General features: G+C 46.3%; 5 protein-coding genes and 2 long non-coding RNA genes across 26 annotated transcripts; 5 read left to right on the forward strand and 2 right to left on the reverse strand.

Annotated features, from left to right (window-relative positions):
* The first annotated feature begins 132,131 nt into the window (after window positions 1-132,131).
* Window positions 132,132-133,556, forward strand: ADRB1 (adrenoceptor beta 1). The gene has a single exon (NM_001009375.1). It carries the CDS (start codon window positions 132,132-132,134, stop codon window positions 133,554-133,556), a length of 1,425 nt encoding a protein of 474 aa, NP_001009375.1.
* A 47,119-nt stretch (window positions 133,557-180,675) lies between these two features.
* On the forward strand, window positions 180,676-184,640 carry LOC123380922. The gene is made up of 3 exons (XR_006587338.1): window positions 180,676-181,405; window positions 183,856-183,987; window positions 184,321-184,640. It is a non-coding gene; the product is annotated as an uncharacterized LOC123380922 (long non-coding RNA).
* A 12,839-nt stretch (window positions 184,641-197,479) lies between these two features.
* CCDC186 (coiled-coil domain containing 186) lies at window positions 197,480-251,260 on the reverse strand. Of its 2 annotated transcripts, none has more exons than XM_019813837.3 (16): window positions 251,074-251,260; window positions 240,852-241,544; window positions 234,576-234,702; window positions 227,708-227,836; window positions 222,461-222,673; window positions 221,414-221,533; window positions 214,016-214,120; window positions 213,477-213,575; window positions 213,207-213,293; window positions 212,226-212,368; window positions 208,817-209,072; window positions 207,482-207,671; window positions 206,272-206,352; window positions 204,152-204,362; window positions 202,646-202,865; window positions 197,480-201,810 (listed from the first exon to the last, which is right to left on the reverse strand). In XM_019813837.3, the coding sequence occupies exons 1-16, from the start codon at window positions 251,220-251,222 to the stop codon at window positions 201,727-201,729; spliced, it is 2,907 nt and encodes a 968-aa protein (XP_019669396.1). In that variant the 5' UTR covers window positions 251,223-251,260; the 3' UTR covers window positions 197,480-201,726. The 2 variants fall into 2 exon arrangements, with proteins under 2 accessions (XP_019669396.1, XP_003994467.1); XM_003994418.6 differs by having other exon boundaries at window positions 251,041-251,214.
* Window positions 251,261-251,344: 84 nt separating this feature from the next.
* On the forward strand, window positions 251,345-253,101 carry LOC111557121. The gene is made up of 2 exons (XR_002736936.2): window positions 251,345-251,961; window positions 252,214-253,101. It is a non-coding gene; the product is annotated as an uncharacterized LOC111557121 (long non-coding RNA).
* A 2,930-nt stretch (window positions 253,102-256,031) lies between these two features.
* TDRD1 (tudor domain containing 1) lies at window positions 256,032-306,364 on the forward strand. 8 transcript variants are annotated; one of them, XM_023240961.2, is made up of 26 exons: window positions 256,032-256,175; window positions 264,332-264,662; window positions 267,158-267,207; window positions 274,341-274,485; window positions 277,063-277,168; window positions 277,890-277,953; window positions 278,923-279,027; window positions 279,254-279,436; window positions 279,949-280,092; window positions 280,866-281,037; window positions 282,110-282,196; window positions 284,050-284,217; window positions 284,339-284,446; window positions 285,302-285,472; window positions 287,070-287,312; window positions 288,153-288,290; window positions 291,126-291,236; window positions 292,217-292,387; window positions 294,290-294,565; window positions 295,285-295,404; window positions 297,538-297,654; window positions 301,052-301,219; window positions 302,249-302,476; window positions 303,093-303,139; window positions 303,221-303,313; window positions 305,952-306,364. In XM_023240961.2, the coding sequence occupies exons 1-25, from the start codon at window positions 256,047-256,049 to the stop codon at window positions 303,311-303,313; spliced, it is 3,675 nt and encodes a 1,224-aa protein (XP_023096729.2). In that variant the 5' UTR covers window positions 256,032-256,046; the 3' UTR covers window positions 305,952-306,364. The 8 variants fall into 8 exon arrangements, with proteins under 8 accessions (XP_023096729.2, XP_023096730.2, XP_044896637.1 ...); XM_023240962.2 differs by having other exon boundaries at window positions 256,153-256,286; XM_045040702.1 differs by lacking the exon at window positions 256,032-256,175 and adding an exon at window positions 256,603-256,816.
* A 6,138-nt stretch (window positions 306,365-312,502) lies between these two features.
* On the forward strand, window positions 312,503-358,566 carry VWA2 (von Willebrand factor A domain containing 2). Of its 5 annotated transcripts, XM_045040706.1 has the most exons (15): window positions 312,505-312,992; window positions 320,826-320,887; window positions 324,807-324,881; window positions 326,208-326,341; window positions 331,960-332,069; window positions 341,150-341,344; window positions 345,639-345,772; window positions 346,374-346,506; window positions 348,884-348,939; window positions 350,368-350,415; window positions 351,720-351,827; window positions 353,102-353,674; window positions 354,855-355,406; window positions 356,097-356,222; window positions 357,089-358,566. In XM_045040706.1, the coding sequence occupies exons 2-15, from the start codon at window positions 320,836-320,838 to the stop codon at window positions 357,175-357,177; spliced, it is 2,385 nt and encodes a 794-aa protein (XP_044896641.1). In that variant the 5' UTR covers window positions 312,505-312,992; window positions 320,826-320,835; the 3' UTR covers window positions 357,178-358,566. The 5 variants fall into 5 exon arrangements, with proteins under 5 accessions (XP_044896642.1, XP_044896641.1, XP_044896643.1 ...); XM_023240966.2 differs by lacking the exon at window positions 350,368-350,415 and having other exon boundaries at window positions 312,507-312,992; XM_045040709.1 differs by lacking the exons at window positions 320,826-320,887; window positions 326,208-326,341 and having other exon boundaries at window positions 312,976-312,992.
* A 679-nt stretch (window positions 358,567-359,245) lies between these two features.
* On the reverse strand, window positions 359,246-458,520 carry AFAP1L2 (actin filament associated protein 1 like 2). Of its 8 annotated transcripts, none has more exons than XM_045040710.1 (21): window positions 458,354-458,520; window positions 452,379-452,432; window positions 399,119-399,247; window positions 392,732-392,806; window positions 391,065-391,159; window positions 384,783-384,873; window positions 381,829-381,912; window positions 378,829-379,034; window positions 377,536-377,715; window positions 373,923-374,012; window positions 372,178-372,262; window positions 371,534-371,638; window positions 369,089-369,300; window positions 367,343-367,488; window positions 366,639-366,750; window positions 365,773-366,009; window positions 365,516-365,687; window positions 365,102-365,257; window positions 362,628-362,821; window positions 362,391-362,513; window positions 359,246-361,515 (listed from the first exon to the last, which is right to left on the reverse strand). In XM_045040710.1, exons 1-21 carry the CDS (start codon window positions 458,367-458,369, stop codon window positions 361,489-361,491), a joined length of 2,589 nt encoding a protein of 862 aa, XP_044896645.1. In that variant the 5' UTR covers window positions 458,370-458,520; the 3' UTR covers window positions 359,246-361,488. The 8 variants fall into 8 exon arrangements, with proteins under 8 accessions (XP_044896645.1, XP_044896646.1, XP_023096736.1 ...); XM_045040711.1 differs by having other exon boundaries at window positions 362,640-362,821; window positions 365,516-365,690; XM_023240968.2 differs by having other exon boundaries at window positions 365,516-365,690.
* Window positions 458,521-465,717: the final 7,197 nt, after the last annotated feature.

Here is a 465,717-nt window from a genome sequence, read left to right on the forward strand (position 1 = left end):
TCCGACTTCAGCCAGGTCACGATCTCGCGGTCCGTGAGTTCGAGCCCCACGTCGGGCTCTGGGCTGATGGCTCGGAGCCTGGAGCCTGTTTCCGATTCTGTGTCTCCCTCTCTCTCTGCCCCTCCCCCGTTCATGCTCTGTCTCTCTCTGTCCCAAAAATAAAAAAAAATATTAAAAAAAAAAACATTGGAAAAAAAAAACATTTTCCTATTCTAAGCAATAAATGATAATGTGCTTACTTACTTTCTACTAAGACTTGTAAAGTTTTTAGGTCTTGAGTTTTGTGTATCTTTTTTAAGTTTATTTATTTTGAGAGAGGGAGAGGGAGGGGCAGAGAGAAAGGGAGAGAGAATCCCAAGCAAGCTCCACGCTGTCAGCACAGAGCCCAACATGGGGCTCGAACCCACCAACCCGTAAGATCATGACCTGAGCCAAAATCAAGAGTCAGACGCTCAGCCAACTAAGCCACCCAGGTGCCCCAAGTTTTGTGCATTTTTTAATATTTAAGTCTTTAACTCCTCTGGAGTTTATCTTTGTGTATGTATGGAATAGGAACCCAGTAGTGGTGATTTATGTATGAATAAACATGTTTTCTACTTTTATTGCAAAACATTCTCTCACTGACATGACATGCCTCCTATGCCATGTGTCAAAGCTCCGTACACGCACGAATCTGTTTCTGGGTGTTAGCACCCCTAGGTATTTACACAAGAGTGCTGTAGGCCAGGCAGGATGCGTGTGCTGGAGAGTTCATAGCACCTGTGTTCAGCCAAACTTAGAAACAACCATCGTCAGAAGAGTCCATCAAAGTCAGGTAGGGGGTGGGGGAGAGAGTCCCCAAAGATTCCACTCAACATGATGACTTTCCTATAAAATTTTAAACAACGAAACATACTTTAGGTATATACATATAGAGAAGATAAAATTATTTTAAAAAGAAAAACTCGGAAATGATAGCTACCAGATTAAGAATGGTGGTTAACCTTGGACACAAGGAAGCAGAGAGGGGAGATGAAGGTGACCGTGAGACATGAGTCCAGCTTGTGGGTTGGACAGCGGTTTCAGGACTTTTTACTGGGAGTGTTAAGAACCAAGGATTATAGTGAATATATGCAATTTTATGCACCTGCATTTCATGATAAACACAGGGCGATGAGGCACAAACTTGCTGCCCCGAACCGGGGCCAGAAGGATGGGCGTCAAGTCAGAGGCTACGCAGCAGGCACATTTTGAACGTGAGTTGCAATTATTTAGAGTTCGAATGGAAGCCATTATGAGCCTTTAAACAGGGAAATCCTGAATCTATTTTAAAAGATCCCTGTGGCTACTAAGTGAAAGATGGATTATGAGGAATGGGGCAGGGAGAGGGGAAGCAGTTAGGAAGCTATTCTTTTACTGGTCCCAGCAGGAAAAAGCTAATTATGAATTGGGCGAGTCTGGGAGAAGTAGATAAATCGGAGACATTCTGGAGGTGAAACCAAGAGGATTTGCCCATACGTTTGACTCTGCATAGTAATGCAAGACCACAGAGATGACCAGGCAGTCTGGAACCACGCAAAGAAATCCTAACAGTCAATGGGAGAAGACAGGACTGTTTCATGAGCTTTAAAAATGTTGGTTAGAATATTAAAAACTCTTAGTGCCAATTATGAAAGTATCAGGAAAATGAAAAAAATAATAAAGCTAAAATTTAGCACACTGTCGTTTTAAACATTACAAATGTTGATGATACACAGCAAGTATTTTTCTTGAAGGCAGATTGTCATACGACTTTCCAAGTTTGAATCAGCTACCGACATTTTTATCCATAGCTTTCAATGCTGTGCTCTATCTCCTACAGTTTCTTTAATGCGAAGCTTTTTTCCATCAGCACTGCCTCTGGGACGCCATCATCCCTCTCATCAAAGCCACTTTCCTCACGTAGGTCAAGGTCACCCTCACTCAGTTTCCCTGGATGCTGGTCAAGTCTATCGAACGGCGACAGCGTTCCCAAGGCCAGCTGTTGCCTGCGTGGCTCCATCTACATTCAGCTCAAATGTCACTTTGGTGTGTTCACGTTTTTTTTCTTTGCTGTACTTTCTGTCTTTCCCTCTTTGGCTTATCCATTTTTCTACAATGTCACGTGGCTTTACCACCAGGAAACGAGAAGTCACCACAGTTACGCGCTCTGCTGTCCGTGCATGAACGGAATGCCACGCACACGTGACCAGTCACCAGACTTTGGAAGAAGTGACATTGTTGGTCACGGATCGTGGGACACATCTGTCATTATGCAGTGATTTATGGACTGAGGGGCTAACAGTGAAGTTTATACGTCGGTCATTACAGTCAATATTCTGTACAACTGAAGTGAGAACTGTGTCCTCGAGGGAGTGGTTGTTGCTTAAAGTGTTGTCACAAACTGGGCACGTCACAATTGTTTGGAGCAAGAACTTCTGCGGAATAGAGAAATGGAAGGATATAACAAAGCCTAATAACCACACAGAGCTGAATATAGGGGATAGGGAGGGACTAGCGTTTATTTACCCTATAGAGGTTCGTGTTGTCTGAAATGTTACGAATTCACGTGACAACTGTTGAGAGCAAACTAAAGCGGGGAAAAGATGACTTCTGTTCCCTCCAATCACACTGCTTGTCTTGTGTCATCCCTGGAAGAGGTAACCAGAAGGGTAATAGGAGAGGCAGGAATGGATATATAAACGTTTGTGGAGGGGAAAGAAAGCCTACACTGGTTATCTTAGAATATGTGCAGAGAAATCACGTAAATGAGAGTCAATCTGCCACACGATACACTATCGTGTCTAAAACACACCGCCTTTGTGCCAGCTGACCGGACGCTATCACTTGGTCACGGAACGAACACGAGCCAAGTTACTTCTTCTCCACTGACGCTCAGTTTCCTCATCTGTTAAACTAGGTATCATTACTTCATGCAATTATTTTACAACATTAGAAGAGCACTTAGCCCAGTGACTGACAACTAGTAAATACTCCAAACCCTGCGTCATTCGTGCTAATGGAGAGCACGGCTTCTCTGCCCGTGAATGTCTTCAAATAGAGATGAGAAGGCAGTGGACACGTTTATCCCAAGTATTTATCCTAGCAGGTGGGCAATGCAAGCCAATGACCTCAGGTTCGGAGCTATTCTAAGATTCTGCAATTTACAATATATTTGGAAAAGCCTCCTTGTTTAGCTTTACTTCAAACTAACAACAATTTCTTATTTACCCCCTGGGACTTCGTATTAATTTTTTAGAGTGAAATGCATACCTATAAGCCAACTCAGTTTCAGTACATTTGAAGATACACAGATTTTTTAATAGGACTGAGAGAAGTGTTTAAGACATTTTCACCTAACCAAAGGCAACCTTGTTCGTGTACATAATGTTCTGGTAACTCCATTCTCAAGCTAATTCCATTGTTTTTTTCAACTCCTAACTGGGTTAGAAACTTGGGACTTAAAAGAATCCCGAGGGGGGGGAATTGGCTATTCACCCCCTCCCTTTGTTTTTAATGAATATACCACAAAAATATTTGGAATATTCTTTATGTACATAAAACCCCATTTAGGATATAAAAAAAATTTTTTTTAATGTTTATTTTTGAGAGAGAGAGTGAGAGAGCACAAGCAGGGGAGGGGCAGAGAGAAGAAGGAGACACAGAATCGGAAGCAGGCTCCAGGCTCTGAGCTGTCAGGACAGAGCCCAATGTGGGGCCTGAACCCACGAACCGTGAGATCATGACCCGAGCTGAAGTCGGACACCTAACCAACTGAGCCACCCAGGTGCCCTTCAACTCAGTTTTTAAACTATCAGTTTTTAGTGAAACTAAGATGAGAAACCAATTTTTTCACAGGAATGCACACTGTACTTCATTTTCCTATTCGCCAAAGCACTTGAAGTGACCTCCTTCATGTTCCGAAAGGGTTCAGCTTCAAGACATCTCTATAACCTTTAAACCTCGCTTGTGCCTTAGGACTCCATAACGCTCGTTAATGGGGGAAAAAAATTTCTCATCCTAGTCTCGCTAAAACCTGATGATTTAAAAACCAATTTGAAGCAATCCTGTTGATTTATTTTGAGGGGCGTATACCCCCTCTCGAAAAACAATCAGCAGCACTGACTCACCACTGGATGCTCAAAAAGCAATTTTCACATTGCGAAATCTGGAAAATGTATTTGCCTGTCATTTAAGTTATTCACATTCCTTGACATGGATCTATCTAGATCTATAGTTTAGCTACAATCACTATGAATATGTCACAATCTACATATATATATACATATACACACATATATACACATACACGTGTGTGTGTGTATATATATATATATATATATATATATACACACACACATATATATATTATAATTGTGGCTTACATATGTATCATTTGTGGGTGTGTACATTTGTAGTTTCCCCTGTTTGACCCAAAACTCAAGTTCTGGTCAAGCTTAGAGCACAACTTTAGTAAGTTTAATTAAACTTTGCCAATCACAATTTCAGTCTATACCCAGCATATTTTAATTTTGTTTCGTTGCCAAGAGAAACCTATAGACATCATCACTGTGTCTGTTGTTTCTTCTTCCTCTTATCGAAGAAAACACTAAACTGCCCTTAGCAGAGTGGGAAGGCCAAGTTCTGCAATCCTGCCAACACAAGAGAGTACTCACTTCCCCTAATATTGTTACGGTTTTAATTTGAAAATCCTCCTCTCGTTAAATAACAGTTACCTCTTTAAACTGACTTTGTTCTATATTAGGCATTTCTTTGGAAACGGCCCCACAACCAAGTCCCTTATTAGAACAAGAAAGATAAGGAGGGTAAATATTTGAAGTGTAGTTTTTATCTCCCCATCCCGGAGAGGGAAAAAACAATAGGTCACCCATGTTCAGGAAGCTGGCATGACCTAAGCACCCAAGCATTGCCAGGGATCTAATGAGGCTGTTTACCCTGTGCCGCGGTCTTCAGGCAGCAACACAGCTAAGTTAGCCTCGCAGGAAAGCAAGTAGGAAAGACAGCTGCTTTTATTTGTTTAACTTTCTGGCGGAAGAACAAAATAATTATCGGTGTGGCCCAGCACCTAATGAGGTTCTGGCTCACTTGCGCTTCGCTATTACAAATGCTAAGATATTCTTGGGTGCTTTGCCGCGGTTCCGAGTGGTAGGCGAAAGGTACCGCGCTGACCTTAGTTTGATAATTTGTGTTAATAAAATGCCTCTGTCAGATTTTATCATCATGAAGGAGGTGATAGAGAAGCTGCATTTGTAGTCACTCATGAGATCTAAAAATAAGGGTCTAGGCCGGTTTTAAAATGCAATTCTGCAACCTTCGTGGGTAGTACATTCTATTATTTAAGAACCTTGCAAAGAGACGGTTCCTTGTGTCTAAGTACCTTGCCCTGCATTATAAGCCTTCCACTTGTTTGGTGCTCCGTGAACATACATCCTAGTTCTTCATAACCTGAACCTTCTCTTTCCAAAGTTAATCATTTCATATTTTAACGCTGTCTTCAATTCAATCCTAATTCCCCACATATATGTCTCCTAGGTTCTCTTCCTCAGTCTTCCGTTTTCTGTCAGCCCTGCCTGAGCTGTTCCACAAACCACCTGAAGCTATAAAGCCAGGAATTAAGCAATGCCTTCTGTGAAAAGGATAGCGAGTAGGGGAGATAAGGCATACTTCCAGAATGTCCCACAAGGAGTTCTGCGGACCCTCTCTCCATTGAACAGCTGGTGAAAATTCTTTATAAAGATCCTAAAATCTAAAATCTAAACCGTCTAAAATCTCTGTAAACTGTTCCAAGGGCATACAGCAAATGAAGAAACATTTATTCAAAAAAGTCTACCAAATTTAGGTTAAAATCTGGAGAATCTGTGACATTGGAGCCATGACCCACTCTCTCACTCCCCCGACCCCAGATCGGTATGACAGAAGCTCCACTCCAGTGAGTGTGGCCAAGAAGGTCAGACTCATCGTCCCCTGGTCCATAGGAGAGGGCTGCCGCTGTTCCCCAGGAAGGCAGGCTGCCAACATTCTCATCCCCCCAACCTGGGTGCTGAAAACGCTGACTTCCAGGTGCGTACAGCCAAGAGGTCAGGGTCTGCTTTCCTTCACCCATGCTCACTCATACAGTGGAGGCTCAGCCCCAGGCATGGCGAGCCAAGAATACTGGGACCGGAGACGCCCTCACAGGGCAGGGGTTCCACACCAGATACAAATCAAGAAGACCAGAGGCTACCACCCCAGCCGGTGCCCTCCTCACAAAGCGTGAGTCCGCTATGCCCACTCCCATCGTCACAACGGTGATACAGAGAAGCAGAAATGAAACGGGGGACATTACTACCAACCTTACAGAAGTGAAAATGATGAATGAATGGGAAATGAATGAAAAATATCAGTAACTTTCTATAAAGACAAAAGTGACTGAAACTGACTCAAGAAGAAATAGAAAATATTCAAAGATCTGCACAAGTTAATAGACGGAACTAGTAATTTAAAAACTTCTCACAAAAATATTCCCAAGAACAGATGGCTTCACTGGTAAACTCTACTAAGTATTTTAAGAGGAATTAATACCAATTCTTCGCAAAAGTCTTCCAAAAAGTAGCAAAACATTTCCCAACTCATTCTATGAGGCTGGTACCAAAACAAGATAAACGTGTCACAAGAAAACTACAAACCAATATCCCTTATGAATATAGATGTAAAAATCCTCAGTAAAAATGTAACAAACTGAAAAAAAAATCTAACAAACTGCATCTTGCAACCTACAAAAAGAATGGCATGCCATGAATGTTGTATAATAAAGAATTTGTCTGGTCTTTGCCTAAGGCTCCTGGCATGGGGCTTCTAAAAGCCTTGGAATCTCCTGAGTGATGAAGTGTTTTTGTTATTTATAAGCCTTTTGGATCCTATCTAAGTTTATGCTAATGCAGTAGCTCCTGGTGAGCCCCTGGGTGGCTTCAGGATGGGGGCTGATCATGGTTGGAAAGCCCAACTTTGTGATTAGAGTGTTGAAGCTTTGAGCCACATGTTATCAACCTGCTTTCCTGAGCCCCAAAGAGGATAAGGAAGGCTAGAGACGGAGTTCAATCACAGGGTTGACATTCAGTAAATCATGCCTATGTAATGCAATCCTAATAAAAAACTCTGGACGCAATTGGTGGGGGCTCCCGGCTGGTGGACACATCAGTGTGATTCCATGCTGATTCCATGGGGAGAAGGCACAGAAGTCCCATGTTTGGGATCCCCCCCCCCCCAGACCTCACCCTACATGTCTCTTCATTTAGGTACCTTCCTGAATTTTGTAAATTATTCTTGTGAGCTCAAGGAGGTCATGGGAACCTCCCAGGCTTATAGCAAGTTGATCTAACATGAAATCAGTCTTGTTGTGGACACTGCCGTTTTACTTGTGGGGGTCTATACTAACTCTGGTTGACAATTGTTATCTTTGAGCACTTTGAATATGTTATTCTACTGCCTCTGGCCTCCATTGTTTCTGCTAACCTTACTGGGATTCTCTTGTATGTAACATGTAATTTTTCTCTTACTGCTTTCAAGATTTTTCTCTCATCTTTGACTTTCGTAATTTCTATCATGATGTATCTATTCATAGATCTCTGTTTTTTTTTATCCTCTTTAGAGTTTATTTCATTTCTTGGACGTGCAGGATATTGTTTTTCGACAAATTTGGTAAGTTTTTTTCTTTCTTTATTTTTCTACTCCTTTCTCTCTCTTCTCTTTCCAGTATTCCTGTTGATGTGCAGCTTACACTAGGGTTCACTCTTGGTGTTATAGACCCTATGGGTTAACAAATGTATAATGATATGTAGCCGCCATTATAGTATCATACAGAATAGTTTCACCCCCCCAAAAGGCCTCTGCCTCTTCATCCTTCCATCCTACCTAACCCTTGGCAACTGCTAATCTTTTCACTATCACCATGGCTTTCTCTTTTCCAGAATGTGATATGATTGGAATCATGTAATATATAGCCTTTTCAGATTGGTTTATTTCTCTTAGTAGTGTGCATTTCAGATTCCTCCATATCTTTTCATGGCTTGATACCTTATTTCTTTGAGTGCTGACTACTATTCCACTCTCTGGATGGATCACAGTTTATTTACCCATTCATCTACTGAAGGACCTCCCGGTTGCCTCCACGTTCTGGCAACTATGACTAAAGCCGCAATAAATACCTGTGTACAGATCTTTGTGTGGACATAAGGTTTGAGCTCATTTGGTAAAAACCAATGAGTGACACTGCTGGATACGATAAAAGTAGATTTCATTTTCTAACAAATTGCCAAACTGTCTTCCAGAGTGGCTGTACCATTTTGCATTCCCCTCAGCAATGAATGAGAGTTCCGGTAGTCCCACCTCTCCATCAACGTTTGGTGTTGTTGGCATGCTAGATTTTGGCCCATCTAATAAGCATGCGGTGGTATCTCAGTTTCTTTAATTTGCCTTTCCCTGATGACATGTGATGATGAGCATCTCTCCATTTGCTTATTTGCTATCGGTGTCTCTTCTTCAGTGAGGTGCCTGTTCACATCGTTTGCCCTTTTAAATATCAGGTTGCCCATTTTCCTTATTGTTGACTTTTTAGATAACAGTCCTTTATCAGAATGTCATTTGCAAATATCTTCTCCCAGTCTGTGGCTTGTCTTCCCATTCTGTTCAACTAGCGAATTTCTAATTTCAGTTGTTATATTTTTAAACCCCAGGGCTTCCATTTGCTTCCTTTTTACGATTTTTCTCTCTTCACTAATGTTCTCTACGTAACGCAACATTGTCGTCATACCTTCCTCTACTTCTGCGATCACGCTTTCCTTCGGTTGCGTGGACACATCTATAGTGGCTATTTTGAAGTCTTTTTCTGTTAAATCCAACATCTTGTTGCTCTCACAGACAGCTTCGGTTGCCTGCTTTTTTTCTGGCGTGTGGGTCATACTTTCCTGTTTCATGCATGCCTCATAATTTTTTTGTTGGAAACTGAACGTTTTAGATAACATATTGTAGCCGCTCTGGCTACCGGCACCCCAATTGTTATTGTTGCTTGTCTGTTTAATTTTAGTGGCTGGCGGGATTACGGTCACCCTGGGGTGACTGTGGTATTCGCAGGGATCCCTTCCTCTCTTCGAGCAACCACACCCAGCTGTTAAACTCTCATCATTTCCAGCTGCCTGCTCTATTGTTTGCAACAGTGCACTGGGGCATAAATTGCTCTACAAATGAACTCACTCGAATTGGGGCTCCTTTGAAGGAACAGTTTCTGAGGTCAGTGTCAGGAGGGCTCCTCCCCAGCCTCTTATTCCTCTGTTCCGTCCTGCAAACCGGCCAGCCTATAGTCTAGGCTGTTCGTGAAACCTATGAATCACCTCTCAACTGCCTTTAACCACAACCTCCACTGCTCTTAAAAGTGCCTTCGTATTTGAACTCTTTTACTCTCTGCTGTAAATGAAATCAGTTCCTTCAGGAAGAGATGAGTTGCCTTTACAACGGCTTCTCCCCCTCACCCCCAGGCAAAATCTCCGAGCCAGGGCCCGGGAACTGGGAATGCCACCGTGGCCAGCTGCTCTCTGAGTGACATTTTTGCTCTAGGAGCTGAGCACTGCCTGCAAGGTGAGGAAGCAGCAGCCCGAGGTCCTCCTGGCTTGCATCTCCCGGCAGGGGCAAGGACAGTCTGGGTTCCGGTGTTCTCATCGCACCTTACCCAAGGTCAAGTCTCGATTCCAGGAGCAGGGGCTGGGACAAAGAAGGAAGCCCCCACCTCTTGACCACGTTTGCTGGGACTGAGACACAGCACTTGGGGGGCTGGGAACACTGGAGTCCTGCTCCTCCCAGGAAGAAAGCCCTCCACCTGGGGGCTGGGGGCAAGGCAGCCTGTGCTGGTGGCCACAGTCATCTGGAGTCTTCACTTTCCTGAGCCAGCAGGACGAGGGAGGGGGCAGTCTCATTTCAGATATTACAGACTCTCAACTTTTTTTTTTTTTTACCAAATTTGCATAGATTTCCTCAAACAGAGGTTTCTTCATTTACTGTCGTACCATAGGACCATTTCCAGAGGCTTTAAATGCTTGCTGTTTTAAATCTTTTCTACCAGTTTCACCAGAGAGATCAGCAGAGTCCCGTACACTGGTGTTCCAGAAATTGATCTCCTCTCCTACATCGTCCTGTGCTGTACTCTGCACAAGGACCATCATTCCCTGCCTTGCGTTCATGAGACTCTTCTTTTCTCTACGACTGTTGACAATAGCCATCTCCAGAATCTCCAAAGCCATCGTGCATCTTTTAATATCATCAAGGCAACAAGGCTTTCATCCGGTCACTAAGGAAAATGTTAAGCTGCACTAGTAGAAATTCCAAAACAGCCTTCCTGCAGCCAAGATCTCACCTGGCATTCAACGGTTCGAAGAGGTGTGGGTGTGGGTGTGTGTATGAAGGACTAAGACTTGAAGACAAGAGTTTTGCTTAACTGTCTTGGTCTTTTTGAGCTGCTCTTACAAAATTCCACAGACTCAGTGGCTTATAAACAACACAAAATTTATTTCTCTCAGTTCTGGAGGTCAGAAGTTCAAGGTCAGGGCACCAGCCAGGCTTGGGTCCGGTGAGAGCCCTCCTCTGGACTGCTGACTCCCAGTTTCACCACGCTCATGACCCAAGCACCTTCCGAAGGCCCCCCATCCCTCTTATTATTTCTACTTGACGTAGAGGCCACATTATTAAACTGGTGTTTCCCAAGGTATTTTCTGGGAAAATTCTAGTCTGAAGAGATTACATGAAAAAAAATTTCCTGGCTTAGTAAGTTTCAAGTTATATAAAAATAATTCCAGAAGAAGTCTGGCTTCTGATCTCACTAGATCTCAGGAGTAAGAGTCACAGAATGAGCCTTATATTCATTACACTAAAACCAAATATGAATAAGCAATATTATTCCCATTTTATGGATAGAGAAGCTGATCAAATGAGATGGTAACTGTCCCGGTTTACACAGTGTCCGTCCCAAATTCATGTCCACCTGGAACCTCAGAATATAACTTAGAAATGGCATCTTTGCAATATAATTAGTTAAAATGAGGTCATAATGTGTTAAGGTGGTGTTCTTATAAAAAGAAGGAAATTTGGGCACAGACACATGAGAGAGGGGAGGCCATGGGCCATGTGAAGACATAGGTATTCAGAGATGCACAAGTTCAAGGCTATTGAATGACAGAGTCAGAGATGCAGTCACGCATCTAGAAGCTAAGGCATATCAAGGATTTCCAGAGGCTAGGGAGAGAGGAATGGAACAGATCCTCTCTGGACCCTCAGAGGGATCATGGCCCTGTCAACACCTTGAACTTGGACTTACATCCTCCAGATCTGCGAGAGAAAAAAACTTCTGGTGTGTTAAGCCCCCCAGTTTATGGTACGGGGCTACAACAGCCTTAGAAAACTGAGTAGCTATGTAAATAAATTCTATACAAAGATTTACTATTGCTTTAAAAAACTAACAGCAAAGCAGCATTGAATTCTAACTGGGTAGTATGCACTTACTGTTTAAACTTTTACTTAAAAAGTACAGTTGATTTAGAGGTGCCCAAATCATAGGCACTGACTTCATTATCACCAGTGGATCTTTAAGTATGATATTTGAAAGGATTATGAGTATTCATTTCTTGTGAGTTAAATGCTCATGGATTTGGAGTGAAACCGATACTCTCTTTCTACTCCGGGTTAATTTTTTAAGCGTTTTATCAAAAATTTATGAAGCATTTTTTGAGACATTTCTGCGGTTGACCAATTAATTTTTTTCTTATTTTCTGGCATATTGCTAACGCCAGTCCAACTTGTTCTAAAAATAAGGTCTTTGAATTAACTAACCCTTCAGAAACAACATATGGTAACCAGATTAAAGATTAAAACCTGGACAGAAAATTCATCTTTGTCAAAGGACTGTCAGCTTGCCTCCTATCCTCACGCTTTCTCACAAATGAATATAATCTCATAACTCACAGCAGGCTGCTGACCCACAGGGAAGTTTGGTGAGAATTTATTCAACCTACCTCCTTTAAAAAAAAAAATACCTTTGAAGATTGTGATTCTGTTGTGGGAGGTGGGGTATGGTGGGCAGGGGACAGAAAGTGAAGGAATCTTTTAAAGACAACCTGAGGCCCCAGAGGAAAAGATTTTCTTTACAACTGTGGATTGTCCCAAAGGCATAGGCATATCTCTGTTGTTCTTGTTTTTGGTAGAAGTGGTGGCTGTTTGTTTTTTTGGAGGGAAACTCTGCAATGGACTCTGCTTAAGGAAGCATTCAGATTTTATTTACTTTAGGGAAAGGAATGGGTGCAGACAATGGTAAACACGGGCAGGGCCTAAGTAAATGCAGTCGCCCGGTGAAAACTCTCTTTACTCACTTCAAAGCACTCTGGGATTTTCTGTCTTCTGCTGTAGACACAGCCCCCCCTCCCTGAACTCTTACCTAAAAGACTCAGAATCTTGCCTACCTGTGAAGAGCTAAATGCCATAAGAAAAAAGCCTTTCCCTTTTGTCTCCTGGGGGCCTTAAGATTTGCCAAATATAATAGACCATCTCTTATATGTCTGTTTGTTTACACATATCTCTGTGTATCACTGAGAAGTTGAGGTAATGTTCTGGTAAAATGCACAGTGAGCTGTGTGGTTTGGGGAGGAAGAACTCTGAATGCTAGGTTTGGTTTAAATCCATCCCAAAGGCTGTGGACTCCCGGCTTACTCAGAAAGCTGATCAAGTCTGACGTGAGCAATCACTATGCTATCCCCCCGCCACACACACACACACACACACACACACAGAGAGAGAGAGAGAGAGAGAGAGAGAGAGAGAGAGAGACGCTCCGTGAATCTGCTTGTGTGGTATCCCAAAGATGTCCACATCCTAAGCCCCGGAACCTGTGAATAGGTCACCAAGGAACGCAGGCGGCCTCCAGCCTGGAAAAGGCAAGGAAACAGTCTTCCCTGGAGCCTCCGGAAGGAAAGCAGTCGTGTTTTTGGCTCACTAACACATTTTGGACTTCTGGCCTCCAGAACTGTTGGACAATAAATGTGTGCTGTTTTAAGCCACTAGGTACGGGGTCATTTGTCCCAACACCGCACAGAAAACTAATACCGGGGGGGGGGGGGGGAGTTCTGGTATTAAAAGAGAAAAGGAGGAGGAGGAACGGAAGGAGGATAGAGAGGAAAAGCAGGCCCTGGCGCCTCTCCTGTCTCAGCCCAGCAAAGGTGTTGGTGCCTTAAATCAACCTGCTTTATCAAATTGCTCTCCTTAGAAAGGCCGGCCAGGAGTCTGAAGGCCGGGCCGTGTGCGCCACACATCAGCACCGGGCCTGGCAGAAGGCACTCGCTGGTTGATGGATGGCTTATCACTGTTTCCCAAGCTCATTGGTTTCTTTCTTTTTTTTTTTTTTATCACCCTCCTAGATTCACCCTCTCCCGGTATCCCAGTATGTAAGGCACCACTTCTCACCACACATTCAACTCTTTGTCTCAACACCAGCCTTTGCTTTTTAAAAAAAATGGTGGAGTAAATAAGGTCTTCTTCATTTAAACCGGAGTCTCATGTTAGAGTAAAAATAAGAATAATTAAGAGAAAGGGGCGCCTGGGGGGCTCAGTCGGTTAAGCGTCCGACTTCGGCTCAGGTCACGATCTCTCAGTCCGTGGGTTCGAGCCCCGCGTCGGGCTCTGTGCGGACAGCTCGGAGTCTGGAGCCCGCTTCGGATTCTGTGTCTCCCTCTCTCTCTGCCCCTCCCCTGCTCACACTCTGTCTCTATCTCTGTCTCTCTCTCAAAAATAAACATTTAGAGAAAGAGAGAATAATTAAGAGAAGAGCCAGAGCGTCAGCCATTTGGTGGGAGGCAGGTGCACCACAGCAACGAATCCTGGGACTTCGGGGCATCCTCAACACAGATGTCACGGCAGCTGGCGAGCTGCGGACAGGCAAACGGCGTAGTCGGGGTGCGAATTACGGGTAAATGAAGCATTCTCCACGTTCATTCTCATGGTTTGCCACCAAGCTTTTACTCTGCCTCCGGAGCCCTACGAAAGGGTAACTATACTGTGACAAATTCAAGACCCACCGCGAAACCGGTGACCCATCTTCCAGCGGGACGCACCTTCGTCCCCTTGAGAGCAACAGAGGTCCGCGTTTGATCTCTAAGTGCTTCTGGCCACAGCCAGTGGACTCGGCTTTCAAATGGAGCAAGCACGACAGTCTCAAGTCAGCCCACGTCAGGAAGAGACAGCAGCCCGCACTCCCACTGAGAGACAGCTGGCCTGCTGACAAACTGGAGGCAAGGACGTGCGGTTTGGAACTAAATATGGAAGGTTCTAAAACTCCCTGCAAAGACCTCCCGTCACTCTGATGGAGCACTGGGAAGGTTTTCTTGGCCGCCTGGAGAATCACCATCGGCTCTGGTTAAACCTGTTTCTACTCCAGAGGAGCCCCCCGGGGGGAGCGCGGTGCCCCTCAGCCACAGCGGGTGGTGGCCCTGAAGAGAACATCCCCCAAATGGATCCCCGTGGCGGGTGGTGGCTGGCCGGCCTGGAGTCACACACACCCCCCCCCCCCCCCCCCGAGACAGCTGGGTGCGGTCTTTCCCCTGAACGTGAGAATCTGGGAGGAAAAACACATCCTGCCTCGGGCCTTTTTTCAGCTAGGTTTTACCGGATGGGCCCACCCCTGTCATAACACACCCCCAAAATGGGTCACAACGGCCTGTAAGAGCCGGTCACAGAATCGTGGGGACACACGAGTAGAACCATCACGTTCTCGGGGGGGAATCGGGCCCACGAAGCTCGTGCCTCATCCACAGGGGCAGAGCTGGCTTCAGAACCCAGGTGTCCAGAAATGCCCGTGCAGGCCTCATGCTTCTATCTATCTATCTATCTATCTATCTATCTATCTATCTATCTAAGTTTATTTATTTTGAGAAAGAGCATGCACGAGGGCGGGAGGGGCAGAGAGAGAGAGGGAGAGAGAGAGAATCCCAAGCAGGCCCCAAGCTGCTAGTGCCTCCGAGCCCGATGCAGGGCTCGAACTCACAAACCGTGAGATCGTGACCTGAGCAGAAATCAGGAGTCGGACGCTTAACAGACAGAGCCACCCAGGTGCCTATTTCTTGCACTACCGGTGCCTCTAAGGCTGCAGAGACGCTCGCCCTGCCATTTTCCCGCCCTACACTTGAGAAAAACTGGAAGGAGGACTTTCTTTTGTCTCCTGTTGACTTTGTGCGAAGACCGATAAAATGTCTCCGTGCCCATAACAGAATGCACTTGCTTCCCCTGAGATTAAATCTGTTATTTACTTAAGGCTTAAGCCTGGGCACGGGAGGAGGCGGCCCTGCTGTCTGCCTTCCTCCTGGGAAGGCTGGTGGGGAGCAGAGACGTGGGCCCCACGAGTCTGAAATCGCCAGGTACCAGCTAATGTTGCTCACGTTCTGTGCCCAGGCCTGGTATACGCAGCTGTGCTCACCGGGTCAGCTCACTTCCACAACGCCACAAGGAAGTGGGGGTTGTCATTACCCCCTGAGGCTGCTGACGTGCCCAGAGTCACACAAAGAGTGCCGCCCGCCGAGGACTCAAACCCTGGTCCGCGCGGCTCTACGGCCACCAATGCCACTTCCTCGCGGGCACCAAAACCCTCTCTATAAAAACCGTGTCAGTGTGGAATCTGACACATTTCAGAGATAAAGTATAAAAAAAAAAAAATCTCAGGCGGTAGTGTTAAAATTACGCGCAAAAATAAATTCGAAACACGTCAAAGTCCATTAAAAAAAGACAAATGACGTTAAGAATTTGTTGTTTTTCCATCTACGCAAATCCACAAAAGGCCTCCCTCTCCCAAGCAATGAGCCGTTTCTCTAGGTTGAAACCAGAAAAGCTGTGTTTCTTTCACAGCAGCCTAAACCTGACTCTGCATGAATTCAGGGTGACAGTGACTTACTTCAGAGATCACTTGTCTTTATTAAAATGCATGGACGGGCACCTGCGTGGCTCAGTTGGTTGAGCGTCTGACATTGGCTCAGGTCATGGTGTCACGTGAGTTCGAGCCCCATATCGGGCTCCGCACCGACAATGCAGAGCCGGCTTGGGATCCTCTTTCTCTTCCTCTCTCTCTGCCCCTTCACCACTTGCGCTCTTTCTCCCTCTCTCTCACTCTCTCTCAAAATAATAAATAAATAAACTGAAAAAAATTAAAAATAAAACACAAGGAAAAGTTTTGAAGAATGACAAACAAGACAATCAATCCACCCTTTCGGCCTGGAAATGAGAAGTCTTCAGAAACAGACAGTAACGTCTGAGGACACAACAAAGCCACGCCCAGCTCTCCTTCCAGTCGCTAATTGTCCTTGCCTACGAAACAAACAGCAGGTTCCGGGAAAGCCAGATGTCTTCCTGTCTGTGCCCAGCATTTCTTTCTGTTTGCCATCCCCACTGATTCTTTCTTTGATGTCCCTTCCTTTTGCATATGCAGGTGCAGCGTAACTTAATTTGAGGCATGGGCAAGGTGGTTTTCAAAACCAGCTCCAGTAACACTGAAAGCGCCTACAATTAGGGTGAGGCACTTGAAAGGGTTCTCACATTTCATTTGGAAATTGATCTCTGCAGGGCTTGTTCGTAATCCCCGTTACAATTACTGGGGATCAAGAAGGCTGGGAGCGCTTTCTCATTTGGAGGAAAGGCTAAGCGGATTTGCACAAGGCTCTGTTTCCAGGCAGGGCACCATAGCTCTGTCTGGGTGTCATGCTCTCGTTCAGCCTGGGGGTGTGAAGAAGGGCAAGGAGATGCTCATAGGAGAGATGAAAGACAGAAATGTGCCACTGGGCAGTTTAGGGGCTTGTGAATCTTTCTGCGGATGCACTTCTAATTCAGGGCAAGGCCGGGGGAGGGAAGTGGGCTGGTGAGAAAATGGAAAGCACATTTTAAGCCAGGGAGAGCTCTGAAATCTTATTATGCTGAGTAATTGCAGAAGGCTTAGAAACCCCTGGACCGCTTGGGAGGTCTGGCATCAGATGAGGACACAGTGATGTGATCATGCCTGCGTGGAAGTTGGAGAGCCCCAGAGGAGCCACGGCACCGGATTTCCTTATTGCATGTCCTTGAACTTGTTCCTCCAGGGCCACGCAACGTGGGGATGTGTCTGTGCTGGCCCTTGAAGCTACTGGATGCTTAGGCCCCGCTTCGGGCTCTGTGCAGACAGCTCAGAGCCTGGAGCCTGCTTCGGATTCTGTGTCTCCCTCTCTCTCTCTCTGTCTCAAAAATAAATGAAAACACTAAAAAATTTTTTTAAAAAAAGAATGAAATTTTAGGGGCACCTGGGTAGCTCAGTCAGTTAAGCAACTGAATTCAGCTCAGGTCATGATGTCTTGATTCTTGAGATCGAGCTCTGCGTTGGGCTCTCTGCTGTCAGTGCAGAGCCCGTTTCAGATCCTCTGCTCTCCTCTCTCTCTGCCCCTCCCCTGCTCACTCTCTCTCTCTCAGAAATAAATAGACATTAAAAAAAAAAAAAGAAATTAAAAAAAAATTTAAATGCTGAAGAGCCCATAAACCCTCCAGAGAGTCATGGTGTGGATACAACTTAATAACGGAATCACTGAGCAGGATTTGGCTTAGAGAAAACTGAGCGTGTATGGTGCCTTTTGGTCTACTCCCCATCAGAATCAGAGATTTGAATCCGGATGACTGGAAAGTAACACTTCACTTCTCTTACCTCACCTGCTTCCCCACTCAGTTAAGAGAAAAACTCCTAGAATAGAAACGTCAAGACCAATTACATGTACGGTTCAGAACTGAATTTTTCTGCCTTTCCGGAAGCTGCTGCATTATCATTCATCAAGGCAAAGATTGCAACACTGTAGCTCTGCAAAACCTTCATAGAATCATCTGGCCCTTGTTGTGTTTTTTTTTTTTTTCTACTTTGTTCCTTTTCAGTTAATGCAAAAGAATTTTTTCCCCCTAAACATCTCCCACTTCAGGAAAGACTTTGACAACCCCTCATAAGCCTGCATATTTTGTGACAGATCTATGATTATATTTAAGGAGGCTTGTCAGGGGAAGCACACTCAAGCTTTTTTTGTTGTCTGGATTTTAAAGAGTGCAGTGAACTCACTGATGTTCTAATGAGGGCCTTCTGCATCTCAGAAAAGGGGGCGGGGAAGGATGGGACTTACAGAAGGTGGTAGTTACCATTAACAAATAAAAAGCAAAATAAATAAACATTCTGAACTAAGCCATGCTAAAGAAAATCGGTCTGGATCAGGGAAGCTGGGGCAACATGAGCTGAACTGCTCTGGTTGAGTCAAGGGGTCCACGGTGGGGACAAGTCTCCCAGGACACAGAGGTTGTGGGTTTTGTTGTGGTGGTTTTGCAAGGCAGCGGTCAGTGGATACAGCAGGAAACCAGATTCCCTCTGATTACAGAGAGGAGCTTTATAACAATGAGACATGTTTGCAAATGGAATGGACAGAAAACAAAATCACGCACTCCCATTTCCAGAAGCGTTCAGGCAGAGGCTGGGTAATCACCCGGCAAGGAGCGTGTGGAAAGTGTTGCTCCTTTGGGTTGGAGGCAAAACTAGATGACAGAAGGCCAAAGGCGCCTTCTAGCTCTAGAAGTCTGCCATTCCCCGGCTTTGGACCACCAACAACCCCCTCCGGGTCTCGATTTCCTTTTCAGAAAGATGAGAGCCATGACACAAGATAGATATCTAAGATCGTTGTTCCCAGCCCAAGATGGTGTAAGGTCATCATCACTTGGTAAACTAGTGTATGTTGGAAGGAGTGTTCAGGCATCCTAACTCACTGCCCAACTTGGAAGAGGTCACTGAACTTCCCTGGGCCTTGCTCTGGGGTCTTTCCTATAATCTGTAGACAAGATTGAGGACTGGGTCACAGTACGCCCACCAAATACTTGAGGCACCCCAGTAAAGGGCAATAGGTCGAATGACTGAAGTCAAAACATCTGTGAGACAGAGGTTTTCTGAAGCATATTACAGATGATATCAATGAGGAGGAGCACTGACAAGGCCTCAGAGTTTCCAGTCACAGGATGTAAGAGGGCTCACCGCGAGCCTCATGATGGTGATCCGGCGTGGGGAGCAGGTTTCAGGTCTAAAGAGCCAACTCCCCAGCAGGGAGTAGGCACTACTCCTGCCTCCTTCCCAGAGGACTTTACAACTTGCTGTACCCCAGGGACTCTTCCCTTTTCAGCCCCATTCATGTTTGGTATACAGCTGGTGCCTAAAATATGTTCGGATGAACAAAATAAGTTTTGCTGAGGGAAAACATCCGTCTATAGCAAATCTATTCTAAACTTTTATATCAACTTCAAAGATGCACATTATATAACAGATAATTACCTTGATAATTGTTGTTGAAATACCAGAAAGGAAGGCGGGGTGGGGGTGGGGGGGAGGATAAGGACATCTGTGGCAGCATAGGGACATGTGTCAGGGCTACCAGGCTGGATGACGGCCTGGATGCCTTGAGACCGTTCCCTAGCATGCTCCCTAATTTCTGGTTAAATTTGTCCATGATTGAATGAACATCTGCCTCCCAGGGAACCATTTGTCCTTATACATAGAGAAAAGGCATTCACACTAATCCAAAAAGCATGTTGACTTATTTTCTCTCTAAACTGTTGGGAAAAGAAGAGAGTGGGGCTTCTTTACCTACACAACTGAAATGCAAAGACTTTAAAGGCTCTTTTCCTGCTTCTTATGGTTTGGATCTCCAGGCCCCCGACCAGAGAGCTCCTGTCTAAGCGGCCTGCCCCTGAGTGAAGTAACAGAATGATGCGAAGAATCAGATTGTCTCCCGCTCCCAGGACCCTCTCTCGTCTTCTTCCCACTTCTGAACACTTACCCCAAGGCCCAGTGATAACACCCCCTAAGCATTCTGTTGATGCCTATTTTGTGATAGTCATCAGATTTCATTCCCCATTCAGCTCAACAGTCCAAGGCTCCCGGATACACTCACGTACCTCTGTATCACATGAGCAGTGCCCTCCCTGTCCAAAGTGGGGCTTCAAGCGATTGCTGAAGATATAGCTAGTCTATGGCTTAGGGTGTTACTCTTCTAAGAATAGATACATCATAAGACTTTGGTCCAAAGAATGAATCTGTTAGAGGCAAAGAAAGAAGGGGATAGACAAGTTAGATTGGGTACAGAAAACCCTAACTGCGTGACATGCAGCTCTTCCCGAACAACGGTGAGGACACATGAACTGAAAAGAGACTATTTTCAATTAGAGCTATTTTGAAAAATTCAGAGTGTATGGTTGCCAAGTATATGGTCCACCCACTTTTCAAACTATACAGGTCAATGGATGATACCTACTTATGAGTCTATGGCCTCTAGCGACAATTATTTTCCAACTCTTCAAATGGTTTGCAGAGAGGAACTAGTCTGTACTCCCTTGAAGGAGTCTGGTTTGAGGTCTCATCACTTGCATACAAGTGTTTGCTCTCTGCTTAGACAGTAAGCTCGTTGACAGCAAGGATCTTGTCCTAATAATCTCCATAGCCACTGTGCAATAAATGTGTGATGGGTAGATGGATGGATGGTTACACCTCACTGGGGCCCACAGTGGAAACTGGAGATGCTGTAGGGACAGATTTGTACAGGTAGATGTGGACGTAAGAAGACACCAGAATGCCAAGTAGAGCGAGAAATGGAGGACAGAGCCCTTGGTCCGGCTGGTTTCACAGAGGGACAGGAGAGGGTCTCTGTGCCTTTGTTTCTCTTTCTACCAAAGGAGTAGGTCTAAACCGTCTCTAAGGCCCCTTCCAATTCGAGATGCTTTTGGACCACAAACTGTGAATCACCACTCACTGGGCCCTGTAGAACACAAGCTACTTTCATCAGAAGGTCAGTTGGAAGGTGGCAGGCATGTTTTTTTAAGCACTATTTTAAGGATAATCCTTAAACCTTAATCATAATTCACATGATGAGCTGTTTTCCTCCTATAAGAGGAAATTCTTGCATTTCAGAACCTGCAAGCAGGAACAGGAGCCCCTTGTCATAGCACCGAGTCCAAAGAACATCCTTTGACTTCCCTCTTCTTTGGTCCAATGCTACTGATTCCTCTGTGCGAACCTGCCAACTTGGAGGCACCGGAAGATGGGTCCCACACCCATCCCACCACACCCACCCCTTTTCTAGCCGAACCCTGACCTCTGCTTCTTATTATAAGCCAGCGTATACAAGGCAACAGAGACTACCAACAACTCGGTACACACAGAGCTATTGTGAGTCAACTGCTCCAAGCGCATTCAAGTTCAAGGGAATGAGGGGGAGAAGGGCAGAGGGATTCGAATCTTTGACCTGTCACATGGGAGAAGAAAGGAAATCTCAGACTTCTATCCTGTAATGTTTATCATCTTGGATCACAGGCAGTGAATCTACTTTATTATGTCCCTTTCCTTCTCCCAGCCCTAAGTTAGGGCTGCTGGCTTGGAAGGCAGGCTACATTGGCCAAGAGGGGAACTGAGAGACTGCATCTTGGATGGAGCCTAACGCGGAGTAGTTGTGCTTCTTGAACCACCATCAACAAGCCCTTTTAACATGCTGTAGACATTGGGAGGTTTGTGGCTGGAATCTTTTTCTGGGGAGATAATACATGCCTCAGTTTCCTGGGGCCGCCATAACAAATGACCACAAACTGAATGGCTTCAAACAACACAAAGTTATTCTCTCATTGCTCTGGTGGTCGGGAATCTGAAATCAAGGTGTTGGTGGGGCAACAGGGCCTCTGTAGGCTCTAAGAAAAGAATCCTTCCTTGCCTCTTCCCAGCTTTTGATGGTTGCTGGTATCCCTTGCCCTTCCTTGGTTTGTAGCTACATCACTCCAACTTCTGTCTCCATCTTTACATGGCATCACCCCCCCCCCCCCCCCCCCCCGCCTCCCCGGCCCCGTTCTGTCTTCACATGGTCTTCTCATAAAGATACCAGCCATTAGACTTAGGGCCTACCCTAATTCAGCATGACTTCATCTTAATTAAATACATCTGCAAAGACCCTAGCTCTAAAGCGGGTCACATTCTAAGGTTCTGGGTAGACAAATTCGGCGGGGGCCGGGGGGATAACACTATTCAACCTAGTACCACAGAGCAAAGGGCAAAGTCCACAGCCTAGAACTCAGGAGATCTGGGTTCAAGGTCTGGCTCTTTTATTTACCAGCCACGCAGACATGGATGAGTCATTAAATGCCCAATGCCTTTGCTATAACGTGGGAGCAACGCCGACATCTCAAGGTTGTTCCGAGACAGGAGTGAGAACCTCTGGGGGACTGGGGTGTGGAATTCCTTTGATGCAATGGTAGCACTCAAGTCCACCACTAGGCTGGCTAAGCCGGAAGTCCCAGAACTTTAGGCGACAGACAGCTTCTGAGAACGGCCCCCAAAGACTCCCACCTCCTGACATCCACACCCTTGTATAATCCCTTCCCCTTGATTATTGACTGGACATGTGACAACTCACTGTCTACGGAATCTGGCAAAAGTGATGGGCTGTCACTCCTGAGCCTCCAGCTTGTGTCTTGTTCACCGTCTCTTGCTTTCTCACACCCTCGCTGTGATGGACAGCAGGCGCCATGTTGTAACTGCCCTACAGAGAGAGGCCGACATGGCAAGGGACCGAGGGAGGCCTGTGACTGACAGCCCAAAGAAATTGGAGGATCCCGCCATTACCACTTAAGTGAGCTTAAATGTAGATCCCCCTCCCCCCCCTCAGTTAACCTTGAGAGGGCTGCAGCCCCAGCCAACACCCTGATTATAGCCTGTGAGGGACCCTGAGTGGAGGATCCCATCTAGATTCCTGACCCACAGAAGTTAGGAGAATAAGAGTTTGTTATTTTAAGCCACTAATTGTGGGATAGTTTTGTGGGTTTTTTTTACACAGCCATAGAGAACCAGTTGCTACAGATTGAATGTTTGTGACACCCCCATCGTCTCCTCATTCTTAGGTTGAAACCTAATCCTCAGTGTGATGATATTAGGATGTGGGGCTTTGGGGGACGTGACTAAGTCATAAGAGTAAAGCCCTCATGAATGAGATTCGTGCCCTTATAAAAGAGACTCCTTAGAGCCTCCTCTCCCCTTCTACCATGAGAGGACCCAGCGAGATGACAGCCATCTATGAAATGGAATATGGCCAGACGCTGAATTTGGCAGCTCCTTGATCTTGGACTTCTCAGCCATTCAGAACTGGGAGAAATAAATTTCTGTTGTTTATAACCCATCTCCAGCCTGTGGTATTCTGGTACAGCAGCTCTCACTAAGACATTAATTCAGTTTGGTAAATCAATTTAAAAATTGAGAAACAGGGGTGCCTGGGTGGCTCCGTTGTTTGAGCATCCCACTTCGGCTCAAGTCTTGGTCTCACGTTTTGTGAGTTCAAGCCCCTCTTTTCTTTCTAGGAAGCAACTTTGTTCGCCCTGGCACTGCTCAGTTGGGTTCGTACTCGAAGAACTGAGCCCCGAACACCACGTGGCATAGTTTTTTATACGTTTTCTGCTTCTTTGTCTCCCATGTATAGTAACATACAAACATGCAGTCTGATTAAGTGGTCTCATGTTACAAAGTCATGAGGGATGTTGTCACGTACATGTATAGCCAGGTTTCCTTGAGGGGTTTCTTAAGGGTTTTTTGGAGTTGTTTTTTTTTTTCCCTGTCCTTAGGGAGGGGACCATACCACAGCCACACCTTTGCCACATCTTTTACCTTGCTTAGAATGCCTTCTGCCAAGCCTATCAACCTCCTATTCACCCTGAAAAGCCTACCTTAAGTCCCACATTCTCCATAAAGCCTGTCCTAACCCAGTAGTGCCCTAGAGTTGGCTCATATAAGCTCACAAGAGTCAACTGGTAATTTTTCAGGAATTTTGCAAGCCAATTATTGAACATGGGCATTGTTAAAAATTCTGCAAACTTACAATGAAAGAAATCATATTAAAGACAGAGGTAGTAAATGCTCAGAACTCAGTATTCTGAACTACCATAATACATTGGACAATAATCTATGCTGGAGCTTAACTGCTCCGCCTCACCTTTGCGGCGGAGCTACTCTATCATGGTGTGTCCTTGTGTGTCACTTCCCAACTCCACATCTCGTGAAGTCACCTTGGTGACTTGAAATTGACCGTGGCGGCATTACGGTATTTACACCGTGGCAAGCGGCAAATGCGACCAAATAAAACTTCAATTTTCTTCCCAGGAGCTGGTCGTTAAACATTTTTACCAGCACCACCACTGAGTCCGGCCAAAGTCATCCCTCTGAATTCTAAACTCTCATAGTGCTTCCTAACTTTTCTGCTCAGTGAATGGTCACTTGGCATTTGCTGCCCTAGTTACCAGGTGCATTTCCTGTATGTGTGTGCGCACACACACGCACATATGCCTTCTCCCCCTAACTGGGTTATTGTCAGCTTTAGGGGCGGGAACAACATCCCCTTTATCCTTTCTGAGCTGCCCTTTCCTTAAAGAACTGAACAAAATGCACCCTCCTCCCCCGGGTGAAACCCAGCACCGTCTCTAGACTTCCCGGCACTCCTAGGGGCTCACATTCTCACCATCCCCCCTACTTCCATTCTGGCTCCTGGCCTCCCCTCGCTGCTGCACTTCTGTTTCTGCCCCCCACCAGCCCCTACCATTCCTCCTTCACCACCACCCCTCTCCGCAGCCCAGCACCATGGACATGGCAATACAACTTTACTAAGGGTTTGGATTAGATGGAACTGGAGAACAGCACAGGAATCGGTAATAATTCACCATCAGGCATCACTTCCCCGATAGACACATTCCCGTCACCAGGGATCTCTGCTTGCCCTTTTTCTCAGTGGTCCCCTCTCCACCAGGACCTTTAGCTCCATGTTTAAGGGATCTCAACCTTAGGGGCGCCTGGGTGGCTCAGACGGCTGGGCGTCCGACTTTGGCTCAGGTCAGGTTCTCACAGTTTGTGGTTCGAGCCCTGCGTCGGGCTCTGTGCTGACAGCTCAGAGCCTGGAGCCTGCTTCTGATTCTGTGTCTCCCTCTCTCTGCGCCCCCCCCCACTCATGCTCTGTTTCACTCTCTCTCTCAAAAATAAACACTAAAAAAATTTTTTAAAGAGTTCTCAATCTTCTGTTTCCTTACCCACAAAATGAAAACCACAATTTGTATAACTTTATGATGCCAAGAGATTTGCTATGAATCACTCCCCAACTAAGGACCCATTTTGCACATGAAAAAATTACAATAAAAGCTCTCAATAAATTAGGTATTGAAGGAATGTACCTCAATATAATAAAGGCCATATATGACAAGCCCACAGCCAACATCATACTCAATGATCAAAAGCTGGAACTTTTTCCTCAAAGATCAGGAACAAGGCAATGATGCCCACTTTCACTGTTTTAACTCAACATAGTAGTAGAAATCCTGGCCAGAGCAATTAGGCAAGGAAAAAAAGCCATCCAAATTAGAAAGGAAGAAGTAAAATTATCTCTATTTGCAGATGACATGACACTATATATAGAAAACCCTAAAGACACCACCAAAAACTGTTAGAACCCAATAAACAAATTCAGTGAAGTTTCAGGATGCAAAATCAATTCGCAAAAATCGGTTGTGTTGTCATACCCTGATAATGAACTATCAAAAAGAAAAATTAAGAGAACAATTTTATTTACAATTGCATCCAAAACATCTAGAAACATTTAACCAAGGAGCCAAAAGACTTGCACACTGACAACTGTAAAACATTGAGGAAAGAAGTTGAAGACACAAAGAAGTGGAAAGATACTCTGTGCTCATGGACTGGGGGAATAAATATTGGTAAAATGTCCACACTACCCACAGGAATCGACGTATTCAATGCAGCCCCTATCAAAATCCCAATGGCGCTTTTCACAGAAAGAGAATCAATAAACCTAAAATTTGTATGAAACCACAAAAGACCCCTAACAGCCAAGGCAATCTTGAGAAAGAAGAGTAATGCTGGCTGCATCATGCTTCCTGCTTTCAAACTCTATTACAAAACTGTAGTAGTCAAAACAGTATGGTATTGGCATCAAAATAGACACATGGATCAATGGAACAGAACAGAGAGCCCAGAAACAAACAATTATGTGGTCAATTAGTTTACAACAAAGGAGCCAAGGAAACGGGGAAAAGGCTGTCTCTTCAATAAATGGTGTTGGCAAAACTAGACAGCCACAAGCAAAAGAACGAAACTAGACCACTGTCTTACGCCAGACGCAAAAATAACTCAAAATAGATTTTTCAAAACTTGAACACAAGACCTGAAACCATAAAATTCCTGGAAGAAAACATAGGCAATAAGCTCCTTGACGTCAGTCTTGTGATGAGTTTTTTGGATTTGACACCAAAAGCAAAGGCAACAAAAACAAAAATAAGCGAGTGGAACCACATCCAACTAAAAAGCTTCTGCACAGCAGAGGAGACTATCAACAAAATGAGAAGGCAACATACTGAATGGGAGAAAATGTCTGCAAACCATGTATCCAATAAGAGGTTAAAATCCAAAATATAGAAAGAACTCATACAACACAATGGCAAATATATATATATATATATATATATATATATATATGTGTGTGTGTGTGTGTGTGTGTATACATATATATATATATAATTTTTAAATGGACATATGTATGTATATATGTATATATAAATAAAATATAAATATATATGATTAAAAAATGGACAGAGAAACTGAATAGGCATTTTTCCAAAGAGAACATACAGATGGCCAACAGGTACATGAAAAGGTGCTCAACATCATTAATCAGGGAAATGTAATTAATACTACACTGAGATACCACCTCATACCTATTAGAATGGCTAGTATCAATAATAATAATAATAATGACCAGCATTGGTGAGGATGTGCAGAAAAGGAAAGCCTTGTGCCCTGTTGGTGGGAATGTAAGTTGGTGTAGCAACTATGGAAAACAGTCTGGAAGTTCCTCAAAAAATTAGAAATAAAACTACAATGTGACCCAACAACCCCACTTCTGGGTATTTATCCAAAAGGATTTATTTCTTTTAAATGTTTATTTATCTTGAGAGAGAGATTGAGAGCAAGCAGAGAGAGAGGACAGAGAGTGAGGAGAGAGAAAATCCCAAGCAAGCTCCATCCTGTCAGCGCTGAGCCCAACGTGGGGCTCGAACCCACAAACCGTGAGATCAAGACCTGAGCCAAAACCAAGAGTAGGATGCTTAACTGACTGAGCCCCCCAGGTGCTCTAACAAAAAGAATTTATTTTTTCTAAATGTTTATTTATTTTTGAGAGAGACAGACAGACAGTCAGACAGGCAAAGTACGAGCAGAGAGGAAGACAGAAAATCCAAAGCAGGCTCCAAGCTCTGAGCTGTCAGCACAGAGCCTGATGCGGGGCTCGAACTCACAAACTGTGAGATCATGACCTGAGCCAAAGTCAGACGTTTAACCAATTGAGCCGCCCAGGCACCCCCTAATCAAGAGGATTTAAAACAGGATGTTGAAGAGATAGCTGCACACCCAAGTTCACTGAAGCCTTTATTCACAATATCCAGGAGGTAGAGGAAACCTGAACGTCCATCAACAGATAAACAAAATATGGTCTCTACGTGAAACGCAATACTATTCAGCCTTAAAAAAGAGGAAATCCTGTCATGTGCTATAATAGGAATGACTCTTCAGGATATTTTGTTAGTGTAATAGGCCAGTCCCCGAAAGACAAATACTGCATGTTTCCATTTATACAAGGTATCTAAAGTAACCAAGCTCGTAAAAACAGAAAGTAGAATGTGGTTGCCAGAAGTAGGGAGAGAGCGAAAAGAGGAGTTCTTGTTCAATGAGTCTAGAGTTTCTGTTTGCAAGATGAGAAAGTTCTAGAGATCTTGTTGTACAACAATGCCCATACCGTTAACAAAATTGTAATGTACCCTTAACACTTAAGAGGGCAAATCCGTGTGTTTTACCACAATTTTTTTTTAAGAGGGCACAGACCAATCTCCTTCTGAAAATACGTGATTCTATGACAGAACTCTAGAAACAAGACGAGGCCATCATGCGCGTGCCTGATATAAATTAATTTTGGACTCTCTGTGGTTTTGGAGTATCTAGACTGCTCTTCCCCACCAGCATCATGGATAAGTAAGAGGTAAGTTTAATGAGGTGTTCAAGTGTCTCACTGAGCCCACTTTTAGTCTTGGGACATTCCATACACTCTATATTCTTCTTACGATGGGAAAAACCGGCTTCCCTCCCGTTACAAATGCAAACGCACACGGCAGACACAGCCAAGGGATGGCCCCACATAGGGAGTCCTGGACAGAGCCTGTTATCACCACTCGAGGCTGGTCTAGTTCCTGGCCCAGCACTTGCCTCTGCTAAACCTCCTTGTGCATCCAGAACCCAGACGACTGCTGCTTACAGATGAGCTTCCTTTCTGCCGGAGAGCAGCCTGCTGGGAAACACCACCCTACCTAAGTGAACTTACAGTAGCTTCTTTAGAAGCTGAAAAATCCTCTTCGCCCTTCATTCTTTATTTTGTGAATTAAAATTTTTGTTAACAGTGTTTTCTTGAAGCAGGGTTTCCACTCCAATCGCACGGGATGGTTTTTCTAACGCTTATGCCAAAGGATGGCCACCCATCATCATAGTGGCTTTGCTGGAGACTCTAAATGGCGTCTCAAGGCCGCAAGCCTCACGTAGACTTGGGGTTGGGAAAAGACCAGTTTGGATTCTGCAAGTGCACCACAGGCCACCTCCCACGCCTGAACGCATTTATCAAAATGATTTGACGTCCAAATTAACGTCAGATGATTTTCACCCATTTATGTCACAAAATCACGCATTTTCAGAGCCAGAAAGGATCTGAGAGGTCTTCTAGGTCAATGCCCTCATACTACCGAGGAGGTAACTGGCGGGCACTACGTCGAAGAGGGCCATCGAATGACACCTGCTGGCCCAACAGAGACTGGGCCAGAAGCCAGCCAGGCCTCCCAACTCCCCACTATTGTATCTTCCCATTACGGCCTGTCAGAGTTTCCAGATAACCACAATATTGACAAGACCCGGCCAGCGGCCCACCAACTTCAGTCAATATTTGCTACGAGAAAATTCCAGCAGAACCTAGAGATTTGGAAATTTGTGTTCATGGGGTTCGATGTGTTCAACCGGGAAAAGAGGCTTTTTGACTTTTCTGTAAGCGATCTGTTTACTTAGTTCACTCCTGTTGAGTGTTTTGTACCAGATTCATGCTCAGTAAATTCACGTTCCACAAACATCCAGCCCATTTCTCCTGCATCCGCACCCCTGGAAAGGACGCACATGACAAATGCCTTCTGGGCCCTTGAGGCAGTCTAATAGGGGTAGCAGGTTAGGTCTAGGATGTTTTCGTATTCGGTCCCCGGGACTTCACGTAATGGGACCAGTGATTCAAAAGCCAGAGGACCTGGCTTTGAATTAGGGTCTGACCAGTCCCTGTCTGACTCCCTCAGAAAGGTTCAGTCCTGACCTGGCCTGCAGGAGGGATTTAAGAAGCTGTAGCCCTGAACTCTACGCTTCACCTCATGCCAACTGCTAATTTCCTAAGTCGGCATCCACGCTTTGTTCTACTGAGCCCAAGGGGTAGCCTCTCATGGCATCATCTTCCGGGTTCTGCGGTTTCTTCTCTGCACACTCATTCACTCACTCTTCCCCACAACCTTACGACAGACGTCCCTAATGCTGGGTTCTGGATTCCCTGTGCCTATATGCTGCCCTCCTCTTGGGACACAGGACAATCTTAACTAGACTTCTTCAGGGCTGAAGGCTCACCTGGCTGGTGGTTCTGATCCTACATGTCTATACATTCAGCTGGTGGCCCAGAAGAATGGGGGACCTGTAGACTATACAGCTCTCTGGCTTCCCTTCCAGTCTCTACTACGTCTGACCCATCCCTCCTTCAGCTCTTGGGTCCTGCTCCAGATCAAGCCTATATTGTTTTATGAAAGTCAAGGGGGGCAGGCTAAATACACATGACTTAAAGAAGTGCTGTGCACACATAAATATGCAAGCACATGTATTATTTCTCTGGTCGTTGGCATGAAGGCATACAGGACAGGGTGCCAAGAATTTGGCCACTAGAACATAAAGCTGTTGGGTCTCATAAGGTAAGTCTGATTATTTATTGTCTCTAAAGTCATCTGGTTTTGAACAGGGGCTGAAACGTTCTCACTGAATGCAGATGAAAACTTTGAGGATCTGAACATGGTGATGGGTCCATCCTTGTCCCCGGGCTACCATGGACGTCCCTGATATGTGGAAACTCACTAGCCATAGGAGAGAGATCAAAACAAGACTTTGAATATTGAGCACCTATTCTGAAAGCATGTGTGTATATGTTCCTTATAAAAATACCAAATCGGGTGACATAACGAATAGTCTGTTTCTATTTAAGTTTTGTTGATCAGCAATCCGGGTCCATGATTTCTTCCCCTTGACCACTGCCAAAAACATGCACCTTCTTTTATACAGTTCTCAAAAATGAATCCAGCCTGGGCCGTTGTCCTCCACTCAAGACTTGGCTTTTTCCTGGAGCCCTGAGAAAGGTCACGCAGGAAGTGGAGTGGGAATAAGCTGGCGACCCCTGGGTGGAAAACAGTGCAGCCTTAGCTGACAGAGCAGCAGAGGAGGCCCCCAGAGGCCCAAGAAGATGAAGGCTCCCAGTTGATTTGGTGATGGGGCGGTAAACACAAAGTCAGGAGTATGGTGGTCACGGAGGCTGACCGCGCTGAGTACGTTACGGAACAACTAGCGACAGGTCCCCTTTGACCTCTCGTTCTGTTCTGACCCCAATAATTCAGAGACGTAAGATTTGTACAGTCAGCTCTGAAGTTATTTCACATGGTAATTCCTTACAAGTATGTATTTGGCTCGCAGACCTTTGAAATGATGTTGTAAACTGTCTCCAGTTGGATTCACCAGGAGTAGAGTTCGAAGAAGATTCACGTGTGAGTGATTTACAACGGAGGAGCTCCCATGAGAAACCAGCAAGGGGACAGGGGTGGGGGGAAGGCAGCAGCTACAGCAGCCCCAGGGCCATCCACCAGAGAGGGTCTCAGGTGGGAGCCTCTGGAAGCAAAGCACTCAGAAACTGGGGGATGGGCGCACAGATCCAGTGAGCAGGCTCCGGCAGGGTCTGGGGGCAGCACTCATAGTGTTGCTACACCTAGGCCAGCTCACTTGGTCCCTAAACAACTCAGGGAGGCAGGAGGGATTATATCCTCCATTTACAGACTGGGGGAGCTGAGATAAAGAGAAAGTGCACCCGAGGTCACACATGAACTCACCTGGCTGAGTGACTCAGGGTGGCTCCGTCGGTGCAGCATCAGACTCTTGGTTTCAGCTCAGCTCATGGTGCCACGGTCACGGAATGGAGCCCCACGTTGGGCTTTGCACGGACAGAGTGGATCCTGCCTGGAATTCTCTCTCTCTCCCTCTCTCTCTCTCTGCCCCTCCCCGGCTCGTGCATGTGCACGCGCTCGTTCTCTCAAAATAAATAAATGAACATTAAAAAAAAAAAAAAAACTCACCTGGTTGTGCCTGGTCTTCCAGACTCTTCTTCCGCTCTACCACAGAACGGGATTCTTCCTACTGTCCGTGACAGTTTCCCACCTGGCCTTGGCGATGTGTGATGTGCGTCCAGGGGGAAGCAAGGTAATTAGCAAGTCAGAGCAGCTGCACTCCAAAGCCAGCTGGAAATCACTTTTGGATTTGTTGCTGTTGTCAATTATCCAGCTTCTTAGCCCCCTAAATCAGAACAGATAATTAGGATTTGGGAACAGTTGTGTGCTTAATAATCTTAACAGCTCTAGGAAGCGGACTTCAGAATAGGGCTGTTTTGGATAGACATTTTGATAGACATTCTCCTAATGTGCCTTTGCGTTGCCCCAGCCTGAATCTGGGCCGCTCCTGTCTGGGGCAGGGCCCTCCCTTCTCCTCATTCTCCACCCACGTCCTCCTGGCAGTCAAGACCCCCTGCTTTAAGCCTCTGGGCAAGTCTTGCCGGAGACCCCCATTGCCCCCAGAGGGACTCCCCACTGTGGACGTTGGCTGTGCAGCCTTTGGGTGATGTCTCGTCCCGCCTACCTTTCTAATGGGTTTGCTTCTTTCTGCCCAAAGCGAAGATCTGCTTCTCGGGACCGGGTTCACATCCAGCGCCACATCTGAGTATCGTCTACGAAGTCCAGCATGATGCTTTGAAGACAGTAGATGCTGGCACGTGCAGTCACTCAATTTCGGAGACCCAGAAATGGAAACGCTAGGAGAAGCCCACCCAGATAAAGCGCAAGCCCCGGGCAACGTTTAGCTGGGAAACGCTTCCTGTCGGTTTTCCTGGTTGAAACCAGGATGGATCTGAGATCTCTGTTGGAGACCACCCCTTTTAGGGCTGGCAAAGAAAGGGACAGTCTCTGGAGTCAACCTGACGGCCTGCGATATTAAGCGTGTGACCTCAGGCAAACCTACGTCCCTTTTCTCTGCCTCTCTTTGCCACTCTGTAAAGAGAGGTAAGTGATGGCTCCTGTCTCATAGGGCTGTGGGGATTCAATGAGTCTCAGGTGTATAAAGAGCTTGGAAGCGCGCAGATTAAGCCTGCCAAATCTATTATTATCATTACTATTGTTCTAGTTTATCCAAAGGATAAAGAATTTGCCTAACATTCCCTATCTGGGAAGACTGTGCTCACATATCACCTTCTCGGTGAAGCCTCCCCCAACCGCCCTGTTTAAATGGCAACCCTCTCCCTTCTCTGTTCTCCTTAACCCCCTTCCCTGCTCATCCCCTTCTAACCTACTCTGTCATTTGCCTATTAGCTGTTCCCTTCACTAGGGGGAAGGCAAGGGCAGGAGTTTGTGCCTATTTTATTCCCTGCTGGACCCCTGGGGTCGAGACCAGTGCCTGACAGGACGCACGGTAGCGGCATGAGAAATATCTACCGAATGATGACGCGACCAGCCTGGGATCGGGTGCTGCCCTGGCCGCTGTGAGCCCCACCACAGACGGCCTGGGTGACGAGCTGGGGTGTGGCTCCCAGGCTCCCTCCCCACACCCCCACAACTCCCAGCACGCGCAAATACACAGTGACATTTCAGCAGCAAACCCCAGAGAAGTTTCTACATCCACGTGCAGGTGCTGCAGGCATTAGAAGGAAGAGTGGTGGGGCTGCTAGGCAGAGACTTTCAACTCCCGGCGTGGCTAGCTGTGAGACTTGGATGAGGCCCTCTGCCTCTTTGGACCCCCACCCTGTCTGGGGCATGTGGTCGCCAGGCTCCTACCCCCCGCCCTTCCCCACCCCAGACTCCTGGGTCGTGTGGCTTCAAGCCTTCCTCACTTGCGGATTCCAAGATGCCAAGGTCTTGCGCAGCTTGCCTGGTCTTCCCTGATTCAAATCAACAAAAGTGGCTGCGGGCGCAGCCGCTGTGAATGGAGCCCTGGCCCAGGGGAGAGGAAGGGGCTGCACCTGCCTCTGGGTGGGGGGTGGGGGGGGGGGGCTGCAGGCCTGCCCTCCTGTGATCCCGGGCAGTGGGACTCAGACGCTCACTGGATCCCCTGAAGCTGGGAGCTGCTTGGGTGGGGCACGCGTCTGCACCGGGCAGTTTTTTTTTTTCTTATTGCCAAGAATTTCCGCTTCCAATGGCATTCATCTTTCCCAGGAACACCCCTCAGCTAAAAGCAAAAAGAGAAAGCAAACAAAAGAAACCCTCCCGGAACAAGGAGACTTTCTTTCTCTGACTGCGAGTCCCTGATAAGGAGAAAGCCTCTGCCAATTGTGGCATCCTGTTCTGGACCTGCCCTGCCAGCTCCTCTCCCTGGCAAGGCCCTCGGGGCTCCTCTGGGTGTTATTAATGGAGGTGGGGGGGGGTGGGGGCTGGATGGCTTACAAGGTCAGCGGTAGACAATCTTTTGAGAATTGGGGACATGAATTCAAGCTGTCGGCCAAGTGTGCAAAATGGCCCAGCTGAGGCTGATTAACTTTCCCTCGCTCCTATATACACTTCTTTTTTCTTTTTTTGTTTTCCTTATTTTATTTTATTTATTTTCAAGTAAGCTCTACGCCCAACGTGGGGCTTGAACTCATGACCCTGAGATCAAGAACCTCATGCTCTACCGACTGAGCCAGCGGGGCACCCCATCTCTCATACACATTTCTGAATAATACCTTAGATGCATTCCTGCTAGATGTTTAAAAAATAGAAATGACTGTATCATCTTTCCTAGTCCCAGATACCTCTTCCACTTTCGTAACAAAACCCACAGGCACGGACCCAACAGAGACTGAATTGTGTTGTAGAGGGCTCTGCAGTCCAGTGTAGAGAACTGAGCGTTCAAAATGTGGCTAGTCCCGGGGCACCTGGGTGGCTCAGTCGGTTGAGCGTCCAACTTCGTCTCAGGTCATGATCTCACGGTCCGATCCGTGAGTTCGAGCCCCGCCTCGGGCTCTGTGCTGATGGCTCAGAGCCTGGAGCCTCCTTCGGGTTCTGTGTCTCCCTCTCTCTCTGCCCCTCCCCTGCTCATGCTCTGTCTCTCTCTGTCTCAAAAATAAATAAAAACATTAAAGAAAAAAATTAAAAAAAAAAAAAAAAAAAAAACGTGGCTAGTCCCAACCGGGATGGGCTGTGAGTGTAAATGCATACCAGACTGCAAAGATTTAATAGGACCAAAAAAATGTAAAATAGCTCAATGGTAATTTTTATACTGATTACACGTTAAAAACGGTTATATTTGGGATATATTGGGTTAAATAAACATATTAATTACATTAGTCTTTTACTCCTTAAAATATGCTACCGGATAATTTAAAATTACATATATGGCTCCTGTTATGCTCTGTTGGATTGTACTGATATAGAACTCAGTTTTCCTAGAATTCTTTCTAAGTCTCTAAATTCCAGAAAGGAAGACAACACTTTGCCTTGCCCACTGTCCTTGGATATTTGATCCATTTTTTTCCCAGATTACAAGATAAGCAAGAATAATGCTTTCCTTCTCACTGGTTATACATTCCAAAAGCCCTGAGAAGGGAGGTGAGCACAGGGCTTTCGTCAGTCAAAAGCTCCAAAAGGCATTAAGTTCTCATTTCTTTTTTTTTTTTTTTAATTTTTAAGTTTATTTATTTATTTTGACAGAGACAGAGACAGTGCGAGTTGGGGAAGGGCAGAGAGAGGGGGAGAGAGAGAATCTCACGCAGGTTCCCAGCTGCCAGCACAGAGCCCACTGTGGGGCTTAGACTCACCAAACCGTGAGATCATGACCTGAGCTGAAACCAAGAGTCGGACGCTTAACTGGCTGAGCCACCCAGGCACCCCTACTTGTTATTTCTCTCTGCAGGCAAGCCACGGTGGTTTCTGCAGTGGGCAATCTTCATTTCCAACCACAAGTCTTACTTAGAAATATCATTATTTTAGACTCTTCTTTGTAAAAACCACTTTTCTCCTCATTGACCAATCAGTGGAAGGTGTTGGAAAAGCCACTGATCAGCAGCTGAAATTTTTAAGAATAAGTTACAGCCTTATTGCTACCTGCTGCCCTAACTTGACTCTCAGAAGAGAAGTTTCTATGACCGGTACCCAGGAGACATGAATGCCAATACCATTCTTTGACTAGTCGTTACATGATCTTAAGAAATCCACTTCCCTGGGCTGCAGTTCTGTCATCCATAAAGTTGGCAGGTGGCTTCTAAAATTCCTCCTACTTTCTGTACTAGATTTAAAATCCTAGACTTAAAAAAAAAATTCAATTTTGTTGTATTGCTTCTTGATTATGACAAGCTTAATGATTTGTGTCACAGATTAAAATGCAACACCACAAATACACTTCTTGTAGTCAACTCTTCAATATTGTGCAGGAGTTTTCTGACTACCTTCTAAAGATTTTTCTTCTTTGAAGTTCAGGATTATCACATCTAAGCAGGAGAAGGACCCGTAGCATGTACCTGATTATTTTATAGGAAAAACCATATCCAGCACGTGCAATTACCCTAGAAGAGCAGTTTGGTTATGTCCACCAAGAACTTCAAAGTTCATCTGCCATGATCCTAGAGTTCCCTTCTTGGAATCTATCACAAGGAAACTACCAGGAATTTGAATAGATTTATGTGGAGAGTTAATGAGCCAGGCTCCTTAATATAGCATAATAGCAATAATAATAATAATAATAATAATGATAATGATAATAATAATAGGGAAAAGTCAGATGTCAGGTGAATGGTAAAATAAATAGATTAAGGAAGTCTACAATAGAATGTTATTACAGCATTAAAAATGGTTTTATTTTTTAAAAAAAATTTTTTTAATGTTTATTTTTGAGACAGAGACAGAGCATGAACGGGGGAAGGTCAGAGAGAGAGGGAGACACAGAACCGGAAGCAGGCTCCAGGCTCCGAGCCATCAGCCCAGAGCCCGACGCGGGACTCGAACTCACGGACCGCGAGATCGTGACCTGAGCTGAAGTCGGACGCTTAACCGACTAAGCCACCCAGACGCCCCTAAAAATGGTTTTAAAGAGCTATTTCACAATCTAGGAAAGTATTCCCAACACATATTTTCAAAGTCAGGTTATAAGGAACTTCTTCAAAATCATAACAGTGATGCTTCCCACATAGTAATTTTGTGAGTGATTTCTATTTTTACAGTCATGCTTTTCTCTGTATTTTCCAAATTCTTTAACAATTCTAATTCCTTGAATAATCAGAAAAATGATGACCTTTATCGCGAAACTCATCACGCTTTTCCAAGCCCCACAGTGCCCCAGGCTGCAGTTGCTTCCGTGGCAGATTCGTAGCTGAACTGGAGAATCGGGGGCTCTAATTGTTTTAGAACAGTGCATAGTAGGGCTCAAAGATTTGGTTAATGACTGACGAATCGGAGGGAAGATAATACATTACAAAGAGTCAAAATTGGGGCGCCTGGGTGACGCAGTCGGTTAAGCGTCCGACTTCAGCCAGGTCACGATCTCGCCGTCCGGGAGTTCGAGCCCCGCGTCAGGCTCTGGGCTGATGGCTCAGAGCCTGGAGCCTGTTTCCGATTCTGTCTCCCTCTCTCTCTGCCCCTCCCCCGTTCATGCTCTGTCTCTCTCTGTCCCAAAAATAAATAAACGTTGAAAAAAAAAATTAAAAAAAAAAAAGAGTCAAAATAATTTTTAAACTTCAGGTTTAATTTTCAAATGAACGACACGGAAAAAAATCGTTATGGGTTGACAGCAAAAACGATTGCAATGAACCTGAGTTCAAAGGACAGTCTTTACGGAGGTCATCTCCATCAGTGCGTTCAGGCCACCATCACAAAGCACCACAGACTGGGGCGCTTCAGCAAGAGAAGTTTATTTCTTACAGTGCCAGAGGCCGGAAATCCAAGGTCAAGGTGTCTACAGGTGTGGTTTCTCCTGTGGCCTCTCTCCTTGGCTTGCACATGGCTGCAGTCTCGCTGTGTCCTTGTATGGCCTTTCCTGTGTGTGCTCCCAGCCCGGGTGTCTCTTTATTTGTTTAAATTTCCTCTTCTGATAAGGACACCAGTCAGACTGGATTGGGGCCCACCCTAACAACCTCACCTTAACTCAGGCTCCTCTTTAAAAGCCCTATCTCCAAAGATAGTCACATTCGGAGGTCCTGGCGATCAGGAATTAAAATTCAACGTGTGAAAATTAGGGGCACACACTTCAGCCCATAACAACATCCATCTCAAGTGGTTCTGTTGACTTTAAGTCTTCTAAGTAATCCCAGTTGATTCCTGGCTTCTCCGAGGCTGACAGGCCAGGAAGCTGGCAGGGTGCTTATTCATCAATGGCTATAAACTATTGGTTACGGGCTGCTAGTGAAGAAGTGGGAAGAAGGAGGGGCTCAGTGCCAGGTCTGGGATCTAAGAAACCAAAGATTTTTGTATGGAGCAGAGGGTCCCTTCAGGGAAGTTTTTGGGGGGAACACTTTAGAAGAGTCAATGTAGCAAATCCTTGCATCCTTGGCTAAGAAATTGGACTGGATCCTGTAGACGATGGGGAATCATTAGACAGTATTAATATAATACTTGTGCGACTTCCCCGTTTCTTGTTTGTTTTCTTTTATTTTAATACTGGCAGCTGAAAATGACCCTTCTGGTCTACGTGAGCCTTCAGAGCTACTGCTTATTAACACAGAGCATTTAAATAAAGACAAGCTTGGCAAACAAGACTCGGGGTTAAAAGAAAAGACAGCCTTTGTTCCATCAAATACAAATATCACAGAATTGAATAAGCCCTACTCTGTTTCACCAAGCCTACACGGCCAAAGGAAAAAAGTTAGGTCAACTATCCTGATAATCCTATTTTTACTTATGGAGGTTTTAGCTCTAGTGGAGGATGCCTACCTAGTCTTACTCCCCTTTAGAAAATCATTAACTCCTGAGCCATCTAAATGCTGGAGGTAAAATGGATATTCCTTCCAGAATTTTCTTTTTTGGAGTTCCTCTATGGCACAGGCCGATTCTTTCTTAACCTCTGACTTCCTCTGCTACCCTTGTGAGTTGCCAAGGTCCCCACCCAAAGATCCCCAGAGGAAGGCAACCAACCACAAGAATACCCACTGGCTGTGATGGAACTTGCTTTTCTCATTGAAATGGAGATTGAAGGTCAGGGAACCAAACAAAAACCAAAGCATGGGGAACTCATCAAAATGCAAGCCCCTAAATTGAGACTAACACTGCTTCACTCTTCATTTAAAAGAGAGATGGAACAGAATGCCACTGGCTTCCCAGAAAACATGGCACTTTTCCCTAGTTAAGCAAAAGAGATTTAATTTGCCTTCTATTTTAAGGCTTGGCCCTATATTTTGTCTCTATCCTTGTCCTTTTACCTCATTTCTCTTACCAACTTCCGATGGGTTTTTTTTTTTTTTTTCATCATTGCAAACACCTTAAGTCTTTTTTGGAACAAGACACACATACAGACACACTCATCCCAGCAAATAATACTTGAAGGTCCTCATTGGTCACGCTACTGCTCAGGCTCTTTTCTTCCCCTGACTTTGTCTCCTGGAAGGCTGGACTGTGCAAAAGGAAACAGCTCAGTCCTCCATCTACATTCTCAGCTGGGTGTTGGGCAAGGTGAAGTACAGAGAAGATCGGACAGAGGGTCTATTATCTGTGCCCCAGGAGGGTTACGATGTGTTATGGACTGAATGTTTATCTCTCCCCTACCAGATTTATATGCTGAAGCTCTAAAACCCACTGTGATGGTATTTGGAGGTGGGGCTCTTGAAAGGAAATTAATGTTTAGATGAGGTCATGAGGGTAGAGTCCCCATAATGGGACAGTGCCCTGACAAGAGAAGGACTAGATACCAGATGTTCCTTTCTCTGCCATGTGAGAACACAGCGAGAAGGTGGCCATTTGCAAGCTAGGAAGAAAGCCCACACCAAGAACCAAATCTGCTGGCACCTTGACCTTGCACTTCCCAGCCTCCAGAACTGAGAGAAATAAACGTACGTTGCTTAAGCCATCCAGTCCATGGTGTTTTGTTATAGCAGCCCAAGCTGACTGAGACACCATAATTGCACTGGCCAAGGCTTAAAGATAAAGCCGGAAACTTCCCAGTGGGTTTTGCCTCCAAGCCTCCTGGCAAGTCATGTGCATGACCCACAGACAACTCTGATGGGTTTCTGTTAGCTTCTTGCTGAGGGCCTGTGACTGGTGTAGCCCTTTTCATCCCGGAGGATCCCAGAGCCTTCACCATGTCATTTCTTTCTCCCTTAGAAAAACGGAAGCACCAGCCCTCAGACACCAGCTTTTGCTATACTCCAAGGATCTGGTGGCATTTCACGGGAAGTATAATTTTCCTCTTGTGTGTTCTTGGGAGCTGGCCTTTTCTCTGCTAATGTTGCAGTTTCCATAAAGTTTCACCATGTGCCATCTCTCTAAATTTATGGCTAATTTACTTTTTTTCTACCCCATTCAATGAAAACCAATCACAATAAATTACACATTGCGTTTTTCAGCCCGGCAGACATTCCAGTTGACGACAATATGTTAATTACAGAAGCTGGCACTGTTCAACTAAATGAAGACTGGTAAGACCTAATTGCCTGAATGGGGCGGGGGGGATGATTCTAAAACCTGTGCCATTGCCAAGGTCTTTGCAGCCTGCTAAGCAAGCTGACCGAGTTCCCATGAAGCAGCTTACAGGGAGCACAAGGGAGTGGAGTTAGAGTGATTATTCTGAAATTAATCTAGATGAAACCTACCTAAACTCCAGAGACATTTGGATTGTGATCAAACACTTTAACTCTTCCTGTATTGTCTCTTTTAAATTTTATCCAGTGAGGGTCCTCATCTGCAGCTGGGTGAAAATTCCAGCAGTTGCTCAGGGCTTTCCACCTCTCACAGTCCCTTGAAGCCCCAAACAGATTCGATTTGGTAAACAGAATGTCCTTCCTCCTTCTCAGCATGGCATTATTTGGGGTGGGAAGCCTGATGGTGGGGGGGAGGGGCACGGTTCTTCTGATCTTTACTCTGTCCTCACTCACCTGCCAGGTGGAGGGAGAAGAGAAGTAGAGGCTGCAGACAGCTCCTATTCCAATGGGAGCTCCTCTTCCAATGGGAGCTAAGTGAGGTCTTCTTTTTGGCCTGGCAGAGTCTAGGCTGATGCTCCTGTGGGGCCCTTTCAGAAATTGCCTGCTGGTCCCTCTCTCCTGCAGCTCCCTAACAGGATGGTTAGGTCCTTATTTTCAGCGGCCTTCTTCATCAGGCCATCCTGACCTCCTCCAGGTTATCTCTCCAGTGTCCCTTGCCTGGGTCTCCTGGCCCCTCCAAGCTGGTCATGTAGCACAAGACCCAAGATGGCCCCACGGCAGCTCTTCTGCTCCCACAGCTGTGGGGAGCAGGGAGCTCCCACCCCACACCTCTGACACACTTAGTCCTCTCTGGCCTTCCAATTTCCCACAGCACTTAGACCCTAGTCCATGGAGTCAGAGGTCAGCCCCCCTGGGTCTCCCGACTACATCAAGACATTGTCAAAACTCTCGAGGGCTGCTCTGGAAATCCCGGTGGCTTAGGCTTGGGTGAGGGGTGGCTAGAACTCACAGCACAACCCCCCGCTGCCCCTGAGCACTCCTTCCACCATATCTGATCCCCTCTTTGTTATCTTCGTTCTGGCTTGGACGTCTAAGAGTCCCGAGGGTCACGCCCTTTGGAAAGCTACATATAGGAGCTACATATGGGGAGAATTCCATGTCCATCCTGGAGTCCACTGGTTCTCAGTCTGGCAACATGGCCACCTAAGAAGCACATGGAAATGTATGAGGACCTTCTGGACACTTGCTGAAACCATGGATGGAGAGATCCTCCTAGCATTTGGTGCCTGGGAGCAGGAATGCTAAGTGCTCTGGGATATGCGGGACATCCCTACACATTGACCCAAAGGTCAGACGGATTTCCCCCCTGGAGATATACTGGTCATCAAAAGTAGAACAAAAGGGCCACATACTTCCCAACTCATGTATTCTGGAGACCCCTTAATGCTTAGTGAGAGCTTCTCCTAAGACTGACTCACTGGGCTATCATTGTTTCCTTTTGCCCAAGCCATAACACCTCGGCTGCAGATGCCATTCCCGACCCTTTGAATGGCACTCTGGACACAGTGGGTTCCAACAAGGTCTGCTGAATTTGATGAACTAAATTGCGTCCCACCACTTCATGAGAGTACAAGCAAGGACCCAAACACATAAAATCTGAGAAGTAAAAGATACAAGCCCGGACTAGACAGGAAAAAACAACAACGGTGTTCAGGAAGTGTGTTCACTGTCCATTCATGTGTTTGCTATCCCTTCCCCGATGGCTTCTACTTCCCCCCCAACCCCACCCCTCCCCACCCGCCGGCCTGGCCAAGAATTCTGTACATACCCAAACACCAACTCTAGGCCTCCTGCTGATCACGTAACGGAGGAGAGCCATGACAAGTGACAGAAATGGGAAAGATGTGCCTCGGGGAGGCAGAAGTTACCACCCTGGAAGGTACGAGGGCCTTAAGGAATCTGCACGGAAGGCAGGGCCTGCAGAGACAAAGCGTGGGCAGGGCCCTGGTGGGAAAGAGCCCAGAAATGGGGGGAGACAGGCTGGGAATGGCCTCACCAGGGCAGAATTGGGGGACATCTTCTGAGGGTCTTTAGGCCCTTTCTGCTGGTTTGTGTTCGGCTTTTGAGTTTTAGGTGCGGGAGTTCACAAAAGGAGGACTCTGCGAATACCGAGTCAACAAATAGCTATTACATGAGGGTCCTCGATACGAAAAGCCCAACTTGTCTTTGAAAAGCATTTTTAATTGTGGCAAAACACACATAACGTAAAATCTACCATTGTCACCATTTTAAGTGCATATATCAGCGGTATTGAGTAGACTCACGCTGCCGGTGCAGCTGACGTCCAGAACCCTTCCATACTCGCTAAACAGCTCTCCCCATCCCCCTCCCTCCAGCCGCTGGCAGTCCCCACTCTCCCCTCCGTTTCTAGGAGGTTGACCTCATGGACGTGGAATCCTATAGTCTTTGTCTTTTTGTTGAAGAGCATGCATTTTTAAGTCCTCCTCTGTGTCTGTGATCGCGCGTGACCGTGAGATATGGGAGGGAGGGAAGTTTAAAACTGGGGTTGTCAGTTTGAAATTGCCACCAATACTGTCAGCGAATCCGGGAAGAAGCCAGCCCTGGCGATGCCCCTCTCCCACCACCCAGGCCCATGGCAGAGATGCCCTCGTCCAAGCTTTGATTCTGGTCCTGACTTTCCTCCCTCCCCCCGTCCAAGACTGCTGGGACCAACTGTCACATTGGACCCCGGAACAAACTAATTCACACAAAGCTGCTAATAGCTGACAATATAAGAAGTCACATTGTGTTTCAACATAAAGGACTAAATCTCTACGAGTGGAATTTCAGATGACAGCCTGCTATAGAGTGAATGTTTGTGTCCCCCCCACCCCCGACCCGCTGCCAAATCCCCATGTGGAAACCTACTCCCTATTGTGATGGTATTTTGGGAGATAATTGGCTTATAAAGGTGGAAGCCCTCATGAATGGGATTAGTGCCCTTATATAAGAGACATTAGAGCCCCCCCTGCTCCTTCTGTCATGTAAGGACCCTCCAAGGGGACAGTGGTCCGTGAACCAGGAAACAGACTCTTATCAGACACTGAATCTGCCGGCACCTTGATCATGAGCTGCCCAGCTTCCACAACCGTGGGAAGTAAATGTTGTTTACAAGGCACCCGGTCTATGGTATTCTGTGGCAGCAGCCAGAAGTGACTAAGACCCAGCTGTAGTTTGGTACAGGAGACCCCATCCACAGCAGCCCTTTGCACATCTACACAAAGCAATGGGCTCCGTCTCTGGCCACCACTTTGCTTCTGTGGCGCTCAGATCTGAAACACTTTGCCTTGCTGATGCCTCCTAGGAAGAATTCACCTACCGAGGCCAAGGTCAACTGGCAGAGCGCTTTCCAGCGATGTGACTTGCTGCCTCCCTGTGTTGGAGCAGGGCCACCACAATCAGCCTCTGCTGCCCAGGCAAGCTTCTAGAAGAACTAGGGAAACCACACTGAGTCGGGAGCCATCTATGGCACCAGGGGAAAGACCTCGGAATGCCAGCTCTTTGGGGCCACCGATCTAGAGACGCACTGTCTTAGCTGAGGTTCCAGAAGCAGAGCCTGGGACGGGGCCTGGAGACACGTGATTTACGGAGGGAGTTGGAGGAGGGCAGTGCAAGAATCGCTCTCAAGGAAAGGTGAGCCGTGACCTGAGGCACAAAGGCACTGGAGTGTTTGCAGGTGGCAGCCGCGCGGTCCTTTGGGGCAAGGGGCTGGCCTATTGTGCCCCCTGCGGTGGTGGGGCAAGCCTCCCCAGTGAGCAGATTGGCCGGCCCTGGTAAAAGGACACGGCTGGTTCTTCTGGGGGAACATTAACACCTGCGTGACTCATGTGTGCAAACCACCCACATGCTAGAAATCTGAAGTGGTTGCCCCTGGAAACAGTAATCAACTATGGTCCAATTATGGAGAGATTTCCCTGGCCACGAGGCAGCCGCGGTGAAGAACGACCCAGTGCGAGAACTCAGGCTGAGCTAAAGGTGCTGATGATTTACGTCAAGGGAACGCAGCCCTTACCTGCTACACGGGACGACATGGACCCGGCACTTTTTAAGAGAGAGGAAAAAAATACCTCGCTACACAACTTTACCGCCTGTGAAACCCACTATCATAAAATTCTCTGATATGAATCAGCACCAGGCAGGCCTTGAAATATTTAGCATCTTCTTCGGAGATGTAATTACCACTGTGCTTTGTCCATCTGTGTTTGCTGTACCCTCTGGACGGAACAGGACGTCGTTCTACTGATTTGGCAGATTTGTCCACCTGGCTTTTGAGCACTTGGTCATTTTTCCATCTGATGGCGAATGCCTCCCCCTCCCCCCAGCTTCCGCACGCAGGCCGGTCCCCCGCCCCCCACCTCATTGCTCCCCAGTCCAAGAGGAAAGCGCTAAGAGAACTCAACAGAGGAGGGCTGGTTTTCCCGTCGCTTGCCTGCCCTCTCTCTGATCCTTCCGGAAGACGCAATGGGCAAGCCACTGTGACGTTAGTAGGGGCAGCTCAGGAGCCCAGAAATGGCATATGCCTCGATGACGTACCCTGAGGGATAGCACCTGCTTGTTGACAGAGTGGGTGGGCCCGAGTGAGGCGTGGACGGGCAGAGCGGGGACGGGCCAGCTGGGAGGCCTGGGTGCGAGCGCAGCTGGCTGGCAGAAAGGAACGGCCACTGACATCCGGTGGAGCTTGAATCTGACCTTCTAACCTGATGAGTCATCTCCTCTGGGTTTCCCTTGGTTTCTGGCAGGATTTGTAATCATCAAGGTAGCCCTCATTTCAAGGAAGTACCTTCTTTATTTCGTTATGGCTGAACACGGTATCAATGAATGGCTTGCCCAACCCAGAAATTCCAGTGACGAGACTATGCCCTTCAGGGTGGGGTGCACCCCTCCGCCTCCTTCAGCCCGTGTACACACGTGCCTTAGTCCCCAGGAGTCAGCCTCTGTGGGGGAGTTTCCAGCGCTGGGGCCCAGCCGAGAAGAGTCTAGACCCCCTGATCGTATGAAAGAAACGAGTTGCTCCTCTGCCAAAGTGCATTGCCTCCTCTGTCCCAGGGTCCCTGCAGTGCTCTCCACGCTCTGGAGTGGGAAGTGTCGGGACCGGCAGGGATGGGGACATGGTCCGGCACAAGGGGCTTCCCGCTTGCTTTTGTTCAGCCGTCTTCAAACCGAGGCAGAACGCAAGCAGGGGGCCAATCAGGCTGGTGCAGGGGGGACAGCTGGCTCCCTGCTCGCTCAACTACCTTCGTCCACAGGCCCCGAGGGAGCTGCCTGGAACACGCTGGAATCCCCAGAGCCTTTTGGAGACCACTGATCCCGTGCCACACCATCTTCTGCACGTGAAAACAATAAATAAATAAATCCGGGCCTAAACAGGAAAACAAGTAACACAGCAGGTCCGTGGGGGAGCTGGGCCTGAGACCCTCCCCAGTCCCCAGGCAGATGGCCTGTCCCATAAGCATGAGAAGGCTCCCACTGGAGCCACACCCCTTCCCACGTCAACCCCTCTCCTCAGTCACTGCTCAGCGCTGAATTCCAGGCAGGGTTTTTGTTGTTCCCAGACTCGGGTCTCTGCCTCTTCAGCCCCTCTGGCCCCCGGCTCCATCCATGTGTGTCCTGGGAGGGAGGAGCCCAGGCTGGGGCACAGGCTGTTTGCCTTGTTGAGGCACAGGGCTAGCGTGACTTCCTTTGTTTGATGTTGCTAAGCTATCAGAAAAAAAAAAAAAGTAATAATAATAATAAGTAATAATAATAATAATAAACCCACAGCTCCACAATGACGTTTTAGGTCTCCCGGGCCACGGGGGCTGAGGCTGGGTGACAAGACCACGGGGCAGAAGACAGCAGTGTTGTGACCAGAAGACAGACAAACGGCAAGGGAATGACATTAACCTTCTGGGAGCTTCCGGTTCTGTCCCGTCCCCTCAACGGCATTTCTCACCTCGGGAAATGGGCAGGGCTCGTGCCTCCGGTCTCTCCTCTTCTGTCTTCTTCTCTCTGCGATCTTACCCCCTGCCTCTGCCCTCTGTCGCTCATTTTCTCTCCTTGCGTCTTTCACTCACTCATTCTTTATGGCTGTCCCTACACGTGTCTGTGTCTCTGTCTTTTTCTGTGGGCTCTCTTTTCCTGCTAGGCTTCCTCTCTCCGTCTCTGTCTCGTTTTCCCTTCGGTGGCACGTGGGATCGCACACACGCGCATGCGTGCACAGGTAATACACACACGCCCTCGCGCAATTCATATTCCCGGATACAAAGACACGTCCCACCCGGTTCACGCGCGTACACGGTCCCGCCCGGTTCACACTCACACAGACTCACACAAACACACACTCCCTCACCCCCTCCCTCTCTAGCCTAGCTACGTGAGTTCAGAGAAACGCCAGCTCGTCCCCACAGCCTTACTGACCCCTCTTTGTGTTAAGAGCGGTTAGTAACCATAGGGGTGGCGCAGTTAATCAAATAGGTCCTCGGGGGGCTAGGACCAATAAGCTGGGAGGCCTTGGCTATAAAGCCGGTTCCAGCCACACCACCCCCTGGAAAGGGGCCTCCTGTCTCAGTCATCTGAGCAGGTGGTGAGTTTGGCTGCTGCAACCAGACTGAGAAATGGAACATCTCGTATGCCTTTTTGAAGATGGTCGTGGTTGGAGCCTGGAGGCCTGTGCTGGGTTAGATTTTCCGAGACTGGATTTAGAAAGGAAATATTGTTTTGAGAAAGGAAACCATAATCACGCTGGTTTGTTTGGGCGGTGGCTCTAGTCTTGTTTAAAGGACCCCCCAGGAGAGGCACTGGGGTTGCTATTTAAGTCGAAAGCAAGAGGGTAGATTCACCAGGTCAAGGAACAGAGAGAGACTAAGGGATTCTGAGTTTTCCCCATGGCCCTGTTACAGATCGCCTGCTTGACAAGCTGGCCAGTTAACTTCCTGCGTTACTTAGCGTCATCATGCCAACGGCCCGATAAGGATGACACGATTAACTACAAAGTTTGTGCACAAAATTCATTATCAGGGCCGAAAGGTAACACGCAGGAAACTGCAAAAATATTTTTATTTCCTTTTAATGTATTCAAGGCAAACGTATGATTTAGAATTCCCTTTTGCACGCTAGCCTGGGGCCGATTATTTTGAAGGCAAGTAGCCACACAGCTATAGGACAGGGGTACCTGAGCAGAAGATCAGGAAAGGTCATCTGGCCAGAATAAGGAAGGTGGGACAGAATATTCAAAAGTGGAATCATTCCAGAAAATCTGCCACATACGGTCTTTTTCCAGTACTTAGCCACAACGGTGATGCCATAGTATTGGGTAGGAACTAATGCTCAAAATAGGAAATCCTCCCACGCGGCGCAAAAATGTTAAATAAAGTTTAATGTATTCTGCTTAAGTAGAAAAGAATATATAAGTATATACCCATGTAGATGAAGAAATATTTATGTGTATGTATATATATAATATAGATCTCTGATTTATAAAGACATTCATCTCCCCTAAGGGTAAAATGTTAAACTTGAATGTTCAACTTAAAATGTGAAATTTTAAACTTCCTAAAAGTGAAAAACGCTCATCTTACAAAATGGTTAAAATAAAAAACATTTGGGGTCTCACATGAGTAAATCCTCAGCCATTCGGAGAAACTCTGTTATCACCTTGACAAATTTTGCAGGAGCCCCAGGTAGCTGAGATCTCCCCATTACGTGATTTATAAACAATTCTCAAGTGCCTAGTTATTATGAAGAATTGGTTGTCTTTGTATCTTTTGAGGGCATGCCCATCTGGACCAGGGCGGTCTACCAGTCACCTAATGCCGCTGTAACAAATTACAACAAACTTAGTGACTGAAAACAACACGCGCATTGCATTATCTTATGCTTCTGTGGGTCAAAAGCCTAAAATGGGTCATGCTGAGCTAAATTCAAGGTGTTGGCAAGACTGAGTTCCTCTCTGTAGATGCTAAGGAAGAAACCGATTCCTTGCCTTTTCTTAGCTTCCAGAAGCTGCCCACACTCCTTGGCTCATGGCCCCCTTCCTCCATCTTCAAAACCGGTAACGCTGGGCTGAGTCCTTCCCCCATTATATCCATCTCGCCCCTTCCTTCCGCAGTCACATCCCCTCCGCACAGACAGGGAATGTTCTCTGTTTTTAAAGGATCCATGTGATCAGATTGGACTCACCTGGATAATTCAGAAAAATCTCTCCATCTCCCCAATCCTTAATCTCATTTGAAAGTCCCTTTTGCCTAGTAAGGTAATACATTCATAGGTTCCAGGGATTCAGTAGTAGATATCATTGTGGGCAGGTAGCGGCCCGGATTCTAGACCTGGAATTAACACAGATTCGTTGAAACTTAAGAAATGTCAACACGCAGGGGCACCTGCGTGACTCAGTCAGTTAAGTGGCCAACTCTTTTTTTTTTTTTAATGTTTATTTTTGAGACCGAGAGAGACAGAGCATGAATGGGGGAGGGTCAGAGAGAGAGGGAGACACAGAATCCGAAGCGGGCTCCAGGCTCTGAGCTGTCAGCACAGAGCCTGACACAGGGCTCGAACCCACGAACCGCAATATCATGACCTGAGCTGAAGTCGGACACTTAACTGACTGAGCCCCGCCAGGCGCCCCTGTGGCCAACTCTTGATTTCTGCTCAGGTCATGATCTCACGGTACATGAGATTGAGTCCCGTGTCGGGCCCATCCTCTGCCCATCCTCCCTTACTCTCTTTCTCTCTCTGTCTCTCTCAAAATAGATAAAACACATTAAAAAAAAGAAAGAAAGGAATATCAGCATGCTAGAGCAAGACCTGGAATTGCTCTGAACTTTTGCTTTCTCCTCTGATCAAATAAAAAAAATGGGAGGAGTCTTCTACTTGAGTGACTGTGTCAGACAGCAATCTGGGACTGTCACACTCCTAAAGCATGGCGTGAAAACCTGGAACGAGGCTGTTTGCGGTGTCCTGGGGGAAGGAGGGTACAGAGGAAGCTCCGTGCATGTCAGAGCACGTGATAAACAACCAGCTTCTGACAGAACAGCTACGGGACCAATATGCCAGGCTTGACATCTTTGAGCAAAGTTGTAGAGTGGACTGGCCTGCATTTCAGGAGACTCAGGTTCTCATGCAGTAAGTAAGGGACTAATGCTAGGGGGTAAGGAGAAAACCAAGATGATCGATACCCTTGAATCTCTGGATAGAAGCTATATTCAGTTCTGTGAAATATCACACACGTGCATAACACAGATGCACGGCAGGATGAAACAGGGGCTACAACTCCAGGAAGAATATGCTAGAAGGCTCATGCCATGGTCTTTCTGGGCCATTTTGTGTCTCTCCTAGAAACGAAGCTGTCCCTGTTTGAGGGACAGCTCAGACAAACTGAGAAGGTCAAGGATTTCCCCTAAGTCTGCCTTATTTCTCTCTAATAGTCTGTTACGGTTCTCTCTTGCTTTATTTTCATCTCATTTTAAAAAATCGAATGCAGTTGTTAGACCTTTCAGAATCCCGCAAAGGACGCAGAGTGAATGTGGTGCTTTTTCCTTAAATAACATAGAAAGAAGTTTGTGAGACACCTTTTGTCTTTGTTCCCACTTGGGATGAGGATGAACTTGCAATCTGCCCCCCCAGGGATAAGGAGGCTCTGGTGAGGCCCATGTTTTTTGACCTCAGTGTTGGCAACCATGACTGGTACCCAACTGTCCAGGTGTTTCTATAGTGCCTACTGTGTTCTTAGCGGTGTGATTATTCACCACGTGAGAATGGGATTTTCAGCATGGAGATGTCGTAGCGTTTGGGTTTGGGTTTTTGTTTTTTTTTTTTGGCTCATTCAAACTGATGCAACGATATAAAAATAAAGACCCAGCGAACAGTTTGTGGGTCGAAGGTGAGTGGGAGCAGAGGTGTGGAGGAGGATGAGAATTTCAAATACCTTACAGAGAATGACGACATGAGAGGGATGGTTGGTAGTACAAGAAATGGAGATCTAGGCACACGTTTGAAGTCGTGGAGACAACTGCTAGAGGGACCGAGGTTGGTGTGTTTATTTGGCAGGGAGGAAGGGGTGGGGCGGGGGGGTGGGGACAGCCGTGGAAATGGGGATGGCATGGGTGGAGCTAGTGTATGGGAACTCCACATCTCTCAAGGCAGGAAGTCAACAGACGAGGTCTATCAGTTGATACAATGAGATAGGGAAATAACCACCAGAAGCAAAAAAACCCAGAAGTGAGTGAATGCAATAGTTCTCGGGAGCAGGACTGGAGTTGTGGAAAGTTGAGCATAGGCCCCATGCTCTTCACGCTAAGAGCCCTTCTACCCCAAGCGATTTTCTAAATACCAATGTGTATGTGTCATCCGAGGGGAAAAGATGTTACGCAAATTAACGCGATGAAGTCTCCCTATTATTCTTACAATATTCTACTAGAGGGATTGAATTCTTTTTAGGAGAATGATGCCACGATCGTAAATATTAGCGCCACACGTAGAGCATAGGTATCATAGGTGTGTCTATCTATGCAGGTATATAGATCTTAATTACTACACTGAGTTTTTTTCATTCTTTGCCAACATTTCATGATAAAAATTTTCCAACATGTAACAAAGTCGAAGAAATTTGACAGTGACCCCTCATAAACCCACCACCTAGATTCCACCATTAATATTTTATTACGCTTGTTTTATCAGCTCTCTGTCCACTTCTGCATTTCCCCATCTGTCAATCTGTCTTGGGTTTTTGAGGCGTTTATTACACTGATTTTCTTATTGTGGTAAACAACATATGGCATAAAATGTATTGTCTTAATTTCTTTAATTTGTTTAATGTTTATTTATTTTTGATAGAGAGGGAGACAGAGCACGAGCGGGGGAAAGGCAGAGAGAGAGGGAGACACAGAATCCGAGGCAGGCTCCAGGCTCTGTGCTTCAGCTCAGGTCATGATCTCATGGTTCACGAGTTCGAGCCCCACGTTAGGCTCTGTGCTGACAGCTCAGAGCCTGGAGCCTAGTTCAGATCCTGTGTCCCTCTCTCTCCACTCGCACTGTCTTTCTCTCTCTCAAAAATAAATACAACTTTTTAAAAAAAAAAGAAAAAAGGAAAAAAAATGGTAGTAGCCATCCTAATGGAGGTGAAGTGGTTACTACATTGACGTATTTTTCAGTTAACCGTGATCACGGTAAGTGAGAAAACGGGATTCCCAGGAGAAATTGCAAAGCTAATGACTAGACAAAGCTAGACAATTCTAAGTAAAAAAAATTTCCTTAGCAGTGGATGGTAAGTGAGGAAGCTCTGAGGGCAAATCTGGGGATGGAATTTCTCTTCCCAGTAAATTGGGAAGAGAATTTTCTTTTATTTCTTATCTCTTTTATTAAGTCAGTGTCAGGGCACAGGTCAGTCCAAAAGGCTACCTTGTAACCACCGCGGGTGCTAAGAAAGAAAATTCTTTCTATGTATTAATAGTCAGATTATGCACCTGGCCAAACCAAAGTTCACTTGTTCCGTATCCTGAATTTTCCAACTGATTCGGAACCATGGGGGGTAGGGGGGAGGTGGTCCTTGCAGTGTCTTTCCCAGATGAAGGCTTTGTTCTCTGGTGAAAACATCTTACAGATTAAAAATCTCTGTTGTTGAGCCAAAGTGACCGTTTCGGGCTCCTGGAACCTTTGATTTCATTTTCCATATATCGAAATGTATGTCCCTCCGCTAGACAGACATTTTCCTTCTGGTTCCATTTGTGCAGCTAGCCTGGTGATCACCTTTTTTACTTAACTCACCAAGAACTCAGAGACTGGAGTGCACTCAGGCCTCATCGCATTACTACCTGAGAGTTGCATTACGGCAGACTGATCTAGGACTAAACCTGACCTTGGGGTATTTGTGAAGCAGGTAAGGAGATTAGCAAACAGAAACCTTAAGAACGACTAATCCATTTCCACACAACTGCCATGGCGGTTGCTCTACAAAGACAACTCTGAGAATGATTTCTTGCTCGTTTCTAGCCCTGCGCTTGCATTTGTGGCCCAATCAAGAGGCTGGAGACGACGGCGTATGTGGGAAAGCAGGTGATTACCACTCTTCAGACACTATGCGACACTCAGTCAACCCTGACATGGCAGCGAGTGGGTAATCCCACCATACTTGGCTGATCTTGACTAATCCTCTCTCTAGATTGTGTTTCCTTGCCAGGTCACAGCCGTCATCTAATTAGCATCTTCAAGATTTTTCTACCCCCTAAATGGACCCCTTGGGGGTACCACATACACGGGCAGGCTTGATCGAGAACCAAGGCGTTTGCTTATGATACCCTTCTTCTCTTTGATTTCTAAACACACTAATATTACTTAGCCAACAGAGCACTTACCATATAGTCCCAACTCTACGCAAAGCATTTTAGCAGCGAGACCTCATTTAATTTTCACTGTTTTACGAAAGAGGCCCTTATCATTCCCACGTAGATAGGCAAAGTGAGGCTTAGAGAGGTTACGAGGCTTGCCTGTGGGGAGCTGGGATTTGAACCCAGTTCTGTCTGAGTCTGGAGCAGACCTTTTGCCCACCTCCTGAATTACTGTTCTTTGTGCTCCTGTGTTCTTGGAGCTACTCCCCTCCAGTGAGCTAGTTCATTGCTGTTTCCCAGGTTAGTTACAGCCCCCAACCAGACCGTGAATTCTCCAAGAAAGGACACTGTCTGTCTCCTGCACTTCACCTGACCCAGGCGGGATAGTTCTGAGCCCCTTGTAGGTAGTGGGTGAAGGTTTGGTGATTGATCCGCGTGCCTCCATACAATCCCTGCACTTAAACCTGCCCAGTCGGCTCAGCAGCACACACGGCATTGCACACAGTGGGCAATTTGGCTTCCAATTACACCTCTGCCCCCCAAATGAGAGTGGCCCTGGACGAGCAGCTTAGCCTCCCTGGGCCTCTTTACCTCTCCCGTAATTTGAAGATTTTAGCCACAGGATCTCTCCAGAGATTTCCTGCAATGAAATGCTACACTTGTAAATATGACTTCTAATAAAGGCATCGATGTGACTTAGGGCCCCAAACCTGTGAGGAGGGCCCAGAGACGAAAACAGAATCTGCACACCCCAGCCTCTGAAAAGAACCATCAGGTACGGGGCCAGGGAACCACTGCTGCACTTCCTAAGAAACGGCAGACTCTTCCTCCCTCTTCCCACATTCGGTCCACGAAGGGCATGGGAAGTGGCAATGCCGCTGTGGTCTTTGGTCTTTGGGGAGGCCCAACATCTGGGAAAAGCGGTTCCCTTCCAGCCTCGTCAGGGGGGAGAGAAGAGTGCTTCTCTCTGTGGGGGTCCGACCTAAGCCAGCTTGACGGTTCACAATTGCAGGGTGGTTTTCTCAGGTAATATCGGTAGCTCCCGACAGTTTGAGGTAGGAGGGCGTGAAGAGTCTCTCACTTCACAATCTAGAAGTACCAGTCAAATTCTGAGGTGCTCACTAACTTTTATAAGCAAGCAGGCATAACAGAACAAAGCAAAACAGTCATCCAACCCGCCTGCAAACTTGATAAAGTTTGCACTCTGTCCTTGGCTTCCCTTGGGGCAAATGTGAGAGTATTCTACTGATGAGTCTCAGCCAGCTGTCCAGTTCTCACTAAGACCCCTATGGTCAGGGGCGAAACAGGTGGGTGGATCTTAGGCTCAAGATGGCGATCCAGAAGGAATAGGCCGTCGAACTTTCTCGGCTCTGTCACTCTATTTGTGCAAGGGCAGAGGTGCCCATACACCATTTCTAGCCAATTGATTCACATATTTGAACGCCACGCATATCAGCAACGTAAGAATCATTTCCAAACATTCCCATGCTCATGAATAAACCTGTTAGTGTTGAGTTGAGGTAAAAGTATTTCTATCTGTCAAACTCCTGGCGGAAAACGGATGGCACGCTCAAACGAGGTGATGGGAGAAAAGTTTAAGAAGGGACCTGTTGCAAAGGAGAGGTCAGAGTCAAAGCCACAGCAAAAGGAGGCACCCCAGGGTGCTCGCAGCTGTACGAGGCTTTGCCATCCTTGTCCTGAGCCTCAAGGGACACGAGAAGAGTGTCTCAGAACCCGGAGGGAGCGGTAGCTGACCACAGGTTTGCTCAACGGCAGCTGCAGCCTTCGGTAAAGGAAAGGGGGCACCACCAATCTGCAACCCCGAGGGTTTGCCTGGGCTGTGGGTGGGGAAGAGGAATAAATACCCCAGCCTCTCCCTCTTTCCAGCCTGCAATCTCCTGCCGTACCTTCCACCAGCTGAACCTTATAGGAAGCCAGAGGCAGGGAGGATGAGTAATTGCCTTTCATGAAGGTCAGCTCTCAGGGCCTACACACGGCAGGGTGGAGGATGGAGAATGTATCTGGAGGTCATCTAGCATAACAGGTGAAAGCTTGTAGTGACCTTTAGAGTTTTCAAATGCAAACTCACCACTGCTAGAGTGTGGGTTCCTAGTTCGTGTACTCAGAGTGTCGACTAGCTTCCCGGAGTTTAACACCGACGATGTATATATCATGTTGGGTATGGTAGTGTTTGAAAGTAAATTACAGGTAGTATAACATCCTCCCTGAAGTCAGGCATCCTTGCAAATTGAGGGTACCTGCAAAGTGCAGAGACTGGCATGTCATTCTCCAATTGGATATCTGTCGCGGCAGCTGACTTGGTGATCTGTCCTCAACAGCCGACCTCCTAGAACAGCCTTCTTAAGAGACAGCTGAGTGTCAACTCAGAAGAAGCCCTCAGAAAAAAGTGGTGTGCATCCTTTAGGATGCAGTATGTTTATCAAGTCAGAGACTCCTGTATGGCATTATGTCTCCAGAAGGAAGGCTACGCGAGTTTAGAAACCAGGGTGGGTAGAGGCAGCAGTGGCCCCACTTGCCATCACTCCTGATGACCCACTGGGGATCTTGAGCTTCCTGCCGCTGCAACTCTGGACTCTGCCTGGTTGAAGATCCTGGTCTCCCAAAGGGACCCACTCTTGGTAGGGAGCACAGCAAGGGCCCCTTTAGACTATAATTTATGACTGCCATCAGTGTGCTTTGAACTCATGCCCAAGGATCAGCAGGAGAAGACAGAAATCATTATACTGGCAGGGGCTATTGAGATTGATAATCCAGAGAACAGAGAGCTGCTTTTATACGATGGGGGCAGAGAAGAATTTGTGTGAATCCAGGCCATCCACTTGGGTACCACCTGGGACTCCTTTGCCTCCCTGTAACTACAAGTAGACACGAGCACCAACCCAAGCCTGAAAAGGGCATGTTATCAAGGATTTAGGCATCCCCAGGAATGGCGGTTTGGGTCGTACCACTAAGTGAGCCACCAAGACCTGCCAAGGTGAGAGCAGAAGGTAAGAGGCATTTAGAATGGAGAGAGGAGAAGGAGAAGATGGGTACCGATTGTGTCCAATGTCAAGTGCATTGAGTTGACTGTGAGAATGTGTCAGTAGACCTCAAACTACAGGGAGTGAAATCAACCTAGGGCCCCAGCTGCCACCCCTGAAATCCACAGCTGGCCTTTCACAGAGGCCAGTGGTGGAGATTCTAAGTTGGCTCCCTTTCTTAAAGACATGAGACTCCTCTCCCAGCCAGTTTTGGCTGTCCCACCCCAACAGCCTTGTGAACCTGCCTTGGCCCGCACAGCAGTCCAGGATGCTTCCACTCAGATCAGACCTGCCTTGTGGTCTTCTCCAGCTCCCTCCTCATTTTCCCACACACAGGTGTGTTCTTTAATAGTATACTGGCATATCGAATTCTGTCTTGCAGACTGCTTATTAGGGGACCAGACCAACATAGTGACCACAAAGCCTTAGGTAAAGCCCTTCCTGCCTTCGGGTCTCACTGTCTCCTACTATGAAGTAAGGATGCCCTCTAAAGTTCCATTTTGCCCCTAGTTTAGCTGGTCCAAAGGCTGGCCCAGAGGGACATTATAGCCAGGGCTGGGCATGGCCCTCTGGGTGAGCCAACTCTCTTAAGCCTCATTCTGAAGATTCCAGACCCTGATCTAGAGCAGAGTATGTGCATAAAGACCCTTCTGTCTTGTTATAGGATCTGTGCAGGGACAGCAGCAAGGCTCTTTTCCATACTGTCTGCGTCAGTCTTTTCCATGCAGCCACTCACCGTGCCACTGGACCACAAGTCAACCCACGGCCACCAAGGGTCATTGTGCTTCTACAAGCTCTAAGTAAAGCCTACAAGTGCCATACCTGGAGACAACTTCACCCTTAGAAACATACATTCCGACTCAAGGTCTAATGTCCTCTCTGCCCCAAGATAAAGAACCAAAATAAGTCTTGGGAAAACTGTGGTTTTTGCTGAATCGAGGCCTTCAAAAATTTTTTTTTCCACCCTGGGAAAAGTAGGCTCTCCCTTGCTACTTCCAGAACAAAGGGTAACTGGTCTTTGGAGGAGAAAAGACTTATGTTCAGCTCTATATCAAAATGTCTCCTAATCTCGAGATTCTATCTGGGATAGCCTATATCTTCAAGCTTCAGTTCAAGTTCACGTCCTTTGGCTGCCCTTAACTCAGCATTTTCTCCATCGCTGACGCAGGGGGAAACATGTGCTTTGCTCTCAAAAAGAAAAAGAAAAACAAAAAAAAGAAGAAAAAGGAAGTTCACATCTCAGGGGTTGGGTTTTGTTCTAGATTAGGTACTGAATTCAGACACGTTGAGTTTCAATTAAGAAAGGCCATTTGGATTTTCTTTACCGGGCCGCCTCCCCCTCTCCTCCTCCTAGCACCGTCAGTCAGCAGGCCTGCATTTTATCTGCTTCCGTTTCAGTGGCTTTCTTCCTCCGCAGAATTGGGTCTGATACCAATAGAACCAACGCAAATGGCAGAGCACAGGCGTTATGGTGAACCGATGTGTCACTCTATCATGGTTTGGGTACTTTTATTCCCCAAGAGGCCGCGTCATTCGGCAGGTGACAAACTTCTCAACGGAAGGAGAAGAGCTGCCCAACTCAGAGAGCACCTCAAATATGGAAACCACAAGTGAAAACAGATGACAGGGGCTGAGGTGGGTTTTCCCAAAAGTCCTATGACCTTCGGCTTCCACTGAAGCCTTGAGCAATGCATTGACCACCAAGCCCCTGGAGGTGCAAAGGCGCCATTAGGCAGCGAAAGGTCCTGGGTACAGCTTACCCTCTCTGACTTTATCCCTTGACTGTATTTCTGCCTGCCTTCCCCCGCACAATTCAGTGCTGGGCTCTCAGTAAGTAGAATTATCAACCAGTGAGCTTCCGGTTTTGCTGTTTCACAGACATACAGAACCCTAAATCTGAATAAGGGAGGCCTTATTCAAAGCAGTCACCCCGAAAGCGGCCCCCACCCCTGCTCCGTTTTTAAAAACAAGACTATAGTTGCTCCACATAATTTGAGCTTTCTTTCAGAACCACCTCGCAAGACAGTTCAAATAGCCTTGCAGGACATTGGGCTACAATGACTATACCACATCTCTGGGCAGTTTGTGAACCAGATTGTTACCCCCTTTGAAACTAGCACGTTTCTCTCATTGCTGCTTCATGGAAGGAATCATTCAATCTTCATGTTACCATTTATGTCACCATCAGGCAGTTACGCATGAGCTGCTGTGGTCTGTTTCTGGTAATAGGCCAGATTGGGTTATGCAGCAATTGATAACAAATACACCTACAGAGTGAGAGTGAGTTAGAAGTCAATGCAGCCCACCGCCCACCCCCCAGCTCTCTGTTGGGAGACAATTCTGCATGGGTCTCTTATATTTCTGCACATCTTGTGAGCGCGACCACTAACTAGCTTCATTCTGGATTATTTTTTCAAGGACGTTTGCATAACCAGCAGCCTGAGAAGACGTGGTTTCTCCCTCCTGAGGAAAGAACAGATTTGCTTACTGTCTTGGAAAATAGAGATGGTGTCTCCCCAGAATAAAGACAGGCAGACTTGTGATCTGGCATAATAAAGGTACTGTCTCCTTGTCAAGCCAGAGGCATGCCTGTTTACTGACCGATATAAAAGATTCGGCTCACTGACCTCAAGGTTTCGTTCCTATAATGAAACCCACTGTGTGTGCGGGTATTATTTGGTCCTCGTCGCATCCTTGTGGGAATTGGGGTGCAGGGAACCCTACACAAGTGCTCTGGCCACTGATGCTGCTGTGAGACATAAACATTCGTCTCGGACCTGGCAATCTTACGCCTTCCGCCGACATCGAGGAAACTGGCGGGCTGACCTGTGGGTAAAATGTCCTGCATGGTTTTTGACATCTCTGTTCCTGCAAGGAATGCTGTCTTGGTGCTAAGCAAAGCAGGCTGGAGAAAGGGAACAAGAGAAATTGTAATAACAGGCCAGTCCTATTTGGAGCCTGTATCGGTTTCCTGTAGCTTCCGTAACAAAGATCACCAACCAGGGGCTTGAAACAACAGAAATTCGTGCTCCCGCAGCTCTGGAGGCCAACAACCTGAAATCAAGGTGTTATCAGGGCCGTGCTCCCTCCAAAGGCTCTAGGGGAGATTCTGTTCTTTCGCTCTTCTCCCTCCTGGCTTTTGACATTCCTTAGCTCTGACTCCTCTACTCTGTGCATCTTTCCTCTGTGTGCCTCTTATGAGGACCCTTGTCACTGGATTTAGAACCCACCTAGATAACCCAGGATGATCGCAGCTCAAGATCCTTACCTTAATTACATCTGCAGTGATCCTTTTTCCCAATAAGGCAACATTAATAAATTCTGTGGGTTAAGAAGTAGGCATGTCTTTTTGAGGGATACCATCCAGCCCATAACATGAGCCCAAATTCACATCACCTGGATGGTCAAAAAAAATCTGAAGCTTCTAATATAATTTAAAGAGGTTCTGAACTGGTAGAGTTTTTAAGTGCCTGGCAGAAGCAAACACAAATCCTCTTTGAAAAAAATGCCTCTCCAACCTAGGTCTCAAAACAGTCCTACAAATAATTTCCCAAGGAAAATGAGCAGGTCGTGGTAAAATAAATAAGTAAATAAATAAATAAGCAAGTTGCAAGAAAACAAGGCACCGTGAAAGAAAACAGAAAAAGATTTACATGGGCTATTCTAGGAAAAAGGTGTTGCAATGTAACTAAAATACTAATAACCAAAATAACCTCCCCACCCAGCTACTGGCATTTTTAACCAGGGACCCAATGCTTCCCTAGAGATCTGTGGCTGGGTCTCAGGGATGGCTGAATATCCTTTGCTGTTTTGTGCAGACATTTTTCTATGCGTATATATTTTTTTCTTGGGAGAGAATTCATAGATTTCATGAACTTGTGATTAAATTTTAAAACAGTATCGGGGCGCCTGGGTGGCTCCGTCGGTTAAGCCTCTGACTTCAGCTCAGGTCGCGATCTCACGGTCCGTGAGTTCGAGCCCCGCGTCGGGCTCTGGGCTGATGGCTCAGAGCCTGGAGCCTGCTTCCGATTCTGTGTCTCCCTCTCTCTCTCTGCCCCTCCCCCGTTCATGCTCTGTCTCTCTCTGTCTCAAAAATAAATAATAAAACGTTAAAAAAAAAATTAAAAAAATTTTTAAAACAGTATCTAACCCAGGAACAATTTTAGATCTATTCCAGGTCCACCATGCACCAAGTAGAAGCTAAAGGCACTTTGGAAGATGTTGAAGATGAGTTACTGCCTTCCAGGAAGAACTTTTAAATCATAGAAAGTAAGATGCTATGAAATTCGAAATTATGTCTATTCTTATCACGGTCATTCCTCATTGAGGATGAGTTTCTCGGTGACATGGGGATCATGAAAATCCCACTCGGGATTTCCAGAAGACCAGCACTATCAATCTTGGAATTAACATAATAGTAGAGATTGTTGGTTATGAAAGGGATGCAAAAGAAGTTTTGCATCCTGAAAGAATTTTTGTTTGAAATCAATACATGAAATCAACCTTAGGAAAACAATGCTACAGTAACAGTGTTTTCACTTTTAGGTCCTGCTCATTTCCTCCTTCCTACCTTCTTCCATGTTATTTCACTTGGAAGGCTTTCCCTCATCCCACCCTTTATCTTTTCATAGCCCATCCCTCTTCAAAGTCAAGTTCAATCCTCATTATGAAGTCTCAAGCCTCCACGAAGTCTTTTCCAGATTCTTGGGCCAGTGCTGCTGGCTGGCTTACTTGCTAGCTTTCTGTCTCTCTTTCTTTGTCTCTCTTTCCCTTGAATGCCCATAGCTTTCAGAGTTTTGCTCATTTCACAAATATTTCATTTAAATGCCAGATTTAGCATTTGTTTTAATTCAAAACTCCCTTGGTTGCATAAGAAAGTCCACTTAAATTAGCTTAAGCAAAGAGAGGAAGAGGGAAGAGAAAGAGAAAAGAAGAGAGAGAGAGAGAAATGGGGAGAAAGAATTTATTGGACCTCTGAACCAAATACCAGGAAGAACAAGAACAAGGGTGGAGCCCACCTTAGGCTTTTAGGAGCCAGAGCTGTCGAGCTTCCTTCTCAGTGTCTTGTCCCCACTTCTGTATTTTATTCTTTCCACCACACGATGGAGGACATGGCTGCCGGCAACAGAAACTCATAACCCAGCAGCTCCGTGATCAGAGACAACAAAGGGTCTGCTCCCTTTCAGAGCCATTGTTAAAAATTTCAAAGAAGAACTCTTACTGACTCTGTTGTGTCACACGTTCACCTTTGACTCAATCATTATGGCGAGGGAGTTGAGGTCCAATGATGAACCTATCCTGGGTCACGCAAACTCTGCTGTGGCCTGAGATGTCTCTTATAAGAAGGGAGGCAGGGTCGTTAGACGGCAAGAACATATCCTATACTGGTTAATATTGACCTGCCTTTAAGTCTTATGTAACTGTAATAAGCTCTTTAGAGAGTTTGTCTTATTTTACGAGAGAAGTCAAACATTGCCTTTCATACTTACTCCATTCTTTGAGAAACTGCCTGGTCCACAGACCCTACTGCCTAGGAGCCTCCATTTTGAACCAGCTGATACTGACCTCTATCCTCCACCTCAGCTGATGATCAAAGTGGACATCAGACCCAAGGACAGTCCATCTTCTGGCAGGCTCAAGACATATGACCTAGTACAAACGGATGACCTAGCTAATTGGTTTTCTCTCCCTCTGCCTTCCTCCCTCCCTTCCTTGCAAGAATTTGAGCTAATAAATTAGGCTACCCTAGTTTATTAACTGACTTGGTCAGCTAGTGGTGGAAGCTAAAACCCAAAGGTCAAAATGGAGAAGAGGTTGAAAAGATCGTGATGGGTGCGATCCAGAGATATGGGGGAAAACTCTGGAAGAGCAGAGGCACCAGAGGAACCAGTTGAGAGCAGGCCTGATAGAAGCAGGCACACAGAGTTAGCTGGTCATTGAAATGGTGGAGCATAAAGTGAAGACCCATGAACTCACTGAACAAAAATACAAGAAGGACTTCCTTTGGGCCACACTTTGGGTTGCTTACGGGGACACAGCTGTGAGTAAGATGAATGCCTTTCTTATACCTTAGCAGGAGGGCAGAGCTCAGTAAAAAGCACACAGTACACACATTTCCAGGGAGAGGTATGAGGAGGAAGAAACCTGCCGTTGGCATGCCTAGCAGGAACGCACAGTCATCTCCCCTCTCCATTCTCTGTGACACTCAGTGCTCAGAGCCCTGTTCTTGGATGTCCGTGAAATTTTGCCAGAGGAATCCTTATCTGAGCTCAGCTGAATAGGTCTCTGTTACATGCAATAAAGACAGTCTCCTCTTCTATTCTTTACCTCCAGCAGCACAGGAAGAAGTCAATAATTATGGGCTGTTGGGTGGTTTGAAGCAGCGCAAATTGACTTCATACAAAGGCCTACTCCCTGGAATCTTGGGCACAGGCAATTTTACGGAGACGGAAGGGGAAGGACTTCTAGTTGCATCAGCTTGCTGCCCCAGCTTCTGCCCCAGTGCACAAATTCTAACACCACGACATCCTATCCATTCAGGGCTCTTGGGCTGTTACAAGTCCAAAACTATTTTGTGGGCCTTGGTCTTTCTAGAATATGAATTAGAAAGACCAGGATTTCCAGTGGCATGCATGCTACGTGCTCAAACGGGGAAAAGATGAGCTGAGGTCAAAGAAAAGCTCCCGAATGGGACATGGCCCAGTGACAACAGAGAAGTGCGTGTAGCCCTTTGGGGTGCAGGGATGGGGGGGCGCTCACGCTACTGTCACCTTCGGGCACTAAGGCAGACTGCAGTGGATGCATGCTATTTCTGCCCGTGTTGCTCCCAGCTACATGACCCAGTCAATTTCCAGCCCCCACCCCCACCCCCTTCCCACCCTCTCTGTGTGCTTATAAAGTAGCGCATATTGGTTTCTATCACTTGCTACCAAAAGAGTCAGGAAGGTTCGATTTGGTTCTGGCTCTGCCTTCAGGAATCACACGCTTTAATTTTTTTTTTTTTTTAACGTTTATTTATTTTTGAGACAGAGACAGAGCATCAACGGGGGAGGGTCAGAGAGAGGGAGACACAGAATCCGAAACAGGCTCCAGGCTCTGAGCTGTCAGCACAGAGCCCGACGCGGGGCTCGAACTCCCGGACCGCGAGATCATGACCTGAGCCGAAGCCGGCCGCTTAACCGACTGAGCCACCCAGGCGCCCCTCACATGCCTTAACGAAGGAAGCCTAGGAGCCCTGTAAGTGGAAGATCCCATGGGATTAACAGAGGCTGACTTCCTTACGGAGAGAGTCTTACCCAGATGCCATTGGCCTACGCGTGAACGTGGAGCCTGCGCAGGCTCTCTAGACCACATGTTGACTTAAGATTAAGTTGCAATGGTATACTCTACCTAAGAGCTATTTTGATTGAAAGAACAAACTAAAAAATAATTATTATTATCATAGCTCATTTCCTTCACTGAGTTATACCTTTCTGTGAAGGCGAACTTGAAAACAAGAATCTCCCTTTTGTGTGCAAATGGAAATGCGATCCGAGAATAGTGCACACTATGGGTCACAGCTTTTGGCATTTCCCCGTTCGCGGCCTTTATGGCTCTCAAAAGAACAGGGCGCTCACATTTTTCTTTGTTTACATCACAATCCCTTTATCAGTGGTTTCCTTTAAAAAAAAAAAAAAAAGATGTCATTCGGTTTTCTTTATCTGTTTTTAAAGAGCCCCGTTCATCTCAAAAACAGCTTGCCACTCTGCTGACCACGAAGGTTCCACCCTTGCTAGCATGGTCCAACCTCGCGTTAGCTCCTGGGTGTCTTTCTCTCTCTGGCCTCCCCAGGCATTTTCACGTGGACAGAGCGTGAAGGGCCAGGCCCTTAGGAAGCCACACAGACGCTCTGACGCACCGTCTTGCAAAATTTCCCAGGGACCCATGCGGAGTGAAAAGTCCAACCCTCATTCTAGCCTGCATGAAAGAGCCCAGCGGTCGAGGACAGTGACCCGCGTGCCCTGGACGACCCCTCCTGTGACCAGGAAAGGCCCTTTTCTGTAAGAACTGCAGGGGCCGCCGGGGGAAATGCTTGTCCGGCCTCCTGGGGAACCCACAGCCCAGGTCTCTTGCCTGCTGCTGAGCGGGGCCGGAAGTCCAAAGGGAGCCTGTTCCAACTCCACCGCCAGGCCACTCGAGGCCTGCAAAGCCATTCCAGTGCTCCATGGAAGAACATAGAGCGGCCATTGTCATGGAAAATTCGCCTGGGCAAAGCCCCAGAGAACATACTGCTGGATGTCATCCTGTTCCCCCTGCGCAAGGGCATGTGTTAGCGTTTTCCCAGGTTCACACTATCCATCTCCTACTTTTAATCTCCCCCATCCCTGCCCTGGTTTCATTGATCACCGTATTTTCTCCCCGACGCACCCAGGAGAGGCAAAGCTCCTCTGGTGGCCGTGAAGGGCAGGGACAATCCGAGGACGGAATCCAGCCGCCTCCTATCTGCCAATGCTCCATGGAAAGCACATCTCTGCACCAGGTCAGCCGACTGATCTGGCTCCCCTTCCAGGTTTGCCTCTCTCTCTCCATCAAATGTCTACTTTGCCCAAGCTCCCCCTTCAGCCTGATAACACAGAATAAGGCCACTGTCTGGTTGTCCCCCTGAGGCCTCTCATGCAAAGCCAAGCCTGCTGACCTTCTGCCTAATACCTTCCTCATGGAAGGCTGCAGTTTCCCCCTCCATTCCTAGGCAAAACACGGACCTTGCCAACAGCAAATTGTTCTGACCCACGAGAGCCGGCTAGCGCCAGGACAACTTTTTTTGTAAGCCTCCCATCAATTACTTTTTATTTTCCAAGTGGGCCACGCCCTGTGGAGCAGGACTAGAGGCCGAACTAGGCTCAGGGACTGTCCTGGCAGGGTGCTGAAAGAAAAAAATCTAAGCTCTCCCCACCGGCTCCCCTACTGAGGGGGCCTCACCAGCCACGGCAAGGATTCATCTGAACGCTGTCACGTGCTGGCATCTCAGGCTGAATTTTCCAGGACACAAAGGCATGAGGTGTTCCATCATCTTGATCATTTTTATGGCCGGTGGGGAGGTAGACGGGAACAAACAATTGGATGCACCGAGCTACGGAATAAATGAAACGGTAAAACACTCGTGATCAAGTAAGTCCTGGATCAAAGTAATTGGCTCTTAGGGATGAAAAAAAAAAAAAAAAAAAAAAACCAAAAGACTGGCTTTCCTCAAAATAAGAAAGGAAGGTGGAGGCTCCAGCAATGCGTGTAAAAGTGAGTCTTTCCCAGGCTTGAAGAAGCTCCCAATATTTCCCATTAACCGGCCGACGCTCAGGAAAAAGTGTCATCTGAGAAACTGACTGTGGGTTACAAACCAGGGGGAAATACTGGAAGGAAGTAAATGAAAGTATGCACACCAGTTTGTGCTATAATGATGGGATTACTGGGAGTTGTTTTCATTTCTCTGTTTTCCCAACTTGCTGTATACCATAATAATAATATTTTTTAGTTTCTTAGGAGAACACCCCCCCTTTTTTTTTAGCATGCTAGCCACCCAAACACCCAGTTAAAAATTTAGCACTCATCCTTGACTCCTTTGTCTTCCTCTGCTTAAATATCTCAACGCACGTGTGCTCTCTTCTCTGTCTCTACCTTCTGGTCCCTAGGGCCCACTCGGTGCCAAGTCAGCCCTCGATCTGGTCATTGACATCCTCCCCTAAATGGCTTCCCCACTGCTGGTCTCACTAAGCATCCCATTCATCCAAGAACAGCAGCCAGGGTGACTTTCTAAAATAGAAACCCCGTCATGTCACATTCCTGCTTAACTTCTTCAACAGCTCCTCGTGGCCTCCAGGAGACAATTTAAATTCCTTTCTGTAACATGCAGGGCTCTTCGAAAACAAACCTGCCCCGCTCTCCCACCTCAGCTCTCACTCCCCAACAACCTTCCCGGTGGCCACTACCATTGGGGGTCCTCCGGGTGTCTTGTCCCAACAATAGGCCTTTACCCAAGACATTGCCTTTGCCTGAAACGCCCCACCTCCCCCGTGGGCAGCCTCCCAGGCCTCCGTGGAGCTCAAGCATCCCACGCTTCCTCACCCAAGGAAATGCCGACGGCCATGTACTCTTTGTCCTGACACCGAGCCTGTCCGCGTCACAACACTGGGCACACGGCTTCAGAGCTACTCGCGCCTGTATTTGTCTCTCTTGCTAGCATGTGGCCTCCGGGAGGGAAGGGACCCAGTCTGATTCCTTTCTGGATCCTCAGCACCTGGCTTCTATAATACTTGGTAAAGGTGAGAAGTTTGGTAAATAATTGTTGATTTCAGAAAAGGAGTCAGTCAAGGAATTAAAATGTGGTTTTCTGCCATAGTTGTCCTATTATTTAGAACTGTGCATCCACTTTACCACAATTAGAAATTTTTTTAAAAAATGATATTGTCTAAAATACTCTAGAAAAGCCAAATCGTATCAAATGCCTACTGGTTCCACTGCTTACATTCTCCTCCACTCCCCGTCCCAGCCCCGAGCCCCCTTCCACTGGCCGAGAGGTGTTTGCAAGGACAATACGAAAGGGAACCTAGAGGAGTTTTGTTGTCTGAGTTTTTCTCTTAAACGCTTATTTATTTATTTTGAGAGAGAGTGTGCACATACCCATGTGAGCAGGGGAGGGGCAGAGAGAGAAGGAGAAAGGGAAGCCCAAGCAGCTGTCAGCGAAGAGCTCAACACAAGGCTCCATCCCGCGAACCGTGAGATCATGACCTGAGCCAGAATCAAGAGTCGGGTGGTTAACCGACGGAGCCACCCAGGCGCCCCTTGATGTCTGAGTTTTAGCATAGCTGTGCTCGGGGTCTCACTGGCAAAAGAGTATAGGTGTCAACATTGTATTACAGGAGGGCGTTCCTGTTATCGAAGTATCCGCCATAATTACAGAAGCCCTAACTCAACCTCTTCGTGCAGGTACAGGTCACTCAACTCCTTGACAGAGGATGACATGAACGTACAGAGAAACTGGAAGCCAAAATGGCGGAAGCTTCTGCCAAACGAAGATTAGCTAGAAATGTGGGCAAAACATCCCTGAAATTATAATGTGAGTTGGAAACGAAGAGTGTGCTTACGCACAGCAAAGAGCCCAGAGTCCGGGTTCTTGCCCGTCCGTCCATTAGCCGTGTGACTTGGCGTGAGCCACCCACCCTTAGAGTACCTCAGTTTCCTCAGTGTAAAATGAGGAGGAATGGGAGTTAGTTACCCCATGAGAGCCCGTGAGATTGTTTCGTAGCACCGAAAGTCTCTGCGCTTGGAAGAGAAAAGGCAAGAGCCTGGGCTGTGGACGGAGAGGGCTGGCATTCCACCTTTGAGTGCATACCCTGGGGCAGATCGCCTGAGCTCTTTGAGCTTTGGTTTTCTCATCTGAAAAATGGGGCCGGTAAATGGAACTTCCCGAGCTGTCGGGAGGCCTAGACAGCCGCACATACGTAGTACACGCCATTACCATCGGGTCTGGAGACCACAGGGCATAGTTTGTGCACATCACAGGATACAGGCCCATCTGGTCTCAAATGCCAGTTCTCTTGTGTCACCGTGGGCCCCTAGGTCTGCTTCATACTTCCTCTGAGCCTCTGTCTGTTCCTGTGACAAGTGAAGATAACGGGTGTACGTACCCCCCAGGGTCGTTGTGAGGATTAAATAAAATTGATGTAAGTAAATACATGGAGGGGAAGCGCTCAAGATCCGGCAGGCGATACCTTCACCCCTTTTCCTGTCTAACAGGTGCACCAGACCAGGTGCTCACCCCCACTTGCGCTCCTTCTCAGCTCCTTCCCCCCTGAGGTCTTCAGGGTCCCTCCTTCCCATCCTTCCAGAGGGAAGAGGGAAGCAAGGTCACGGGCGACCGGGAGAGGGACCCAAGGTGACCTTGGAGGCAGAGAGAAACCCAGCCTGGAACTCATCCGCCCTCAGTGCCCGCCGGTTCACCCCGCCTAACCTCCCTTGGTTTCCGAAGCTTAAAATAGCCCGAACCGGTGTGGCCACATTTTAGTGTGCCACTCGGAGAGAACCCCTAGGGTGTTTGCAAAGTCAGCTCTGCACTCCTCACTAGCCAGGCTCCAGCTATGAGTTATTCATACACACCAGGCTCCACCAGGTCTGCCACGATAATGCATTCTGAGTGCTTTTCTGCTTAAGGCCCCTCTATAGGCAGCTCTGCTTGCTTGGAGGGGTCAGGCCGATCGGCTTCTTTAACGAACTGGGACTGTGAACCCCTACCAGCTGCTGGGCAGAGGAGAGGGCTGACAGGCTCTAAGTGGAGGCCAGGAGCACATGACGGGAAAAAGCCCGCAATGGGTGTCAGGTGCTCTAGACCCAGCTCTGCCCATCCCTGTTGTGTGACCTTGACCAGGTCGCCTCCCCTCTCCGGGCCTTTAAAGAGGTGTCACGGAGACCGGGTCATTCCAGATCTCTCAAACTGGCTCGGCTCTCCAAGATGGCCGACCTTAGCCGATGTCCGGATGGCTTCCAGCAGCTCCAGAGGAACTCTACTCATGTTCACATCCGGCGGGAAACAAAGAGAGCTTGTCTTCCCCCTCTTTGGCCAAACCCAAGTCCTGACTCTTGTTGTGTGAGTTGGGCTATGTGCCCATCTGGTGGGAGGTCACAGGAACGGGCCCTCAGAGCCCATTCCGACCCCTTCTAGGAACGCCCCCCTGGGCTGCAAAGGCTACAACCCGAACATCGATATCCCCAGCCTCTTGCTCAGCTCCGCAAAATAGCAGGCCACCCGTCAGCTATCCTGGCGAGAGATCTGGAAGGCAGCAGCGACAGAGGTACCACTTTCCTGCTGCTTTGGCCGCGGCTCCCGGACAAGAACAGCTGTTCCGCATACACTCTCTAGCTTCACGGCTAGTTCAGAAGCTTCTCAGGCCTGGACCGTAACCACTGGGGACACTCTTGAATACGATGGTTTGGGCGGTGGGGGCTGCTTCCTCTCCATCTTCTTCCTTGATCTCTGATGAGCCTGAGCATCTTCCCTGGAGACCCAGTTAGAGCCTACTCCTCCGGCCCTTCCGGGGACCTTATGAGCACCTGTTCCCCAGTAGAAAATGTATCTCTGCTCAAAAATTTCCAGAGTCATTCCTGTTTCCTGTATTCAACTCCTGACTGGAGTACCATCCCTGAGCCAGTCACAGGGCCAGGAGGGAAAGGACTGTGCTGAGCGCCGGGGCCTTGGGCACGGGCTCACCCATGAAGTCTACGCTAGTCAGTTCTGCGAAAAGATACACACTGAGAATAATTTCCTGAGATTACTACTAGTTTAGTATTGCCAAATCACCTAATAATGATGAAATTACGATTATCGAAGGAAAGACGGAATCGACATCGGGCAATCGGAAAACAACAAATGTCCACTACATGTTCCAACCCAGACGTCAGGGTAAGAGATCCTGGAAGACATAAACGGAATAGTAGAAGGTATCAAGATTCGAGAAGCTCAGGCCAAAGTTGGGGTGCAGGAGCCACTGACGGGACCGGGCCAAGATCCTCTCCATTTCCCTTGCCATCTCCCATGTCCAACACCTGGCCCTGCGTCTCTGCTTTTGGCCTGCACCCGTGGCTCACTCCGGAAGACTACTCCGTGTGACTGTGCTCACAGAGAACCGGGGTCACCTGGGAACTCACCTGGTCGGGTTGGCCCTTGACCAATGAGTGACAGGTGCAGAGAGACGGAAGGTGAGCTCTCCTGGCCCAGGTGTGGACTGACTCTGAGGTGTAACTGGCATTGCAGGGCTCCTCTGCGGGCTCTGGCTGAGGTAGGGACTTAACAGAAGAGCACATCTATACTTGGCTTCTCCCACTCCTTGTCCTGCTCCCCCGAGTCCCTGGGAAGACTTCTTTTGTAAGTCATTTGCACATGAATCCCCCGTCTCAGGGTCTACTTCTGAGGAACCCAGACATACTGAAATGGCCCGAGGTATTCGCACCTATGAAACCCTTAGTTTTTACTCTGCCTCACTTGGAATGCGACATGGTCAACACTGAGCTAGGATTCGGGATGCAAAATGGTGTCCCCCTTTATAGAAAAGAGATCACCACATGGGGAACATCCGTACTTCCTTCTTTGCCCTTCGACCAAGGTTATGGCTGTGCAAACCTAGGAAAGAATCCATTAATCTTGGTTTTATTTTCACTGTTCCTTGATTAGAAAATGCTAATGGTTACCAGAGGGGTCCACTTAAACCCCAAGTTCCTAAACAAGTATTTGAGGAAAGAACAATTTTCCTGACATTCACTTACAAAAAAAAAAAAAAAAAAGACCAATCCGGTGAAGAGAGGCACCCTAAGGTACAGGAACTTCTTGGCAGCTCTGGTCCCACTGAGTTTCCTGAGGAAGGGGAGGAAGGGGACATAGGACAGGCAAGCCATGGGGAGCAGGTGGAAGGATGGATAGGAGGTCTCCTTTCTGGTCTGCTGCTGACAGATGAGGTGAGCCGCCATCACGGAACCATAGGACGTCTCTGAGTCCATTTCTTCATCTACTGAAATGGTTGCCTCACGGGTCCTTTCTAGCCCTAAAGTTCTCTATCCCCTCCAGGAGCAATGTCCAGACGGCTCCGTGGCGCTCAATTTTAACATGGCATATTTAGCATTTTTTTCATAGAACCCAAAGGGGAGTAGAAGCAACTTAATTTTATTGTGTCCTTTTATTTTTCTAGAAGTAAGCACATTCATTGCGCGACAAGCAGGTACATAAAACCGAAAGGCTGACCTCACAGCATCCAAGATGAACCAAGACCTCAGCCAAGATGAACACTGGGAATTTTCTTCTTACGCAGCTGTTTGAGTGTCCAAATCAGTCACATCTTTGTCTTGGACCCATGCGACCCACAGTCTCTCTACCTCCCACCAGGAGGGACCATTATTTGGGGGATGGTTATATTGTAAGAAAACCTCTACTTGCCAAATTGGAGGCTGGGTAATTACAATTCCAGGACTCCATGTAGGTGGTTGCTTCAAAGGCTTTCATTTATTGCTGCTTAGTGTAGAAGAAACCTCATTTATGTCATTTCTTTTTCTCCCAGGGAAGCTAAGAGCTCAGCACAGCTAATGTACTACGTATCACTGACTTTAATATGGCTCCAGGCAACTTAACGCTAAAGCAATTTGATGATTTGATATTACAAAAGGCATCTATTTTTACTGAGAATGGAAGATCAACCACTCAAGCGTCCATCAGAAAATGATGTAGCTGCTAAAAAGCATTTTTAAAGGGAGGAAGAGAAAGAGAGAGAGAGGATGGGAAGGAGGGAAGGAGGGAGGGAGGGAGAGAGGGAGAGAGGGAGGGAGGGAGGGAGAGAGAGAGGGAGAAAGAAAAGGAAGGAAGGGAGGGAGGGAGGAAGGAAGGAGGGAAGGGAGGGAGGACAGATAAGTTTATACATGCTGCTGAATTTTAACCCTAGGCAGACTAGCCTGACAATGTCCAATAGAAATATAACGTGAGCCACATATGTAGTTGAAAAGTATCTAGTAATCATACTAAAAAAATGTTAAAAAAAATAGTTGAAACTCTTTCTCTTAAATTTTTTTTAATGTTTATTTATTTTTGAGAGAGAGAGCAAACAGGGGAGGGGCAGAGAGAGGGAGACACAGAATCCAAAGCAGGCTCCAGCTCTGAGCTGACACAGAGCCCAACGTGGGGCTCGAACCCACAAACGCGAGATCACGACCTGAGCCAGAGTCGGATGCTCAACTGACTGAGCCACCCACATACCCCAGAAACTCCTTTTAATGACATATCTTCTTTGACCTAATACACCCTAGCCTCACCTAATATATTTGAAATGAAAAGGCCATTTCAAGACGTGATCAAGATAAAAATTATTAGCAAGTCATACCGCCTTCTTTCTTTCCCTGCTAACTTTTCTAAATCTTCATAGTTCAGTGTGGTTTCTTGCACTTGGAGCACAGCTCGACTTGACTCGCCTCGTTTCAAGTGCTCAGCCATCACGTGTGGCCATCGCGTCCAACAACGCAAGTCTGGTCTCTGCCTGTGCTCTCGACTACAACTCCTCGCAGAGAGGACGCCAGTGATCTGTCATCATCAAGTCAGCTGGTCTCTTCTCACAAGCCTCCTCTGAGCTCTCTTTCAAGTTGTTGCTCCTTAAGGAACATTTGATTGCCTTCTCCTTGACGCTTTTTGCTCCCGTGGTTTACAAACCCTATGTTCCTGGGCTTCTATCCCTCCACACATCCTCAGTTGCCCAGGTGCCTCGCACCCCTCAATTCCGAAGAGCAAATGTTCTAGACCAATCCTACCTTCTCCTCCTACCCATGCCAGCTTTTTCCCCCCAACATCTCCATTTCTTTTCCTGTCAGCATCACCACTGAACAAATATTTAATGAGTACCTACTATGTGCCAGCTGCATGGATAAGTCAAACAGAAATATGTCCTCATGAAGCTGACATTCTAGTGAGGACAGTCAGATGGTAAAACATAATAAATAAAGTAAAATATATAGTATGTTAGAAGGTGAGAATCACTAAGGAGAAAAATACAGCAAGAGAAGGGGAATGGGGAGTTTAGGAGAGGGGAGGTTTTCTGTCTTTCCTCTAATCTTCCAAATCTGTAGTATCATTTTGTTATTAAAACAAAGTGTTGGGGCGCCTGGGTGGCTCAGTCAGTTAAGTGTCTGACTCTTGGTTTTGATCTGTTTATGAGTTCAAGCCCCTCGCTCTCCTGCCCTCCCCTGCTTGTGCTCACTGTCTCTCTCTCTCTTTCTCTCTCTCACAATAAGTAAATTTTGAAAATGTTTTTTTTTTTTAATTTTTTTTTCAACGTTTATTTATTTTTGGGACAGAGAGAGACAGAGCATGAACGGGGGAGGGGCAGAGAGAGAGGGAGACACAGAATCGGAAACAGGCTCCAGGCTCTGAGACATCAGCCCAGAGCCCGACGCGGGGCTCGAACTCACGGACTGCGAGATCGTGACCTGGCTGAAGTCGGACGCTCAACCGACTGCGCCACCCAGGCGCCCCTGAAAATGGTTTTTAAATGAACAAATCAAGTGTTTATAATTCTTTAAAATCACTATCATTCATCCTGGGTCATCAACGATCAGACAAGCAATTTAACCTCTTTGAGCCTGTCTCCTCAGCTATAAGAAGGGGAAAGGATTCTTATAGGGTTGTAGTGAGAAATAATATGAGATTGTGCACGTAAGATATTAGGTATGGAGACTGGCTCATGGTAGCTGCTCAATAAAATGTGGAAATGATGTTGATGATGTTGATGATGATGGTGATGGCGATGATGGTGATAGTGGCAGTGGGTGAGAAAACAATTATGACTTCCAATGAGCTAAATATGAAGTGCTAAAAGAGAGCGTTTGGTCCAGGTGGCTGGGAGACCATACCTTTCAGAGTAAGGTCATTGAGTTTTCCCTTCATGTGACGCTATTCACAAAAGCAAAGGTCACTGACATTTTCATAGCAGGTTCCAGGCACATCAATCATTCATTCCCACACGTGAGACTTTGAAACAGACAAGTTTCATACTGGGAGTACAGATGACTAAAAAGAGAAAATTCCAGTTAGCCTGGCTCTTTTGTGTTAGATCGTGTAAAACTCGTTTTGTGGATGCATGGGTAGTTTTTGTTTGTTTGTTTTTGTTGTTGTTGTTGTTGTTGTTGTTGTTGTTTTTATAGAGGAGCAAATCTTTCCCAAAATAATTTCGGGGCTTTCATTTGTATATTGTAAAATAATTCAGGTTTATTGTAGCAAATTTGGAAAACACATAAAAAGTGAAAAGACAATGAAATCGCACATAATTCCACTATTTAGGGATAAGAGCTGTGTACATTTTGAGGTACACTTCTCTGATCTCTTTTCTTTTTTCTTTCCTAATAATTGTAGGGGAAATACAATGCATCCTCTTTTCACTATGCTACTGTTTAGTAATAATTTATTAATTTGAATTCATTTTTCTCTGATTATCGACGGCAAGGATGAAATAGTGCCCATTGCCTTTTATGTAAAAGATGACATTTAGTACACTATCCGTTACTTTCTATTTCTTCCAACCATTCCCAGCTGTGATTTATTACTAGGGGATTTGGGCTTAAATTATTATCACTAATAATATTTATCTTCTATCTCAATAATTGTTTTGATATTTATGTGAAGTTTTATAACCACATTAGGAATAATTCTTTAGATTTATGTGTATTTCACTGGTCACATAATTTGACATCCACATACTTATACTGGGTCTTCCCCATTCTTAAGTCATTTGTTTGGCTTCATCTGCTAACTGACTGGAATTCTTCTTTGGGGGATTTTTTTTTTTTTGAGGCAGGGCATGTAGGTAGTTGACTTTCTGAGGTCTAGAATCTGATAATGTCTTTGTGAACATTAACCTGGCTGAATATCGGAATTATCGGTTCGTAAACATTTCTCCTAAAAATTATGTCGATGCTGTTCAGTGACTCCCTTTGTTTCATGAAATAGAAGAGAAATCTAAAGGCACACCGATACATATTCATTTGTATTCAGTCTGCCTGGAAGCTTACATATTTTGTTTTTGTTCTTTACCCTTGAAATTCAAAAAATTCATGAGGGCACATCCATTGGTTTAAGTAATAAGTTCTGCGTGCTACTTAATGACCCTTTCCCATCCCTTGTCTATAGTAATTTAAGGTCACCCTGTTTGATAGCAGGGTCACAGCTAATGGATTTCAGTGTCTGAAATCCAAGAAAACCCTGGGCTTTTCAAATAATGGCATTAAAAACCAGTAAGCTGTGGTGGTAGGAACACAGTCTTTGGGGCAGCTCTGTGAATGGTCAGCTGTACGACCTTGGATGTGTTACCTGATTTCTCTCCAAGCCTCGGTTTCCTCCCCTACACGTGGGGACAGGAAAACCTCCTTGCAGATTTGCTGGGAAGATTAGACAAGGCAAAACAACAGGCCCACCATAAATCATATCTGCTATTCTGGAATATGAGAAGACAGATTCTTCTCCAAGCCAAGACCACAGAAATTTGGTTCAAGAAAATGCCAGATTCTGTCTTAGGAGTCAGAGTGGCTCCTCTTACTAACTGGAAAGGGCCTTGGAGAAGTGGCTCCACCCATGACAGATGAAAATATCCTAGGGAGCAGGGTGTTGCCAAGGGGGAGAGTGAACACCAGCTCAAATACAGCTCCAGGATTGTGAACTTGAGCTGTGAGAAGAGGGGAGGGAAGAGAAATGTTGTTTCTCTCTTGGTCACTGGCATAGGCCTCTCAGCTCTGTCTTGGGCACTCCCGTTGTCTTTGTCCCTTTCACGGTGACTCAGAACTTTGGACACGGTGTCAGTGGAGCCCATGAGGTCGTTAAACCTTGCCACCTAAACAGCATGGGCCACAGGCCAGCAGCCTCAGCATCACCCAGGAGCTCGTCAGAAATGTAGGAGGTCAGGTCTCACCCCGAGTCACTGAATCAGAATTTGCATTTTAACAAGACCCCCCAGGGGAGGCACATGCCTGTCAAAGTTTGGGGAATTCTAGTCTAGGCCCACAAGTTTCTCAGAGCTGAAGTTTTAGGTGGCTTCTTGGCCACTAACCAACGATTCTATTTGCATCCCTTTTTTAAAAAAAATTATTTAGTTAACATACGGTGTAATATCGGTTTCAGGAGTAGAATTCCGTGGTCCATCACTTACATACAACGCCTTAGTGCTCATCACGACAAGTGTCTTCCTTAATACCCATCCCCTATCTAGCCCTTCTCCCACCCACCTCCCTCTGCCAACCCTCAGTTTGTTCTCTATCATTAAGAGCCTCTGAGGTTTGTTTCCCTTTCTTCTCTTTTTCCCTCCCTTCCCATATGTTCATCTGTTTTGTTTCTTAAATTCTGCATATGAGTGAAATCATATGGGATCTGTCTTTCTCTGATTAACTGACTTCATTTTGCATAATACATTCTAGCTCCATCCATGTCACTGCAGCATTTGGGCTCTCTCCATATAGTTTGGCTAGTGTTGATAATGCCGCTATAAACACACTGCGTGTGTCCCTTTGAATTTTTATTTTTGTATCCTTTGGCTAAATACCTAATAGTGCAATTGCTGAATCATGGGGTAGTTCTATCTTCAGTTCTTTGAGGAACCTCCATACTGTTCTCCAGCATGCCTGCACCAGTTTGCATTCGCACCAGCAGTGCAAGAGGGTTCCCCATTCTCCACATCTTAGCCAACACTTGTTGTTTCTTGTGATGTTAATTTTAGCCATTCTGACAGGTGTGAGTTGATGTCTCATTGTGTTTTGATTTGTATTTTCCTGAGTGATGCTGAGCATCTTTTCATGTGTCTGTTGGCCATCTGGATGTCTTCTTTGGAAAAGTGTCTATTCATGCCTGCTGCCCATTTCTTAACTGGGTTGTTTATTTTTGGGTGTTGAGTTTGGTAAGTTCTTTTTTTTAATTTTTAGAATGTTTGTTTTTGAGAGAGAGCATGAATTGGGGAGGGGCAGAGGGAGGGAGGGAGAGAGAGAAAAGAATCCAAAGCAGGCTCCAGACTCCAAGCTGTCAGCACAGAGCCTGACGCAGGGCTCGAACCCATGAACCATGAGATCATGACCTGAGCCGAAATCAGGTACTTAACCGACTGAGCCACCCAGGCACCCCTAGTTTGATAATTTCTTTATAAATTTTGGATACTAGCCCTTGATCAGATATGTCATTTGCAAATATCCTCTCCCATTCTGTCTGTATTCTGCCTCTTAGTTTTGTTCATTGTTTCCTTCGCTGTGCAGAAGGTTTTTATCTTGATAAAGTCCCAATAGTTCATGTTTGCTTTGGCTTCCCTTGCCTTCAGCAACATGTCTAAACCTCAGCAATCAGACAACAGAAAGCAATAAAGGGCATCTAAGTTGGCAAGGAAGAAGTCAAGCTTACACTCTTTGCAGATGACACAATACTACTCTATGTAGAAAACCTGAAAGACTCTACAAAAGTTTCTAGGATACATGAATTCAGCAAAGTTGCAGGATATAACATCAATCAATGTGCAGAAATCTGTTGCATTTCTATACATCGATAATGAAGAAGCCGAAAAAGAAACCAAGGAATCGATCCGATTTGCAATTATAGCAAAAACAGATACCCAGGGATAAACCTAACAAACAGGTTTTTAGTTTTTAGTAGTTTTCAGTACTCTGGAAAACTACAGAACACTTCTGAAAGAAAGTGAAGAGGAGACAAAGAAACAGAAAATTATTCCACGCTTATGGACTGGAAGAACAAACGTTGTTAAAATGTCCACACTACCCAAAGCAATCTACACATTTAACGCAATCCCTGTCAAAATGCCACCCGCTTTCTTTGCAGAGCTAGAACAAACAATCCTAAAATTTGTGTGGAACCACAAAAGATCCCAAATAGCCAAGGCAATCCTGAAGAAGAAAACAAAACTGGAGGCATCACGCCGTTTTAAAATAGAAATGAAAGCACGGCAGAAGGTTCCAGAAGAAATGAAAGTAAGGCATATAGAATTTTAAAATGTAGACTAAAGTCCAGTGGTTTCCCATGCAGACAATTCCGTGGGCCTGGGGAAGGGCCTTGTTCTCCTCCCAGAGGCCATCTTAACCTGCTTTTCTGCCCTTGGCACTCAGCTGGCGTTACTGGGCCATTCTTCTTAGAACACGTTCTCAGCCTCTCTGCTTGATCACGGAAACGAGGACACAGCTACTGAGAGCCACAATCATACCATCCTTGGCTTTTGTGGTTCCCCACACACCTAATTCTGGGGGAATCACACTGTGACCATGGATTTGGTCACAAAGCAGAAGCTGGCATCTGCTGCTTCTATGGGTGTTCTGTGGCCCCAGCCTTGACCTCCCTCTGGGCCCCAGCTATCTCTGGGGCTGCAGCCATCGCCCTGTGAATGTACGTCCCCAGCTCTGGCCAGAGCCAGAGCCACAGCCAGAGCTGGAGTCAGCTGTGGGTGGTGACTCCAAGACCTCACTTTGGCGTCTGGGGGACCCCAGCACCCTCAAGGGCGTTCTGAGCTCTGTGAGGCACAAGCTCTTCTCCAGGCCTCGCCTGTTGGTCCAACCTGAATTCCCAGAGGTAAAACAGAATGTGGCCGGAGCAAGGGCCCTCCGCACCTTCGGGGGTTCTCAGTGGCCGTCACATCTCACGTGCCTTTCTTCATGAGCTGCACGTGTTGGGGAGCATGCCTGGCTTGTCCACTCTTGTATCTGGAGTGCTCACTGGAATGCCTGGCACGCGAGGGGCACCAGATACGTACTGGAGCCTAAACCCCGGGGCAGCAAAGACCCTGTTTAGTCTTAGACTGGAACAGGGCAATCTGAGGTTTAGTGAGAAATAAAGCCACTCCCCCAATGATCAGTCACGGCCTTGGAGGAGAGCAGCACGATTCCTTTCCGCTGTGGACTGTCGCTTCTGTCTTTTATCCGTGAGGATGAAAACATCGTCATGGGTCTGGTGGGCCATTTGGTGGAGGGAGGAGGGGCCACCTGGGAACAGTCCTCCCGGGAAGGATGAGCTCAGGAAAGCACGGCGTCAAAACAAGCGGGCAGACTGTGGAGACTTCAGGGCAGCCCAGGGAGGGAATAAGAGGACCCAGGAGCAGAGCAAGACCCCCAGGACCCGAAGAGGAAGAAGGCCAGGCTTAGGTCAGCACCACGTAACATTGACTTGGAGCTCCAGCCTATCACTCCCGAGCCTGCCGCAAAGCCAGCCAAGTGCCACAGTCTTGTGGTAGAGGGTCCTGCAGGCAGGGAGCTGCATCTGACACTAGGGTGGAAGAGAGAGAGAAAAAAAGAGAAGGGGCCAGGAAAGCACGTGGCTGAGCAAGGAAAGTCCGTGTCAGAGAACTCGCGGCCTGGTGAGCAGAATGTAAGCCTCCATCGGGAACCTATAGAAACCCTGAAGTGGACGCCAGATGGTTCCCGAATGTGGGATGGGGCTGTGAGTCAGTAAGCACCGTACTGAAAGGAAGGATGGACCCCAAAGCCTGGAAGATTAGAGACCACTGGCTGCTACCACGTGGCTTACTTTGTCCCATTGATGGAGCCACCTCTGACTTTGGGACAAGTAAATCTTTGGTCTGTGGGATCTACCAGCACATGACTGAGTTTTAGTCACAATGTTGTAAAACCTCCCTGGAGATTCCTGGAGGAAAGTGAAAACTGTCACTACAAAATGACAAATGAACCAGAATAACCATGGTTGGATGACCTCCACTGGTCACCAGGCCTGCTTCCCATAACAAAACCCTCCCCACATAAGAAACCAATGTCCCTTTTACCCCACACGCCTTCTGGTTGGGAAACCCACCCCCTGAGGAGGGGACTTTTCAAAGAAACCCACCTGAGTTGGGCTCTGGGGCTCTATGGAAAAATAGGAAAATTCACAGTGGGGAAAAATAAATGATCTTAGTATTTGGACAGAGTTGTTTCAAAGAAAAATTCTATTTAAAAAACCAGATGGTTCTTTTGTTTCCAATAGCTGCCTATAAATTCTCTATTTTTCTGTTCTGTGGAATTGAAATTGATTGAAATTGACATTTTTTTATCATGAGTCAGTTGACACGAAAATTGAAAAAACAAAACAATGGGTGCCAGGTTTTCTCTCTCTCTCTCTCTCTCTCTTTCTCTTTCTTTTCAAGAAGACAAGTTAAGTCCAGAGGTTCAGAAAAGTTGTAAAAAAGAAAGAAAAAAAAAAAAAGAAAGAAGAGAAGAGAAGGATGTCAATGGTCTCTTTTTAGAAGTTGCCAGCAGTCGCCTTTCTGAAGTTGCAGTGCAGCTTTGTGGATGCACTCTCTATCCAGCTGCTGCACATCTGGAATTTTGGGGTTGTACCTCTGGTGCTCCATGCAAAATAGCAAAAAAAACCACCTTTGGTTTTTCTGACCCATGTGGTTTCATAGCCTTTTCCAGACTTGAGCTGTGGAAAATTGCTGCTCTTGGCTTGAAAGTCACAGTTTAGCAAGTGGTGTTTCAGGGGAACTGGTGGGCCCGAAGATTAATTTGTATTTGCTGCCTCCTGGGGCTCCCAATCAGCCACTTGGCTCCCAGAAGCCCCCAGTCTGAGTGTTGCAATGGACACCAGGGGCGGGAAGAATGTGGCACAAATGTCGCCAGTGAGAACAGCCTCACTGTCCAGATACCTCCTGGTTTGTGCATTTTCCCCCAAATCACCGTCAGATATACAAAAAGAGAGATGGGGGACATCTGTGTCTGTCACCAAGCATAGAATGCCTCCTGTCCCGGGGACCTGGAGGTGGTGGCACTCTGGTATGGCTTTGCCTCGCTTCTTCTCCCAGCCACGTGACCCACCTGAGATGCTTCATGCCAGGTCTGCTGATTAGCACGAGAAAAGAGGTTATGGTGACCAGAGGGAATCCACTGACCAACTAACTGAGCTTATTTTTCCAAACACAGTACAGTACATATGGGAGAAAGGTCGCTGGGCTCTAAATGTAGTGAATTGGCTCAGCAAATAGTCCCTTTCCCACTCCTAAGTAGCAGTGAGTCCCAAAGGATGTTGAATTTTCCCTATGTGACTTTTAGAAATGGAGTAGAATTTTGGATGGGCGTGGGGAGAGTAGTGCACAGGTTTAAATAAATAGATACAGATATATTCTCTTTGTTCCAATATACAATCATCCACAGCATTGTGCTGATCATTAAAGTGCTTTGGGGAATGGTATTTCCTTTGATGCAAAGCGCTAAATGAAAATGAGAAAAGCAAATGGGATCCCAGTCCCAATTTTGCATGGTGCTCACTTTGTGCATAAACACAGATTCCAGCCCCCTATCCCCCCATGAAAGCTTGCCTGCATTTGCTTCCTGTGAACTCTTACAGCAGCATCCGCCATCTGTAGCCCTCATTTTGCATGGAACATTTCCTGATTCTAATAATAATAATAATAATAATTAATTAATAAACTTCCCAGGCATTTCCATGTTTCCATTTTTCTCAACTCTCCCATAAGGCCCTGGAAGGCAGACTTTTGCTCACTGTATCCCCAGCATCAAGTTCAGGGTCCTCCCTTTTGGGGAGTCTCAAAATAATTTACTAGTGTGGAAATAATCACATAGGTCAGATATACAGCCCATCCCAGCAAGGACAAGTATCCTGCAGTAGGAAACGGCCGTTCAACCCAAGAAACACTTGCTGATGTCTTCTTGGGGTCATGGCTCACAGTGACTATAACAGTAAAGAAGCTCCTAGTTCCAGAGGTAAATGCCCTTGTGCTGGGCACTTGGCCACCTTCGATGTGAACTGAAGGCACAGATACAGGAAATGGAGAGAATCTGGGTATAGCCTAGCTTTATGTTATGGAAAGAAAAGGTTTGGTACGCTGAAGTCAGCTGTTACACGCACAGGAAAATTACAGGAATTTTGAGAGCCTGTTGTTAAATCATTGGTAACGTGAAATTGGCTGTGGTGAGAGTATTCACACCATGGAAATAGGCAGACGCCACAAATCAGGCTCCTCCCACCCCACCTCATTGTGGAGAGCTGGTTTACCAGAACACTACTGCCAGCATCTGACCATCTGCGGGCAGGCAAGAGTAATTTTTCTGAGCAAAAGCTTCAAGCCAACTGTGATCTTAACTGCCCTTCGTTGCACAAAGCACCAGCCTCTGCCAACAGCAACCTTTGGTCCCAGGAACGAAGGTTGGACATTATCTGTAGCTGAGAATGTTTGGTCACTTCTAGGTCTTGTCAGTTACATCTGCTAAGCAGACAACACTTACACCATAGCTTTTCTTACAAAGGACTACAACATGTGTCCATATATATTATGTGGTTTTTGAACTTGTACGATTCTTTGATTATGGACTCTCAGAGCACTGCATAAATTAAATCAACCATTGCTCCTAAGAGTGGTCTCCCAGGGTGAACGAGGAATAACTATAGATGGCATGAGTATCCATGCCTGAGACTTTCTTCGTGGATTTTTGCTGCCTTTTATTTGTACTTCTCTATTTATAACGTTTCCCCGGTTGACTTTATCTAGATAAAGGATAGGGACTAGATAATAGACTCTCATATACAGATAGCACCCGAATCCAGCAATAATGTCTCCACTGACTGCAGACTCATATCCAAATTCTTCCTTGACATCTCCACCAGGATATTTAAAGGGTGGCTCAAACCTCTTGAAAGGTTAAATTGGCTCGTGTCACTCCTTCTTCCAAAGGCTTCTCATCTCACGCCAAATCCCAATCTGCAACATGGTCCGATCGAGATCCCCAACCCATCACTTCCCTGTCCTCTCACCGTTCTCCCCACTGCCCTGCTGGTTTCTGTGCTGTCTCTCCAATGTGGCAGACAGGCTCCAACTTAGGAGACCTTGCCATTCCCTCTTCCTGGAAAATTCTTTCACCAGGTGTCCTCATGGTTTCCTCCCTTACCTCCTCCAAGTCTTTACCAAAGGCTTGCTAGGGAGGTCTTCCTCAAGTACTGTATTTTGAATTACAACCTCCCTTCACACTCCCCACCCTTTCCCTTATCCCCACCGCCTATCACCTCTTAACAAACTACATCTTACTGACTTTCCTGTTTACTGGGTTTTCTTCCCCATGAGAGTGTAAGCTGTCTGAGGGCAAGTATTTTAGTCCAGTTTGTTCACCGTTGTACCATTAAGACTTACAGTGCTCGGTACATAGTAGGGATTCAGCGAATACTTATTGAATGATAACTGACAACCTTGGTGTCTGTCCTCAGACCTCCTCCTCTCCCAGTCTTTGGCTCTGCCTGTGGGAGCACCACGTCACTCAGGAACTCAGAATACAACCGTGAGCTACCCTCACCTTCTACATCTAGCCCATTGGCAAGTGCTGACCGCTCTACCACTGAAATATATCTTGAATCTGGGGCACGTGGGTGGCTCAGGCGGCGAAGCGTCCAACTCGGTTTTGGCTCAGGCCGTGATCTCATGGTTTATGGGTTGGAGCCCCAAGTCAGGCTCCTCACTGAGAGTGCAGAGCCTGCCTGGGATTCTCTCTCTCCCTGCACCCCCCTCTCTCTGCCCCTCCCCTGCTCACTCTCTCTCTCAAAATAAATAAATAAACTTAAAAAAAAAAGGAAAAAATATATCTTGAATCTGATCACATGCTTCTCCTTCCCCACAACCACCATTCCCATGGCGACTGGACTACTGCAATCATCTCCCCCCTGGGCTTCTTGCCTCCGGGCTCAGCCCTCTCCCGATCCCTCATGCCCACCCCTTCATGTGCACACACTGCCAGAGCGAGCTTTTCTTAAAATGTCAAAAAGAACACGACTCCTCGGGTGCAAACCTCCCCCGGGCTTCTCACCGCATGGAAAATTAAATCCACGCTGCCCGACTTGGCCGGACTCTTCCGGACTCATCTCTGACACGCTCCCCTTGTTCCCTCTCCTTCAACTTTCCTGCAGTGAGTGCCCACTCTGTGACAGCGCTGTTCGAGGTGTCTGGGACACAACATGAGACAAAATGGAAGGGTATCTATGCTCTCGTGGAGCTCCCATTCCAAAAAATGGCAAACCGGAAACACGACAATAATTCATAATATAGGACATGAGAAGGTGAGGAGTGCCATGGAAAACAGAGAGAGAAATTAGAGGGAATTGGAAGCGCTGAGTTAGGGCAGCGAGAGCAGTGTTGAATAGGTCGGCGCTGGGGCAGGCAAGGCAGGGGCAAAAATGAGGGAGGCGAGCCACCCTGGTCATCCCTCGCCGTTCCGAGAACAAGCTGGGCTGGGCTCCTACTGGGTCACCCCAGCTAAGCTCGAACTCCGTTTCTTAGAATTCCTGCGTGGGCACAGCTCCCGATCAGCATGGGCCACGGTGGTGCACGAGGCGTGGGAGGCAGAAATGGAGCCCCAGCAACATTCTTTTCTGCAGGGAAAGTCAATGCCAGGCTCCAGGTCAATGCGGCTCGCTCACACGGAGGCCCTTCTGCGGGCCTGTTTGGCTGGATAGCAGCCGAGCCCCGGCACCTCCGGGGCCCAAAGGATCTCTTCTTTCAGGAACTCCAGCTCCCACCCAGGTGTGCACTTCGCCCCGTGACAAAGGGCATCGAGATCGGAGGCTCGAAGGCGCCTGCGAGACCCATCAGGTGGCAGCCCATCCTGGCGGCGACCAGCCTGTCCTTCCTTCCCTCGCTCCATGGCCTCTTGCATTATCCCCCCGCTGCCTGTTCTGCTGGCTTCCGATGGAGCACGGAGAGCGCACTGCACAAGCCACAGCCCCAGGTCCACTGCGAGGTAACCACCCCCCACGGCCCGTGAGGCCAAATCCCGAAACGGCTAACTAAATGCAGTCTTACAGGATTTATTATAAGGATAATATATTTTTACCACCTTACTGTACACATAATGGCTGGCCCCTTATCATTTAATCTGGGCTCATATGTCACCATCCTATACACATCGTAGCTGAGCACCTAAAACAGAACTTTCTCTGGGGCGCCTGGGTGGCTCAGTCAGATAGGTGTCCGACTCTTGGTTTCGGCTCAGGCCCTGATCTCGCAGTTTGTGGGTTTGAGCCCCGCATCAGGCTCTGGGCTGGCGGTGGGGAGCCTGCTTGGAATTCTCTCTCTCTCTCCCTCTCTGCCCCCTCCCCTGCTTGTGGTCTCTCTCTCTCTCAAAATAAATAAAAGAAGAAGAAGAAGAAATGTCTGCAGTCATTCCACATCCCCACACCTATTTTTTTTTTCTTTTTTGGTGGAGATTACTCCCTGAAGTTATTCATTTATCTGTTTATTTATTTACTTTAATTTTTTCTTATGTTTTATTTTATCTTTGAGAGAGAGAGAGACAGAGTGTGAATGGGGGAGGAGCAGAGAGAGAGAGGGAGACTCAGAACCCGAAGCAGCTCCAGGCTCCAAGCTGTCAGCCCAGAGCCCAATGTGGGGCCTGAACCCATGAACCGCGAGATCATGACCTGAGCTGAAGTCAGACGCTTAACCGACCAAGCCACCCAGGTGCCTCTGAAATTATTTATTTATTTTTAATTTGGTTACTTGTTTACTACCAAGGCCTATCCTATTCATCACTCTGTCTTCAGTGCCCAAAACACAGACCGCTCACGGTAGGAATTCAAAACAATAAAGACTGAATAAATGTATCTGATGTCTTGTTTTTGGCGTCTGCCAACAGATTTCTGAATACCAAAGCAAGCTAAATGGCTTCAACTACGCGTGCAAATCTCACATGGACTTGATGAAAAACCTCCAGCATTTATACATAAAGTTTATAAATGAAAACATAAAGCATTTCATTGATTCTATTAGTCAAAATTACTTTTGCCAACAAATGTTAAAAGCACAACCAAACCAAAAACAAACCTTTTTTTTTTTTGTATCATACTATTCATTCCACACAAAAGAACAACAACAACAAAACCTTGTGCTTCGTAGAGCTAAATATTAAAACAGCTACAAGACAACATCTTCGGTTAATAACTTACACCCAAACCTAAGGGGCGAGAGCAAATGTTCAAGCTTGACATTAACTCTCTGGCAAGAAATCGAGCTAAAGGTTTTTCCTCGCGGGAAAATCCAGAGTTAGAAGGTTTTAAACATTAAGCTGAAACAAGAAAATGCTTTAAAGCAAACGACTGTGTTTTATACTTTCACAATGTCCAGCCGAAGACGCTACTGAGTTGAAACTTCTCCAGCTAATGCTGCCATGGAATAGTGCTCCTCATTTTTGCCAATAGCCCATTTTACTGGTCACTGGCTACTCCTTCAGGACATTAGGCTGACGTTTGTTCATCTTACTTTTGTTTCCTTTACAGTCTCGACTCTTAGCAGCCCACCTCGCTGCAGATCTTTGGCACCAAAAGCCCCATTTAAAAGAACACAGTGTCTTCTTACCGGGGCCGATCCCGGCATGATTTTTTTTTTTCCCTCCTCAACGTAGTTGCATGTTAATTCCTGCGTCGAACTAATATGTATTGATCATCTATTGCGTTCCAGAGGCTGTTTGGGTTTCAAGGTCATTGTCTGGGAGGAGTTCCTTCCTTTTCTGGCCCGGAAATATTACACTGCTGACCTGAAGCAGCAAGTCTGGCCCTTCCTGGTTTTCCCGGACATTCTCCCCGAGGCCATTCGGGGTGGAACGTTTCCTGCTGCCATTCCTCCAATTCTCTACCGCCGATTTCTATCTGCCCCCGGTTAAGTGCTCTTCCTTCCCATTTTTGTTCCTGCCCTTTTAAAGTCTGAGGGCATCAGAGGACTTCCTGTGCGGCCTCTGGTGTTACTAGCTCCACTCCCCTTTCTGCTGCAGGAGGGTCATTTGCAATGGCAGGTGCAGAGTGACATTTCTGAGAGCATCCCAACCCCCTTGAGACATGATGCATTCGAAAATCTCTGACCGTGACATCTGGCCTGTCTCTCCTCTGATCTTTGGGAAATCTGCTTCCCTCAAGTCTCGATTGTATGTTTTACTGCAAAACTTTCCTCATCCTTGGCCGTCATGCACTCAAAAATGGATTCTGGGTCCAGGAAGCCATGGATTTGAATCCTGGGGCTCCCACTTATGGGCAATGTCACCTCGGCAAGTCAGTGAGTCTGCTTGTACCTAAGTTTCCTGACCTGTACAAAAGAGGGGCTACTCACAGGGCGCCTGGGTGGCTCAGTCGGTTGAGCATTCAACTTTGGCTCAGGTCAGGATCTCATGGTTCATGGGTTCGAGCCCTGCCTCAGGCTCTGTGCTGACAGCTCAGAGCCTGGAGACTGCTTTGGCTTCTGTGGCTCCCTCTATCTCTCTGCCCACCCCCACGCCCCCACCCCCCGTTTGCTCTCTCTCTCTCAAAAATAAATAAACATTAAAAATTTTTTTAAAAAGAGGGTTACTCTGACGACTCTATTTTCCAAAGATGGCCACATCAATAAATATATATGCGTGCCCCGTCCCATATTGTTTTCTCACAACACCATATGGACACCTCCATATCTGGGCAGGCAGAAACGTGGATTACCAAAAAGCAACAAATAACTTTTTTGTGTGAGTATGTCCCAAATACTGCACAGGACATATGCATACTAATAGAGCTATTTGTTGTTTCTCTGAAATTTAAATTTTAAGTGAATGTCCTATATTTTATACGGGAAGTGCACTTTGGAGCCCAGAGCCAGCACATAAGAAGTTTGGCTCCCCTCAAACTACTGGGTATTCCAGTTCCTCAGTGTTTGAGTGTTCCCAACCCAGGCATCAGACATATGTCCGAAGAAGCCTCAGGAATATTCCTTCCTCAGCTATCGTCTGCCTTAGACGAACCCAGTCAATCCTCGGAACCATAAGGGATGATAATGATAGATAATTATTACTGGTTTTAAGCCATTAAACTTGGGGGCAGTTTGTTATGCAATAGATCACTAATACAATTAACTACTTCATAGTAGTTAATGTTTTAAGAACATGTTTGTTTTAAGAACATAACATGGTAATGCCCCTAGCATAGCCCCTGGAACAGATTTCTCTTCCTCTCCCCCCAGCCAACACATAAAACCATCTGTACACACGCGTGATGCCCCACGGTCTTTTTTCTCCCAAGCTTACTTTTATTTCCACTGAACTAATTTCTCTTTCTGGCCAGAATTGGATCCTGAGGGTGTCAGTTGCTTCCCCAAAACACTTTCCCAAATTTCTGGGAGATTAAACTCATAGCCAAGCAAGAAATGTCAGACACTGTGTTCTAGCTCTGAGACCCCCTCGCTGAAGTCCCCACGTTTCTCTTTCTCATGGCCCTCTGTCAATTCTGTGATCAGCTTTGACAATCTCTTTTTATCTACCCGTAATATGGCCCCACAAAAGCCACTTCTGTTCTTGTCTCTTTTTGTCCTTACACAAAGACTACTCACACCTCCATCAATTTCCATGAAGATGTTCACCGATTATTATTTGTATGTTTGCTTGTCTTCGCGTGTCTTCTCCTATTGTGTGCAGAGCCAATATGTCATGAGTGTTAGTTTCTGATGATTCAGTCTCTCCAGTGTCCTACCCCATCCCGCTTCAGTCAGCTCAATGATACATTCGTGTCTATTCCTCTCTTGCTGTATGTTTAGACAAGCAGAGGCATAGGATCTTATGGTAGGCTGAATAATGGCTCCCTATTCACCCAAAGATGTGCATGTTTTAATCCTTGGCACCTTTGAATATGTTATCAAAGGGACTTTGCAGGTATGACTAAGTTAAGGACCTTGAGATGGAGAGATTATGTAGAATTATCCAAATGAACCCAAAGTAATTACAAGGGTCCTGATAAAAGAGAGGCAGCAGGGACAGAGAGAGATAGAGATGTGTTGACGAAAGCAGAGGTCAGCGTGATGTGTGGCCATGAGCCAAGGAATGCAGTGGCCTCTAGAAGCTGGCCAAGTCAGGGAAATGGATTCTCCCTTAGAGCCTCCAGCAGGAACGCAGCTCTATGGACACCTTGCTATTAAGCCCTTTGAGGCTGATTGTGGACTTCTGACCCTCAGAACCCAAGTAAATCTGTGTTATTTTAAGTCACTGAGTTTGTGGGAATTTGTTGCAGCAATGGAAAACCAGCACAGACCTCCATGAGTCTTACGAAGTTACTTACCCTTTGGGGGAGGGGACCTTTCTAGCCTTGTTCAAGAAGAAAGATTATTTACATGCTATAAGTGTATTTGTTTGTAATTATGACCTCACCTCCTTTCCTAAAGAGTTTGAGATGACACATTAAGAAATAGACTCTCTATTTTTATTTGACCCAAATGAGCTCCAGTTTTAGAGAGAGAGAAAGGTACAAACTCATGTGTGAGGATGGAGTATGTTTAGAAAGATGAAAAGAAACAATTCAATCCCACTGTGTATCTGCACTCCCAGGTTTCTTATGTTCGGGATTCAATCTGCCTCTGGTTTACAGTGAGAAGGAGACAAGACATTGATCTGTGATTCACACTGCTAGCTTTCACCAAACCCACACCCTCTCCTCCTGGGCACTAGCTGGACAGCACTTCCCAACCATCTTGCAGTCGGGTGGCGCTTGGGACTGAGGTCTAGTCAATGGAATATGAGTGGATGATGTGTGCCACATCCAAGCTTGTCCTCCCCCAAACCTCCCAGGCATGTTTTTCTATGTTCTTTACCCTTCCATTGGCTTGAGACAGATAATCACAACCTTGAAAGCAACACGTTGGATATATCACAAAACGAAAGGGACCTGGGTCCCTGAATCACTGCTTGGAGGAGAATTACCAACCCATGAGGGACATCCGTTTTGGACTCTAAGTGAATGAGAAATTAGCTTGTATTGTTTCGAGCAATTACTCATCTTGGAATTATTTCTGATTGCAGCCAACATTACCTGAAGGTAACACACAGTGCAAATCCCAAGTATTTGGGGTAAGTACAGCCTGTTTTGCAGACAGGTATACCATGGGATCAAAGCCACCTGTAAGAAGCTGATCAAGGCTTATGTTTCACTGCGAACACAGCAGGTTTTATAGACATGCCTTGAAGAATGGTTCTTTGTAGGTTTTCCTGGCTTGGCCCAATGAAAGCCACTGCTGATGCAACAAACCCTTCTCCTAATGCATTACATAACTTGTATTAACAAAAACAGCATGGTTTTAGTATTTTCACTGTGGTCTAAGTCTGAATGAGGAAATCACTTAATACCCTTGACTTTCTCAAAACACATATCTCTGGACACAGCCGTCCCAACATTCTTTGAGCGTCCCAGAGCAATGCCACCCCACAAGTATACACTTGTCTCTGAACCTAAGATTAGGGTGACCAACCACCCCGGCTTGCCTGAACCTGAGGGGATTCATAAGATGTGAGACTTTCAGTTTTAAAAACCAGGACAGGGCCAAGAAAATTGGAAAAAGCTGGTCACCCTTCGAGATACTATTCTGCTGGAAGCACATCTACCTAGATGGCTGAAAATCCTGAAGGGAACAAAGAAAAGGGAATTTTTCCCGCCTTCTACCAGGAAGGGCATACTCTCAACTTAGGACATGATAGGCGTCCTTAAGGCACTACTCACCAGGAAAATCCCAGAGACTCTGATTCATCCAGTGGTTGTGCCCATGCCTCGCAAAGGCCAAGGGCCAATGATGAAGTCAGATGGTTGGGAATGTGTCCTCAGCCTGTCTTGTGTTCTCTCTTGCACAGCAGGGCAGACGGCGAGAACGCTTTGGAAGCAGAATGGTGGCGCTACATAGGGAAGGTGGGCGTGGATGCAGCAGAAGGAACTCTAACAGGAGACAACAGCTGGGGTGGAGAGTGTAGGGGGAGAGTACGGCCCCAGGTGGTACAACCATCTGCTCTTCTGCCCTGGAATTTCTTTGTCACCCTGCTAACTCACAAACACTTGCCATCGGATTAGCTCACGTCGTGGTTCCTAGGATGCTGGGCTGTTAATTCATCTGCGTGGTCCTCACTCCACAGTGCCGTCTACCCCACCCCAGGGACACGGAGTGTCATCCCTCTGACACTAACTTACAGAAGTAGAAGCAGTTCACTGTCACCCCAGTGAAAATCAGGTCAGGCAACGTGAGGGAATGCAACTCTCAGCCTTCCCTCTGCCACTGTCTCCATGTTGGCCAGGTCTCATGCTCTCTCTACTCTTAACTACCACAGACGTTTCTGTATATTGCCTCACTGTTTAAGTTTAAATAATTGTGTTTGAAAAGGAAATTTCGTATCACCAACATAAGTTAGAAAACCAGTATCCTTTGAGAAAACCATGATTATCATTAAAAAAATCAAATACAGGGGCACCTGGGTGGCGCAGTCGGTTAGGCGTCCGACTTCAGCCAGGTCACGATCTCGCGGTCCGTGAGTTCGAGCCCCGCGTCAGGCTCTGGGCTGATGGCTCGGAGCCTGGAGCCTGTTTCTGATTCTGTGTCTCCCTCTCTCTCTGCCCCTCCCCTGTTCATGCTCTGTCTCTCTCTGTCCCAAATATAAATAAACGCTGAAAAGAAAAAAAAATCAAATACAATGAAAGCAAAGCGGTGTTATTCGATTCCTACTGGATGTGATATCAGATGGAAAGCTCCAACTGTGAGGTCTGCTCTCTCTCTTGATTAGAAAGGGACATTAACAGGAGTTAGAGAAACCCTATAGATGTACTCAACACCACCCTGAGGCTTTCGCCTTAGTTACTGAAAGAGAAGGGGGGCAGAATACAATGTTCCCACTCTGGGATTCACTGGTATTTAACCCTGTGTTCTGCATCACCAAAACCTACCTCATACACAATCATGGGCTAATTGAAATTGCACTTTAAACCATTGTCTGTAAAGTCCTCAACACAGCCTGAGATTCCAATTCCTTCTCTCCCTAGTAGGCGGATATTCCCACTGAACAAGATCCTAATCCCAAACCTTTTCCTCTCTGCTCTGTCCACACCCCAGCTCTCAGTGGCCTCTTACATATTTTAGAAACTAATAGCAATTAGCTAGCAATCTCACTCTCTGTCCTTTCCTTCAACCTCGCTAATGAACACGTACACTCCTATCTCTAATCTTAAGAGGAACCCCCTTTTTTCATCCACCTCCAGCCACTTTCCCATTTTTCTGCTCTTTCTCACATCCAAACTTCTCAAAGGAATTGTCCACACACCCACTGGATCCACCTCCCTTTCACTCCTTAACCTCAACATCTGCCAGGGCTTGGCCCTCGAGCCCCTTTCTTAGCTCCCTCCACACTCTATCACAAGAAGATCTTAGTATTCCCACAGCTGTATCATCCATAATCTGTAAATGCCTGGAAAATGTCTCTCCAACCTGAGTCACCACTGAGCTCTGCACAGATGCTCATTGAATATCTCCACTTGGATGTCTTACAAGCATTTTAGATTTCATATTCCAAAATGATCTTGTGATTTTTCCTCTTCCCTAGTCTTTCTCATTTCAGTGAAGGGTGCCACCATCACCAATGGTCTGAACCAGGATCTTGGGAGTAATGCTTGGTTCTGTCCCCCTCTCTCCCTCTCTCCTCTTTCTCAATCCCACTTCTATGGCTATACTTTCAGGATATATCCCCAACCCATCCTCTTCTCTCCATCTGCACTGCCACCTCCCTAATCCAAGCCACCACCATTCTCTCTTCTGGATTGTTGAATGGCCCTATCTTTCCCATACTCCAGAGGTATCTTCATTAAACATATCATATCACATTTTTTCGAAGCCAATCTGTGGCTTCCTGCTGAATACAGAATGAAACCCAAACTTACTACCAAACCTCCAGAGCTCTACAAAATCTACCTCTGCCAACTTCTCAAATCCCATCAAATGTCTCTCTCTATCTCTCTCCTACTACCTTGAAATCGCCACTGGCTTTCAATAAATGAATGGCTTTGAATGAATTAATAAAATGAATGAATGAACGCATGCATGCATGAATGAAATCCCAACACTTACAAGCAAGTAAACCTTGATATAAGGTTTTCAGATTAAAAAAAAAGTGTTTTGAAGAATTAAAGGCTTTTACAGGGAAAAATACATATGAGAATAAGAGAGTAGTCTTAGAACCAATGAAAAGTATTTGTTTAAAATTTTCCCAAAGGTACCTGGGTGACACACATACCCAATCCTGAAAATTGCTACTAAACTCCTGGTTTGAAAAAAGTGTTTACATTGCCCTACATAAGGAGAGAATCACAGCTATTTCAAATTAATTAGTCCTCTCTCTCTTTCTCTCTCTCTCTCACACGTACACGCGCGCGCACACATGTAACCTGAAAATACCGTCGATATTCCTAGGAAGGAAAAATAAGAGGGACTTGTGCCCATAAAAATAAAGCTCTTTTTCATAATAATTGGAAGATAATCATGTACACATCTTTTGGGTGTAGACATGGTGATTGGGTGGTCTAAGATCTTATTTCAGGCCACCACAAATCACTCTGACTTCTTTTTTTAAGTTTATTTATTTTTGAGAGGGAGAGAGAGCACGAGCAGGGAAGGGGCAAAGGGAGAGGGTGAGAAAGCATCCTAAGCAGGCTCAGCATTGTCAGCACATAGCCCAACGCGGGCTCCATCCCAGGAACCGTGAGATCGTGACCTGAGCTGAAATCAAGAGGCGGACACTTAACTGACTGAGCCACCCAGGTGTCCCCACTCTGACTTTTTATAAGCAACCCAACATCCTAGTGTCTCTACCTAACTGTCTCCCCTCCCCTCAGCGTTGTCAGAACTACAAGCCAGATCATTTCCAAGGTGTCACATTATGTTATTTGAGCAAGAAGCGTCACATACATAAATCCAATCGATATAGAAAACTCTGGTACTGAGCAATGGGAGACTTGCATGTGCTAGGAGTGTCTGAATCCACAGCCTTAACAGGGTAAACTATAGTTACAATGAGGGTTCTAAGAATTATCTGCTTGAGTTGCATATAAATACATGCTGGGTCAAATGTTTAAGAAAACTTAATGCCATAATTACAAGCTACTCTTACTCCAAAGGTTGAACACAGTTACCATATGACCTAGCAATTCCATTCCTATATATACCCAGAAGAACTGAAAACATATCTCCACACTAAGATTTATATAAAAACATCCACAGCAGCATTATTCATAACAGCCAAAAAGTGGAAATAACCCACCTGTCCATTAACTGGTGAATGGATAAATAAAATGTGATCTATCCATACAATGGAATATTATTCAATCATACAAAGGAATGAAATACTTCTACGTGCTACAACCTGGACGAAACTTGGAAACAATAAATCAAGTACAAGAAGACAGTCAGAAAGGAACACATATTATTGTATTATCTCTACTTGGATGAAATGTCCAGAATAGGTGAATCTATAGAAATAGAAAGTAGACTGGTGGTTGCCTAAGGCTACAAGTGATGTGGGGGGAAGGGAGGGATTAGACGGTGATGGCTAAGGGATATACGGTTTCTTTATTTTGATGTAAATATTTTATAATTGACCATGGTGATGACTGCACAACTCTGTAAATATACTAAAAGCCACCGAGTTGTACATTTTAAGTGGATGAACTGTATGATATATGAATTACAACTCAATAAAGTTGCTAAAAGCAATAATAATATGCTGCTTTCCCTAAATTACTCCCTTCTCCCATTTTTTAAAGAAGGATTTAGGACGTTAACTTAAAATCAATAGATCACGACTATTTTGTTAAATGCCATCATAAATATTTAGATTTTTTTTTTTAATGACACGAAAACCACTTAACAAAAGTCGACGAAACAGCTCATGGTTATAACCTGGTGGATTATATTCCTAAAACTTTTATACATGTGTTTATTTGTAATTACTTTCTTTGCACAGCCTCTAGAATGGACATTTAATTTTAGCAAGGAGTTCACCACTTCAAGGCTAGATATTTTGTGTGCCTTTGGGGGTTTCCCTGGCTGTTTTCAGAAGACACAGCACCACTTGTTAGAGGAATTTCACAGCCTCTCCCGACTGGGTATCCACTTATTTTAAATTTTTAAATATTTAGATTGAGTCCCCACTTATAAATAAAATGCCGCTTTGACTAAAAATTATGTTCTTACAATGGAGGTGTTCAATCACCATAGTAAACAGTCTTGATCTTGTACTTGCTTCTTGTCACCCACTCAGCTATAGCTAAGCTTTCTGGTATGGTCTGAACTTGACCTTGAGACAATGACATCCCGAGCATGTTGTTAGTTTAGTGTCATGCCAGAGCTGTGACCGACAATAGCCATAATTGTGTCCAAACAGTCTCAATATTCAACAATGTCAAACAAGACTCTCAAGGGTGCATTGTGCTTGTAGAACTGAATTTGATGACATTGGCTGCTCTTTCTAACAAGTGTTCTAGATTAGTCTTTATTTTAAGGTTTTGCTCTTTTAAGTTGCTCTGTAAGACGATTTTACAGTTCAATCTTGTAGAGTCTCTGTTTTCAAAGTAGATAATCATTTTAATGGCCCAGTTGCTTCCATGTTGGCTAAGGAAAGTGATTTTTTCCAAAGTCTTCAAAGAATATGGTGCTTTTGCCTGGACACGGTGGCTTTTTAGAAAGAATGCCCAATGGGGCGCCTGGGTGGTGCAGTCGGTTAAGCGTCCGACTTCAGCCAGGTCACGATCTTGCGGTCCGTGAGTTCGAGCCCCGCGTCAGGCTCTGGGCTGATGGCTCAGAGCCTGGAGCCTGTTTCCGATTCTGTGTCTCCCTCTCTCTCTGCCCCTCCCCCGTTCATGCTCTGTCTCTCTCTGTCCCAAAAATAAATAAACGTTGAAAAAAAAATTTAAAAAAAAAAAAAAGAAATTGCTGCGGCCAAGATCAAAGATCTTAAAAAAAAAAAAAAAAAAAAAGAAAGAATGCCCAAGAACATACTACCATTATTATCAAACACGAAACAAAACAAAACAATATTCTTCAGTTACTGCGAACAAGTGTCTTACTTCGTGGTGATAGATTTTAATAACTTTGAGTTAAATTATTGCTGCACAATCCCACATTGATTCGTGTAGTACCAAAGATACAAAAATTATACTATATATTCTAAATATTCCAAAAGAGAAGATGCTTAGGCCAATGACAGGGTTTATATTTATGAAACACAAATGTAACAATTCCCGCAGACTCTGAAGCACTGTTCTCATCAAGAAGATGGTAACGGGCAGTACAAAACACCACTTGTATTGAATTGCTGACCTAATTTTCCTTTTATAATAGTGCCTGTGATGCTAACACCAGGAAGTATGTCACTAGCTTTTATTTTGTTTGTGGTTTAAGGATTCCATACAATAGCAAGCTGGGAACATATTTTATGGGGGAAGAAGAGGAATCTCTTCCTTTCCGCAAAACTCGAACCAAGATGAATTCAAAGTTCCCCCAAATAACTGTCCTGAAGATTATAAACAAGCACTGGAATATTCCAAGCATGAATCACTCATCTTTTTGAGTGAGAAATCAGGAACTCTAAAGCCTTAGAAAATAGGGGCTGCTGGGGGCTCATGAGTGGAAGGGTCTATGTAACTTGGGATCAGTGCAGGGGACAGGTAATGAAACCTCCATTTAGAGAAAAGGTGTCAATACAACAGTGAGTGATTAAAGTCAGACACAAAATCTAGCGAAATGGGCAGAGGGCTACGTTGCCAACTCCAGCCTGTGACCAACAAAATAAATGATGCACCAAGCTGATGTTTCCAGGAGGAGTGGACTGGAACCTGGCACTCAGCAAATGCTCTTAATATACGTGACAACCGCAGACCCGGGCCAACGGTCCAGGACTTCTGGGCCTTTGAAACCATCCTGACAGTACTATGCTCGACTCCTTCTATGCACCAAAAGTAACCCATCCCCACTTTCTTTTAAGAAAACTAGTAACATTCAATTTTCCTGAATATAAAAACAACTTACATTGTGCCTTACAGGGGGAAAAAAAGAAAAGTATAAAGAAAAAAAAGTCAAATTACCTATAATTGTTCTGTTCTGAAATAATCATATAGCATGAAAAAGAATAATAATAAAATTAACATTTTAGTATTTTTCCTTAAAATCGTTTTCTATACAGATATGGTCTTAAAAAATCAGAACCATGAGAAATATCCAGTTTCATATCCTGCTTTTTCACTTAACATTATATTGTGAGCATTTCCTCATATCCTTTAATATCCTTAGGAACGTGATTTTTAATGGCTGTATAATATTCTATTGTATGGATATGCCACGACGAACTTAACTGTACCCCTACCTTAGACACTCAGATTGTTTTTAGTTTTCCATTATTATAATAGTTCTGTGATGAACATTCTTCATAACTTATTTTTAACAACCCAGGGGGGAAACTTTGTGTTCAGCGTGGGAAAAATTACTACCGTCATAAGTAAAGACCATAGAATTAGGAAGAAGTTTCAGAAGAGCGCGTCCATCGAAGATTTAGACCTGAGTGCTTTCAGCGGGAGCAGCTCCACGGAGGAAGCTCAAAACCATCCTTCATTTGGTCACCATTTTAGGACTTGACTCCACTGGGTCTGGAACAATTCTGGTTATAACACAGGTCAGGCAACAGCGCCCTCTTATCGCATTGCTACGTCTCACCTACATCCAGCAGCACAGACCTTCGTGACACAGAAGCATCAACTGGAATTTCCCAGATGCTCAGTGACCATAGTAAAACGATGAAGGGAAGAAAGGAATCTGCTCTCCACTGCCTTTTGTTTATCTGTTTGTTTTCATGGTGGCAGAACATACGCAACATACAGTTTGCCATTTTAACCATTTCTAAGTATATAATCCAGTAGCATTAAATGCATTCGCTCTGTTGTGCAACCATCTCCACCAGCCATCTCCAGAACTTTTTCATCTTGCAAATTGAAACTCTATACCCATTAAACAACTCCCCTCTTCAGTCTCCCCCCAGCCCTTGGCAACCACCACCCTCCTTCTGTCTCTGTGAATGTGACTACTCTAGGTACCTCCTGTAAGTGAAATCATACATTTGTTCTTCCGCGTCTGGCATGTTTTCAGCAGGCATGTTTTCAAGGTTCATCCATGGTGTAGCATGTATTGGAATTTCATTCTTTTTAAAGGCTGAATAATAGTCCGGTGTGTGTGTGTGTGTGTGTGTGTGTGTGTGTGTGTGTCACTTTTGTTTATCCACACAAAACATATTGATGAATATTAGGTTATTTCTACCTTTTGACTATTGTGAATAATGTTGCAATAATTCACATACTTCAACATTCTGGTGCAAGTATCTGTTGGAGGTTTCGCTTTCAATTCTTATGGGTATCCACCTAGGAGTGGAATTGCTGGGTCATAAGGTAAGTTTAACTTTTTGAGGAACCATCGCAGCATTGTGCCATTTTAGATCCCCACCAGCAACTTGGGACGGTTCCCATTCTGCTTGTCTTCATCAACACTTGTTATATTCCTTTTTCTTCTTCTTTGGCTTTTGTTTTTTTTTAAATAATAGCCATCTTAATGGGTATGAAGTGGTATCTCATTGTGGTTTTGATTTGTATTCTCCTAATGACCAATGACATTGAGGATTCTTTCATATTCTCATTGGCCATTTGTATATCTTCTCTGAGGAAATGTCTATTAAAGTCCTTTGCTCCAGGTGCCTGGGAGGCTCAGTTGGTTAAGCGTCTGACTCGATTATGGCTCAGGTCATGAACTCACAGTTCCCGAGATAGAGCACAGAGCCTTCTTGGGATTCTCTCTCTCTCTCTCTCTCTCTCTCTCTCTCTCTCTCTCTCTCTCTCTCAATAAATAAATATTTAAAAAATAAAAAAAAGTCCTTTGCCCATTTTTGAAATGCATTGCTAAAGATGTTGCTTTTGGGGGCACCTGGGTGGCTCAGTCGGTTAGGCGTCCGACTTCAGCTCAGATCATGATCTCACGGTTTGTGAGTTCAAGCCCCACATCAGGCTCTGTGCTGACAGCTCAGAGCCTGCAGCCTGCTTTGGATTCTGTGTCTCCTCTCTCTTCCCCTCCCCTGCTCATGCTTGCTCTCTCTCTCTCTCTCTCTCTCACTCAAAAATAAATAAACATTAAAAAAAATTTTAAAGACGTCTGATTTTGATGGGACAGACAGACACTCAGCATCAGAGTGCTCTTTACCCAGAGTATTTGGTGGCAGGAACAGATATTGATGATTCTCAAAAAGCAGGGAAGTTATTATAGAAGGAGGTTATTATAAGGCAAAGGGGGCCCCTCCTGGGATCCTAGTACAGGAAGTTCAGCGGGTCCCCAGGGAACTGGAGAGGCGTCAGGCTGCTACCCTGTCCGTGTCCCTCTCTCTGGGGCAGTGTAGTCCTGTCTCTGCCTCTGCTTGCACGTCTGCCTTCCCTGTGTGAGGCACTTAACCCCCAAGCTAAGCAGCTTGCTTCCCAGGACACATGCCCAACCGTCATCTTCACATGACCTTAGGGCTCCAGGGGCCCCCAGTAAACTCCAGCTTCTCTGTCCCCATCCAGCATTTGTTCTCTGAGGTCAGGAGCCCCTGTGACACAATCAGCTGTGGCCACAGGGCCGATGACATGCGACAAACATTGCCAGATCAGCCCCTGCCTTGGGTGAGGCCTGTGGATGGAGAGTAACTTCAAAGAAGGGCATATGGAAAGGCAGCCATGATGGTTATGCTTAGCACCCAGAGGAAAGTTTCAAAGCTTTTCAACAATCGAGTATTACATTATTATGTCCATCTCTCAAACACTCAAGATTATTCTACACTTGATATTATTTACCTTTAGCCTGACGTCTTTGTCTTTCAGGGTAGTGCAGCTGTAATGTTCAAAAGGCACCATTCAAGGTTGATATGATGGTGGTGCGTCCAATGCTGAGAATAGTTCATACGCTTGTGATTGCACTTCAGTTTCACAGTTTGAACACTGACCTAAGCAAGGCAAACTTGCTTGGTCCAGAATATTTCTATATGGATGCGCTGTTTACTAGTCTCCCTAGCGTTAAATGTAAGCTATAGCCTCTCCCCCGTCTTTTCATTTGGTTCAAAAAGAAAAATGGCAACCATTGCTTTTAGAGTGATCCGCATGGACGGAAGCCGAACAGCACAGCATGGAAGGGCAATCCCTAGAGTCAGCCTGGGGGGGGGGGGACCCAAATACCCTTGGGAAGCATGAGATTTTAATTATTATTTACAAGCTACTTCTGACCTGTAGCGCAGCCAGTAAGAGATGATGGCTTGTAATTAGGACAAGAACCTATTACCGACGAATTTCTCGGTTTGGAATGGAAGCCAAGGGTTAAGTCATGAATGCTCTCACTGTTCGCCCCAGCCCCTCCAACTTTGGCTGTTCACATTAGTGTCTGAGGAAGGAGAGGACAGTCCTGTCTTTCTTTGTCAGGAGATGACAGATCCATTCAAAACTCCCTTCCCAACAGATGGTGCCTTAGGAGGGAAACTTAGTGAAGGGTAAAATGGGGGAGGCAGATAATCAGGTGATGGGAGAACTTCAAGACAACTCCCATTGGCAGGGACCCTGGGAGGAGCTGTTTCCCCCACGACGGAGGGAATGAGGTGGGACAGCACATTGTCTTGTGGATTACCACGCCTTCTTAAAAACATTAACAGACTTTATCTCTTAGAGCAGTTTAGGTTTACAAGAAAATTGAGTAGAGAGGACAGCACTACCCCTCCCCTCATACACAGTGTCTCCTATTACTAACATCCTGCATCAGTGTGACACGTGTATTACAAGTGATGAACCAATATTAATACGGTATTTTTAAAAATGTTTACTTATTTACTTTTGAGAGAGAGGGAGAGAGCACGAGCAGGGGAGGGACAGAGGGAGGGGGAGAGAGAGAATCCCAAGCAGGCTCTGCACTGTCAGCATGGAGCCCAATGCAGGGCTCGATCTCAGGAACCGTGAGATCATGACCTGAGCCGAAATCAAGAGTTGGACCCTCAACCAACTGAGTCACCCAGGTGCCCCAACACGATATTGTTAACAGATGTCCAGAGTTCACATGAGGGTTCGTTTTTGTGTGTGTTGCCCATTGTATAGATACTAACAAACGCAAAATGTCCTGTATCCACTGTTATCGCACAGAATCGTTTCCCTGCCTTCCAAATCCCCTGTGCTCCACCTGTTCACCTCGCCCCTACTTGAACCGCTGGAGACCAATGACCTTTTCTCTGTCTCTATAGTTTTGCCACCATGCCTTTTCAAATGGAAACTTCTGAAATAGCAGGGGACCTTGGTCAGGGTGGGATGAGAAGAGCAACGGCCGCGGGTTACTGAGCCCGTTCTTACTTCATGCCAGGTCCTCTCTCGGGCACTCAGCGGACACTGGCACACCTAGTTCTCAAGAGAACACAGAAGCTGTTATCATCTCATCTTAAAGATGAGAAATTAGGGGCACCTGGGTGGCTCAGTCGGTTAAGCGGCCGACTTCGGCTCAGGTCATGATCTCACGGTCTGTGAGTTCGAGCCCCGCCTCGGGCTCTGTGCTGACAGCTCAGAGCCTGGAGCCTGTTTCAGATTCTGTGTCTCCCTCTCTCTGACCCTCCCCCGTTCATGCTCTGTCTCTCTCTGTCTCAGAAGTAAATAAACGTTAAAAAAAAATAAAAAAAAAAAAAGATGAGAAATTAAGGCTCAGAGAACTGGGTAAGCATTCAGATGAACCAGCCAAGAGGGGGGTGGGGCCTGGACCCCGAACCCAGACTACAGAAACTGTACTTAACCCCTGCCCTGCTCAGCTCAATTTCTGACTCCTCTATAATGAGCATCATGACCATTTTTCTCTTGCACCAAATGAAATGATCTGGAGATGTTATAATTTGCTATTATTATTATTATTATTATTTACTATTATTATAGATTTGTTCCACCGCTTAACTTAACTGCTAAAAGTTTATTTGGAGGAGCACCTGGGTGGCTCAGTCGGTTAAGCATCTGACTCTTGATTTTGGCTTGGGTCATGATCTCATGGTTTGTGAGTTCGAGCCCCGCATCCGTGCAGAGCCTGCGTGGGATTCCCTCTCTCTCTCCTCTCTCTGTCCCTACCCTGCTTGCTCTCTTCCTCAAAATAAATAAACAAACTTAAAAATGTTTTAAATAAAAGTTTATTTAGAATATGACATGTACATGTACACGGGGGAAATAGCCATACTTCTTTTTGTGTTAATATGAAGTTACTTAGAAAAATAGCCAAATGGGACTCTATCAAACTCGATAAGCTTTGTGTGTCAAAAGATACAGACGAGAAATTGAAAAAGCAGCCCACAGAATGGGAGAAAAGACTTGCAAATCATGTAGCTCATAAGGGGATAGCATCCAGAATATCTAAAGAATTCCTATATCTCAGCAATGAAATAACCAAATAACCTGATGGAAAAATGAGCAAAGGACTTGAATAAGCTTGTGTCCAAAGATGATCTACAAATGGTCAACAAGCATACGAATATGAAAAGATGCCCAACACCACGAAATCATCAGAAGAATGTAAATCAAGACCACGAGTTATCACCTCACACCCATGAGGATGGCTACTCTGAAAAAAAAAGAAAAAAAACAGAAAATGACAGGCGTCTGTGATGTTGTGGAGAAGTTGGAACACTTGTGCCCTATTGATGGGGTTGTAAAATCAGAGTAGCCACTATGGAAAACTGCAGAGGTTCCTTAAAAAAAAAAAATCAAGGGGCGCCTGGGTGGTGCAGTCGGTTAAGCGTCCGACTTCGGCCAGGTCACGATCTCGCGGTCCGTGAGTTTGAGCCCCGCGTCGGGCTCTGGGCTGATGGCTCAGAGCCTGGAGCCTGTTTCCTATTCTGTGTCTCCCTCTCTCTCTCTGCCCCTCCCCCATTCGTGCTCTGTCTCTCTCTGTCCCAAAAATAAATAAACGTTGAAAAAAAAAATTAAAAAAAAAAAAGTTCTCTAAATTTTTTTTCTTTTGAAGGAACTGGCCTGTTCAGAAAGCTTAACCACCACCGGAAATGTGTCCAAGAGAAGAGTAAAGCTTCCAAAGCTTCTAGAGCTCTATGGCTTTCTCAGAAGTCACACACAGAAGCCCAGACTCACGGCAGGTCTTCGCTGGCACTGAATTCCAAGTTGTGTTGGGTCTTCCATCGGAGAGAAGGAATAAGCAACTGCAAGAAAAGGGAAGACGACCAAAGGCCTGCTCCCCTGACCAGCTGGTGGCTGCAAAGAGTCTTGACATTCAAGGACTGCAAACATCAGCTCCCTTAATGCCCACAACAGCCCCGATATCTGTGGGCAGACCGAGGCACGGGTGCTTTGAAGCCAACTTGCCCAAAGTCACACATAAACAAGGAAGCAGAGCCAGGATCCAAACCCTTACAGTCTGACCCTAGAGGCCACATTCTTAACCACTGTGTTATTCTGCCTCAGAGGAGGTAAGGGACCAACGAAGCCGAAGGCACGAAAGCAAACAAGGTGAAGAAAATGAGGACATGCCCACCTGTGCCAGGTGTGAATCTTAGCTCATCCAGCCATGGTGCCCATCTAGGAGGCAGTGGTGATCTCTGAACCCATTTTAGACACAACAAAACTGAGGTCCCAAGACCATTAAGTCAGCTCCCCTTAGGTCTCACAGCCAGTGGGCCCCATTTCTACTCGCCAATCCTGGCTTTTCCCGGTTGCTTGTCTTAGTTCGAAAATTATTGGAAGATAAAGGGATCGCTGCATTACGCTGTTTCTCAGAGGCACCACTGGCCCAGACTGCTAGAGCTGTTGCCTTAACTTGTAACTTTAAAATCCCGACCGGGGCGCCTGGGTGGCTCAGTCGGTTAAGTGGCCGACTTCGGCTCAGGTCATGATCTCGCGGTCCATGAGTTCGAGCCCCGCGTCGGGCTCTGTGCTGCCAGCTCAGAGCCTGGAGCCTGTTTCAGATTCTGTGTCTCCCTCTCTCTGACCCTCCCCTGTTCATGCTCTGTCTCTCTCTGTCTCAAAAATAAATAAACGTTAAAAAAAAAAAAAAACTTTTAAATCCCGACCTTTCCCAGTTGCAGAGAGCTAGGAGGTGCTGTGACCACTTCACCTCTTTCCCAAAGACCAAGAGGCCAGTGAGCAACCGTGGCTGGAAGGGCTGTGCAGCCAAACACGGGGAGGGACAGAAATGACCGAGGTCACAGGCATGGGCGGTGCCAGCCTGAGCCCTGTGTTTTTGAAACACAAGATTCCGTCTCGGGTGGAGGAAATGACGAAGCTGGAGGAAAATGTTGAAAATGGGAATCCACCAACGTGGAAGGCTTTACTCAAGGTTTTTTAGGCTAAACGCTGTAGGAAACAGCGGCAGATGGGGGCACCATATTGCAGGGCGCGATGTGGAACTTGGTCCAATGCGAGGAAAACTCACAGGCTCCCAAATCACGTAAAACGCAACTGGGGAAAATGTGAAATAATTTGTTGTGGTGGAGAGCAGTTCAACTTGTCACACACTAATGAGTTCAGGATACCCAAGGAACAGACCTCTAGCCAAATCCGGCAGCAGCCAGAGGTGAGAAGCAAAAGGGGTCCTCCCAGGAGCAGAATTCAGGACTAACAAGGGCTCAGGGACTTTGCCAAAAGGGGGTATCTTAGACGAGCCGGGGAGAGGGTCGCTCCGGTCAGCCACAACGGCGGGAGGAGCAAGCGGGATGATCTGATGCCTGGACAGAATCAGCCATCAAGTCTGGTCGGGCTCCCGCATTCATGGCATTCCTCTCTGCCTTCCCCCCGCTCCAACCCCTCCACCTTCCTGAGCCAGACGCCCCCTGCCCCCCCCCCCCGTCACCTCCCGCCTGCTCCCAGATGTAGCTTCCACCTGCCACGTGACCTCCCTGCTCAGAAACCTCCAGGAGCTCTCCCCTTCCTACAGATAAACCTCCACCCCCACAGCTTCTCCCCCACGGATCCCCCAGACCGACTTGCTATAGCTCCCAGCTCGTCTTGTGTCCAGGTCGCACTGTACGTGCCGTGAACCTCCCAGGACAGGGAGGATGCCTGAACATAATAGATTCTCGGTGAATGTTTGCTGCGTCGGTACCATGCTTTTAGAGTCAGCGGGGTCGGGTTGGAATTCCAACTCCACCACTTAATGGCTTTGTGATCTCGGGTAGGCTCACCTCCCTGAGCCCCAATTTCAATTTTGGAACATGGGGGCAAGGAGGTCTTCTTCGTGGGCTCATTCCGAGAATTAAATGAGACAAAGTAGGTCAAATGCTTAGTCAGTAATAACTTCTCAATAAATGCTTTAAAAAAAAAAAAAAAAACAATTCCTGCCCTGCTTATCTGAAAGCCACCTGTGTCACAGCGCCTGTCACCCTCGAGACTTAAGGACGGAGACCCTAATAAAGAGACCAAATAAAGGATTCGTGTGGCACTGACTGAAAGGAGATGGTTTGTTCCAGTGCCCAGCTGTAGTTATTTCCTAAGAAAGGCAGCGGAAAGAAAACAGGCTAGAGAAGGAATTTTTTAAAGGATTGGACGAAGAGGAAAGAAAAACAAGCCAAAGATAATTATTGATTCAGAAAGAGATGGAAACACAGCCTAAGTGTTTGGTCTTCCAGGGAGATCATAAAATCTGCTCAGTTCCCGTGCATTTCAGCTCCTCTAAGAGAAGTATTATCAAATCCAAGGGCAGTAAATTTCAAATAACTGAGGGCACATTTGCTTGAGGTTGCGCTTGTTCTATTCGCTGGGAAGGAAGGAAAATTCCTCTCGTCACCTCTTCGGCCACCCACCTCTGCCAAGTCACAGGGGCCTGGCTTCTTCATCACATAGGACTTACCGAGATGATAAGTCCAAGCCCTGGAAGAAACTAGACGAACAAGGGTCCGAGTGGCATCTGCGTTCCTAAGAAGGTCCTCCTACCCATGCTCTAACACCCACCCCCCATACCATTCTCCCAAGCCCTAGTCCTCCAGGGTGGTAAGTAAGCATCATCCTCTCCCTCTTTATCCTTCAGTGTTAACAGTTTGTGAAACTCTTTTTAAAATTGCAAGATGCAACCCACAAGTGTTGGCAAAACTCATTCAGTGGGTTGCAGTCGACTCTTCTTTAATGAGATAGAAAATAACACAGCACACTACACGTGGTAACGTTAAGTACCATTTTACGAAACTTTCGTTTTGGTTATTTATAGAGAGTAGGATGAATTTCTCACTGCGGGTCTCAGTCGAAAATATTCAAAAAGCTGACTTGGAGGCCCGTGCAAGACTGGTTAAAACCTTCATGCTTGATTCCTTTTCATATCTACTACTGTACCTACCATAACACAAGGTCCATGAAATACTTGTGCATGCATGGATGATGAAGTCGGGGACGGGGCGGGGGGGGATAGCTAGAGACAGGAAGTGCTTGCAGAGTAAGAAAGTAGATGCAGTAAGTGGCCAAAAAAAAAAAAAAAATGAGAGTGTCTTTGGGCGAATTTCTCTTGCTTTTGGAGAAAGTTGACTCATCCCAAACCTCTAGGACCTGGCCCATGGGGTTCAACTGAGGTTTTAACTGGGCGGAATATCTGCCTAATAACTTCCCGCTTTCCAACGTGTTTTATATCGTGTGCACCCAATAGAAGTCTATTTCAGAACTGGTGCAGCAACATCATGACCCAAAATCGGGAGTGGATCCAATTGCCAGTTCGCCACGAGTGTCACGTGTTACTTAAAATTTTCAGTGACAGAGTTATTATAGCAAAAACTGGAAAACCTCTAAATGTTCATCAGCTGATGACCAGATTCACAAAGTGGTCTAGCCATACGATGGAACACTCCTCAGAAATAAAAAGGAGTGAATTACCCATACGTGAAACAACATGAATGAACCTTAAAACCGTGGTGCAGAGTGAAAGAAGCCAGACGCAAGAGACAACATGCTGTATGATTCCACTTACGTGAAATTTCTAGACCGAAGAGCAGATGAGAGGTTGTCTGGGTCTGCGGGTGGGAGAAGAGATTGACCGCAGAGGGGTCTGCGGTGGCTTCGGGGATATTGGGAGTGTTCTATAACTGGATTATCCTGATGGCTGCACGGTTGTATGAATTTACTAAAACTCGTTGAAACGTGCGCTTACGGTGGGTGGGCTTTTATGCCAAATGATACCTTGATGGAGCTGTTAGGAAAATCACGGGTGCTTTGAATGCCTCCATAGCTGGACGGTACAGGAGAAAGTTCTCCTTATACTTCTCAACCGTGGCTTCATCATATTGGAAAAGGGTCTGAACGTCTCTTAAAGCCAGACTGTTACATAACCTGGCCACTGCCCCCTTTTCCGTGACTATGGACACAACATCAGTGTCTATCTATCTGCCTGCTGGTCTGCTTCGTGGTCCTGAAAGACCACACGCTACCAACTGGCATGCAGGGCCTTGCTGACCATTGCCCCGCTCACTCAGCAGCCCGGACGCCAGGGAGGAAAGATTTCCCTTGAAGCCCTTTCTGTACTGTTGCCTACTGCTCTTCAGCAGACAAGAGGCAGGGTCCTTTCCATGCTGCCCAAATCAGCAGCAATTGTAAAAAATGCAAATAGCAGACTGGTATAATAAGTTTGTGGGCTTTCGCTCCCCCAAATAACTCATTGGGCGTTGGAAGTGCAGAGCAGTTATGATATGTTCAACCTAAAATCATACATCTATTCAAAGCTAATGATCAAGGTAGACGGAATTTTGAGAAGAACAATTGCCATTTTCCTTCATACTCGTTCGCATAATGAAGGAATGTGCCTTAGACATCTACACATTGTCCTGCTCCTCTTCCAAATAGTACCCTGAAACTGCGCTCAGTGCGTAACAAGTCCTGGATAAATACTTGTTGGTTTGAATGATTCCTCGCCCCGTTGACAATGGCCAGATTAGAATTGATGGGACAATTTCCATAAGGCTGGAAAGGAACACCATGTACCCCCGTGGTCCCGGTAATTTGACGGATGCTGATGGGTTTTATAATGATTCCTTTCAAACCTCCAACCTCCAGAACCTCTCAAATCCAAACCAGAAAACAAAGTTTTTAAAGTGGAACAATATTTTAGCTCTCATCAGCTCATGCCAAAACTGCAAACCAAATCCAAGTAGGTGAAAGTTATTATAACTCAGAATTCTATGAAAGTCAATTGCGGTTCTGCTAATGTTTCAAACAGACAAGTGTGACATTCAAATTTTTGTTTGTTAAAAAACAACAACAACAACAACAACAACAACAATGGCACCAGAGTTTCCATGTAGTTTGAAATTCTGATTCAAAAAAGCCCAAGTATACATGGCTAAGTCCTTGGCAAAATGCACGGGAGACAAACTGAAATGAACAATAAGGCACAACTGGGGATGACATTGTGCTATTTTTTTTTTTTTAACTTTTCCGAGTATTTCTTCTAAAAACCCATTCCTGGCTTCCCCGTACACACATATTAGATAAAGGGAGAGTAACAAAGATGGCCCCCGTCCAGCCCACTCAGCGGCCTAACGTGAAAGTGATTCCTGGGCTTCATCTACCAAGATCGTCAGTGAGGAAACACGCAGCAAAGGGCCCTCTCTCGCTAGCAGCGAAGACAGCCTGTTAGGGAGAACTTTCTCCATGAAAGGCTTTAAGCCACAGAAGCATTGTCTCTGGAGATGAGGAATGTGGGCCAGAAAGAGGCAAGAGCCACCTACTCGCTACAGTTATTCCCCCCGAATTGAGGAAAGTCAGGCTCAAAGTCCCTTATTCTCAAAATAAATGATGAGGAGAGGGAGCTGGCGATGGCATGTCTCACCACACACCTGTGGTTTGTTTCTATTGTCTTTCTTCGGTATTTACTAAAAGTTGGCTATGTGCCCAACGCACATGTAACTCACTGAATTCTGAACGTATCTCCCTTTTGGCTGTGTCCAACTCTCAGTGCTTTGAAAGGTCCTTGAGGAGTAGAATTGAGCCTTTCTATCTTTGTTGCCTTGGCCTCCAGCCCAGGGTCTGGCAGAAAGTATGCATTCAATTAATGTTAGTTGAATGGATGGATGGGTGGGCCGGTAGATAGGTGGGTGGAGAGATAGGTGGGTGGGCGTATGAGTGATAGATGGATAGATGGATGGATGAAGAGAATAGATCAATCAGTCAATAAGTTTCCCCACTTTTGAGATCCTACATATCAAGGTGTCCTGGTATACAACTCTTACATAAACACATGGCATTATCATTAAGTTCCAGACATCCATCTGTTTTGATGATACACACGGTAGGAACACACAGGGGAAAAAAAAAAAGCCCCTTGCTTCACTGATGCCACATGTAGAAAGATCTTTGCCAAGTGTACTATTTATCACCTGAAAACTACTCTTCCTGATATCTTATTCCATTTATAGATTCTGGCTCTGGAGTGTAAGATTCTATTTTTTGAATTAAAATGTGATAAGAGACATTTCAGTTCCCAGAGTCTCTTCTCCGTCTGTAGGTCAGAAGTTATTGGCTGGAGTCCCAGCATCTCCCTTGAGCTATTGCTTCTGCTGGCCAAACCTCCTTAGCCTTTAAACCAAATGATATCATAATCATTATGGTGCATTGGTCTAACAGTTGACGTTCATCTACGTATGCACAGGTATCTTTGAATTTCCCCCTGCTTATCGAAATCGCCAACAGGTGAGCAAGTTTTAATCTGTATTGTGAGTGCCTCGAAGAGGCATTTTGAGATGATGATACTAATGAAAACTGCACTGGCATTTGTTGAACTGACTACTGGTAACTACATGGTTGTTGCATATTAGATACTGTGATATATAATCACTGACAGAACAATGCCTCCTAGAGACACTGTACTTCTCTAACAGAAAAAAAAAAAAAACTATGACCATAAATTCTATTCATTAAGCACCCACCAAACTCCAGGTGGTCTCACACCAAACGCAGGGTTCTTACACACATTAGCTTCTTCATTTCCCATCAGAGTCGTAGGAAGTACGACTCTACATCGTACTTTATTTTATTTCCGTTCGACTGATGAAATGACCGAACCTCAGAGAAACGAAGAGTATTGCTCAAGGATCTAGGTGTGAGTGGTGAGGGAGGACTTAAACCTGGGTCGAGCCTGCGTGTTTTCTATTCTCCCACTTGGGTTAGGCAGTTCTAAGAAAACCGTATTTCTCTTGCTCATTTCTTTTGCTTATGACACAGGATATTGTGGTATTGCTCATGTACTAAAAACCATGCTCAGAGTTCTTGTGGTTTTGAGTTGAAAAAAACAAACAAACAAACAAGATCAGATGTGAAGATTTACTTCGACTTTAGTACAGTGTAACCTCAAAAGAAAAAAAAAAAAACTTAATCTTTCAAGTTCCAATTTCCACAATATGCATATTCACACAGCTTCTGAAATGACTAGGGAGAATGAGTCTCGTTGATTACCTCCAGAGCAGTAAGTCGTGTCCCCAGTTACAAGACTGGAGGGACGGTGAGATAGGACGTCACAGCCCTTGACAATCTTTGCTTATATTTGAGTGCCTTCAATGTGAATTCGGGGCACATTTACAGCACCTCTGTTTGGTTTTTCTTTTATGTAGTTTTTAACACAGTGGCAAATTGGAAGTGACTGCCAGCCGGCTGAAATCTACAGCTAATCGGAAAGGTCAAACAGCCTCCTTTGTTCAACATACGCCGTCCCTCCCCATTCCTTCGCAGCCTGTGCAGTGTGACCCAGCGAGGAACATGTCTGCTCTTGTCCCCCGTGTGTTGCATTGACGCCGAGGTGCTGAGATGCCCCCGGGCTCATCGAAGGCCGGCCTGTCTCATGTTTCATCATTGGCCCAATAGGCACAGAGCTTGTGGTTTACCGTCTATCTCTGCGAGCACTCAAGGCCAAGGCAGACTGCCCAAGACTGAGAACAAAAGAACACCCAGTTGCCCAACACTTTAAGACACTCTAGCCAGCCTCCTCCTCCCCAGGTAGTGCGCATGTGTCTCCCCACCCAACACATGCAAACTCTTCCTCCCCCTTCTCCCTTCACATCTGTACCCCCTCAGCCCCACCTTTTCCATAGTCATTCAGAAATTTTAAACCTAAACTATAGCAAGCGATTTCTTCCTTGATGAATCGCCCCTTCTCCACTCCACCCTCTAACCTGGCTCTGAGGTAATTTCCTAATTCTTTTAGACAAGACAGCTTACTCTTGATGAGGATTAAAGGTTATTTTTAACCTGAACCACACACGAGGAAATGATGCAATAATTTCTTTGAGCTGGCTGAATGGTTCCTCTTTTTCTTTTTGGTCCGTGAATCAAGATGATTCTGAACTTGAAGTTGTTTCTGGCCTTTGTGAGTAATTTCATAATCGCAGAATAAAGTCCACCACTCCCAATTTAAAGGGCTTGCGAGCAGCGATGGTTTCCTAAATGACTGGCATTTTTGTCAGATGTAGACCCCGGGGTCAAAACTCAGAGTGATTTTATTTTTTTTTTTAATTTTTTTTTAATGTTTATTTATTTATTTATGAGAGATAGGTAGAGAGCGAGCAGGGGAGAGGCAGAGAGAGAGAGAGAGAGGGAGGGAGACAGGATCCCAAGCAGGTTCCGTGCCATCAGCACAGAGCCCCATGAGGGGCTTGAACCCACGAACCGTGAGATCATGACCTGAGCCGAAACCAAGAGTTAGATGCTTAACCAACTGAGCCACCCAGGCTCCCAAAACTCAGAGTGCTTTTAGGCCAGCATACACACGCGCCCTCCTGGTCCCTTTCACAAAGCCTGCTCCAATTTGAAAGAAAGGTGGTTAACTCTGCCACCTGGGGCTATTCTGATAGGCATCAAGTTGTCCGCCGTCCCTCCAATCTCTTGTCTAGACCTTCTAGATAGAAGGTAGACATTTCTCAATCGATCACTATTTTTAAACTGTTTGTGCATTCAAGGCCATATGTTTATATCAGGGTTTCTCAACCTCAGGACTGTTGAAATGTGGAGTCAGGTCATTCTTTGTTGTGGAGCTGCTTATGCACATGATAGGACTCTTCGCATCCCTGGGCTCCCTCTACCTGCCAGATGCTGGCGGCACCCTCTCCAAAGTCACAACCACCGAAAATATCTCCAGACATTGCCAAGTGTCCTCCAGGGAAGCAAAATTGGTTGAGAAACACTGGCCTTTCTGTTGGTTTCAATTACAAGTTCCTTTTGGACCGGATTTGTACAGACTTCACAACAGGAAGGTGTGGAGAGAAAGCTGTTGAATGATGATCACAGTCACCAAAAATGTATCGAGGATTTTTGGCTCCCGTTTAAAGAGGACTGACAATTTCAACAGATGATCAAGTAAACAGTAGATAATTTGTCTTATTCAGCCTTCTGTTCTGATCAATAGGATTAAAATGGCAACACTTAGCTCTCTTTTTATGAACCACCAGGAGGAATTAAAAATCTTTAAGAGCGAGCTCATCCCCTCATAATTAAACTGCTCCCACAAAATAAGGTAGGAGGCAGGTAGAGTGAAACCACGCACAGCAGTGTGAGTGAGCGAATGGCAAGTCTCAGAAAAATGAGTCTGCGCCTGGATAAACATTCCTTTGCAATTACTGTTCTGCGAGGCAGGGACTGAGGGCGGCACCCCATCCCCTCGTGAGAGCTGGCCCTCATAAACTACATCCAGTATCTTTCATGGCTGGAAAGCAAAAGATAGATATGAACTCATATGTCATTATAACTGCTGTGTTTTTCATCCATTCAAGTGGCATTAAACTGCTGGGTTTGGAAAAGACAAGTTTCTAAACGGTCTCTTTCTAGCCCTCTCTCGGGGCAAAAGAACAAAACCTTTTATCAGTTAATCTGATGGGTGACATGGGGTTATTTTTATTCTATTCACAAGAGACAAGGCATGTAGGTCCCCCCTGTTCTTACATGCATTGGTTAATAATTCAATTAAACAAATATTTATGGAAATCATGGGCAAAGCAGTTTGATAGCCACCAGTTACTACAGTGGAAATGAAGCTCTGCCCTCTGAGTTTACATTCTGTTTCTCTAACAATTGGCTGTATATTTTTATTATATTCCCATACATACTTGGCATTGTATACTTTAAGGGCCGATCCAGAGGATTCACACGTCTGAGTGCCCATAGATGATGGGTCATCCAGAAGGAGTTTATGGACACATGGCTTTTTACATAAGGGTGGGTATTCAAAACAATATTAATGGTGAGAGGGGTTTTTTTTTCCTGATTATAAAATTAATACATGTTGCTGTTTTTAAAATAAAATCCAGAAAACAAAGAAAAGTTCAAGGGGAAGATGGTCTCCCATAAGCAGTGGAAGGTCATAGCAAAGGCATTAAGACCCAGCATGCTGGGGACAGCAAAACCTGTGTGGGATCCTAAGGAGCCACACAGGATCATGGGGTGGGGGCCTGAATGCCAGACCTAATTAAAAAGACAATAGGGAGCCACTGATGGTTGTATGTTCTGGGCATCCTCGTGACAGAGTCAAGGTGCCCGTGAGGTCCTAGTGGTTCTGCTCAATTGTCACATGTGGAGCCAGAGGATATAAGGTATGCATTAACCTGTCCAAGGTCATGTAGCCAGTAGATGGGAGGACGGGCAGTCCCAAACCCCATGTCCCTCACACAAAGTAGGAATTGAGTGGAACAAGACAAGGGCTGTGACTTAAAGCATCATGTGTCTAGCTGGGGCAGATACACCTTTGGCCCAGGGGAATGTATCAAAAGATTCCGTAGGCACAGAAAAAGGATCTTACTTACTTTGTAGAAAAAAGACCAACTGACAGCCCAGAGACATCTACGCAGAGCAGGTACCCTTGGGTGGAGGGCACCTTCCCTGACTGTCGGGTACCCAGAATGATATACCACTGCCAAGTTACCACCTGAATGAAGTCAGGGGCTTTGGAGCTTTGAGCGGCTTCCCTTTGGCGCTTTTCATGGGGAGTTCATGCCACTGACCCATAGCAATCGTTCTGGACTATCTATCTGGTTAAGAGCCAGCCTGCTCGCCAGGTATGATGGCTGGAGCCCCCAATACATTCCCGAGACACTCCGGGATGCATTCCCAGCTTTCCCATGCCCCTGGTAGATCCAGAAGTCATGCCAAGACAGGACAACATTTCAAAGGGAGATTCATGAATGTAAACAGGGGTTAACAATGTCAGATGCTACAGAAAGGGCATAGTGCACAAGGCAACTGCTTTTGACTCTTCCGGAAATCTTTGAGGAAGCACTTCTGAATGGTAGTGGGGGGAAAAGCTGGGTTGTTTGGGGTTACAGAGGGGAAGAATCATAACTAGATAAATACATTGGGTATGATCTGCTCCTTCTAGAAGTATGTCAGTGAGGAGGAGAAGAAAAATGAGCCATGGTGGTGGATCAAGAGGGTTTATTCAGGACCAGGTGGGAGTCGAACTCTTCTCCTTCCAACGAATGCTTTCTCTGTGCCTCGCAGATGCCAGGCGATATCCAAGGTCTGGAGAGACAGCCACGAATACCGACAAAATTCCTGTCCCCGGGGGGGCTTATATTTGGGGAAAGGGGGAGGAAGGCAGGGCACAAACACCAAAAAGTGAAAAGAAACACATAGATATAAATAAGGTAATTCCATACAAGGATGTGGAATGTCAGCGATATATTAATGAAAAAAAAAAAAGAGATTGGTATGATAAGACCAAGACTGGCTGAGTTTGGGGAACGGGGTGGTCAGACAAGGACCCCCTAAGGAGGTAACACTTGAGTGGAAGCTTCAGGAGTGAGAAAGAACCGCCGTGGAATTTCTGACAGAGGGACAGCAAGTTCAGGGTCCCTGTGGCAGGCACCAGCTCAAGGGACAAAGGGGCCGGTGTGGTAAAGCACAGAGAGCCAGGGAGATAGGAGGAAAGGGGAGGCAGCCAACAGATCACCACACGCCTGCGACCACAGAAGCAAGTTTGGGTTTAGTTCTAATTGCGACGTGAAACCACTGGGGGTGTTGAAGCAGGAAAAACTAAGTGATCTTTTTTTCTAATTATTATTTTAAGGTCGTATATATCTTTTTAAAAGCCACTCTTGGCTACAGAGCAGAGAATAAACTCTAGGGCCAGGAGTCGAAGTTGCCGGCGTCTGTTGCGGGGGGTCTAGTGGGAGACCGATGGTGGCTTGGGCCAAAGTAGCAGCAGGGAAAAGGTGAGTGTGTCGCAAACACAGAGCCCACACAGCACTTGCTGATGGACTGCATCCGGGGAGGGGTGGAAAGGGGCAAACTCGGGGAGAGCCCTTGGGTCTCCACCCAAGTACCTATGTGAATGGCAGTGCTATTTCCTGAGCTGGGAAGACTGGAGGAGGAGTCTGGAGGGAGTAGAGACTAACAGTCTCAGTGCTGGATAAGTCAAGTCAACTGTAAGACGTCTGAATCCCAGAAGAGATCTGAAGGAGAAAGTTGGGAGAAATCAGGCCAGGGATACAGATTTTGGAGTCATCAGTCTATGGATGTTAAAAAAAAAAAAAAAAAGCAAGCAGTTGGATTAAACATAGAATTACCACGGGATCCAGCCATCCCACTCCCAGGTATAGACCCCAGAGAATTGGAAGCAAAACTCGTACACAAATATTCACAGCAAGACTACTGAAAACAGCCAAATGGTGGAAACAACCCAAATGGCCACCAACAGCTGGATGGATAAATGAAATGTGGAATAACCACACGACGGAATACTATTCAGCCGCGGAAAGGAAGGAAGCCTGAATACGTGCTACAAAGTGGATCGTGAACCTTGAAAACATTACGCTAGGCGAATGGTTCCATTTATACAAGAACATCCACGATAAGCAAATCCAGAGACAGAAGGCAGACGAGCAGTTGCCAGGGGTTAAGAAAGGAGCAAATGGGCAGTGGCCGCTGAATGGGTACAGAGTTTTCTCTTGGGGTGACGGAGGATGTTTTGGGACCAGACAGAGGTGGCAGTTGCACCATAATGTGAATGTAGTAAATGCCACTAAACTGCACGCTTCAAAAGGGTGGAATTTATGTTCGTGGGTATTTTACCACGCCAAAACATACATACATACATACATAACAAACATAGGCAAGGGGATTGGACGAGGTGACCTCCGGATCAGGCAGAGACGGACGAGACAGCCCTGGACTGAACCCCAAGCATGTGAGAATTTAAGAGGTCAGCCGGAAGAGGGATAGTCAGCAAAGAAGGTTCGAAGGCACAAACCGTGACACCGGGGGAAAACCAGAGACGCTGCTGTCCTAGAACCCAAAGGGAAATCGGTTGCAAGGAGAGTCAAGTGACCATCTGTGTCAAAGAGTGACTTCGTGTGCGGTTCGGGGGGGACACTGCCACATTCGCCTGCTCCGTGGCGGAACCATTTTGCACTCTGATCAGCACTGCGTCAGAGTGCTCCCGTCCGCCCTGCAATGGAGCACTGTTGCCAGACCCGCGTACCGTCCTCCCTGAGGCGGAAATAGATCCCAGGGTAGATTTCACCTGCAACTCCTCTGAGAGTGAGGCTGAACATCATTACAGACATTCAGGGGCCATCCGTCTCTCCTCCATCGAGGGCTATCTGAGCCCGGTCTTCTTCCATTTTCTGTTGAGCTGAGAGTCTTCTCACTCTTGATTTCTAGGAGCTCTTGAAGTATCAGGGAGCTGGTCTTTTGTATCACCCCCTCTCTTGAAGCTCTTCTTTCTTCGCTACCTCGAAAGTATTCTCTTCTAGGTGCTCTTTCGTCTCCAGGGTCTCATGTGAGCCTTTGGGATGCTTTCCCCTGGGTACGTGGGGTTCTCCCCGACTGGGCACTTCGCATGTTAGCGCCCCCGACCCTCCGTCTCCAGCAACCTCACTTCACTACATGCCCTTCTCGGGCATCCCTCCCCTTCCATCACTGCCTCCGCCGTGATTCTGATCACAACTGTGTGCTGGACTCTCCCTAAACAATGTGCAGCAGGATATTAACAAAGGACTTCTCAATGCTCAGGGCGGGCTGAGACCCCACAGCGGAGAACAAGGTGTGTTAGGCACCCAAGCATTCGAAAGAGAGGGGCTAGGCCATCCACGCAGACCTTACAGAGGATGACCCAAAACACCACACAGGGGCCTGGCCTCATCATGAGGGTCTTTACCAGAGCCTTGAGCGTTGCTCCTTAGTTCTTTGCAGAGGCATGGCTCTTTCCCACCGCCCTCAAACCAAGCAGAAGGCTTTAAGAGAATCTTCTGGAGAGCCTGGCTGGTGTCTTATGGAATTGAGGGGATGCAGGATTAGCTGACTTGTGTTGGAAAAGCTCTAAAGGTGAAAGGCTGGCTTGCTGCCATGGCCCCAAGTGGGGAGAGGAGCCCTTTTGTCAATGCTGTTCCCGGTGGTGGCACCCCCCAGTTAATGGTCATTTTCTCCCTGTTGGTCATGGAAATTGGAACAAAATTTTGAAAGTGTTGGAAGGGCATAATTGTGCTTCTGCACAGTGAAGGAAACAATCAACAAAACTAAAAGGCAGCCTATGGAATAGGAGAAGATATTTACAAATGACGTATCTGATAAAGGGTCAGTATCCAAAATCTATAAAGAACAGGGGCACCTGGGTGGCTCCGTCGGTTAAGCATCTGACTTCAGCTCAGGTCATGATTTCATGGCTCGTGAGTTCAAGCCCCATGTGGGGCTCTGGGCTGACAGCTTAGAGCCTGGAGCCTGTTTTAGATTCTGTGTGTCTCTCTCTCTGCCCCTCCCCTGCTTGTTCTCAATCTCTCTCTCTCTCTCTCTCTCTCTCTCTCTCTCTCTCTCTCTCTCAAAGATAACCATTAAAAATATTTTTTAAAAAAAGAACTTATCAAACTCAACACCCCAAAAACAAATAATCCAGTTTAAAAATGGGCAGAAGACATAATTAGACATTTTTCCAAAGAAGACATCCAGATGGCCAACAGACACATGAAAAGATGTTCAACATCACTCATCATCAGGGAAATACAAATCAAAACCACAATGAGATACCACCTCACACCTGTCAGAATGACTAAAATTAACAACACAGGAAACAACAGATGTCGGCAAGGATGTGAAGAAAGGGGAACCCTCTTGCACTGTTGGTGGGAATTAAAACCGAAGCAGCCCAGCCACTCTGGAAAACAAAAAGTTAAAAACAGAACTACTCTATGACCCAGCAATTGCACTACTAGGAATTTACCCAAAAGATGCAAAAATACAGATTAGAAGGGGCACATGCACCCCAGTGTTTCTAGCAGCATTTTCAATAATGGCCAGACTATGGAGACAGCCCAAATGTCCATCAACTGTTGAATGGATAAAGAAGATGTGAGATATATATACACATACATACATACATACATACATACATACATACAATGGAATATTACTCAGCCATGAAAAAGAATGAAATCTTGCCATTTGTAACAACGTGGATGGAACTAGAGCATATTATGCTAAGTGAAATAAGTCAGAGAAAGACATATGCCATATAATTTCACTCATATGTGGAATTTAAGAAAAAAATAGATAAACATATGGAAAGGGAAAAAAAGAGAGGGAAGCAAAACACAAGAGACTCTTCATAATATGGAAAAACTAACAAACTGAGGACTGATGGAGGGGAGGTGGGCAGAGGATGGGCTAAATGGGGGATGGGCATTAAGGAGGGTCCTTGTCATGATGAGCACTGGGTGTTGTATGTAAATGATGAATTACTAAAGTCTATTCCCAAAACCAATATTACACTGTCTGTTAACTAACTAGAATTTAAACAAAAATTTGAAGAAAAACCCCACAAATTTAATATAATTTAATTTTTAAAAATAGAAGGGCATAATTATTGACTCTCCAGGAAGCTGAGAGGCAGACCTAACATGGTAACAGCAGAAGAGAGGAAATGCCAAACAGGCAGAATTTGGAAACTCATGGAGAACCGGCCCTGTGCATTCATGGAAAACGTCCTTATAAATAAAGTTTTTACAAAAGCTAAGCACAGAAAAAATTCACACGATGTTGTTGCATAGTATTCACTTAAGATTTTCTTAAATCACTTGAATTTGGATCTTAGTTTCAGAAAATGAAGCTGCTTCAAGACAGGAAAAAAATAAAAATGAGGCATTATTTTAGAGTGGTCAAGAGCTCTGGCTGGGGCGTCACACAGACCTGGGCTGGAAGTCCTGCTCCATCATTTATTAGTTGTGAAACTTGGAGCAAGTCGCTCAACTTCTCTGAGCCTCAATTTCCCTCTGTACAGAGCAAACATGATACCCGACAAGGCTGTTACTAGAAGTAAATGGGATATTGCAAATGACACCCTTAGCACGGTGTCTGGTGTTCAGTCACTGGTTGTGACCAATCACGAGTGACACCCATCACTCGTCATCAGGGAGATGCAAATCAGAACCACACTGAGATATCACCTCACACCTGCGAGGATGGCTCTTATGAAAAAGACAAGGGATAACAAATGTTGGTGAGGGTGTGGAGAAAAGGGAATGCTCGTGCACCGTCGGTGGGAACGTAAATTGGCAAAGCCATAATGGAAAAAAGTATGGAGGCTCCTCACAAAACTGAAACCAAAACTACCATAAACATTCAGCAATCCCACTTGTGGGAAAATCAGGACCTCAAAGAGATATCTGCACTCTCGTGTCCACTGCAACTTTTCACAACAGCCAAGATGTAGAAACAACTCAAACGTCCTTTGACAGACGAAGAGATAAAGCAAACGGGGTGTATAGATACAACGGAACGGTATCTAGCTGCGACAAAAGAAGGAAACTCTGCCATTTGTGACAACATGGATAAATCTGGAAGGCACTATTCTCTGAAACAAACTAGACAGAGAAAGACAAATACTATAGAATCTAAAACAAAACAAAACAATAACAAAATTTCATGGAAACAGAGAATAGGAGAATTCTGACCACAAAATAGAAAAGAGTTAATTAACTATGGCAACTATATGAAGTGATAGACGTGTTGACCTCGGTGATCATTCTACAATGTATATGTATATCAAATCCTCACATTGTATACTTCGAATGTATGTACTATTGTATTTGTTCGTTATTCCTCAATGAAGTTAGAAGGAGAGAAAGGAAAAGATGGGAGGGAGGGATGAAGGGAGGGAGGGAGGGAGGGAGGGAGGAAGGAAGGAAGGAAGGAAGGAAGGAAGGAAGGAAGGAAGGAAGGAAGGAAGGAAGGAAGGAAGAAAAGGAAACTCGTTAAAGATAACTTCTTGAAGACAGGGTCCAAGTCTTCCATACAGACTTCCTATCCTACATCCCATGGCAAGTGGATTTTTACAGCTGTATATTACCATTAATACTGTGACAATAACAATACTTCAATTAACAAAAGTATAAAGATTCCAGGGGCGCCTGGGTGGCTCAGTCGGTTAAGGGTCTGACTTCGGCTCAGGTCATGATCTTGCAGTCCATGGGTTCAAACCCTGCATCGGGCTCTGGGCTGATGGCTCAGAGCCTGGAGCCTGTTTCCGATTCTGTGTCTCCCTCTCTCTCTGCCCCTCCCCCGTTCATGCTCTGTCTCTCTCTGTCCCAAAAATAAATAAACGTTGAAAAAAAAAAAGAATAAACGTTAAAAAAATTTTAAAAATTCATAAAGATTCCTGGTCACTCAGGAGTGATGGCAGACATTTTACATGGCCACAGACAATGTTTTTAGTAAAGATAAAAAGAAATAGGAAAAAAAGAGAAAAAGAATAAAAGAGAATGTGACATAGATCTAGGTTTCTGTTACATGGCCCTGGAAAGAATGCACATGCCCTATCATTGTATTTTACATCTTTAATTTTGGTTGGTTTGGTGCTTTCTGACGGATGCTGTTAACTTTATGGAGTTTCCAAAGAAAGTTCTCTGTAATGTGCTCTGAAGGAAACTGAGAAGAAAATAAAGCACACTGCAGTAACACAGCCTGGGAGTGCAGAAAGACTATTTGTTCATCATAAACTAAGTTAAAAATACAGTTGCACAAGCAGATGACTAAATAATACTTAGATGCACAGATTTGAGCTTTTCTTTAAGTACAAGCTTATGTAAGATTGTTCCACTGAACTAATCTCGTCATTAACAACGCTTCAATGTGACATTTTTAAACATACCGTTTCATATACATCTAAATTCATGCTGTGTACACAGCACGCACGTAGCAAATTTATCTGCAAGGAGGACTTGGCATCCCTGCAACACAGAATGTCATACTATGTTAGAGAGATCCTCGGCTTTCACACTGTGTTAGAGAGATCCTTGGATTTTATACAAAGAGAGATCCTCAGATGTTTACACTCAGGCATCCGGTTCCTTATTCGGCCCCTGTAGCAGAGGCATCCAGGACAGCTGAGAGCCATTCTTTAATATCAAACGGCAACACAAATGATCAGATTGGGTTCTTGGAACTTAATCAGGTGGAGTTTTTTGGTGTTTGGGTTGGGGGCATAAAAGTCAGGTTCATTCGGTCTGTGGCCATGCACAGGTTAAAACATTACCAGCTGTGTCCACAGAGGACAGTTAGATGTACCACTTAGGGATGGATAAAATTAAGATGTTCGTGAGCCTCAGATTTCATCATAAATCACAATCAATATACTGAAGGGAGTTATTTCTTAGTCGAACCCCTGCTCGCCAATATTTTAGGATCTGAATCACCTTCTCCATCAAAATCATTACTTCGAGGTCAGAAAAATCCTGTTTTTCAGTGGATTCTATAGGAGGGAGAACCTGGGTTTATCTTGCCTCAGAGGCCAGTTTTGTTCTTCAGTTATAAAGGTTTGTTGTAGCTCTCCAACCCCGTCAATCGCCGTTATGCTAGTTCTGGGTCAGAAAAAAAAATTAATAATAATAGTAACACCCATGTTGCAGCTGGCAGGGCCAACTGTGGGTCCACACAATGTCAGAGCAACCTGCTGACCTGCTGACCTGCTGTACGATCAACCAGTTGGATCAGCTGGTTTTTCTCCTCGAGCGGGAATCATTAACGTGAACCTGAAGTTTTCTATTTCGCTTGCAAGACAACAGTCGGGTTTCTTGGTTTGTAATGACAGCTATAAAAGGACAGCCCCTTTAACCCTACCGTAAGCACGCACTGACAGGGATGTGGCTTACACACGCCCCTCCCGCTCTGAATGAAGACCCAGGCTACTTACTCAGCATACATGACGTCTTGATCTGACCACAGTCAGCCTGTGGCACTCGTGACTTTGTGCCCGGCTGTAATCCTACAGCAAAGGTGACTGTTCTCACCAGGGCCTGCGTGTCACTTATCTGGGAGGCCATCTTTAGTGTGAAACGCGAGAAGCCATTCTGCTTGCCCTCAGTCCTAGAAAACATAATATGAATTCCGGGACATAAGGTGTCAAACTTTCTTACGCGTGAGTAACGTCTTGTTATGGGTTGAATGCGTCCCTCCCCGCCCCCAGAAAAAAACACGTGTTGGAGTCTCGGGACTCCCTTAGTCTCTCAGAACGTGACCTTATTTGGATCTTCAAACGTGATCTTTACAGAGGTAATGAAGACAAAATAAGGCCATTAAGATGGGTCTGATTCAATATGACCGGTGTCCTTATCAGAAGGAGAAATCTGGACACAGACCAGCACAGAAGGAAGACGGCCAGCCATAAGCCAAGGGGAGAGGCCCCGGATAGACCCCTTTCCCACAGCCCTCAGAACAAACCAACTGGCACCTTGATTTTGGACTTCTAACCGTCTAATTCACACCTCACCGATCCAGCATCGTTGGAGAACGAAACAATCCATATAAATTCATTTTCTTTTTTTTTTTAATTTTTTTTTCAACGTTTATTTATTTTTGGGACAGAGAGAGACAGAGCATGAACGGGGGAGGGGCAGAGAGAGAGGGAGACACAGAATCGGAAACAGGCTCCAGGCTCTGAGCCATCAGCCCAGAGCCTGACGCGGGGCTCGAACTCCCGGACCGCGAGATCGTGACCTGGTTGAAGTCGGACGCTTAACCGACTGCGCCACCCAGGCACCCCTATAAATTCATTTTCTAAATAATGAAAGTGTTCCGGAAAAGAAGTTCCAAAATTTTCATAGTACTATTTCTTAATAAAGATATTTCTAAGATGCACACTGCATTTCTTTTTTTTTTTTTTAAGTTTACTTATTTATTTTGAGAGTGAAAGAGAGAGAGAGCAGGAGAAGAGCAGAGAGAGAGGGTGAGAGAAAATCCCAAGCAGGCTCCGTGATGTCAGCACAGAGCCCAGTGCAGGTCTCCGACTCACAGACCGTGAGATCATGACCTGAGCTGAAACCAAGAGTCGGACTCCTAACCGACTGAGCCAGCCAGGCACCGCACACACTGTGTCTCTTAAGCCGAGGACGGTTTAAGAGACACAATCTAAACCTTCTAAATGATGTGGGATCATCAGGTGACTGTGGGGTACAGAACACTGTCTCTGCAGTAAATGGCATCACTCGCGTCCCTGTTTTCTCACAGAAAGTCCCCAGATGTCCTCTCTGCCCGCCCCCTGCACCTTTCTTACTCCTTCGCTCTGGTTTGTTTCTCCCAGTCTGTTACGAAAGAACAGAATCCGGAAAAACAAGGCATTGAAACTGTGTCTGAAATAAAATTAAGAGTTCCGAGTTAGGATCTGAAAGACTCTCCTAGGGGCTGAACCTCAGAGACTTGGGAAAACTTCCTTTGTTGCTGACTTCTCTACCAGCAAGGGATGATACAGTGAGACCCCTTATACTCGGGATAACTGCAGGGCTCGGCTGCATGGACACAAAGCAGGTCACCAGACAATTTTCCAGCCTCCTTGAGGTCTTAGGAATTTACACCATGAAAAGCAGCAGCTTGGATCAATACTCTCCAGGGAAATAGACTTCTCTCGCAAGAGCCCAGTGGGGCTTTCTTTTGTCATTGTTGGTTTCATATACTTGGAATATGGCTATACCATAGGATGGAACTCTCTCCGGAATGACCTTTCCATGATGCGAAATTAGTTTAGGAAATGCTAATTCCCCAAGCGGAACGATAATCAGATTAAATGACCACAAAGGAATAAACTTGCCTTTGAAACCAAAAGAGTACTTACCAAATTAGATACTTTACTACATCCTCTCGCTTTTCAAAAAGAACACATTGATTCAATTATCCAATTTCCACTCGTCGGAAGCTGCCTTCTTTGCCACCCTTGGTTTTGCATAAAACGAAGAGTTTTCTGCTTTATGCAGCGGCCTATAGCGGTGCTGCTGGAGCTGGTGTTAAAAACAAAACATGGGGAAGAAAAGAAAAAAAAGCACCGATGTTTATTAAGTATTTACGAGAAGCCAAGCGCTAGGACAGATGCCTTTATGCCCTATCTTATTGACTCCTTCCAGACAGCGCCCGAGTAGGGGGGACATTGTTATTTCCATTAAACGGACGACGAAACGGAGGCCGGAGGTGTTCAAACAACTTGTTCCGAGTCATCCAGCTGCTAAGTGGCAGAACCTGGATTTTAACCCAGGCAGTCTGATTCCAGAGCCCGCATTCTTAATCATTAGGGTATAGAGCGAGGTAAATGTCAAAACTAATCACCAAAATTTGGGGCACCTGGGTGGGTCAGTCAGTTTAGCATCCAACTCCTGATTTCGCTCAGGTCAAGATCTCCCAGTTCATGAGCTGGAGCCTCGGGTTGGGCTCCTGTGCTGACAGCACGGGGCCTGCTTGGGATTCTCTCTCCCGCTCTCTCTGCCCCTCCCCCACTCGTGTGCACAAGCGTGCTCTCTCTCTCTCTCTCTCTCAAAAATAAATAAACATTTGAAAAAAAGAATCACTAAAATTAGCATAATCTTGCTTAAATGCCATAATTTGAAATTATGTAATAAAAAGCATTCTGAAACAAAACTGCATAGGCCAGGGATATTTTCAGACTCTCCCATCCAGCCCGGCTACGCTATAAAACACTGAGCATGATTTTTTTTGCAAGGTTAACTGTGGCCTTTTAACATACTTAATAAATTACTTTCATTCTAAGTCACTTCCCAGACGAGGATTTATGAAAACTATACATATGAGGATATATGCATGGGAATTTTATAAGCCAAGACAATATTGTGATCCACAAGACGAAAAGGCACACAATAAATTAGTAATGGGGTGGGGGGAAGGGTGATGTGAAAAATGCTGCCACAGAGCAGTCAGCAGCAGGAGAGAGAAAAACCAGGGAGCGTGATGGAGATGATGACAAGTCAGAGTAAAATCGTCACTTCAGACATTTGCAGGACAAGTAAAGAGATATTTTCAGAACTATGCCAATACCATTTCAGTGCCTTGTCCAGGCATTTCAGAGACCCTCACAGCTCCACCTGGTTTGGAAAAGGATGCAGAATGGCCAAGCACGTTCAGCTTTGTTTTTCATTTTCTGTTCCCAACTCCCAAGCAGCTTTATCTAGACTCTTAAATCAAATCCCCAAGGTTGTCACAACTTTTTGAGTCTTTCATTCTCAGCAAGAGTCTTCCGTGAAATCTTTTTCCAGTTACAGATTTAAAAACAAACAAAACAATAAAGCCAAATTGCTTAATGGCTTGGCTTTTCTTTGGTGTTCTTTTGTCTTCAGAGTTAGCATTCATGTGGCAGTTTTGGGAATTCACACTGAAATGTACTCACAATGAGAATTTCATTTGTGTGGCTAAATATGATTATTCTTCCAGACCTATTCTACTTAAACCAATTGAACAATACAAATAAACATTGCATGATAGAATCTCTTCACTTGTTCAGGGCTTTGTATTCCAAAAATTACTCCATGACCTGCTCCAGGCCCCAAATATATCATGCAATTGAATTACGCTGACAAGTAGCCAGAGGTGAGCCAAAATCTGTTAAGGATGCAGGTTCTGGTAATTAAAGATTAGCTCAGGAGGCAGGAAAGTCAAGAACTCCCTTTCCCTTTCTTTGAAATCTTAAGCACGTCTCCCTCTTAGGCTTCAGTTTCTCCAGATTCAAATGGGGAGAAAGGAAATCCAATAATTCCTCCGCCAGTGTAAAAAGTAATTTCTATTTAGAAGGGGTTTACGAAGAAGGGCACTGCCCCCACAACATTTAATTAGGGGATAATGCTCTAGAAACAGAAATCTACCATAGGATGAAGGTCTCTAATAGGCTTTATTCAAGGGGCTGCAAAGCTGAGGCATTGTGGAAAACAAATGGCATATCTCAGGTTGATGCGTATTTTCAAAGCACGAAGTCTGACCACACTGGTAATCAAAATCCAAGTAGCAGCAACACGGTCTCACGAGTGTCTTCAGACTCGCCCCTTCCAAAGCACAGGACCTGACATGCCTCTATATAGTGAGTGGTTCTGGATGGGCTTTTATATAGTACATGCATAATGAGTAGGTTAACTAGAAAAATAGCTCTACAATGCAAAGAAGTGAAAACACATATGAAAGAAAACACCTGTTTGGTCTACTCAAAGTACTGAATGGAGAGAAAGAAATGTAAATGATTTGGTCTACCATCCAGAGGCTGAGCAGACAACCAGCTTCTTCCACTGGTTCCCATTGGCAATCCCGTTCGGTTGGGTGACCCAGATGCCATGTTCCATGGGTGAAAGGAAAAGACAATGTCTTCTTTTATTTGGGAGAATCTACTAGACCCAAGCTTTTAAGTGGTTCCTCTATCCCACAGGAATTTATGAAGGACCAACTACATGGCCAGAATAAACGGAAGCTAAAATGTTTAAAAGGGATCTTTCCTCCTCTTCAGAAGCTTAACACAGGGCTTAGGGGATTCTTGGTGCTACAAACTCCTTAGTTTGGTACAACATAATCGTTTTATCTGGGACCTGGTAAGATTCTGTTAAAATAAAATCTAGAGTTTTCAATAATTAGTACAGCTTGCAGTCACCAGAGGCTCTGGACTCGGGCACACTGAAGGACGACTCCCAGCCAAATGTTCTTCATGTACAGCAATGATACTCCTGGTGTCAGGGGCACCTAAAGGTAAGATTTCAGCTGACAAGCAATCCATTTTTATTAGTAATATAACGGAATAAAACCAGATTTGTTAAATTGTTTGTTTGTTTGTTTGTTTGTTTGTTTATTGAGAGACAGGGAGAGAGAGCAAGCCAGGGGGGGTCAGAGAGAGAGGGAGAGAGAATCCCAAGCAGGCTCCGTGCTGTCAGCACAGATCCTGACGCGGGGCTCGAACCCACCAACCATGAGATCATGACCTGAGCCAAAATCAAGAGTCGGAACGTTTACCCAACTGAGCCACCCAGGTGCCCCAAGAACAGAATTTTTGAAAGTTAGCTTTAGTTTTATATTGCACTGCCTTCCTCTTTTTTTTTTTTTTTTTTTAAGTTACTAGTCATGGCACTAAGTAGATGACTTGGGGGAAAAAATCCTTCCTTTACTTCTAATATTTCACCACCGAAATACTTTAAAGGAATTTATTTCAGGGACTCAAATAAACCACTACCTTTAAAAAAATAGAATAGGGCATATACTAGGGAAGGGCACACAAGAAAAGGGGGGGGGACTTTTTTTAAAAAGATAATTTAGCAAAGATAAAAGCATTTAAACACAGTTCACTCTGATCCAGCCTCTGAGTCATATTAATGTCTGGTGCGAGAAAAGAGTCCAACTGATAAAGAGAAGCTTATTTAACTGAATGGACTTCTCATCCGAGCAAACTGACCCCTTTCATGTGCTGAAATGTCATGAGGATTGGATCAGACGGACTTCGACGTGCTACAAACACACGGTGCTATGTGAGATTTCAAGAAGCTTTCGCATACATTCACATACATTTACCATGAACCGACGGTAAATCCACTTTAAAGATGAAGCCACTGCAGAAGGTCAAACCGAAAAGTGACAAAGCCAGGATACAAACCTGGATCTTCTGCCTCCCGGGTCGGAACACTTGCCAGTACAGCCAAATTTTGAAAAATATTTTTATTGGCTCTAGCGTTGTTCGGTGTAGTCATTGGACACACCAGGAACAGGAGGAGGTGGGAAAGAGGGAGGAAGTGGGAGAGAGGAGAGCTTTTGAATTTTCCAAACAGTCCAGGCTTTGCAGTGATTACACTGTCCTCGTTCTTATCACAATGGATGGAGTTGCTTGCCCCTGTGTAAATTGTGGCTGCCAACCCAGCATATGACCTTAAGTGCCAGCCACGGGTGCAGGCTGTTCTTTGGTTAGTTAGCCCTGAGTGACTGTTTTAGCAGTTTTGCTTTATGGGAAAAGTTGTGTATCTTTCCCCTGAAACAGCCGCTTGAGCTCTGATTAACAAATCCCGCCATTTACCATCAGCCTCAAGGCAAATTTTGCTAACTTACCGGTTTGATACACTTCTTGGGGCTTTGCTTGGAAATTCCCCCCAAGATGTCCTTTGGCCCCCATCCCAGCAGTTGTCCAGTTGGGCTATTAACTCTTATTTTTATCAAAAGAGTCAAAACTCAACGCAAGAATGGAAACGTGTTAGCCAAGCGCGTGGCTGACAACCACAGGTGGGTGTAAATACTACCAATCACTCCTGGGCAGACCTTTAATTCAATCTAGAACTTGCAATGAGATTCCAGTCATCAGCTATCCTCCAGAGCAGAAATGCCTGTATATGTGGTATCACAAATGAAAGCTGAGGAAAAAGGTCATTCACCTGAAATATTTATGAAGATTAGGTCGTGCTTTTCATCGATGCAGACTTATGTGACCCCTTTCGAAAACCCATGACGTGTGTCCCACTTTATTCATTACTGAGTACGATATAGATTTATTTATCTCATGAGCCTACCTTGAATTTTATAGTTTGTAATGCTTACATGGAAAAAGTGGACTGGACTATAGGAATATGAATTTTTCCTGTAAATTCGAAGCATGAGGGAAGACTGTAACTCCAAAAACACACAATTATGTCTCCATACCGGTAAAAATGAGATTTTAATTAATTAAACATTAACTATTTATGACTCAAAGCTTAATGTGAATTAAGTAAATATGAATAAACATGGGAAATATAAAAACTATGGGACAGTTCTGGCTCTAGAGCTTACAGTCCATATGAGAAGAGAAAAGAAAAACAGATGAAAATTAGGAAAACAATATAAGAGGTGTCGAAAGGCAATATATTGTTAATTGCCTTGTGAAATGCAATTAGCAAAGTAATTACTATAGGTGGAGGAAGGAGGGATCATTTCCAGAAACAGTGGGCAGGGATGACTGTAAAATAAATAAGTAAAAAACATACCAGCCAAATCTTGAATACTGAATCCATTGAAATGGACATGAAGGAGGAGATTCTTAGTGGAAAGAACCCCATAAGAATGAGAAAGGCCACAGACGCAAAAAAGAAAAAAAAAAAAAAAAAAAAAAGACGAAGAGTACAGATCCAAAAAGGAAAAAGAACACAGAACTGCAAGTTAGGGTGACAGGGACAAGATAATTCTAGAAAGGCCATTTGGAACTGGACTTTTAAATGCCAAGTTGAGGAGTTAAGGTTTCTGAACACAAAAGCATCTTGCTTCAAAGCAGCATTTTAGAAATATTAACTTGACTATGGTATCCCAGATTAAATGGAGCAGGGAGATACAGAGACTGGGAGATCAAAGGGAAACCGTGGCACATTCAGATATGGAACGATGCGAGAGGGATGGAACAGAGGTGGGGGTAGGAAATGGGAGGGGGAAGAAGCCTACTACCTCTCCTGGTGCTTATCAGCATTTATCTTTGGAGCTTTCTGTTGTTTTGTAAACTACTGTCCAATCAGTGGGTTCCTAAGAACTGATTCCTTTCTGCAATCTCCAGGAGGGAATGGGGACGTGGCGGGGTTTCATTTTGAATTTGCAACATGTGATACCTGTATAAGGGGATATGTTGTACCTTTTCTTCTTAATCTATATCCTCCTCTAAGGGCAAAAAGAAAGTTAGCTCAAAAAGGTCCCCCCAAAAGCATCATGGAATGTAGGATTTAAAGGAGATCTGAGAACATGTTATTTAAAAGAAAGCTAACTCCGGGGTGCCTGGGTGGCTCAGTCAGTTGAGCGGCAGACTTCAGCTCAGGTCATGGTCCCACAGATCATGGGTTTGATCCCCGCGTTGGGCTCTGTGCTGATAGCTCAGAGCCTGGAGCCTGCTTCGGTTTCTGAGTCTCCCTCTCTCTCTGCCCCTCTCCCAATCATATTCAGTCCTTCTCCATCAAAAATAAGCAAACATTAAAATAAAAAAAAATTTTAAACTTAAAAAAAAAAGAAAGCCAACTCTAGTTGAGCACAGAGTATTTCAAACTTTTCCATAAGTATAACTGAAAGAAAGCCTCAAAATGCCAGGGACCCCTTTACGCCTGCAGCTCTATGTTGGAACTCCTATTAAAATAACCTTCTGGTTTTGGGGCACCTGGGTGGCTCAGTCAGTTGAGCTTCGGACCTCAGCTCAGGTCATGATCACACGGTCCGTGAGTTCGAGCCCCGCGTCAGGCTCCGTGCTGACAGCTCAGAGCCTGGAGCCCACTTTGGATTCTGTGTCTCCCTCTCTCTCTGACCCTTCCCCGTTCATGCTCTGTCTCTCTCTCTGTCTCAAAAATAAATAAACATTAAAAAAAATTTTTTTTAAATAAACTTCTGGTTTTGAATATTTGTGATTTAATGTATTTATCATCCAGAAATTTGGGGGAATTTGACATATCTCTGATTTAACAGGAAAAAAAAGTTCCAGGAGAGTTTTGTGGCAAGTCAAATCTCACGCTCAAATACATGGTATGTTTACACATGTACGTACATACGCAAATACATGTATCTATACATAATATCTATGCATGCAAATACATAGATATTTATACCTATGGTAACGTTACTGGCATCCCGGCCTCTGCACTGAACCTCTCCAACCATGTTCTGGCTTTATCGCTCACAGAAATGCAATCCCCTGGCCCATCATGGGCACTTAAGCTTGGCACACAGTATTCCAGTAACACCTCTTGACAGAAGATGGAGCAGGATAGAGGCCTCCTCCCACATTCCCTACACCTCACTCCATGGCCGGGCACTCAGAACCCCTTTCCTGGGCAGCGTCAGGTTCAACTCTTTCCCACCCCTCGGCTATTCTGAGGCTGTCTTTCGAGGGAGGAGGGAACAGAAGGAAGCCTGAAGGGGAGCCAAGTTTGCAGTGACAGGTAACTAAGGCTCTCGTGAGCTTACTCTAAACTCAGGGTGCCGTCCCTGTCCCTCCCCTCTTTCTAGCCCTCCTCCTTTCCTCGTTCCCCCTTCTCAACCTTCCCGACTTGGCAGAACTGGGCTGCCAAGTCCTGGCGCAAAAGGGTGAATAAACAAATCACCCACACCCACCCGCCCTGAAACACTGATTGACTATCCAGTTTGGGCCTAAAGCAAATTTACGTTTGGATTTAAGTTAAGAGAAGGTAGTTAAAACTGCTTGACTTTATAAACTGAATCAGCATTGCTTTTAAGCTCCTGACTGGGGTTGCTGTGAAATTCAGTCTCTCTCTGCAAGGTAAGAATTTGAGTTTGGTCCAGATGTTGGGGTTCCTTCCAGACTGTATTCTTTTTCTTCCAGTGCTAGGAAGATACCCAGTGTGAGCATTGTATAATGTTTTCAGGCACCCTTACATGGGTATTTAGAAGCTGTTTACTTCTCAAGGATTCCATTAAAGGCTTTTTATTTTCAAGGCTGAGCTGAGGACGTCACCGTGGCCAGAATAGAGAGGGGGCTTGCAGGCCCACTGTTAACTGTGTTCATGGTGGCTGTTCCCTACATAGAATCCACCCACAGCTGGGCTAACAACTCACCAATTTCAAACTGATTCATTGGCCGACTGGAAAACCAGGGATAGAACTTTAAACGCTATAGGATATTAACCCTCCTGAGTATTTACATATTTTCTCCTCTCATCCCTCCAAAACTAATCCTAGAGTTTTGAGAATCTGGGAACTTGGGCAAAGGAGAAAACAGGCAAGCCGAGCGCGAGGAATCTGAAATGTCAGCTCATGACGTCAACCAAAACGAACAGCACCTTTTTGTTTGCAGTGACCCAGCTCAAAACATAAAACCATGTGAGTGACAAAACACAAAATACAGGTGTTATCACTGAACGTGGAGAGTCTGAAATGCAACCAAATGTGTTCCTTGTTCTTGGCGGTGTCATTTACTCTACGTTCACACTTGTGTTTCCCTGAGCCTCTCTTTTTAATATCGACACACACCGTGGCGTCATACTCACGTAGTAATTAGCTGGGGCTGAGGAGCCTGTGATTTTCCAACTGGTCCTCAGCGTCAGCTGCTCAGATGCACAAACCTTCGCTTGCCTTCTGCGTCTGCTGCACTGGAACAGAAGCTCCTTGCAGGAAGAGCGCACAGAGAGCGTTCTTGACAGATGCCAGGTTTGCTCCGGCAAGGCGGCAAGGCGCTCTGCTGGAAAGTTTTCCTCTAACCACTGACACCCGCCTCCGGTCCCCCGAGCTGGCAGGACGCAGGCTGGCTGGGTCCCCTCTTGACGGGGGAAGGGTTTTACAACACACTCTGCAAGGCTGCCGGATCCGAGAAACAACCCGGCAGCCGAACTCCTCCAACGCCAGCGGACAGACTGTCCGAGGCCCCCTCCCCGCTAAGGCGAACACGCGCTCGGCTCGGCAGGGAACCTGGGCACTGGAGGTGGAGAGGATGCCGGTGGAGCGGGGGCGCAAGGAGGGAGCCAAACGCCAGAGGCAGAAAGGGCGCGGGAGGGGGCGGACTGCGGGAGAGAGTGGGAGCTTCGGGGAGCGGCGGGGACGGGGGTGGGAGCCGGGCGCAGGGGTGGGGTAGAAGGGCACGGGGCCCCGGAACCCGCGAGCGCTGGAAGGGCGCGCCCGCAGGAACCGGCGGGGGCGGGGGCGGCGCTCGTGCGGCGATCTGCCCCCGGACTCCCCCGAGCAGCAGAACGGCCGGTGGGAGGGGGGTGCGGGAGGTGGGAGGGTGCGGGGGGTGGGGGGGGGGAAACAAGATAGGGGCGTGCCTTTGCCCGGATTGGCTGCAGGAGCCTGACGCGAGGTCCCGGGGGTTGGCTTGGGGGAGTGGGAGCGGGGTGGGGTGGGTGCTGGGTGCCGGGGCTGCGGGCTCAGCACGCTCAGAAACATGCTGAGGTCCCGGCGGCTGTTCCAGCAGCGGCAGCGGCTCCAGCAGCAGCGGCGGCGGCGGCGGCGGCGACAGCGCACGGCTCCGGCGGGGAAGGCGCCCGGCGCCCATGCCTCCGGCCCCGCGCAGCGGCTGCCCTGACCTGGCCGCGACCTCCCTCCGCGCGCCCCGCCGCCCGGGCCCCTGGGGTGTTCCCCAACCACGGCCCAGCCCCGCCACACCCCCCGCCCCCGGCCTCCGCAGCTCGGCATGGGCGCGGGGGCGCTCGCCCTGGGCGCCTCCGAGCCCTGCAACCTGTCGTCGGCCGCGCCGCTCCCCGACGGCGCGGCCACGGCGGCGCGACTGCTGGTGCCCGCGTCGCCGTCCGCCTCGCCGCTGACCCCGACCAGCGAGGGCCCCGCGCCGCTGTCGCAGCAGTGGACGGCGGGCATAGGCCTGCTGATGGCGCTCATCGTGCTGCTCATCGTGGCGGGCAACGTCCTGGTGATCGTGGCCATCGCCAAGACGCCGCGGCTGCAGACGCTCACCAACCTCTTCATCATGTCCCTGGCCAGCGCCGACCTCGTCATGGGGCTGCTGGTGGTGCCGTTCGGGGCCACCATCGTCATGCGGGGCCGCTGGGAGTACGGCTCCTTCTTCTGCGAGCTCTGGACCTCGGTGGATGTGCTGTGCGTGACGGCCAGCATCGAGACCCTGTGTGTCATCGCCCTGGACCGCTACCTCGCCATCACGTCGCCCTTCCGCTACCAGAGCCTGCTGACCCGCGCGCGGGCGCGGGCCCTGGTGTGCACCGTGTGGGCCATCTCGGCCCTGGTGTCCTTCCTGCCCATCCTCATGCACTGGTGGCGGGCCGAGGGCGACGAGGCGCGCCGCTGCTACAACGACCCCAAGTGCTGCGATTTCGTCACCAACCGGGCCTACGCCATCGCCTCGTCCGTCGTGTCCTTCTACGTGCCCCTGTGCATCATGGCCTTCGTGTACCTGCGGGTGTTCCGCGAGGCCCAGAAGCAGGTGAAGAAGATCGACAGCTGCGAGCGCCGCTTCCTCAGCGGCCCGGCGCGGCCCCCCTCGCCCGCGCCCGCGCCCGGCTCCCCGCGCCCCGCGGCCACCGCCGCCGCCGCCGCCGCCGCTGCCCCGCTGGCCAACGGGCGCATCAGCAAGCGGCGGCCCTCGCGCCTCGTGGCCCTGCGCGAGCAGAAGGCGCTCAAGACGCTGGGCATCATCATGGGCGTGTTCACGCTCTGCTGGCTGCCCTTCTTCCTGGCCAACGTGGTCAAGGCCTTCCACCGCGACCTGGTGCCCGACCGCCTCTTCGTCTTCTTCAACTGGCTGGGCTACGCCAACTCGGCCTTCAACCCCATCATCTACTGCCGCAGCCCCGACTTCCGCAAGGCCTTCCAGCGCCTGCTCTGCTTCGCGCGCCGGGCCGCCCGCGGGGGCCACGCGGCCGCCGGCGACCGGCCGCGCGCCTCCGGCTGCCTGCCGGGGACCCGGCCGCCGCCGTCGCCGGGGGCCGCCTCGGACGAGGACGACGACGACGACGTCGGGGCCGCGCCGCCCGCGCGCCTGCTGGAGCCCTGGGCCGGCTGCAACGGCGGGGCGGCGGCGGCGGACAGCGACTCGAGCCTGGACGAGCCGGGCCGCCCCGCGGGCGCCTCGGAATCCAAGGTGTAGGGTCCCGCGGCCGCCGCCGCCGCCGCCCGCGCCTCCCTCCCCTGCCCGCGCCCCGGGAGCGAGAACGCCCAGGCGCCCCCACTGGCTTCCCAGGGGAGAGAGATCCGTGTTTACGCAAGCCCCAGAGCAGGTGAACTCAAAGCCCGCAAAGCTGGTCTGAATCCTCCAAGGCGAACGCAAAAGCCGCGGACCGTTGCACAGAAAGGAAAGTTTGGGGAGGGCTGGGAGAGTGGCTTGCAGATTTGTCTTGGTTCTTTTTTTCTGTGCGTGCTTCGGCCTTCTTTGGTGTGTGCGTGTGATGCATCTTCCGTTTGGGGGGGTTGTCTCCCCCCCCACCCCCCCACCCCCACTTCCAGGTGGTTTTTGACACTTGCTTCGAGGACTGGGTAGTAGAAAGGGTCCCGGGAACAGGAGCAGTCAACCGGAGAGAGAAGGGGGAATGACAGTTGTCAGGACATGTTCCCTTTGCTTTCCAGAGAAAGTTCCTGTTAATTCCTGAGTAATGATGGTTCCTGTTCTTAAAGCAGAGGGAAAGGATGGATGCAAAGGAACGTTTCAAGAAATTTTAAGCTCTTCTTGGAACAAGCGTCACCTTGCTTTCTGTTTGTAGGGCAAACCTGCAGTCCCCGCGCGCCTCGGTGGTCAGGCTGAGGGGTTTCTACCTCACACTGTGCAAATTGCACAGCAAGATAGAAAGACTTGTTTATATTAAACAGCTTATTTATGTATCAATATTAGTTGGGAGGACCAGGCGCTGAGCCTCTGTGACATGTAACTCTGTCCATTGAAGACAGGACAGAAAAAGAAAAACAAAAACAAAAAACAAAAACAAGAGGAAACAGTTCAGATTACTGCACACATGGGTAAAAAACAAAAACAAAAACAAAAAAAACACAAAAAAACAAAAACAACAACGACAAACAAAACAAAGAGTGGTTCCAAACCCCATTTTGCACAGTGTTAGGAATTGTAATGTCCGCAGAAGGTATGACTTGCACAAAAAGAAATCAAATATTTTTTAAAGGGGAAGGGGGCAGATCTTAAAAAACTAAAATAAAATTCAAAACTCTACTTCTGTTGTCTGTTATGTTCTTGAGCTAATGATTTGTTGGAAAAATACATTTTTATACTCTTATCATGGTACTGTAACTGTATCCATATTATAAATATAATTATCTTAAGGATTTTTATCATTATTTTTTTATGTCCAAGTGCCCACGTGAATCTGCTGGTAAAATTTAGCACCCGCCTGTAAATTGTATCTCCTCCGTGTGTTTTACCAAGTATTTATACTCTGGTGCAACTAACTACTGTGTGAGGGATTGGTCCATGTGCAATAAATACCAATGAAGCACAATCAAGATTACGTACCGCGTGTCTGTAAAGGGTCAGTGATAATGGAAAAGACAGTTTGTTTTGTTCAAAATATAGGCTGGGTTTCCCATAGCGCTCTTTTAATAGCTTTTCATGACTCAGTAACATAGCAAAATGCCTCTAGACCAAATAAGGCATGCACCTACTGAGAGCTGCAGACTTGCCCTAAATTTTCACAGCCGGATTCAAGGTATTCTAGACTACTGAGAGATGTTTTCAAGATCCCATCTGCTGCACTTGACTTAAGAAGTAACATTTGGGATGGTGTAGCTTAAAAAAAAAAAAAAAATGATACAGCCAGGTAGCTCAATTGCAATTTTGCACAGAAACGCAGGAGGAAAAAAAAAAAAACAAAAAAAAACAAAAAAAAACAAAAAAACCCCAACTCCTTGAATAATCAGTCGCCTACTTGCAATGAGGTAAGTGGCTTCCACAGCTTGTTTGTGTTTTCCAATAGTAAATCACAGCCTACAGATGACAATCAGTGTGTACAGATTTCTCCAATGGCTGTTTAGCATGAACACTGCTTTTATGCTTAAGTAAAAATGTATAAAAACAGCTTTTAAGTAAATGTTTTTCTTCTCTTGTATGATTAAATAGACCATTTTCCCAGAATTTTAGGGTGGGAAGGTCACAGGAAAAGGCAAATGTGAAAATTTGTAATTTCCTAGCAAAGTTGTGACACCCAAGTGGATAGGATATTTGTCATAAAGTTGATTCCCCAAGAAAGTATAGTGAAATTCCAGCCTGGGATCGATTCTGCATTCTCCAAAATAAGTTTAAGTATTTATCTTTGTATTTTTAAGCAAGCTTTATATTTCATGACTGTAAAGAAACCAAAGTGAAGAGTGTAAAGTTTTTGACTCATACTGAACTTTCTGATGAAGAAACTATTTTCTCAGGAAAGTCCAGATTGATTATCCTTTTTTTGCAGTGGAATATTCATTCTAAAGACCAGGAGACAGTCTTCTGAGAAAGGCTAATGATGTAGATGTTTTAGAGACCAACAGAAGGTTGTATGAACAAAAGCTGCTATGAAGTTTAACCCCTTTAGAAAGAAAGAAAGAGGAAGGAAGGGAGGAAGGGAGGAAGGGAGGAAGGAAGGAAGGGAGGAAAGAAGGAAGGAGGGAAGGAGGGAGGGAGGAAGAAAAGTGGGGAGGGGGAAGATGGCAACACTTATTTAAAAATACAAAGAAAAATACTGAAAGAAACTTAGTTTGGAGAGTATAAAATGGATCTCAGAATGAAATCTCACTCCCCAGGGAAAAAATAGAGCCCACTTTATCCTCAGTTACCCCACTATGAGTATGTACGATGCATTTTGTAAGGGGTTTTGTTCTTTATTTTAATTTATAGCAGACAATTAATAGACAACACCCACAGTTTTATCTGAAGAACATTCAAGTACCAGGTTAATGCTTCACTTTCTGACTTCCTCACTGTTATTTTGTTTAAGTAAGTCTTTGCATTGAAATAAAAAGACATTTTCCCAGGCCCATCAAACCTCAGGTTTTAAAATCATGGAACGCTTTTAAACTTTAACAAACAAACAAATATATGTAATTTAACTACGTAGTCTAAACTCTTCAGTGAATTAGAAGAGACAGCTATAATCTTGGGACCAGTTTTATATATTTGTAGGAAATGGGAAAAGATTTTTCTATGATCCCTTGAGTCCCCTAAGGATTACAAGGATTCGGAAACAGACTGTGTCGGTGATTCCAACTACCCATGAATACTACTTTTTGTTATTTTTGAAGAAGACAGACATTGATTTGCAATAGAAATGCAGGAAGCTGGGCTGTCAATCCCAACAGCTGTGGCAATGGGAGGAGAGAACTGCCAATCCTGTTTAATCTGGTAAAATAATACACACCAGAAGTGACAGAGGAAAGCAATGAATACGCAGAAAGTCAACCTGATGCCATGGGCTTGTGTGTCACGAGTTCCAAAGGCATAAACCTTAAAATTAAAAGAGTGACCTTCTATGTGATCGAGATTCGTTGATCCTCGCTACATTGGAAATTCTGTTTCCACTGCACGCTGCAAAGTACTCTAGTGTAACAAGATATTCCAGCCACTATAAATTCTCCCTCCAAAGAAGAAATGTATAATTGGTATAGCACATAGCTGAATCCCTTGGTGAACTTGTCTATATAAAACTTTGCAAATGGAGTTTATTTTTTCAGTCCATTCTTTCTTTGGAACTGGAATTATTAATAACTTCTTTTTCAGAATTATTAATAACTTCTAAATGGCTATTGTGAAGCCTTTCCTTGTTAAAGCACATTTTCCTAGCTTATTTTGATTTTGCATTTTGAACATGCTAACTTCCTCTGGCAAATATGTAACGCTGCCAGACAGGAATTCTACACCGAAAGTTATCAGGATGATATTATCATTTAAGTTTTTAGCAAGAGCTTCTAAGTCAGGGTCTAATGGAAAATTATGAAGTTTTGCTGCCATATGTGAAAAGCTTTAAAAGAATTTCTTTAACAAAGCTGGACCCATTAGTTCTTTTGAAGGAAAAGCATAAATAAAAAACCTTAGCACTAATTCAAATTAAACACATTGGCACAGATAATTTAGTTTTATTCGTACGTTTCTGGCATAATGTGCTGAGAAATACTAATTCTTTTGAATCCCTGCCAATTTGCTACTAATCAAAATGGAGAAGATATGCACTGTTTGGATTATACCTAAAAATAGTCGTGCTACAGTCGCATCAGCAAATGGAATTAAATTAATTTCTCTTTCTTCCTCTTCGCACATACCCTCCATATTATTTACATTTCCATCAAGAAAATTGCTTCTGAATCCTCAGAATTTGTGATTCAGTGTGTCCCAAATTGCATTGCTACATTGCAATGATTTTTAAGCAAAACCCCATGGAACTATTTTCTGAGAAATACACCTCTCCTGAAATTCCCACTTTCACCTTGCTCTCATTTAAAGGGTCTCTACTAAATAGCCCTCATAATGTAATCAAAGGGAAATCTAATTGTTCTAAAGACAGACTGGAAAAACAGCAGCCCCAAGGAGAAGCTTACGCCATAAGGTCACAGGTAGAGCATGATCTTTGCCGTAATGTCAGCAGGACCCAAGAAAGCCTTGGAAGGAACCGTCTACGCCCTTTAAGCCTTTGCCTTCACTTGGATGTCGTTCAAAGACCACTCTGAACACACCTGAAGCCAGTTCTTGTCTGGGACCCGCCACACTCCCTGGCCCTTCTCTTGAGCACTCCCTTCAATTCTTCTTGAATGAACTCGAAATATCTAGAACATCTAGTTCTAGGTAAACTGTCTTCACAGCAGCATCAATTTCCCATGAACAGTTTCCTGAAGCTCTGATTTTCAACATCTCTCAACGTGTTCATTGCAATTCCTTTCTTCTCTCTCCACAATCCCTTGCTCGTCGTAGCTGTTAACTAGTATCAGCAAGATCACACCGTTTTCTTCCTATTTATGCCACGAAACTTACCTATGATGCATTTGAAATGTCTGAAGTTTGGATTTCTTCCTGAGAATTTCAGTCTTGCTCGTAATTATTCATGGGAAAAGTTTTAACTTTCACTTGTGTATTTCCTATACAAGGTCTTCACGTTGAGTGCAGGGTGTGGGGCTTTCTTAGGATTTCTTTTTCTGGTTTTCTTTATTTTTCAGTTTTGAACTGATGGCTTTGTCAGTCTTTCAGTATCCTGCCTGCAAAGGATAACATTAGCTATTCCACTACAGCTTACTGCAAATCAGTTTTCCTAGCCATTACTAGGCTCGTGTGGGTAAATTTCTACTCTTGGAGAGCAGAAAACTTGTTCGAGCAGATGGCCCAAAGGCTCTGCCTGCTCTGGCTGGCCACTGTGGGCAGTGACCTTGGGAAAGTCAGTTGGTTACCCTGCACCTCAGGTTCACTTCCCACAAAGCCCGATCAGTAGACTTTGTTTGTGAAATCCTTTGAAATAGAAGTTTATTGCTTTGCAAAGTCTATCATTTCAAATGCTTCCTCTTAACTTTCTTTTCCCTTTCCTTGTAACTCCACCTATAAAATCCTCGGTGGCTGTTTTGTTTTGTTTTTTTTTTTTCCTTTATGAGTGCAAGGAACGGCTAAGAGGAATAAAAAAATATATAATACCCCATGCATCCAGACAGTCCTTCCCTTTTTATTATGTTTAAAGTTCTGCAGAAACCGCAACTGAATAACCTTCCCAAACATCGGATTAAAAAACCTGTTTGCCATGTGCTAAGCAAAAATGGTTGTTCAATGATTTTTAACCCACAGCCTCTATGAGAAAAGTCAATTTGAAAAGTTGCTCACCTCTACAATTTTGACTGAGTTGTAAATGCTAAAAGCAACTCTCTGAATTGTTCTCTTTTCTGGGCATCGCAATTCAGAGATGAAACGTGCTAAGTTTGTCTTTTTGTTTACCTCTTTTGTGGCTTGCAGGGTATTGGGTTTCATTGTTCCCAACTCCACAAACAGTGACAAATACACGGGAATTTGACCGACTTAAAATATCTGTTATGTTAACTAGAGGAATTCACCTGCAATCTTGATGTCCTTGTTAAAAATGCTTTTAAAGAGTAAACATTAATAGATGTTCCAATGAGATTTTCTGCACTCCAGGGATTTTTCTAAAGCCATTAAAGGTAACATTTTGCTAAGACGCTCCTCTCAAAGAATGCCTTGTGCTTAAATGAGTCTGTGATCAGCCCTGAAATAATTTTTTTTTCTTAAAATAAGCATACTTAAGTAAAACTGAGTCACTAAGACAAATTCCAGACTCTTTGGTGTGGGAAAGACATTGATATGTCTGGTAAACAACACCACTTTACTCAAGCAAGTCTATACCTTGATCAGCGCAGACCCCCGAAGTGGATGGCATTCAGTTCGAGATTTAAAGACCCGCTTTACCATTTTATAGCCTGTCCTATCAGCAAATGGTTCCTTTGTAGCTAACACAAATCCCTCTCGCTGTTTGGACTCACGGCTGATCCCAATATAATCTGACAAAGGATGACTGATCCACTATTTTCTGTAAAAATCCTTCTGATGACCCCTTCCTCAGCTTTCTGTGCACTGTTTCCATTTCCTCTTGCAAACAACTTCAAATTCTTTCATTCTTTCTGTTGTTCAAACGGGACTCACCCCAGTGACAGGGGTTCCTCCTGGCCGGAGACCTGAATGAAACAAGCGTTAAGTGTGGCACCTGGCCCAGTGCCATCAACATCCCATCCTTCCTAGAACTGTGCTGCTGGTTTTGTTTTTCAATATCACCAGAGCCACAGAATTCTGAAGATCTGAAAAATGATTGTACAAAGTGACAAAGTTTAACATGAAAACTGATAGGTCCTTACAGCCCGTGCCTAAGGCATCCTTGTGACCACAGGACAAAACGGACAATGTAAATCTTTCTCCACACAGGCAACCAATAAAACTCCCTCCCCAAAGGGCAAACGTCCACAGCTTTCTTCAAATTTTTTTGAGCATGAATATACCTATACGGAAAAATAAATCTTTTCAGTTAGATGTGCTCAGGAGACACCTGGGTTACTCAGAGGATTTCTGTGATTAGTCTTGGAGATGTGATTCATATGCTCAGCTGTTCTTAAAAGATGGGAAGGTACTATGCATTGAAAGAGTGTGCTGTCTGGAACGCAACCAGCCGAAGACTCTGAGCCTGTCCCCAAGGCACTCCCTGGCTGGGGAGATTGGAACTCCACATGTGAAAAGTGACTAAAGGGGAGCCTGGGTGGCTCAGTCGGTTAAGCGTCCGACTTCAGCTCAGGTCATGATCCCAGGGTTGTGGGATCGAGCCCCACATCAGGGGACCATCTGCCCTGAGCATGGATCCCGCTTAAGAATCCCTCTGTCCCTCCCCCGCTTGTATTTTCCCTCTCTCTCTCTACCTCCCTCCCTCTAAAATAAATTTTTTAAAAAATTTTTTAAAGAAATATAATGCAAGTTCTAGATTTAATTTTACATTTTCCACTATCCACATTTTTTTACAAAAGTAAAAATAAACAGGCTTACTTGGTATTATCATTTCAACATGTAATTGATATAAAACAGTATTCATGAGATAACTTATTTTTACACTACATTTTTTATTTTTTAACGTTTTTTTTATTTTTTTTTAATTTTTGGGACAGAGAGAGACAGAGCATGAACGGGGGAGGGGCAGAGAGAGAGGGAGACACAGAGTCGGAAACAGGCTCCAGGCTCCGAGCCATCAGCCCAGAGCCTGACGCGGGGCTCGAACTCACGGACCGCGAGATCGTGACCTGGCTGAAGTCGGACGCCCAACCGACTGCGCCACCCAGGCGCCCCCACACTACATTTTTTAAATCGGGCGTGTATGTTGCATTTACAGACTATCTTAACTGGGACTCACCACGTTGCAAGCGCTCAATGGCCACGCGTGGCCGGTGGCTCCTGTACTGACATTTGAGCTTAGAGTTCAGAGAAGGAACGGTGGGTGGATTATGGGTGGAAGGGTGGCATATGCCGAAGTGGATCTTGGATAAGAGGATAAACACAGCGTGAAAGGCCATTCATTGAGAAGTTATAAGGGGGAGAGGAACAAAACCACAGAGATACGTGCGGTCAGAGGAATTTCCAAACAAATTGCCAAATGCAGACAGTTCGTGTTGATGCAGCAATTAGAAGATGAAGTTGGAAAAGTCGTTTGAGAATGGATCAGAAGGCTAACGCAGAAGTGTTGAACTCTAACCTTCCTGAAAGCATGGAGATTTATGAACAAGAGTGTCATGAGGAAAAGAGTGTTTTAGAAAGAGTAACCTGGCATCAGAGGCATGATACGTGGGTATAACATCTTCGCCTTCAAAATAGTTCTGAGTTAAGTAAATTCAGTGATCACATTTTCCAAATTAAAAAAAAAAAAACAGTAAGATTTGTATAATTTCCTATAATAGAGATGAGCTCATTATTAAGTTGGCTTTCTGGTTTTTATATCTCAACCTCAGGAGCGGACCCAGAAAAATGCTTTTTGGCCAAGTAGGTTTCTATGTGCACAGGACTGAGGCCTGGAAAATGTCCAAAGGTCATGCCCCCAGTGGAAGTAAGGAATAAGAGATCAAGCAATTTGTTCAAAGCAACAGGTGAGCGGTTTTGATCAAGCCCTTCCTAAGTCTGTCTCTTATCCATGCACCAAATGGCTTGTCTGCTCCTCACCAAACTAGAAGTTCTTACAGGATAAAGGCTTTGTCTTTTTTTTTTTTTTAATGTTTATTTATTTTTTTGAGAGATAGAGAGAGACAGAGAGACAGAGCCCGAACAGGGAAGGGAAAGAGAGAGAGGGAGACACAGAATCCGAAGCAGGCTCCAGACTCCAAGCCGTCAGCACAGAGCCCGACGCGGGGCTCGAACTCACAAACCATGAGATCATGACCTGAGCCGAAGTCGGACACTTAACCGACTGAGCCACCCAGGCGCCCCAAGGCTTTGTCTTTTTCTCTTTGACTCTCCAATGCCCAGCACATTGCCCGACACAAAGTATCGACTCTGAACCTTCACTGACAATTTGACTAGGATCAGAGAACCAAGTTCTCCAGCTCCTCCAGCAATCCAGGCACATAGCGATCACAGGCTTAACTAGACCCATGCGCTGCAAGAAGATGTGACGTGACCCTCCACTTCCTTTGTAAATTCAGATTTTTCCCACAGACATAAAGAATATTTCTCCAAGAAAGGTGCAAAACCTCCAACAGACATGCACAGGAGACAAGCCCTCCTCGTGTCACGGGAGACGAGGGGTTATTTTCCAAACATTTCTAAGAAATGGATTTCTTTCTAGAAATGGCACATAGATTGCCGGAGTTATGTACCTTGGCAACATAAACACAATGAGTATGAGGGTGGGATACTGTATATTATCATTCGTTAAAAACAGACACTTCACTAAATCTGTTAACTCAGAATGACATGTTCTAGGCTCTCAGTTCAGTTGTCAATGTGCAAAATCGTTGATTTCCTTGTCACTTACCGTATTCTGTCTCTCCTTTCTGAGAGATCCATAGCCATTATTCTTACTGGACATGAAGAGGAAAAGCCCCTTTCCCTACCCTTCATGGTCTCCCCAGGCCCCAGGTGTCAACATAACTAAGAGAATCATATTCCACTTCACCAACACACAGATTTCAGTTTTAAATGTTCCTTCTGCATTTCTACACTGTGAAAAAAATGGCATTATATCCATAAAACATGTGTTCGGAGCAAACAAAACATCCACAGCCCTCTCAAAGTTTGCATCATCCGCTTAGGTCTTTTCCACCTGAAACAGATTCATAATCATTATCTTCCTCTCTTAACACAAGGAATAGAGCTCATGTTGAATCTTTGACTGTTGCAAGGGAAGTTGTATGGATTCTTGCCTTTTGACAAAGCATTAGGACTTTAGCTGGTGTTCTTTTTTTATGTATGTATGTATGTATGTACTGAATATTGCAGAGTTCATTTAAATAGCATTATATTTTTATTACCATACCAGATTATTGTTTCTGAGAAGCTCAGCACTGAGGTCTCAGAGTGGGAAGGTGGGCAGCAATGCGGAGGCTGGCATGAGGAGACCCCCATGAGAGGCATGGCCTTCAGGCATTTACAGACTCTCGGCTCTAAACTCTCAGAAACCTGTTTGCGAAGTGTGCATTTCTCTAGGTCAGTTCCTGAGATCGATGTATAAAATCAGAAAGCCAGTTTAATAATTTACAATGCAGCTGTCACGAGGCCTATTACGCCTCCCTGAGCATAATCAGACATTCTCTCTAGGCTCAGGGAAGATAATTACAATCGAAAGATTGCTTAGCAAGCAGGGGGTCAGAACAAGGGAAGCTGGTGGCAAAATTCAACGTTAAGGGCATCAGACTAAAATTTACCAATGCATCTATTTCTAACATGAGCTGGAATACTGGAAGTCTGCTGGCCGTGAGACCAACTCTCCTTTCTTCCCTCAGTGGGGCTTGGATGGACCCTGTCTCCATTTGACTCTGTGTCTTACCATTTTCCATCATCAGTACCCCCACCTCCCAACAGATACGTTCCGACTTTGTAGAAGTTAAGATACTTAGGCAGTTCACTGTTGAGTCTTCCTGATTTGGCTGTCTTGTGATGAAAGCAGTCTATCTCTGCTCTCATCGAATATCTCTGAGTTCATGAAGGGTGGGAGTGGGGAGGGTATTTTGCTGGCTTCCCTACAACATTGAGATTAAAGCATATCCCCCACTAGAAAAGCTCCTATGTCTGTTTTTACATTATGAGAACCTAGGTATTCGATTCTATTAGTCTTGCTAAAAGAAGTAACATTGTTTCCATTTCATGTAATGATCTATCTATATCTGATTCTGTCTACCTCTACATATCTATATCTATATATCTATATCTATATCTATATCTATATCTATATCTATATCTATATCAAGCGAGAGAGAGAGAGAAAGGGAGAGAGGTTGGGCAAAATGTATAGTATATGTCTACAAACTCTTATTTGAGGCTCTATGGGGCCAGACGTGCTTTGGAACTATTGAGAATTTTTGAGTTTTAGGAAGGTAATATGCATACACCACAGATTATAAGACCCTAAGCAGGGTCCAGGTCAGATTTCTATAACCAAACATTAACATCTCTGCAGTGAAATATTTGATTATTCATACTAAGTGGATAAATGACTATAAATAGCCTCTCGCTAGTTCAGGTCAGGTTTTGCTGCCAAATGAATCCAAGTCAGGTCACATTTACTCTCAAATGAGTTATGGAAAAACTCTCTCTTCAGCTTTCCGGATTAGGGAATGGAGAATAAGAAACTGTGGACCCGTAATATGGAATGTTCCTTTGTGGTATGCCATCGGTCTTTTAGGGAAGGCAATGAAACATATGTAAACCTACTAAATATGTTGAATCAATTCATTTATGAGCAATATTCAATAAATACTTGTTTTCTTATTTTTTTAATGTTTTTATTTATTTTTGATAGAGAGAGAGAGCACAAGCAGGGGAGGGAGAGAGAGACAGGGACACACAGAATCTGAAGCAGGCTCCAGGTTCTGAGCTGTCAGCCCAGAGCTCCATGCGTGGCTCGAACCCACAAACTGCAAGATCATGACAAAGTCGGATTCCTAAGTAACTGAGCCACCCAGGCGCCCCTAAATAGTTGTAAAAGGGGGAATAAACACAGTTACTGAGACAGTGGCAAGTGCAGGGAGATTTTAAAATAACTCAAGCTGCATCCTATTAGCAGACATTAACAATGGCCAAAGGCATGATGGTGATTGGTGGGCAATGTCTTAGAAACAAGCAGCAAATTTTTGGAAAACCATAACGACGTATCATATAGCCAGCCTTCCGCTTGTCTGCTTATCTACATGTCTACATCTACATGCCAAGAAAGTATCCTTGATTAACACATGGGTAATTCCAAGGAATCTCATGATTGGAATAGACCTTTAAAATCACTATCATCCAACCACCTCTTAGAGCAAAGAATCTTCTGATCCTTGAGTCACCAGTGCCTTTGAAATTACAAAAGAAAAAAAGAAACAAAATGTTACGATCTTGCTGAGAGAGATGCAAATACATAAAAAGTGAAAAGAGTCACATTGTCAAGGGGTCTTGTGACCTCTGGTTGCAAATTCCTGCCTTAGATGTTTACCATATTTGCAAAGAAAGCTAATGCTTTATCACTTCACAGCAATCTTAGAACCCTGGAGGGCTTCTAAATTAAGTTGCCTCATAAATTGACTGTGGTTATATGTTTCAGTGGCTTCTGTGACATTCATCTCGACTTATGATTTTCTATGCAATATTTATAAGATACAATCTTTTGAACCCATTGTGACCTTTTGTCTTTATCTTTTTTAATTTTTTTTATAACATTTATTTACTTTTGAGAGAGAGAGAGAGTACGAGTGAGGGAGGGGCGGAGAGAGAGGGAGACACAGAATCCAAAGCAGGTCCCAGACTCTGAACTGTCAGCCCAGAGCCCGATGCAGGGCTCAACCTCACGAACCGGGGGATCATGACCTGAATCAAAGCCGGACGCTTAACCAACTGAGCCACCCAGGCGCCCCACCCTTTGCCTCTATCTTAAAGGTGGAGAAAAGGAAACAGGATGACATTTTTAGCTTTCCTTCGTGTACTTTTACATCCCATATCACGCCTAACTCAGAAGGGAGATGAACAGAAAAAGAGGTCCTGTACGGAAAGGACGTAAAATTTTCGACTAGTAAATATCTCAAGCATCAGCTTTCAACTGGACACTAACTGGGAAAGGAAATGATGAAGTAAATTTTCTAAGTGCTGAGCCGTCACTGGAGAAAAGATTTGTATCAGTCTCTGACATTAAATCATGATTCAGATTTGTCAGTATCAGGCACGCCATTTCTTCTTTTTGACGTTTTTCGGAGTCCGACAGGAGAGGATTCTGGGTGTGCTCCAGTATGCACTTGCCTCCGCACACTTATCTAGATGGTTCTTGAAGAGCATCCTTTTCGATCTAGGCGTCTCAAAGAGATTCGCTCACCAGCTCCAGCGCTTTGGCACACAGCTGCAGAAGGATGTACACGAACTCAGTTCGCGATCACACTGCAAAGACCGGCTCCCATTTGCACGAGAAGTTAAGAAAGCAATGGTTCCCGCCAGGTGTGGACCGAAAAACTTCCCCGCAGCCTCTTTCCATTTAGTCTGGCGAAATTAAATGTGAACTGTCCTAAGGGCAACCCGGATCCCGGCTGAAATCTCACTGTGTTGCTAGGCTTCATCCAACAGCTTGACGCACTGTCTTCATGAACACACGGGGCAAAGACCACGTAGGTCAACAAAGGCACCACCAAGTCAGGTGACTGGTTCCTCGCCCTTTCTGCACCTGCTCTTACCCGGCTCAGCCCTGAGCCTGGGGAAAGTGACGGAGAGCTCTCCTTGGGTCACTGTTACCTTTAGGACCACTTCTCTTTTCCTAGTAGGAGAAAAACTCTCAATCGTACTGATGAATGTAATTGGCTTGTTCCTTTGCTGCTCTCCAGTGTCAAAAATCTACCATGACCATTAAAAAACACAAAATATGATAGGAGCTTGAAAACGTGATGCCAAGGGGAAAAACCGGACACAAAAGTCACATATTGCACGATTCTATTTAGAGGCAATATCCAGAATGGGTAAACCCACAGAAACAGAATAGAGGCTCATAGTTGCCAGAGGCTGGGAGGAGGGGGGAATGGAGAATGACCAGCCTTAATAGGTATGGGGTTTCCTTTTGGAGTGATGAAATTGTCCTGAACCTAGAGATTAGTGATGGTTGCACAACCTTTTTATTATTTTATTTTACTTTATTTTATTTTATGTTATGTTATTTTTGTTTTATGTTATGTTGTGTTCTTTATTTTATTTTTTTTATTTTATTTCTCTCAGCAATGTTTTGTAATTTTTTTGAGTAACCTTTACACCCAATGTGGAGCCCAAACCCTGACCCTGAGATCAAGAGTCACATGCTCTATCAACGGACTCAGCCAGGCACCCCTGCACCACCTTTTAAACGTACTAAATGCCACTGAATCGTGCACCTCACAATGGTTACAATGGGGACATTTTAGGCTATGTGTCTTTTGCCACAATAAAAAGAAAATCCAACAGGGTCCTTTTCTACTAGGCTTGCAGTTTACTTAGATAGACAAAACCACGTAAAACAAAAATTGGGGGAAATATTCCAACACAAGAGAAAGAGAAGGGGAGAAATTCTATTCTAGCTTTAAAAATAGTTAAATGGATTTTCATCGAAGTTGATAGCAAGCAAGGAAGAATCCTAATCTTCGTGAGCCAATGTGATTCCCTCATTTCACAGATCAGGAAACTGAAGCTTCCATAGTAACCTGGTCCTGGAAAGCGGACTTCCAGATTTGACTCTTGGTTCGGCAGATTTATTGGCTGTGTGACTCAAGCACGGTCACTTAGTGTCTCTGAACCTCGGTTTCCACATCAACAAAATGGGATGGAAAGTACTCAGCACTGCACTCCCCTGAGAGTCACCAGTTCACTTGTCGATGCAGCAAAATCAAATTTATTAGAACTTTCTGCGGTTAAGGGAAAGCAACGTCTTGACAAAGTCTTAGTGTCTCAAAAGGGGAAGGCAAAATAGATGTTTAGAGGATTTCAGGATCTGGTCGCAGTGATTTACAGCAGGTCTTTGAAGGTGGGGCTGACTGACAGGGGCCGAGTATAATGTATAATGTGTACATATGTGTATATGTATGTGTATAATGCAGTATAATGCGGGCAGCCGGTGGGCATAGCAGGGCAAGGGGTTCGAGGCAAGTCTTGACGAGCAAATTATTGTCTGAATAGCAAGCTGTTTGCCGGGTACCTCTGGTAAACTGATCTTCAGGATTCCCTGAAGCCAAATGTACAGTTATTTACTGGTTTACAGTCTTATCATTCCTGAGGGAAGGGTCCCCGGACCAAACCGCTAAGTCACGTTGACATGGCTGTTCTCAGTTCCAAGTTCTTCGATTTCTGTCGTGTCTGATGTAGGGGTTCATAGTTCCTGTCAAGTACAAGCCCACCCAGAGCCTGCACCCAGTACCTTCTTTATTTTCTCCCAGTCTCTCCACCAGTCCCACTAAAAATTCGCTTCTATAGGTGCCTGGGTGGCTCAGTCGGTGGGGCCTCCGACTTTGGCTCAGGTCATGATCTCATGGTCTGTAAGTTCAACCCCATGTCGGGTGCTGTGTTGACAGCTCAGAGCCTGGAGCCTGTTTCAGATTCGGTGTCTCCCTCTCTCTCTGCCCCTCCCCCACTAGCGCGCGCGCTCTCTCTCTCTCTCTCTCTCTCAAATAAAAACATAAAAAAAAAACACCACACACACACGCACAAAAACTCATTTCTAGATAGTGACTCTCAGCCAGAACTAGAACCAAGTCTTCTGCCTGGCATTCCGGAACCCTTCCCACCAGCCACGGCTGGATTGGGTTCCACTCGTTCCGGCACAAATTAATCCCGCCACAGCAAAACATCCCAAGTCTTTTCACCACTTGGAACGGAGCAGCAGAGCAGAGTGGCAACAGACCTAGGTCCTAGGCTTCCTGTCCCTTGATCCGCGACCCTGGGCTGGTCATTTACCTCTCCAAGCCTCACTTCCTCATCTGTTAACTGAGGGTGACGTTGCTTGGCACTCCATACGATTCAGCCAGTTTTTAAAATGAAGTACGTAAATTCACAGTCCCAAATTCGGATTCGGTTTCTTTTCTAAGTTTGAACCAAGGCGACGTTCCTTCGTTTTGTTTTCACTTACCCCTTATCTTCTGGGAGGACCTGGGAGTGGCTCGCAGGAGGCTGAGAGAGCCTTTCCTGTGGAACCCTGAACCTGACCTGCTCAGGGGGAGAACATGGAGTACCACGGGACAGGCCGGTCACGAGGAACCCACCAGCCAATTTTCAGGCTACAAGACAGATTCCCAGATTTTCGGGCAGCCCAAAGTTCAGTTTGATATCGGAACTTGATCAAGACTAAATCCGCTTTCTTCCTATTTGATTCCTCCCCTTTCCCAAGGCAACTTCCATTACCTCTCCAGGGCAGAGCTGTTGACATTTTTAGCTGCTCCATTTCAACCTGATTTATTGCCTAGAGGTCAAGTACAACCGTTTTTGTTTCGGTATTTATTTATATAAACCGGCAGTTTGTCTGACCTGTAGAATTACCCACATCCATATGGCAGATTAAATCCATGACACGAGAGTATTGGGACCAATTCCTATTCTGGGCACTTCCAATGGAGGTATCAGAAAAAAAGGCCTCTAAACTAGGGATAGGGCCTGGCATGGGTTCCAGCGCCCTCTGCCCCTAGTCAGTTTGGGGGAGTGATTTCACGTCTCTTAACCACAATATTGAATTTGTGAAAAGACTACTGGTTCAACAAGGTAACAGCAAAGATCTTTTTCTAGCTCTGATTAATTGCAACTACCCTACATTTAACCATGGATGTGTGCCTGAAAGTTCAGATTCTCCTTGAAGAGAAACTCAATAATTTTTAAGCGGTTTTAAAAGAGGGCTAAGTTAATTGATTTATAAACACACACACACACACACACACACACACACACATATATATATATATATGGTTGGTTTTGGTTTTTTGTTTTGTTTTTTTTTAATCCAGAAACCTGTATTGAGCTCCAACTAGAAACCAGGTACTACCTTAGGTAATGGAAACACACAGCTGCCAATCCTGGCCCCTGGTGGAAGAAGGTGGACAATGTCGGTCTCTAACTGAATTGTGCAGGGTTTACCATGAGACCCCCAAAGAGGGAATTGATCCCCAAATGGGCGGGGGCAAAGATAGCATCACCACAAGGCTTCAAGTAAGCTGGAACTTGGTTGATGAGTGATTGTTGCCAAGATGGAAAGGGCATTCCAGGCAGAGGATAGAACTTTCCAAAGGCACAGAGGCAAGGAAGAAGAGGCCGGATCCTGAAGACAGCGAGAACATTTCGATGGCTGGAGCATCTGGCCGCTGCGGCTAGCACGGTGGGAAAGGATAAACGGTAAACAGGCACAGGCTAGTTTGGGCAGGAGTTTATACATCTTACCAAGAATTCTAGACTTCATTCAGAAGGGCAGAGACAGTCATCGAAGGCTTCAAGTAAAAGAACAACCAACTCAGATTTGAGTTTTACTGCCTGCACTCCATCAGAACACGGAGGATGGACAAGTAGAGAAAGAACTGGAGAAAGGGACATGATTCAGCGAGACACAATAATGAGACAAGGCCATAAATGGCAGAAAGGAAGATGAGACTGTTTGCAGGTTTCCTGGGGGGGAAGTTCAAGTAAACAGAGCTAGGCATGTGTTTTGAGGTTCTTGAGTTTGATGCGAACACCCAGGGAGAGATACCCACCAAGCAGCCAAGGAAACAGATTTGTGGCTCAGGATAGGGCTAGATACAGAGATTGGAGGGATTGTTGGCCCACCGCGAAGAGGAACTTAAAAGTGAAAACACCGTGCTGACACCAACAAAAACACAACAAAAAAGGACACCCGAGTGGCTCCGTCAATTGAGCGTTTGACTCTGGCTCAGGTCATGATCTCACGGTTCATGGATTCGAGCCCCACATCAGGCTCTGTGCTGACAGCTCAGACAGAGCCTGGAGCCTGCTTCGGATTCTGTGTCTCCCTCTCTCTCTGCCCCTCCCCTGCTCACGCTCTGTCTCCCTCTTTCAAAAGTAAGATAAACATTAAAAAAAAATTTTTTTAAACACAACAAAACAAGTAAGAGAATCGTGATGGGGAGGGGGCAAATGTTGGGGAAGGAAACAGTCAATCTACAGTCTCCTTAGACTATTTTGCAAAATGATATTTCTTATATCTTCACAGGTAGACTTTTCTTCATTTTAACTAATTCAGATATTGTATGATAACATGTAGAAAATATGGGTCCCAAGATTATTAAATATAATGCATGTATGTGTGTATGTGTGTGTATGTGCACATATATGTGCATGTGTGTGTATATATATATATATATATATATATATATATATATATCCTTTCTATATTTGGGAATATATGTATATATCTCCTTTCTCATTCTAGGAAAAGATGATGCATCACCTTCAAGCCAGGTGAGTTGCCCAAGAAGAGTTAGGAAAGTGTTATATTCTCTTCTTTACAGTCTTAGTTTGTTGTCCAACTCATGCAGGACTTTCCCCTACATCGCTGAAAGAATGTGTTTGGCACCAAGGACTTGGTATCAGGCAGACGACATATTTCTTACTTTAGAAGTGCCACTGGTAGAATAGAGAGCCTGAGAACCGGAACTGCAGCCCGAAATAGCAGGGTAAATTCACCCACTTCCAAGAAGGTCACTCAGTTTCAGAACAGGGTGCAGGCAGATTGAAGCAGATTCTTGGCTCTGTCATGCCGCGTCTGTCTGTTGCATAACTTATGGTTCTTAGTTCCCTTGACCGAGAGCACTGGTGTTGACCGGGCATTTTCTGTTCCTCTCTTTATACTGTTTTCTAGCTGTGTCAAAAATAAATCACTATTATCAGGTGACCTTCCCTAATAAGTCAGTCTCCCTTCTGTTTTTAACAGCTACCTGTTGAGAATCCTATTTTTTTTTTATATTTATTTACTTTTCAGAAAGAGAGAGAGAGAGAGAGAGAGATTGAGCAGGGGAAGGGCAGAGAGAGAGAGAGAGAGGGAGACACAGAATCCGAAGCAGGCTCCAGGCTCTGAGCTGTCAGCACAGAGCCTGATGTGGGGCTCGAACCCATGAACCATGAGATCATGACCTGAGCAGAAGTCAGACAATTAACTGACTGAGCCACCCAGGCGCCCTGAGAATCCTATTTTTTTAATGAACAATTGTAACCCAAGAGCTGTTATCTGTCAGGTTTTAAATGTTTGTTAAAAATAGGAGTCTCAGACAAGTAGTCATTAGACAACAGAAAACCATAAACAATCAGAGAAGCAAGTGACAGCAGATGTTAATTACATCTGAATTCATTACTACATCTGAGCTTGGGCAAGAGCCACAGTCAGTGGCAAATCTTAAGGAAACCGAGGGGGTTTTGCCCTTAACAGAAGCACTTCTGACCCAGAGGAAACTACAGCACATTAATAACCATAGCTATTCTCCTCATTTTTTGGACCTGTCCTAGAGTAAGAAACTGAAAAAATAGGAGAATACTTCAAGAATGATGCATAAATTCAGGAGAATGCTTTTAAAAATCCACAGTCTTGCTTTAGTGTTTATTTTATTTAGCACTATGGCTAAATGCACTCACGGACTATGTCAGTCAATCTGAGCGAACCCCGTGAGACGAGTACTAGCACATTTCACTGATGAGGAAACTGAGGCTTAGAGAGGTCAAAAACCTTCCCCCAAGTTGGACACTGGCTCTACGGGGCTTTAGAAACCCTGGCACCCTCCTTCAGAGTTCCCCGACTTGCCCACTCCCATGCAATGCTCCAGACAGTCCCCGACCCAGGACACCAAGTGCCCTTTGAATGTAAACAAAAGTGGAGGGATCACCTCCCCATCCCCCTGCCAGGCTCTCTGATTCTTCTTTGTCAGGTGGGTGGTGACAGCTTGGGTCTTCCTGAAGAGAGGCACTCTCCAAATCACCCTGGAGTGGGGGAGGGAAGGTTGCAATTTATTAGATGGCCGCATTCTCCCCACCTCAACCCTGGACCGCGATGCCATCGGTAATTGTAGCTGCTCCGCGTGTCCAGAGGTGCAACAGCCAAGGATACACCTGCATTTGTCGATTGAAGATCACAGTTTTAACACCAGGAGCGACTCTGCTTCACCCAGAAAGACGATTTTCTTTTCTCGTGCATGAAGAAATATGTGTTTTTCTTTCTGGTCCGTACCCTACGTAACTCATTTCCATGCTCTTACCCCCGCAGTGTTTTTCCACAGTTTCCCCTGATTCAGGGAAATTCAAACTTCCACATCCCCAGAACCCTAAGATATAGACTGGTTAATGCAGGTGAGCAGAGGAGTTTTCAATAGCAGCCGTAGGTCCTTTGGATCACTTGTTATTAACAACTGCCTGGGGGGAGGGGGTTGGAGTCCCGGTGAATTGACAATCACCCAGATATGAATATAATAACATCCCCGAAAGGCTAATTGTTAAGTGCTTATTAGAGCCTACCCATACGCCTGTGCTGAAAACTGAAGCACAAAAAACATTTCCAAAGAACTTAGTCTGATTGCCCTCAAAAGGATAATTAGCAGACAATATGACATTATACGTAATCAAGTGTTAAAATGTGCAGAATGTAATTCACTTGATCCAAGGCTGTTGTATAACCATGTTTTAGAAACACACAACATATAGCGAGCTACTACTTTCTTGGCTAAAAAATCAAATAGAAAGTCCGTCATTTTTTATGGAAAGCTATGACATTGGGCGAAAGACGTCAGGAGTTTCCTTCTGACATGTACATCCTCCTCTTGTTTTAAACTCATTGTAACATCTTTGAAGTATTTACTGAGCGATGCCGGCCACAAATAGTCCTTTGCGTTGCAAATAAAAATTGTTATCTCATTACCCACTTCGCTCCTCCGAAGTTATTTCGAGAACGCGTTTTCTATTATGATGGTATTCCTAGGATTTTACTTTTGCAATCCAGATAACCATAGCTCCTTCCCTTCCTTCCCCCGAAATACGTCTGCTGGGAGCCCTGATGCCACAGGAAGGATTCTCAAGATCTCCTAGAGAAAATACTTCATAAACTTTACAGCCAACATCAGACTTTGAAGAAGAGAAGACAAGTACAGCTGGCCGTACAGAGGCCTTCTAAATTCCTTTTCCAGCTTGTAGTGCTGCAGATAAGTTTTTCCATGAAGCAGTCCAACCCCTGTTGCCGCAAGACCTGTTTTTTTTTTTTTTTTTTTAAACAAGTCAGTAAACTAACTGGAACTTTCTGTCAAGTCTGGTGACTCTGTATAAATGGGTGCAAATTTAACTTGACACGTTAATTTCTTTCTAGAAAACAATTTATATTCATAGAATCATGGAATCCCAGAGTTGCAAGGACCTTCGCAGTCATCCAGCCCAAACACCAGTCTCGCGCTTGAGTTGTTCATTCCGAAAGAAGTCTGTTTTCCAGAGCCACCGAGCTGAGGTCCAGAATCAGATATTTCCAGTGTGCCTTCAGGGCAGATCAGTTCAACATCACCTCAGGGGTGGTTATTCTTGCTGGGGAGTGTGGAGAGATTCTGAGTGCTAGGTTCGGTCGTTGGTGAGGAGAAAAGATTTTACTTCTAATCCTATGTATAAAGAAAGATGTGGTATTACTATTCCCATCTCCCATATGAGAAGACTGAGACCCAGAGCCTGAGTGTGGCGAGCTCCAATCTAGGCATCGGGACCCAACACCTATATTCCTTCTACACTGGTTCTACCGTGTCACCCTACTGGAATATTTGGGGAAACCCAAGAAAAAGTACAGGAAATGGGGCGCCTGGGTGGCTCGGTCGGTTATGCGTCTGACTTCAGCTCAGGTCATGACTTCACCGCTCATGAGTTCGAGCCCCGTGTCGGGCTCCGTGCTGACAGCTCAGAGCCCGGGGCCTGCTTTGGATTCTGTGTCTCCTTCCTCTCTGCCCCTCCCCCACTTGCGCTCTGTTTCTCTCTCGAAAATAAATAAACATTAAAATCTGAATTGTCAATTTCAAAAGAGAACACTTTAAAAACAAAGAAAAGAAAAAATATGGGGAAAAAAAATTTAAAAGAGAGTAAGACGGGGGCGCCTGCTTGGCTCAGTTGGTTAAGTGTCCTACATGAACTCAGGTCAGGATCTCATAGCTCCTGGATTCAAGCCCCAGGTGGGGTCCTGTGCTTGTAGCTGCAGAGACCTCTTAGGATCCTCTGTCTCCCTCTCTCTCTCTCTCTCTCTCTCTCTGCCCGCCCTCCCCCCCTTGCATTGTCTCTCTCTCTCAAATAAATAAAACATTTAAATAAAAAGGGATTGGGGCGCCTGGGTGGCGCAGTCGGTTAAGCGTCCGACTTCAGCCAGGTCACGATCTCGCGGTCTGTGAGTTCGAGCCCCGCGTCAGGCTCTGGGCTGATGGCTCAGAGCCTGGAGCCTGCTTCCGATTCTGTGTCTCCTTCTCTCTCTGCCCCTCCCCCATTCATGCTCTATCTCTCTCTGTCTCAAAAATAAATAAATGTTAAAAAAATAAATAAAAAAATAAAAAATAAAAAATAAATAAAATAAATAAATAAAAAGGGATTAAGATGATTTGTTAACAGGGTGAAGTAGAAACTAATTTATTTGTGGGCACCTAATAGCCCCAGGTATCTGTTTCTTTGTGTTTCTATTTTTCTTTTCTCTATTAAAAAAAAAAAAAGTCTACACTTCTGAAAATTCTCAGCCTGTTTGTCATTTTATTATAAATCTCCCCTAAATATGCAAAGATTTGAACAATTCCCCTGCCAGCCAGCTACCCATACAATAGGATGAGTATTTTCAAATCGCAGGGCTGGAAAACGGACCAGACGAGAATAAACACATGAACCGGCAGAGGCACAACAGGACAAAAGGCTAAAAAAAATCCAAGGCAGTGGCGGAGAGAGTCAGGCACACACTCGACAATGGAGACGCTGATCGGGTAGAGTAGGAGACCCGGGTGTCTAATAACCGCTTGGGGTAACATCTTGCCGGAAAGGAAGCTCTCACCTGTGCAGCGACCTAAAGAGCAGAAAGAAGTCTGGCTTGGCCGCAGACAGGAGCAGGAGAGAGGCATCTGATGACAGAATCTAGGCCTGATTAGCCCATTCAACTGAATCGAGATGAATTGACTAAATGGGGTAGAGCCTTCCTTGTAATTACCTCTCTGTGTTTAGTCTGTATTCCCCAATCTCATGTAGCAGTGCAGAAAACTATTTTTTTTTATTGTGAACTGTAATGTTGACTCTGCAGAAAATACAGGGAGGGATTCCAGACGGGGAAAAGCGAGCACCCAGCAATGAAAGGGAAAATCTAGCCCACGGTGGGGGGCGGGGGGGGGCAACTACACGTTTGCAACAGGTGCACCAGGAGGTTTGTGCTTGGGGGAGTCTGACTCTCACCCAAGAATTCAACAGAAGGACCCTGCACAAAGGGTCAGCTTTGATTTTCTATCGTCTGACTTCCTATTTGTTTCGCTCTGATAACAGGGGCTTCATTCCTGGTTGGCACATCCATAATTGACTTCGGCTGAGCTCAACAGGGTTTTCCTTTCTCTTAAAATTTTACATTTTATTAAACGGGAAGGTAAAGAGAATGGAAAAGTAAAGATTATTAGGATAGGGTATCCATAGACCACTACCCACTAGAATGAGTAATATTAACATCTGGACATCAAAATCTTTTAAAAATAAAGAAGGTCCTTGGTTTCCTGCCCTGTACTGCTCTCTGTTCTTCTTCCCCAGAGGTGACCTCTGCCATGACTTTGACGAGGCGTCTCCTCCCAAGCTTTTATACCTGTACCCTATATAAACACACAGAGCACCACATATTGTCTTGTTACTTTTTTTTTTTTTTTATTTTTTTCCAACATTTATTTTTGGGACAGAGAGAGACAGAGCATGAACGGGGGAGGGGCAGAGAGAGAGGGAGACACAGAATCGGAAACAGGCTCCAGGCTCCGAGCCATCAGCCCAGAGCCCGACACGGGGCTCGAACTCACGGACCGCGAGATCGTGACCTGGCTGAAGTCGGACGCTCAACCGACTGCGCCACCCAGGCGCCCCAATGTCTTGTTACTTTTAAAATGTTATAGGCATCATACTGTAGGTCTTGTTCTACAATATGCTAATTTGTAGGCGTTATTCTACAATTTCCCAGCCAATATGTTTTGAGATCTGGCATTCCACTTCTTACAGAGTCTCTGTGACCATTCCCGCAGGGAAAATGTTCCTGTTAGATAATGAAAGATCAAAGTGATGATATTTATGCACAAGAGAAAGACATTAAAGACTTTTAAAAAAGCACTCAACTACACCTCCAAGGGTATCATGAGGCTCTCTGATCTATTAAATTAAAAAGCATAACATTTTAATGAATTGCAATGAACACTAAGCAGACAAAATACTTTTGTTTTTATTTCACGGCGCTATTTTACTCAAATGAAAGTGCTTTGAAGATGAAAGCACATTTTTTTCCCTCCCAGAATTAAACGATTTCATCCCTCACCCCACAAAGTTTAGTAAAGCAGAAAAAGTAAATACTGATGTTGTTCCCTTTTCATGGAGTTTCAACTTTTACTTATGCTACAGCTCGCTTCCATTTTCTGTCCTCACGTCTTGTCACAGTTTGTAACTTCCCTGTGCTGAGAGATAGTCCTTTTCCATCCCTTAAGTTATGCCGAGTAGTGGTCTGGGGGAGGCCTCATTAACCTTATTTTGTGTGTGCGGGTTTTCTTTCATTATTTCATTGCAAGGCAATATTTTTTAAAAGACCTCATGCTGCTGAATGGAAGTTGAAATAGAGCACAACAACTTTTTTGGAGTCAGAAGGTCTGCGATGTAAATACCCAAGTTTGTTTTTAAAAGGTTTTCATAATCCATTGCATAAATATACATATTTACATAATTTCCAAAACATGCACTTTGAAGCCGCAATCCTTTCTGCGTTATCTATCAGCAACTAGTAAACGTGGGATCTGCAAGCTTGAATTCCAACATGTCACTTTGTCATTTTCAAATTCTGTGAGGGCTGGAACTCAGAGGGCGGACTTAGCCCATCTGGCTTCAAGAAACGGCATGTAATCTCCTTTGGCAGGAAGAAGATTCGAGAGTTTTGATAAACTCGGTCTCTGTGGAATGACACCAGAGGGGACTGGAGCGAAATAAACGTTCGTAGGCGCTGAATTTGCAGGTTGTCCTTCCAGGTGACATTCTGCAATTCCTTCTATGGTCTGCTTTTGACTTTGCCCCCTAACTTCTGGCCAAGGCCATGGGGTTTTCAGTTTCAGTCAGCAAAGACAATGCACACTGCCCAGGGGAAATATGGAGAGTATTCCTTGTATTTGGGTGCCTTCCCATAGGCTTGATTTACCCTGGTTTGGAGAAGAGGAGCTTAGGGAGAGAAGGAGAGGGCTGATAACAGTTTCAGTGAGTTTTGCTCACCTTTGGCTTGGCGGGGAAAAAGCACGGACCCAACATCCCCGGGTGTTTCCAGCTTCAGATGCCCGCTGTGGCTGAAACCAAAGAACAAGGTTAGCCAGAGACCCTTTGGTCCAAACCCTCTACTAGGCCTTGCCCGGGCCTGTTACCTGGCCCTCTATGTTTCTCCCAAGAAGAAACCTTTTCCTATGTTTTGCTTCCACGGTGTAGGTCACATACTGGTATCTTCTAGTCTTGCCAATTAGACAGAAGAGTCTTCTTTTGATCGTTGGCGGGCTTTCTTTTTTACTATTTTGAAATTATTTTTTGCACGTTATCTTTTACTACCGCTTCTTTCATTACAGTTTGTTTTACTAATGTTTCCTGTGCATTTTCATCTTTAAAAAATAAAATGGAGGGCCACCGGGGGGGGGGGGGGCGGCTCCGTCGATTAAGCGTCCGATTCTTGGTTTCAGCTCAGGTCATGACCTCACGCTTCCTGAGTCGGAGCCCGGCGTCAGGCTCCGTGCTGACCGTGCGGAACCTGCTTGGGATTCTCTCTGTCCCTCTCTCTCTCCCCCTCCCTTACTCGTTTTCTCTCTGTCTCACACAATAAATAAATAAACTTTAAAAGAATAATAAAAAATAAAAAGGAGAATAGTGAGGATACGGGAAGAATTTCAAACAAGGGGGCAGGATGCCAACTGTCCCCCGAGTGAGCTCTCCCTCCCTCAGCCCTCCCCGCCTGTCAGTGGATCTCTCATTTCAGTTCCAGATGGTCCCCCTGACCTTGAAGACAGCCTTCTGGGAGAGTTCTTAGTCTCACACCTAAAATCATTATTCTTGGCAGCTCAGTGGGGGATACAGGCTAAAATCCTCCCTCTGGGGAACTGTAATCCCAGCCCTGAGGATGGCTTTGTGGGGCCCCCAACACACTCTTATCTCAAACTGAGCGAGCTTACCAACGAAACTTCTTGATTTCTCATCTGCGTAACTCTCTCACGCTGAGGTGACTGGGAAGAATGTTGGATATTCTCCTTCTTTCCTTCTAGATCCACTTTCCGCTCTTCTTCCATCCGAATCTGGCCTCTGAAAACCCTCAATGCAGGCAAAAGTAAATCCTTAAACCAGAACAGGACTAGACTGCCCAGTTCCACGACCACCACCACCACCATCATCATCATCAAACATTTATTGAACACCTGCTCTTTAGAAGACTTTCTAGAATAGAAAGAAGTATAAGATGCAGATCCTACCCCAGAGGTGTCTCTCATGGTGCGTGACTATAGGACGTGCATACACTTGCATAAAAAAGGAGACTGATGTGTCTGAAGCCAGTTAATGGGCCAGAGACAGATGCTGAAAAAGGTTTCTTTTTACCTGCCGGGCAAGGGCTGTCTCGTTTCTATATGGGCTGTGTAGTGCGCAGGCCACTTGGTAATACCTAAGGAATATTAAATCACAACGTCTGGGCCTTTGCTATGGAAACAAAATTTTGCTGTTTGTCTTCTGTCCAGTTAACTAAGAACAGTGTGCATTTTTAGCTTGGAAAAGATTGAGAACTATATTTATTTGAGCTAACTTAATTCTAATAACACTGGCACATGTTTTTCAGGTTTTAAAATTAATACACACAGCGGGACGTACGTATTACACACAGGAAAATTTACCCCTTCTGTTACATACAGGAAAATTCACCCCTTTTGGCAGACAGTCCTGTGAGTTGTGACCAATGCATACAGCCATGTAACCACAACCGAGATAGCAAACAGTTCCATCACCCAGAAGGTTCCCTGTATCTTTGTAGGCAACCCTTCTCCCTCACCTCCAGCTTCCCCTAACCCCAGATCTATTTCCTGTCTCTACAATGTTGCCTTTCCCAGGACGCCGGATCCATGAAATCACACATCCTTTTAAGCCTGGCTTCCTTCACTTGCAGCGTCATCCATGTTAAGGTACATATCAGTAATTCGTTATTTTTTGCTGCGAAGTACTATTCCATCGGATAGACGAACCGAAGGGTGTTTATCCATACAAAAGTGGAAGGGCGCTTGGGTTGTTTCCGTTTGGGGGCAATTATAAATACAGCTGCTATCAACATTCACATATAGGTTTTTGTGGATGCAAGCTTTCATTTCAGTTTTGTAAATACTTAGGGGCGGGACTGCTGGGTTGTGTGAGAAGCGTAAGGTTAGTTATCTAAGAAGCTGCCACACTGTTTTCCAAAGTAGCTGTACTATTTCGCATTCCCACCCGCAGTATAGGAGACTTCTCGTTTCTCTCCATCCTTGCCAGCGCTTTGTATTGTCATTTTTTCTTAAACATAGCCATTTTTACAGGTGGGGGGCTGTATCTCATGGCACCTTTAGCCTGCATTTCCCTAATGACTAATGATGTTATGCATCATCCCGCTATGACATTCTTCATCCTTCCCCAGCTAGAAGTAACCATTCCATCTCAACTGGGGGCAACATTCGGCAATGTCTAAAGACATTTTCTATCAGCAATTGGGGGGAGGCTACTGGCATCTGGAGGGCAGAGGCCAGGGATGATGCTAAACATCCCACCATGTGTGAGACAGCCCCCCACAGCTCCAAAGAGTTACCCGCTCCAAAATGTCAGGAGTGCCAAGGCTGAGAAAACTCTGCATTCAGGGGTCATCAGAAAAATTCAACCTGCAGGTTAGGGGAGCTTGTCGTGTTATATCACATTTACGTTAAATAACAAGGGACTTAGAAAATGATTTTCCAGTGGACCGTGAACCTTTTTTTAACTGCCAGCATGTGCTGAGAGTCACAGATTTCTGGCCCTTGGCGCGTTGCTTCCTACAATACGCGTTCTATCTCAGGTTGAGACGCACACTCTTGCCAACTTATGTATTTGGCCTTTCTCTGACCTGAATAAATGTCAGCTCGGTGAGGTTTTCCTTTGCGACCGAGTTCGTTTCAGTGGTGAGATTTTGCATTATCAAACTTTGGCCCAAAGTAAGTTCTGTTTGCATCGTAAATCCTCGGAAAGGGCTACAGTTTATTACCAGCGTGGCAAGTGCCTTACTGTCTCTGCCTTTCACTCGCCCGCTGTGAAATCTGAGAATTGGACGGGCAGCAGATTGCTGGGGCCACTTTGAGGCTTCGGTTCCTGTTGGAGACTGTTGGGTGTTACTACTACCCAGCAGCAACGTGAAATTGTTCCCGTGCCAGCTGCTGCCACCAAAGGTAGGTCTTTATTGAGAACCCTGGCCTCCAGTCACTTCCCCCACCAAAGTTTAAGATAATTAACAGATAAACAAGACCACATGATTTGCCTCGCAAGAGTTGAGCTTCCTTTGAAGAGTGCTTATAAATTCCAGTCATTTTTAGATTTGATTTTTTTTTGTTTTCTTCCAATGTTTGTTTACTTATTGTTTGCTTATTTATTTATTTTTGAGAGAGAGAGAGAGAGACGGAGTGCGAGCGGGGGAGGGGCAGAGAGAGAGAGGGAGACACAGAATCCGAAGCAGGATCCAGGCTCTGAGCTGTCGGCACAGAGCCCTACACGGGGCTCGAACTCACAGACAGAGCGATCGTGACCTGAGCTGAAGTCGGACGCTTAACTGACTGAGCCACCCAGGCGCCGCCAATGTTCGTTTATTTATTTTGAGAGCGACAGAGAGCACACACGAGTAGGGGAGGGAAAGAGAGAGAGGAGAGAGAATCTCAAACAGGCTCCATGCTCAGCCTGGAGCCCCGTGTGGGGCTCGAACTCATGAACCATGAGATCATGACCTGAGCCAAAACCAGGAGTCAGATACTTAAGCCACTGAGCCATCCAGACGCCCCCGGATATTTATTCAAGTTCAGAGGTAGAGCCATTTCCAGTCCATGTTTGTGGCCATGGAAGTTCATCTTCAGAACGGGTATAAAAAGAGCAGGGAGACAGAAAGGCAAGAGGCCAGCTACCTGCTATAGTCACATACAGCCGTCCCCTTCTCATCTCATTTTTCTTACCACGATTGCAAAGTAGTAACTTTATTCAACAAGTACTTATTGTGTGTCTGCTCTGTTCTCGACACTGTGCCAGAAACCTAGTTGGACACCAAAGCAGACTGAGATATGGCCTCTTTCTCTCTGGAATTTGCCTTGACACAAGGGAAGACCAGACCACCACCCTCGTATCATTAGCTAGCCGTACAAAGCACTGACGGTCAACTCCTGAGACATTTGTGTCCCTAGAGTTGACACTTGAGTGCAGTAGACCCTAAGTAAACATTTCATTGATGAAGGGATGGAACACAAGTGATGCTTCCCAAACCACCTGTGGCAAAGGACCAGTTTTTGAGTTTCTGATCCATTGGAGACCAATGCATTGGTAAAACACAGTCAAAACGTGCTTGGATGTCAAAACAATGCTGAATTGTTATGCAAGTTTTTGCATGTTTTATCCTAATTTCTGTGGTTATCTCATCGGAGGTATTAAAATAAAGAAAGAAAATTAAAAACACCCCACGGACCAGCACTGGTCCACGGACCACGCTTCAGCAATCCGAGGCAAAGAGAAAAGAGGGGACGTTGTGGCTGAAGTGATCAAGGGTGTGTGAGCCCACAACTCACGTTTGATTTCACCCTCTCCGTCTGGGCTGGATGACGTAAGAGCGAAGAAATCGGAATGACTCCCCATCCGCCAACCTCACCCAGATTTGATCCTGTTTCCCCAAGTCCTCCTTGTCCCAAGTCTGTTTTCTGTTCCGGTACTGGAGGGAAGGAATCCAGGCAGAACAGGAAGAAAGGCAGTTGTGGGGTTCTGGGGTGGCACCCATTCAGAGTGAATTGCTGAAGAGGTGTTCCCAGAGGCCCACCCAGGCTCTCCCTACCTTGGTTTATTCTGGTCACCTTGCATTCACTCTGTTTGTGAACTCTCATCCTACCACCACAAGCCGAGTGTGTAGACTCACGCCTCCCTGACGAGTCACCGGGCAGTATCTGTCATATAACATCTCGGTCATGCCTCGCTCTGAAGACATTCCAGCCACTGACCTACAGCCTAACGGTTCTCTAATTAGTGTTTCTAACTCACTGAAGCAGCCAGTTACAGCGATCAAAAATTCCTCTCCTCCCCTTCCCTCTCACCCACGGCCTCTGCCAGCCACGGGCACCCTAAGGTGGCCATGACTTTCCTTCCCTCTCAGTCTGGCCAACTGCAAAGCAGTGACCTGGGGAGAAGTCACCACCTCCCATGAGCGGCCCCAGGCATAGAGCTGTCTGTGGAAACACTTTATTTTAAGAACCAGAGCAAACTGTCATTGTAAGAACTCTTTTACAAGTCAGGATAAAACTTCATTGCTAAACCAAGTGCCCGCTGAGAAAGGACAGGAGTAAGAGATCAGTATTCTGAACTCTGTGGCCAGCCAGGTTTGGGCTGGGCCATCTGCCATTTGACAGCTGAGAAAAAACGACGTGCGAAAATTCTTCTGTCTCAATACTTGTGTGGATGGTGCTGAATACTTTGCGGGACATGGCAGCAGAAAAACACAGCTAGGTGAGCCATCGCTGGAACCCTTCTCATGACAGAATACAAAAATCAGAACGTATGTCACAGAGGCAGCGTTTAGAGTGATCACATCAGCATTGTATTTTTTTTTTTTAATTTTTTTTTTCCAACGTTTATTTATTTTTGGGACAGAGAGAGACAGAGCATGAACGGGGGAGGGGCAGAGAGAGAGGGAGACATAGAATCGGAAACAGACTCCAGGCTCTGAGCCATCAGCAGAGAGCCTGACGAGGGGCTCGAACTCACGGACCGCGAGATCGTGACCTGGCTGAAGTCGGATGCCTAACCGACTGCGCCACCCAGGCGCCCCAACATTGTATTTTTTTAATCACACAAGAAGACAGGAAATTAATGTGGCCTATAAACAGAGTTGTTATCGAGGGGGACCAAACTCCGTGCTTCCTGATGCCTTGGCACCAAACTCCAAGTTGAATGATATTATTTTGAGAACCAGTTACTGGAATGGCCTCTCTGCTGTTCTTCCTAACCGGTCTCTTACGACCGCAATCTACCCTGTGTATTGAATGAATCGTCCCCAAATACTCCTCTCATATGCCTCTTTCGCTCATGAATCTATAATGGCAGCCAACAATTTATCTTAAAAAGTCGTCGCCTTGTAGAGCAGAAGGAAGTTTGACCATTCAAACCGGTCTACTTCGTCGCAAACTGTGAAGTGAACGTCCAGAAAACGTGATCTCCTCACGGTCGCTCGGCTAGTAATTGACAGAAATGAGAACTAGAACTTGAAATCCAGGCCACGGTTATTTTGTGTGTTTATTTGCTTGTTTGCCTTAATTGCCTTAATTCCTCTCAACTCCTTAATTCCTCTGAGCAACTTTCAAAGCACAACCTGATCCCACATTACTGTGAGACATCATTTCCTGGCCCAAGTTCCTCACTGCTGTGCACAGACCTTCCCCTTTCCTTCTGCTGGGCCTTCTGCCAAAAGTTCCCATCCCCCCACCTCCCTGTACTCACTCCACCCACTTTCCCGTGAATCCCAATCTCAGGACTGAGATTCTGCTGCTCACACAGCTCCTTTGGTACTCGTTGGCTATCCTTCTCATCATATGTTGTTTTGTTCGTTAAGTGTTTCTTGGGTCTTTTCCTCTTAATTACCATGAGAGAGTCCTTGGAAATTCGAGGTGGAAAGCATCTGGAAGTCATCCAGTTTGACCCCATACCTGTACATGATTGTCCCATCCCACGTTGCTGACCAGTTCTCCTAGCCCACTGCTGAGAAAGAGGATAATTAATACCTCACCCCAGCTGGCCATTCCAAGTTAGGCAACTCTATTTGCCAGAGAGCCTTTCCTTATGCTGAGGCAAAAATCTCCCTCCCACCATTCTCCACCAAAATTTTTAATGTTTATTTATTTTTGAGAGAGAGAGAGAGTGCAAGTAAGGGAGGGACAGAGAGAGAGGGAGACACAGAGTCCGAAGCAGGCTCCAGGCTCTGAGCTGTCAGCACAGAGCCCAACATGGGCCTCGAACCCATGAACCATGAGATCATGACCTGAGCAGAAGTCAGACAATTAACCGACAGAGCCACCCAGGCGCCCTTGGGGGTTTCTCCTTGATGTAGTAGCAGCTATTGAAAGGTTTTTAGAAGAAGCACCCGCATGACAAACTACCTCAGATGACTGCTATTTCTTCTACTGTGAGCAAGGCTGTGGGAGAGAAGAAAAGGTTAAGACCTTCCTTAGAGGTTAAGACAGATCTGTGCATGAACTGCAGGTCTTGGGGGCAAACAGGGCATCCATTTTTGAGAAACCTGACAACTGGATTGCAGCCAGATTGGTCTCTCCACGGACAAGAGATAAGACAAATATGATTCACTGAATAAATTATTTTGAGAAAAAAGGCTCTAATGGACAGCGTTTCATTTTAAAATCATGCTCATTAATCATTATAAATGTAAACATTAACAAATTACTTAAACAGCTGGCTATAATACGCAAACACGGGGCCAAAAGACAAAATGCCTGTTGAGCGTGGTTCAAGACTATACTTTGAAATTACAAAGCTCTTTTCTTCCCCACAAAATTCAGAGGCTAATACATTACACATGAGTTTCCTCCTTTCCTCTCCGGGGGAAGAGAAGAGTGCCATTAGAGGGAGAACAGAACTCCTCAACATCATCCATTTTTACCTAAATCACCTTTCTTAGGATCGTGTGAGTCAGCAATTCGGGCCGGGCTTAGATAGTGGTTCTTCTCTTTGTCCTACCTGGAGTCACTCGCGCTGCGAACATCATCTATCAGGCAGTTCGGCTGGGGTTGGGCGACCTAATATGGCCTTACGTGCACGTCCGGAGGTTGGTGTTGACTGTCGGCTGGGTCACAAACAGGCAAGTGGGGGTTTCTTCACATGGAGGCAACATCCTGAAAGGGCACGCCATATTTGCTGACATCCCATTGGCCAAGGCAAGTCATGTGGCCAAACCCGGAGTCCCTGTGAGAAGAGACTATCAAGGGCATGGACGTGAAATTCACTAAGGGCAATCACTGGGATAATCTACCACACATGGTCTTGTAAGGGGATAGGCAGCATGAGTTAAAATCGAAACCACAGCACAAGACTTACTCGGGCTTCTCAAGGCACCAGGCCAGGACTCTTTCTCCACCTCACGCTCCCTCTGTCCTCACAGTCTGACTCCTGTGCCATCCACATCAGGCTCTAGTACTCAAAGATCTACAAGACTTAAGACCAAGTCCTCAAGCCTAGCACCTCTGTGTTCCTGGCCAGGAATAATCCTTTGTTTGGTTTCTTTTTGTCTTGTCTTAACTAGCTTCACAATATAGAAAAATTAAATACGTAGCCGATAAAAAAAATCTAAATGATATATAAGAATACAAATTAAAGTAGGAGTTCCTCAACCTTTCTACAAAATCGACTCTTCTAGATTTTTCTTCTGCAGACATTCCAGTGTTATCTGAGCTCCCAGCTGCTTCTCATTTCCCACTGGAGACCTCAAAGCTATAGGAATTCTCTGGGTCTGCAAAAGTGGGCAGGGATCGAATGGGTTTTCCAGCAGATGTTCTGAGACTCCTGGTTTACCTCTCATGACTGACTGCCAAGTCCACATTTGTTAAATTCAGAGCTCCCGGGCATGGAGTCACCTCCATCAGCCTGGAGCTTATTCTTGGGGGGCTGGCGACCGGCTTTGGGCATTTCTGCATCCACATGAGAGCAGGCATGAGTTCCTCATGGGAAACCGTGAGCCACAGCACTCCAGAGGGTGTTTTAAGGTATTACACGGGGATATTACGGAACCTAGGCCTCTGCCACCGAGAGAAACATCTTCATGTCAGATTCCAATTAGGGGTTTATTTCCCCCACCAAATGCTGCAAAGTTGATTCCTTCCACTGGCGTTGTGTATGCATGGTGTAGAGAGCTAGACGTTGCACCTTAGGGCAAGCAGGCGTGGAACAGAGCCCCAGGAGTTTATGCACCGGCCCGAGACAGCAGGGACAGACAGACCGACAGGTCACCGGCCTTGGTGAGAAGACTGTACTGAAAAAAAGAAAACAAAACTGTGACTTATTTTATAACCAGAAGTTTGTCCTTCATCTATTTCACCCATATTTGGAAGTTGCAGAGAAAATAGATCTTGAAAGTTTTCATCACAAGAAAAAAAAAATGTTTTGTAACTATGCAAGATGACAGATGTTAGCCAGACTTATTGTGACGATCGTTTCATAACATACACAAATACTGAATCATGATGTTGTCCACCTAAAACTAGCATAACGTTCTATGTCAATTTTGTCTCAATTCTAAAAAAAAAAAAAAAAAAAAAATGCTGTATCTCAACACAGAACTGGCGATAACTCGCCAAAATATAATATGATGCAAAATGAGACTCCGGGAGGGCAAAGGTCCTAAATGACAACATGCATGTGAAAGCTTGAATGAAATAATTCCCTGAGGGGGGGGGTCTGGGTGGATCAGTCGGTTAAGCGTCCGACTTCAATTCACGTCACGATCTCGCGGTCCGTGAGTTCGAGCCCCGCGTCGGGCTCTGGGCTGATGGCTCAGAGCCTGGAGCCTGCTTCGGGTTCTGTGTCTCCTCTCTGCCCCTCCCCCGTTCATGCTCTGTCTCTCTCTGTCTCAAAAATAAATAAACGTTAAAAAATTTTTGAAAAGAAAAAAGAAATAATTCCCTGAGATGTTAAAAAGGAAAAAAAAAAATTGTGAACAACCACATTGGCGGAAACCAGAAACCACGAGCGTGGCCGCTCAGACCAGCATTGGCACCTGGTATAGCCAGAGAGCCTGGACACTGGCAGAAAAGGATCCGGACTAGAGCAAAACCGGTACTTTTTTTCTCAGCCACACCAAACAGAAGGTCTTCACCGATTCCTGTGCTCAGGAAATTAATAATCATCTAAATCAGAAGTGCAGGTCCTTGTACACATAAAATGCACAGGCACAGTATATATTTTTCTTCCGTTATTTGGCGATAAACTGCAATTCTCAATGAATCGCAGTGGTTTCTAGTCATTCTTATCAGATCTTTTTTATTGTCTTCTTAAAGCCGCAGATCAGAGAACTTTCGCTGGTACTGTTAGGGGGAAAAGTGTGGGCTAGGCAGACACTCTCGGAATAATGCTGGCCAGGTGCTGCTGGCCAGGGTGGGCCAGGCCCAGGCAGGCCTCACTCTTCGCTGAATCTTGCTTTAATAGGTTTATTTCCGCCTGTTCTCAGGACACGCTGTACTTCCCCATCAGGTCTGAAATCACTCTTTCTAGGAAGATCCTCATTCTCCTCAGCATCTTTTTTTTTTAACTATGTCTTTCCCCACCTCTTCCTACTTCTGTTCCACGGCCCTTCTAGTCCCCTTTTAGATACTGTTTATTGTTTGTTATTAAGCTGGCCCCATAATCCCTTTTCTCTTTTTCCTCTGGGTTCTGGGAGAATTTCTCAATTTTCCTTCTCCTTCATTAAATTGCTATTCTGTGGTACCCAGGGCCTCCATGGGGGAAGGGGAGTGATCTGGCAATCAGGATTTGCCTCTCTGGGTCTCCTCTCCTGCTCTCAGGTCCCTCCTCCTAAGATCATCCTGACTGCTTTCCCACCAGTGTCTTCTTGGGCCTTATCAGAACTCAAATTAAACCTTTTTTTTTTTAAGTGTTTTTTTTTTTTTTTACATTTATTTATTTTTGAAAGACAGACAGACAGAGCACAAGCAGGGGAGGGGTAGAGAGACAAGGAGACACAGACTCTGAAGCAGCCTCCAGGCTCTGAGCAAGCGTTCAGCACAGAGCCCAACGTGGGGCTCGAACCCACGAACCGCGAGATCATGACCTGAACCGAAGTCGGACGCTCAACCGACTGAGCCACCCAGGCGTCCCAAACTTTTTTTTTTTTTTTGCTGAGTTTATTCCATTGTTTATTTTGCATATTTGCTTGATCCCTCAGGTAGCTTCCCTTCTTTAGAAGTTGGAGTCCTCCGCGTCCCATGTTCTGTCTGAATCGAGCCTTCCAGAAAGAGATAGACGAGCTAGGGGGAGTGGGGTGCAGTCCTTCAGAATCGCTGCGGCCACCTGTTTGATCTCTTCCGCTTGGGATTCACTCCCGTTCCTCTTGCTAGGTCAGCAGCTTCCGCAGAGAGCTCGGTGGGGCTGGGGAGAAAGGCTGCACCTTCATGCCAGAGACCCTGTTCGCGTTTACAGCAACGCACATGCTTTGCCTGATGCCATTGTCCTCAGAGCAGGCAGCCCTGGGTTCTGGGACTCTACGGTGCACCGATGTCCACCCCTAGGGCTGGTGCGGGCAATTGCTGTTCCCCAAACCCTCGTGAGGGATCTAAGCCCGTTCCATTTCCCTGACAAGTGGTTCCTTCACGTATGTGTGTAATAAGATGTGGGGCGGGAGACGTCATACTGACCGGGACTCCTCTTGGGGAGAGCACTGTAGTTAGGAGAAATAATTTGATGAGCTTCTTGGCAGAGTGGATGAAACTCCAAGCGCATATTCTTATCCCTAAAGGTGATGGCTTAACTGAGGACCATGAGGCAGGGAGAAGGATGTGTTTTGCTCCTGAGAAGAACAGAGGTGGGGGCGGTGGGGGCGGAGGGGGGCGGGTGGAAGAGAAAGGCAGAGAAAGTAAAGGGAAGACACAGAAATCGCAGAAACCCATGTACGGCACAATGTTAACAGTCTCATGACCTTCATCTTTCAATGAAGGCATTTTCTCAGTATCAATGCTATTGACATATGGGCCAGATAATTCTTTGTCATGGCGGGCTGTCCTGTGCACAGCAGCATCTCCGGCTTCTACCCACCTAGATGCCATCAGCACCCCTTCCCCATTTGTGACAACCAAAAATGTCTCCAGACGCTGACAAATGTCCCCAGTGGGGAACAACTGACTTAAGACAACTACACTCATGATATGCCGGGGCTGAGTGAATTCTCTGTGCAAAGTGTTGAAGGGTTGGAGTTTCCCGGCCAGGCTGATATGGGGCCAAGCAGGGGTGGGGTGAGGGCCGGAGGAGCCAGAGGCAGAAGGGATCGTGAGAACACAAGCCCCAGGAATTCACAGATATGGTGGGTCGGGCTTTGAAGTTTTCCGGGCTCTGTTCTCTGGGGCCGGGACTTTGCCCAAGGTCTGCATTACAGAGTCAGCCCCAGATGGAATCATCCCCTCCTTTAATCTGCTCCGGTCTGAGCTGTAGACAACAGAAATTCCTCCGTGTTCCTGGCACATGGCAGTCAGTCTTCCTTAGTTGCTGGCTCTAAGACAGGCTGTTCCCATTTCTTTGATGGGAATTTGGGAGAGGCTGGTCATCACCGCCCTCCAGTTGTCCTGCTAACCAAGTCTATATCTATACTAGTTTTTAGTCTCCTCAGTTAGGCAGAGACACCTTGAGCCTGTATGTTGACAGAGGTGATATGTGTCTTGCACAGGAGGATGGTCACTGCTGATCGTCGACTAACAGTTTTGGGTGGCTTCCTTCAGGATGGATGTGTCCTGAAAACTTGTGTGGTCATTACTTTTTCTTTCTTTTTTTTTTTTTTTTTTTTTTGTCTAGCTGATCAATCCTTAGCTCTTAGGGATCCAGGGCTTGTCTATTTCCCACCAACCTTTGCTTCCTTCTCCCATGTGAGCACTTGGACTGGTTTATTGGCCCTGGTGCCCACTTAATTTTCTACCACGATCCGTGGAATTTTCCAAAAGCACTTCCTCTCTCCTCCTCTGCCAGATTCCTATTCTCTACCAGATTCCTAAACACATAACGGTGGTTTACCTGATTATTCAAATCAAATCAGCAAATGCCTCTTGAGGACTTGGAACAGAATGATGAGGACATGGAAACCATGACTCCAACATTCATTGAGTGATTATTGTGTGCCCTCCAATACTTAAGAGGTTTAATCCACCAGCAAAATCCCATTTTAAAGATTAAGAAACTGAGGGTTCAGAACATTTAACTAACTTTCAAACTATTGTTACTATCTTAGTGACTCAATAATCTGATTACAAACCCTTTCGCTTTACAATATTGTAAAATGACTTGGAAGAGAAATCCAACATATATATACTATATATATATGTATATATATAGTATATATATGTATTTTATATATATATAGTATATGTATGTATTTTATATATATAATATATAATATATATTTATATTATATATAAATATATATAATATACAATATATAATATATAATTTATAATTATATATTTATATAATATATATATTTATATTATATATAATATATATAATATATATATAATATATAAATATATATAATCTTGCAGGTTTGGGTCCCAGCATACATTTATGGAAGAAGAGTTTGCTTTTAAAAACGGGGCTGTCACTTTCAAAACCCTAGCCTTCAGATAGCTTTCTAAAGGCGGAATTTGGGGTCATAGGTAATGAACGTATGTTCAAGGCTCATGGTACATATTGGTGGAGTCCCTTCTTTTAAAATATTTGCCGCTTGGACAGGTGAAAATATGCTATCTTTTCATTTTATTGTGCATTCTTTCATTATCTCCAAGGTTGAGCATTCTTTAACGTTTATTGGGTATATGCATTTCTGTTCATGTCCCTTGCCTGTTTTTCTGGTGTACTTTTTCTTAATATTCTGTAAAGTTTGCTTGTAAAACAAAGCTACTAATCCCTTATTATAGTGTTAAAAATATTTTTGCCAGTTTGTCATTTGCCTTTTTATTGTTTACTGTTTTTTAGATACATAAGAATTGTATTTTATTGAAAAATCTCGTTCCTTTTTATAACAATTTGTTGTATTGATGGCATACTTAGAGAGTGCTCAATTCTGACATTTTCTTCTGCTTTTCAAAGGCTTCATGCGTTACTTTTATGCTAATCTATCTGTAATGCATTTTAATATAGCGTGTAAGGCTGTAGTTTCAATCTTTTACAAATAACCCATTTTTCCATCATTTTTTGAGTAATTCACATCTTCCTCCTTTAGTTCCTTATGATCTATTAAGTACTTAAATGATCTGGGGTCTCTTTTAGGTTAACTATTCTATTCTGTCTATTCACTTATCAATTCTCTTCTTTTTAAATTTTTTTTAATGTTTATTATTTATTAATGTTTTGAGAGAGAGAGCGTGCGCACAAGTGGAGGAGGGCAGAGAGAGAGAGAGGGAGGTACGGAATCCGAAGCAGGCTCCAGGCTCCAAGCTGTCAGCACAGAGCCGGATGCGGGCCTCGAACTCATGAGCCATGACATCACTACCTGAGACAAAGTCAGATGCTCAACCGACTGAGCCACCCAGGCCCCTCATTTATCCATGCTTATGCCCAGAACATAGCATTTTAAAGTAGCTTTCTGATCTCCTTTAACATTTAAGGCTTCTGCCTCTTCCCATTATCCTCTCCTCAGATGTCCTTAGCTCTGTTGGCACGTTAACTCCAAGTGAAGTTTAATCGTCACGCCATTTTGTTTTTAAGAGAAGCAAAATCCCTCTGTTTCCATGGAGGTTAGTTAGCTGGTTTTAGGTACCTGCAGTTCTCCCAGCCTGCCTCTGGGCCTTTTAACAACCCCTGTCTTTGCCTAGAATGCCCTTCCATTCCCACCCCACCTCCGCACCAGGTAACTCCAGCCACTGTTCATCCGTCTATTCCTTGTTCTCCTTGTCCTCCTCTCCCTCCACACTGTGAGTCTCTCAGGAGTAGAGGCAGAATCTTGTTCTAATCCTCTGCCCTGCAGTCCGATTCCCAGGTTTAAAATAGAGCCAGGTAGAGGAGGATGTGCGAGGCGACCTTTCCCCCTTGATCTTCAGTTGACCTTAGGGGGTGCTTGGCTGGGCCTTCCTGAACTCGGGAACCCCCCCCCCAAGGCCACTTCCTAATCTCTAGTGTCTTGAAAACCCTTCCATCAAATCCACGCCTTGCTCTCACCTCCCGCAGAACTGCTGTAACGCAGCCCACGTGAAGGGATATTATGAGATGGTTTCTGTGAAGGACCCAAGTTGAAGACTTATGGAACTGAATTTTAATTCTGCCAGCACAAAGTGTGAACAAACATTACCATGCTTTATTGCTCTAAATCTGTTGCTAAATTCCTTGTTTCTCTACGAGTCAGAAGCCCAATAAACAACTTCTGCGATGTTCCAACAAGTACTTTGTCATTGCAGCATTCTGAATGATTCATAGCCTCTCCGCTGATCTCAACCACAGAAATACCTTCTGTCTAAGGCATTAAACCTGAAAATCCATAACTCTCGGGGTCATCGGAGGCGGTTGGGAAAATAAGAGATGCTTCATGTCATTTCCGGAGCTGAAAGTGGGTGCAACAGATATTAGAAGCAGGCGTCTTTCTATACTTGTTTTCATATCTATCTTCCTGTGGCTTCTAGTTTCAAAGATGGAGGGAAAGGCATACTCTTGAGATGGAGTGATTGTCTCACTGGGAACAAGTTGGACTTGAAACAGACAGGGAACCATATTCCTCCCCAATTACGCTCTCAACCAACGATGCTTAATTTGTCCTGAGTAAACAAAATCATCACCCCTTCTAAATCTGCACGTATACCCCGTGTTAGAAAATAAGTGGCAGGATAGTCCCTCAAATGTGCGTGGGTGTGTTAAGTTTTCAAATCTGGATGAAGATTTCGTGAACAGGCTACCCCATGCTCTGGTCCTATATATAGGCAGAGGAACAGGGCACTGCCTGAGTGGTAGGATTGAGAATGTTGCTTGCATTTACCACCCAGGCCCACACGCCCACACCCAACTGTCACAGAGCCTGAAATTCCTACCATTAGCGTTGCTACTTTTGGTTGAGGCAGAGGGCTTCAAGAAAACCCTTGCTCAAATATAAATATAACAGCCAAGAAGTGTTCCATGACACTCATTTGCAAGTAGCATCGTATTTCTTCATCTTTCTCTATTGCAAATAAAAAAGGGGCCGGATGGCTTTAAGAGAATCGAATAGGGAAATGGGATTAGTAACTTGGTAGTGGTGAAACCTGGCAGTTACCACATCCACCAAGTGATGAAGGCTAACATGGTCAGTGATGTCATGTGGGTGTCATGGACCCTCTGATGTGATGTGATGTGATGTGATGCGATGCGATGTGATGTGATAAGAAGTGATGTGATGTGATGTGATGTGATGCGATGTGATGCGATGTGATGAGAAGTGATGTGATGTGATGAGAAGTGATGTGATGTGATGTGATGTGATGTGGACGTGATGTGATGAGAAGTGCGCTTCACCCCTGTGGTATTCTTCTCCAAATCCCACAACCCCAGTCTAATCATGAGAAAAGTATCTGACAAAGTCAGTTTAGGAGACATTCTACAGGATAGCTGGCCAATACCCCTCAGGACTGTCAAGGTCATGAAAAACTAGGGAAGATGGAAAAGCTGTCATAGACTGGAGGAGACTGGAGAGGCATGATGATTAAATGCTATGTGATCCCTTTGATTGGATTCTGGAACAGAAAGAGGACATTAGTGGAAAAACTGGAGACATCCAAATAAAGTTTGGGTTTTAGTTAGTATAACACAATGTATAAACCAATGACATTAACTCTGTGCTATCTTTGCAACATTTCTGTAAATCTAAAATTATTCCCTAATAAGGTGTTGTAAAAGTCAGGGAGAAGTCCAATATCCTCTTTGTACTTTGGGGCTCCAGTGTTGGGCTGTAAGGAACCCCGGGAACTTAGTAGTGTCTCTAAACCTGAGGTCAGTGTTCAGCTGGCTCACCTTACATCCCCTTATATACAGTTGGGCCTTGAACTATGCAGGTGTTCGGGGTGCTGACCTCCTATGCTCTCAAAAATCATAACGTTTGATCCCCCCAAAACTAAACTACGAATAGCCTATTGTTGACAGAAAGCCTGACTGATAACATAGTCAGTTCACCTATTTTGTATGTAATATGTGTTATATACTATATTCTTATAATAAAGTAAGGTAGAGACAAGAAAATGTCATTAAGATGATCATAAGGAAGAGAGGCGCCTGGATGGCTCAGTCAGTTAAGCATCCTACTTCTCCTTAGGTCACGATCTCGTGGTCTGTAAGTTCAAGCCCCGAGTCGGGCTCCATGCTGACAGCTCAAAGCCTGGAGTCTGCTTAGGATTCTGTGTCTCCCTCTCTCTCTCTGCCCCTCCCTTGCTCTCTCTCTCTCTCTCTCTCTCTCAAAATAATAAGTAAACGTTAAAAAAAATTTTAGGGGAAAATCATAAGGAAGAGAAAATACATTTACAGCCCTGTACTATATTTCTCGAGAAACCTCCACATATAGATGGACGCGAGCAGTTCAAACCTGTGTTGCTCAAGGGTCAACTTACTTGTGGGTGCATTGCACAGCCACCTATCCATGCTGCAGTTCTGTCTGGGGTGAGCCTTGCTTGCTCCATGATCCCAGGCCAAGTGTTCCGGGTGCTGACGGGCGTCAGTGTCGAGTGCATCACTCCTTGTAAGTCAGGCTCAGTACCAGGGATCACTTGTCCTGGCGGTTAGAGCCGCGCAAGTCAGTACCGGATTGCTCACTGTCTCCGGGTAACCAGTCCTTGTCCAAGGTGTCATGTTTCACGAGGTAGTGCCTGCAGGCTGGGAGGGGCCTTCACCGTTTCAGAACCTCACCTCCTTCCACCTGGCCAGCCTCAGAGCTCAACCCCCTTCACCCTCCCCTTCAACCCACAGAGCCCTCTCCGTATTCCAGTGGGTTGAGTCCTGTCTCCCAGACCTTTGGAAACAAAGGCGTGGCATGCTCCCCTGCGACAGCAAAAGCCCAGACATCCAGAACGCAGAACCTGGCTCCTCTCTTGGGAGAAGGAAAAAATTCCTCTCATTCTTTCCTGGTGAGCTTACAACTAAGAGAATTAGGCATTGTTAATTCTCAAGCGGCTTATTCTGCCGCATTACGTTTAATAGGCGGTCTTGCACTACTCCCACAGGAAGAGCGACACATGACGCAGTAATGAGAAGAAGTGGCACCAGGGGCACCTGGGGGGGCTCATTTAGTTGAGTGTCCGACTTCGGCTCAGGTCATGATCTCAGGGTTCGTGAGTTCGAGCCCCTCGTCAGGCTCCGTGCTGACGGCTCAGAGCCCGGAGCCTGCTTCGGATTCTGTGCCTCCCTCTCTCTCTGCCCCTTCCCCACTCGCGCTGTCTGTGTCTCTCAAAAGTAAATAAACATTAAAAAAAAAAAAAAAGTGGCACCAGGCACCAGATGCTGTACCGCCTTCCACCCCCAAGAGGGAGATGAGGAAGAAGAAAAAGATAGATGAGTCCTTTCCATAAATGGTCAACCAGGAACGCTTGCCAGGGAGTCAATGAGAACAGCCAGCAGAGAGGAGTGCGGGTCCTCCACTACCTTGGGTTTTTTTCTTTTTTTTTTTTTTTAATTTTTTTTCAACGTTTTTTATTTATTTTTGGGACAGAGAGAGACAGAGTATGAGCGGGGGAGGGGCAGAGAGAGAGGGAGACACAGAACCGGAAACAGGCTCCAGGCTCTGAGCCCTCAGCCCAGAGCCCGAGGCGGGGCTCGAACTCACGGAGCGCGAGATTGTGACCTGGCTGAAGTCGGACGCTTAACCGACTGCGCCACCCAGGCGCCCTATCTTGGGCTTTTTCAAGGTAACCACTCTGCATAGAAGTAAGGCTCTGTGTGTCTGATGGAAGAGAGCCTTGAAATGTTTGTGAGACTTGTCTCTCTTAATTATGAGTCTATGCTATACGGCCCTGTGAGGCTTCTTAGGGATAAGCAGACCCAGCCTCGAAGATTTAGTTGCCACGGGGGCTGGAGCACCCCAGGTACTACTCCAGACAGAACAACTCCAACCTGAGCAAAAACAGCCGGGACGCATGGCGGGGGGGAGGTGGGTCCAGAGGATGAGCCCCCTTCTCTTGGATAAGGTTGGGTTTCCCCCGAAAGAGGCGGTGGGGGTGGGGAGATTTGCACAGAAGTCTCTGGAGAAAGAGGAACAGCCAGGGAACCAGAGGAGACGGGCCAGGATGTGGGGGCACGCTGGGAAGGACGGTGGCACTACAACCAGTTTCCAGATGATCTAGAAGTTTGATCAGTGTGAGAAGCGCTCACAGCCCACGCGGCCACCTCCTTGCCCAGGGAGAAGGCAGGGGAGCCGGCCCCAGCGCAGCTCAAGAACTGGTTTCAGGAACTGTTGTTGATTGCATAGCCTACAGCCTTCATTCCCCAGCCCTCCTGGGATTCCAGAAGTTATCTAACTCAACAAATTCCTTTCTGCTCTAAGGGACCAGGCTTGTCCTCTGTTACTTGCCATTTAAGAACCCTGATTGACACATGTTAACTCCTTTCATCCCAAATTTATGCAGATAAATGCCACAAAGAAATTATTCCCTTGAGCCTGGAACCAGTAAGTTACAATGGATGTAATGGAATCGGGCTGCTGTTTAGCAAACGAGACTAAAAATGTGTTTTTGTTTCCTCTTTCCGTAATCCATATTAAATAAGCCCATCTTACATTATTTCTGAGCCTCAGAGACCCCGAAACCACTAGCAAGAACACAGAGTCTTGTGAGTTAATTATAACAGCCTTTGCTAAGCTCGGCCTGCGGTTTTCCTCTCCTAATGAAACGTTAAGAATGGGGGAGGTGAGTTCTGTCGTGTGTTGCTGCTAATGTTTTTAACTAAGGATCTGAGGCTGTTTGATATTTTTGGCTTCATAATTCCCATTTCCAGTCCCGTCTTGGACATAAATCCAGGTTGAGATCCAACAAAACGGAGTCTCTCGGCTACAAAATAATCTGTCGGTCGGAGGTAAAAAAGCTGAATTCCTGAGGCCCCTCTTCTCCCCATTCTTTGGAGTTGGCTTTTCTCAGGCCGGAAGCTGTACTTTCCTGATGCTCTTTTGTTTTTCTTCTCGCCTTAGTGCTGGAGGCCAGCTTCTGCCTCAGTTTATCACAGTGCTTGTTCTGTGGCTCTAGACTTCCTGGTTCTTCTTGGCACTCCTGCGCTTGACTGGGCACCAGAAAGAAACCAAGGTGTGTCCATTCTGTTCTCCAACAGCCAAGGCGGGTGTAGCTCCATTTCCTATCTTGCCCACGCCGCATCATATGACATAGGAACCAACAGAGAAGGGATTCCTCTGGCTGACGTCGCGGACTAGCATATTACACTCCTCATTCAGCTTTGAGGTTTCAAAATTTGAGAAAGATCAAGGGTGCCGATGGTATTATTTTACCCTCTATGGACTAAGGGCATTCTGTAGCACAGGTTGGGAATCCCTAGCTGTAAAAAATACCCATTGCTACTTTCTTTATTCAAGGATAGGTGCAAACTTTTCTGGCCTCTGTGCACTCATGTGTGTGTGTGTGTGTGTGTGTGTGTCCAGTGCATGTTATGTATGCGCATGCGTTTGCACATGTGCAAGTTATGTATGTGCACGTGCATGTTGTGTGTGCATCTGTACGTGCACGTGCATGCTGTATGTGTGGTGTGTGTGCATGTATGTGTGCACACATGTGCACGCTGTGATTGCATGCACATACATGTGTGTGCACGGGTGCATGCTGTGTTGTGCATATATGTGTGTTGTGTGCGTGCATGTGTGCACACATGGGCACGTTGTGTGTGCATGGCGTGTGCTTGGTGTGTGTTCATGTGTGTGCACGCGTGCATGTTATGTGTGCACGCGCATGTTGTGTGTGCGTCTGTGAATGCACACATGCTGTGTGTGCATATATGTGCGTGTTGTGTGTGCATGCATGTGTGTGCATCTTGTGTGTGTGCATGCACGTGTGTGTTCAGTGTGTGTACATGGTCCTTGCTTTTAGTAGAACCCAGGTTTGCCTCACTGTATGAGGTGTGCAGCCTCTAAGAGTGACAGAATCTGAATTTTTTTCCAGCCTGAGATGAGCGCATGTGGCCCCAGTCTCAAACACAGGGTAACCTCTAACTTCCTCTGAACCTTCAGATCCTGAAGAGCCTTCTGAGATTGAGGAAGGAAGAGTCAGGGGGAAGTTGTTGAAGGCCAGAGATATTTTTGGCGAAGCTCCCCCTAAACTATACGGAAGACATATTAGGAGTCTTCTCCTGCTTAGCGCAACTTCCTATAAAATTCATCCAGCCAACTTGCTATTGTGCATCATCCATAGATAATGGATTACATTGACCCAGGGCCCAGTTAAAATGAGGTCTTTAGGGTGGCCCTAATCCAATATGATTGGTGTCCTTAAAAGTGGAGGACGTTAGGACACACACACACAGAGGAAGACGTCAGCCATGTGTGTGCACAGAGAGACAGCCATGGGAGGACACAGCAAGAAGGCAGCCACCCGCAAGCCACAGAGAGAGACCTCAGGACAGGAACAAACCTACCAGCACCTTGACCTTCGACTTTAGCATCCTAGACTGTGAGAAAATAAATTTCTGTTGTTTAACCCCAGTCTGTCGTATTTTGTTAATGGCAGCCTGAGCAAATTAAGACAGGCTCAAAGAGGTGAACACCCAGTAAGACCCGGCACGAACTCTAGTCCACGTGCCCCAACTGGAAAATCCTTTATCAAATAAAACAATTTACTTAGAGGGAAACACCCCTGCCTCAGAGCTGCTAATGTGTAACGACGCTCTGATTGATTTACTATTTCCTCTCTGTTTCATTGCCCGAGGAGTCATACACCCTGACACAAATAGTGTTCCTTTCATTTCAGGGTCCTTTTGGTTCAATTGGTATTTATAAATCCTAGACAGCACTGGAAAATAATTCAGGGTCCCCTGTTCCTACTCTCCATCCCCCCCCGCCACGAGAAAGCTAAAACATCCCTCCTTATCTGTCCTGATTTAACCAATATTCCCGTTTCCTATTTGAGAAACACACAGAGAATGGCATTCTGAGAAAAACTTGACTTCTTCAGGTCGACCAGATTCCAGTTAAAACAGACCCTTGACAGAGACTCATGTCCTTTAGGGACACCTCAAGTGCACTGCCCCGACTTCCCCAGCAGGAGGCGCTATTCGTTCAGAGGGACGGCCTTTTTACTTGGCTCCTCAGGGTCCCCCTCCCCCCCACCCCCCAGTCCCCCTTACTCTCCGATAGGCTGAACACCCTCTGTGGCTTTGCATTCTAAAAGGGAAGTGAAACCAGGGTGGGAGCAATGTTTTTGCCTGACAGGTCCGGTTCCCCTTTCCTCCCCGCCTCGGGAGGGGACACTTACTGAGTCTCAACTGGACCTGACCTCTGGGGACATTTCTTAAAGCAGAGAGAACAGGAGCCCCTCAGTCACCAAGACAGCTTTGGAACCGGTGGCCCCGGAGCCAAGCTCTATTCTGGACAGAGCACTTGCCCTATGGAAAGGGCTAGAAACAAATCTGCCACTCCTGGGGAGCCAGGGGCACAGGAGGAAGGACGTCTGGCAGACTTTCCCGGCAGGCAGGGATGAGGGGCTGCCTGGTTAAAATAGTAACTGCCGAAGGTGACAGTGACATAATCCATGTGTGCAGCCACCCTGGGGGCATTCTGGGTTCTCCACCTCTGCTCTGGCTAAGAGTGGGCCTGATGATGATTTTCGCACCCCGTCTAGTTCTATCTAGAACCAAAGCCTAAGCGTTTTGCTGGGTTCCTGTTCACTAATGCACGCGCTTACGTTTGAACTGAACTTGTCAAAAATACGCCTTTGTGTCTTCTTTATTATCATCTTTGTAGTTTTCAGGATGACCATCGGGTCTTTGTCCGTATAGGCACAACTGGCAGATTCCAAGCACACCTACAAAGGACGACCTGAAACCCGTGATCTTTATGCCAGCTGAAGTCAGCATCCCATCCAGGCTACGGGCATGGCGGCTTTCCCTCTCTCCCGGCGGCAAATTTAAGTCTGCTGGTCCCCAAGCACCGTGAAATGAGGTGTGGGGACCCCGGAGCGGTGAGTCCTTGTCCACCTTCTAAACAGCCCCCACAGAAGGCGCACTATGCTCCCCAATTCAGCACAGCGGAGCCCTTGATAGGAAAAACCATATTGTGCACTCACCATTGAAAGCAAGTTTGCAAATTTCCGGGTAAGCCCCCAATATTACTATCAAACCTTCAGAACTGTAGCTAGCTGCAAAAGCAAATGTTATTTTATAAGACATGGAAAGGGCTCCCGGAGGAAATGTACCCCCCCCCCCCCCCCCCCTCCCCCCCCCCCCCCCCCCCCCCCCCCCCCCCCCCCCCCCCCCCCCCCCCCCCCCCCGACGCTGGCGAGCCAGAAACCATCCAGCCCAGGAGAGACGGAAATTCCAGAGAGGAAAGCACGGAGAAGAACCGAGGTTCCCAGGGGCGGGAAGAAGCGCGGTCAGCATCCGCGTGGGCTCCGCGGGACCCCGGCCAGAGGAAGAGACGGGATCCGCCCCGGAGCCAGGGGGAGCTGGGGCTCCAAAAGAAGGAAGGCCAGGGCAGTGAGTTCCAGCCGCAGGGAGTCTGCGGGGGCCGACCTGGGCGGGGACAGGGACCCAGCAGCCCCCGGCAGAAGGAAGTGGCTGAAGCCTCCTTGCGGGGGCGGGGGTGGGGGGGCTGTCCCCAGCTGGCCCTCCACTGCCAAAGCCCGCCTCTGGACACCTGGGCACAGAGGTGGGAGGCTCAGAAAGGAGAGTGCGGCTGTCCCCTGCCTTTCAGCTCTCCCTGCCTGCGCTCTCCGCCCGCGCCGCCCTTGACCGGGCGGCTCGGCTGGGCTGCTTTGATGCATGGTCGGTGGCTGCGTTTCCAGTAACCCCTTCTGGGAAGCAGGAGGCACCCTGGCCGGTTACAAGGACAGAGGGTTTCTTTAACGAAGGAGATGACTGCGTGGACTTAATTTGGAAGCCCCTGAATCTAATTTGTCCTTTATTGGAAAGCTGGATTTTTCTCTCCCACGTTCTCCCCAAAGCCGGGAAACAGATCCTGGGCTGGAAAGCTCCACTCGCAGAGGAAGCAAAGGGCCACTGTGGCGATCACTTACAGAGAGCCGAATGGACAGAACACCCTTTGCCCACATCTCAGCTAACATCAGAGGCTAGTGGCTCATCAGTAAGAGAACGAGCCTGTGTCGGATGGAGGCCCTGGACAGGTCTGGGACGCGTAGAAGGACTTAGGAAGCAGGTGGGAAGAAGGGGGTCCTGTAGGAAGACACTCTCTTCGTGGCCACCTCTGAACCCAGCTCCCTGTCCCCTCGAATAAGGTGTCCTTTCAGACCGTGAGGTCCTCATCTATCTCTACACGAAGATAGATCTCAGGCCACCTGCCCTGCTGTCACCCCCACTGGCCCTGCTCCAGTCTTCAGTCAGCACTTGCCATGGGGAAAGAGAGGGGGAAGACTTGATTCTTAAGCCAAGGACCTCAACCAGCTACGCTTCCAGAAATTTTCTCTCCAGCAATTAGAATTAATTGGGTGGTTGTAAATAATAGCAAGAAAGGATTGTTGTTGTTAGCAAATCATAATAAAATTCCAAATCATACAGCAGAACCTGCTGGATTTCTGCTTCATGCGGTGCTGACATGACATTAACGCAGGTCTTTTTCGAGGAGGATGTTTCCTTTCTGCTTACAAGAGCTACTTGATCAAACCCATCCTGAACTCTCTCCAGATAAAATACAGTGGAGCTAGACCTCAGGAATAAAAAGAGTGTTTTCCAGCTCCGACTCAGCGCCTTATCTTTTAAAAAATGAAAAAGAAGACCAATTGATTAAATCACTCAAGTTTAGTCCAAACTGGCCTCCCAAATTTTGGAGCGCTGGAAACGATATTTAATATCCCCCCCAAAAATCATTTTTGAGATTAGGAAGTTAAAGATTTAGACAAAAATAGAGCTACTTGTCCATCTTCAGTGTTGGGGGGTGGGAGTTGAAAAGTGGACCCCCCCCCCGTCAGGAGGAGGAAAGATGACATCCCAGTGTGTTGGGCTCGTCCTCCTTAACAAGTGTCCTGCAACATGCCGGAGAGAATGTTGCCCTTTCTTCCAAATGTCCAGACTTGAAAATAAAATTTTCAAAGGTCGGAAAGCTTTTGATATTTTTGGTTTAGGGCTTTGGGCAACAGTGGAATTACACTCATGATCTGCTAGATTATGCCAGTGCCTGCCATCCAGCATCACAGACTCTTCTGGAGGCTGAGTATGTGGAAAGGCAAGGACCTAAAGTCCACGTTACAGGAAAGTTCTCTCGGGATCTTGCAGGGAGGCCACCCACCGTGGGGATGCACCCTACTCATCTGCGATGATTGGCTGGTTTCATAACATTCCCCTGCCACCTAGTGGCATTTAGAGCATAAACATACGCCCCAAAGAACTTTCTAGGAGCTTCTATGAGGACTAATCTGCACGGCGTTTATGAAGTATCTTTATTTTTCATGTGAAACAGTTTCAAACAAATCCCTCAGGAAGCTCATCAGAGAGAAGATCAATGAGAATGGGCTTCGGGTCCGTGCCAGCGTGTTGGGTGACAACCCAAAGCCACTTCACCATGGACCCTGTGCCTGATAACTTGTAGCAGGTAACGATTTATTCTTTCACAATAATGTGATCTACAGCACAAAGACACACACACACACACACACACACACACACACACGTATCCTTGTTATCTTTATCGCTAGAGACGAGGATTTCTACAATAACTCTGTGACTGTGCCTTTACTATTTGTACTGCTTTGGAAATTCTTTTAGACGGATAAAGCCAAGTCTTTAATTACATCATGCCATTTGCGTGACTGCAATCTTTCATCCAGTGCCTATGCAATGACCTTGCATTGTTCCCACTTGGAAGATCCATGTTCAGTGCCAGGGGTCTGAATTCGAGCTGTTGTAACGGCTAACATTTGTTCAGTGCTCACACTAGGTGACGGAGTACACGGTCTGCCCTACGATTATCTCATTTGAATCTCGCCACAGCACCGCAAGGAAGGTACCTACTCTCACCATCATTTTGCATAAGGGGAAACCGAGGCACAAAAAGGTCAAAGGTCAAGCAGTGAGATCAAGTGATCAAGCCCAGACATTCTGTTTCCAGAATGTACACGCTTTATCCATTTCACATCGTATCCTGGGGCTCCTGGGTAGCTTAGTCGTTTAAGCATCTGCCTCTTGATTTTGGCTCAGGTCACGTCTCACGGTTCGTGGGATCAAGCCCCACGTTTGGCTCCATGCTGAGAGTGCAGAGCCTGCTTAGGATTCTCTGTCTTCCTCTCTCTCTGCCCACCCCCCCATCTCTCTCTCTCTCTCAAAATAAATAAACTTTAAAAAATCACAAAGTTCACATCATATCCTGCTGTTGGAATTTTTGGTGGTACAAAACTTCCTTTACTTAATTTTCCAGGCTGCTCAAAACGGTTTGTCCAAATGCATTGCTCCACATAGATATAAGGTCTTACACCAGAAGAAGGCCAGCTTTGTTCCAGGCGGTGGCTGTCATATTTGCATTGTGTATCCCGTGACATCAAGGACCTCCTGGCACAAAACCAATGGCCTGGAAGTACACGACACACGTGACAGATTTGTCACAAATATCAGCCCAACAACGCTGGGTTAAGATTTCCCAGAACTATTCCAGGGCAAGAAATTGCCGGTGGGAAATGGTATAAGGAACTACAAAGGAGCCCAAATCCAAAGTCGAACACTGAGCCCCTTGTATGTAAACAAACAAATTAGGAACCTAACCCCACGAATTACTAAAGCCCATTCTTTTGACAAAACTAAAAAAAAAAAAAAAAAAAAGAAATGAACATCAAAACTCAAAACCTTAAGCAAAATATGACAGTGTAAAAATAATACTTCAATTTACACATTTTAAATGAGCATAGAATGGTTTTTTAATGATCTGACATAAACAAACCCATTCATTTTTCTGCTTTTCAATTTTTCAAAGCCACTTGAGGTTTTAATGCTAAGTGTCTCTGATTCTGTTAGATGTTCTTTGTCATCTCACGGTACTCCTTAAATCATCTGAAATTCGTTTTAATTTATAGAAAGTATGCTCGCTGAGGATAAAGTAATGAGAATGGTCAAAATTAGTAATATTATGGGGAACATACTCCAGAAAAACTCCTGTTATTTGAGGTTGTTTGAAGGGTTCGTTTGTTTGTTTCAATGTTTCTCTTTAATGATTGGGTACAAGGCAGTGATTGGTTGCATTCATATGATTAACCTTCGATCTCTACTTGAATATTTTTTGTACATTTTTTGGACCTTCCACAACGTATCTTGGATCCACGTCCATTAACTGGGTTAGAATAAAAAATGTCAGTAAGTCAGCAACTGTGCTTGGCCTTGAAATCTTCGATCTATCTGGGTAATATTTTTATTTTACGAAAATGTAATGGAATTTCAAAATGATAAGCCACACTCCTTCCCCACTCAATGAACATTATCGCTCAGAGAGCTTTTATAATGGGTGTTGGCAAATCAACAAAGTAGTCGACACAAAAATCTTTTCTGTATCATTGGATTTTTTTTTTTTTTTACAGAATATGAAGGTGCAACCCACTTTGTATTTTTCTTAAGTTTATTTAATTTGAGAGAGAGGGGGAGAGAGAGAGAGAGAGAAAGGCAGGGCTCATCCCGGACTCATGTTTTTACCTGAAGCGGGCCTGAAACTCACTCAAAGCGGGGCTCGTGCTCACCCAGTGTGGGTCTCCAACTCACCAACCGTGAGATCATGACCTGAGTCAAAGTCAGATGCTTAACAACTGAGCCACCCAGGTGCCCAGAAACAAAAACTTTCTTTAATATAAAATTATATTTATAAGTAGATATATCATTTAAAAGTATAATTTGAGGAGCGCCTGGGTGGCTCAGTCGGTTAGGCACTGACTTCGGCTCGGGTCATGATCTCACGGTCTGTGAGTTCGAGCCCCGCATCGGGCTCTGTGCTGACAGCTCGGAGCCTGGAGCCTGCTTCGGATTCTGTGTCTCCCTCTCTCTCTCTGTTCCTCCCCTGCTCATGCTCTCTCTCTCAAAAATAAACATTAAAAAAAATTTTTATTTTAAGTATAACTTGAGGGGCAGCAGGGTGGCTCAGTCGGGTCAGCATCCAGCTCTCGGTTTTGATTTCGGCTCAAGTCATGATCTCACGGTTAACGAGTTCCCCCGTGTCAGGCTCCGCACTGACGGTGCAGAGCCTGCTTAAGAGTCTCTCTCTTCCTCTCTCTCTGCTCCTCCCCCATTCACACACTCTGTCTCTAAACAAATACATTTTTAAAAACCGTATTGAAGCAGTCCTAAGACAATGTTGGTTTCTACTACATATTACACTCTGATGCGGGAACCTGGGTGGCTCAGTTGGCCGAGCATCTGATTCTTGGTTTGGGCTCAGGTCATGATCTCACGGTCATGGGATCGAGCCCCACGTCAGGCTCTGCACGGAGTGCGGAGCCTGCTTGGGAATCTCTCTCTGCCTCTCTCTCTCTCTAAGTAAATAAATGTTAACACAAATAAACCGTGATGACAAACTGTGCTTCATTTCAGTTAAAATGTGGCCAAATATCAAAGGGCAGTCCACTGCCAGGACAGGTCATTGTCCCTGCTGAAGCCAACATCTATTTCCATATCCTTCTAGCTAAGAAACTGGCAAGCAGCAGAAACTTTTCCCAGAGACTTAATACACTGTCAAGAAGTTCATGCCATTTTTGTATATTATAAAATCCAGACGTGGCATATTCTTTTTCAATGGCCTGCGGAGTAAATTATATCTTAGGCTGCACCAATTAATCTGAACTACCCGGGGAAAATGTGACCAGCATAGAGATCTATTGTGATATCGCTTATGTGCCTGTGTTATGTTTTCCTTGGCAATGTGTATTCGGTCTTCCAGCTGCTTAGACCGATAATAGTTAAGAGAATAATTTATAGGGGTGTCTGGGTGGCTCAGTCGGTTGAGTGTCCGACTCTTGATTTCGGTTCAGGACACAATCCCAGGGGCGTGCGATCGAGGCCTGCACTGGGCTGTGTGCTGACAGTGTGGAGCCTGCTTGGGATTCTCTCTCTTCCTCTCTCTCTGCCCCTCCCCTGTTCAGGCTCTCTCTCTCTCTCTCTCAACATAAATAAATGAACTTTAAAAAAAGAGAATAATTTGGGTTGCCTGGGTGGCTCTGTCAGTTAAGCGTCTAACTCTCGGTTTTGGTTCAGGTCATGATCTCACAGTTTTGTGAGTTTGAGCCCTGCACTGGGCTCTGCACTGTCAGGGTAGAGCTTGCTTGGGATTCTCTCTCTCTTCCTCTCTCTCTCTCTGTCTCTCTCTCGCTCAAAATAAATAAATAAACTGTAAAAACATTGTAAGTTATTATTCATTCACTTACTGGACAAGTGCTGGCTGTGCATTCTTTTTTTTCTTTTTCTTTTTTTTTTTTTTGTGCCCTGACTGTGTTAGAACTGAGGATCCTGTTGATTAGGAATTTGGTGTCCTGGCTGAGAGCATACGCTCTGAAGTCAGATGGCCTGGATGTGACTTGTGACTCTACCGCTTCCTACCTCGGCAGCCTCAAGCACGTTGCTTCAACGTACCGAGCTTGTTCGTCTCTAAGGCAGGTTTTTGGCATGGATCAAACGAGTTAACGCACAGAAGTTGTCTAAAACAGTACCTGATTTATAGGAGCTTCTGCTGTTTTCATCCATGAACGAGTGAGCAGAGCAGTGTCTCTGCCCTTACGTAAGCCATCGGACAAGACAGGTACGTGGGAAGTTGCTCCTGGTCCGTTGTCAGGGGGTGTTCGCTTGCTCGTGTTGTCATATTTTCTGATTTTGTCAAAACTGACCCGTTCGAGGCCACGATCAATACCACGGAACCTCTGATCTCACGTGAGTCTCTTAGGATCGCGCGTGTGCCCTGGTGTAACGTGTCCACTGAGCTGGCTGCAGCTTGATCTGCCTGATTGAGGTCTTCTCAAAATGCCCTGCAGTTCCGTGCCCACACTCCACTCTGTGCCATTTCTTGGAGACACCACACTGGCTGAGCACCAGAATTTGTCACAACAGGTTTCCGTTAGATTCACACGCTTCCTGGAATTACCCCAGTTCTCGTCCTTTTCCCTCATGGTCCTTAAGAAAACGGGGAGGTGGACAGATGTTCTGGGGCAGATGGTCAGAGGCTGGATTTCCTAGAACATCTATCTTTTCCATTTTCTATTGCTCCCTAGGTCCCCGCAGTCTAGACCCAAGTCATCTTGGTTGTTACCTTATTCACATTCTATCTTCATTTTCCCATATCCCCACTCACAACTACAGTGGAAACACTGAGCACTTAGAGCTCACAGTTTCTTTCTTTCCTTCTTTTTTCTTTCTTTCTTTCTTTCTTTCTTTCTTTCTTTCTTTCTTTCTTTCTTTCTTCTTTCTTTCTTCCTTTCATTTTTTTAATTTTATTTTTGATAGAGAGAAAGAGACACAGAGCACAAGTGGGGGAGAGGCAGAGAGAGAGGGAGACACAGAAGCTGAAGCAGGCTCCAGGTTCTGAGCTGTCAGCCCAGAGCCTGGCGTGGGGCTCGAACCCACAAACCATGAGATCGTGACCTGAGCTGAAGTCGGACACCCAACTGACTGAGCCACCCGGGCACCCCAGAGCTCACAGTTTCTTGGTACGCCCAGTCAGTGACTAGAATTTCACTGCTTAAACAAGCACTCCACTTAATATCGGGTGACAACTCGTTTCCAGCTAAACTTAGAAAAAACAAATTCCTGTCTTTGGAGCAAAATATTTTGAAATAATTTCTCAAATTATTTTGAAATTACCCTTAGCCTGAATTTATTGCTTCAAGCTAATATTTTAATCTCTACTAAAAATGTCCACTGCTGGTATTCCCAGTATCTAGAACAGTGCCAGATGTGTTCAGTAAATATTTGTTGAATGAACTGAAGTGCAGTGGGCATGATTATATAAGGTTGGAAATACAAGGTTCGTTGGAAAAAGGATGCAAAATTGCATCAAGGCTCTCCTGATATGAGGAGGAGTCAGTGAACTATATCCAGGGTAGACTTTATTCGTTCATTCATGCATACATTTAGTCCCTTGATAAACACATATAGTGCATAATATTTGCTGAGCACTGTTATAGGTGATTTATACATAATAACTAACGTAGCCAATACTTTCTGTCTATAGGACAGATTAATCAGATCTTAGACATTGAAATGAGGGGCGCCTGGGTGGCTCGGTCGGCTTAAGCATCCAACTTCAACTCAACAAGGACAGTGTGGAGACTGCTTGGGATTCTTTTTCTCTCCTTCCCTCTCTCTCTCTCTCTCTCTGCCCCCTCCCCCACTTGCCTGTGCTCTCTGAAAATAAATAAATAAATACATAAATAAATAAATAAATAAATAAATAAATAAATGTAAAGGAAGAAATGGAAATGAAGTGTGAAAAAGCAAGGGGGTATAGATTTCTATGGTACGTTGGAAGAAATGTGTAATTGATCACTTATTTCATACAGGCTTACTCAGTCTAGCAGGCCCCATGCTATATGCTTTATATAATAAATTCCTTTCATCTGCACAGCAAACATATAGGTTTTTTTTTAATAAAGTTTATTTATTTAGAGAAAGAAGGAGAGAGAGCGTGTGCACGCACGCGCGGGCGCCCACAAGTGGGGGAGGGGCAGCGAGAGGGAGAGAGAGAATTCCACGTAGGCTCCTTCCTGACAGTGCGGAGTCGGATGCGGGGACTCAAACTTTCGAACCATGAGATCATGACCTGAGCCAAAGGTGGACACTTAATGGACTGAGCCACCCAGGTGTCCCCGTTTTAAGTGTTTTTACAGGTACAAAAACTGGGGCTTCGGGTGGATAGAAGTCCAAAGTCCAAAGTCACAATGTTAAGAATTTGAACCCACGTGTATCCTATTGCAAAGATTTTTCATACTCGGAAATCATCTATTCTCTTATTTATTTTCTGCCTTCTTTCTCACTCCCAAACCCACTGGATTGTAAGCTGTACCCATTGGCAGAGGAAACCTCGCTTTCACTGCAGTCTCCGTGTGTCTAAATCGGTGCCAGGCACTTGGCCGGCACTTGGGAAATATATTTTCCGTGAGTGGGTAAGTGACTGGACTCCAGAGCCTCGTAGGGATGCCACCCTGCCTTCCTAATACCACCAGTTCCCACCAAAGTCATGTAAGGTTTCCATGCTCACTTTCCCAGTTTAAGTTTTATTAACTAAAGCATATATTTGATGTTAGAGACTTCCTTCAGACTTTGGGAAACGAGTCGTGTTGAAAGAACGTGGGCTTTGTGGAGTCATACCAAAGGAATGCTAATAACAGGCACATGAAAAGGTGCTCAACGTCACTAAACGTCAGGGAGATGTGAATCAAAACCACAATGAGATATCACCTCATACCTGTTAGAATGGTTAGTATCAAAAGGACAAAAGAGAAGTGTTGGTAAGGATGTGGATAAAAGGAAGGACTTGTACATCGTTGGTGGGAATGTAACTTGGTATAATAAATCGGGAAGCACTTTGGAGGCTCCTCAAGAAGTTAGAAATAGAACTACCATAGGAACCAGCAATCTCTCTTCTGGGGATACATCCAAGGAAAATGAAATCAGGATTCCGTGTTCACCACAGCATTACTCACAAAGGGGAGGTGTGGAAATAATCTAAATATCCGCAGATGTACAGATGGAATAAAGAAAATGTAAACGTCAGTGGAATATTGTTCAGCCTTAAAAAAGGAGATCCTCCCATTTGCGACAAAATCGAGGAAGCTGGAGTACAATCAGCTGATTGAAATAAGCCAGACACGGAAAGAAAATACCGCATGACTCCACTTCCACGTGGAGTCTAAAGTGATGGTTGCCAGCGGCAGGCAGGGAGAAGGAAATGAGGAGATATTGGCCAAAGGGCGCAAAGCTGCGGGGTGCCCGGGTGGCCCAGTCGGTTAAGCATCCAACTTCAGCTCACGTCATGATCTCAAAGTTCGTGAGTTCGAGCCCCGCATCAGGCTCTCGGCTGTCAGTGTGAAGCCCGCTTCGGATCCCCTGTCCCCTTCTCTCTCTGCCTTTCCCCCACTCATGCTCTCTCTCAAGAATAAATATTTTTAAAAAAGAAAAAAAGGTGCAAAATTTCCGTTATTCAGGATGAATAAGTTCTGATGAGATAATCGCCATGTATAGCATAGGGACAATAGTTAACCATATTGTATAGTTGGAATTTGCTAAGAGGATAGATCTTAAACCTCTCTCTCTCTCTCTCTCTCTCTCTCTCATACACACACACACACACACACACACACACACACGACAACCATGTCGTGATGGGTAAGCTATTTAGTTTGATTAGGGTGATGCTTTTACAACGTATACATATATCGAAGCATCAAGTTATACACCTTACATATATACAATTTTTATATGTTGGTATTACTTTGTTTAAAAAAATAAAACTGATATTTGGGCATTAAAAAAATAGGATATGGGTTTTGAAGACAGGCCAACTTGGAATTACGTACTGCCCTACCTACCAGTGATAAGTCCTGGGAAGGTCCCTGAATCCAGCAGGATTGCTGTTTTGTGTTGGATCCCTAGAGACCAGTCCCATCCCTTTTTACCTGGCAACTCTTTAGCTCTCTGGAGACAGTGCTCTTACCTCCCACAAAATCTTCCCTGTCCAGGTTTAAAAAGACCTTATTCTTTCCAATCATTTCTTAAGAACATGGTTTTCAGAGACTTCATCTGCCGAATCACCCACTCTGATGAGCCCACACATGGCAGTGTCCCCTCGTTTGCTAGGATATAGAATAGAGCCACGGGAACTCTCATGCACAGCTAGTGGGTGTCCAAATGGTACAACCACTCTGGGAACGTCCAGTAGTTTCTACCAAAAGTAGACGTTTGTGTATCTAGGCATACGTGCACTAAATACACATCCATTCGCTTTGCCATAAACGTGTACAGAATGCTGTAGAGCAGCTTTGTTTCTCCAAGTAGGCCCCCAGCTAGAAACTCCCCCAAAGCTCATCAGTATTAGATGGATAAACGGTGATCTATCCACACAATGAAATACTATAGAGCAAAGGGAATTAATGACCCACGATAATACCTGACAGCGGGGATGATGCTTACAAACAAACTGCTGACTCACAAGGACACTACTATATCAGTCCATCTTCTATCGAGTCACAAAAAGTGAGGTAAAATAAGTCAATGTTACTAGAAATTAAGAGAACTCTCATCCTTCCAGGATGGGTAATGACTGAGAGCACGAGGAGGGGTTTGGGGTGTGTCGGTCGGGATCCAATCGGGACAAAGAAAGCACTGGGTGTTGGTTCCACAGCTGTGTTCAGTTTATAACAATTTATTAAACTGTATACTCAGGACATGTAGACTTTTCTGGAAGCCTTATGGCTATAGCTCAATAAAAGGGTTTTGTTTTTGTTGTTGTTGTTGTTGTTAATATAATGACCAGATAGTCAATATACTTGTGTGGATGGGACACCAGCCTGTGGTCTTCTATTGAAGCAACTTTTCTGGCAAACCCAGTAGTCAGTTTCTGTGTGTGGCATTCAAGGCTGTTCACCGCCTGGATGCTGTTGGATAACTTCCGAAGATCTCTTCCGTGTCTATGGGTCTTACCATTGCTTGCTGAACATAAAGGTTGCCATTGCAAAATAGACTCCGCCTTTTTGTGCTAAAAACATGGTCCAGACCAAGCTTGAGCCAAATAGAACCACTAGCTATTTCTTCTACACGTCTTCTGTTACCACCGCTGGCACACCCAGACTGCCCTGAGCAAATGGCATGGAGGCTTCTTCCATCGGGGCGTCCCGTCCAGCTTTCCTTCCGTAAGTTCACTTGCGACATCCATGAGGGTCCTCCTCAGATGACGCTGTCTCTTCCGGCACAAATCTGGTCCTTTCCCACCACCATCCATGCCATCATAGGGTGCTGGGCTCTTGCCGCCTTGTCCCAAGTAGGGAATTCGTCTTACCTCCCATGGTGCTTTGCGCATAATGATACTGTATGAATTGTTAAATAACACAATGAGAAGAAATGATACTTTTAGTTGGTTAAACATTCAGTTTCTGAGTGTCAAAGATCAAAGTCTTATCTTTGTGCCTTTGCAGGAGGTTGAACGACTTAGGTCACTCTCACCTTAGTAGCAGTCTGGGCCAATCAGGAGAGAGAAACAACACAGTAGGTTAAGTCAGAGCTTAATACAAAGAATTATTACCTATGATAAAAGAGTAACCATAAGAAACTCTGTGTGGTACACAAAGGCTGAGAGAGAGGTCCCGAGGAAGCACAAACTTGGAGGGGTTTCAGCCCACCGGGTAGCAGAGAGGTTAGCTGGTTTGGCCAGCCCGGAGCTGGTCTGGAGTTGGCTGGTGAGCAGTGAATAGGCTACCCTCTGCAGCGCTGGCCGGGAAATAGTCAGCAAACAGGGGTGTGAACGTTCAGTGGTGATTCTGTGTGTGACTCTCTGGACCACGAACAACGGTCTGTAGCCATGTGGGGGCTGCAGTTTCCACGTCGAGAAGGCCACGGAAAGGTTAGCACCAAGTGCTGCAAAGTTGCAGAGGGATGGCTGGGGCAGGCTCCCCTGGATGTCCTCAGCGGACCTCCAGCCCCTGACAGAAACTTCCAGAAGCCTCCTCCTCCGGTAACGTGCCGCCATGGCCCTCTACCGAGGAAACTTAACACCGCGCTCACTTGAAAGGAGAAAAGGCTGAGGGGATTCTCTGGTTTGTCACAGAGCGGATACTGAAGAATGCACTGGGATCTGAGAGGCAATACATCAATATTCCACACACGGTCCACCTTCGGAGCCTCCTGAGTTCATTCGGTTCCAGGGACGTGTGCAACCAGGAGGCTGTGGGGATTAACTGTGTTTCGGGCACCGTCAGAGTCGTCGGTGCCTGCGTGGAAGAGGCTTCCGAAGGTGTGTGACAGTGTGTGACCTCAGGCAGATCACCTCCACTCACTCACCAGCCTTCTTCCTCACCTTCTACTGAGGGGCTGCAGTGGCCGAGAGGCTTGCAACCCGGGCTACAGCAAGAAACACACACACACACACACACACACACACACACACACACACACACAGTGTTTCAAAGGGCTACGCACAAAGTTTGAATGTTTCAACCACTGGTTTTTTTGGGTTTGTTTTTTTTTTTTTTAGTGGTAAATCATCTTGTCTTTTAGGATATTATGGTGATAAATGCTCATTCTTTTTGATCTTCACTTAGCAAAATAAAAGTCGACAAGCCCCGAATTCTGTTTTTGAAATTTTACTGGTCTGTGGAACCTGAAGGTCTGGTCATTCTGGGACTAGATGTTCTCCCTTCAAGCGCTCTTTCCTCTCTGGAATCTGTGCTTCATACAAAATATTCAATGAGTCCAAAGGCAGGAAGAAAATCTAGGAAATGGTGAAAAAATGGCTTTATATGTGTGTCTTGTGGAGCGTAACGGCTTTGAATTGGCGACAGCAAACAGCCTGACTTCCATCAAAACACAAATCATGGGGTGCACAGGTGGTTCAGTGGATTAAGCACCCAACTTCAGCTCAGGTCATGATCTCACGGTCTGTGAGTTCGAGCCCCGTGTCCGGCTCTGTGCTGACAGCTCGGAGCCTGGAGCCTGCTTCGGAGTCTGTGTCTCTCTCTCTGTTCCTTCCCTGCTCATGCTGTCTCTCAAATAAACATTAAAAAAACAAAAACCCACCACAAATCATCTGCGTGGGAGGAGTGTTCAAGTGATCTCCACGGCTTTGAAAGCGCCCAGAACCTCGCCAAGAGTTTCTTCTGCTCTGTGACCAGTGGTTGCTGCAGTGGAACTACGTCATCCCCACAGTAGAGTCCGATCTGTAAAATCCATCGGCGACATTTGTGCTCGATGGCTTGGGATTTGGCACCCGAGATGCTAGATCGACCACGACAACTTCATAACCCTTCGTGAGACTGGATCGTCCGATCCCTCAGGGGGCACCGGGAGCTTGAGCGTGTGGAACGTCCTCCCGCCACAGAGCTCTGTCTCCCGGCCTCGGCTTCAACTTTCTTTTGGAAGTTGGTGCCTTGGAGCTTAGAAGGCACTGAACCTCATAAAAGTAAAGAAAAAACGTAATAAATATTTCAGGCAAGCACACAAAGGCCACTTTACACATAAACTTCGAGTAAAGTACTATTTAAAATAGGATTTTAGGGGGCACCTGGGGGGCTCAGTCAGTTGAGCATCCAACTCTGGCTCAGGTCATGATCTCGAGGTTCGTGAGCTCAAGCCCCGCATCGGGCTGGCTGCCATCAGCACTGAGCTCACTTTGGATCCTCTGTCTCCCTCTCTCTCTGCCCCTGCCCCCACTCTCTCCCAAAATAAATAAATAAACTTAAAAAAAATTAAATAAAATGGGATTTCTATGAGAAAATGAGTTCTGAATTCTGTCAGGATGCCGGGGAAAGACTCTTTCTGGCCTGCTTGTCCCAGCAGGGTCTCCCTCCAACCTTGTCTCAAATTCACAAGAACAAAACACAAAATCCAGAGAGAAGGTAGTTCTGAGCCCAAGGCGGCACCCTCCCTTGGCAAGGGTTTCCTGGTTACCTGGTTTTGGGGGAGATGGAATCTACTGGGGGTCTGGGTGGGCAGAAGCAGGGTAGACCTGGAGGAAGGACAGCAGGGGTGATGGGCATTTGGGGTTGTCTCACCTAGTCAGAGCTCATAAAAAGAACCTAAGAAACAAGTAGTGTGCAAGTTTAACTGGTATTTCCTGAAACAAGCAAAGTAGGAGGGTGCTGAGTACACACACACACACACACACGACTTACTGCCCTGCACCTTAGTCATTAAAAAAACCAAAAAAACAGAACAAAAAAACTGCATAGTGAAATGATGTGGAAAGCCATTCTAATATTTAATGTATTTCCCAAGTTAATGCAAGTAGAAGTTGACTATCGGTAAGTTTTTTGTTTTGTTTATTTCAGTGGGTCCTAAATTTACAGAACTACTTTGGCAATGTGCTAAATGGTAGAGATTCTTCTCTGGAATGTAATGACATCCTATTCCTTTTGTGTGTGTGTGTGTGTGTGTGTGTGTGTGTGTGTGTGTGTGTGTGTGTTTTGGAGTGCAATTAGGAGCAGATAGATAGTCTAGCCAACAGCATGGCCTTCGGACAATCAAAAAGTAAAACAAGGCTGAAAATTCCTCAGAAATAGAATACTTCTTAAATGCACGCTTAAAAAAAAAAATTAAGTTTCTTAAATATAACATAGGTTAATAGTGCATCTCTACAGGGGCAGGAACATCAAGTCTGGTCACACTGTTCTCAGAGAGAATCATTAAAACAGCATTGGCATTTGTCAACTAGAGGCATCCTCTTAAGCTTCTGGTCCTAAAGAAGTGTGTACTCATTCTACATTCACGGATTGGAGCAGAGTTATTAAGAAAAAACCCAAGGGGAGCCCGGGTGGCTCAGTCGGTTAAGCGTCCGACTTCGGCTCAGGTCATGATCTCAGTTTGTGAGTTCAAGCCCCGCATTGGGCTCTGCGCTGACAGCTTAGAGCCTGGAGCCTGCTTCAAATTCTATGTCTTCCTCTCTCTCTGCTCCTCCCCTGCTCATGCTCTCTCTCCTTCAAAAATAAATAAAACGTTAACAATTTTTTTTTTAAAAGAAAAAAATCCAGCATGGATAGAAGTTCAGTGGAATGGTCTTTCCAATCTCTTCACTGATGAGGCTCAAACTGACAGTTAAGAACTACAAGCCAAAACAAAGAAACAAACAACCCCCCCCCCCCACAGCTAGTATTGCTTTCCCTCGCTCATTCTCTTCCACGTATACATTCCTTTCTCTCACAAAACAAATCCCTAGGCTACCAAAAAAGAGACCATTGAGGACATCATGCAAGCTTCCTCTATTCTATTAATTTTCCCTTTATTCCAAGGATCCTGATTTCAGGGGATTCTTTCCAGTAGTAAAGTCATTCAGGTCCGTGGCATAATTTAAGTGTATGGAAAACAACACGGTGTGATGTGAAATACCCACCACACACACATTAACTTCATGAAATTAATGCCAATGCCGTTTCCGTATCTTTTTATTGAACATATTAGAGCTTTATTATTAAAGCTAGATAATTTGGGCAAGTTACATAGTTTGGTGGAAACTGTGAATATATTACTGGCTCGTCCAGTTCAATGAGAAATTTTCACACAGGCATGTGAAAATGTCTATGTGAAGACAGGCATGTGAAAATTTGCCTTTTGTAAAAGGCCAAGTTTTGCTACCAATGATATAAACACAAATTTAAAACAGAACCTGGCATTCAATTTAAACTGCTTACTATTCATTGACTTCTAATAATAATTGGTATAATAAAGAGAACTGTGGTAAGCAAAACCTCCTAGTGGAGTTTAAAAAAGAAAATTCCAGCAATTTGAATCAGCCTTGCCAACAGTCTGGAGAAATCAGTCTGTTTAGCAAGTGATGTATGTAAATAAATAATCAAAGATGCTATAAAATACAACTTGGTAAACAGGCATTACCTATTTAATAAGTACAATATATACATAGAATTCTCTTGAAAAGCTTCATTTTATACAGAAACATATTTACAAAATGAACAGTGTAATCAAATTAAAGATTATCTGTACAATGCACACACACACATACATATACATATATATACACACATATATATATGTGTATATATATATATATATATATATATATATATACACACACTTCTGGAAGATAAACAAGTTTTATCATTGTCATCAAAATGGACAGGCATATGCATTTTAAAAAAGAATTCATACCAGAAAATACATCTTTAATATACAATTATATTTTTCATTTATTTTCCTGAAAATTCTTCATGTTTGGATACGTTTTCAATTATTTGCTCTTGTTCAGAGCCTTGAGAAATTTCAGGTGTCTAGTGCCACCAACTGGTGTTAAAAATGAACAATCTCAGTGTCAAAAGAAGATTGTTTTGTTTTTTAAAAAGGATATCGAAAAACAGGCTAGTAGAGTCAACATTCATAAGGCAAACTAACCATACTGAGTAACATGATTGAGAAAAGTATTTTCACCACAGTAGCATATATGTAACATTTACAACATTGACGGTTTTTTAATGTCTTGGTAAATCTTGATCTAAACTTTTATGAAGAAAATCTTTAGAAAAGAATATGCTGTGAAACAAAGTTTAGGAACACGCATGAAAACATGATTAGATTCACTTTTATGAGCATCAAGTAGGCATTAATAATTTACTAAAATGGCAAAAATCAAATACTTGTCTATGCTCTTTGGATTTTTTCTTCTTTTTTCCTAAAGAAGAAGTAAACACCAAACTATGGCAGAGGACATGCAGACCTCTCAGCCTACCCCAGAGCAACGACTCATCTCCCGAAGTTTCATGCCACGGCGAGACTTCTGGGCCACTACTTGCACAACTGGATTAACCCTCTTCCTACGGCAGCTGGCTGGGAGCTGCAGAGGCTCAAAGAGCTGCTTCTGGTGCCTTCCCTGCCATTGTCACTAGACCTCAGCTCCATGGGGACAGCAACAGTCCTGCCTGTCTGTTCACCAGTAAAATCACAATACCCTGGACGGTGCCAGGCAATAGCATAATAGCAGACTTCCAATACAGGTGTTTTTTTTTTTTTTTTTTTTAATGAATAAATAACATGCTGGTAGCCTGATAAAATAATTCAAGATAAATCACTTTAAATGGCGTCAAAGATAGAAAGCTAAAAGAAAAACCAAAATACCGAAGTTCAAACCCATTTCTTTGCTCAAACCCACTGTTTTCAATCCTGAACACTTAACAGGCTAAAGGGAAGTAGTATGCGAAAAAGGGAGCCACAGTAAGAACTCACTTCAAAACGAAGGCCTAGTAAGCATATACAGATAAGACACACACACAAAATAATTTCCTGTTCAAAGAAACCAAAGCAGTGCTAACTATCAATGTAGCCTTTGATATGTACAATGAATAATGAACATCTAAAATAAATATTCCCCCAAATCTCAGGTTTATTCAGGCCATTTTCCTTTTTTGGACACTCCACTCTTCTCTGTATATTCACTATAGTAAAAGACTCTCTAAATCCCTAAATCCTCACACCAGGAGCTTTTTGTGAGTTCGTATAAAGATGTGATATATGCACATTTTCATATATTACTTTGTTTGGTTCTAATCCACAATAGAAAGTGAAGATACAATAGAACCTGAAGGAAAAAAAGAAGATAAAGCATTCTCTTCAAAAGTTTTCCATAGTTTCTTATATTTATGGGGGGGGGGGGGGAGGTAAGTAACAATAAGTCAGAACATGATTTATGACAGCTTTCTTCTAAAGTTGCTTCACCATTCAATTTTCCCAAATGGTGGCACAAGTGTTAATATTGGAATGTTTTATTTTTGTATGTAATAAACGTATATATTCTTAAAAAGTGTGTAGACATAGGACACTCTAGATCTGATCACTGTTTGGCCTCCATTCATATATTTTGTGTCTTGGAAGGAAAAAACAAATATTGTAGTGTATGAATCTCTATCACATAAGCAGCCATAAAAATGTAGTTTTGTTGGCTACTCTAAGCAGTCTACAGGAATATCAATAGTATGTCTAGAAACAAAGGGGAAAATAATTCAGATTTGATTGCACTCACCCTCTTCTTTTATTTTGATAAATTATTATTGGTAAAAATAACAAGACACATTATGGTAAGACTGACACTTGTTACAGCTATTTTAAAAATGTTTTGAACTTCTATTTCCATGCTGAAAAGATTTTGTTTTTGGATGACAAGACACCTCGATACACAGAAAAAATAAGACACTACATTGAATCCTTAGTAAAAATTAAGCATATGATCCTTTTAAACAATGTTGATATAAAAAAAAATGTTAAAACACATTAACGGGACATTGCCACCGTAAGCCCAACTTTCAGAGCCATATAACTTCTGAAAGGCTTTTTCATCATCCCAAAGCTTACTTCTCTTAAGGGGAGAAAAAAGGATGTAAAAATCCAAAACAAGAGTGACACTTGTGGCAACATCTGCATGTCAGCCAAGGTATCCTATGGTAGAGATGACCTGAATGTAATGAAATGTGAAAAACCACACACAGAAATGATAATAGGTGACAAATTACAAGAGGAGGGAACAAAATTCAATGATGTAGAAGTACCGATACCATGGACTGGCGACATAGACCGATACCATGGACTGGCGACATAGAAGTGCGTATTTTAAATAAATACTGTAAAAATCCAACAGGCTACACAAATTTGGCTCTAAATTTCCCTTGGTTACAGAGATGTAATTATTTTGTATTTTAAATAAATATACTGAAACACATCACATTTGGGGACTGTAAGATCACTCTGCTGGAATACACAATTATATCAATGGTCAAGCATGGTGCTCAAATGAAATGGTTAACAGAGCCATACGCTGGATTCTCTGGGGAACTGGTTCTTCATAAAAGCCTTACACATTCATCTTAACACTTGATGTCAGTAAAACTAAAGCATTTCAGCTTCAAAGAATTCATTATTCATCTCTCTGTTCTAATGAATAATCTATTTCACATTTTAAAATACAACTGAAGTCCGCAGAGATTTTCTAAGTGAGTGTGTTATTTAAAATCAGATTTTGTGTAACTGAAGACTAAAAAAACTCAACTACGAACTCAAACAATTTGAATCTGACAAAACGTACCTAGCACAGAGAAGGAAACCTGATGGAGGCATTCAATGGCTGATTATTGCTGGCGACCAAGAGCTGGCTTTCCTATTAGCGTCCATTAAAATGACAAGAAGTTGAGACTCACTGGCATCCCTGTGACACAACCAAATGGGATACTGGAAGGTCAAATATGATCTTTATCACTTTAGTTTTCTTCATGTTGGAGAAACAGCACATTACGGAATGATGAACATGTGTCCTTTCATGCAGAATTTTAAAAGCTGAATCATTTTTGACATTATATATTTTAAAAGGAAGAAATAAGGAGAAGGGGTTTTCAAAAGCCCTTGTAGTAATGTTCAGCACTTTGTATGACCATTAGCAATTTCGGTTGTTCTGATTCAGGGACAGGCTGTCACTATACAAAAACAAATTTCATCAAAGCTTTTGCTCTTACAGTATACACAGCAATGCATTCATATTGTAAAAGGATACTTTTTTATACAGATGAAGCAAAACAATTTTTTACTGACACACAAAGCAGGGAAAAGTTTCCAACAATAATGGGCAGTGGCACCTGCTCCTTATGTGGCTTTTGTCTGTTTAGTGAATGAGAGCTTTGCGTTAGGGTTTCTTCGTTCTCTGTTCAAGTTCATGCTGATGTTTAATAAGACGCTCAATTTCTGTTCCAAGTGTTTGTAGATTTTCCTTCACCAGTTAGAAAAAGGGGGAAAGAAAACAGAATTATTAGGTAGCATAAGTATAAAGATTCAGTTTGTACTGTTTTTGCTTAACTTTTGAAACCAAAAGGGTGAGGATGAGTCTTAACTGCTCGGTGACACTGGCCAGGAGCACAGTGGTTTTCAGTAAAGGAGTCCTATACATTTCAGAATCTGTCTTTTTTACTGAAGCGACAGTAAATTTTGGTGCACAAAACTATTACTAGATTTAAAATGTTCTGTTTTAGGGACACCTGGGTGGTTCAGTCAGTTGAGCGTCTGAGTGATTTTGGCTCAGGTCATGATCCCAGGGTTATGGGACTGAGCCCCACATCAGGTTCTGTGCTGAACGTAGAGCCTGCCTAAGATTCTCTCTTTCTCCCTCTCTCCCCTGCTTGTGCACTCTCTAAAATTAAAAAATGATAATAATTAATTAAGTAAAAACATTCTTTAAAATCCATTACTGACTATGGAGGCCCAAACAGCACAAACAGAACAGTCAGGTCAGGTAATATCTGCAAAAAGTAGAGCTAGAATGTACATTAGAAAAGACACACCTCAATCTTAAAGCCTCAGTGATCAATCATAACTAACTATAATACAGGTCAGAGGCGGCCCACTGCAAAATAAACAACTGTCTGTCCAATAGTGAAGCTGATGTTTTGCTCTTTCTTTTTCATTAAGAAAAATACAGAAATTTGATCTCTGGGTCAAATGGCTACCTTGCATTACAGAATTGGTCATTTACATGCGAGCTCACGCAATGAAAGAGGCCCCATTACGCCATGCTTGCTGGTTGGTAAGTAAATGAAAAATATAAATACCTTCAATGTAATATTTTTTAGTAATGTATCCTCTAAAACAGCCTGTAATTTTCTGTTGATCTCCAAAGAGAGTTCCAATGTTAATCCACTATCAGCTGGATGGGATGTATATAAAGATGCCATAATGCCTCCCCGTCTACTTAAATGGACTTTGTTAAAATCAGATGCCTCTGAAGAAAGTGTGCCTGATTCTTCCCGTAAAATGTAACTCTGAATTATTCTGTAAAATAAAATGACACTGTCAGTTATATACTTGCAGAATTAAAAACATTAGAATTTACAGGAGTTGGCTAATCATAAGCATAAAGATGATTAGCATAAAACAAGTATCTATTAGGTTAAAAAGAAATATACTAGAAAATAAGGGAACTTTTCTCATTCAGTAGTTTCTTAATCCCATTTTTGTTCAACATAGTATTTATATTAACGATATACAAACACCGCTTTTCAATTTCTTTATTACTTTAATCAAAATACTTTTGAGTAATTTCTTTATTGCTCCATTTTTAGTTAGCATTTTCTATTTTCCTGTTATTAAACTCAGAACTTTATCCTTTTTTTTTTTTTTTAATTCATGGGCAAAATTTTCTCTAAGACTAAAATTATTTCAAAATTAAAATTAAAAAGGCATGGGTACATATATAAAACCTCTTACTTAAAAGAATATGACATTTGTAAGAGGACTCTGGCACAGCACAGGCTCTGGAGTCAGTCAGAGCTGGGCCCAGATCTCCAGCTTTTGGTCACTTACTAGATGAGTGGTGACTCTGGAACATTTAGTAATTTGACCTGAGCACCACCAGTTAACGTATAGGTTACTCAGTTGTAAGAAATCAATGAAATTTCGTAAGTCACAGGCACAGAATCTTGTACTTGGCAGATGCCCAATAAATTACCCACTATATCCTACCCGACAGGAACAATAACCCACAACCCCATATTATCTCTTAGAGCCACAGTCATGAAAACTGAAAGTGAAGTAGAGTATTCTTTTTAAACGCAAAGTTATTTTAGTATCTTAAAAAAAAATCAACATCTGAGGCGTCTGGGTGGCTAGGTTGGTTAAGCGTCTGACTCTCCGTTTCAGCTCAGGTCATGATCTCACGGTTTTGTGGGTTCAAGCCCCGTGTCAGGCTCTGTATTGACAGTGCAGAGCCTGCTTGGGATTCTTTCTCTCTCTTCCTCTCTCTCTGCCCCTAGCCTGCTCACATTGTCTCTCTCTCAAAATAAATAAACTTAAAAAAATTTTAAAAGAAAAATCAACATCCACTGAACTCTCTGTATCACCTTAACGACCTGTTTTTTCTTCCTTTGTTTTACAGAAAAACTAGGTTTTTCTGTATTCCCAAAACCTAGAACATAGTTAAGTGATCAATATAAGACTGGGAAATTAACAAATATTTTTTGAAAGATGGACTCTTGTTATAATTAGTTCTGAAAACAGTAACTTTACCATACAAATAACGGTATTTCAAACACAGAATGTGTTATCATAATAATACATACTTTGTTTTTTTCCTAATTTCTTCTACCAATTGTTTGATATGATCCTCCATAAATTCTATCTTTTCATTTTTCCGAGCATGTGCTTTCTGTAGCCTTACTATCCTCTCAATCAACATGGCCTTATCTACTTCTGGAAAGTTATCCACAGCTACTGATGACCCAGTATTTTCTGGAGATCGATCTTCTGCACTGCTTCGAGCATTGAGGGACCCTGAAGACAAAAAAAAAAATCAGTTTAGATGCTGTGCTTAGTCTAAAGTCATCTCTAATAGCACATATTATTTCTCTAGTACTGTTTTCAAATATTCACTCTAACACAGCTGGGCACAGAACACAAGTCCTACCTGGCCTGAGCTCTTGCTATTGAATACATGGATGTCGGAAGTACCAAAGGGCCTATTATGTCTCTCAGCAACAGGATGAGGAAGTGGCAAGAGAGAAACAAGAAACTCAGAAAAAGTCACAATAACAAGCCTGAAGCGAAACGAGGAGCCAAAGGCAGACACAGAGAGAGAAGACAGAATATACCAGTGGGTTCAGCTCGGAAGCCAGTCTCCTTAGGTACAAATCCCACTCCTCCACTTTGTAGCTCTGTGCCTTGGTCATTTCATCTTAAAATGGGAATAATGTTATTATTTACTTCATAGGATTGTTATCTTTATTTAAATGAGCTAATGTATGTGAAAGTGTCTGGAACAGTGCATATAATAAGCACTGAGTGTTAGCTATTATTTTTACCAACATCAGTTGAGAAAAACTTCTGATCCTTTTTATACTACAAACATAAGCCTTTTCAACTCCATTTTGTAGACTGAAGACAAGGAATAGATCTTATTCGAGGTTGCACACTAATAAGTGACAGACCGGGTTCTAAATACGTATGTGTAATTTCAAACCCATGTTCTTTCTACTACATGATTTTCCCATTACTGGAACAGCTGATTCTCCCTGTAAGGTGCAACTCCTGAGAGGGAGTGTAGTGTAATGGCACGAAAGGACTCTAGAGGCTGAGAGTTCTGTCGCTGTGAATTCGGAGCAAGTCATGGAACCATTCGGAATCTTAGTTTCCTCATCTCTAAAATGTGAATTATAACACTTACCTCACACGACTATTCTGCAGAGTCAATAATATGCTTGAAGTGCTTAGCATGGTTCCTGGCATTCCAAAATGACAAATATACTGATTTTTTTTTTTGCTAATTATCATTTCCACAATGGTATCAATCATAATTTTTGGCACATTTATCATGAGAAAAGCTAAAAAATTTTAAAATACACATATATAAAAGCACTTGGGTGGCTCAGTCCATTAAGCATCTGACTTCGGCTCAGGTCATGATCTCACAGTTTGCGAGTTCAAGCCCTGCGTCAGGCTCTGTGCTGACAGCTCGGAGCCTGGAGCCTGCTTCAGATTCTGTGTGTGTGTGTGTGTGTGTGTGTGTGTCTCTCTCTCTCTCTCTCTCTCTCTCTCTGTCTGCTCCTCCCCCACTCATACTGTCTCTCTTTCTTAAAAATAAATAAACGTTAAAAATTTTTTAAAAAATAAAATACACATATATGAAAAATCTGATAATGACCATCATTTCATTAGTTTTCAGGTGTTAAAATATAAAAGGAAAAAAGAGAGAGGGAGAAGGAGAGGGAGAGGGAGAGGGAGAGGGAGAGGGAGAGGGAGAGGGAGAGGGGGAGGGGGAGGGGGAGGGGGAGAGAGAGGGAGAGGGGGAGGGGGAGAGAGAGGGAGAGGGGGGGGAGAGAGAGGGAGAGGGGGAGAGAGAGAGAGAGAGAGAGAGAGAGAGAGAGAGAGAGAGAGAGAGAGAGAGAGACTGTATTATACCCAATCTCTCTATATGGATGGATACAAATCTAAATTGAAAAATGAGGAAATTGTTACACAGAATAAAGAAGCAGCAGGTAAAAAAGGAGGTAGAATCCCGTGGCAAACTTGAAACCCTGGACAGTGATGAGAATGTAAACATTTAACTGGAAATGCTACAACTTTTTATAACTCAAAATGGGAAAAAAAAAAAAAAAAAAAAAAGCATATCAATACCTTTTAACACACCAAAGAAGCTACTTCTTTTTACAGTCACTAGGTAACATCTGAAGCCTGAGATTTTTACCTGATGAACTAGAACGACTCCCCATGCTGCTGACTTCTTTATCATAGTTTCCATTCTCAATCTGATCTAATTTTCTTCGTGCTATAGGAAAAAGAAATGGATTGCCTGTGACAATTCTCATGACCATTCGCCCCCACTATCTCTGATCTTAATTGCTAAAATCGCTTAGGCAAAAATGGCTTAAACATCAAGAGAAATTTCTTGAATACATACTTCAGACAGGAGAGCTATAGTAGTCATTCATATACAATGATATGTAGAAACGTACAGGTCAAATACAAAATATATAAAGACAACACTATGATGATATCATTTAGGTACAGTGACCTAGCTTTCAGAATCCTGACGAATTTAGATGATCTCTGTGATGCCAAAGATTTCCCTTCAACTATATCTATAAAAACAAACTGAATAATCCTTAAGGCAAATACCTGAATATATTCATATTAAGTAAATGCTAAAACTCTTTTATCTTATTACTATATTTTACCATATTTTACCACAAAGTAGTGAGGAATAGTAGAGATTAGGAAGTCAGAACACATATCTTATTCATCTTTTATCCAAGCATATAGCATAGACTCCAAATAACTGCATGAATTTTTAGATGAAAAGAAATCCGGATTCTAGTCCTAGTTGTTGTGTTCGGGTAATTCAGAACGTATCTGGGTCTCGGTCTCCTCTAAGATGAAGGGTTAGGGTTCAGTGATCTCTAAGAGGTCTATGAGGGGAGGTACAGGTACCTAGACGCTAAACAAAACAACTCATAGCATGTATAGGGAGAAAATATTAGAATTTCCATTTATACTTGTATTTCATCTGATCTTTTAAAATTTACATTTGTAATGTAGAATAATACATGTTTAAAATTTATAAATAAGTATACATAAATTGGAGAACAAATGCTTAACTACTTTTTACTGATAGGAGCATGTGGTCAAAAAAGTTTAGACACTACTTCCCTAAGGTACATTCCCAATTGTCACGTTTTGGGATTCTGCGAATAAGTGCCCTTTACATAGAGGATGTTATAGACTATTTGTGGAACTATAAGAGGTTTAGTGATTTGGTTTATGAACATCAATACATTAAAAAGAACACAGAGTTCTAATCAAAGTGGTAGAACCTGATGCAAAGTAGATTTTTTTCTATAAATCCTTAATGACTAAAAGAAACAACATTAAGGTCTAAGTGGGTGAGAAATCGGTACCTTGCTGGAGTTGTTTGATAAGATCCTTGACACTGGAGGCATGTTTACGTCTCTGAGTGACTAATTCATCTTTTAGTTCTTCGACCTGGGTGCTCAGTGCTTTAACTTCTGTTTGTCTACAGGTGAGTTCCGCTTGCAGGGTCTGGACCTCCTCTCTCCGCAGTTCCTCCTCTTTCAACAATCTACTTTCCTAAATATTAAAAAGGATAAAACAAAATACACCAGTTTTAATACCTGTTTCCTTTATTGCTCACAATTCAAAATCCTGAAAATACAAGGTCCCTGATGGTAGATTCTTCCAGAATCGCTTCTTACCAGGTTCTGTTTCCTGAGCTCTCCAAATTCCTCATAGAGGAATGCAGGGGGCATATTAACACATTTGCCATTTCATACATGCAAAAGAGCATATGACTGATGTTCTCTGTATTTTGGACTAAAATCTCAAATTATCTTTATGAGTAACTTGAAGATACTTTCATAACACAGACATATTAAACCATTTTTAAACTATAAACATATAGAAATTTGAAATAACTTTAAAAAATATACAGTAATTCCAGTTAGGAATGACAAAAACCATGGTTTTCTTTTTTTTTTTTTTTTTTAATTTTTTTTTTTAATGTTTATTTATTTTTGAGAGAGAGAGTCAGAGCGTGAGCGGGGGAGGGCCAGAGACAGGGAGACACAGAACTGAAAGCAGGCTCCAGGCTCTGAGCTGTCAGCACAGAGCCCCACGCGGGGCTCGAACTCACAAACCATGAGAACATGACCTGAGCCGAAGTCGGCCACCCAACCGACTGAGCCACCCAAGCGCCCCCAAAAAACCATGGTTTTCTTATTTTCAAAAGTGAAATACTTTTTCATAAGCATTTTAGGGAGACATTTTATTATAAATTAGGAAGGACAAAGGACACTTTGAACAAGTTGGAAAGAAAAACTGTTACCTTGCACAGCATTTGAAATTGCCAGAAAGTCAATGCCAATACAAAAAAAGAGTTTAACTCAACTACCAGTGGGTTTATGCTAGTAGGAAAATTTAATTTGTGCTTCTTGCTATGTTGCTTTAAAAGTTAAATGTAGGGGTGCCTGGGCGGCTCAGTCGGTTGAGTGTCCGACTTCGGCTCAGGTCATGATCTCACAGCTCGTGGGTTTGAGCCCCGCGTTGGGCTCTGTGCTGACAGCTCGGAGCCTGGAGCCTGCTTCCGATTCTGTGTCTCCCTCTCTCTCTGCCTCTCGCCTGCTCACACACTCTCTCTCTCTCTCAAAAATAAATAATAAACATAAAAAATTTAAAATAAATAAATAAATAAAAGTTACATGTAAATTTATACTTACCAAATTAGTATTTGTCTGTTTCATTTGTTCACATTGGCTTTGTAACTGACTTTCACTACAGGAAAGCTTATCCAATTGTGACTGCAAAGAATTGGATTCAGACTGGAGCTGTGCATTCTTACTAGTGAGCTTTTCTGTAAACAGCAGTAGCTCAGATTCTCTTTTCCTACTGCCTTCGATGTCTTTTTGTAGGTCATTAATCAAAGAATTGAGACTTTCCACTTCTTCCTTCAAATTTTCAATTTCTTGTTTACCTCTAAAAAACAAAGTTTATGTTTAGGGGAAAAAAAACTATTAAAATACATTAAGTTAATGGTTTGGGAGTTTTCATCAAATAAAATGTTTTATGAATTACTTTTACGCATTCATCCAAATTATTTATTTGGATTTTTATGACTACCTGATATGTGCTAGTTGCTAAGAGCTGGGAGTGTAAGTGAGCAAGACCGACACGGGCTTGCCTTCAAAGGGCTTTCATTCAAGTAAGGAAACTGTATGTGTGATAAAACATTTTTCATGAAAGCGCAGAGTGGGTTGCCTCACCTCGTATAAGTGATGTTTAAATGAATACTTAAAGTAAAGGTTAGCAAACTTTTCCTGCAAAAAGTCCAGACAGTAAACAATTTAAGCTTCTAGGGCACATGGCCCTGTGGCGACTGTTGTTCCTTGGTACCGTGGTGTGAAAGCAGCCTCGGACAGCCCATAATGGAATGAGAGCAGCTGTGTTCCAAAACAAAAAAATTATTTACAAAAAAAAGGTAGCGTGCTGGATTTGGCTCTCGGGCCACAGTTTGCTAATTCCCGACCTAAAGAAAAAGTAGGAGTGACCGAGACATCAAAATATGTTCTTGGGTGAAATGAGCCGTACAGAGAAAGACAGATACCGTATGTTTTCACTCTTATGTGGATCCTGAGAAACTTAACAGAAGACCAAGGGGGAGGGGAAGGGAAAAAAAAAAAAAAAGGTTAGAGAGGGAGGGAGCCAAAGCATAAGAGACTCTTAAAAACTGAGAACAAACTGAGGGTTGACGGGGGGTGGGAGGGAGGGGAAAGTGGGCAATGGGCATTGAGGAAGGCACCTGTCGGGATGAGCACTGGGTGTTGTATGGAAACCAATGTGACAATACATTTCATATTAAAAATATATATATATGTTTTTGGTAGACGAAACAGTATGTGCTAAATCTGGGGAGGGAACGACAGAATGACTTGTTTGTTGCTTCAACACTGATGGGGACAGCGACAGCATTATATCCCCAGCATTGAACACGGGAGACACTCAACATTTGTAAGCAATTGTGCTGAAAAAAGAGAAGGCACAGAGGGAGGAGCAAGGTGGCTACTGATCTTCCAAGCCATGCTAAGGCATCTGAGCTCACAGGGCAGTTTGAGCCAATGGGAAATCACTGAAAGCTTGTGAGATTTCCATTTTAAAAAGATTATGCTGGCCACAGTGTAGGAAATGGATTCAAAGGGAAGCAAAACAAAAACAAACAAACAAAACCCCCACCAAACTAAAAAAAGACAGTTTAGAAGTTGTGGCAGTTTTCCAGATGAAAGGACAATGATAGCAGTGGTGGGAACGTAAAAAATACACGACTTGAAGGATACTCACTAACACTCTGTTTCTGGTTAGATGTGTGAGGGGAAGGAGAGAAGAGCCAAGGAGGAGCCCCAGGCTCCTGGGCTGGAAAGTCACGTGGGTGCTACACGCATCATTCACCTCAGGAACAGGAGAGGAGTGTATTTATGGACAGGGCAGATGAATCAGTTTGGGACACATTAAAGTTTGAGGTGTCTGTGATACTTGTGTGTCTGGAGCTCAACAAAAAGGGCTGAAGACAGTATCTGAAGGTCCTGCAGTATGGTATGGGAATGGTAAGGCTCACTCGGGGGTATGATAAACAACAACAAGAGTTTTATGACAAAGAGAAGGCTGCCGAGGAAAGGAGAAAACGAGTGGCCACAAAGTGGGGAGGAACACCAGGAAAGCAGATATGAAATGAAGCCGAAGAACAGAGCATGTCAAGAAAGATAAGGGGCTTAATGGTCTTAATACTGAAAATTCAGGGCTCCTAGGTGGCTTAGTCAGTTAACTGTCAACTCTTGACTCCGGCTGGTCACGATCTCGCAGTTCATGAAATCAAGCCCCGTGCTGGGCTCTGTGCTAGATGTGAAGCCTTGTTGAGATTCGCTTTCTCCCTCTCTGTACCTCCAGCACTCATACTCTCCCTCTCTCTCTCAAAATAAGTGAGTAAAATTTTAAAAATACTGAAAATTCAAGCAAGGCTTAGTCTGAGAAGCGTGTGCTAGATTTAAGGAGGCATTAGCAGTTTTTAATGGGAGGTTGGGGTAGAACCTAGAAGGACGTAGAGAGAAAAAGAACAAAGGAAGCAAGGGCGGGGAGGATGCGTATAGATGATTCTACGAAGATGCTCGTTGTGAAGGACAGGAAAAGGGTAGGGGAGTCATAGGAATTTTAATGTTTTTAATATACAATATTTAAGTGCAGAAAGAAAAAATTTAGAGAGGGGTAAGAAATAAAGGATAAGAGAAGCAGAAGAGCATGGGATCCACAGACGTCGAGAGAAAAGCTCAATTCAGAGGGGAACAGGAACACTTCTTCCATAACAACAAAAGGAAAAGAAAGAAAGGTTGCAAAGGCTGGCGAGTTCACAGGACAGATCAAGAACTTGTTAGCTCCCATTTCTTTTGTGAGGTAAATACGAGGTAATTGCCCGCTAAGCCTAAATATCAAGGGGAGGGAGACCAGAAGTGTGAACAAAGCAGGAATAGATGCTTCCAGGTCGGGGAGAGGCTATGACTAGGGACATCATTATCATTTCCAGTTGAGGTGACCAACTAACCATGGATTTATCACAGCATCAACCCTGATGATGGTGAGAATTTTTAGCAACGCTCAGCAGCAGATATGGGTAAGGTATGAAAAAGAAGGTATTTGGATTCAAGCTGAATCCACGCTCTGCCAGGTCATGTCACGAGTAGAGTCTAGCTAAAAGGTTTTACAAGAGGTCAAGGAATAAGGTCAGCTCCTGACTCTGCACTACACACACACAAAGATACAGGTATATGTACGTATCTACCTTTGGGAAGAAAAAGTAAGTAACATAATTTGAAAGTTAAAGAATGGATAAAGAAACTAAAAACCATTCTGTCTTATAAATTGCTATTTCCAATATTGAGGGTATATACACTTTGATTTTTAGAAGCCATGATAGGAACTTCAAAGATAATCCAAAAAAGTTCAAACAAAGACAGGAATTTAAAAGTTTTTCACTAGTCAAATTGTAAAATTATTCTTGTTTAATGCAGTAATGGCATTTAAGAACACAATCTTGAGACAGAAGAGCCTATTGATTAGCATAAAGAAAAGTTGTGAAGTTTATACCTTTGATGCTGCTCCTGTATCTGATCCGCAATTTTCACTCTGTCCAATAAATTCTGAATTTCAGCTTTCTGGCGATTAATAATTTCCTTATATTTTGATAACTCATCTTCTGTTCTTAATCGTTCATCTTCTAGACATTTCACCTATCAAAAATCATAACCAAGTTAGCGCACAAACAATATTTTCTTGTTCCTTAATTACTTCAAATAGTGATTACATATTAATAATCCAAGCTAAATTCTGGAGCGGAACTAATTAATGTGAAGAAAATACAACGGGATGTTGACAGTCCTAGGACTCAGTCTCAGATTTCTTATGATTTAGTCTCGGGAGTTTTAGCTTGTCACATTGTTTTTGCTGAATCTCCATTTCCTCACCTGAAAACCGTATACCTTCCCTACTTACCTCAAAAAACTGGCACGGAGAACAAATGGAATGCACACGAAAGGCACTTTGAAAACTATTAAGTGATGGCAAATTCCAGGTTGTTACTTAAAAGCCTATTTCTAAATAAATAAATGGTATTCAATGATATTTCACATCCATATCAAAAGGGATACTATTCTTCCAATAAAGACTATACTAGATTGTTAGAAATTAACACTGTACAAGACTATATGGGAGAAATATGAAGTCTATCATTTTTTGTCACTCACAGTTCTAAAGTCCAACTTTCTTTCCAATTAATTCGCTGACAAGACTGCCTTACATTAGAGGCCCGAGGAGAAGTTACAGAAACAGCAAATGTGCCGTAAAACAGCAATGTGTGGCAAATAGTTCAAAGGGACTAAAGTGGAAGACATTTTCATTTCAATAAGAGACTCACCTTCGTTGCTAGGAAATCGACATTCTACTCCTCTGAGTTCTTTCATTTTGAAACATTTCTATATAAATATCCTTTCTCCAACACTTGGAAAATCAGAATGAGTCCCAAATTAAAGATATTGACCCTTCCTCTGAAATGACTAACGATTTAATTACCTTTGTTCTCAGTGTTCGTAGTTCATCCATGCCCTCCTTAAATGTCCTCTTCAGATCTTCCAGTTCTTTTATTTTGGCATGATGCATCTTTTAAAAAGTTTAAAAGAAACCACAAATCATTATGTACCAGACAAGATCTAAACGTTACTGCGCGTTCCTTCGAAAAGGCCTTATTATTCTCTTATTACACTTAGCATAACATTATTTATTATTTCTCTCCCTCTGTATTTATTACACAATCCACGGTATGAAAAGAGCGAAGCCACTCACCTCTAGCTGGTCGGATTTTTCTTGCATCTGTTTTTCAAGTTCTCCTTTTGTGACTCTAAGCTTGGCATCCAGCTCATTTGATTTAATTTCTTCTGACTCCTAATGGAAAAGAAATGAAAAAAGTAGGACTTAACTTTTAAAGTTTTATGCTTTGGAACGTGACAGCTTTTGCCATTGTTTACTGATGGTGAAATGCATACCTTACATACTAAAAAGGATTGCACTGAAAGGTTTTTAAGATGTCAATTCTTCACGAACAAGAATAGCACTTAAGATATGTAACATAACACAGAGTAGGTTTTATGTTATACGTTTCCGGTACTCTTCATTCTTCTGACATTTTCTAATGTTTTTATTTGGTTAAAACTTCCCTAATAAGATCTCTATTTAAGCTGCAAGTACTTTAACACAGGAAACAGTCTGCAATTTATTTAACTGTCCTACCAAATCCATTCCACACTACCAACACTGTAGATACAAAACGAGTACTGATATTTGGTGCAATTTTGTTACTAATCTATTTGAAAAGTTAAGCATACCTGATACGTTTTTATCATATCCTGACAATTTTTCCTTATCTGATCTGCTTCTTCCTTTGCTTGAGTTAACTTTGTTGTTGTTTCTTTGAGTTTATCTTTGGTTTCCTGCATTGACAAAAGACAGTGTGAGACAAGAAAAAAATACACAGTGGTCTCTGCCTTGGTCTTTGACACAAAACTCCTAAAACCCTTGTAATATCCTAAGTGATAAGAACACTAGGAGCATTTCTTGTTGCAATATCGTTTGTGTGTGTGTGTTTTTTTGGGCGTGGAGCCCAACGCAGGGCTTGAACTCACAACCCTGAAAGTAAGACCTGAGCTGAGATCAAGCAAGAGTCGGACATTTAACTGACTGAGCCACCCAGGCAACCCACTGCAATATTGCTTTTGGCCTCTGCTCCTGACATAGAGCTCTTGAAACCCCTGTAACTTCCTGAGTGACAGGGGTGTCTTTTGTTCTAATGAGACAACTCTAGGTGGGCTCCTGGATGAGAGCTGGTCACCAAAAAGACCATGTCATGATTAGAAGCCAGGAATTTTTAGCCCCCAAAGAAAGCCTGAAGATGGAGTTGACGATCCATCATGCCTACATAACAAAGCCTCCATAAAATCCCAAAGTATGGGGTTCAGAGAGCCTCCACGCTGGCAAGTACGACCACACTGAGAGGGTGACGCCCGCCAACTCCATGGGGATGGAAGCTCCTGCGCCTGGGACCCTTCCAGACCCCACCCTACACAGCTCTTCATCTGGTTGTTCATCTGTGTCCTTTATCATACCCTTTATAATGCGGTAAACATGTGTTTCTCTGAGTTCTTTAAGGAAAATTTCCAACCCAAGGAGGGGGTGGCTGCAACTTCTGATCTATAGCTGGTTGGTCATAAGCACGGGTGATAACATCTGAAGTATGTATGTGGCAGGGGGTGGGTGGGCATTCTTGTAAGACCGAACCCTTAATCTGTGGGATCCGATGCTACCTCCAGGGAGATGTGTCAGAGTCGAGTGAAACTGTAGGACACCTAGGTGGTATTCACAGAGAATTACTTGCAGGGAGGGAAAACCTCCACACATCTGGTGGACCAGAAGTGTCAGAGGTCAAGTGTCTTGTGTAAAAGTAAAGGAGACTCACAGGGAAGAAAGACACAGCAGGGAGAACTGGGTTCTTCCCTACACTGGGGAAGGAAAACATTGTCCCTCACACACAGCGACAAGGTTGAGCACAGTAACGTGATGAACGGTAAGAACAATGATTAGAGTAGAGAAAGTTCTTGTCTTGGCACTGCCACTGAGGGGTCACATATTTTCTAGAAATAACACTTTACGCTTCTGACAACAAATAAAGCGGCCTATGCAGTTAACTGATAGCCATAAAATAAAGTTAAATTTGACAGAGTTTTAAGTAAATCGCTACAAGTAACTAACATGATAAGCCAAGACGAACACAGCGTTAAACAGCTCTTTGCACACACACAAGAGACAGGTGTTTCACAGCCATGGTATCTATTCGAAACTGTCTTACACATCCATGCTGTGATTTGGTTTCTGTTCCTAACCACTCTCCTGAAATAGCAATTCTGAAGGTTTGGACGGACTACTCTTACCAAATCCAACTACTTTCTCTCATTTTTAATTCTTGACTTACCTGCTCCAGTTCTGACCCCTTCTGACTCTTTGGATAGCCTTCCTCTGTTTCTACTACAAGACAATATACTGTTTTTTCCCTCTTTGCTGTTGCCTCCTCTGTATCCTCAACTGGCTTCCTGCTTCCTGTGGCAATTTTTCAGATACAGCCCTGCTCTGCAGCTCATTTTCCAAAGTTCTCCTTCAGAGCACCCATCCAGTCCCATGGTCTGGGCTATCCTGTGGATTTGAGACGAGGGTTTAGGTATGACCTCCTGGTAGCTGCTAGTCAGAAGGGGGTAGACGCTGCTATTCTGCCTTCCCATAGACAGAATCCGGGGCATCATAGGGTATAACAATGTATACGCCGTACTGTAGCTTTCGTGTTCCCCCCTTTGAGTACACAGCTTCTGGACAACCCCCGGCTTAGCACTTGCCACATGTTTATTGTTCAAGTATATTTGCTGAATCAACAAGGAATCACTAATATAAACTTTCTGCTGTAGGTAGGCCAGTCTTGCTAAACATCAAATACTCATCTCCCATTTTTCCTTTTTTCTTGTTGTTCCTCCACTTTGAACGTCTTTCTCTTCGTCTTTTGAACCACCTAAATTGCACCTGTCTTCACACACCGCTTCTCTCATGTCATTTTTTATTATAATCTCTCATACAATTAAGTACTTAGCTAGATACTTCCAGTTGCTGGTCTTCTAGTAAAAACTTGGTTTGGATTAAAACTCAGCATCACTTTGGGGCGCCTGGGTGGCTCAGTCGGTTAAGCGTCCGACTTCAGCTCAGGTCATGATCTCACGGTCCGTGAGTTTGAGCCCCGCGTCGGGCTCTGTGCTGACAGCTCAGAGCCTGGAGCCTGCTTCAGATTCTGTGTCTCCCTCTCTCTCTGACCCTCCCCCATTCATGCTCTGTCTCTGTCTCAAAAATAAATAAACATTAAAAAAAAAATTAAAAAAAAACTCAGTATCACTTCTAAAATACAAATTATTTGGAGAATTTTTCAAACCTTGTTTTTTTTTTTTTAATATCAGAGTATTAGCTTGAAGAGGGGAGGGGAGAGAAAAATCGTTCATATATTTTTTCCCCACTTTCATATCATCAATAACTGAAACAGCTAGGCACACAGTAGGTACTCCACTCAAAAAACAGCAATTGAGAGATTCCTATAATGCTAAATCATTATTAAATAATCGAATAAAATAAGTTTGGTTAAGGTATTATGTTTCATTGATGCAGTCACTCATTCTGTGTTCACTGCCATGTGAGGCACTGTTCTAAGCTTTGGGGAAATCTTACTGGAAGACAGTTAAAATATCTACTCTCATAAAGCTGGTATTCTAGTGATGATCATAAATAATACATAAAATACATAAGTAAAACTACGTTATATTAGATAGTGACAAGTGCTAGGAAGTAAAAATAAAGGGCACAAGCAAGTCTGAAGGGAGGTATGAATGTTGAGAGAGCCAGGGAAAGTGACACTGAGAGGTGACAGATGGGTAAAGACCTGAAAGAAGTGAGCAAGAAGAGTCGCTAAAGGACTGGATATGGTGACTGAGAATTCAAGGACAATCCTCAGGTTTTGGGCCTGGGCAACTAAAAGACTGAACTGCCATCTACTGAGAAGGGAAGCAATGGAGGGCGGGCACATTATCCACAGAGTTTTAGACATGTTCAGTTGAAGATGCCTGTGAGTCATCCCAGATGTCAGATGCCAAACAGCCATTGGACTATATGAATCTGGAATTCTGTGTCCAAGTTATAAATCTAGGAGTCACTAGCATAGCTTTTAAAGTTTCATGTTTTTTGAGTCCACCAATCTTGTCTTCTATAGTATCTAATCTTGTTAATTCTGCCCGCCGTATTTTTCATCTCAGACGTTACATCCATTTCACCTTTCATGTCTCTACTTTTAACATACTCATGCTTTTATTTACCTTCTTGAATATATGGAGTATATTTTTATAACAGCTGTTTTAACATCCTTACCTACTTCTTTCACCTAGGTCATTTCTGGCTTTGTTTCTACCAATTGATTTTTCTTTACTTCTCATTATAGGCTATATTTTCCTGCTTCTTTGCAGGTCTGGTAATTTTTTATTGGATACCAGACACTGTCAATTATAAGTTTGTAGATCCTAGAGATTTCTGAATTCAAGTATTTTGGGCTTTCTTCTGGGACATGGTTATTTGAAACAATTTGATTTGAGGTTTTCTTTCAAAGCTTTGTAAGATGGGCCCATAACAGACTTTGAATTCGGGCTAATTAGTCCCCACTGCTAAAGCAACACCCTTCTGAGAACCACTGGATGCCCTGTATGTTAAGAGCACTCTCTCTTGGTTGGGGGAAACGTGAACCACTCTTATGAGCCCTAGGAATTGTCACCCCTACTCCTTTCTGATAGTTCTTTCTCCACCTCTTTCTCATACACATATACTGATTAGTACTGAGCTGAATGAAGAATTGAAGGGAACACAGTGCAAATCTCCAAATCTTTCTCTTCTCTGGTACTCTACCCTGTTTCCCATACTTCAAACTTTGTCTCCTCAATTCATGGAGACTTGCTGGAATCTGTCTGGGTTCTTCTTCTTTGCAGCAACCTGGAAATTCTCCATCTTGCTTGATTCCCTTCTCTCAGGGATCACTGTCCTGTGCTGCCTTTGTTGTCCCAAACCTAAAAACCTTCATTTCATATATTTTCTTTTTTTTTTTTTAAGTTTTTAAAGGTGGGAGGTTAAACTGAACCCTGTTACTCCATAATGCAACAAATTATAGTTATAGAAGAGTTACAGAACTGAACATATACTTCTACTATGTGAGGTAACAGTAAAGCTAATTAAAAGTGAGCACTAGCTTCTAATTAGTGGGCTTTATAAGTTAAACCATACAAGAATGAAGTTATCACTGACAACATCTATGCTCCAGTGAGATTATTTTATCCTGGGACCAAGTAGGTCAATAGGTAGCAACCAGGTAGGTGAACAATTATATGAGGTACACTGTGGGGAAAGTCCTTCACTACACTAAAAATAAAAGGCTTTTGGGGCGCCTGGGTGGCGCAGTCGGTTAAGCGTCCGACTTCAGCCAGGTCACGATCTCGCGGTCCGTGAGTTCGAGCCCCACGTTGGGCTCTGGGCTGATGGCTCAGAGCCTGGAGCCTGTTTCCGATTCTGTGTCTCCCTCTCTCTCTGCCCTTCCGCTGTTCATGCTCTGTCTCTCTCTGTCCCAAAAATAAATAAAAAACGTTGAAAAAAAAATTTAAAAAATAAATAAATAAATAAAAGGCTTTTGTTTTTAGAAGCTAGGCATTAAAAACACATTTCAATTTAACTTCCAAAGGAGTTTCAGAAAAGGAATAAGTGAAACTATTTCTATTGTCTGATCCAATTGATATCTACTGATGAAGGAGCTATCCGATCTAACTAAGGCTTAGTTTCTGGTAATACCTCTGGAGGCCTGCTCAGCGGTTAACGATCACAGTGAATCCAGTAACATCCAGAACTTCAATATTAATACCTAGGACTGGGTGGGCAGAAACTAGAAATTGGAAAGGGTGCCTGGAGAAAAACTTACAAGAGTCCTGGCTCTTGTTCACATTTTAAAAGGTGGCCTATACTGCCTAGACGGTCATTAAATCTTTGTATCCTTTGATCTAGAGACGCCACCTCACATCTACTAGGTAAATAACGTAAAACAGGTAACCAGGATCCCATCCCAGACACTCTCTCAAAGCAATTACTGTGTCCTCCATGGCTTTTACAGCATCCATATTATTTCATACAGTGCTGTGCACAGAGGAAGGCCCAGTCAAACACCTGCTGGTTAATAAATGCCTTAAAAAAAAACTGGTCAATTTCTAATTTCCACATACTAGGTCAATATGCTTATTTTCGTTTTCTAGCAATCCACACCACGTGACCTCATTATGTCAGCCTTAAACTAATTCTCTAACCTACTTACAAAGTATCTGGTTTCATCTCACCTCAAAGCTGCCATTAAATATCTATTATTACCAATTTTTTAACACATATGGTCACAGAAGACCAAATGTTAGCCTTTCACTTTTCACGCTCCAATGCTAGTATTCTAATAAGTTGCAGCATCCCATCCCTTAGGGCTAGAGATAATGAGGAGAAAAGTGCCACAGATATTAGATATGACCCACTATTATATTCAGATCTTGAAGCAATTTGGATAGTTTGGAAATCATTATCATGATGTAGGATTTGGAATTTTAATTCTTCATTCTGTAACTGAAAGTAAAGGGACATTTTAAATGATTCACAGCCCTGCCTGTGTAAACTGCAAGGATTTCTGATCCTAATTCCTTCTCTGCCTGTGTAGCTCGTCAACACTCCTGTGCGGATCAGCATTTAGCTCAGAACTCGAGGACAGCTGCCATTCTCTATTCTGTCACCACCGTCAACACTTCTCCCAACAGTTTTCTCTGACAATATTATATGCAAATATCCAAAGGTTATTAACAGTTCTACTTAGAATTATTTAGTGAGATAACCTATGATTATGGTTTTAAACAATATCATTAATCTTATTTTTGAAAAGTTGGCAATTGTTATAAATAATACTGCTCTTCAGTTTAAATCCTATTTTGAAGTTGTTCTTTTACTTCACATCTATCATCTTCAGATTTTTATTAACTCTTACACCAGTTCAGTTGGTGCTTAAAATCATGGCATCACATACCAGCCTTTAGGATCACTTATCATTATATTAATTTTTTTTAAATGATACTCATTAGGCATAATACCAATGCAATTATATTCATAGTAAACAGATATGGAAATATTCTTAAAATCTTTATTATACTCTTATTAAAATAAAAATTTATATTTATTAATTAAAAAATTGTATTAAATGTTTATTTTTGAGAGAGAGAGCATGCATGTGCGTGCACACACATCAGGGAGGGGGAGAGAGAGAGAGAGAGAGAGAGAGAGAGGGAGAGAGGGAGAGAGAGAGGGAGGGAGGGAGGGAGGGAGGGAGACACACAGAATCTGAAGCAGGTTCCAGGCTCCTAGCTGTCAGCACAGAGCCCAACACAGGGCTCGAACTCACGAACCGCGAGATCATGACCTGTGCCGAAGTCCGACACTTAACCAATTGAGCCACCCAGGTGCCTCTATTTTCTTTTATTTTTGAGAGAGCGAGTGGGAGTGCACAAGGGTGCATATAAGCTGGGGAGGGGCAGGGGACAGAGGGAGAGAGAGAACATTAAGCAGGCTCCACACTTGGTGGCACACATGGGGCTCAATCCCACAACTCTGGGATTATGACCTGAGTTGAAGTCAAGAGTCAGACGTTCAACCGACTGAGTCACCCAGGCACCACATAAACAAGAATTTATATTTCTTGATTATAAGAATCTTAGCATCACTGACATTCCTTTAAAATTTTCAGAGTTTACTTTTAATTTTTATAAATAACCCAGACTCCCCTCTTTCCCCTAAATTTCTGACAATGTTTAATATTAAATATAGATATCAAAAAATGCTTAAAGAACAAAATCAATTTTGGATTTATAAACAATGAATGACAAAGTTTAATATTTTTAAAATTTATGATAAAATTTAATAGTGTAATTTAATATGTAAATCATGCAAGGAAATACCTTTTCACAATTACCAAATATTTAGGCCCCCCCTACTCCACAGAAGTCACTAAATTAAGCTTTATGCCTCATTAACTATTATTGCATTTGCTCTTAAAACTGGTTTTAATAATTTTTCCATTGCATTACAGTACTTACCTTGTGTGAATCCATTTCTGCTTTTAATTTGTTTTGTGCCCATTTTACTTTTATGACATGAGAGTTGATATCTTCTTTTAATTTGTCAATTTCTCTGGTGAGTCTAGTAGTTTCACTTTCCTAAAACAATATCACTAGGTCATATTTTTCACTTAAACAATCAACCAACTCTTTGTGTATCTTTTATGCCTCATCAAAATAATCAGTGCAATTAACACTGTATTTCAGGGGCTAGCATATTATAACCTACAAGCCGTAAACCTAATTTAAAGTTCAAATGATTAAGAGAGTAGCAAAACCCTAAATCAAATTAATAGACATAAGATGATTAACATTTACATTTTTACCAACTAGATACGTTGCAAGTACAAGTACACCTTCATGATTCTTCTCAACTGGCTGGCATTCAGGCAAAATACAAATTAAATTTTTCCAGAATTCCTGAGAACAATGACAACATTTCTGAACTAAAAGTTAATTTATAAAAAAAATAACATTCATCATCAAGAAATGATAATCCACTAGAAATAAGACCATGCCATGAGGCAGCTAGTTAACAGCAAAGACTCTAAAAAGCTCAGTAATTAAATCTTTTGGGGCAGCATCTAAGAAGAACATGTTTTTCTACAAGAAAAATATAAATTCTATTCTATGATAAATAACTGTTACATTCAGATTCAGTCAAATTGTATACTTCTGGCTGAAAAATTGTTTACATCTTGATCATACTATGTATATATTTTACCAAAATAAAATGTTTTGAAGCAGAACTCTCATCAACATATAGATATTAAAAGAGGACTTTAAAAAAATACCTGTCAAGAAAATGTCATTTAATAAACATGTGTCAATCTCATTTTTTCCCAGCAAAGACTTTTCGCAGACAAGTAATGAGATATTAAAGTTACTAAAACATTCATGTTCTTAGAAGGCAAACTAACAAAAACCACTTTAATAGTGACTTAACCACATTAAGTTATGATTATTTGATTAAAGAAAAGCAAAAAGAATACATTTCAACTAAGGTACAACAGCACCAAGTTATACCTTTGTCTCATACAGCTGGTGCAACCGTCCTTTCTCCTGAGAAAGCTGCTTAATTTTGTTAGTGTTTTTCTCGGATTCTTTATTTGCATCTCTGAGCTTTCTTTCAAGTATCTCTTTTTCCTTTCGAAGGTCTAAAGATTCCTTCTCGCCTCTTACATACTTCATTACCATTGCTTCTTTTTCCTGGCGTGCCTCTTCGCATTTTTTGTTGGCCTTTGAAAAAATATCCAGCATTAATAAAACTTTTTTTGCAAAACAAAATCAAAATCAATCAAAATAAGTAATACTTGGGGCACCCGAGTGACTCAGTGGGTTAAGCATCCAACTTTGGCTCTGGTCATGATTTCACAGTTCATGAGCTCGAGCCCCACATCTGACTCTGCCCTGACAACAGATCAGATCTGCTATCTCCCTTGCTCTCTGCCCATCCCCTTCTCTCTCCCTCCCTCTCAAGAACAAATATTAAAAAAATAATAGGGGTGCCTGGGTGGCTCAGTCAGTTAAACATCTGACTTTGGCTCAGGTCATGATCTCATGGTTCGTGATTTCAAGTCCCACGTAGGGCTCTCTGCTGTCAGCACAGAGCCTGCTTCAGATCCTCTGTCCCCCCCCCCCCGCCCCTCCCCTGCTTATGCTCTCTCTCAAAATAAATAAACTTTAAAACTAATTTTAAATAACAAAAAAATAATAAAATAAAATTTTTCTACAATATCACCAATGTCTTTTTGGGTTTTTTTTGCACAACATTCTCAGGCCTGTGTCATGAAATTTTTAAATGAAAGGAAAAATTCAGAATTATAGAAAAAAGATACAGCCAATAAATTACTATCACTACTATTTGCTTTTACTCTTTCCTATTCCTTTTACTTTGGCTGACATAGTTACTGTTTCCCATTTACTCCTCCAGATCCACTCTTCCACTCTTTCCTATCCCACCCTGTGCTTTGGGAAGATGACTATCATGGACCGTATCAATAAGTTCCCTTGCCCTCACACTTCCAGTTGGATTCAGTCAACGGGACGCATTAGGCAGATCAGAACTACAGGCAAAGAGTGAGATCTGGCTCCTCCAGAGTCACCACAGGTTCGCGGAAGGCCACTGTCTGTGTCAGGTGTCCACACTATACAACTAACCCTTCTGAGTTGCATTACCTGCTCCCTCTCCTTATTCCTTTAGCCCAAAGAGTAACAGTGGCTCCTCTAGCAACTCAAGACCCTGCATTTGCCTTTGGGTCCCCTAAACCTTGTCCATACTTTTTTGTAAAGAGTCCTTTCATTACATTCTCAAATCGGCAGTTTCTGTTTTCTGCCAGGACCCTGACTATATGCCTGACAATTCCTAAAATCTAAAAATCTTAGCTCCCTTGCTAACTGTAGGCTAATGAATGATCATCTGATTTCTTGTATATGAAAAACTTTTCTAAAGTTTTTCACTTATTAAAAAAATATCTAGGGGCACCTGGGTGGCTCAGTCGATTAAGCGGCTGACTTCGGCTCAGGTCATGATCTCGCGGTCTGTGAGTTCGAGCCCCATGTCGGGCTCTGTGCTGACAGCTCAGAGCCTGGAGCCTGTTTTGGATTCTGTGTCTCCCTCCCTCTGACCCTCCCCCATTCATGCTCTGTGTCTCTCTGTCTCAAAAATAAATAAACGTTAAAAAAAAAAAAAAAACCTAATTGGATTGTGATATCTATATACTCTCAAAATTCTGTTAATATAAGCCAGTACTCCATATTCTGAAGTTTCATGCAATGAAAACTTCTACAGATAGCCCTTCATTTAAGTAAATTTACACTCATAGCTTGAAAATATGATGGAACACATATTTATGTTATAAAAGATGAAACCTTAAACTTTAGGGCTTTTCATTGGCATCTAGTGGTAAATACCAACTGATACTATAACTGAATTGAAGAACATATAACGTTAAAGACAATGTAGGTAAAGCTACCATGGTCTGATGAAAAGTACATGACAAAGAACGTTTCATGAAGTTCTGCTATAGCTGATAAGCACATCTAGTAGACAGTCAGAATACTATACAAATACTTTTCAAAATTGTCCAATTGCCCCCCCCCCCACTGAAATAACCTGTTAATTTTCAGGAAAAATTAAGGGAAATATTGGAATAGGAATGTCAGAGATCCCTGAGAATTTCACAATGTAATTGTGGACAAGGATTGAGAAAACTGTGCTGGAACTGGTTAACGGAATTAGCTATATTTTTAGATAACTGAATAACTGTTCTTAGGAAAAGCAATTAATGATAATATCAACCTAAAAAGAAGTCTAGTTTCATAAGTTGATGTTCAAATAATGTATAAGCTTTTGGAAACACAAAGAACAAGTTGTGGCTTCTGTCCCAGAAAAGCTCATTATCTAGGTATGAATAACATATAAACAAAATGTTTACACGTTATATAAACAACATATATACATATAACATGAACAAAAGCGCAAATGCCTAGTTGTATAAAATAGCATAATTTTTTTGAGGATATCGACATTTTGGAGGATTTAAATTTAGCATGTTGGTTGGACTGGGGTGGGGGGAAGTAGTTATGAAACAGATTTAATTAGAGATTAAATCTTCAAAGGAAGAAGGGCTTCTCTTATCATGCTAATGAGTTGAGATTTTATCCTACAGGCAATGGGAAGCCAAAGGATTTATAAATCAAATCTTTTATTAAACAAATTAGTAAGATAACTGGTGGCAGGATGGTAGCTTCGCTGAAATTGAGAGATGGGAAGCAGAAAAACCAGAAAAAAGACAATTAAAATAAAGTCAAATATTATGAGGTTCTTGACTATGCGAGGGATGTCCTGTTACTCGGTCATCCGTGGATCAGCTGCGAAGGAATAATGTGGGGTGCTGAGTGTTCACATTTCTAGGTCTCAACCCAGATGATGGCAGCACCTACTTCCCAGAACTGTTGGAAGTATTAAACAAGATCATACAGTAACTATTGCTTAAGCTTCTGCAAAAAGTCTGTCCATTTAGGGTACAGATAAAGGAAGAGGAGCCAGTAAGTCTTTGGATTTGACCAGTTTAAGATATTTATCACTGACTTGGATAAACACATAGAAAGCATGAATAAGATAATCAATAGGATTCAATAGCCAGTTAAAATTAAGATAAAATGTAAGATGCTCTGGTCTCAAAATATGGTAGATAAACCATCCCCATCTAAAACACCAAAAATTTAGATGAAATACAACAAATATTCTTTTAATAAACAGTTGAGCTCACAACAAAGTATGAGAAACCCCCAGGGCCCAAGAAGCTAAGGGAAGCAGGAATCCAGAATGGTATGCTAGGCCTGAACTCTTCATTGCCCTGTGGACATTTCCCAATCCAGGAATGGGGGTATAAAGGGAACATGCTGTAAGTCCTTGAGAATTTATAATATAAGCCTACCCTCTTGGAAGTTTGAGGTTCGTATTCATTCTACCTGCAGTCCGAGAAATGGAGAAACCTCAAGCTGGAAAATTAAACTAGGGAATGTACTGTGTGTGCGTAAACAGGTGCACACTCATGCTGGGAATCTACTTCTAAATAAAATTTAACCAGGTTTGGTGACTCTACATGAAGGATAAAACAGTGTTCATTTTACTATTCTTTCATCTTTTCTACAGGCTTAAAAATTTTCAAAAAGTTGACAGGAAAAGGTAGGGGTAAAAAGGAATGAAGCAGATCTATAAATATTTAAATGAAACGAATTCCAAAATCTACACCATAATACCCACTTCGTAGGGTTGTTGTGAATATTAAATAAGTTGTAAAGTGCTTTGAACGTAGCCTGGCCCATAGCTAAATCTCAATACATTAGCTAATGTTAATAACTTCACCTATAGTTTTCATCATTATAGAGAGAACAATTACATAGTAGTGAATGCAGCATGTTGCCAATTATTTTAAAAAGGGGGGATGGAAGGAAGGAGAATACACACATGCTTGTCTAGGCAATAAACATTTGGGGAAAATACACAGGAAACTGGCATCAATGGTTACCTCTGGGAAGGGGGAAAATGGGAGAAAATGTTTGGAAGAAGCCTCATTTTCTACTGTTTGAATTGTTATTGTATATATCCAACTACTATTTTGTTTTTATTTGAAAATATAATAAACTCTAAAGAATACATTTTTTAAAAAGCTTGGTGGTTCTAATTATCAGTTACGTTTGAGTCTACCAAAACCAACAAATTCTTAAGGTCTCATCGTCTATATTTCTCTTCAATTAGTACAAAAAGTTTGAGAGCTGAGAGCATAGATTTTAAATCATCATATTGTAAAGAATCACAGAAATAAAGGTTGAGGACCAACTGTTTGCTAAAGTTCTTCCAGAAAGCTACCTATGATAGTAGCTTTAGGGCAGAAAGAACAGGATCCATCTCACTGACAGTGTTAGCAGGCAGGTAACACTTTCTGATTCAATTCACCATAAGGACCAATTGTTAGGCATTATGCTAGGTTTTATGAATACAGAAATGAAGATGACTAAGATCCTATACTTAAGAGTGCAGGCAATAATAACACAAAAACAATACTTAAAATGATCTCTTCTGAAATCCATATATACCAACTCAAAAAGATTACCAAAATGAATTAAGTAGGAAACCCCCCAAAAAGATATACAGTAAGATTCCAATCAAGTAGGAGGAATCAGGGGGCACCTGAGTGGCTCAGTCAGCTAAGCATCCGACTTTGGCTCATATCATGATCTCACAGTTTGTGAGTTTGAGCCCCACGTTGGGCTCTGTGCTGACAGCTCAGAGCCTGGAGCCTGTCTTCGGATTCTGTATCTCCCCCTCTCTCTATCCCTCCCCTGCTCACGCTGTCTCTCTCTCTCAAAAATAAATAAAACATAAAAAAAAAAAGTAGGAGGAATAAGTATATGAATACATACACATAAGCTTGTGTGACATACCTATGTATGTGGTAAGATACATAACCAAAATATTAATAATTACTACAGAACAAGGAGTGGGATATAAAGGGATTGGGGGCAGGAAGAGAGAAGTACAAATGAAGGAGGACTTTCACTTTTTTTTCTATATACTTCCTTAATTTTAAAAATATTTTTGTAGTTAGCATGTATTTATGCATTGCTTTAGCATTTTTTAAAAAGATTAATTACCTATTCTTAAGATACCACTGATACTCAAAACAGTCTAACAAGTTAGTTTGTAATAAACAAGAAAGAGTCACCAGAATATCAAGTTAATAATGATATTGATTTGAAAAATACCTGTTCCATTCGATGGGCCATCTCTTTATGTAACTGCTGAACTGCATTTTTAGCTGCAATGTCTTGAGCTACTAGTTTATCTTTGGAAGCTTTAACTTCTTTACTAAGTTCCTCTATTCTTGATTCTAACTGAAAAGAAAATTATTTCCAGTTATTTTCATAGCTATACCAAGTAGGCCACCAACACTTTAAATAAATATAAACAATGAAAAGGAACACAGAGGAAGTAATGAATATACTTCAAACACAGAAATCAAAAGTAAATGTTAGCGATAATTCTAAATCTCATTAGAAGTAAGTAAGTATAAAGCTGACACAGATTCTGGTAAGATGTATATAGTAAGCTCCAGAACAATCACTAAGGAAATAAAAAAATATAGTGAAAATATGAAAGAAATTTAAATGTTACATATTTACTTAATGCATAAGAAAGCAGTAAGGGGGGAACGGGAACAAAATAGACATGATACATATACGGAAAAAATGGCAGACAGAAATCCACTGTCAATAACAACATTAAGTGAGATTGTGTTAAATAATCACATCAAAAGGCAGAGATTATCACACTGGAATAAAAAAACAAGATCCAACAATATGCTATCTATAAGAGGGATTTTAAATTCAAAGATTCAGACTAAAAGAAATGGATGTAAAAAGATACAGCTTGCAAACAACCGTAAGAGGGGTGGCTATACTAAGATGCAAAATAAACTAAAAAAAAAAAAACAAACGTTACCAGAGATAAAGAGGAATATTTCATGATGGTTAAATGGACAACCTATAATAATTCTAAGTATATATGTACCTAATAACATAGCACCAAAATACATGAACCAAAAACTGACAGAAATGAAGAAGGCAATTGATAGTTAGAAACTTCAACACTTCAATAATGGACAGAAGTACACAGAAGATTCACAAGGAAATAGGAGACGAGCAAAATTATAGAACAACTGGATCTAACACATTTATACAACATTCCACCCAACCAGAGAAGAATACACATGCTCATCAAGTATGCATGGAACTTTCTCCAGTACTGAACATATGCTAGGTCATAAAACAAACCTCTATAAACGTGAAAGACTGAAATCATATAAAGCATGTTCTTCAACCAGAATGGAATGAAACTAGAGTCAATAACAGCCAAGTAATCTGAGAAAAATCACAAAAATGTAAAAATTAACACCTCAATAACTAATGGAAGAAATCATAAGGAAAATTAGAAAATACAAGGTGGTGAATGAAAATAAAGACACAACATACCAAAACTTTAGGGTTGTATCTAAAGCAGTCTTTAGAGGGAAGATTATAGCTATAAACACCCCTATTAATAAAAAAGAAAGATCTCAGGGAGCCTGGCTGGTTTAGTCAGTAAAGTGTGCAACTCTTGATCAAGGGGTTGTGTGTCTGAGGCCCACGGTGGGTGTAGAGATTACTTAAAAATAAAATCTTAAAAAAATAAAAGAGGCGCCTGGGTGGATCAGTCTGTTAAGCGTCTAACTCTTGATTTCAGCTCAGGTCATGGTCTTGCAGTTCGTGTGATCAAGCCCTGTATCAGGCTGTCTGCTGACAGCGCACAGCCTGTTTGGGATTCTTGGTCTTCCCCTCTCTCTGCCCCTCCCCTGCGTGCACACATGTTCTCTCTCTCAAAAATAAACATTAAAATAAAATAAAATAATAAAATTAAATTAAATTAAATTAAAATAAAATAAAATAAAATGAAATAAAATAAAATAAAATAGAAGATCCTAAATTAATAATCTAAATTTCTACCTTAAGACACTGGAAAAAGAAAAGGAAACAAAACCTAAATAAAGCCAGCAATAGGAAAGAAATAAATATTAGAATGAAAATTAATGAAATAGAAAATAGAAAAACTGAAAATTCAACAAAATGGTTCTTTGAAAAGATTAACAAAATTGACAAACCTTTAGGGAGACTGACCAAAAAGAAGCTGGTGGGGGGCGGGGGTCTTCTCAAATGGAAATGAAAGAGGGGCACACAGATCTTACAGAACTAACAGAAATAAAACAGTATGAATGAATACTATGGCCAATTTAACTTAGATGAACTAAATGGACAATTCTTAGAAAGCCACAAACTACCAAACTGGCTTAAGAACAGAAAAAAAACAAAATCTGAAGAGACCTATAATAAGTAAAGAGACTGAATTAGTAAAAAAACCAAACAAAAACCTGCCCACTAAGAAATATTCAAGCCAAGGAGACTACACAGATAAATTCTACCAAACATTTAAGGAATACCAATTATTCACAAACTCTTCCCCAAAACAGAAGAAACACTTCCCAACTCATTCTATAAGGTCAGTACTACTCTGACACCAAAACCAGAGAAATGACAAGAAAAAGGGCTATAAGACCAGTATCTCTTATCACTGTAGATACCAAAATCCTCAGTCAATGGAAAATTTAATACTAGCAAACCAATTCTGTAATATACAAAAAGAATTATACACTATGGCCCAGGGGGATTTATCCTAGTAATGCAAGGCTGGCATTATACACCCAGATATCAACTAATGTAATGTACCATATCAATAGAACAAAAACACATGATCACTTCAATAAATACACAAAAAGCATTTGATAAAATTCAATACTTGTTCATGACAAAAAAACACTGAGCAAAATAAAAAACAACAACACAAAACACTAAACAAAGTAGGAATAAAAAGGTACTTCTTCAACCTGATAAAGAGCATCTGTTAAAAACCCACAGCTAGCTTTGTACTTAATGGTGAAAGGCTGAAAGCTTTCTCCCTAAGATCAGGAACAAGAGAAGGATATTCATTCTTGCTACTTCTATTCAATACCATATTAGAAGGTCTAGGCAGGGAGGGCAATTAGGTAAGAAATAAAAGCCACTCAGATTGGAAAGGATTAAGTAAAACTCTCTATTTGCAGATGACGTGATCTTATATTCAAAAAATCCTAAGAAATTCACCAAAAAACCTTCTAGAATAATGAATTTGGCAGGTTACAGGACATAATATACAAAAATTAAATGCTTCTATACAGTTGTAATTAACAACTTGAAAATGAAATTAAGGAAATAATTTCATCTACAATAGCACCAAAAAGAATAAATACTCTAGGAACAAATTTAATGAAAGTACAAACTTACACTATGAAAACTACAAAACACTGTTTAAAGAAATTAAAGATCTAAATAAATGGAAAGACATCCATGTAAGTAGAAGACCTACTATTGTTAAGATGGTAAAACACCCCAAATGAATCTACAGATCCAAGGCAATTTCTATCAGAAGCCCACTTGGCTTCACTGTAGAAATTGACAACATGAGAGTAAAATTCATATGGAAATGTAAGGAATTAAGAACAGCCAATCTTGAAAAAGAAGAACAGGGGTTCTTGGATGGCTCAGTTGGTTAAATGTCCAACTCTTGATATCCATTCAGGTTGTGAACTTGCAGTCGTGGGATTGAGCCCCTGTCCAGCCGTGTGCTGACAGTGTGGAGTCTGCTTGGGATCTCTCTTTCTCTCTCTTTGCCCCTCCCCTGCTGGCACTCTCTCAAAATAAATAAATAAACTTTAAAGAAAGAAAGAAAAAGAACAAAGTTTAAGAACTCACATTTCTCCATTTTAAAATTTACTACAAAATAACAATAACCAAGGTAGTGTTGGTACTACTGGAACAAAAGACAAAGAGATCAATGAAACAGAATTAAGGGTCGAGAAATAAACCCATATATCAAACAATCTTCAACAAAGATGCCGAAACTATTCAATGGAAGAACAAAAACAGTCTTTTCAACAGATGATTCTGAGACAACAGAATAGCCACAAAGAATAAAGCTGAACCCTTACATGATACTATGCACAAAAACTAACTCAAAATGAAAACCTTTATTAATTTTTTTTTACATTTATTTATTTTTGAGAGAGTGAGAGTGCAAGCTGGGGAGGGGCAGAGAGAGAAGGAGACACAGAATCTGAAGCAGGCTCCAGGCTCTGAGCAAGTGTTCAGCACAGAGCCCAATGCGGGGCTTCAACCCAGGAACCGCGAGATCATAACTTGAGCTGAAGTCGGACACTTAATCGACTGAGCCACCCAGGTGCCCCAAAATGAATTAAAACTTAAATATAAAAGCCAAATTATAAAACCCTTAAAGGAAAACATAGGGGTAAATCTTCACGATCTTGGATTTGGCAATGGAATCTTGCATATGACACCAAATGCACATGCATACACAAAAATAGATAAACTGGACATCATCAAATTTGAAAGCTTTTGTGTTTCAAGCATACTATCAACAAAAGTGAAAAAAGGGGGCACCTGGCTGGTTCAGTCAGAGGAGCACATGACTCTCAATCTCAGGATTGTGAGTTTGGGTCCCACACTGGGTGTAGAGATTACTTAAAAAAATTAAGATCTTAAAAGAAAAAAAAAAAGTGAAAACACAATTCAAAAAATGGGAGAAAATATTTATAAGCCATATATCTGATATAGGTTTATTATTCAGAATATAAAAGAACTATTACAACTCGACAACTAAAAAAAAATCTTTTTTAATGGGCAGAGAATTTAAATAGGTATTTCTCCAGAAATATACAAGATGTTCAACTTCATTGGTCATTAAGGAAATGCAAATCAAAACCACAATGAGATACTGCTTCACACCTATTAGGATGGCTATAATTAAGAAGTCCAGGGATGCCTGGGTGGGTCAATCAGCTAAGTGACAGACTTTTGATTTTGTCTTAGGTCATGATCTCATGGTCATGAAATCCAGCCAAGTGTTGGGTTCTGTGCTGATAGCAGGAGCCTGCTTGGGATTCTCTCTCTGCCCCTCCCTGGCTCATGCTCTTTCTCTCTCTCTCAAAATAAACAAACATTAAATAAACAAAAACAAAACAAAAAGTCCAGTAACAACAAGCATTGGCAAGAATGTGGAGAAAGTGAACTCTCATACACTGCAGGTAGGAATGCAAAATAGTGCAGCCACATTGGAAAACAGTCTGGCAGCTCCTCAAAAACTTAAATATAGAATTATCATATGACCCAACAATTCCACTCCCAAGTATACAGCCAAGGGAAATGAAAGCATATAATTGATCACATAAAAACCTGTACATGAATGTTCACAGCAGCATTATCTTAACATCCAAATAGTAGAAACAACTCAAATATCCATCAGCTGATAAAAGGACAAACAAAATGCTATATATCTATGCAATGGAATATTATTCAGCCATTAAGAGAAATGAAGAACTGATACATGCTACAACTTGGATGAAACCTTGAAAACATGCTGAAAGAAGTCAGACACAAAGGCCACATGTTACATCCCTCCATATATATGAAACTCGCAGAAGAGATAAACACATAGAAAGTAGATTGTTGTTCCCTAGGGCTCGGGGAAGGAAGGAGTTCAGAGGGAAATAAAGAGTGACTAGTAACGGGTATGGGGTTTCTTTGGGAGGTGATAAAATAGTTTACTGTAGTGGTAAAAGATGTACTACTAAAAACCATTAAACTGTACATCTGAAGTGGGTGAACTGTATGGTATGTAAATTATATCTCAATAAAGCTGTTGAAAAAAAATCCCTAAATGTTAGCTTATGTAACATGTGCACTAATTTTCCTTATGACAAAATTACCTAGAGTGACACTGTCCAATAGAATACAAGCCATAGTATAATTTATATTTTCTAGTAGACACATTTTAAAAAGCAAAAACTGAAATATTAAATTTAATGTATCCAAAGTATTATCACTTTGACACATAATCAACATGGAAAGTTGAGAGATTTTACTTCTTTTTTATACTAAGTCTTCAAAATTAAGTGTCTGTTTTACCTTATAGCATTTCTTAATTTGGACTAGCTATCTTTCAAGTGCTCAGTGGCTATATGTGGCTAATAACAAGTTCATGAAATGAACAACTCTGGTTCTCTCCCATCTATTCAATCTGAGGTTTCTGGTCATCAGCAGTGACCTGCCTACCAACATGTGGCTTCAGCCCTTTATTAAGACTCCCTCGTACTTTAAAATTCTAAGTTTGGTTTGCATGTGGTGTAGCTCTAAAGCATATAAAAATAATGATTAAATAAGTAAAATGTACAAATACAATCACTTTGTAATAATGCACTAAGTATACCAAAACATAAGCAAATGAACCTTGGTTTAATTTTTTATTATTATGAATTGTTTACTATTATTTTCATTATATAGTTTTTGGTGAAGGATGAGACAAAAGGAAAGACTTTTAAGGCTAAAATGCTTCTAATCCTGTCCACAGGGGGGAAAAAAAAAGGCAGCTCAGAAAGATAAAGAGCAGCTCAGCTTTGCTACTAGTCTGAATATTCAATTTGCTAATCCGTGCATCAGAGTTCATTAAAAAAAATTTTTAAAGGAAAGAAAAAGAGGAAAGACAAACTGGAGAAGCCAGCTAGCCAGATAAAATCTGAAGCAGGAGAGCCAATCTTCACAGTATAGTTCACAATAATACTGAGAATGGAATCATCTTAAAACTATAAGCTTAAAAATATTCTAAAGCCACATACTAACATTAAGGTATATATTACTTCCACCCTTAATTGGTAATATAGTCTTTCTTACTACCAAATTGAATCCTTTTTTCCTCTGATCTCTATTATATATAGAATACACTCACATGTCTTGTAAGAATTTAAATTTACATAAGAGAAAAAAAATCAGGCTATAATTTCCACTTCATAAAAAAGAATGCTTTATATACCAATCAATCCTCTGCATTTAAAATACAATTTAGCTTAAAGAACTTCAATTTATACACAAATTTTCAGGAATGTATTTACTTTATAAATTGAAGTATAGTCTTTAAAGATTTTTGTCTTTTTACCTGTTTAATTGTGTTCATATGCTGCTTCTCTGTTTCTGTTCTTTTTTTTAATTCTTCTCTTAAATTGTCTTTTTCTGAACAAATGTCTAAGATGAGCTCCTGATGCTTCTTATTTTCTTTAATTAACCTAAATATAAAAAGGGTGGTATAAGTAAAGCATAATTAAAACTGGAGATGTGAAACAGAATCTATCTGCAGATTACAGGTGCTTATGATAAATACATCAACATTCCTAAGTAATCCTTTCATGATACATTATACTTAAAAAAAAAATTCTCTAGAGGTCAGGCTATTACCTTCTTGCTAGAAATTTGTATATTTCAAATCAAGTGAAATATAGTCCTATAAAGAAAACCAAATTCTTTTAAGTTTACTTCTTTGGGTATCTCAAATATGCACTTCATCCCTTCAGTATTTGAACTCCTCCAGATCAGTGGTTCATAATCCAGGGCAAAGCCCTTCCAGACATCTGCCTGGAGACATTTTTGGTCACCCATCAGGGGTGGGGGGTTGCTACTGGATTCTTTCGGGTGGAGATCAGGGATGCTGTTAAACATTTTATAATGCAGTACAGCCCCACCACCAACAGAGAATGATGTCCCCAAATGTCCACAATGCTGAGGGTGAAAAATCTTGCTTTTTATTTTAAGAATATTTCAGTGATATTCTAATAATAGTTACAGAAGAAGTTGAAATAAAATAAAAAATATATAAAATAGGGGCGCCTGGGTGGCTCAGTCGGTTAAGCGTCCGACTTTGGCTCAGGTCATGATCTGGCGGTTTGTGAGCTCGAGACCCACATCGGGCTCTGTGCTGACAGCTCAGAGCCTGGAACCTGCCTCAGATTCCATGTCTCCCTCTCCCTCTCTGCCCCTCCCTCACTCACACTCTGTCTCTCCTTCAAAAATAAACATTAAAAAAATTTTTTTAATAAAAAAATTAAAAAAAATAAAAAATATGTAAAATACAAAAGTTTGAAGCAGAAATTTCATTGAGTCCCCTAGAAAAATATAAACAAAACCTTGCAAACTCAGAACTATAAAATAAGACCTCTAAGAAAGTTAAGAACTAATATTTTAGATTTTTTCAAAGTTTTTTTAAAAGTTTTATTTAAGAGAGAGACCGTGAGCAGGGGAGGGGCAGAGAGAAGGAGAGAATCTCAAGCCCCCATGAGGGGCTCGAACTCACAAATCATGAGATCATGACTCGAGCTGAAATCAGGAGTCATATGTTTAACTGACTGAGCCACTGAGGCACCCCTAGAATAACAACAGCTATTACTTAACATTGACTACTCAATTACTAAGTTAATTTTTAAGTGCATTATTTCATTTAATGTTCAGGATTATGAAATTATTGTCTGTGAAATTATTATGTCTTATGGAAAAAAACAAAAAAATAAAAACCTGAAGCCTAGCACTTGTTCCAGGTCATATAACTAGTATGTGGTTGAACTGAGATTTGGCTACAGGTCTAATTCCACAGCCCAAGCCTTTCTCCTACTTTGAAGTTTGCTCATTTACTCAACAAATGCTTACTGGGTACCTACTATGTACCTATACTATTTTTTTTTTAAGTTTATTTATTTATTTTGAGAGAGCAAGCAAGGGAGGGGCGGGGGGGAGGGGGGAGGGAGGGAGGAGGGAGAGAGAATCCCAAGCAGGCTCCACACTGTCAGCACAGAGCCCTATATGGGGGTTGAATGCACAAACCGTGAGATTGTGACCTGAGCTGAAACCAAGAGTCAGACACTTAATGGAGCCACCCAGGAGCCCCCCTATACCGTTCTATGTGCTAGAAGTATGTCAGCAAACTATCTCCACCCTCACGGTGTTTACATTCAAAGGGAGAAAATGAAAATAAACAACATATAATAAAATGTCAGGAAGTGATCCCATCCTCTTAAGAAAAGTAAAGGAGGGCATGAGGGCAGAGAGCAACTCGAGCAGCGATTTTAGATAAGGCAGGGTAGGCCTCTCTGAACAGCACAGGTATACAGTGAGGAAGCAAGTCACACAAATGTTTGGGAAGGAAAAGAATGTAGCATGCAAGTTTATTCAAGCCTTTTTGGCACAGTGGTTTAACTTAGATTATTTATTTGTTTAGGTACACATTCAAGTTGTTGCAGAAAACTACCTGCAACACAAGAATCCTGGCTATAGTTCACAAGTAAACAATTTACCGAGGCAGAAGTGAAGAGCAGCAAACCCTCCAACTGTCACATCCGATGCACAACTGTTCCTAAGAATTCTGGTTGGGACCTTGGACAATATACTGATGTTAGAAAATAGAGACATGGATGTGTAAACAAAGACATTTGGAAATAGATTGATTCAGGAAAATTTAAACCAAAGGAACTGAAAAGTAATTTTCTTTATAGAATATTAAATGAAGGCGAAAGAAAAAAAAAAATAGTTGTTCTAGAGCTAAGCCGAGTCACAAAGCATTTTCTTTGGAATTTAAAATATCATGTGAGGGGCGCCTGGGTGGCTCAGTTGGTTAAGCGTCTGACTTCGGCTCAGGTCATGATCTCATGGTTCATGAGTTCAAGACCCGCATCGGGCTCTGTGTGGACAGCTCAGAGCCCAGAGCCTGCTTCAAATTCTGTGTCTCCCTCTCTCTCTCTGCCCCGACCCCACTCATGCTCTGTCCCTCGCTCAAAACTAAATAAATGTTAAAAAAAAATAATTATGTGTATAACAAAAGATGAACTTAGTTAAAAATAATACCTAGTATTTTTAAATGTCTTAATGTGTACAAACAATTCCATCAGATATCATCCCCCTCACAGACATGAAAAATGTTTGGTTCAGAAAGGTTGATATGAACCACAAAACAGAGTTTGCAAGTGGAAGGGGGACTCTCCAACAGCAGGCCTCTGACCACAACTGTGCTTACCCCAGTCTACCGTGCAGCCACTGTTCAGACAGGATGGGGCAAAAAGAATTTTCTACTGTATTCCTAATATTTTTAGATAAATTTAATACAACTAGTTCATTTCAGATAACCACATTAAAAAAATCTTCTGAAGCCAAAGTAACTAGGCTCAGATTTTAACTCTGGCATCTACTAGCATGTGACCTTGACTTAATCTCTCTGTGCTTCGGGTACCTCATCTGAAAAATGGGAATAATAGTTCATACGACAGAGAATTGTGATTCCATGAGTTAATATATGTAAGTGCCAGGCATATGATCAACAGCGTGTAAGTATTTGCTGTTATTATTATTTAATGTACAACATCTCACAATTTACAAGAAGGGCATTAAAGAGTCCAGATCTGAGCAAAGTGGGAAGACACATCAGAGACAATCTCAAAAAAAGGATCTGAAATTGCACTACTAGGCATTTATCCAAGGGTTACAGGTGTGCTGTTTCGAAGGGACACATGCACCCCCATGTTTATAACAGCACTATCAACAGCCAAAGTATGGAAAGAGCCTGAATGTCCATCGATGGATGAATGGATAAAGATGTGGTATGTATATACAATGGAGTATTACTCAGCAATCAAAAAGAGTGAAATCTTGCCATTTGCAACTATGTGGATGGAACTGGAGGGTATAATGCTAAGTGAAATTAGTCAGAAAAAGACAAAAATCGTATGACTTCACTCATATGAGGACTTTAAGAGACAAAACAGATGAACAGAAGGGAAGGGAAACAAAAATAATATAAAAACAGGGAGGGGGACAAAACAGAAGAGAACAAACTGAGGGTTACCGGAGGGGTTGTGGGAGGGGGGATGGGCTAAATGGGGAAGGGGCACTAAGGAATCTACTCCTGAAATCATTGTTGCATGATACGCTAACAAATTTGAATGTAAATTTTTTTAAATAAAAAATAAAATTAAAAAAATAAAAAGGGTCTGAAAGAACAGTACAAAAGGAAAATAAGGAAGTTACCCTAAAAATCAACAATGGTAAAAGCACTGAAGGTCTAAGCACAAAAGCATATAGTTTATTCATAATAGCAGCAGTCCAGTAAGGATATGAGAAGCAGCCATACCCAGGCACCCCAAGGGTAGTATTTTTAAGTTTATTTATTTGAGAGAAACAGTACAAAAGGGCCAGAGAGAGAGGGAGAAAGAAAATCCCAAGCAGGCTCCGTGCTGTCAGCACAGAGCCTGACACAGGGCTTAACCTCTCGAACCATGACATCATGACCTGAGCCGAAATCAAGAGTTGAACACTTAACTGACTAGGCCACCCAGGCGCCCCAGTTTTAGGGTAGTATTAAGAAGAAACTTGAGTTTCGGGGTACCTGGGTGACTCAGTTGGTTAAGCGTCCGACTTCAGCTCAGGTCATGATCTTGAAGTTTGTGAGCTCGAGCCCCACATCAGGCTCTGGGCTGACAGCTCAGAGTCTGGAGCCTGCTTCAAATTCTGTGGCTCCCTCTCTCTTTGCCCCTCCCCTGCTCCCACTCTGTCCCTCTCTGTCTCTCAAAAAATGAATAAATGTTAAAAAAAAATTTTTTTTTTTTAAGAGAAGACTTGAGTCTCAAGAAGAATTTGTACACTCATGTTCACAGTACTATTATTCACAATAGCCAAAATGTGGAAGCAACCCAAATGTCCACTGACAGACAAATGGATAAGCAAAATATGGTATATACATAAAATATTCACACGTAAAAAGGAAGGCATTTCTGACAGATGCTACAATACGGATGACCCTTGAGGACACCCGCTAAGTGAAATAAGCCAACTGCAAAAAGACAAATACTATGATTTCACTTTATATAAAGTATCACGGATAAATTTTAGAAACAGAAAGTAGAACAGTGGTTGTCAGGGGCTGAGGGCAGGAGAATAGGGAGTTGTTGAATGGGTATGCTTTTCACATTTGGGTATGGGTTTCACATTTGAAAGATGAAAAAGCTATGGAGACTGGTTGCACAACAATAAACCTAACACTACTGAACTGTATGCTTAAAAATAGTTAAGATGGGGACGCCTGGGTGGCTCAGTCAGTTGAGCATCTGACTCTTGATTTCAGCTCAGGTCATGATCTCATGGTTTAGGAGATAGAGCCCCCGCGTTGGGTTCTGTGTTGACAGTGCAGAGCCTGCTTGCGATTCTTTCTCTCCTTCTTTCTCTCTGCTCCTCCTCCACTTGTGCACACTCCCTCTGTCTCTCAAAATAAACATTTAAAACAAATATTTAAGATGGTAAATCTTATGTGTATTTTGTCACAATCTAAAATAAAAATTGAAAATAGAAAAAAAGAAGGGCTTTGGATGCTTAAGAGATTCGAGTTCACTGGATAAACCAATGAAGGTTAAGCTGGTTTGGGGAAGACTGATCCACTGAGGAAGAAAATCTAGAAGAGGGGCATCTGGGTGGCTCAGTTGGTTAAGGCTCAGGTCATGATCTCATGGGTGTGGGATCAAGCCCCAGGGCAGAGCCTGCTTGGGATTCTCACTCTCCCTTTCTCTCTGCTCCTCCTCCCTCTCTCTCCCTCAACACAAACTTAAAAAAAAAAAAAAAAAAAAAATCTAGAAGAGTAAACAGTGGAAGCAAGAGATCATTAAAAGCCAGTTACCTATCTAGCAATATTTGGATTATATTTTTTTCTGTCACCCTCCTCTAGTATATAGACTGCTTCCACTCCTTTCTTTACATATATATCTCCCATTCTAAATTTTTTTTAAGTATCATTTTAAAAAAAGAGAATCGGTCTGTATTTTAGTGAAGGTTAAGAAGGTTTCCTTTCTTAAAGGTTATAAAAGACTGTCTAAACATTTGCATCACTTAAATAAAAAAATCTAGAATAAAAATACAGGACAATATTAAGATGAAATAAAATTAAACCATCATTAAAATACAAATTAACTATCAATCCAAGAGAAGTCTAAAAATAACTATGTTCTTAATTACTGATAACTAAGCAATTCTCTAAATTTAAATTTTTAAAACCAATGGATTTACGATGGGAATTTTAAGAAAATCTTTTTTAATTGCATGACTTCTTGTTTCCTTTTGAATTTCTCATAGTTTTAACAATATTATGCTCTACATTCTTTCAAAACTGAAAAACTTGTCTTTATAAATATTTCTAGATCTTTAATGAATTCACATTAATATTTATTCCTTTAGGCATATATTAAGTAACTAGACAAACTTGACATTTGCTCAATTATTCAGCACATATTTGTTGATGAACTGCAACGTGCATGACTATTATGGAATTCCAAGATGATACTTTCCTTTGAAGAATTCAATCTTTAATCCTAACCGGTGGGGGGGGGGGGGCACGCAAATGTTAAAACCTTACTTCTTTATGGTGTGCTCCTGTTGTAAATACTTCTCCTGCACACATTTTTCAAACATAACTAATGCATGTTCTCCCTTATTCATTCCATTTGGAACTCGGTGTTCTTCTGCAAACTCTGTAGATAAAAGCTCAGATTCTATTTCTTCCAACAAATCCTCTGACGCCGAAACATTCTTTATTTTTGAAATAAGTTTCTTGGTGCAGTCTGTATCGTAAGGACTTTCTGAATAAGTCTTTTGATTTGCTGCTTCTGTAAATGTAGATGACCTCAATTCCGCCAATATCTGTGTCACTGTCTGCTCAGTTTCATTTGTTTTCGAAGCTTGCTCTGTAAAACCTCCACCAGGAAAATTAGCTAGTTGTTCAGAATTTTCTGGGCATATGTCTGTTTTAGCACAAGAATCCTCACCTCCACCATGATCCTGAATATAGTTTTCCTGTGCTTCAATCTGATTGTGTTCATTAGGCTGACATAAAGTTTTATCAAAGTTTAATGATGGCAGCGTAGACTCATTTTCTAAGCTGCTGCTGTCATCACCAGACAACAAGTTGCAGGAGTCTTCCTTTAATTCAAATGTTTTCCCGATATTTTTATCAGAGGAAATGGAGGCTATGTGCTCTGCCTCTGACATGCTGACTGGCACCACTTCACTCTGCACTGCTTCAAATCTGTTCCTGGTCTTCGTTTTACATCTAAAAAAGTGAAAACATCAAAATTGTAAAAAATTTAAAAAGTTTTGTAAACCATGACCTCATATGTATTTGCATATACTCCATGATATGAAATAATTAAGGCCACAAATTTACCAGTAATAACTCTTCGAAAGGGGGAAAAAAACCCACAACAAATAAGACAGGCGATCCAAGTGTGCCACAACCAGGAGGGTGCTACAAATCTTACTCTCCTCTCCTCCTTTAATTCAGTCACACAACTTCACTTCAGGTGCAGTTTGCATTCCTTAATCACCTCTATGAGATGTTGGGTATAAAATATACAAGTTTAAATTGTTAGAATTCAACTGAATTGTTTAGAATTCCTTCAGTTCCATGAGAGGCAAAAGACACTCTCAAGAATCTATCAGAAAATATTGAAGGAATATTTCACTAGAAGAGAAAGATTATAAAACAACTCACACTAACGATGATAACAATTTACTGACAAGGAAAACCCTATCTATAAAACTCTATCTATAGCCCAGGCTCCTAAAGCTGGATGTTAAATATCCCTGGCGGGAATTTGTTTTTCATCCAGGCAAAAATCCAGGAAGTACCATGGTGATTTTCAAACATTCTCATCACGAATAAACAATGCTCAATGCAACTCAAATGGAGCCCATATGCACTGCCCGGGTCATAAAAGAAACATTGACAAAACGAATTCAACAACTAGAATACATTTTTATGCTGTTTATGAGGGTTACTATTTATTTTCTGAAAATTAGTCAATTTCAAAAATTATCCTAAGACAGATAAATATAAAATATTTCAGCAATCTTGATGAAAAAGAACCGTCAACTTCTTTTCGTCACACATCAACAAAGCATGTATAGAGTAGATGAGCTACCAGTGTCATATAAGATTGGATAAAAAAGGGGGCAGATCGTAGTTTTGACACAAACTAGGAAAGAAAGAATTCCAGATGGAAGGTGTATTTATGGAAAACAAAAATATAAAATTTTTGAATAACAGAAAGATATATATTCACGTCGGTCTGTGATGGAAGCATTGGTCAGGGATTCTGAAAAATGATAAGAGACTGTCAGGTGGAACCTGGGAATGATATGCAAGAATGAATTTTATGACACCATAAATCATGATGGACTTGTATATTTGATTATACTACAGTTTCTAGCACACAGTAGATTCTCGAGTATTGCATTAAAGTACAGAAGTGATCTAATAAAACTAGTACTGTATTTGAGGAACATTCTTCTAGGAGTGTAGAAAATGGGGAAGAATAATTCTAAGAAAAGAGGACCAGTTTGTTAAGTACTCTGTTTTTTAGTTTAGACTGTCCTTTGAGGCATCAACTAGCACAGACGCTGGCCTTAATCCTACACATTACCTATCTGTATAACGTATTTCCAAAGCACCAAATAGAAATTATCACTTTCTTGCTGCATATATATTATAACGAAGACAAAGCCCACACTAGTATTAAAGGCTTGGTTTACACAATACAAATTAATGCAGTAAGTTATAAAGGCCTCATAAGCATGCTGTATTCTAAAATCTAAGATAAAATAATTCTCACACAGGGGCATTAGCCACCTGTATAGTTCTCCCTAAAGTAAGTCACTGTGAGATATAACTTGTGAATGTGTTGCTGCTGAATTTGAAGTATTAATTTAGAAATCAATCTAAAAACTAATGAAGTGGTTTTAATCATCATAACCAGTCAATGTTATAGCAACCGAAGGTGAACTCGGAGCTGACCAAAATAACAGATAACAGATAAAGAATCTATTTAAATGAGTTAAGTAATACAAAGGCATTGTGACTCTCCAGCACAGAGCAAGTAAGTTTTATCATTAGAGAACGTGTGCCATGCTTTGTCAAGAGAAAAGCACTAAGCAAATACTGAGTATCCTTTTATCCAGCTTTCATATTCTCCTGGGTTCAGTCTTCACCCTTTTTTCCCTCCTAGAATTCATCCACTTTGAAAATTTGAACCAACAACTCCTAGCAGATATCCACATTAGTTACTTTCAGTCCAGTATTCTTGAGTTACAGATAATGAATTCCTGTTTGCCTTCACTCTATCTCTGTACAGGTATTAAAATCTCCATCTGAATGTAGGCATTTCAAATGGATATTCCACCACAGCCTCAAACTGAAAACGGTTTAAAAATCTCCAATCAAAACTGTAGCTCCTATAACTGAGCACTCCCAGCTAATCCTTTCGATTTCTGTCAATGGTATCATTTTTCTTAGTCATGACTCCTTCCCTTCCTTTGCTCTCATACTCTTTCACCAACTTCATGTCTCCTCCAATTATACCTTTCCTTTCTACTGCCACTGTCCCCTACCTGCAAGCCAATTCAGGTGTAATCACTTCATACCTGAACACTTGAAATGTTGATCTCTCAGTCTTACTCCATTCCTATTGTCTTCCCTGCAACTCCAAGTAAAAAAATAAAGAGCTTAATAAGAAGTGCAAGTGACTTGAGACAGCACTAGGTCAAGTATCACCCAATCCAGAAAAGGGGTTGAAGCATGTACTACAACAGCTCTGCCAAAAGGGAACAGGAGCTGCCCTGTGAAGGGAGCCGGCCCTCGATGGCAGAAGGGACCAGGGAGCTACAACACTGACCCTAGAAGATCCACACATATCATAACCTCCACGGAGACTACCACCAAATGCAACCAGATGAACCAGATTAAGACCAGGGCTATCTCTTTCCTCTTTGGAGGTTTCTATAATAAGAATTCTGCCTCGACTGGCTGGTCTTCGGCCAACTACAAAAGGGCTAGCTAGAGAAAAAAAAAGAGGGAACATATTTTAGAGTCAAATTACCTCTTCTTTAATTCAAGCAGCTGGAAACTTAACACCTTTATCCTTTCTTCAGGTAGAATAAGGAGTTTGTAATGTTTTTTGTGGCTTGTTTTGTTTCTTAAGTAATTGAAACCTATCTTAATTTCTGGAATAAGTTTTCTCTGATAATGAAAAGTGGCAGAAAGATACAACATCAAACCCATACAAGGGACTGTACTTCAGAGGGAAGTAAAAAGGATGGGGGTGTTTTACAGAGGATGATTACAGACCTAAGAATAAAAACTAAAACCACGTTTATACCTCAGAATGTGATTCCTCCTCAGTAAACCAGTCATACTACTTGTCCAATCTTACCTCTCAACACATTCCTAAAATCCTAGGACCTCACTATAATCTACCACCCTGACCAGTCTACTCAAGATTCCTTCAATCTACACATTAACATTTCCATGGCTTTGCCATGAAAAATGTCCTTCCTTTCAGTCTATTAGGAGTCTAACTACATTTAAAGGACCAATTCTAAATCCACATCTTCCTCCAAATTGTCTCTCACTGTAAGTACAGAAATAATCTCTCATGTAAATGAAAACATACTGCATTTGTATATACTCATCAAGCACACAGTCCCTGCCTTCCCAATGACATTTCTGGACAGTCTCTAGCTTTTTAAATGAGCTTTGTACTTTCAAAGAGGAACTTCACTCTGAAGTGAATCAAACTTCTTAAATCCCAAGCAATATAATAATGGTAATAATGAATAATCTAACATACACTCTTTACTATATTTACATTTATTCTTGCAAATGTTAAATGTTGTTCAGTTCTCAATGAGGGTGGGATCCACTGAGTTTATACAATGATCTGAGACTTGTAATATTATACGAACAGCGCAGAACAAATATTGTCTCACTCTCAATATTTATCTAAGTGAAAAAAAAATAAGTCTGTTTGTATGATTACCTCAGCTTAGACTGTTTTACATATTACCCTTCCATAAATTAAAGGAAGCTTAGTTTAACCTCAAAAGACAAGTACTTTCTATATTGTTGCTCATTATATGCCCCTGACCTTTCACATAAATTGACATCTGGTAACCACTTAGTTTGCAAACTTAATTTTCTGATGCTCAAATGAATACTACTTGCACAACAAAAGGAGAGGAAATCCTTTGAGAAAAATCTATGTGTATATATGTAATAAAGCCATCAACCAAAGATTAAGTAACTGTACAAGATTATGTACAATGAGCTTGATTATATCCACAATTAACCAGATAACTGGGGGGGGGGGGGGGGGGGGGGAACCAGTCAGCTGAGTCCTCTTGCGGGCCTCCAGTTGGCAACACAGATGTAGGCCAGTGTGGTTGCTGTCCAAGTTTTTTCTTTGGGGATAGGGGAATTGTCATTGAAATTACTGAGGATCCAATAGCCTAAGAGCAGTTAGACACAGGTTTACAAAATTGTTTTAATTAAGAAGTGCTCGTACAAATCCAATCTACACTCACATATAAAGATATAGTGATTACAATTACAGTATCTATTCCTTTTTTTGAGTTCAAAATAACACAGGTTATCTGACTTTTTAGCAACTCTTACTCATTAGGGGAAAATGCTGTATTCAAACCTTAGCAGTCACAACATTCCTCAGTTGAAGCCCCCCCCCCCCCCCCCCCCCCCGAGTTGGTTCTGTTTCTGACACAGTACTACAGGACCAATTCACACTTCAATATTGTTTCAGGAGTGAGAATTGGTTTCGCTCTTACTGGAGCTCATCAGCTGTAGGCAACTGGTCAAGAAACGTTTTTTATTTGCCTTAAAGCCAACCATTATCTACCTTTGTTTTATTTATTTATTAACACTTATTCATTTTTGAGAGACGGAGTGCAAGTGAGGGAGGGCCAGACAGAGAGGGAGACACAGAATCTGAAGCAGGCTCCAGGCTCTGAGCTGACAGCACAGAGCCTGACGCGGGGCTCAAACTCATGAACTGTGAGATCATGACCTGAGCTGAAGTCAGATGCCCAGCTGACTGAGCCACCCAGGTGTCCCTGTTTTATTTTTTAATGAAAAAAAACCTCTCATTTCTACAAAATTACTTCCATATAAGAGCCTTACAAATAAAATAAAAACACTGTCTTTAAGAACTTTTAGTACTAGTACTTGTTTTCTTAGTAACTAGCAATATAAACAATAAAAAAAAACTTAAGCCTACTCAATATAACGCAAAAACAAATGAATCCAATCCACATATATTTGGTAACAGGTTATCAAACAAGCCTCATACAAAAGTACCAAGTCACAAATACAATTCCAAACTATTAATTCATTCACCAGGTACGTACCGACTGAGCACGCATTATGTGCACATACTGTTCTATGTGTAGAGTACATGGCAGTGAAGAAAACATCCATCCCTTAGGGAATTTACATTTTGGTATAGTGGACCAATATATATAAAAGCTCTGTGTTAAATCTTTTACTCTTTTTGTTTATAGCATTTTAATATGAACATCTGTCAGTGTTCCCTCAGAAGCTATAGAAGATATGCATAAGTGTTTTAAATTCAACAGAAAAATCTGGCTCAGTTCAGCATAAATATTTACAACAAACTACACAGTTTTAAATTACAAACTATACCATTTGAGTCTCAAGTAATACTAGCTGTATATTTCTTAGATAACATCCACTAAGACAAGCAAGTTGAGTCTGTGAGAGCACTCCTATTCTTAAATATAATGGTTTACTGTCCTTTGAAGGCAAAGTACATTGAAAGGTTTTTCACATATTTCCTAAATACGCATTGAAAGCACCATGAACAAAATAACTTATATGACCAGTTCTAAGAAGGTTCTGATAAGTCAATTAAAATCAGAAGCAATAAATAACATCAAAAATGCATCCATAGTCCAACATAATCTGATCACAATCCTCAAGTAACCCGAGTAACTGGTTTTTGATGGATGTTACCTTTAAAATACAAACACTTTCCTGGATAAAGTTTTTAAACACAGAATAAACTAACAGGACAGAAAGGAACGTGTGTAAAAAACATGAAAACCTTTTTTCACATGATGAAACTATCACACACTGAAGTTCACAGAAGGCAAATCAAATTCTACTTTTAAAAGATTAAAAACAAAAAATGATTAAAAACTAAGATATTTCAAAAAACTCTAGATAAGTTCTATCAAAAAGGAGAAATATTTTGTACAGTAGTCACATTCTTTTTTTTTAATTTTTTTTTAATGTTTATTTTTGAATGAGAGAGAGACAGAGTGCAAGCAGGGGATGGGGCAGAGACAGAGAGGTAGACACAGAATCTGAAGCAGGCTCCAGGGTCTGAACTGGCAGCACAGAGCCAGACACAGGGCTTGAACTCACGAACTGCAAGATCATGACCTGAGCTTAAGTCGGACACTTAAACTGAACCACCCAGGCACCCCCAGTAGTCACATTCTAGTTAAACTTGTAAGTAAAAATTTAACTTTAATAAAGGAAACTTTGAGTTTCCTTTATGTGAAACATAGCAGGATATTTTTAAAGTTGCCTTAAGTCTACAGCTTGAAGAGTATGAAGCCAAGGTCAGTATCCTTGTGGGGTTTGTTTAGCTTTGCATCCAAGACTCAGGGCAGAGCACATTTTAGGGTTATGTGCATTATGTCACAAAAGAAAACATTAGGACAGACTCAGGGCAATAGATGCAGCAAGAGTCCCCCCAAATAATACCAAACCCTGTGACAGGATAACAGGAGAAAGAGAAATTATGATCCATCAAGATTCCAGGAAAAAGAGGTTAAGTAGCCATATAATCTATCACGTTATTAAGTCATATGTTATATTATCAGTTTAGTATCTTAGACCTATACAATTTTATGTAACTCTAATAATAAGTTTTAAAGCAGAAAGTTTTTAATATAGAAATCTTAGTTTGAAGCTATCTGTAGAGAGCTATTTAAACTTTACTGAGTCTCAGAAAGTGTAAAAAGTTTTCAGCTAATTTTTTCCAAATCTGAAAATTAAAAGAAGGGTGGGGGGAAGAAAAATGACCTATATAGTTCCTTCTTCAAAAAAGACGACTAATAAAGTTAAAAGTAAGTGGTAAGTCTGCCTTATATTAAGTCGTTCTGGTTAATGTTTAAATTTTGAAACCACCTTTGGCCTGGGCTCAGTTAACATGGTATGATATGGTTCACTAAAAAAATTATTCATTAGTACTAACTACATAATCATCCCTATAGTAGATTACCAATTCATGTGCCCTAATGACAAATACACTCACAATCCAATCAGTATTTTCCTTTGCCAGGTTTAATTGATACTTTGTATCTATTGCCCCTCCATCCCAATATTATTCCTTTTGTTTACTTTTTAGCCTAAATATTTTTTTTAATGTTTACTTTTGACAGCGACAACAAAGTGGGGGGAGAGACAGAGAGAGATGGAAACACAGAATCCAAAGCAGGCTCCAGTTCTGAGCTGTCAGCACAGATCTCGGGGCAGGACCTGAATTCACAAACCGTGAGATGGTGACCTGAGCAGATGCTTAACTGACTGACCCACGCAGGCACCTCAGCCCAAATAGATTTTTAAAATCTCAGTAGCTAATAAATAAGTTCAAAGAAGTCTGAAATCATGAGATTACAAATGATTTCAAAATCAAATGATCAATGCTCCTAGTGTTGCCCTGAAATGAATACTAAATGTAACATTGCAATATCCTAAGCCCAATGAATGTTGTTGAGAAATGCAAAATTTAGCTTTATTATTTAAAGCTAGAGATAAGGGATAAAAGAAAAATCCAAGTTTTACTGAAAGAAAAAAAAAAAAAAAAACAAAACTTGAGACCAAGGATTCTTACTTTAACATGAACCTGTTAGAAGAATTTGGAAAACTAATGCAGATTAGTCATTCCTCAAAGGGAAGGATGATTTTTCTAAATCTCTAAATAAGGCCGCTTCCACCTATTATCTCTTCGTAAAGACTGAATATACAGTACAGTCACCTTCACTTTGAGATGTCAGCACGTAGCTGTAAAAAGTGTACTAAGCAACAGCCATCAGGAATGCTGTCATCGAATAGCACTAAAGGCCAAGTCTTGCATTTATGGGTGAGGGAACTAAAAGGTTAAGAGTAGCTACTGGGCTACACTACTCCCTTCATGTTAGTGGTTAAAACTCTGAAACACCAATGACATTCTCTGAACCTCCACTGTTTAAAGTAACCTCGAGGTTTATATGCTGGTATTCTGAATTTGACAAGGTTTTAAAAATTAATAATATCAACAGAAACACAACCCATGCATTTCCAGGGAAAAACAAGAATATAGACACAAGCCAGACATTTCCAGGTAGATTCTTCAGTATTTACATGTTGGCCTATTACACTGTAAAAAGGAGTTTTAATTCTTTGTAAGATTTGTGAATTACTCAGTAATTTCACTGAATTTAAAATAAAAAGACCAAAAAGGAAAGGAAAAAAATGAGGCCAATCATCACCCTTTTCTATTTCTGTAATGATGAATAAAGAGTTGAAAAGCAGGTGCACAGAGAATAGTATACTTTATTGACAAGGAGATAGTTCAGTTTCACTATCAATGTCTCTTGAACCTCAATTTTCCCCACAAGATGAACTCCGGCTAATACGAAGGTGTAGCCTGTAGTTGGTAAGGCTACACCCACAATTAGCATACCTATACACTTGGTCTTTTTTTAATGATTACCAGCACAGCTCTTGAAATACTGCTGCACCGATCTGCTGCATACTTTTCTTACAAAAACTTCCAGCCTATCATTTTGAAAGAAGTAAAAACACTAGGCATCAAGGGAACATCAAACACACACACACGGAGAAAACTGTCAAATGCCTTGGTACCGTATGCCATTATTTTTACTGAACTAATTCCCACAGGTAACAAGACTAACAAGAGAAAGGGGCAGATTCTAATCCTGATGCTCCGACTCCAAATCCAGGTCTCTTTAAACAAAACCAAGATGTGAATGTTAGCCACAGCTGTTAAATTGCTACAGCTAAGCATTAATTACACCTGCGCTGTCCCCTAGGCTTGGTACTAGGAAACATGCAGAAGAGCCTTTCCCGTGTTACAAGTTTGATAAACACAAATCTGAAATATCCTTACCAGCCAAGGTTTAGCAAACGCCTTGGATGTCCTTGGAAGAAAGGCAACACAAAAACCAAGAACAGTATCTTTCACATCCAAAATCCCCCAAAATCTTAAGTTACTTAAAACCATAGTAACGCAAGTGTTTACAGGACGATAAAAAGTCGCCACAACAGTAAACATAAAACAGTCAACTTGGAGACGGAAAGAGAAATAGGCGATTGAGTCTATGAAAAATCGTCAAGCAGGTGGGGCTTAGCTGCAGTTCGCCCTGGGAGACCAGGCAATCGGCCCAAATTCGACTGCTCTCCAGGCACCACTCAGGAGGCACGGCCCCAGGACCCCCACCGGTCTCTGGGCCGCCGTCTCTCCAAGTCGGCCCGGGACCCAGGAAAGAAGGCAGGGAGAGGAAGGGACTCCTAACTCTGTCCCCCTAGCGCTCGCCTGCCTCCACTGTCCCCGAGAGGCCAGGCGGACGGCCGACCCGGGCCCCGCAGAGCCGCGAGGGAGGTGGGCAGTCCCGCCGCGCCGCCACCACGACTCCCGGTCCGCTTCGGGCACCCGTCAAGCACTCACCCCACTTCTCCGAGCCTCAGGCCGCACCCCTACCGAGGCCGCTGAAGCTCCGGCTCAGGACCTAATTTCTCCATAGTGGGGACCGGCAGACCATGAGGTGCGAGGAGACAGAGAAAAGGGACAACACCGACGCCGCGCTCCCTCCTTCTCGGTTTCCTCAAGCCCCCGCGGAGCTGACACATCAACAAAGATGGCGGCGACGCTGAAGCCGGCCCCACTACAGCTGAGGGGGCGGGGCTCTCTAGAGGAGCCAATCAGGGAGGCGCGGGCGGTGTGACGTGACGCACCTCGGGGCCAGTGTAACCTGTCTGCAGTGGGCGGGGCCAGGGCAGCACCGCCTCCTGCACTTGAAGTGCTGAGACCGGCGCTCAGACTCTGGGCACCTACGCCCCAACTGACTTGGCTAGCCAGCGATCCTGCTAGTCCTGTCCTGTGTCTCGCGCCACTTATGACCCAAGCCTGCTCTTTCTTTCTGTGGGACGCGCTCGTTGGATATAAGCTCACCTCACCTTTTGACCCTTCTCATATTAGTCAGGGGCATAAAGCAATAAAAGAGAATTCGAAATTGTGACTTCCCAGCTCTGATGTGCAAACCTTGCACCTGACATAGGAGGAATCAGCAGGAGCAGCCTACCTGCCCGTCGACGATTCATCCGTGGGAGAGATTCTGGGGGTTTCCATAACACCGCGTTCGTGTGTACAGGGTGGCACTCATTGCCATTGTTTAATAATAAACTGTTGGTGCGTTCGTCTCTGGCACCAGGCTGTGAGCGCCTTGAGTGCAAGAAGTGTCCTATCCGGCCTGCCAGGTGTCCTTATAGGCAGCGTGGGGAGTGACATGCGGGAGGTGCTCAAATATTAGCAACAAAAAGTGTATTGGGGGGAAAAGTGTATTGAATACAGTTGCTTAAACAGGTCCAGGTAAGTAAGGTGAATAGTTTGTGGAGATTTTGCAAACCTATACTGTCCAGTGAAGTGATGTTCTTTGGTTTACGACTCCTTATTCACAACTTATGAGTGAAAATAGTTCATTGTGACAAGTTGTCGATGTTAGAATTTGTAAAGCAAAGCTTGTTCCTGTTCTGTTAAGCTTCTTTGATACTAACTGCTGGGGGTGGAAATCACTAAAAAATTCAACATTGTGTAACTCTGTTCCTCTTTCCTTTTCAACAGGAAATAGCACCTCCTTCCTTAAATGAAAATAGTGCACTGAAACACACTGCAGTTAAAAGTGTTTTAACGGTGAAGAAATGATTTAACTTTAAAATAGTCAACCAAACATTCCTAGTGAGATATATTTTTTCAAGAGAAAATAAAAATTTAGGCCTTTTTCACAGCTCATATTGTCAGTAATAACATTCATATCATTATTTCTGAAATATACATATTAATAGTAAGCATTAAAGTAATTACGTTTCTTGAAACCAAGATTTTGAGTATTGGAGAAAGGAAATACAATACATAATCAAAGAAATTAAGTAAAAATTATGCAAACCTAAATTTGAATTTGGAAATATCAGTATGAACTCATGGTATTTTTTGTTTTTTCATTAAAAGTCTGTCCACTGAAAAGGCCTGAAACAACGATCAACACAATGCACACTCTTATTCTCCATCATTGGTAAATATAATTTCCCACCAAGAGTCACCTGGGCTCCTCTTGGATATCAAGGACTGTTTCTAAGTCTGGGGCAGGAAAAGTACAGTAAAGTCTAAGACATGTTGGTTGTATCAGAAAGCAAAGAAGAAAGTGAAGATAGGAGTTGTGTCAAAGATTCGGGGACAGGGGGTGGGCATTCAAAGGTATGCACATTGGTCAAAGGACAATTAAGCATTCAAAAATGGTAACAGCAACTGATTGATACATCTACTATGTCCAAAATTAATGTGTGTTGATTTTCTAAAACATCATTTGGCCACCTTTGGAAGATGCCAAAGAATCATCACATTCTGAAAACTGATAAAAGAATCAAGCATCCTAACTTTCCTGTTACAAACTGAATCTCAAATAGTGTGGGAAAGTTCTTCACAGAATAACGGATAATAAATGCAGAAGATAGATTTTTTCCATTTTTCTAGGCCTGATGAAATAATGGACCTAGTTAACGATCATCAATGAGTCTAAAATCATTAGAAGAAAAGCCAGTGGAAAACTTTATAGTAGATGGATGGGGCTGACAACACTTGAACCTGATAGATCAATTTTAGTATTTCTCAAAGAGACACAACTAGATAATAAGTGTCTTCTGATGTGATGCAATAGAGGAACACAATACCACCTGTGAAGTATTCTTACCAGAGGAGATGTGCTCAAAATTGAATCTAAGAAAAACTGCCATTACTTCATTTTTTGTTTGTTTGTTTTTACATTTATTTATTTTTGAGAGACAGAGTGAGACAGAGTGTGAGCTGGGGAGGGGCAGAGAGAGAAGGAGACACAGAATCCGAAGCAGGCTCCAGGCTCTGAGCAAATGTTTAGCACAGAGCCAGACACAGGGCTTGAACCCACAAACTGTGAGATCGTGACTTGAGCTGAAGTCAGACGCTCAACTGATGGAGCTACCCAGGTGCCCCTGCCATAACTTCAATATATAAATTGCAAGAAAATCATTAAAAGAAAATCTCTTTTGGGGTGCCTCGGTGGCTCAGTTGGTTAGGAGTCTAACTCTTCGGCTCTGTTCATGCATGGTCTCATGGTTCATGAGTTCCAGCCCTGTGTCGGGCTCTGCGTTGATAGCATGGAACCTGCTTAGGAGTCTATCTCCCTCTCTCTGCCCTTCCCTCATTTGCTATTTCTCTCTCAAAACAAGTTAGAAAAAATAAACTAAATTTTAAAAAAAAGGAAATCTCTTTTTAAAGTATAGTACTGAATACAAATAGAGGATCTTGTTTGGAACCTGATTTGAACATAATTATTAAAAATCATGTGAGACACTGGCAATTTTAAATACAAATTTTATGATATTAAGAAATTATTAGTGGGCCACCTGGGTGGCTCAGTAGATTAAGCGTCTGATTCTCGCTTTCAGCTTGAGTCATGATCCCTCAATATGTGGGATTGAGTCCCACATTGGTCTCTGTGCTGAGAGTCCTTAAAGAGGGGAAGCATAACTCCTCTTTCTTAGGTGTAGATGGTGTATAATGACTTCCTTCCAAAGTGTACAATATGCAAAGAGAGGTAAAACAAAAGTAACTTTAGAGTACAGAAACCTGAGGAACACCACCAGTGGGGGGGGGGGAGGGGGTGTCGCAAGCATGTTATAAAGGTATGTATGAATTGTGTCTTTCTACAATGTCAGTTTTATTCCATCATAAAGCAAGATTAATGTAACCGTAAAGCAGATTCAGGATTCTAAACTCAATGAGATCTCTATGCGTTAAATTGGCTTCCTACACATCACACCATGTATGATATAAAGTCATGCAACAAACGAGATACGATAAGGATAAGAAGTTAATGAACAAAACAAAGTCAGTGTTGTGAGCACACAGTTAAGATGAAGACTTGGTAGGTTGTGGGCCAGCTCTAGGCACCTACTGCTTAATATGTTCAAAAAGTTGAGGGTCTCTATTAGGTTTAGAGACCACTCAGGCAGAGCCTTCGGCAGCAGGCGGTCAGATGAGGAAAGGTCAACACCCAGAGAGTCTGGCAGTTTGCTGCAGAAATCCCCCCTTTTAAGAGAAGTTTAATCAATCTTGGGCCTTTGCAGGTTTCTTTTAGTGCTAGTGATTATCAGCTCCTGATTCTTCCAGGCCTTACAGATTATTACCCCTCGGTACTTCCAGTCTATATTGGTTTCGGTGATACCTGGCGTCAGCTGCAATACCCTTGGCTGCTTTCCTGATTACATCACAATTTGACCTGAGGGACGCGATCTTGCACTCTACAGGTGGAAAGCATCAACTGTCATGAATCACATCCAAGGATGTACACTTGGTATGATGCAATATGAATGGCACTTTCCCTCTGTAGCCTTCTTTCCAACAACCTATTAACTCCAGTCTTATCATGAGAGAAACATGAAACTGACAGTGGGGGAATCTTACAAGATGCCTGACAAGTACTCACTCCTGGAAACTATCAAGGTCATCAAAACAGGGAAAGTCGGAAAAACTGCCATAACCTAGAAGAGCCTAAGGTGATACGACAACGAAATGTAAAAATGTGGTATCCTGAATGGAATTCTGGCCCAGAAAAAGGACAGTAGATAAAAACTGAGGAAATCTAAATAAACCCTGGACTTTAGTAACAATGTATCAATGTTTGTTCCTTAATTGTAGCTAATGTGTCCTACTAAGGGGAAACCGGGTGTGGTTAATGTGAGAAACTACTAGCTTCTCAACTTATTCTGTAAATCTAAAACTGTTCTAAAAAAAAAATCCATTATGGGGCACCTGGGTGGCTCAGTGGTTAAGGGACCAACTTTGGCACAGGTCATGATCTCATGGTTCCTGAGTTCCAACCCTGTCTCTCTGTTCCTCCTCCATTAGCGCGCTGTCTCTCAAAAATAACAAATTAAAACAAAATCCATTATAAAGGGAAAAAAGATACAAGTCAGGATTTGCTTCCAAACAACAGGAGTGTATGAGGGGTACAAATGCAGACAAGATCCACCGTGAATTGGCAATGTTCAAACTTGGTGATCACTACAGGGGGGTACCAGGTTTCTTCTCAATTTTTTTGAAAGGCCCCTAGTCCGCCCCCCCCCCAAAGTTTTCTAAGTATTTAAGTAGCACCAACACATAACCAGGCGCACTTGGGGGGGAAGAAAAAAGTGACCACCTGTGTTTAGTTTCCAAGACCAGGCAGAGGTAACGGATTAATTTGAAAAACCTTGCAAGACTTTAAGTGGTTAGTGCGACCCAAGGGACCTTTAGGGAGTCGGTTTGCGTCTTTGCGCTCAAAATTCGCCGTCCGCGTTCGCAGGGCCACATTTCTAGAAGCAGCCGGAATAGCTACGCCGTCTCCGCAGAAGAACTTCGCGAGCACGCGGCACCGAAGCACAATGACGTGGCCGGGAGACCAGAGCTCTGCTTCCCCAGCGCACGGAGGGCGCGCGGGGGCGTCGCGGGGCGCACGTGCGCGCGGACTGCGCAGGCGCCGCTCTGGCGCCGAGCCGGACTTCGGAGATGAGGTGAATGCCGGAAGCGCACCTGGGCGGTGGGGTTCCCGGGCACCGGCGGCCGCCACCACGGCCGGGCTTCAGAGACGGGTCGGGGTCGGCGGCCCTTTTGCCTCCTACCAGGTCAGGGTTCCCAGGCGCGTGGCGGAGCGAAAAGGGAGTGCGTGAGGCCTTCGGGGCTTCAGTCGTTGGGGACCGGACGTTGGGCGCTGGACGTTAGGGTCGGGCGTTGAGGTCGGGCGTTGAGCGGGCACAAGGGGCCTGAAAGTGGAGAGAGGATGGAAGGGTGTTGGGGCCCTCGGAGCCTTAGCTGGGAAGGGCAGGTTTAGGGTTGGAGGTTGTGGTGGGGGAGGGGCGAGAGACGTGAGACTTGAGCCCCCGGGCAAAGTGGGGGGGGGGGGGAGGCTCTGCCGTACGTTTAGAAAATAGTACTTCCGGGCGTGAGCCTCCAAAATGTGAACGTCCCCTGGGATCCCATTCGAGGAGCTGTTTTCTCTGGTCGCCAAAAGAAACTATAGTTTGTGGATTCAGTTACTGCTTTTGTTTAGCTCGAAGCTGCCTGTGCAAACGACACTTAACGCTGCCTAGACTTTCCCCCTACTTCCTGCCTTCTGTAGGGAACGTAGATGCGCCATGCCTTTAGCGGGATACGGGTGAGCCAGCCCGGGTTCCTTCGGCGAGGGTTTGTAGCGTGTCTGCTGGGCGCCAATCACAGTTAGCACTTGAGTCCTTGCTATGAATACGCTGGCTTGGTTGGCCTCTGGAGTGTGAGAAGGAGCTTCTGGTTTCCTTATTGAGCTCTAAGGGTATTGAATGCGAAGCGGCACGGTCTAGGAATCAGACCTGGATTTTTCATCTCAGCTGTGCAAGGGTGCTCGCTCTGGCGCGCGGGGGTGTGGGGAGGGGATGGTTGGCAAGTTAGTTCACCTGCCCAGGTCCCCCTCACTCAGCTGGAGGAATAAGGACATAGGAATACTTTAAACCTCAGATTACTTCAGTGGGCAAAGTAGTTACTCATGAGTAGAAAAAGTTCTTGGTAGGAGTGGTATAAAAGTCGAGGTCATAGCTGCCTTTTACGCACTTTGTGAGCACCGGCCACGGTGCTAAGTCTTACACACATTCTCAAACTTAATCCTCATGGGTAAGTGTTATGAGGAAGTGAGTAAGATTGGCCGCGTTTTGCAGAAACTGAATCCTGAGAAGATGAAGTGATTGGGGTTGAGATCGCATAGCTGAAAGAGGAAGATGAGCCTTTGCTCAGATTTGGGTCTGACCCGCTTACATTTAAAACTTGTGTTCTGCTAAACCATTGGGTTTCACAGCTTTAAAACGAGTGTTTCCTTTGAGTAGCCATTCTCTTTGAACGCGTGGGGAAAACAAAAGCAAACATCAGAGAAGAAAAAGAAAATCACAGCTCAGTATCTGTTGCAAGTACTTTTGGTATTAAAGGACAATGCACAGTGGTAAAAATTCACTTTAGCCTCTAGGCTGTAGTGTTCTGGGAAGGAAGGAGAAGGCTTACTGTCACTGGTTGCAGATGCATGCTGGGATGCTCCTGGCCATATGGAAGACGGGGGAGCGGGATCCCAAGGGAGTAAAAGAAAAGGCTTGCCCCTCAGGGAGCTTCATGTTTTATTGATGTCAAATCATGAAGCCCAGAACAAAATTTACAATACAAAGCTAAGGCCTTATTTTTGCCTGTAGAACTCTCAGTCACTTCCATTCCATTGCTCTTTTATTACATCAGTGATTCCTTTAACATAAATTTGGGGACCCTCCTAATTAACCTCTTGTGTTAGGTTAAGGAAATACATAACTAATTACTATGTATTTGGGAATGGTTATAAATTCTTGCCACCAGTAGCATGTAAAAAATAGTACATTGTATATAGGGGAAACTGCTTGTTTTACGGCTGGGTAAGATTAGCCTGTGAGGTCTCATGACCCTTGCAACAGTGTCTGATACCTCTCTGTACCTGTATACCGGAAGTCAGTAGCCCGAGGTTGGGAAGCATGGCATTATGGAATAGTGTCTGCCCACTCCAGATTCGAGCATGCCCAGTGATTGACACACGATGAAGCCAAGTAGGGATAATTGCAGGTTTTTTACAAGTGTTTTTTAATGTCGAAATACATGTGTTAGAATTGATAGAACTGTAGGGGCACCTGGGTGTCTCAGTTGGTTAGGCGTCTGGCTCTTGATTTCAGCGCAGGTCATGATCTCACAGTTTGTGGGATCGAGCACAGAGCCTGTTTGGGATTCGGTTTCTCCCTCTCTCTCTGCACCTACCCCACTTGCGTGCACACACGCACTTTCTTTTTCTCTCAAATTAAAAAAGAAGAAGAATCGACAGAATTGTAAATCAAAAAAGGCATTTTTAATATAATAAACACTTTTTTAAAAAATTAAATTCTACAAGATTTTACGTAACTGCAGGTTTTACATGTACTCACAGAATTCCAGGCTGCCGCTCCAAAAGCTAGAGCATGAGTGGAAGTGGTTAGTGTTCAAAGTAAGGCGGAGTATGATTCTGCCGCCCTGCTGTTGGCTCACATCTGCAGTCCTGTGCTCTGTTAGAAGAAGCATGTCTATATGAAGGTTTCTGATGAACTAGAGAAAGTCCAGACTTGTGAGGACTCTGGAAGGTGCTACATCAGCTGGTGAAGGACCTGGAGGAAAGTTGACCTGGTGGGACATCTCAGATATTTGAAAGGTAGTGATTACAGGGCAGCAACAGAAATGGGGGGGGGGGAGTGAATTTTTTTATAAGAAAGAATGCAGTACAATTGGCTGTCCAAAATTAAAGGAAGTTAAAAGCCTCTAGTTATAGAACAGGTCTTCACCACTATTTGCTCTGGGCGTTGGAATGAAAATTCCTGAATAGGGTGAGGCAAGTGAGGTGTCTTTCTAACCTACATATTTCACCTTTTTATTTGCTGCTTACACTTGTACATTGGGTCTAAGACTGATTCTGTTGTTCCTGAAGTCAAATTTGTTGGCTCATTTTTGGAGTTTGTAAGAGTGGATGTAAGACTTGAGGTTTTGCTATTAAATTTCAGAAAACCTCATAACATGATGTAATTCTGTTTACGACTGCCAAATGTAATTTCAGATAATGAATTTCATTTTTCCTGTCGAGATTGTCATGAAAATAGTGCAGCAGTGTCTTTTAAGTAGTTTTGTATCAAAAGATTCAAATATCTTTGGAATACTTCATTGTACAAAAACACCATGGTAGGTGCTATGGGAAATCAGGGGGTTTTTGTTAATGGTTTTAAGAAGACATGGTTCCTGCACTCAAGCTACTTAAAATAACCTAGAAGACGGACATAATTGTCTATAGCTAACTGTAATACAGGGTGGAAAGTAACTGACTGTGGATTGACTGTCAGCCTTACTAAATGACAAAGTTAGGAAAGGCTATTTTGGGAGTTACATGTTGTGTATTGAGGGTCCCACTGGTGTCTTGAGAAGAGGACTATACCCTACTTTTGTGGTTTAAACATTACTTGATCCTTTACTTGGTTTAGAATTAACTACACTTTAGGAGAAATAGGCTCAATTTAAATGTAATAGTAATATTTTAATTTTTAAGGATATTTTAATCTTTAAATTTTTTTTTGATGTTTATTTTTGAGAGAGAGCGTGAGTGGGGGAAGGGCAGAGAAAGAGGGAGACAGAGTCTGAAGCAGGCTTCAGGCTCTGAGCTATCAGCACAGAGCCTGATACAGGGCTTGAGCTGTAACTCACCAGCCGAGCCATGAGATCCTGACCTGAGCTGAAGTTGGACGGTTAATCAACTGAGCCCCTGAGATGCCCCAGAGATGTTTTAATCTTTAAAATGCTTTTTTCTATAAAAGTAATTCTTATAATTTGTAAAATTATATATAGTGAAAAAGATTCCTTTGTCAACCTACTTTACACAACACTCATTGTTTTAAAAGTTAATGTATTTCATTGATCATGCTTACATGCAGGGGTTATTTTTTTTTCCAGTCATTATATTGGATATACAGTGTTTCTGATTTTTCATTTGCTGTTTTAACACATTTCACAATATTTTTAAAACTAGGACCCTAAATGGCAACGTTAATATTCTATTTAGTAATGGCATCACAGTTAACTTTTTTCTCCAGTATTTTTCATCATTTTAAATTGGATTTTTGTTATTTAGGATTATTTTAATGGGATGATTTCTAGAAGTAGAGTTGCCAGATGAGTGACTAGGAATGTTTTTAAGAAAACATCTATATCTCAGGGTGCCTGGGTAGCTCGAGTGTCCGACTTCGGCTCAGGTCATGATCTCACGGTTCAGGAGTTCGAACCCCACATCAGGCTCTGTACTGATAGCTCAGAGCCTGGAGCCTGCTTTGGGTTCTGTGTCTCCCTCTCTCTCTGCCCACCCCCCCCCCGCCATGTTTTGTCTCTCTCAAAAATAAACATTAAAAAATTTTAAGAATACATTGAAATCTTAAGAATGTATAGAGACATACATACATGTACATATGTGTATGTATGTATATTCAAATTGTCTCCCAGTAAGAACATATTACTTTATATTCCCTGCACTAAAGAGTGTCCTTGGGGCGCCTGGGTGGCGCAGTCGGTTAAGCGTCCGACTTCAGCCAGGTCACGATCTCGCGGTCCGTGAGTTCGAGCCCCGCGTCAGGCTCTGGGCTGACGGCTCGGAGCCTGGAGCCTGTTTCCGATTCTGTGTCTCCCTCTCTCTCTGCCCTTCCCCCGTTCATGCTCTGTCTCTCTCTGTCCCAAAAATAAATAAACGTTGAAAAAAAAAAATTAAAAAAAAAAAGTGTCCTTTTTTTTTTTTTTTTTTTGTTAACGTTTATTCATTTTTGAGACAGAGAGAGACAGAGCATGAATGGGGGAAGGTCAGAGAGAGAGGGAGACACAGAATCGGAAACAGGCTCCAGGCTCCGAGCCGTCAGCCCAGAGCCTGACGCGGGGCTCGAACTCACGGACCGCGAGATCGTGACCTGGCTGAAGTCGGACGCTTAACCGACTGCGCCACCCAGGCGCCCCAAGAGTGTCCTTTTTAATCACGCTCATGCTGGGTAGAAAATAAGTTACTTAATTTCAATTTTTGTTTTTTATTACAAATGAGGTTGAATGTTTTTACCCCTATGTTTATCAACCAGTCTTCATCTTTTATGCATTCTGTTCATGACTTTTGCTCACATGTTTTATTGGTATCTATCAATTGTGCTGCAAATAACAGAAAACTCATGGGTTTATTTGATGCCATAGCAAGTCTATGCATAGATCAGAGCTGACATACTGACTCCAGGTTACCGCCAGAGACCCCAGGTGCTCTGCCTTTCCAGCTCTACGAACCTTAGAGTGTGTGTTCTTCTTTTTGCTTATTTAAGCTTCCTGATTGCGTTATAGGAAGAAAGGGGTGAAGGATCCTGCTAGCCAAACCTGTCCATGTTCATCAAGAAAGGACAGAGCTTTCTGGGAAGTTCTCAGGAGGATTGATTATGGCCAGTGTTGTCTCTAGTGCCAGCTGACAAATTGGAGGTAGAAGATGGCCTTTTTGGGTCAATCACAGTGTCTGCTACAGTATCCGAATGTTTTTACTGTTTATCACATTTTTAAAAATTTTGGTGTTGAATTTTTCACCTATGTGTTCATCTTTATTTCCTGGCCTCTTTGCTATTTCTTGTAAGTTTTTGTTTTATAGAGTCATGTTTGCTATCAGTTTCTTCGTGATATTTTACCACTTTTAAACAAAAAGCCCCAGAACCCTTCATCTTCTAATGTAGTTGTTGTAGGCTGATTCCCTGGGAAATAAAACCTGAGATGGAGGTTTGTGTACTGTGATGAGTGAACATGGCATTAGTGTTTCTGGAGTTCGTTGGGGTGGCCGTTCTAGTCCAGTATATGCCCAGTACTGGAAAAATGAATGCTTTTGGTTGTATTCATCGTGGTATTTAAAATATCACCACTTGCTTTCTGTATCTTGACAACTGTCTAAGGCACTCGTGACATTAAAAAAAAATTTTTTTAATGTTTATTTTTTTCTGAGACAGAGCATGAGTAGAGGAGGGGCAGAGAGAGAGGGAGACACAGAATCTGAAGCAGGTTCCAGGCTCTGAGCTGTTAGCACAGAGCCCATCGTGGGGCTTGAACTCACAAACCGTGAGATCATGACCTGAGCCGAAGTCAGTTGCTCAACCGACTGAGCCACCCAGGCACCCCAGCACTCCCGATATTTTTGAAGTTGAGTTCTATTTTTATCGGCTATTAATATTAGTATTCCACCTTTTTTTTTTTGGTTGTTTGCATAGCATGTGTTTTAGTTCTGTTATTTACAGCATTGCTATATAATTTCGTTTTTATCTCTGCTGCTTATGCATAACATTTAGCTGGATCTTTTTCTCCCTAAGTCTTTTTCTCTTTTAATTGAGACTCAATCACTGATACTTGGATTTGGTTCTGTCACATTTGATGTTTTCTACTGAGCATGCTTGAATTTTTTTTTTCTGTTAGACTGAGATTTTTTCTTCAGTAATTTTATTTTTTTCTTCAGTAATTTTAAATTCACGTATTGTTTTTGTTCTAGTAGTTACCCTAATATGTTAATGCATTTTTTTTATAAGTTTATCCGTTTACTTTGAGAGAGCACATGTGGGAAGGGCAGAGAAAGAGAATCCCAAGCAGGCTTTGCACTGTCAGCATGGAACCCGATATGGGGATCGAACTCAGGAACCGTGAGATTATGACCTGAGCCGAAACCAGCAGTCGGACACTTACCTGACTATGCCACCCACACACCCTGGGAAATGCACATTCTTTAAATTTCTTGTACAGAGTGTGTGGCATTACTTCGTATTCCTACCCTCACCCAGTTTCCCCTGGCAGTTACTTCTCTTTTGTAACTCAGCGTCCACGGTATTTCTTACCGCGTCCAACTTTAACTTTCTTCGGTGTAGGTGTGCTTTCCCTGGCAGCTGCAGGATCTCTCACCGTGACTGCCTATCTGCAGGCCTTGTGTTAGGGATCTTTCCAGGATCTGGTCCTCAGAGAGTTCCCCACCTTTGAGTGTGCCTGTGTGTTTCTTTTCATTTCATTATTTTTTCTCTATCGTCATGGATTAGGCTAGGCCTAATTTAAAGCAGAAAATGAAATAGGCATTTTAGGACACCAGGAGGAGGACTTTTCTGCTATTTTTTTTATCTTCTATTTAAAACAATGTTAAGCAACATTTAGATGATACTCATACCAGTTTAATTTTTTGTGGCTTTTTTTTTTTTTGAGCAGTTTTGGAACGATAGGCAGTTTTGCCTGCAGTCAATAGACAAGCGGTGATAACTCACTACACAAAGAAAAGTTGTTTGTCCACTTTTATTACTTCCCTTGGGCAGGACACTTAGTGTTCTTTAAGAGTAAGAGAAAAACAACAAGCCAGCATAAGGTCTGGATGGAGGTTTTTCATAGGCACGTTGCAACAATATGCTACCTTCTTTTCAGAGAAGGATGCAGACAGATAATCCTGAAAAACAGTAGATACAAGTTACAGTTTATGGAAGCGCAGCTGGAGATGATCAAAGCAGAGGCCTTGGGAAGAAAAACAGATCGCATGGAGGTCAGCTGAAGCAAACTGAAGGATGGCTGGGAAGGAAGGAGCTAACCTGGGGGATGAGAGAGGCGGGGATGGAGGGGCGTGGCCATTGGGGAGCTGGGCTCAGCAGATACAAGGTCATACCATCTAAATAGGAGCCAGTAGAGGGATTCTAGAAAGGTAGGCAATGACCCGATGAAAACAATGCCCTTTATTGTATTTCATCTTTAAGTTGCATGCACTGAGTTGGAAATATTTCTTTTAAAATGTGAAAGTTCTATCGTTTCAAAAGCTTTTTAAAGTAAGAAACGGTGTCGAACTCTGAGATTATTCTTGATGTCTCTTGAGTTGTTAGTTTTTTTTGTCTGTGGTTGAATTGTGTGAAACTTGGGAGTTTGTGCTTATCGATAGAGAATCGAATTGTTTTTTTTCTTTTGCCTTTAGGCCAGGCTGTGATATCACAGTTACCTCTGCTTTGGAATCATTCAGGAGCATTACCTGTTACATAAAAAGAAATCACCTGGGCCTACAATGCTTCTACTTTTGTAATTAAAAATTGCCTTGTAAATATGCTTCTTCCCGTAGACTTCTGTGAATGTCGCATTGCCGCGTAGTATGATGTCAAGAAATCATTTGGAGGCATCTACTTATAAAATGACAGAGCCATTTAATTTTGAGAAAAATGAAAACAAGCTTCCACCATGTGATTCTTTAAGAAGTCCTGGAGGACATGCTAACCACCCTAACTTCCGGTTGAAAAGTCCAGAGAATGGAAATAAAAAGAACAATTTTTTGCTTTGTGAGCAAACCAAACAGTATTTGGCTAGTCAGGAAGACAATTCAGTGTCTTCAAACTCTAATAGCCTCAGCAGAGAGGTGACTGGATCCAAAGGAGACAGGAAAACGTTGCCAACAGGTAAGTGGAAACTACAGGTTTAATACTTCTTGATTCTGGTGGTTTCTTTGGCTTATCACAAGTATGTAATTACACACCCATGGGCTATTAACAGAATAACGAAATGGCCACCTTGTAGTATTTGCATTTAAATATTAATCTAGAAGGAAAAACCAGGTGCCAAGTAGCTGCCTTTGACTAGATTCATCACAAAAAGGATTCCTGAGGAGAGAATGTCTATCTCCAGAGGAGCCCCTCCCACCCCCACAATTGAAGGACTAGGAGTGTAGAAAGGAAATACTGTACTCTGGCTTTTTATGTGAACTCTACAGATTGACCATATTTAAAAAATACTATGCAAATTGTATGCATACAAAAGCTCACAAAAATGTAGCTAATACATTAAATTGTTTCATGAGGTGGTGTTTTTTGTTTTTTTTTTTTGTTTGTTTGTTTGTTTTCCCCCCTTTAGTCCTCAGTCCTAAAAACCTGGTTTTTAAGGAGGCTGGGCCCTGGATGAATGTGTATCAGATATGATCTTTTTTTTTTTTTTAATATTTTTTTAAATTTATTTTTGCGACAGAGAGAGACAGAGCATGAGCAGGGGAGGGACAGAGAGAGAGGGAGACGCAGAATCGGAAGCAGGCTCCAGGCTCTGAGCTGTCAGCACAGAGCCCGATGCGGGGCTTGAACCCACAGACTGTGAGATCATGACCTGAGCCGAAGTCGGATGCTTAACCGACTGAGCCACCCCGGCGCCCCTCAGATACGATCTTTTAATGTTACGGTGATGTAGTTCTGGCACGGGGTTTCCCAAGAGGTCGAAACTATTTTCTGAATCTCAAAAATCATTTGCTGCCTTTGTTGTGCCAACTTTACGCTGGTGCAAAAGCAAAGATGAGTAAACCAGTGGTGCTTGTTAGCTCCACATAGGGACACCAGCCTGGGTTAGTGCTCACTGAGTTTTTCATCGCTATGCACTTGTAGTTAAGACAGACAAAGGTGGAAATGCCAGTTTTACTAAAGTACGTCCTTGACAAAGCAGTAAGAGTTATTACGAAATCTTGAACCTTGCGTACAGGTGTTTGTAGTAACAAAATGGGAATTATCCCCAGCTTCTGCTTCATAACGAAGTATGAAGAGCGTGTGTGTGATTGAGTTCTGAGCTGTATGGAAACTTTTTTCTTTGAACATCATTTCTACTGGAAAAGAATGACAAACTCTGGTTATTCAGATCTAGAGATGTGGCAGTCTCAAAAATGAACAAAGTGAGCCTGTCGCCTCAAGGAATACACTTGACAGTATTTTGTTGCTAATGATAAAATTCGAGCTTTTAAGCAAAAATGAGAATTTCAGGAAGCTTGTATCTGCCACTCTGTGACAACTTCTCAATACTTAAAAATAAAGACTGTCCTCGTGAGATGCAGAGGGATGTTAACTAACACACGTGAATTTTTCACTATTGTAAAATGAAATCGTCCACATTTGGAAGATCTGCGTAACTCAGACTTTCTCAGTCTTTTCCAAATGACCAGTGTGTGATGTTGCGAAGTCACGTATAGGTTAAACATGTATGAATGAATGTGCATTCATGAATCAAAGTGCAAACGTATAAATCCACTCAAGGTGCAAGATGAATCAGTGGATTTCGGTGTCACATTATGAAAAAGTTTCAGATTCCACCTTGCAGCTCCTCCTTAAACTACCTACCCCTTGAGTTTTGGCATGATATTAAAGGAAAATATCCATAATTATCTGAGAAGGCCGTTAAATACTTCTCCTTTTTGTAACCATGTGTCTGTGAGAGGCCAGGTTTTCTTTATATGCTTCAATCAAAGCAACATATCACAGTGGATTGAATGCAAAAGCAGATGTGAGTCTATCATTAAACCAAACATTAAAGATGGGTGCAAAAATGTAAAACAGTGCTACCCATAATTTTTTTTTTGCTTTAGAAAATGTATTTGCTTTAAAAATAAAAACAATCATGTCTACATGTAATAATTTATGTTTAAATGTTTTTAATTTTAAAAGTTTAAAATTTCTAATTATAATTTCTTTTTTTTTAACATTTTTTTAAATTAAGTTAGCTTTAATTTTAAATTAAGTAAGCCCCAGTGTGGGGCTTCAGTTCACAACCCTGAGATAGAGTCACATGCTTTATTGATTGAACCAGCCAGGCGACCCTTAATTTCTAGTATTAGTAAATATTGACAGACATGAGCCATATAAACAAAATCTCTTTGAGGTTCTCAGTAATTTCTAAGTGTGTAAATGAGTCTGGTGTTCAAAAATGTCTGAGAACTGCTGCCTTAGTGAATTGAGAAAAGTTCACAGTAAGAAGATTGGTATTTAAGGAAGTTTCAGGCAAATCCTTTATCATTAGGAAAAAGTAGGATTGTTTAGTGTACCTTTAAGGCTATTATGGTATAATTTTATTATTTGAATATCTAATTATGGTATTGTACATTTCTAGGAACAAAGTAATATTTGGCTTTTATGTTTTCCCTCTCTAGGAAACTCAGTGTCACCATTAAATGTTGCAAACAATTCACCACCCAAAGAAGTAAGTAGTAGTGTGATGTGTCAGGACTTTTTTTTTTTTTCTGTTTTGTGTTTTTGTTTGGGTAAAAGATTCTAAACATACTTTGTATTGTGTTAATGAAGAATTATTCAGTTTTCAGGTATTAGTCAAGGTCGAGCTTCCATTTCTTTAACCTAGTACCTGTTTTTTTTTAATTATAATTTTTTTAATGTTTATTTATTTTTGAGAGAGAGAGAGACAGGGTACAAGCAGGGGAGGAGCCGAGAGAAAGGGAGACACAGAATCCAAAGCAAGCTCCAGGCTCTGAGCTGTCAGCACAGAGCCCGACGCGGAGCTCTAACTCAACAAACAGTGAGATCATCACCCAAGCCAAAGTCGGACGCTCAACCGACTGAGCCACCCAGGCGCCCCTAACCTAGTACCTTTTAAAAACAATTCTTTCTTTTTAGGTAATTGTAGATTACCATGCAATTGTAAATGCAACTCCGCAGTTGACATGCAGAAATAATACAGATCCTGTGTAGCTGTTTCCCGTTTTTCCCTGTGGTAACTTGCTAACTTGCTGCAGAACTTTGTATAATAGGACAACCAGGAGATTGACAGTGATAGAGTCAGGATACAGAACATTTCCATCATTCCCTTGCATGCTTTTTTTATGGTCCTATCCATTTCGCTCTTGCCCTTACCACTTCCTTAATCCACGGAAGCCACTAAATCTAATCCACATCCACAGTTTTGTCATTTCAAGGATGTTGTATAAATGGAGTCCTACAGTATGTAACCTCTTGGGATTGGGTATTTTCACTCAGCATAATTCTCTGGAGATTCATCTAGGCTGTTGTATCCATAATTCTGTTTTTATTGCTGAGTAGTAGTCCATGGTTTAACATTCACATGTTGAAGTACATCTGTATTGTTTCCAGTTTTTGACTCTTCCAGCTAAAACTGTTCTAAATATTCACATGCAAGGTTTATGTGAACATAAGCTTTTTGTTTTTGTTTATTTTTGCTCTGGGACAAAGGCCCAGGAGTATAATTTCTGGATCATACAGTATCACATATTTAAGAAACTACTAAAGTGTTTTCTAGCATAGCTATACCATTGTATGTTTGCACTGAGAAAATCTGCATCCAGCATCACCACCAGAATTTGGCGGTGGTTGTATTTTTACCGCCCCCATTCTCATCAGTATGTGGTGATATTTCATCGTGATTTTGTGCTCCCCCTAATGGCTAATGATAAACACCTTTTCACGTACGTATTTGCCATGTGTATATCCTTTTTGGTGAAACGTTTATTCATACCTTTTGTTCATTTTCTAATATGGATTGTTTATTTTTTTAACTGCTGAGTTTTGAAAGATCTTTATATATCCCAGATTCTAGTCTTTTGTCAAACTTGTGATTCACACATGTTCTCTCCCAGTCTGTAGCTTGTCTTTTCATTCTCTTACTAGGGTGTTTAGCAGAGCAAAAGTTTTTAATTTTAATGATGTCCTGATCTATTTTTCCTTTTATGGATTATGCTTTTGGTGTCCAGTCTAGAAACTCTTGCTACTTGGGCTTCAGGAAAAAAAAAATTTTTTTTCCCAAAAAGTTTTATAGTTTTACATTTAGATTTGTGGTCCATTTTGAGTTAAAGTTGTGAGACTTAGGTCAAGGTTTTTTTTTTTTTTTTTTTAATGTCTAATTTCTCTAGCCCTATTTGTTAAAAATGATGTATTTCCTCCACTGAATTGCTTTTGTACTTTTATCAAAAGTTAATTGGGCATATTTGTGTGGGTCTATTCTGGATTTTCTCTGGTTTTCCATTGACCTATCTATATATTCCTCCCACAATACCATACAGTATTGGAGCTATGTAGTAAGTCTTGAAGTTGGGTACTGTGATTCCTCCCACTTTTTTTTTTAATGTTTATTTATTTTGAGAGAGATCGACAGAGCACGAGCGCGGGAGGTGCAGAGAGAGGAGGAAACAGAATCTGAAACAGGCTCCAGGCTCTGAGCTGTCTGCACAGACACTTAACCGACTGAGCCACTCAGGCGTCCCCCCGCCCCACGCTTTTTTTTTTTCATGATTGTTTTAGCTTGTACGTAGCTCATATGCCTTCCAATATACATTCTAGGATAATCTTGTCCATATCTGCAAAAAGTCTTGCTGAGATTTTGATAGGAATTGTATTAAACCTGTATATCAACTTAAGGATTATGGGTATCTTTGTTGTGTTGAATCTTCCAGTCCATGAATATAATCTCTCTCTTCATTTTTACTTAGATCTTTGATTTCTTTCATTTCGTAGTTTTCAGCTTATAAGTTCTGTGCACATGTTATTATATTTACACCTAGGTGTTTTTTTTTAGTGATTGTAAATGCTATTATATTTTTTATTTCCATGTGTTGTCATGTTCATGGCTAATATATATAAATATGGTTTTGCATGTTTTTCTTGTATCCTGTGACTTTGCTGAAGTCACTTTAGGGATTTTTTTTTTTTTTAGACATGCCTTGGTATTTTCTATATAGGCAATTTTATCTTCTGCAAAGAGGAACAGTTTTATTTCTTTTCAATATATGTGCTTTATTTTTTTATTTATTTTTTATTTATTTATTTTTTTTGCTTTATTGCACTGGCTGGAACTTCTAACCCTGTGTTGAATAAGAGTGGAGACAATGGATATCTTGCTTTATTTCCAAACTCAGTGGGAAAGCATTGAGTCTTTTACTATTAAGTGTAATGTTAGCTGAAGGCTTTTTGTAGATGAGCCTTATCAAGTTGATGAAATTTTCTATTTCTACTTTTTTGATGGTTTTTATTGTGAATCAGTGTTGAGTTTTAATTTTTTTTTAATGTTTATTTGTGAGACAGACAGACAGACAGACATAGAGGATCCAAAGCAGGGCTTCGGAGGGAGACAGAGGATCTTATGTAGGCCCGAACTCAGGAGCCAGGAGATCATGACCTGAGCCAAAGTTGGACACTTAACTGACTGAGCCACCCAGGTGCCCTGGTGTGGAGTTTTTCTAAATGCTTTTTCTTCATTCATTGATAATTGATCCTTTAGGCTGTTAATTTGGTGGATTTCGTTGATGTTTTAAAATATTCTTTGGGGCACCTGGGTGACTCAGTTAAACATCTGGCTCTTGATTTTGGCTCAGGTCACGAACTCACGATGGGTCATGATGTGGGTCATGAGATTGAGCCCCGCGTTGGGCTGGGCACTGGGCATGGATCCTGCTTAAGACTGTGTCTCTCCCCCTCTGCCACTCCTCTGCGTGTGTGTGTGTGTGTGTGTGTGTGTGTGTGTGTGCGCGCGCGCTTGCGTGCTGTCTGTCTTCCTCTCAAAAAAAGAAATAAACGTAACCAGCCTTACATCCCTGGAATGAACTCCACTTTGTCATGGTGTATAATTATTTTTATATATTGCTGAATTACATCTGGTATCATTTTGAGAAGGATTTTTACATCTGTTTTTATGAGCAATGTTTGTAATTTTCTGTTTTTTACTGTCTTTGTATGGTTGGGGAGCAAAGGGAATATTAACTTTCTGAAATAGAGGTTGTATAGGACGGGTGTTAATTTTTTAAACATTTGGTAGTATTTGCCAGTGAAAACCAGATAAGTATGAAGATTTATTTTTTAGGAGTTTTAAAATTATTTCAATTTATTTAATATTTATAACACTATTCAAATTATGTCCTATTGCGGTGATTTGTGATTTGCGACGAATTGGTCCATTTTGTCTACATCATGAGATATATATGTGTAGAGTTCAAAGTATTTCACTGTCATATTTGTCTTCATGGTCTATAGTACGATACATTGTTTCATTCCTGATACTGATCATTTCTGTCTTGTTTAGTTTTTCAACAGTCTTGTGAGATCAATTTTATTGATCTTTTCAAAGAACCAGGTTTAGTTTCATTGATTTTTCTCCCAAGTTTTTATTTTTAATTTCATTGGTTTCTGTTTTTGTCTGTATTGTTTCCTTCTGTTTGCTTTGAGCATTATTTTTCTTAGTTTTTAGGTTCTTAAGATGGGAATTGAGATTATTGATTTAAGACTTTTCCTCTTTTCTAACATGTGAACTTAGTGCTATAAATTTCCCTCTTGGCAACGCTTTAACTGTGTCCTACAAATTTTGATTTGTCATATTTTCTTTTTTTTCAGCATTTTTTATTTCCTTTGAGACTTCCTCTTTGACTAATGAGTTCTTTAGAAGTGTATTGTTTAATTTTCAAATATTGGCAGATTATTTGTTACTGCTACTTCAAATTTGAGCCCACTTTGGTTGAAAACCATCCTCTGTATGTCTTAAAATCTTTTAAGTTTGTTTTATGGCCCAGTATATGGTCTTAGTATACGTTCTGTTAGCATTTGAAAACAATGTCCATTCTGCTGTGGTTGGGCAGAATGATCTATAAATGTCTAACAGAATCTGTTGGTTGTTGGTGATCTTGAGTTCTTCTGTTTCTTACTGATCTTCTGTCTAGTTCTATTCCTTGTTGAGGGAGGGATGTTAAAGTTCTGATGATCTGTTTTCAGTTTAGTTTTGCTTCACAAATGCTTCTATTCTAGAAGTCTGTTGTACTTACTGTATTTTTGTTTAATATGTTCTTCCTCCTCTTTTGTTCCAGCATTCTTTCCTTTATCATTTCCTTTACGTTTAGAGAACTTCCTTTAGCCAGCCATTCTTATAGGATAGGTCTGCTGGTGACAAATTCTTAGTTCTCTTTCACTCAAGAATGTCTTGATTTCTTCTTTTCTGCAGGATATTTTTCCTAGATAAGTTTCTCAGCTAATGGTTCTTTTCTTTCAGCACTTGAGAAATGTTGTGCCATTTCCTTCTGTTCTCCAGGTATCTGATGAGAAATCTATTCTCATCTGAATTATTTTTTCCCCATAGGTAAGATGTGCTTTCCCTCTCTCTGCTAAGCTTTTTTGTCTTTAGGTTGAAGAATTTGGCTAAGATGTGTCTTTGTGTGGATTTTTTTGATTTGGCTTGGAATTTGCTCACCTTCTTAATTTTGTTGATTTTTATCTTTTGCCAAATTATGTGAGTTTGGGGCATTTTTTTTTCAACGTTTATTTATTTTTGGGACAGAGAGAGACAGAGCATGAATGGGGGAGGGGCAGAGAGGGAGGGAGACACAGAATCGGAAACAGGCTCCAGGCTCTGAGCCATCAGGCCAGAGCCTGACACGGGGCTCGAACTCCCGGACCGCAAGATCGTGACCTGGCTGGCTGAAGTCGGGCGCTTAACCGACTGCGCCACCCAGGCGCCCCTATTTTTTTTATTTGAGAACTTCTTCAGTTCTAATTGTTTATTTTTGAGAGAGAGTTGGGGGGGCAGGCAGAGAGAGAGGGAGACAGAATCTGAAGCAGGTTCCAGGCTCTGAGCTGTCAGCACAGAGCCAGACCTGGGGCTCAAACCCACAAACTGTGATCATGACCTGAGCTGAAGTCAGATGCTTAACTGACTAAGCCACCCAGGCATCCCAGGACTTCTTCAGTTCTGCCTTCTTTCTCCTTCTGTGACTCTGAAGACATGAATGTTAAATATTTTGTCATAGTTCCATAGGTCTTTGAGACTCTGTTAATTTAGTTTTTTTTTTCTCCACTAGGTTTTTTCTCTGATGTTCAGATTAGGCATTTTCTATTGTTCAGTCTTCAAGTTTACGGATTCTTTCCTCTGTCCCCTCCATTCTGCTAATTGCATTTAAAATATTTCTTTTACTCTTCAGTTGTAGAACTTCCATTTGGTTCTTCTTTATATTTTCCATTTCTTTGCTGAGACTCTTTTCATTTGTTTCAAGTGTGCTCATAATTGCTTATTACTTATGACTGCTATAAAATCTTTGTCAAATAGGGGTGCCTGGGTGGTTCAGTTGGTTAAGCATCTGACTTCGGCTCAGGTCATGATCTCGTAGTTTGTGAGTTTGAGCCCAGCATCGGGCTGTGTGCTGACAGCTCGGAGCCTGGAGCCTGCTTGGGATTCTGTGTCTCCCTCTCTCTCTGCCCCTCGCCTGCTGACAGTCTGTCTCTCTCTGTCTCTCAATAATAACTAAACGTTAAAAAAAAATTAAAAAATCTTTGTCAAATAGACGTCTCTGTCATCTTGATGTTGACATCTTTTTTTTTTTTTTTTTCCCATTCAGTTGTGATTTTCCTGTTTTTTAGTATGGCAAGGTATTTTCTATTGAACCTGGCACATTAGGGCGTTATGTTAATGAAATGCCATATCTTATTTAAACTTTGTTTTAGCTGGCTTCCTCTGACACAGAGGAAGGTGGGTGCTGCCAGGTGAGAGTAGATGTCCAGGTTCCCTACTCAACCTCTGACACTCAAGGGGATGCTCTTCCTTACTTCTGGGTAAGGGTGGGAGTTCCTGACTCCTCGTGGGCCTCATGGGATACCTCTTCCATGGCTGGGAGTGATGAGTGCCTCTGGACTGACGTGGAAGTCAGGTAGAGTGGGGAGAGAGTAAGTGGGCCAGGGTGGGGAGTTGGAGGCGGTGGGAGAGTTTGGAGACCCTCGTCACTCTTGAGTGGTGGTGAGAAGTCCTCATTGTCCACAAGGCCTTCTCTTCCACTTCCCCAATAATGGTGGTGAGGGGGAGAACTCGTACCTGCCGGGTGGAAGTCCAGGTTCCCCATGTGGTGTTCATGGGGAGACCCCAGGGATGAAGTGCCAGCTCCCTACCCTAGAACAGGGCCACAGCTTTTTTCCGTGGTGTTTGTTTAGGGTAGAGCAGTTATTGATGAACGTTTTCTGTATTGCTGTGCTGCCTGTTTCCTGGTCATTTGGTTAAAGAGAGCAGACTTTTTGTTGGGGCTTTTATTGTTTGTACCATTTGGCATTTCTGGGTTGCTGGCTTCTCCAGCACCCTGTCTGGGGTGTATGAGAGAAAAGGAAAACTCAAGAAACTCGTTGCCTTGTTCTCTGGGTCCCAAGTTTCCTAGCCTGTCTGCTGCTTTCTGTCAAAGTCATCTTATGTTTATTTACATAAACGTCCAGGGTTTTTTAGTTGGACTTAATGGGAGGAATAGGGAAAAGTACATCTACCTTACTTTCTCAGAAGAGGAAATCCCAAATACAGTATTAAAAAAAAAAGTACTACCAAGTTTTAATATTGCTATTCTCTTCTCTTAATAGAAGCCTAGCAATAATGTGCCTCCTGCAAAGTCAAAAAAAATGCACAAGTTGGTTGGGAATTCCTTGTCCATAAATAATTCAGCACTCTTCAGATCCTTAGGACCTCCTTTTCGATCAACAACTTGCCATCGATGTGGCCTGTTTGGTAAGCATATTTCCCTCTGGTGTCTGGATTATTTTTTCACACATTTGAAAACAATATATATTATTTTAGAGAGAGAGCAGGAGCAAGGGAGAGGGGTGGGGAGTGGGAGAGAGAGAGACAGAAAGAGGATGAATGAATCTTAAGCAGGCTCGACGCTAAGCACATTGCCTGGTGTGGGGCTCAATCTCATGTGCTCTAGATCTAAACTGATCACTTCATGACCTGGGCCGAAATCAAGAGTTGGACGCTCAATCGACTGAGCCACCTAGGTGCCCCTGAAAAATATTTTTATTATGGAAAGTTTAAAATTTATTAAATGTAAACAGTAGTGTGTGTGTGTGTGTGTGTGTGTGTGTGTACCATATACGCATCTCACCTTCGGCAGCTACCAACATCTTAAAGTTCTTGTTTGTCCGTACCTTTGTACTCTTGAAGCTTCTTCACCTGTTATTTTCTATAGTTTTGTTTGTGATAATATTGACATGCACAGACTCAGACCCTATCAAGATACAGAATATTTGTCGTCTTAGAACGTTCCCTCATCATCCCTTCCAGTCTCTGTACTGCTAGAGGCAACCACAGTTGTTCTTGCACCATAAAGTAGTTTTCCAGCTTGTGAATTTCGTATAAATGGAATCTTACAGTATTGACTCCTCTGTGTAAAGCTTTTTTTTTCATTTAGAATAATATTTTTCAGATTAATCTATGTTCTTTGTAATTTTTGTTAAGTAGTATTTGTATGATTATGTCACTGGATTGCTTGTGTTTAGCTTTGGCTGTTATGAATAGAACGGTCTACATATTTTTGCACAAGTCCTTGTGTAAGCATAGGTTTTCATCTCTCTTGGGTACATACCTAGGAGTACAACTGCTAAGTCAAAGGGTAGGTATATGTTGAACTTCAGAGGAAACAGCCAAACCATTTTCCAAAGTAGGTGTTTCATTTTATGTTCCTAGTGGTACTGAATTCTGGTTGCTCCACATCTTTGTTATTTGGTGTTGTCAGTCTTTTCAGTATTGGCCCTTTTCCTGGGTGTATAGAGGTATCTCATTGTGGTTTTACCTTGCATTTCCCCCATGATCAGTGAGCAGTATTTCATGTGCTTACTGGCTATTTGCATAGTTAGCTCCTTTGTGTTTTTTTCTATCTCTTTTAGAGAAGAGGCATTCAAAGTCAGCCAGGTTTTATTGTTGTTTCGTAATGTGCTTTGTCTTGGTTTTTTAGATGACATATTTTTTTCTGCCTGTATACTAATAGGATTTAAAAAATTTTTTTAGGGGCGCCTGGGTGGCGCAGTCGGTTAAGCGTCCGACTTCAGCCAGGTCACGATCTCGCGGTCCGGGAGTTCGAGCCCCGCGTCGGGCTCTGGGCTGATGGCTCAGAGCCTGGAGCCTGTTTCCGATTCTGTGTCTCCCTCTCTCTCTGCCCCTCCCCCGTTCATGCTCTGTCTCTCTCTGTCCCAAAAATAAACGTTGAAAAAAAAAATTTTTTTTTAAAAAATTTTTTTAAAGTTTATTTATTTTGAGAGAATGAGCATGAATGGGGGAGGGGAAGAGAGGGGGAGAGGGAATGCCAAGCAGGCTCCGTGCCGTCAGCACAGAGCCTGATGTGAGGCTTGAACTCATGAACTGTGAGATGATGACCCGAGCCAAAATCAAGAGTCAGATGCTTAACCGACTGCACCATCCAGGTGCCCCACTAATAGGATTTTTTAATACTTTATCTAAAAAACTTCCTGGGTTTTTCTGGGTGTGATTCTCTTGATTAGTTTTTGTTTTGTACTTTTTTAGTGGCACAAGGTAATAAGCCACATCAGTCTGTTTGCACAAGTATGTTCTTATGGCCACACATTTTCTGTTTCCTTTGATTGCTTTTTTAAAAACATGTATTCTAGGGGCGCCTGGGTGGCTCAGTCGGTTGGGCGGCCGATTTCGGCTCGGGTCATGATCTCACGGTCCGTGAGATCGAGCCCCGCGTCGGGCTCTGTGCTGACAGCTTGGAGCCTGGAGCCTGTTTCGGATTCTGTGTCTCCCTCTCTCTGACCCTCCCCCGTTCGTGCTCTGTCTCTCTCTGTCTCAAAAATAAATAAACATTAAAAAAATTTAAAAAAAAACATGTATTCTGGGCTCTACTTTAGGAAGGTTAGTTATCTGCCTCTCATATTCATCTTTGCATTCCTATTTGCAATTTGAGAGGGATTTGAAAGTTTAATCTTAACACCTAATCATAAACAGCATAATCCTTTTCAAGTAATCTTTAAAAGAATTTTTAAAAAATAAAAGAGAGATAGAATGCGAGTGGGGGACGGGCAAAGAGAAAGAGTCAGAAGCAGGCTCCAGGCTCCGAGCTGTCAGCACAGAGCCCGACACAGGGCTCAAATTCACGAACTGGGAGAACATGACCTGAGCCGAGGTCAGACACCTAACCGGCTGAGCCACCCGGGTGCCCCTCAGGTGATCTTGATGTGATTAATAGAATAATGTGTTTGATATGTCTGGTCTTTGAAAATGTCTTGCTCCCAGCAACAAATACTTGGAATAAACACTGGCGATGTGGTTGTGGGGTGTGTTCTGTAGGGTCGCTGAGGTGCTCACAGTGTAAGCAGACGTACTACTGCTCCACAGCATGCCAGAGAAGGGACTGGTCAGCACACAGCATCGTGTGCAAACCCGTTCAGTACAAGTAAGCGCAATTTTCTTATTCATGAAAAGTAAGGTGGTTTTTTTTGTTTTGATAGTGTAACGATCAAATGAGGTAAGCAGGCAATAACTAGGTAGAAGTTACTTTTTATTGAAGTATAACATAAACATAAAAGCAAATCTGAAATGAACAGCTCTACAGACTTAGGACTGAGTTTTCATGAATATAATTTTATTAGATGGTGCATATTCAGTTAGAACTTAAAGTGAGTTTGTGTTTGTAATGATGAAAGCTTTAGAATGCCTTACTTTTATGTAATCATGTATTCTTTCCTGAATTTTGATGAGGTAGAGCTCTCACAGTGTCTCTCGAATTGTGATTTTAAAATACAAAAATCCTACTGGCATGGTATTTACCAGTTTGCAAAGCAGTTTCCATCTATGACCTCATTTGATCCTCGAAACTGTTGAGGTCGTGTGAGGATTATCTCCATTTTGCAGATAGGGAAGCTGGGACTTGGGAGATCGTGGCTGTATATATCCCTTTTAATTAGGTGGCTTTGAAAGAGGCGGCAAGCCCGCGTACAGGGTAAACCATTTCATAGCCAGCCTTGGACTGTTTTGCTTTGTTACTACTGTGATTCTCTCTGGAAGAAGCTGTTTTTCCCTTTCTGGATTCTATTGATTGAGCATTTAACATCGTTGTGGTCCCTACTCTTAATTGGCTCTGTACTAGAAGTATTATAACAGCTGCTTTATTTCAGTTTCTACAAACGTGAAGATAGTAAATCACCTTTTGAAACTAAGAACATGGAAGTGAAAAATGAGGTATGGTAAACCTTTTGCCTTTAGAGTAAACTTTGAATGACTTTTATTGAATTAAGAGGACTTAAGCTAAATAAAATACTTACCCCTTATTTCTACATTTCACCAATGTTTATTTCTAAGTGATCTCCACTCACAGTGAGGCACCAAGGGGCTTGAACCCATGACCCTGAGATCAAGAGTCATGTGTTCTATTGGCTGAGCTTGCCAGGTGCCCTGCACCAGTGTTTATTTAAAAACAATTTGTTGAATAAATCTATACATCTTAACGATCAATTGGGTGACTGTTGGGGGTCTTTGAGCATTGTGTGTGCCTGGCTCTTTTCCCCAAAGGACTTGAGAAATGCTGTGTCTCAGTGTAACTTCATTGAACTCTTGAGAGAGCCCCTTCTTCTGTAGTCCCTGCAGGCACATGTTCTCTGGCTTTGTGTAACAGCATCCTAATACAGGGCTCTGTGACCAAAGGAGCATTTTTCTGTAATACTACTCTTCCATTTAGTTAACTCTATGGGCTAAATCATTCATAATCTGAAAAATACTAACAGTGTCCAGCTCATGTCAACAGATAATTTTTAGCCTTCTCTAGCTGGTCCTAGCTTCTACTTAAAAAAAAAAAAAAAAAAAAATCTTACTTCCTCAAATAATCATTGCTATAAAATGTTAGCAAGTACAAACTTAAAACGCTAAGCCCCTCTTTTTATTTCATAAACACAACATTATCATCACCATTATGGCCTGATTCTTAGGTGATCCCAGTGCTTTGTACACTGCCTGTAGACAGTGGGTTTTATTGGCTCTTGAAAGTACACGCTATTTCTCTACTTTCTTGTTGAAGCCTAAGAGGCTATTTTTGCCTCAATTCCAGCAAGTAGTGGTCACGGTATCACTGAAACATGTGTTTATGTAAATAACTCACTTTTTTTTTCTTGTTTTTTTTTTTTTGTTTGTTTGTTTGTTTGTTTTTTAACCCAGGGTCACTACCCTCTTGGACTTACTAAAGAAATAGCCACTTGTGCTGATAAAATAATGTTTTCTGATTTGAGAAGTCTACAACTCAGGAAAACCATGGAGATAAAGGTATTTGTTTAATTTATATAGACAGACATCCAAAGAACTATAGCTTTTTGTTCCTTGTTTCCTATTTTCAGTTTGAGTTTATAAGATAGCTACAAAACATAACCGATGAAATTGGTAAGGATTGCAAAAACTGTAATACCTTTTTAAAAACTTATTATAAAACTTTAAGAAATTCATATTTGCTTGTGTTCTCAGCGAGCTACTGCACCTTTTCTGTCTTTGAAAGGGTACAGTTACTGAATTCAAGCACCCGAGTGACTTTTATGTGCAGTTATATTCTTCAGAAGTTTTGGAATACATGAACCAACTTTCCGCGTGCTTAAAGGAAACCTATGCAAATGCGGTGCATGAAGAGGATTATATTCCTGTTAAGGGGGAAGTTTGTGTTGCCAAGTACACTGTTGACCAGGTAACCCGTGACGAAATGAATGATTTAAGACAATGTTTTAATTTACTTTGCTCATACAAACTCGACACCAGAGCTTTTAATAATGCATTTGATGGCTTGACAAGAGGCTCTGGTCACACTCCTCTTTCTCTTCCTCGGTCAGTATTGCGGGTGTGTCGGGTGACCTCCTTCCTGCCCTTGCCCCCTCCAGCTCTGTTTACAGGCTCCTCAGTCGCCAGTTACAGACTGGCAGACTGTGAGTCCTGGATGGTGTTTATTTCTGCGGCGGAGGCATTAGTGTGTCTTAGTGTCTTGTGGGCTAGAATAACCCGGGAAGAGTTGTGCCTGTTAAAGTCTCCTAAAAAGACAAATTTAGGGGTTTCTTAGCCAGATTCCTAGAAAATTAACCTACCAAGTGCCTCAGCAGACCAGTAGCCTTTCCTTTGTGTGTTCTGTAGATTGGCTGAGGGTTTTCAGGCGTAAGGTTATGAAACGCTGTTCTGAAGCAGGGCGCCATTCTATTACACTTTCAGACCTGGAACAGAGTAATAATACGAGATGTTGATATGCTGCAGAAGAAGGCACAAGTCTTATATATTGATTATGGAAATGAAGAAGTAATTCCAGTAAACAGAATTCACCAACTCAATAGAAACATCGACTTATTTCCTCCATGTGTGAGTCTTTTTCACTTTCTAAACTCCTAAGTGTCTCAGAGGAGCTCTTTTTAATATTTTGATGGGCACCGTAATTGCTTGTTCTATACTGTGATTGTTATTGTTATTATGAAAAAACACCTTCTGGTATATTTTTCATCTTTTACCAAGTAGATAAACAATCATTGGCTTTCTTGGCACCATTTAATAGGCCTTATTTACTTAAGTACTTAGATGAGAAACTTCGCATTTTTAGGGACATCTATCTTATCCATCAGCTCTTTTAAAATGATCTTTTTTTTTTTTTTTTTTTTTTTTTTTTGAGAGAGCACAAGCAGAGGAGGGGCAGAGGGCAGGGAGAGAGAGAATCTTTAGCAGGCTTCATGCCCAACACAGCCCCATCATGGGGGCTCGATCTCATCACTGAGATCATGACCTGAGCCAAAATCAAGAGTTGGACACTTAACCAGCTTAGCCACTCCAGGGGCCCCTGAAATGATCATTTCTGTATTTATTACATTGTGTGATTGTGTGGAAGCAGCCTGAATTTATATGTTTGTGAGGGATAATTATTATCCTTTCATGAATTTTTGAGCTTCAAGAAGTCCCAAAAGGAAAAGCACTGTGGGTTAGAGTACCACAAGAGACAAATAATTATAAAGTTGTTTATTTGGTTAGTTTTTGAAGATTTCCAGTATATTTTCAGCATGAATTATATTCACATTATTAATTAGAAAAAGTCATTTTCAAATAGTAACTTTTTTTTTTTTAGTAACTTACATAAAATCTTTCAGGCCATAAAGTGCTTTGTGGCCAGTGTTACCCCAGCAGAGGGGAATTGGAGCAATGAATGTATCAAAACTATTAAATCACTGTTAATGGAGCAGTACTGCTCTATAAAGATTGTCGACATCTTAAAAGAAGAGGTAGTTACCTTTGCTGTGGATGTTATGCTGCCAAGTTCAGGTAAGATCTAAGTCTTCTTTTTTAGATGGAGCACTTAATATGTTATTTAGTCTTTACTTGTTGCACAGAGAAGAAATAAAAACACGAAGTGAGGCCAAGTAGTAAGCTCCCCTCGGAAGTCGTTCGGGTTGTGATAAAAAGATGGCTTTGGCCCTGCTCTTGGGGTTGGCAGTTCGTCAAAGACCTGGCGCACGTTCCTAGAAATGGATGCGCCAAAAAGCTACATCTATACTTAGTTTGGGGATAACTCTGTTACCCTTTTGATATAGCCATTATGATCTCTATTCATGATTTCTACTCATTTATTGGGAAAAAGTCAAGAATTTCTTTATGAATTTGTCCATGCTTGTGTCAGGAGTGCTTTTTCCTTGAACAACCTTCACAGAACTGCATTGGTTTAGTATCGAGACTTTGAATGCCTAGTGTTTAAGTGGAATACTAAATGGAAACACCTTGGAATCCTGTCCTTCTGTGCTGGCTTTCTGTGTGTTTGAAAAGTGACTTCTCAAGTTGTTACTCTTCTACTTTTAGAGATCCAGCATCACTTGGTGACTTGGTAGAAAATTGACTTAATCCTGTTGTGAAATTAAGTATAAAATCTATTTTCTTTCTTTGCTGTGTAAACAGCTTGGGCTTCTGGATGTTATTTTATGGAACTTGAAGTTCATATCACACTGGCTACCCTTGTTTTGGCTATACTTTATGTCTGAGGAAAAAGTAGTCCTATTTTAACACTAAATTTATTTTTTCTCCTAAATGGTGGCCATACTAAGCATACCAGTGAGGTGGTAACTAAATCTTTCATGTTATCCAGAATTTTGAAGTGAAATACTTTCATTAGATTTTCTGCCAAGTGATGATGAGGATTTTGTCTCAATTTTTAAGGCTGAGCATTGGAAACTGTATTTTGCACTTAGAAATTGAGCTGGTAAGGAATATACCAGTGTATTAATTGCTATAATCTCTAGATCATTAGATCATCTCTAGATGATTGTGACTCGTGTATTTATGCCTTTCTTCTAATACTTGCTGTAATATCTCAATGGAGGTACATTTTCTTAATCATTTTTAGGAAAACTCTTAGACGATGTGCTCATAGAAATGGGATATGGCTTGAAACCCGAAGGACAAAATTCTAAGAAACAGAGTGCAGATCCAGGTGAGTATACAGATTAATATTGAACAGTATAGTGACTCTGGGTACTGAAAAGTGTCTTCTCTACTGAACAAAAAAGGGCAGAGCTGTTGCAGTGTCAGATTTAATGGAAGTGATAACCATTCTTTGAACTTTATATAAAAAAGGTGATGCTTTTTCATTCAGTGGTACATCCTGTCTAATTTTAGTTTACCCTGCCTGTTTTCCTTCCCTGTCTTCCAGATCAATCTTTGACATGATGGTTATCAGAAATTTTTAAAGTACTAGGGGCACTTGGGTGGCTCAGTCGGTTAAGTGTCCCAACTTCGGCTCAGGTTATGATCTCACAGTTCGTGGGTTTGAGCCCCACGTCAGACTCTGTGCTGTCAGCCAGGAGCCTGGAGCATGCTTCATATTCTGTGTCTGTCTGTCTGTCTCTCTCTCTCTGCCCCTTCCCTGCATGCTCGCGCGCGTTCTCTCTCTCTCTCCCTCCCTCCCTCCCTCCCTCCCTCTCCCCCTCTCTCCCTCCCCCCCTCACTCTGTCTCAAAAATAAACATTAAAACAATTCTAGAAATTTTGAAGTACTAAATATGACACTTTGAGTTGAAGGGTTTTAGCTAAAATTTCCTTAGTTTAATTTTTCCTCCTTATTTGGTTATTCTAGAAATAATAAATAGGGATATAACATTCTGTTCTGGTAAGATGTTGTTTCTTAAGTTTTTACTACTTGTTTAATTATGTGCGTGGCTTTTCATTTAGTATAACAAGAGAACCAAGAAGATTTGCTATCAGCATTTTATTTTCTCATTGCTTAGTTTTATGTATTGTTTATTGCAATGTTTTCACCTTCACTTTGTTCCTTTACAAATTACTTTGGATGTGGACATACTTCATTGTCTCTTGCTCATTCACCCAGAGGTGATTGCCAGTTAATGGTGCTGTGATTGGATGCATCCTTTCATATACACAAATCGACTTATCTTTAAATCTACCTTATCCCTGCCTCCTGTCCTTTGCCAAGTCTTTATTGATGGTTCTTTCTAAATATTGTTTGTATATGACTTTTTTTTTAATCTTTTTTTCTTTTTTTCTAGCTCAGGAATCCTTACTATTTGTAGATAATTGCAACAACCTTGTGACTTTATCTTTTGTCTCCTGCCTGTATTCTTACAGTATTGCCCATATGATATCCCCAAAACACAAGTGTCGGTGTGCCAGCTCTGCTGAAAAGTTTTCAGCAATTCTTTGCCATCTGGAGGAGAAAACCAAACACTTACTGGTCTAATGATTGAAACCATAAGTGTTGGTGGTAGTTTAGGGGGAGTATAGAGTGAGGAAAAAATAGGGAGAGTGATCTGGGGCCTGCAACATCAAGTGAGAAACCACAATGGGATGGGTGGATAGAGGATGGGGAAGAAATTGCCAGAGCAATAGGAGGGTGACGGCTTCTAGGAGGGAGTCATCAGTAATAACGGCAAGTGTCGCACGGGTGTCCAGGGGAAGGAACAAACATCTTCTGGGCAGTATTTGCTTCACTGAGGAACTTTGGAGGTACCATCATGGAGGGTGTTCTGTGATTAGTACAGACACCTAGAGAAGAGATTATAAAATGGTGTGATAGAGGATATGCACGCAAATGCCGTGGGAGCACCTAGGAAGGACACCTAACCCAGATTCGGAGGGGAAGCCTTTTCAACGTGACGGCACACCGAGCAGGAAATAATCAGGTTGCTGGGGGATTGGGAGTGTGTCCTGGGAAAGAAGAGTGGCATGTGTTAAGGCCTGGAGGTGTTGGAAGGAGCCTGATTGGGCCTGAAAAACTGCAAAAATTAGATTAATGAAACCAAAATGCCTTGTTTTTCTGTTTTCTGTTAAGGTGATGTTGAAGATGTTGGAAAAATGACAGCTGAAAACAAAGTTGTTGTAGACAGAAGTGATCTGATCCCCAAAGTGTTAACTGTGAATGTAGGCGATGAGTTCTGTGGTGTGGTTGCCCACATTCAGACTCCAGAAGACTTCTTTTGTCAACAGCTACAAAGTGGACGTAAGCAAATTTTCTTGATTGTCCTATCAATATAACCCACTTCAAGAGACTCAACATGCGAAAATGAAGATAATGTGTAGGTTTGTATTTCTTTTGTTTAAGATGTGATCTATATCTACAGATAAGCTTGCTGAACTTCAGGCGTCCCTTAGTGAGTACTGTGGTCAAGTGCCTCCACGCTCAGATTTTTATCCAACCATTGGTGATATCTGTTGTGCACAGTTCTCAGGTGAGGAAAGAGTATTCCTGAATTTTTTTTTACTTACAATGAATTAAAAAAAACCAAAAACCCCAAACAATCTTCATTTTGCACTGTTTGGCTGCATTCAAAGTTTGAGTATTAAAGTGCACCAGTCAGTTTTAAATACATCCAGTTAAATGGACTCAAAGCGTGTGACGTAAGGGAGGAAGGCCTGTTGCAGTGGGGGGGGGGGGGGGAGGGGGGTGGTTGGTAAAGAAAGTTTTTATTGTTTTATCAGCCCTTTAGTTTTGGGGACTGGTGCAGATAATTGTATTTACATCCGTACATGAATGTGCAATCTCCCGGGATCACGTCTTTACCGGTTTTAGTGGGAGTAGCAGGAGGCCTAGAAGCATGGAGCTGTCACGGCACAGCTGTATTAAGTGGGTTCGGTTCATCTCTGCCAGAGGGGAGAGCCTAGCAGCCTTCCCGTAAACTGGTTGCTTGGTTGGTGGAGTCTGGTTGACTCCTACTGCCAGGTGTTGTAAAGTTAGCCCCGCTTGATGCTTAGCAAATTGTTCCTGCATTGATCAAGGCATCGTTGTGATTTCACACACAAGACTCTATTCTGCGAGTTAACTGTCTATGGGGCAGATGAAGCGGTTGTAAGTGATGGCAGCCCGTGGAGTGAGTGAGGGGTCTAAGGCCTGCAGAAAGATGAGATTTTAGGGGTTTAAGGCTTCCAGTAGGCAGAAGTAGCACTGTTGACTCAACATAGGTTGTTCCGTAAAGCTTGATACTGTATTAAAGCCTACAGATGGCCACCTCCGGATTTGGGAGGGAAAGTTTGTATTTATATCTGTACTGGAAAATGATTTGAGACTGAGTCTCTCCTTTTTTCAGAGGATGATCAGTGGTACCGGGCCTCCGTTTTAGCTTATGCTTCTGAGCAGTCTGTACTGGTCGGATATGTAGATTATGGAAACTTTGAAATCCTTAGTTTGACGAGACTTTGTCCCATAACTCCAAAGTTGTTGGAATTGCCAATGCAAGCTATAAAGTGTGTGCTGGCAGGTATGAAATTTTTATGGTCCCCATATTCTTAAAATAGCAAAACCCCTAAGAGCATTAGAAATGAAGTTAAACCAATGAGAAGATAAAAGAATGTGTTAAGATATTACTTCTCTTAATGAAAAAATAATCCTTGATAGAACATTTAGGAAATACACAGGACTACTTTGCTATCTCTAATAAAATAAAATTTAATGTATCTATTATAATATTGAGTATTTTTGGTATTTATAGAGTCTGCATTATTGATATCATAGAAGTGGATTCATGACATAAAGTAGAGCAAAACCTGCTTATAGAAACAGTAAGAACATTGTGCTTAGAAATTACTGTATGTAGAGGCGCCTGGGTGGCTCAGTCATTTTAAGTGTCTGACTCTTGAGTTCAGCCTGGGTCATGATCTCACAGTCCTGAGATTGAGCCCTGTGTTGGGCTCCGTGCTGAGCCTAGAGCCTGCTTAAGATTCTCTTTCCCTCTCCCTCTGCCCCTCCTGTGGTCATGTGGCTGCTCGCCCTCTCTCAAAATAAATAAACGTTAAGAAAAATTTGACTGTAAATATAATTTATCCCATCAAGAGCCGGGGCTGCTTTCCATGTTAATAAATTGGCTTCTTTATTCAAATGTACTGTAATTGAACTAGTATACGATTATCAGAAGGATATTTCCAAGTTCATGCTACGAGCAGTGTTCTTTTAACTGCATCTTGCAACCTATCCAAGAGCATTTCCTTGGCATAGGTTGCAAATGTAGTTATGTTACAAGACACCTCCGCAGGTGAAATGGAGGTGTTGGAGGTATGTTTCTTTTTGTATGATATATATTACGATTGTTTTCCAGAAAGGGTAGAAATAATTTACACACCTACCAGAAATATAGCGGGGAGCCCATTACTTCACAAATTGGTACACCAAGTAGACACTTCTGTATTTCATGCTGATAAGTTAAAATGAAATCATTTCAATTACTTTATTACCAGTGAGGCTGAACATTTTTTCTTAAGTTACTTGCTCTTATTTTATGAAAAGACTGGGCATAACTCTGGGTTGTTAATTTGTAAGTGCCTTTGGAGTGAGTGATACAGATGTTTTTGTGTCGTTCTAAGGGACCGTATTTCTTCCTGCATTGTTTTATACTTTTGTTTATGACTTTCTTAACTTATTGAGATATAATTTACATACCATAAAATTCTTGGTCTTAGGTACACAATTCAGTGATTTTTTAGTAAACTTACCGAGTTGTGTAGCCATCACCATAATCCACTCGTAGAAATTTCCATCACCCTGATGAGGTTTCTTGTGCCCATTGATAGTTAATCCTACCTCCCCAGGTGACCACTAGTCTAATTTCTGTCTTAGAGATTTGCTTTTCTGGACATTTCATATCAGGGGAATTATGTTTTGTTTACATAGAAGTATAGCCATTTTCTCTTTGTAATTTTGCCTTCATTTTCATGGTTAGAAAATCCTTTTGCTCAGGCGGGACTTTCTGGGTCTGGTGTTTGTCAGATTCCTTAAGTTTAACTTTATGGAAATTGGGAGCTAAATTTCTAAATGCCTGTTATAAGAAATATTTTAACATTCCTTTAAAAATTATTTGTTAGGAGTAAAGCCATCATTAGGAATTTGGACTCCAGAAGCTATTAGTCTGATGAAAAAAATTGTACAGAACAAAATGATCACGGTGAAAGTGGCAGACAAGTTGGAAAATAGTTCCCTGGTGGAGCTTCTAGATAAATCTGTGACACCTCACATCAGTGTTACCCAAGTTCTCATAGATGCCGGCTTTGCTGTGGGGGAGACAGGGGTGCTGACGGATAAACCCAGCATCGTGAAAGAAGCCAGTGGTAAGTAAAATGTCCCCTTCATAATGCCCATGCTGGAGTTCAGACGGTTGTGTGTATATGTGGCTTCTCATACTTTCGAAAAGAGTTGATGTTGGGGCGCCTGGGTGGCTCGGTTGAGCGTCCGACTTCAGCTCAGGTCACGATCTTGCGGTCCGTGAGTTTGAGCCCCGTGTCGGGCTCTGGGCTGATGGCTCAGAGCCTGGAGCCTGCTTTTGATTCTGTGTCTCCCTCTCTCTCTGCCCCTCCGCCGTTCATGCTCTGTCTCTCTCTGTCTCAAAAATAAATAAACGTTAAAAAAAAAATTAAAAAAAAAAAAGTTGATGTTGTGTCTTTTTGTCTTTATTATTATTATTACTAATGTTTGTTTAGTTTTGAGAGGGAGAGAAACAAGACAGAGTACAAGCAGGGGAGGGGCAGAGAGAGAGGGAGACACAGAATCTGAAGCAGGCTCCAGGCTCTGAGCTGTCAGCACAACGCCTGACGTGGGGCTCGAACTCATGAACCCTGAGATCATGACCTAAGCTGAAGTTGGACGCTTAACCAACTGAGCCACCCAAGTGCCCTTTGTCTTTTTGATCCAGGCATTCATTTATATACATACGAGTGTGTTTGAGAGCTGAAAAAAAAATTTATGGGTCACTAGCTGCTGAAGGGTCAGACATATGAATTTAAAATTCAGTGAGGTAGTTATGGCTAGTTGTAATACTGATTGTTTCCTTTAAAGTCACCAAGAAAGTCACTGGAAATTCAGTTCTTCTTCAAATGCAGATACCTCACTGACCCCACCTCCCATCCCCACTTTGACCATTTGTTTTGCAAAATGTTCATTTATTTTCACAGTTCCCTTAGGTGTAGAAGCAAAACTAAATCCACTGGAGTGGACATGGGTTGAACTTACTGTTGACCAAACAGTCGATGTTGTGGTCTGCATGATATATAGTCCTGGAGAATTTTATTGCCATGTGCTTAAAGAGGATGGTAAGTTGACTCTTCTCATTGATTTCTTTGTACAAATACGTTGATGTAGATAATAACTGGAGATGAGTTTAATGAATAATAAAATTACTGTCTTTACAAGAAGGGCCAAGTGGATAGGTATTTCTGCTTCCAAGAAAGATTTGGTTATAGTTGCCTTTTATTCCATTTTAAGCTATTATTTCTATTTTCGAAAGCTCTTTATATTTAAACCAGGTTAGATTTCAAAGAATGTCTTCTAAATTTGTTTTTGAAAATTAAATTTAACGGTTGATTATATTAAAGCATAGCACGCATATATACAAGTGCATAAATAGTACTGCATGACACATTGTCAGAAAGTCAAAACCCTGAATAATCAACATTTAGGTCAGGAAATAAAGCACTACCAGAATCCAGAAGTTTCCTTCGTTTCTCCTCTGATTACTACCCTTTTCTCTCTTGAAAAGGTAAATACTGGGGCACCTGGGTGGCTCAGTCGGTTGAGCATCCGACTTGGTTCAGGTCATGATCTCACAGTTTGTGGGTTCAAGCCTCGCGTCAGGCTCTGTGCTGACAGCTCAAAGCCTGGAGCCTGCTTCAGATTCTGTGTCCCCCTCTCTCTCTCTCTGCCCCACCCCTGCTGTGCTCTGTCTCTCTCTCTCTCTCTCTTTCAAAAATGAATGAACAAAGTAAATACTGTCCTGCCTTCTAATAGCATAGATTAGTTTTTCCTGGTTTTGAACTTTATATAAGGAATCCTACAATGTGTGCTCTTGTATTCCTTGCTTTTTTTTTCCCACATTGTTTGTGAGATCAGTTCTTCATTTCCATGTGTGGCAGTAGCTTGTGTCTTGTTACCCCGGTGTGTTCCACCATGTGAATGTACTGTGGATTTATTTCTTTTTAAGGTTCTTTTTAAGGTTCTTTTTAAGGTTTAGGGGGTTGTTTCTACTTCTGATCTATTTAACGATACTGGTGTGAACATTTCCGTCCAAATTTAGTGCACGTGTGTATGCGTTTCTTTTTAATAAACTCCCAGGAGTGAAATCAGTGGCCCTATCCTAACGGGTATGTATATTTTCAGCTTTGATCAATGAAGGCCAGAAAGTTTGCAAAGTGATGATTATGACGCTTGTTAGAGAGTTTTAGTTGCTCCACATCCTTACACTTGTATTTCCCTTCTTTTTCTTTTGAGCTATTCTGGTAAGCATCGTTAATTTTAGCTTTTCTAAATCTTGGTTTTCCTCTCTACCAAATGAGGACATGACACTAGGTGCCTAAGCTCGTCTGGCTCCCAATTTGTGAGATCTGTTATCCTTCCCTTCAGAATTATCTGGTAGGTAGATCACTATTTCGTATAGCATAAGACGTGAACATTTTAAAGTTACTTTTTATAGGTGATTATACAAGCCTATGGTACAAAATTCAAAAGTTACAAAAAGAGTGTAGAGTGGGAAGTTTCCCAGTCCCCTCTGAGTTTTCTGAATATCTTTTCAGAAGTAGTCTATGCATATGCTTGTGTGAATGTATATGTCTCTGTTTGTGTAGGCATACACGGTAAATGCTGTGATGTTTGCACTTTGCTTTTGTCCCCACATGGTCCTTTCTTCATTCTTTTTGTCTTTTAAATTAAATTTCTAATAGTGGAATAATTTTAGATTTACAGAAAAGTGGCAGAGATGGTGCAGAGTTCCCGTACGCCTCTCAGCTAGCTTCCTCCATAGTTAACGTCTCACAGAATTGTGGTACGTTTGTTACAACTGAGAGAACAACATGGGCACCTAGTCACGAACTGAGATGGGGACATGTCCTTTTTCTTTCTACTCCCACTAATGGCCTTTTTCTATTCCAGGGTCTAGTCCAGGATGCCGCATTGCTGTTTTGTTTCCCTTTTCATAGTTACGTGGTGTTTCACTGTGTGGGTTTATCCGACCTCTTGTTATTGAAACATTCCTTGTGTTCTCTGGCTTTATTCTGTGAGTGTGTTGTTTGGGCAAATTCCCGTGTAATTATTAAGACAAAGGATGCATGTGCTCGTGCTTTGGAGTATACCCAAGGGGGCCGGCCAAGCTAATTCCCACAGACACGTACACACGCCTTTCCCACACCATTTTCAGTAGTGTTTCTTAAACTTTGTAAAACTGAAAGGTGACAGCTCTGACTTGTTATAGTTTCTGTATCTGTGAAGGGGCCTTTGCCACATGCGTAAAAGGCAGCTGCTTTCCCTTAAGTTGTTGTGTAGTGTCGGGACCCCTTGACTCAGCATTTAAAGCTCTCCATGGTGTGTACTTTCCTAGCACAGTGCTGGTATGTTCCTCATGGTTCACGTTCCACTTCCCTGCTTCGCCAAACTGCTCCCACCAGGTGAATTTTGGTTGCTTAATTTTGTACTTTGCCTCAGGGCCATTTCTGGTTCTTCGGGAATACCCTCTCCTTCTCTGTCCTATTTCTTTGTAAAAGCAGCACACAGAGCTCACCTCTCTGCGTTTCCCTAGCAGATGTCTGTGCCATCCACTCAGTCATTCATTATATGTCCTCCTCCAGGACATATAAGCTTGTGTGTCACTTTGTGTACAGGCTTGTACGCTCTGTCCTTAGCCCTGTGCACAAGTTCGTGCTCTGGTGTGCTGGTAACCATGCCATAGTTGGGGATTACCAAGAGCTTTAACTAATTACGACTTACTTTCCCAGTTAATTTTTTTAATGAGAAAAAGAGAAAAGCATCTGGTATACTTAATAGTTGTTTGGGAATGTACCTGAGGTTTTATGATCAAAACATTTCCAACTTAAAAGGAAAAATCTGTGTTCTGCATGCTTTTTTAAATATTAAATGCTGTATGTGTATTGCATTTTCAGCTTTAAAGAAACTCAATGATTTGAATAAGTCGTTAGCAGAATATTGCCAGCAGAAGGTGCCCAATGATTTTAAAGCAGAAATAGGGCAACTGTGTTGTGCTCCTTTTGCAGGTAAGTTAGAGTTGGTACAGTCTTGACTTTGATAGAAAGTTTTGTTTCCTGATGTTGAGCCCATATTTTGATGTGTATTTTGTTCCCCGTGTTTAAGCAAGTATTTCTCACAATCAAGACTAAATGAATGCAGAAAGTGTCATGTCTAATATTCTGTTTGTAACAAGGAACCTCCAAATGGAACTTCCTTACCTCCATTTGTTAAATTTCATTAAATGCTTTTCTTTCCACAATCTCTGATATTAAAGTAAGTTAGATAATGGTTCACTGCAGGTTCATTGTTTCTTCTGGTCACCTGTGTATATACTTAGTTTGGAAGTATATTTTATGAGACTCCTTAATTTCTTAAAAAAATTTTTTTTAATGTTTATTCATTTCTGAACAACAGAGAGCACAAGCAGGGGTGGGGCAGAGAGAGAGGGGGACACAGAATCTGAAGCAGGCTCCGGGCTCTGAGCCATCAGCACAGAGCCCAATGCGGGGCTCAAACTCATGAACCGTGAGATCATGACCTCAGCCGAAGTCGGACGCTTAACCGACTGAGCCACCCAGGCGCCCCACCCCTTAATTTCATCGTATGAGTTTTTCTACTATTTTTATATGATTTTACTAATAACAAGTAAAACAGTTTGTCATTAGTTATGAGAGTATTATAAAACTTCCAGATTGACAGATAACATTTAAGGTTATTAAGTCTTACCTTCACTTTCACGCTCTGTTTATTGGATAGGTGATGAGTGAAATCTTAAATTTATATTAGATTAATGTTAAAGTGTGCTATAAAAATTTGGATGTGTTCTAAAAACAAATTTCGATAACTCTCCTGGGGATTTCTGAATGAAAACTAGAGGCATCATCTGGAGAAGGAGAGCAGATTTATTAGCTACTTTACACAGAGGATTTTTCTTTGGAGATAAAAATTTCAAATGTTCATAGAAAGGAAATAATGTTCTGTGTTACAAACTTTGTGTTAAATATAGGTGATGGTAATTGGTATCGTGCGTTAGTCAAGGAAATCTTGCCAGCTGGAAATGTTAAAGTCCATTTTGTGGATTATGGGAACATGGAAGAAGTTACTGCAGATGAACTCCAAATGATCCCATCAAAATTTTTAAAACTTCCGTGTCAAGGGATACGGTGCTGGTTAGCAGGTATGGTGCAGAATAAGCTTTCAAAACTTGTCTTCTAATACTTAGGGTAGATGTACTTTTAAGTATTAACATCTATAATTTTAACATGTGAGCTAGAAGATCTTGCTTCATATTATAAAATTTAGAAACGTACTTTTGAAGATGCTGGCCAGAGTGTTGAGTGTAGATGCTAAAAGGAGGGAAACAGCTGCTTTTCTGGGCTCGAGATGGGAATGAAAACTGATATGTCCTCTTGAAGACATTTTGCAGGATTTCTTAGGAGCTTCAAATAGTGTCCTGCCTTTTGTCTGAGCATTTTTACTTGTAATAATTTATCCCAAAGAAATGATCTTGGAGTCTCACAAAGTTCACCTACAAGGATGTTCCTTATACTGCTGTTAATAGCAGCAAAACAACGCAGGCAGCTAGGCAGGGGATGGGTTCAGTGATGACCTGTAGGGTTGAAAACCTCAGCACCTGCTTCAGATGGTGCTGTGAGGGGCCAGTGGGTGCTGAGGACAAAGGCTCCCCGGCCTGCACAGGCGGATTTAAGTGTTTGCCCTTGCTGCCCGGGCATTAACGTGTAGCAGATACGAAGAGTACAAGTTATAAGAGATGCAGGATAGTATTGTGGTTAAGAGGACAGGCTCTGGAACCAACTCTGCTCCCTACTAGCTGTGCGAGAATTTAAGCAAATTAATTAAACTCTCTGGTGCTTCTGTTTCCTCACTTGGAAAATAATAGTACCTTCCTCAAGGAGTCATTAAGAATAAAAGACATAGGGGCACCTGGGTGGCTCAGTCAGTTAAGCATCTGACTCTTGATTTCAACTCAGGTCATGATCTCACAGTTCATGTGCTTGAGCCACGTGTCAGGCTCTGTGCTGACAGTGCAAAGCCTGCTTGGGATTCTCTCTCTCTCCCCATCTCTGCTCCTCCCCTGCTCATGCTGGTATCCACACTGTCTCTCAAAAATAAACATAAAAAAAAAAAGAATAAAAGACATAAAAAATATAAAGCACTAAACACTACCTGGCATCATATCCACACAGTAGCTACTATTATTACAAAGGTTTCTTTATAAAAGAAATCGGTATTATGTGTATGTGGGTCATTCCATACACACATGAAAATTACGGAAGGTTGGATACCAAAATGTTAATAGTGCTCATGTCTAGAAGCACAGATGCGTTTTATTTTTCCTTTTGCGTGTTTTCTTTCTGCTTACTACTTACTATGTTTCAGATTATTCTTAATACCATGTTTCATGTCCATGCTTCTTCAAGTGTGGCCCCTAGACCAGCAGCATCAACTTGAGAACTTACTCAAATTACAGATTCTCTGTCCCCAACCAAGACCTGCTGCTAAATTGGAAAATCTAGGATGGGCCCCTGAAATCTGTTTTAACGAGCCCTCTAGAGAGTTGAGATGCACACTCAAGTTTGAGGATCACCATTGTAAAAATAAGGGTATAAACCACAATTATCAGAAAAATAATTTTTGGTTAAGTACTTTAAAATAACATTTTGAAATTAACCACTAGAACACTGCCCGCAGAAGTGAAGGTGTGTGGTTGGCGTCTCCTACCAGCAGAATTGGTGTAACTCATCATTGTGTATGTAACAGAACACGATGGTGGCTTCTAGAATAATCCCATTTTTGCCTGTTGGAAAAATGCCAGGTAAAGATACTTCAGTGGGGAAAGTAAAGTTTCTGAGTGACCCAAAACCCTAGCGGTATGTTTACACCTGCCAGTATCTGTAACTCGGGCATGGGGGATGTAGAGATGTAATTGAACGTTGAAAAAAGATACCAAAATGGCTGACCCGAAGGGAGTACTTAACAAGGACCCAGTCCCAGACACCGTTGAAGCAAAAATGCAGCTTGGGCATGGAATCCTATTTAATGCCGTCTTCTTTGCCAGATATAGAGCCGAAAAACAGACACTGGACTAAAGAAGCCATCACAAGATTTCAGATGTGTGTTGCAGGGATAAAACTCCAAGCCCGAGTGGTTGAAATCACTGGACAGGGAGTGGGAATTGAGCTCACTGATGTCTCCACTTCTTACCCCAGAATAATCAGTGATGTTCTGATTGAAGAACATCTGGTCTTAAAAACTAGTTCGCCATGTAAAGGCTTGAGAAGTAATAGGCCTGTTAATAAACATGATCTTCAAATTGATGCCCTGGGGCTTCAAGGTAACATTTTTAAACCTTTGATTTGTTATTTAATGTATCCTTTGCTCTTACAGGTTATGAAAGTTTTTCTTTCCAAATGATGCAGTTTTTCTTTAGAAATACATGCTTTGTGGAAATAGGTTAATAATAGGTTATGAAAATATTTATTGAAACATGGTTTTATGTAACACCATACTCATTTTTAGTGTAGTCACTTATCAGGTAATCTTGCACCATATAATTATGTATCCCCTAAAGTTTCAACCAGTTTTAAGAATTACATTATAGGGGTGTCTGGGTGGCTCAGTTGTTTAAGCATCTGACTTGAACTCAGGTCACAATAGTGTGGTTCACAAGTTCGGGCCCCGTGTCGGGCTCTGTGCTGAGAGCTCAGAGCCTGGAGCCTACTTCAGATTCTGTCTCCTCCTCTCTCTGCACCCCCCACCCCCCCAGCCACACACACTCTCTTTCTTTCTCAAAAATAAATATGAAAAAAAATAATTACATTATATTGTACTACAGAAGTAACACTGGAGTGCAGTAGGTCAGTAGATTGGACTCTTTTGTAATACAAAATCCCTCAAATTGAATAGATTGTTTTGTGAAAATACAGATTTTCATGTTAGGAATTTGTGAATGTTGATGATCAGCAGTTGATGAATAAATTGAATGGATATGTAACTGGGAGAGAATACCAAGTTTAGTCTATTTTATGCAAGATCTGTTTTCTGTGTTTTCAGCCATGTCTTCAGCTGAGCAGTGGAGGACAATAGAATTGCCAGTGAATAAAACTGTGCAAGCAACCGTATTAGAAATCGTAAACCCATACTTGTTTTATGCTCTACCAAATGAGATGTCAGGTAAGAAACCAAATTTTGAGACCTATTGATGCGCATCTTTTTAACTGTATAATGAAAACACTTCTCTGGAGAATTCCTTAAGAAGTAAGAGGGAGAGGGGAGGCTGGTGATTTTTGTCTTATTCAATGTTTTAAGGAAGAATTGACCGTCCTAACACTTAAGGCACATTTAGTTACTCAAACACAAATGTGAACATGAAGGGAATGCCCTGCATTTAGCACCTGCCCAACCTTCAGGTTTTTATAAGGAGATCGTGTCTCTTAAAGAAATTGTGGTTTATATACACAATGGAATACTACGTGGCAATGAGAAAGAATGAAATATGGCCTTTTGTTAGCAATGTGGATGGAACTGGAGAGTGTTATACTAAGTGAAATAAGTCATAGAAAGACAGATACCGTATGTTTTCACTCTTATGTGGATCCTGAGAAACTTAACAGAAGACCAAGGGGGAGGGGAAGGGAAAAAAAAAAAAAAGGTTTAGAGAGTGAGGGAGCCAAAACATAAGAGACTCTTAAAAACTGAGAACAAACTGAGGGTTGATGGGGGATGGGAGGGAGGGGAGGGTGGGTGATGGGTATTGAGGAGGCCACCTGTTGGGATGAGCACTGGGTGTTGTATGGAAACCAATTTGATAACAAATTTCATATTAGAAAATCGTGTCCTTAATTGCTATATAATTTTTTGCTTAAAAACAGATATCTAGGGGCGGCTGGGTGGCTCACTTGGTTAAGCATCTGACTTCAGTTCAGGTCCTGATCTCATGGTTCGTGAGTTCGAGCCCTGCGTTGGGCTCTGTGCTGACAGAGCCTGGAGCCTGCTTCAGATTCTCTGTCTCTCTCTCTCTCTCTGCCCCTCCCCCACTGACATTCTGTCTCTCCCTCTCTCTCTCTCTCTCTCTCTCTCAAAAATAAACAAACATTAAAAAACATGGGGGGCCTGGTGGCTCAGTCGGTTAAGCATTTGACTCTTGGGTTTGGCTCAGGTCATAATCTCACGGTTTGTGAGTTCGAGCCCTGCATTGGGCTCTGTGTTGACAGTCAGAGCCTGGAGCCTGCTTCAGATTCTGTGTCTCACTCTGTCTCTGCCCTTCCCCCCTCATACTCTGTCTTTCTCTCTCTCTCAAAAAAAAAAATACTATCTAATTTGAATTGTATTTACAAAGCTAACATGTTAAGAAAATTTGATATGTTGAAAGTGTACTTTCTAATCCGTGTTACTACAGTTTAGAGACTTAGAAAAATGTTTTACACTGGTCCTAATCCTGAAAAAAAGTAATGTATAAATGTTTTCTTCTTTGTTTCATGGAAGTGTATATTAAGGAATCTCTTTCAACATATTTGAGTTTATCCTTGTAGTGTCAGAAAGAGAGTTAGTGCAAGTTAGTGCAAATTTAAAACAATTTGCAGGTACTTGAAGGCTGGAAAAGTGAATCTTTGTTTCAAATTGTCAAACGAGGATGTGAGGGCGATCTGGCTCGACATCTGTCACCCCATTGATCGCCAGGGTTGATTCGGCTGATCTGGCTGGCTAGGCAGGGGTCCCCTTCCTCCCTCACTGCTCCATGTGCGTCCCTCCCGAAGCTGCACGCTTGGTCAAAGAGGACGACCTTCCCTGATAGAGGAGGACTGTTCTTGGGTCAAGGGTATACGAGTAGCTGTGCTCCCCTGCTAGAACTTCCAAACAAGCTCTCAAGGTCCAAATTGTCAGACGACAAATTGTGGTGATACCAACAAGGGCTTTTAAATCTATGTCCAGCATTACAAATAATCATCTTTAATCTGTGTAGGTGGAAAGTAGGGTTATTGAATCCTGATGAATTGGAAGAACTGTGTTTTATTAACTAGAACACACTTAACTGAAAATTACATGGGAAAATTGTGAAAGTGGGACTCAGTGAGTTTCTGTAGAGTATGGCCATGCCGGTGTGGAACTGAGTGCTCTGAAGGCTTCCCTCGTCCTCCCGCCCAGCACTGCAGCCCGCCTGTAGCCAGGGCCACTAGTGGTTTCGTGGATTCTTCACATGTAAATGTAAACAGGGTCTTTAAAGTGATTCGATTTAACATTCTTTTTGTATACTGTCTAAACAGCACCGAAAATTTCCTCACAGGAAATTGCTTTTTTGTGTTTCAGAAAATCAGGAAAGACTGTGCGTGTTGACAGCTGAATTGGGAGAATATTGCAGTGCTCAGAATAGTCGATTGTCTTACCGACCGAAAATTGGAGATGTGTGCTGTGCCAGATACACAAGTAAGGGTCTTTGAGGTAAAATATTAAAGGGAAATATTTTGTTCTCTTTTACATGAAATTTTGTGTGTTTTGTTATTGAAGTGCACGTTTCATTTTGTTAGAGAAATTAAGAAAGGCAGGGTTGTTTGTTAATTCATATGTTCTGTTCCATAACCATGAATTATGTTTAGGTAAGGATATAGGTAGGTATCTACCAGTACTTACAGATAATCAGTTTTACATGATAATATCATATTTATATGTGGAGGAGTTGCAAGTTTATAGAACTTTCTGAATGTGCTAAAAAAAAAAATAAGTAACTGCGCTGAAAAGTCGACTTGTTGAATCAGGGACACTTTAACCATTGTCCTGTTGTTTTTTTTTTTTTTTTAAATTTTTTTTTTCAACGTTTATTTATTTTTGGGACAGAGAGAGACAGAGCATGAACGGGGGAGGGGCAGAGAGAGAGGGAGACACAGAATCGGAAACAGGCTCCAGGCTCTGGGCCATCAGCCCAGAGCCCGACGCGGGGCTCGAACTCCCGGACCGCGAGATCGTGACCTGGCTGAAGTCGGACGCTTAACCGACTGCGCCACCCAGGCGCCCCTGTCCTGTTGTTTTAATATTTCATGTTAACAGATTTCTTTTAGGAATAAAAATAACACTTGGAGTGAATATTCTTGGGCAGAAATTTTGGGAATTCCTGAGTCAAAAGATGTCAATTGTTTTGTACGTCCCAGAAGCATATTGCTCTCTGGGTATCTTAAAGAAATGTCCATATGTGCCAAAAGTTTGTGAGTGCCAATTCATCATCTCCTTGTCAGCAATGAATTTAAAGTGTTTTTGCTCTATTGCCCACATAGTGTTCATTTTTAAATTTAAATTTACAGTTAACCATATTACGTTTAGTTTTGTTTCCTTTTGTATGACAACTGGATCTACATTCTCCTTCCTTTTCTTCTGATAGAAATCTATCGTAATTTTTGGTTAGATAAGTATTCTTTATTACTTTATTAGAACTTTGCATAAACACTGTTCACAGCTGTGTAGTAAACCATGATGTAATGAGATACATGGTTACATATCTCTTTTGCAGTCTTTGTTGTTGTTGTTACCAGTGGTCTGTATCCTTTCGCTGATTATCTCCAGTTCTCTGCATTGGTATAAATTCTCTTAGTGAACATTTGTGTACTTTATCACCTTTTATCATATTGTCAGTTCTTGTGGCCTTTGCGCCTCCTATCTAGACTGCTTGTCCTTCACGGCTGAGCAATCACCCTGGAATTTTTCCTTCATCGTCATGCTGGTGATGGATTCCCTTTTGTTTCATGGATTTGTCTCTTACCTGACGTTGTTGGCCAAATTTCTCCCTCCCTCATCTCACCTTGTTTTCTGAATTCCTTACGTTTGGTTTACCCTAATATTTGGGTATATATCCCATCCTTCAGAAGCTGAGAAAAGATACACGTAAGATGAATTTTCTCTTATCTCCCCATGTTCTCCCATGTTTGAAAAAGGCTTTACCCTAACAAGTAATTGATAGCTTGCCTAGATCTAAAACTCTAGATTGGAAATAATCTTTCCCTTAAATTTTTGAAGGCATTGCTTTTTTTCTTTTTTTAAGAGTTTTTTTTATTTTTTATTTTTTAGTAATCTCTACACCCAACATGGGGTTCAAACTTACAATCCCAAGATTGAGAGTTGCACATGTTTTTTTATTTTATTTTTTTTTTAATGTTTATTTATTTTTGAGACAGAGACAGAGCATGAACGGGGGAGGGTCAGAGAGAGAGGGAGACACAGAATCGGAAGCAGGCTCCAGGCTCTGAGCTGTCAGCCCAGAGCCTGACGCGGAGCTTGAACTCACGGACCGCGAGATCATGACCTGAGCCGAAGTCGGACGCTTAACCGACTGAGCCACCCAGGCGCCCGGAGAGTTGCACGTTCTACTGACCAAGCCAGACAGGCCAGTCCGCTTTTACTGTTTTTTAGCTGTAGCTATTGCTGGTCAAGAGAGAAGGATCATTTAGATTCTCCAAACTGTCTCCAAACTCTCCTGGAGCTTGTAGGAATGTCTTCATCCTGTTCTGAAATTCATGATGTGACTTAGTATTGGCTTTCACTGTCGTGCTGGGCACTCGTAAGTGGCTGGGCCCTTAAAGCTAGAAAGTTGTGAGCTTCAGTTCTGAGAAATTTTTCTGAAAATTTTTTATTCCCTTCTTTGATTTTCTGTTCTCTTAAGAATTCCAAATATTCTAATGTTGGACTTGAAACTCTTCTGCTAAGTTTCCTGTTTTCTCTTTCACTTTTTTCCATTGTTTTCAAGAGAGTTCCTCAATTTTGTTTCCCAGCTTACTGAGTTTTTAACTTCTGGTACCACATTTCTAGTTTCAGTAGCTTTGTTGTCTGTCTTCTCAAGTGTGTGTTTTTAATAATGTCTTGGTATTCCAAGGGTGGAAGGTGTTTTCTCTGGGAATGTTAACATCGTTGTAATTTTCAGTCTTCTCCCGATTCCTAGAGTTCCTGTTTGTTCTGATCTTCTCCGTCGTGTCGGAGGCTTACTTCAAATGTCTGGTGATCCTTTGCTGTTCACTTACAATGGGGCATCTGATTGGAAGCTTCTGGTGGCCTTCACTGTAGGGTGATGGGGCCCGTCCATTTCACCAGGACTCCTGCTGTTGAGAATCTTGAAGTGCATTCATTTGGGACTGGTGTCTCCTGCTTGGAGTGGGTAGCTCTCCTGACATTGTTCTTGGCAAACTTCCTTCTCTGTGCCGCCTCATGCTTCCGAGTCCAGTAGTCTGGTTCATCCTCTCAGGAGAAGAAACCTCTAGTCTTCTGTCCTTGAGTAGGAGCAGTTGGCTGGAAATGAAGAGGGCATTCGAAGCTTTGTTAAAACCCATGAACATAAAAGAGATCATTCTCTTTAGCAACTTAAGAAATAAGTGTTATGTGTAAATGTATTTATAAACTAAAGTCTGTTCCGATGTCTTGGGAAGGAGGTCCACTTCCTTTACCCAGGCCTGATGTTCAGCTTCATCCTTACTACTGCCTTTGAATGGGTTGATTGTCCAGGCTTGGGGGTTTGAGATGCAAATGAAGATGCTTCTTTGCTTCCCCAGGACCAGGCCAGCTTTGCTTGAGCACTGCTACCTCATTTCCATTCAGGCATCTGCTTTCCAGCTTCCGGTGTTGTCTCCTGTCTTGTTCTCTATCCTTGTGGTTTTGTGCTTTTTTCCTTTTTAATCATGCAGTTGTCTTTTTAGTAGGCTCTGGAAGGAGTGGAGGTGATGCTTGTGTTTCATCTGGACTGTAATCAAAAATTTTCAGTGATGTAAATGTAACTGAATAACCATCTGGAGGGAGGGAGGGAGTCATTGAATGTACCTTCTTACCTAAGATTGCATTATATTTTCAGATGATGACTTCTGGTACCGTGCCATTGTTCTGGGGACATCAGATGCTTATGTGAAAGTGCTCTATGTAGACTATGGAAACATTGAAACTCTGCCTTTTTCCAGAGTGCAGCCAATTTCCACCAGCCACCTGGAGCTTCCTTTCCAAATTATTAAATGTTCACTTGAAGGTAGGCAGTTAAGTCACTTTCCGGTTGAGATGTCTGTGTGGTTTTCCCTTTGTTTTATAGCCCTATGTCTGAGTCAAATGGGCATTTCAATAACTGCCCAGATTTCTAAACATCAAGCAGAGTTTACCAAAAAAGTTTCGTATCTTCTATTCTTTATTTCATTCTCACAAAAATTATATTGCTAGCCCATTGTTGTTCAGTTATTGTGTTTGGCCCCGGGTTGCACAGCTAGAAGTGGCAGTGCCTGGGAGAACTGGGCCTTCTGACCCTTAATCTGAGGGCCTCTCTGCTCTGTCATGGCTCTTAGAGACAAGAGACATTCAGATGACACCATTTGGGCTAATTCACTGTGCACTGTATCTGCATTGATATTCAGTTCCTTCCTTTGGTGTTTGAGTAAAGCGAACAAAAATGCTAACGTAGCTTTTTACTTTCACTCCTCATTTTGTTACCCAGCGGTCCCAGCAGATAATAGCTCACTCATTGGCTCCTAGTCTGCTTTGGTTTTGACTCAGGGAGAGAGTTGGAAAATTACCTTTATTATTGTTTGCCTTTCCCATTAGGACATATGTCCCTGGCAGCAACTGTTTTCTGTTTTGTGCCCTCCAGACTCAGATTAGTGCTCGATAAACAATAGGGATCAATGAATATTTATCGAGTGATTTTTTTTTAATGCAACAGCAGTAGTACATCAAAGCATACCTAAACTCAGCTGGAGTGAGGCTTTTGCTTATTTTCTTTATTATTACTTTTTATTTATTTACCTTGAGAGAGAGAGAGAGACAGCACAAGTGGGGGAGGGACAGAGAGGGAGAGACAGAGAGAATCCCAAGAAGGCTCCACATGGCCAGCATGGATCCCAAGGCGGGTCTTGAACTCATGAACTGCAAGATCATGACCTGAGCTGTTACGAAGAGTTGGACACTTGACCAATTGAGCCACTCAGACATCCCTTTGCTTATTATCTTTAGATGATGTATGTAAATTTTTTTTTAAGGCACTTGATTAATATTCAGTTTTTTTCCCCAGGACTAATAGAATTGAATGGAAACTGCTCGCAATTAGTGATAGAACTACTAAAAAATTTCATGCTGAATCAGAGTGTAATGCTTTCCGTAAAAGGAATTACCAACAATGTCCATATGGTGTCGGTTGAGAAATGCTGTGAAAATGGTACTGTCAGTATAGCTGATAAGCTGGTGACTTACGGCCTGGCAAAAAACATCACATCTAAAAAGCAAAGTGCTTTAAATACAGGTATCTGTTTTCAAGTTTAATTAATGACAGATGTAAGTGTAATTAAGAAGCAGTGTAATCAGTGTAGGTGACCTGGTCTTTCCTTACTCTGTGTGGTCACATTCCCTTCCTCCTCCCTGTCCTTTGTAAATCCAGTGGCACGGGGACCTACTGGGTGGAAGCAGGCCTCCTGGTCCAGATTTTCCTTAGCTTAGGCTCAGCAGCATTGCTGATACATTGATGCTGAGAGCTTTAGAAATGTCTGGCATTCAGAATTACTTCCAACTTACTTTCGACCCTGACCAAAGTGAGGAGAGTTTGCACTTTTGAGATTGGATCTTCTGGATATCTCACAAGAGGATTACTTGATAGGCCTGCCCTCGGCTGAAAAGCTATCCCATATATGATAGGCAAAAGACCTAAAATCCTAGAGATGAGGGCATTAATTTGGTGAAAACTAGGACACAGTAGTAGAAAATATTAAAGCCCAAAAGGGAAGTAATTGATTAGGTCCTTGATAGTGAGAACCCATGCCTAAGGGGCAGAGCTGTGTAAATTCAGTGTTTTTCAGTGTTTCGTCAGTGTTTTTGTTACATATGGTGTGTGTGATCTGATGGCTTTTTGTATTTGCTTCTAGAAAAGACATGTAGGATGAATTGCTGTTGCACAGAGTTACGGAAACAGGTGGGTAGAGTTTCTTTGAAGTGAAATTATACTTCTTACATTTTTAGAAATGAAGTAATACTATTTCTTTATCACCCATAGGTTGAAAAACATGAACAGATTCTTCTCTTCCTCTTAAACAATCCAACCAATCAAAATAAATTTATTGAAATGAAAAAATTGTTGAGAAGTTAAGTAAGTTAAATTTGATGTTTTCACCACTTCCGTCACCACCAACGGGACATCTCAAGGCATGTCAGGGTAGAACTCATGGCATGAACCACGTCATGAGGCTATTCTTCATTTTGCGACCTAATGATTTGAGGTCTGGTTGTAATGTGTTTGTTGCCTTGCCAAGTTTTATTTGCTGATCTGAAGTTGGCCGTTAATGGGACTGAGTCCAGGGGTGTTCACGTTGTAACCACTCACTGTTGTTCAGTTCCGAATGCTTACATTATTGATGGCACGGAGGGACTTGTAAAAATTGTTGTGAGGTAAAGCTTTACCTCAGATTCTTTGTGTCTTAGGGGTGAAATTAACTCTCACTTGGGCATGTTGCGGTAAAAATGTTCAGCATTTTTTGTGAAGAGGTTTTAAAGGGCCAAGAATGGAAAATGGGCTTCACTGATAGTATATTTCATTTCAAAACAAAGCCTACTCTCTGGTGGTGATTCTAGTGTGTAACAATGATAATTGGTGAGTTTGGAACAACAGTTTCCCCACATTGATTGATTGATTGATTGATTTTTATTATTTTTTTTTTTTTTTGGTCTGGGATGCTTTGTTCGAAGGTAGCCCTCAGAAGTACCTTGTGATCAGAGGTCAGTTAGAATTTCTGATTAAAATGAAATTGTCTTTCCTACTAATTCCAGCCAAAAGCAAAGGGTCTCTGACTCCGTGCACTCTTGTCGGCTACAGCACAGCCTGGGTCAGACCTTTTTGCAAGTAGCTCACGGGATGGTACCTCTGAGCGCCTGGTGATTGTCCGTGAGTTCACGTGCTCTCTCCTTCTCCGTGGGGGAAGGTACAGTTATTTTGTTTCTGCTCCTAAGAAAGTACAGCTGAATTCTGAGTGGAGTGTCATCGCTGCTAGAGCAATAGTTTTGTCTCCTGATTGATTTTCTTTACAAGTTTTGGGTTATTTCTAATAAATGCTCATCTGCCATTGCAGTTACAGCCTTCAGTCCTTTCTGATGCACTCGCTTTCAGTATTGACTACTGTCTTGTGTGCTTGAGTCTAAGATCTTAAGTTAAAAAAAAATGTAAAGTCAAATCTTAAATTTCCTGATAATTTTGTAGGGTAACGGACATGCAGTGACATGGACTTCTGGAATTTAGTCCTAGCACCAAATCATCTCATTTTTACCTGTGTAATAGCCTTTTTTTGTAAGGATATTGAGAGTGCTAACCCGCACGAGATGAAAGTTCTATTTTCTCTTGTTTCTAAGCAATGTCTTGAAGACATTGCTTAAAAAAAAACAAAAAACCAAGATGTGATTTAAAGACTAGTAGTTGAACTAGCTTTTCCTTTACTGTGGAATAAATACATATTTTTATCTACACTTTGAATATAGTATAATGCCTTACGTATTATTTAAAAAGCACTTGAACATCTAGTCGCATACGTAATCATTACAGTAGTCCTGGAAAGAGAGTAAGACCCCACTTTATAGATGAGGCCAAGGCTCAAAGAGCTTAAATGGCTGCACTGGATACACACAAAACCAGGTCTTAGGCTCAAAGCTGAACCCTCTCTGCTGCTCCTTGCTGCTTACCGTCTGCTGTGCTGCATGTCCTTAGATTCAGTCAGTTTTGAAGGACGTGAGACTGAGGAGTTACATTAGAAGAAATTACAGGATACCCTGGGTGGCTCAGTTGATTAAGTGTCTGATTATAGGTTTCGGCTCAGGTCATGATTTCCCGGTTCGTGAGTTCAAGCCCTGCGTCGGGCTCTGTGCTGACAGCACGGAGCCTGCTTGTGATTCTCTCTCCCTCTCCTTCCCTCCCTCCCTCCCTCCCTCTCTCCCTCTCTCCCTCTCTCTCTCTCTCTCTCTCTCTCTCTCTCTCTCTCTCTCTCTCTGTCCCTCCCATGCACGTGTTCTGTCTCTCAAAATGAATGGATAAACCGAAACAAAAAAAGAAAAAAATTACATACATGATTGCTTAAGCATACTTCATTGTGGTGGAAGTATAGTTGAATATTCACTTTTTTTTTTTAAATTTTTTTTAACGTTTATTTATTTTTGAGACAGAGAGAGACAGAGCATGAACGGGGGAGGGTCAGAGAGAGGGAGACACAGAATCTGAAACAGGCTCCAGGCTCTAAGCTGTCAGCACAGAGCCCGACGCGGGGCTCAAACTCACGGATCATGACCTGAGCCGAAGCTGGCCGCTCAACCGACTGAGCCACCCAGGCGCCCCGAATATTCACTCTTTTAAAATGTTTTTCCTAGATACAGAGAAAATGTGTTTAAAATTGAAGTGTTTAGTCTTTATTGGAGAAATTTTTAAATAACTGTAAAATCGCCCAACTAGGAATGGTGTGGCGATAGGAACCGAAGACTGTCCTCTGTGGCTCAGACGTGATAAATAAGTGCTTCAGCACACAAGTCACTGTAACATTCTGTATGGGAAGGGGAGTGCACACAGCTGTGTTTCGCTTTGGTCCAGGGCGGTCCAAACCACCACGGCAGCTCGTGCACAATGCTGTGGCGGTGCATTTCTGCAACAGATCCGACTTGAATGTACACTTTGGTTTGCTTGCACTTTAGAAATTAAGCAGAGTGATTGAGTCTCTAATAAGGCATATTGAGAGTTGATTTTTCTCTTTCAGAAGCAGTCTGTCCCGGAGATACACGCTTAGCAGAAAGGAAACAACGAAGGCTAGACTTAGAGGCAGCACGGCACCCCGCGTGTTCATCGCGAATGTTGTCTTCTGTGCCTCCGTTTCTGTTTGCTTTGCCACTCTTCTGTTGGGTTGGGGAGTTTTGTTTTTTTCCCTCTAAGTTCTTCCTCCCGAATAAATAAGTCTGGCGTGGAAGTTTCATACGGCATTCATGAGGATATCGGGAAGAGATACATAGGGATTTTCTACTGTGAATATAAATTTTTAGGACTTAAAGGTAACACTGAAGAAAATATGGCTTCATATTACTAGCAGATAAATCTAGTTGATAGATGCATGAGTTTCTTTGGATTTTTCTGTATGTTTGAAATACTTGGTAATAAAACATGCCTTGCTCTGTCGTCATCTGCCTCTTCCACTTAATAAATGTTCCTTGGCTTGTTGTTGCTTCGGTCCTGTCTCTTCTTTTCCTGTCCACTCTTGAGATCGTGAGCTGCTGTCTCCATCCCAACTCGGATCTCTTTTCTTGTGGCCTTTTGGGCTCAGAGTCTATCCTCAGGCTCTCAACCGCTCCTCAGCTGCGGAAGGGACTTTCTCTTTCTGCTTCTACAGAACATCCATACCCTTCCAAATCTGCAGCCATCTAGACTTCGTTGTAGGTAGAATTTACATTTTCTGAAATACAAATGCAGTTAAGTTAAAAATTAGAGTATGCATTTTTCTTGAAGCACATAAAGGAATCTTAGTTGCTCCTAAAACATGTGCAGAATTACGGGCCAGCTGACTTTCCTGTCAGCCTGTAAGTTTCTGTTGGGAAATTTTCCATGATTTAGTAATTTAGTATCAGACTCCTAACCAAGAAGAGGTTACCAACTCAAAGAATGTTTTTGGGTTTTTTGGGTTTTTGTTTTTTTGGTCTTTGGTTTTGTTTTTTTTTTTGTTGTTTTGTTTTGTTTTTTTTTTTTTTTTTTTTTTTTTTTTTTGCTTTTACTGGTAATGTATGCCAGCCAGATTAAATGGAATTTTTCTTCATGTAACAAGTTCAAATATTGATATGCCTTCTTTTTAAAGTTTATTCTAAGAGGGAGAGGGGGAGAGAGAACCCCAAGCAGGCTCTGCTTTGTGAGTGCAGAGCCCAGTGTGGGGCTCGAACTCACAAACGACAAGATGATGACCTGGGCTGAAGTCAGATGCTTAAACAACTGAGCCCTTGTGCTTTTATTAGATAAAAATATATGCTGCTTTGCTCAAAATCCTTTCACTTTTCAGCCTTGTGTTCTTATGGTCACTATTTTGCTAAGTTCTTTTTCTGATTTGTACATGTTTGGAGCCTTGGATGCTTAGTTCCTTCTCAGTCAATTCTAGCCACAGTGAGAATACACATAGAAATTATGGAATCACAAAGTTGACCTTTTCATTGTGGAAAAGTAGAGAAGCAAGTCAGAACATTAAAAAGGTCTGAAAGTTTCAGATTCTGTGGTTTTACATGGTGCTGGAAATTTGAATACAAAGTAAATGGAGTTTAATATGAGGTTTCAGCTATTAGTCTCTTTTGGGGAACAAGACAGTCTATGGAAGTAGTTTCACAATTGGAGATCTGGATTCATTTTACATGATACTATACTGGACCTACTTTATTTTTTTTTAAATTTTATTTATATCCAAGCTAGTTAACATGTAGCATAGTAATGGTTTCAGGAGAATTTAGTGGTTCATCATTTACATATAACACCCAGTGCACATCCCAACAAGTGCCCTCCTTCATGCCCATACCCCCACCCAGCACCCCTCCAGCACCCCTCAGTTCTCTGTACTTGAGTCTCTTATGCCTTGCCTCCCTTTGTTTTTCTTATTTTTCCTTCCCTTTCCCTGTGTCATCTGTTTCTTAAATTCCACATGAGTGAAATCAGATATTTATCGTTCTCTGACTTATTTTGCTTAGCATTATACACTCTAGTTCCATCCACGTTGTTGCAAATGGCAGGATTGCATTCTTTTTGATCAGCGAGTAATATTCCTGTGTGTGTGTGTGTGTGTGTGTAATCTATATACCACATCTTCTTTATCCATTCATCAGTCTATGGACATTTGGGCTCTTGCCATAATTTGGCTATTGCTGATAGTGCTGTGTAAACATTGGGGTGAATTTTCCCCTTTGAGTCCGCATTCTTGTATCCTTTGGATAAATTCCTAGTGCAATTGCTGGGTCTAGCAATAGCTAGCAATAGCAATAGCTCTATCTTTAATGGACCTACTTTAACATTATTAATTCACATTCAAGTATATACTGACCTCCATTTACATTCCTGAGATTGAAATAAATGCGGTGTTTATTATTCATCAGCACCATGTGCGATCTATCACATCTGGTGTTCAGTTTCCCTCAAAATATGTACTTCAGTTAGATAAGCACAAAATTGCTGAAACCATGTAACCAAACAAATTATTCCTTGGCAGAGGACATGTAAATATTGTGGTGAAAGTGTGTCTGTGGAGGTATATTCGATACGCCTTTTCTTTTGGTAGAATTCTTTTGTTGGGGCAACTAGAAATGTAAAAGTCTCAAAACTGAGGGAAGGTGATTACTTTTCTGAACTTGAGCTCTCTTACTAGATAGTAAATGCTCCAGAAAACCAATAGGTGAGGATCCTTGTCTGTAGGGTTCTAAATAGCCAGATTCCAGGAGAGGAATTAAGTAAATGTGAGGCTTAGTGCTGGGAGGCTGCTAGCCCGGAGCAGTAGACCCTTAGTGTAACCGGTGGGCTCACCACTGACACAACTACCTCCCGGACTTGGTAAATTGAGCCCTTTGGGGGTGGCCAGAGAGGAACGCCTGGGCTATTCAGCTGCCGGTGGACCTGTAGCTGGCCATGCGCCCAAGCAGCGTGTACTCATTAAGCACACAGGATTCTCAAGGATGGTTTTTTGCTTTGTTTTTCCAGATAAAAAATTGGAGGGCAGCCTGTGGTTCCACACAGACAGTTAAGAGTTGTAGGTTGATTTTGCTTGCTGGATTAAAGTGAAGTTCAGTTACAAGTAAGACTACTACTGCCCACCTGCACAGGCTGGGAGCGGTAGAGGCTCACCCAGAGAACGGACACGTTTTTCTGCAGCCCTGAACGTTCGTTGGTCAAGTTCCTGTTTAGACACTGCAGTCCATCTTCCCTGGGAAGCTTCTCTAACCTTGGCAATAGCTTTCAGATAACCCAGAATTGGTTTCGTTGAAGGCTTTAGCTGCCCAGCCTTGGCCATTTTCCTGTGCTTCCCTTTTTACCTTGAGACTCTGAGGTGATGCCATTTTTAAAACCTTGTAGTGATAGGAAGCCTTCCAGGAAGTGAGACGGACCGTGGGGCTAATTCTAAGAAGCCCATCCCCAAGGGTGTGCCCAGATTCCTCTCGAAATGCATTCAGTGAACACATAAGGCATTCATGTGTGAAACGGGAGATACAAAATTTGGAAGTCCTGGCAGTTTGAAGGAGGAGAGTGCTTACGCAGTCTTGGGTGTGGGTCGCATGACTGACGTTACTCAGGCCCTTGCCTTTGGAGACATAATGTGTTTCCTTGATTGAGCCAGAAAGCATCACATTTCCCAGAAACAAATCCAGTAACCTTGTGTGTAATTCTCACTGTCTTAATGAGTTGGGTTGTATGTTTTAAACCTTAGAGCCATTGGTGTCTACCCCAAGCCCAAGGGTCTCCAGCTTTGAGATGCAGTATTTCTGTTCCTCATGTCCTGCCACCACTACTTTGTTCTCTCTTCTTGCCCTCCGCGCCATGGTTTTGCTGCCTGTGGAGCCCTGCAGAATCAGGCCCTTTATTTCTTCTGGGATGATTTCTTGGCCATTGAATACGCACTGTTTCCTGATCTTTCACTTCTCGAGAGGGTTTTGGGAAGTCCATGTTGGCGGCTCTGTAACCTATTTTCCTTTGGGGCTTTTCATGCGTGTTTCACCTTGCTTTCATCATTTGGGGGTCCAAATCATGGGAGTGGGTGCAAAAAATGGGGGGCTTCCCCAGATCTGAGAACGGTTGTACTCCTGAGCCTTTCATTTCATAGGCCAGAAAACTGAGCAGTCAAAAATGAAGCATCTTTTCTCTGTCACAAGTCCAGTAGGTAGGGGAGCTGAATGGGGAATCCCAGATTTCCCTCATTTCCAAAGCAGTGGTCATTCCACACTGGGTGTCTCCCACTCTGTATCACTGAGTGCTCAGGTCCCCTGTTGTCTCTGCGTGAAATGCACAGTCGCCTCCATGCCTTGTGTGTTCACCACCGAGACCTGCTGTACGGGGCAATTCACGTTTTCAAGGGGCACTTACTGTGTAGAGTTGGCAAGCATTGGGGCTGCAACGATGAGTAAGGCAAGTCCTTGGAAGCAAGGGGCTCACAGACTCTTTGGGGTGATGGTCCCTCAAAGGGACTTGAAATTTTCCACAGATCTTCATAAAGGAGGAGTTGCCCAGCCTTTTGTGTAAAAAACCTCCAGCCCTGCTAGTCTCCCACTCACCACTCTCCGTAGCCTGGGCCACTTGCATTTGCCTCCCTCCCCCCGCCGCCATGCACATCTGATAGATCTGATAGGCATCTGGGACAGACTGACTTATACTTTGATGTGAAGGAGTTTGAAAGAACTTGTATCTCCACCAGTATTTATAGTTGTAGCCTTTTACTTCTTGATCGTGGAATGAACATGTGAACTGCCCCCCCCCCCCCCCCCCCCCAGTTAAAGCTGTCAAACTGTCAGGAACATCCAGAATTGAAATTTGACTTCTCACAGGTAAACTGATTAGCCAAAGGTGTGCTGGTAGATGCCGGCTTAGCAACGAATCACACCAAGTCGGGGAGAGGGCCGTCAGCTGTTAAGTTTCCACTTTGGCCAGGACGTGGTCTGCGCTTCTCAAACCTCTGTTCTGTCTGGAGAGACACAGGCCACTCACCACAGGTGGCTACTGGACACTTAAAATGTGGCCAGGCCAAATTGAGATGTGCCATAAATGTATAATACACAATTTTGAAGACAGCATAAAATATCTCTATTTTACATTGATTACACAAGATATTTGGGATCTACTGGGCTAATACTAAGCATCTGTTTCTTTCCACTTTTTAAATGTGGTAACTGGAACGTTTAAAATGACCTATTTGGCTTGCATTACATGTTTTTGAGACAATTCCCCTTCCCACCCCTCCTTCCGCCAAGCATTTAGACCTGCGGCCAGTTTCCCCTGCATAGGTGCTCCTGCATGGCTTATCCTGCTCTGGTGTGGCTCCGTTTTAATGTAAAACAGGCAACCAAAAAAAGGTGCTCAATAAATGTTATTGGAAGGAGTTAAGTGAAAAACAGGTCCTTCTTTTCCCCACTTCTGTGAAGTTTGCAACATTTACTGACCATGGGTCCCTTTCACTAGAAACTACAGATTTTGAGAGGGTTGGAAACCAACTGAGAACCAAAGGGCAATGCTTTAAAAACTTTGTTAAAAAGGAAAAGCGTTAAAAAAAAAGTTATTAGTCTATCAGACTGACATTTACAAGAATAATGGGAAGAGGGGCATGGAAAAGAGGAAACAGGTTGATCTTCCTGGAGGTCAGTTTGACAATACACATCAAAAGCCTTAACCTGCCTATACCCAAGAGTCTAGAAATTTGCCTTCTTGCAGTTTCCTCCAAGGAAGTGATTGGGCAAAAGCACAAATATCTAATTTCATGATTAACAGTTAATGTTTACAACAGCAGGTTAACTACATTGGAATATTAAGTAGTGGCTAAAAACATGTTCAAGAAGAGAAATAGAAAAGTTGGGTATGTCACGGTATGTAGGGACCGAACTAAAAAGAATGTAAATTTTTATGCAAGTGGAAGGATGCTGAAAGAACGTAACACCATAACGTTAACAGTGATTATCTCTGGATGGTGGGACAGGTGTTTTTCTGCAAGGTCCTTACTGGCATTTTCTTATTTTGCAATGAGCACACGTTGTGCAATGACACTTTATTGATGCCTTATGAAAACTATAGATGATACAGTAATAGTCAACACCTACTGAGTGCTTACTATGTGTAGGCGTTATGCCATTTTGCTTTCTGGCATCCGAGTTTTAAAAATCAGGCACCTTCTAGACTTAATCGAGGACGCTGGCCAAAAAGGCCCGCTTGTTACCTCCCAGCCGCAGTAACTGCAGACAGGTAAATGGCAACTGCCATGCCAAATAGAAGCGATGCCAAAGTCAACATCTTCGCACGGGTCTGAGCACTAAACCCTGCGGAGTCGGCAGCGGATGGCACAGCCCTGCTACACCGATCAGAGGCTGGGAGACCCGCGCAGAAGTAAGTACTTCTGTTGACTTGCCGCTCTTGGCCGACGCCGTGTTAAAAAACGCGAGAAGCGATGCGGGCCCAGTTCCCAGAAGCGCCCGATGCACCTCCCTGGGCCCGCGCCGCGCTCGCCGCCTCCCGTCGGCGAGAACTACAGGTGCCCCACGTGGCTCCCACCCAGGGCGCCCTCCCGCGGGCCTGCAGCGCCCCCTGGCCCGAGCCGAGCCCGCGGGCCCTCTCGGCAGCCTCGGCGCGCGCGTCCCGCCGTGCGCTCCCGCCGCCCTCGTCCCGGTGAGTCAGAGCCGGAGCTGTCTCCGCGCCCCGGGCCCCCGCCAGCGGCCTCGGGAGGGGAGCCGGTTACTTGTCCGCGCTCCGGGGGTGGGGACGCTCGGCCCCCAGCCGTCCCTCCCAGCGGCACGGATCCCGTGCGGTCCCGCGTGGACGCGGCGGCCGAGCGGCGTTGCGGGCTTTGTTCGGCTTTGTCTGAGCCGCACCTGAACTCGGCCGCGAGGCCCGCGCGCTTCTCGGGGAAGCCGGAGTCACCTGGCGCACCTGGACGAGCGCACCTGGCGCACGCTTCCCCCGGGCTCCCTGCAGACGGCCCGGCCCGGGGAGACCCAGCCAGCGCATCGGGACGGGGAGCGTGGCGGGCCCGGGAGGGGCCTCTCTTTTGGGACTCCGGCACGGGGTCGCAGAGCCAAGGGGGCGCGGAGCACAGGTAAGGGGACAGGGGCTAGGTGGCAGTGGGTGGAGAAGGGAACCGTGTATTAAACTCGACCTGTTGGTTGGCACAGGCACAGTCTGTTAATCTGGAAACTGCGGAAGGGGACTTGCCTTTTGAGTAAACGTTTGGGGGCCCAAGCCCCCCTTCCCGCGCCCCTCTTTTTCAGGGCCTACGCGGTGTTAAGGTGACTTCTGTGCAGTTTTCCCAGCAGCGAGAGTGCCCGGCGAAGCCTCTGCAGGCAGAGCCCTAGCAGGGCTCGTGGCCCAGAGACTGGCCCCTGGGCGATGGGAAGGCTAGGGGATTTGTCCTTGTGACTTCTCATACTGGGATTTCTCCCGGGCACCCCCCTTCCGCCCCCCTTTCCTGCATTTCTCCTTCCTGGGGCTGCGCCCTTGGCCACCTGCTGGGAGAGTAAATGGAGGGTCTCGGAACTGCACCTTTGAAACTTGCCAGGTGGCGTTGGTTTAGGAGCAGGGTGGGCACCCTGGCAGAGAAGAAGGGAGGAGGGCACCTGGCCCCCCGTGGAATCTATGGCTCTCCAGCCAAGAGCGGCTGTTGGGTGGGAGCACCTGCTATGTGTCTGGTGTCTTGGAACTGAATAATCAGAACCTGTACAATTGGCAAATTATGAGGTTCTTTAACACACAAAAACCCCAGAACCTTTCAATGTTTTACAATTTCAGGTGTAAAAATTCAACGTCTGTTTGGCTTCCATTGTGACGTTATATTAAGAAATGTGCATTTGTTGAGAAAAGACCTTCCTTCCTTCCTTCCTTCCTCCCTCCCTCCCTCCCTTCCTTCCATCCTTCCTCCCTCCCTCCCTCCCTTCCTTCCTCCCTCCCTCCCTTCCTTCCTTCCTCCCTTCCTCCCTTCCTTCCTCCCTTCCTCCCTCCCTTCCTCCCTTCCTTCCGTCCTTCCTTCCTTCCGTCCTTCCTTCCTTCTGTCCTTCCTTCCTTCCTTCCGTCCTTCCGTCCGTCCTTCCGTCCTTCCGTCCTTCCGTCCTTCCTTCCTTTCCTCCGTCTGTCCGTCCGTCCGTCCGTCCGTCCGTCCGTCCGTCCTAGAGGTACCACTGCAATTGGCAAAGGCCTGGGGAGTTCATTTGTAAATGCTGCGGGCTTTCAGCAACCTGCAGCCATTCCCCTCTTGCTGCTGATGGGGGTGCAAGGCTCGGCGGGCTGCTCTTCACCGAGGGTGCAGCCCTTGCTGTTTGTAGAAATTCGACCCCAGACTGTCTCTTGATGGTGTAAGAATTTTCCAGACTAGGTCCCCCGACAAATCCTGGGGAAGAGAGGGGGGCTCCTTTCCTTTATCACATCTGCCTGATTGACTGAAAACCATCAGTGACATATTTCCCCTGACATTTAGTTTTTGGTTTACCCCCCGGAGCTTGCAATAGCTGTTTCCTTCCCCTCAGTTTGCTCAGATGTCCAGGTTCTTACAGATAAGGAAACCGAGAACTAGAGAGGTGAAAGACGACCCGAGAGCGAATGGGCGAGCCCCCCAGGAACCCAGACTGCTAGGCTTTTGATGAGCTGCATAAATGGGCCAGTCATTAATTGGCAAGTGCTGACATCAGGGATAAACTGGCGAGATTACAAAGCCTTTTGTCCCATCTTGTGTGTACCTTACAGAGTCTTTTCATTGTATCCCCAACACCTGACAGGGTGCTGGGCACAGGGCAGATGCTTGAATAAATGAAATTTCGTGTAATTATAACATTGGAGGGGTCAGCATCATTGTGAGGTGTTTTAGAACAGTGGTCCGTAGATTTTGTACTTTTGCCCTTCACAGGTCAGTTTTTTTTAGTTTTCATCAGGAGCAATGCCGCAAAATTATCAACTTTTAACCTTATCCCACAAGGGTTTTTGTTTGTTTGTTTGCTTGTTTGCAAATAAAACAAAACCCTGCCATTATCCACAAGGCTAATGGTGTCAGCATCACCCCAGGCCAGCTCCCTGGGCCAGTGGAATGCGCTTGGAGTCCCTTCCTTAAGTTTACCCTTTCATCATGTAAACAGCTCCAGACCAGCTTCCTCTCCCACCCACAGAATTGCCTGCTGGCCTGCCCTCAATATGATTCCTGTCCTGGATCCCTCATTTCCTTTCCTGGTCCTGAGTCCCTTCTCTTCAACCGGGTCTCCCTGCTCTCCATTTAAGAGACGTTGCCTTCACCCAGGGCACTTTTGCATTGTGATCCCATGTGATCCCGGCATCTACCTTTTTAGGTAAATAGGCTGGGTGATGTCACCCCCGTTTTTGAGGGAAGGAAATTGAAAGACTGAACTGAAGGAAGTTACTGAAAGGCTCAAGGCTCAGGCTTCCCGGCGTCTGACTGTGCTCGTTCTGTATTACTGCACTCTTCTTGTCACGGCCCAGCTGTCCTCATCAGAAGACCTGGGCTTGACTCCACTCTTGTTGGAGCTCTTTGACTTTGGGTCCCAGCTTCTACAAGACCACTTTCTCATGTAGAAAAATGGAAATGATCATGTCTACCCTATGGCATTATGGGTGTTCTATGAAATTAACCTATGAAATGTAATGACAACCTTTAACGTTGTACATTTAGGGACGATCACACACGGTTCCCCTGGATCTTTACAACGCTCGCCTGAGTTCGTGAAACTAAGATTCACCCCAATTGGACGAATGAATGACCCTGAGACAGGGAGCGTCACCCAGGTGGTTAGAAGCAGAACTAGCATGGAATTCTGTCTCTGGACTTCTGGTCCTATGTGCATTCTCTTATGCCTCTGCTTCCCAGAGTCCAATGAACTTGGGTCCTGTACAGATTAAATGAAGGATTTTCAAATAACCATCAAAACAAACATCTCTCTTGGCTGTAAGTGTCTCTTCGCAGGTGCGGCGAGAGTGGGAGGCCTTGAGATCCGTGCCCATCTGATCAGGGAATCTGTACAGCACATTGTTCATCCCTTGGTGCTGACTTCAGCTTCTCAGACCGTCGGGTTCTAACGATCTGCGATTCTTTGAGAGGGAGCGTGACTTTCCCCCAGCAGCGTTCAAAATGGTCTCTCTGCTGTGTCGAACCAGAAGCATGTGGCCCACTTCTCTGGACTCCCTGAGCCTGACAAAATGTTGTATCAAAAGGACAAGGAAGGCGACTGCTACGGTGGAAGACAGCGAGGGCTTTCTGGCTCGACACTTTTACCTCCGGTTTTAAAGTCTTCCTGTTCAGGTGTTGCCCGTTCTTGTAAAGGGCTCAGATTTCCATCCCACTGATGGAGAGGAGGCTGCCAAGGGCTAACCTGATATTTGGGGTGGGAAGTGCGTTTTGTGAGGAGGCAGAAGTGGTTTCCTTTTTCACCCCGAACTCATTTCATTTCCCATCCTAGAGGAGAAGGCAGAGCATTGTCCTGCAAAACTGCCCTCAGCCCTTGCCAGCCTGGTCCTTCTTTTCCCAAAGTAGCCTTGTTTTGGCCTTCATTTCTTCCTGCGGCATGGAAAGTGTAATCCCTGGTTTGTGCTGAGTTTTGCGGAGCCCTGCGGCAAACTGCACTTACCCACTGTCCTTTTAGCGGTGCCAGTGCTGCGTGGAACCAGGCTTTGAACACAGCAGTCAGATGGGAAGATGGGGGCGGGGGGAGGTGGTGGTGGTGAAGAGTGGATGTGTGAGAGCCCCAGGAGCCAGGAATGACGTGGGATTAGCGTGGGTAATGGAACAGAAAAAGAACAAATGACGAGTGGGGCGTTTTGCAACGGAAAAGACTTGACGAGGCATACCTGGGTACCTGCACACGATGATCTGTTTCTGCCCCTGGGACGCAAACCACTCCTGACTGCTTTGCACAAGAATGCAGAGAGTTCTGGAAATCTTCTCACGTGTGCCGAAGGTGGGAGTTGCTGGCAGGTGGTAGCTTGTGGAAAACTGCCAAAGGGCAGGATTCAGCCGGCAGAGTTTTAATTATGCCTCTCTTCCCCTACCTTACCCCCCCAGGATCAGGAAGGGGATGGGTTGAGCAGATCGCTGGGAGGCCAGAAGGGAGTCTGATCCCCTTATTAGCTGGGTAACCTGCGGCAAAAACAACTTCTCTGTGCCTCAGTTTTCTCATCTGTAAAATGGGGACAATACTCGCGGTGACTGGCTGCAAGGCTTAGGGGGAGAGAAGATACAGAAGGATGGCCCCCGGTGCCAGGCATCCAGCAAATGCTCACTGGATGGTAGCAGCTGCTGGGTTTTTACTATGCAATTCATCCTTTCTTAAAAAGATTTTAGGTGTTGGGCTGTACTTAGAATTCGAATTAGTACTGCAAGCAGTTGTGATGGGGGCAGGGGGGCGGGAAACTGAACGTTTGAGATGACGGGTGGGAGACAGCAGGGTGCTGTTAATAACCGCACCCACACCCAAGCAGCGTTTATTTCGTTTATCTTGGCATAAGAAGGAACGCAGCGAGTGTAGTGAGGGCAAAGATTCGTCCGGAAGTAGGCGTAGCGGTGCTTACTGACCCAGCAGGCACGCATCTCGCCTACTGTGTGCCAGAAAAGTGCAGGTGGCTGGGGCTCCGGCAGAGACGAAGCCGGAGTCCCTGCGGCCTTTGCCACCGGGCAGGTGAGTCGATCGCACCAGCGGGCAGTTTGAGTGCGGGCTGTGCCGCGGGCGCAGGGGAGGGAGGTGCCGCTGGGGTCCCAGAGCCAGCACCTTCTGGTCCAGACGCCTCTCAGGAGGCATTTGACTTCTTGCCTTGATTTGCAGATCGCCAACGTAAATTTTGCCCGAGTGAGCAGAAGCTTGGGAGACTCTGAAAAGCATTCACCGGGGCATGCAGAGGCACGGAAGGAAGAGAGCGGGAGGAAGTTGCTTGGGTCTGTCTCCTGGCAGCGGGAGGGGCCCCGTCCTGAGTGCCTTTCTGTGCGCGCGGGAACCTTCTGTATGTACTTCCTTCCCCCAGGTCCTCGCGGCAGCCTGGAGAGGCCGCTGGAATCCTGGTTTGGGAAAGACATCAACAGGCCCGAGCCTCAGAGTCCTGCACGTGCCCAGGGTCGGAAGCCGTGACCCCGGAAAATCAGGCTGAGCCTGACTGGTTTGCATCCCAGGGGCAGCTCTGCCCTGGCCCTGGTCCGCGTGGCCCGGCCTGGCTCCCAGGCGGCAGGCGAGAACCTGCCCTTCGTCTGTCGTCGGGAGTGAGAGGAAAGGAAGGCCTGTCTTGTTGGCAGGTGCCAGGCTGGAAGCCAGCGGGGATGGCCCTAACCCTCTCTGTCCGTCTCCCCCTCCCCCGTGTGTCCGGGAAGGTCCTGACCCTCTCGCTCTTGTAAGATTCGCCCTCCGCTGGCCACTTGGATTAGGTGCAGACGTGAGCCTCACGGTCATCTGAGGCACAGAGACTCTCAGCTGGTTGGGATATTTGATCCCCTTTGTTTCAGACGTGTTTGAAATCCGAGGAGCTGAATATTCAGTAGAGTAAGGTCTGACCATCACGGGTCCGTGACAGAGAGATTTAAAACCAAAAGACACCTTAGCAGCATCTGGTCCAGCCTCCTTGTTTTGTAGACGAGGGACCACGGCATCGGATGAGAAGTAGGGCTCCTGGACTCAGGGTGCGGGCTGTGTGCCACCAGGGGGCAGGTGTAGCCCCTACCTGTCCTAGTCACCCGCCTCTATGCCATCTCAGCTTGCGCGGTGGCTCGAGGGCCCTGACTCACCTCCGCTCCAGAAGCAGCCTGGTTAGATGCAAGCGTCTAACTGGATTAGGGGCCAGAGACCTGAACTGTGCGACTGTCTGGGACCTCCCCCCCCCCCCCCCACTTCTGAGCTTCTGTGACCCCTTCCTTCATGTCTCAGGTGTGTCCGGCTCATTCACTGTGAGTTTCCCCTATCACAAGTTGTGTCCCTCTTGTTCCCTGGAGTCTGCTCTCCAAGAGTAGGAACGCAGACCTGAGCCGTAGGTGCTGTCCCCTGAAGCAGTCCCCGCTGTTTGTTCAAATTCCCTACAGTTCCAAGTAAGGTCCGGCAGTAGCACCTATAGGAACATGAGTTGGGTTACATTTAAACTTAAATATGAAAAATTATCTTTCTTGGGGAGCTTCAGTATTCAAGGCAGCCCTTGCTCTCGGCCCGCTCAAACTCCTCTGACAGTCAAGTCAAGTCGTTTTGTTGCCGCAGCTGGGAGATGTGTCTTTTTCTTTTTTTTTTAATGTTTATTTTGGAGAGAGTGTGGGCAGGGGAGGGGCAGAGAGTGAGGGAGACACAGAATCCGAAGCAGGCTCCAGGCCCTGATCTGTCAGCACAGAGCCCAGCGCGGGGCTCGAACTCACGAGCCACGAGATTGTCACCTGAGCCAAAACCAAGAGTCAGATGCTTAACCGACTAAGCGTCCCAAGGGGATGTGTTTGTAATGCCCCAGTAGAGACAGTGGAGTGCCTCTGACAGGAGAACTCATTGTCGCGTGCGTTAAGTTACGGGCGTTTTGGTGAGCAGCTAAACATAACCGGGAAGCTTCCGCCATGCGTTTTGGAGAACTGACATCTGTCAGTGGAGATGTGGATGTCCGAGGACCCAAGATACATACACGAAAACTTGGCGCTCCTGCCTTGTTATCCACGTTCTTAGACGCGGGAGAGCGGTGTTGGCCCAAGAAGTCACAGGGATGTTCTGAGTTGGGTGCACCAGGTGGAAATGAGTTTCTCCACCCTCGGCTGCACCCCTGCGTCCCACACGGTGACCGGCCACCTCTCCCTCTGCTCTCTTCTCTAGAACCCGGGGGGACCCTGCCGTGCTTCCCTTCCTGTATCTCTGCCTGGGATTTTCTCTTTGGAATGGTCTCCTGAGAGTCCAGCATTGTTTGTTTAACAGGAGGAAACTTCGGGAAGGCCTACGTGTGGCCCCACTCTTTCATGTCTTTTTTTCTTAATAGGCAGGTTTGATGCGGAGAAACCGTAGGGTGAGACCTTGGTTGTATTGGATCCCAAAAGGCAAGAAAACAGAATTTCTGGAGCTTATTGTTCACATATTCTTAGATTTTTGCCCGCTAAATTATACTGGGGGTGGAGGGGAGTCTAAATTTCATTCTGTATGATCCCTTTCAGTACAGTGGCTAAAATGTAAGACTGTGTAGATTTTACATCGTATCTTTGTGGTTAAAAAGGATAAGGATCCATTTCTTGGGCCCCACAGCTAAAATCAGAAGTCTGCCTCATGTATGTGCTTTTATAGCAGCAGAGTTATAGTCTATCGTTCTTATTAAAATCTCTCACTTTCCACCCTTTCCTCCCTTAAAGATCGTTGTCAAGCCCCATGGAACCGAATGTTACCTGTACTCTAAGCATTACTAGGCATTTTTTGAAAAACCCTTTTGTGACTTCTTCAACCATGTTACTTTTTATGGAGTAGGAAGTGTAGACGTTGTGATCTTGCTAGAAGGCTTCAGAACATTAGGACGTTGGAAATCCTATCTTGAGTCTCTGAGTCTAACTCGTCATGAGAAATGGGGGCAATGAGATGGAGGGGACTTTACTCAAGGTCACGTGGCGGGACAGGGGCCAGGCCAAGCTGGGACCCGGGACTCTTCTCCGTGGGCAGAGCATGCCTTCCCGGAGTCTGTGAAGGAGCTGGGGGGAGGGGGGGGGCGGTTGGAGGCAGGCGTCTGGAGAAGATGCTAGCCTGTCCTTTGAAAGCAAAGTCATTGGAGTAGTCTCGCGTGACTTTTGAGGGAATTTGGGTCTTTTTTTTGGACGAATACAGTCACCGTGGCGAGGAAGAGCCTCAAGGTCATAGTTGTACCTGGAAAAGACTGAGCAGCTGTCGTCTTGTTTCAGGATGACTTGGGGGGTGCACAGAGCTAATTGCTGATACCTTTTTCTTACCCTGCCCCATAGTTACATCAACATGCCTTCCTTCCCGTTGCTGGCGGCCATCTTCATTTTCCTGCTTTCTGGAGGTAAGCTTTTTGGTCAGGGGTGAGGCGTGGAGGGGTTTGATTTGCCTCCTATCCTGTCAATTTTAACTTCGGGAGGTCTCTCGAAGGCAACTGAGTCTGTCCACTCCACGGCCACCTGCCTAGCATGAGCCCTATCATCTTGTGCTTGGACCACTGTTCCGACCAAAGCAGCCCAGCCTCTGTGCGGTCACCCTGGGTCCACCTGGTTCTGCTCCAGCCGATGCAAATCTGACTGCCTGGACCCCTCTCCACTCCTCCCTGCCTTCTCTCTGCCTAAAATTAAACAAACAAACAACTTTTTAAAAATTTATTTATTTTTGAGTGAGAGAGAGACAGAGCATGAGTGGGGGAGGGGCAGAGAGAGAGAGAGAGAGAGACAGACAGACAGACAGACAGACAGACACAGAATCTGAAGCAGGCTCCAGGCTCTGAGCTGCCAGCACGGAGCCTGACGTGGGGCTTGAACTCATGAACCGCGAGATCAAAGTCGGATGCTCAAGCGACTGAGCCACCCAGGTGCCCCAGTCTGCCTAAAATTTCTCAATGATACCCCATTGCTCTTCAGAGACCCTGCCTGATCTGACCGCATGCCACTTCCAGTCCCCTCTTGTACCCTCTCCCTCCTCGCCACAGCCCTTCCAATCCTGCCCAGCACCCTTGCTCCCTCCCTGCCTACGCGCGCTCAGTGATGGTGGCCCCTCTGGCTAGATCACCCCCTCACCGAGCACTGCCACCCTGGCAAACTCCTACTCGTCTTTCAGCAGCCGGCACAATTCCTCCGGGGCCCCCAGATCCGGTCTGTTCCCCCTGGAAAACCTATAGCCGTGGGTACGTCTGCTCTGTAGCACGGAACACCGAGACGAGTTTACTTCCGGGTGAATTTTTAAAACCTTAGAGCCCACCTTCTGTACCAGAGATCTGCTCCATCAGAGAGAGGTTCTGCGTGTTGTTTATTTACCACTGTGTCATCTGGATGCCCAGCACCGGGCTTGGCACATACAGGTACCCCAGAAGTGGATTCAGGAGTGAATAACGGAGCAAATCAACTTTATTTTTACTGCCCACTTTGTCCCTCCAAGTTCTAGCCTCGTTACTAAGAGATGGTAGAAAGGTGTCAGAACGTCTTACTTGTCCTTCAAGTAAGGACAAATGGGCAGGGTGTCCAGCCATCCGAGTCTAGCTCGGGATCCCCTCGTGGCCTCTGAGATTCTGTCTGGCAGTCCCCCCCATGCCTGTGTTTTGGGGTGTGTGTTGATTGCTGGCACGAGCCACCTGTTGGCCCGGAGTCTGGGGCGGTAAGAGAGGCTGAAGAAGGCGGGTGGTTGCTCGGCTCCCCCAGCCCCCCTTCTCCAAGCCACGTGGGTTTTCGGTGTAACTAGTGGCTTCAAGGTCGAGGGACTGGGCAGCAATGAGATGCGTTTGGGTTCAGGGCGGGAATGGGGTCCGTGGAGGTTCAGGGTCCAGCTTCGGCTCTAGCTCATTGGAGAGCTGCGCTTCCTGTGGCCCTGTCCAGTTGACAGAGAACTCGATCTGACCTTCCCCGGGTTGTACAGACGAGGTGGGGGAGGCCCCATGATCCTCGTGACTTGCCCGGGGTCACACAGCCGTTGCCCAGGGACAAACACCCGTCTCTTGACTCCTGGGCCGGCCACACCGCTCTGGGCTCCTCTGGGGGAGCGGAACGCACAGGAATCATCTCTGTAAGCCTCGGCTGTCTTATCTGAAAGGTGAAGGGGTTTGACGGGACCAGTGATTCTCAATCCTGCCTGCTCCTTGGCTGGAGATTAAAGTTCTGGAGCCCGGGCGGGTGGCCGGCAGAGGCCGGGCCGCTTTTGTCCCAACGGGAAGCCACAGTCACACATTCGTCGGCTCCCTGTTCCAGGGGGAGACTCTGCACAGAGTCCCGAGGTGACTTCCCCGGGGAGCAATGGGGAGGTCACCCGAGGCACGAGGAGGGCTCACTTGATGCCTGGCACCTGCCGGGACAGCTGAGCACACAGTACAGAAAGACACATCGGCTGAGTGACATCTGTAGTGACTAGTCTCTGGTCGCAGGGCTTTTCCTCCTTCCCCTCAGGGGGAGGCTGCTGGCCTGTCTCCAGCTGGAGAATTTGCTGGTGAGACTTTTACAAAGGAACAGTATTTTTCGGTTCTTTGTAGGGCCTTGGAGGTTCCTTGGCTCCCGGGCCCTTGGCAGTAATTCATAGACTTACTCGGGAAACCTTAGTGCGAACCCACCGTGTGCAGAGAGCCGAGCTAGGCTTTGTGGAAGACGGATGGGAATGTTCCCGCCCTTGGGGGTGGGGGGCTTCCAGGGGAGCTGGGCCGGTTGGAACAACACTGTGTTATGGGGAAGGGGGCAGTGAGTTGGCAAGATTTTGGTGAGAGCTCTGTCAACAAGACTGTCTTTGTAGTTTGTCTTGTTTCCGCTCCTGGTGGCAAAACTGTCCTAGACCTCATCAGAGGTACTTGCGTGACGGCTCTTGACTGCGGAGGAACTGCTAGTCCAGCATTCTGGCCCAGAACCAGCCTCCTTGTGAGTAGAGATTGAGGGACGGGCGTGTCAGGTGAGCAGAGACCGTCCGCTGGAAGGTTAGGTGGGGAGAGCTAGGAACTACGTTAGAGAGAAAATCCCAAGCAGGCTCCATGCTGTCAGCGCAGAGCCCAACATGGGGCTCGAACTCCCATACCGTGAGGTCATGACCTGAGCCGAAATCAAGAGTTGGACATTTATTTAACCGACTGAGCCACCCAGCGCCCCAAAGTTTGTTTTAAATCGCTATTGATTGCTTATATACCATCATTCCAATTTTACTAGACATCGTATAAAAGAACGAAAGATGTATTCATGAACTTCCTACCCCAAAACTTCTTGGCTCTTTTTCATGTGAATTGCACTGAACAAATTTATCAGAGTTTACTCCCAGCCCTGTCCCTATGGATATCTGTTCTCTCCAGCCTTCCTCTCCATCACAACCGTGAAAGGACAGCCTTGATGTACCTTTTCCCTTGTCTAAAAGTGGTTTTCCTTTGGATCCCTTCCCAGGTGCGATACCATAGGGGCAAAGGCTGTAAGCAGGTTGACGACTCTTCATTCATTTGGCCAAATTGTTTTCTAAAAGGGTTGGACCAGTTTCCAGGGCCACCCCTGGAAGAGTGTTTCCTGATTGGGTCTTTCCCCAGTTACATTTAAATTTAGAGGCTGATCATTTAAATTGCACCGTTGAACGGGTATCTCATTATTTGGGTTAAAACATTTCGTCACCTGTTTAAACATTTTCCCTTGTGCTTGTCCACGAATCGAATTGTATTTCTTCTGTGAATTGTGTGTTTATATCCAGGGTTAATTTTTTTTTTTTAATTTTTTTTTTCAACGTTTATTTATTTTTGGGACAGAGAGAGACAGAGCATGAACGGGGGAGGGGCAGAGAGAGAGAGGGAGACACAGAATGGGAAACAGGCTCCAGGCTCTGAGCCATCAGCCCAGAGCCCGACGCGGGGCTCGAACTCACGGACCACGAGATCGTGACCTGGCTGAAGTTGGACACTTAACCGACTGCGCCACCCAGGCGCCCCTCCAGGGTTAATTTTTATGGCAAGGCGTTGTGCCCCAGAGGGGCACCCAGTTATTATACCTAACCAAGGGGCAAAACTCATGAGATTCACGGGCTCTCTGTATCCCCCTCTATGTACATTTTTAATTTTTGTCTTCGGGATACCCAAATTTAAATACAAAGTTCCTGATTGGAGTATTTGGAGGGGTTTCTTTATGTTGTCCCTCTGGTAATTTTTTGAGATACAACATCATTGAATTCCTCCACATTCCAGTTTTCTCTCTTATTACCTCTCATTTCTGGTCACGTATGTGGACTCTAAGACTCCTCCCCGTAATGGCTCTTTCTGGTGTCTTCTTTCCTAGTACGCCCATCTCATCCTCTTCAGGAAGTCCACGTAAGCAGGGAGACCATTGGGAAGATTTCAGCCGCCAGCAAAAGTAAGCCTTTGTGTCATTCAACCCTCCAGGCCCCCCATTTCATCCTCTGCGTGATGGACCCAAGGGAAACTAGGTTATTCTAGAACGTTCTTGTCCCATTCCCGTCTTCCTTTCACGCTGTAGCCAGGGCCATTTTCCCCAAACAGGCCTGAGCAGGTCTCCCACGGGGGTGAACACCCTTGGTTAATCCTTGTGGCTGAATTCCTTGGTCTTGCCTGGAAGTCCCGCGTGACCACCATCCCCCCAGCAACCTCACCTCCCGCCATGTTCCTTCCTCTTCCGCCCTTTCCAGCATTCGCTCCACGTGCTCACGCCCCACCAGCCCACTCCCAGAGGCCCCGAATGCCCCTTCCCTCCCTCTCTGGTGAAGTCCCCTGCAGTCGCCGCCTTCTGGGTGGCGCCTTCTCGCCGGTGCCTCTCTGACCGCCACTGTCCTGCATCCTCGAGCTGAGGTGGAGGGATGCGGCCTCTCCAAGCTAGACAGCCTGCGTTTGCTTCCCAGCCCCCTCACTTGCTGGCACTTTGGCCTTCGGGATGTTACCGAATCGTCCTGTGCCTTTCTCTCCTCATCTCTCCACTGGGAGTAAAAACCGCGCATCTGTTTAGGGGTGGGGTGTGGAGCTAGGGAGCTGAGAGCTAGAGGCCACGGGGTTTCTTTTTTGAGGTGATGGAAAAGGTGCTAAATTCGACTGTGGCGACGATGGGACGTATCTGTGAATATACTAAAAGCCACTGGATTATAAACTTTCAGCGGGGGAATTGAATGGTTTGTGAATAGTGCCTCAGTTAAACTGTTAAGTAAACAAAATAGCAATCTATCTCAGGGTGGTTATAAGAATTAAATAAGTTAGCACATGTGAAGCGTTGGAGGCAGTGGATGGGTGGTGTACAGGAAAGACACAGTCAGTGCTGTTCTCACTTGAACTCTGGGGTAATGTGACCTCATGTGCCAGGGTCTGAACTAGGTTGTGGCCCCCGAGGGCCGGGGCCGAGGCTCTTCAGTATCCCTCACTGGCCCGGCGGGCCCTCCCCTCCTATGGCTCAGTTAGTGTTGTTGAATTAGACATTTCCAGTTATTACGAAGACTGTGGGCTTCGTGCTGGTGGGCGAGGCCTGGGCGGGGGAGCAGACTTCCTGCTCCAGAGGAGGGCTGCCTCTGGCCGGGACCTTCTCCTGCGTCGTTTCTGCCCAGGTGCTGAGAGGAGCCGCCCGATCCGCCCCAAGGTTGTTTCCGCCCCTGCTCTGGTTCAGGAGGGAGACCCTCTTGGGACCAGATGGCGGGGAAGCCAGTTGTCACACATCATGTCCTGCTCTCCCCCCCCCCAGTGATACGGTGCTCAGCTGCTGTGGACGTCCTATTTCTGATAGATGGCTCCTACAGTGTCGGGAAGGGGAGCTTTGAAAGGTCCAAACACTTTGCCGTCACGGTCTGCGACGCTCTGGACATCGGTCCCGAGAGGGTGAGTGCAGGTCTCGTCATCTCTGTGTTTCGACATCTTTGGTGGCCAGTGACCGAGATCCAGTTCGAAGCAGAAGGGCACATGTACCCGCTAGTGGAACAGGAAGACCAAGGCGGGGGGGGGGGGGTGGCTCCTCGTTCTAGGCATGGTAGAATTTTGTGTTCCTTGGTTGGCTTCCTTCCCAAGCAGGCTTTCCTTATGTGGTGGACTCGCCCTACCTTGTCCTTCAAGATAGGGAACCCAGTAAAAAGAAGGTGGTTTTCCTTCCCTGGACACCTGGCGGGATGGCTCCCATCGGGCAGGCGTGGATCACGTAACAATCCCTTGACCGATCCCAGTAGTCAGAGGGGAGAGATTCTCTGGCCCCCTGTGAGTCACGTGCCGATTCGCCTTGTTGGCTTCCCACTCGCGAGAGAGGTGTCTGTAGAACAGCGGGAAAGGGACAGCGTGCTGGCAGACAAAAGCTGTGCCTCAGAAGACGAGCGTCTCAATAGGAAGTGCAGTACCCTCTCTGTTCGCTTGCGAGGAACTCCTCCTGCCTGAGTGAATCCAGCCAGTTTCTTCATTCCTGGTCCTCCCTGGCTCCGGAGAGCAGCTCTGAAATAGCAGCAGGGTGCACTGGCCACGGCTCTTGCTGCTAAAAGGGGCATCTTGGGACAACCCGACGGAGAAATGGGCAACGAACACAGACAGCCCTTAGGCATAGGAAAAGGCGCCCCACCTCACTCACGGTAACAGCAAATGTCCCGCTGAAATACCATTTTCACTTACTGGCTTAGCAAAAATGCGGTTCGGTGACATGCCCCATTGGCAGATCCGTAGGAACGGGTGCGCGCACTGATGGTGGGAGCGTAACCCGGCGCAGCCTCTCGGAAGGGCATCTGACAGCATCTGTCGGAATGACACCGGCCTGGACCCTTTGACCCAGGAATTCTACTCCATGAGATTTAGTCCACAGATACTCCCACAAATGCAAAGTAATGCGCACACACACAGTGATTCCCTGCAGTGTTGTTTACGTTCGTGAAAGATTTCAGGTAATCCACATACCCATTCACAGGGGACGGGTAAATCCAATATGGCCCATTCCTAAAGGACACGCTGGGCAGCTGCAGAAAGTGAATGGGGAAGGTCTCAGACGGAAGGGCACCAAAACAGACGCGAGTAAAAAGTAAGGTGCGAATGGTATGTGTAGCGTGTTACTTTTTATGAAAAATAAAGGGAGGTAAATAGAGTAGGTTTGTACTTGGAGAGATTTGTAAAGAGGCTGAGGGCGGTGGTGTGCCGTTGAGGGGGAGGGTGGGAACTGAACCGATGGGGTGCCTCCACGGGGAGACTCATCGATACAGATTTTTTTTTTAATGCATGATAGATTTTGAACCATGGGAACCTACTCAAAAATCAAAATTTAACAAGGGCATTTTGGTCTGAAAAGCGATACTTAACTTGAACTAGAGACTACTTACAAACAGGTTACAGAAGGAAGTGGTTTTCCAAGATGACATTCCTGGGTTAATCCTAGAAAAACCTCTGGGATTTAAGAGCAAAAGTGGCTTTTAATGAAAGCTAGATTTTCTCCAGAATGGCAGGTACTTTTGAGAGGGGGAGCACATTGTCCTGGACCACAGGCAGCCTTGCAGGGCCGTCTGGAGACACCGTGACAGACACCATTCCATCCGGGCACGAGCAGTCCAGAAGTTGCAACCACCGGGTCAACCCATCGCGGGTCCTCCGAGGGCCAGGACCACGGGCTGCTGAGTCTCCGCTCTCCTCCACACAGGACCCTGCTTTTCAAAGGAAGGGATTCCCCATGAAGTTTCATTAGTTATTCGTGGAGAGAGAACCGTAAACATCGAGCCCTTGTTGACGTTGGCACTGATGTAGAGTGTCCAAACTTTCTCATAGCAAGACTCGCTGAGCTAAGGGGTTGGGGGGCGGGGGGCGGTCTGTTTCAGCGAGCAAGGGGGCATCAGGACCTCAAGCCGCTCAGACTTGTTGGAATGGTGCCACCGGGGATTGGCATGAAGGGCCATTTCAGGTGGCTCCGTCTCCGTCTGGTTTGTGCTTCAGGTTTTGTGCTTTGGCTGCTGCGTTTCTGTGACTCCTTGTATCTCCGCGCTCGGGGGATTTGATTTGCACCTTATTCTCCTTTTCTGCAACTTAAGTTTTCTTTCTTTCTTTTTTTTTTTTTAATGTTTGTTTATTTTTGAGACAGAGACAGAGCATGAGCAGGGGAGGGTCAGAGAGAGAGGGAGACACAGAGTCTGAAACAGGCCCCAGGCTCTGAGCTGTCAGCACAGAGCCCGAAGCGGGGCTCGAACTCACGGACCGTGAGATCGTGACCTGAGCCGAAGCCGGACGCTTAACCGACTGAGCCACCCAGGCGCCCCTGCAACTTAAGTTTTCAAGTTGCTATAAATTAAGTTGCTTTCTGTGCGCGCTCTGTGGGGTGAGGTGGATTGAAAGTGTCTGAAGTCTTTCTCCCGACAATTAGAAGCTGAGAAGTTCACTTCCTGGCTCTGATACAATGATTGCAGCAGGGTGATTACGGTGCGGTGAGAAATGTGGGCAGGCTCGCTTCGGAGCACACAGTAAACCGAAGATAAAAGGCAACTCCTTTGCTCCCAAACCGCCAATTAAATTAAATGCCTTAACCACTGACTCAAGCTGTTTCCATCCTGTTTTGTTTTGAAGTTATGGCCTTCCTGTTTAATTCAAGCAAATACGCTCAGCTGTTGGTCTCAAGGGAATTGTTGTTTTTTAAGTAACCCTTTCGCAGCGTTCAAGGAGAACACATTCAATGCCTAGTGTCCCTCCTGCTCACATGTTTTCCATCTGCCCGGTTTCCCTACCTGTTTTCCCAAGCATCCTTCCAGAATCCCCTCACGCAAACACAAGCGGTATGAAGCCTACCATGCGTGTGGTATACGCTGTTCTATCCCTTGCCTTTTTTCTTCATATTGTCTTGGAAGTCTTTTTGTATCTAGGTAGATAGGTAACAAAGGCGTTAATACAGGTATATATTATATTTTATGGCTTATTAATGTTCCATTGTGAGGATATACTGAGGTTTAATTAACCAATCCCCTATTGATGGACATTTGATATTACAAACATACCGGGCCACCTGGGTGGCTCAGTCGGTGGAGCGTCCGACTTCAGCTCGGGTCGTGATTTATTTCATGGTTCGTGGGTTCGAGCCCCGCATCTGTGCTGACACCTCAGAGCCTGGAGCCTGCTGTGGATTCTGTGTCTCCCTCTCTCTCTGCTCCTCCCCTGCTCGTGCTGTCTTTCAAAAATAAATGTTAAAAAAAATACGTATATATATATATACACACACACATATATATACATATATATGTATACTGTTATATATATGTATACTGTTATATACATATATGTATACTGTGAGCTTGTAAATACATCATTTCACACATATGGAAGTATGTCTGTAGGATATATTCCCAGGAGCCCTGTGCAACTGTATTTTCACTAAATATTGAGAAATTGGTCTCCATAGGTGCTGTAGCATCTATATTCTTACCAGCGGTGTTTGAGAACTTGGTAGTTTCCCTTGCAAACATTGTATTTAGATTTCTGCTACATTTCAGTGTGGTACAGTGAAGCATCTTTTCTCAAAGAGCCCTTTGTGTTTCCTGTGTGATATCTGTTCATACCCTTTGCCAGTTTTTCTACTGTATTGTTGGTCTTTTATGCATCAGTTCCTAGATCAGTTCCCTACATATTGGGAAAACTGACCTCGTGCCTCTGACTTGAGTTGCAAACAACTTTTCCGTTTGTCTGCATTTTTTTATTGCGTTGTGGTATGTTTTGCCCTGTAGAAGTTTTCTTTATGTGGCCAGATTTATCACCCTTTCCCTTTATGGCTCTGGGTTTCAAGGCAAAGTAAGGTCGTTTTCCACTTGGAAGTTATGAAGAAATTCTTTCCAGGTTTCTTCTAGAACTTCCACGGTTACATTTTTTCACGTGGAAATCTTGAATCCATTTGTGATCGATCCTTTTCTCATTTGTAGGTGGCTGTTCAGTGGTCTCAATGTCACTTACTAGACCAGCTTTTCCCCACTAGCTGGAGGTGCCACCTTGATCACACGCTGACCTCAAGGGAGATTGCGAAAGGGTTGTTCCTCAGAATCTCAAGCTTCTCTTCTGCCCCATTTTCCAGGGTCCCTCTCCCACACATGCTCACCCAAGACCTAAATCTCTTCCTACTGAAGATGCTCATCCTCAGAACCTCCTGTTGAAGGAAAGTCCATTGGGCTCTGGTCATCGGGAGCAGGTGCCACTGGGCTGGTGGGGCCGAGCCCTTCGATGGTCTCCAAAGCACTAAGCCTGTTAAGGGATCAGCGGTGCAGGAATTCAAATAGTGGGTAAAAGAGCGGTCTCATCGCTTCAATATGAATCACATGGCCTATTTGCAATCTTGGCCGGAATTGGGGTTGGTTGATAGTGACTGGGAATGCAGGTTTGGAGAGCCAGTGATTATGTACAGGGCTCGGGCTTTCAAGAGGAAACCCAAATGTTTATAGCCTTTTCTGCTCAAGACAAGCTAGGGTCCAAAGGGCCCGGAAAGTGACTTGATTCAGTTTCCCTTCTCCAGTTTTGCAAGGCGTTGGGTCTTCTCATGTGGCCTCTGAATTCGGATGATGCAGCGTCTGTTTGGAATCACCCGCGGCCCCGACCCCTTCCGCCGTGGGGGAACGTCATCTCAGGTTAAGATGCTGATTGTCCCCCCGGCGTGACCCTGGTGTGGAGAGCCGGCCTTCCCCACGCTTGGCAAGAGCAGGCCCGGAAGGACTGACCCGCGCCAACCAAGGATGCGCGGGTGGTGGCTGTGGTTGGGGGTGAGCCGCCCGTGCAGGCGGCCGTGCTTGCCTTCCGCGGCTCCCCTGCTCTCGCCGGCAGCATTCTGCTCAAGGTCCGTGCCGGCTGCTGAGGAGGCCGGCAGTGCCGCTGAGGCTTAGTGAGGGTCGTGGGCACGAAGTGCAGTGGCCCCGCTCTCTTTTTCACTAGCCCCAGGCCGGATCTGTGTGTCTCTACGTTTTAAACGGTACCTGGGATCGTCCGACTTCAGCTCAGGTCACGATCTCACGGTCCGTGAGTTCGAGCCCCGCGTTGGGCTCTGGGCTGATGGCTCAGAGCCTGGAGCCTGCTTCCGATTCTGTGTCTCCCTCTCTCTCTGCCCCTCCCCCGTTCATGCTCTGTCTCTCTCTGTCTCAAAAATAAAATAAACGTTAAAAAAAAAATTAAAAAAAAAAAATAAATAAACGGTACCTGCGAGGCCGTTGGAAGTGTGACCAGAGACCCTACCCTCAAGGTGCTCGCAGCCCAGCCGGGAGGGCTGGCCAGAATGTGGGGCGAGAAGGTGCCGTCGGTGGTTGTCAGTGCCGCACATAGGCACTTGGTTTTCTCCAGGCCCTCCTCCTGGTCTTTGGGCCTTTCTCTGAGGGACACTGGAGGGAGCCCCGGCTCTGGTATTTGTTGCGTGGGCAGGAGGCAGGGTCATTAACCTTTCTCATCCCTTCGTTTCCCTTAGGAATGTTTGTGACTTGACCTCGCTCTCAGCACCCTCCCCCCGGGCCCTCTGTCTCCTACTGCAGGTCAGAGTGGGAGCACTGCAGTTCGGTTCCGTCCCTCATCTGGAATTCCCCTTGGATTCGTTTTCGTCCCCACGGGAAGTGAAGGCAAACATGAAGAGCATGGTTTTCAAGTACGTATGATCCGATTACCGCCGTGCTTCGGATGGAGCCAGCTGCTCTCAAGATCGCTCCCTTGAAGAGCGTGACTGGCCCCAGAGAGGGCTGCGGTCCGGCTTCCGGAACCCCAGCTGCGTCCGGTGGGTAGTGAGAATTCCCTTCTCGAGACCGCTCCTCTTATTACGTAACCGCGTCTCCAGTGGGAGCTCACGCCGACTTACGGTATCTTTGCCGCCGTAGCGTGGAGTTGTCCGTTACCTGGGACAGAGAGGGCTAGTGACGGTTGAGGTGGGTCAGGAGCGTGGGGGGTGGGGGTGGGGGTGGGGGAAGAACACTGGGTCTTTCTCCCAGTTCTGTCCCTGCAGCCGGGATGGCTCCCCACACGTCTTGGAGCCTCGTTTGTGTCTTCTAGAAAGAGTAAGTGTCCCCCTGTTACTAAGAATGCTTTAGAAAGGATGAATAGCTGTTTGTGTGCTCATATACACCCTATAAATGTGTGTGGTAGGGTCACAGCTTTACTCACATTACGAGTCAGCTGACGTGTGTGTATACGCATATAGGTACATGTGAATACACACGTATACTGTGTATCAGTATTTTAAACGTCCGTGTATTGTATACACAGGTGCATCTGTATACGTGTGTTATATACACGTGCAAGTGCACGCACCCACACGTGTACAAACACTCACAGCACCTTTACTTGCCGCTTGCCACTCTGCTCTCTGTTGTCTGCCGCCCCTTGAGCGGGCGTCCACTGAAGTCCTGCCGGGGTCCTTGGTCCCAGCCGCTGACAGCCACCAACTCCGGTTGCCAGGGAGGGCCCCGGACTCTGCAGTCTTTCCCAGTCACAGGCCTCCGTGCCTCCAGTGCCCTCCAGAAGCCCGTGCCCCGCGCACTGGGCACAGCAGGACCTCTGGGGGCCCTACGGCCCCCAAGCACCCCCAGTGACTTCTTCTCAGGCTGTTGTTTGTCCCGGTCCAGGGATACCCCGACCAGAGTGAGAGGCAAGTCAGATACAAGAAGGCACAGAGGGAAGCCGAGCACCTTGAAGTGTTTGTTAAACACGACAGTAGTGTGCGCTGGCCTTGCCTCGTTCCCTCGGACCGTCCACCCTTGAGGCCTCCGAGAATGGTTTCCTAGAGAGGACAGTCGCAGCCTCTCACTCCCGTGTCTGCGGCCCAGACGCCCAGAGCAGCACTTGTCAAAGTGAGCTCTTTGGTCAGAAGGCCTGGGTCGGAGTTGCCTGTAAGGAGTGTGTCGTCAATGCTGGTGCCTCAGTTCCCTCCCAGACCTGCTGAATCCCTCTGTGGGCTTAGGGCACGTAGATACTAGATACTAAGGATTTGTGCTTTTGAAAGGTCTCTCCCACTGCCCTGGGATGATGATGATGATTTGCTTTTTTTATTTCATATTTTTAAAATTTATTTTGAGAGAGAGTGAGCATGAGCAGGGGAGGAATATATATATACGTGTTATATATATATGTGTATATATATACACACGTGTTATATATATGTGTGTGTTATATATATGTATATACATACATATACATACACATATATATATACACATCTATATATGTATACGTGTGTATGTATATATATGGGTGTGTGTGTATATATATATATATATATATATAGAGAGAGAGAGAGAGAGAGAGAGAGAATATTCTAAGCAGACTCCACACTGTCAGCACAGAGCCCAGTGAGGGGTTTGAACTCACAAACTGTGAGATCATGATCGGATCTGAAATCAAGAGTCTGACGCCTAACTGACAGCCACTCAGGTGCCCCCCCCTCTCTTTTTGAGAGAACAAGTGTGCAAGCAGGGGAGGGGCAGAGAGAGAGGGAGAGAAAGCTTAAGCAGGCTCCATGCCCAGCTGGGAGACTGATGCAGGGCTCTGTCATATGACTGTGAGATCATGACCTGAGCTGAAATCAAGAGTCAGATGCTTAACCGACTGAGCCACTCAGACACCCCCTGCCATGTGCTTATTCTACACACTAAGTTTAAAAAAAAAAAAAACAAAAAACGCCTTTATTGACATGTAATTTAAATGCCATGAAGTTCACACATTCAGCGTGTACAATTCAGTGACTTCGAGTGTATTTTCCAGAGTTAGGCCACTATTACTATAATTTTAGAACGTTTTCGTCACCCCAGCAAGAAACCTTGTAAATAGACATCTCTCCAGAAAAGAGGTATAAATGGCCCTCAAACACTTGGAAAGATGCTTAGTGTCATTAGTCACTAAGGAAATGCAAATCAGAACCGTAATGAGCTGCCACTTTACATTCACCAGGAAGGCTAAAATAGACGACACCCAGTAGCAAGTGTCGGCAGGGGCACGAAGAAATTGGACCCCTCGTGCGCTGCTGGTGGGATTGTGAAATGGTGCAGCGCCTTTGGGAATAATCTGGCAGCTAAACACGGGTTTACCACGTGACCCAGTGACTCGAACAGAATGGAAAATGTATGCCTCCAGAAACACGTGGCCACTGATGCTCATAGCGGCATTATTTGTAGCAGCCCCGAAATGGAAACAACACAAAAGCCCAGTGAATGAATAGCTGAACCAAAGGCGGTATATCCGAACCGTGGAAGGTTATTCCTTTTCAGTCAGGAAAAGGAAGGATGATGTGATTCATGCCACAACATGGATGAACCTTGAAAACGTGATAAGCCAGACACAGAAGGCCACATGTTGTAGGATTCCTCCATTTATGTGAACTGTCTGGAATAGGCAAATCTGTGGAGACAAAAAGCAGATCAGTCCCCGCCGGGGGCTGTGGGCAGAGGGAATAGGGAGGGACTCCTAATGGGTGTAGGGCTTCTTTTGGGGACGATGAAATGTTTTGAGCTTAGTGGGGATGGTTGCACAATTCTGTGAATATCCTGAACACCAGGGTGATTTTACTTTAAGAGGGTGATTTTGGGGGCGCCTTGTTGGCTCGGTTAAGCATCCGACTTCAGCTCGGGTCATGATCTCGTGGTCCGTGAGTTCAAGCCCCGCGTGGGGCTCTGGGCTGATGGCTCAGAGCCTGGAGCCTGCTTCGGATTCTACGTTTCCCTTTCTTTCTGCCCTTCCCTCACTCATGCTCTGTTTGTGTCTCTCTCTCTCTCTCTCTCTCTCTCTCTCTCTCTCTCTCTCTCTCTCAAAAATAAACGTTAAACACTTTTTTCTTAAGTTAAAAAAAATAAATAAAAGGGTGATTTTGGGGGAGCCTGGGTGAGTGGCTCAGTTGACTGACTCTTATGCATCTGACCCTCGATTTCAGCTCAGGACATGATCTTGCAGTTTAGTGAGTTTGAGCCCTACATTGGGCTCCACACTGACAGTACAGAACCTGCTTGGGATTCTCTCTCCCTCCCTCCCTCTCTGCGCCAACCCCTCACCAACTCACCCCTGCTCTTTCTCTCTCAAATAGATAAACTTAAAAAATATTTAAAATTTTTTTTTCAACGTTTTTTTATTTATTTTTGGGACAGAGAGAGACAGAGCATGAACGGGGGAGGGGCAGAGAGAGGGAGACACAGAATCGGAAACAGGCTCCAAGCTCCGAGCCGTCAGCCCAGAGCCCGACGCGGGGCTCGAACTCACGGACCGCGAGATCGTGACCTGGCTGAAGTCGGACGCTTAACCGACTGCGCCACCCAGGCGCCCCTAAAAAATATTTTAAAAGGGAGAATTATATGGTATAAGAATTCATATACCATAAAATTACCATATCATTATTGATAAAACATTTTATTCCCAAAACATCTTTGTACCCATTAGATGCATGCTAACGTTTGCAGAAGAAAAACTGGCCTCTTGGTTTCAGTTCAGGACTGAATGTCAGCAATTGTTTGGGTAACTCTGCCTGGACGATTTGGTCCCACTCTGTTCTGAAAACACTGAGCAAATTGCAGCAAACTGGTTCAAAAAGGCACTCTGGGGATCATCTAGTATCTATTTCAACCCCTCATTTTACGGAGGAGACCACTGAGGCTGAGAAGGAGCAGGGGACTTGGCCAGGACCTCAGAGTCCTGCTACTTGTCCAGTAGGCAACCGCCGCCACCGCCCAGCTGTCCTTCTCCACCTCTTTCCACCCTCCCCTCCCCACCCCCCAAAGTGTTTGCTGAGCCTCTCCTCAGCTGTGTTGGAAGTCATAACTAAGGGCTTGGGAGTATTAGTCACAACGTAGGAAGTCCAGAGACTCCGTAAGGATATGCCAGATGAGGACACTGCGGGTGGAGAAAGAAGCCTCTTTATGTGTCTGATCTTCTTAGCCGTGTATGGTTAGCATCGTGTGTCCTAGGATGACTACAAGAGGCGGCAAACAAGGCAAGGAGGCACTAAGTAATTTTTTGGCCACAGTTGCAGGGTCACTGAGGACGCTAAACATTAAGACGTTATTATTAATCAGTACAGAGGAATGTTGGCCCGAGTGGGAGTGATAACCTCCCGAGGGCTCTCTACCCTTTGTCTGCAGTGAAATTTTAAGTGCTGGGCTGATTGGGACAGCTCTACCCAGAACTCCAAATGCTTGCCTTTTCAGACCGAGGCCATCGATCCCCTGAAAGTGTGTTTTGAGGTGGCCAGGGAACTGCCCTTGCTGCCACTTTGCATTAAGAAGTTTAAAAAAACACGATACAGTCAAGAACCTTCCAGTTTTGCACCCCATGATAACATAAAGTCGGATGAAGCATGGCCAGCAAAATCTGTTCCAAATGCACAGAGCTCCTGGCCAGCTGGCTGTGCGGCCTCCCGCGGTCATTTCATTAATCTCATGGTCACGCGACTCTTGAGTTTTCTGATTGCTTTGGACCCCATCTGTAGCTTTATCAGAGTTTTACTGTATTTAGAAAGCTCTCCAGAAATAGCACTCACCGCTCACTGTACCTTCGCACAATGCTAGCTGTGGCATCTTTCAAACCACATTAACCTTTCAACATCGCTTTTAGAATAGTTGTAATTACGGAGCATTTTGTTCTTTTTTAACTTCCGTGGTGAGCATTTTTGCATAAAGCTGCGTTATTTTTCACGCGGATCCTTTCTAATGGCTCCGTGATAACTCATTGAATCGAACTATCATCGTATATTAAATCACTCCTTTAAAGGGACACATTTACATTGATTCTAAGGTTGTTGTCTATTGGTTTAAAAAAAGAAAGAAACCTCTGTAATCAACATGCCTCTACCTACAGTGAGTCTTCTTTTTTTAATGTTTATTTATTTATTTTGAGCAAGAGCGTGTGTGCCTGCAAGAGGAGGAGGGGCAGAGAGAGGGAGAGAGAATCCCAAGCAGGCTCCATGCTGTCAGCTCAGAGCCCGGCGTGGGGCTTGATCCCTCGAACCGTGGGACCGTGACCTGAGCCAAAAATCAAGAGTTGGGCGCTTAACCTGCTGAGCCCCCCAGGTGCCCCTAACAGTGAGTTTTCTGATAAATTACTTTTCAGAATCTGGTTCGTGGGCTACCTGCTTCAGAATCACTGGGGCAGGGGAGGCTGGCTTAAAATGTAGATTCTCAGCCTGGTCGCACACCCACCGGTTTGGAGTCTCTGGATGCTGGGATCTGAGAATCTCCATTTTCCCACCTCCCAAGGGATTTTTATGCTCATTGGAATTTGAGACTAACTCAAAAGAAAAACCTCTTGGAGCAGACTGCTAGTTAATCATGGTGCCTACCACTGATGGGGTGCTCACTGGCTCCTAGGAGGCACTGGGTGTAGCATTTACTAATGCTGTTACTTCCCCTACTTTAACAAGGAAGGAAAGTGAGTCTCGTTACCTTTTCCAGTTTACTTGGCTAATAAATTTCAGGACTATATTTGAGCCCCACCGACTCTGGAGCCCACATTCCTTATCCACTTGAGTATTCCAATGGCCAAATGTTTAGATTCCAGACCCGCCCCCACCAAAAAAAGTCCAAGCATTGCAGTCACAGCTCCCCTAAGACCGTAGTCAGTCTGCGAACCTTCACTTGCAACCTGGCTTAGTCCTGTTTGAGAGAAATTAGAAGAATCTTGGTGAGACTCTGGCCTCCGACCTCCCTTGTCTAGAGCCAGACCCTGAGCTCAGGACAGACTCTCAGATAGAAATGCTCCACAGAGTGAGGAACATGGAGGTGGTGGGGTTTTTCCTCATTTCCCAGAGTCCAGAAGTCTTTGGGAATCTCACCTGACTGGTAGAGTATTCCAGTGGGAAAAGTGGGTTAGGGAGCAAAAGTGGAGAGGACAGACAGCACAGGCATTTGTGTGTTGAGGGACAGGAAGGACAGACACCCCACAGGCCAGTGGAGTTGGGAGCCCAGACTCCCACGTCTTGGACATTTGATTTATCTCTAACCACAGCCATGGGCATACTGTCAGGGGCATGAAAGCCCAGGGAGTTTCATGGTCAATGGGGCACCTTGGCTTTTGGTGAGCAGAAGAGTATGGTGACCATTTAGGTAGAACGGTGTACTGCAGGGATCAGCAGACTTTTTCAGTGAAGATCTCTAGAGGCCAAGCTTTGCTGGCCATAGGGTCTTTGCATAGATAGTACATAAACGAATGGGCATGGCTGTTTCCCAGTATAACTTTATCTACAAAAAATTACAGGCTGTAATTTGCCAACCCCTGGAGAAGGAAGACCATTGCTTTGGAATCGGCCTGACTGGGTTTAAACTCCAGTTCTGACCCCCCACTAGCTGGTTGAGAGGCAGGTGACTTGGATGGCTGTATAACATTTTGGCTAAGAACTTGGCCTCTGGAAGTGGAGGGTCCAGGGTTCAGGTCCTGCCTCCACTACTCCTGAGCTGTGTGACCTTAGATAGGGCCTTTCCCTGAACTCCCCTATCTCAGCTGTGGTGAGAATTATTTGAGCTTAGTACCTTTACATACACACACATACACACACACACACACATACACAGTGGTGCTTGGCAGATAGGTGCTCTGGAAATCTTAGCAGTTAGTATTACTATTCTCTGGGCTGGAGTTTCCCCATCTAATAAATGAGGATAATATTAGCACCTTTTATCATAGTTGTAGGGATTACATTTAGTAACGGGTAGGGGAAGTATTGGCATGAAGTGAAAACTCTGCACTAATATCATCCTTTAGGAATGGGAAGCCATTTGCCCTTCTAGGAGCCTTAGAGGATGGCTCTTTGTAGACGGAAGAGCTTTGGCAAAGGTAGGAGTCTTCTCAGAAATCAAAATCCTCTTGGTTATCTTCAGTATCTGATATGTGACCCAGCACAGTGTGAGAAGAGTGGGGGGCACTCAATGTTCATTGATGTTCTGCTCCCTTTGGATAAGCCCCTTGCCCAAACCAGGCTCTGCTCACCAGCCCAGGACGTGGCTGGCGGTGTTCCCCAGTGCCTTTGCTTACACTTCTTCCCCTGATTGGAGTGGTCTCTTCTTTTCCTAATCCACTGACTCACCAAGACCCCATCAGATGCTTGCCATGCTGAAGCCTGTCCCTGACGGCTCCTCCCCACAATGAACCCCTCCTCAGAACTCTTGCTATTGTCATCCTTTCGTTGGCAATTGCTATTGCTTATAGGTCCTGCTTCTTCAGCTAGACTGACAGTTCTTGGGGGATGGGATCATGTTACGCTTCCTGGTCTCACTCATTTTCTTCCACTTAGAGTGCCCGTAAGAAACACCAGTGGGCTGAAAACCGTAGCTTTTTAATTGATGCAGATGCTGATTATGGAAGACTAGGAGTCTTAATTCTAGGAGTTATGCACTCTTGTTGACATTCGTTAACTTAATGGAGCCTCATAGAATTGCCCTTCAAGAGCTCTCTTAGGACAGAAAGCAGTAAAAGTGAATATTCTGGGCCTGGTCCATAAATCCTTCCAAGCACACTCCTCCTTGCTCTTCCCTCACCTCTCTGCTGAGTTGGAGAGGTCCTTGAGGACAGAGAGGAAGGGGAGCACAAAAAGAAAAGGAGCCCGGATCTCTGAGTAGCTGCTTGGAGGAGAGCAAACCAGGAGAGATGCTCGGGCAGGAGGGCCACGTCAGGCTTGCATGAGAAGTGAGCGTTTTGAGTGGCGAGTTAAAGAAGCGTGTACGCATTCACCCACGCAGATACGTAGGCACACACACACAGAGTGCCCGAGCCTCTTGCCAGTTGGGTGTTTGCACCTTAGAAGAGTCACTGTAGGGCCCTCTGAGAGACAGGCATGGTTGCCTTAACTGACACTGTAACGTAAGAATAAATGTGCCCCCCCCCCAATCTACAGGGCTTTCTCTGTGTGCGCGGTTAATAACCGTGGTGATTCCATCAGGCTCGACATTGTGGCTCATGTCCGATGTGTTGCCACCCATTGAAAGGTTTGGCCTAAGACCCCTTACAGGGAATCGTTGTCTGCCTGTTTGACTCTGAAGGCTGACAGCCCCCCCTCTGAGGACGCTTGCATGAGCCTCCTATTGTAGGATTTAATAGAGATTCTGTGCTGGGATTCCAAGCTCAGCAGACAGTCTCTGTAACTAGGCTGTGACGAGATGGGACCACCGTAACGTCCCCCGATCTGGAAGCAGTCCCACAGTTCAGCCTTCCGGCACCTAACCCTGGACTGGAAGTGAGCCAGGAAGGCCTGATCACAGACCCGACCATCATTAGACCCTTGGATCAAAGACCTGTCCTTCACAGTTAGAGAGTCACACGATTTTCCGAAGCTCAGTTATCTGCTTGCCCACCCCAACGGGATGCTGAGCCATAACAAGAAAAGAACGATACAGATGGGGAGAGGTGGGAGGTGGGTGTTAGACACACAGAAAGTGAAGGTCATCGGCCCCTGAGCTGTCACTGGAGGCAGAGGGGTACGGGAAGAGAGTCCAGAAACCTACACAAAGAATGACATTATTGCATAATACGGCAGAGACGTCCAGGATGAAACTTCCGTCCGCAGGAAGAGTTAATTACTACTCTTTGTTGTGGTTCGGATGGTGAGAAGGTGCATGTCCCATGCTGGACTTGTCACTCTGAGCTACTGCTGGGAGAAAGCGGCTGTCACTAAGCACGGAGGAGCCCGTTGTTTCAGGTCGTCATTCCCAATTCATGCAGGCGGATGACTGACTGTCGTCTTTGTCTCCTCCTCCTGTGTGCACCCAGAGGAGGACGCACAGAGACAGGCCTCGCTCTGAAATACCTTCTGCGCAAAGGATTCCCTGGGGGCAGAAATGCCTCTGTGCCCCAGATCCTCATCGTCGTCACTGACGGGAGGTCCCAAGGGCACGTGGCACCGCCAGCCAAGCAGCTCAAGGAAAGAGGTGTCACCGTATTTGCCGTCGGGGTCCGGTTTCCCAGGTAAGAGCCTCGGTCGCTCTGGGTCACCCTGGAGACTGTGGAGACACAGTAAGAGAGGGGATTTGGCCAGACCACTCTGGTCCTTCCAGGCTCGCTCTCCTCCTCGCCAGAACGCGCGGAGCTCCAAGTCTGGGAGCGTGCGTTGTCTTTAGCTGAGTCTGAGTCCTTGGTTGTAAGCGCCAGAAACTTGACCCCAGTTGACTTGGGCAGAAATGGAAATTCACAGACTCATCTGATTGTACTGGGTGGGTCAGGGGTCCCTTGGGGTGAGCAGGAGCCAGGCACTTGAACGCCATGAAGATTCTTTCTTTCCTCTCGCCTCTGCTCTTCTCTGAGCCTGGTCCTCAAAGGAACCCGGGACTGTGGCTGCAGGTGGCACCCAGCTCCACCCTGGGGAGAGAAGACTCATGTTCCCGGTTTCAAGTGGAATAATCCAAGAAAGGGTTCTCCTTAGCCTGAGTCACAGACCCACTCCTGAGGCCAGGAGAGTGGGGGTCTCCGAGGGGCCGCTCCCTCCTCAGACACTGGAATGTGCTTTCCTGGAAAAGAGAGGAGCACAGGTCTTCCCTGCTCAACCCTAAAATTGGGGGTGCCCTTGTGGGCCCCTCGTTATTGTGGGTAGTAAGTGAAAGGACTCTCTGGTCTGGGTACCATGCCTGTACACAGAAATCCCATTTTCTATTATTTTTTAAGTATATGTATTCACATTTTGAGAGAGTGCGAGAGAGGCACGCACACGTCAGTGCGGGAGGGGCAGAGGGAGCAAGGGAATCGCAAGCAGGCTTCACACGGAGAGCACAGAGCCCGACTCAGGGCTCAGTCCCATGAACTATGAGACCGTGACTTGGGCCAAAATCAAGAGTTGGACACTCAGCCGACTGAGCCACCCAGGAGCCCCTTATTAAGTTTTAGTACAGGTGTTATTCTAAGTTCTCCGAATAGAGAGACGGTACAAAGCGCCTGCCTTCACGGAGCTTCGGTTCTAGGAGAGGCACTAGGCAATAAACAAGTGAGTGAATGAATAAGTAATGCTATTTCGGGTGGAAATAAAACGCAGAGAAGGAAAAGGAAGGTGGTAGGAGGTGAACAAGAGTGGTGAGGCGCAGGGAACCCAGCTGGTTTAGATTGGGGGGGGTCTGTTGGGAGTTGATTTTTGAGCAGAAACTTGAGGGAAGCAAGTAAGCCTTCCAAATAGCAGGGAAAAGAGTAGGCAAGACAGATGCCGAGCACAGAGGGCCTGAGCCAGCTTAGTGTGCTATAGAATGGAAAGCCTGGCGGTGTGTGTGGAGCCCAGCAAACAAGAGGTGAATTATAAGAAACGGGGTAGAAGATGTAGGTAGGAGTCAGGTCTCTAGACCTGCGGGTCACAGTAAAGCCTTCAGAGCGTATTGTGAGTAGCTTGGGAAGGTTCGGTGGCTTTGAGCCGGGAAATGCCACGTGTTGACTAGCTGTTTTAGAAGACCACACTGGCTGCCAGGTCGAGAAGAGACGGGGGTTGAGGTGCAAGGAGAAGGGGTAGGGCAGGGCAGGGAATCTAGTTAGGTGACCTTTGGAGCGCTCACAAGAGAGGGGGGGGGGGAGGGAGGGAGAGAGAGAGAGATCGTGGTGGCTTATAGCGGGAAAGTGCTGGGACTTCGCTAAGGGATGATTGGACTCGGGTAGTTCTGAAGGCAGGGCAGTGGAGTGGCTGGTGAGCTGCGCATGGGAACAACCCAGGATTTTGGTTTGAGCCCCAGAGCGAAAGGCGGGGCTACTTACTGAGGTGGGGAAGGCTGGGGAGGAGCAAGGGGAGCAGAGTCCTCCTTCAGATCAAGTTTGGGGTGCGTATTGGACCTCTGAGCAGAGAAGCTGAGTCAGCGGCGGGAGGTAGGAGTCTGGGCCGCAGGAGAGAGGACGGACAGAGATTGAACTCGAGGGCGGCGTTTATAGCCTGCAGATCACCTAGCGAGTGGGTGCAGCGAGGGAAGGCCACCGAGGACCAGGGTGCGCAGTACTGGGGCGGGGGGGGGTGGCGGTGCTATCCCGGGCCGGGCCGCCACCAGCAGCATCCCGTTGTGGTTGTAATTGCCAGTGAGTGAGTATTTAACACACACCGCCTCACCGGGGGCTCTTTTTGTGTCCTCACGCATGAGAGAGGAGACAAGGGTGTTGCTTCCTGGCCCGCTGCCCGCCCTCCTCCCGCACGGTGCCGAACCCAGTACCTTGCACGTCGCACTTGCCCAAAGGTTTGCCAGTGAGGATGCTGCCTACCAGATGGTGGCAATACATGGCCCGTTCCGGGACTTTCTTCTCCGGCTGCCAGCTGGAGCAGTGCTTCTCAGACTGTCCGTGGTGGAGGTCCAGTCTGTTTTGTTTTGCTTTGAATCCATCATGGACGGATACTTCAGACGAAGACAAAAAAAAAAAAAAAAAAAAAAAAAAAAAAAAGAATTACTTGCAAAGTGAAATAAAAAGCAAAGACAGAATAGAAGCCCCAAAGTTTATTACTTGATCCAGCAGGCGTAAAATGACACTGTCAGGTTCCTGTATAATAGCTTCTAGGTGTTTATTGTCAGTGTCTATGCTCGTCTGGTTCTGGATGAGGGTGGAACGGTTTGGGGGCCTACACCAGCCCCCGCACTTTGAGCACCCCTCACTTAGAGGGATCAAGAGGTCATTGGTCAGGAGAGGAGACATTGCTCCGCCCCGCATGTCCTGGGCTGCAGCCACAGGAACCCTCTGAGGACGCCCGTGGGTTCCCAGGCCCTTCTGACCCCTCCTCTCGCTGCTGGTAAAAGGCCAGGTCACTACTGACCGGTGGTTCTCAAAGTGTGCTCCCTGGACCAGCGGTATCAGCATCACGTGAGAGCTTGTGAGGAATGCACACATTCGGGCCCACCCCGATGAACCCAGAACTCTGGGGTGAGGCACCTCGGCCGGTGGTTTTCCGTGGCCCCCGGTGATTCTGATGTCCACTGACGTTGGAGAACCGCCGCCGTGGGCAGTGTGAGGCTCTGAGTGCGATGAAAAAGCTGATGCCGGTTCCGACTCCTTCCTCTTCTTAGTATTCACTGGGCCCCTTCTCTGCTGGTTCTCGGCCCTGGCTTTTGTGAAAATCTGCTGCTGGGCTGGGAGAGCGGAGGGAGGGGCCCGGCCTCGCTGCCCTCTGAATGCTACTGTTGAGGCCCCAACTCGGAAGCCCGCTTGTGTGTGTCAGGTGCTGTCCGAGGTACTGGGCGGAATGTCTAGTTTACACGGCTCCAGAGGAGAATGGAGAGGTTTATACCCGTGAACTTGGGAGATAAATGAAGTTGTTGCCATACTGCCAGACCTTGGTCTGTCTTGATGAATTTCTTGATGGGCAAGATTCTAAATACATTCCTGACTACCCGGTCTCCTTAAAAAGGTTTCTCGGGGCGCCCGGGCGGCTCAGTCAGTTAAGCGTCCGACTTCGGCTCAGGTCACGGTCTCACGGTTCCTGGGTTCGAGCCCGGCATTGGATTCGGTGCTGACGGCTCAGAGCCTGGAGCCTGCTTCAGATTCTGTTTCTCCCTCTCTGTCTCTGCCCTTCCCCTGCTCGCACTCTGTCTCTCTCTCTCTGTCTCAAAAAATAAAAAAGTAAAAAAAAAAAAAAAGAAAAAAAGAAAGAAGAAAATTGAAAAAAAAGGCTTCTCAACATCATTTAATGCTTTCTTCATCCGACATAACATTTTGGGGCTGGGCCCGAACCGCAGTGCCCCCTGGCTGCTGACGTGTGCTGGCCCCTTCCTCTGCATAACCTCACGTTGCTGACCCTTGAGTTCTTATGTCCACTGTTTATCATCCTTCAGTGTTTTCTTTCTACCGCTAGCTTCCCTTGCTCGTTCTTCTCTTGCCATCACCCAGAATCACTTTCCCTCATTTCCTTTCTGGTTAAATGTTTCTCATTAGCTGTGGGGGATAACACCAGACAACCCAGTCTGTTAAGACCATGTCTCAAATGAGAGCCGATGGTTCCGCGGGTTTGGCTTGCCTTGGAGAAGTTTGTGAATCCTGGCACGCGTGCTCGAACGCCCTCGGGGCCTTTCTGTGGTTCGCTTCTGGACCTTACCTGTAACACCCACCGGGGATGCAGGTGAGGTCCAGAAGTGAACCACAGAAAGAACCTACATCCCCGGTGGGTGAGGTTGCAGCTAGGGGGCCTTTGGAGCGGTGCGGTCGTACTGCTGTCCACAGGGAGCCCCTGGTGTAGGAGATGGGTGGACAGGAAGGTGGAGGGGGGTGGGGCAGTCAGCTGCTCGTAACTTCTCTGCTGGGGGCTGGGGACGGGGGACAGGTGGGAGGAGCTGCACGCGCTGGCCAGCGAGCCGAGGGAGCAGCACGTGCTGATGGCTGAGCAGGTGGAGGACGCCACCAATGGCCTTTTAAGCACCCTCAGCAAGTCTGACATCTGCACCGTCGCCTCTCCAGGTAAGGCCTTCCAGGCTGAGAAGGTGTGGCCCCGCCCAGGTAGAAGCAGGGTGGGGACGGTTCCCGAGGCAAGAGGTCAGGAGGCTCCCCAGGGAGAGGGGAGGGCAAGAGGAGCGGGGTCTCGCAGCTTCAGCTCTGGGGTGCTCTGCTCGGGCTACCTCCCTGCGTCGAGCCCTGTGGTTTCTCAGCTCGGAACCCCGAGCTTGTCGCTGAGGGGTAGAGGGGCCCCGGGTGTGGGCCCCGGACCTGGTGGGGCCCCCTGTGCCTGTCCTCTCCTCAGGAGGAAGAGCCAAGTGAGCTCCCCAGGCACGGTCAGCACGGGGCCACTTCAGCTGGGGTGAGGTCTCTGCATTGCTAGTTGTCATCATCAGGCTCCACCCGGGAGCCAGAATAAAAGGCGCACACGTGCACAAGATGCGAGAGCTGTGGGCCGGGGGGATGCTCAGAGACTGGCTGCCCGGCCAGCAGGTAGAGCAGGGCCCCTCCCCTGACGTGCTCGGCCGGGAAAGAGGCAGAAGTTAGCAGGGCTGAGGGTGGTGGGACCACAGGTGGGGGAGGGAGATAACCCTGTCTTCTCCATCACTGTGCCCTGTGGACACAGACTGCCAGGTCCAGCCTCATCCCTGTGAGCGCAAGACGCTGGAGACGGTCAGGGAGCTTGTGGGCAGTGCCCTGTGCTGGAGAGGATCGCGGGGGACCGATGCCGTGCTGGTGGCACTCTGTCCCTTCTCCAGGTTTGTCCATGTGGTCTGGGGTCAGCGCCCGAGGGCCTGCCTGGGTAGAGACGGAGACCCCCACAGCTAGGCGCGCACGTGCTCCGGGGAGAACAGCTGTTTGGAAGGGCCTTGGCCACGGAACGTGACGGGGATCAGAGGAGACCTGGGAGGGAGACAGAGACAGAGCTGTGGGGTCACAGGAAAGGTCACAGCTACACAGCGTCAGAATCTTGTAGACCCACGGCCCAGTCGCGCGTGGTGAGTGAGGGTGACAGGGGCACAGCCATTCTGGAAGGCTATTAAGGGAGCCAAAGCCAGCCCTCTAGGGCAGTGGTCTGGACTTGGGGTGGTGGTCTGGTAATTTGATTCCTCTGAATACCAGTCTCTGTCCTTACGGGGCCGAGTGGGGTGGGAGGCTTAAGGTCTTAGATAAATTCCAGTTGTGGAGGCCGTGGGGGATGATGCAGCGTTCGTCAGAACTGGAGCTCAGGTGTTCTAGAATACCTGCTGCCTGGAGGTCAGCCATTCTCTCGAAGATTCCTAGGCTAGGCTACCTGCGGTACAGCATCTGGTCGGCAGCTGGTGATCCTGTCCTCTTGCCTTCTCTGGAAAGCCAGGGGTCATATTTGAACCAGCTGCGTCTTTGGCCTTGGCCTGCCCCTCAGTGATGAGCTCAGAAGACACCCAGCAGTGAAATGGACCGGCTGCGAAGCCGTGAGCCATCACGCTGGGCTGGGGGCGAGTCCAAAGACCGTCTTGGCAGGCAAGGGCCGTGGCCTGCACGTGGGTCAGAGAAAAGAGGGCCTCATGCCTTGGCAGAGGCCGCTAGAGGCCCTCTTCAGAACCCGAGCTTTCCAGTGAAAGAAGGCAGTTCTTTGTTTCCCCACTGGACTCGTTCTGAGAGCTCACTCTGAACCGAGCGGGGTGCAGTGCGGAGAGAGGCATGGCCGCCACCTCCAGGAAGCTCGTGGTCCAGAGGAGGCATTGGACAGTGACCACCGTCAGGTGTCGCAGGTGCCAGGACGCGGCCTGTCCTCCCTGGGATGTCATGGAGAAGGGGCTGCTGGATCAGCCTTGAAAGAAACGGGAACCCAGTGATGCCACACAGAGGCATTCAGAGCTGGGAGCCCCAGGAGAAGCTCGTGGGTAGAGGACACCCCGTGGCTTTGTGCTCAGATCCTGGAGTCAGGCTGCTGAGCTGTTAATTCCCAAGTGACCACTGGTGAGCTCGGAACCTCCCCCTCCCTTTTCCTACATGTGAAAGGGGGAGGATAATAATACCCACCCCATAGGGTTGTGGAGAGTCGGCAACGAGTTGCTATGTGGAGTACACTAATCCTGGAGGCTTTTAGAATTGTCTGCCCGTGTAGTAAGCTCTTCGCCAGTTCCCCGATTCAAGAAACCCGGAGGGCCTCCTCCGTGCCTAGCACTGTCCCAGGTCCTGGGGCATCAGCGTGAGTGTCTCAGAAACCAGTCTGCCCTCACGAGCAGTGGCAGAAGTGCCTCCAGTGGCAGGAGGCAATAGTAAATAAAAGGAATGCATAAAATAAACTGATAGGTAGCGATTAGTGCTACAGAGACAAGGAACGAAAGGACGGCTGGGCGTGGGGAGCTGGTGGTTGGGGCAGCGTTGGCAGAGTGGGCAGGGAAGGCCTTGCATAGAGTCCAGGCCCGAGGGAGCTCAGGAAGGAGCCGTGAGCGATGTGCAGATCCAGGCAAAGCCCTGTGGCCAGTCTCTGCTCCAACGACACGGGATTCCCAGTTCAGGCTGGGAGGCGTCCGCAGAACTTTCCGGGCTAGGATTTGTGGTCTTAGGAAGTCACTAGGAGTACATGTGGACAGGGAGAAGATTTCTCTTTAATGAGCTGGCAGCTTGGCGAACTTTTGATTTCAGCAACTCCTTGAGTTTGTAATTGCCTTGGCTTTAATCCCAAGTGGGCGTTTTGCTCCAGGGAAGGCTCTGCCCTAGAGGTGAGCCCAATTAGCCTGCCCCTGTGGTGGGAGGCCTGGGGGGATCACACAGCCAGAATCCAGTTGCCCAATTCCCGCTGTTTCCCCGCCCTCCCCTCCAGCGCTGCGTTGTGCCGGCCCCAGAAAGTAACCCATAATAGAAAGCTCTGCCGATAGTTCAGAGTTCTGAGCACAGGTATTTCCAAATTCTGACGTGATCGCCAACTTACATTTTTTTAAAACTGTTTCCGGGTAGCTTGGAACTTTCCCTATCCTATCCATATGCAGATAAAAGTTGGGGTAGAATCAAGACAGAAAGACGTCTTTCTTGACCCGTATCTGCATTGGAAATCTCATACCGGCTTTTAGCGGTTCAAATTACCTTCCAGGTTTCTGCTTTCCTGTTAAACTTTTGCTCTCTGCCATTTGTTCCCTTGGGTGACAGCTGGAAGAGAGTGGTCCTAACCCACCCTGCCACCTGCTACAGGACAACCTGCCCAGGTACAGTCTGCGTCTTGGATTTTCTAGCTCTTTCTGGGCCCTGGGACTAGGCTGGCATCTAAAGATGTGTTTGCACGCCTGGGGCAGAGGGTGGGGTTGGAACCAGCTCCCAGGCAGGGCGACCGGCATTTCAGAGGTGGAGGCGAATGCTCATGCTGGACTCATTCCTCCTTTGCTCAGTGGCGTTTTTTCACTAAGAATGAAGACTTTGGAGTTACCTTCCTTAACCCGTGCCCCTTGCAGGACAAGAGGCAGAGAAGGGCGTGCCTTGAGCACCGGCTTTGCAGAAAGGGAAGCTCACGTCCAGCACCTAACTCCAGGCCGGACACTTAAGCCTCAGTTTCCTCCTCTACAAAACAGATCGTCCCACGTCTGGAATCCCCGTCTCCCTGCTCTGTATGATAGGGGGTATCATAAACGGGTTCCTAGTGAAGATTCGGTAGATAAATGCCCACGGAAGTGCTTCGTCAGCCACAAGGCCCCAAAGCAAACAGGGGGACTCACTGATACCATTAGGCATCGTTCAGCCTGGCTCCCCAGTGGGCCTTCCTGCTCCTTCCCCGGGGGTCTAGCGCACCCCACTGACCCGGGAGCATAGAAATTGCACTCATGTGTTGGCATCAGTCATTTATGGGTTTGCTACTCCCGACCGAGGCAAGGAGCCCGTCTCCTGGAAGCAGGGCCAGCTGCACTTTCTGCCCCGAGTTTGGCGATCCCCTTGACATCCTGTTTTAAAGTTCCCAAGTTGCATACTTGTGAAACACAGAAGAAGCTGAAAGTAGGGTGGTTTCTTCCTCAGACATTAAGGTTTGAGGGGTGCCTGGGTGGCTCAGTCGGTTAAGCTCAGTCTTGAGTTCGGCTCAGGTCATGATCTCACGGTTCTTGAGATCAAGTCTCGCGTCGAGTCCTGCTTGGGATTCTCTGTCCCCCTCTCTCTTTGCCTGTCCCCCCCCCGCTCACGCGTGCTCACGCGTGCTCGCGCACACGCACGTGCTCGCTGTCTTTCTGCACCCCCCTCCAAAAAAAAAAAAAGGAAATTGAAGTTTGAGCCTAAAGCTTTGGAAAGAGAGTGACCCGGGTCTGAGTCCCAGCTCTACCCCTTTCCAGCTATCTGAACTGCACGTGACCTCTAGTCATTGAACTTCAGTTTCCCCATCTGAAATGAGGGGACCTTGACAAAACCTACCTCATCGGGCAGTGTCCGTGAAGCGAGATCGTGCACGCGTGGTGCTTAACACAGTACCTGGCACATAGCAGCTGCTCCATTAAAGGCCCCATGTTCATGCGCCCCTAGTTGTTTCCATGATACACAGGCTGACAGAATAGCAGGCCTGGGTGCCCGGAGTTGGCCTCAAAAATTCTACCTCCAATAAGCATACGCTTTAATTACAGTGATGTGACCACCACGTTTTCTACATGTTTATGTAGGAAGGACAGAAATCACCAATTCCCGTGGTAACCACACTCAGCTGCTTAGTAAGTCCTTTGCACATCATGATACGTGAATTCATAAAGATCTTGTCTGTTCTAACTCTGGGAGGGAGGTCGTGTGGTATCATCTGCATTTTACAGTAATTGATAAGGGAATTGAAAGGAGCTCAGATGTTGACCATAGGGTATCATAGGTAGGACACTTCAGAGCGGGCCCCATTCTGTCACGGGCTGTGGTTTCCTGTATAAAGTAGCCCCTTTGGAAGAGACACTGCCCCTAATTTGGACCTGACCTTCCAAAGCCAATGCTGTGTTAACATGTTATGGAGTGTTGGCTTCACGCCAGGCTTTGTGCCAAGACTTTGCGTGGATTAGTTTGCGTGATCGTCACAATAACTCTGTGGAGGGGCTAATTACGGTGCTCATGCAGGTGGAGGAGGCCACGTTCATGGGCCCCAGGCACCAAAGGCTCACCATCTTGCAGTGGCAGCCCAGAGAGGCCGTTAAGAACAGCCCCATAGAACTTCAGGAAATGGCATGCCACGGTGCCGCCTGAGTCTTACTGACACCCGTGTGGCTGCCATGATGCTACTGAGATTTCCATCCTCGCCGAGCTCCGATCCAACACCAGTTAATTACTGCAGCCCCTGGGAGCTCCTCCAGGTCTCCTTGGCAGGCGGGGGCTGTGAAGCCATGTCGTACAGTCGGCTAAGGCTGCCATGAACAAATATCACAGACCGGATGCCTGAAGCAACAGAGATGCACTTGCTCGTGGTTCTGGAGACTGGGAGTCCAAGATGAAGGGGGCGGCAGGTTCTGTTTCTTCTGGGGTCTCTCTGCTCCGTTTGTAGATGGGTGTCTCCTCATTGTCCTCACGTGGCCTCCCTCTGCGCGAGGCTGGTGTCTCTTCCTCCTCGTACGCGCCAGACTGGATTAGGGCCCACCCTATGACCTCATTTGGCCTTAATTTCCTCTTTAAAGGCCCTTTCCAAATACAGTCACATCCTAAGGACCTGAGGGCTGGGACTTGCACATATGAATTTGGAGGAAGACAATTCAGTCCCTAACAGTGCAGGGTCCGTTGAGCCTGTAATTCACACAGGGCCTTAGGGAGCCCATCACTGAGTGCCCTTGACATCGGCCACCCGGCCCCTGCTTTACGTGCCTCACTCGCTTTCTGTCCCCTCTTTGCCACAGACTTCGTGGCTAGTTTCCTAGTGGTCCCAAGGGAAGAAGGGAGCTGGGCCCTGGTGGGGCGCAGGGTGGTCTGCCAGATTCCCGCCTCTGGCCAAACCCCTTCAAGCCTCTGAGCTGACGTGCTAGGCTCTTAATGGGCCTCTCTCCGATAGGCGCCTGTGACTCGCAGCCCTGCCAGAATGGAGGCACGTGTGTTCCAGAAGGACTGGACAGGTACCACTGCCTCTGCCCACCAGCCTTCGGAGGGGAGGCTAACTGCGGTACGTATGCACGGGACTTCTGAGACTGACCGTTGGGGAGCCGTGGAACCCGGGCTCCCCCTACCAACCTCCCACCCCGCTAGCTCTAGGTAGAAACTGGCCCTTGAGTTTTAGAGCCACCTACTTTGCAGGCACACCGCCGATCTGTTGTTTTGTGTGATACAGCCTCTGAGTGCTCCACGAATAAATAACTCAGGTGGTGATACCCTGGGTAGGACAGCGGCCCCTGGCGTATTATCTTTAGAATGGCCACTGCTTGCTCTTTGAGCATGGCTGAGTTCAGGTGCAGGCTGACGCCAGTCCGACTCTCAGTCCTGGTTGTGGGCAGTCTCTTCTCCCCTCTCATAGGAACAGGAGCAAAGGGCCTAACGCCTGGTATGAGATGAAAATTATAGTAGGCTTTACCCTGCAGGGTTGCTGGGCATTTTAAATGAGGTAGATGGAAAGTGCTTTGTAACAAGGCTTGACACAGAGTAGGAGCTTATTAAACAAAAACTTTAAAATATATATATATTTATTATATATAAAAAATATATATTTATTATATATATTATATGTTATAATATATTGATAATACATATTTATTATAGATAATATATTATTTAATTATATTATACAAATATAATATATAATTATTAATATATTTATATATTATATAATATATATAATATATATTATATATTATATAACGTTATATATTATATATTATATAGTGTTATATAATATATATTATATAATGTTATATAATATATGTATTATATATATATGTTATTTGTTGTAAAAAATAATAACTTAAAAAACGTAGTGTTGGGTCAACTGGAGATCTCTATGGAAGAACACAATCTTGACCCCCTACCTTCTAAGAGACACAGAAATCAGTTCCGGATGGATCGTAGATCTAAACGTAAAAGACAAAGCAGTGAAGTTTCTGGAAGAAAACGTGGCATATCTTCCTGATTTGAGGTAGACAAAGATTTCTCACAGGGACACAAGAAGCACTAACCATAATGGAAGAAAGTTCTAAGTTACAGTTTAAGTTTTAAAAAGTGGCCAGACGGAGACCCGTAGTGAGAGCCAGGAGGGAGAGCCGTGTCCGGGCCGGTGTAACTCTGTGCCATGCGCCCCAGCCCGTGTCGCCTGCTTCTCTGCCCCGTCTCCCTCCTGGAAGGGAGGTGTCTCCTGCTTGGTGTAGTGGCTGGGCATCTCGGGTGGGACAGCGACCTCCATGCTCCAGGGGGTCATAGCGTGACTGACGGCTGCTGTGATCCCGGCAGCCCCGAAGCTGAGCCCGGAATGCAGAATCGACGTCCTCTTCCTGCTGGCCAGCTCAGCGGACACCACCCTGGAGGGCTTCCTGCGGGCCAAGGCCTTCGTGAAGCAGTTTGTGCAGGCCTCACTGGGCGAGGACTCCCGGGCCCGCGTGGGTGTGGCCCGCTACAGCAGCGAGCTGATGGTGGCCGTGCCCGTGGGCGAGTACCAGGACGTGCCGGACCTGCTCAGGAGCCTGGATGGCATCTCCTTCGGCGGGGGCGCCACCCTAACGGGCAGCGCCTTGTGGCAGGCGGCTGAGCGCGGCTTCGGGAGCGCCGCCAGGACGGGCCAGGACCGTCCCCGCAGAGTGGTGGTCCTGCTCACCGAGTCACCCTCCCAGGATGACGTGGCCGGCCCGGCGCGTCGTGCGAGGGCCCGAGAGCTGCTCCTGCTGGGAGTGGGCACCGAGGCCGTGCGGGCAGAGCTGGAGGAGATCACAGGCAGCCCAGAGCGCGTCCTGGTCTACGCCGGCCCACGTGACCTGTTCCGCCAAACCCGTGAGCTGCAGGGGAAGCTGTGCAGCCGGCCGCCGCCAGGTGAGGTCCCAGGACTCCACGGTGCTTCCTCTTACGAGGCGTTAAAACAGGGTGCATTTGTCATAGCTAATGAATCCACAAATATATTATTATTTACTAAGGTCTATACTTTGTTCAGATCTTGGTCTCTACCTAGTGGCCTTTTTTTGTTCCAAGGATTCTGTCCAGGACCCTGCGTTATAGTTGCCCATCATGCCTTCCTAGGCTTCCCCGGGCTTCTCAGATATTCCTTGTGCTGACGTGGTGTTTAAAAACCGACAAATCCGATCCACTGGCTCCCCTCTGCACTTGGCAGAAAACCCAGACTCCTTCCGCTGGCTTCTGAGAGCTCCCTGTGGCTGGTTCCTGAGATCTGTCTGCAGCCCCAGCACGGTGTGGGGTGGGGGTGAGGGGGTCCAGCCACTCGGGGCCTCCCCCTGCCTCAGGACCCCACCCACCCCTCAGCTCACACTTCTCACAGAGAGGCCCTGACTTCTCCCGATCGGCTTTTGTGCTCCTGCTGGTCCCTCTCACAGTACCCTGGCTCGGGCCCCCAAGCCTGCTCACGGAATTTGTAATTCCGTGTGGGTCTCCTGTCTGTCACCCCACAGACAGCCCCTTGAAGCGGGGCGTGGGCCCATCTTGTTCACTTGGTACAGTCAGCGCCTCGAGTCCAGTTCATGGCACGCGGAGGGTGCCCAGGAAGGGAATGGATGAGGGTGCGGGCGAGTTGCTGTCCCAGAGGGTCCCCGGAGCCCAGTGGCTTACAGCCGATTTAGACATTTCTTCCTCTCACAGTTAGGAGGTGAGTGTGGCCTCAGCCAGCAGGGTGGCTTGGCTCTCTTGTGCCGCCTCTGGGCCTGAGGTCCTTGTGTCTCAGCCAGCAGGAGGTGGGGAGAAGGAAAGTAGGAGGGAGAGCTTCCTCTCGAGGACAGGGTTTGGAGACCGCACGGTCGTTTCCGACCACATCCCGTGAGACAGGTGTGGCCATCTGCCTCAGCTCTCTCTGCCGGGGAGTCTGGGAATGCGGTCTAGCCTGGCATTCGTGTGTCCTCACGTTCGAGGAGCGGGCGGAGGGTGGCGGCTGCAGCGGCCGACTGGCTGGCCCAACCCAGGGCGGCCCCCCTTTCTGGCCTGGTGCCGAGGAGGGGGCTCCGCTGGGCAGGGCCTGGCCCGGGGCTCACTCTGCTTGTCCCCGCAGGCTGCCAGGCGCGGTCCCTGGACCTGGTCTTCGCGTTGGATGCCTCGGCCTCCGTGGGGCCCGAGAACTTCGCCCAGATGCAGAGTTTCGTGAGGAGTTGCGCGCTCCGGTTTGACGTGAACCCCGACGTGACGCAGGTCGGCCTGGTGGTTTACGGCGGCCAGGTCCGCGTGGCCTTCGGGCTGGACACCCACGCCACCCGCGCCGCGGTGCTGCGGGCCGTGAGCCAGGCCCCCTACCTGGGCGGGGTGGGCTCGGCGGGCACAGCCTTGCTGCACATCCATGACAGGGTGATGACGGTCCAGAGGGGCGCCCGGCCTGGTGTCCCCAAGGCTGTGGTGGTGCTCACAGGCGGGCTGGGGGCGGAGGACGCGGCTGTCCCCGTCCGGAAGCTGAGGAACAATGGCGTCTCTGTCCTGGTGGTGGGCGTGGGGCCCGTGCTGAGGGAGGCGCTGCGGAGGCTCGCGGGTCCCCGGGACTCCCTGCTCCACGTGGCAACCTACGCAGACCTGAGGCACCACCAGGACGCGCTCATCCAGTGGATATGTGGAGGTGAGCGGGGGAGTCCACACCCTTCATTGTTGCTTCCGGGGTGGGGCTGGGGGCACTCAGCCTGCGCCCTTGGGTGCGTCATCGCCAGGATGGCAGCGCCCCCCAGCTGCCCCCGCGCGTTCCGTGCGCTGGCTTCTCTGCTAAATCCCCGCTCTGGTGAAACCCTGCCCCAGGCGCAGCTGACCCAATCTGACATTTAAGGTGCAGAGAATTTGAGTAACAAAAAAAAATCCCTCTCTCCCGACTTGAGAGGTTTTGTACCTCGTTTGAACAGAAGCCATCCCTAGGATACCCGCAGACGCCCCCAGGAATCTGAGGGCCCGGGTTGACACTGACCTAGGTAGTGAATGACAGAGCTGGGAACAAACATGGCCAGGCCAGCCTGACCCCAGGGCCTCCTTTTGCCAGTGACCTCCTTCCTGCTGTTTTAAAAGTGCGTCGGTGATAATAATGGTAAACACTGCTATGTGCACAGCATGTTAGAGAGAGAGTCTCCATACGCAGCAGGGAAGGAAGGCTGTGTGGACGCCGGGTCTGTGACCTAGCCAAGCAGTGTGGGGCACCAACCACGTGCCAACCTCCAAGCTGCTGCTCTACTCCAGGGGCCTCACCTCTGTTCTGGGCTTCCTTGGAGTCGAGGGCCTTGGGGCTGACCTGGGCTGGGCCTGCTGGGCACGTTCTCCCTTCTAGAAGCCAAGCGGCCCGTCAACCTCTGCAAACCCAGCCCGTGCATGCACGAGGGCACCTGCATCCTGCAGAACGGGAGCTACCGCTGCGAGTGCCAGGACGGCTGGCAGGGCCCCCACTGTGGGAAACGTAAGTGGGGCTCTCGCTCTGCACGTGGGAGCTGGGGGTGGCCCTCAGACCCGCTGAGCCCCAGGGACTCCGCCGAAGGCAGCTTCTAGGGCGTTCGCTCAACAGAAGGACTCATGCAGTCGTTTGTCGTTCCCGCGCGAGACATTGAGCGGGGCCGCCTGCACCCTGGGCGCCGTTCTAGGTGCGCGGAATATGGCAGTAAACAAGCAGTCCTGTCCTGCCGGAGCTCCCATGCCAGCGGGGGAGACGGACAGGGAGCAGGTGCAACATGCAGCGTGTGGGTGCTGAGCATATCCTGGGAGGGAGGTCTCCCAGGGGGGCCTGGGCCGGGAGCGCAGTGGAGGCGGGGTGTCTGGGAGACAGAGGACGCAGGCACCGATGCGGGTTGGTGGGGACAGGGTGGGGGGTGGAGGCTGGGGGGAGTTCTTTTTTGAACGTGTCTCCCCTCTCAGCGAAATGGGAGGAACAGCCGTCAGCAGAGAGTGAGGACAGGAGGGGGCACTGGCGGTTTGAGGACAGCTCGGGAACTGTCCAGGAGAGAAGGGGCCTCAACCAGACGGAGAGTAATGTTGGGCAGCCTTACGGGCCCACTGTGGCTCCTGCTCTTGAATTTCAAGTTAGGGGAGCCAGCGACCAGAAGATGCCCCTGGGAGCTTTGGGTTTTCGGCCACTGGCTGAGCAAGGCTGTCTGAGGCCGGGGAGTGGACCTGAAGGGCGCCGACAGGGCCTCTGATCTGGCACATGGGCTCGGGCTCGGGCTCGGGCTCTGGAGGAAGGGAGAGCCACCCAGGGCCCCACAGGCTGCCATTTGGCTGAAAAGATGACTCAGACACTCCTCCTGTTCTCAAGGTTCATCTCTCTCCCAGGGTCCTTGAGAGGAGATGCCCCCGAGGCCCGTGGCTCCCGCCGAGACCCCTCCCAGCAACTGCCCAGGTCTGAGCACCCTGGGCGCTGAAACTGCCGTGGCATCCGTGGAGCATCCTGCCTCCGGCTCCGCGCAGAACCCTCCCGCCCACGTGCCTCCGCCACAAAGAGCTGTCCCGGCTGCAGACCGTGCTGCTTGGGGACACAGCGACACCTGACTCCACCACTAATGCTGATGTTGAAAAGTCTTGACATGTAAGTATTTGGTTGCTGTGCCTGGCTGTGCCCCGGTGAGCTCGTGTCGTCGGCCGCCTTTCCCCTGAGGAGAAACAAAGGAGCGTGGAGACTCCCGATGGCCTGTTTGAAGCAACCTTGGCCCTCACCAGATGCTAAATAGGATGTCGTTGGGAACGGTAATAGGAGGAGGCGCGGACTAGAGTGGTGTTTGGACCACTGAAGCCACGGCATTTCGAGATGGAAAAAGTGTGGACCTTTTCACACCTCTTTTGCCAAAGATTTCCTAGTGCGTTTGCTTTCGGTTCGCCAAGGGGCTTGTGTGGCATTTGTGACTTCTTCTGGTTTCTGGATCTGTGCGTGGCAAAGACCTAAAAAAGGCTCGGGACTGGAATGTGACCACTAACCAACTTGTTTGACTATGGGGGAGGGGCCAGGTGAAGATGTCCCAGGTCCTGGGCTACATTCCCTTTGGGGGGGCTTCCTCGAGAGATTATGTAGGGGGGCTACTTGGGGGGTGTTTATTGCTTGCTTTTTTTTTCTTAGGACAAAGAGGATTGGAATTCTTAAACAAATACAGCATAAAGAAACCTAGAGGGTGTTGGCGTTTTTTAAGCATCGATCTTATGTTATCTAAGTGGCTTTGCTTCTCGCTAAAGGAATGTCTCAAGATATGATGTTGGTTACTTAACAGGACCCGTGTGGCAAAAAGGCTTTTTAGTTGGAGTGTTTTCTGGCAAACCAGGTACTTACCCCTGCAGTGTTTAGGAATCAGTCCTTCCCCTTGGTTGTGGTCCTTTCGCTTTGGGTTTTCAGTAGAAACCTTTGTGGAGCTGTGACCTACATCCAGATATCCAGATACTTTGTCTTTTCTTTTTAATGTAAATAATGTAAATGTTTTACATGCAAATATTCAAGGCTGCTTTGACCTGAAGTACTTGAAGAGGCCGCCTGAGGGTATCCTTAGACATTTCAAATGAAAGGTCCAGAGTACCAAGCACCTTCATGACAGTCATTTGTGTTCAGGGATATTTTCACTCCTGTTACTACTTTAGCCTGGGCAGGTGACATCAGAGCAGGGATGTCCACCTGGCAGGTGCTGATGGGTGATGTCTGAGAACTTACATGAACCCACAGTCTTTAACAGCAAGTTTAATCATTTTACAGTGTAGTCTCTTTGGGTCAGGGCTGATATTTGGACATCCCATTTGAATTGCTTTGACTTAAAAAAAAAAAACCCCACAGACTTACACATTAAAACACTGCTTCTATTTTTAGATCCCAGACCTTGAGCCTTTTTTTTTTTTTTCCTTTTCTGGGGAAGGTACCACTGAATAATTCAACCGTCTCAGCATCCCAATAGTGGCAGAGAGAATTCCTATCTTATTGCCTAACCAGCCAAGACTTTTTCTTTCTTTTAAAAGAAACTGGCCTTTTTTAACTAACTAGATTTTTTTTTAATTTAACGTTTATTCATTTTGAGAGACAGACACACACACACAATGAGCAGGGGAGGGGCAGAGAGAGAGGGAGACACAGAATCTGAAGCAGGCTCCAGGCTCTGAGCTGTCAGCACAGAGCCCAACGTGGGGCTCGAACTCACAAGCTGTGAGATCATGATGTGAGCCGAAGTCAGACGCTTAACCTCCTGAGCCACTCAGTCATTTCCTAACTAACTAGAATTTAAATAAAAACTTGAAGCTAGTGGCTCAGTTGGTTAAATGTCCGACTTTAGCTCAGGTCATGACCTTGCAGTTCGTGAGTTCGAACCCTGCGTCGGGCTCTGTGCTGACAGCTCAGAGCCTGGCTCCTGCCTCGGATTCTGTGTCTCCCTCTCTCTCTGCCCCTCCCCCCGCTCACCCTCTGTCCCTTAAAAATAGAACATTAAAAAAAAATGTTCTCCTTGGAAAAATTAAAACAGTGCAAATAGGTCATAAATTTTATTTTCTGAATGATCCTGATTGCAGCCACCTTGCTAGACGCTCTACTCCTGTTGTTAATTTGCTTTTCTAGAAAGGTATTTGTAAATAATCAGTCTTATTTCTTCCTTTTGATATTTGTGCTAGTACTTTGTCATGTCGTTTTGCATTGTCTAGGGACCTCCAGAATAATGTTTTAAAGAGTAGTGGTATCTGTTTCTGGACCCGAAGCAATCTCCCATCATGATATGTTATTTTTGTGGATTACTTTATCAGGTTAGGAATACTTCTTTCTATTCCTGGATTACGAAGAGTGTTTATTAGGAGTATTGAGGTTTGTGGTATACTCTTCTGTTTCCTTTGAGATGATGTTCTTTTTCACATTTAATCTGTTCATATCATAAATGGCCCATTAGTATAGTTTTAATCGTTGAACCACTGTTGCTTCCGTGGATAAACATGACCAGGTCACGCTGCATGATTCTTTAAACACTGTTGAATTTCACTTGCCAATATTCGGGGTTTTTTTTCATTTTTGTCCCCAAAAATGAGATTTGGTTTTTCTTTGGTGATTTGTGTTGGATTTTTGGTATCAGAACTATGCTAGAACTTTATAAAACGGAAAAGACATACTCCTGAAACTTAAGGGCCTTTTACGTTGTCTTTTTATTAGTGATTTCAACGAGCCAGATTTTGTCCTTTTTGAAATAAGCGCATTCGCGCATGGAACTTTTCGCTCCTTAGGCAACCTTCCAAGTATCGGCCCGTTTCTTTGCCGCAAGAATGATTTAGGAGTGTGTTTAACTTCCGGGCGTATTGATTTTCAGTCACGTATCTGCAGAAACCGATCACACAGGTTTCCTTTGTGTTCTGTACAGTTACACTGTGAAAATCCTTTTCAGCCTTACTGACGCTGGGATCACACTGCCACCAGTTTTTACTGGACGTATTTTCAAGTCTAGTAGGTAAATAACCAAGACGTTGCCCCCTGGAGGCAGAAGTCACCAGGCACTGCCCCAAATAATTCCGTGAAATAACAAGGAAAAACCCAAAATACAATTAACGTTTTATTAAAAAAAAAAAAAAAAATCGAACTCATCACTTGGTAAAGGGCACCAAGCGTATATAGCACAAAGAAAATAAATGCCCTGGGATTAGAAAGACCGTAGAAATCAAAAGAATTTTAGTTCTCAGGAACCAGTGTTAGAGAACTCTGATTGATAACCGCCCCCCACCCCGCCCCCGAAACGAGGCAGAAATGACAGATGAAATGTTTCAATCGGTGTTAACAACAGACACATCAGAAGAGAAGACACAGAAGAACAGCACTGCCAATTTTAAGAGGAGAGAGAGTCACCCCGAAACAAAATTCACCACCTTCTTCACGGAAGGGGCCTGGACATTACGCAGAACTTAAATAACTTTTCCCTTAAAAATGGCCTGGCCACAGGACGGAATCTGTAAACGCTGGGTCATCTTTTCTCCTATGGTAACGTAAAAAGTCCGATCTCAAAAAGATACTTTCAAATCTCAAAAAGACACTTTTCGCTGTTCTAAATTACAGGATTTTAAACATTTTTCCCCCCTATATAATACAGCATCACTTAAAATTTTATTTAAAAGCAATTGATTCAGGCCTGCTTGAGGCTGGGAAAAAAAAAAAAAAAAGTCCTGAACTTAGTGGGGACCTCACCTCAGCTTGGTCCCAAATATTCTCCCCTGTTCCTGTTTTTTCAAAAAGCATGTCATGGATGGCTTTACACGGGTGATATCGAGGCTGTTTTAAAACCACGGAAGACTGAGTAGGACTTGCTAATGTTGGAGAGAAGACCCTTGGATGAGAGGTGACAGTCCAGAGTGCAGGTCTTCTCGGTCACCAAAGCCACACGACCAGTGGGTCAGGGTCCTGCTACCTTGATTTCTTTCCCACCAAAGTCTCACCATCAGAAGCTTTTCGCTACTTACAAAGCTTGATACAGCAGTTGATGAAAACTTCAAAGAAGAAATACAGAATACACCTGAATACAACAATGGATTGTTTCCACTCAGTAGACTTAGGTCTCCAGAGAAGCTCTCTTTTTGTTGTTATATATTATTTCCTTTGGCTCTGAAGACGGACAGAGCCTCCTCTTAGTGCTCTCCACCTGTAGTACCATAGTCCTTTTTTCTTCTGAACAAAGACTTTAATGAAGCAGGATTGTCACCAAGGTCCACGATGGCAGGAAAAGTCTTTAGATGAAACTCGTTTCCTAACTTGTTCCTTTCTTCTCCCATTCCTAGGGTGGCAAATACCAGCACCACCACCCGCCCCCCCCGCCAAAGAAGAGAGTTAGTTAACATTGTTCTGTGTATATGGAGGTTGCTACGGAGGGTAAGAAGTATTTTTTTTGAAACTTAGAGGCATTGGAGACGGTAATTGTTGTCTGTTCACAGTTTGGGGCACACATTAAGAGATTCGGAGACTGTGGCACAGCGGAGCATGCTGGGAGTGAGGGAGCAGAGCCTCACATGCTCATGTGGATTTAGGAGTTAGTCATCGGTGCATGTGCCCCCGAATCTCTCTGGTAGGTAATCAGGACAGAAATAAGGAACTGAGTTTGCCACCAACAAAGGCAGCTCGGGGCATGGTCTTTCGTAGGCGGAAGAGACTGCTAACACTTTAGCCCTCAGGGAGAAACCCAGTAAGGGCACGCTGTCCTTGCTTACACCTTACCAAGCCCTTGGCCACCAGCTGGCTGGGGGGCTTTAGGCAAATCCTATCACCTGTCCCTTCAGTTTTAGTGGCAGAAGGCCTTTAAGAATCACTGACTTTCTGACTTGGAAACTCGCCCGTCACAGCTTGTCTCTGAACTCAGGCTATCACCCTGGAATCTACTGGGTAACCAATGGGTGGACAGTTGCAGGATCAAGGGTCCTCAGGCTGTGACCGGTAAGAACGTTTGGACCAAGTGCCCGCGCCTTTCTGGTTGCTCAGGGCCGAAGACGGAGCCAAAGGCACAAGGAAGCCTCAGCCCCTGCGTGAGAGCCGAGCGCTCAGAGCTGGCACCCAAAGCGGGGACGTGCTACCCTAGGCAGACGAGGGACCCCGCCTTAGTGACGGTTCTGCCGTCCACGGGGGCCCCGCAGGAGGCTGGGTGTGACCGCCGCTTACCTTCGCTTTCTGGAGGACGGTGCCTTTGCCCGTGACCATGACCGAAAGAGGCCTATTCTTGAGTGCGGTGGCAGAGTTGACCGGGGTGCAGTCTGGGGCAGGGGTGGGGGTGGCAGCCTTGGGCTGTGGTGGCAAGAGGAGAGCGAGGCCTGAGCCAAGGGCGGGGCACGTGACCCGCCTCCCCCAGCCCCGGCCCCGGAGGTCGTGCAGGCGGCCAAGAGGAACCGTGCCGCTCACCCGGGGGCTCACGTTCTCCAGGTGGGTGGTGTCCACGGTGGTGCCCAGCGTCACGGGCCCGGCCTCTGCCTTCTTCAGGTTGTCCTTCACCTCCACGATGTTGAGCTCGAGGTCCACACGCCTGCTCTCCTCGACCCTGCACTCCTCGTCGATTTCCTTCAGCTTCTGCTCCAGGCTGGCCAGGACTCCCTTGTCTGCCGAGAATTTATCCGGCTTCAGGGGACAGAACCCCGGTGGATGTGGCCCACAGTTCTGGCTCCACCACTCAGGGTCGGGGCCTGCGTGAGCATTCTGCAGAGGCTGGGGAAAGCTCTGGGGGGCAGAGAGCTCTGCCTTCATAACAGGGCATAAGTCAGAGGCCAAGGTCCCTTCTGGTAGGTTCTTAGCAGGTATCAAAACTGAGGGCCCCTACTGTTGTAGCAACTGCCCAGGGAGGGAGAGAGCAGCTTTATTACTGACTCTTGGAGGATGCCTGTGCTGTTCCCACCTGCCCCACGCAGTCCCCTCAATCCTGCTGGCACTCAGGGCTTCTCTAAGCCGAACGGAGTGGTGGTCCTCAGTCTTGCTACTTTCTCAATCCTGTTTTATTGTCACCCTAGAGTTCTCAGATTGGTGCGGTAGCACCAAGAAATGCTGGCCTAGGAGCTCACCGCCAGGGGGAACAACGGTGCCATGTGTGTTCAATAGAGAGTCCTGAGCCAGCAGCCACTGGAATAACTTGGCCCTGTTTCCAAGTCTAGGGTAAGTGGCCACCTGTCAGCCCTTGTCAGAGGACAAGCAGTCACAGGGCCCACTGTATAAGGAAAAATTCACGGAGAAAAAGCTGACAAAATGTTAAAGATGTTTTTGGAACCGGAGTCCTTGTTAGCAGTCAGTATCGCTACTTTGAGAATTACTTTCTTCAGGTCTGTGACTTACTAGCCTAAGATCTTCAGGGCTTACTTGTCAGGAGAATACAGTAAAAGTTTTCTCCCACCCAGAAAATCCCCCTAGAAGAGAAAGGGCGGGGGATCCCCGGTTCTGCACCCCCAGCCCGGCTTGCTCTCCAGGTTGACAAGGACTGTGGCCAGTGCGCCTCTGGTCACGCTTGTTAGCGCACGTCCCAGCTCCGTAGGAAAGCCAGCTACTGTGTCCTTACCCCTGTGCGCTGGCAGCCAAGACCACTGGACCTTTGAAACCAGTAGTGCAAATTGATAGATTAGGGGCTGCCTAGGGATGGGAGGGTTGGGGGGAGACAGGGAGTGACTGCTAATGAGCGTGGCTGGTAAAAATGTACAGATACTAAAAATCACTGACTTGTACACTGTAAATGGGTCCACTGTATGATCTGCGAGTTGTAGCTCAGTAACGCTATTCTAGAACAAAGACAGTGGATGACTTTGGTGGAGGAGGGTCATGGGGGCACAGTCACATGCTAAGCTTCCCGGGAGTCTCTGGGTTTGTCCCCAGACCTGCTCAGGCCAGTTGTGTTGGTTGGTGCAAGTCTGCAATTTAAATAGCAGATAAGCACAAATACGGACTCTACGAAAATGACGTAAGTGCTTCGGGAAGGTCCTATAAAAGGCAAGTTTCTAGGAAATGACTGCTGACCGGTGGGAGGAGGATCTAGAAAATCATCTACAAGGAGATTTCCTGGCAAGTGTCTTAAGTGTGTGTTCACTGTAAGGAAACGAAGTCTGGGGCGCCTGGGTGGCTAAGCGTCTGACTCCGGCTCAGGTAACCATCTCACGGTTTCTGAGTTCACGCCCCACGTCGGGTTCCGCCCGCTCAGCCCAGCGCCTGCTTCCCAATCCTCTGTCTCCCTCCCCTGCTCGCCGGCTCTTTCTCTCAAAAAATGGAATAAAGAACTAAAGAGATCAAGCCTGGACATGATGGATGCCGCGGTGCAGGTGTGGTTAACACCGGAAAGGTGACCCGGGACTCCCGTTGGCTGGCCTACACCTCGGCCAGAGGCTTTGGCACTCCATTACAAGAGGGAACTTTTTTTAATGGCTATTCCTGAGAGCGAGACAGAGCACAAGCGGGGAGGGGCAGAGAGAGAGGGAGACACAGAATCCGAAACAGGCTCCAGGCTCTCAGCTGTCAGCACAGAGTCTGACACGGGGCTCGAACTCCAAAACTGTGAGATCATGACATAGAGCCGGTCACTTAACTGACTGATCCACCTGGGCACCCCAAGACAGAAGGTGCTTTCAGTGAAAAGAAAACATGGCGGCCTAAATATGTAGTTTTTAGAGATTTCCTCCTCCCACCGGTTTTTTTTCCACTACCTCCTGGTCCTGTTGACGGCAGATCAGAGGGTCTCTGTACAGAATAGCAACATTTCAGACAGGATGGGGGAAGGACCTGGCAGGGGAGCACCCACCCGCACCAAACACCGATGCGGTGAAGGCTCACGGGCCCGCAGGCCCGGTGCGCAGATCCAGATTCTTCCCCCGGGAAGCCCACACCCCTCCACCTGGGAGGCCCCTTACCTGTGCATTTTAACAGGGTCTCTCTCAGCTCCCGTTTCTCTCTCCGGAGCTGAGCCAGGTGCCCCCGGATTTCTTCCTTCTTCTTCTCGAGCCTCTCCTTCTCCTCTGTGTACCGCTTCACCTCGGCTTCTGTCCTATTCTTGCCCAGTTTGATCTCTACAGACCCACAGAGGAGAACCCCCAGGTCAGCCAGGCTGGGACACAAGGGCCAGCCCAACCCACGGTGCAGGCTCAGACACAACCCGGCCTGGCGGGGACAGACAAGAAAACTGGGCCCACGCTTTCTTTGCTGTGTGACTTTGGGCAAGTCCCTTCACCTCTCTGAACCTCTGCTTCCTCGTCTGAAAGGGAAGGAACTGGACTAACTTCTGCAAGCCACTTCCAGAACATTCCACGCTAATCTAGCACAGGCACCTGCAGTGGTCACCCTCAGCTTGTCCTTCACAGGCGGGCTGGCCCCCGCCGGGGGGACGGCCGTAGTGTCGGGGCAGCTCGATGGGAAGGAGATCTTCTGCTGTTCGGTCTGGATTTTGACTGTCGTGAGTCTCCCGGAAGGCTCTTCAGACTCCGGACTCTCCTGCCGCGTCTGCTTCGGGAGAAGGCGAACACGGCTCAGCCGGCCCAGGGGCCGCGAAGGCGAGGCCGGCCCACCTGCTAGAGGACAGCCTTACCTGCAACTTGGGGTTCTCTGGGGGCTCTCCGAGGGGCTCATCTGGGGCAGGGCCCGGGTCTGCAGGGAGCGCCTCGGCTGGGGGGTCCAGGTGGGATGGCACTGGGGAGTGGGCCCGGGTCTGTGCGCTGCTGGGGCTGTGCAGAAAGGACTTGACAGGCGTGAGGTCCAGGTACACTCGGTCCGGCGGGGGCTCGCTCACAGCGTCTGTCACAGGGGTGGCTTCGAGCGTTTCCACCTGCAGAGGAGAGACAGGTGGCTTTCACCACGGCCCCTGCTCCCCGGGCTGTGGAGGGGGCACCGGACCCGCCTCCTGTCCCTGCCCCGCGCTGAGTTCACAGAGACCAGCCTCCTGGGGAAGTTTCCACTGAGCTGGACTTACAAGGCCAGGGTTTGAGCCCTGGATTTGCTGTTCAGGAGGTGGGAGACCCAGGACATAGTACTTACTGCTCCTGAATCTCCTTCCTGTAGAGAAAGGGACTAGCGGTGCCTCTGACCAGGCGGTTAGGATTCAGTGAGAGAATCCGCCGAAGCCCTTAGCACAGCACAGAGTTCAATGCCCAGGAACTGGAACCTGCTGTCACTATGACTATTCACCATCAGTGTGGGCCTCGGTGGTTAATGGTGTCGCTGCTCCTGATCCCGACGCCACACCTCCCACCCCTCATACTGACCGGCGTGGTTGACCAGCTATGTTCGCTGGACCAGTCCCCAAGCCAGCTACGCTGCACAAAAGATGGCCTTATTGCACTAGGTTCCTGCACACTGCAGGTGACTGGGGACCTGCCAGTCTTAGGGACAACCTGCCGATCTCTGGCACTGAGGTTTGGTGGGAGGAGGAGGGGAGAGCCCAGCCTGTGTCCTTACCATGGCCGTCAGCTCCGACACTTCCACGTCGTCATACAGCATCTCCTGGCGGTCCTGGCTGGGCAGGCCATCGATGTAAGTGTTTGGCTCTGAGAACTTCCTCTGCATCAGTCTGGAAGAGCCGGCAAGATACAGCAAGGGGAAGATCAGGGCAGGGTGGCCCAAAGCCACCCGTCTCAAAGGACCTACGACAGCAGCCCAGGCCAGCTACGTCGCCCTCTCGGTACCCAGGAAAACGGATCCTGTTGCAGCGGCTGGGCCGGCTCCCGCCAGAGCCACCTCGGCATCCTGACCCGGGACCGCTTCTCCCTGAGCCCAGTCTGCTCGTCTGGAAAGCAGAAGAACGAACCCCGCTTATTGCGGAGCGAGCCTATCCCAGCAGGGGAGCCAGGACGAAGTGCTGAATCCGCAACAAGGAAAGGGGACGGTCAGGAGAGGCTCCGACTCTGCCCCGAGGAGCTGGAGAGCGTCCATCCAGGCCAAGGGCACGTGGCTGCCCCCGGCCCAAGGCCTGGCTCAGCTCCTAGCTCTCAGCTGCTCCCGGGGCCCGGGGCTTCCTGCTGCTGGACAGAACGGGGCTGACCCTGAGTCCTCAGCTGCCGCCCTGCGCGGCGGAACGGGCCACCGGAGGCCAGTCCGGGCCCCAGTCTTGAAGCGTGGCTGGGAATGGGAGAGCGTGAAGCAGAAGGCCCCTTAATACTCACAGCAGAGAGGTTTTGGCCGCACTCACGATACAGGACACCCTGTCGGCATCCACGTAGTCGTAGGTGAATTCCTCCGGGTCTGTCTTGGAGCCTGACTCAGAGAGCAGGAGGCCTAGCCAGTGGCCCATTTCCTCGGAAGACTTGGCCTGGGGGGAGGCCGAGAGGCACGTGAGCAGCGCTGGAGTGCGTCGTCCGGTGCCCAGCCCTCCCGGCCCCGATGCCCGGCCGGGCAGGGCCCGGGAGAGAGCCTGGGGCCATGCTCCCTCACTGCCACTAGCTTCTCTCATCCCGGTGAGTCCAAATAACATTTCCTGCCACTGGGGATAATGCCACCTCAGTGACGCCGTGGACATTTGTCCCGAGTATCAGATGTGATTCACACACGTGTATTTCTAGAAGGCCAAGGAGCCCGGAGAGGACGATTAACACCATATGCATTTAAGGTCGACACCTCTATTTTATCAACAATCACAGGGCAGTTTGTCAACCTAATCCACACATACAAGACTGAATCCCTAAGACATAACAAAATTCGAATTTCATTTCCAGTTTTACTACAGTCTTCCAAGAAAGGTTCTCTTAAATACCTTTCTTTATACCAGGTCAGCTGGCTCTAATAAATAACTAAATAAATCCCGGTGAAGTTGGAGCCTGTTTTTTTTTTTTTTTTTTTTTTTCCCCCAGGGGACAATGCATTCTAATCAAATATGTACACTGGGTATCTTTTAAAATGCCAACGTTGCTTCTTGCCTTCCCCTTCCGTCCTTCCCCGACCCAGAAGCTGGAGGGGGCATCTCGAAATCCGAATCTGAGCCCGCCACCCTCCCCTGAACCCTTTTGTTCAGGGCCTCCCTTTGTATGCCAGTGGTTGTACCTCTGAGGGTCAACCCTCCCTCCCTCCCAGCCTCCCAACCCCGGCCTCCCCCCCACATGCAGGCTTCTGCACACATCACAGCACCCCCCATCGCGGCTTTCCAGCAACTGTAAGTAATCCACTGGGTAATTCGTTGAATAACACCCCAGTCTCACGCTAGAATCCAAGTTCTGTGACAGCCTGTCTTGTTCACGATATAACTGTACTGAGTAGATACCCGTCAACAGGACAGACGGGTGGATACAGACACGCTTGTCCCTGGGAAACAACCTGCGGAGCTTTTAGCCACCAGAGGGCAGTATTGGAGCACAATCTGGATGAAGACCCCGGCGTAAAGGACTAGGTGACCAGGGGTGAACCACGGGATGTTTCTTTGCGTGTTAAGAAGTCTGGCTCGGACCTGCCCCTGCTCAGTGCAAGGCATGAGGTCACCTCTTATTTTTGTAAATGTAACAGCACATCACACAGAGGGTGGGGAGTGGGGGAAAAGGTATCACAAACCTCGTTCTTGCCCCAGATAAGCTCTAACAATCGTCCCCTCTATGCACGGGGCCCCATCTGGTGATACACAAACCAAACCCACTGCGAATCCCCAGAAGGTTTTTCAAGCAGCTCAGGGAGTTATAAATACTCCTCCTGCCCTCAGGGCAGGAAGTAACTCATTGTCCCTTTCCTATAACACAACCACTCTGAGGTCAGAAAGGGAGTAGACAATTTTTTTTTTTTTTTTTTAAGCGCAAAGAAGTAAAATGCAAGGGAGTAAAAATAACGCAGGGCTAGACTGCATCTCCGAACAGGATGACGGTCCGCAGAGCGCAGCAAACAGCCCGGAGCCCCGCGCCCCGTCGCCCACCCCCGCGGGCCAGTGGTACCTCGAGCTTGGCCAGCTCCTCGCCGTGGTGCAGGATGCGGAAGGAGTAGAGGTGGTCGGGGCTCGGGTCTGGGACCACCTCACAGCCCAGCAGGCTGACGGGCTGCTGGGCCACCTTGCTCCGGTTCCGGTCCAGGTAGAAGTGCAGGTGACTGTCCCTGACGGAGCACCAGCGGGACTTCCACTGGCTGTTGACCAGCACGTTCAGGTAGCCTGCCGGAGGGGACAAGGGTGTCCGTAGCTGCCACCACCTCTGGGCCTCCTAGAAGCTCCCCCAGAATCTCAGTTCCAAGACCTGTCGCGCTTCGCAATAGGTCTGTCCCGAGGGCAGCGAGCCGTGTCGTTGACTAGAGCAGGCGGGCGGTGCGGGTGTACAGGACGAGGCCCCCTCACCCTCCTACCCCCACTGGCAGCCGTCTTCTTCACCGCCTCTGGTCACTTAGGCCACGTGCAGGAAGGTCCCCGGCCAGGGCCGCCTCGCTGCAGGTGCCGTCACGCGCTGACCTCCACAGCCCTAGTTCCGTCACCATCCCCGACGGACAACCTTTCCATCACTGGGCCTCGGCTGCCAAGTCCTCCTCCCTTCTGCCGGCACCCTCTCATCCTCCCCAGTGCGGCTGGCCTTGCTGGGCCCTGCCCCGGTCCTGCACTCCCTGCGAGGCCTTCCTTCAGAACCCCTGGATCCCAGAGCAGTGAAACCTGTTTCCGCGTCAGCCTCCCCAAGCGGACCCTGGGCTTCTCAAGGGCACGAACTCTGCCACCTTCACCTCCAGCGCCCAGGGCGCGTGCCCTGTGGCCTCCCCACCAGGGAGCCCCTCTCTCCGTGGGCCAGCAGAGGCGGCCAGCGCTGGGGTGCATCGGTCATGCAATCCTTTATTATTCTCAAATGGTTGCAAGTATTGGGTTCCGCTTCCTGAGGACACGCCTTCTCCCTGCCTTCCACTTGGACATAGACGGAGCTGACACCATGGGCCCAGCATGGCCTTGTCCCCGGGGCTACAGAGATGAGTAAAATCCAGTCCTCAGGACTCCCTGCACAACCCGTGGACCTCTCTCTGGGCTGCTCACCTTCCCAGAGGGACCGGCTTACAAAGCGGATGCCTCCTCCATTCTAGAGGATTGGAAGCTGTTCTGAGCCCTAACTGGGCTGAACCAAGCCACGCAGCAGGTCACGGAGCCTGGCCACCTTCCGGCCCACCCAGTGCGGGGCATACAGTGGGGATCATGAGTCCCTCAAGGCCACGCGGACATAGCCACAAGGACACCTGCAAAGTAGAGGAATCCAAGGCCAAGCCCTAGGAATTCTGGCTCATCCAGGCGGTGCCCCCACTTGTCTATCACAGTTCTCTGGACCACAGAGAACTCTGGGTCAAGAGAGCAGGGAGCCCGGATGCCACATCTTGAGGAAGAGAACAGCTATGTGCTCTGGCACCCTTCCCTAGCCACAGGGGACAGGGGCATGCTTCCCTGCTGCAGGGACCTCCAGCAATAATCCAGTCACATCTCCCAGTGGCTCAGTGACACCAGGCTTTTGTGCCAAACACTGTGCCCCCTGAGGCTGCAGGGGCTGGCAGAGCTGGGCCACTACCCGGTGCCCTGGCCAGAGAAACAAGAGGCTCCAAAGGTGAGGGCCCCTCTGCTGATTTCCTGCCCCACCCGTCTACTCGGCCAGCCTCAAAAACCACAACTCCACTGGGACTCAGGAAAGGAGCCCAGGGCTGGGACATGGGTTCCAGGAGGAAGAAGAAAAGGCCTAAAGGTGGATCATAATGGCCTTCAGGCTCCGGAGTGATCGCAAGGAGTCCCAGGTTGGGAGCCAGGACAGAGGCTCACCCAGGATGTTTTCTGGGACGGGCCTCAGTTTCCTCAAGGCTGAGAGGGGAGGAGAGATGACGTCTATGAGCCTAGCAGCACCCATAACATCCTCTGTACCCTTCTGTCTCTCCCTTAATGGGTCTCACTGTCCCCATCTCAGAATCCTTGCTCGTGCCCAAGGATGCCACCTCACCCTGTTTAGCTCCTGCCCGACCTTCAGGGCTCGGGCCTGATCTTGGAGTGGGAGAGGTTCTTTCCCTGAGTCCTTACAGCTATGACAAGGACACGGCGTGTGGTTTAGGGGTACGAAGCCACCGTCACTCCTGCGCCGTGAGTCGTCAGGGCTGTGTCCTCCCCCTGCCCGGTCCCCTTCCCCTAGCCCTGCTTGCCACGCTCCTTCAATACTGATCGAATAAAAAGAGCACTGGGGAGACAGCAATCAATTACCAGCACTTCTGCAAAGGACCCAGCACTGCAGCAAAGACAGAGTCTGGTCAGGCATAAGGAACGGCCTGCAGCAAAGGTAAACAGCAGCCAGGAGCGACAGGTTCGCCATCGCCCAGAAACGTTTAAAGCAAGACCGAAAATCTCTGCCTGTGCCGTGACAGCGGCCTTCGGCTACGGTTCTTACTGGATGTCTCGAGGGACCTGTCCGGAGGCTCCAGCGAGGTAGACTTCTTCCGGCCCAGATTCATTAGGTTGCTCAGTTTGAGGCCAGTAGAACATTTCTTCTTGACTGTCAAGATGAGAGAGAAACCCATCAGCACGGCACACAGCCCACCGAGGCGTCCCGATGAAAGACAGAAAGAAGACCAGACCCGTTCCCACTCCCTCTGCCCCTCCCTGCGCTCGGGCACACACGTGTTTGCACGCACACGCGCGCCTGCCCCCCAAACCAGGATGCACGGCCCAAAGTGAGGTGCCCCTAGAATCGCACATTCACGAGGGGCCCCCCCAGCTCCTCTCACAGAACATGTCGGCCCTCGAGAATCTCCGCGGACTCTTGGCTCAGAGAGATTGGGTCCGGGGTTAGCAAACGAGAAGAGATACAAGAATATTCCAACCCCAGAAAATTCATAAAACGTGACCCCAACGAGGTCATCTCTCTCTTTTTCCCGGATTTGTCAGCTGTGTTATTTCCAGGCAGTGTATAAGTTGGAGGCACGTTGGCAGCAGCTGTCCAAACCCGTTAGGGTTGAGCCACACAGCCACGTCTCACGGCGTGGGGTCCCATCCCCCCTCCCAGGCCTCGGCTGAGGGCTACAAGCATTGTACCATCTTTGGCCTCTGGGACCTCAGGGTGGCCATCTACGGAGCTCCCATATTCCGGGGCCGACCCGTACTTCTCCGTTACATCTGGCTGTGGAAAAGAGGGAGACAGGTGAGCCATCTTGTCTGGGAACGGTTACCTCAGGGATCACGGTTTAAGGGAAACTAACAGATAGCTTTTGGGTGTCGCCTAGAGGTTCCTGTGGAGTCTGGGTCACCGATGGGACACTGGCCACGCTTCCCTTGGGCCTTCTGGGGGACATGCCTTCACCTTCCCTTTCGCTGCCCCATCCCAGAGACCGTCCTCTACTTCACGGCCACCACACATTCAAGTTTACAAGTTCTCAAAATGCTATTCGACCTGATGCAACAGCGGCCCCGTAGCCAGCGTGAAGGGCAGGTGGCCAGCTCTGGGGCATCAGAGTTGACGTCCCAGCCGAAGCCTGCTGTCAGGCTGGGAACTATCCAGACAGGAGCGTGAGCAAGGCTTTTAAGAACTGACTGTGCGGGGGCGCCGGGGTGCCTCAGTCCGTTGAGCGTCCAACTTCGGCTCAGGTCATGATCTCGTGGTTCGTGAGTTCAAGCCCCACATCGGGCCCCGTGCTGACAGTGTGGAGCCTGCTTGGGATTCTCTCTCTCTCTCTCTCTCTCTCTCTCTCTCTCTCTCCCTCTCTGCTCTTCCCCTGCTCACTCTCTCACTCTCAAAAAAACTAAAAAAAAAAAAAAAAAAAAAAAAAAAGAAGGGACTGTGCCACTAACACATCACTAACACATCAGGCTTCAGGGAAGGGCCAGCTTGCCTGCACAAGTTCAGACCACGATTTGAACCCTGGCTGGAACGCTCTCCATCCAGGCCTGGTGCTTGACTTACAAGCCTCTCTGGGCCCTGCGGTGCATGTGTTTCAAGAGGGATAACATCCCCATCTATAGCCCTGGGGCTGCTAGGGGACTAGAGACTTTCTAGAAGGGTGTGGTGGCCACCGCTGCTGTTAGAATGTGAAGCACCCAGAATATTCCAACCAAGCTTCTCCCAGAGAACCACTTCCTCCAGACCCCTGGGTAACAAGCTGAGGGTCTCCCAACCAATGGGACTGGCCTCAGGCGGTGGCTCGAGGACTGACATACGTGACCGGGTTACTCCATGAGGAATGGCCGGTGCCTTCCCGATGAACGGAGCGCCTCCTCCCTACTTGAGCCATCCGCCTACCCTCTGCCCTCTCCCCTGCCAGGGCAGGGCCGCCCAGGGTGAGACCCAGCGACGCCGCTCTGTGCACACCCGGGCTCCGGGGCACCTACCTGCAGATTCTTGGGGACATGTAATGGGAAGCCTCAGGCGACGGCCCTCCCCTCGGCCAGCACTTGGCCCTTAAACTGGGGCCCCACCGCTCCACGCGAATGAGCAACGGAGCCCCTCTGGCTGGAATCAACCCAGGACGGTTCTCCCAGCCCGGAAGCTCTACTGAAGGTAAGTGCAAAACAAGGGCCTCATACCACGAATTTCCCTGATTAAGAATGGAGGGCACGCTGACCTTTGTTCCAATCGGCTTCCTGCGCCCAAGCAAGAAAACATTTCGGGTTTGTATCAACTTCCTCAGTTTTCCTGCCAACCTGGGAACCACTGCCCTTATCCCAGCATCGTACGTTTCCCACTCATGGGGCTGAGGTGCGAAAGCAAAGGTCTGTTTCATGCTTGTAACGTTCACGGAGGAGAAACAGGACGGCACTCTCCTCCAGGCAGGACAGAGGCTTACTTTCGGGCCGCTCAGGCGCTGGGCGTCTGGGGTGTACTGATTTCCCTCGGGCGCTCCTTCTGCAGGCAGGCCACTCACCTCCTGGATGACCTGAAGGACGAGAAAGCCGTCAGCGGAGTCGCCTGCCGGCCGGTACTCACGACCAGACGGCAGCTGGAGCCCCTGGAGGGGGAGCGGCTGGAGGCGACAGGCGACGCACAATTTCCAAGGGACGGAGACCCCGCCTCTCACCCCTGGCACCTGGCCCGTGACCGGGCAGCCTGCGGTGGGGGCGGCCCGTTCCGTGGGCCCACTCCCCTGCAGACCCCCCCCCCCACCCATGTTCCGCTGGTGGCCGCTTTACCGCAAAGCCTAAAGATGGCCCAAGCCGCCAGCCCTCAGCTCTGCCAGCCCCCTCCCTGCCCTCATCCTGGGCAGGATGGGCCGTTCGGCCGCGGGTCTGATGAAGAAGTGCACTTGTCAGCTGCCCCCCCCCGCCCCCCGGCTTTTCGGGAGCCATGGAGCTTGCTGCGGAGAGCCTCCACGCTGCTCAGGAAACAGGCCTGCCAACGGCCTTGGTCCGGCACTGGCTGTCCATCCAGACTCACCTGTCACAGTCCACCCCCCCGGAAGGAGCCTTTTAACTGGGGGCGAGGGGGGGTGCTGGGCTGGGGGCACCAGGGTCAGAGGCGGCTCTGGCCACTCTCAGAACCGCTGTTCTGAGCCCGGAGCCACCTGGGGGATTTCCAGAGGGTCAGAGCCCCGGGCAGCCACCAACAGCAAGAGTACGTTCAGAGACCCTCCCTTTTCGGTGGCTGCTTAGAGCAGTTTATAGAGACAAGTTCAAAATGCGAAAAGCCGAAGAACAAAAGGAAGAAGGGCGGTGGGGACGGGGGAACACACAGCACTTCTCGCCTCTCCCACGGACTCCAGTTCGGGACGCTGGTCCACACGGCGGACCAAACGTGCAACGTGGTGCCGTGGGAAGAGGGCAGCACGGCAGTCGGCCCGCCAGCTGCGTGATCACGGGCCTAAGCTTCAGTCACCACGTCTGTGGGATGGGACGACACCGACACCACCGGGCGGCTGTGAGGACTCGGTAAAGGACTCGGCACGGGCCAGGCACGTTCGTTACCATCCTCATTAGCTGGGGGCTGGATATGCGGACCCCTTCGCAGGGGGAGCATGCTAAGCCTGGAGTCCAGGCTCGAGGGCTTCTCTGGGGGAGCCCTGCCTTGTGCTTTCCTTTTCTGGGGTTCTCATCCCATATCCGCATTTCCCGTTCACCGCCACCTACTGTCCCTACAGCCAGGCCCATCTCTGTGCTCACCTGACCAGGGAGGAGAAGGGCCTCTGTGAAGGCCCACAGAGAGGCTGTGCCTTCTGGAAGTATTCTTGTCTTTGAAACCACCGGCAGGGGTCTCAAGACGAGGGCATGAGAGTTGGGAAGGGAGGCTGGGGTCAGAGGAAGAGCAGGTGAGTGTGAGCAGTCAGAGGAATAGCACTGGGAGCAGGAGTAGCGCGCGCGCGTGTGTGTGTGTGTGTGTGTGTGCACGCACGCACGCATGTGTGTACATGCATGCAAGTGTGTGTGTGTGTATCTGCAAGTGTGTGTGCATGTAAGTATTTGTATGTACATGTGTGGATGGGGTAGAGGGCAGCTATGGTGAGTGCCCCTACACTGGACATGCATCAGTGTGGCCGTGATAGAGGAGGTGGGGAGAGAAGGAAAGAGGAAGGGAGGGAGGGAGGAAGGGGAGAAGGGGAGAAGGGGGGAAGGAGGGAAAGATGGAAGGAAGAAAGGAAGAAAGGAAGGAAGGGGAGAAGAAGGGAAAGGAAGGGGGAGGAAGGGGTGAGTAAGGGGGGAAGGAGGGAAAGAGGGGGGGAAGGAAGGAGAGGGAAAGTGTAAGGAGGGAGGTAGGGGGAAGAGGGGAAGGAAGGAAGGGGGAAAGGAGGGGGAAGGAGGGAAGGAAGTAGTGGAGGAAAGGGGAATGAACGGAGGGAGGGAAGGAAGTTTGGAAGGAAGGGGGAAGAAAGGAAGAGGGAGAGGGAAGGGAAGGGGGAAGGAGGGAAGGAAGGAAGGAGGAAGGAAGGAAGGAAGGAAGGAAGGAAGGAAGGAAGGAGAAGAGGGGGGTAAGGGGAAGGAGGGAAAGAGGGAAGGAGGGAAGGAAGGAGAGGGAAAGGGGGTAAGGAGGGAGGTAGGGGGAAGAGGGGAAGGAAGGGGGAAAGGAGAGGGGAAGGAGGGAAGGAAGTGGTGAAGGAAGGGGGAAGGAAGGGAGGGAGGAAGGAAGTTAGGAAGGAGGGGGGAAGAAGGGAAGGGAAGGGGGAAGGAGGGAAGGGAAGGGGGAAGGAGGGAAGGGAAGGGGGAAGGAGTGAAGGAAGGAAGGAGGGAAGGGGGAAGGGGGAAGGAGGGAAGGAAGGAAGGAAGGAAGGAAGGAAGGAAGGAAGGAAGAAGGAAGGAAGGAAGGAAGGAAGGAAGGAAGGAAGGAAGGAAGGAAGAAGAAGGGAAGGGGGAAGGAAGGGAAGGGAAGGGAAGGGAAGGGAAGGGAAGGGAAGGAGGGAGGGAGGGAGGGAGGGAGGGAGGGAGGGAGGGAGGAAGGAAGTTAGGAAGGAGGGGGGAAGAAGGGAAGGGAAGGGAACGGGGAAGGAGGGAAGGGAAGGGGGAAGGAGGGAAGGGAAGGGGGAAGGAGGGAAGGGAAGGGGGAAGGAGGGAAGGGAAGGGGGAAGGAGTGAAGGAAGGAAGGAGGGAAGGGGGAAGGGGGAAGGAAGGAAGGAAGGAAGAAGGAAGGAAGGAAGGAAGGAAGGAAGGAAGGAAGGAAGGAGGGAAGGGGGAAGGGGGAAGGAAGGAAGGAAGGAAGGAAGGAAGGAAGGAAGGAAGAAGGAAGGAAGGAGGGAGGGAGGGACCTCTCTGGCTCTGGTCTCACCAGGGGTCCTGCTGGGTCTGGAGATCCCTCTGCAGCTGTGGGCCCCTTCTTGGTGCAAACCTCATACCTTCTGGAATTGTCATGCTTAGTTTTCATATGGGGCAAACCAGGTTTCATCATCACTGGGAGCTGTACCGCGTATCTGTAGGCAGAACTGACCAAGGCCATTTGTGATGGTAGAATAGAGGGCTGCGGTCACGCAGCACCAGGTTTGAGACCCAGTCCTGCCACTCACTGGCCAGGTGACCTCGATTGGTCATCTCCTTCCTCTGAGCCTTAATCACCCCTGTAAAATGGCAGTATTAACATCGCCCAGCGCCCCCCCGCCCCCCCCCCCCCCCACCCAGTGTGGTTAGGTGGGTTAAGTTTGCCAAGAACACATGGCCCATGGTAAGTGCTTTACACGTGGCTGTGCTGTCGATTCTTCCTTAATAAGGAGGCTCGTGGTGCCTCTCTACAGGCCAAAAGGCAAACGAGTGTCCCCAAGGGCCCAGCTCCAGGCCCGGCAGCAGGGTGCCGTGATCCCTTCGTTCCGAATGATGGCTACCACCTGGAACACGGAAGCCCTGGGAGTTTGAAGGACTGTAGATCCTTTACCCTTGACAATGGCCATCCCTTGTAGAAAAAGTCAGGGAGGCAGAACTGAGGAGCCCCCGGGGAGCCCGCAGGGGAGCAGGCCCGTGTCCCCCCCAGCCCAGTGCCACCCTCACCCTGAGCCACTGCTCTGCTTGGTCCCTGCTCTGCAGGCCGAGCACGATCACGTCGGCGTTCATGGGCGTGATCTTTAGCTTGTGCTCCTTCTTCCGCACTTGCTTCTCCTTGTGGATGACGCTGCTGCCCACCAAGTTCACGTCCAGCTGCGGGCTGTGGTCCTTGGAGGATTTGTAGCACTAGAAGGGAAGGGAGACGCTCTGAGGCTTTGCCAGGCCTGGTGGGGTTCCACAGCAGGAACCCCGGGACCTGGGCGCTCCCCAGCAAAACCAAAGATGCGGACCCGTGGCCTCGAATATCAGCAGCTCTTGTTCTCGGCACCAGAGCGACCAGGCTGAATGTTTCCCCTCCCGCCCCCTCCTCCTTGCCAGTCTCGCCCAGGGATGCCCCAGACCCCGCTTATCCATGCTGCTTGAAGGTCCCTGTAGGCCTCAGGTTGCTCCTAAAAACATCCTCTGTAGCCAACTCTCATACTTCTGGCTGGACTCACTCACTTCCCCACCTGTCTACATTTCTTGCTTAGCGCCCTCAGGAAGGGGGCCGTAGGGAACCGAGACTGAGCTTCGTATCTGCTTAGTTCAGAAAATGGTGTGTTTGTGAAAAAACACGGGGATTTGCTTCCCCTCCCAAAATACTTGGCCCCTCAATTTGTCACAGGTATAAAGGGCGTCCTCACGGGGCTGCTGAACAGGCTTACCAGAAAGAACATCTGCACAGAATCGGGCATGTTGTGAGTGGTGAATTAAGGGCACTTATAATGATTCCAAGGAACTGCCAATTAGGACATAAAACTGTGAATTTTAATTTAGAATCGCAGGAAACAGGGCTGTGGTCAGAGTAACAGCTTCCGATTTCCTTAGGGGTTTTGTCTTATAATCAGTAATTCAAAATACTGTGACTTCTGAGACGATGCCTCTCATCCTAGTGCCGCACAGGCGAGTGCAGTAGCCGGAACTGGGGCTGGGCGAGTCCTGACCGTGCAGCAGGGTGGGGTCAGGATGTGAGGAAGGAGCCCTCAGGCCGAGGGGACAAGATTCCTGGAATCCGTCTACGGGATGGGACTCGGGGCAGGGAGTGGTAACCCCAGCCCCCTCTGAATGACAGATGAAGGCTACTAGACCCTTTTAGTTGAGATAAGGCACTTCCGTTCACGCAAAGTTCTGCACACGGTTTTGGGTTAGGAAGCGGAGAAAGCCTCCGGACTTAAAAGGCTCTGACCGCCTAGTACCGGGGTCCATCTCCCCGACTCCCCCAAAGAGAAAAGACTGGAACACAATGAGAGACCCACTGACCAGGAGCCTGGTGTCCTTGACGACGCATAGCTGCTTGGCCCACTGTCCCAGCCACTTCTTGCGCCACAGGAAGGCACAGATGCGGGCGTCGCGCATCAGCTCGATGCCGGCCTCAGGCGACGGCCACTGATAGGGGGCCGACTTGCCCTTGCTGTTTTCCTCTTCGTCGTAGGACTCGTAGGAGCTGCTCACTGCCTCTCCGTCCTCTGCAGGGAAGAGCCACGGGGTCACGGACCCATCGGGCAGGGGCCATTCCAAACGTGCTCCGTCCAGGAGGGAGGGCAGCAGGCAGGGGCGGCCAGCGGCCTCCAGGCCGCAACGCACCTGCCTCTCTGTGCCCTTGAACCAGCCTGACAGCCACCAACCACAGACCTGGGCAGGCCTGGCCCCCAGATGTCCTCAGTGAAGCTTCCTGGATGCTGCTTCTGGCCACAGACGCGTAACTAAAACCAGGAGTCTCTCCCTTTTCCTCCTCAAATCTGTCACCCCAGGCTCCGCAGAAACCTCCGACGAGACACTGCCCACAGGCGACTGTTCGCGCTTCACAAGGCCAGTGCCCCCCACCTCCACCCCCGGGGCCTGTTTCTTCACCTAAAGGAAGAAGCAGGGGGTGAGCCTAGCAACCGGCATTCTATGGGCCGCAGGAAGGGCTCACCATCTGAGCCCAGGCTGGGCGCATGCTGAGCCTCCCACAGCCGCCTGCCCAGCAGGGCCTGCTCTGTCCCCGGTCTTGTCCTGGGAGTGGGGGGGGTGGGGGAGGTGGGCTATAGCTTCTTAGGGTGAAAGAAACCGCAGTCGGAAATGGCTCTGTGGGGAAGGCCGGCCGGCCCCCTCAGTCGCAGCCCTTTCCCAAACCCGCTTCCAGCCTCCCCAGACTCTGCTCGCTCTCCCCCGCCCACTGCACACCTCCCTGCACAGACAGCCCCTTCTGCTGGCTTCCATTCCTGCCCTTCCTCCGCCTCTGGCGACCAGCCCGCCTCACGCGTGCGTTCCGTTCAAGAGAATCCCCAAGCTCACCAAGCACAAACTGTTCGATTCTGTGCACGCTCCACGTGCCTCAGTTTCTGTCCTCCCCCCGGACCCTGCGAGAGTTGCTCTGTTCTCTAGGCCTCGCTGCGCTATTCAAGATCAACAAACACTAGGTGAAGGACAAAGTCAGTAAACCCCCAAAAAGCGGGACACGGAGAAAAGAGAATCTCAGGATCTCTGGTGCAATCCCTGCCTCGGCACGCAAATCCTGTCTGTTGGAATCTCGGTGCTGCGCTGGCCTCTGCTTGATTTCCCCCCTGGATGGGGAGCTCACTATCTTATGAGCACTGGATACCTCGTTCTATTACTGGGTAGCGATAACAGAAAGTCAGGCCGCTATCTACTCCCCCGGGACTTCTACAGACATGCTCTGGCCCTCTGAGTCGCAGTGAATACACCTCCTCTACCCTCCCCTGATCCCCTTTGGAAAAAAGTCAGCCTGTGGGCCCATAGCCTTCCCTTCTGCAGAAGCCCCTTCTACTATCTGCACAGCCGGGGTCCTACATACTAGGAAAACAGCACCACCTCTGAATTAAATCATAGAAAAACGGAACGAGGCCACGGCCACAGTTATCCCAGCTCCAATGCCAATGAAAATGTGCTTTACTATTCCTAAAAACAACACCGTCGGTATTTTAACACCAGCTTTCTTCAAAAGCTCCCTTTCACATCGTCATAAAAACGGGGCACAGTTCATAATTTCACACCTATTAAAGAAGCAAAGATTGAAAGCCGTGGCGTAGCCAGTGGGAGAGCCGAACTCTCCCACTGCCGGTAGGAACATACAGGAACGCAGGCCTCTCAGAAGACTACCCGGCAGCTTGTTGTTTTGTATCGAGAGCCGTAAAAACACCCATGCCCTTTGACCCCCACAATCCCAGTCCTGGGAGTTGATCCTAGGAAACTAGTTTTTTTTTTTTTTTTTTTAAATAAAGAAGCGGAGGGTGGGGGAGGTTACATGCGTCAAGATATTAAATCCAGGGCCATTTACAGTCAGCGGAAGGAGAGTAGGGAGGTGGGGAAGCATGACTGCATCCACTCTGGAGCATGCCCTGCGACAATCATCAAGGAGAACTCTGAAGGCCAGTCCCCAGCCCAGTAAATAGGATCTAAGTAAGAAGGCCCAGTTAAACTGATATGTGCGAGCTTTTATACCCACAGCTCGGTACTGAAAGGCAACAGGGAGAACTCAAGATAGCTGATTTGACCAGGTGGGAGGAGCAGGGTGATTTTACTTGAAAAAAAAAAAAAAATGTCCTCATGGTCACTGCAGTATTATCTGTACAAGAAGTGAAGAACGATACAATGTCACTGGGATGCCTCCTTCAGTAGCAAAACTTAATAGAGGGAGGCCTCCGAGTTTAGCACGAAGAAGTGGGCCGAACCCCCTCACTGGTTGTGCTTCTGGGGTCCCCCAGGTGTTCCGTGGAAAATTCTAACACCTGTCCATCCACTCCGGGGCGGTCTGCGGAAGCTGAGAACAAACAGCAAATCGCAGTAGCTCAAACTACCTGCAGCCGCACCGGGGGAGCTTGGGGCAAATGCACTGTAACTTCATTTATGTCTAAGAGCGATCATAACACGGCCGTGAACGTAGGGCAGTCTTAAAGCAGGTACTTGGCTTCCAGGGGTCACGGGACGAACAGGAGTGACAGGCAGGATGCTCGGACGATTCCATCCCATTTCTGCACCCCTGGGTGGACCGCACCCCAGCATGTGCTGCTGGAGGTTTTGGGGAACAGAGGGCAGAACCACCACGCGGCGTTCTGGTCCTTCGCCCACGCATGCGGATGCCAGCTGTGGAAGGCCGAGTAAGTCTCTCCTTCCGGAAGGATGACACATGCCGTGCACATGCAGGAACCATGCACAAGGCCCATGCGCAGGGCCACCCTCGGGGCATGCATCCTATTCCCTGAGAGGCAGGCAGCAGGCACCAAGTCACTGGCATTCAGCTCTGGGGACAGACAGTACCCAAGGTGATCGTGGCGTAAATGACTCCGTCGGGCACCTGGACCCATCTGGGGATTCCAGTGGGCGAGAATCCACCACAGTGACCTGTATGAGATCCAGAAGCACAGAGAAAGGCAAGGTGGAGAGACACAAGCTGAAGAGAGGGACAGACCCAAGCGCGGAGGGTGACACAGAGAGACCCAGTTGTCCACCACAAGCCAGTACTTCCCCACTGGAGGGGTGGGTTCTCAGGAGAGGCCCTAGCCCGACCCAGGACATCTTTCCTCAGCACCTTCTCAACCAGAGATGACCGCGCAAGTACTCGTCACCAGTGGGAGGTGCGTAGAAGGCCCCTCTGGCTGGTACTTTTAAGAAGCACGTAGGAATTCTCTGCTGTCTCTTTGCAGAGGATTCTGTGGCCTTAGAGGGTGGCTGAGCCCACACTGGAAGGCGGCTAAACTACCTGGTGAGCAGTGATCCCCACATAGGACAGTTCACGAGAAACAGACGTGTACTGTGTCACCATAACCTGGAAGGGAGGTTATCTGCTCCAGGAGCTGCCAGGTCCCCCACACGAGACACTACAGGCCAAGTAGCTGATGTCTCGGGCAAGGAGGCCTGACCCTCGTATCTCCTGCACAGGCCATCAGGGCGCTTACTAAGCTGTTACTCGGAGAGAGGGACCTGCCCCATCAGAGCCGGGTGGGGACAGTGCTGATGAAGCAGGACAAGAGCCCAAGCAACCGCTCTCTTGAAGGAAGTCCGCAAAATGGCTGGTGGCCAGTGGACCAGGGCAGGGGGCAGGGGGCCAGAGGTCACTCCTCCCGGTGTGACCAGCACGTGTCACCGCTCAAACAGGTGCAGGGGACAACAAGCAGGAAGTGAGGGCAGGCCGGCTTTCATATGCCGGTGACGCCCTCCCTTCGCGGCCCGTGTGACCAGTTCTCCCCAGGTCGTCCCCGGTCCTTGTCCCGGCACGAGAGGACAGGCCGTCGGCATTCTTCCTGCGCACCTTGCTGTGTTCACGCCGTCCCCACAGGGACGCCCCGGTCCCGGCTAAGACCAACCTGAATTCACAGTCGAGAGACAAACCCCGACAAGCTTGAGCCCACTTGTTGATGACGAGGTGTGTGTCTGCCCCACAGACAGGCCCCCGGGAGCGTCTGGGAGGCAGGCCCCGGCTGGCACGGGCCACACCCCGGAGAGCCAGGCTTGCGAGGCTCAGAGGTGCTCGTCACGGTGAGTCACAGCTTCCTCCTTCCACACGCATGAGGATGGCCGCGCCGCACCGTCGGCTTTGCTCTGGAATCACAGCCCCGCCGGAGACGTGGCAACACCCCACACGCTCAGTGGGTTCAAGCTAAGTGATGCCCGCCCACAAACCAGGAGAATAAAATAACCTCCATCCAAACAGGCCCTCACCTCCCACACAGTTCCTGGGACCGGAGGCAGTAGGTAAAGTGTGGAGAAGGATCCGACGCGGCTCCAAGGGACCCGTCCCACGTGATCTCTGGTCCTGTTCCTTACAGAGCCGACAACACCCCTCTCCAGCCAAGTTCCTTCCCACCACCAGGGACCCTTGCCTCTTGCATCTGCAAACTGCTCTGTGCTCTCAAAGACCTTTCACTTATCAAGGAAAGGAGCAGACTGAGGAAGAGGGGGGAGCGAGAGGGCCAGAGTCCAGCTGCTCGAGTAGGCCCGTGATACTCTTCCTTCTGGAACTTTTGGGGCCTTTCTGTGCTAGCGAATCCCTACGCCAAGAGCACTTTTTTTTTTTAAGTTTATTTATTTATTTTGAGAGAGTGAGAGAGAGCATAAGCAGGGGAGAGGCAGAGAGAGAGAGAGAAGGGGACAGAGAATCCCAAGCAGGCTCTGCACTGTCAGCGTGCCGCCCTACGTGGGGCCTGAACTCACAAAACCATGAGATCAGACCCGAGCCAAAACCAAGAGTTGGACACTTAACCAACTGAGCCACCCGGGCGCCTACCCCCTCCAGAGCACTTCTGATCTGAATCTCCCAGGCTGAGAACCACTGGCCAAGGCCAGAGGGCTCCAGTGTGAGTCCTGCCCCTATGGCACAGGTCACCTTAATTCCTAAGTTAGGTCAGTCACTAAGTAACCCTCCAAAGGCTTGCAGTCTCATCAGAGAGAAGCCAAAGTCCTCACCATGACTGGCTGACTTCTTTACCCTTGCTCCAGCCACACAGGCCTCCTTGCTGTTCCTTAAACATGCTGAGAGCCACACACCCGCCCCCCCCCCCCCCCCCCGCCTCAGGGCCTTTGCATGTGCTACATGGTCTGGAAAGTTCTTCCTGGAGGTCTCTGCCTTCCCCACATTCCATTTCATTCAGGAATCAGCTCCAGGTCATGCTGTCAGAGAGGCCTTCCCTGTTTAAAATAACACCTTCTCCTGCCCCAACCCAGCACCTATGCTTTCCATCCTAACACTGTATTGTCACCTGACATGTCCCATGTTTATTTGTTTTTTGTCTTCCCTCACAGAATCTAAGGGCTGTGACTCTGGACTGTCCTGAGCTCTGCTGAGCTCCTGACTCCCAAAAGCATGCTTGGCACACAGAGTGAGCACAGTTAACTATCAGGCCAACGGAGAGCCCCAGAAACAGCTCTGGCTCGGCCGGACCACATTCCCGTTGCTTACACGTGTCCCTGGACTGACCCACCTCTCCTCCATCACATTTCTGTGCCAAAGCCAGCACCGTCCAGATGGGAACGGCATCAGACACAGGAAACCAGCTCACCGTGGACCATCCCACGCCTCCTCGCAGGCGGCCTGGGTCTGCTGGGAGCTCTCAGCTCCCCACCAGAGCAGAGGCCCAATGCTCTGTGTTCAGTTCTCAATTCGGGCCACGCTCTCTGGGAACAGCAGCCCAGGCTGCCCGCGGCTTCCAGCCCTGGCATCTGTGCAGGAAGTGACTGGACCCCCTCCGAGTCCCAGCCCTGGCCCCGGGGTGTACCGTTGAGTGATGTGTCGTATGGCTCAGCCTCTTCATAGTAACCCTCTGGAGACTCAATCTTGGGGACGGAGAGTTGCTTCCGCTCTGGAATCTGTGGTATGAACAAACAAAATAAACATACTCAGATATGATACACTGAGAACAACTTGGAATTAACCCTCTGGGTAGAAGGAGGGGATTCCAGAAGAAGAAGAAAACCGTCTGGTTGGACTTTAAGTCAGCTGGGAGGGAGAACGTGCAATGCCATGGCTCCCGACAGCCACCACGTCCGCTGGTCTGCTCCCAGAGAAGGGCTGTGGGCGCGTTGCTGAACCCCGCGGAGCCTCAGCTTTCTCCTCTGCAAAATGAGGCTCAAATCCGCCCTGGCCCCAACACACACACAAAATGGCCTTGTGTACGTGATATGGAATGCATACAAACATCCAGATCGTGTCAGGCCGCTGTGGCTTCTAAATAGCATCTACTTTCGAAAACGACAAGGGCTGATCAAGTACACACGGGGGAAGGTGACCTGGGTTCTAAGTCCTGAACTTTCACCATAATAAGTCCGACCACTCGGATGGATATCGGGTGGCTCCTGTGTCCAAGCTGCAAGGGAGGCGTCCGGATGTCCCGGAGTCAGTCCTGACAAAGACTTCACCAGGTGGTGGATGCTCAGGGCTCCCGCTCACGTGTACGGTGAGTCATGTCCTCAAAGTTCTGTGGGGACCCGGAGGGCGTGAGGAGCGTTTGCCACCACCGGGAGGACACGAGCTTTGAGTGGAGTCTCAAAGATGACCCTGAGCTTCTTATGTGGCATGAGCACGACTGGGGAGGAATAACGAATATACCCAAACGTGCAGAAACGTGGAGTGTGCAATTCTGTACTCCTCCATTATTCTGTACTGTAAATGGTTTGGGAAAGCCCTTGTGCTGGGCACTTGGGGAGCTTCGAATGAAAGCAGTAGAAAGGGGTGGGGGGAGACGGAAGGAGGGCGGCCAACGGAAAGACCCCACACGGCCCTGGGAGATGGGCCTCTGGACCTCGGAGGACTCCCTGTCCTGCCGGCAGGAGAAGGGGGAGATCTAGAAACCCCTGCCTCTGAAACGAGCTCATGAAAACGAGGGACTTAGCACAGAGAAGGCTCCCCAAGTCTTGGCCCAGGAGATGGTGGGAGAGCGGTCAGCCTGGGCCGGGGTCCCCACGGTACGGGACTCGGCATGGGCTGCGAGAGCGTCCGCCCCCCGCCTCCTCCAGGGCAGAGCAATGATCCTGCGGCTGCTTCACCAAAAGCAGCATTCCAGAGCCAGGTCCGGTGTGGCCTGGCACCTCATATGGACTCTGGAGTGAATGTAACTTGGTTGCAGTCAGGGCTTTAGGACTCTGTAGATTCAACTGACGGGATGTGATGGCCTCTCCCTCACCTTCCCTCCCGACAAACGAGAATAAACCCAGGGTTGTCTTGAGACAAAACGTGACGGTGTTTCCACAATGCCTGGCCCGTATCAAACATGAGGAGGCTGTCACCATCATTGTCTCAGGGCCATCCACGCCCTGGGGGGGGGGGCTGCAGGAAGCCGGGTCCCCGAATCACCGTCCGACAAGCTGAGGCAGGTCTACACGCAGAGGGTGGGCGAGGCCAGGCCAGAGTGTGGGTCCAACTCTGAATCCTTCTAAATTCACCTGGCCTCGCATCAAGAGAGCGGATACAAGCTCCAGACGTAGGCCTCGAGCAGCTTCCAGCACCCGCACAGGTGCAAGAGGCAGAAAGGTACAGAGCATGAAAAGAACAGGACGTGCTCTTTTCCGAAGCAGATCGGCTGCTGCCCTGGGCCCGCAGATGCGGCTGTGAGTGGCACCGGGTCAGGCTCCTTCCCGAGGGCAGGCCAGGCACGCTGCACACGGTAGCTGCCAGCGGATGACCTTTCGGGTCTGCTGCCACAGCCTGGTGAGTCGTCTCTGCTCGTCTCGGCCATTCCCGGCCCCTTGGTCAGTTTGAGAAAGGGCTGCCCGAGACCCAGCCGTGGTCCTCGAGAGCCAGCTTCCTGGGGTCCCAGGGGAGAGCGTCGCCTCCCCTGAGAAGCAGCAAGGTCCCTGCAGATGGGTCCTGGAGCTCACGTTCCTAAGCTGGCCTGGCCCCCGGCTCCAGCCTCCAAGAAGCCCCATCCCCATCAGGTGGTGCTGGGACCCTTCGCTCAGGGAGGGGGTGGGTCCCATTTAGAGAGAAGCTCCAAGCATCCAAGGTCGAGCTGCAGCCCAGACTCGTGCAATCAGAACAGGACAATGGGGGGGAGGGGGGGAGGGGGGGAGGGGGGAGGGGGGAGGGGGACGAACCTTTCTTCAGAAGCCCCTCAGGGCTCATTCTCACCACGTGGGTCCTACTGTCCTATCTGGGGGCGGAGTACTAGGGAGTGTCTTCTGAGAGTCTCCCAAGCCTCTCCCTGTAAAATCCCCTGTAAATGGATCTATGGGGAGAGGCAGGAGAGGGAGGTGGTAGAAATCCAACCTCCAGGGCTAGGGTTTGAAACCTGACATGGCGCACCCCAGCTGTGTGTCCCTGGGCAACTTACTTGACCTTTCTGTGCCTCAGTTCCTCCACTGCAAAATGGGGAGAGCAGAAGTACCTGTCACATGGGGGCCACTGTAAGGATTAAACTGTGCCCAGCACTATTATCCAGTACATATGCATTTTTACCAACCTAAAAAATACAAACGTATCAGTGAAGAGAGAAAAGTTGTCAGCATACACGTTCGACAGAGGAAGAACGGCCGTATCCTAAGGAGACAGAGGAGACGTCTGGGGTTGCCCAGGCTTATGCCCAAGCTCAGCCCTCATTAAAGAAGATGGTCCCTGCCCTCAAGGCTGCTGGGGCAAAACATAAGCCCTTGAGTCAAGTTACAGGTTAAAATGGTTTGCACAAAAATGCAGAAGAGAGTCACATAATGACACAAGTATAATGACCCGTTTTCTGAAGTCAGAGGAGCAAGGGAGGCTGATTTCTCAGGGAAAGAATAGAGAATGAGAATAAAAGGATAAAGATAAGGGACCGTTCAAGTTCATCATCATCATCATTGTGACGGTGCAGGTTTTAGACACTAAACGCAGGTGCAGAAGAGAGATGACTTCACAACCTTCAGAAGGCTCTGAGAATTCACAGGAAGGGACAGGAAAGAAAGCCACGTGGCTCAGCCGGATTTGCCAGAGGTCTACAAACTTCTCTGTAAAAGGCCAATAATACATTCCTAACGGATCGGCAGGTCATTTGAGGGTCGCTGATCTCAGCTGTTCAACTCCGCCGTTGCAGAGCGAAAGCATCCATAGATAATATATAACTGAGAAGCGTGGCTATGTTCCAATAAAACTTTATTTACAGTAGCAGGTGCCTGTGGATTTGGCCCGGGGGCTAGAGTCTGCCAGTCCTGATTTAGAGTAGACATAAGAGCTGAACGTGGGCAGTGGCCCAGATGAGCTGAGGCATCGGTCTCTGTGCTGATGAGCAACCTGCCCCAGCGGGCACTGTGGAACATTCCCGGGACAGGACTAGCAGATCCGGCCAGCCCCGGCTCCCCAGACCGACCGTGGCAACGTCCTTGTGTGGAGTAAGCTGCTTCTCCCATAGAGAAACCCACTTAAGACCAGCGCCAACGCATGCTCAGGCCTCAAAGGGTGGCTGGGGCAGGGATGGCTGTGCTGGCCGGGAGCATCAACGAGGCCAGCACACGTTTCTCCTACGGTGACCGCAGCACCTGGCTGGGCGCACAGCAGCGGGAAGTGCCACGGCTGCCTGAGTCACTGGTCGCACCCACGAGGTGGCCCCGGACCCCTGGCTGCCTTTTCCCTTGCTATCCACGGGCTCTGCGGGGGTGGAGGGGGGACCCAGGCCACCAGAGAGGGAATCAGGGCATCCTGAGCCTGCGACAGAGGCCACGCTCCCGGCCCAGCCACAGGCACCGAGGACCACAGGCAGACGTCCCGCCTCTGTCTCAGCCATCGGCCAGCCTGCGGGACTTGCCGCAGCTGTTGGGACGAGTGCGGCCTGACTAGTTTCTCCCAACAACCTGGTCCCAGACCCTGCGTCTCCCGGCCCACCGCCGTGTCTGCAAGGCACAGATTTCCAGAACAAGGCAGCACCACCCAGTACTTGCCTGTGAGGCTCTGACTGCTGACAGCCTCTCCCACCCGGTGCTGGGCCACAGACTGCTGCCCCAAGAATGGCAGAGCCCAAGGCCCTGGCCAGGGTCGGGTGCTGAATTCCGGAGAGGAAAGTTCCAGCGCCAAGCAGCCACCTCCCCTCTCCCCACCCGGCGAGCAGTGCCTGGAGCACCCCAGGAAACCACCGCATCTCCCACTGGTTAGACTGGCGGCAGCCGGTCAGGAGCAGAGGCCCCCCCTTCTCCCGAGCACTGTGGAGGAAAGGGAGGAGAGCCCGCAGCTGGAAGGACCAGAGACTACAGCCTCACTCTGCTGGAAAGACGAGCTTAAGTCAGGCGGGCCTGCAGAGTGGCCTGGAAACCAAGAACCCGCATTCAGGTCTTGGCCCCGCTACCTCCCAGAGGTGGGCCCTTGGCCGGTTACTTTAACTGAGCCTCTGTTTCTTCATAGGAAAACAGTGACCAAAAATACGCATCTGTAGATGGATGGCGGGGAGGCCCCAGTTTGTGTCCATCAGGGCGCCAACGGCCCAGGTGTGGCAGTCACCCGCTTCGCAGCATAGTGGGGACAGCAGGGACTCAGGCTCAGGCCATCAAGTCTCACTCAGCCTGAGATGAAGAGTCCCCACCAGTTGGTGACGGGGGGGCGGGGGCAGGGGGGGTGCTTCACGTACAGGGAGACTGACCCAGGTGTTCCGGACATCCTCAGGAAGGCACGAACGGAGAGGGCCAGGCTGGGGTCCGGACGCCCTTAGAGGTGACCTGGGCCCACAGATCTGTCCCTGGATAGCACCCTGGGAGCTCAGTGACCATGGGAGTCACACAGCTTCCTGCTGGCACTGAACCCAGGACCCCACTGTCCCCCAAACCCTTCCCACTTCTTGACCCCAGGACCCTGCTATGCATAGAAATCCTTCCCGTTTCTCACCTCACACCTCTCTAGAAAGCCTCCCTAACCAGGCCCTAGACAGGGAAGAACTTGGGTTCAAATTCTGGCTCCACCATTTCTGTGTGTGGGACGTTCAGACGCTATTAACCTGCAAATTCTTGGTTTCCTCACCCGTACGATATGAACACCGCTACTTACCTCCCTGAACACCAACCCAGTGTGCCACGCATAGCCTTAACCCATCAAATAAGACAATCTCAGGAGACAGAGATTCACATTCTTTTAAACACTGGGAAACAGAGGGCCAGAGACCTTAAACAACTTGCTCAAGACCAAAGAGCCAGTACCAGGTACAGCTGGGATCTGAACCCAGGTCTGTAGGATTCCATGATTCATTCCACTCATTCACGTGGCCTACTGCGTGCATATGCCGGGCAGGAAGCAATAAATGAGAGACACTGTCCCTGTCCTACGAAGCTTACGTCTGGTCGGGGAGGCAAATAGTACAAAGATCACTTCAGTGGTGGCAAGGGCCACGGAGGGGTAATTGGCCCTGGGGTAGACGGTGACTGGGGTGGGGGGACAGAGTTGGGGTGCCTCACGCAGCAGGTCGGGGCAAGTCTGTCTGTGAATGTCTGGGAGATGAGAAGGCAGCCACTGGACAGCCAGGATCCAGACAGTACAAAGTCCCTGAGGCAGCACTGAGCCTGTGGTACAATCCAACGGCAGAAGGGAGGCCAGTGAACAGCAGGTGCAACGGGGCTGGAGATGCAGCTGGGCCAGGCTGTGTAGACCGTGTAGGCCGTGGGGCCGGGCTAAGGAACACGGATGTTTTTTGCCTAAGCTCAATGGAAGCGTCTGGCCGGTCTGAGGCAGGAAGTGCAAGGCGATATGATTTACATTTCCAAAAGTTTGCTGTGGCCTGAGCCGGTGACCACAGCTCTACAGGGCCCCACTCACATGGTGCTGGGCAGAGCCCGGTGGAGCCTCAAGCACTTGGTGGCATCCAATAAAGGCAACCCCCTGCATCTCCCACTCCCTTTACCCTTAGCGTCCTGAGTACCGTGGCCCTGGGCAAATGATGCCACCCGCAGGCAGGCGTGCTTTTGTCCTGTCTCTCTCTCCCAGTGCGTCGCCCCATGTCCTGCACACAGTAGGCGCTCAGAAAACGCCAGATGTTTGGTGAACTGACCCCTGTGAGAGCAACTGGAAGTTCATGGGGCCCCAGTCATGAAATCAGGGGTGTTGGACAAACACTTACGATCTTGGGTGGCGGGAGGTCTGGAAGGCTCTTCTGAGGGGCCAGGGAGTGCTGGCCAGGCTCCCCGTTGGGCAGTGGGTTCTGCTCCTCAGGTGCTGTGGGCGGCAAGCAGGGGGGGGCTTCAGTGAGGGGTGCCCAGTGTCATAGCAGGTGCGTTATACGGGAATGTCTGGTCACATGCGCCATGAGATCTATTTGAGCAGGTGCTAATTACCCACGAGGAGGTCCCAGCAGCCAATGTTGTTGTTTTCCTTCAAGAATAGGGTGCAGTGGTGTCCCAGCCATGGGCAGACTCCTCAGAAGGAACTGGTTTGGGGCTTCTGGAAGCCTCCACACCCTCTCTACTACCTGCCCTGTGCCAAAAATGGCCTAGCCACAGAGATTTAGCGAGTCGAGAAGCTGCCCTGTGGTCATTATACGGAGCAGCTCTCAGCACCAACCCTGTGATTATGGCTCTTTCCACCCCAGTTTCCCCAGAAGGCAAATGACCCTGGGCACTGTGGCAGCCTGCGTGTGGATAATTTCTGCTGAGCCCCAGGCTCAGCGGTGAAAACACGAGGCAGGAAAGCCACAGTGGAGAACTTGGCCACCAACTGTGTGTGCTTTTAAGGATAAGGATCCCAAGGCCCTTCTGAGCCTGGCCATTTCAGCCAGGGGCCCAGCCAAGTCCAGGGCAGGCAGGCTCAGGCAGATCTGACCTCGGGGCTTTGGTGGCTGGCACCTTGAAGCCAAATCTTTAACCGGACTGAATGCTTTGGAGCACTGCGTCCGACCTCTTGCTAAGCCTCTGCATTTCAGTCACAGGCTTGGGAGTTGGGGGATGGGGCTTTTAATCTCCTCTCCTCTGCAACGAGGCAGCTCTACAAACCTCTGGACCTCCCTAGGGTCCTGCCAGACCCACTCCTCAAGGTTTTCAGAGCAAAGGAGAGAGCAGAAGAGTAAGATACCATGGAAGACCTACTATGGCCTTCCAACATAAGATATAAAGTTCTGCTAAGAGAGCACCTTTGAGCAAAACTTTTGAATATTAAGGCAGCTGCAGACATCAGCATTTCCATCCTCTACCATCCCCCCCCCCTCCCCACATCAAGTCCAGACTGCGGGGCACCTGGGTGGTTGAGTGGGTTAAGCGACCAACTCTTGGTTTCGGCTCAAGTCATGATCTCACGACTCATGAGTTCGAGCCCCGCATCGGGCTCCATGCTGACGGCGCCTGCCTGTGATTCTCTGTCTCCCTCTCTGCCCCTCCCCCCACTCACTCTCTCTGTCTCTCTCAAAAAGGAATAAACAAACATTAAAACCCATCCGGACTTCTATCAAAGATATAAAGCTGGGGTGTGGAATCAGCACCAAGGCTGCTTTCCTAGAGCATCGGACTGTGACTTCCTGTTTCTTGGGATGCTGTTGGGGAAAGGGTGAGAGACTTCAGGGGCCAGATTCCTTGTCCACGAATGGGACATGGGACCTTTAAGATTCAAGGAGGTGGCCTGATGAAATATCCCAAAATACCATCAACCCAAAATACCATCAACTAAAATGTGACTGCCAGAAATAACTCCACTGGGCTGTCTGGTGCTGGCTGGGAGGAAGGAGGGGTGGGACGGGACCACGGCTTGCGCGCCCCCCTCCCGGAAGCTGGCCGCACCACCAGTGGGCTTAGCCTGTACCTTTGTCTTGGGACTCCGCATTCTGTGGCCTGTTGACGGTCACTTTGTTCATATAAATGTACTCCTCATCGGAACCTGCAGCAGGAGGGTAGAAGACAAAGGTTTCATGTGACTCCACGATGGGAAATGGCTTCTGGAGAGAAAAAGCGTCCCCCGAGAGACACTGTCATTAGCCTGGGTTCCAGGAAAAGCATACAACATTCCGAGTTGATTTGAAGAGTCCATTACAGAGTTGACAGGTTTCCAAAAACAGAAAGGCCAAGTTGCTGACTGTTAGGTTTTCAGCCTGGGGGTGGGGTGGTGGGGGTGGGGGAGGGAAAAGATGGGTCCAGAAAGATAGCTTCAGGAATAAAAGTCTGAAGTGCAAAGATCTGCCCCGTATTTCACCAAGCAGATTTCTCTGGGTTTCCTAGCATTTCATTTAAACTAAAAAATACTTCATATCCATCATTCTCACTCTAGTCTGGGTAACTCGTATGGGCTCATCAGAGTGATGTCTTTGTAAGACAGGGCACATTGAGGATCTGAACATTTAGCTCGCAGGCCTCTAGGTGGGGTGCCAATGTGGGGCCCTGAGACCCCCAAATCGCGAGCTCTGGGTTTGGAGGGGTGGGTGTGCTGGGAATTGAAAGTGGAGCCCCGCCAGGCACCTGCTCTACCCTGTAGATTGTACCCTGCAGCAGCTCGGCCCTTCCCTCTTTTAAAATCACTTCTGTGTAGGCGACCTTCCCAGTGCCTATCTGGACAGAGAAATGTCAGTCTCCTGACACCTGCTTAGTTTCTTGTGCCCCGAAGACCCTTTCTTCAGAAGACTGCACAGGAAGCTCATTCTAGTGCTTCTCCTCTTAGAATTCCACCTGCATTTCTCTTTTGCCCCTTAATTTGCATTTCCTAGAAACCCGTGGCTCCGGTAGTTGGAGACGGCGTTACCCAGCCAAGGGACCCAATTCAAACCCCTGGCGAAGGAGGCAGTTCAGTGTCAGATCCACCCAGCCTCCAGCCAAGAGGCCTGTGAAAACCCAGAGGAACGTGGGGAGGATACAGCCAGCGGGGTCTTTTGCCATCAGCCTGCCGGGTCGCCATCCTGGTGCCCAGCCCTGCCAGGACCCGTCAGCAACATCACCCCCCACCACGGCAGGTTATGGGAGGGCACTATGAGATCTAAAAGTAGTCAGCCACAACCAGTATACTTCCACTGACTGCGACCCAGAGGGGCCGGGTCAGGACCTTTTCCAGAGAAAAGCACCCAAGGAGAGTGTTCTGCAGGGGCAGGCGGCAAAGCTGTGCCGTGAATGGTGTCATTCTGAGCAACGCAGCTAACGCGTGTGCGTTGGTTTTCTTGTCCGCTTGGGATACTATGGAAAACGACTGTGATAAATATCACTTGTTTTTACCTAACTCTGAACACTTCCAAGAGTATAAAACTCTAATATTAGGGAACTTGAAAAAGTGAGCCCTATAACTAACAAAGATTACACATGACAAGCCTAGGGGCACCCGGGTGGCTTGGTTGGTTAAGAATCCGACTTCGGCTCAGGTCATGATCTCGCAGTTCGTGGGTTCGAGCCCCGTGTCGGGCTCTGTGCTGACAGCATAGAGCCTGCTTGGAATTCTCTCTGCCCCTCTCCCACTCACTCTCTCTCTCTCTCAAAATGGATCAATAAACTTAAAAAAAAAATCAAAATAAATGAATTACTAGAGAGTGTGTAAATTGGCACAGCCGTTTTGGAAGCGATTTTAGAGGATAATTTAAAGTGTTTGTATTCTTGGGGCACTTGGGTGGCTCTGTCGGTTAAGCATCCAACTCTTGGTTTCAGCTCAGGTCGTGATCTCACAGTTCATAAGTTTGAGCCCCGAGTTGGGCTCTGTACTGAACAGTGCAGAGCTTGCTTGGGATTCTCTCTTTCCCTCCTCTCTCTCTCTCAAAATAAATAAACTTAAAAAAAATAGTGTTCACTGCAATATTGTAGAAGTTTTTGGTTTTTTTTTAAAGTACGAAACTTAAATGTCACTAATGGGAGGCTGGTTGAACATCACTGTTCATCTATCAGTGGACACCTACCCAACTGTGAAAAATGACAAAGCAGCTCTATGTCTGCTATTTACAAAGATATCCAAGACTTACAGTTAAAGGATCATGTTTCAGAATAGCAAAAAGAGAAAAAGTATGTGAACTGTCAGCACATGGAAATGTGCACAGGCAACGATTCTAAGTATAAAAATAACGTAAAGCAGAATACAGAGGCAAACCACAACTACATAAAAATATTCAGATGACTCTGATAACGATCAAAATAGGAATCGAAAGAATGTAAATAGCCTAATGTTCATTTTATGTTCATTCCTTTTTTCTTACTGTTGACTAAGCCCACACTCCTGTAAAAAAAAAAAAAAAAAAAAAAAAGGCAAGATATTGCTGTCATTGTTTTAACTGTTAGATTCTGGGCAGGTGCTTTCTCCGCAAGATCGTGACTTGTGCACTGCAGAGAAAACTCACACTGGCCTCTTCCTGAGGCCGCGTCTCCTCCCCTGGGCACTCTGCTGCGAGCCATGTTGGCTATGGTTTGATGTTCCAGAGTTGCCAATCCAGAACCATCCAGGTAGGTAAGTAAGAGGCTCCCAGGACTGTCTGCAATCCTAGGAAATGCCCAGTGAACTTGGCCCTGGAACTGGGAGACTGCTGAGCTGTCCCATGTCTGGGAGGCAGTAGCCTTGGGTTGGAGAACTTCCTATCATTCCCTCATTCATTTGCAGAAGTGCGCTGAGCACCCGCACCGTGCTAAGTGCTGGGGACACAGCACAGAATGAAATAGAAGACACTGTCTCTCTCTTTATGAGCCCAACAATGGAGAAGGGAATAGATCCTAATGGGATAGTCAACACAAGCATGTGGGAAATGACATCAGCATAGGTAGGGCTGGAAAGGACAGCTGACCGTGCTCTGAGGAAGTGTGTAACTTGTGGGAAATGACCCCTGTGGCAGGGGGTAGTCTCTCCCAGAGAACTGGGTGGGGGTAGAGGGGAAGCACACGGACCCTCTTTGCTACCGTTGGACACACAGAACATTGGCAGCTCTTCCTATCAGAGGAGCAGCCCCCGAACTCTCCCAGAGTCTCCGAGGAGGGCACTGAGGGACCCATGACACTCTCAGGTGAAGGCAGGAATGAACAGCAGGCTCCTGATATACAAACTTCATTCCCTGCCGTGACCTCACCATCCAGATAAAAGGCAAAGAGAGTAGAAAATTCTTGTTACAGTCACACAGTAAAAGATCAGAAAACCCAAATGGACAACTTGAAAAGTGTAAACACTCTCTCTCTCTCTCTCTCACACTCCATCCAAAATGTGTGGGAGTAAACAACAGCTCAGCCAGTGTAGACCACAGACTATCTCAAAATGATCAGCCTGCCTCCACCTACAAGTCTCATCAAGCTGAGCTCATTTTCTGGAACATACACAGCAAGACATGCCTGGGAGGCTGAGAAGGGAGACAAATGCTCTGATTTCAGGGGGCTTTGGATTCTGTCCTGCGTAGCGCAATTACTGTGGTGCAGATGAATCTGGAACGTGGGACAAGGAGGGGAGTAGAGCGGTTTGGTCCCTCTGCCCGGTCCCAAGCCCTGGCTCGGCCACTCACAGCCCTGTGCCTTGAAGACGTGACTCTCCGAGCCTCGGTTCCCTTGTTGAGAAGACGAGGACAACAACTCTCTCCCTGACCCGGGATGGGGACTGGGTGGCACAATCCATGTCATTTCATACATTAAGCACCGTGGTGGGGCAGAGTACGTGCACGGCAGACGTCAGCGGCTGTTATAATCACTCTGCTAGCCGAGGGAGCGCACAGACGACCAGAATGGATCTCAGCCTCGAGAGCAGGAGTGGAGAGTGGCGGCCGCAGGTCCCGGTAAGGCCGTGCGCACGCTTCCGGTGGTCTGAGCGGTGCTCTGTGGGCAATTCACACTGGGCGCCTCCTGACCGGTCTCAGCAGCCCCGGCGGCCCTGCGAGCTGCAGAGACCAAGGGTAGGGGGAAGGTCTGACTCGATCAGAGCAGAGCACACAAACACCTGGGGTGAAACAAAGGTCAACCTAGAGGAAGCTACACAGCACATTAAGCCACAAAGGGAACCCACCCAAGGGGCCCTGATAGAACGATGAGAACCAAGAACCACTTGGTTCTTGGGACCAAGAAGAGGACCAGGATGATGGTGAGAGCCCGTCACAGAGGCGTCTTCCCATTCCCAACGGAGGTATTGTCTATCATTAGACACGCTCAGGTCAGAGCACATCTCGACAGTCTGGGCAGTGTGCTTCTTCAAGGTTTGCATCGGCTCCTGCCGTGGGGTGACTCATCTCTAACTCCCCGGCTTTGTAATGCGGATTTCCCACCCACCACCTTTGATGTGCCGCTCGCCAGCACTCACGCAGGCCAGCCGACACTAGCCACGGAGCCAGGAGGGGCCTGGGAACCAAGGGTGGCCTGGAGAGTGGCAAAGGCCACACATGGGGCTCCGGGAAAACACCTTTCCTGGAAGGCTAAGAGAGCTGGGGCATGCCGGCAAAAGAGAAGGCTGCCGGGCCTACGGCCACATGCCTCAGTTTTATGACTTCTCTCCCATTCAGAGCATAAAAGCCGGTTTCCACAGGGAACAAAGAAAAGGAAAAGCGACCCTGAAACGTAACCTGGCGGATCCAGGTTGGACATACGGGAGGACTTCCTGACGGTGATGGCTGTAGAGGGTGCGCTTCCCTTCTCGGGCGGGTGGGGTGTGGATTTGGGCTGCTTCCTGCCCCGAGGCAGATGGTCCCTTACTGTCCCAAAATATCACTCCCAATTCTCAAACATCCGATATAGAAATAGACTCAACTAAGCTGTTAGGACTTCACAAGAAGGCGTTTCCTGTTAAAAAAGATAATCTGAATGTACTAGAAATGAAACCACCATGACCATTCTTGTGCAAGAATGTTAGAGCAGCCTTACTATTTGCAATAGCCCAGGACCAACAACACAAAAGTCCAGCAACAAGTGAATGGACAAGAAGACCGTGGTACATTCACAGACTGGAGCACTACTGAGTAATGGAAGCAACAAACTACGGACGCAGCTCATAGCACGGACGAATCCCCTGAGCACAAGAGGCCAAACAGAGTACACACCCTACGATTCCATTTATATGAAGCTCTAGGATGGGCAATGCTAATCTGTGGTGGGAGAAATCAGAACAATGGTTGCCTTGGGGTGGGGGTTCAGGAATTCACCGAAAGGGGGCAAGAAAGAACTTTCTGGAAGGATAGAAATGTCCGATGACTTACTGTGGGTGGCAGGTACACAGGTGTATATGATTGCCAAAATTCACTGAATTGAAGGCTTAGCTGAGATCTATGTATTTGATTATGTATAAAATGTACCTCAGTAAAAAAGAAAAAAAAAAAACAACTATGTACTCAAGGTCAAGGTTCTGTGATCTATAGCCTTAAAACTATGTTTTCCTCTGGGCCATATGATGCAGGGAAGGGATTTAACCTCTCTAAGCCTCAGTTTCCTCACCTGTAATAACAGCACCCATCTCAGAGGAGTGTCTTAAAGATGAAACAAGTGGATGTGTGTGCAGGTGGGTAATGTTCAACGAAGCGTTGGCTATTATTATTATCACAGTTTATTATCCCTTCTCTACTTTGAATGAGTAAGGAAAAGTGCTTTGAAAACACTTTGTTTAAAACCTCACGCAGGGCCGCTGTGCTGGGTGTCCGGAGATTTCTGGGCTCTCTTTCACGTCACATCACTCCTGTGCTATTGCTAATGGGCTGAATTACGCACCCCCACCTTCATATATTAAGTCCTAGCCCCCAATACCTCAGAATGTAGGAGGAGAAAGTGTTGTCAAAGAGGTAACTAACATTAGGGATGCCTGGATGGCTCAGTAGGTTAAGTGTCTGACTTCAGCTCGGGTCATGATCTCGCAGCTTGTGAGTTCGGGCCCCGCGTCAGGCTCTCTGCTGTCAGCTCGGAGCCCGCTTCAGATCCTCTGTTTCCTTCTCTCTCTCCCCCTCCCACCCCCTCTCTCAAAAATAAATAAATATAAAAAAAAAAAGAGGTAATTAACATTAAATGAGGTCACTAGGACAGGCCCGAAACCAATATAACTGGTATTCTTTCTTGTATGAAGAAATTTGGACACGGCCATGCACACAGAGGGAAGATGGTATGACGGCCCAGAGAGAAGACGGCCATCTGTAAGGAAGAGAGGGAGGCCTCGGAAGGAACTGACCCTTCCCGACACCTTGAGCTCAGATTCCCGGCCTCCCGAACTCTGAGAAAACATTTCTGTTGCTTGAGCCACGCAGTTGGTGGCTTAGGCCCAACTCCAAGGCCCCCGGGCCACACTTACTGCTGCTTTTGGTGTAAAGCCGGAGGAGCTCAGCCAGGCCACTCTTCTTGACCACAGCGGTGCTGCTCAGGCTCTCTTGGTCGAGAATCTTGAGGAAGTCATCCAGCTCTGTCAACAGCTGCTCCAGGGCTAGAGACAGGAAAGAGAAGAATCCGTTACAGCAGTTGCCTTCTCTCCAAAGGCCCAGCTCAGAGGGGCACCTCCTGATCCTGCATCACCTCGACATGCGCCCTGTGGTCCTGAGGGGGAGGGGCTTGGGGTAAGGCCTGGAAGCACCTGGCGTGGGGGGGCGGGGGGTGGCAGCCAAAAGGTGGTCCTGGGGAGAGGAAAACAGGCCCTTGGCTTTGAGATGGATAACCTTGGCTGACGCTGCAGGTCTACCGTTTGCTGGATTGACAGCGGCCAAGACGGCCCAGACAAGCCCATCGGGCCACGTGAGTCTGGAAACAGGATTTGCTTCCTTGAGAAAAGTTCAATCAGGACGGTTCAGGGCCTGGGGAACTTGAATGCAGGTCAAACCCATAACCATCAAAAGAAATGCTGTGGTTGGCCCAGTTGTTGATCCCTTCCCCAAGGACAGGGAAGCAGAGTCACTCCGAGGAGACGAAACCGTGAGTACGCTGTCCCCACAGAATTATGGATGATCCCTCAAAAGCCACGGTTATTGGGCAAACAGAAAAACAAAACCTTCCTGAGTTTCTTCAGTAACTAAGCCACCTCAGCCTGAAATGGAGTCCAGCATCACTCCCAAGCTGGCTGTGGGCTCTGGTCCCACAGATCAAGGTATCAAATAGGCTCCCACAAGGACCACCAGGGTAGAGACACTTGTCATTTCTAGCTGGAACCACCTTGCAGACATGACAGTGCAGAGGACAACAGTGTAGGAACAGGGCATTCACCGTTGTTGCTATTATTACTATTTGTGATCTAATTTCTATTAAGAATAGGATGCTGCATTTGCTGATGGGGTCGTCACCTTGGCTCTCCTGCCCGGCTGGCTCTCCAGAACATGCTCAGGAATGACAGCCAGCTCCTTTTTTTTTTTTTTTCTAATCTTTATTTATTTTTGAGAGAGAGACAGCATGTGAGCAGGGGAAGAGCAGAGAGAGAGGGAGAGACAGAATCCGAAGCAGGTTCCAGGCTCCGAGCTGTCAGCACAGAGCCCGACGTGGGGCTCGAACTCACGAACTGTGAGATCATGACCTGAGCCGAAGTCGGACGCTCAACCGACTGAGCCGCCCAGGCGCCCCGACAGCCATCTCCTTAAGGCTCTACTCTCTGCTTTCCAAACCTGGCTGCACTGGGTCCCCTGGAGGGCTTTAAACAGTCCTGATACCTGGAGTAGCTGGGTGGCTCAGTCGGTTGAGCATCTGACTCTTGATTTTGGCCCAGGTCATGGATCTCACAGTTCGTGAGTTCAAGACCCAAGTTGGGCTCTGTGCGGACAGCGTGGAGCCTGCTTGGGATTCACCCCCCACCCCCTGCTTTCTCTTTCTCTCTCTCCAAAATAAATAAACATTTTTTAAAAGTTTTAAAAAATCCTGATACTTAAGGCACACCTCAGATTGATGATATCAGAATCTCTGGGAGTAGCACCCAGGGGTCAGCAGTTCTAAAACTTGCTAAGGTGATCCCAATGTGCAGCCGACATGGAGAACCGCGGGTCTACTGGCAGTGACAGGGGCTCCACCTGAGGGCCCTGCTCCCAAACACAGAAGCCAAGAAGCCCGACTTGTCTTTTGTCACCTGCTGTGGGAACTCCGAGCAGTCACGCAATCTCTCCCAGCTCCTGTCCTCATCTGGAAAGTGGAGAAGACCACACAGGCCCTACCCATTTCACAGAGTTGTTGGAAGTGACAAAACCTGTGAGCTCAATGAGAGGACTACATCTGTCTTACGTCTTTGGCACCTAGCACTGTTGTAACTGTTGAATGTTTATGGAATGAATGAATGAATGAATGAATGAATGAGTTCACTAGGCACCTACTAGTTCACAACAAGTTGAAGAGATAAGCATCATTATGCCCATGTTTTACAGGTGGGCCCGAGGGCCCAGAGAAGGCCCATAAGGTCCCACGTGGCCCACGGCAGAGAGCTCATTTGCTGTCTGATTCTTAAGACTGAGCTATTGGCAACGCTCGACTGGGTGTTTCTATCCATGTAGTGCGTTCTTCCAGCATCTCCCAAAGGCCTAGCTCCCCAGAACTGAACAAGAGCCGAAGATTATCCCCTCACCCCTTTCATTAGAAAAAGAAGCTGTCGTGCTCTCCCGGTTCTAAGGGAGAGACACGCAGTCTCTTTCTGGTCCGACACCCCCACGGATCTCAGTGGGGTAGTAGCCTCTGAAACCCATCCCTGCAAAACCAAATTCCCTGGAATGAACGTTGCTATTGCCAGAGGAAGGGAAGGGGGTGAGGATTTGCTTGTTTCAGGGAACGGCAGTGACAGCAGTGCCGGCGTGTGTGACTGTCACGTCAGACACGGGGGTCAGCCAGCTCGCCCACACGGGTGTGCACTGCCTGGCAAAATCAGAGCCCTCTCTTCCTGGCAGGGGTACTCACAAAGGAAACTCCACTTTGCCAAAGCCGGAGGAGAAGAAGCAGAGAAACCTTCACTCTCCCTCTCAGGGTCCTGGTAAAGGATGAAGAACCGAGCAAGCGCCACAGAGGTCCCCGTGTCCACTCCCCTCTGGCTTGTCAAGAGCCGAGTGAAGGTAAAACACAGCCAGCAGCCCCGATGCCGCATGTAGTCAATGATGGCTCAGCTCATACGCTTAGAGGCGAGCTGGAAGGTGGCCCTCATCTCTGCCAGTGGTGACGTGGGTACCTGGTGAGCGCCAAGATGAGGCAAGAGGGAAGCCATGTTTGGGTGGTCCTGTCTGGGTAGGAGCCCTCGGCCAACAGCAGACTCTCTTGCCCCATTCCTGGGTATTGGGAAGACTACCACAGCGGGTCTCCAAGAGGCCAGTGGCTTTTGCCCGGGTCACTAAAAACCGATTAGACTCTCAGCAGAGCAGAATTCGAAAGGGCAGCAGCAAGAGCCCCCAGAGGCCACCAATCAGTAAGGATCAGGTGAGACCCCAGGGTGAGCCCAGCACTGAGCTGGGCCCTTGGCCTAAACTACCCAGGAAATTTAGATGGAGGCCAGGACAGTGTGGTTCTTGCCTTCTGCAAACTCACAGGCAGAACAAGGCCAGCCCCAAGATTTCCAGACCAAGGGACACCACCAAAACTCCTCACCAAGAAGTGCGAGAGCAGGTCAGACAAGAGTCCTAGGCCTGGAAGGCTTCTGGGAAGACGTACAGTAGGGTAAGGTCTTAGGTTGTTTTTTGTTTGGTTTTGAGTGTTTTCTGAACAGCTATTCATGACTTTCCTGTTGGCTGCAGGAACTCAACAGGCCAAAAAGCAGTGAATTTGAAGAAGTCCAGACCGAGAGAACAAAGGGCAAATCTGAGGAAATGACACCGAGCCTTGAACTCAGCTACAGTGGCTGTGGAAAAGCCAAGGGGCCATGCAAGGCAGTCAGCATCTCGAGTTGTGCTTTTCCTGACCTTCTGAACCCTTCCAGGCTGTGCCTGCCGCTGCTTCCGCTACAGAAAAGAAAAAGGCACTAAAACTCAAGCATGTCTTTGGTTTCACATCCTCAGCTATTCCCCAAAGCTGCCCGATTCCTGGAAAACAGCTTCAGTTTGTTTCCAAGCAAGCAAACATGTACGGGGCCAAAGGGTAAGAAGGTCGTGCCTGCTTCTGAGGAGACAGAGTTGACTGGAAAGGGGTCCCAGCCTTTCCAGGAGCTCCAAGTCTGGAGAGGGGGTGCCCAGGGGGTATACCGGGGGAGAAGAGAAGAGACTCGGGAGAGTCCCCGAGGATCAAGACACAGACTCTAGGGTTATCTGCAGGAAGAATATAGAAGTGGGTCACTGAGGATGCATAGGAGTTCACGGGGAAGGGGCAGAGGCATTTTAGGAAAAGGGAAAGAGCTGCTCAGAAGACCCAAGTGCTGCGGGCGCCTGGGTGGCTCAGTTGTTTAAGTGTCTGACTTCAGCTCAGGTCATGATCTCGCAGTTCGTGAGGTCGAGCCCCGGGACGGGCTCTGTGCTGCTGACATCTCAGAGCCTGGAGCCTGCTTTGGATTCTGTGTCTCCCTCTCTCTCTGTCCCTCCCTCACTCATGCTCTTTCTCTCTCTCTCTCTCTCAAAAATAAAGATTAAAAAAGAAGACCTAAGCGCTGAAAGCACATGGACTAGTTGAGAAAGCACAAGTCTGTCTGTACACTAGGGCACACGGAGCACGGGAGCAGGGGGCGATGGCGGGCTCCGAGGCCAGAACTGCCGAGTTCGATCATGCATGCACACCATAAAGGCTTGACCTGCTTCCCTAAGGAGTCAGTGCCTTACCCCGCAGGGCCTCTGGAAAATGCAGCGGGAAGGCCATGCACATTATTCTTCCAACAGGCCAGAGACAGGATAACCCCGCAGACAGCAGGGAGGACAGGGGGACCACGGGGGGAGGCACCATGGGCAGCACATTAGCACAGATGAGAACGACAAGGGTGTGATGACCTAACCACAACATCCAGGGGCCATGCAGGATGCTGCACCCCGCCACCTCCAATTCTCCCAGCTACCCCACGAGTGCACAGCATGGGCTCCTGAGGCCTGTATCTATAGTTAGAGGTGGCACGGGGGCTCAAATTCAAGTACGTCTTAAGCCCAAAGCGCATGCTGTCTGTCGTCCCTTGGCTGTAGCCATTCCTAAGTCAGGGAGGTTTATGTAGGTCATGACCTCTGCATCCTGTTCCATCGTACTGGGCAAAGGGGACGGGGGGAGGGGGGCAGGGGACTCTAGATAGTATGTAGAGGCAATGGGACCTGGTGATAATTCCATGAGATGAGGGACTTAAGAGGCCCTGAGTGACTGAGAGTCAGACACACAGAATGCCATCAGACACACAGACTTGAAGACACTGTAGTGAGACACGCCGTGTGGTCTCTGCCACAGGAGAACACACAGGCATGGCTAGTGGGTCGTGGGGCACCAAGAAAGCATTCTCCTCGAAAATGGCTATGCTAGGTGAAGGGCAAGCACCAGGGTTGAAGAAATGCAGGACCAGGAACCCGAGTCACAAAGCCCGGGATGTCATTTCTGTCTCTCTCTCTGCATCAGCCTTCAAGGTCCATCCATCTACACAGCAGCCCGTGACCAAGAGCAATCAGCTTCTGCCTCCTTGGACTCCTCACCATCAAAGCCAGTTGTTCATGGTCGTCTCCTTGTATTCCCAGTCAGTATCCCAGGCGACGCACGAGCTCTTCCTGGTTGAGGGTCAGCCTTTGCAGGTTCAGGGCTCTGAAGAGGTGCTAAGCACAGCAGAGGCCAGGGATTCTCCTGTGATCATACCCTTTCAGGCCCAGCTCCTGGCTCTTAGAAATAACAATCAACAAAAGCAGGGCCCTAATTTGTGCCAACCCTGCTGACATTTTTCAGCCCTCAGAGCTGGGAGGAATGTGGCTATTTCATTGAGGCTCTGGAAGGCACCCATCCCATTTCCCTCCCCGTCCCCCCCCCCCCCCCCCCCCCCCCACTCCTCAACACTTCTCACTTTGGTCTCTCTCGTCCTCCAGCAGAGGGAGGGGAAAAAATAAGTGTGTTGTTCATTCTGGAAACTGTAGGCCCTTGTGCAGGCTTTCCATCCTGGCTCTGTTAAAGTTCAGAGTTGTCTGCTCAGGGTCTGACAAATCATCAATAAGATTCTTGTTCAGGGCTTCGAAGGCCCACGCAGAGCTGGGAGGTTCAACTGCTCGATTCATTGTCCTCGGCCATGGCCAAGCTCTGCCTCCAGATGACCTCCTCCCCCGGTTTTTCTCATCTTGAGGCAGTCTTGCCTTTTGGTCACTAGGTTCCCAACCATAAATATCTTCCCAACATGCCGAAAGAGCTGTTCCTCATGGTTCCCCTGCTGTTTCATGCACACATTTTTATTTATTCAGCTGCATTTGCTGAAGACCCATGATTGAGCACGATTTTCCTTCCAAACATGAAACGAAACAAACCTATTCTTTAAGTAAAAAGACATGCATCCCACTCTCTACCCCAAACAGTTCCCGAGATGAAGCCACTGGGCATATTATCTGCATGAACCCAACCGCTAAGCACGTGGAAGACGTTTCTGTGATGAGAGAGAACACCGTGTCATTGCAGCAGAGGGCAGACAATGGCAGGTCGGTTCCTCCTGATCACAGAGAATCCTCAAGTTCTCAAGAAGGAGGTTTTGGAAAATGTTCCCTTTCGTTCCACCTAAGAAGGGACACATCAGGCCAACGTCTCCTGCCTTCAGAAGAGTCAAATGCCAAGCCAGCCTTTGCCAAGTACCTGCTGTGTTTTTCTTTTTTATGGTGGCAAGAGACCCATGACATAAAACTGACCATTTTAATCACTCTGAAGTGTACAAATTAGTGGCATTAGGTACATTGACAATGCTATCCCTATGGATTTGCCAATTCTAGACATTTCAAATATACACGGAGTCAAGGAACATGTGGCCTTTTGTTGAATGGCTTCTTTCACTGTGCACGAACGATTTCAAGGTTCATCCGTGTTGTAGCCTCTGTCAGTATTTCATGCCTTCTTATCCCCGGAAACCTGCGTTGCCTTTGAGGTCTGAGTCCTTTTCCTTAACGGAAAGCATTTGAGATTTGTCTATGTTGTTGCATGTGTGAGAAGCTTGCCCCTTTTGATTGCCGTGTGATATTCCACTTTATAGATGTCGGAAGCCCGAATATCTGCCTCCATGTGTCCATAGGTCTCCTCTGCTGCGTGCTTCTGCACAGACACGGCAAGTTCCTGTCTCCTGACACCAACGTGTGCTCTTGAAAGCACCTTCCTGCTGGCTTGAAAGGGTACGCCTGCTTTCGGTACACTTCACGGACGACCACTCAGGGGCTCAGATACAAAAGGAAAAGTGGTGATTGTCAGCAATAGCGGGACAATGGAATCATCTGGGGAGTTAAAAAAAAAAAAATTCCTGATGCCTGCATCTACCTCCAGAGATCCTGCTGGAATTGCTCTGAGTGTAGTCTGGGCCCCAGGAGTTTTTAAAGCTTCCCAGGAGATTCTAATGTGCAGCTAAGGTGATAAACCACTGAGATGAAAAGAAAAGTGTGATTAATGCTTCATAAAAAGTCTTTTTACTTTATATGTTTGGATAAAAACACACTTCAATAGTGTTTCTATAGGACTCGATTCTGATTTTACTTGTAGAACTTTGCAGAACTTTCTAGGTTGATTCCTGGTATATAGTCAGAGATGTTTGAAAATACCTTCCCCCCCCCCAAAAGTCTTTTCCATCCTGGACAGTAAGGATGTGGAAGGCAAGGACCACCATGTCTATGTGTTTACCCATTGTTGAACTCAGCTGTTTATCACTGAGGACCAGCACCCAAAAGATTCACAGGCCACCCCTGTCATGGACCAGCGTCATGGACCACAGTTTCTCCAGTGTAAGAAATACTCCAGGAGTTCTTATCTCCATCTTTAAGAAACGGTGGGGAGCGGCAGGCACCTGGGTGACTCCGTCAGTTAAGCACCAACTCCGGCTTGGGTCACGATCTTGCAGTTCATGGGTTTGGGCCCCATGTCGGTCTCTGTGCTGACGGCTCGGAGCCTGGAGCCTGCTTCGGATTCTGTGTCTCCTCCCTCTCTGCCCCTCCCCCGCTCACACTCTGTCTCTCTCTCTCTCAAAAATAAACATTAAAATTTTTTTTTTTTTTTTTTTTAAGAAACGGCAAGGAGGAGGGGCGCCTGGGTGGCGCAGTCGGTTAAGCATCCGACTTCAGCCAGGTCATGATCTCGCGGTCCGTGAGTTCGAGCCCCGCGTCGGGCTCTGGGCTGACGGCTCAGAGCCTGGAGCCTGCTTCCGATTCTGTGTTTCCCTCTCTCTCTGCCCCTCGCCCATTCATGCTCTGTCTCTCTCTGTTCCAAAAATAAACAAACGTTGAAAAAAAAATTTTTTTAAATAAAAAGAAACGGCAAGGAGGAGAGAATTTTGCTTCGTTTACTAGCAGTGTGCAAGAGCTGCCCCTTGCTGGGCCTGATGTTCCAGGTCAGCTTGTCACCATTTTTGTACGATCTGCTTTTTTTCGCCTATCTTGGAGTCTCATCACTTAGGACACTTTCCCCGAGAAGAGGCCGCCCTCTGCGTTCCCGGGTTAGTTGGGCGGGCTGGAGACACGGGACACATGGTCTGCTGCAGCTTGCGTTACTGGAAAAACAACGCGAGTTGCTTGCTCACCGGTGACCTCTCAAATGGAACCAGCCTCCCCAAGAGCAGAATTCCAGCCCCAGCCGTGGAGCCAGCTGGAACCGGAGCTGCTTAGTTAGGGCCCTTCAGAAATGCACACAGTAACAGCCGAAGACATCAAACAGGGCAGAGCGAAGCAGAGAGGCCCGGGGCCTGCTGAGGGCCACTCCCCCCCCACCCTCCCCGCCACCCCGCTCTACCTCAGTCTACCCAAAGCACCACCTGTCCCGTGAGCCCGGCAGCACATGGCCAGTTGGCCATTGTCCTTTCTTATTTTTCTGTTTGTCCCATGAAGGCAAGTCCTCTGTCTCCAGTGAAAATGAAAGCCCTCTGTAGTAGCAGCTACCTGGCTTGGTAATGCTTTACTCAAAGTCAGTGCTTGGAAAACATCAGCTGAGCACAAGGAAAGACAGACACAGACAGACGTACACACGCGCGCACACACAAGCTAATGAAAACTCCTAAGTTGCCTCCTGCAAAAGGGTCTGGGCTGGTCTGTCCAGGAGGCCAGGGCAGAGGGCTCTCTGATCCCTGGCCGTAATTGCAGTCCCTGCCCCAGGTCACATAACATCTCTGGAATGACCACCCAGAGGCGGCCCCTGGCAGGTGAATGGGCTGGGAGCATATAAGGTGTCTCAGTCCCAGATGGCGCCGTGGTGGGAACACTTCCTCAAGGGTGCGGGTAGGAAGGACATGGAGGCATCTGGGCCCCCCCCCCCCCCCCGGGACCAGGAACCCGGAGCCCGAGCTCGGTCCCCGGGGCACTGCAGCAGCTCAAGGGGCACACGAGGGCAGGGGCGAGACTCGCCAGGTTCTAGCAGCCACCAGGGGCCGGGCCAGACAAAGAGGCTTTGGGGCCCGGGGAGGCCTTTGTTCCCCAACCCAGTCAGGACATTCCTTAAATGCAATCTGCCAGAAGAGTGGCTTCATTCAGACTTGGCGGAGGCCCGTTGTGTGGGTGGGGCGCAAAGGTTCGGGGGGGGTGGCTCTCTGCGTGGCAGGTCCCACAGCTGGTACAAACCACTCCAGTCTCTGAACGAGAGGCTGTCAGGGGTCACCCAAGGTCACACTGGAAGTTTGGGAAGTACTGTCTGACAGAAAAAGAAGAAGGCTGGAAAGGAACAGTGGTTATCTGTCAGTGGAGGGGTTATGGGAAGGTTCGCGTTCTTCCTTTCCATCCCCCTGTTCGGCAAAGCCGAAGAGGGACTTGTCGCCCGGAGAGAAGCCACGGCTACGGCAGCTGCCGTGCTTTTGGTTCACTTGCTATTTGTATTAGAGAAAAAGGACACAAACTAAACATGTAGAGAGAGAAAAAAAAGATGATCCTCCATCCCGATTTCCTGTTTCTTTCCAGCATTTGGCAGAAGCAATCCAACACCATTGGACTGATGTGTTGAGAAGAAGCTGTATCCTGTTCAGGCCTCTGCCTCCAAGGAGGTCAAAATCAGCCCCAGCAACCCAAAACCACCACCATCCCGGCCTTGGACTTGGCAGGAGGCTGCTCCCCCCGCCCCGAGCCGATTCAGGCCCATCGGCCCACACAGACAAGAGCCCTACCTCGAGCTCCAGGCAGCTGGGCTGGGGAACAAAGGCCTCCCAGCCCCTCAAGCTTCTTTGTCTGGTGGCTCCCAGAATCTGGAGTGTCTCACCCCTGCCCTCATGCTCCTGTGGGTTCTCTGGGCTCCTTCCTGGTCCAGAGGCAAGCAAGTCCTTCCGGCCCCTCCCACCCAAACCATGTTCCAGATTCAAACTGCCCAAGTCTTAGCTCCAAATCTGGGTTCATTCCTGGCTTCACTATACACTGGCTATGTGGCCTTGGGGGGCTTAATTAACTTCTTTGGGCCTCAGTTTCCTCATTTATAAAGTGGGGTTAATAATAGTACCTGCTTTAACAGGATTTGTGTAAAGATCACAAGTAATCCCATCAAGTGTGTACACTAAGTTCGACGTCAGCTGCTAAATAAAATCTAAATTCCGCCAATAAGATGGATACAGAAAGCCTCCATAAACATATCCCCCCAAACCCCCCGCACAGACATACACACATATGTTATAATTTGAGTAGGGCAGCTTCAAAAAGGTGATTGGAAATGTCTCTGATTTTGCAGGACTACTAAGCCATGTCCTCACGGAAGGTCAGCAAGGGCTTCTAGAAGGTGGAATTTGGGTTAAGCCCCTCTGGAGAATGACCTCCCTCAAAACACACACTGCTGAAAATAAACAAGTGAATGTTTTCAAAGCTCCTACGGCTGCCCAGCCCAGGTCTCAACAAGTTCAAATTGATCCCAGTAGCATACAGGGAGGAGAGTCAGTGCCAGGCTGTGATTTGAGAGGTAGCTGTCAGGTCCTTCCTTCTACTCTCGGTCTGTTTTCTAACCCTTCCCCCACCCCCACCCTCACCCCCAATGGGCTGCCATCTGCCTGCCTGCACAGCCAACCCAGTTTCCTTTGGGCAAAGGAAAACAAAAACACTGCCTGGGGAGGGATAAACCATGAGCCTGTGAGGTGCGTATCTATTGCATTCCCCCCTTCCCTAGCATCCACCTGCCCTTCTTATTTGTACCCAGTTCTCCTTTTGGAAACCCCCTCACCCAACTGTATTTGTGGCTTGGGTAAGACCAGAACCCCCACCTCTACTGCATGGGTAGCCATATGACCCTGGACCCAGCCAATCAAAGCACTTCCTGCCCCCAGCCAGTGACTGACTTCAGGATGGCCTCATGACCAGAGACAAGCCAATGGGCATCAGCCTTGGGGCTCTCCCGAGGCAGTGCCCATCTCCCTCCTCAGGCTCCCTGATCTGCTAAGAATGTCAACCCCAGGCCGCAGTGGCCACCTCTGGGAACAAGCTACCTGAGAAGGAAAACAGGGACTGGAGATTCTGAAGAGAACCTTTCAGCCCAGACTCAAACTAACCTTCCCCTTGTAACACTCGGTTATGTGTGGCAAGGACATCCCATTTTTTCATTAAGCCAGATCAAGCAGGGGCGGGGGGGGGGGGGGGGTCTCCTTTGCTGGCAAATGGAGAGTAGACTACCGCAGCACATGTCTGGATGCTGGAACCTGGGCCAGGCAGGGGAGATCTCAGGCCAAAGCAGGGTCACACAGTAAATACCAGAGCTCAGAATCAACAGGTCCTTCTGGCCCCAAGCCTGGAGTTTATCCGGAGTCATCTGAATCTACTTCGCATTGGTAAAGATTCGCTTATTAAAGCAGACTGTCCAGAAAGTGAAATTCAAAAACATTCTAATGAAAGCAAAGCATGGAGAAAGACCCAGGAAAAACAAAAAAAAAACCAAACACCTGGAGAAACCTGAGATAAAGTGTCACCAAGGCCTAGGGGGAGGGCAGAGGGCAGTGAACACAGCTTCTGATGGCCTTAGGAACAAGCTGGAGTGGAAACCTCCACGCCTCACTCCCCAGTGCCAGGGGCCAGACCCAGAGGATCAAACAGCTGATGAAATGGGTGTGGTGCGATTAAGTTATGAGACAGCCAGGAAAGAAGAGTCTGCCTAAAATGGTCCTTAATATTAGGAAGAATGGAAAAGCAAAAGTTCCACACAAAGGAGCAACTTTAACAGAGCCAGCAGATCTGAATGGCTGTCTAGCTAGGCTAACATCTCCAACGGACAAGAACTGATAATCACACAGAGAGCGGTGCGTAATACGTGAACCCCGTCGACTCGGAATCAGTCCCTTGCAGGGGTTAGGAATCAATAAGGAAGGAAAACTAATTCTTTTGGCCCACTTAATATTCTTCCTCCCTTCTTTTGGTAATGGGAGGACCTATTCCATACGGTTCGGATTTGGCTGACCCCACCTTAGCCACAGGGGGTAGGCATGTGCCCGAGGACTGGCCATCCTTCGGGCCACTGTGATGGATTCAAGCAAGGCCAGAATTTGCCTCAGGATTTGCTCTACGGGCTTTGAGAGCAGGAGGCCCTTCTTTTCTTTGGATTACAAGCCATGAGGATATATACTGGGAGCTGTAGGAGACCACTCCCCTTTCCAGTCTGAGGATAAAGCCAGTGTCCAGAAGGGAACAAAGCTGATCACCAGAGAAAGATACAGGGCCCTACCCACTTTGCTAGAGTCCCTAGGTCCAGCCGTGCCCGAAGCTAACTTTGCACCTGCCGACTACAACTACATGAACCAATAAATTCCCTTTTCCACCTAGGCTGGTGTTTAGTCATTGCTGACCAAAAGGTCCTCATTAATATGGAAGTGAAGTTTGAACAAATGGTGGTTCCATGTAAACCACCCCTTTTATAAGACACACCTCAATTCCCCAAAGCCGTAATTGTATGGCTCCCTTTGAAAGATCCAAGCACAAAGCCTACTGGGCCAGGTAATTTTCTTGGATGACCCACATGGTGCCCAAACCACCAGGAAAACTGCTGACAATGACCAACAGACACTGAGGGCATGGCTGTGACGGTCCTGGTAAAACCACAGAGGAGAACAGCCAACAGTGAGGATAGAGGGTGGGAGGGGGGTGCTGCTTCCCCGCCAGGAGCCCATCTCCCTTCTCTTTTCTGACTGGCACTTATGTCCTTGTGCTGGTCTCCACGGTCCCCGGTACGGGGCCCACAGTGGTGCTTTTCAAACTGTAGGCATGACACTTCAGTGGACTTTGCTGTCAACTCAGTGATTTAGGACACATAGCTTAAAAAAAAAAAAGTAGTATAAAATATCAAAATGCATTGCATCAAGGAGTGAAATCTTTCATAAAACCTTTGATTTAGGGGTGTGTGTGTGTGTGTGTGTGTGTGTGTGTGTATTCCGGGATACACATTTCTTACCACGGTCACAATAAAAAAGTTTGAAAAACACGACTACAGACCCATGATCTCTTACCTGAAACCTGCAAAGCTAGAGGTGTTTTGAAATTCGGTGTATTTCAGGGGCACGTGGGTGGCTCAGTCGGTTAAGCAGCCAACTTAGGCTCAGGTCATGATCTCATGGTGTGTAGGTTTGAGCCCCGCATGGGGCTCTGTGCTGATAGCTCAGAGCCTGGAGCCTGCTGTGGATTCTATCTCCTTCTCTCTGCCCCTCCCTGGCTCATGCTCTGTCTCTGTCTCTTAAAAGGGAATAAAACATTAAAAAAGAAGAAGAAGAAAGAAAGAAAGGAAGAAAGAAAGAAAGAAAGAAATTAATTCAGTGTATTTCAGACTCTAGAAAAGGAACATGCCACATATGCCCCAGCAGGGTCCAGACAAACACTCAGGAATAAAACACATTGATATTTCTAAGGCAAAATGCACAAATACTCATGCTAAGTGGGCTTGATAGATTATAAATCGTCTCACATCATTTTGGATCCCTCCAAATTAGTTTGTGTCAAGCTCACACACATAAAAATTTCTGCCTTTCCAAGTTTGGGGATTTGGGAATTGAGGAGAAACGGTGGAACTTTCTTGGGATTCCTAGGATCCTTTTCCTTCTGTGGCCTCAAAACTGGCTTTTAATTGTCTGGGGTTTGTGCGTGCGTGCGTGTGTGTGTGTGTGTGTGTGTGTGTTTAAAAAGACCTCACGGACAGTGGCAAACCCACACTAGCCGTTTAATGAATTAATGCAAAGCTGCAGGGTCTAAGAAACCACAGGGCTGTGGGCAGGTAGGTCTTTTAACCAAATTAACTGTGCTTCTACACAGAACTCACTGACTTTTGGTCTAAAATGGTACTGCTCATTCTTTGCTACAAGCCATATGTGGCTACGGAGCATGTGAGATGTGGTTAGTCTGAACTGAGATGCGCTCTAAGTGACCGAGTGTTACTTCCCCCCACCCACCAAAAAGAATGTAAAATATCTCAAGAGCGTTTTTTCTTTAAATATTGATTGCATGTTGAAATGATGGCATTTTGGATGTACTGGGTTAAAAAATATTCTGGAAATTAACTTGACCTTTTTTTTGTTAAAAACTTTAAAAATGTAGTTTAAAATTATGTATGCACCTTGCTTTCTATTTCCTTCTTTTTTTAATACGTTTTTTTAATGTTTATTTATCATTTACTTTTGAGAGAGAGAGGGAGCATGAGCAGGGGAAGGGTAGAGAGAAGGGGGGGGAGAGAGAGAGAGAGAGAGAGAGAGAGAGAGAGAGAGAGAGAGCGCGCGAATCCCAAGCAGGCTCTACGCCGTCAGCACAGAGCCCAACACGGAGCTCGAACCCATGAACTGTGAGACCAGACCTGAACTGAAATCAAGAATCAGACACTTAACTAAGCCACTCAGGTGCCCCTTGCTTTCTATTTCTGTTGGACAGCACTGGTCTGACCCATCTATCACAGACTCAGAGCTTATAAACTCATGAAACAACTCGTCCTCTGGATGGACGCAAAATTCGCCCAAGTCACACAGTGAGTTTGTGGAAGGCTCGATGTCCTGTGTCTGCCCAAGGCTTTCTGAAACCTAAATTGAAGCGGTTTTGTATCCTGAAGAACACAGGAAGGAATACAGGTCACTCTTTAATGAGAGTTCCAGGGAGCCGTGGCAAAGGGCTTGGAAAAGGTGGAGCCCTTCTCCGTGTGCTGGTTGTGACTGATTAAGGTGAGAGGGGCAGCGAGAGAGAAGTCCTCTCTCAGGAAAACAGCCATGACCTGGACGAAACAGATTGGGATACTCGGTGCAGGCTGTCCTGTGTTTACCCGAACAAGGGCCAGTTATTCATCACACAAATGTTCTAAACGGAACCCCTGAAGCTCTGTTCTACAAACAACGTAAAGGCATCACCGAGTGTTGAGTTGGATCACTCTTCTCACGTAATATTTCAGCCAACATTTGTCAAAAGAAATTGCTGATGTATGATTTCCGACCCTTCCAGGGCATTTCAGTTTTTGAGAACATTGTAAATTTGCATTTGGCTCCTTACTCCAGTCTCCCTCCCCGCCCCCCCTCCCACCAAGCCGATCTCAAAGGGACCCCCTCAGCTCCTCTCCTCCCCGCCCCACCTCCTCTCCCTACACCAACTTCTCCAACATTGTGGCCCCCATCCTGAACACTCCAGAAACTATCTTCAGCCACTTTTTCTCTGGCACGACCAAGTTCTCTAATGCAAGAACCATGCACACCACTCTCTCTCCCTGAACTAGTATCCCCTTGACCCTCACACCAGGCTTTCAGGGCACCCCAGTCATGGTCACTATTTCAGCCCATCAATGCGCCCTGCCTCATCCCACCACGACCCTGGCTCTGTCTACCCATAACAACTGTTCAAAAGTATTTTCCCGGTGCTAGCTAGGCATCTATCCTCTTTTTAAAGATGTACTGAGCACCGACTCTGCTAGGGTCATGCTAGGCAATGCAGTGCGGAAGACAAGCAGCTAGGTCCCTATTTCCATTTTGACTGTATCCCCCGAACTCATAAAATAAGAATGCATGTTGCAACTGTTTGCAAGTTAATGCGGAAGCATTTCCTTTTTTTCCCCTCAGCTATGGTGTTCCTAATTGAGGATGCTTCTTATAACCCACGGCATCTCAGAATCAACCTTCCAATCATGGTGATGTTTACATCTCCTCATAGGGAGGGGGCTGTTTGCACCACGTTATGTTTCTTTGGACGACAGATTACTCATTTTTCAAGTCCCTTGCATGCTAACATTCCAGCTGTTCAAACCTCATACCAGATTTCCAAGAGCACAAGCATTGCATCTTGGAGTTCACTCTGGGCACCCCCTCCTGTACCTGGTAAGGCACCCAGCCTGGCGCAGGGGCTCACAGATTTGACCAATGCACACGGAGTTGGGGTGCGGGGGGACGGGTCAAGAACTCCCCTCTTCCAGCCCATGGTTCTGAAAATCTTTGCCCTTTCCATTCAGAATTGGTTGTTGGGATCCCATTTGGAATCTCCAGAACAATCCCAGCTCTGAATCCCAAACTTGGTTCAGGAGTTGCTCACCTAGAAGTGAGGCTTAATTAGAAAAAGCTGGAAATAAAGGAGTTTTGCCTTCCCATTGTTCTGAATGTCATTTGGCATAAAGTAAAGCAAAAGTACAATGAACTCTAAATTCAGCAACAAGGATTAGTAAATATTATGATGGGTCATTTTCTACTGAAACTTAAAACCATGAAGATAGAATTACAGTTAAATAAAGAACACAAAAGGCTATTAATAATAAACCAGTAAAAGAGAAAGAATACCCACCAAAAGAGGGAAACTGCTTTTATTACGAATAAAGTCAGCCAGATGACTGACAAAGTTTATCACGGTGAGCTCTTATAACAAGCCTATAGAGTAGATACAATCATCTCTGAGACGAAGAAACAGACTCAGGGAAGTTAAATAACTTGGCCAAAGTCACACAGCTAGTAAACTCAAATCTGAATTCAAATCACTCTGACCCTCCCCCCGAATACCTTGCTTGGCCTCTCTTACAATTTCTTCTTTCACGTCTGAAAGTTTTTAAGTAAAAACTTAAGGAGTTTAAAGAGTTTTTAAGTCAAACTTAAAAAAAAAAAAGAAAAATCCAGATATTTGGCAACAGAGCCTAGCAGAGAGAAGACTTATCCAAAACAGTACTATTTGCCTGGTTTTATATATGAATACGGAAAACTCTGCGAGCCCATTTCCACCCTGATTGTTATCAATACAAGTTGCCAGTGACCAAATCATATCCTAGGAGAACAGTAACACAGTAAAAGAGAACAGTAAAAGACGCAGGAAATACATTTCACTTACAGCAGGTGCGGAGAGCACTATGTTAAAGTCTCTGGTGTGTGTCACTTACTTGTTCGACGCTTGACAAGTTCACCAGTAAATCCTGCACAAGTAATTATTTTGCTATTGCAATCAAGCATGGGTGGCCAAATTGGAAAATGCACCAGCTTTATTACTGGGTCTCCCGTGACTTTTGGTTTTACAAAGACTAAATGCTTTGGAATAAAGTTAGGCGATAGAAAATCATCTGCCGCTCGAATGTATTTTACGAATCCTGTGTATAAACATGCCTCACACAGCTCATCACAACAGCCGGGAAATGAACGGTGGCAGAAAAGGGACCAAATGGACATCCGTGGGCCAGCACCTCGGAGGGTGGTCACAAGTCCTCTAGAAATGAATCCACTTTCCTGGTCCCCTGCACAGCAGGGGAACGTAGGGTTCATGGGGAGAGTTACACCTGTTAATGGAAGGGTCAAGGAAGGGGTTTGGCTGGCAAATGATGTTTTAATCAAAGCCTTCCTCTGGCTATCAGAAGTAAGTTTCAAACAAGTGATCTGTTGGCTGAGTGTGGACTTGGTCAAAGAAACCCAAACAGCTCTCCCTGCACTGTAATGAAGTACTTTCCCCATCCTTTCTTTCGTTCATTTTTTTTAAAAAGGTACTGGCATGCTCAGGCCAAGAGGCAAAGGTAGCCAACTGAAATTCAGAAACAGAAAACAACCGTCTCACCCGTCTCTTTCTGGTTTTCATCCTTGGACTTTTCACTCCGTTTCCACTGAGAATGCCTTTGCCAAGGATACCAAAAAGGATCATATATGTGACACCTGCTACCTTACTGAGCTAGGAATGAGCAAATGCCAAAGAGATTATACAATGGTTAGTTTTAGATGTCAACCTGATGGGCACATCAGATGATCCTTTCTAATAAATCTCTTCCTATGGATACGGACAGACAGACAGACAGACACATATCCTATTCTTGGGAGAATGCAGACGAGGACACAGAGCTTTTGCAAAACCAGGGAGATATCCTGCTCCATTTGAAAGACATTTAGGAAAGGGCAAGAAAAATGTTATGTGTTTGGGAATTAAAACATTTAACACTGCTGTCCTGAAACCTAAAACCTCCTAGGTACTTTCCTAACCCAAACTTATTCCAACAAACAGAGTTCAAACCCCCACAGATCTGGACAGTCTCATCGGTGTTGAGGCTCAAAACTCCTCAGAACTTTGTACGTGCATTTTCTTTTCCAAGCAAAATTTCTCCAACAGTAAACATTTCTTCCATCTACACATATTTCTATTCCTGTAAAATCACAGGACCAAGTGTCAGGAAATGAACCCAGACAGAAAATGGTACTGATCCCAGTCCAGAAAGATCAGTGAGACAATTGAGATTATTCCCAAGCTCCTGATACCTGACGTTTAATACAGACGCCTACCCTCAAGGAATTCTGCCAAACATTCAGCTGAAGGCCCACGGACAGCAGCCACCCGAGAAAAGCACTCCCCTCTGACACATGATATCTGAACACAGAGACGAGGACAGCTCTGGCGCAGACTCTGCAGACTAATGGGGCCACCTTGACCTCCCTTCCGGCTCCTAAGAGGTCACATCCTAGAGTGGGGTGTTGCCTCAAGCCGACCCTGGCACCGTGCCTCCCATCTGCCTTTCTTTACCAAATATTTATGGAGCACCTTCTTTACCTTAGACCTGACCACTAAATAAAATGGGAAAAATGGGTACCACTGAATACAATGGCCCTCTTAGAATACAGATCAACACGCCTCACTGTAAGTTTATAGTGATGTTAGCTTTTCTGTACCTTTTAGATGAACCAAAACAAAATTCTTGGTATTCTTTTTTTTTTCATGTTTATTTATTTTGAGAGAGAGAGAGAGAGAGAGAGAGAGAGAGAATGAGAGAGCATGAGCAGGGGAAGGGCAGAGACAGAGGGAGAGGGAGAATCCCAAGCAGGCTCCACACTGTCAGCACAGAGCCTGACATGGGGCTGGAACCCACAAACCCTTAGATCATGACCTGAGCTGAAATCAACAGTCAAGACACTTAACTGACTGGGTCACCCAGTGACCCAGGTGAATACCAAATTCCTGGTATTCTTAATGTTCTAGTATACTGTGTTTCTCCATGTATGAATGGATGGGAAAACAAAAAAAACCCTATATGCTTTTCTACAGCTGTTTTCTTATAACATTTTTCTTCCCCTTATGATGGCAGGAAGGGGAGCAGACTAGGCTACCTCAAAATAAGCCACTTTGGCATATGGATGATTTCCAGTTAAAGTTACTTAAGAACATGGCAGGTGCAAGAAGGACACTCTGACCTCCTTTGTCCCCTGCCTCCCCCAAAACAGGAAATAAATCTCCTGTGTGAAGGCACCTTCCCTATGCCATGAGGGTATAAAGCATCCTTATCGAAAAAGATAGGGGAATTCAAGGCCGAGAAGGCTGCATAAACAAACTTCGTTACTTCTTCATTAATTTGCTGCCCCAAGCCCAGCCCCTTTGTCTTGTCACAGGCTCACAAGTAACCGCTTCTTTGTCTACAAGGTAGGAGAGCTGCCTGCTCACTTCTTTGAGCCTCATATTTCTATAGGCTCCTGTTCATATGACATTAGATTTGTTTGTCCTAACCCCTGCTTCCTGTGAATTGACCTTCTTTGGAACTGGATCTCTGAAGATGCAATTAAAGACCTTGAGATGAAATTATACTGGATGTAGGGTGGGCTGTAAATGCAATGATTGGTATCCTTCTAGGAGAAAGGAGAGGGAGCTGTGAGATACAGAGACACAGGGGAAAGGGTCGTGTGGGGACAGACAGAGGCTGCAGTTCATGCTGTCACAGCCAAGGAAAGCCAAGCGCTACCAGGAGCTGGAAGAGGCGAGGACGCTTCTCCCCTAGAGTCATTAGAGGGAGTGCCCGCCTTGCCGACACCTTGATTTTGGAACTTCTGACCTCCAGAACAGTGAGGGAATAGGTTTCTGTTGTCTTAAACCATCTAGCTGGTAGTAATTTGTTACGGCAACCCTAGGAAGCTAAGACAGCCCCCCAAAACTCACGGATCGAGAGAGTATTTGTACACGGCTTTAGGAAAAAAAACCAAAGAGCCAGGAAGGAACAGACTTCTAAAAGATTACCCTGGTTGGAAAAAGTTTGATTTTTCCACCGGACTGCAAGAATCTGATTAGATTTAAAATCAGCCAGGATAAAAACTTCTTCATTTAAGGACATTCATTCTGGCAAAAGAGAGCCTTCCTTTTTGCCATAAATAATTATGAACAACTTTCACGAAAAGCTGAGCGGATTGCGGGCCCAGGGCCCAGGGCTTCTAGGCGGGGACCAGACAGGTGCAGCGAGGACAGCTGCACAGAGCCCATGGGAGGGGAACATGCCCAGGCTGCCCTCTGCCAGGCTCCGCCCCCCTCACCTGGTGACAGTGGCACTTGAGCCTCTCACACACTGGGAGCTGTCTTGCGGGAGTAGGTTCTAGACACAGGAGCTGCAAATTGGGAAAACGGGTTTCTGGGAGTCAGGGCGAGGCAACCCTGGGAACACACACCAGACAGAAAATTCCAAGTTGCCTCTCTTGGAAGGTCCCTTGGGCCCACCAGCTTCCACCCCGCGTGCACCCTGCTGCGGATACACCACACACGTCCCAAAGGCCAGTCAGGCCTGCTGTCTACTGTGCCACTTTATGGGAGGCAGCGCCCCGGGCCACCAGCGGCCCCACGCCATACCTCCTGTTCGTTCTGAGTCCTGGCCCTTCCGGACCCGTACTCGCCACATGAGCCTCCGACCAGCACCGCTAAGCGCAAGGCACTAGTGGGGCCCTTGCCAAACTTCACTGCGTTTCACTGAAGCTTCCACAATCTTACCAAAAGAGATGTCATTAACCAATATGTGAAGTGAAGTCACTTTACGAAGCTTACAGAAAGAACCAGAAGCAGCATGAAACCAAAGCCCAGCGCTTGGGCCTGGCGTCCAGTGCTTTCCTCCCCACAGCAGGGAGGCCTTCCGTGCTTCGTCCAGAGCGGGGTCTAGGCCTCCGGGGCTCAGCCGGTGCCGCTCACACGCTGAACTGACAGGGCTGTCCCGTGCTGGCCTGCTACTCAACGCATTCTACCCATGCCCTTTCCCCAAGCAGAACCCAGGCCAGGCCACTGACTTGATAATGAAGCCCTTTCTGAGCAGCAGCTGTTGCTGTGGGCCTAATTAAAGGTTAGGGAGTGAGAACCAAGCTGTCAACTTCCATTCCGTTCTTTGAGACCCTCTCCCCTCGCTGACATCTCCCGTGCAGGCTGCTGCTTTGTGAATCGCTCAGTCAGGTCACAGCTGTGACAGCTGCTGAGGGTTTGCCTCGGGGCTCCTGCTGGTGCCCAAGTCGGGGCCTGGGGGAGATCCTGGCATCACCCTTCATGTGGCCAAGACCCTCGGGGCCTGTAGTAGTGTCCTAGAGAGGCCATAACAAAATACCATGGACTGAGGGGCTTAAATCAACAGGAATGGAGTCTCTCCCAGTCCTGGAGGCTAGAAGGCTGAAATCAGGTGTCAACGGGGCCATGCTTCCTGGCCTCTTCCTGGTTTCAGTGGCCACCAGTAATCCCTGGCCTTGCTGGTTTGCAGCTACATCACTTCAGTCTCTGCCTCTGTCGTCACAGGCATCATCCCTGTGTGTCTCCGTATTAAACTGCCCTCTTCTTATGAGGACCCCCTACCTTTACTGGCTGATAGCCCACTTTAATCCAGTAGGAGCTCATCTTAACCAGATGACAATCCGCAAAGACCCGATTTCCAAATAAAGTCACGGTCGGGGGGATTAGGACTTGACCGTATCTTTTTAGGGGCCACAGTTCAACCCCAAAGAGGGCACATGGCAGGCCACACAAATAAATCCTCTTCTCTGAGCCCTCACACCCGTGGCCCCAGCACTGAACAAGACCCTCGCTCCGCCAGTGCAAGGGGTTGAGCTGACCTACCAGGCCGCCTACAGAGCGGCGGGGTGGGGGGTGTCCCGCTGGGTCCCCCGGCTCGCGCGTGGGTCGTGAGTTTTGTTATCTATTCCCCAGACCAAATAAATCAGACCGTCTCTTGGGTGAGGCAGGGGGTCCAAATTCATGGAGGTTCTGCAGCTGATTCAAATGAGCAGACAGGATTAAGGGCTGGAGTCCTGGAGGGCAAACTAATCGAGTCATTGGTGCAAGAGAGGTGATGAGTCCCATACAACCAATGGCTGACACTTCTCTGCAGTGTGTGTCCTAAGGTTCCCTGACTCTTCTCCTGGCGGTCCTGAGCCATCAAGACTTGTTTGAGACCTTCCTCTCCTTCCCCCCACTTCTCCCTATCTCCCCAGCCCAGAAGGTTCATGAGGAATATTCCTTTGTGTCTGTCTTGATCACCATTTCCTCAACGTGCTGAGTCCTGCCAGCACACAGCAGGTGCTCAACACGGGTTTGTTAAATGGAGGAGCGAGTGAATGAATGGATGTAGGCACCGAGAAGTACATTTTGGAAGGAGTCAAAGCCACAGCAGGAGGGTAAGTTGAATCCTGCCATCTACCCATGAGTTCATAGTCCAGAAGGTGGGACAGGCTCCTTCAACTCACCACCCCACAACTCAAGTGACAGCACATTAAGTCTACATGATGCCATTGTTTGGGGGCAGAAAGGGGAGTGACAAGTGACCGGGGTAATTAGAGAAGGCAAGATGGTATCTGGACTGGACTTCGGAGGGTCTGGAAACAAGGAGATGGGACAAAGACAGTATCCCAGGGGGACGTGAGAGCCGGGAGGCCGCCAAGAGGGAGGGGGGGCTAGGGCACAAGCTGCAGCAGCAAACACCCAGGATGTGACTCCTCCAGGGTGAGCTGGGCAGGCCTGAGAGAGCCCTGCCAACCAGGGGAAGAATCCCCAGGTGAAGTCATCCAGTTGGCACTAGGGAGTCATGGACGGCTTAGAGCAGGAGTGATGACAAAAACAGAATTACAGAAAAGTTAGCTGCCTGGGGTGTGCGTGAGATCCCAGAAGGAGGGAGACCAGCCATGTGAGCCCACCTGTTCCAGCCCAGACACACATTCAAGTTCACAGCTCTGACACAGAGGCTGGGCATTGGGGATCGTCTGGTGAGCCCTGAGTACTATCCAGAAACTCCTAACAACGTATTTTACAAGGCTAATGGCTTCAAATCATGACTTCAACACTGTGGGCTCTCAACAGGAAGGAATTCCCTCCTCCCTTTTTCGGTACAGATACCTATTAAATCACTGACCATTTTGGCCAAGAAAGCTACTGACTTCGAGCCCTGCTTGACTCTCAGTAACCTAACAAGGCAATGTCATACAAGTAAAATGTGCAGAAGTATCTAGGCATATATATTGTTCTCTTCCATTCCCAAGCTAACACACAATCCAGGAACCTACCCCCCACCCCACCCCCCGGCCACCAGCATAGCCATGTAGAACTGCCAAGGAGTCTAGCTGGCATTGGTATTTTCGTTATCCCTGGGCACCAATCTAATAGCGAATATAAATGAGGCACCAAATGCAGAGTCATAAGGTAGCCATCTAGACGATTCAGGATAGGCTCAAAATAGTTTTAAAAACTAATACTAAAATGAAAATATAAAATGTAAAATCCTCATCGGGAAACAAATGATATCTAGGGCCCAGTCTGCGGAACATAACCCTCACGTGTGATTTAGAAAAGCCTCTACAATAGGCTTCCAAGGAAATGGTCTCCATCGCCTGCCACGCTCCCCGCAGAGCTTATGACCCTCACAAATGCTTTCCAACCAGGTCCGTCCAAACCCAGCTACCATGATCAGCGTAAGGGGAAACCTGTCCTTGAGCATCCTCAGTTTTCTGGATGCTGATCTCTATCTTTGGGGCTGAAACTGATGAGACAGGTGAGCGGGTTCCCAGCAGGAATGTTAAGTGAGCAGATTTGTGAATTACCATGAAGAGCAGAGGGTCTCAATTCCCAGTAAGAAGACACAATCTGTTAGCAAAAAGGGAAGGTACTCAGATGCTCGTGAAAAACACAAACGGAGACGTCTGGGTGAGGATTCTGTCGCGAGGAAGCGCACAGTCCTCGAGTGGGGAGGACTGTACGGGGTCCTCAACTCCCAAGGACAGAGTGACCAGCCGTGGAAAGGCAGTGCAGCCTTTGAACAGGTCACTTCTTGGTGCCCTGTATATCACCTAAAGGATTTCTGAAAATGTTCACAGAAAACCAAAACCCAAGCAGGGAGAAGGGGAAAGAAAATACACCCCCCGATCCAGGCTAACATTGTAAAGGATGTGAAATATGAGCTCCGCCTTTCAAGGGAGTCCAAAAAAGGGAAGGGAGCAGGTGGGGGAGGGGAGAGGCACTTCTTATCTGATCAAAGGGAAGATATCAGTTCTTCAGGAGGGACAAGCCCTTTCCAGATATTCACCTGTAAGAGGAATCCCTCACATGTGACAGATCAAGGCTGCTTCGGCAGCCGGCTTAGATGGTCAGGCCACACCGTGCCCGTGAACACGGTGTGTGAGGTGACGGCCCACACATCACGTTCTGGCTGAGCCAAAAGGGGAACAGAGCTTTGGGTGACTTCCCATCTGTAACAGGAGTCTTCTTGACAAAAGGCAAGAAGGCAGGACGCCCGGTCTGTGCCAGGGTAGGACACCGTCAGCTGTTTGCAGACAGACACTTGGGGATTTAGACTCGTCTCGCGCCAACCTCGTGTTCTCTGGGAACATGTTACAGAGAGCAAATTTCGGAGCCCGTTCCGTCTCCAAAACGCCAGAAGAAAAATTACCCTGTGATTCGATCCATCTGTCTATGGCGGCTGTCTACACGGCACAGCCCTCCCCGACTTGAGTATGGGCCGCCCATACAGTACTAAAGGGACAGGATGTGGCTGTGGGCAAGAGCTAAATGCGAAAGGGGTTGTTTGCAGGACAGCCAGGAACCGACCAATAAAGAGGCCAGTCCCTGAAGCAGCTGATAACACAAGGGCAGAGGCCACGCTAGAATGTAACCTCCAGTAAATCACTGTTAATTGCCAGGGAGAGCGGAATGAAGGCTCTGCTTGAACTTGCAAGTTTATTTCAGGTTATTCCAAAGCCTTCCCGGCTCCTTGGCAAGGAGGCGGAGACGGGCAGAGGGGGTGGAAGAAAGACTGCTCTCCACCCTTCTCTAACTGTGGGTTAATGTTTTGCAACATCCAAGACAGCAGCGGACGGCTATGGGAATGCACACACGCTTAATGCAAACAGTAAGTTAACTCCATCTTCCCTCCCTTGCAGGCCAGGCCCAAGCACGGCGTGTGGGATAATCAACTACAGGGCCACGTAAATGCACTCCTGCGTGGGATAATCAACTACAGGGCCACGTAAATGTACTCCCGCGTGCAGACGTGGAGCAGGGATGATAAGAAGTGAGTCACCAGGAGGAGATTCTGCGAATGGCTGCTGAGAGGTGGGATCGCTGATAAGAGGACCGGGAGGCTTCACCTGCCCCGAGGGGTCGACCGCTGGGTCACTGATACCAAGATTTCCTGACCAGCCCCGATGGAACAGGGACAAAATCCTATCTTTCATGAAACTGATTACGGCGGCTGGCAACTGTAGGCGGGCAACTAAAGGCGTTTCTTGGCTGGGTGTGAAAAATCACTCTGATTTTTTTAAAAACTTCTTGTGAAAAACTTTAAATGGAAAATTGCAAACGTAAAAAGTAGAGAAGAGTAAAAAGAAATCCCCCCCCCCATGAACCTACTGCAGAGCACCATTGGTTATGAGATGGTCTGCCATTCTCTTTCATCTCTGCACCCCCCTTCTGAAGTACTAAAAACAAATCCATTGGAAATACAGTAAGTTTATATACTGCAATATTCATAAATGCCTCAAAGTGTCTCTAGCTGATAAAACCTTTTCACACTAATGCAAAACTGATGATCATACCCAACAGAATTAACACCCCAAACCACACTGTCCGCTTATTGGGGGGAGCCTCCTGCCTAGTTGTAGTAAGAGGGGGTAGTAAGAGGAAGAGGAAATACTGTCTTCTTTTGCTGCCACCAAGCAGGGTGACCCCGGGCAAGCTGATCAACCTCCCTGGCCCTTAGCCTTCTCACTACTAATAGAAAATCAGAGATGTCAGTTTCTCAAGTTTTATCTAAACTCCAAACACTTCTATTCTCAGGTCTCCGAGAGTCTACGCAGGCTAGCTATAATATCGCCTATAAGTCACTTTAGTGCTCTTCTTTGAATAGTGTTAAGAGATATGTGCACGTAGGTTAATTTAAATCCACACTCCAGGGTGGGAGCTAATGTTTAAAGTAATCAGATTCTGGGGCGCCTGGGTGGCTCGGTCGGTTAAGCGTCCAACTTCAGCTCAGGTCATGATCTCGCGGTCCGTGAGTTCGAGCCCCGCGTCGGGCTCTGTGCTGACAGCTCGGAGCCTGGAGCCTGTTTCGGATTCTGTGTCTCCCTCTCTCTCTGAGCCTCCCCCGTTCATGCTCTGTCTCTCTCTGTCTCAAAAATAAATCAGCGTTCAGAAAAAAAATTTAAAGTAATCAGATGCTATACACCACAGGCTGCTGGTTAGTTGAAAGACTCCAATCAGAAGTCCACACCCCAGAGGCAGCGACTGCCAGGCTTCGGATACGTTTATGGATGCTAAAACAATTTCACTGCTGAAATCAGTGGTGTTCAGGACAAATGGAGTGGCTGGAAATCTTCTTCCAGCACCTGTACCCTGGCACGGGGATGTGAGAATCTAGGTAAACCCAGAAGCCTCTATTACCATCGAGAGTCATACCCTGAGCCTGGAAATGCAGCATAGTGCTCACACACGTTACAGGAAAATTCTGTGGCCTGACCCACTATGGTAGCTAAACACTGCCACTGGTATTCTCTTGTGCCTGCCTTCAGTCAGGTGCCCGCTGGGGCAGGACACCTGAAGGCCAGAGAGCTGCGGCATCATCAGGCCCAGGAAACAGACGGTAAGATTGTCCTTGTGTCTGCTTGCTCACAGATGTCTGGGGTGCCGCTGAATTCAGTCAGAGACTTGCTTTCACTTTAACCTGAAAATGGGGAGGAAACTGCGGGGAAGAGGCCTGTGGCCACTTCTGTATCTTATCATTGGAAGGCTCCAAGTTTGCAAAAGCACCCTTGGGGTGGGTATCTTCCCACTGCAAAACTTTTACCTGCACTATTTCCCTCCATCTAGAACTTCCTTTTTGTCCCCCCCCCCCCCCCTTCACTGTAAATCCTTTCCATCTCTGAAAGCCAGGTTCAAGTCCTGCTTCCTTCAAAGAGCCTCCTCCAAAGAGCCTCCTCTAGCCACGGAGACTTAGGTGGCAGCGGGTGATGTTGAACTAATCTTCACATTTCCCCAGGACCATGAAATATATTTTGGAATATATTTGGAATATTCAGGAATACTGGGAGTATTCCTGTGGTGGGCTGGTGTCTCCTCCAGGGAGAGGATACTCTAAGTACATGGCCACTAGCCATTGGCTGGTTCTCCCTCATCTTTCCCCATTTGCTCCTGGGCAGAGTAGCCAGAATAATGCTAAAAACTTTTCTCAGTCTGGCTGTCAACACACTCAGTTCTCAAAGAAGCAAGCCAGGTGGGTTTGTGCTGAGGAAGAAGAGGGAAGAAAAAGGGCACGGATTTGGCCACCATCTTGGAAAGAAGCAATTCAGCTCCGTGGGGAATAAGCAGATGGCAGGATAAAAGGGCTTCTGGTGTGGGTAGTTGTAAATGCTGATTCTGAAGAAAGCAGACCGGCAGGGCAAGACCCTTCATCAATCAGGGGAAAACAAACAAAAAAATACGATTTACCAAGGTCAGAATTTGGGCCCCGGAAAATTCTCTTGTGTTTACTTCATTTTTTTTTTTTTTTTTAACAGCACAAGAACAGAGGGAAGATGGTTTTTGGGGGGGTGGGGGGAGGCCCGATTATAGCTCATAAACCTAGTGAATTAAACAGAATGCCAGCATGAGAGTATATATTGGTGAGTTCTACTATATTTAATCAGGGGGGAGAAAGATAAGATGGAATGCCTCTCCCCATGAGAACCACTACATTAACTTCTCCCCAGCAAGTCACATCCTGTAGAGAAAGTTACAGCAAAGATTTCTTGCCTTTAATTAGGATGAAACAACAGAATTCTTGACTAATTCGTTCCAAATTGAAGTTTCTCCTTGGGCTCAAGGAATGATGTTTTAAGAGTGTATAAAAGCCGTTCTGTGGAGAACCTCAGGACAGCTGGAGAGTTAAACCCTCAGAATGACCACTGGGCTTCTCCTTACGAGGCTGGACAGTCACGTGGGCAGGCCCCAGCGCCTCCTGTGACCCTCCCTCCCAGCCCAGAAGCCTCGGGCGCCATTTTTCATTCCAGTGGGTTCCCAGATTTTCCCTCTGTAAACACCAAGCCCAGCCCCGGGCTGACTTGCCATTGTTTGTCCCAGAATTTATGGCTCAGATAAGGGAAGCCGCACAGGGCTGGGTGGGGTGGGAGGGGCAGGGGTTGCCATAAGTGAAATACCCCAGTATTTTCTTTTGCTTTACTCTCCATATCTCCACGTCCAGAACAGGCCGAGGGTGACCAGCTCCGGAAGCTTTCGTGATGCCAAATACCTTCTCAATGACTTCTTTTGTGCATTTCCTTCTATTTTTATTAACTTAAACTTTTACTGGGAAAATAGCATGCGTGCCCATGGTAAAAATATACCTATATGCGGGTATATGTATCAATCAATCAAACAGCAGTACAAACAGGCAATGAAAAATTTCCCTCCTGGGACGCCTGGGTAGCTCAGTCGGTAAGCGTCCAACTCTTGATCTCCACTCAGGTCATGATCTCACCATTCGTGAGAATGGGCCCTGGGTAAGGCTCTGGGCTGACGGCGTGGAGCCTGCTCGGGATTCTCTCTTCCGCTCTCTTTCTGCCCCTCTCTTGCTTGTACACGCATGTGCTCACTCTCTCTCAAAATAAATAAATAAGCATTAAAAATATAAAAACAAAAGTTTCCCTCCCATCTCAGAACCCCCAGCATCAGCCCCTTCCTCCTACTGTCAATGGATTGTGTAGCCTTCCAGGAATTTCCTATGCATAATATTCTATCTAAAAATAGAGAGAGAAAAACACAGATTAAATCTTACACAAGTAAGCTCATGTGCCATATAGCTTTCTGAACCTTGTTATTTTCACTTGTCCCTTGGAGATACACTTTGGGCACCATACGGATGTGCCACATTCTTTTTACCAACTACCTAGTGTTCCACTGAATGGACGCAATAGACCTTTGAAAAGATACCTTGTTTATAAGATGTGACATAGTCCTTATTTTGGAAAACTACATTACAGGAAAGGCATAGTAATGAGGAAAGCCTCATTAACTCTCCCTCCCCACCCCCCCCTCTTAAACTTTCAATCCTAGCATACTTCGAAGTCTCCCTGCCCCACAGGCTGCCCGAAAGGACAACGCTGGGACATTCACTCTGGCGGAGACATCAGAAACTGGAAAGGTAAAGGCCAGGCTTGCAGAGCTCTGCCTCCACTCCCCAGTCTCCCTCTTAGAAGGCTCCAGGCCTTAGGGGCGCCTGGGTGGCTCAGTCGGTTGAGCATCCGACTTCGGCTCAGGTCATGATCTCGCGGTCTGTGAGTTCAAGCCCCACGTCGGGCTCTGTGCTGACAGCTCGGAGCCTGAATCCTGCTTCGGATTCTGTGTCTCCCTCTCTCTCTGCCCCTCCCCTGCTCATGCTCTGGCTCTGTCAAAAATAAATAAACATTTAAAAAAAAAAAAAAAAAAAGAAGGCTCCAGGCCTTTGTTACCATGGTTACCTGCCAACAACATGCCCCCCCCCCCCCACCCTGTGGCCAAGAGGCGAGATAATCTGGCCCCTTCTCTGCTGGTCACGCAAGACTTGGGTCCACAATAGGCAGAGATGCTGACTGGGACCCAAGACCACACCTGCTTAGTGTTGTAGAAGATTCAAAAGGCAGGAGCCCCTGCCCTCATGGCGATCACCTATCGTGTCCAAGAGTAACACAACACAGTCCCATCGATGAGGACCAGGTCGCACAAACGCCGCATCCGCAATCCCCTCTCGCCGGCCTCTCTGTTGCCTCAGCATTCCGGGCTCCAGAGGACATTTTGTTGGCTATTTCACAGACCTTAACATGCCCTCCCCTAAATCTCCCCGGCAACATGACCCTAAACATCCCAGCGAACGTTACAGATTTGAAACGGCTGCACATTATCATTGGATTTTTCTGAAACTTGGTCATTCGAGCAGAAGGGGAAAAAGTGTTTCTGGAAACTTTCTCCGTGAGACAACGGCACAGCTGGCTGACCCTCCAGCACGAGCCACGATGCCGCTGGCAAACAGGACTGACAGTCGGGACAGTGGTCTCGTTCGGGGAGCTGCAGATGTGCTTGTTTCCCCAGGGGGTCTCCACAGACACCCAGCTGAGCGAGGGAGAGTCCTAGTGGGTCTCACGAGACCCTGTGTGAGGCTCCCTTTCCCCAGCCCTGGCCTCGAAATAAAGGCGGATGCCGCAAGCCTCGGCTTTGGTGAGGCCGCTCTCCCTGTTTTAGGAGCAGCAGGATTTGCTCCAGATTTGTTCCCAGATTTGTCTTCAACTGCTCAGCATTTACACGGGAGCTGCCAGAGTCCTGAACTCACCCCCTCACTGGATGATTCTAGAAGGAAAAAAAAAATCCTGCAGCTGTTTCAGCTTCTCTATCCTCGGAAAGACCTTCCAAATAGGAGCTGGAAGGGGCCCAGGGCTGACATTGCATCCTGAAGGAACTCTTTCCTAGACAGATTTTAAAGAACTAGGTCTGTGGGATGGGGGTGGGGGGGGGTGGAGGGGGGTTTGAGCAGGGGTGTAGCGTGGGTGGAGGCAGGGTTGAGGGGAGGCGGGTGGGTTTCAATCCCTCAGACCCAAGGTGTGGCACGTGGGGAACAGGAGCATGCCTCGTGCTGTGGTTACATGGGAGTCTGTCACGAGACCCGGCATTACTTTGTCTGGTGGTATTTCAGGTTCACTAGAGTCTCTGAGTTAACCTAGTCACTCCAGGCATTACTGGAGGCTGCTGTCTCATCCTCTAGGACAGGAGTCAGCAAAGTGAACCACTGGCCAGACCGAACCCACCACCTGTTCGTAGACGGTTCTCGAGCTAAGAATGGCGTTTACATTTTTCAGTGGCTGAAAGAAAAGCCAAAGAATAACATTTCACGACACGTGAACATTCTATGGGATTCAAATTTCAGTGTCCATAAATAAAGTTTTACTGGAACACAGCCAGGCCCGTTTGTTTACATACCGTCTATGGCTGCTTACACACTACAGTAGCAAAGGTGAGTCACTGCCACACAGACCATATGGCCACAAACCCTAAGATATTTACTATTCGCTCCTGACAAGTTTTCTGGCCCTCATGCTAGAGCAGACCAATAGGCAAACGTGAGGGTATAATGTACCGAGGGTACTACGGTAACAAGAGAAAACACACACGTCCACAAATTTTCTTTTGACAAAATTCAATAGGATTAAGAATAAGCTGGAAAGTTTTAGAGGTGAATAACATTTCTGCTTCACCGGGGTTCAAAGTGAGTGTTCCCTGTCATCCAATCACTTGCAAATGTCCATCGATTAAAAACCATTCTTAGCTTGAAGGTCACTGGCCTGTACAAAAAGGGAGGGGACTTCAACTTTCTGATGTCATATTTCAGTCCCATAAGAGTTTAATTGGGGACAAATAGAAAATGTTTAAGTTGGGTTTGGGAGCACGAAATGTCACATGGCCAAACATATGGCTACGAAAGTCCCCCTCTTAAAGGAGGCCCCCACTCGAAAGCCTCTGAAAGGCTGTGAGATCGTCTAGAGGAAGGCTCGTGTGCTCACTGCATCACAAGCACCCTCTGACTTGTGAAAGCAACCAACTCACAGAGAGCATCAACCGCGAACCAGGCCTGCGCTCAGATCTGGTGAAGTGGGGTAAGGGTGGCGAGTGCCATGCAAAGACATGTGAAAGCTCGTCTACGCTTACGGACTTTCAGCTTAGAGCGTCTGACGAGCATCTCAACGATCTTCACTGGATCCCACAGATGCAAATTTCTTTCAATGTAGGGTAGAGACGGCTCAGTTTCTCTTACTCAGAACCGAAGAACCTCTATGATCATTGCTCCTCTTGGAAGAGGATTACAGCAATTACCTAACCCAAAAACCGCAAGGGCGAACATTTTGAAACAACCACACAGGCTAAAATAACACCGCACATGCAGACCGATAAGGCGGTTGCCAGCCTTGTTATACCCAGAACTGTCGACACTCAATTAAAAACACACACAACAACTTCAATACTATCCAAGGGGGTAGAAATACTGAGGACTTAAGAACAGAGAAGCATGGGAAGAATAAAAGACCACCCAGAGAGAATTAGCCAGGGACTGAGAAACCAGTGGAGCTTTCAGGCCTCCCCAGAAGTCACCACCCACACAGCCAGGAGCAGTGGGAAGGAGATGGTGGGGAGTCCCCAGGGGACTGGGCTTGGCACATCCTTCACCTGCTTTCCCAGTGCAGGGAAGGCAGAGGGCCGTGTAGTACTTTGTTGTCTCAAATCCAGCTGAAAACTTGGTGTTTTCAAATATCACTAGGGGGCATTCTACAAGTCAAGGTCATAAAACACATATAAAACATGTCCTTTGGCCTGCAGTTTACTAATTCACACTTACCTCCCTCCATCCTACCCTCAGACTTTCCAAATCAAAAAACATCTCCAAACAACCAAATGTGAAATGTTGGGAACTCCATCTTAACTAGTACATAAAGAACTATCACACCAGTTTAGCAGATAGAATACTTTACCAGGTTATGAAAAACCTAGCAGAGACACTCCCTTTTCTTTTTTTTTTTTAATTTTTTTTTCAACGTTTATTTATTTTTTTTGGGACAGAGAGAGACAGAGCATGAACGGGGGAGGGGCAGAGAGAGAGGGAGACACAGAATTGGAAACAGGCTCCAGGCTCCGAGCCATCAGCCCAGAGACTGATGCAGGGCTCGAACTCACGGACTGTGAGATCGTGACCTGGCTGAAGTCGGACGCTCAACTGACTGCGCCACCCAGGCGCCCCTAGACACTCCCTTTTCTAAGACTCTTCAAAGAGACCAGCATCAAGGCAAAGATCAAATGGGGCAAAATACACAATTTGTTGCCTTCGTTGTTATCGATGTTTAAAGTTTATTTTTTTATTTATTTTGAGAGTGAGTGAGTGAGAGAGAGAGTGTGTGTGTGTGTGTGTGTGTGTGTGTGTGTGTGTGTAGGGGAGGGGAGAGAGAGAGGGAGAGAGAGAATCCCAAGCAGGCTCCGCACTGTCAGCGCAGAGCCTCACGGTTTGTGAGATCATGACCTGAGCCGAAATCAAGAATTGGGCGCTTAACCAATGGAGCCACCCAGGCACGCCACAAAGCACAATTTGTAAACTAGATTACCCTGGGTGAAGTCCAACCAAGGACAAGGACATGCTTTTCAGAAAGAAGCCATCACTGGGGCGCCTGGGTGGCTCAGTCGGTTGAGTGTCCGACTTCAGTTCAGGTCACGATCTCACGGTTCGTGAGTTCAAGCCCCGCGTCAGGCTCTGAGCTGATGGCTCAGAGCCTGGAGCCTGCTTCCAATTCTGTGTCTCCCTCTCTCTCTGCTCCTCCCCCGTTCATGCTCTGTCTCTCTCTGCCTCAAAAATAAATAAACTTTAAAAAATAAAAAAAATAAAAATAAATAAATAAATAAATAAATAAAATAAGACCAAGTCTCAACCATTTAAAAAAAAAAAAAAAAGAAAGAAAGAAAGAAAGAAGCCATCACTATGCCCATCAAGGTGTGGCAGATGGGAAAGACACAAACATCTACTGGTTGCTGTATCAGACACTGTAACATACACTACAGGTAGTTAATCAAGAGAATACAACTTCTACATCAGTGACCCATGCGGTCTACGGAACCAACGTGTTGGCAAAATAACAGTTAATGGATAGAATGGTGATTGGTATCGCTTCTCGGCCTTTTGGCTTAGGTCAAGTGTAGAATGGTGATTGGTTCTCCCCCATGTGATGGTGGGATTATTCAGTAATTAGTGAGCTCCCATAGTCCTCTGATACAAAAGCGAATAATGTGCATTTCTCCCCTCAAATGCCTTAACTTCAATTCTGTGAGACAGCGATGAACCAAGGGCTGGAAGAGCACAGGGCAAGGTGCACCTCTCAGCCGAAGAGGCTTAAAGGCACAGCTGGACGGAATACGGAAAAGACCGGAACGCCTACGAAAATCAGAGCCCTTTCCAGGGGAAGCTGAGAAGGCTTCTATGAATAAATATTAGAAGTGTTGTCACTGTCTTCACTGTATCCCTAGAGCTCAGGGGATTTAGGATGTAAATGAATGCCTTCTGATACAATAGACTATAATTTCGACACGAGAAACAGTCTCTCTCACAAAGCAGTGTTGTCTTGCTTTTCCTGAAAATGTACCATCTTCCGGACTGTCAGAGACCTCTGCTTCCAAGATGATGCCTGAAATTAAATTAGCCCCCAAAGACCAAAGCTCAGGGCCTGTGGGAGGAGAAGGAGAAGTCATGGCTCAATCCATTTCCTAGCTTCCCTAGACCCAACCACTCAAGAAGTCCCTAAAAGGACCGATGGAGTAAAAAGTTTGGTCTCCAGGCCTTGCCTGAAACATTGAGGGTGTCTGGACCAAAGAGCCCCAGACACAGCGACCATGAAGATGCACCTGACCCTGGCGTGTGCTGGGCCAAGATACGCACCAGATGGAGAAGGACTACCCCAGCGCGTCTGCAACGGTGATGCCTGAAACAATGCCCGCAAAACCAGAATCTCCAAAACCCGGTCATACTGACCCAGTCTAAACATCCTATTTTCCCACATCAAAAAGTGAAGAACCACCACCCACCTACCCACTGGAAATAGTTAGTTACAATTTTACAAAGGGATTCCCATAAAACGAATGTCTTTGGGAGATGACAGAAGGGAGACAGACAGACATTTTCTCCTTTGGTGGAAGTTTTGAGATATTGAGGCAACTCTGCATTTTGATTGCCATTTCCAGGCAAAATCCTTTTGAGATTTCTTGTTCCTCGGGGGTTTACTCCACATTCCTACAAGCCAACACTTCCAGGGTATCGCATCATGCTCTCTTAATCCCATAACCCCCAAACCCCAAGTGTTTGATGAAATCTGACAAAGTGAAAGTTAAGTAGGTCTCTTCCTTGAGTAAATCAGTTCCCTTGCCTTACAACTCCCTGGAGGGTGGCAATCAGCCAAGGTCAGGAGAGTGAGTCTGCCTGAGAAAAGATGATGATTTCATTGGTTGAGACTTTATGAGGCTTTGTATGTTTTATGTGGCAAATACTTTTGCTATCCTTTTGCAACGGGGGGAAAACAAAGCAAAACAAAACTCCATCCCTGGCAGGGCTCTTGAGTCACACAATCTGGGAAGAGAACACAGCCAAAGTCTAACTCCATTTCCCCACTGTCTGGATTCTCAATGGCAAGTTAATGCTGGGGGATGACCACATTTATGTGCAAGAGGCTTCCATTCCCAAGTGTGGGGCTCTCCTCAGAGGGCTCACTGATCATGGTCATTCTACTGTGAGGGAGCAGACACCGGCTGTAGGGGAGACCCTAGGCGGACTTTCCCACCACATTGCCTTGGACACTCTGTCCACTGACAGACACCCAAAAGCACCTGACCCAGAACTTTCTGAAAGACAAGCTTGTCTGTCTTCTTTCTGTCTCAGGGTTGTCCATCTCAGAGACTTGGTTTCCTCGTGTCTACAATGGGGACGAAAAACTCTATTTACCCTCACAGAATTAAGAATGAGGTAATACGTCACAAAACTACAAACATTAAAGCAGGGTGGCAATGTCATGTGAGTGGGCAAGTAGATCAACAGAAAAGACTATCTAGAATAGGACCTAGCATATACAATGATTATGATAAAGACATCGAGAAGAAAAGATTGAAAAACACTGTTGTTATAATGGTATAGCCATCTGGAGAAGTACACATTTAATCCCAATGTCATACCTTATGAAGAATTACAGATTGTTCAAAAACTGAAAACATGAAAAATACGATCACAAAAGCACTAGACGAAAATATAGCTGATGGGAATGTAACAGGATGCAGTTGCTTTGGAAAACAGTCTGGCAGGACTTCAAATCATTAAATATCAAGTTACCACATGACGCAGAAATTCTACACCTAAGTATATACCCAAGAGAAACAAAAACACGTCCACACAAAAATTTGTATACAAATGTTTACGGTAGCATTATTGGTAACAGCCAAAAAGTAAAACAACACAAATGTCCATCCACAGATAAATGGATAAACAAGTTGGGAATGCAAGCTGGTGCAGCCACTCTGGAAAACAGTACGGAGGTTCCTCAAAAAACTAAAAATAGAACTACCGTAAGACCCAGCAATTGCCCTACTAGGCATTTATCCACGGGATACAGGTGTGCCGTTTAGAAGGGACACATGCACCCCCATGTTTATAGCAGCACTATCGATAGCTATCACATATCACATATCACATATCACATATCGATAGCTATCACATAGCTAAAGTATGGAAAATGCCCAAATGTCCATCGATGGATGAATGGATAAAGATGTGGTATATATATACAATGGAGTATTACTCGGCAATCAAAAAGAGTGAAATCTTGCCATTTGCAACTATGTGGATGGAACTGGAGGGTATTATGCTAAGTGAAATTAGTCAGTCAGAGAAAGACAAAAATCATATGACTTCACTCATATGAGGACTTTAAGAGACAAAACAGATGAACATAAGTGAAGGGAAACAAAAAGAATATACAAACAGGGAGGGAGACAAAACAGAAGACACTCATAAATATGGAGAACAAACTGAGGGTTACTGGTGGGGGTGTGGGAGGGGGGATGGGCTAAATGGGGAAGGGACACTAAGGAATCTACTCCTGAGAACATTGTTGCACAATATGCTAACTAATTTGGATGTAAATTTTTAAAAATAAAAAATAAAAATTTAAAAAAATGGATAAACAAGATATGTTATATCTATACCTACACATACAATCAGATATTATTTGGCCAACTTAGAACCTTGAACATATTATGTCAAGTTAAAGAAGCCAATCACAAGAGTCTGCATATTATGGGATTCCACCACAGGAAAGTCCAGAAGAGAGAAATCTATAGAAACAGAAAGTAGTTTAGTGTTTGCTCAGGGTTGAGGGGAGGGGAGCTCTAAAATTAACTGTGGTGACAGTTGCACATATCTGTGAATACACTAGAAACCAATGAATTGCCCACTTTAAATGGTGACCTGTATGGTATGTGAATGAGATCTCAGCAAAGCTGTTTTTTTCAGAAAAAGGAAAAAGATTTTTAAAGTATAATTTTAGAGAGAGGCTTTCTAAGTATAAGCAAAATTTAGGGCCATAAAAGGAGATAAATTTGACCACACACGTACAAAAATTCTACTTTGGAAAAGTAAACATAAAAGCAATTCAAAAGACAAGAAGCCGGAGGGGGCGGGGTGGCATTTGCAACTCATATCCAAAGGGTTAATTTCCTTAACACAGAAAAAGACCAACAACCCAACAGAAAAAAAAAAAATGCATTATCGTATGAACACAGATGGCTTTTAAACATACGAAAGGATGTCCAACTTCATTTATAGTCCGAGAGAGAGAGAGAGAGAGAGAGAGAGAGAGAGAGAGAGAGAGAAACTTTGCAAAGATACCTTCGCCCACTCTGATGGGCAAAGATGACAAGGTATAATCACATTATATTGATGAGGGGGGAGGGAAACAGACACCCTGAAACTCTGCTAATAAGGGTAAAAAGAACACAACTTTTGGGGGGACATTTTGGCACTACATCATCAGACTGTAAATGCACATGCCCCTTCAACCCAGAGATTCTACGTGCAGAGATTTTATGCCGCAGACCTCCTTCGTGTGTCTGAAATGAGCTCCGTGTAAGGAAATTCGTGGTGGCATGGTTTGTTACAGTAAAGGCCTGGGAAAAACGGAATGTTCGGCGATTATACAAGTCGCGCCAGCTCCACACACAAGAAATGCTAAGCAGCATCATGGAGAAGGCAGCAGGTCTATCAGGAATGAGCTCCAAGAAACATCCTGAACTTAAATAAGAAGGTTATCAGTGACTGTATTGCGTCTAGGGAAGGGGGGGGGGGGATTGCAGACACACACGGCGGCTTGCAAATGGGCTCTTTCTGAAGGCTACTTGATCAACGGGGGCTTTTCTTCCCCCTAAAACTTGATACCATTGGGGCTGGAAAGGAGGAGAGGGAAAGGAACAGGAGGGGAGGGGAGAGGAAGAAGGAACGGAAGGAATGGAAGGAAGGGAGGGAAGGACAGGAGAGAGGGAGGAAAAGGGCAGAATCACTGCAGAGGAAGAAAAATATTTGGATGAATGTATCTTTGACAGATATTATCACCAAGGATGGAATTCTAGGGATTTTCACATTCCAGGTTATAAATTTCTGCCACAGATGCATATTTTATAACAAGCATGTACGGCTTTTGCCATAAAAAATACATATAAAATTACTACACTGAACTCCTTACAGAGTGAAATAGCAACGCGTAGCTGTTGTTTATGCTATTTTAAAGGAGTTACAGGAACTCCCCTGGGAGAAACCAAAAATAGCCAAAAGGAGAGAGAAAAACACTTTGCCCAGTTGACCCAGGCCAGCTTGGAATGTTGACCTTTTATCTTTGTCCTTAGAAAGTCAGCAGGGACACAGAGAGGGAGAACGACCCGGGACTTGGTGGAAAGAGGGGCTTGCGGCTGCTCAGCCTGAGGCCAACGGCACAGAGACACCTCTCCCAGCCGTAGCCTAGCCCTGGGGCCAGAAGTCCTCACCGGCTCTCCTGACCACCCCCGCTCACCTTCTCTTTTTCTCCATCGGTCCCTCATCTCCCTGAGCCATTCAACAACACAGGTGTGGCAACCGTGCTCCTATAATGACGGCAGAGGGTTTTGCAAATGTATCAAGAAGAAGGGCCGTCGTGCCGTAAGTCAACTTCTAGAAGATGGTATCTGAAAGGTGGACTCATTCACTCTGCTTATTCAAGGCCTGTCCCGGCAGCCGTTGAGTCCCATCCTGATCGCTGCTTCTGGCTGCCTTCAGCCTCTCTAACTCCACGGCCATTTAGGGCCTTCCTTGCTGAATCAATGGCATCTTGTCTATGACCTTGACTCAGCTCCAAGTGATGAACCAACTTCACTGGGAGCGTCTGCTGAGAGCTCTCTGAGAAGGGCCATTGTTCCCTTTGCACTTGTCCAAAGCCTCCATTTAGGGACGGCTGTGACTGTGGACGGAGGACATTCATCACTGGGAACATTTGCCAGCAAATGAGAGACAGCTGTTGGGCACGAACGGCGTGTGGCCGAATGTTGCCCGCGGTGAGATGTACTTCCCAAGGGAGGACCCCGTCACTTATCTTTTCTTCCAGACTGTGAGAAATGGGGAAAACGCTCACCTTCCCCCTCCCACCCGAGAGCCCACCCTCGTGCCACTGCTCGCGCGGTGCGGCGCGCACGGTGGCACGGGGGGCACACGGCAAACAAGGCCCCCCGTTTGCTGGGGAAGCGCCCGTCTCCGGGCCCGCGGAGAGGAGCGCTGGTCATGCAAGCCACGCCCGTGTGGCTGGGGACTGCGCCTCGTTTCTCTCGAGCCTCCACGTGCCCCCGCAGCAGCCCTGAGTCCACACTCCCCGCGGAGACTTCTGGACGCTCAAGGCCCGGTGGAAAGGAGGCAGCTGCGAAACCGGGCAGAAACTCCTGGGGATCGCCAGGAACGAAGTGAAGGGCCACTCGCGTGGCAGACGCCGCCCTGCCGTGCACTTTGGGAGCTGTGAAACCAGCCGTGGGGACGAGACAGAAATAGGGGAAACAGAGACCCTTGTGTCCCGCATGGAGGACGAACGGCTGGGGCCAGATGTGATCAATGAATGCGGGCTTCCGGGATGAGGTGGCTGTGACCGGAAGGGCAGAGGGAAAGAGCGCCCGTTCCCCGTCATAAGGAACAGCATGAGCAAAGGCCTGGCCGGCCCAGCAGGGAACACGCTAGGGAGGCAGAACACCTGCAGCCCAGGCACCCAGAAAAGCTCCCTTTCAGGGAAGTCTGTTTCATCAGGCTGGGGCTCCGAGACAGCCGAGCATCAGCCGTGAGCAAGGCCGGGGAATCTTCCTCGCCGTTCCAAAGGGGTACGCCAAGACAGCCGGACTGCAGCCTGCAGACTCACGCTGCACTTAACATTAGATTAGGCATGGCTGCGGGTCCGATCTGAAGCCATCTGAGGATGGCGATCATGTCTACTGCCATCGGGCTAGACCGGGCAGCAGAATGTGCTCTAGAGTCCAGCGGAGCTGGGTTTGCATCCCACCGCATTGGCGGTGAACTTGTGCTTGGGCTGCCTCTGGCCTCGAAGTCTGGCTTCCATTTCCTCCATCCACAGAATGAGGAGAATAATATTTACTGCTGGATTCCTGCCTCCCCGCCCCCACACCCAGCGCTGGTTCTGCAGGCCTGGAATAAGATGAAAGTGTCTGATGGAAAAGCTCTGGGAAGCCTTTTATTAACATTCTTAGCTCAGCCTAGCTCAGGGGAACGAGTCCCTGCATTCCAGGGGACTTCTCCCCCGGGGAAGCAATGCCAAGAATGTCACTGCAAGATTCTAAGAGGGTTTTCCAGTCAGAACCCCCCCAGGTATTCAGCCACCCCAGGGAGGCTACAGGTGCCTGGTGGAGGGTGAGAGCTGGTACCCACAAGTTCTTTAGGGATTAAGAAGTCTTCAGGGACCCCGGAGTCTCTAGGGATTGAGTCGGATGGTGAGAATAAAATGCCCAGGGAGGGATGCTGCAGCTGGGCCCAGAACACAGTCACTATTAAACATGGGCAGCAAAGCTTACCCTTGGCGCAGAGTCTGAAAACCCACCTTCTGGTTTCACCTTCTGAAAACCCTCCTACTCGGTGGCTGTGTGACAGTTACATTCATAGGCTCAAGCCCTCAGTCACCCCAGGAGGAGAAGGGCTGTCACAACGCTTCTGGAAACACAACTCTCCGGGATATTTGCAAAGGTAAAAGAATGGCACATATGTTGAAATAAAAAGTAAAAGGTGGCAGCATTACTGTTGTTAATAATCACTCTTGATTCATGATGATGCACGTAATATCAGGCAGACAGCAGCTCAGGGCAGGGAAGATGAAGAGAGTCAGGGTACGTGAGTTGCGGGAGGCGGGGGGTGGGGGGTGGGTCTCTTCTCCAAACAGAGGTAGTGCAGGAAGCCAGGAGAGGGAAGACAAGTATGGCCCAAGCAGCCCAGCCCTTGCCAGGCAGCAGCTGCCCAGAGGCTAGGACTTCCTTGGGCCCACGGGGACCCCACTGTATTGGGGCATAGCAGCCTGGGATGATTCAGCTAAATACACCTAGCAGCGAGTGTCTCTGAATAGATGTTCTACAGGCCGTGTAGGCACTAGTCCTGGGACACAGTGGGCTCACCATCCTCTGCATGTTGGGGTGGGCACTCTGGAGTGGAAGGGTCCACCGCCTGCAGGGGTGAAATGAACTTCACCAGCCCAACCGAATCTCTTCCTGGGACTTCAGTTGACTGCGACCCTGCATCTAATTGCTCACCTCATCAGCTACGTTCAGACACGATTCCACCCAACTCTGGGCTCCCATGGCCGACAGAGCCTGCCTTCCGGCCATGAGTACCTCTGCATTGACAATTAAGAACAGCAGAGTAGGGGCGCCTGGGTGGCTCAGTCGGTTGAGCATCCTAATTCAGCTCAGGTCACGATCTCACAGTCCGTGGGTTCGAGCCCCGCATCGGGCTCTGGGCTGATGGCTCAGAGCCTGGAGCACACTTCCGATTCTGTGTCTCCCTCTCTCTCTGCCCCTCCCCCGTTCATGCTCTGTCTCTCTCTGTCTCAAAAATAAATAAACGTTAAAAAAAAATTAAAAAAAAAAGAAAGAAAATTAAGAACAGCAACGACGAGGGGAGCACTGTGGCCTTCCCTTCATCTGCGATGCGATTCCCAACCCAACACTGAAACAATCACCTTTTACACATGTCCACTTGTTTGCCTAGCTTTTCACTGATTCGCCCAACAAGCGGGGGACGTGCGTAGAGCAGGGACTATTCTAGATGCGGACGGCTGAGGTGACCGAGGACTCATGAGGCACGGTGTTCTCACACTAACGGGTTCAGAAACAGGAAACGGCCCTTCACGAATTGGCTTCCCCTCCCCACACAGCCTTCGTGGCGGTATGAACGAAAGTGAAGGTTTAAGGCCTCAGAAATCAACATGGCAGACCGCGGGCAAACTCAATGTCTTGTCTCACGACTACCTACCACCAATCACTAGCACTGCGGCTGTGTGTGCTGCTACTGAGAAACGAGATTTCCCTCGACCCTTATAAACCTCCCAGGAAGAGGGTAATGAGCCCCCTTCAGATGAAGAAACAGATACCCGGAAACAGCGATTGCCCAAGGTCACGGGTATCCAAACCCGATATGAACCGGTTCTTCATAAACCCTACAACTTTCACCATTATATTCCCTATAGTCCGAACAGTGAGGGAGCAAAATACTCAGTCCCTCTTGAAGGAAGAAGCAATTCAGAGACACCGGGTGGTTCAAAAGTCCTTCCCTGCCTTTGCCAAGTGGGAAAGAGGTGGGACCATCATTCGAGATCCTCAGGTTATTATCCTACCCCTTCCCCTCCATGAGCTATGGGTCTGCGGGCTTGCCCCACGCCCAATCCCACCCTCAGAACCCTGTAAAGTGTGGAAAACTCCAGTAGGCCTGTACCTTCAACCTCTTCAGAGAAGTGCGAGGGAGAATATTCTTTTAGGATGTGTTTGGTTTTTTCCTATGGATAAGAGACTGGAACCCGAAGTAGTCCACATGGTGGTAAACCACTCATCTGGAAGAGGCTGTGGTCACTTGGCCGGGTCCCTGGGAAGCAAGATGTCCCTGCGTGTGAAGTGCTCAGGGAATGAGACCCAAACTCCCAGGCACAACCCAGGTCTCCCACCCCATCTCTCCCCACCCCTCCCATCTCTGGCTTCACCTTTGCACTTGCTGGTGCCTTGGCCTGGAGCTCCCAACCCCGGTTCTCCACCCAACAGGCTCCTTCTCTTCATTAGGGTCTCAACTCCAATATCATCTCCTCAGACAGACTCTTCATGAGCACCTGGCTAATACGGGGACCACACCCGCCTCTGAATTACTCTCACAACATCCTGTGTGTGTTTTTCATGTTACTTACAACTACCTGAAATTATCCTTTTTTTTTTTTTTTTTTTTTTTTTTTTTTTTTAGAACTATCATTGCTTACTTGTGGTCTGCTTCCCTCCTCTGGAATGGGAGATCCATTAGGACAGCAGTCGCAGGAATAGTGCACCCAGCTTGATCTCAACACCTAGGCAATACCTAACACATAGCAAAGCTGAAGAAAGGGCTTATTGTGTGAGTATTTGGAAATTCTCCCATGCCGAGGGGCTATTGAAGGATGTGAGCAAGTTCACTGCAAAATCACAAATCCTTTGAACTGGAAAGGACCCTGGGGGTGACGCTTGAACTTCACAGAAATGAAGATCTTTATTGTTCCATCACCCAGGCGTCAACATTCCAGTGGACCCAGGAATTGAGAAGGCAGGTCTGGAGATGTGGGGCAGAAACTGACCAGTCAGTACACGGACAGGTGGGATAAAGAAAGAGAGGTCAGTAACTGAGTCTAAGCATGAGAAACAACAGTGAGAAAATAGTCAAGAGCAGCCGAGCCAACCTCAGGGTTTTTTCCATTTTCTGAAAACCTTTAGTTCTTGGCTTTACACACAGTCGGATTTGCTGCCCACCCGCTGAGCCACGAGGGAAAGGGTTCGCCCTTCTGCCCACGCTGACAAGACCCCGGGCAGCTCTGGGTCCTGCCTCGTGGCCCAGCAGCTTTACAGAACATACCACTGGGCAAAGCGAAAACAGGTGGTGCGCTATTCCTGGTCCAAACGGCTCTTTACCGCATAAACCCTTGAATCTCAAAAAGACAAACAAACAAACAAAAACCACAACCATTATTTCAAGCAGAAATAGAGATGGAACAAACAATGTTAGAGGCCAACTCTACCCAGATCAAACGGACCCAGGGTGGGAAAGGCACTTTATCGTCTTCGGGTGCACCTATTTGGAGTGAATATTCCCATCTCCTGGGTGGAGAGGAGCAAACCTGAACTGCTGCACAGATCTAGTAACTTCATTTCCAACCAATCAGGTCCTAGATGGAAAAACCCAATTCCAAAGCATTCTACTCAATCTGCTAAACCTCTGGCCAGAAGCTCTTGGCCGTGACCTGTACTCAGCAGCAAGGACCCAAAGGTGACTCCAGGTGAGTAAAAAACTACTCAACTATCAGAAGCCAGCTCTACTGCCCCACGCTTATGTGGGGGTGGGTTACAAGCATGCCCGCCCCTCATGACAATGGCAAGTTGCTAATTACCACGACAGTTCTGATCAAAGGTAAGCTTTGGAGTCAAACGTAAGGGTGGCCGTTATAACAACCTCGGGGGCAAAGGATCTTGAACAACCCAACAATCAATAAGGAAAATGACTTCCCCATTGACTCCTCCACATGGGGTGGGTATGGCGGAGAGAAGTTCCTGTCCCCTCTTTCCAGAGGACACCGACTGACGTTCCGGTGTTGCCCTGGCAATGCCACGTTCTGCTCCAACTTAGATTTGTAGGCTTCTGGTATCAATAACACGCCAGAAGCAAACTGTTACAAATTCCCTTTCATGCCGATATCCCATTCTTCACTCCCGAGATGAACTTTCTCGTACGTATCTTTCTGCTTGTATGTGTTCCTGCTTAATGCGTACGGCTGTGTGAATGTTTACTGGCTGTCAATGCGACTGTCAGATGACCTATTCTGCTTCTTACCTTTCACTTAGCGCTAGGTCTTAAAGATACATCTACGGTGCCGGATCAACATCTAATCCACTGCTTCTACCGCTGGGTAATTTCTCTAGGGTTCCTGCCCTCATCATTCGCCTGTTCATTCTCCCCAGAGACACTGAGACTGCTTCCCATTCTCCACCGGCACAAATAATGCTGCAAAGATCACCTTCAGACCCTCCCTGTGTGGACCCGCTTGGAAATTCCTGCGTGTTCTGAGAACCCGAGGTAGCTTGCAGCCTCACACTCCTGCCAGTTTCCCGGGTGGTCATGCGGGTTGTCCCTGACGACTAAAGGAGCCCAAGCACTCCTTCAGATGTGCGTTTGCTTTGTGGAGCCTCCTTCACCCGCAACCTGCCATTCGTAGCCTTTACTTGTCTTTATTTCCATTGCAGTGTCTGCCTTTTTCCGGTTGATCTGCAGGAGTTCGTTATATATTCTAAATGTTAGCCCCTGGCAGGTTTTAGACACTGTCCATCTCTCTCTCCTCTTTGCCAGCTGCATTAACTTTGTCCAGGATGCCCACTAAGGAACAGAAGCCCTTAACTTCGATGTAATCAAAACTCTCACAGGAGCGCCGGGGGGGGGGGGGGGGGGGGGGGGAGCTCAGCTGGTTAAGTGTCCGACTTCGGCTCAGGTCATGATCTCACAGTTCGTGAGTTCGAGCCCCGCATCGGGCTCTGTGCTGACAGCTCGGAGCCTGGAGCCTGCTTCCGATTCTGTGTCTCCCTCTCTCTCTCCGCCCCACCCCCACTCTCTCTCCTTCAAGAATAAACATCAAACAAAAATCTTAAAAAAAAAAAAAAAAAAAAAAGAGGGGGGGAAAAAACTCTCCGAAAACTTGAGGACAGCAGCCATTTCTCAATCACACAATTCCAGTTTCTTGAACACTCACAGTATATATACCACCCATGGGGTGAGGTGCTGTGGACACAAAGAGGAACAATGGCTTTGACCCTTATAGAGTGTACAGCCTCCTGGGACTATAGACTTCTTGTCAACTATAGCATGGACACAAGGATGATGGCAGGGGTACAGGTACAGTGAGCAGTTAAAGTCTTCAGGGGGTAAAGGCTGAGCGAGCCTTGACAGATAAGCTTGGCAGGCAGCCCTGAGGGGAGGACATCCAGGCCAACAGAACAGCAAAAGCACGAGTCCAGTTTGGAAAACCACAAGGCACTCAGGAAGGGGGGAGGGGCGGCGGGGGGGGGGGGGAGGGGCACACGACAAAGTGAGAATGGCCACAGAGGCTAGACAAACAGGAAGAGCCATGAAAAGAAGGAGTCGGATTCTCTCCAGGGCAGTACAGGGGACAGCACCTCTCTCTCTCTCCCCGCAGCCGGTGACAGAGTGCCTTAGACACCATCTGCACTCACAAGGGCAGGGTTCAGGGGCCTTAAGAAATCTGGGTCCACCTTCGCTACAGCAGCAATGTACTGAAATCTCAGAGAAACCCAAAGGCGGAATATTCTAGAAAGAAAAGGGTTCGTGAGCACCCGAGTTAAACTACCAAGGCGGACAAGAGACATCCACAGGACAGGTCCGGACCGTCCCGGATGGACTGAGGCCTTCCCTCCCTGGCCTCAGTTGGAAGCTGTTCCCGCTGCTGTTCTTGCCTTGACATAAGTTCTCAGCCACGAGATTCCCCAACTGCCGAGTGTCCTTGTGCCGGAAATGTACCGCGTAAAGTCATTAGTGACACAGTGGAATCTTACCCAAGACCCCGCCAGGACCTCTGCCAGCCAGCTGTTTCCTCTTGAATCTAAACCATTTTCACACTCAGCGATGGTAAATTTTTTAAGGGGGAAAAAAAAGCCATTTGTGGGGAATATTTTGTTCCAAGCTATGTAACTGCCCTTACTTTTTCCAGCCGGGGGAGAAATCGATATGCACAGACACATGGCAGCCGAGCATGAAGGCAGAGAAGGGTTGTTGTGTGAGGTACAGTGAGGGAAGGGGTTAAAGGCATGAGGGCGGGGGGAGCAAGGTCAAGGTGTCAGGGCTGAATGAGCCTTGACAGATAAGCTTGGAGTCTAGAAATCACTCCACCCTAACAGTCTCTTGGCACTCTTGCTTTCTCTCTCCTGGCTGCCTCAGCTTCCCCAGGGCAGAAAAATACATCCTATTGGAAACCAGCAATCTTACCCTTGGAGGGCTTTAATAGCTTTAGGAAATGACAAGAAAATGGGGCTAACTGTCACTTGACATCCCCTCTCTGCTGACACACACACACACACGCACGTCCCTCTCACGTCTGCTGTTTGTGAAGGGAAGGCACTTATTAGCTTCCTCCCCCTTCACCATGGCCCTACCAGCTACATATATCTCGAACCATAAGGATGTAAGGGGCAGAGGAAGCCAGACCCCAAGATCAGGGTCCCCTATCTTCCTCCAACCCACCAAAGGGGTCCTCCACCACCACCCGTGAGACCACTTTTGCTCTGAGACAACTCCCAACCCTGTTGTTACGGAAAGATAATCAAGTGCCTAACGCCATCTACACACTCTAGAGGTCCGCTGCTTAGGACAAGAGGCCCGCTGCTTAGGACAAGAGGCCCCTGCCTGCCAGCTGCTATGCCCGTGTCAGGAGTCCAGCCGCACTGGAGAACTGAGGCAGAGAGTGACCTGTGCACAGACTCGCGCCTGATCCCCACAGAGTGTGGGCTGCTGGGGTGCTGTCACAGTCAACATCTGGGTACCTCTCTGCAAACTTGAACGCACCGGGGCCCTTACCTTGGGGTCAGAGGAGAAAAAAACCCGCACACCAAGAGATCCACCAATCAACCAGAGTCCCAAAGACTCTTTCAGCCCGAGTGGAGACGTGGAGGGTGAGGGCACGGGAGGGAGTTGTGCTTCAGAGGTATCTGATCTCAACCGCCGTAGATTAAATTCTCTGAGAACAAGACGGCCTCTCCCCACTCTCAAGGGAACCAGTGCGTGGCCAGCCGGGAGCGACACCTGGATCCCATAACTCTTGGGGATGTGCTCCCAGCCTGAACTGTTTACAATTACACACACCAAACCAACATCAGCTGGGCGGGGAATGGACGCCTGCCCACGGAGAAGCCAGGAGGTCAATGGGAAAAAATGATTGTAGTCAATGCTGAGCCTTCATGTTTGGACCCTTTATCCAAACTGCCGCGATGTTCTCATGCCCCCGCCCTGTGCAGACACCAGGGCCTCCTCTGATCCTCATTTCCAGGGAGCTTGGGGTGGCAGTGGGAGGAGCCCCCACCCCTTGGAGGTTAGCCGAACACAGGGCTATTTAAGGACCCCCAGAGGGAGGATAAGAATGTTCTTTCCCGGGAATCCTAGTCACCGTGACGCTAACGTGCATTTGGCCAGGTGGGATGGCTGGCAAGATCCCAGGGTTAGCAAATGGCTTGGAGAAGGTGGCCTTCTTTGCATTAGGCCATATGGAATGACACTTCCTAGGGCCTGATGAAACACCAGGGGCTATGCTGAACAGATTTCACTCTGGCTTCCTCGTCCAGGAAGGAATGAGATGCTCTTTGGCAGAGAGCAAGCCCCACTTTCCCTACCCTGACTCTGAGGTCATCAGCTCCCCCTGGGGAAGCCCAGGATTCTAGCCATGGCTACTTGAAATGAAAGCCCGACACTACTAGAGACCTGGGGTCAAGGGGAGGCTCGTTCGTTCTGGGTCTTTCTGGCCTCAGGTTCTCAGGGGGCATCCCTTTTCTAAACTCAAGACTCAGGAGACCTGAACGGAATCGTCAGGAAAAAAAGGAAGAAAGTGGCAGAAAGTCAAGAGGAGAGAATGTGGGTATGAAAGAAGATGGCGGGGCGGGGAGGCGAAAAGAGAGAGAAAGAGAGAGAAGGCTGCATGTCCAGGTGCAGGAGCAAGCCTGAGTGCAGCACCCAAGAGGGGTCTCGGAGCACCACTCACACTTGCCCTTGATGGTTCTGTCATTAACCCGACCCACTCTGTCACAGGCTGACTTCCAGGGCATCTGGGATACACGGACCTGAACTTCAACGGGCTTCCATGGTCGCCAGTGGCACACGCGCCTCACCTAGCTCAAGTGCCTGCAGTGGCTCTCTCGGGAGATCCTCGAGAGCTCCAGACACCAGGAGATGTCACAGTCCAGCTATACTGCAAACAACTGTACTCGACCCTCGCATACGCCATGATCCTCAGCCGCAATCCCAGAGGTACCGACTACAGGGACCCCACCTCTAAAACCCGCTAGAAGACGCACAATCCAACTCTACCATGACTATCATGGACCAGCCACACCGCATTAGGCATCCGAGCAGCAGGGGTGAGGTTGTCGGGTGCTTGCCATTTCAACCCAAGATCTGGCACGTCAACACCCTTTAGTCCCTCCCACTTGTACTAGAGAGGATGCCATAAAAGGCCGGACAATACAAAGGCAGTAGGGTGGTGACTATCTCAAGCTCATAAGGAGCCTGGGATTGTACCTGAGAACATTCATCCCTTGTGGACCCAACACCATAGAGATGAAGAGTTGTCCCTTACTAACTACCACCCAATAGGTCTAACTTACCACCCAATAGGTCCCAACCCCGATATCAAGGATCCCAAGCACCCCAGCAGAGTTCCTTCCAAAAGGACCATGTTTGAATTTTAGTAAATCAGCTCAGTATGTTCCAGGACTGTGGGTATTAAATAAGTCAGTGAAATCTCCAAACAATAAGCTCATTCAACACAATCTCTTTTTCTCCCCCCATCTGGGGACTTGAATATAGTCAACATGAATAAATCCTGTTGTGTAAAAACTGGGGGAGAAAAAAAAAAAAACAACGAGGGTGGAGGATGGAAGGAAATGGCAGGATTCCCACTTGCTGGTCTAACAGGGAGGCTAAGAGAGTCCCCACAACCCAAAAGGATGCTAGCGTGCCGGGGGAGCCCTGGGGAGATGGCAGTTAACAGCCTGCAGTCCAGGTAAGGAAGTTATCTGGGATTTCCCCACCCATGCATTCCCAGGTTCTCCTCTGCAGGCTTCCCATTCGTGTACTCAAACTAGAAGTGAGCCCTTCGGCTGCCCCAAATCTAGCCCCTTCCTAGACGGAGCCACCATAAGCCAGGCCTGACCCTGTATCAGGGATGTTTCACTTCAAATATGTACAAAACTTATTTCCTGCCTCTTCCCCTCCCCCTCCGGTGTCCCCCGACAAAGTCAAGACAATTAGAACTAAGGACTGCCCCCCAAATTCTTCCTGAATACCCCAAGAACAGGGGGAACAGAACTCCCTTTGCACAGGCCGAGTGGCTTGGATAGATTTGTGAGAAAGAGTTGCATGTGTGAAGTTCTCCTGTGTAATTCATGGTTGAAAGTGATCTACGCCCATATGGTCCTTGCGGATGGAAGTTCTATAGCCTTTCAACACACTGCACTTAAGAAAGATGAGAAGACACGGGTTCAGTTACCCAAGTCCTAGATCCAGACACAGTTCACCTGAAGAACAAGCCAATTCACGTTTTTGATTAAAAAAAAAAAAAAAAAAGGCAACCACCACAACCTTCAGATTCCATTAGGACCCCCAGAGTAATAGTCTTCCATTGTTGTGGTATTCCGCACCCCATCTCCTGGATTGGGGCAGGAAGGGCTGGTGACACCTGCTCTTCCTATAGGAGGCTTTCCCCTGTCTGGAATCATCTGGGACTAGGTGCATTATTTTGCTAAATCGTGGGTTCTCCCTGCCTCAAAATCATCCCTCACTAGCACGGGCAAGCAGGACTTCCAAAACCAAAAAGTCAGCCAGGAAGTAATTATGGTACAGACTTGGGTACTCCAATTCCAATTCAATAACTTTATTGGTGAGGGACGGGGGAAAAAAAAAAAAAAGACTTTCAGAAAGGGTGCCCAATTCAATACATTAGATCCATGTGTGTAGCAACAGAGTTCCCAGGGTGGAAGCCTGGAGCTATTGCTTCACTATTCCATGACCCTCTTGGGCTCGTCTGCTGCCTGGGTTTTAGGAAAACTGCTTTTCCTCTTCGCTAACTAGAGGGAGATCCCCCACCCTCGCGCTGCCTGCGCCTGATGGAAAAGTCTCTTGCATTTAGGATGCTGTCAAGCAGTCCATCCTTTTTGTTTTCTACCAAAATTCTTCACCCCTTCTGCTGTACCTCCCTCCAGACTGCCGCGGCCATGAAAACACGGAGACCTCGGATTCTGTTTACCACCCGTGATGGCCCAGGGGGCACTCAACAGAGTCTCTGTCTCGTACCACAGCATCGTGAACCACTAGGGTTTGTTTTAGGGGCGCCTGGGTGGCTCAGTCGGTTGGGCAGCCGACTTCGGCTCAGGTCACGATCTCGCGGTCCGTGAGTTCGAGCCCCGTGTCGGGCTCTGTGCTGACAGCTCGGAGCCTGGAGCCTGTTTCAGATTCTGTGTCTCCCTCTCTCTGACCCTCCCCCGTTCATGCTCTGTCTCTCTCTGTCTCAAAAATAAATAAACATTAAAAAAAAAACAAAAAAAACACCTAGGGTTTGTTTTAAAGTCGGCTTCCGGAAGGTGTCATTGACACACGGGGAAAAAAAAAAAACTGTCCCGCTAACTGCACAGGTCTGAGTTTTCACAAACGCCTAGGGCTGTGGACTCTCTACCACCATAAAGATTTGAAACGTAAAGATCTCTACCATTCCAAAAATTTCCCACATACCCCTTTGCGGTCAACCCCTCCCCCCTCCCCCGGCCACTACGGACGGGTTTTCTTTCCCGCCAATTTTGCCTTTTCCAGAAAGTCACGTACATGGGATCATACAGCGCGCAAGACTTTTGAGTCTGGCTTCTTTCACTTAGCACACGGGTATGTACCTTAGGTACGAACTGCTGGGTTTTTAAGCTTTGGACTTTCGCTTTCTTGCCAAACACATGGAATGATTGGCTGTAGCTTATCTTTGCCATGGAGGAACCAAATTCTGGATTCAGGGCCTTTTAATAAAGCAGAGGCCTGGGAACAGGGTGACCTCCCAGCCCATCCACCCAGAACGGAGGGGTTTCCTGGGACTTGGGGCTTTCAGCAGCAAAACCAGGCAAGTCCCACGCGAACCAGGAGAGTTGGTCCCTCTCCTTGGGACAGCCACCGCCGAAGGCAGGGCCGCACATACGCCCCGCTCAGAGGCCTCGGCCAGCAGGTTGGTCTCTCTGACGTGACAGCTGACCGACTGTCCTTCTTGGGTTTAACTACAAGCAGAAGGCCAATTTGCAATCTGCTGGGCTGAGCCCCTGCACAGGGCTCCCGCTCCCACAGGCCTGCAGCTGTCTTTGAGGTCTCCGCGAGGGCTCAAGGAAGTGGGAAGAGAACTCAGGGGTCCGTTCAGAAGACAGCAGAGCCCCGTGGCTGTTGGTGCTGCACCCTCCCCACGCCTCCCTGGAATGTGTGATGCTCACAGAGAGATGGGACGTGAAGGTGCTCTGGGCTCGTTCTCCTGCTCCGGGCCAGTGCAATGCGCCCAGGGTAACGCCGGCTCCTACTTTTTCTACACATTCTCCCTGCTCCTCCCTCGCAGCGCGGTTTTTTTGTTCGTTGTGAGACTAACCAGGGAGGAGGTGAGAGAGCCAAGGCATAGAAAACTAGTATAAAAAGCTTGAAGTATCTAAAGGTTTCTTCTACGTAAACTGAGACATCAGAGGAAAGTCAGGCACGGCCGTGATGTGGCTTCACGCACGAAGCTTAAGGAGGCGCAATTCTGTGCCCACCGCCTTCCCAGCCGGTTCGAGAGAAATACACAGATGGTCCTCTCGAAGCAGCTAGGCTCCCTGGGCACCGGTTGAGCATCCCCAACTCAGAGCTCCCAGTAGCTCGGGCAGAGCCGGCTGTGAGGAACGCCCAACACATGCACAAGAAGGCAGGAATCGGTGGGGTCACAACCATGCCACAGAGGTCTTCGGGTGGCTGCTCCCCCAGACTTTTTTAACGTCGCCTCTTCTCAAAACGCTTCCCAGAAGCTCTTACAATTCATCCCACCAAGCAGCCTGTGAGGCAGGTTAGTGATCATTATCCTCACTCGTACAGACGAGGGAACAAGGCCCAGAGAGAGGGATTAAGTGACTTGCCCAAGGTCACGCAGCGAGTTAGTGGCAAAGGCCGGGTTAGAATCCCGAGCCCCAGAGCGCCCAGGCCAGAGCTCAGCTCCACAAGACCCCTCGGCCATCGGTCCAGAGCATGGGCAAAGCTAGGTCTGTGCCCTCGGGAGCCCTGGAGGCCAGGTGAGCGGCTGCAGCGGGCACAGGCAGACTCATACTCACAAGCAGAAACCTGCAGGATCCTTCTCTGTACCACCAGACAGCAACACCCCTGTGCTGGAACAGACAGAAATAAGGCTCAAGTCGGGAAAGCCAAGGGCCACCAGGGTGGCCTTATGTCTCCGCTGCTGGAATGCGGCTTTGAGATCTTGCTTCGTAACATGGAAGAATGCGTGTTCCTGTTGCCTGGAATTCATTCATTCACCCACTCCCCAGTTATGCCCCAGGCACCTGTGCACTGGCCCTGCACCAGGGGCTGGGGGGAGGGATGCTGGGAGGGGAAAGATAAGATCCCTGTCTTGAAGGTCTTCAGTCTAATAGACGAAACAGGCATATAAGACAACATGACATTAATTCATCAAATATTTGCTGGGTGCCTATGATGTACCAGGTGCTAATATTCCTCAAGTCATTCAGGAACACAGAGGGAATCAAGAGAGGCTTCCCGGAAGAGGAGGCATGTGGACGAGGTCCCGAAGACTGAGGAGAGTTTCACTGAGCAACTCGTCCCTTCCAGGCTAAAGGGACACAGATAAGGAAGGGGTCTGAAATGGCTTTGAGTACTTCTTTCTTTTTGTTTTCTGCCAAGACTTTATTTAAACTTAAGTTAGTTAACATATAGTGTAGTATTGGTCTCGGGAGGAGAATTTAGTGATTCATCACTTACACATAACACCCAGTGCTCATCCCAGCAAGTGCCCTCCTTCATGCCCACCACCCACTTAGCCCATCCCCCCACCCGTCTCCCCTCCGGAGTACTTCTAGATAAACTCTTGCTGTTCGTAGAACAGGAGTTCCACCCTTTCGAAACTCCGTTCCCAGGGATGTTGTATCCTGCTTGACTTTGAATTGTTGCTTAATCTCTTTAGACCTCAGTTGACCTATCTGTCAAATGGGAGTGAAGAATCCTCTGTTTGAGAGGGTGGCCCCGGCCTTCCCTAACAATCTCTGGCGAAGCGTTCGCACAAAAGTCCTTGAGAAACAAATTCCTCACGTGGCCAATGGCATTCTCTTTCCCACTGTCTGCTGCTCTCGGCTCTTGCCAGGAAATTGATTTTATTTATAAGAATCACAACCCTACGCTGACCTTTGTTGGGCTACCCACAGTCCCTCCCTCACTTCCCTCTCCTAAAGACACATCCTCCCTCCAAAGATTCCTCAGTGACCACAGAGCAACTAGGACTGAAGAGCGCTCGGAAAGGCAGATGGACAAACACTGGACCCTATTTTCTAGATGGGGAAACTGAGGCCTAGAGAGCTCAGTGGCTCATCCAAGGAACCAGAATGCATGGGTCTCCCCATTCCCAAGCCACTGCTTCCTACATGGCACCATGACCACTTCCTGCCTCTGCCTGGGCAGACACACCACCCTGCCTCAGCTGGGGGGGGGGGGGGGGGGAGTCTCCCTTCTCTGAATGGCAGAAGCCTTTAGAGAAACATTTCCCGTCATTAAAGGGATTTGCAAGAAAAGTGGCACAGCTTCCTTAGCTTTGAAGCTTCTTGGCCCCTCCTGGCCCTTTAATTGTGCTTGGATCCAGCCCAGTTCCCAGAGCTCCTACCCCTTCAGAAGAGGGGAAGGGCCCACAGCAGAATTCCCGCCACCCAGCCTGGCCCGTCAGCACCACAGGTGACCCCTCAGTATTTCTGTTTCAGACCCTTTCATTGCCAAAGCATCAAGGGCTCCCGCACAAAGAGCTTCAAAGTCACAAGGGCTCAGGGTCAAGTGCAACCACGAGCAAACCCCAAGCTTAGGACTGTGCGGTATCACTTGTGAGACTGTTTTGAAGCAGTGTTCCTTCCCACTGCCTTTCGAGCCTTAAGGTGAATTACGTTAAATTTCTGGAGGCGTCACAGATTTGGCGAAAGCACATCACATGAGTATGGAGGGTGTATCAGTCTTATTCCCTACGTGCTTTTAATTTTCCAGGTGAAGAAGGGCTATGTATACAATGTACGTATAACTACTTATCTTGTTTCAGTGATTCTCAATTTTGGCTGCACGTCAGAATCCCCTGATGACCTGAGCTGCACGCCTAGATCAACTGAATCACAATATCTTGAGTGGGGCCTACATATCCCTTTTTTTTTTTTTTAAGGTCCCCTGATGGTTCCTAAGGTTAAGAACCACTGCTTTATGCAAAGCTTCAATAGGGAAAAACCTGAGTTCCTAGGCATAAAAAAAAAAAAAAAAAAAAAAAAAAGAAAAGAAAGAAAGAAAGAAAAGACACCCAGACGATTCCTCTGAAAGAGACATGAATATTATCAATCCGTCCATCTCTCTTAACTGATTTTTCTTTCTCAGACCTTCCCTGACCACATATCCCAGTTTAAGCTTTCATGTGTTTTTAGTTTTTCTTTAATGTTTTTATTTATTTTTGAGACAGAGAGAGACAGAGCATGAGCAGGGGAGGGGCAGAGAGAGGGGGAAGACACAGAATCTGAAGCGGGTTCCAGGAGCTGAGCTGTCAGCACAGAGCCTGACGCGGGGCTCGAACTCACGGAGTGTGAGATCATGACCTGAGTTGAAGTCAGACGCTTAACTGACTGAGCCACCCAGGCGCCCCAAGCTTTTGTGTGGTTTTACTGGCTTGACTCTTCACTGCTCATCCCTACCTTGCGGTACCTGAGGAAACACACATGCCCTCTCCTGGGAATCAGGTGATCTGACTCAGAAGCAAACAAACAAAAACAGAAAAAGAGCGATTACACCTTCCACCAATGACTGTGATCCAAATTAAAGTGAATAGCTCAAGCGTGACAGCTTGGATCCAAGTATGATGCAAATTCAGGAAGCTTCCTCGGGACGGTTCCAAGTGCAATCCACAGATAGTAGGTCAGTCACATTTGGCCCTGGACACGCTCACCAGCTGGAAGAGCAGTAGAAACCAGAATTCTTGACCACATGCTGTGAGTTCAGCCAATGCCCTCCCCCCCCCCCCCCCAGCACAGTGATCCAAGGGTGTCCTTATGAGAGTCATAAATATGGAAACATCCAAGGATGGGAGCCTTTTCAAGGGACCCTGTGGATGCTGGCACTGCTTACACAACACCAAAGAGATTCATATACAAGAAACAGCAACTCTACCAACATTTTTTATGAGAACTCTTATAAAAGCTCCATCTCTGGGAGACACCCCTGCAGAGTCTTCTCACAATCCCTGCCCTTTGCTTTTGCTGGAGAGAGCCATGGCTATCTAAACAAAATGGCTTAGATGGGATGGGGGAAAAGTTTGGAAATGTTTCTGTAAGAGAGGCTGACATTCCAACGACTCTTCAGCTCCAGACCTCCCTTTACATCCTACAAAACAATGGAAAATCAGCCCCGAGTCTAAAAATGACAGGCTAGGGTTGGAGGATGTACAATAGGTAACACACACGCTAGGGAACACGGAGAACAATTTCTCCCAAGTCAACTGCTTTGTAAGACTTAACAAATGAAAGAAAACACTTTGAGAATCTGGCCACAGCAACCAGGCGTTCTGCCTGTTTGGGAGAGCTCAAAATTGGGAAGTTAGGAACACAGAATGAGGCATTTCAGTGACAAAATTTGAAAGTGTCGCGAGAATTCTTCTTTATAATGTTTATATATTTCAAGAACCCACGTAAATCTTGCTTTTCCATTTAACTTTGTTGTTAAAAAGACACCTAGTCATCCCACAATGATTCAATCTTACCTTAAAGACAAAAACTGCCCTCAATGTCTGATGAGCATGAGACAACTATGGGTTCCCGTTAGAGTTGCCCTGGTTAATCTGAGATTTGGCCCACACACGTCATTTTTCAATAAGAGTTCAAAGCACAGGTTAAAAGAACGGGGATTTCTACATCCCTGGGGTGGGGGTGGGGTGGGGTGGGGGGAATCCCTAAATTCTGCAGCTGAAACGTGTAGTTAGTAAACATATCCGCATTCACTGGTGAGGCCTGAAGACTTTCTCCAGAGTGGAACACTAAAAGATGAGTTGGATTAGCCTATGCAATCCAGATAATTCTCAAATGTTTCCATCCACTTATCACTCTCTGAGTTACTGCAAAATAAGGCAGATACATGTGTTACCAAAAACATAAACACTCTGAACTGGAAACTAAGTGTCCTTCAGTTGGCAAAAACCCCTGATTCTCCAGGGTGGGAGCTCCAGGATTTTAAGCTCCCAAGAGAAAGAAGTAACTAAGAAGACTTTCTTAGGTCAAGGGCCACGTCAAAAGCTATTAATGCAAAAAGCTTCTGATAATAACGGCGCATTTAGAAAGAAGACCCCAAATGTTATAATATGCCCTAACTTAGGTTACTATGCTAATTTGAGGAAGCAGCTTGCTCCAGGGACCTTCATCCTGCAGCTGGCAACCCTTCATTTCACAATTCAGATACGGCACAGGCTGAAGTAAGAGGGACCTCAGAGGCCCGACACTTCCAACTCAAGCCCTGAATTCTCTGTGAGGCTCCCTCCCAAAGGGCCGAGGGGAGGGGGGAGGCAGAGTGGGAGAGGGAGTAGCAAACTTCCATTTTACAAAGAGAGGGGCCGTGGCTTCAAGTGTTCTGAGAGTGCATAAGGACGCATTCAGTCATCTCGGCATAAAACTGACGTGATCTCAGCAGAATTTGGGAGAAAAGAAAAAAACCCAAAAACCAAAAAACCCCACCAGTCCGTTAGAAATGTGATAGAGGCTCCAGGGAGGGTTCACAGACAGAAACCAAAGGTTGCCCATTAATTTAACCCTGTCCCCCCCCCCCCCCAGCCGGCTTCCCATGGCCTTGGCAAAGACCCTTTCTTTCTGCGTGAGGTGCAGCCTAGAATTTAAATCTTTTACCCCCACCTGTAACCAGGTGACCCAGATTGAGAAAAAAGCAGTGGGAAAAATCAAAAGCTAGGCACGACTAGCTGAGGGAACTAAAGCCGGTCCCAGAAGGTTCCTTTATGTCATGTCAGAAATGAGAAACCACTGGGAATGAGATTCCTTGGGAATCTGAGCATTTTCCTTTATTACCCTTTCCCAGGGGGAAATAAATATAGAAACAGTATTTCCTCTCGCAGGTTTGGCAGGGACGAGTCCAGGGCTGGGAGGTGCAAGAGGCTGAAATGAAAGGCGGGGGGTGTAAGGGGCGTCCGCGGCGTCCCGCTTAAGGGGTAACTCTTTAAGAAAAGCTCTTTAATCCTTGGCTTCTAGACTCCAGCCTCGGGGCTCCGAGCACTGGTGCGAGCCGGGCTGCGGGCACGACCCGGGCCGTCCCGCCCATCAGGGTTTGGCCAAGATCCCCGCCCTCGGCCAAATCCAAAACATGCCCAGCTGCGCGCTGGGCTAAACCCTCTCAGGCCCGGACGCCTCCGCGCGCTCCACCTGCCGGGCATCCCGTGCGCCCCCCACCCCCAGCCCCGCACTTCCCCCGACCCCTGGCTGGGGATGGAAACGGCTCGGAGACAGACGGTTACCTGGGCGGCCGAAGGACGGGGAGGGAGTGGAGCTGCGAGCCCACCCCACCGCCCAAGCGCATCCCCGCTCAGGCTCCTCGCTGGGGTCCGCGGGCAGCCCTCCACTCCGGCAGGCGCCCGGGCGAGACGACCCAGCGACTTGCTCCTCTGCCCCCAAGCCGAGCGGCGCCGTTGCCAATTCACTCGGGGCCTCCTTGGCCCCGGCATCTTTCCCGGGCGGCCGGGACTTGAGAGGTGGGTCGCCAAGCGCACCCTCGCTCCTCCAACAGGTGAAAGGCCTCGCCACGCCGACCCCGCCCTCCGCGCCGGGGAGGGTCCGAGAGCCCCGGCCGCGGCCACCGCCTAGGAGGCCCCTCTCGGGGCCCGCGGCGCCGCCGTCGCCCGGGTCTCCGGCCCAGGTTCGGGCTGGACGGGCGCAGCCGGCTCTGCCCACCTGAGTCCCGGCGGGAAGCGAGGCGCCAGCGGCGCGGCCCCACCACCCGCCCCCCCCCAGCCCTCCTCGCGGCGCGACAGTGGAGTGCGTGCGCGCCGCGCCGGGACCCGCGCCCTCACCTTTGTACCGCTCCATCGGGGCCCCGGCGTGCGCTCCCGGCCGCTGGGCTCCGGCGCTGCGCTGTCGGCGCTCGGCTCCGCGCCCGGGCCGCCGCGCTGGCCCCTCCCCGTGAGGTCACGCTCGCCGCCGGACCTCCTGGCGCTCGGACCCCGTCCCCGCCCGGCGCACCGCCCCCGCGGGGGAACTCCGCCGCCGAGTCCCCGCAGCGCCCGGGTCCGTGCGCGCTCCGGGCCCTGCTCCCCGCCCGCGGCCGCCCGGCAGTTCCTTCTTGTCCGGGACCCGGGGGCGGCGGCAGGGCGCAAGACTCGGCTGTGCCCAAACCCTGGGAGAGGTTCTGGCGAGCCCGAGGGGCGGGCTGGGGCGGGCCTACGAGAGCCGTTCTTCCAACCGCGGGGCTGCAAACCCACTGCCCGGAGGAGGAGACCGAGGTCGAACCCCGGAGGCAGAGGCGTGCCTAGAGCGCCTCGCTCTTGACCGCGGGGCCGGCGCGCTAAAGCCTCGGCTTCCTCGAGGGGCGACCGGCGCAGGGGGGTGGGGACACCCGAGCCCTGTCCCCGCGCCTGTCCCCCCCGGTTCTTGGAGAATCGCTTCAACCCTCTAGCAACCTCCCCGGGCAGCCGCTGCCGGTCGCGCACACAGGAGGGCGTCTGAAAATGCCTACTTGCCGCCTTCTACCCGGGGCCCAGGTTTCCCCGGAGCAGTTGTTCCAGACTCTCGTGAGGACTAGAATTCCTAGAGCCGCCTGGACAAGTCCGGGAACACCTGACCGCCCGGGAGGGATGGTATCTGTTGCACAGGCGCTCGTCCACCCGTGGCTCTAACCACCCTGCGCCGCTGCCACCGGGCGCCACACTGCTGCTATCCCTCCAGTCTCTCAACCTCATCTGCACCCAAAGTAGAGCCATGTTCTTTAAATTTCTCGATTTTCTCTTTAAAATCTCAATCACAGTATACGCAGGATGCCTGGAGTTTCAACCCGTCTCCCCCCACTTTCCTGAAGGAACATTAAAAACTATTTGTTGTGGGGGCGCCTGGGTGGCTCAGTTGGTTAAGTGTCCGACTTTTGCTCAGGTCATGATCGCACGGTTGGTGGGTTCGAGACCTGCGTCCGCTTGACTGTTGTCAGTGCAGAGCCTGCTTGGGATCCTTTGTCCCCCACCTTTCTCTCTCTGCCCCTCCCCTGCTCATGCTCTCTCTCTCTCTCTCTCTCTCTCTCTCTCTCTCAAAAATAAATAAATGTTAAAAATAATTGTTATTATTTTTAAAAGATTCCTTAAATCTCAGAAGATTCAGCTCTGATTTTTGGAGACCTTTTGCCCCCAGCAGTCTTAGAAATATTTTTCTTAGTTGCATTAGCTGCTAACATCCACGGAGCCCTCCCCATAAGCCCGGCATGCCCCTTGGGGCTGTACAGGCACTGCCTTTAATTTTCCCAATAATTCTGTGATGTGGGGATTATTATTTATATCATGTAGTTGAGGAAACTGAAGTTTACAGAGGTTAAACAACTTGCCCAAGGTCACACAGTTAGAACAAACAAAAAAAGAACAGAGCAGGATTTAAACCCGGGTCTGCTGCTTCCAGATGGTTGTTCACCAAGCTTTCCCGGCACTCATAGGAAGGGCCAGGCCGTCTTTACCAGCTTGTGGAGCACACAGCCAGGTGAACAGGGTCCATACCGGGCCAGGTAGATGCTCTGATAAGGCACAAGGGATTCTGGGAACCCTAGCGGAGGGAGCTGAACCAGCCTGGAGAAGCCTTGCAGGTCCTAGGAGGGGGACAGCCTAGTGAGGTGACAGGAGAGGCAGAGTGAGTGCAGCCTTCTAGGCAGAAGGGACAGTGAGGACAAAGGCAGGGAAGTGAGCCACTTCAGGACCACAGTCCTCTGTCGCTGAAGCCACAAAGGCGAAGCCAGGAGTGGAAACTGACTGGAGAGGTGGGCACAGACCTGCTTGAGGGCCCCAAAGACAGAGTAATCTGAAAACCAAAGGCCTGGGCAGCTCTGACAAGTGACGGTGCCCCAGGGGCCGTGGGAGGCTGAGCGGAAAGTGGCGTGCAGGAGGCGGTTGCACCAGCCCGCTGCTAAGTCACTGGGACGCTGCAAACCCGGCTGAGGAGGAGAGGACCAAGGGCAGAAATATGCAGGAAGTGTGATGCCAGGGCTCTGGGCCTGAGCACAGGGTGTGAGGGAGAAGGAAGCACCAATATGGACCAGGGTTTCCGGGCAGGTGTACAGTGTCAGCCCTCAGGCACTCGGCCAGTCCTCAGACACCACCCGAGGCCCTGTTAGGCGCCAGGTGCCGCCAGGCCCTGCACAGAGCCTGAGCAAGGTGGGCCAGGGACTCTCAACAGACTGGGGGTGGGAGGACAACGAGCAGGACAAAAGATGAGTGTCCCTCAGTTGGACACAGAAATAGCAGCAGGTTGGGGTGTTGGGGCAGAAAGTGAAGGGCCCCTGGTGCCCGCAGGGGAGTTAGAGCCCGGGGTCTGAGCTCTCAGATTCATCCATTAGTTTACTCAGTTCTCTCAGCCACTCTTCCCGGTGGGCTGGGCCCTTGGGGAGTCAAGAGATAGAAAAAGGGGAGGTGGAGGCAAGAATTTGGACATCGCAGGGCATCACAGGCCAGACGATAGTGCTCAGCGGGCCACCCGCAAGCTGGAAATGCATCTGTCTCAGGATGGGAGGACGGGGGGGCTCTTACCTTTTTGTGTTCTCTTTTTCCCTCTCTCCCTTCCTCCCTCCCTTTCCTCCTCTTGCTAAGGGTCCTACGTGGTGCCCACCCTCCAGTCTCCAGTGCCTACAGACTCCTGTCACCGGGTATCCGGGTTCCTTTCTGATGCTCAGAGAGAATCTGATTGTGCAGCTCCTCCTTCTGAAACTAGCCAGTCACTCTCGGCGGGATTCCAGCTCTAACCGGTCAGCGGGGGCTTTTGTCAGGGGTGACCCTCTCAGAGGGGCTGAGGTCCAGTCTGGCTCTGGCTGAGGTCACTAAGAACAAAAGACAGGGATTAAACTATCTGCATCCTACGAATGAGGCCACAAATTAGGGGCCTGGTCCTAAGTCACAAAGTCAAGTCACAAAGCCAAGTAATCTCTCTCGTTCCGAAGCAGGACTCAAAAATCAGGTTTCCCCATTCCAAACCCTGTGTTTTGTCACACCCTTGAGTCAGGGCTCTAACCGGACAGGACTCTACCCCAGCAGGTCCTTTGGTGGCCATTTCGGCAGCCCCTTCCCTTAACTGCACCTGCTCTCTGTAGGCTGGGGCGGGGGGGGGGGGGTGGCAGCGGGCAGCTTGGTATCTCCATCATGCACATTCCCCCTCCCTTTCCCCCTACTGGCTCCAGCCCTTTAATTACTTCTTCCAAAGTCCATTCTAGTTTATCGATGGAGACTTGGCAAATCCCAGAGCCTCTAGACAAACACAAATCAATCAGAGACACATGCAGAGTGAATTTAAAATGGGAATGCACTGCCATTTCCAAGAACGAAACTGAAACACTACTTAAAACCATCAATAGAAATCTTAGGCACCGCTTCCCCCTCTCTCCAAAACCTGGGTGCCATTCAACCCCTCAGCATTAGTGGCTTTGCACCTTCCCCACATGGGCCGCTCACATTCATACCCCGAGTCATTGAGCTTCTGGTCTCCAGGATCCAACTCAGTCTCAACCCTCTAGGAGCTACAAGTGACCCCAGCCCAGACCCAGAGGGTCTGAAATGGGCTGTTCTGATGCAGACAGCCCCGAAACCAAATCGAGTGCCCTACCCTGGAGTCTAGAAGGTGGGGTGTTCCCACAGAGCTCAGTTGGGGTGGGGGTGCGTAGGGCCCTCTTGGATGTGTGGCCGAAGGTATCAGGGACACACAACCCAACAGCAGGCTTTACTCTCTGGCAATTCCTAAACAAATTCTCAGCAGCAGAGAGCTTTCTTCAACCACAAGGGGGCTTCTCCTGCTGACGCAGTGAGTGAGGCAGGGGGGCGAAGGCTTGCTTTGCCACATTTATCCTGTTTAATTCTCACAATGGTCCAGGCAGAAACTCTTGTCCCTCACTTCGCACGTGGAGACCTTAAGTAATTGCCCAAGGTCACTGCTGGGCAGGGCCCGAGCCAGATGAGTTTGAGTGACATCTCTGACCCAGCTTCCCCACCCAGGCTCTCTTTTGTAATCCTGTGGGGTCACCAGCCAGGGCAGCAACTATTCTTTACTTCGTCCCTTGTCACTCTTCAATAGCCAGCTCAAAAGCCACCCGCTCTGAGGACGGCCCCCTCCCCCATCAGCCTCCACCCCGTCCTCAGCATAGTCCTGCCCCTACTCCTACCAGAGCCCTCTGAGTTGTACTGTGTTAATCCTCTGTCCCTGAGCTTGACATAGCACCCCCCCACAGCACGTGCTCCATCATGCCTGTTGAATGAATTAATGAACGACTTTTCCTTTTTTTTTCCCTCTTGGGGCTTTTGCGAAAAGGACACACACACACACACACACACACACACACACACACACACACACGTCTTCTCTGGTTCAGTTTGATGAAACAAATCATCACCAAATATTAGACGTGTTTGGGCATGGGGTGGGATGGAGCCAGAGGAAGGTACCATTTGAATCAAGCCTTGAAGGGCTGAATTAATTCTTTTTTGTTGTCGTTGCAGTAAAATATACAGAAAATTTACCATTTAGACCACTTTTAAGTGTTCAGTTCAGCAGCATGAAGTCCATTCACGTTATGCAACCGTCGGAACCATCTACCTCCAGAACACTTTTATCGTTCCAATCTGAAACTCTACCCATTAAATGATAACTCCCCGTCCCCCCACCCCAGCCCGTGGTAACCCCTAATCCACTTTCTGTCTGTATGGATTTGGCTATTCCCGGTGCCTCTCATATAAATGGAATTATATACAATATATGACCCTTCATCTGGTTTATTTCACTTCCTGTAATGTCCAAGACTCAGGCATGGTGTAGCATGTATCAGAATCTCTTCCTTTTTAAGGGCGAATAATATTTCCTTGTATGGATATACCACACGTTGTTTACCTACTCATCTATCAATGGCCATTTGCGCTCTTTCGATCTTTGGGCTGCTGGGAATAATGCTGTTATGAGCACTGATGTATAAATATCTGTTCAGGTCCCCACTTTCAAGTCCTTTGGGTGTATAGCTGGGAGAATTGCTGAGTCATGTGGTAATTGTGTTTAACTTTTTGCGCAATCACCATCCTGGTTTTCCACAATGGCTGTACCCTTTTACATTCCCACCAGGAGTGCACAAAGGTTCCAATTTCTCCCCATTCTCTCCAACATTTGTTGTTTGCCAGTTTTTATTCCCATCTTAGTGGGTTCTTTCCCATTGAAGACTCTGAAGTCAATATAGCATAAAGCTAACACTTCTTAAATCTGCGTGGTCGCTACACGAGCGTGTTTGATATTATATAGTGAGGACCCCTGGTGGGGGTCTGATCCTTTCCGAGTGTCCACTTGAGGAAACAGAGGCCCGGGATCTCGAAGATGGAAGTGTTCATTAAATACCCAGGTGATGGCCCCCCCCCCCAGCATGTTTGAAAAACTCCAGAAAAACACCAATAAATATTTAAGAATAATAAATAATAATAAATAATAAATATTAAAGAAAGAAAGCAAAGGCCGGCAGGAAGGGGAGTAGATAGATGGAGGAGAGTAGAACAAGGAGGCCAGAGGAGGGGGCTCCCGGGCGACCCTCCGAGTTGGGCTCTGCACCAGAGCCTACAGTGGGGGACAACAGGGAAAAGAAACATGGGCACCGTTGTCACCCCTCCCGGCATCTTCACCTGTACATGTCCCCAGGTCTAGCTGGCACAGCCGAAGTCTCCAAATAATCGCTTTTAGCTGCATCTCTAGAAAAACTTCAGTGTAGAAAAACACCCCTAGCCTATTCTGGTCACTATCCTATAATGATTGAGTTTATGTAAAGGGGCTATTTATCTTATACATTTCCTTTTTTTTTAATGTTTATTTTTGAGACAGAGAAGAGAGACAGAGCATAAGCAGAGGAGGAGCATAGAGAGAGGGAGACAGAATCTGAAGCAGACTCCATGCTCTGAGCTGTCAGCACAGAACCCAATGAGGGGCTCGAACACACAAACTGTGAGATCATGACCTGAGCTGAAGTTGGATGCTTAACCAACTGAGTCACCCAGGTGCCCCTCTTATACATTTCCTTAAAATACTCCTATGAGGTAAAGTAAATGAAAAGTGATGCTCTAAAGACCTACATAATTGAATCAAAGCATCCAAGGATGTCGGTTTGGGGAGTGGTGGACGCGGGATGCCCCATTTCCTACGGGGACGACAGCGATTCCAGGAATGAGTATGCTTGTCCGGGCTGCAGTGGGGCAGGCGCTCACAGCCCAGAGTCAAAGCCTCCAGTGGGTTCCCCTCCTGTGGCCTGAGTGTCCTGTCCCCTCCTTGGTCCCCAGGACCATGGATGGGCAGGGCTGCTGGGTTTCCTAACTCTGTGTACAAAGGCTGTGCTCTCTTCTCAAAGCTCTGCACTGCTAACTAGCTCCCACCTTTTCTCTCCCACTCTAGAAAATCCCACCAATGTTACTGCTGCTCCCACCACCCTCCAGATGCTGATGTGTCTCCCCCCACTCTCCGGGAGGGACCAAGGATCGGCTCCCTCATCACCTTTCTCACCTTCCTCCCCAAATCACACATCTTAGTTAACAGGTAGGAGTCTGCAGTGCTGTCGGGGCTTCTCTCCAGTCCGCTGGGGTCAGGGAGAGCAAAAGCACCGGTTCCCCGGTCATCTTCTCACCCGGATCAGAGGCGCTGTAACTCCATGGACAAACGCATCCCTGTTCTTTGTCTTGGCCCATTTCCCTTTTGTCTCTGCCTAACACTTCCCCAGCCTACCTCCAGGCTCTTTGCCTCCCATTTTCTGCCATGATCCTGAATCCATCCATGTAGAAGATTTCAGAGCTGTTGGGAAACTTGGGACCAATAGCGAATCCAACCGTGTGACCTGATGTTAAGGATGCAGCGACCCAGAGAGATGCCAGCGCCTGCCCAAGGGTCCCCGCAGCGGGTGGGTGGCATCAGAGCCCAAACACAGTCTCCAGCAAGAGCTGTTCTTCCAAATGCTTCTCCCCAGGGCTCAGCTGCCTGTGCTCCCTGGGGGAGTACAAGCCGGTGTCATCCTGAGTGAGTCATACAGTGCTCCTGCAGTTTGCCAGCATTCTAGCCTCTGGGCGCTTGCCAGGGTCTGAATCTTCCTTGATTGTCTTCGCTGACTTTTCTTGAGATCGCTCAGATCACCACTTCCCCGAGGAGGCTCAGGCAGAAATGCAGCCGGACCAGATCTGGCAGCCCCACCGGC

The sequence above is a fragment of the Felis catus genome, chromosome D2 (genome assembly GCF_018350175.1).
Source record: "Felis catus isolate Fca126 chromosome D2, F.catus_Fca126_mat1.0, whole genome shotgun sequence".
Taxonomy (NCBI): Eukaryota; Metazoa; Chordata; class Mammalia; order Carnivora; family Felidae; genus Felis; species Felis catus.

Bases quoted from the DNA above. Each gene is read 5' to 3' on its own strand.
- CCDC186 (XM_019813837.3), bottom strand. From the start codon at position 251,222: ATGTGTCAGCTCCGCGGGGGCTTGAGGAAACCGAGAAGGAGGGAGCGC. The intron at 227,837-234,575 runs GTAAAAAGACAA...TTTTCTTTTCAG, and splicing joins ATATGAACACAATTAAACAG to TTAGAATCAAGAATAGAGGA. The intron at 214,121-221,413 runs GTAAGTACTGTA...TTGTCAATGCAG, and splicing joins CAGAAATGGATTCACACAAG to GAAACCAAAGATAAACTCAA.
- VWA2 (XM_045040706.1), top strand. From the start codon at position 320,836: ATGCCTTCCTTCCCGTTGCTGGCGGCCATCTTCATTTTCCTGCTTTCT. The intron at 350,416-351,719 runs GTAAGTCCTTTG...TCTCTCCGATAG, and splicing joins TAACCACACTCAGCTGCTTA to GCGCCTGTGACTCGCAGCCC. The intron at 353,675-354,854 runs GTGAGGTCCCAG...TTGTCCCCGCAG, and splicing joins GTGCAGCCGGCCGCCGCCAG to GCTGCCAGGCGCGGTCCCTG.
- TDRD1 (XM_045040701.1), top strand. From the start codon at position 263,606: ATGGAGGTTTTTCATAGGCACGTTGCAACAATATGCTACCTTCTTTTC. The intron at 284,447-285,301 runs GTGAGGAAAGAG...TCCTTTTTTCAG, and splicing joins CTGTTGTGCACAGTTCTCAG to AGGATGATCAGTGGTACCGG. The intron at 287,313-288,152 runs GTAAGTAAAATG...TTATTTTCACAG, and splicing joins CATCGTGAAAGAAGCCAGTG to TTCCCTTAGGTGTAGAAGCA.
- AFAP1L2 (XM_023240968.2), bottom strand. The intron at 372,263-373,922 runs GTAAGCCTCTGT...TCTTTTCCACAG, and splicing joins AGCGCCTGAGCGGCCCGAAA to CCAGATGTAACGGAGAAGTA. The intron at 371,639-372,177 runs GTACAATGCTTG...TCATCTTGACAG, and splicing joins GGTCCCAGAGGCCAAAGATG to TCAAGAAGAAATGTTCTACT.
- ADRB1 (NM_001009375.1), top strand. From the start codon at position 132,132: ATGGGCGCGGGGGCGCTCGCCCTGGGCGCCTCCGAGCCCTGCAACCTG.